A 485,971-nucleotide genomic window follows, 5' to 3' on the forward strand; every position below is an offset into this window, starting at 1 on the left:
GAGCACGGGCATGGACAGAGGTCCATCCACTGCTCAGGACAGCAATTGCTTGAGAGATTCATTCATCCCCCCATGCCTCACAGGATTATACTTTCTTCTTTCTTACCTCTTGATCCCATCTTTGCAAAGTTGTTGTCAAGGGCTGCAGTCACACAGGTATCGATCAAATTGGGTTCCTTAAGTTCATTCCTTGTCTGGTTTTTCCTGGTTAGCAGGATGACAAGAAAATACTCCCTAGCTGTAGCCAGATCAAAATTTCTGTAGAATAATATTTTCTTTACCCTTCCTAAGCCCCACTTCGATAAAGTTTTCCCCTTCTCTGGTTTTAAATCCTTCTCCTTTTTCTTCCTGTCCCTTTCTCAAATTTCCCATAATCTTTCTCTTTGTACCTTAAAAGTCAATTCAATTTGCTACCTCCTTCCCTCAGCTCTGTGACGTCGGAACCACTTTCAACTTACTCCCCCGCCATGGGACTTGCTTTATACGTTTTACCACAACATCTTAATATCCAATTTTCATTTCTGTCTACCCAGGCTTGGTGTGACTAGAACAACGACTGAACACAAAACGTTACTGAGTGTCAGACTGGAGCTAGGAGAAATGCTAATATTGGAAGAGGCAATAAACATCACCTAAAGAAATACCTCTTTATATTTTCTAGCTTGACATGCTACAACTATTTTCTGCTTCACGTAAAGGTTTGCCCAGGGAGAAGGTTTCCACGTCCTGGACAGAGCTGACTGGTATCTCTCCAATTAAATTTGTATTTAATGGGGATGTTTGGATAGGTTGTAACTCTGGTCTCTCCAATCCCAGACAATTACTGATTCTTAGACAATAAATACATACTTCTCTTCAACGTTTACAAATCATTCATTAAGCCATTCTGTAATCATTTGACATTCATTCTTTTCTAATTTTAGTACCTGTGGTGCATTTCACTGGTATGTTCCCTAATCGATCATCTCAGTCTGTAAATGGCTAATTGACACCAGAACCATCACCAGTGAGACCCTGTGGCATCTAAGCATCATTATGTTAGCAAAGTCCCTTCGCTATTTTTGAAACCATGTGATATCGCATGCGTTTAAGCTGATTTTCAAAATTTGTATACTGCATATTCCATGTTCCTCCACTGCTTTGGTCATCATGTAAAAATAAACCAGTCAAATGTGATGAGGTCGTTAGTGACATAAACGAGGGCTATGACTGGAATGGAAATAGCTATATGTAGGCACATGTTCATTGAGAAGAGAAATGAGCTGTAAGAGTCCGGCATCCTGAGAAACATGAATTAAGGGGTAAATGCTCCAAGGCAGATATCTGATCCTGCACATTCCAGGCTATCTGGGACCTTGATCCTCAGATTTCCCCCACCCCCCTCTTGCATCCCTGTAAATAACATTTCTGAATGTGAACCACCCTGCATCTGGCACAGGACTGCTTATGCCAAGCTGACTACACCCTTCCCCTGGGGCGTAAGGTCATGAATCATGATAAACACAGCAGTATAGGAATTTCACACTTTATAAAATGATTGTTTACAAGTAATAGTAGTGATTACTCCAAAAACATTTCAGAAAAAAAAAAGGAGGAAAAGTAAATTAGATACACAGACACAGTAATTAAGCTGTAGCCACTACCAGTTATCTTTTTACCCAGCAGGCTAAGTTTTTCTTTCTTGTTCTTCTGCTCTTTCTCCAAGGAAGCTTAACCCCCTGCAATCCTACCTAGTGGACAAACATCATTTCAATTCTCTGTCCCTGAAGCACAAAACTAATTCAGTTCCCTTGCCTGCTCCCCAGGAAGAAATAAACCAAAAGGGTGTCTTGTGGGGTACATTTATTCTGCTTAGTAGCTTGAGACTAGTCAGACTTGGAGAGTATCCAAACTATTCAGTCTCGTAGTCCTCCCTTATGCAATTGCTCCAAGCCTAATCCCGCTGGGAACAGGCTGTCGGAAGAGATCCAGCACTCATGGGCCTGCATCTCCTTTCGATGTGTGGCATGGATGGCCAGCCACACACCACCACCACGAAACACTGCAGAGAGGTGCAGAGCAGCTTCCCCTGCCTCCACGCTCTACCCAAGTAGAGATCGTACAGCGACTCTCACTGCTGTCTCCCCCCTGTGAAGTCAGCGGGGTAACGTCGGACAGGGTAGATTTCTAAATGCCAAACACAAATCTCTTTCGTTCACTGTCAGTCTTTTGGCAACAAAGATTACTTACGGGCTCAGGCCTTCCACATTTAGAAAGCTCTTTAAAGCTGAAAACTGCACGCCGGGACTTTCCAGACCCTTCAGCACTATTGGTAACAGCAACAGCATGTGTCCTCCTCCACTCTCACCAGTGAGATATTTAGGAGTTCCTCTGGGCTCATCTTAAAAATACCCAGAGCACAAAAATAAAGTCATGCCTGAAGGTCAGTTAAAATGAAATCTTCCAAATGGTGTTGAAAGTGCCCCGATAGACGCAGCTGAGAGGACAGGCTGGGATTTATTTTCCAACACCTTTCATATATCTCAGTACTTATGCTGATGGCAAGGGGGAGCCAAGAAAAATTCCAGGGGGTCAGACATCGCAGATCTCTTCCATTCTGTGTAGGGAATCCATTATAAGGCCATGGAAAACAGTACCTACAACTTTCCTTGCAATTCACAGGAAGAGTCCAGCTGCTGCTGAATTTACAGGTTTTCTGCAAAGAGCGCTGCTATGGCCTGGCTGCCACCCTGGTGCTATCATCTGAGGTTGGATTATAGTGCATGGGGGACTGCAGGCATGCATGAATCTCAAATTTCTATTTCTTCCTACAAATTAAACCCTTTTAAAGTTATGTTTCTCTAAAGATATTCTGAGCATTAATATTTGTTCTGTGCAGCTGTAAGAGAATTCTTCGACCTCATATAGAAGTTACATCTGTTATATTTGCCAGCTGCTATATTCACAGAAAAGTGTAATATATAAAAATAATGTTAGGGTAGAGATAGGAACAGACTAAATGAAAGCAGAAAATTAAAACCCTTGTTCTGGGGCAGAAGTAATTAATTTTAGTGATTGCTGTTCACTAGCAAGTTTGATTATTTTATAGTTCCCAACTCTCTACCCTTTCCTGTTTAATTATTCTCCCTTATCAGTCATTTAGAGTCTAAGGACCTTCAACACTGGCTTAATTCTGTCTTGTCCTCTTTTATGTTTTCTTGTCAAGACAGACGTTATCTACTTGTTCTTCCATCTGTGGCTTATTTGTTCTGCCAAGGCAACAAGTTCCTCTTTGTCAGCTCCCCAAGGTCACACGTGGGACATCTTCCATATGTGTAACTCTATAAAAAAACAGTGAGGCTAAGGCCACCTGCACAGCCCTCTGCTTTTTACCAGGACTTACCTCACATCTCCTGTACCTACTCACAGGAAATCACAGCAACTCCCCTATAAAGCAAACGTGCTAAAAACTGATGTGCTTACTCCTGTGCCTATTTGATAGTCCTTGGGTTTTGGTTTTCCTGGAGCAGGAACTGTATTCTTCAGCTATGTCTAGACTGGTCAAACCAATAGGTAGAGGAAGGATCAGAAGTGTCCGCATTCCCATTTTGCTCCTCAAGCCACGTCAATTACCTTTGCTGACACAAGGTTTAACAGGCAGTAGCCAAGTGCTCCAGAGTTTTCCTCTCCAAATCTTCCCTGTGAACACTGTGATTTCCTAAGGGACCATGCTGGGGCAGTGGGAGCTGGGGGAGCCTGACCCCAGAAAAGTTGTGCCACAGGAGAAAGGAGGGTGCTGGAGAGGTACAGACCTGCTGGAGGGAGGCCTGAGAATGCATGTCGAAGGCAAGGCAGCTGGAAATGAGTTGCAAGAGGGAAAGTTAATAGGTGAGGTTGTGTCTCAAGGCAAAGAAGAGGCAAGAGAACCTGCACTACTCAGAAGGCTTGAGGCCTCCCCATGCTCCCTTCTCAAGGCTCTGGAGGGAGTAGGGTATAAAAGGCCCTCTTGGTGTGGTTACAAGTAAAGCTGTTTTTCTCTCCTTCAGGTCCCCTTTGAGGGAAGAGAAGTATTTGGTGGCAAAATCCCCAAGGGAGAAAGGAACAAATGAAAACAAGAACACCTGTGTGTACCCTCTGCTCAACACACACCTGCAGCCATTTTTGGGCCAAGCATCAGGTGCTGGAAGGGAAAGGAAAAGACTGATGCCTGGTACGGTGATCATTTTGTTCCTTGCACGCCTCTTACATTAGCAGAAGGTGGTTTTGCCACTACTTTGTATTAAGGTCAATAAAAATAAATTGGCATGAAGGAAGTGTGTTTTCCCATCTAGATTTTAAGTGAGGAAAAATCAGAGAAGTAATTCATCTCTCAGTTAACTGGGATTCCTAGTCAAAGCATTGCTGCATCATCCCTTCCTGCTCCTGGCACAGAGCTGAGCTCAGAGATCTTTCAAACAGCCTTTTCTTAAAGCCTCCCATCCTGTGGCTACAGTACAGTAATTATTTAGAAGAGAAGTTTAGAAAACAATATTTCTACTTGTGACCTCATTCTGCCACAATTAAGCACCATTTTCAGTGTTGTGCTGAGATCACTGATGGTATCATGTGCAAACAGGACAGTAAATTATGAAGCCCTATTAGCATCCTTGCCTTTAAAAGGCACAAAATCACAGACATACATGCAATCATACGCATGCAGCTTTGCCAAGCAGTAAAAGGCAAAGTTGTTTTTAAGCTTCTGTCAGATAGATGCATGACTGCTGTGAGGATGTTCATATACTTAAGATGTCTAATATTTCAGTTATCTTCCTCTTAAATCTCTACTTTTTAATTATTTTTCCAAATAAGGTTTGAAATATTCACAAAAAAAATCAACATATTTAATCTTAAGAAAGGCACATTTAAGATCTGATAAAATCATCCTCAGAAAGTTTGAATAGCCACTATTTTTTGAGGGATGCTTCTTTTATTACTATGCTGGGATCCACCCTGATAAATCTACACACACAGAAGTAACTTTCCTCCACTGCATCCAACAAGAATTTGTAAACAAGCCAGGCTCACGTGCAGAACAAGATGTGAGGACTACTGTAGGTGCCTCAGTTTAGGAAGTATTCTTTACATTACCAGACCTGAAAGGCTGTTTCACTGTGTTTCTCAGGGGAAGTTCATAGCCTCTGCGTTTGACAGATCAGAATAACACTGCTGCTCCATTCCTGAACTGCCGATGCAATATTTTCACTGGAACTCCAGCAGAGAAAGTCCAAAGAAAAAAAAAAAACAAAACACAAAACTAAAACAAAACACCAAAACTAGATTAAATTTCAGTGACAATAAATCAAAGCATGAGAGCTTAAAACAAAGAACTCAAATGCAATTGCTTTTCTGCATAGATAGTTACCTAGCCATACTCATAATATAAAGCCCATTTGTTTTCACTGATGCAGAGCCTTGTTGTGGAAATGTCATTAGACAAGGAAGCAGCATCAGGGAGGATATCAAGTTTTCCTTTGGATTTATGTCTGGGCAGTTGGACATTATCTGCAGTGATCCAAAACATACAAGCAGCATGTGACACCACATGCCAGTCGTGTTCATCAGTCGTTGTTACAGCAAGCTACCTTCACTACCTTTCTGAGACTTTCACAATGAATTAGACCCTTAAGAAAAATCATCTGCAATGTGCAAAATAATTTGTCACAAGAATGCTTGAGAAGATGTCACAAAATGGTCTAAGCGCACAAAGGAATTATATGGATATATTTATGATTTTTTGAGAAACTAATTTATCTCCTTCCAAATTTCCTTAGTCCAGCTCCCCAGTCCTCCACACACAACATCAAGCTGACCAGTCACCTAAAGGCACTGTCAGCAAAACAACACGGAGTTCAAGTGCTTGTAGAAAAATAGCAAACCCTGTCTCCTAACCAACCAACCATGGTAAGAGTGGTGTTGACAAAACTGACATCTCTTTCACACCGTTAAACCTTATGGAAATAATAAAATCTTAACCAGAAATTCTGAAATTTTGCCTCAGGCAGAATGCTTGAAAGAAAAGAAATCCAAAGGTCCCATGATGTCCACAAGAGACTTGGTTACAGTCGGTGATGTTATACAGCAGCAGCTCACAGACTGCAACAATGGGTGGGAGCATTCATGTACAGGACGGGTAAAACACTGGGAAACTGAGCCCCAGATGTGTCATTTTGTGCATATTCCTGAGTGGTCTGGTACAGCAGCATGCGTTAGGTGGTTGGTGTCACTCAATCAAAGCACAAAACCTTTGCTATTACCCAAAAGAGTGAGGCACTCGTAAGAGTATAATAGATACAGGAAGCCAAGAGGACAGGACAAGCAAAGGATGAACCTCAGAAGACAGAAGCTTTCTCAAGGAACTTGCAAAAATCCTACTGAGCTCAGTGTCAATCCTCCCAATTAACCAAGAGTTTGCTGTAATTCTGATTAAACATCTCAGAATCACAACTGTACCTGACAAGTGCTTCTGCAGTAAAACAGCACGTGCCAACAGAATCCAATATATTACTCTGTGCCATCTCTGAATGGTCTCACAACACTAAATATTCTCATTATTCTTACTGGTTTCATTTTATGGAGCTCACTTCTTTAATTGTGTCTACAGGCTGGCCTTTTTTTTTTTTTTTTAGTATTTATTTATACAGGACTCAATTTGAAGTGCTGGGTGAAATTGCGTAAGATATTCTGTAACTATCTTTTAAATGTGCTCTGTTCCCCTATCAGCTTTCTTGATTACTACAGCAGTAAAAGCCCTTGTGGAGCACAGACCAAATGCAAAACAAACTTCAGCTACTAAAAAGTCTGCTTAGCATGACAGTAAGCTAGTTTTGCAGTTGCAGACTACAAAAATTATCTGGTTTCAGCAGCTTGTCAAGCTTACAAACTACTTGTCTGTATTTCTCTTACAAATAGAAAACGCAGACTGGCTGAGGCCATGTTCACTGTGCCTGGTTTTAGGACCACGTAGAATTTACGGCCAAATTACAAGCCTCTAAAAACAGGTGACAGAATCAACAACAGCAAAACCTGAGCAGTGCAAGACACTGCTATAAACACAGCAAATCAAAAAATTGTAGGTATGGCTGGAGCACTCCCAAACAGACAGAATCACTCAGACCATATGGGCTGTTAAAAGCCTTACAGCGCACTGGTGTTTGCTTCTTCAGTTTGGTTCTTTTAATTTTGGGCGATTGCCAAGCTATGACTTACCTGCGTTTTCCAGCTGCATCTGCTACTCCTGGTTGGTCTGCTGTCTGTCTGTGGCCATGGAGTAGTTCAGCCTGGTTATTTACTGCTCAATCCTTTGCTCAAGAAAGGACTCGTGCCTTCCTGCCCAATGAGTAGCGCTAATCTTTATCTCCTTGTTTCAGCAGTTCCACGGGGGCCATCACTATCTCTGGGCTGCTCTTCTCCCTCCACAGTCTCAGCTTTCTGTCCAAGGTTTACAGTGCTCTTACACCTGTAAACATAAAGGTACTCACCCTTTGTCTCATCCCCAGGGGTGCTCAGCCAAGGCAGAGGGAAAAACATCCTTTTTCCACTCCACCGAATAGCACCCAGCTCACTACAAATTACATTTTTCATGTTGCTGTTAGCTACCTTCAACACTAATCACAACCTTAAGGGCCTTACTAGCATCGTTTCTACCACAAACTTATAGAAAAGCCTTAAAGAAACTGGGAAGAGAGATGACAGGGATGGGAGGACAGGAAACGGGACAAAATTAAATTGTTGTCGGGAAGAAACACACAAAGAACTGTAAAATTCAAGGGGTGCTTTTCCAGGGAACATGGGTCACAAAACTGGAACACCATTCCAGAGAACAGACAGCCCTGTGGGTCTGCGGAAACTGAAAATTAGGCGGGACGAGGGACTCTGAGGTGGATGGAATGACTGCACTTAAGACAGAAGAAGGATACTGCTCATTTAGGGATGACAGAGGAAAAGAGCTGAACTGTAGGAGTTAACTTTTAAATGTGAGTTGCAAAATTAAGTTGCTTCACTTCAGCAGTGATGTCATTAATAGGCGACCTTGCAGTATTGAAAATTTTCATGCTGTTAATCCCAGTTTTCCATTGCATCGTTCTTGGTTGGTATTTCTTTGCCAGGTTCACTATGCTTATTTTTAGCCAAGTACTATTGTAGTTGACTCACAAGTCACTGGGGTTTAAAATAAATGAATAAACAAAGATGAAGAAGGGATATGTGACATCACTGGTGACTAAAAGGTTCTTGGTGTGTTCTGCAAAAACATTCTGCTCAGAGTACGCTGGAAACAGAAAAAGGCACTTTCATACTTAGGTCAACTTGGAAAATTGTGCTACACAGAAAGCAGAGCTAATTATCACAGGTTTTTGATCACGAACCACCCTGTTCTTGCAGGGACCCAGTTAAGGCTTAGATCAGTGTTAGTGGTTTAAATTTGTAATAGGTCTTTTATTTAGTTCAGTACAGAAGGGCCTTGACTCACTTGTCTTGTCCCTACCCAGACTTCTTGACTTGCTCAGTGAAGCCAGCCTGATCAACAGCTTTACTTTTCTTGCCTTTAACAGTGAAGTTACAAGTGTGAAAGAAGTGTGTGAATGGACAAATGCTATAAAGATAGTAAAAACAAACAAAAGACCATCCAGGACCACTGTTCTTCTATTTTTTTTTTTTTTATGAGATGAAAAAAATTTGCTTAAGGTACAGCAAATATTATAAATTATTCCTGTGAGTAAGGGTGACTCCATTTTCAGCAAGGAATTCCAACTGAACATGCTGCAAGGGTTACCAATTTTCAATTAATTTGCTGAAAACCAAATACTGCCACTAAAAATGATTAGATCTTTGAAGGATGTTAATAGTTAAATAGGATCATAGTTCAAAACAAAACAAAACAAACAACAAAAAAGCCCACAACCTCTGCCAGCCACTACATTCAGCCTATAAAGGAATACTCTTTTATTGGTGTAGCTGAGGGCTTAACAGAAATGTTTGTCTAATGAATACAGCTACTATATTTGAGCACATGCCTGAATAAGCTACTTGTCGATTGAAACCTATCTATTTATAAGTGCTTCTGAATGGTGCAAAACCCATCTGTATAACAACATTGCAACATATTTTGTGTAACAGTGAATATTTTATCACCATTTCCATTGTGATATTTCCCTTGTTTGTCAGTTTTATTTCTGAGTCCTATCATGTAAAATGTGTAAGATGGACTTTCCTACATCTGGCCTGATTTGCTTATGACTTTTAGCTCAAAAGAAAGAAGTGTTATTGGTTTGGCAATAGGGGATAGGCACACCTTCTATATGCACCTGTGTACATAAAACATCTTAAGAAACGTAAATTAAAGCACTTAAAGTAACGGCTATCCACGCCTGTGTTAATTCAAAGTAACCAACATTTTAATGATAAAAATTCATTTTTAATATTCCACTCTGTTCATTCTTGAGCCATAATACAAAGTCAGTTCTGTCATTATTTGCATTTAAAATGTTTCATAGATGGATGAAACCAGTTTTGTAAGTTCAGACATCAATGGAAATCTCTTGCATGAGTACACTAATGGAAACAACATTTTAACATACGTATTTGTTTACATATTTTAAACCTAACCATCACACCAACAGTGAAAAGCTCTATGGAAATCAGAGTTGAAACAAAGATAGCAGCAAATTCAGAAATAAGACAGTGCATAAAAGTATTTAATTAAATTCAGGAAAAAAAATCTTTGCTGCCATAAAAGTGAACATTTACAAATTCTCTATCTCTTGCCTGTTAATAACAAATTTATATGACCCCCATTCAGACTAACACTGAGGTCTATGTTATTCAAATTTGAATAGGAATTTTGAAAATAGAGACTTTGAATGTCTAATGGAGAATATAAAGGCTTCGATTTTCCGAGAGTGTTTAGCACATTCACTTTAAAGGTCAGATGCCTTTAAGAGCTTTTTCAACAATACACCCAAAATAACTAGTCATTTTTGAAAATGAAGACTATCAATGCTGTACTCATCACTTAGATTAGTGGCAATCATACCAGAAAGGAACAGATAAGAGGCTGTGTTCCAGTCTCTATTGCACACTACTTTCATGAGATTTACCTTCCTGTAAAGGCTGATTAATTACTTACATCTCCAGAATCAACAACCCTATTCTATGACACACACACAGAATTATATATGTATCTATTTGTGCTGTATATGTATGCACACATTTATATATGCTTACGTATATATGAAATATAAACAAATCACCAAATTAGTTTTTTGAAAACATTTTTGAAACACAAATCACCTGGCTTGCGCAATCACACTAAAAATAATTCCACAGAGTTGATGGCATATTTTTTTCCTGTTTAGAACAAGATTTTCCTTCAAAGTTCCAGTTTAAGCTCAGAGAACCCAAGTTGTACACTATTAGCTGTTACCTTTTCTCTATTTCATACGCACTTCTGGTATATCTGCATGAATGCCAATGTTAAATACTTGTATATTATTTTCATTTGCATTAGTCTGGAAATAGCTTCTTCTTTGGCGTCCCCTGATCCCCTAAAATACATTATGTCCATCTGTACTGTCATTCATACAGCCACTGATGTTGAGGCAGAAATACTGAACAGAAGAGCTAAGCTAAAATAATTTGAGAAGGACTTTATATTTTCTTGGGCAGTAATGCTCCAAAGATAAAATTAAAACCTTTTTTCCCTGCCTTATTTTGAAAATTAGTTTTAACCAACATACATACATATCCTAAAGCTAACCTTGTAAATGTATCCTCTGTACTTGCACATAAGCCATACATCATTTTTAGATCTGAAAAATTATTCCAAGTTTCATTTCATTCCAAGGCACGTTTGGTAGAGCCCTCTGCACAAATGGGGGGATGAAAGCTGCCTGCCCTACCAGTCGCTGTGGTAGAAGGAACAGCGAGGACAACGTGGAACATGTTATCTACTGACATTTATTCAGGATGACCTGCCTGACTCAGCGGAGTCTTACCAGCTCTACAAACATTCACTTCTGCTCATTACTCATGAGCAGACCCACAAAACCCTTTTAGCACCACACCCAGTTGCATGTGTTTCCTCAGTGCTGACACAGCCCTCCCAGTGAATCAGGAGATCTTCCCTGGCTTCTAACTACCAATAGTTGAAAAAACACTGTAGGTTGAACCATACTAAGTCAAAGCCATAAAACAAACCCTTTTAGGCCATACAAGTAAGGTCTCCTTCATACATTCATATCTTTCAAGCTTTACTGGGTTATTGCTCATCTTTCAAAACCCTGAGAAAGCTGCTTTGCCAGTCTGGGTAGAGAGAAGCTAAAAAATTCTAGATTCATTTATTTTTACCTGTTTCACACCAAACTAGCTCTTTTAGCAGTTAGATGTCAAAATTGATAACCCCTCATGCTTCTACAGAAAAAAAAAATAAAAAAAAAGACTGCAAGTACATGAAGTTCTAGCATGAAGTTTAAGCCACTCCTGTGAGCTACTGCTTAATCTGGTGCATGCTACACAAAGTAATTTTTCTCATATAGGTGTGCACAGAGCACTTGAAAATAACATAGATGGTACAGAGGTGTTTGTACATATGACAACTACATTGGGAAAAGACTGTACAGTTTTGCTAAACCCACAAGGATTCCTTCCTCGGTTGTCATGAGTCTGGTGTGAGTGAAAAAACATTTCCATGTTACAAGACAGATGCTCCCTGTGAGACAGAGAGCTGGAAAGTCCACAGTCTGGGAAATGTTCCTTCCTCTTTCCATACTAGAAAGCTTTTTGACAGCCAGAACTTCTGTAGTAACATAGTCTTCAGGACAATGGTCTCCTAGAGCTATTCTCAACCACACACTCCAGGCATGAGTACAGAAAATGAGTATTGTACAAAACTGAGGTGGCTTTTGTCTCTGTACAACTTTAAAAGGCCTCTGTGATGACTCCTTATCAAAGTAGTCTCACCTTGTATCCAAGAAAGATGAAAATGCCACTAATACAAAGAAATGCGTAGCAAGAACATACCTGGTAAGAGATTTGCATTGGGTGTTCAGTCTCATTGATAAAGTGTCCAAGATGTTCTGGGATGGTGATCTGTTCTGGGATGGTGATCTGTTCTGGGATGGTGATCTGTTCTGAAAAGCCAGTGCCTCCTGAAACAGTGATCCAGCTCCTGCATCTCCATCCTCCACAACATGTGTACTGTCTGCATGCATTTAAATTGTATGTTTTTAAGTTTCTGCAGACATCTCCCCTCTATTACATTAATTATTGCAAGAAAATTGGTGTGCTGCCATAACACTAGCCATTCCACTCCTCAGGAATACACTGTCTGTGAGTAGTAAGCTTTCCCTCTATTAGGCAAAAAAAAGTTGTTTATATTCCACACATCTGCTAAGAGAGGGAGGCTCAAATGAGGGAAAATGTGTGCTGAGAAAGCATGAACTACTGCAGGGGAGAGACACTAGAAGAGCGAATGACTTTTTCATATGACTACTTTGTTGAGAGTTGGATATAATTCTGGTTTAAAATTTACCATAAGATATCAAGATTGGGAGATTCTCCTAATACCAAATCATTCTACACATAAACCCACAAGAAAAATTAAGACTGGGAACAATAATTTTAAAGATTTTCCTTCTCTGTGAATAAGCTAAATTATATAAAAATAGAATTAGAAAACAATTGTAGTGGTGGGAGTCCTACAAAACTGATGCCTTAAAAAAAAAAATCACGGAGGCCCTTTGCTATATATATATACATGAGCAAAATACGATTATCTCCAGCAAAGTCACTCTGCATAAACTTTAACGCTCCTCCCTTTCTGAGCCATTTCAGTGAGGTGTTTTCAAGTCAGCTCTCCTTCACTAGCAGATTTACCATTTGTAAAGATGATCCTTTGTGTGGGAACTGCATGTTAAAATACTGGCAATTTATTCTTCATTCTAAAAAGCTTTACGAGGATACAAAGCTTTACGAAGATGTCAAGATGGTTTCCCCTTCACACACTACAATAACACGCTTTTATTGCAGCTTCATATCCAATTACTTGTTTGGTTTCCCTTTACCTTCGAGCTCTCCTCAGGGACAGGACTCTCACCATTTCATAATGCCACATCTGTAATGACCATACCATAAACTGAGCGTGCTTAGAACACAGACAGCTACATTTTTGGAGACTGTGTCACTCTCAAACGGAATAAAGTTCCCTCACTTATCATGATTTTGGCAATCTCACATAGGCTTCTAAAAAACCCTATTTTAGGAAGAGGTGTAGCAAAGATGCTTAAAAATTGAACAATGATAAATAGTCTAAATTTAAAAAAAAAAAAAGTCAGATGCAAGTATTTTGGATTTTAGTTTTACTGCTACAACACCAGGAAGAAATCCCCATGTCTGTAAAAGGCCCAACTGAAGTGTTTGTCTGTTGCACATGGACACAACCTTTGTATTTTTGAACAAAATACTACTGCTTTACGCAATAACTTTGTAAATCATGCTATTTTGTATAACAAAAAAGACTAAATTCTTCCTCTTGGGACTCCACTCCTACTCCCCTATAAGCAATTAAGACTGAATTACAATCGGAAAGCGCCTGTAGAGCCACCCAAGGGCTCAAGCGCCTCATGCCCCACCGGGTGCCCAGGGATTTCCGCGCCTCACCACCACAGCGTCCCCCCATGGGTGGGCTGAGCCTTGCAGCTCCTCTGATTGGCCAGTAGCAGGGAGGCGCGCCCTCCGATTGGCTGTGCGCCTCGCTGGTGAGGGTGTGACAGGTGGGAGGGGCCTCAGCTCCTGCCTCCGCTCAGTCATCCGCCATCTTCTGCTGCCCCGCCAGCACCGTCGGTGAGGCGCCCCACAGGGGCCTGGCGCCGCCCATGTAATGCACTCAGGCAGAACTAATCCTCAAAAATCGCCCTATAAACACAACCAGCCCCATTTCAGAAACTCTGGGCCTGAGGAAGCAGACACACAACTTTATATGACAGTGAGAGCAGATAATTTTAAAAAGCAGTCTATTATCAGAAGAAAGCTGACCACAAGAACAATGTTGTACAGAAAAATGTTTATTGCGACCGTTGTTGCATTAGAACTGATACCATGTCATCAGCAAGTGCTGTGGCAAAACAAACATGTCATCCTTGTCTTCCAGTCAGAAAATCTGGTCTGCATTTCAGCACTGGTCCCTCAGCTGGTTGCTTAGCTCCTGAAGTTCAGCAATCAAGTTGTCCATAGTTGTCACTTCATCAGCTATCTCGCTGTGAACCTCCTGGCTTGTTACATCTACAAAAAGCTGCTGCAGGACAAATAGAAACATGATTTTAAACTACACTTAGAGTTTCTCTGTTTCAGCAAAGAGATAGGATTCAGGAGCCTCCTAACCACTATCCTGCCTCCTTTATTTTTAGCACCCACAATGGTATCCCTCTCCCTGTAAAGTCCATTTTGTGACAAAACAAGTATGGTATATACATATATACACACACTTATGTAGACCTGCTGCCTGTGCCAGCTACCTGGTATTTTGTCAAATGGGCCGAATCCCCCAGGGGACATTAGGTTTCTGCTCTGACCTGACTACCTATACTGAGTCCTAACTGGGTCAAAAGCCATGGACTTCTGAGTTTTACAATGAAACTCAGATTTGAAGAGTATGTCAGACTACCAACTGCAGTTTACTAACCCACCTGCTTATAAAGTAGTAGCTGTAAATTTTAGTGACTATTTTCTCAGTGTCATACTCTGTTGCAATTTTCTCCAAAACCCCAAATAATGTATGTTTTAACATTTAGTATCAAGACGTGCATGGGCTGAGACATGCATCTGCGCGTAATTAATTCATACAAGAGAAAAAAAAAGCACTAGCAAGTACTAAAAATAGTTTGTTCTTAAAGACCATAAGACATTAACAAAAACACAAAGCAGCTAACTCATGAGCAATCATAAATTTCATTTATTTACAGGGAAACCATGGGGGAAGAATGCTAAATGACTAGTCTTGAGATACACAAGGTCTGACTGGAGCTGGACAGAACATGTTGCTATTGCAAGGCCATGAGCTGTCATTTGACTTACTACAGAGGCTATGTGAGGTACCACTCCACATAAACATGGTGGGGGGACACCCAAACACGTTTCCCCTTTATTATGTAAAGGGAGAGTGATTCATATTTCATCTGATACAACAAAAAACCAATGTTTAGAGACAAAACAAACCCAGAAAACAAAAGTTGTTCTGCAGTACACGTCATCATTGTATCATCAAAATATAATGGGACAACACAGATACGTAAATAAACAAAAATGTACTTAAATGGCCTGAACCAAGGTTTTCAATGTACTTCAGAACAGTCTTGTCACTGAACAAAGAAACATCTTCCAAGAAAATAAGAACATGTTCCTGCTGCAAGTACAGAGGCTCTTCTGACTTTCAGCCCCAAAACCTCACACTGAAGATGTGACAAAAGTTTGGTTCTTTCTGGCTAAGACAGCTCAATAAATCAGGATGATGTCATTATTTATTCATTTTTTTTCCCCCACACAGTTAAAGAGTTCTATTCAACTAGATGCAGCCTGGGGAAGTTTCATGCACCATCGCTCTTTGGGTTTGTGCCTCACGTTTCCCCACGACAGTACCCACATTTCATGCATTTACGATACAGCTCCATGACCTCTCTCCTGTTTGGAGACCCCACCTGTCAGATCTGAATGATGCATGGGGCCAAGGAGCAGAAGGGAGACCACTGTGCTATTTGCTGGAGCATGCGACTGCCCAGAAGACTCTGTACAGAAAGGAGCACATTAACAGCACATTTACCCAGGGCAACTTTTCGCAGAGTCTGGCCACATCATGTGTGGCACAATGCAGAGACTGGATTCTCAGAGATGGAGAACCAAGTAAAGGTGAGAAGTCTGAGAAGCGACATTGTTGCACTTGTACAAGACCTACTGATTTAGTCCAATTGCATGTCCTGACCATGAAATTTTGAACTTTTATCTTTTAAAAGTTATTTTCACTGCTCCTTTATTCATTCTGACACCTTAACTACCAAGTCTGCTCTTAGACACTCCACCCCCTCTTTTTTTTTAAAGTCTTTTTCTGTATTAAAAGAAAAAACACAAAACAATTGCACACTAGTATTTATTCATGAGGAAGCAAGAAGATGCTGCCGTTGAGTTTGGACACAAACAGTATTAAACTGTTTGTGCATAGCATCTTACAGAAGATACTGAGGTTTTTAAACCACAATCAACATACTTTGGACAATCAATTTGACTTCAAATTAAAAATAAGATGGATTCTTGAAAAGTATGTGAAAACAATTAGGTCACACCAACAGCTTTATCTCTACCACGTCAGTTTTCACAGAAATGCCATAAAGCTTAGAGAAACCATCATCTGACAACAGTATAAATATTAATTAAATTAGAACCTTCAGGAATTAAAAATACATTTTACTACACTGAACTATTCTTAATCTTTGAGAGACTGCAAGATCTAGTATAATATAAACCACCTGTACTTCTGTTTATATCATTTATGTCAAGTATTCTTGCTTTCTCTACAGTCTACAGGCTTTTTTTTTAAACCATTTTGTGAATCACAACACAACATACAAATTATGGCCTTTTTTTTCAGTCCACATTCCTAAGACTTAAATATGCTAGTATCTAAAAGCACCGTTAGTTATGGAGCTGGCTTGTGTCTGCTTATACAGGTTTCCAAGACACTTTATCCTTAAAATTATAGGACTTAAGAGAACGAGCCAAGTTTAACACACTGATGATGGATCAACACTTTGTAACACAAGCACATGTTATAAAACTTATGCTCTGTAATTCGCATTTACTAAACCTCACACACAGCCAGGAAGAATACTTCTTTAGGACATTAAGTGCATTTTGAACAAAAATGTAATTGAGAACTGACTGATGTGGAATAAACAATTGTGTCTCAAGCTGTGGCTGTGTCTCACATGAGATAGTGGATAAAATTAGGATAATAATGGTGCAGAAACAGACTTGGCTCTTTGAGTGACTGGCTACAGAGGCAGAAACTGTAACTCCAAAATCCAAACATGATTCAAGTATGATAATCTTTTCCAAATAATTACTATTTGAATTGGTAGAGCATTCATGACAACGTTATTAAATATGCGTTTTGTCTCTAAATATATGTTTCTAAAACACTTTCAAGTGACGTAAACTAGTCCTTACACACTTTTGTCCTTCTAGAGGTTTATATGCACTTTCTTCTCAGACTGCCTCGTGTTCCCCATGACTACACAACATTAAAGAACAGGTCTTGAAATGACTGATTTCTTCCAAACAATTCAGTCTGTTTGCCCAACACTAAGTACAATTCTAACTTAGTCTGAAAGATAACATTGAAATTTTACAGTAGCAGTCAAATCCTAGCAGGAAGAAGGGAAATAGAAGTCTATGTACAACTGGAATTCTTAACAATGTAGAGGTGAACATCTTTTTGATGATACACTGGGACAGAAAGATATTATTTTTATCTACAAATGACTTAAAACAGAAAAATTGGTTCTGGCAACAGAAGAAAGGTATTTTGTTCAAACATTCCTACCTTTGCTTTGGATGACAAGCCACGTAAGTTGAGCCGAGCTGAAGAAAGTATCTGTAAAGCTTCCTGATAATTAGATTTGTGCTTGCTGCATTTTATAGCAACTAGAATCCAAAGAGAAGAGAAGGACCACAAAACAAACAAACAAAAAACATTATGTCTATATCAATTATCTTTAAACAACATTCAATTAAAAATACCTTGATACTTTCCATATATAATGTTTGAATGCAATATCCTAAAAAAGAAACTCAAAGAAAAAGAATGACAGCTAATTTTGAGAAAATCAATCTAGACCCAGTCTATGACTAAAGGAATCCTTCTTAAACATGAATATTACAGCACAGAGTGAATAGTCCTACTGACTTTAACTTCTGTACATCTCCCACCCATAAAGTATACACACAACCATCCTGGAGATGTTGGTATGGCACTGTCAATCAAATGTGACAATTTGAGGACTGAGTGAACTACTGATGAATTTTTCACTTGCACTATGAAATTCTTAGACCATGAAATACATGGGTAAACATGAAATCAATTGTGTTTACCATGCATAATGTTTGTTGACTCCCCTAACACAATCTCTACTTCATTCCAAGTCTAGCATGTTCTATGTTAGAAGACTCCCAAAAGTAGGAATAAATATAATGGATAAGGTATAATTTTATTTATTACTTTGCTTAATAAATATTTGCTACACTCTTCATGTATAATATTAACTCAGGTAGAACATACCATGTGCAATCTCTATGGCTCCTTTCACCACTTCCTTAAAAGAAGAAACATCTTTCTCCCAGTCACTTGATTGAATTTCACATTTATGTGCCTTTGTAAGACACTGCAGTGACTGCAAGGAGAGAAAAAAAAAGAAAAAAGATCACTATGCATGAAAACAAACTAGGACACTAATTTAGTTTTAAGCAGCTCTGAAGTTGATGCTCAGTCCAGAAAACAAATGCATCTTTACTGTGTTTGATTTTCTTTGAGTTGGAGTAGTATCCTTCTCCACAACGGTAAGCACCAGCTGTAACACAGATGTTCTTCACTGATATTGTATCTCAAGTATGACAGGCATATAAAGTAACATGTGTCTAATTTTTATCTTTTAAAAATCTGTCTAGACTGATGGATGTGACCCATGTTTGCCAAGTCATCATAATTAAATGCACATGAAAAAGTGGAAAATACTTGTACTCACACTTGGAATAGCGATTTTGTAACTATTAAATGCCTAACTGAAAACATCAAAGCTTTCTTTCTATATATGTATTTTTGATGAGTATATATTTTACAGACATCTATTACTTGTTATACTGCACTGGTTCTCACTGTGAACAGGAAAAATGAAGAAAATAATTGTAAACAATATGGCAGGAGCAACCCATTAAGAAAACAAGTATAACAAAGAGCATGAAAGACACATGAAAAGTAAAGGAAAGCTTTTGTTTTCCTGTGGTTTAAGGACAAGAAAGAATAAAATCTGCCAACTCATCTCACTATTGTAATTTTTGTTTACAACAAAACTGGACAATGGAAATCCGGTGATGTAGTATGAGAATTAGTACTCCATTAGCCAGAAGAAGAAGTAAACAGTTCATGAGTGAAATTAATTATATTTGTATTTAAGGAGGTCATGAATAGAAGTCAGGACATACCACGGCTCAAAATGATACGCATAATTCATAGAATAATCTAAATTCAAAATTCACAGAATAATCTAAAAATTTATTTCATTAAATCCCTTAGCTCACTTCATAAAAGTTCAGTTGGCTAAATCAAAGCACACAAATCAATAGGAGAAAAAAAACTGAGAAGCAAAAATCAATTTTTGCTTTCTTGTTTTGTTTTCTTCCTATATCATCAGAAATACTAAAGACAAATGCATGTGAAAAGTTGCCTGGCTTGGTTCAATGACAACTCTTCAATCATCTTTTTAAAGAGTTTAAGTATTATATAAAGGAAGAAAAATCTTTCAGTGCAGTGTATGTACAAGAGTACAAGAAAGACTTCTGATTGCAGAACATGGACAGATTAAATATAAGCTTCTAGGCTGATAAACCCCATATCTTTCTCTCGCCTACTGGAGTTCCAACACGGGCAATTGAACCGTTCATGCTGCTGAATGGCTGCAAATGGCAGTAAAGATGTATTAAGTCAAACCAGAGCAAATTAAATTTTTTTTTTCTGCCATAATAGCCTAGGTCACAGTTGGCAGTAGCACTGGGCAATAGAGGCAAGAACTTCCAAGAGAAGGAACAACAGGCTTGTTTACAGCAGCCTGATTTTAATCTGCATGTATCTGAGTCAGAGAAGCAAGTTTTGATGATGGATGTCAGGGAAGGGAAAGAATTCAAAGCCTGATGGGTTGTTTGTTTGCACTTCTGGATCATGGATTTATCCTGGAATCCTGGAAGGAAACAGCAATGAGCTGGGGAGAGTTTAAGGAACAGAAGGTTTTCAGTGACCTGGGTCTGGATCAGCAGGCAACCTGAAGGTTGGAAAGATTGTTTGGTGGGAAAGGGGTGGACTGGGTTCAGCACAGCAAATAATGTAGTGTTCAATGTGGTGGCAAGTCAGATACATAGAAGTTTAAAAAGAAATATGTACTAAGTTAAAGTAAAAAAAGCAATGGTTTTACACTCCTAACTTGTAACCCCCATCTGACTTTGATTCAACTTACAAAGCACTGTGTTGAATTGTAGCTGTAGACCCTAGTGATTCGTGGTGTCAGATGTAACATTAGAACAGAAAGGCAAATAAACAAACAGGAAAAAATAACACCACAAAAACCCCTCTACAATATCCAGACAGACAAGGCCGTTCTGTCAGATGAAGTGTTAAGTACAGCACTGACTAAATATAATTAAATCTGTATTAAATATGGTATTGCATTATGGAACAAAGGTCAAACTCTGCATTTGTAAAGAGGTACACAATACTATGATAGATCTTTTCCATTTCTGTGTCCTGTGATGCCACAAAATAGTAAATAATACCCTTTCAGAATTCACTGTCCTGTTGAACAATAAATGTGGGTTGAAAACTGCAGTAATACACCTGGAATTTTTCTAAAGATAACTATATTCACTTAATATCTGACACAAGATGATACTTGTGCCAAATAAATACTCAGTTTTTCACATTTTTGCTTTTTAATATGATATCAGTGAGATCGGAAAAGCTACCAGTGGCTATCTAGTGTATTGTAAATTAGTTTATGCCGTGGCTGTAGACAGTTTTGCTCTGTGGTACCATCACACTATTATATTTGGACATGTACGTAGGCATACCTTAAGTATTTATAAACATGATCAGAGTTTGCAGGGCAAGCTAGACCACATGTTCCATAACGAGTCTGATTAGGAAACACAGTTAAATTCCTGTCTACTCTACAAATTGAAACCATGTTTTTTAACTGGGTTAGTGAAAAATACTGTGATGTAACCAGATTCTGATATGATTACATTTATAGTATAGACAGGGCCTCTGCTCGTTTGCATGTCTGAGTAAGAATCTGAGGATATATTACAGGATATTGCAGTGTCTGTATTTCTGAATTCTAAATAGGCCAAATCCCTTTTGTCATTCAGCTGTAAAAAAAAAAAAAAAAAAAAAAAAAGGAAGAAAAAAGAGGGAGGAATTGGAAGTATCATGGACACTGACAAGGACTATACAAGACATTTCACAGAGCAGAGCATGAATAAGAAGACACTGAACAAGGCCCAAATAATTACAACTTTAACCCCACAGCATACGATTTGTAGGCCCAGCTATCTGCATAATATACTGGGTATCAAGTGACAAGCAACCCTCTAGACTGACATTTTTGCCCTGGCCGAAGGCATACCCCCATTAGGAAACACATACTGAATGCTGACCTTGTGTATTTTCAGCTTCAGTGAAGATCTGATAACCCATAAGTATTTTTGGAGTGTGCAAGGCTATTTGAATTTTGGAAATTTAACACCAAATGCAAAGCACAGTCTAGCATACAACAAAGTAAACACTTGCAGCACTGCAAAGATGTTATTTTTGGAAAGTGCAATCATCTCAATTACCTAGGAAGTGATAGGAAAAGAGATGGAAGTTATCATAGCTAAAAGAAAGACAGGTAAAGAAGAGCCAACAGCTTAAGAATTACTTAGCGATATTAAGTCCATTTTAAGGTAAGCGAGGACAAAGTACTTTTGCGCTGTGAACTCTGAGTAACAGACCACCTCAACGTGCATTTTTCTTTAGAGGTGTCAAAGAAGAATTTAGATGGCTTATGATGCCACTGAATCATGCCATTATGATCTACCTTTTTTCCCCCAGAAGATACAATATCTTGTCTTCAGAATTGTAGATCCCAATTAAAAATAAAAACATAATATAGCTATTAGATTGCTGCCAAGAAAAGCTTCAGAATATGAATCCAGGACAATGAACATGTATCGAGTTATAATGTTTTAAAATAAAATACTGATAAAAGAGATTGCTTTAAAAAAATTTTAAAAATGGATGTAAAACATCTTGGTCCTGTTAGATAATAAAAATGTGTGGTGTAGAAACACGAGGAACAGAAGATAAGCTTACAGAAACACTAAAGCAAAACATCTGGAACTAGAGCACGTCTTACTATCGTACTTAGTTTGCTAGAGAACAAAGTTTGTACCACAAGCGTGTATCGATAAAAACAAAAATCACAATACATTTACCTTTTCAATATCTTCACTGCTATCACTCTGTCCATTTCCATAAAGTTGGGCATAAAGTCTCCAGATTTCCCCGTCATTTGTCACCCGTGAAGTCACTCGGCCCAGGAGCTCTTGCAATTTCCCCTTCAATCCACTTGCTACCTCTCCAGTGCGATCTGCCATCCCATTCACTACCGCCCTGACCAGAATAGCCAGCACCTTAAAAAAAAGCAGCAGGAAAGTTTTTGTTTCAACTCAAATCAACATCAGTATATATAATGAGCATCTTGGTATCTCTAGCATTTGGTCTCTATTCATGGATCACTAAAAAACAAATGTAACACCATATAGCGAATATAGGATTATATGAATAATCCTACATATATATATATTCTTCAAATATATGAAGAAATAGATTATTAGGGGAATAATTCAACTAATTTAAACTTCATCTACAGAATTCTATGGTTGGAGAAGATATAGAGGTGAAAGAGTTAAGATGGAAATGTTGGGTTATCCTGACAGCCTAGTGTGCAAGAGGATAGCATAGGAAATTGCAGCAGCATCACAAAGATACTTTTATGTTGTAATATGGCTATAAAAAATATTAGTAAACAGGCTGCACCAGAGCATTTAAGGTAATGGAAGACACTGTTGTTTACAAGACCTTTATTTAGTCGCCTGCAGAAATTGAAAGTTATAAACTGGATGAGATGGAAAATTGGAAGTCAACTGAAGGCTACCCTGGGAAATTCTGTGTTTAATGTATTTCTAGTGAATTACTCGTCAGGTCAGTTCAATCAAACTTTTTACAAGTGCTCATTTAATGACATAACTTTCTGAGTCACTGACTAGAGAATGTGGGATCTGACCTGCAGAAATGCTGAGCACTTGCAGCTGCTGATGAACTTGATGGGAGCCAGGCTTTGCATGTATGAAATGCTACATAACACCAACAAAACAAGTAGCCCACAAAACAAACAAACAAAAAAGCATGAGTCTGGGTCTTGAATTGGACACATAGAATTAGAAGACAGTTTCACTGCACCTCAGTTCCTTCTCATGAAAATGGAAGCAACAAACGTAAATCAATGAAGGCACTGGATCAAGTTAGAAGAAAATTAAACCCATGTAAGCTATGGCTTAATGAGAGCTACCTTTCCTGTGTAGTACAGAAGAGAAACCAGCAAAGAAATAATCTTAACAATAAAAATAAATGGAAGTCTCTTAAGCTTTTCATTCAAGATAGGCAGGTGAAGGGTATACAAACACTCATTTGGCAACTTTAACACTTCAACATTTTTGTCCATAAATTCATATTTACCATGAAACTACATTAATAACAATACTAATATCAACCAACTAATATAAATAATTTTCAAAGATGATCAACCACAAACCACAAAAAATATACTTTTACTGTAGCAGAAGTAGGGCGGTGGGGCATCCTCACAAACCAAGATGTAGTTTAGTAGCAGCAAGTAAGACAAAAATTATCACAACATCAAAGGATATTACACTTTAAATAAAAACGTGTGAAGTTTAGAATTTATGATGTCATTCTTCCAAAACTTTTCTTATACAGAATGATTCAAGTAACATACAATCTAAGGAATAATTACTGAGTTTAAACAAATTAAGTCCTTTGCAAAAAAACAATCAAATCAAAATGTCTGATCTTGTTATGAAATGAATATTTAACAGAAAGTGAAAAAAACCTCTCCATCTCCCCAATTTCTTTTCAGATTCAACAGCAGAAATATCTGAACATCAGCTAAATGCACCCTCAACACCAGAACTGTACAAATATATCACATAAAACATAATAGCCTGTTTTTTTTCTATTATAAAGGGCTCAGATTTTGACCTAGGATGATAGAAAATCTGATCAACTATTAATAGTCCAAAAGTTCTGAAATTCATATTGCATTCATGTTTTGGAAACTAAGGGAATAAAACCCAGCATTAAACAAATTGGGTGTTGTATAATTATTTGCTTGAAAAACACAAGCAAGTGCTGGTATTGCCATTAGCTTAGCATTGTCGTGCATAACATAGAAGAGGTGTAAGAAGAAACTTTGTGATCAGTTTTGAAAAAGAACTAAAACTGGTCCTGAGGATTCATATATGTATGACTTGTCAATTCCTCAAGTTTATGGTAACAGAATTGTTCCTCTAAACTCTAAAAGTCCAGATGTGTATCACATATAGTTATAAAAAGTTTTATAGACATATATTTTATTTGCACATGAAAAAAGTTTCCTTGGTCAGTAGGATTTAGCAACTGAAACACAACTCTTATTCCCATAGAGTTCATGCTTTGCTTTCACTTTAATCATAGTAATTTCTCATTTTTCTGTAATTCAGCACGTAAGCATTAGCAGTACAGCAGTTAAAATAAAACCGGTGTGAAAGCCCAGATTAAAAGGTCCATTAAATACTAATGAATGATTAACGCTACTTGGCTGTGCCCAACTGTTCAATAAAGCTATTTAGAATTGCAGGTGAATTGTACTAATGATCAAGAAGTAGTAGTAGGCTAACAGAGCATTCCATTTTAGACCATTGCCTATTTTAATTTATATCTGAGAGAATTAAGCTGCCACATGCACTGAACTGTTCAAGCAATGCTCTGCTGCCCAGGATCCTACACAAGCAGTAGTGTTATTTTTTTTTGGTTTGCCCCTTTTAATGAACTGTGCCCCATATGACCACTGTGCCCACTATTTGTGGTTAGTATGTCACATCATCTGCATTCTTCTTCCTACTTTTCTTTTGAGAATGCGTGTTTAACAAAAACTAAATGAAAGACCACATGGGGACAAAACCTTAGACATACTAACGAACACAGTCATTTTTAAATGCTGTGATCAGTTAGTCTCATTCCACAATTGTTCTCCAAACAGTTCCTTTCATATAAAAATTCACTTCAAACCATTTTTAGAAGCTTAACTAATGCGAATCAAGCTTGACTGCTCAAAAAAAGAACCCTCAGATACCAGATGCAAAATGACAACTCTGCAGTCTAGGATCTCTCCCTATACCCCTCCCAAAAACAATTGAAAGACAATTGTTATTAGTGAACTACTTAAAAGGCAGAGGACTTCAAGAAGTATCATCCCTCTCTCCTCAAAATCCCCTTGGAACATTCCCTTGCAGCCTTTTATTAGAAAAGGGTCTGCCAATATGAACCACTGAAGTGAGAATGGCATTTGATGGGAAGGGTAAGAGAAAATGTGTTAGATTCTCAAGAGCAGAGAAGTTGCAGAGGAACCATATTGTCCATACTTATGAGTTCATATTCTTTGACAGTACAAGATGAAAATTTGGTTTCTGAAAGCATTGCTAAACAGTTTTTCCACCTGCAAAATAATTTTGTTATTTACAGAACTGCAACTTTCCAAGTAAAAAAATATTTCTTGTTTCCACAAGTATGCATGTTGTGCAAAGCAGTGTTATTAGCAGTTGCAGAAATTTCTTGGCTGCATTTACAGCCTCAGACTGATATTTCAGAGGCTAAGAAGAAAGTTACAGCAAGCTCTCTCCTTTCCAATGACTCATCTACTATCTGAAGTTATAGATAATTCAATAAGTAAAAGTTGTCAAGGTATATTTCTCAGTAAGTTCATGAATATAAAAGCAAATATAGAAATTTAAAGAATTTTAAGAACCAGTAAAAGGGAGGTAAGACAGCATGCTTTAAATATTATAAGGGACTACTAGGAAACAGTGAATTTTGATAAGTACCTCCCCTCTTGTAATGTTTTATTGTATTGTTGATCATTTATAAAGACCCCTTCTGTTTCTCCTTATTAAGTTCTGTCTGCAGAATCTGTACATACTTATATTCAGCCTCATGATATCCTAATCTCAGAACCTTTGCCACAAGGATAACATCATTTAATTACTAGAATAACTTAAATGCAAAATTTCTCAAAGCTCCATTTTGAACTCAGAAGTCTGGTGCAGAAAAACAGCAATGACATAACAAATCACAGAGGAAGATATAAATGCCTTACTGTTATTGGAAGAAATCAGTGATTTACAAATATGACTGGATACTATGCAAAAATTAAATATATATCAATGTATCTGTTGTAATTACACAAACCAAGGACATTTCAAATTATAAATATTCAAGCGCACACTCTTATTTGATGCATTCAGTCTCCCAAAAGGAATCCTGCAACACTGATTGGGCTAAAAGTGATTTGTATATGAAGGTCCAATGACTGTTTTCTGTTTTCACAAAGAATTGCAATGAATGAGCACTGGAAGAAACTGGTTGAATTAAGAGTATTTATTCTTTTGCGTCTGTATTTTTTTTCCTCTCTAAATTCTTACCTTCTGTTTTACTATTAATTAGCTTAATAGTGTATCAATTAAAATCTGTGACTCCTACAAATTTTAAATATAACCTGAGAGAAGAGAATATAATATCTGTTCCAGATTATTAAGAGCCATCATTCTGACTATAATGCATTCATCAATTCCTATCTATGAAACATAACTCACTTTCAAAGACTCTTCTGTGGAATTTCCAAACACACTGGAAAAACTCGCCTTTCTTTAAGCTAAATTAATTTATGTTACTTCTGATACAGACATATGCAGGAACAATTTGGAAAGATAGGGTTTTGCACTGCCTTTTATTTAAGAATAGACCTGAAAACTGCCAGGTTCATTTGCCTTTTTACATCGTCTGAAACAATCTGGATGCAAAGGTTTTCCTGTTTGTTCATTTTTGTTTTAGATACTTAAGTCATTACAGTCCAGATATCAAAAATTTAAATGGCTTGCCTACATAACTTCATTGGTACGCGTACTATCATTACTGATAAAATTATCAGCAGTATTCTCTGCCTCACAAGAAAAAACATAGAATGAATTACTATGAAAACTTCCCCACCTGTGTATCCTTGTACTTTTCTCTTAAGTCCATAAGCCGGTGATAAGCTTTAATTGCTTCTGAAAACTCTCCAACATCTGTACTGGTGAGAAGATAGTTCTCCCAAATTTGCCAGTGCTCATAGTTGCACTTGAGTGCTTCCTGGAGGGTTCGAAATGCTTTGATTCTAAATAATAATTAAAAAGAAGAAAAAGAAAGAAGATTCCATATAAATATATGAAAATCAGTTGTCATTCTATCAACTAAAAGGCTGTCTATTTTTATAAATCTGTTTAAAAAACAATGCAATGTAAAAATTGTCATTCACAGTTTATAATACTGATACTTCCTTGTCTTCTCTTGCCAATTACCTTCTATCAGTTCACTCCTCAGTATGCTCTGTTATCTGATCTAGGTTACCTCTGTGTTAGCTCTCAACTACATTTTGGCAAAGTTATGTACGCAGAATGCAGAAATTCACTGTAATTGTGCCATCTATGTTGATATTTTCTTTCTTCAATTTTTAACTGAAACCATGAAAAAATAACCTTACTCACACTACAATTGCAGAACACATTAAAAATAATTTAAAAACCCAACTTTGCAACTTAAAGAATTTATTTTTCCATAACTGAAGTCATGGCAGGTGCAGAATGACACTGATTCTTTTCATCTTAGAACTGTGAAATGATGACAAGATACCAAAGGGATGGGATGTAAATCCTGTTTCTCAAATCATCACTTGCTACACTAAAAGTCCTCTAGGTTCTCAAAATGAATCCCCTACGTAATCATATGATGGAGTATCTTTATCCAGTGCAACATGTGAACCAGTTTATATCCAAACTGGAGCGAGTACACAACACCAGTGCGCTATGCTGCCTTGGAAACCAGGAATCTCTCACCCAAAGGACAGAGGAACAGCCCGTTTGTTTTGAGAAAAATAAGATCTAAATTTCAAAGACCTCCTAGAACTCATAGAAAATAATCAGGTAAACTGAATAGTAGATTCTAGTTTCATCACAATTTTTTTTTCTTAAGGAAATTCAGAATACATAAAGTGTGTGGACTCTTAAAAAACAAACAAATCCAAAACACAACAAAACGCCTTTCATTTGGGTGTCAGCAAGCTGTTTGCATAGTGTCTTCAAAAAACTTACATATTTTCTATTTCTCTGTTGAATTACACTGCTAAGCCTTAACCAAATGAACAACTCTTGGGTGGGACTGATTTAAGAGCCTGGCTGAAGCAAAAGAAAACAATTAGCTTTAATATCTTATTTTTCTTTTCCTTTTTCTCAGTCCTCTCTCCCCCATCCTTTTCTTTTTCTTTTTTCCTTTTTTTTTTTTTTGTGGTTAGTAGGCTTGAAAAATAAGTGAACACTTTCACCACTGCTTTTCTCCCCCAAAATAAATTATACTGAAGCAAGCTACAACAGATACACTGTTTTCAAAGTGAATTAAACAAAATCGTACACAGTCTTTATGTATGAGTGATTAGACAAATAATATATTTCAAGTAGCTATTCCAGAGCAAATAGAGGACACACTCAGCTATTAGCATATAAAACCATCTTATGGTTTCCTCTACACATATTCCTCTCCAACATGATTTACTTGGAAAAAAAGGTCAAAACCTACCCCTCTTTACTGTTTTTGTTGTTACATTTAGCATGTTAAATCACAAGAGCAGATTCACAATCATAATCAAAGTGAAACTGATCATTCAGTAGTGTCTCAGCCTCGTAACTGATGAATGAAAATGATTTTGATTACAGATACTTTTATGAATCAAGCATAAGCAAATACACTGAGCACTTAACATACTCTTGAACTCTATGCAAAAGGAAGAACAATCTATCAGAAGCAGTCTAAGATAAAAAAAACACAGTGAGGAAAGTGATTTTGGTATAAATGTGCAATCACCTTATTTTCAAAAAGGCTACAGAAAAATTAATAGAGGAAGCACTATATGATTTGATAATTAAACTGTGCATTCTTAAGGCACTACTGAAGATGCAAGAAACTAATGAAAAGGTAAAACAAGCTTTTGACTTCTACTATACTTTCTAGCCTTAAGCAGTCAATCAACCTTCACTTTCTCTTCCCTCCTGCTCCCATTAACATATCTAATCATCTCTTCAATTTATTTACAATATTAGTTCCCACATTTCCATCATATGCTTAATGTTCCTTATATGTAAACTTACTATTCTTTTTCTTTCTTGTTTTTCCTCATGACTGCATAACTGTATAAACTGATACCAGATTTTAAGTGTTCTTTGGTTTTTTTTGTTTTTTTTTTTTTTAATCTTATTTTATTATTTCATTCTTTGGGAATGAGCCAATGTGAAAATTCTTCTTAAATATTAAGTTCCTGCAGGTATTGTGTGTCTACAAGTAATTTTTATTACATTGAGTTGAAATACAAAATAAGAAATGTAGTCCATTTAGGTTAAAGCTTCTTGTACTAATACTTAAATTGGAAGGAAAAGAACAAGTGAGCTTTTATGTGTGTAGGCCTCCATCTGCTTTCATAACTTGAAAAATAAATTGCATGTTTTCCCTTAAATCTCCTGAGATAAATGTAGTATGAATTGACATAGGTTTGAATATATGGTTTGTTTGAAATGGACATATCTGTCTAAAATAATCGAATTAGTTTCCAAATTTAGTATGAATGTTTTGCACTGGTTATACTTACTACACCATAAATACATTTAACAAGAAAAAAGTGTAGTCTGAGAAGCTGCTACTTTTATAAAGATTATGAAAACACATTTACGGCAAAATGAAGTTATCAACGATCCAACCCAAGAGAGAGAACTGAAGGGACAGGAATTATGAAAATAGAGTTAAGCACATTATGAAGATAAAAAACAATGTCAAAAAGAAAAGGAAACCCCAATTATTTGTTTTGGAAGCAGTAACATCTAATCCTTTTGAAGTACTTACTTCTGTTTTAATCTGATATATGCAGTTGATAAATTGTTCCAGGCCTCAGCATTCTACAACAAAAGTACCACCAAAAACATTATTTACTTGATAAAAATATGTAAATTAAACTGTGAAACACCGGTTTTGCTAATCATGCATATTATCACACATTAATATATCATGCGTGCTACAACGCAGTCAAAATGCTACATTAAAATGGAAAATATTGCATGAAAATATAAATAAATAGATAATTACTGATTAATAGCAACATTTGGGAATGTGTCTTTAACAGTCTTCTGTTTGGAATACACTGTGTTAGCTCTTGCCTCCCTCCGGTTTAAACCATAAAGAGGCATCCTTCACTTGGATCTAACTGGAATGGATAGAGAGGTCACTGCTGCCAGCAGCTGATCACTTCTCACCACTTGGAAGCTACTTCCCTACACCTCTCTAGTAGGGAAATAAGATCATCTGAATGTCCCTTAATGTATCTCTTGCAAAACTACCAGGATCAGTTCCAACAGTGTTTATCAATGGCTTTAGCTGAAAAGGGTTGCACAGTGCTCAATCATTCTGGTAAAACCAGCAAAGCTCTGCTCTCTGTACAATATTGTATACATGCTTGCCCCATGCATCCTGAAAAACTGACAAAAAAAAGGTCCATCCTTGTGCTCATAAACTATATAGTAACAAATTTACCTGTCATACAACCACTTATTTGACTTTTTTCCCCCACATAAAAGCATTTGATTACTTAGAGGACTAAGTATTTTAATTTAGTGTTTTATCTCTACTTGTGTTCTACTCTTTCCCTTTTCCCTCTGTTTTAGCAATGTATGCAAGCATAAAGGAATTTTCTGGTCAAACATACTTGGACATTCACACACAGCTATTCGGACAAAGTTAAGTTTTGGGCAAGTATTTTTATGATGCCTCATGACAAAAATATATCCTTTATGTAAAAGTTTAATTTATTCAGAGGGCTAAAGTTTAAAGAAGTTTTTCATTATTGCTTTGCTTGTTTATAATGAAAACATCCTTGCTGCTTTTAGATAAGCCATCTGAATTGCTTGTTGAAATGTACATACATCTGGTTCCAATGTCACACAGCGCTGAAATGCTTTGGCAGCACCTTCATAGCCTTCTAAAGCAACGTATGCACAGCCCAAGGAAAACCATACACCTAGCTGGAAAGAAAAATGGATGATTACATATACACGTACATATTTCTACACAAAAATTTTGCCTCAATGCTCAAAAACACATTATTTTTATTCATTATACTTGATTTTCAGCTATAATATGTTGCATCAGAATAAATAATGTGTATGCAGAATATAGGAAATCTTTGAAGTTTTAATAAATATGGATAAACAAGCGTTGACTATAGAGACCACTTAATCATACATGAAGTGCTCTTTAACAGCATGTCTTCATTTAGAGAGTAAAGTGACAACTGTTCATAGGTTTGTACATTTTGCTGTAACTTGTGAAAAATTCATATTCACTTCATATCATTATAATTAGGTCAAATGGCAAATACTAAGAAACTTATTTCAGGGAAGCCACGTTTTACAAGAAACTTTTCTGATGTTTCTGATCAAGCTGTTGGCTCATATGCAGGGAGCTGTTTACCCCTATAGATTAATTGTGAACTCCACAGCAGTTATTTTATGCAGCTCTGTCCAGATCTGTGTCATTACTCTTAGTCTCTCAGCCCCAATTTAGAATCAGTAAGAACATATAATCCAGCTGGATTAATCTGAGTTACCTGCTATACAGATTATAGTTAATCTGCTTCACAACTTTGCTTAAATCCCAGCATGTAAATGCATCACATCCATCACTGTTGGATCTGGCACCCAGGTGGGCGGTCTTCAATATATCAAGAAAAGAACTCAACAAGCTTGGCAATAAAGACCTTTTTTTTGCATTTGGGAGTGTATTTGGGATGACTGATCACATGGATGTATTAACAGGCTAAGGTGGTTCTGCTAATTATACCTGGCCTGTGCAAACATGAAAATCTACTTTTCAGCACTGTCAGCCTGTCACCATTCATGATCCTTAAATTCATCACTCTGAGAAGAAACTGCACATGAACAGAAAACCATTTGTTTCCCAAATCTCAGAGGGGAAAATTTATAGGAAATAAATTTACTCCAGTTTTATTTTTGAGTCACTTTTATCCATCCAGTTTGCAGAAGACCAGCGTTCCCACATGGCAGCCACCTTATTAACTCACCTTTCTCTACTTTCTAGATTGACAACTACCTGGACAAGAAAAGTGAGGTAAGAGACTGGAGGAATCAAATATGAAACTGAAGGCTAGCTACAACAGTATAGCGAAGGATATAGTTAAATTGTGCCTCTGTCAAGAGCGACAAAAATAAGTCATTGCATTTATTCTTCTTCAAACAAATAATTATGCCACAGATTCCCTTCTGGCCTTGTACTTCCAGCATCTGATTGACTAAAACTTCCACCATTTTCATTTCTGAGTCATTTCTGAGGATGATGATGAGCAGCTGCATCTCTCAGCTTAAGCTGAGCATACGGTCTATCAACCCTTAAGCTTGTCAACTCTTTTCTCAAAGAACAGTCACAACATAAGGAGAAAGGAAAATGATTCTTTATCTCTGTGGAGAAAAGCTATATGAGCAGGCACCGAGCAAAAGATTTTTTTTTTTTTGGTAATTTTGGTAATTTGAAACAAGATATTTTGCCTAGCAGTAACTATGCATGAAGGTTTCAATTGAATGGAAAAAAAATATCTGAGAATTGCCCATACTGGGGAAGGCTGGGAAAGGTCTCCAGAAGAGATGCTAAACGAACAGTGAGATGAAAAGTCTCTGGAGTAGGAATTAAGACAAGGAGCTAAGATGCTGTAGTATGGGGGCACAAAATATACAGCAAATGGAATGGGTCATGCAGATAGAAAAATACTGCCATATGTTAAAGAAAGCTTCAGCATCAATCATAAGTAATTAACTGCGTAAATGAACAACAGGACTGGTGCAGATTAAAATTTCAGGCCTTAGTTGGAAAAAAAAAAACAAACAATATAAAGACTGCATCTCCAGATACTTGACTAAAATGGAGAATGTAACATACTGAGGGATATTAGAAGGCTATGAAAGTAGAAAACTCAGAAAATACAGGGAGATTTAAATTACTCCATACAATTCAGTAAATAACAATGAATGCAATTCCAAGGCTAAAATTTTATGAACAAGTTAGTCAGAAGATAATACTTTTCTCGATTCTGACCATTATGAATGATCAGGTTCAAAAGGTTACCATACAAAAGACGCCTGTCACTACCTTGATTCAAGAGTCCTTCAAGAACAAAGGCAGAACATTTAATATAGAAGATGCTAATTTTAAGTGCTGCTTCAAAATAGAGAAGCTATATTAAAAATAAAAGAGGCAGCTAAAAGAGTAAAAGGTCTGCAGAAGACTTGAAAAATTTGAAGACATTTCAAGGCTTGGAGCAACAGCATACTGTCATTCAAAAAAGCATTTAAAAAGACCAGACAATCATAACAGTTAAATGAAAGGAGATTAAGAGGACTCACTTCAATATGATTTGCTAGATCGATCAGAAAGCTAGAAAAGAACTCATTTGACAGATTAAATGAGAATATATGGTAGCTAAGAAAAACATAGGTTCATCAGCTTGATCTACTGTTGCACTGAAATGGTATTTTACTGTTCCTTAGATAGGTGCATCTAAGGGAAAATGTGCATGAATTTCTTCCATGATATAAGGACAGTAACTTTATAATAATATATTTAGGATACAGTTTAAGAATGGATTTATAGCTTTTCTGAGTGGAAAGAATGGTGAGAATTCCCTTTTTATTGGGAAGGGCATGAAATTTGCTGAATCCACTGGCTGATGTAATAACTGCTCTGAGGAAAGTGACTGACTGAAAGGTAGTGCAATGAAAACTTCGTCCACAGTTCAAAGAAAGTTTTGTCAAGACTTGTGGAACTAGGTTAAAGTTCTTTTTTTTTCAAATAAAAAAAATGTGTTGGCTAGAGGTTTAAATCTTGCTACTGATTGGAAAAACACATGAAAGTGAACTGTAACATTTTCTCCTTTTCAAGACAGAAGACAGTGACCAGCAAAGGAAGATAATTTGGGATTAGTCTCTGTTAAAACTTGCCATCAGGAATTTTCAGACAAGTCTTTAATAAGTCTAAATGATCATGAAATTCTTTAAGTAAGTCTAAACAATTCTCTAATATTAGTGTGAATATGGTTCCAAAACAACCAGTTTAAAGTATACCTGAAAAAAAAAAAAAGGCAAGCTAAAAACTCAGATGTATGAAGAAGCTTTCTGTATTTTTTAAACAATTTCTAGTATTCACATATGGCAAATACATGTATATTTTTTTCAAAATCTAGTGAATTCTTTAGCATAATACTCTTAGGAGGAGAATAGTGTTAGTTTAGAAACTATCTTTACCCTGCAGAGCAAAGTTAGTCTTCAGAGTTAGTAATTAAAATGTTAAGAGCTCTGAGTGAAATCCTAAGTACCTTTTTAATTACTCATTTTTGGCATAGTTTATCTGCTTTATAATTGTTTCCTTTGAATGCATCATACTGGCAGAACACATTATAGCTTTAAGAAAGCAGAGACTTGATATCATTTTTTCCAATGAAAGATACTAGCTCAACTCTTGTTTAACTTACTTTTATTATTACAGAAGGGATGAGAAGGAGACTTGTCGAGAATAAGGCTCACTGCAGTGTCCATAGCTTTTAATTTCCGATATAGTTGATAGCAGGCTGATTTCTAAAATGTGACTCTTTTCCCAAATTTGAGAGAGATCACTTGTTTTGCCTGACACCCAGGAATATTAGCCTGAGAAGTTGTGTTTATTAGTTATATGTTACTGTTTATTAACATAAAAGATGATTCTTCCTTTCTTGCAGACTTTGTGAAAAAGAGCATGGACACAAAAAGGGTGCCATGAACACTGTTTCTGGAAAATTCAAACATGAAGTGACTGGGTATAGAGAACCATACATTATTTAGTATGTGAACTAAAAAATCTGTAATTTAACAAGCTGTAAGCTCTGTTTTATATAGACTTTCACAGTCAGAGAACTCACTGCATGGGCTCTTTGATCTCTCCTCCTTTCTCTTTCCACAACCCACTGGAATTGTCTCAGCCTATCCTTGCAAGATGCTCTTAGTGAAAGTGTAAGAGAAGTGCAGCTGTCACCCATTAGGCACACACTGAAACAAGTAATTCTGTGAGCAGTAGTACTAATGAAGATGGGTTTCAGATATATTTCAACTGTGAGATTTTAATTCTTTTGTTCATTCTCCAAAGTCTAGTTACGGTGGTGGTCAGCTCATACTGCAGAGATCTACATCAGAGATTTCCACTAAATTTCACCAATTTGCCAAAGAGTACATAGGCTTAAAGGTGGGTTGACAGAGAATGGTTTTATCCATCAGGTATCTGGAGGATTCATTTGCTGCAGTCTTAAATGCCTTCTTCCAAAAAGGTTTCTCATAACCACTAAAAAGAAAATTTCTTTGTAATAGGGAGTCCTTGTTTACCTTACAAACTATTCCCAATTCTGGAAACAATTAATGAATTTTCCTCATGTTCCCTGTATTAAAGAGAATTCAAGAGAATTTAGAGTCACCTGCCCCTCTGCTCTTTGCGCACAGAACATCCCAGAATAGGAAACAATTCATCTCTCTAGTGACAAAACACAGACAGACTTCAGAAGACAGTGATATGCCAATCCACGCTATCCATTTACTCAATCTATTTGTTTGAAACAATTCATCTGAATCTTAAATAGAGCTTCCCGAGCAACACGAAGAGGAAATGTTCGCTTTCCTATATGGTCTGGACTGTTTTTCTTGGATTGTCTTTCACTTTAAACTTCCTTTGGATAGAACGGAAAATAAAATGGCATCTCAGCAGAATGTTTCTCAGTTTTGAGCCCTGTAGGCCAACTTCTACAACCCTTCATTCTCTGTGAGTCCTCTGGATTTCAATAAGGCTCCTATCTGAGTCACAGTATTTATTTTGTTGGCATTGGCATTTCCTGAGACAATAAGGGAACTGAAGACAAACAAAGCATTTTTGTTCATTTTGATGTCTATTCTAAAGGTGTTTTAAAGTTATCTGGAGTTCATTTGAATCAGAACAAGACAGATTCACTAGAAGAAAACACATCTTGTAAATACTGAACAGATTCAGGATATAAGATCTGAGAAGTTGGAGACCTTTGAGGCTTTTCTAAAGCAGAAGCATACTAGTAGTTATGTGGAATGCAGAACAGCTATTTTGACATTTTTTCATGGAATTACCTTCTAAAAAAGTACAGAATCCTTCAAAACTTAAGACACCAACTAAAACATAGCCGTATTTGTATAATTTCCCAACCTGCATAGGGTTGATCTGCACTGAACGTTCAAAGCACTCCACACATTCCCTGAATTCCCGGTTGCGGAGATGGAGGAGGCCTTTAGAGCGCTGTGCACGGGCACTGCGGTGCTGAGAGAGCTCCCAGGCCTTGTCATAGTACTGGTGGTCTTTAAGAACATCACCAAGCAAACAATATAATCCTGGTGTTTCCTTCTTCTCTAGCTCTCGTCTCAGTATTTCTTCCGCCTGTTAAAGAACAGAGAGAAATCAACTCATTAATTGGGCAATTTATCTTCAGTTAATCACTTATCTGAACAAATACCACTTTAGCACCTTATAATCATCAGTTAAAAACTAAGAAATGGGGATAGATAGGAAACAGTATCTTGATCCAACATGGCAAAGATAAAGTCTAGAGAGAATCTAATTCCAATCTGTTCTAAAAAAGAAAACAACGAAAAAAACACACACACAAAAAACAAAAGCAAAAAACAAACCACAATACTTCACGATCATCGTAATATAGTGGCCTTTGGTTTAATGCACCAAGGGAAACATACCCATCAAAGCAAGAAGGAGCCAGATCCTAATTTTATATTTTATGTGTGTATTCTGTATTAAGAGCAAGTATCAGTCTTGGACATCAAACCCACACCTACCTCATGGCAATGCAATATCAGCATCATTAGCATATGTGCAATCCTGTTGGTGTATCATCTGTGGTTTTTACATATCCTAATAAGTATTTGTGTAATGACTAATTTCTTTTTCTCTAATTCCTGTTTTCTGAAGACAGCAATTTCCATTCTACTATGCCTGAAAACACGTCTATCTTTAAAAATACATCTATATATAAAAATGCATTTATCTTAGTATTTGAGAAAATATATTTAAACTATGTACAGAATTATGGAAAAGACGACACAAGCTTTGTCTCCCGAAATCTGTTATGGGCTGTTACCAACTTTTAAAAGCTCTTTATCTCACGGTTGCTATCGCACTCTAACAAAAAAATTATTGTTTCTCTTTTAAATAAGAGATAAGTCTGCTTTCTGTGGCTTTTTGAAATGATAAATATGCTGGACAGATTATCTGTTGTTCAGACTGAACTCTTACCTCAGTCCCCAGCTGCAAAAATGTTACATACATAATTCAGCTCAGTATAAATTTTCTATCTGAAAATATCTATTTGAACCATGTGAACCAAGAGATCCAACACAGCCTGCCACAGAATTAGAATTTGATATCGTAACACTAGTTTTTCTTCTATCATAGCTAGTTTATCTAAAATGAAAGCTGTGTTCATCTCTGTATTTAAATGACTGCTTTTCTTACTTCTATGAGAACTGTTTTATTTCCCATTCACATGATCTCTCAAGAATCAATGTCTGCTATGCAAGTCTTTTGCTCTTCCTCCTCCAATCAGTAAACACATTGATCCAATTTGAAAATCATCTTCTTGATGAAAAGTGACTTCTTCAAAAGTTTTACTTTGTTTTTGAAAGTTTCAACATATAATAATTTTAACACTTCTCTCTTACTGTAATTTTTGTTAACTACTTTAGTAGGAAAAGTCTGTAAATATTTAAAGTGCACAAATGTGAAGAAGGGAGTATATTGTTTAGATTTGTAAGGGGGAACTTTTGCTAGCAAAAATGGAATCCCATTAAGAAGAAAATTAGGCGATGAAAGATAGGAAAATAACCCCATGACGGGTGTTTTTAAGTGCCTTTGGAACAGCTCTCCAAAGAAGAAGGAACAATTTAGAATTAGCTTACTCGAAGTATTATAAAATATGAAGGCTGTGCTTGTGGACAGTTTGGTCAAAGGACAGTTTGTTTCCTCTTCTCTGCCTCCATTAATTGCCATTACAAGAATCAAGGAACGTGTATTAGCAACAGATGTTTAAGATTTTGTTGTTGTTGTTGTTTTCTAGAGCAGAGAGAACCGAGCACTTTATTACTACAATAATCGTATTAGGCTCCAATAAGTAAGTTTTTGTTCCTTCCTCAAATAAAGAAAAACGGCTGAAATTTTGTATGATGTGAAAAATGGAGTTCATACTGCTGCTTTACCTCTTCCTCAGTAGGGTACTCGCAAGCTTAGATTGCTATTCTGTGGCAGTGCTTAGTACCAATCGTACACTAGACCAGAAAGCCAACCATTCACTAATTGCATTTCACATTTAAGAGCATAAAGATATCATGTTCTGGACTAAGCTTAAAAGAATCCATTGCCAATGTAAATATTTCAGCACACAGATAAAACAAAATTAAATAAGCAGAAGTCTGATGTTTTCTACATCTGATTAACTATCTAATCATCTCTGCCATGTTACAAATCTTTATCATATAAATCTTTTAAGGCTAATACAAAGTATCATAACTACAAAGACTGCATTCTCACAACATTTATCATTTGTCTTCTACAAAACCAGATAATACTTTGAAACAGGATTTCTCATTTTGCTATCAATTTACATAGAAAAATATTCCTTTCTCCTAACCTCATAGTAAACTGTTCTCAAAGAACACACTTTTAATCATCGATGAGAACTCTACTGTTGCAAAGAAAAAATCTTATCCTAACAGTAAAAATATTATCAAGGAACATTTTCCATGCACTTCACACACTGTACATAAAAATATAACCACTACAGATTTATTTTTACTAATTAAATAGCTATTAAATATTAATTCAGATGTTTCATAACTGAAGTTGATATCTAAGCTTTGGTAATAAAAAACAAACCTCTCAATTAAAAATTACCTAAAAATGATTAAAAAAAGAAACTGCATAACTCTTACCAAGTGAAACATTTAATTATGACAACACTGCTTTTCACAGAATTGCCTACACTGAACTGGATAGAAATGCTTTCCCCTTTTCTACTTGCATGTTATTTGCTAGACTACCAAAGCAGTAGCATGAAGAAGCAGAACAGATGAGCATGGAAGAAAGTGGAAAAAAGGACAGCTTTTCAGTTTTAATTTGTTTTCTGTAACTTCATGGATGACCTTGGGTGAGCCATTTACCCATCTTTCTCAGTCTTGCAGCTACATACAGAGAAAGTAGACTTTGAAGACAAGTAAGCAATGATATATAGTGAAAATCAATCAAGTTCTTGAACCATCTTAGGAACTAATCAGTATAACACTACCTGAGTTCACATCTGGGAAGCATTTCCTTCATTAAAAAGTAAACTTCTGGTATCTTACTATAATCGTGTTGCCCCACTCTAATGTTTTAAGCTGTCTTTGTCATGTTGTAACAAGAAAAATAACTCAGTGAAAGATGGATTGCTGGGTAGGTTGGTCTAAGACCAGGCTGTGTGCCATGCTGTGCCATACTCTGAGGAAATAACGGGGACAGTGACAGGGCTGAAAGCTGTGTTGTACAGCAGAATAACAGCTCTCGTGATTTTGTCAAAGGTGAGCAGCTACTGTGCTCTAGAGCTCCTGTGTGAGAGAAAGGCCTCACTTCTATTGGAAGAACTGAAAATCCACATCCGCAGCTCATCCTCTCTTTTCTTTTTCCTTTAGCAGGGAAATAAAGCCATTTTTAGTGCATTATCTATTTCAGGTGAGGTTGAAGAGACCTCACCTAAACCCAAGATAGTTGTCTGATGTAAAAAATACTCTCAAGATCTCTGGGTCCCCCTCACAACTAAAAGAATGAAGAGAGAGACTTTTCAACACCAGTTTTCACTACAATGACGGAGGTTAGCATCTGCTTTTCAGGAAGTCTGTTAAAGGAATACAAGTGAATGACAAGGCTACAGCAACCATCAACATACTGCGTGTTCAGATTTTAATACTTTTTTGTTGATGTTTTTCTGTGCCCTGCTTTGCTCATTGCTTGACACTATGATACGCTTCTGTTGACTCATGTTATGATATCATTATTTACTATTTTTGTTCAGATTATTAAACAAGTCAATATAAAGCCATATCTAATAACAGTAAAGAATCCACAAAAAACGTTTCCTAAATGTGACATATTTCTTTTCAAAATTTGAACTGATATATTGCCCTGTTATAACTGAGTGAACTATGCATTTCCAAGTGTATAATGTGGAGTTGTTTGTACCCGTATCTACATCCTCTGTTTTTTGTCAGCACACGATTTGAAAGTGGAGGAAGGAACATACTTCTTTGATGCCTAAGTATGCAGACCAATTGATGTTGCTGATATTTGGCTGTTTTATTAGTTTTCCCAGTATTTTGATTAGATTTTTCAGTATTTAAAATTAATGTTTCCGATATAAAAGCAGCTGTAAGTGAAAAATATGCACAAATTTATTTAACAGAGTTTGTTCTTTTAGGCACATGTATATTACGTTCTTAAATGACATGAACGTCCACTGAAGAATACCTTGCTGTAGTATTTTCTCATGCATTTCAAAAAGAAAAAGTACGATATTTAAAAAAACATTTTTGATAAATACACACAGTTCATCCACTAAAAACTTTCTGATAAGGAGCACAAAGTTAGTCCCCTTGGTGTACAAATAAATATTTCTAATTTTCCAGCTTTTTTGATCTGAAGCTTTTTTTAAATATCACTACTGTTACTTAGTACTTACATAGGCTTTCTGTTTTCAAAGCACAGCACAAACCCTCATTCTGAAAGCATTTCTAAGCAGTTTCCTGTGTCAGATATCCTGTCCTATTCTCTGAGTGCCATTTTCATAACTCCCTAAGGGCAGCTTGTGAATGTAACTAGGACAGAATGAATTTCCAGGAAATGGAAAATATTGACCTCTACTTCTCCACTGTACTGAAAAATTGTGGTATTAGCATAGTACCCCCAAGGCATGCATAATGTGACACAGAATTGACAGCAAGGCATACTTGATAGTTTATAATGATTGAAACCTAGTCATTGGTGAATGATAACAATAATAAAAAGTAAATATGAGAAATTTTGTGTTTTGTCTATTAAGTTATAGCCCTCTATTCAGTAAGCTTAGATTAGTATAAGCAATGTCTTTATAAAGGCATACATATATTTAGTGTTACCACATACCAAACAGAAGAAAACAGCGAGGAAAACAAAAAAGATATTTTTGTCTGAAATTGAATATTTCTGAAAGTTACCTAAATACTGAAAACAATCCTTGATACCATAAGTTCCTGTTACAGTCCGTCTGTGTGAGGGACTGCACCAGAAAGAGAACACAGCTAAACTGACATACAAATAGGTGTTGCTTCCAGGTATCACTAAAATCCTCCTACCATTGCTCTAACTGTAATAGCAAAACAATCAAGCCACTACAGCCTGCTCACAGCATTTTTAAACAATTCTGTCATCTATACATAGATAGATGATGGTTTTTAAATTGTCTTTGCCTGGAGCTGATCACATGTAGCTGCAGCAGTTTTGAAGAAATGATAGAGAGGCTCAGGAAAATACCAACACAGATTTAACACAAGAAGATAATGCCTTTTAATCTTATGCCATTTCTTGCCTCAAGTGTTTGATTCTGTAATTTTTGTATGTTCACATTAAGTTATTAAATACATCAAGCATTGATGTTGTTCTGTTTAAAGCACTTGTAAAAGCTACAACTAATAGTTGGATATCAAGGGAGAAAGAAAACAGATTCCCTCCTGATAAACCTCCCAAACTCCATCATGAATGACTGCTACAGCCTTCTTTCAATACCCATGTTACACCTCACTGTGCATCTATAGTTGTTAACTTAACTTTCCTTGAGTATTTTCAAGAATCACTATCACCATCTTCTCTCTGAATCTAAACAACAAGCTTTCTTGGGAATTGTTTCAATGTGTTAGATTTAAGTGTCTTCCTGCCTCCTGAGTTATTTATCCACTTCTATTTCATGTAGTCATTATCCCAGATCTTTTGTTTTAGCATTCATAGGTAATAACAGACTCACACGTCATGTGTCCTAAATGGACTTTTCTCACAATAACCCTACATGTCAATTGTAAAGTTATTCACTGAGAGAGTGGTTGGGCACTGGAACAGGCTCCCCAAGGAAGTGGTCAGAGCACCAAGCCTGCCAGAGTCTAAAAAGTGTTTGGACAATGCTCTCAGACACACAGTCTGATTATTGGGTAGTCCTGTGCAAAGCCAGGAGTTGGACTCAGTGATCCTTGTGAGTCCCTTCCAAATCAGGACATTCTACGATTCTGTAAGATTCTGTAAGGTCATCAGTGCATTGATAGCTCAAGTATGACTGCTTCATATTTCTGTTCCCATTGCAAGACTCTCAGTTGTGAAAACCAGTTTTTCTTACCTTCCCATGCTGTCCTGCTCTTTCATAGCAGATTACTGCATCTTCCCACATTTCCAGCTCCTCATATATCTGTAAGGCAGAGTTGGTGCATCCGAGCTCAAAGAGTAAGCCTGCAAGCTGACGCTGGAAAGATAAGAAATTCCACAGAACTGAAAGAAGGTACATAGTCCTCCTTACATTTTTAAAAGATGTTAGAGGCATTTCTGACATCAACAAGAAGCAGACAGAATATGAAATTACTCTCTTGAAACCCCAAGCTGGAGCCTCAAAAATTTATATACCTTACAAAAAAAATCAATAGAAAAATAATTGCTTTGATTTGACTCCAGTTCATGCCAGTAACTCAACTACTTTGAACTAGTTTACAATACAATATAAAAATAGAAACACACATGTGAAGGATGAATTGAGAGGAGAACTTCCATCCCTTAAGTGAGGCACATGGCCCATGCGGCTGGAGAGCAGCTGCAGCAGTATGTTGGGAACACAGAGTGGGAAACAGCCTAAAGGAAGGCAGTAAAGTTTCTTCTAGCAATGCCCGCCATAGCAATCTGTACCTGTGCAAACACAGATGGAGAAAGGCTCTGAAACAATTGTGCTAGGTACACTGTAAGAAATCTGTAAGTGCCCCAAACAGCCACTGCAAAAGTGCGTTAGTTTTCAGTCAAGTCAGTATTGGATTGGGGTTCAGGTTCAACTCGTTAGTTAAGTTCTCCTCACAGATAAACCAGCCTCTTTGTTATTTCAGATCCAGCTATTATTTCAGCGTGCTTAAGAAAATAAGAGTTCTTTCAATTTAAAAACAAACAAGGTATGTTTTTATGACTTTGAAAAGTTGTTTTTGGTCTTTTATTTTTTTTTAAGGGGAGATTAAATTCACATATAGGTTTTCATCTCTGAAGAAAGGTTAACTTATTTACTGTGGGTAAGATATATACAATCTGGTTTGCAAAAACAAATGAGAACAATCTGTATAAGGACACCTAATTATTCTATGAGATCCCACACAGTGAACCTCTTCAGTGGTTTTGGTGATCCTGAATAGATTCTCTTTAGTTCTGTGTAGATGGCATCGACCTCTCTTTATAGGCTTGGCTTCAGTGTCTGTTACAAATTTGAGGAGTCACCATACACTAACAGATTAGCTGTCAAAAAATGAAGTTGGGTACAATTCTTTTAAATAAATGCATAAACTGTGAAAGTCTGTACCAAAGTAATTTGTTCACTTAATATCAATTAATTTGAAAAAAATGACTACATTTTCCAGTGTCTGAAATTAAATAAGATTTATGTTTTATGAAATTTAGAGTCAAATTTGGTAAAATTTATATAAGCAACGCTTCTTCATTACTATAACTAGAAAACTACAGTCATCTACCATTATGAGCCCCTATTTTAGTATTTCTATCTTTGGCTTGGAAAATTGGCTTGGATTGAAAAGTGCCACTCTGACAACTGGAAATGAAAACCACATTTGCTAGTTTTATTGCAAATGCCTGTTGAAAGATTGTGTGGAATAATTTGAAAATGCTTGGAGAAAATATGACTGTTAAAGCAACACGCATCTAGGTTAGAAATCAACGGAATAAAACACCATTAAAAATAAACAATATGCACACCTTTGGAGATAAGTAATGCATATATTTTCTTAAGTTTGTTGTTAAATACAGCATTATCAGATACGACTAGTGTGTACATTTCTTCTCTAGAATGGAATTTATGTTCAAGATAAACATTTTAGTTTTGGAAAAAATCTCCTTTCAAAACTAGCAAAAAAGGGCACATCCAGAAAATAAAAGCTTTGTCAGCTTAAGTGGTTCTTCAATGTACTTTTGTCTCCTATTTGGTTGCTTTGACCATGATCCACTTCCTGAAAACAACTCAAAGTTAATCATCATTACGGGACAAAGAAAGATGCAAATAATTGTGGTATTAATAAAAGTAGCAAATAGTGATACAATGGAAAGATTATTTTTACATGAGATACGTTGGAAGCTTGTAAGTTTGCTTATTTTTTAAGGACAGAAAAGGGAAAATAAAGAAGAACCGCACTACAAGCAATTACTTCCATGCATGACAGAACAAGCCACCTGAAAGTAAAACGTTGTAGAACTTGATTTCTTTCCAGAAAAACCTACTGTGTTACATCTTTTTTTCCACAGTGTTTCAAAGCAAAATCACAGCATACTACCTTGACTTAGAGTCATGCAGTATCCAAATTGATAAGAATTACATATTTTTAAAGAAAGCTTCAAATAAAGTTGATTCATACCTGTATGGCCCAACGTGGAGGCACCTGACAACAGTAGAAAATCTTCATGCGTTCAGATACTGAAGTATTTGCATCCTCAAACTGGTCTGCAAGTGCCTGTAAATGCAAAGCATATTCTGATTTACTATTTACTTAAATTTAATCAACCTAAAAAAAAAGATAAATTCAAAGCTTTAAAAGGATTAAAATTTCTAAGTGCAAGTTAAGAGGAGTAAGAATCAAATTTACAGTCCTAACAGTTGCACAGGAAAATTGAGTCAAATGTTAAAAGTAACCTTGCCTAATGCATTTCAGTTTTATAGCTAGATTTTCACTTCAAAGTAGTATTGGTGTGCTGTAAGCATGAAAATTCTTATTAAAAAAAAAAAGACAGAAAGGAAGACTGAGCCATGCTTTCAGAAACACGCTTCTAATATAGAGTAAGTTATTGTGACTTGGAGTGTAATTCAATTCAGCCTTTTCTGCTTTGGTAGAACTCTCTATTTATGATGAAGAAATATTTTCTTCTGAAATCCTTTGAAAGGGAATAACAATGTTTGCATAGCAAAAATGTAGTTAACGTCAGCATTAACTTTTGTTCTGTAAATTCACTGTGAAGGTAATTAAATCAAAACTCAATAGCAGGAAAAATAAAATGTTAAAGGTAGCTAAAGCCAAAAACTTGGTTAGAAATTTTAAGGTAAGTGCACAACTGTCTTTCAAAAAGCCAGACCTCACTAAAACAGCAAATTTAAGGCCAGATTTACAAAAAAGGGAACATTAAATTACTTGCATTCACATGATTAAACTATGTAAATCCTGCATATAACTTAGACAAAGATTTATTGAAGGATCTAAACTAATCCTCAGAATTTTCTCAACATGGGAAATAAATGCAAAGATTCGCAAACAAAAGGAAAAACGGGATAGGATCTCTCTAAATCTGTTTGCTACCTAACCATATGGAAATGCAAATAATAGTTCTGTAAAATTAAAATAAGCATTTACGTGATTTAAGCTGCAAAGAATTTTGTAACCGCTATTGATGGTAACAACATTTATTAGGCTGCTTCATTCTTTTAGTAAGAGAAATTAGAACAGGCAACAATAATTTAGGCTTTTAAATACATGTTCAAACTCCTAGTTTTGAATACGAATATTTAAAATATTCCATCTTATTCACATTCTGTCTCAGAAAATTATCTCTGGAGACCTGTTCCTAGAGATTACACAGAAACCTACCCCAAGAAAACAGCTGAGGTGTATTTGCAAAGAAAGGGACAGACTTAATAAAATCACATTTCTTTACATAGTTCTGAGCAATCCAAAAGGAGATAGATCCAAGTAAAACCTTTCAAGTAATTATTTAATTACAGAGTTTACTTGACTATGAACAATATTAAAAAACTATTCTGCAGTTTAATTATGCTGAAATGTTCTAATACTATGCACAAGCACGTTTTTCTAAATACTGCCACAACTAAAACTGAGAAATTGTCCAGTTCCTCAGGGCAATCATTTTACAAGGCCAAAGTAGTAAACTACAGTTAGAAATTTCAAAAATAATAATTGCCTAAGGTCTGAACAAAGCCAGAAAATCTCATATGTGTCCAGTAAAATAACTTTTTTGAGGTGAACAAGAGATGGAAGGCAAAGAATCTTTCAAGTCGATCAAATGTTTTGTTCTTGTTTTAGCTTCTCCCTCCTGCCCCCCATTTCAATTGTTCCAGAGAAAAACTGTAATTCAAAGAAAAACTATTTTTCAAAAGCAAACAATTTGGAAAACGTGTAGCCATATCTCCTTTCTATGCTTTCTAAATAGAAAGGTCTAACATAAATGACATGTTGTAGGAGAACATGACTTAACAGGTAGAATTCTCCCCCTTTCCCAAAACACTGTGCTCTGTTCAGAGTTCCAACAAAAACTAAAAATATATGTAGAACATATGAATATTATACAATCCTTAAAAAAAAGAATAAGCACTAATGAACTTAGAAGTTATTAAAATCCCTTTTTATGCACTCACATGTTGAAAAAAAAACTTTGATAGTTCTACCTATTCATGAAGTACAGAAAAGTTGCTCAAAAATTACTGAATTGTATGCTTCTGAAATATGCTTGAAGAAATAAAATTTGAGTTTCACAGCAGCAAGAAAATTAGAACCCTAACCTTATTGCACAGCTGTCTAATCATAAAACTATACATCAAAAAGAACAAAGAAGAACTGCCAAGAGATCTTTCTTTCTCATTAATCATCTGTGTAAACACTGAATCTTTGCACCATAGTCAAAAGCTGTAAGACTTGGTGTCTCAGTTTAACCAAAGTCTCAAATTCCTGCCTTAAAACTTGCTAAACAGAACTAAATCAGAAGCCATCTAGAATTCACAACTCTAAATAATGTATGAGTTCCTTTACATTCACCACCTAATAACATTAAGCTCAACAGATCAACTCCCTCTCCCCGGTTGTCCATGTTACAAACCCTTTTCCCAAGGCTTCAGCTGCCATAGATAAAGAGTTCTTAAGTCAAAAAATGCAGTACAGAAAGATACATTAATCCAGTCTGGAGACAACAAAAACAGATGTTTTTGATGTAATTTTTTATCACTAGCAAAGACTACATTATAGCTGTATGAAAGAAGAAAAAGACCGCTCTAGCAACTAAAATTTGCTCTCCCCATCTTATTCTCAAGTCTTCATTACGAGGTTAAGAAGCCCAATAGATGCCTATGTTTCGGATAATTATATCACATGACTTCAAAATGATCAAATTAGAGCTTTTATCACTTTACTAACCAGTCTCAGTCTAATCAATTTAGTAATCAAACTCATCTGATAATTATCCACAACTTGACTACAGGTAAATGATTTATTTCAGCTTGGATGTCATTTCCTACTACATATTCTTGCTTTGCTTCTATGTTCAACATCAAATGTAACATCACCATGGTACTGAAGGCAAAATACCTGCTTTAATTTTGAGCCTACCTAAATTTCAATCTCTTTGTCCTCTCCACATCTTTTACTTTTGTGGACGATGGAAGTACCGTTTTTATTTCTAAACCAGACCCTATCTCTGTACTTAATCTCCGGAAATACTACTATAACCTTACAGTTCCTGGTTACTAATATGTCCTTTCCTTTGAGGCATAATCCTATTTGATTTCTCAGCTGACCTACAGCACTTCTCTTAAACTTCTTATTTATCCAGCTGGTCTGAAATCCTGCCCTCAAAGTTTTATCCTTTTTGGTAAAATATAATTTTCAGGTAGCTTTTTGCATCTGAGGTAAATAAATGGCAGACCTTCACATCCTTCCTTCTATGCTTAAGCTCTTTAGACCAGATGAGATTGCTTATTCAGTTTCTCGTAAAGTTGTCCCTTTGTATGTAAAACTAACTACATACATTTTTTTTCTTTCATCTCAGCAGAAGAATCTCCTGATCCAAGCTTATTTAAGGTAAAAATCCCAACACAAACAAACAAAAGCCCCAAATCCCTGCCTTTTGAAAATAGTAAGGTACTCGCTACTTATCAAAGACGTCTTGAAAACAGCATAAAACATTTGTTTGTGCAGCAACTATTTATTTCCAACTGGACCTCTTCCCTCAACAACACCAAAGAAGAGTTTGTCCATAACCAAACCTTACACTGCTGGTCCCAGTAAAACATCTCCTTCAAAACAGTCTTGACCGATAGACAACATTTTATCCATGCAATTTTGTCTCATTTCTTCTTGGGTTTTGATATCATTTATACACAACGTGACTGCACCCCTTTTCCATTTACCTATCTCTTCTGACAACCACATTTTCAATTTCAGTGTTCCAGCCACAGTTGTTCCACCTCACTTCTTTCTTGATTTATGCCAAAAGAAATCTGATACTGTCATACGTTTTGCTTTCTCACTATCACCCTGGTCCAGCACGTACTACTCAACTCCTTAACTCCTGGCAAACAGAAGAGAATGAACAGATGAACTTCAGAGAATGAACTTCCAGTCTCTCCTATCATGGAAACACCAGACGTACAACCTCTTAATGGTGCTCTTGGGATTCTCGAGTCCTTTTTCTTTATTTTCTCCTAAATGTGATGACTTCTTAAAATCCCATACACCAGCCTGACCTCTCCATGCTCTGCCTAACTAACCATTTCCATTTTCCTGGTCCTTCTTCTGTTTATGTCCATTAACTCTGTATATGTTTTAAAATAAGCAAATTGACCTCACAGCTCTACTGCTCTTATATTCTAGCTGTTCCCTTCAGTCCATGCTTCTTACAGTAATTCTCCTGCCAGCTGTGTGTTCTATGGGTAGGTTTATTTAGCGTATGTCAACAAATCCTTAGAAAACTATGCAGTCTCCTTAGTGTTTTCCTGCTTTACATCATAAAAACACCATGCTTCAGCATTTGTATTAATAACTGATGGTTACAGTTTGTTCATAAGCTTTGCCAAATGATACTTCATGCAAATTAATTTACTCAAACATGATGGAAATACCACAGCTTCTGTATCCATCTCTGTATTTTCCTCTGCTTTGTCCCACTTCCAGTGCTACTCCCCAGCATCAACATCATCCATCCTTTACAGGGGAAAAAAACGATTAACCCTCCAACAAATTCTCTTCTTTTGCTCAGCTTCCATCCTCTTGCTTAGGGTACTACCAGCCCTTTCTCAGGCTTAGTAGTTAACTATTTAATACCAGATACCATAAACAGGAAGCTTTCCCTTCAGAACTCCACTGCAAGAACTGTACCCAAGAAACACAAATACTACACTTAGAAGTAAGATGCTGTTAACGAGCAAACTGAAAAAAAACCTCTCCATAAAGAACAAAGTCTATACTTTCCTTACTAAATGTCCAGACAAATATGTATCCCATTTTATTACTCTGCTTGCTGAGCTCATGAAAACCATAAACTGCACAGCAGTGAAACCTAAATAATTCTGTTTCCCTAACACCTACCTAGTCCTCCCATTCTGCAAAAGTATACTAGGAGTATGTCAAAAATTAAATACAACCTCAAGGAAGAAAGTAGGTTACAAATGCAAAGAATTAAATATACAGAATAATTAAGGTTTCCCATATTTTTCCTTCCTGTGAATAAAATCAGATATAGTACATAAAAAAAAAAAGGAATAAGTATTTTAGTAGTTTGTGGATATGTAATCTCATTGAGTTACACTCTTTTGGTAAACATACTTTACAAAAGCAACAAATCATGTTTACAATCCAGACAAACTTGTTTCAACAGCTCTCAACCCAAGAGCTTCTGAAAGCAAGACCACTGAGACATAACCAGACTTCTGAAATCCAATGGTCAAAATAACTTCATCATTCAGTGAAGTAATACCAGAAATCATGAAGCAATAAAAACAGATTTCATACAACACAATCAAGTTTTGTGTAATGGGAGAGAATAATTTCTTGTTGATAAATATGAATATAATGTGGAAAAAATGAAAACAGTTGAGATTAGTCTGAACTGTGAGATGGAGATAATGGCCAAATAGTTATTACCTTATGGATCGCCAGTTTTATCACTAGATAAAAAGACAAAAGCCGTACATTTTGGCTTACCGTTGCATACAGACATTATTCAGAACACCGCTTGGACATTTAAGACATGACTTTGTTGCTCACGAACTAAACTGACTTAAAGGAAATCATGAGCTATTCTTTCAAAAAGGTCAGATTTTTAAATGATGCATTTCTGTAAACGATGAAAATCTCCGAATAGTCAAGAACTAAAGCATCCAAACACAAAACAAAAGCTATTAAGCAAGGATATATTTCAACATCAAGAACAAATCCCTCTCTCCCTTTATCTAATTTTCTAAGAGGAATTATGACATTACAAACTTAAGGGAAATGTATTACAGTAGAAACTACTATCAACTGACTTATGATTCATGGAAACTAAAGACTATTTCTTGCATTGTACAGAGATGTCAAGATCTCTGCACAGCACTCCTTACTGGTGATTTTACATTACTCAAATTTGCAGAAGAATGAGTATCTTCTGTGAAAGCTCTGCAGAAGATCAATTCTGAAAAGGGCAACAATCTTACCCTCTTTTTTCCTCCTTCAAGTATCTTGGACTCATTAAAACATGGTAGCCATGAAGACCTCCCTTTTTGACCAGACGACTGTACACCACACTTCTCCCTAGGAAGTGGCTTCCCTCACAGCTGTTTTAAAATTTCTTAAAGCTAACTTCAGAATGTTTTATAGTACTGCCTGCCTACTTTGCAAAGCAACTGAATGGTTACAGGGGGACCTGGAGCTGCAAAGACGATGCTTCACACACTACTGATGCGGCAATGCAATTCTACAACTAGAAAAATAAGCAGCACCTGAAAAAAAATAATCAACAGAAACATTCAAGGAGAATGCTTCTGGCTGCAAGCTTTTAAAGCTGAGTGCATTTGCATTGGAAAGAGTATTTTAACTATTTCACCTAGTGTTATCATAAAAAAAACCCACACTTTTCGATATTCTGCAATCACTACACTGAAAAAAAAATCACGACTTTCAACATTTGAGGTTACTTGTGTGGTTTTGTTCTCTTTTTAAATTACAGTTACAAGAATTTGGCCCTGCTTTCTAGCAGTTTTACACACAAGCAAACAGGCTGATATTCTTTAATTGAAATGAAAACAAGAATGTTCTATGTATATTCTTTCAAATCATTGTCATCCCTTTTCTACACAGTAGATTAATTCCCCAGCTACTTCGATACTTCTTGGTTGCCTTTTTTAAAAAACAAACAAATAACTACAACAAAAAAACACGGATTGGACACACAAGTCCCGTTGATCTGTAAAGAAAAGCTTTCTTGTGCTGGATTCTGCACTATCCTCCCCATAGCTCCTTTCTAGTAGCCTGTTTTGATGGATACTTCAGTTAGGACGCTCCACATCTCAAGAGCATAAATACTCATAGGATTGAGTATGCATGAAATCTATGCTAAAAGCCATTTAATAGTGTTTGTTTCGTGGCTCCTCCTCTGCTATTTCCTTCTCCTCCTATTCAACTGAAGAAACTTGGCATCAGTTATCCCTCAGGAAATACTATATGGCTTCCTCCTTGGGTTGAGAAGGATCCCAATATAGGCTTTTTTTTTTTTGTGACAGTACTTTCTGTGGCATTTGCATACAGGTCTAATTTCATTGTTAGTATCTGACATTAACTTAAAAACAATGCAGTCCTCTCTTTAAGACACATTACACTTAAAACATTTTAGAAAAAAATGTTAAATTTGATGCATTTGAGGCCTTGGCTGTTACTCCCTTTAAAAGCATGAGCAAAAACTTTTTTTTTTTTTTTTTTAAAGAAAGGCTTGTGTCCAATTTTCAGCAAGGAAAAATATTAAGGTACCACTGACCGTTGTGTTGCATCCCCGCCCCTTCATTCAGGCATTAAAATAAAATTGCTATACAGAATAAATTATGTTAAACATTTGTGCTTTATAATGCATCATAGATATATTCTTCAAGAGATGTAGTACTTCCTTAGAAAAGCCACAAACAGAAGGGGACAGTCAAACTAAACTCTTTAGTGTAACTTTTGTATGTAGTATTTCACCGTTAATTTTTGTGTGGTACTCAAAAACATACATGCCTATTCATAAGATATTTAAATCAACTGTATTCCAACTAGAACACCCTGTTCAAGAAGAATAATGTATCGGAAACATCCTGTACTCTTTCTATTGCTGGAATACTTGAGCTTACCTACCATATAACCTATATTTGCATTCTGTTTACAGTAAATTGCACAACAGTATATACATGAGCAATAAAAAAACAAACCACTTTTCTTCTGCTACGTACAAACTAATGCCTCATTCTATCTTTATTATAAAACATATTCTAACACTTCAAAATAAACATTCATGCACAGCACAAAAATTTTAGTTAGAATGAATTGGATGGTTATTTCTCAAGAATTTAAAGCAACAAATATTTAAAAATAAAGCAAAGAAATTTCCCTTTGGAAATCTTAAGAGAATGTTATCAATTGCAAGTGTGTTAACACTTTCAGCTTACTCCTCCTACCTAATGTAGAGATTACATTCTGTTACACAAGTAGAAAATTTAAGGAAAAACAGAAAACTGAAAACAAAATGTATGTCAAACAAATGTATGTCTATATGTAATTTGCTCCATTTTTTTTTACTGGCAATCATACCAAGCAGAATTCTTTAATGGTACTTAGATGTCCTTAGATGCCTGTAAGGAGGACAAAATATTATGTCTTATCTTATCTAGATACCTTCAACTTGAATCCACAGATATTCACCTGCTTAAGCAGTAACAGCTGTTTTTGCAGTAGTAGAAAAGCACAGCTTCCCCCCCCCCCGAGCCAGCAAAGCACTCTTTTGCTGAAATTTTCTTCAACTATTCTCCTTCAGTTGCAAATCTCAAGAATATCTTTGGTGATTTGGTAAGGGGGTCAGGAGTATGAAAAGAAAAGACAGACAATTCGAGCTCTTTTGTCCTGAATTTGATTAGAACATCTCAGGTAACATCTTGGGACACCCACTGTTTTCCAAAAATCTTTTTCCTAAGAATAGCTTCCCTATACAGTGAAACCTTGACTGATACACAGTAGTCTCTGTTGAAAAATTACTTGGCAGGAAACTCACATTCTTCCAGTAGCTGAACCTGACCCAGCAACCATAGAGTATATGATGGTAAGTACATTAGAAATATGACACATGGGTGAAGTGTTTTAACTTTAGCTATCCCAAAGAAAGGCAATCACATATAAAGAAGTCTGTTTTCAATATATGTATTTTCTTGAAAGACATCCAACCCAGTTCTTCACATGTTCCAGGAAAGCTCTCTATACATCAGGGAAAAACAAACAAACCCCCTATCATTCCGTGTTAATGATCGATCTACTCACCAAAGAGAAAAATAAGCAACCTCTGCAACGATTGGCTCGCAATCAGTTCTATTTCAAGCAAAAATGAAAACACTCTGAATGCATTAAATATTCCGTGCCTGATTGTATGACACGTTCAAACAGAAGCACGTTGAGCTCCCCAGAAGACTCAGTTTGTTTGTTTTCAATGAAAAAAGGAGGAATCCACAAAAATACAATTCTTCCCAGAAACATATATATGGACTGTGCATAGCCTATTTGGTATGTAACCAATTAAGAAACCAAACCAGCATTTTCTTTAAGCTTGATGGAGTTTTATGGTCTCTGGTGGTCATTCACACCAAATAGGTTGAGGGACTGAGACTGGACAACAACACACCTGCTGCTGCTGCTTTACAGAACAACAACTAGAACTAAGCGTAATTACTCATGTTTATATGTCTATATATATTCAGTATATGTATATATATTCTGTAAATACATATACTGAGTTTGCAACATTAATCACGACCTTTGTTTGCACACATTTTACCCAGGGAAAAATGGAATAAGGCACAAGATGAAGAGCTCTGTGGTAGAATCATTTACTGTGTGTTTCTATTTCTGGGCAGCTTCAATGTTTGTACAGATCTGCATCTGGAAAAATCAGCAGGTATAGCACAGCAATGTGTGTAATAGCCACAAACAATATTATTTATACCATTTAAAATCTAGTTCAGGCATGGTAGGTCATATCGCTTACAAAAACAGCTCCACATCTGTCAAAATATCCAAATCTTATCACAAAAACAGTGCTATAATTTACAATATTCAGATGGTTACAAAGCAATACTGTGAAGAAACTGGTAACTGCAAAAGCAAATGGAAATAACAAAAAGTGCCAATATCATATCATCATAGAAACCTCCATATACCGATCCAAATAATGATTTGAATCGATAGTCCTTAAATCAGTTTGGAAAGTTCAAAAGCCAAATATAACCCTCAATTCATAACTAACTGGAACAGAAGTAGTACTAAATACATTGAGTTAGGCCAGTGAACAGTTCTTCGCTCAGAAGCTACACTGAGCCCACATTATTGCAAAGATTATCTCCAATACAATTGTTTCCAACCAGCTGATCCTTTACATACCATAACCCAAATTTTCCTACCTCTGAACATGTATATACCACATATAGTTACCATATTCAATTATTTTCTTGAGCCCAACCCTCCCCTTAACATACTACAGAGCTAAGCCCTTGGCATGCTGGAAATTCTCTTTTGGTAGAAATATCCATCAGAAAAAGCAGACACCATTCTCTGCTAGAGCAGCATAGTTACAAACTAATTTCAATGCATGAATATTTTCATTTTTTTGAATTAATTCTCATTTTGTAAATGACATAACCATCTAATAAAAACAGAAAAAGAATATTTTCAGAACAGTCCATTCTTTTTCTATTTTCTTTATTTTCTTCCCCTGTAAGTATTATTTTTCTTCATTATTTCTAAATTTACTTCATGAAGACTTGTCACCAGATCAGTTACCTTTCTTACAAATCCCTTCACCCCACTTAGTGTTGAATCAATACTCCCTCGGTCCATGGTCACAGATCTGAGGCTTACACTGCAGTTTTGTTGCAGAAACTCGTCTACTGAAATCTTACTCTTAACTGGTGTATAAGAACCAAATTGCCTAGAGCATTCTCTGTGATTATCTCTGGTGCTGACCTACATAATGAAAGGAAAATGCTTCCAATATAATGTTCTAACACTCTACCCTGACTTGGCTGTACAACTACTTTCTGACCCCTGCTTTAAAATTGAGAGTAATTCTTTTCAGCTTTTGTCAGATTTCCTACTGAAAATCTCTTTTGACAATAAATGCATTAGTTTCTGTTGAAATCATAACTTGTATGCTGAACTGATAAAGTAATGTACTCTTTTTTTTGCATCAGGACAAAAAAAAGCCTTACTGACTTACTATCATCATCACGGCATTTTATACTTCCTCTGCACATATTTTTATTGTTCTTGAAAACTATTAAAGTTTGAGAATAATGCAAAATTTGTTCTTTTTATCTTTACTTGGATTTTAAAAGACATTTTAACAAGTAAATAGTTTCCATATATTTAATAGACTGCTCTCCTGAGCAACCAAAATATGCATAGATTTGCGTCCTTGATGAACAATATTTGAGCCAGAGAGAACTGACGAAAAATTATGCAATTTAAATGATTACACATCACTGTTATTTCAATCAGCTAAATCATTTTGATTCAAATGAGTTTTTCTTCCTCTTCTGACCTTTATTCTTTTTCTTTAAAAGATGAATTTTCAGTGGTAAGAATCAGACTGCTTTTCAATTATGCATAGCCTTTTTCTATTTTTTTTAAAACTAGGAATTCCAATGTAAACATGTTTTAAACAACTGTGTATTTTAGCATAAAATTCCTGTTGTTTTAAAGTTTAAATGTCAGAGAACAATGAATGGCATTTCTCACTTTCTAAATAAAAAAGTAAACATTGTTTGAAGACTTCTAAATTGCAATGGAAGTGCAATTGACAAATACCACAGTTTTATATTATATCAACTGTATAAAATTGTATGGCTTGCAACCAGAAAGATGATCAAAATGCAGTTTGCATTCACAAGTTGCTCCTTTCTTACACATATCTTAGAAATGTGTGGGTTCTTATTACACTGATACAAGACATTAAAATGTGTAGATCTCAGTGTTTCAACCTAGAGTTACAGACCACACAAAAAAAGCACACTTCTTGTCTTATCAGGTCCCAAGGAATTTCTCAACTTTGAATGAATTAGGTGTTGACCTATAAAAGAAAACAGGCTTTTGCACCTGCATGACAATCTAAAGATGCTGAAGCCTGTTCTACCACTTCTACATACTCTCATTCCAGCTACCTCACCAACAAAGTTCACCAGAACATGCATCCAATTGTCTTTAACCTTCATCATCAAACATGTGCTGCTGGTGTATTAATCTAGATTACTAATTTTAAGTGCATGTTTAATACATTTTGTAATGTTAAAATCAACTGGATTTGCCAATTTATCTCTATCCTACCTTATGACAACTGTGAGATCACTTGAATTTTTACATGTTATTTTACAGGTAAGAGATTGCAACATCAACAGATACTGAATGTATAAAAATACTAACTTTTAGTATCCGGAGTAAAGATACTAACTTTTAGTATCCGGAGCACTGGGACAGGCTGCCCAGGGAGGCTGTGGAGTCTCCTTCTCTGGAGATACTCAAGGCCCGTCTGGACGCCTACCTGGGCAGCCTGCTCTAAGGAACCTTCTTTGGCAGGGGGGGTGGACCCGATGATCTCTCGAGGTCCCTTCCAACCCCTACAATTCTGTGATTCTGTGATTTTAAGAAGTGTTTAGCATTACACAATTCAGCTAAATTAACATTTTAAAATAATTATTCTACACTTTCTACTCAATAAACAATAGATTTATCACTTCTTGTTAACTTTCAGAAAAAACTTTGCGAACTTCTTGTTAACTCGTTACATTTCAGAAAACTAGACTGAGCATGTAGATAAATTCTACCCACCTACCTTTAGCGGGTCTTCTCTGTGATATTTTTCACTCCAATTCTCTGGCCCACCAGTTAAAGCTGTTTCTTGTTTCTGCTTTAAATGGTGGAAAACTGGAAAACTACTGTTTACAGAACACCTCACAGATCTTTCTCTTTGTGATGTTCTGGTGATTCATTCTTCCCCACTCCCTTTACTACCTTGTCCTCATGCAATCAAATTAAAACTTCTCTTTAAACTCATTTCCTAAGTATCTCCTTACATGTTTAAGCAAGATCATCATTCAAAATTTTCCTAGTGACTTCAAATTCCAAAATTATTCAGAAAGAGACTAGCTCTTGAATCCGAGATGCTAGTTTCACCTACAAAAACACTTCAATGGCAGAAAAGCAGAAAGGCCAAAAATTTGTAAGGCACCTATGCAAAAGCAATGGCTAGAAGTAACAGACTACCAATAAGATTTATTTATATATATTTTTTCATAACTTCAGATGACCTTTTAAGTTACAGGAAGATCCTTATAGCTGCAAGGGGCAAAAGTTACTGATTAGGATGCTGGAACTGTGCATGCCTATTTTTTCCTAAGATAACTCATAGTAGATTATTACTATGAATGTTTTTCTTTGTTCTATCAGGCCACAAATTTCTGCAAATGTGTATTCCACTTCGAAAGCATTACCAACCACCTAACAAACAAATATTAACTTAGATTGTCAGCAGTGTTCTGCTAAAAAAAAACACTTCAGTTTCTATATAATAGGGTGGGGAGGAAAAGCAGACAAGAGGAAATGAGTCCAACAATCCCAAATGAAATCTAAAGCATTTAGTTATCAAAATTAGCACAAAAAAGGTCAAGGTCATGAGCAGACGATAACAGGATTCATGAGTGTCTGACGTAGTATTTCCTTTTCATTGGAAACTGAGAGCCAAGCAGTATACTAGGCAATTTAGAGAACCTCTTGTGCAATTGCCATTTGGGATATCTTGCTGTAGTCAAATACTACCACCTAAAGAAGCATGGTAAAATAAATGAGGCATCCAATAGCACAACAGCATCGCCGACTACTGAAATGATGTGCTGACTGTTCTGTACAAATATTAAGGCTTATGTTATTGACAGCCAATGCTTAGGATACATGTTTCCGTGTTAAACTCTGTCAGTGGCTTCAAGCTCAGGTCAAATCCACTTACAGAGGACACAGAAGTGTTAGAGAAGTCCTAAGTATATTTTTATCTTTATAGCATTTACACTTATTTGTGACTTGTATAATTTTACAGTTATCACACTATCCTTATCAGACAATCGCGTCTTCTTGAATGTTGTTTTCAAAGAAAAATGTTTCACACACCAATTATGTTATTCATTCTTATGATGTATCACAAGGTGTAAGCACTTCCCCTAAAATCTCTAGGAGCAGCTAGATTTGTAATCTTATTTGTGAAGAATGGATTTAAAATCAGACCCCTCATTTTATGTTGTAAAACCAAGAATAGTGGTATTATCCATCAATTAGATGAATGTGCTGCATGTAAAATTAGTCCAAATATAGGCTACACCATTTGGCTTTTGGTGAAAGAACATGCCCATTTTCACACATACTTCTTGCCCTTCTTTCATACCACTTGCAGCTTACACATTTACAGTGCAGCATCATAACCTCTCTTCTACTATGCAATCTCAAATGCCGATATACCCAGCTGACCTTAGCTTTCATCTGTGTCTTTATGTGGGATGAGGAACACTACGGGTGGTTATAGTTTGTGCAAAAAAAAACTCCAAAAAAAAACTTCATTCAAATTTCCCATTTTCCTATCAGATGACTTGACATTTACGTCACAGCTCTATATAGCTGCACACATCTACCCTAATATCTTTCACAGTAGGAATGTTTCATACAGCCATGTGGGGGAGGCTCACCCACGAGTGAAAAATTTCAACTTCATCTAGTGTAGAAGCAAGTTCCATAGTTGTAGCTAGTTACCTAGCTTTGATACTGCTGATGGCGAAACAGCAGTTACACTAAACTTAGCACAAGGTGCAAGAACGGCAGAGGAACTGCATACAAATCAAAATAATAAGCCTGCATTAAGTTCCAATCTGTTGTGGTTACACCACTTTTAGTTCCCAAATCAGCTTGCTCTGGGGGAATGCACAATTGCAGTCAATGCTGAAAGACAGATCCAAAGACTTTCTGTTTTTCTCTAAAGAGGGAAGTAAATACAAGGATGGAGAAAGAAAGAAAAAGAAGCTGTAACTTTGAAGTTACAGTTTAATTACAATATAGGGGGAATAGACAATTTCCTTAACAGAAAAGGGAGAGTCTGTTTTGTAGTACCTGGCACATGCATTGCACAAAGCAACTCAAGAAATTCTATCACTACTGAGCTATTTCAGAACATGGTTTGTTAGCTCACCTTGGGATACATACCTGCAGTTTTGCAAGGATGTTTAAGACAACAGCTGTAAACATGCATCTATTCAGTTAGCAATAGGTGGGAATAGTGTGTGCTCCATGCCTTGCGTCTGGTCTAACTACATGTGGAACTTGATTATTTTAACTGTTCAGTTTTGTTGAAACTGAGCTTGTATTGTTTACTTCTTCCAGTGCAAAACTGAGGCAGAAAAATGTGAATGCTGTGTCCCGAAATCTGTCGATATTCGTATTTTTCTTTGCAAGTTGCTGTCATCATTTGGACTTCAAAAAGCATGGTATTACTCATTAATGTAGCTTGAGGATTGTCGTATCTGGCATTATGACTCCTAATACCTCTATTTCAATTTTCAAAACACTGGCTAAAGAGACTGTAAAGAGAGAAAGGTAAACACCTTCCAATCTAAGAATCAGTGGGAAACATTTGAAAAAATGGAAAGCTTAATATTTTTGTCTGTTTTTTGAAAGTCTACGACACTAGGAGTAGAACTGTTCAGGTATTGAACATAATTCTCCAAGAGCAAAAAGGCTTGTACTTTCACAGTGCTAGCTGAGAATATGAAGAAAGTTTAGCACAGAAAGAATGGTTACGTTCTTTTCCCCTCACTAATAGCAGTGATCCAACTTGGCGAATACAACAGTGCAGTAGAAAATTTCTAGCCAGAAATCAGTACCTGGAAAATTATACTATTTAATATTCTCTTTTTTGCCAGTGGTACAAAACCACTTCAGTTATTCCTGAATAACTCTTGGCAGACTGAATCTTTTTTTTTTTTTCCAGCAGAAACCATAATTGCATAGTAGAAGAAAAACAGAGGGAGCCAAGCACTGCTATGCTAATTATTTTGAAGTGTGTTAATGTGCTCGGTGTATCCCCAGAATTGCTTATGTCATGTAACATCTTCAATCTGTCAAACTTGTCATCTGCTTAAGCAAACTGAAATATGTTCTGGGAACGTGTGTCTTGAGACTGAAATCATAACTATCACCAAGAGGTCACTCTCCCTTGCGACTGCTTTCTGAAGTAGTAAGGTTTATTTCTAGGGGTCTGGAGACCTTGTGATCTTGTCTGGACCACATTAAGAAAAGCTTTTCATAAGGCACCTGGCTTTTGTCCTCCTATTAAAATCTTTCTGAAATGTATTCTAGTAATAAATACAATTCATAATAGCTGAGAACTATATGGATATCAGTGTGGGATCTCTACAGGATAAAAGAAAAGGTGTCTCTTCCACTTATTATCTTCCCAAAGAGAGTGAGGTAAATCTCTTGGTTCACCAGCGTATTTCTCAGATTCCAGGAACTTTCTATTAAAAATTTCACGTAAAACAAATTTACTACCTACATTTTTCACATATTCATTTTTCTCCTTTCTTCCCCTCTCCCATTCAATATACAGCTAAAAGCAACTATTAAAATCTCACTTAACAGAGTACAAGAGAGGGGTTAAAGAGGAGGAACTCCCAGTGTAGTCACCTAATAGTTTAGCTGAACACGCAAGTCTTGTCATTCCTTTGGTCATACTTAAAATCTCTCTATACTGCTCCAACCTTGGGTTTGATACCTGATCAGAAATATTTAAGAAGCAGAAAAAGTGGGAAAAATGTGTTAGCCTCAAACCTCTCTAGATCAGTTGTCTAGTGGGAGGAAGGCTGCTCCCTTCTCTTTTTTGAGCTCTTCCCTTAAACGTTGAATTTATCCAATGTCAAAGAACTGCCAAATAAAGCAAAGCATGGGGAGCAAGTTGGCAAGGAGGCAACATTTGAGTTTTGAAAGAAAAAAGGATATTATTTCTATGATAAATGGCACAACTTTCTTGCATAACTATTTAAAGACCATCAACGTGAAAATAATGAAACAATAAAGTTGCATTTGGGCAACTTGTGCCTCGTAGAGCACAAGATGACAGTTCTGTTAGATCTATACTGGCTTTTCTTTCCATAAAGGTATACTCAACTGTTTTCAGATTTGAAGTAACTGCACACCAACTACAGCATGTTTCTGGTGAGAACAATTTAAACCAAAAAAAAAAAAAATCATTATTTCCCATTTAGATACACACAGAAAAACATTTGTTGCTGAGAAAATGACACTCTGAAGTATAATTTAAGTGAAAATTACCGAGCAGTTGACACAGAATTCCCAACCACATACATCTGTGTATGACTAAGGGTATAAAACAAGCTCTCATGTGACCTTTCAATCTTAAGACATAATGATTAGCCTATAATATTGCTAGTCTGCTCCCTGCTCTCCTGAAGTCTTATTAAAAACACCCTTTCAAGACACATTTCTCCCCCACTAACAGGCAAATTCCTTTGCTGCCAAGAAAAGCAAGTGAGAGAACCGTATGAAATATCACCTATACTGTATTGCACCTTCAGAAAAACGAGCGATTGGCTCACAGGCATGTTATCGCCAGGTGCAGCTAGCACTTGAAAATACAATCAGAAAAGAGGCACATAAACTGACAAAAGCTCCAAGCATCAAGGTAGCCAGTGTAACCACACGGATTAAGCTGCAGGAAGCAGCTGTAACAAGTCACTATAGGATACATTACAGTAGGCTACTGGTATACCAGGCACATGGCACCTTCACCTCTCGCTGCCTGAGTAACGATGCTCTCACTTCCACCCCATCACCCTCTGCACACAACTTTTCATTCATTTTGCTTCATTCTTAAAAATATTTTTAAAAAATCATCAACATGGAAGAGCACTTTTATTTCACATATCAAGAAACTACAGTGGGATGCTTTCCTTTATGTGCTCTAAAGTTTTATTTTTTTGAGTCATCTTCCCTCTTTTCTCTTTTTTTTTTTTTTTTGATATCTGCTAGACCACTCAAAACTCCCCTTTTATCTCCCATTCTATTACTTGAGCTCTGGCTGCACTTTTAGCAGTAACTTGTGGTTTAACAGCTTGTTCCAACCCATTTTCCATTATTAATAGTTTCTAAATTACTTTCTTACAATAGAAGGTAGCTGAAGATCCCAAAACTGATGTAGAAATGCCAGGATCCTGCTTATGCTGACAGCAATTTATCAAAACCTACCACTTTTCACTTTTTCCTCCTGTTTTCTCTTCCTACCCCTTTCCTTTCTTTCCATCCTAGCACTTCACCCTCCCTCAAATATATCCATGCGGAAAAAAAAGCCAACCACCACCCAACTTTTTTTTTTTTTTTTTAATTGTGCTGTATCCAGAGACACATTTTGGTTGGCAGTACTTTGATCCAGATGTCAATATATGCCATACTGGTCATGATTAAATATTCTAGCGGAATGTAAAAGAACTGTGGTTTAGCTCTCGAATGCTGCTTCTTTTTCTTAGAAAAATGGTTGAAAAAAGTACTCATTTTAAAAAAACTTCAACCTTATTTTCATGGATCCAAACCTCATTTAGGCAAAAATTGGACAGAGATGGCCAGCAGCATCCAGAAAAATGTTAAGGATAAAATCTCTCCTCCTGACTTCCAGTTAGCTACTAGCTGAAGCACATTCCAGAGTACCCAGAATAATTACTTAAAAATCTATGGTGGTTCCAAAGTCTACGTTATCTGTACTTCACACTTCGAACGTAATCAGAAAGGTTTTGAAAGTAATCATGCCAGTTCCTTTTGAAGACTTCCAATTAGAAAAGGTATTTACATAATCATTTGATAAAAGCTTTTTAACAAAGTAGGAATATATCTAATACTTGGAACATGGCAGCTATATTCAACCCATGTACCCTCCTTTCAAAAATAGCTGCAATTATTTTGAAGTAATTAAGTTAAACAAAGATAGCCAGGTCCACAAAACACATAGCCCTAAAGTGATTTATTTGGCGAACTAACAACTGAAATGATGCATAGTAGCCTGGCTTGCTTTATGGCTGGGAAGCTGCTTATATGTCAGACCAGTTGGTTAGAAGGATTTGGAGGCCCAGAGTAAACCAAACCTAAAGCAGATATATGGCAGTGGAAATGGGGAGGGGAAGAATAATGGTAGGAGAGGCCTAGAGGACAGTCCCAGCACCAGTAAGAGAGTTTTTAATGGTCCACGCACACACTTCGCACAACCCTAAAGCTACTTAAACAATTCTGTTTACCACTTCTTATTCAAGCTGTCTTAAAACAATTCTAATAATTACTTAAAAGGCAAATATTGTGAAGAATGGGGGCAGTCCAACCATATGTATATCCACCTCTTGACAACCTTCCAAGCTTGGCTTAACTTGCCCTTTTCTCTTGCACACAGTTTTCCACATCACATTTTTTTGATAAAAAGAGAAATAACTACTTGCATGAAACCCCTGGGGTTTTAAAATATGTATTCTACTGATAACTATATACAGAACTAGCTAGCTCTTCAGGTAATACTTAGGCATCTTTATGAAGATGATTTATCAAACTTGTATTATGGATGAAAAACAACATTAAACAGTCAGCCTTCATTTTCTGATTCCTTAAAGATTATTAGAACTGATATTGAAAAAAATTTGATCTGATAGAACTCAAGAATGAAAACCTTAAATGGAAAGTTATTCAAGTTATTTGATTAATTTAGCACAGATCAATCCTTACACAACTTCTAACTATTTTTGGAAACTGAGCTTGATACTGTAATCAAATCAACACAAATATGTCATTGTATTAAAACATCTAGAGAACTTAATGAAAGAAAACGTAAACATATAAGGATTCAAGATAGTGTTTAAAATCACATATTATATGTCTGTAGTGAGGTTATGTCCCAGAATGTCACAGGGCATGCTTACCAAATCCTTTGCATTATTGCAGTTGCAACACATGATGAATTCAGATAAACATACTTAGAATGATAAGCCGTTCAGAAGATTTCCATCATGAGAATGTCAAACTGTATGGTGTAATAGCTTCCAGTACTCAGGTTTATCAAGCTAGACAAAAAATGTTGGATATGCTCCAACTGCTTTATAGATTAGGGCATCAAGGATCCTGAGATCACTTCCCAAATGCCACCAGATGTTACATCTTCTCCCAGACTTGGAATCCTGGCTTCCTTGACATCTTCTGCTGAACTTAGGGAAATTCCACTACAGCAACTCTATGCCCTCCTCAGCAGAATAAAAATGCAGCAGCACATCCAAGCTGCACTCCTTCAAAGGTCCATGCATCAATAATGATTTGAAATGAAACATCAGCTTTCCAGGATTTAATTGCACAGCACTATGATGGTTAAATTTGTACATTCCTGGCCACTTTAGTCAGCAGGATTGTTCCCTGACAGACACATATTAATGCCTGCTGTTCATGTGACAACAAGACTAAACAGGATAAAGATGACAGATGGCTAACAAAACTCTGTCACACAAAGAAAAATATCTTCATATAGCCTACAGATTTTTCCTTTGAAAACTTTATTTCTTAAATAAATCCCACTAGCTGATAAATTTCAGATTGATTTTTTATTATTTTTACTTGGAAACTGATGTTATCTATGTTCAGAGCAAGATTATTTAATCACCACCTCAAACTTGAGATGCAAATGCTAATCTAAGTACCACATCCAAACAGTAAATCAAAATTGCAGCTGTAATCACAAATGTATTTTTCTGTTCTCACAACGAGTGACCATTTGCAAGTTTGTTTTTTTCCTACAGATTTACTTCAGTAAGAAATATTTTAAAGTAGCAGTAGGAGCTTTAAATTTATGAACTCTCACATAAAACACTCCTCAGATATCACAGAAATTAGAAAATTGAGGTAAGAAAACAGATTTTAATTTCAATCTTCCGAAACTTTAATGTTTTGGAAAGAAAATGACCACTTATAACCTATAAATATACAAGTTTGTCTGAGGACTGGCAGAAATAAGAGGATTTGTAGTTTATGCATCTAATCTAGAGGCATAATTAGAAATTTTGGCTCACTACTGTTCAGAGAGGAACTGCAGAAGCTCCTGACTCCTGCCTGTCTCCATTCAATACACGAAGAACCTGTATTCCTAACTTAGGCATTCAGGTCAGGATCAAGGCAGCTCAGAAGCCTTACCTGAGTCTGCTTCATTGCCCGTTCCATTCTACGAGAGCTTCCTTTCTCAAGCTTGGTCCGAAGGAGTAAAGCTGAAGTTTGAATGGCCCAGAACTTCGGCTGAGAGAGCAAACACTGCAAAGAAAAACAGCAATTTAAAAGATTCAGTATTTCATTTGAAAAAACGCTGAAAAAAGTTAGGTTTTTAACAGTGTTCTCAAGCATGAATTCTGTTTCCTATTCTGAAAGTCAAATACGTGGTTGCAGTACCGATGAATTCAATGCTGTACAGATTACGTTAATCTATTTTCAATGGAAATGAAAGCCATCAAAACTATTTTCTCCTCAGCTACTGCAGTGCTGTGCATACAAGTACCCATATGGCGCATTCTGAAGAAAGGGGATAGATTAAATTGCATAAATTAAAGTGGCTACTCAAAATGAGAATAATATAAAGAATTTGATACCGAGAAGTCTGGCTCAGCCTTCTCCACACCTAGTTGTTGAATAGTTACCGACAGTGCTGAGACCTCTCCCTTAGACCTCCTCCTCTTAAGGTTGAGCAAAACCCATTCTCTCAGCCTTTCCTCATATATCAGGTACTCCAACACCTGCACTAACAGCACCTCCATACTACATTAGCTGAACTTGCTATGAATCTCACAAACGTTAATAAAGTTAGAATTTGCTGTGTCTTGAGAATAACAGCAAGATTTTTTGATGTGTAGTAAACGTACAGGGAATAGTCTAGGTAAAAAACTTTGCTAAATATATGGCAAGTTCTCTCTTTGAAAGCCCTGCCCTGATGCCAGGAACTTGATGCCGACTCCAACCACTAATTTTTACGAAAGCCCAAGAAGAGTTACGTAGCCAATATAACTTGATATCCCTTAATAATGTACAGATAGCCTGGATTCTTTCCAGAACAGTTTCAGACACTGTATACCAAAACTTCTGTTAGATATTTACTTTGAAAAGGGAGACAGCAGGGAAACTTCCCTGCTAATTTTATTGACATTACAAATGTGATCCAGCTTCACTGAGAAAAGAAATTTGCCTATAGATATTTGTAGGATGGAGAAGGAGCCCCAGTGGTTTTATTCTTTCCTCTCAAAGACCTCCTAATGCATTAAGAAGTATGCTTTGCTGGTTTGTGTGAAATGCCTCATAAATTTCTGTGATAATGTAATGTATCTGTTTTCTTTTCCCCTAGTGTTCTCACAGGAAAGAAAGCTGAAATAAAATAGCTAAAACAAATTCTCTCCAAACAAAATCACACTGGGAAGTAAGAGAGGCAACAGCAAATGAAAGCATAATGAATGCAGTACGAATGCATGTACCACTAGATACCTCAACATCAACTGACCCTTCCTCTTGTGACCAACAATCTCTGCACAAATTCTTCCATAACTTCTAGTCAGCATTACCCAAAGGCTTCCATACCATCCTGCCTGTGCTGAGGGGAATGTAATAACAATGTTCTACACTCCACACACTTTTTCAAGTGCCCTTTTACAAATTGCAATCAGTAAATCTCTTAACTGGTCCAAATCTCTTCTGTCTCATCCTGGGAAGTTCAATCTGCTACCTACTTTGTTTGCTCGCGACAAATCCTCCACTGCAGAAAGCAAGCAGCGCATTCCTAACACAGGACCCTAGTTTCTGAGCTCATTCTTCGGTGGCCCATTCTAGGTGGCCGCTAAAAAAACTTGGTGTTGCTTGGCTAAACACTTCAACAGTGTTTATTTTAGGTTCAAAAAAATGGCTACTTGTGTGAGAATGGTACCACTTTCTCCCATTTTCGCCACTGCTGATATTCTGTCAAATCATTTTGTTTTTTACTTAAATGGATTTTGTTCTCAGCTACATGGTGATAGACCTTGATATTATTTTTCACGTAAACACAACATCTCTCAAAAAAAAGATGAAAACTAAAGTGCTCAATGAATAATGCTCCTGCAGACATTTCTGCTCAGGCCCAAATACATCTCTTCCCCGGCACCAGAGCGCATGTCCCCTCGCTCTGGTTCACTCTCCCAACCAGCACAAGCAGGGCACGGAACAAAGTCTCTGTGTCCATGCCACCCAACGTGGCACAAGGCGAGTGCATCAGGTCAGGAAAGCCTCTCCTCGGCTTCTGTGTGTACCTCTGACACTGGTGTCCAGCCAGTTATTTAGGCCATTGTGCTATAAATGATGTGTGTATAAAAGTCATATGGGGATAGAGGAGAAGGAAAAGAGAAACAAGATGGAAAAGAGGCAGAAGTAGTTACAATTCACTCCTCTGCAGGAGCAATGACACTCTGACCCTGAGTAAGGAACCTGTTTTTTAAAGGTATTCATAAAAATGCAAGGTAAGGCATACCTGCTCTACAGTTATGAAAGAAAGAGAAATTCTCTAACAATGTTATTGATGTAAAGATAAAATAAACAAAAGAAAACCAACACTGCAACAGCCTAGGACAACGAGAAACAGGCCTACTTTTTGGTTAAAAAAACCACTTGTAACGATACTCGTACTGAACTCAGTCTTACGCCAGAACTCAAATACTCAACTTTTCACTGCCTAATCCTAACATTTAAAGCAGCACAGATACAACACAGTAAGGGACACAATATTTACACTTGAGGACTTTAAAGAATTTCAGAATATCAGAATATGTGCGAGTAACAAAGCAAGCTTTAATTTACCACCTGAAGTCTCTATAAATACTAAACAATGTTTTCCTGTCAGTCCCAAAGCTCTGTATTTCCATCTAAATCTAGACTTTATTAGTGAGACTACAATTTAAAATAAAACATCTGGAAGAGAAAAAAACTAAATCAAGATTATGAAAGTTTCGTCAACATATCTGAAAGTTTATTGTTCTGTACCAAAGGCAGATAAAAAAATCATAAAATAGTTTAAGAACAAAAATACACTGCTGAGAATCTTCACAAGTCATCTTTGTTCTTATTTTAGGGAAAGACCAATAAAATAAAGAAACAGAAAAACAGGAAAAATAGATGGGTGAGCAGAAAGAAAAGAATATAAGGTTACGCAACACTTTCTGCACTGAATGTAATGTTTTCAGATGGGAAGAGTCATTACTCCAATTCTTCTCCATATTTTTCCTACAAACAAGAACACTTTTTATCTTCCTCCCCATCATTTCACAGTGTAAAAAGGAGAATACTACCAAAATATTATACAAAACAGAAAATTTCATTCAATATATCATTCTTACATGATATTTGAATGAAAGTGTATACTAACTGCTTTCTTATGAAGACTTGGAAGAGCATACTGTTACTGTGTAATAACCTTTATAATATCCCCAGTATTATGTAAGAACAAAATGGCAAGTAATAACTGAATTGTGAGACAGGAGCATATTTCAAACGACACCAAGACTAAACCCAGTCATAACAGTTCTGCCAAACCCAGGCTAACTCTCAGGTATCATTATTCATCCTCATCAGTATTCAAAATACCGTATGCAGTATATCAGAATTAAACCTAGGCGTGATGCACTCTGATAACTCCCATAGCTTTCTGTTCGCGAAACAGAGAAAGTACTGTTGCATGAATTACAATGCCTATACAAAACTCAGGGCAAGTTCGCAAGAATCTTCAAGGAAACTTGTGCCATTAGTATTTGATATATACATGTACACACAAATGTACACATGTATTATTTGTAAAGGTAAAATATTTGGTTTTAAGGAAACTAAAAATGCAGAAATCAGCCTGAAGCTTAAATCCAAGAATGCAACATTCAAGGTGAAGTAGAGAAGTAAACCAAAGAGCTTTGGGAAAGTGGGCACACACTGGGCAGCATTAGTGCCACCACAATACTGCATAACCTACAGTTGACAAACCAAACAAAAGTAAAGTCTTCTGAAGGGCAGATAAGTAAGTCTGGATTAGTCTGTTGTGACTTACAGGTCTAGGTTGTTCAGAGCAATGCTTCTGCATGACCCCATCTGCTTTTTACAAAAGTAGGATTTGCCGAAGGAATTCTTTCTGACATCCAAGCCAGGAACATGTTACGTGCATTTATTAGAGATGCTAAATGAGAAGCCCAAGATGATCCTTGGTAACCACAGTACTAAACAATTTGAATGATTTCTGATTTTTTCTCATTATTACAAATCTACGCTTCAAATAAGCCCATTCTTCTATTCTTACATCTTATGCACTGATAAAAGTATCAGTAACCTAGCAAACTACTACAATTGCTATGACAGAGTTACCATTTGAGAGCAGACTTTTAACCTCCAAGAACTTTTAATTGCAACCAGTTGTGAAATTTACAAGAATCTGCACATCAGTCCATTGCTAAATCCAAACCATTCTGCTTATTGATCAAATTGCCAAGATGTAGTGAAATGACTTACTTAAAGGCATAGGCATGAGGCACCATAAGGGTTGCTCTCTTCCACTGTCCTCTCATCCCCACCAAAGAAATGGCCTTTAGCTTAGATTCGCTCTGGTATTTGCCAAGATATTTTAAATTATAAAGAAACAGAACACAGAGAAAACACTAAGAGATTTAGAAAAAAAATCCTCCTTAATTTCTTTTAATTACCGGTTTCAGTTAATGTACTTCAGCAGCTTTGTTGTTTGGTTTTCCAAAAAGCCATACATAGTTATGGTTTCCAAATTACTTACATGGATTAATTTTTATAATTAGTTCCTTTTCACATAGCCAAGCATATCATGACATGGTAATTTTCATGAAATCATCCAGATAATTACCACGGAAACCTTAGTTCTTCAATATAAGCAAAGGCAAGGTGATAACTTTGTAACTCATTCTATGATTTTCTGTAAGAAGAGAAAAATATTGTGGCTTCTTTTCAACAACCTATATAATGCACAATAGTCAGGTGAGTACATTAACAAAACTGGTGAGGAGAACATGACTAAGGTGGGAACAAGCTTACTGTTCTTGCTTCTTTCAGTTGCTTTGTAAACATATCTGTTCATCTCTGGTGAAGGACTCTCACTGAAAGCTACCTTGTAAGTGCTTAATTTGTTTTTAAGTATACAGCAGAGGATTCTTTGGCAATTTTTGATATCAGTTCTGTTGAATACAATCCTAAAAATCCAGGGAAGAAAATTACTATGAAAATAAAGAGAATTTGGATTTTGTTTTCCAAGGTATGATCCAAAGAATTTGTCGCTTTAATTTCTAAAGATAAGCTGAACTGAAAAAAAAAGACAACATTGTTGAAGAGTTTCTTTAATCTGAAGTATTTTCAATAACAAATCTATTTCATAAAAGATACTTCTTGCAATTCTGCAAAAAATTATGCACAGGAAACTTTGCCCAGGAAAGTAGTTACATGAACTGTATGAAACTATTTCAAATTGCTAGCATTAGTATGAGACCATGGTTATTTTTCTTACATATAGAAAGATGCTTTTTATAGTAAAATCCAGAGACAAAACTCTTGTTTGTGGATGCATGAAAATTAGAAGAAGTTCAGCTCTACTTACTTTATTGTATTTTATCTGCTTGCTTCATTGTATTTTAAAGAAAAAAAAAAGCAGGATCCTCCCCTGAGGACAGGAATTTGGCAAGCACATTTTCTCTTTTTGTTAAAAGAAACTCCTAGAAATTAAAGTTGTAGTTAAAAGTGGTTTTATGCAACAACACAAACTTCAGATGTTCCCTTATCTCTTCATTACCTTTTGCCCTCTCACTCCTCACATAGCATCTTTCCAACTTAGCTGAGCTGATGAAATCGTTTGCTGGATTCTGGTATACAGACGGATCTCTGATGAAAACAGGTTGCTTTTAACAGTTGATCTACCACAGTGATCAGGTTTGTAACTGTCCTACAGACACCTGCGTGGCTTAGTTCAAGTGACAGAAATCCTTAAGCCAGAGGTGCCTCCAAAGCTCCTGTTCCTTTGAATTTCATCTGATAAACCATGGGTAACAGGCTATAAAAGGATGAGCACATTTGATTAGCTTGGCTAAACAGAATGACTTAACCTGAGGAACTTATAAATGAATTTAATGAGGACGGAAGCCAGCACCTGTCCTCATCCATCTCTATTTTTCTCAGAGACCTGCAGGTTGCTTCTGTATGCTATCAGAAGTTAATTTTGAAAGAGTACAGAAATGACAAGCTACTGAATGTGCCTTTGTATTTTAAATTAGCTGCATATTCTAAAAGATTACGAACTGACAACAGCATTTTGCAAAGTCAATGCATTCTTCGAGGCTCTTGCTCTGTATCACACAATATTTACGGTATCTCTCCTTACAGTACTGAGCTGGTTTAAGAAACTAAGATTAAGGCAAGGCTGGGTTTTGAAAGAAGCAAAAAGAATGCTAGTTTTGAGAAGTGTCCTTAGAGTGACAATTAGTAGATTTTTTTTTTCCAGACTAACCAGTGACTACAATAATGTGGGTTAAGAATTAGTCCTTCAGCATGTAAAGTTGCTAAAGAAAATCACCTTAATTTGTGACAAAAAAAAGTGTGAGACACTAGGACAGTGTCTAATTACATAAGGTAGAAACAAAACGTTTCCCACAACATTCTCCTCAAGAAACTGGCTGCTCATGGCTTGGACCAGCGTACGCTTTGTTGGGTTAAAAACTGGCTGGATGGCCAGGCCCAAAGAGTTGTGGTGAATGGAGCCAAATCCAGTTGGAGGCCGGTCACTAGTGGAGTCCCCCAGGGCTCAGTGCTGGGGCCGGTCCTCTTCAATATCTTTATCGATGACCTGGATGAGGGGATCGAGTGCACCCTCAGTAAGTTTGCAGATGACACCAAGTTAGGTGCGTGTGTCGATCTGCTCGAGGGCAGGAAGGCTCTGCAGGAGGATCTGGATAGGCTGGGCCAATGGGCTGAGGTCAACTGCATGAAGTTCAACAAGGCCAAGTGCCGGGTCCTGCACCTGGGGCGTAACAACCCCAAGCAGAGCTACAGGCTGGGAGAAGAGTGGCTGGAAAGCTAGCTGCCTGGCAGAGAAGGACCTGGGAGTACTCGTTCAGAGTCGGCTGAATATGAGCCAGCAGTGTGCTCAGGTGGCCAAGAAGGCCAACAGCATCCTGGCTTGCATAAGAAGCAGTGTGGCCAGCAGGTCTAGGGAGGTGATTGTCCCCCTATACTCGGCTCTGGTGAGGCCGCACCTCGAGTACTGTGTTCAGTTTTGGGCCCCTCGCTACAAGAAGGACATGGAGGTGCTCGAGAGAGTCCAGAGAAGGGCGACAAAGCTGGTGAGGGGTCTGGAGAACAAGTCTTACGAGGAGCGGCTGAGGGAGCTGGGGTTGTTCAGCCTGGAGAAGAGGAGGCTCAGGGGCGACCTTATCGCTCTCTACAGTTACCTTAAAGGAGGCTGTAGCGAGGTGGGGGTTGGTCTGTTCTCCTACGTGCCTGGTGACAGGACGAGGGGGAATGGGCTAAAGTTGCACCAGGAGAGGTTTAGGTTGGATGTTAGGAAAAACTTCTTTACTGAAAGGGGTGTTAGGCATTGGGATGGACTGCCCAGGGAGGTGGTTGAGTCGCCATCCCTGGAGGTCTTTAAGAGACGTTTAGATGTAGCCCTTAGTGATATGGTTTAGTGTAGGACCTGTTAGTGTTAGGGCTGAGGTTGGACTAGATGATCTTAGAGGTCTCTTCCAACCTAGACGATTCTGTGATTCTGTGAATCCACCAAAAAAATCACAAAAGATCAATCAACAAAATTTCAGAAGTTTTACTGCAATAATCTGTTAGTTAATCTAGATGTATTTTTTTTTAATCATAAGAACACAGAACTACTGCAGCTGCCAAGGGGAAATATTGGTCTTGCTAATCACAAATAAGGAAGAACTTGTTGCAGATGTGAAAGTTGATGTCAGCCTTGCCTGCAAAGACCAGGAGATCAGAGTCTATGACCCTGAGAATAACAGTCAAGATGAAAAGCAACATTACAGGCTTCAGGACAGCAGATCTCACCTTGTTGAGGGATCTGTTTAGTACCACCCCATAGTGAGACTGAAGCATAGCATCCCTGCAGGACAAGAGGGCTGGATGACCTTCAAAGAAGATATAAAAAGTAGGAGGGTCCACTCCAATACACAGAAAGCTGAGCAGGTGTGACAGATGGCCAGAGCAAGTGAACAAGGAACCCCTCACTAAATTTGAATGCAAGTAGAACGTACACAAAAGGTATGAATTTATACTGGCCTCCCTAGTGGGAGTCTTAAGAAAGCAAGGGCTAAGGCAGGAATCAGAGACTGCATTCAACTGCCTAATGCAGAAGTAAAGAGGAGCCATATTCTTCACAGAGGTCACAAATGAAAAAAAAAAAAGAGCAAATGATAAAAGTTGGAACATGGGAAATCTTAATTATGTGAGGAAAACAAATTCACAGTGACAACATCAGAAATGGTTGCTTGTTCTGGAGTTCTGGAGTCTTCGTCCTCAGAGAGATCCACAAGTCAACTGAAATGAGGCACTGAGCAAGGGAAGCTGACGCTGTCTGAGGTGGGAGGTTGGACCAAATGACTTCCAGGGGCCCATTCCAACCTAAACAAGTGTATGATTCTCATTTTCTTCGCTGGCTGGTTAGAAAGCCTTAAAATGCTAAACCTTATACATAGTTTTCAGACACCAGAAGTTAAAGGAACATGCAATTATGCACACAGATAATTTGTCTAAGGTCCCCCACATACACAGAACTATAAGGCCTGCCAGTACAAAGGCACTAAACAACATTTTCTCTTAGCTAAGACAATTCTACTTAAGCAAAGTATCCTGAAAAAGACCAGTGTAGTCTGCAAAATTCAACTGGCCCGCTCAACAGAAATATACTAGCACATTTCTCAAATTTTACAACCTTTTCATCTTCGTGTACCAGGGTGCCAAATCTACACAACCTTTACTCATTTTATTAAACTCAACTCCCTCACAATACTGCTGGTCATTTGTAAAACCCTATACTTGAGGCAGGCACTGTTGAAAATACATACGAACATCTTTGCTTTTATTGTGTGCTCTTAACAGTACAAGGAAAAGATCAGACTCTTTTTGAAGTTCCTATGATTTTATAACCTACTCAGAAATCTGCTGAGCTTCTCCAGGCACTTCACTCATACAGCCACTCCAACAACAGAGTTCAAACGCCAATGATTCCCAGTAGTACAGGCAGCTTCTGGTTGAAATGGGATTTATGATTTTATACTGTAATTCTATTAGAATACTATGAAGTAAAATAAAGTACATTTGTGAGTAGGTGGTTTCCCACACCAGCCTTTTTACGTTGTACTGAAAAGCATAAATATCAAGAGAATAAGAAAAATGCTAATTACAATGAAGTAATAGAACCATGACTTAGCAACAAAACAAACCAGTCAATATAACTTTTTTTTGCTGCTCTGCTTGGTGTATGAACATGTAAAAAATTCTGTTTTGTTGAAACAAACTAAGTAGCTTTTCCATTCAAATCTAGCATACATACCAATTCTGCGTTCACCTCATTCACAAAGATTTAAAAATAAATCAGAATCAAAAGCAGATCTGATTACACATCATCAACAGTGAACACAAATCTCTCTAAACTAAATTTTCACAAACCTTAAACTGCTCGTTGTTTTTATTCTTATCACAACACTGTTTACTAATTGTTTAGTGACCAGAAATTATGAAGAAACAACAACTATGAGCATACACACAACCTTAAAATAAAACTACACAACTGAAATACATTACTGTTTCCTAAATAGACAACAGGTAACTTACATTTTTAATTGGATGTGAAAAAGTATGTGATGTTTAACCTGATTTAAATATATGACAAAAGGATTGTTTTTAAGTGCAGAATGTGTTTTATACCAAATATTTTAATGCAAAAAAAATTGATGCATAGCAAAAACCAGTAAGAACTCATCTCTTTTATTTCATAATTGTCACAGTACACATGCTCTGAATGCTTAGAGATGAAACTGCTAATAAACTTAACAATGCACTTAGAATCACAGAAAGCTGAATAAAGACTCGAATAAACAAGTCTTTGTTTTCCACCTACCATTGTCCTCAGATCAGTGCTACCCCAAGATTTTTCCTCTTTTTATTTCCCATCATATTATACATAAAGATCTCTCTATTGTTGTGTATCATTTGTATTCTTACATATAAATGATATATAATTATCATATGTAATTCTCTTTACATATCATTATACAATTGCCTTAAAATTCAACCCTCAAACTAATTAAAACACTTATCTGTGAATCCTTATTTAATTCATCCCATACAAAAACCAAACATCATTGTTTTGGAGAGGTTGTGGGTTTTGATACTAGCAGGGGAGCTCCTCCAGTTCACAAACCATCAGTTTACTGAGTTTGAATAATCTGAAGTTCAGATAGAAATTCCTCCCAATTTTATACGCTTTTATGTAAAATATATAATAATTTATATTTCTCAGAGTATTGCCTAGATATTGACTTCAGATTCAAAATTCAAACATATTCTTTCAACACAAAAAAATAAAAATTCCTTTTGGATGGTGAGTTAGAAAAGGTAACAGCAAAACATAAACCTGAATTAGGCTTATTAGCCTAGCAACTTCACTCCTTGTACATGAGAGATTATACTAAAAGAACCTACACTAAAATCATTGATCCGTATAAAACATCACGACTACATAACAGAAGAAGAAGAACAGCGGTTAAGTTGGGAACAAACAAATAGGATGATGAAGCAATCATTTCAAATCATCTTCTCACAGCAGCTTCTGTCATCTCTAACTACTAGCACCACAGACAACATTCCCAAATGATGATTTTTGGAATTTATACCGCTGATTAGGGTGGTAATTTAAGTGCCTATAAACTCCACACCTTCACAAGTATTGATAAAGTTTGTTATTTGATTGCATGTATCTAGAACTGTATAAGACCTACTAGTATGACAAAAATGTGGTCATCTGTTCATGACACTAAACCTCCAAAATAAACTATTAATTTCTAAAAACAATAGGATTGTTTTAGGCACAAGAAGTTAGAAGATAAAAGTCCATATACTCTCCAGACATATTTTATTAGTTATGAATACCTTCAGTCTTTCTAAGGCACAACAAGTAAAAACATTACATTACAATCTCACTCCAGATGATGCCTGACAAATTTTAATCCTATTTGGCATAATTATGACCTTAGTGACATGAACAAGGTAAAGGAAACAAACAAGGAAAATAGTATTTTCACACTTACAAAACACAAGGCTTCCATAAACCTTATAACACTGGATATACGTGGTGATTAACAGGTAGAAAGGCAGAGAAGAAAAGATCCAAACCTGTGCTGTATATGCCTTGATGCATTTTTTAATTTCTCACTTTCACTTAACACTGAATGCTATTCTACACTTAAAGACAATCTACAGCTGATTTGGATGAGAGAACCAAAAATATTATCAATTTATCCTACAAATTAAAACTGTATATTCATCAACATGAAAACAACTGTTTTTTAAATTTCTGATTTTTTCCTTACTAAACTGACAGTGATTTTAGGTGGTAGTTGACCACATCTTTGCCCACAATGCTTTGACAAATACCCTACCTTTTTTCCTTTTTTAAAAATTAAATAAATAACAATATGCAAGTCTTTGGAGTTACAGATTCCTAATTCATTAAACAGTCCTCAGGCAAAAATTATCAAGACAAGGACTTTAGATTTTCTTTGAAAACACCACAACTTGTATTACACACTTAAAATGAATTACATTTCAGGCATTATTCCAAGTCCTGCGTTACTGTTTCTCTTTCAGTGTTCAATGGGGAAAATGTGTTATTACTTGGTCAGGTCTTAAATATTTTCTTGCCTAACAGTATCTAATATAAATTCTACATGGCACCTTTACAGTATTGAGCCAGGACCTTTGCACTGTAACAAACACAAAATTATACAGTGCTTGAGTCTATATGACATGTATTAGCAGAAGTTACGCATTTTTCTTTATTAGGTCTTTTATTGATTTTAATGAGTTATGTCAAGATAGCACATTACAAAGACAATCGCATGATCACTTTTCATTTTTTTAATGTCTCTTCAAGTTATCGTTACTTGAATGCTACTTTCTTTTTACATGAATCATATCTGACTGTCAGTTAGGTAAATCATAGAGACAGGCAGAAATCCTAAAAGTATTAAAGTGACAGAGGATAAGATTTACTTTCCTGCACCAGCCAAGACATCAGCATATGCACAGTGCCATTTTCCAGTATTACTTTAATATTCCATATACATTTCTGTTGGTTTAGACCACACATTCAGCATATTTTTTCTGAAGTCTAAAGCTATTCACTCAAGTCAATGACAAGGGTTTATTTCGGTCTATAAAACTAATCTTGGGCCTGTACAACTAAAATAACTTTTCACCGCAACAGGTGTTAGCTGATCGTGAGCAGAGTTGGCCTTTAAGCTCTTAGCCGCAGCCGTTAGAAATACCTCTTGATGTTAAGAAGTCAAGAGCAAGGCCAAAACACCATCAGTGATCCACACCAAGGGACTGGTTTAATTAGAATGGTATTCTTAAAATTTGCTTTGTCTAGTCTTGTCTGGTAGCCTTGGCACTAAAGTTGTAACATTACATCATTGTAAATACTGAGTACCTTTTGTTCGATTTGACCACTAAAATGGGAAGACACTATTTGACTTATTTTACTTTTGGAATTTTATATATTTTATTGTGTTTGAATGGGATTATTTTACATCAGTAGTTTCAGTTTTAGGTACCTGAACATATTTGCAACAAAGAATTAATTCTATACATTTACATAAGATATATGTACACACACACAATGGACAGTGCCCTTCCACACCATCTGCAGCTATGAAGAGTCTTTCCAAGTTCACTTTCCTGTCTCTCCACACTTTATAATGGAAAATGTATGCAAAGACGTTTAAAAAAAAGTCTTGGTTAAACAGTTTAGATTAGACTAGACTCATTTAGAAATGAATGTTATACTCACTACAGCAGTAATTATATTGCACTTATCTAAATTTAATTTTAATTTTTTAAGTATCTCATTAAATCTCAATTTGCAAGTGACTGACTCTCTGAAATTTATCTACCTAGCACTTATTGTATCTGGATGTATACTGAATAAATACATAACAGAAATCACTTAGTAGCTGGCATAATCAACTCAAGCTAAGAGAGACTACAATAGATTTTCTTCTCACAATATTTACAAAATATTCCACTACTCTGTATGAGAAGGATAACAGACTTTCACTAACTGTATGCTCCATGATTTTTTTATTTTATTTTTTTAACTTTACTCAAATGCTATGTTCTGCAGCAAATAGGTAGGCTCCTGATAACATTAACGAAATGAAATCCTTACATTCCATCCCTCCAATCACTCTAAATATATTTCTCCTTCATGGCATTGCTTTTACGCAACAACTCTACTCCTTCTGATATCTATCTTGCAAAGAACAGCTATTCTCCTCCCCCCTCCAACCCTTAACTGATGCAATGTCTGCTCAAAAACTGTGCTGGCTTTTGGGCCATTTCCATAGTATGTATGAAAAATAAAAATCAGGCAGGAAAGCTCAGAAGTTAGCCTCCCTAGGTCTGAGGTGATAGGAAACTTCCTTCAAAAGACCATTTTGAACAAGCATCAATCTTAGGAGCTCCCTAAGACCCTACAGTTGCATTGACTCTACGAATAAGACTAAGTTCCTAGCTAAAGCACCTAGGTTAGATGCCCAGCTGAGGTGCTAACTGCCAACAAATCCCCTACACAAGTCCTCAACAATTTCACTTTCCAGTCTCAAATCTTGTTTGGTTCCCCGAAGCTTGTCATGGGACTGCAGACCCTTCTGGAATGATTGTTTCATCTGGGTAATGGGAAAGAACATGTTCTAAAAACAGACTTTCTTTGGATTTGGGGGGGATGAGGAGGGAGGAAGGGTGTGCGTGTGAAGAAAAAAACACCTCAGATGTATCTCACACTGTGTTATATAATTTTTAACTTAAGGCAAGAATCCAGCTGGGAAACGTGTTTGCAGAAATTTAATCAGTTTCAGTATTATGCTAACTGCTATGCTAGTAATAGATGTAAACGAACATGAATCCCCCTAATTAAGTGACCTGTCTCTTTGGAAAGAGCAGACAACCCTGTGGTATACAACTCTTCTTAATTGCCTCTGAAGACAACTAATCATATTCCTGTAGATGGCACTTTAAAAGCCACACAAAGAAAACCAAGAATAGTTTGTAATAAGAGGACTACACAATGTCTCTTTTCACTGAAGTTACTAGAAAGGGATATTGAAGAGTTGTGTGTGATTTTTTTTCCAAAATAAATGCATCTGCTAACTTGCAACTAACACAGCTGCAAGTAACAGTTGTAACTAACTAACAGTTCAACTCTGCCTAAATACTACAAAAACTATCACTTCTTATCTGCTCAGAATATTTTGTTACTATCCTCATTAGAAATGTCAAGACACTTCAGCACCTTTCTTCACCTATTTCTCCTGCCTACCTTTAAAAGAAAGCACTTCACTGGAAAAACAAAACAGAACCACCACAGCTACTTCCCAGCTATAAACTATGGTTATTCCTTTCCTTCATTCAGTTAATACTCAGACTCCGCATACTCAGCTGGCAATATGACCAGAAGTCATGATGGGAAAAAGAATGATTTCCCCAAAGAAAATATCCTCAGACTTCACAGCTTCTCTTTGTTCATCTTACTTTTTCTGGAAACGGCAACACAGGTAACATTCAGGTAAAATGAGGCTACCTTACCTCTGGTCTTGGTTCTTGCAAGTATCATTAGTTAGCAAAACATCCAACTTCCCTCTCCATGGACGTCTCATTTGGAACCTGAAGTTATCCCTAGGCCAGCTGAATTTTATTTTTGAAGGACAGGGAACAAAAACCAACATACAAAAGGTCTCTGTCTCTCTGTCTTCTGCCTTTACTACCAGATCTAAATGTTGTTCTGTGAAAGGCTGCATCTTTCTTTTTCTCTCCTTCTGATTCCATACACACTTCCTCACACGCATGAAGAATACCAATCAAAATGACTTTCTCTCTCCTCCTCCCCAAGCACACTTTTCAGTAGTGTACAGGGAAACGGTTAAGCACTTGCTATAACCATGCTTACATCCAAAGCTCAGTCCATATCTGTTTCTTCTTCCTGCTATAGTCTTTATGTCTTCTGAATACACATCAAGATTTCCTGAGCTTTCTCGTAAGTTGGATGTTTCTATGGTTTTTCTTGGAAAATCTCCTGTCTCACTTCATAACCCTGCAACTCAGAAACACGCAAACGTTGTTTGGATTGAGAAAATGGAATTAAGGCAGGTCACTTGATGCAGACATAGGTATACCGGAGTCTGATCTCCAATCAGAATTACAACAAACACAAGGATGTGATGACTGCCTTTCCAGCTAGCTGCGAATGTAACTAATAGCAGAACTGATCTGCCATTTGATATGACATCAGGGCAAATGGGGTTGTTCCTACACTTCTGCAGGTAAAACTCAGATGAAGGTCTGGCATATTATACACAAAGAAAAAGTTCAAAGAAAATGAGCATTGTAAAAACATTCTCTTGCAAGTGATGCCTCCTATGTTCCACAGAAAAAGTTACATAAAAGGATTACAAAGATTTACACTTACTGAGGAATTTTCAATGGAAACAATAAAAGACTCCAAGTTTAGGCTGGATGTGAATGCAACAAACGCAAAAAAAGCAAGCTCAGATTAGCTTGTGTGGTGTGGAGCAGAAATAAAACAAAAAGTAGGGAGATGCATGGTGAGCTATAAACATGATTCTTTAATCCTGTATAGCACAGTGCTATTTAACTTGAACACATGCAGGTAGTAACTTTCAGAGAGGCCTATGAAAGGAACATAAATCAAAGTAATCTTAAACATTTGAGAAATCAATGCAAATCAAGTTCTGCTAGGGATGTTTTAATGTTTTTGTTCCCTTAGGAGTTTCTACTTTCTAATAACAGCATAACAGTTTTATCTGAGTTCTACATCCAAACTGCAAGGTCTATCCTGGATGTCCAGGATTATTTTAATTTTCTTCTGCATTAATAGACATTTGTGGGCTGACATTTATAAGGTTTCTAAGAGCTTAACACTCTGCAATGATATCAAGTAGTATACATATTCTATCCTCTTACAAAAATTAAAAAAATATATATTTTTTTTTATTAAAGTTCAGAAGTAAGTTATCCTTGGAAGTTCTCAATCACTTTTCTTTAGGAAAAGGAAGAAACTAGAGAAGAAAAGGAAATGTCGCGAAGAATGAAGATACTGTTTTCTTTAAAGGAATCTGCTTTCAATGACTAGTGAAGGGTAAACCACATAAGATATGGCTTCTATTTTCACTTAGAATAGAGTCCAGCCATATTACTGACACACGCTCTGCTGCGCCAAACGTATCACTTATTCTGTGTTATGCTGAAAATAACTTGAGCCAGATTTGACTGTAGTAGCATTGTCTTCTTCAGGTCTGTGGTTTGGACCTACTCCTGAAACAGCGTAAGTACAGACTCCCACACCACATCACAGTACTGCATTTATTTCCTAAGGCCCAATCTCAACAGCTATAAATCAGGTTTTTGGATTCAAATGGCTAGACTTTAACTCTTCACTACCAGTGATAAGGATTTCCCTGGGTATTAAACAACAGCAAATTTCTCTGAACTACTCAACCCCAGATTTCCCTAGTCTATGCCAAGGTTCTAAACATGTCACGTGCTATTTTGCTAATATCCTAAAAAAAAATAGCATATTAAAAAAAATTGCTCTCTGCAAAGGTGGTAGAAAAGTGAATTTAAGAACAGCTATACATGATCAAGATAGTTTCAGGACTGTATGCAATAGTACATGCAGTCTGATGACTTACAATCTATTTAGCCTCGACAAACAAAGCAAATGACTGAAAAAAAGGAAGGAAGAACAACAATCACTGCCCATGGAGAATACTTTCAAACACGTTCCATTCAAATTGACAGCATGGGAAAGGCAACATGTGATACATATCCCCCGAGCAGGTATTCCCTGGGACACTAGCACAGAAGGCTCTTAATTCCCCTGGCCTACTTGCTCCATCCAAGCCCCATCCTTGCCTCTCCTCTAACAAGGAACTTTTTGGAATAGACAACATCAGAGATTAAATTATCCTCTGCTGACTGAAACCTATTTTTTGGAGAGAGTCAGTTATGAATTTTCATCTTTCCATTTACAGTATTGCTGCCTGCAGCTACAGGCAAGAACCATGATTTGTCAATACTTTCTTTAGGTTGGTCAACTCTTTAAGCCTGTATTTATTTTTTATTTTTTTGAAACACTTTAAAATGATTCTTTGACTGTTTGAGCTTTTGAGGGCAAAACCAATGTTTGCAGCACTCAGGACCACTGTAAAATCCCTTGGGCCTGACAGATCCTTATGCAATTGCCCCCGGATAGTGGGGACTGTCCACTCCCCACCGCCTATTCACATTTATGAGCTCTCCACTCTTTTTTCCATAGTGCTTAAGTGATGCTTCCTGTTTGTTTAGTCTGACCAACAGCCCCTGGAAGAATACTGCTTTGTATGCTGCTGCTATTTAATACGCCATAAATACTCTAACAGAAATTTTACCTTTCCTTTTGCAATGATAAAACTTCAGGACAAATAAACATTTGCTATAATTATCCTTAAAATACGTTAACTGAGCATCTTTTGCATTGGAAGGTAATGTAGAGTAGCAAAAATACTGGTTCTCAGATAAATTTGGAGTCCAACCATAGAAGTTATACAGCACAAAGGAACCTTGAAACCTCCTTTCACATCCCTCAGTAAAAGGCATACATACAATTGTCATCTTGAGAAAGAACAAGTTTAATGTTTCCACAATTTCAAAACTTTCAGATTTGTCAATGTCATAACAAGAATACTTAAACAGTTGCATACAGTTTTTACATTGCAAAAATGCTATTTATAAAACCACTCTATAATGATGTTAACTAGTCAAAATCAGATATTACATTTTTTTCTGTAACTCAGACAGCCAAGACAACTCAGTAAGAATTACATGCCTAAACCAGTGATTTATAGTAAGCCTGACCCTGACTCTACTATTAAGCTATGTCAGAACAATGTATAGAATTTACATACAACATCTTTGCAATCTTCAGTCTGGTAAAAAACAGCTGTATGGAGAAGAATGATGAGGCACAGTACAGGAAAATCCACACAGGGCCAGACAGGATTCTACCGGGAATGTGCCATACCTGGTTTTCCCGTTTTGAATGCCAGCAACCACCACAGGAATTTTGCCTACAACAGTCCCTGTAATTCATGAATCTACATATAGCAATCCTTGGTGTTCACAGATAAATGTCATGTTGAACGCAAGAGGCATGTCTCAATTCCTGTTTGGTGGACTAAGTGGCTAGAGTCAAAGTCTGGAGGTGACAATTTCAGTGGGAGTTCTAGGACAGTCTCAGCAGTTTCCCAGAAAAGAGCATGTTAACAAGTCTTCATGTCCATTAAAAATATTTGGGTTCTGATTCCTTCCAATTCCTGACTTCACCAGTACAAGTGGTCTGTCTCATTAAAGAGCTACTGTTCCCATTACACGCAATAGGATCAAACTGCTGGAAGTCACTAGCAGCCTGGCATTAAACTTTACGTGCCGAAGTTGGGTTTCCAGAAACACAACAAAGCTGCAGCCACCTTCCTTTCAGAGACTGAAGACAGAACGGCCCTGAAAAGACTGACTCCTCAAGCAGCATGCAAAAGTCAGGAAGGAAAGGAGTAAAAATAGGAACATGTGAGGAAAAAAGGAATCAGGAACGATGAGAGTAAAAGTGAAGGTCAGATAAATAGATGGGAGGTGAGAGCTGACAAAGTTGGACCGAGGGGAATATGGCATGATGAAGAAAGAATAACTAAAGCAAGTGGGATGCTGCTATTGGCAAACATGAATAACACTGGAAAAAATGACTGAGACTGCTGGGAAACATGAAAGAAAAACCTATCTTAGTGTGCAGAAGTGAGTAACATTCCTAAATCTGACAAGGTTATGAAGAGAGAAGTTGTACTCTGAATATATTCACCTAGAGACCAAAGCAAAGACAATGTCTGGGCTATGTTTAGACTCAAAAGTAGTTAAAGGCATGAGCTGAAATGGATTGAGACTCCAAGTCTAGTTTTAGTTATATTATGCATATAAACAACAGTAGTTTATTAAAATAGTTGTGAAAAGCAGCCAAAAGAGACATTTTCCTTCAACGTGCAAGAGGCAGCCTTTTTAGTTGTGTACCTCTAAGCTTTGCATTTACACAGTTCTGTTAGAGATTCACCAGACACATAAATAAACATGTCTACTATTAGATAAGAGGAAGATACAGAATACACAGATATATAATTATATACACTACAATTATTAGAGAGTAAGTGGTAGGATGAGGAACAGCCTTATTCCACTCAACTGACTTGCTTTCTGAGTCTTGTTCTGAGCTTCCAACCATGAAAGACGTTAAAAACAATAAAAAATATTTGCTAAACATATTCCTTTCAGTTATTCTAAACTTGAAAGGGCTTCTATTGACATGTATTAAACTAAAAACCAAAAGAAAACATCCAGTTTTAGCCAATGATATATACAAAGCAGGTACAGTACTAATTTGTGGGAATGCAAATGCATGTGCTGTTTTCTGTCCAAGTGCTGTAATTCTAAAATCAAACATCTCATTTTACAACGCTTCCAGCAGCGAGAGAGAGCAGGGAGATCTTTCACAGTCTATTTTTAAATATCTGTAAAAGTTTTCTCTCTCCTCTTTTGTCTAGACTATGATAGCAGTCATTGTAGAATGTGTTGGCCAACATATTCTGACAAATGTACTTAAAAATCTAGCTGACAAGACAGAGTCTCTCAGGAGAAAAAAGGCCAAGCTCCAACTTAACTAATGCAATACATGCTTAAGGATTATATAGGCAGGGCAGCGATGTCTTTCCAAATACATCAAGAATACACTGACTCCTATGTAGCTTCATGATTTTTACTTCAGTTCCAGAAAGGCCTCACATCTCAACTTCACATATAGAAAACAAATAGTTTAAATATTTTAAAAATATCTTTACAAATTGAAACAAATATAACATGATGCTTTTAAACATTTTATTGGCATTTGAATAGTCTTCATAGCTAACAACTCCACTTGCCATGATCAATGCAGCCAATCCAAACATGTCAGAAGTAGTTATGCCATACCACATCATCATATACGCTAACCATATAAATTTTACAGAGCAAAAAAGTCTGAGTTTTCTCACAGTAATGATGATGCTCATTTATGATATACATTGCGATCCTTTCCTATTCTATATTCAGGCAACTGGAAATTACTTCTCATAATGGTCAAAATCACTTCATGCAAATGACCTTCTGAAATTTTCTTGGATATTTGCTATCTCAAGTAATTTTTCTAAATAACACTTAGCTTATCAACATCAGTTACCCTAGTAAAATGCATTTGTGGTTGAAAAAAGAGTGGTGGGGCCTACTGGCAAGAATACTTGCTTTTTTTCTTTCCTTTATTCACAATGTACAGCTTAGTACATGATCAGTACTGAATTGACGTGTTAAATGATTACAAGTAAAATAAATGTACACAACCTACATACAGATGAATTTAAATGTTTTTAAATTAAATTAATTTTAAATTAATTTTAAAATTTTAAATTTAATTTTTAAATTTAATTAATTTAATTTATTAAATTAATTTTTGTGAAGTTTTGTAAATTAAATTAAATTGATTTCTAGTCAACAGCACTTGAAAATTCCATTTTACTATTTAAACTTCCTGCTTTTAATAAAAGATGAGAAAGGAAACACAAAAATACCAAAATCAGAGCTGTTTAACCTTTGTTCTTAAGCAAGACAGACAGTACCATGCTTTTCCACAACATACTGAAGTCAACTGAATACTTCTACAAAGGCAGCACAGTGCAAATACACAAGACTGAGATATGTTTCTTGCTGAACAGAACTCAAATGAGGATACGATAAGCATGCGAATGAATATTTTGCTGAATCCAAGCTGTAAGAATTTGTCCAGGAACATTTTTTAAAAACAGGTAAAAACAGATTTACCCTCCTTACTTCTCCCTCCCCTCAACAGCCCTTGGCTTAGTACACTTAGAACTCGATTAAATATTTTTTCTCACAAAGTTCTTATATTGCCCAATAATAAAACCTTAGAAGAAAATTCCAATTAGAAATCCCTTCCAGTACTTTGGCTACCTAAAATTTCAAGATAAAAAAAACAGGAAAAAACATTAGACATTTTCATAACGAAGCAGGTTCAGATGAACTTAAGACATAAATCTATCTTCTATTTTTCCCAAAGCAGTTAGAATCAAAAAATACTTTGTACCTGGTTTTGTGTTTGTTGGTTGTTTCTTGTTATTTTTTTTCCCCTCTAAGTGGCATTTTAACAATGAGAAATGACTCAAAGACAGTATCAGATTTATATACTTCAGAACTCTTTTGGGGAAAGAAAAAATACATTCTTCATGACTTTAATTAAAGACTATGACATTCTATTTGAAGTAAAAAAATCTGTTACTTTTTCAATACTTCATTTTAATATAGAACAGATGGACTGTTTGGGACACTTATGGAAGCAGTGTTCCACTTCTAGTTCAAACTACACAGATGATAGGAATACAGTAAATTAAACTCATTTGCTTAGAGACAGTAGCAACTGACCAGTGAACAAGAATTCAATTACATTGATTTTTCAGACGCTATGAAACAAGGAAGATTAGAGTCATATTTGAAATGCTTGGTTAGGAACAGAACAAATGAAGAGGCAATGTTAAAACTAGGCAAAGAAGACAAGGGCAAGACATTAGGAGAGCTAAATAAACTTTAAAAATAATTCTTCCTCATATACAGTACAAGAACAAAACCATTTCAAAAAACCAAAGACTTGGATTAGCTCTTGTTTGGTTTATCTCTCCCCTCCTCATCCAAACAGAAAGATCACACAACATCACTTCAAATAGAGAAGTGACTACTAGTAGTGATAATATATGAATTGAACTGATCATCAAAATATTGTCAAAACGCGAACATTAAGCACTGCACTGAGTAGTGAGAAGGTCTCATTCCCGTCAGATGATATATCAAGCAGCCTTTTCTTGAATGAGGGGTTTAATTTCATCATCTTGATGCCATGAACTCCAAAACTTTTTTGTTGAAGTAAATTATAATAGTTATAGCTGGTGAAGGACACGAGAGGGGGAAGGGAAGCCTGCAACATGTCAACCATCTGTCAGAGAGGCTGCTAGAAAAAATAAGTGAGCTGCTGATAGATAAAGATGAAGGAGGAGGGGGAGAAGAAAGGCTGCTGTGGGAAAAAATGTTACTAACTGTCATCAAATTTGCCTGCTTAACTTCGCAAACCCTTAGACAAGAGAATAATCTATTAATATTAAAACGTGATTTGCATGTTCTCTTACCACTGTGGTTTCAGTGAGACCACTAAAATCTATTGAGTAATTCTGTACAGACTATATGAAAGAGCAGACTATTCTAAAAAGGAAGGGCAATCCCAAATTTCTTCGCACTCACAATAAACTGGGAATCATCTCCTGTAAGAGATGATGCAAGCAGAGCTGCGGATTCCATGGACTCAGGGAAGAATGCAGACCACAGAGGAGAACAAAGTTGAAAGAGATGAAAGTGTCAGTTATGTTGAAATCTGATATTTGGTAAAATAAAACAACTTCAAACAGACCGTTACTTAATCCCAGTTTTGGAATGGAATGCAAGCTTCCCCCCTGCCCTGCAACACATGCGCTACAGCATCCAGTTAATGTACCCTAAAACTTCTAAACACACACAACAGAACAGCAGCAAAAATAACTGGTAACACTAGGTTAATTTCGTATTCACGATACGTTGTAAATGTAAGTACCAGACACTTGGTGACTCAGCATCCAATAAATCTAGTTGAGCCTTTGCACATGATGCTTCTGTGGAAAGAGGAACCTTCCCTTTTGCTATGCTCCATCTGATTTTCCAGTAATGCGTGATGGACCAGAAAACATACATGCATTCAATTAGCAGCAGTGTTTGGATGCTGACATTTCTGGAAAAGGATTCAGGCTTTTCAGTAAGAGTGCTTAGGAAAAAAAAAAAAGGAAGAAAGAAAGGATAGAATAGCTTTTAATTCATTAACCTAAAGAAAAATAAGTCTTACTAGTGCTATTAGCAGGGCTTTTCAGAGAGAAAGTCTTTGCAGCATAATAATCTTGTAACCAGCAAAGACTATTCAAAATGGGCAACACTGCTTAGAAAAGAAGTGAAAGAAGCTTTTTATAAAGCCCACAAAAGTTACAGCAGTAGAGACGCATGGTAATCTTAATGAGCTTTTCAATACTCTTGCTGGTTATAAAACAAAGAAAACTGCAGCGATTTTCTCAGCAGAGAAAAATGCACTGCTTTTATTTAAGCTATATTAACAACTGCTCTTTAGAAACCAAATTGGCATGTTAGTTTTACAGAGATTTTAATAGGAAGACTTAACATTACAAATATCATGTGCTGTGATTTGATTGCTCCCTAGTTCCACATTAATATCACAAACGCGATACAAAAGATGACAGAAACAAAGCATTCCCATTTTCACCCTCTCTCTCCTCCGAAAACCCCTTCTTAGTGAAAAGCAGAAGTAATTCATATACATACACACACACACTCAATGAAATGTGCACTATGATTCTTTGCTGTGATTTTCAAATGCACTATACACACCATCAGTTTCTATTACACTCAAATGCCCACCTTGAAAAAAAATCTGTCCAACTGTTCTCAAATTCCTCAGTAAAAAGAAAGTCTCTTATGGAATTAGTAATTCAACACACTGGAAAAACAAAGGAAGTGATCTATTCCTTCCTATCTGCTCCATCTTTGGAATACATAGTATTCCTTGGATTTTGACCGTCTCCTCCACATTCTCTAGGTCATTAATCAGACCTTGGTAATCTTCATGGCATTATCGGAACAACTTTAGAATGATCAAGTATTTTTGTTGAAGGAAGGTGAAATATTTATGTACTGTGAACAGAATAAAAGCTATTATTCTTAAAGAGAAAAAATAGCATCAGAAAGACATCCTCACCTGCAGAAAATGCTGATAGACAGAAGAGCTGTCAGAACTTCCTTTGCCCAGGTTTTCATCACGTAACAAATAAACCAACTGCTCTACTCTCCATAAGAGAATAATAAACCAACACAGCTAAGTTTGCCAAGATACCTTTTCTTTCACTTCTCATCTTGTACAAAGAATAAAAATAAGGGGCTAAGATATGAGAATCACAATGCAAGAGGCTTCTGGTTCCCAGCCTTTCATTGCTTTTCTTCCTCTGTCTCCTACAGTTTAATACTGCTGCTACCACTCAAAGTCATATGATCATAACCCACTAAGAGAAGAAAAACAACACAATTTTCTCCCACACGACGCTAGGTGCACATCACATTTGCCACACATCTCCTCTCCCCCGGATAAAGTGAAGGCCAGGACAGATGGCAGGGGTAATGTTACAGACCAGCTGTAGCTCCTTAATCCTGGATATTCTGTTGGAGGAGTATTGTATCAGATGATGAAACACTAAATTGACTCTCTAGTATGTACACTATAAGCTATGGTATAAGCTTTCTAGAAAGCTGTAAGAACTTGTATTGCAGAGTATAATCTTAAATATTAGGTGTTGTTTTTAAACGCTTTTTTTGCTTTTGTAAGAAGAAAATGCAATGCCATCTAGTAGTTATTCCTTCCCAGAACCTGAGGTTCTGGGAGTAAACTAAGCTACAAAACCTCCATGTGAAAACAATACTGAGTTAGTTCTTGGATTCCTTGCATCAGATACCTCCTATTTCCTATATAGAGTGCTCTGGAGAAAAAGGTTTATTAAGAGAAAAACTCCAGTAATTCTAACAGAGAAGCACTGGGTTTCAATATTGGGTTACTGTCTCTTTTTTCCTCTCCTGAAAACGGCTTTTTAATGCAATATTCAGTAAGCTAAATCAGAAAGTTTGCCAAACATAATATGCATAACTATGCCTCTGAATCAATTTGTGTGTTATCTGATCTCTAAACACAATCTTAGCTTTCTTGGGAGTCCAAGTGCTTTTTCTTAATAGCATACAAACCACTATAACTGTTGCCGTAAATTCTTAGGCATGAGAATAATAATTTCCTCTAAAAACAAACATTTTTGTGTTTATTTTTATGTGTATGAGAGATAAATTTCTTCTGTAAAGATAAATCAACAATTTAACTATAAGCAGAAGAAAATAAAATATTTCTAATTTCAGATACAGGTTAACAGCTTAAAAGCTGAAATATTATGCTGATGACTGGTGAACAGATTTGACTGGAACACCTCAAGTACTGAAGACCAAATTACTTATCTAATAATCTAATAGGAACTATCCCAGCCAATGAGGTTACACATAGAATTAAACAGGATTTTGTGCACCTCCATACCTTGATGCAAAAGTCAACAATTCTAAAAGTAATTCTTAGTTAAAAACATTAGTACTTTCATGACAATGGCAACTATTCCCAAGTTACTTCAGTAAACAAATAGCAGCAATCATCATCCTTTCGTATTTGTCCGCAATATCCAATTTTTAATAGCGCTGTTTTTAAGACTGCATGCTACGTGGTTTAAAATACATATATAGCTTAAGGATCTAGTCATTTTCAACTTGTAGAGATATAAATGGGAGTTCAGAATGCTGGTTTGCCAAACTACACTTAATAAAAGGCAGGACCACATCATTTACTAGGATTCACTTTTATCATCCTTTCTCCCTCGTACTACCTGGACATTAAATCTCTCTGCTAGAAAGAACCTGCAGGTCACATGCATTTGTTTTGCAGTATCCAAAGGAACAGGATCTCTTGATGATCCACTGAACTGTGACAAGTGCCTTAAAATTTCTCAAGAATGCTAGGATATCTTGAAATGCCCTCCTTTCTTCGGGAAAGATAAATTTCAGCAGATATCAGATGAATGCATGACAACCATCTAACCAGCCTGCAGATTTAGGAATCCACATGTAGGCTGAGAAGATGCCTGCTCACACACGCACACACACACATAGTAGTTTAAATGATGCTAAAGAAATTACCATGAGCAGCATTGATATAGGGCTCATTGTCTGTATCACTAGGTTGTACTAAAGCTTAGAAAAATACTTTAAGTACAAGCGATAAATTTTGCAGTGCCACTTCCACATTCAGCTGGCAGACACTGCAAGAACCAAGGTCATGCTAACATTCATATACAACATCCCCACTACCAGGGAGCACAGCAATCTATTTGCTTGCCTCAGTGGCTCAGATGGAACTAAGACACAGAATAGCTCAGAGATTTCACCATGAAATTCTACTGCCCACAATTTCTGGCTGAAGCACAAACACTACAGAAGACACCTTTATTAAAAATAACTTATAGAAGCTCATGTCTGATTTCTGTTTTCAGTTTCAAGGAAACATTTGTCATTGTAATGTTAAAATTCACACTTCTTATTTGTATTTTGGGAGCACAAGTCCAGATCAAAAGTGAAAATAACAGTAAGATTGAATTGTGTCGCTACAGACAGATAATTGGGAAAGTTTAATTAAAGTTTAAAAGAACATTATTCCAATATTGAAATTTATTATTTACTCTATTATTTACTCTAAATGTTAGGTTACCAGCTATATCTTTAAGTCGCTGCTGTACACTAAACTCTACACTATCAGAGAGATCTACATTCCTGTTCATTTATTGCTACAGATCCTTCTGTGTGTTTTTTTTGTTTGGTTGGTTTTTTTTGCCTGATCAGAGCCCAAAGCGATAGGGAAGCCTAAACATATCTCTCAGCTATATATCTCTGGAGGCATAGCCCCCAGCTGCAGGAAGTATTTAAGGAGCAAGTTCATCGGCTCTCGTGATTTTTGAGTAATCAGCCACTAGATGGCAGAAAAATGCAGTTTAATTTTCTTATTATGATGAATTCACCCAACAAATCTCTTACATCTCAGGTATCAGGTAATATGATGCCTCAAGCAATGTAAAATACAAGATCTGAGTAAAGCGGATTACCCTTCTTACCTAGTATATGTGCTACCATGACTTTTCCCCTCTGCTGTAAAACCTGAAGAGTGTTTAAATGTTTGCAAATCCAAGTGTTAAAAACAAGTAAACCTCACTATAAATTTCATTATTCTGGAACGCATAAAATTATGAGAATAGGAGCAGTCTCATTAAAGATGTTCTGTTACCACAATACCACTCCACTTTCTATTAAAAGGATAAAATACGTGGAGAACAAGTTAATTCAAGATTCAGGTATATCAGGACCACTTTTCCATCCAAGAATTAGTGGGTGGACTAATAGGTAGTGGGAAGACTGAAGCAGGGAGTATATAAAAACCCTAGGGAGCTTGACAGGAAATAAAAAGTGAGAAGTAAAATTCTGAGTTTTCACAGATGGCCCTCAATTAAAAACATATTATTTAAACACAAACTGGCCGGGTTTGTTAGAACAAAATTATAATGCACATCTGGAAAATTTATATATCTGCACAACTTTATTTTTGAAAAAAATATACTGTAAGTTTCACAATTTTTTCAAAAATTTGCAATATTAGGTTAACCTGTTTTCTTCATTCCTACTACCTGTTCTACATGGGCTTAATTTTCCTGCTCTCTATTCCAACCTTTCTAAAAAACAAAACAGAACTGTATTGCAAAAAGGACACATTTCAGCAAGTATGAGGATGTAGTCAGAAAGCACTATAGTAATTGCAGAAAAAATAAAGAGACTACACATAACAAACTGTTTCATAGTGATTCACTCAGTTCCCCCCCATTCCTATCTTATGTGTACTGCAGTATCATGGGGTCCTAAACAAGCATGAATTTAAAACCAACCTACTTCACATTCAATTTAATAAAAGAATTAGGATTTTCCAGACAGAACTTCTTTTTTGACCAGAAAAACATTACCATGGTTAACCCTCCTGTCTACAATCCTTTCACATATGTGCAAGTGATACAATTTTATCTAACTTGAAATCTACAAGATTTTTGCTGAGATCTTATTCACAAATTCTAACAAGAACTTACTCTTCCAGATAGTACTGCTATGGAAAATGAGTATAAGGCTGCAAGCTTTGCGTTGGAGAGCAAAGCACCCTATATTGCACTAAAGCTGAAGTCTAACACTGCAAAGCAAGTAAAAATGACAATATAATCACTTTCCTTTTCCTCTTCTTCCCTCAAGTAAACTACTACTGAAAAAAAAAAAAAACACACAAAAAAACAGAAGGCACTGAGGCAGGGGCAAGCTGTATTTTGTCTTGGTTAAAAAAATACTTTGAAGAAATAGGTAAGTTAGAATTTTGAAGGCTTTTTTGGAAGTTACATATTTGTTCTGCAGCAAGAAGACAAATTATCCACTGGGCTGGGAAGAAACATGTCTATGTGGAACACCTGATACTTAAACTGAATAGATCTGATAGAAGAAATTTGCAGTTTCTTTTGAAGTCCCCTTACAAAACACAGTTAAAAGAAGAGCACTTTGAACACCAGTGCCATAAAAGAGCTTGTTGTGAAAACGTATGCTTTAACATTACACTGTCATTCATATAGTTAATAAAAACTAAAACAAGTGAAAAATGTTTAGTATGTGCTTTCAGGTGAGATTAAATTTTTAGACGTCAAGCTTATCCCACATGAGGATGATTCAAAATGGGATAAAACTTCAATTCAGTTTCTTAAAATCAGAAAAAAAATAACGAAACAACTGACCACTAAAACAATTTGTTTTACAGTTTCATGATTAATGTGATGGGTAAATTACTGCTTGGTACTTAACTTAAATATTAAATTAAAATGTTTAGTAAAAAGTCCAGATAAGTTACTTACTGAAGTAAAAGCCAGAAGTTCCTCTTCAGTTAACTTGTGTATTGGATTGTTCTTTTGGAAGTCTATACTGTAAAGAAAAGAAATGTATATAAAATAGTGCTTGTTTAGTTTTCAGTATACAACTATGTAGAATAAATTTCTCAAACTTGCAGAAATCTAAAGGATGTTCTGGAAAAATGCTACAATTACAAATGGTACTGCTTATGTGCAGAAAGTGGCCAAGACCTAGGAGAAGTCACGGAAAAAGAGAACCTTTTCATGGGACAAACATATGTCATAGTGTCTTTCCCATTCTAACCTGAAATGTCTTACTGCATTCATGCTTATGGGGTTAAATTTTATGCATCCTAAACAGTTTTAAATCCATTCCCTGTTTTTACTGAGATCTGTTTTCAGTTAAAATTCTACGACTAATTGAACACAGGTTCTTCAAAGCAAAAACATATTAATGCTGAAAAAGTGCTGGAAGGTAATCTCAAACACCCTCTTTCTAGTCACTCAAGCAATATTAACCACAGGAGTCCATCTCTCAACTAAGTGACGTTACCGCTAACTTGTGTTACACGAAGGGGGAAAGCCGGAAGAACACAGAGATAAGATATAACGTTATTTTGTTTGTAGTTGAACATTACTGTTTAGATGAAAAATAAATTGCGTTTGCAACTCTATATGGGTGGATGGTCTCCTTAGACAACATTCCTCCAACACTTAAAAATGTACTATAAGAGATACCTTATATCTCTTACAGCATACATGGCAGAAACACCAACCAGGTTACAATTCAAGTTCCTTGTGAAAGTAAGAGATATCAAGTGATAATAAATCTTAAATCGTACTACAGAGCATGGATCATCACCAAACATACATAATAGCTACGTATGTATGTATAAAATCAGCACACTGTTCCTTGAACTCTGCAACAGGCTTCATTTCATAAGAAAGAATTGCAAAAAGTTTATTAATTGTGATGATGGGTCATAGAAATTATGTTCCTTTTACGTATTTTACTTTGGAGAAAACATTTTACCTGAGTCTAACTTCATTCTTGCTATAGTGTTAATTTTTATACGTATTATATAGTTACCATTGCTGTCTAATGAGTTTACCAGGTCTTCAAACTTGAGTATACTTAGAAAGACAATACATAAACTGTAAAAAGGCCAGAGTGCCTGATGTGTTTTGTTTTTTCTTCTAAAAAAATTAGGAAGCATTAAGCCATAATAAAATAATTCTAAGAAAAAGAGTGAAGCTCTCAATATAGGAAAATAATTGATGCCATTCAAGCACTCATCTCTTTACCTTTACTTGCCCACAGAAAGAAAAATAATCATTTGTGTAGCACAGAGCCAAGACTGCTTCTTGATGGCATAGGTCTCTTGCACATTCCACCTCCACTAAGTGGAAGACCAAGGAAAATATATAGGAAAAGAGAGTTCCCTCGAGATCGCTGCTTCAGCATTTCTCAAACAGCCATTCTTTAGAAACCACTAATATTCATCTGACTAGAGGAGCCTAGGAATGAGTACAGATGCAACATTCAGGAAATTAAGGGATGTGACTGAAATAAATTCCACTCCGACAAAGTAAATGGCATTTGTTCAAAGGTCTGCAGCCAAATACAGGTATGCTGAGACACAGCAAAAGCATAATTACACTCCCCTCTGAGATTCAATTTCCTATTTCTAACAGGAGATAAAATCCTTGGACCCCTCTTCCTTTGCAGCTTAGGAGATCTATTGTTCAGATGTGCTTTTCTTGATGTTTTCTTACCAAATTTCCTCTACATTTCAACTGGGAGACAAAACAAGGCTACCAAAGTAAACAGAATCGTGCACCCCATTTTCTAATTTTATTTTTTTAAATGAGCTACCACGGACCTAAGTGGCAAATGGGAGCTACTCTACCATTTTATTAAAAAAGTGACATTTGAAATCGTTATGTAAGGTATATAATAGAGAATCTAGAAGGATACCAGGCTTAGAGCTGATAACTGTTCACTGTAACATGAGCCAAAAGAATCGGTTGCTCAAACCTAAACTGAAATTATCTAACTGCAGTCCTTTAAGATTGAAGGCTTTTTTTTTTTTTCCCCTTTCTCTAAGTAATAGCAACAATCCTCTGACCAATCAACTGAACAGTTATCCAGTAGCAACACAGGCACCTAATAAAGCATATTGGGTGGGTTAGGAGGCGAGAGAGAATGGGCATTACTCATGAGAATTTTTTTGAAAAAGATTTGCTCATCTTTCCATCTATAGAGGAGAAAATGACCGGAGTAGTTGAAAAACAACAGTTTATATAGCAGAAGAAAGCCTGAGAGATCTTCCAACTCATCTTCCTGCTCTGCATATCTACGTAACTTCAGACCTCCCACGACGGAGGTTCCACTCCCTCTTCACGTACCTTCTGCTGATGTGTCATAACATCTGGCAGCTTGAGCAAACTGTATGAGTGTGGCCTCACAGAAATTGTGCTTTTGGTAGAATAGCGATGAGAAAGGGCTTAGAATAGCAGACCTTGTCAACTCCCTGTACATTAGCTATTACAGTAACACATTTTTCCCCTTCCTCCTACATAAGATAGATATGTTATTGATTTTAATTTTTATTTTGAATATTTTAGACAACACTGCTAGGGAACAAATCTGTCACATATCATTTTTCCTTTCCTTAAGAATTTTCTTTATGGAAATAGGAAAGTAATACAGAATTGTTCTGCTTTAGTTACTTCTGTCCTTGTATAAACTCAGCTGCTAGCAGAAATAATCAGCTTAAATGAGAACACAACGTAGTCAACTAAAATCACTAAACATTAGTCACTAATATAAACATGACTTCAGGTGAAAATTAGCAGCAAGTTTCCCTCTCAATGGCAAAAAGAAAAAAGAAAAGGTTAAAAAAACAGCTGCAAGAAAACTTCAAATATAACAAGAGCACTGCAGCAGCTAGGCAACCAGAATGTTAAGTGACACGACTGCAGCTTTTGAATCACATGGGTAAACCAAGGTACAGCTACATTTTGACAAAATTGCAACTTCTTTTTCTATGTCCTAAAAAAACACTGATTCAAGCAGAAAGGATTAATCCTCTCCCTCTTCTAGGACAGATTTCAGATTTTTGTCACAGCTTTAAGCATATAGATGCAGATCTTCCAGCTCAAAACCAGTGATAAAATAGGTCTCTAATTTCCATTTCTGCCACATCCATGTACAATGTTTTAAGATACATAAGTACAATACATTGAAAGACAAAGGAGAAAAACTAAATTGTTCTAATGGTTTACCATACCAAATCAAATTTAAAGCTGTATTTTAAATCTGAACTTGTATCTAGAATAGAAATGTAGCTTTAAGCATTTATAACAACTCTGTCAGTTCTTGTCAATGTACTTTTCAAATATTTCACTTCTGTACAACCTGTATTTGTTTTGATTTCAAGGATGGGTTAAGCAGTTCACTCCAGACAACTTCTGGAACTGAAATCAGAGTGGAATTTAGGATCTGCTGGCTGTAGGATATGCGATCACATGCCTCTTCATAAGAATACAAAGAGAAGTCACTAATCACCACAAATGGTCAGCCATACCAATAGATAACATCACCAGTGGAATCTTGCATAAGCTCTGTGCTATCATGCGTGTTATAATATTCATAAATAAACTGGAAAAGGAGAATATATGAGGTGAGAAAACTCACAAATGATATGACATTCTTTGAGGAAGGAAGGATGCGAATAGGCTGTGAGGAGCTGCAAAAAGATCTTACAGGATGGAGCAAAAAGGTAATAAAATAAAAATGCCAAGTGATGCACAATGGGAAAACCAGTCCTAGCATCACATAAACTGGTAGGGTTTGAGAATTTCTGTTCAGCACCTGTTTAGCATTGCAGCTGCATGAAAACATTAGTCCAGTACCGGGCAGCAATCAAAAAGGCAAATAAAAAATGTAAGGAATTAAGAAAGGAATAGAGAATACAGGAGGATATATTTTATGAAGTACATCATCATAACAAACACATATAAAATATGGTGTATAGCCTTTGTACACCCAAGAATAGTATGTTCTATTTTGGAGCTTTCATTTCAAAAGCAGTAATTCAGTATTGGAAAAGGTTCAGAAACAGACATCAAGAACGATCATTATTTTATGACAGTGAATTATGATGTTTTAAGTCTTATAGACAAAAACATAACTTCTGCAAAATGACTGAGTGATTAGGCTAGGATTAACACCAAGGAGGTACATCGCATAGGTTCTCAAAACTGTTAGCAAAACAGAGGGTGGCTAGGGACTGACAGCTCATCATCTCTTCCAGTAAGAGGTAAGTCAGTAAAAGAAGTTATTGAGAAACAAAACTGGAAGGGTTGTTGGGGTTTTTTTTTGAGCAGTTGACATGAAATATGTAGACAGAGGCCTTTGCCAAAGGATGTTTCAGATGTAAGAAATTTTACAGGGACTCAAAGTAAGATTATGAGTATTTAAGAGATCCACTGAGGGCTGCTATATAAACAAGCCAGATTAGGCTCATGAAATCACCATTTAGAGGCAACAACATGTGTGCCCTGTTCTTACTTACCCTTAGGCATCTTCTTAAAGCCATTCTTGAAGACAGTACTGAGTTAGATGGATGGTGACAACTAATGAGTTTTGGCTTGTTTATGTTTCCTGATGCATTACCTCTCTGCAAGTACAGATAATGCAAATCCAAGTTCCTCCAGTATCTACTTAAAACTACAGATAACTAGCATGAGATAAGTGAAGAACAGATAAGTCAGACTTCACAAATCTATTTTTATAAGTATTTGCTATATTTCTATGCAGTTTCACCAGCTGTGTTGGTTTTGTTAATGAAAAAGATCCAAACCCAATGAATTTATCACTTTACAAGCATTTTCAAAGTTTTACAAAGGTTTTTCAATTGACTTTTTGAGTATTCCGAAGAGCAAGACAGGAAGTTCATTTCCCAAGCGGAATCTCTTCACGCAGCTGTGTGCACAGCAATATACTTTGTGGCAATGATTTTAAACAGCCATAAAATAACCATGGTGAGATCATTATACTATCCGGCACCTGTAATAGGTTTATTCAAAAAATAATAAGAATAAAAACTTGCACTTAGATGATACTTCTGTGAAGATGGGTCGGACTGCCAAAACCAATATAACAGAAAAACTTTTGCCACCAATAAAGGCTGTCCAAGATTTTATTTCACATCGTTTACTTTCACAGAACAACATGTGTAAGCCCTGGCCTTCCTCAGTTACTTTTATGTAATCTCTTCTAACTAAACAGCTTGGAAGAGTGAAAGCTCTCTTATCAAAACAGATAAAAGCAGTTGTTTACCTGCTGTTGCCTTGCACTTCTGATACAACCTACAAAGCATGATCTCACTATAAAGTGCAAGGAAGGCTACAATCTGATATATCATGAAGTACATGATCCATCTTACCTAACTTTAGCCATGTAAAATTCAGACCTTTAATCTCTGTTGTCTATGCTTCCTTCAGAGTCACTGCACAAATACAGATAAATGTAGGAATAAATGTATTCTAACATTTCCAGAACATGGCTGGCTATCAAATCTTGACTCTATCTATGACTGAAATAGCTTCAGACATTTAATATTGTCCCACCCACTGAATACCACTCAGTGGCAATTACCATATATATGGAGAAGCAACACAGAAAAAATTTTTTGGCTCTTCTCCTTTCTTAAACAAGCTTCTTTAAACAAGCTTCTTGCTTTGAGTCCTGCCTAATTTACATGCCACTTGGATTAAAACTTACACAACCAGCAGTCAAGATAGTTTCTAGCCACTATTCACAGCATGACAGGGGTGATTACAAAATGACATGCTGTGGTCAAGAAATCTACTGTGCTGCCAGTCAGGGTCAAATTCTACCCTTTGAAAACAATGAGACCAATACAGAATAAGATTTTCATTCTGGACGGTGGAAGGATACTATAGTCTGAATATAAGACAATACTGTGTTAGAAAATGAAGTGCACGTGAAAATGTCTTGCATGAAGTGGAGGACAAGAGACGGGGATCAGACTTAAAGGCTAAAATTGACTGGGATCAAGGATATTTATCATACCACTGTTCACTCCTCTCTTTTGTCCCTGAATTGGATCTAGATGTGGCCTTGAAAAGAAAGCAAGTTCAAGTCTTTGGAAATGAAGAAAATATAGTCATGGTACATACCCTACTTGTGAATTTCTGACTATAGTGGGTAGGCTGAAACCAGAGACATAAAACTTCACATTTAACTTAACTATAACATTTAACTTAAACTATATAGCCAAGCAAGTGTCTGAGCCTTCAAAAAGCTGTAGTCTGAGAAATAGGCATACAAAAGGAAACAATTTTCTCTCTACTAATGACTCACTTCACTTTATGCAAGAAAAAATAAGAGAGGGGAGAAATAGCTTGAAGTATTCCCATTGCAATGAATAGAGGGGAAGAGTTTTCCTTCAAAGACACAGATGATTGTCACAAGAAGCTGACCATTGCAGACTCAAACATATTTTGAAAATTTGCCAAAGTATGATCACAATATGGTAACTAATTGCCACTTGACATTTAAAAGATGATTAAACTGAGACACAAAGATGCTTTCTCAAGGATTAAAAAAAATCATACAGCCATTAATGAAATATCTCTGAAAATCTGTTCTGGACATTAATGTCCACCCTGAGGAAACTGAAAATTTAATTCAAGTATAACGCGATTTGTTTTTTAGCCAGATCACATAAGTAAGGAAAAAAACTCCCGCCAATTACCACTTTCTTATTTCCTCACCGTAAGAATAGTATGAGTTTTGTTTGTTTTTTATGTAATTAAGGAGTAACTTACCAAATTCCAAGGATTACAGCAAGCTCTTCTGCACACAAATCAGGTACCTGGTACTGATCAGCATCTGCTAATTTTATCTCATTAAGCACTGTATCATCATTTAAATCACAGTTCTGTTGGAGGAAAAACATACATTTTCAACTAGAAACAGTTTCAAATAAATTTATGCCTTTACAATGTGAAAAAAATTGTTTGTAAAGGTAAAACAAACATCAGAAAATGATAAAATTACAAGTAATTTTTAATGACCTTAAAACTAATCAAATGCTTTTGGTGGTGGTGCTTTTTTCTTTTTCCCTTTTTTTTTTTTTAAACATACCATTTCATATCAAGAGTCCTTATGTATCACCTCAAGCCTGAGGTTTTCCTTTCACAGGAATAGTCAGTTTAACCAAATGTGCACTTGTGGATCATTTAATGATTCTGAAGAAAGTTGACCTGCGAGCAGAATTTACAAACTCAAATGCAATGCATTTTAGTACAATCTGAGATATTTTATCTGCTCAGCACCAGACAAAAGTAGGAAGCTCTTGGCCAGACATCAACCCAGCTAACAGTCTAATAACTGGTCACATCGCTATAATGGTTTTATTTTTAATGGAATGCAATTACTGACCATTTAATTACAAAATAACTTGTTCAGTCATCTTCCTGAAAAACAACAAGGGAAGAAATTTAGAACTAAGAACTCCATGAATGGAGATGAAAATCAGAAATTATGACCAGCCACAGCTTGGCCTTTACACAAACTCACAGGTTTTGTAAGTCTCTTTAGAAATTTTCCTCTCATCCAGAACAATTGCTATTTTCAGACAGAGTATTTTACTTCATCTGCAAATGGTAGATGTTATATAACAACACTGAAAATGGGAATCAAATTTCCCTATAACTACTTTTCAACAAGATCACAGGCCTTTTAGCTTTCCACATGCATCATCTGCGAAGATTCTCAACAACTCTCAAGACTTAGCTTCCATACAACTTTCATAAGTAGTCTTTTAAAAGTCTACAAGATACATCGAACACCTGGCCTAACTTTGGAGAATCAACGCGGTTGCCAGCAGCTTTTGGCAAATGGAAAATAGCATTAACTCCAGTTTTGCCTAAAAGAACTTCAAGATACATCCAGAGATGACAAATTTGAGACCAGACCTTGCAAAAGAAAAACTAGGATCCATTGTTAAAAAAATTACATGAAGTTGACAAATGACATTAAGAAGTTGTATTTTAATAATTATTTATCAATAAAGACATACTAGAAAATGGAATAAAAAATTGGACTGGGGAGTCTACTTAGCCAAGCCCGGTCTAATATCTGTGACAGAACACCCACACAAGGTTAATAACATGTTTGAATTTGAAATACCTCTGATTTTCCTCAAAGAAGGACATGGTTCTACCAATACTATGTTTTTGAGATTCTGACATATAAAACACACAAATAAAAGGTTTTGATTTTTTTTTTTCCAATAGTAGACCGCGAGAACAGAAAGCCTAACTTCTTAATAGTCTGAGTAACTTATGATGGAGTTGTATAACAGTTACTCAGATACGCATAAAATTCAACTCCCTCCTTGAAGATTACAAGATTAGATTTAGAAACACTAAAATCATTCCTAGTGCCACATTTCTACTTTTCAGAATGAGTAGATATAGTAGATTAGAGTTTGCTAGAGTTTGGAAGCAGAAAGTTATTGTCGATTTCTTTTGCTTAAGATCCCTGCATGACATGGAAGTCTGTTAAGACAAAACCTTTTTATAATGATTCTCTAGCTTAAAGAATAGATCTCGGACCATAACGCCCCAGCTTCTCTCTGATTTCTTCAGAAAGTCCAAATAACTTTAAATCCTGACTAGAACTTCTCTTCGTGAAGGGAAAAACGCCCCCCAAAACAGTTCAGTGGCTGTTGAGCCATTTGTAATTCAAGTCATCACATCCACCCTTAAGACCAGTTAGGCCAAATTGTGTAATTCATACCAGTATAAGCAAGTAGACCAATGCTCCATCTTCACACTGTTCCTACATGTGCCTGTCAGCCCTCAGGCATCTGTGTTTTTCTTTGACGCCTTCCAGGCTATCTTGAAAATCAGTCTCTCACCTGTTTTCCTAACTATTATTCTTATTCACTAGAAATCAATACAAACTCCAGAAAAATATATTTGCAAACACGCTCTTAGTTGCAAAGCCACATCTTTGGATGGAGAAACGTGTCTGGAGACAGCTATATGTGGTTTTACCACATCCTGCACTTTGGACAAACATCTGTCTCATCTCTTCCAAAAACTTTCAGAAATCATAAGTTTCATCTAGGTACCACACACTTGCACACACATGCAAACACCAAAGAAAATCTTAAAAGTATTTTAATTAATTAAAAATCCCAAATAGATTTTAAGAAATTAAAAAACATCTCCGCTCAAATACATACCATTGTTAGGTTTTCTAGAGGAGTAGGTGCTGGACTTAGTTCACTATGAGGAAGGAGGAATTCATCTGTTCTTTGGACATCCACTATAAGCTGTGCTACATATTTTTCCTGAAATCGTGTTCTCTTCCCCAAAGCACCTACAGAAAATTAATACAAGTTTATATTAGTGACCACTAAAAAACCGTAATCCCATCATAGAAAGGGATCCCATCCCATCAAGAAACTTGCTCACAAAAAAAATGCAAAACAAAAAGAGAAACACATTGAGTTAACCTTTAAATCAGTGGTGTTTAACTGATCTGCTTACAATGAACTACGTGTATTCTCACTGCTTACTACAATGTTCAAAGAAAAACATTAAAAATATATAAACGCAACTAGATAGGTCTTGCAAAGCCCATCTTATGTAAGTTTCCTACAACCCACAATATTGCCTCTTGAAAACCCACAACAGCCAAATTTCATCAGTTCCTTACAGCAAAATACAAGCAATACACTGCAAACAATTAGTCAATTTCCCCACTAAAAGGTACTGACAACATGGAAACATTTAGGTAAATAAAAATCTCCTAATGTCTTATAAAGCAACAAAGTTTCCAGATGGAAACAGTTCAGTGTCTGAATGCTTCTGTGGATTGGTAGAACATTTGGGAAAATATGATCACAAGATGGACGGTATTTTTCAAAGCCCATTCACTTTTTTTCCTAGGGCTACATCGTTTTTTTAAGCACATGAGTTAGATGCCCGAACCAAATGTGGGATGATGGAAGAAAAACTGGGAGGAAATACAAATTCTGAATTTTCCTTCAGTTTTGCATCTTTTCCTTTACATTTTATTGCACTAACTAGATAGTTTACAAATAAATTCTTCTCAAGGAAACACCTTTGCTTGCTGTTACTGAAGTTCATATAACTAGTTTTAATGGATATGATTGTTTTTGCAATTGTAGTTTACAGCTACAGTTGTACAGTTTACAGCTACATTTGAAATATTTTAAATATTTAAATATTTGAAATATTTCAAACGCACTACGTGAAAGTCATCTTAACATTTCTTTCTTCAGTTCTTTATGAGACACTCAGACAACTTTTAATAAGTTTTTAGGATAGCAACTGACATTTATACCAAATAGAAAAGAAAAAAAATAGCTGTACTTCCATTAGCAACCTGTTTCCACGCTGCAATCAGGGAAGTCACAAAACAATTTCAGAACAGTAACTTAAAAATAATGAGACCTATCCACTCCCAAAATAGAGCTAAAAACTACAAAATTTGGAGGTTTGCTTGTTTACTATGATACAACGCTCTGGTAACGTGAACTGTGAAATCAAATGTAAGGAAAAGGAGAACTGAATACTGACCCACTGTTCTTTTTTGCAGAGCCAATTGAGATAAAAAGTTTTTAATTTCATTATCGTTTTGAAAATTTGCAGTACATGAGAACTTTGACATAAAGACGATTGACTGCTCGTGTGTTCAGTGGGCAAATGCCAAGGGATGAGGCCACTGTCAGTAAGAATCGTCTGGCACACACGCTGTAATAGCACTCGCTCCTTTTTCTTCCAGGAGGTGGAAGGAGAGCATTAGGGAAATGAGTAATTAAACTGATTACTCCTTTTCTGCCAGTCACCCCTTTTAATGGGAAAGTCCCGTGTTAACAGTTTATGAAGGAAAGTAAATGGTTCTAAAAATAGCACCTTACAATCACATTGGGGCGGTCAGGGTAGGAATAGAGACCAGGCAATGATTCATACTAATTTTACACAGTACCACTCAATTCTCAATTTTAATAATGCTTGTAACCCATTATGCTGTAATTCACTTCCTATTATGCCTTATTGCTTAAACAGATAAAAAAGCACTCACAAAGCTACGTTTGTTACTGATAAATTTTAAATTTTACTCACTACCAAGTAGAAGCTGCAATGCTTTCACACTCTGAGATAGCTCCCCACCTTTCTTTCTTTCTTTTTTTTTAAGCAAAGAATTCCTTAGTATTACAAGGAAAACACACATTTTCCAGATCAAAATGATTATTATGTATTTAAGTTGGGGGAAAATTTTGCTTGCTTTATACCACCAGAAAGAATCACAAAGAAATAGGGAATCTACACATCAGAGATTTTACTTTCTGTCCTATATTAAAAGTGCCCATTACTGGGCATGAAAACAGTAAATGGACAATATGTGGATTTCAGGGTTTAGCATTATTAATCCTTCGTATCTGATCATTTTAAATTTATTTTGGATTACCACCGCTCATTTTAGTAAATTTGTAAGCGAGAAGGACTACAGTCTTTCACTGACAACTGTTTTGTAGTTATTGGTGATTGTGACTTGCTGTGAGGGATATAAGGATGCTCTTCAATAAATGATGAATACGGGACAGACCTGGATTACTGGGACTAAAAAATACACAAGCCAAGAACAACTATGATTTATTCACGCATTTCTAAAATAACTTGCAAAAAATACTGGTTCTAAGTTCTTTATAAAAGCAGCATAAATTCCCATGCCGTAATAAAATCTTTAGTCAGTAAGGATTACAATCCCAGAAGAATGAAAAACTCTCAAAATCTTTTCCTAAAATGGAAATTCCTTCCCAAAGCCATAAAAATATCTTTGATAGAGGCTGAATTTTTACAGCAAAGCAAAGTCATTTTTGATGATGTAACATTCCTTCCATTTACCCAAAATATGCATGTCAAATGAATTTGTCTAGAATGCCAACAATTCCCACATGTTCAGTTCATTTCATCTGGCTTTCAGGTTAGACATCCTTCATAACTATTCTAATATATTTATGGAGATAAGGCACAGAACTTTTAGGAATTTCACAGCAACATTCTTTTAAGACTGTATCATTGTAATCTCTCTCTGGGACTAGCGTAACCTCTTGGTATAGTCATTAAAAATGCAAATAATTCCATAGCTCCCTCTCACCCCCCAACCAGCCACCCACCTCCCCCTCCAAAACCCAGCTTTTCCCTAGGTTAGATTTATGGAGATAATTAGTTTTTAGATGAATAATCTCTTTTAAAGAAAAGAACATACTCCTCAAGCAACTTGAGGAATATCAGCTGCATAGCCATCCGGCACTTCAATTTTACCTATTCTTAGTTTATTGAATTTTTATAGCCTGATCATCATCACAGACACTGATCTTTTAAATAAAAACAATAAAAATTGGGTTAATTTTAAACAAAACCAGCTTATATTATCTATTTTGCAGCAAATGTCACACATACAGTATGTCACATATAGGAATAATTTCCATATTTAAATTAATTATATTTCAATCGATCCCACCTTTTTTCCTATGTTTTAGACAGATATCATCAAATATAATCAATTCAATCATAGTTATGCAAAATATTATGCCACAAGATTTTCTTGACAGATTTTTCAGTTAATCTTTAGAACCTTTGAGTAAATGAGCATGGAGTTCTACAACAATTCCAATTTATTTTTAATTAAATATTAAATTGGTTAAGGACATAAGCAGAAGCAGGTATAGCTCCAATCTAAATATAAAGGAATAGCTAGCTTTTTTACAGTGGTGTAATTGATAAGGGGGCTGCAAGTTTCACTTCCTTGATCCTTTCTACTAACAATTTTATAGAAAAAAATGGATGCACATTTTTTTCCATTTCTTCCCAGACAGAACCTAAAGCTCTCACACAAGAAAATTGTGCATTTTGTGTCATTTTGTTTACTCAGCAGAACCAGACAGGCCAAACCTTTCTACATCTATACATGGAATTTTAAACAAAGTTACAAGTGCAGCAATCTGATCTTTGGGACTCCAGAGAATAGATTCTGAAAGGATAATTTTAAGATCTCTATACTGATTGAATCCTTGATATTTCTGTTTTCTTTTCTACTTATTTTCTGTGGTGACAACAGTTTCAAAAGTGACTTTTAAATGCAACTTACATGGAACAGATCTAGACTAGTGGCATAAAATGACTTCATCATATAAACATGCAGACTTCTTTGTAAGTGTATAGCAACCCCAAATATGTATTCACCACCACAACCACACCAACTAATTTTAGGAGTCCTATAACAGACACAACTAGACCTAGAATTTGATAGACTGATGAAATACAACAAGGAAGGACTGTAATACTACAGCTGCTCGGACACTCATGTTAAGGACGACATTGTAACTGGACGGTATGTTTCTCTTCCTTCTTCCAAGCTATGCTAATTCTTAAGACAAACCTTTAAGAAGTCAAGAATTTTCAAAATACATTTCTTTATTTGGACATGTTAAAAAAAGAAAAAACAAGTTAGTTTGGTCCAACCAATCAACTTTCACAGACTGTACAAGCAAACTTACCTGTCAGATTAATCTGCAGTTTTGTTATGTTTTTGGCTGTATTGAAGCATTGTTTAGCTTTTTTGTACTCATAGTAATACAAAAATGTATAGGCACACTCAAGATTGAACTGAACTGCTAAGTGACAGCCTTCACTGCCTGTGAAGAAAGCTTCTGCTTCTGCCACTGCAAACCAAGAAAAAGAAAAGCTATTAGGATACAGTCCAGGAGAATTTTAAAATTACATGTAAAATACCAGCAGAGGAGGTCTGTTATGCTTAAAGCAAACCTCCACACATTTATAAACACACACTCAAGTGTATAAAAGGTATGTCCATTAAAAAAAAAAAAAGCTTTAAAAAGTCTTTTATCTCAGAACCGCTATTAGAGTAAGAAAAAACAAAAGTTTAATATTCTTTTATACTTTACAGTAAAGCTGAGTTGGAATATTGCTCTTGAAATAAATATCCAACTCAAATCTTGAATCTGCATAGGAAATCAATAGAAAACCTTTGCCTGCAATCACATTCTCATCTTCATCTTACAGTCTCAAGAACAGCATGTGCCACAGAAATCCATGTCAATTTAAGTCAATTCTCGTCCTTCTCCACTCTCTGTAGTTACACGAAAACTCCCATCCCACAAAGATATTTTAAAATTGATGCTGTGGGCAAGCAAAACACATAATTAGAAACATACTTTGTTTTATACACGTCTGGGCAAGAGTAAATAGCTCAGGTGATCTCTCCTCTAACAACTGCTGGTGAATATTCACACATCTTAGAGTCCACCAAGGTAATGTCTGAAAGAAAATAAGGATAGTTCAAGTGAACAACAAATACAGGTTTATTTTTTTTTATGAAAAAGTGGCTTTAAAATATAGACTTACTTATCTACTAGATGGTCATTTCTAGAAAAAAATAAAACCAACTAAAATAGCTGGCTTATGTAAAAAGTGGGCAGTGACCTAGCATAAAGATGAAGATATTCAAGCAGCTCTACAATGCTCTAACAGAGTTTGATGGGCTTTGCTTCTGTTAATTTCTCTACCTGTTCTCTGAACCCAGCAGATCTTTATGACCACAATCTGGCAAGAAACTTTGTGAACAGGAGATAAAAGAAATACCTCTGTGTACTTATTTTGGACCAGCCACTTGCTACTTTGTTTTTCATAACTCCGAATTCTTGTAACAGAAAAAGACAATAAATAAATAAATAAAAAGCTGTTCCCTACTTCTCTTCTTTCATGTCATATTCATGATTTTAATAAACAGCCATGATTTCACTCTTCAGTAATCTTTCCAGTCTGAAGACTCCTAGACTACTTAGTCACTTTTCATGTGGAAGCCATCCAGTACAGTATCTCTGGCCATCCGGTGTTGCCCTTCTATACAACTTTTCCTGTTCAGTCAAATCTTTTCGTATCTCTTTATTTAAGGGTAGGAAGGAGACCGAGAAGTGCTCATGAGAATGCCTTACAATCACAATTAAAATTATTAATGTTTGTATGTGGAATCTGAGAAAGACAAATACTTCAGATCTAAGCAATCATTCTACAGCAGAGCTAGATCACAGCTTAGGAAATAATTCATTTTAGAAAGCTGTATACACAAAACATAAGCTCCCCAGCTTATCTTATCCCGGCCTATCTGCACCAGATGGAAATGCATGGAAAAGCTCATGGATAACAGTCTATTCTCAAAATTATACTTAAGATAATCATCTGTGAACGTAGGGCATACCTCTACATAGGCTCTAATGATTACTAGCTATTCTGTTACTGTTAGCACTCCAATCATTTTTGTCAAAACAGACATAAAAGTGCTGTTCAAAGGCACCTATCTTCTGAACTTTTTATACAAGTATGCTTACATCCATCAGACCTAAAAGCTGAACATAATTCAAGTAAAATCATCTAAACCAATCACATGCAGTTGACTGTAATGTCCCTAGAAAGGAACCATCAAAAAGAATAACAGTATCTATTTCAAAATGCAATGAAAGATGATTTCTGATATCAAGCTGAATAGAATAAAAGCACACAATCAAAAGACTTTGCGAAAAAGGTCAAATCCCAGTATTTCATCACTTACTTAGAAACCTAAAGGCAACTGAAGTAAGTTTCAAATGACTTCAGTTTAAATTTATATAATGAAGTACTTATCTCCCATGCAACTGAGTACTCAGCTCAATGATACAATTTCCTGAGGCCTGATGCCTGCCACTCAAAAATCTTAGAACCACAGAATGCCTTTATAAAGTTTCAGGTAAGCCACCTGAGCTCTGCATAGTATTTAATTAGCAATGTTATTTTTTGGAATCCAAGTTAAGAATACTTTTTGATTACTGTCAAACGCTTAATATGCTATAGACAGTAACATTTTTTAAATATAACGGGCCTAACGGGCCTTTACTAACGCTTTAGATAATAGATTTCAGGGTGTTTTATCCTACTCTAAATTCATTTGCACTAAACCTAAAAAGCAAAGTTATTATGAAACTTTCCTTTGAATTTGGATGAAATGAGAAAGAATGAATTAAGCTTTAATTGTTACATTGACCTGCTGACAAAAGTACTTTTTATCAGTTACTGCCATTAGATTACCACCCAAACTTAATGTAACCACAAGTAATTGAACCTCCACTGGTAGAAAGAGGCCCCCAATTATGTCAGTCTGGGGGGAGGCAGCAAGGGAATTCTCTATACCAGGTACATTTTCTCCCTCCCTGACTGACCCAATTGTTGAAATTCAACAGCATTCATCTGTGAATAACAGGGAAAACGATGGAAGAGCTTGGCTTCCAGAAATGCAGTACAGCCAACATCTCCCACACAGTTTAATTCATCACAAAGACACAGCTGGGAATAGATGTTGTCAGCCAAGCATAAAAAGGGACCATGTGGCATTTTGATCTCCAGCCAAATTCTGTTCAACTGGAATGCAATAGAGAAGATGCTGCTGTTAAAAGTAACCCAGTTCCAAAGAGTCCTGCTACTAAACTACAAAAGAAGTAATGTCAAAAAACCTCTCAAGAAGAGACTCATATCTCCCTGATTATAATGTACTATTATAATTATCTCTGTACAACAGAGAATTAAGGCAATCTCCGCATGGATGCCTGTAGGAGAGGTTGAAGACAATAAAAAAAGCAAAAGAGGACTTTACTGGCATCTAGAATTCATATGGTAGCAGTTAATGATATCCCAAAGCTTGTCAAAAAGGCCACAGTGCATGTATGATGCATTATTTTATAGGGCATTTAAGGTGTCGGTCCTGCCCCCTTCCCTCCTTCAAAAATGCTACAAAGTATGTGCCTTTTTAAAAGTTGCTTTCTATTCAATTTTCTAATTTTTACAGATAATTAAAGGATCTTCTTTTCTGGAGAAGACAGTGAGAAAATAGTTTAAGAAAGTGATACTTGTGTTTAACTGTAATTACTTTGTTTGAATTGTTTCTTAAAAGAAAGAACCTCAGAGCTGCAGAAAAAGAAATGGAAGAAGCTATACTGACTTAATAAGGTATGAAAAAAAGAACAAGAGAACCAATTAATGAGTATCTGGCAGTCATAATGCTTCTTACCTGAAGAGATGCAAGTTTGTGTCTTGAATTCACGAAGATTATCCTAGCTATAAGCAGCAAGATAGGATGAGAAGTCAAGGTATAGACCGATTCAGCATCTAGAACCAGCATCTTCAAAATTGCTGCGTGCAGCATTTTGGGCTGAAAGAACAAGAAAAGTGGGAGTGTTCAGGAAACATGAATAAGTTTATGAACAAAATCATAAAATTAGGAAAAACAGCTACTCACATATCTAAGGTTGAAAAAAGTCTGCTCAAAACAAAGCAAAAAACCCATATCGATATATATCTTTGAATCCCAACTGTTTACCAAGTCATGGTAAATTCTGCCTTGCCTCTCACTGGCCAGATACATCTTATCAATGTGATCGGAAATATTCAGATTTCCTCTCACTTGAAATGCATATGTCCAGTTAATGTTACTGAATACATTCTAGTAATATACTCCCCTTGGTCTAAGGAGAAAAACTTCTGATAAACCAAAGCCATTCCACTTGTCATCACAGAAGTAAATAAATTTATTAAATTAATCCTACAACACTCAAATGTACTAGATATTCCTCCTATGATGTCAAGATGTTTTATCTTCTTTCCCCAGAGATAGCTTCCTTTCGGGGTGGCATCACAATAGCAATATTAGAACCATTTTTCCCTTTGTCCTAATAACAAAGACCTCTCCTTTAGATCTCATTTTAGGTGTTTTCCTGTGATGTTCCCTACAGTAATTCTTTTCTTAATGGGCTTGAGGTAGCTTTCCAGGAAACCTGTCTCTCAGTGATGATGGTCAGGTGACAATCACCTATTCTTCTTTTCCTTTTAATCCACTGAAAGCATTCAAATGGTTTATGTTCAGACTAGAGCAGATGTCAGTTCATCAGTTGACCCCTCATTCTCAAATGGCTTCCTTTGCAAACTGAAAAAATGAATGCTTTTGATTTCAGTTTGTACGAAAGGGGCAAGAAAAGGGAATGGACGGAAACAGAAGATGAGACAGTCAAGTGACAGTTTGCACTGAAGTCACTTGCCTGAGAAAGATTTTTATTCAGTCTATAAAATGACTTCTATCTTGTTTGCAATCACATTACAATGTTTCAAACAAAACCAGTAATGTAATTACTAAGTTCTCTGGAACTCTTTTCAACACCTTTACCAACAGATTACATTAAAAACAAAAGTTATTAAACCACATTATTTCCCTAGTTCACTTTTTAACGATTGCTGCTTCTCTTTATGGCAATTTTCAAGCTTTTTTCCTGATTTCCTTAGGTTTGTTCATTATTTACCATGTATTAACATTGAAAATACTCCTACTTAGTAGGCAATGACTAAGGGCTTTACGTTATTCACCCAAAATGTAATTCTTACCTGACATCACTTCAATTATCAATCCTACCATTGAAAACAAAGTGTATTTCCGAGTGGTTTGTCAGACCATTGTAAAGAAAAAATGGCCATGTAGAAAGACATTAGATCCATCCCACCTCTAATGATCCAGAAAGGAACAGCTTTACCAACATCTCTAACTACTCTGATTTTGAGAAGTTATGACTCCGTGCTTCTGAAGATTCATTTTGAAAACGCACAGGTATAACAGGAGACTTCATATAGTTTTCAGTTTAACTTAAACTTGTTTCCCTATCGTCCTTTTTGAGTTCACTCTTCAAAGTAAGCAACACTGAAATAATCAATGGGAAAGCAAAGAAGTTACGAGCTTTGTTATAGAACCATTTTCTAAAACACATTTGATATGCTATTGTAATCTACCCTCATTTAAGCACTGCAGCAACCAATTAATCTCACATTCTCATTTCAAAGCCTTTCACTGAAGAGCTCAGTCCAGCTAATGTAACATTAATAGGAATATAACGAGGGAGGAAAGAGGGAGAGAGATGTCACAGCCTAGTAAATAAGCCAACAAGTCTCAGAGCGAAAGAATTGATATCTTCTATCTTAACAAATCCATGTTCTTTTCCATAAAGCAAATACCATACAAGGAAGCAAACATTCTCTTTACTAAGAAAGCCTAAATCAACATTCGTTCTTTTAACTTGTGCTTTAAGACTGCATTATCATTGCAGATTTCTATCAACACAATTTACTATCCTAAGCTAGTCTTTAAGGTAGGGAACAGCTACATATGAAAGAGGTAGATGTTCAAGTTTTTACAGTTTCAAGGGCTGAAAAGACTGGACTGAAATTCACAAAAAATCCTTAAAACATTGGCTAAGAGAAAAAAGAAATTTAGAGCTTATCTTCTTGTGTCTAAGCACTTAAATTAGACATTTTCCATATTTATCTCATGTAGCTAAAAAAAATCCCATATCTCAAAATGGACACAACCAAAATTTGCTAACACAATGTTCCAGACCTAATAAACCTGGGTTATATTGTGAGTCTTTCCATTCTTCACCAGACCTCCACTCAAAACCTATGATTATTTTACTCAGAAATGTGTGCATATGTAAGTACAGAAACATATACTGGAGTTTATGAACATATGCTCAGAAATATCTGAGATGATAATCCAGGTTTTTTTGAATCTGCATATGGTTCCATTTGACCACTTCTGGGCTAAACACAGACAAATGTATTTATGCACTCTAAATACATATGCTTCAATTTCTGTCCGAAGTACAGATAATGCATTCAACTTACAAAAAGTAAGTTAACATTTCCCGTTAAGTAACTGCTACTAAAGCCCTACATCAGCTTCAAGCTGGACAGTACTCTTGGCTATTACAGCTTCCACAGTATTTCAAAAGTATTTCCCAGCACAACTGTTACCAGCTGAGTAATGGCAATAGAAAACTACTTATGCCATTCCAGCTCAATGGCTGTGAGAATACAGAGTATAAGAAATTTAGTTTAGGGGCTTCATGCTCTTTTCTTGCTAATGGTAATGATTACAGGCGAAGTGAGCATTTGGTACACTTTTATTTTTGTTTCAGAGACAGCTCACTCTGAACTGGCCCTTCTAATCTTTCTTCATCCCTTTCTCAGTCTTGGGGATGCTTCACCTAAATCTTAAAAAGGTAAGCGTGGACATACACAAAGGTAGAAAAAGACAAAGTAAATGGCATGGGATGGATTAATAAAAAAGGAGGGGAAAAAAAGCAAACAAATTATCAAATAATGAACCTGTACGAAGCTACTAAGTGTAACATACTGGGCTTCTCAGATTTTAAATAGTACGAAGACTCCTGCACAGCTTGGCAACTGGCAAAGCTGAAGTTATATATCTTCCAGAATAACGGAAGATGTACTCAGGTTGCTAGTGGAAGATTTGGTCCTTCAGAACAGAATTCACCCTTTACTCCAGACATCTTTTGGGGAAAATTTGTTTTTGCTAGCAACTGCTTCTCTCCAACTTTCTGCAAAGGAAATAATGAGATTATGGTGCAGGCTGTCTCCAGTTTCATTAACCAAATGAGCAACACGTAAATGATGGATGCAGAGCTGAGCTGCAGACTGAAGATGATAAAGGTAAGCTAGCACAAGTAAGTCTTCCCTGAGTGCACCACACGTAGGAGTACTTAGTTAGGAATGTTCTTGCTTGTATTCCCTGTAAGGTCTGACTTTGCTGAGGCATTAAAGGAGGGATAATTTTCCAATGGCAGCATTAAGAATTATTTCTTTTACATATACACAGCAAGGGAATGTACTGCAAGTTTGTAGGCTACTTCAGCAGACTCCCTCTGCTTACAAGACTCACTCCACGTTTACTTTTTACCATCCCTCCTTATATACCCCACAAGAGGGAGAGGTTTATCAGAATCTCCAGTGTACATTGTGCTGGTCACTGGTATTCAAACGGCACATGAGTTAACCTAAGGTTCAGCTCTCATCTTTATGGCCAGTTCATGCTAATGGAAGCAAAGAATACAGGTCTGGATCACAAAGAACTCCCAACAGTTCCAGTTAATAAAATTTACAAGGATAAGGGATCATACTGGATTTGAGACAGTAGTGCTACACAGCACATCGGTATTTTTCATATGAATTATGAACATGGCTATTGGTATCAACGGAAGCCTGGTGATAGTTCAGTCTTCCAACAAAAGGATCATATCATGCATAAAAGAAGCGCTAATACAAACATAAGGAGAAAGTTACTCAAATGCATTTCAAAACTCATTATTTGGAACCAAGCTGGAAGTTACAAAAAGGCCAGCAGGAGCTGTTGATAAACGTATTTGGAGGACTCCTACCAGTTATTTACAAGTATTATCCATTAGTGTATTGGGATCTCCTTCCAGATGGAGTTTCTAGCTGCTACAAATATATCCTACTTGTGAATATGAAATCAGATGACAAACAATACTCTGTAACTCTGAAACTTAAGGCAGGACAAACACACTGCAACCTAAACAGCTCTGCACCTTTCATTCCCTTACCTGCACAGAGACAGCGACATTACTTCAAGACACAAGGAGCCTATCTCACCTACTGTAAAATCATAAAAATGTTTTAGCCTAATCCCAGAAAGTTTGAAGACAGAACTGATAATCCATTTAATTTAAATACAGGCTTTTTTGTTTGTTTTTAATCTTGCTTTAACAGAAGTCACTTACCATAAAAAAACTCAGCGAGACTATTTAAATGGAATGATAAAGTCCTGAAGGAATTTTAGAAAACTCAGTCACCTAAGAACTAAAACACTAGCTGCTTTTCTGTTTAGAAATTACTGAACTGTTTGTATGCATGGACTCTTAAAACAAAAGCACAAAACAGTTCTTCAGAACATAAAACAGAACCCTAATGGAGTACATGAATTTAACCATAACTTATGAAGAAGTAAGGCTGGAATCAATTTGGGAGATGGGAAATAAAGTACACATACTCATGAATATTTTTCATGGAAGACATCCAAGACGCACCAACTAGCAACTCATCTAAATCAGGCTATTTTATGATTTGCTCTTCACTGAAATTAATTATGTTCTTATGCAGTCTTAACACACTCATAAGAAAGTAAAATTAATGATGCGTTCAGCAGTTATCCTAGGGCAGAAAAGAAACTATGTCACTGACCTGGAGGAGAAACTTTCAAGGGACAGAAGTAGCAGCACTTATATAGCCTGAAACTCATAAAGTTAAGACTAATCCAATAAAATGTTCTTAAAATAAGAATAAGTTTTGCAAATATTCCTGAAATAAATGAGACATTGGAAGGCTGAAAGTTAGTGATATTACTTAGAGCAGGCTAAGAGAAACATGACAACATTATTTATTTATTTTTAACCTTGACATGGGAAAAAGATCATTTTAGTCTGAAAAGTGGAAAGCTTATTAAAAAAGAATTTATACCAGTATTGATGACAGAATATGAAAGATGACATTAGAAATGGAGAAAATGAGAGCCGTATTTTTAACCCACTTTTTTTTTTTTGAGTATCTGCACATGCGAGAAAGAAAAGCTGGATTAAAAGAAGCACAAAAATGTCAGTTTATTGAGATGTTTGTTTTTATGGAGTGTTCATATACTAAGAATCCTTGAAAATAAAAGTATATACATAAAAATATTTTAAAGCATATGAAAGCTTTTGAATTAAGATGTTTAACAAAAGAAAACTGGATATATATTTTAGCACAACTGTTTAGTGCTCTTGGAAAAAACTCTTCAGATGCTATAGATAGCAGTAGTATACATAAAACTAAACTTCTTTTGCCTGAATGCAGAACTAGTTAAACCTTCCAGCTAACGAAGTCTGATGCAGTACTCATTAGAAATTAGCAATGCTCATGTCTGTTTTCCTTTATCATCTCTTGCTGATTTAGATTCTGGAATACCACCTCTGCACATGCAAACAGCTGTCAATGCATTGCATTCACAGCCATAAGACAAACTAACAGGAGACATACATTCCCTTATTCAACAGATAATTAGCATCTCATTCATCCATTAATATAGACAATAAATGGGATGGTTGATAGAAGTTAAGAACATTACGTTTTCTAGGTCTGAACTCCTTATAGTCTGACGGCAATGCTATGACTACCATCTTGGGCTGCAGCCTGCGTGAATACACTAACAGACATTTAAAATTCTTCAGTAAACAGAACTCACAAATAAGCATATTATAATATAATCTAATGTGCTCAATATTATAAACATAAAATTATAATATTAAAGATCATAAACAGATAAGGAGAATGGAAGAAATTCGTTTATATTTCTTTTCAGTTGAAAATTGAACACTTTCTTTTCCTAAGAAATAGTATGCTTTAATATTTCTGCTCATTTCTTACCGGCACAGGTTTAGTATACTTGCTTTCCACTGTTCCTTCTTATTTAGCCATTAGAAGACCAGATTTTAATTTCTGGTCTCAAAAACCAAGCAAAAAAATAAGCCTATAGATATACACACCATGCCATCTCTACAGTATACCACAATTATAACCATCTATGTTAAAAAAAAGGGACAGATACTGTATCTGAACTAAGTAATTCAGAAATGCAACCTTTCAAAGGAAACTATGTCAGGACTTCATGAGTTATGTTATTCCTGCAAAAACATACCACAGTAATGTAACAGACGCAAAGGTTTTATGTGGAGCTTTTTATCTACTTGTCAAACTTCCCCTCATTCCACAATTTACAGCATTTACACTGCTCATGTGACCTACTAATTCCACGATTCACTTGGCATCATCCACGAGCCTAGCAGGATACTAGCATACAAATCTACTGTCCTCTTTATCCATCTTCTACCTTGCTCCAAGGAAAACTTCTAAGCCATTTACAAGTATTTTTCTCTGATCCAACTAAGAATGCATTCCAAAACAAATAACTTATCGACATCAAACGTCCTTCAAGCAGATGCTGCTGCACAATAAATATCTTCCATATCCAAAAACAACATTTCCAGCAAGAAATCTATTAAGTTGAAGTAGACAAACATTAACTACTTTTAGAATAAGAATAGTGCTTTAAAAACTTATACAGTTGATGATGCTTGCAACAGCAGCCTGCATGATCAACACTCAAGGAAATTAATTCTAACCCTGGACCTCACAGATATGTGTTCTCTGGATAAGTGGGTTATTCACGAATAGAAGTGACTGTAAAAGGACAGCTTATTACAGCTCAAGCATACCTCACAGAATTTCTGCAACAATGCAGATGGCAAAAAGTCCTGCAGCTGTAACTGAATGGGAGGCCCAGTCCAATTGCTTTGAACGAAAAGCTGCAAACTGCCCACACCAAGTAGAAACATCAGCCTCTGCCTGCAATATAGATAAGAAAAACAATTAGCAATAGATCATTTTTTTTAATTAGGACTACAAGATCTGATCAATTTTCACACCAGTTCAAAACATTCAGCCTTAAAAATCCCCCCCTCTCAGTAGGAAAACATAATTAATATAGAATTCAAAAATGCTCATGGGAAACTGAATGGTTTGGAAATATGATGGTTGTAACAAATGACAAACATTTTGGAAACAGAGTTAAATCATGTGTTTTAAAATTTAAGGCTGTGCCTATTAGATATGAGTGGGAGATTAGCATAGGATGAAGATTATCGCTGTTTGCCAACCAGACAGTTGTATTTTCTTATATCTAAACTTCAGCATTTTCAAAGAAAAGTTGCTGCATTAGCATACATTCCAAAACAGCATATTTATTGTTGCTTTTACACAGCTGCTTAATTTCACTCCCTGTGAGAACAAAACGATTAAACAAGCGTCATAAAGTTCAGAAGTATCACCTCAGAGCTGGTTCGGATAATTCGGCAGCAAATGCTATCTCATTCAATCATGCTTTTTCATTGCAAACATAGTATTTTATTTAAAGATGGAATTACAAGACTTTGTTGCCTTCCTGGAACTGCGTATAAAATTTTCTTATTTACAAGATTTTACTCATCTAATACCCTTATGATACTATTTCTTTATGTACCTACAGTAATAACCTATGTGGCCTGCAGAAAGCAGGGCAAAATCCCTCAGAATTTAATGGCTGATTTAACAGGTGTAGATTTTTAGGAAACTTACACAACTTTTTGGTTTGTTTTAGGATTCTTTTGGGATTTGTAACCTTACTGGGTTATAATCAGTCATATGCCAACACGGGCCTTGTTACATACCACATATATAACATGCCTCCTACCTACAGTAATGTTCTAACTGTACTAGTCTAATATAAGAACTGGTATTTTAAGGAGCTCAGTGGAAAAAAACTTGTCATCCTTTTGCTGTGAAACATGGACTTAAAGCTGCAAGAGTCCTCCAAATGGAAACAAAGGGATAAAGCATTATACAACTCCAAAAAACAAAGTCAAATAGAAAAAGCCACACAGAAGCAGCTGGTGGGCAAGAATGTGACAGAAGATGTAGAACAATGGTGTGGAGTACATGAATCAAAAAAAAAAAAAAAAGAAATCCCAGAGCCTTCAGGAGTGTTAGCGAGCAAGGACTGGTATAAAGAGTTCTTGTCAAACAATTAGATTTTATAGTTGTCATTATTCCGCTGGTAACTATCTACCGCCAAATAGTATTTGAATGCGTATCTCAGGTTACCGCTAAACTTCCAATCAACTCAAAAACAAAGCAGTGACAATTACTGCACACTAAATTATTAACATTAGGCACAAAACAATCACACATGCACTATTTATTCTGTTATATATTATGCTTCAAAGCTTCTAAAAGGAAAGATAACATACAGAATAATCAATTGCAACATTGCAGTTCAACAGCTCTTCAGTCTTTCAAAGACTCATTTGCATTACTTTATCATTTACTCTATTTTTATTAATCCTACAACCAAAATATGTATTTTTAAGGAACTTTGTTGAAATCTTTCTATGGCAGGCAAAGTTGCTTGATGTCTAGATGCTTTTGTAACCATGCAGAAGGGCTCTGCAAATTATATGCAATTCCATTACTTTGGCTGCGATTCTCTTTCCACTGGCTGATTTGTCATCATCAGTTGTTTTTTCTTGTTGCTGTCTTCATTTTCAGACTAGTGACCAACCTCCAGTCCCCTTAACACTCATTCTGTATCAGAATGCTACTTCTAAGCTCTAATCCCTGCAAATAAGGCTAGCGTCCCTCACCTATCACTTCATTTTTTCCAAGATTTTTTTTTCCATTCCGTCTCTGACTGCCCTTCACACTTAGAATGCAGAACTGCAAGTGCTTACCTCCCAAGTGCTGCCTTAAAACTGCTCTTCTGTGCTGCCTGAAAAGCAGGAGAGGCACTGCTGCCAGTGTTCCACTTATTACAGTGACCTATACAGTTTCATTACTTTCTTCTAATTTCCTTAGATTTAGAGCCATTCATCTCGCTCATACTTTCTCCATGTCTTTTTTAAAACACTTTACACCAACTCAAGTAGGATTGTGATCCATGATGTAAAACCAAATGCTTATATACATTCCACTGTAATATTCATATTGCTTTACTTATATTTTCTCAAACTCAGAAATGATACAGCATTGATATTTGAAAAAAAATAAGGGATTTGCATATAACACTACATTTTTCAAATAAATGAGAAAATACCAATAGCAAGACTATGCTTTACATACAATTAGGTTACAGATTGTGTGTTTGTTTTTTTTTAAATGTGAAGACAAATTACAGAAGAGAAGTCAAAACAAAATTAGAGATGCTTAACAGTTATTTTTTCCTATTTAAATACATGCAAGCAAGTTGCAGAAACAGCAAGAATTTCTTCACTTTTATTTTTTAACATGCATAGCACACTAGTTAACAAACTGTTTAAGTGCCCTGAAGTATCAGAAATACATGTTGGGAAATCAAACCAAGCTTTATTGCAAGGACTTGTTTTGGAAAGTTTGACAGTCATTACTATCTTGAATAAGGTAGTAGCAGTAAATACATGGACAATTAAAACAAGTGTTCATGATCATTTCCTTGTTCCTTTAGGTTTAAGAATCAAACATTATAAGAGACTTTCAAGCTCTTTTGAAACTCTCCTGAACTATTATTTTTGTTGTGTCCTGCACACTATTTCCTCCTGGTCTCTAGAAGGAAACTACCTTGGGAAAAAATACATGTCCTTCAAATAGAAGTCATGACAACACCAAAGAGATGCTTCCCTTCCACTTGGTTAGCATTTATACACTATAACTTCTTCCTCCACAATTCTGCTGACTTAAAATACAAGTACGAAGCTATGTTTCCTGTAGAAGGTAACTGATAGCCTTTGAATTGAGTAGCTGTAACAGGAATAAAAACAAACAAACAAAAAAACACTTCTATTTTGTAGGTTTATTGCAAAATATACTTGGGAGAATTCACTTTTAATCCATGAAGGTTAAAAGCGCCATACCAAAATACATCCGGCAGGGGAAGGACGGAAGCAGTTAAAGTGGCAGAAAAAGTTGCAGCAAGTTCTAAAATCTAAAATACTGTTAAATATTTTCCTTACAGAACCATGGATTTGGAAGTAGAAAAGTTGACATGTCCAAAGAAATTATAATCTAGCTACAAAGTCTGAGCTGTTTTGCCCTCAGGCTGCTCCCTTTTAGCTTCACAAAAAGAACTCCCTAAGAGTTCTTTAAACACTGTTATAAAACCATACTTTGTACTGTGTTTATATTGTGTTAAAAGAATAAGGTTAGCATTATCCAACTTTCTGATCCTGACTGAATTCAACTTGCAGAGTTTTTTTAATTTCTACAATTACAGTTCTCAGTTCAGCAAAAAAGCATATATTTGAAGTAAGACCCCAATAGTAAAAAATCTACTAAAAGTCAAAGGAAAGCCAGTGTCTTACTGATTTTTCTCAGCTAGAACTTAGAAGTGGCTGTACTTCCTTTATAGGGAAAATAGGGATTTTTCCTATATAAAAAAATAAGGAATTTTTTCCCTCAACAGGAAAAAATAAATAAAACAACAACTCACGTATTTTCACCATCGGCATTTAAAAGTCATGTGCACAAGTTGCATTAATTCTTTCCAAAAGAAATTAGGAAAAGTAGTACAGGGCCTGCAGGTTGATAAAATAACTATGTAATGGATTTTACCTTGGATACACTGACACATTTTGAAAAGTACACCTTTTAATTCTGAACAAAAACCCAGCACATAACTTTGGGCAGAAAATTGTCTACTTCTGAAAGGTTAAATATTGTAGTTCTGCCTCCATATCTTTAGGCAAGGGGGCTTCTAACAATGCCTACAGTTGAAGAGCGGAAAGGAAACCTGTAAGACCAAAGTACTGGAACACAAGCACCTGAGGAACAAATTGTTTTGCTGTCTGCAGTAGGAAAGCAACAAATTTCTGCAAATGGAAATACAGGCCAATAAAAACTCACAGGAGGAGAAGGAAAAGAAAATATCACCGTGACAGGATATGTATGTATAAAGTCTTACTGAATGCATGATATAGAATATGATTTTCTTCAAGCAGTCAAACAGTTCATAATGGCTATTTCATTTGTGAACAGGAACAAAATTTCAATCAACAATTAAGATTAGGATTGGGCTAACAGTTTTCAGGATGTTTCAAACCCCAACAGATCTTTCTTTAATTGATGCATAATTCAGAATAAAATATTCTAAGACAGAAGTTAACAATATTGAAAACTTTCTCTAGACTATGTCACCATCTAAACTCCAGGTAGGATGATTTCACAGCAAGCAACAGCACAACAAAGAAAGAAAGAAAGAAAAAAAAAACAGGGAAAAATACCTAGAGACAAAATACACAGAAACAATCTCTACACACTCCAGATCAGAAAACAGGAGCACATGAGATATCACACTATCATATAATCTTTTGACAAGCCACAATCAGTGTTGCTAACAAGTCTCAGTATTTTAGAGGTGCCAACTACTTGTTTCTCTCTGGCATTTTAGCAAAAACTCATTTTCATGCCTCACATTAAAACACACACATTTGTATTCAGCCATGCTTCTTGGCAATACGTTACCTTCCTCTTATTTCCTTTATACCTTTATGTTCTCCTACCTTTTGCTAAAACCTGTTCCTACACTCATCTTTAAGTTATATGTATGTAATTTTCTGCTTCTACTATCCATAATGTGATAGATTCACTCTAACTGTACTGCATATGCTAATTCTTGCTGTTAATGAGTCTGACTTCAGTGTCATATTTTTCCAAATATTTTCCAAATATTTTCCAAAATGAACAGGCTAAAATCCATCTTAGTGAGTCTTATGAAGAAAATAACTAATTCATAAATACCAGCCATAAATAACTTACTCAGTTCATATTAAAACAACCTTACTATGAACCAGACTCAGAAACACGGACATAACTTTTACAGTAACTTTACATGGTACTTCAAGTATTCACATTAATGTAACACAACGTTTCAGAGAAAACTGTTAACAAACTGTTTCAAGATGCATGGCAATGTGAATTTACATTTCTTTGTTTCTTTATACCAGCAGCTTCAGAGGTAGTCACCATAAACAAAGCCAGTGTTTTCAACAACCCTTCATATCAGAACACTATCCAGTGAAAGAAACAATGATAATGAACAGATGCCCCAGGAAAGTGGGAGGAACAACTCAAGAAATCAATTTTCTATTTTTCTCTCAGATCAAGAACTTTAGCAGCTCTATGACACATAATACAAAACAAATAATGCCTTTTGTAAAAATCAAACATTGCCTCTATTAATCTTCCATAAAATAAATAATCATTTCCACCTTTCCACGTTATCAACCTCTGTGGAACAGTCCAGGTATGTCAGGATCTGTTTCTCCAAGTAACTTTCAATGTTCTCCTCTGCCACAGAAGATGCACTGAAAACATTTCGGATAGCTGAATTTGAAAATATTGCCTCATATTTCCCATCAAAAATCAACTGCAACAGTGATCCACTTTCTGGAAATAAAAAAAAAAAAATCAGTGTTAAATTTGAAAGAACTTCATCTTACAAGAGCTATTCCAACCAAAACATATACCTCTCCCCTTTCAAAGTAAGGAATCATCATTTAAGTTGCCAGAAAACGACAGTTGCACTGAAACTGAAGAACAGCAGTAGCGGGGGTCACCTTAATCCAAAATGAATTTTACAGAACTTGTATTAACGTTACAATGAAATACAAACTGCCAGATGAATGTAAAGCATAAAAATTGCACAGGAATTTCAGGGGAAATATAATGGATAGCCTTTCAAATACATACACTGACAATTCTCATAGGAGGGTTTTCTTCCTCCAAAACCTTTCGTATTAGTGTGTGATGGTAAAATCATGTGGGCGAGACAATTTCAAAGGCTTAAGGATTCTTTCACGGAAACTGCAACAAATAACAATGGTTCAATACTTAAAGAGTTCCATGAATACCCATGTATAACCATGAAGTACACAGCCCTTCCTTTAAATGTTTACAATATTCAAAAGAATAGGCAATATGATTTTATCTTCAGAAAAGTACTATCTTCCTGTAAGTTTACTACCTCAATGAGAAGTCTGCACATAGAGTCATTCTTCAAATTAACTACTGAGGTGGATATGAATCCATTAATGTTTCTCTGCTTAATCCTTTCAAGGCAAACAGAATTCACAAAGTGCTATACATTTAATTCCTAAGATGCTTCAAACTCATGAAGTATTCTTGACCCAGGCTTTGTTCGCAGAAGGTATCTTCCCCTCTTTCATCAAGCATGCTACATTGCAACCAATCCAGCAGCTGTCTGCTAGAACAGTTTCATCACGTTAACGCCTTCTATTCTTAGAGAAATTGGTACCTGTCTATGCTGCAGCTCATGTAGACATACTAACTAGTTCTCAACCAGCTAATGCAGATGCTGGTAATGCAGGTGAGGAAATGCAGAGGTCTGCATAGGATACGTGCCATAATATTAACCAGTGATTCCAGCTGTGGACTGCAGCTCCTGAGCACTTAGTGTTACCATAGCTACCCTAATATTAGGGCCTAAACTACCCTATTTAATGCTAGCACAGGCATACATCCACACCAGCTACAGCTGCACACAGAAGCTAACCAAACAACAACCCCCAGCAAAACCAAGTACTCTCAGTCTCGGACACAACTGAAGACTGAGCACAAAAATCAACTTCCATAGCAGCGATGGATGATTTGGTAGGAATGGTGATGGACACACATTCATTCCTAATCTCTACAGACCAGCCTGCTGACCACAATTTACTTTTGTTCTTCGCAACAATGACCAGCCACCTGATATAAGTAATCTTTTTTTTTTTTGGTAAATGATTGAAAAACATTTTAAGCTGTACCTGCAAGGGCATATGCAAAAGATTAGGAATGGTTCTGGGGCCTTGCTGACATCACACCCTCACAGAGAACATAAATAACATGAAACTTTCTCCCATCAGTGCTCTAGGGGAGAATTTCTTTCACAAAGCGACAACTTATTTACATTTTGTTACAGCCGTCCAGACAGGTGGCACTGTATTTTGTAGAATAACCCTTGGCCTTGAGGACACTAATGAAGAATACTAAGGTTTTTCTTTCTAGTAACAGCGCAACATAACTGTAAGCACATAAAATCTGCTCTTGGTTCTCTATTTATTTATTTTCTTATAAGACACCATACAAATTCAAGGTCACAGTCTTTAACTTTTAGTTTCAGGGCCCACTGAAGCGATGATTAAAAATCATCACAACCCCCACCATTTTCTGCCTCTACGGCAAGATAGTTTTCTTCAATACCACTCTCCAAATCTCATCACAGCACACTACTTCAAAAAAAAGTGAAATAAAAACACAAATGTACGCCATTCAGTGAGAAACTATGAAAGACCTGCTAGATGTCAGTGTCACCACCTAACATTCTTAGACAGTACAAGGATTAGGGCTAAATAAGAATTAACGTAAGGAAATAGAACTGAGTAGATCAGCTCTTTTCCAAAATTCAGCATATGCCTGGGGTACAGATAAAGAAGTCTTTATCTCCACATCTTTTTCGCTTTGCTACAGCAGGGAGCTTCTCGCCGCTGCCACACGCGGGCAGGCAGGTGCCTCGCTCGCTCCGGTCGTGAGGAAGCCCGAGACAGCCCCGGGGCGAAGCCTGAGGAGCGGCGGTGCCCCCAGGAGCAGGGTGCCCCCGGGAGCGGCGCTGCCCCCGCAGCCCAGCCCGGTGCCCGCCCGAGGGGACCCCCGGGAGCCGCGTCCAGGACCCCCACAGCAAGGCGGGCACCGCGTGTCCCTCACCTCACCTCCGCTCCGCTCCGCTCCGCTCCCCGCTCACCTGCCGCCGAGGCGTCGCCCTGCTTCCACTCCAAGGACTCGGCGGCGCTGAGGAAGCCCCTCAGCAGGGCGCGCTCGAGGGCCAGCATGGTCCCGCCACCCTCCTCTCAGCCCGAGCCCTCCTCTCAGCCCATGTGCGGGCAGCGGCAGCAGGGAGCCGCCATCACGGCCCCGTCGAGCACGCCGGGAGGAGGCGGTGCGGCGCAGGCGCGGCAGCGGCCCCAGGGCCAGTAGTAGCGGTACTAGCAGTAGCGGCAGTAGCAGCAGCAGCAGCAGTAGTAGTAGTAGTAGTAGTAGCGGTAGCGGGAGGGGTGCAGCCGTGGCCGTTACGGGTGGCGGCCGTTACTGGCGGCTTCGTGCCGCTCGTTGTTAGGGTGAGGGGCTCCTGCCCGAGCTCGGTTCTCATCCTGAGCTCTGTTCCCCCGGGCTGTGTTTGTGTGGGGCTGGGACTTCGGGCGTGTGGGCCCCGGGTTGTTTGTCAGCTGCGAGAAGAACGGGTGTCTCGGGGGTCAGGCAGCTGTGAGAGAGCACTGGACGCAACGCGTGGGCAGGCAGGGGTTGCCCAGGTATACCTGCCTCGAGCGGGCTCGGAGCCTTAAATTTGGGCGGCTGGGAAGGGTGTGCGGTGCTGTATTGCCTCCTGTCCTGCCTGGACCTGTAGTTACTTCACCACCTGTCCAGATCCTGAGGGAGTGTAATTCTGGCCATCACCTCTGAGCTCGCTCCTTGCACACAGAGGAGGGGAGAGGCCGTACCTTCGTGGGCATTCAAAATGGGGTGAAATGATGGAAACGTTCACTCAGAGTTGTTAACAAAACTTGGTGTAAGCGAGTCAGAAAGCTAATACAGCTAGGAGTAAATCCTTGGTGCAGGAAGATGACTTCTGAGGATGTCTTCACTGCAAAGGTTGAAATTCATTTTGCTACTCAGTGCAGCTCATAGTATAATGAAATATAGTACTTGCCGAACTTAATTTGATGTCTTACAAACATCTTTCCATCCTACTTTCATATCTAACTTATTAGTTAAAATTTGAGGAAGACTTACTGCAGCTTTTTTAATTCAAGTGCCTGTGATAGGTTATTGCTTGGTTAGGCTTTAATATACAGTCTTTAATTTCAAATTTAATCAGGCTTGTAAAAGCAAAACACAGTTAAATAAAAATGTGTTGCTTTTCAACTTATTTTCTGACTTGAAACAATCCACTCTATATCATTTTTCACACGAAAAGGTGATATAAATTTATATAGTTAATAGAGACATAGATAGCCATTCACTCGCTGTAAGTTCTAGGGCCATGAACCAAAGATGAATATTTGTCCTGGAAGCAGCAGCTTACAGAACTTCCTAAAGCACAGCAAATAAATTGTTTTCCATATAGTGTGTTCAAGACATTCATGAAGTTCATTTTATGAAATTCACCATTAAAAACTAAAATCTTTGGAAATCAAAATGATGTTACTTGCTTTCTCTCTGTCTATGTAGCAACATAATAATATTCTAAGCACACTGATTTCCATTTGACAGCTGATCTATATATAACACATGAGGTTTTACTGACACAACAGAACCCATTACTCAAAATGAGGTATCGTCATATGTTCAGTTTTCTGTGGTGTGTCATATCACAGCTTTGTTCTAAAATTGACTTAAATGTTTTCAAGGGTAAGTTTAGGAAATAAATTAACTCCTGCTAACCTTGCCGATTTGGTGGGTAGTTTTTTCTGTAAATTTTGTTGTGATCTGTATGAAAAAATTAATAGGAATTAGGCTCTTTGTGTTTAAATGTAACTTGTACTATTACACATTTCTTTCCCTTCCACATAATAGATCTGCGTTAAACATACATAGATTTTACAAAATTGAGTGGATGAATTCTTAAGTGAGGTCTAATTAAAATGTTGAATAGCACTCCTATTCCACGTCTACCCCTTTTTCTGGCAGGGATTTCAGAATGTCTGTCAAAATACAATGAAAAAGATAGTAAACAAGTGAAAAAATACATTTTGCATAGTTTTCAGGGAAAGCTGGTAATTTTTTTTTTCTGGGAATAAATAGTTGATAAATACAATTATTTGATAAAAATGATGTATATCTTGCTGTTTTTCTCATCTCTGCCAGTTCCTGAGATGTGTTTTGTTGTTTGTTTTTCTCCCACACAATTCAGTTTCTGGAGACATCCAGAAATTATAGCAGGTACATAGGCAGGAATACCACCAGCAGGAATTAGTGCACTCCTGACTGACAGTGGATGGATAGTTACCATTCATGTGAAATACACTGTTAATTGTTTAACATTTGCCACAGACTTACTGAAGTATGCTGCTTGACCTTGTTTCCATGAAGGATTTGAAGTATGTATATATATTCTTCTCTCAAAGAATGGTCAACAGTTTTTGTTTGCATTTAAATGTCACTTCCGTCAGTTGGCTCTAAAGGGAGGCAAGCCTTTTGCAATACTGTGAACTGCAGATTCAAGATTTTGGTGTATTGCTGCTTATAATTTCCAAGAAAGAAGTAGATAATCAAACCTTCTGATACAAGTGTTTTCAGAGAACAACTTTTGTCTTTAACTTTTTTCCAAGAGGGTAGGAGAACTGTCTGTATGAAGTGTTGTGCTCTCTGTGGAATCTCAACTAGCATATTTAAAGTCCCCTTGCAAGGTATCTGTGCTGCTGTGTTGATACAGTATTTATCTTCTGTTGCAGGTTTTTTTTTCTCTAAGGCATTTTGAAACAGATGAACTTAACTGTGGACTGCAAAACGCTACATGATCTCTCAACAAGACCACCTGTAAAAAAAAGTTTTGGTAAGTTTAAAATTGTTATTATCAGCACAGACATTTATTATGATATTTTTAAACAAAGAGCTACTGATTATAAAAACTGCTGTTACGTGGATTTTGAATTCATCCTCAATATCATGTGCCAGGTCTCTGGTATTGGTGAAGAAACATGCAATTGTGTTTTATGCCATTTTTGAACAACAGTTGATTTGCTTTTTTGGGGGATGAGGAGGGAGTTGCCATTACCAAGGAGAAAACACACTTGTTGATATAGATGGATGAAAACTTGCAAGATTGTGTAACCAAACTTCTGTGGTTGTTAAGAGAATGTTTGATGTATCTGGTGAGAGAAGAGGATCTGCAAAGCTTGTATTGGGGAATTCCATCAGCTTTTCTTTGGCTCAGTTAGTTCAGTTAAGCTACATCCTAGTAACCAGTTATTCTTTGTGGATCATTATATTTGAGGTTACAGCATCAGAAACACACTTCAGACTTTTGGTAAGCTTAGTGGCCCCCAAAAGACATCAGTTAAATGTTCAAACTGTATTCTTCAGAGTAAATTCCTGAATATTACAGGCAAACTGTTTCCCTGAGGCAGGGAAAGCTGACTGCAAATGTTAGAAGTTGCAAAGAAGGTTTTAGCAAAATAAATTACTATATTGTAGTGGAGGGAAGTGGACAGAGTATTCATAGTTAAAACACCTGTAGGTCTGGCTGGCCTCTAGGAATGTAAAATCTGCACTAAACTGAATTTTCATATTCTCCCCAATTACTTTCTCCCTAAATCTTTGAAATTACCAGCCTCTGTGAAGATTAGTTTGCCCTCTCTCCTGCGGGGAACAAAAACAAGGTATCCATTCCCTTTGAAAATCTGACTCAATGTGACCGTCAATATTTACTATATGTTTATAATGTGACATAGTGAAGGATTGATGTGATCATCAACAGGGAAGTAGGATGACTCATTTCCCTGTCCTTCATGACTGCTTCTGCTAAGCTCTTCTCCTGCCTGCCTGAAGGAGAAATTCTGACAGCTCAGACGTTTTCTGAACAGGCTTCCAAGGAGTTGGAGGAAACTGACCCATTCCTTTACAGTCCCCAACAGTGACCAAAGGATCACAGAATTTTCAAATCTCACAAATTTTCTGTATAGTACCAGCACCTGTGATGCACTCAAGACATTTTTCATTCCTTCTGCACTGTTGTTGATAAATAAGACTTCACAAATATCAGTAAATCTGCTGGTGTCATTCAAAGTCTCCTACTTTTCACAGGTAAAATTCTGCACTGAGCTGTTACCAAAATTCTTGGTATCAATAAGATCAAGATTTGGCTTCAATTGGCATGTATAACTCACATGTAACCTCTCAGATCCTGTAGCAAAGCGAATGGATATCTACTATATTCCAATACCCTTCCAGTTTTCCTGTGACTATTAAGATGAAAATAAGTTCCTGTAGGTTTTCCAACTTTTCTCAGCAAGATTTTGCCTTACCTTTTGTTACTGTGGAAAATTCTTTCTACTGTTGTAGTTAGGGAATGTGCTAGTAGGTTTATGATGAGAGAGTGGGCTAGAAGAGCATGTGATGAGAAATCACTTTTAAAATCTTGGTGCAAACCTGAAATCTGTAGATTTCTTCTACATCCATTCTGTTCAAAGGTTGCTTGTAGCAATTGTTAATAAGAGTAGATTAGGAAATAGAAATGAATTTGTCCATGTCTACATATTAATTTGTACTCTGCCTCAAAATAAAGTACACGTCACTGCGACCATATTATGAACGTGAAAGTAGGGAAAGTAGTCATACTGTCCTTACTGTCTTCAACCTGTTCACTTGAGAGAACAGTTGCTTTAGAATTATGTTGCATTTTGGAGGAAGACAGTCTCTTGTTCAGCTTTTTGACTTTAATCACTTTAATCATTTTTTCATTCATAACAGGGAGTACAGGGGGTGGTTTTTTTCCTTTTTTTTTTTTTTGGTCCTTATCAAGTCTTGCATCTTGGTTTTATGATTTTTGCCAGAATTGCGTGGGGTTTTATCGTTTAAGTAGTACCTCTACCTTTACTAATAAAGAGTGACCTGAAACAAATATGGTCATTTTACTAAGGGTCAAAAGCTGCCTAAATTAGATTTACAGTTGATGTAACAAATTTTTTTGGGGAAAAAAAAAAAAAGCTTATCAGAAAGTCGTTAGAGATGTGGGAGTCTATTAAGAGCTGGGAGAATACTTTTTGCCTTTGCATGGATTCACACAGTGCAAAAATATGTTAGTGGCCTGACATCCCAGAGCGGCTTTGAATTGTCTGAATCACAGAACTGCATCATAATGACTCATTCTCATTGCATATTGACATCCCTGCTGGGAAAGAATTGCTGTCTCTCTCTCCCTGTTAGCAATTTCAGTTTACACATTTTTGTTTTTTCCTCCTACTGAAGTTTTTGTTTTTAGAGATATGTAGCATTGAGATTGCCCTCTTCCATAAGACAAACACTGTTGTTCAGGTGCAGTAGGTCATTTACTTCTGTATTAGAAGCAAGTAATTATTCCCGAAATGGAAAAGGAATATAAAATCCTATGTAGTGTCTCTAGGTGCTTGGATATAACTGAAGTCCCTCCTGTGTCAATGCACGGGAGGACAGCGTGTGCACCAGTTTCAGATTTGCGGTTTGTGTACAACTTTTCTTTACATACATAATGCCTAAACCTTTCAGAATAAAAGCTTTCAGTCTTCTAAAACAAGCAAATGAGCAGCCACTGAAAGAAAAGCATTTCTAAAATAAGATGATGAACAAATGCCATGAATAAAGTCTCTCGTGACAGTTTAACTCATAGTGCAGGATTGTCCCAATTTTCATCTGGTTTCATGCTCTGATACCTTAAATCAATACTAAAGTCTTCTTTGGTAAGAAATGCAGCACAAGATGATTGGACTTCTTAAAAAGTTCTAGTGGATGGGGCTTTGGGCAACCTGGGCTAGTGGGGAGTGTCCGTGCCCATGGCAGGGGCTTGGAATTAGATGATCTATAAGGTCCCTTCCAACCCAACCCATTCTGTGATTCTGTGAATTCTCTATATTCAGTTTCACCCAACTCAAAACTAGCCTGCCTGGGATGAAACAGAACATATCCTGGGCTTCTCCCCCACCATTGATCAGTTCTAGAATGAGTAAACCAGGAATGGCACCCAGAGAGTAAATGCTTCACTAACCACGTGTTGTTCTAGTCTCTCTGGCTGTAGATGAGACATTGTGTTTTCAGGGCAGATTTTCAAATCTATGCTGTTTGTGGAGTGGGAGGTGACAGACCAAAATATTCTTTTTCCAGAAATCGAGATCCATCCCACCCCTCCCATATTATCTTCTATAACTTCAGTGACACAGTAGGTGATCTGTCCTTCCTCTAAATGATTGAAATTGTCACTCATTGCATTTTTCACAAGGACTTTTCAGGTATATTTTAGTATTACCACCAAATTCTGTCAGCACACTCAAGCTAAGAGCACATGACTCTTTTTTCTGGCAAAAGTCCTACAGGATTTGCTTCTAAAATTGAAAAGCCTGCACAAGATTAGAAGAGATGAGGCCAAAGAGGCATAGTTATAGTGCTCTCCTGAATAAAACATCCTTTCTTAGAACTTTCAGGGAATAGCTTTTGGGTCTCTGCTGCTATTTGTGTCCTGATAATAATTTTCAGATCTTCTTGTCCAGATTTCTTTTTTCAACTTTATGAACCCATGCCTTGCCTTTTCTTATCCAGGAAATTGAAGCTCAGGTTATTTGATGCAAGTTTTCCTCTGCAGCTGTCAGTAAGTCTGAGGCTGCGGGCCAATTCATTGTTCCTATGTGTGATGCTCCCATTTCAACCTCTAGTGCAGTTAAACTTTGTAAAACTGTTTAGTTTTTTTTTTCCCTTATTGTCAGATAATCCTTCGTAGAATCCATTTACAAATTCTTTCTTTCAGCAAGAGCTTTTTGTAGGACTGAAAATGCATTTATACATTTGTACTTTACATTTTAATATGTATCATTTAATTACAGAAATCAAGTGTGATTACCTAAAATTTTCTCTATAAAAGTAAATAAACATGGTATCATAGGGTCTCTGTTTGAATGCTCAGAGATAAATTAAGATTTCTTGAGCCTTCAGGACAGGTTGTGGGGTGGGTTTGTTTTTTTTGGTGTTGCTGCTTTGTTTTGTATTCTGACAGTGGCTAAAGAGTTAGGAAACCAGAAAATTTCACTTAAATTTCTTAGCTTTATTTTTTTCCATTAATCAGCAATTCTCTGCTTGTCTCTGGTTTCTTTCTCAATTTTTGCTCTTTTATTTATCTACTAGCTTATGAGAAAAGGTAGTTAGGATGGTATTTAGTCAAAAAAGAGAAGTCTTAGGGGAGCTCTGGTTGTTTTCTCATATATATAAGTTGCTATAGAGGATGTACAGAATGCTCACTACACACATTCAGACTTTTGTTGTCTTCTGAGGGTAGGAACTTGGACTAAGTGTCCTCACCTTCCTGATGAAGCTTTCTCCTTGTAATTTTGTCTCTTCTTGAGTTTTTCCCTGAACCTGGATCACCTTGATGGGTGGTTGATGGTTGCATTCACATTTAGTAGCTATGAAACAAGGTATAAACTTTCATGACTATAGAGCTTTGCTGGTCTACTCCGTTGATGGTGTAGTCAGGAGAATGGAGATAAGATCTCTCCACAGATGGTTGTCATCTGACAATAAGCATGTGTGTTGTCCAAAATTGTCTGTATTACACTTGCAGTTCCGCTCTCTCATACTTTAATACGTTTTATGCAAACTATTTCAGACAAATGATTCAAAACATTTAGTCAAATGCTTCTCAAAAACAAACAAAAAGAAACAACAAACCACCACCGCCAACAAAAAGATAAGCTGTTTTTTTTATCTTCTCCCTTGTCTGTCTCTTCTTTTCACCCATTATCTCATTCTACACTCTGCTTCCAGGCAGAGCCCCAAAATGAATCATAAGTCACACTGTAGGGATGACATTTGAATGACCTTAGAAAGACTAGGTAGAATTACAGCTTTGATTGGAAATTGCTTCTGCTTTTTTATTGGTGTATTTTGAAGTTATGTATCATTCAGTCTTAATTGCATTAGGTGTTTCATCTACTGAAAGATTGCTTTATTACTTTTCTGTAAACTTAGAATGGTTTTTAACAATTGTTTCTTGCTTCCTTCTTTTCTACAGATAAGTTAATTTTATTAATAGCTCAATGTAGATTACAGAGATGACATTGAGACTTAGTGGCACAGAGCCAGATTCTGATAGCATCACAGTGTGCTATAGGTCAAGACTTAATTTAGTCTGGCTTCTAGTGTGAACAGATTCTCCTTTAATGTCACTCTTTGTTCTGGACATAGAATAATAGCAGTTTCTATTTACATCTCATTTTCAAGCCATAAAATTTCAGTATTAATACTGAAAATGGTAGAGAGGTATAGGATAAAGATAGCATCCTTGCTGTAGTTAAATTCCTAATGAGAGAATGGAAGTAGGTGTTGGGGACTTCATTTTCATCTTGTTCTCATAAAAATGAATAAATAAAAGTAAGATAAGGCTTGTGTCTTATATAAGACGCCTACTTAGTGTGGCAATATAGGTTGATTTATAGAAAACTTCACAAGCAGCATGTATTTATGTTTCTCTGCATGGTCTTGGAAACTGATCTGGATGATCTCAAAAGACAAATTTATAAGAATGACTCAACTATTGAAAATTTACTTAGATGAAAATGTACTTACATCAAACTTCCAGTCTTACACAAATTATTGTGCATGAGAAATCAACAATACTGTTTTTCCCCTCCCCAATTGTTTCTAACTTAAGCTGTTACTTACCTGTGAAGACTATAAAATAAACTTTAACTTCTCTTCATCAGAAGAAATGTGTTTTTTTTTTTCCACAGCAGCATGTGTCAATAAAGTCAGATAACCTTCCTTGCTTTCCTAATGTAAGAAAAATGCTTTTTTTTCCCAAGTACCTCTTTAAAGCTACATCCTTCTTCTGATAGTCTCTTCTTTGTACCTTGAAATTGTTGGAACAAATTCTGTGATGTAGTGAATTTTAAAACTTCTTGAGTAAGATGAAATATATCTGGACAAATCTAACTTTGAAGGGATCTGTGAATCATGTGAATGTTGCCTCTTGTTCCTTAGTTATGAACCTCAGAGAAGAATCTGGTTCCATATTTTCATTAACACTTTTTTAGTTATCAGAAGAGACTGCTGTTACTTTGCTTTTGCAGGCTTAACAAGCATAGTGCCCTTAGCCTCTCCTTGTCCAACATGTGCCTTTAACAGCCTTAGTGTTCAGGTGAACTCTCTCCAGTTTGTTGATCTTTCTTTATCTCTTAGCAGGAGGCCCAAAACTGGACAGTGTTCCAGATGCAGCTGTATAATTATATATTTTTATTTATTTTAGTGCTTATACTCTAAAAAAATAAAACGTAAAGAGTACTTTACTAATTTATTTGCATATTTGTGAAGCCCTCCAGTTTCTAACTTTTATGAATCTGCTGTACAGATTTGGTATGCAAAGTCAGAGTTTTGCAGAACCCATAGGTCCTAGTTAAAGAAGTTATACCTAACTTATCATAATAAATAATATTGCCTTGATCTTTTTGTTTTTAAACATCAAATAGAATCATGAACAAATTTTCCCATCTTCTTCTACTTCCTTATCTTGTCTTACAATGATTTTATCCTTCTAGTCCTTCTTGACAAATTCATAAAATGTACACAATTCCCCCCCATCCCCTGGCAGTCAAGTTTCTGGTCTTTCTGGGTTTTCAATCAGTTACTTGGGATCTCTGATGCTGGTTTTGTTTAGCAGTATTTGTATCATCTTCTCCTTACTGCTTATTGGGATTTGAGGTTTATATGCATGGAATGTTTAATCACCATATTTTAGGCATGTTAACATCTTGAATTCATTTAAGCAGATGAAAGAGATCAATAGGTAAGGTCTTAAATATTCTTGATAGCCAGATGCTCCTATATTTTGTATGCAGAAATCTTCCAGCTGCTGTCAGGTTGACAAATGAACTGAGTTTTGAATGTGTCCCCTGTTTGCTTTAATGACTGAGTGTGCAGGCATTCCAACCCCCTTGTTCTGTCTCTGCATTCAAGTGCATAGGCCTAATAGAAGGGAAGCTTCATATTTATTAGTATAGCGTATAGTACATTTCTGTTTTATGGCAGTCAGAAATAGGTAATTTTAAATGTTCATAAGAATGTTCAGACTAAAACTCCAAACAAAGAATCATTTAACTGCTTCAGACTTGCACAGTTGCTCTTGGGGGAAGAGAAAGAGCAGCTAATTTAAACAACTGGCCTTGGAACCATAGAACCAAAACCATAATTCTTTATCGCCTCTGTTACCTAGAAATATTTCTAGAATTTGCTATATAACTGCTATAAATCAAAACTTTAGCCTTTCTTGCCTCAGCTTAGACTCCTCAGCTGGTTTTAGATATTACTGCATTATTCTAACCTTTGCAAACAAGCTTAAAAATATGTAGCAATTACTGTAATCTCTGCTATTACTTATGGTAAGGACTGATACCATAACACACACTGTCGTATTGTAGGAAAGTTCCACACTCAGCATGTAGAGTACCTGTTGTCACAACGTAAAGCCTTGGCTTTGTTGGTAAGTAATGTAGTATGAAGGAGTAAAATTTCAAAGACATTATAAACTGTAGTATCATCAGACTATGAAAATAATTTCTGTAAAATTCAAAGACATTAGGTATCATAAAAATTTTATTGTTGCATAATGACTTAGGAATACAAAAAGAGGGAAACCTCATGGGTTTAAGCACAGCCAAAATCCCTGCCAAGGTGCAATTTGGAAAGATGCCATTTAACCTCCAGGAAAAGATCCTGCCAGAAACTTGGACTAATAACAGAGTGTTCAGACTGACTGCCTAAATAAATAGACCTTACAGTTTATTGGATGATGATATATAAAAGCATATCGACAAATCCCAATAATGGGATAATACCAACATCTTAGTCCTACATATGATTGAAAAGAAACAGACCGCTTAACGTAAAGGAGCAGAAAAAAACTATCCAGCCCCCATAGTACTGCTCTTGCTAGCCTGATTTCCTAGAGAAAATAGATCTATGTAGTCTGGTCTTGCTGACTGTCCCTGTTTGGTATATACAGAACCTACTGGCCACGTTCAGCCAAACTTAAACAGAGGCATAGCTTGTTTCTAAGATCATTTAAGGTTTTTCTAGGTTTCTGAAAACGTGCATAGATGAGGAGAGAAACATGCCACCCACAGTTGCTGTGTCCTGCATGAAAACTTTTGTATTATCATATAACAGAGAACTCAACCTGGGGCAGGGGAGGAAGGGGCAAAGGGCCTGGGGAACCATTAAATACCCTGAGAGCAGGAAAAGCTTCAGTTCAGTTTTGCAGTCAGCTGAGACACAAATCAGTAGGAATCCAGGCCTCACTAACTCTTGTGCTTACCGAACTACTGATTTAGTTTTATCACAAGGATCCTTAAAATTTCCTCTCACAGAACACAAATTTGCAAAGTGTTTACTTTTCCCAGTATATTTTCTTGTCTCTTAATTTCTGTTTGTGTGATGTGGCTTTTTGCACTTAATTTTATTGCTGTTTTTCCAGTGCTATAGCATCCATGTAGTTACTTTTAGGCTAAATTCTGTTATCATTGGCAATGTAAGTCACTGTCAGAGTTTACTTTTGTCTTGTACCGCAATTAGCAGTATAATTATCAATAAAAATGCATAGCTTAAAATCTCCAGATTTCAGTTCTGAGACAGAATTTGTGACTGTAATTCATGCTGATGTCTTCTGGGGAAGGATGAGGAAGATTGGATTGATGTACAGAGACTTGGCTGGCCCTGGGATCATGGAATGAAAAGTTAGGTTGCTGTATATGTTCTTGTTGCTCTGTGCCTAGAATTACTCATTTGAACTCGCTATGAGGTCACCTAAGTCTTTCTACCCGTAATGGAATTTATTGAACAGATGGAACTTTGATTCAGATTTATTTCAGACTATTCAAAGTTTTTCTTGGCAAACAAACTTCTTAGTCTTATATTTCATGTTTACAAAACTTTTTGGAATTTTACATGGTACTACAATCCCCCACTAGCAATTTGCACTAAGCTTTTGTGGTAATTTAATCTATTTCTCTGTTTTATGTATTTACTTATTTGAAACTTGCAATTATTTCTTTCCTGAATCTGAGAATATTCTGCTCTTTCTTTATGTTAAGTGCTTTGGAATTATATGAGTGGATAACCTCACTGCAGAAGGAAGCTGTCGGACTCATTTGACCCTGGTACCTATTGGAGCATTGAACTGTCAGTTGATATCATTATCTTCCGATGCTGATATTTCTGTAGAAACCTTTGCATTTCTCGGTGCATTTCTCTAGTTAGACAGTTCTATCTGTCTTCTGGCAGTGTGTTGAGTAAAAGACTTACTAGGATTTAGCTATGAAGATGTGGAATATGCTCTCAGGAATTCCAAATTTTGGAGGTTACCCCTTAATTGTGTTGTCTTCATCACTGTTGGAACATGTTAGCTCTTGGCTTGCTGCATGTGTGTCATGAATAATGTTTGCCTCAGGTAAATCTGTTCTTGTTCCCTTTAAGGCTGTTTTCTTTGTGAAGTTTTTCTGTGCCTGTCATTGTACTGCTAGCTATTGTCAACATGTTCTGGAGTTTCCAAGATGGAGGATGTATTGCTTTGCTTCGGGTACTAGCACAGTCTTGACAAGAAGTTTCTAAAAAAGTACTTGCTAGAGAGAAAGTGTGAGGGCAAGAGATGAAACTCTTTTTATGTTTTCATTGTTGAGTCAGATCTGCCCAGATCCTTGGATTGCAAAGTTGATGATGATATTGTTTGGATGTTTATTTCTTGTGGATACAATATATAATCTTAATGAAACCTCTTTGTTAGTAGGGCTTAAGAGAGGTTATGAGTAAGATTTGTAGTATCATCGATAGGTGTATAAAGTTGATAATTTAAATGTTAAAAAAAAAGAAATATGAAGAAAAATTGAAATAGTGCCTTTAAAATTCTCTCTCCACACTTAGCATTGTGAAGACCAGCTGAATGTTGCCATTAGATACCATATATTTCAGTGAAATTGAAAGTTGCTGCTGGAGTTGCTGCTGCCACATGACACTTTTCAGGTGGTTCCCAGGTTCAACAGCACTGGCTGCTCCCTTTTCACATTAAAATGCTTTGTCTGGACCCAGGACAACAGTTGTGACTTTCAGGGATTCTTGTTCCTCATTATATAAGAGGTCTCAATTATAAGTTACAATTTAAAAAGTACTGACAAGGGAGGGTAGGACTTCAGTCTGCATGTGAGTGTTTGAGGCCAGGATTTCCTTTTTTGAAGTTATTTTCAAATCACACTTTAACTAAAACTGCTGACCAATAATTTACAGCAGTAGTAATGGATTAAAGCCAATCAGAAATAATCAGTGTTAAGTTTCCTTTGAACATTTATTTACAAAACTTTCAGGCACCAGAGCTGGGCTGATAGATGAAGTCAAATTTAAAACATTGTCTTGTTGCTTTTCTGTAGAAACATAGATAATAGTAAATATAAATAATACTTTATTACTAGTTTATTCATTTGTATGTCTTGAAGGACTCCTAAATCAGCTTGTAGGTGGCTTCACATTTTAACCCAAGAGAAATGTGAAATTCAGCTTTCATGGCAAGAGCGACTGTAGGTGACAGTAAGAACCTCTCTCTTCCAAAGGAGCCCACCAAGGGCTTGAGGCCAGCCAAGCTTTTCTCCTCCTTGTCCTTCATAGTGCAAAAAAGCAGCAGCCACGGCCAAAAGTAGCTGCTGTAAAGGATGTACTGTGGGAATCTCAAAGCTGTTCAGAATTAATAGAAAAATTTTTTGCTGAATATGAATAGAAGATGTTAGCTGTCTTTTAATAAATGAATGAACAAATAAAACCACTATCCCTGTTCCCAAATTTTATCATTCCAATGATGCTTATCTATTCACTGGAACTAGAAGTGAGACCGTGTGTCCCCATGTATGTGTTTCAGTACAATTCAAGATGGAAGAGTAGTCTGAGACACAGGAAAAGGTTAACTTCCTAGAAATAATGATATCCCAGTACTTTTACAGATAGTCTTCATGATTTCCCTAGCTATGAGTCAATTTACAGATTCTATAATGTGTGAAGATGAACACATCTTCATCTTTTTTAAGAAGATAAAGTAAAATATAGAAGAAAGTTTAAGAATGCTAATCGTAAAGCTTACTTCTTTTTGTGCTAATGTAGTAGTAGCCTCTTTTTTTGCACCAAATGCTTCAGTGCTGCTGTAGTTGGGTATCTGCCCTTGTAAAAATCTTCCAGATTTCTCATGTGGAGCACCTATCTTTAAATTTTCTTACAGTTTTTGTGAGTGAACCTCGGACCTATTTTTCAAATGACTAGATGAAAAACGAAGGAGACATCTTGTTGATAAATATTGCTGTATAGTGTGAGGCATTGGTCTTAGGTATAATTTTGGCAGCTGGTACATTTCAAATGTGAGAAACTTGGCAAGTCCAACATAGGATAATATTCAAGCTGTGAGTAAACTACAGCATGAAATCAAAACCAAGAATGACTTCTCTTAAAAGCGATTCATCTGCATTCACTGAATGTGAGAAAACAGCGACAGCTTTTTCTGTGATGTTGACAGTGCGGTTCAGAGCCACTGGCTCAGGCTTTGCTTACAAACAAAGAGTGCTCACATAATAAGAGTGCTTGCAATTTTTCCTATTTGTGGATAGTCTTTTGAATAGGGAACATTTCAATAATGCTTTTCTAGCTCACAAAAGCAGAGGATGAGGCCCTTACTTTCTGAATTTCCAAAGCTGAATTGTTACTTACCCATATTAGGATTAGCCTCTCACACTGACTGGCACAGCAGGGTCTGTACAAACTCAGCATAAGACATTTGCCTATTTACCGAGAACTAATAGTCTAAATTCAGTACTGCAGAGTAACTACTTCACTTACCCATTGCCCAGAAAGCTAGCTCCTTATTTTTAATGAAGTATATTAAAATAGGGCCTAGAAATCTTAATCAGAGGAGAAGCATTGGCTAGAAGTCCTTTCCCCAGGATGGTCAGGACACAGTAAGCACCAGCTGCGACTTATGGCCCGCGAGCTGAGGGGATCCCCCAGGTGGCAGGGTAGAGCAGGGTCCCCAGCAGCCAGGGCCCCGTGCCCGCTGTACCTGAGCAGGCCAGCAAGGCGGAACCATAGTTGGTGGTCAGCTTCACCCAGACCGTCCTGCAAGCTCATGGTGGTGAGGCAGGTCCAACGTCAAGTCAGGCCCGTGGGTTGGGCGAGGCCATGGCTGAGCTGGAGACCAACACTGTGACAAGGGAGGCTGGTGGCTCTGGTCAGGCCATAAATAGAGCATCGGAGCCCAAGGAGAGGTGTGTGTGGAGGCCCCAGTGGATGCTGGTCAGGGCTGTTAAGGCTGTTAAGGCCTATTAGTGCACTACGCGGCCTGACAGAAACTCTTTCAGTGTTTCGGATGGGAATATAGGGTGGTTATAAGACGTACTTGGAGATGCCATGGAGGGCTAATGTAGTAAATGGCAGAGAAAATACTGTTTTCAGAAACCAGCTGTGTGAACAGCTGCGTCTTGTCTGATTTTATCTTTTTTTTAATAAAAAGATCTGGATGCAAAGTAAATAATGGAAATTGCTACAAATCCTCCATCTATATACAATCAGTATGTTGCAGAAGCTGTCATGGTGGATACTGAAAATTGGTGAGAGAGAGTACAGAGAAGTGGCACTGCAGACAAGCCTGGAAGGATTTTCTTTTCTTTTGTCAGTAATGCTCTGTGAAAGGTAGCATGAGTGAGTTTGTGGAGGAAAGGGTAAATAGACAATAGAAATGGATGTTGGTAGTTGTGTGAGGGATCAGGATCTACCAATTTACGTATGTGTATATTAAGAACTCTAGTATCTTCTTCAGGATGTGGTGAATAAGGGGAGCAGGTGAAAATTTAAGAGGTTTGATCCATTATTGTTACTGTCAAGGAAAATAATTATTACATGTACCATTTTATACCATGTAAGTATCCATAAGAACAGCCTGATAAGTTTTGGCAGCATTGCTGGTAGAGGTTAACATCCGGATGAGAGGATCAGTGGCTGACCAAGACAATATACCTGTCTTTCTGTTTTGAAGTCTACTTTGTTTCACTGCAGAGCATAAGAATTTTCCAAGCAAGTGAAGCCTACTCACTCCCCCATACAGCCCCTGTGTACGTCTTTTTCTCCAGAAGACCTCTTTAGTTGCTTTGGAATAAAGACCGTTTTAGCCTGATAGGTCAAGTACATGTACAGGGCAGATGGTGCCCTTGCAAATTTCCAATAAGGTCTCAGTAAGTTGTCACCTGTGACCGGTGAGTGGTTGGAGCAGTTCTGCAGTGCAGTCGCTGAGGCGGTGGAAACAGAGGAAAGAGAAATTTTACTTCAGCAGATGCTGCATACAACAGTTTTGCAAATTGGTTAGTGGTATTCTTTGGCTTGCTGCAGTGCATCTGACAGAAAATGATTAAAGTGAGACACACAGGCACACAAAAGTACTGTGAGTTTAAAAAAGAATGTAACGGGTTTCAGCATGTAGTAAGTTGAGGGAATTAAGGGGAATTTAATATATCCATAGCTGGCAGGTTTAATTTGTCAGCTTTTAGCAATGGCTTTAGATGATAATGAGCCTCAGTATGAATTTTAAAAATATACTGCCTTTATCAACATTGAGGAGTACAAAAGTATGAATGCTTGGTTTTCTTAAACTACAAAAAAAATACAAGGTTGGCAGTTGCGGTCTGTTCTGAAATTGAATGTGATATGGAAAATGTCTGAGTACATTTCCCTTTTCATTTGTGTTACTTTTGTCATTATCACTTAAACATTACATTAACATATTCAGGAGAATCCTTGTTTCTCAATTACTGAATTCCATTTTATATTTTCTTGTTAAGAGGGGCAGAAAGATGAAGAGCTTGAAAAACAATTTCTGTAGAACAGATTTCATGAAAATTGTGAAGTTCTTTTGTTAACCTAGAAAATGCTGTACAAAGTAAGAGAAGTAGGCATTTGAGTATGAGGTAATTACTAAACACTATATAAATAGTCTGAAGTGGGGGCCCTCACATTAACAGTAGAGACCATTTTTTAAAGGAAAAAGTCAAGCTTTGCATGAGCAAAGAGAATATAGAAGGGAAAAAATAATGCAAACATTGGAAAAGTTGATAATATTTTTTGTGGTGAAAGTAAGATAAGTGAATGGAAAAAATCTGTGAATCGATAAAAGGAGTTATACAGGGAAACAGCACTTGAGAGCAGTGAGTTACAGTTTTAAATTTATTAGAGGAATTCATACTTGTTTGAGTCAGTGTTTCTCAGATCTGATGCTGTGTTGTGCCTCTTGAGAGTCAGCAATAAAGACCACGTTTTGGGGAGTTATTCTACCTAGATCCTGACTGAGTTCTCATTTAAGGTGGCATCCTCCAAGATGTCTTTGAACCGATGTGCAGCTACAGATAATCCCAAACACTTGATATTGCGCATTAATATATTTCCTTTCCCTTCTCCCATATCAATATTGACAAATCAATGAAACCTACCAGAGTTCCTCAAAAGGAAAGGCACCACATCGTCTCTATCAGAACAAAGCAGAATTATTGTAGTTGATTTTGCTTTTCTGTCATGATCAGTGCTTACAGCCACATACAAAGAAAGGTATAAATCTCTTCATGAAGGAGAAGTGCAGAAAAGAGGGGAAAAAAAGATTTAAAAGATTCACTTCCTCTGAGGTGGTTTTTATTTTTGACGTGTCCTGTGACAGGCAGAAGGGTTCCTGGACAGAGAGCAGACTTAGGGAAAAAGGCAGGTTTATCTTTGTTTCCTGTGTGTATTCAGGAGAATGCTTTACTGCCGATGGACGTGTTGTTGTTTTTTCCTGTACTATGTACTAAGGTTTTCCTGGTGCGAGGACATCTTACCCAAAATATAAATTTCAGAGCACGTTTAGAGGAATTTAAAATTGGGGAACTAACCAAACTGAATAAAAATGAATAAATATCACTGGTGAAGGGATTAGGTTGAATTCACTGAGAAACTGTCTTGTTACAATGAATCAAAGCTCTTAAAGGATCTATTAAAATTCTCTCTCTCTATATATATATATATGTGTTACGGAGAAGGAAACTGACAGGTACAGAGTGAGTTTAAAAATCAGCAAGGTAGAAGAGCTGATGCTGCACTTGCATGAGCAGCTGAGCTGGCCAAACAGCTCTTGGCCTCTGAAAAGGGCAGGAGGGGAGGGTGGTGAGACCTGCCTTGCTTCCACCTGCACTCCCCTGCCCCTTCCTTGGAGGCTGCTCTGATGCCAAGGAGAGCTTTTCCTTGGCAGGCTCCGGTTCCTGGCAGGTTTCTCTTTGTACAGGCAGCGTCTCGTCAGGCTGGGGATCCCACTGTCAGTGGTGGCATAGGTGAGAAGGGCACCAGAGCTCCTCTGGCAGCTCAGCTGTAGGAGTGCAGCTTGGAAGTGAGGAAGAGTGGGCCATCGCCATTTCCACAGCAGTGATCTGTTAGATCGAGTCATGCCAGCCCTCACTGCTGTGCACTGTGCTTCAGGATGAAATGGACGATTTTGGCATTTGCGTTAAATATCAGTCCTTCCTAACCATTTAACAGAAATAAACAGCCCTGATAAAATTGCTTCTCTTTTGGAGTCAGGTGTTGAAGTATAATTTAAACGTGAAAACAAATAACGAACCAGTGCATGTTTTTAAGTGTTAGCTCACTCTTGCCCAGATCAGGTGTGGTGGAGGATGGTATTTGTTTCTTTGAGGTGTCTGATTTGTAAGAAAAGATGTGAATGTCCTCTGTGCAAAAAGCTGGCCTTAAAGGAGCTGACTGGGAGGCAGATAGAGCTACAGCCCTGCAGCCATGGTGCTCATTAGAGGCGGTGAAACACGTTTTAAGAGCTGGATAAATGCGGAGGGGTTATCCAACTTTCTATTTGTCTGTATATGAAATAGCTGTTTTAAAGGGGATTTGATTCTCTCATTGCAGCCAGTCTGCGTGGGCTGTAGTACACCTCTCATTAGATCGACTGTGTGGAAAGAGAAGAATTGCTGTTCTTTACCCAGCAGGGCTGTGATTATTGAGTATACCCACTGCTGCAGTAAAGAGTGGGGATTAAGGCTACATAAAACAGAGTTTTCCCTCTATTTTCCCCAGTTTGGTTACTCAAGTGAAAAAAAAAAAAAAGAACAAATAGAAAAAAATAGTTTGTATCAAACCAAAATCAGTAATTTCTTCCAAAGCTTGACTCGGAGAGATCTGATACAAAGAAACAGGGAGTAGCAGCTTTGATTTTTAGGTTTTGTGACAGTCCTTCCATCTCCATGAGGCCATACGTATTTGTTCTCCCATGCTACTGTAGGATTTCACTAAATAGTCACAGTTTTGTTAAAGTATAAACTGCAATTCATGCAAGTTTGGTTGTTTTTGTTGTTTGCTGTTGCTGTAGTCTGGGGGGGAATGCTGTTTCTCTCCTGTACCAATACAGGTACAATAGCCAAACTAGATGCAGAACTAATTTTAGTTATAACTAAATAATGTTTAACTAATATATATGTGCACAAATGGTAAACATGAACTGCAGAAATATTGCTCAAAAATAGTCCTTAAGTAGCTGAATGATAGTAAACAATTAAGAGTTAATTTTTATTGCAATTGTTTTTTATAAAAATAATTTTATTCTAGAAAGGTGTTGGGTTCTTACTGCTCCAATATTGTTACATATATATATTTTCCCAGTCTATAACAGTGTTCCTATGTCAATATCATATTTAGGTCCATTTTATGAAAATTAAAATGAAATTTTTCTCACCAACAGCTGACATCAGTCATGTCCCTTGCTTTCTGCCCCTCCCTGCTGTAACCTTTAGTGCTAAACAGTGTTCCAAAAGGAAAATTTATGAGATCACCTATTTAGACTCTCTGACATCATTCTGTCATGGCAATGAAGTGATTTACATGGAAAAATGTATTACCTCTGCTTTTAGACAAAATGAGTTTATTATGATTGATGGTTTTACTGCAACTATGAGAGAAGCTGGAAATGGCTAGCCTTTTTAAAGCGACACATGACCTTTACTCAGTTTTCCTCCCCATTTTCTTCACCTATTGTAAAATGGCTTGGGTTTTGAGTAAGTTAAAATGTTCAAATTCCACCTTGTAACTGAAGTAAGCTATAAATGTGGGGTATCCATAGTAACATCGCTACATAACAGGGATTAGAGACAAAAGGGAGAAAACAATAAGCTTGAAGCAGAGCCTAAATTTTCAGGATTGAGGATTGTAGGGGTATTCGATCACATATGCCGTGAATAGTCATTGAGGGAGCTAGATGCTCAGACTGGGGAAAAGCAGGCAGTCACCTCTGGCCGTCCCTCCTGGTCATCATTTCTGTGATTCTGTGATCCGATTGACTTTGGGCAGAGGACTTGGTATACAGGATGGCCATGTGAATGGCAAAACTGTGTTCTAATGAGAAAGCAAAGAGCAGATCGTCTTTCCTGATATGTGCCTTGAAATGGCACTTGTAATGTTTCTATCATCTTCACACAGAACTCTCTTCTTCCTTAATGTTATATAAATAGCAAGTTAAATACAAAGGCGTAAGCTAGGATGAGAAAATGATGCTGAGTAAAACCTCTGGAAGTATTGTATATTCTGTCAGTTTCTTGGCATTGTGCTGAAAAAGAGCATTTTTAGGTAAGAGAATTGGTTTCTATTTTATCTGTGCAAATAAGCTCCTGGGAGCAGAAAGATTTTTCGTTGGTATGAAGGATTCTAGCCTGAAGATTAAAAGTTCTTAAGGGTTAGTATTTCTTGTTTGCACTAAATCTGGTAGCTGTATGAATGTTCACACAAAAAGAAAAATTACTGCAGTGTGTTTTGTCCTGGTGGAGGACATACTTTGAAACTGCACAGGGAGCTTTCTGTGCTTAATTGCTATGTAGTATTCTTATTCACGTGCTTGAAGAAAATCAGTCTGTTTTAGTAAGCTTTGCAAAGTGATGAGTTTAGCACCTTATCATTGGAGAGCACCTTTGTATATATGGTGACGCAGGAATTGTGTGATTGGCAATTGGTCTTTTGTGCAGGGTTGATTGATTTGAAAGTGATTTTCGGTAGTTCTCCTACTGTAGAAAGAGTAATTTCCACATTGCTAAGTGTGAAAATGAACTATACTAAAGGAAACAAATAGGTAAGCCCAGTTTGCTTAAATGCTTTTGAATATACCCTTAAATACTTGTGTGTTGAAGTGCCAGAGTGTTTGAGAATGGGGGGCTATGGCCTAAAGATTTCTAGAGTTAGAACTTACCATTTTGTCTGGTTTATGGTCAGGTTGAGAAAAAGCCTCTCGTGCTTTTTCAGCCACCAGTCATTTTCTTGATCTTGAATTAAACTATTAAAATAAAGCATTTTCTTTCCATATGCTGACTGAAAACCCAAAGACTTTTAAGGCAAAAGCTTTTTAAGCATGGAAATACTTACACTTAGGAAAAATGTAAATAGTGGTGTTTTCTCCAGAAGGCTTATGGCATGAGTTCTGTCTGATAAAAAGAAAGCAAAGGTTGAGGCAAACACTGCTGGCAGCTCACTCTGCATGGAAACCCTTCATCAGTCACAGGATGTAGCATTTGGGAATGGATGTAGAACAATTTCTGTACAACAGCTCACGCTTTGCTGCGGGACCCCAGATTGTGGCGGGTAGGGCTTACAGTCACGGGCTGCGATGAATGCCAGGGCACCGAGTGCTGTTCTGACGCCTCAGTGGAGCTTTGATGCATAGAAGGTCAGCGTGTTGAAATGTGGAAAATGAACTAGCTGGGGAAAATGAGAACTGGATGAATTTACTGTTATAGTTTGTCCTTTGTGACACTGACTGGGCAACTGTCTTTGAGGGCACGCCTGGCAATGGAAAATCACTTGCTGTTGCATTCTGAAAATTTGCAAGTAAAAGCAAAAGTGTATTTAAAGTAACAAAAACACACACAAGTCAGACTACCATTTTCAGGAGACAGCATTATCAGAAGCTGCATGAAACTACAGGGAAGCGTAGCATCCCTGTTATTCAGATGATTAATCCATGTCTTGAATTAGAACCTTCAGTAATACAGGATGCTGTTGCAGTTCTCTATATCCAGTCTTGGAATTTCAGCACTGCCCTTCATTGATTTCTGCCAGCAGAGTAGACTTCTGAGAGCTCTACAAATAGAACCATCTTTCCTGAATTACATAGCTGTTTGTCAAGAACCATGTACTGTTCTCCTATTCTTTGTTTAAATGGCTTGGGTTCTCCTCTGATTGTGGTTATTGACGTTCAGTTCCCCGCTGTGTGTCATTTGTTCATCTGGCTATTTGTTTTCTAATGTGAATGATTTCCTTAGAGGAATAGCTAGAAAAGAGTGGAAGGAGGTTTAACACATCAGTAGGCAGTGCAGATACAAACAGGTATTTTGTTCTCAAGTACCTTTATTTCAGTCTCCATTTGCTTCATCAACAGCAATTGTTTGTGACCGAGTGTGCATGTGTAGCTTTTATTTATTTATTTATTTTTGTTCATTTGTTTTTTAAGCCAGAGTGAAGTCTGTATTGAGCTAAATCATCACTTGGATCTAATTTTCCCCCCTTGCCTTCCCTGTTCAGCCACGTGAATCAGGTGGTCTCTATTAAACCCATCGTGTTGCTAATGTTTAAAGCCTCCCAGGGAGCCACATGACAGCAGGTGTTTCAGAGTCTGTGCGACCTGGCTGCACACTCTGTTGCCTTCAGTGACCAAGAGGCAGACAGGAGATGTGTTGAATTGAATCCAGAAGAACTTCTTTTTTTCCTGGTCTGAGGTTTCTGCAATGCTCTGGGACTTGCCCAGAAGCCCACATGCTATGGCAAAATTCAGTCAGCCAGATGGTTGTATGATTTCTCTTGTGACTTCTGGTGATCTGAGGACCAGCCCCTGTGAATTTTGTATTTTGCAACAAATTTCACTGAAACTGCCTGGAAACCCAGCAGAGATTTGCAGTGACAACCTGGGAGCAGAGAGCATGGCTCCAGTTGGCAGAGCTACTATTTCCTTTTCAGCAATCCTGCTGTTGGTGTTAGTCTTTGATCTGCAGTGCCACCACTGTCTCCTCTTGAACCATTGCTCAGTACGTTGCCAGCAAACATCTGCGAGGTTTTCAGGACAGCTTGAACTGTAGCTAGGGCCGGGATGTGGGCTGGGACGCGCGGCTTGGAGGATGCTTCCCATTGAGCCTGCCTAGGGCTCTGGCACCCTGGCTTCCATAATGTGAGCAGGCCTAGCCTTGGCTAGGCTGGCTGTGAGTGTGTAACGATGACGGCCTCATTATGTCCTAAACGAACCGTACCGGTACCCCTCATGCCGTTAAAGACATGCCCTCATACTCCAGCCTAAGAGCTGTGCTGTACGGCTGTGAGGTGTCGGGCTCATTGCTACCCTCTCATAACCTGCTTAAAATGGTAACTAGAAACAATTATTATTACCAGTGGTTTCTAACAAAGGAAATTGGACAGACAGAAGGTGTGCTGTCTGGGAAGTTACCATCGGTATGGTTATTGTTAATTTATATTAAGCGCAAAGGTTTTCGGTATCTGAAAACTAGCTTGTAATCTCAAGGTGAGAGAACAGAAGTTCTGGAGACTTCTAAATCATTATCTAGGAGCACGGTGTTAGACATTTTTGTTGTTGGTGTTGTTTTTTTTGTTTTTTTTTTTCCCTGAATGACACACTTGTTTAAACATCTGAAAGAAAATGGAAAAAATGGGGGGAAAAAAAGAAAAAAAAACCACGTTTTTCCCATTTGCTCTGCTAAATGAGAAAATATTTAATGAAGCATCAGAGGCATTCTATAAAGATGGCAAAGGGATTTTTTTTTAATTATGAGATTTTAGTTTTCTTTAATTTTGTCGTTGGGAGGGATACTTTTAATTTTTTTAAAACTGTGTTCCTCTGTTTGCTGTTGGGGATGTGGGATCTGGTTGCTTTTATACCCGTTTGCTTTATGCAAAGAGTTGAAGAACCACAGAAGGCTTGGTGCGTAGCTGCTGAGCTGGGGCAGGAGGAGAGGAAGAGAATGATGACTGGAGGTCCAGGGCAAATAGGAAAAAAATGCAGCAAGTGCTTAAGGTGGCAGTATGGAGCACAACACTGGGAACGTGTTGGAAAGCATGCCCAGGTTTTTATACCGTAACACAGGGAGCTATGGTAGGAGCTTTGAGAACCAGTAAGAAGTGCAAACGGCTTTGAAGTTTTTCAGAATGTCAGTTCTGCCATTCCTGATGAGGTTTAATTCTTTTCCTCATATAAAGGCACATCTGACTCATTGCTCTAGCAACCTCAGTAGATGAACCTACTTGTTTGTTTTTGTAAGCATATATTTGGTATAAGGATAGTTTTGAGCATTGCTGTCAAGATTTAACTTGTGTGCAAGTCTCACCGTGGTTATCTCATTTCTGAATATCTTAGAAGGTGACAAAAACTTGTGTTTTCTTACTCCCCAGAGATTTTTTTTTTCTTAGGGCTCTGTTGCACTGGTTCCTTAGATTAATTCAGTTATCATCAGAAGCAGAAATCTGTCTCTTTCCTTTCCAGATTTTTACCTGGACAACCTTAAATACAAGATTTTGCTGTATGAGTTAGAGAAGTGTTACCAGCTCTAGCATTAATACTCTCTCTAGACATTTGAGGATGAGATCATCAAATGATACAGATCTTATGCATAATTTTAATGTAAAGGAGTAGAATTAATATAGCTAGAGAGGTGAGTAGACCAGGTTAGCACTTCTCAAAGGCCAAAAAGTTGCTTCTGAGGCAAAAAGCATAGAGGATTAGAGGTTATTGCCTGTAAAGATGACAGGTCACAACATGCAGAACCCTCTTAATCGAGATAGAGCATTGTATATTGGAACTTGTTTTCTTTGAACCTTTATTAGAAACAGAGGCAGTGGTGAGATTATTTTGGAGCTCTACTGTAGTAATTCAGTGGGTAGATATTATATTTTCTACACCTGTGTTCCAGAGAATAAAACAGTGGCACGAACAAAATCTACGGAGAATGAAATGTTTTTACCTACGATTTGTTTTAGTAAATATGGAAATTACTTTTACAACATTCAGCTTAATGTACTTTAGAAAGCTCCTGTTTCAATATAAATGCCTGAGCCTTTCTCCTTATGTTAAGAGCATTTATGGGAAAAGAGAGGGAAAATGCTCAGAAAACTGTTTTTCTATCACAAATAACTGCCTAACATAATGTAGGTATAAGTATATACATGCATATATATGTGATAAAAGTAATAAATTGAGTGCATATATCTGAAATGGCATATGTGCCTTATGCTTGTTCCTTAGGTTAAGAAAAATGTAAATCTTAGTCTCCTTTCCATTGAAAAATCCTTCTATCTACAGGGAGATGACAGTCCAGGGAGGTGAGTCCACATGATGGTGACTGGCTTCTGGGGACAGAAGAAAAGAACACTTCTAAAATCCACTAATACACAGGCAGCGTGGAGGAGAAAATGACAGACAAGCCAGAGCAACTCCAGGTAAAAACCTAAGCCTAAATAATTTTTCTTTAGAGGGAATGGCACAACATAGTGTAGTCCTGGCTTAAATGTAGGTCAGCTGGATTTTTGTTCAGATACTTACAGGTAAACAAAGTAAATTAATAATATGGTGGTTCGCCTATCAAGTCATTTGCCTGAGGATGTAAAATAGAACATGGTTTATGTAACAGCAGAAGTGCTGGGGAAGAAAAGCTCCCCTAATAAGCATCCTATGTATAAATTGCACAGTGCAGGGGACAAAATACTGTATTGGAGCCATGTTTTCCGAACATTGTGGTTCCTGCCAGAACCTGAGTGCTATATTTGATATACTACATTATTTATGATGGTTTTAGCCAATTTAACCTCTGCTTGGTATATTTCTTTACTGTATTGTGTGGGAGCTTCCTTATTTTTTCCAAGTAAAGAATTGAAGCTCTACTGCTGTTTAATAGCTCATTATTCAACTACAGTTCTGATTACAGGCCCACATTTAAGCTCTCTACCCGCTATCAGTAGTCCAGTGCCTTACCTGGGCTGGAACAATTTTTACCTCCTGCAACGTCATCTCCTTGACAGGTGCACAATCTCTACCTTGAACTTAAGTGAGAGGCAGAGAGCACAAAAAGCAACAGGAAAACCAACCACCACGCAGGCTGACATAGCCCCAGACAGGTTATATTCATCCATACTTTATTCTCTTAGTACCTAAACAGCTAAAATGTAATTATCGGAGTGAAATGTGAAGTTGTGCACAGCATTCTCATATCTATCTTCTGTTGGGTTTTCTTGGGTGTTGTCTCTGGATTTATTTTTTTTCCTTCTTACACGGGTGTGGTAGAATTACAGAAGAGCATCAATCCACACAGGTAGAGCACACCTTCCATTCAAAGGAAGCACATCTTGCAGAGGTAGCGTTCATGGGTGTATGCAAATTGTACTGTGTCTACAGCTGCAAAATAGAAGTGCTTTATGTCTAGCGATGACTGTACCGACTGGTTTGCTCTCTCAGTGTGCGGGATCTCACTGGTGGCTGTTGCACTGTTCCCTCCTTGGTAGATAGCGGAGATGGAGTCAGTCAGCGAGAAGCTTGGTGTTAGTGCTGGCCTGTGACACTGCAGGAAGGACTATGGGCTGTGACACGGGGTGCGCTTCCTTTGGAAGATGGCTACAGGCGTTCCCATTGCTGGTGACAGTGCATGATAGCACACTGCACAGCACGGGAAGGGGGTCAGTGGTGAATCGGGCCTATGGTAGTACCAAACAAGGGGCAAAATTCCATAAAGCTCCGATTAGCAGTTTGCCTTTTATGCTTTTGAATGTATTTAACTTCTTTTTTTCCAGATTTTCTAGAAGAAAGCATCATAAAAACAAGTCGCAATTTCTAACCATCGCACTGAACTCGACCCATACAGGCTTCTACTGAATTTGATGGTAAATGATTAGGGTAAATGGTTAAAAAATGCTTGCTTTGCTTTTTAAGGATTCCCTGAAGTAACACAGAAGTGCCTGAATTGATGTTTTGAGAGGTATGAGAACTAGCCATGTCTGTTGTCAACATGCCTCAGAATTTAGTAAGATTTTACTGCAAAGTGATGTAGCTACCCTGTGTTATACCTAAAAAAAAATATATATATCTGAAAATACCTATTTGGCATCTGTTGTCAGGATTACAGTTTACTCACATATTTGCAAGTTATTAAGGATTGAATCAGTGAATTAATTTGGTACCATATTGCTCTACAGCACTAAGGCTGGAGCAAAAAAGTTGGTATGTGGATACAAATTAGAGTTTAATTTCCCATGCAGCTGTTTAATTAGGCAGATGTAAACAGCAGTGACTGCACATTAGCATTGCTTTGGTCCCATAAATACAGCCTAGAGAAAATGATACAAGCATGTTATCTGCCCTATTAATGGCTGATCAATGCAAGCTAGGTATTTTTTTTATTCTAGTGGGTTTTTTAATGATTAAAAAACATCTTTAAGTATAAGGGGGAATCTTATACTGGACGTTTCTTTTTGGTACAAGTGCCAGGATTTTATAAAAAGAGTTTAAGTACTAAATGAAGAGCTTTAATGGAATCTACCAACTTAAATATAGTTGCAAGTTAGTGGGTAATTTTGCTTTTGGAGCCTTTACAAGAATATCACAGTCCCTTTGTACAGTAGTAGTAGTAAATAAAAACCAATCTAGAGATCTGCAGCGCTGTTTTAACACTGATAAAGGTCTAACATGTTGACTATGTAGCATAAACTGTTTTATAAACGTATGGCACAGAACTGCTTGTTTTGCTTTCTAAGGAGTCCCTGAAGTAACAAAGAAATGTGTAAGTTGCTGTTTTGAAAGGTATGTGATATCAGGTTAGGCCTTGGAATAACACACTATATGAACAAAACAGAAAAATTGTACTTTGGTCAGAACTATTCACGTCTTTTAACCACCAGCATAAGAACACGACCTCAGTTGGTGCCACTTTTAATGATTAGAAATAATACATTGTAAAACAAAAAGTGAAAAAATTCCAGCGTGATACTTATAAACAAAGAACAAATAGAAAACAAAAAAAGATTTTTTTTGCCTGATTTATAGTATTAATAATACAACAGATCATTAGTCTGAGGTAATACCAGTATGAACTTTTTAGTCCTTCAAGGACTACTTAAAAATTAACAGTGATAGTAATGCATGTTATGTTAAAAGCGAGACTCGATAATTGAATCAACCAAATCCCTCACTCTTTTTAGGTAGGGACCCGTGGCTGCAAGTATAAAATCGGAACTAAGCCTGTACAGTAGGAACTACAGCACGGTAAGATTGCTGCATGGCATGTCATTAGCCCCTGTCAGTACTTAAAGTACAGTCATTATGTAAAAATCAGACATTTCAACAGAAAAGACTTTGTTCCAGAATAGCCCTTAAGAAATTTAGAATACTGTTAGTTTGCATAAATTAGCTAAACAAAAGATGAATTCAGAAGTCCAGATTTTGGCATGAGGTAAAACCATGTGCATTTATTTCGTCTGCATTTTAGAATTAGTAAGCATAAAATTAAATACGTTGACTGTAATGAATTCAGTCATACAAGTGCAAGTTTTCAGCTATAACGTATTTTATGGCAGTTTATTTAAAAAATGTACCAGTAAATCATAAAAGAGGGATCATGTCCATTTAACTTTTATTGAAGTATACAGGAGGTTTTCTTTAGAATCAAATATGAGCATGAATATATGGCCAAACGTAAAATCTATCAAATTCAGTGAAAATTTTCTGACTTTAAATAGTAGCTGTAAGAATGACCAATATATATTCTTTGTTACAACCGCCCTCACTCTACAAGTAAAAAAAAATAATAAACATTCAGTAAACATTCTTTCCTAAGGTAGTTTCCCTTATATATCAGTGATTTATCCATTTCTTGTATACATAACTTTTTAAACATACCAATCAGTGGTTCTCACAATTGAAAAATAAAAGCACAAAAAAGTTTACACTCTTGTACAGGTAAATAAAAGATCATCTTGAATTAAACTGTATATCCTTAAGGGCATAGTATAGTTTCAATTTCATTGCCTATTACATAATTAGCTTCTTACATACAAATATTGACATATTTGGCTTGTGCTTCAAAGCCTTTGTGTCTAGAAAGTCCATGTCAATGCAACTCATAACTTGAAATCAGGGGGGATATCTTTACTGCTGCTGGGTTTAACCTGTTCGTGCAACATCGTCTCCTCTGAACTTGTTGTGGCACTGCATTTTTCTGTGGAGTCATCAGTATCTGGATCCAGTCCTTCAGGACAGGGAAGTTTTAGAAGTTCTTCCCGCAACTGAGCTGTGTGACGCTGAATATACAAAAAAGAAATCAGTGCTGAAGAGCAAAGTTAAAACATTGCTTTTCACAGTGTTAGAGAATAGAAGGCAACAAAAGGAGCAAGTAGAAAGGGTTTCAATGTATTGTTTCACTGCTTGGATAATCTTTTCTCATAGTTCTCTGCCTTTCTGGATTGATACTTTCTTTATACTGCCAGTAGCCAGCAGGTGCTATTGGGGACAAATTCAAGGCAGCAAACAGAACTGTAGCAAATAAGTTTATCAGTATAAATGTTATGCTATTTCACTTGCAGTTGAGTTACATCTATGCTCTGTGATCAGAGTAACTCCAGTAACTCACAGTAACTCCATGTTGAAGACCAGCCATATTCAAAGGACACAAGGTATAGCAATAGCAAAAAGAAATCTTAACAATTTTTCTTATTCCTCAAGGGAAGGAAAAAAAATCAAAATTACAATTTTAATTACATGAAAAGAAGTTTGTATATAGGTCTGTTGTCCACGTGGAAGACACAAAATACACAACTGATAATACTTGGCTAGGAAGGAGGAAAACTTTTAAATAATTACAACTATATTGATAAAACTTTTTAGAACACAGGATAAAACATAAAGGATAATGCATAAAGTAATGGATCATGGTTTAATAACTGTGCTTATCTATCCCAAAAGTTTGTTTTCTGGCCAGGAAGTAAGCTCTACTTGTAGCGAAGGTTACATGTACAACAATTTTATCATAAACAAAAAGCAAGCCAATTCTTAAAAATCAACCCTTTATATCTTACATAAGTATTTACAGGAAAAATAGGTAGGATAGGAACTAAAGAAAAATCTTGTAGAAAAAAATACCAACAAAGGGGCCTGCATATTCACTTTATCTCATGACAGTCATCAAACTTCAGTTTGTTTACACATTTTGAAGTTGTTAGTGTTTTTTGTTGTTGTTTGGTTTTAAATCACTGTTATTATAAAACTCGGCTGCTATGCAGTTTCATCAACAGTTGTGGTCTTGGTTTACAGAACAAAATTCTAAAAGCAAGTCTCACCTTAAGAGCTGCTGCATGATGGGACATGGTCCTGCCTACCCGCTTGTCACTGCTGTACTGCTGTATGTCTGCTATCCACTCCTCACACTGAGCCATGATCTCCACTCTTTTCAAGTAAAAATGTTTGTGAATGACCTGCAAGAAAAGATTCAGGATGAAACAACATAATATTGTTATCTAAGAACCATATACTTCAACAGTACAAAACCTGCAAGACGGATTGTGAACCCAAATTGATGTAAGGAGAAAAACCAAAACACTATGGGGATAATTCAGCATTGAACCAAGAGGTGGAGGTTGGCCTCTATATAGTTTAAAGAGCAAACAAAACACCAACAAACAACAAATCACACAAAGTTGTGAAATTCTTCTTAGTGTTGGCTTTGTCTTAACAGCTTTCTAGAACTCTGCCTGTTGGAAGAAACAATAAAATTAAAGAAATTTTATTGAGCACAGAGGGTTCTTGCCAATATTGCAACATAATTGACAAAATCATCTCTCTCTCTAGAGGTTAGAGAATGTAGCTATTTGTCTAAAGAAAAACTGCATATTGAAAGCACGACAGACTTCAATTCTGGATGCATTCCTTGTATCCTTAATGGAGTTTGGAAGAACTCCCACAGACTGGCACTTCAGATCCCCTGAGCCTACTTGTCATTTAAGACACCAAAGGGAAGACAGCTCAGATTTGTGAAGGCAAAAGGTAGTAAGAGCTGAAGGATGCAAATTCCTTCTGAGACCTAAGCTTCTGGGATGCCTTTGCATTGGTATTACTGAATGATTATCCAATTGGTAAGGTTCCTAGCACAACCCTACAAAAAAACTGGAGATCTTAACAGCAAGCTAGTCTTAGATAAAAATACTCAAGAGTCGTATTTTCATTTGGGTGCAGATTCAGCTACTGCATCAGAAAAAAAAAAAAGTAATGTTTTCCAATGCACAATTTCCCTCCCCCCTTTTTTCAATAAAAATAAATGCCACTTTTCATAATGATAAGGAATACGTATTCACAGAAACATTATTGGAATTTTCATGAGTTGATAAAGCACTAGGTCAGACTCCATGCTTAAGCTAGCACGACTGTGTTTTTTAACACAAAAGCAAGCTATCTTAGCCTTGAACTTTTCCTCATATAAGTTATCTATCATAGCTTCATGTTTCTTCTCGCTATCTTGAGGATTTCATCATACTATCCTAAAGAAATGTGCCTAAAAGCACCTGGAGAAAAAAAATATTTAACTGCTGGTATGCAGGTTAAATGTTTGTTTTCTCATGCCATAAGACACGGTAGTTTAAATGGAAATTTTTTTTTTACATCCCAAAGGATTTTTTTTTTTTTTTAAAATCAACAGCAAGAAAGAGACAGGAGACTGTTTTCTTACTCAGATATCACACTTAGCAGTGTGAATAATCCTGAAATAGTTTTACTTTTTCCATATTTTAGCAGGAAAACAACGGAAAGCACAGGAACCAATGGAAAACACACGAGTTCGACCTCAACTTAGAAATGGCTGTAGTTACAGTAACCTAGAGCAAAATATATTTTTCTCTATTTGTTGGTAGTACCATGAGATGACTCATGTTTGATCACCCAGTTTGCATTAATATTCACACAGATTCTCTTAGTGTAACTTCCACTCTTCTTTCCTTTGCCATGTATGCTGAAATCCTTGTGATCTGTTTGGAGCTGCTCTGAGAAAAGAATTGGACTAGAGACATTGAGAGAGGTCCCTAAATTATTCTACAATACTACGGGTGAGCTGTAGTCTATTTTCAGGCACGTAAACAACTTAGTTTCTTTTAAGTAAGTATTTTTAAGGCAGTGCAAATGGGTGAAGGTTAGTATTGGTTTTATCAAGTTGTTTTCAAAGGAATAGATATCTTTTATGGATCCTTTTATGAATAATGTGAAGGCTGGAAGTCATTTTGAAGTATTTTTCCAATTTGCATTGTTTTGGCATATCCAAAGTGTTTCCTAATACTTGATTCAAATTCACGTTTCTTAGAAAAATACTTCGCTGTTAGCTAAGCTGATTAAGAGACACTGAATGCCCAATTGTAAGGCTGATCCAACAGTTGTCACTGTGATATGAAAGGCACCACCTGGCGTTAAGAGTGAGCCAACCCCTATGAACTTCTTTTTATGAACCTGTGTGCCAGCCCTCCTTACAGGTTTCTGCCTCTAAGTCCCACCAGTTCCTGTGCACTGCCCAGGGATCTGTAAAGTCAGGTAAATCCTTATTCACTTCAGTCTCTATAGTCAGCTGCCTCAGGGATTAAAGAGGATAAAACAGACATCTCGTGCAAGGCATGCTTCCAAGTATCTGCATTACTTTCAACACTCCACTAAACAATGATTCTTTGCTTGTATTAAAAAGCATATGTGAAAAGGAACACACTGCAAGAAAAATGTTTACAAGATCAGTTTCCTTGACTACTCTGATGTAAACAAGATATAGTTTACTTAGCTTCACAAAACCTACCTCCTTAAAACATGGCGATGGATTTCTGATTTGTTCAAGCATTGCCCACTTGACTGTTGCCTGTCGTATGTTTCCGTCATACTCTCTGGAGCTCTGGGTACCACTTGGAGTACCTCTTGAACGTTCGTAACCTGGTTCATTAAAATATGGTTCTGCTACCAGTATTAGGGATTGGACAGACACTAACACCTGTTAGGAGAGAAAAATAAGTATTAAAAACACTATACTCATTTGCTTTTTTTCAAATATGCCTAATTTAGCTTACCTCATATGCAAAAACACTTCTATGACTAAGTAGTGTCATTTGTAATACACACTACTTGCAAGTAGGAAATGTCCATGCTTTCAGACTGAAACCATTGCTACATGGTTAAAACTTAAGTCCTATGTATATTTAGTTCAAACACTGAGAAAATGACAAAACTAAGTTAAAAAAAACAACAAAAATACAAACACAAGCAGAAGAAAACATTGAAAGGGGGAGACTTCTGATTGTATCCTTTTGTGAAAGTGCATTTGTTGAGTTTTCAGTCAACAGTTGTTGATCATTTCTTGTTGTATGTCTAAGAATGGCATTTCCAGCACACAGCATATGTACATGTAAGATATCCATTGCAGTAGATTAAAAAAAAAAAAAAAAGGGCACCTGTTTCTAGAGCTGCTTGCTCTTCCAGCCTAGATATAATTTAAAGCTGGGAGCCATCCCCTGATTTAGGAGTCCAGCTTGTGAATTTGGATATGAATGACAAGAGTCATTCTTTTTCCTGGAACATGAAGAACACGCAGTTTACATCAGATAGACACAGCGTCAGTGACCAAGGCAGTGTCCCAACGACTAGCTAGTTTTGCTCTGTGTTTAACAGCAGCATTCTCTCAGATTTTCTCTTGTAGCAACGCCAGCATAAAAACATTCCAGTTTTCCATCCTCTCTCTGCCGTGTTTATTCACTAGACAGATGCAATGCCAAACAAGTAAGTCATTTTAAAGCAACAGCCAAGAAGCAAGTGAATGACCCAGGTTAATCCCACCATCACCTCACAGAACCACATCCTTATTTCTCTTGGTGCCATGATGCTCTCTGTTTGTAATTGTGTAGTTGATGTGACTTAACTGTAGTACAGAAGGGCCATCTGGCCCTTTACCCTGATGGATAGGGCACATGCTTGTGCAGTGAGAAATGTGAACTCATATCGCCCTTTGAGCTGAGATGGAGAACTACACATTGTCTCCCTTGCCTGCCATATACTGGACTAGCAGCAGCCGTGGCTATTTTGCATTACAGCAAAAAATTAAAGTGCAGAGAAATACAGTCAAATAGAAAAAAATGTTCCTCACAAATCAGGTCCCAGCAAGAAAGAGGTCATTTACGACACTAAAAGGCAGAGGAGTAATGTACACATTCAAAGCCCATGTAGAGTATTTCAGGTCCAAGACTTGAGACACCTGGGGAGTTTGAGCGATCTGTGGCCTTTACATGTGTCTGGAACTAGTTGGGTGTTGCTTTTTTGAATTTTATACTTTAAATATATAATTTTTAAATAGCTGTGGTAGAGAAATTTGACACTATGCAGCATTGTACTTTCTTAGCCTTAATAAGCAGTTGTTACTCTGTATTATAATTGTAATGAATGAGAAACTCTAAACCAATTTTCCAGTTTCATTTGGGTCAGAAAAGTTAATTGCAGGAGCATTTTGGGTGGTCTGACAATAGTTTAATCTTTGAGCCAGAAAAAACATGTAGTACTTGATTCTTTCCAAGCAATTTATTTAGTCCTCCAGCTGTTTTCTATTTAAAAGCTACAAAGTGTTTTTTTCTCCCAGTATGTGGGGGGGACCACTTCCAACAGCTTTCTTACTATTTTCAATCTCAAGCTCTAAAAAATGTTAGCATGTTAAGTTTAAATGCCGTATGAGATTTCTAATAACCAAATCTAGCATACTAATCTAAGAAAAAGTACTTCATTAAAAATGCGGTTTCCTAATACCTTTCTACATCAGTTTTATCATTCCAAACTTCAATTCATCTCTTGATTACAAAGTTGAATCTTGGGAAAGTTACACTATGTAAGGAACTACAGCTTAGATCTCCAAGTCCTATTTGTCCCTTGTAGGGAGAGCAAACATTAAGATCTCCAAGGATGGAAATTCCACAATTTCTCTTGGACACCTCACCTATCCTAGTCTTTGATCACCCTCACAGTGAAAAAGTTTTTCCTAGTACTTAATCAAAATTTCCCATTTCCCACACCTTCTGTGGACTTCCTTTTTGCAGTTGAGCTTAGGCAGGAGTTCCTTATTTACCCATGCTGGCTTTTTACTGCTCTTGCTCAACTTCCACACACTGGAGTAGACCGTTCTTGAACCATTAGGGGTCTGATAACCAGCTCTCTAAAGCTGATTCCTGAACAAGTTGAAATCTCTTCTGCTGAAGTCCAGGTCTGCAGTTGTACTATGCTGAAACAGAAACTGTACAGTCTTCTAGGATGTGGAACAGAATATGTACCTTGTACTATGAAACTATTGCTCCAAGTAATAAATTGAGAAAGTGCCACAGGGACCCTGAAAAAGTCACTGCAAGTTTTTGTTTTGCTTTATATATGTGCTTATTGCTCAACGCATTTCTATGGCATAAAGCTGAAAACATTAAGGGCTGTTTAGTCAATTAGCATAACTTAGTATATCCTGATAAATTCAGGACTAATTTTAACACTGATTGTTACTGAAGACAGAATAGCTACACTTTAAGCCTCTTCAGATTTATTCCTCACGGACTTTGGACAATCAATAGCCACTCTTCAAGACATGACCAACAGGAATACTGTCTGTAAAGAGCATTTTGAAGAACCTGCCTACTGGATTGTGTTTCTTTTCTGGTGTGCCAAGGCTATCTAGAAGTCTTGAAGAAAATGAAATCACCTTTTAGAGCCACAAAAACATCAATCTACAAGACTAAACCTGGCCTGTAACTCACCCTATATGACCTCCAGAATTTATTACTAAGACTCATATATGTAAGCCAAGAACCAAAGTGAGGATTGGTGGCAGACCATAAATGCGGCAGACTGTGTTTCACTAAAGAGTTTTAGCTGTTTCACAGACATAACTGAGTCTGTTATACCTGTGAAAGCTATCTTAATTGGCACTATGCTTTGCACTCATTTCCAAATGCTAATTATATGGCTCTGTGGAAAACTACAGTACCTGGCAAAACAAAAATCAGAGTTCCTGTTCCCTAAATGTTGTTTTTATAGAGAGGTATTACATAAAACATCAAAACTTAAATGTACTTGCAAGGCTTTTTCGTACACTATACTGCTATCTCACAGTGGCCACCAGCCACTGTTCTTTATTAGAGCATGCAGTCAGAGCAGTCTTTCAAAATGTTTTTATAAGGATTGTCTTTATTATACGGAATAATAATGAAAGAGAAATCTAGACCTTTGGACTTATTTTAGTTTTCTCCTAATGTGGCCAGTGGAGTTGTCTTTCAAAAAAAAAAATGGGGTGGTATTTCTATTTTACAAATAGACATAAAACTAGCCAGCTACTTTCAGGCACGTAGCATGCTTTCTGCACACTTGGATCTTTTGCTTGCTATAGTATGATCATAGAATGGCTCGGGTTGGAAGGGACCTCAAAAATCATCTTGTTCCAACCCCCCTGCCATGGGCAGGGATGCCACCCACCAGAGCAACCTCCACTGGCCACCTTAGGAGAAAACTAAGAGAAGTCCAAAGGTCTAGATTTCTCCATGTAGTAAGTGAGATATTGCTTCACATGACAACTCAGTCAATCAAATGACTACGTGCTTTTGAGTTGATAGCTTGCTAGCACACACCTCTATTTTTTGTTGTTACCAGCAACGTATTCCTGCCCAATCACAGCAATAATCAGAATCAAGTACTATATAGCTGTTTTGATGTGTTTTAAGTAATGTGAAGTGGCTTGTCACGCTGTCAAAAACAAGGCGGCAAAGCACCATGCAACCAACTGGATCAGTTTGTACAGTAATTACATGGATCTTGCCAAAATAACCGGCACATAAAACCCTAACATGAACTTAAGAACATTGGTAACAGCTGATCTTATAAAGACTTCTTGGGTCATTCAACTTGGAAGCTTACTGCTCTAGGAACCTCTTCAGCAAAGTCTTGAAGTTCCTCATAAATAGGTTTTTGCAATCAAAAGCCCATCGTTAAAGATCAAATAAGTCAGTACTCCAATTTACCTAGAGGAACTAACTGGTAAAACTTGATGCTAGGGAGCAGTTTGTAACTGAAGAAAGAACAGGTGAAGAAAATGAGTAAAATCTTCTCAGTCACCAATAACAGGTATGATCTACAGGAATACACTGCTGTTTCACCAGCATAGCTTGCAAAGAGCTTAAAAGACAAACTAAGACTTGATGATTTATTATTGTTCTGAGAAGACAGAACTGTAGATTTTTATAGCAGTAAACAAATGATTTCTGGCAAATTTTGATGTTTCAAAGAACTGTTACTGAGAAAATGGCATCCAGTACAACTAAAGCTAAAGAATGGTTGAGTGAAGTCAGACTGCAGTACTTACTACACGTTCCTCAGAGTCATCCGCATGGCAGGCTTTAGAACTGCTAAGTTTCAGGATTGGCTTTACTAAAGTTGTTTACAAAAGCAAGGTCTCAATACAACTGAATAGGGTCTCTGGGTAATGAAGATCATTGCAGATTACATCTCCAACAGAAACTCTGTGGTAAGATAAGCCTACATAAGCTTTTTTTGTCTGTGGTGGTGAATCCCCCGAGTTAAAAATCTGGAAGTGTGTAGCTACTGCCCCGGAATACCAAAATCACCTGCAATGCATGACGGCTGTCTTAAATAGCTACGTATTTTGTTACGTTATCAGTACAAATGTAAAGGGCAATATATGTGCTTATATATTGCTGTGCAACTTGAAAACTACTAATGCAGTATAAACAACACCTAGAAAGAGATTTAAATATCCATCACAAAACTTCTACTTCTCATGTTAAATACAGGGAGGAGGAAGGCAGCTTTTCTCCACCTTGCAGCACCATAATCATTTACAGATAAAAGAAAATGTTTGAACAAGGACACGGCCTGGGAGTTTTGTATGTTATGAATTTTCAGTGTAGGTCCTGACAAATTCATGTTACTGTTTTGTATAGTCCGATTATAGCTCCTAAATGTAACTGCCTGGATGTAAGTAAATAAAGAACCCACCACAGCTGCTGGTACAATGAAAGGATGTTTACATGAGGAAGAAAAAAATCCATCTTAAAGAGGCACGGAGAATGACTCAGTGCTGGACATACCCAACATATTAATTTCATCCTTGTAACAACAGCACATTTAAATGACATCTAACTTTTACGAACTTCCCCACAGTTCCTTCACTGTTCACTGAAGACTAGTGTGTAGATGCATCTACCCTCATTCATGAATCTGATGCAAATTTGTTCTCCCGTGGTCTGGACTCCTTGGAAATCAGGCTGATTTTGGCAGCTTTTAACCTTCTAGATAGCAACTCTTATTAACACAGCTTCTGGATCAGACCTTGCTTGTTGACCTGATACGTAGGTGGACCAAGCTCAAGTCCATTTGAAAAATATGGCCTAGACAATTTCAGATGAAACTGCTGCTACCAGTGACAGAAAAGAGATGTCACAATAGCACATTTTCTGGACTTTTCTTTATGCTTATTTGAGAAAGAAAATTCTGGTTTAAAAGCACGAGAAGAGAAACTCTTAGGATGGACAGATCACTGAAGAGAAAGAAGAAATGCTCACCTGCAAAAAACTTGATGTTTGGGGATTCCATTTCTCTTCTGGCCTTCCATGCCACGTGTTTAGTATGCTTAAACACACCTGAAAAGGTGATATTATTATTGTCTCAGACAAATATAATAAACTTGTTCTGCTTGGGCAGAACAACATGTTTACACTGCATTACGTTGTGGTTTTTTTTTTGTCAAACTTTTGTATATATTTGACTTTTAGAATTAAGTTATTTGCTATGATACTAATTTGAAATGAAAGCACAAAAATAATGTGGATGAGGAGAAACGGCATGCTAATAAATGAACAAAACAAGTTACATTACTTGTCTTCAAGGAAAACTTACAGATTCTAGTGGCTCCAAAAATAAATGAATCATTAATATCTGATTTTCTACATTCCTCTTTCGATACTTTTTTAACACTTGTCATTATTGTTTCTAAAGAAAATCATTCTGCTTAAGCATTTCAAAGATGCTCTCTTTCACACAGACTAACAAGGAACTGAAAACATTCATTAACTCTTATGACCGATATGGATTTTTGCAGTGAAGCCCAGAGAGTTCTTCAACCTTATCACAAAATTGAACAATCGAAGCGAGGGAGTGTAATGAGACAAAACAGAAGAAATTCAGAGGAGAGTATGCACCATGACTCTCCAGTTTGAATTACGTTCTGTGTCTGTGTTAAAAGAAAACCCGTTGTAAAACTCAAAAGGAACATTACAGCTTCTGCAAGGGGAACCCATGAAAGAGTGGAAAATGAGAAAAAACGTTAGTCTATGGATAATTTTTTTGCATTAAAAAAAGCTGAAGGAATGCTACACTGATACAGCCAAAGCTGTTTTGTGGGTCTAGACTTCAGTGCAGACATACAGCTAGCCATTTCTGTAGCTTTGTAGAATTTCCTGTGTGCTTATTTTTTGTATAAATACAAGTTGCATTTCCCTGGTATGTGCTTGACTTTCTGTTAGGTTTTTGGAACCTTCAGAATGAACTGTACCATACCAAGGAGACTGGAGTGCTGGGAGGGACCCCTAATTTTCTTCAGCTTTTAATATTATTTTAGTATTTTTTAAGCAAAACAGTTATTCCATCCTTATTTTAGAGTTACATTTTCTTTTTTAAAAGGATACCGAGATTAAGGAATCTCTTTTTCTTCTTTTAAGAAAAATCACTTCTGCATGGCAAGAGAGACAAGGCACTTGGCAAGTGTATTTGGTTGTGGCTGATTTGAAGCATACTTTGTCCATGGAAAGGATTCTGGTTACCTTAGCTAGCCAAAATAGATTTCTGCCTGGTTAATTTCGCAAGGAGGGTGGAAAAGAACATTTTTCTAGGTCAAAATTACTTGCTTTTTGGTCCAGTCCAGCTGATAAAGGCTTTACAAAATAAATTATCTCTAAAATCATTCAGAAAAGAGGTCATTCCCATTTGAAACTGTTAAATCACTTTTCAATTCAGTTTGAAGACCACTTTTCAATTCAGTTTGAAGACCAGCTTTAACAAAACACCTTTCTCCAGTACATCAGGAGTGGCTGTTCGTTTGACTGTAAAAGGAAAAAAACAAACAAGCACCTCTAAAATCAGAGAGTGCACAATACCTCTCTCAGCCTAATACCCATACCTGTATATTTTAATTAATAGTAATTTAAGAGCCAATTTTCATGAATTTTAACAAAAATGGAAAAGTAGCTACTACAGCAATGTGTAGCAGCAGAACTCACTCCTGTGCAGCACTGTAGATGAAGACACGCAAGGTTTCCAAATGTCACTGGACAAAGTGGCCACTGTTTTCACCAAGGGGCCTATTACACTGATGGAGGCTGGGAACGTGCTGCTCAGCACGTGCCCTTCTCTTAATGCTCTCCCACAGGCAGCCAGTACTGGCTGCAGCTGTAAGATGGCAAGTCCACTCTCCACACTATCACAAAGCATCCAGATGAATGACCTGCATTTGGGGAACACTGCCAGGTTTACCAAACCGAGTACAAAATATGCCTCGCTCTAGAAAAATCACCTTTTTGGTCATGATTTTTTCCTTACAGGTAAAGGCAAGATGCTGGGCTAGGAAGGCCTTTGGTCCCCTGTTCTTAAACTATTTTATCTTGGAAGTTCAGAATTATCATAGTTAGGACACAAAACCACAAAGGAACAAAAACAGACAAGTTTCATCAGTTTCACTTCTTTGTTATGTGTGTGCACAAGAGTGAAGATGACCTACCTTGCCATCGTTGTAGAGGTTTGGATTAAATCTCACACTGTGGCCTCCAGTTGTTTCCAGATTCACGAGTGGAGGGGAGTTAGGATAGTCTTGTGGAAAATACACATCAAATTCAAAGCATCCATTTGCATAAGGGGTGTCTGCGGGACCAGTAATGAGAACCTACCATTGTAAAAAAAGGAGACAGTTTTCAAAAAGAACCCTTACATTTGTCACCCTGTTGAGATTTTTCTAAGTTATATGAAACATTTAATTTCCACATGCTACTTTGCAGAAAACACTGTACGCATCATCATCATATGCAGGCTATCAGTCTGTTCACTTCAATATCCTGGATAAGTGAAGCTCTCAGCTAATGTCCATTTCTTCAGACAGACTACAAATGGAAAGCAAAATGAAAGGAGCTAACTCTACCTCCTATTGCATGTTACTAATTCAATTCTGTCTTCAAACTGCAGGTCCAGAGACAATCAGTGTACTTCTCCATACCTACTGCTTTTAATTGACTTAAACTGTAGTATGCAAAGATAACCTTTGACCACAATCGAGTAGCAAAACAAAACTTCTCACTTCAGAACAGCAGCAGAAGAATGAACCATGTCCTGTTAAGTCTCTTTGGCTAACAAAAGTTAAGTGTCCTTGGTTGGGAGATGGACCCCCCCACTCCCGCCAAGTTACTGCGAAATCAGGATCAGACTAAATGAAATACTTTTGGTTTTTCTTCTACACCCAGCTGAAAGAGGGAAATAAAAATAACTTCACCTTCATAATGTCAAGCCGCTCCTCATCACAACGTACAAAAACACTGGATGAAGATGAGAGAGGCAGTGATGTTGAAAGAGTCACAGCTTCTTGAGCAAGACGTCGGGCTCTGGCAGCACTGTTGGCGTCACTCGCATTTTTTACCTGAGACATGTAGTGGTAATTTACTTTAAAAACCAATTTTCCATCATCGTCTTCAGAAACCATTTCGAATGTGTCTAGAAGAGAAGAAAATTTTATTGCATCAGGAAAACCGTGAAGTTACTAATGGGTCAGCCTTAACATTCTGAGTATTAAAATCTGGAAAGTTTAATTTACATCATGAAAATAGGTATTTTGTGAGTTAACAGTGCTCACAGAAAACAAAGCATTACCAGTGCTGGGTCGAATGAATTCCTGCAGCAAATGTACAAGCATTCATACGCAACTTGTCCAACGTACACCATTTCTGATTTGGAAAGCTACCAATTACTCCAGACCAGGCATACAATGATACTTCTGAATACAAAAAAATGCTAATAAGAGAATCAGCATGAAACAGAGCACCAACAGTATTTAATTGTGTGGTGGTTGCAATGTTATTAAAAGATCATAAAAAGTTATAGCTAATTTTCTTTAGTCACTAACTATGCAAAATCTGCAGCTTGGCTGCCAGGGTGCAAGGCTACCATTACAAACTTTCCTACCTGTGTATTCTTGGCATACAACTCCACAAACATTTGGGAGGAAAATCCCTTACAAATACAACAGCAAAGAAGTGTGATTGCAAATGCTGTCACTGCAGTTCAAAAAAAATATGTATAAAACGTATTTCTGCAATAAATTTATAACTCTATTTAGACGATACACTAGTAGTAGTACTTGAATTTTTTTAAACATGTTCCCTTTATGGCCAAAATGAGAACCAATTCTCATCATGTTTTCCAAATGCAACATAATGAGCTTCATAAAAGGACAGAATGAAGTTTACAAGTTTCATTTTACTTTAAACACACATTTTGATCTGAATTCTATTCCATTTAAAAAAGTTGTACTTTTAACAAACATCTATATAAACTTTTATATGAGTTTAAGAAAACCTTACTAATACTGCAATAGAATTTGAGGACTAAAAAAGTCACAAATCATTACCGAAATGAAAATATGAACACCATCACTGAATTTTGTGACTGGTCCCTTGAATTCATCTAGTGTATTCATAATATATTCCATATTTGTTCAATGAGCGCATTAGTTTGTAACCTGAAAATACAGACTTGTATAATTTTCCATGTGTGAAAAGTATCAGTGGTCATGACATATGCAAAAAGCTAATCACTTTTTAAAAAAATAGGGATTAATTGCAAAAGATTACATATTTTTTTAGGTATCTGCTTTCTAAAATACAAACATTCACACTTCTCAACTTACCAAACTGGAGTTTTTTCATGACAGCCACATACTTTTCTTCAAGAGAGCGTAAAACAGACAGAGGTTTGGGCTTCACAGCCACCTTTTTGGAGTATTCAGCCATCTTCTTTTCTGTTATATGAAATGTGATGATTATTTGTAGTTAATGTAATTTTGAGACAAGTACGCCAACCGTTTGGGGATTATTTAACTCAAAATGACACTTCGTGATGATAGTGTCTGCAGAGAATTCTGAAAACTGGGGATCACTCAGAGCGTACAAATCTGTTTTTCTAACTACTACTTTTCATTACCTGAACAGCTTAAAGTAAATAAAGATTGTTATCTCAGCCCAGAAATAATTAATGACTACTGCTGCTATGAATATTAATTTATTGATTCTTCTAATGATTTTTCATAAGCAAGTCTGACATATACTTGTGTGGATGGACACTCATGCAAGTGTTTTTCATGCACTCTCCAAAATCAGGAGCTGGTTATATACTCCTTGATAATATCGTCTCCTACTAATTAAGCTACTTAATCTTTAGTTTTCTTTACTAGACAACCAGATGGTTGACTGTCTGCAGGTTCAATCCATGATTTATATTTTTGTTGTGCATTTAGTTATACTAATTCAGAAGGTTTGCTTCTCATACCAAAAGCCTTACAACTAAAGGTCACGTACCTCATCTTCTGATGAGAAAAAAGACGTACTACTTAATTGTGCTGAAACTTGTGAGATGTGCTCCAACTTACTTGAATTATTCTATATTCTGATTTAACATTTAAAACTAACACAAGGGTCCAAATGACTACATTTGAAAATGTAGTCGGTGACTGGGGACAGGAGAAAGTCTTTTCTCTTGCTTTTAAACCAATGTTTAAGTTATCTGCTCATGAATGCATTACAAATAATCACAGTATTTCTAAGGGTATTTCTATTTTACCTTGGTTTGCCTGGCGCAAGCTGGTGGTAGCAGCATAAACTATCTCAGCAGTCTTTTGTATGTCTGGTACCAAAAGTGTGAGTCCCTCTGGTTCTTGATCAGAAGCATCTGGTTTTACTCCGGCTTTAGCTTTATCTTTTTTAGACCTGATTTTTTTTTTTTTAATTGGAAAAAAAAAAAAAGGATATAGCATGAGAGGATATTTTTCAACAAATTAGACAGTACTAAGCATGCTTGTCAACACGGAAAATATCAAAGATCAAGATAAAAGCAAATGTTCTGAAATGGAATGTCTCTATGTATCTCTAGGTTAATCAGGTATCCAGGTTAATGCTACTTAATGTAGCAGTCAGCTGTGACAATACTGAACATACAGTCTTGATTTGACAAACAGAAGTACAACTGATACAAAGAGGAAAAATGTGAAGACAAAGCCCGTGATACAACTATACTAGTTTCTTGCTACAACCATTTAGTAATTCTGGTAGTTACACTGCATGCCGACTTTATGTTTGCACACTTTCAAAAAGTGTTAGAGAAGCTTCCAAAATCAATATAACAAAAATCACGTCATGAATGCGCACTTCATCCACCCACACAGATCCCGGTGTAAAGTCAATACTTAAATAGGTAATATGGTATTTTTTCCTATTCCACAATACATGAACAATTCTCTAAGATACACTCACGGTAAAATGCTAGGAGATTGATCTTCTAGTCAAAATTTACAGTATGTCTACGACCTACAAGGTAGGCATTACCAGAATTAAAAATGACGTTTGTCTCTCTCTGCATTTCTCTTCTGGACTATAAAAGATAAGAACTTTTCTTTCATTAAGCAATTTAATGTAGCATAATTCTAAGTCTTACAAATGTAGATGGCTTCTATATTATATATTTATACTTGATGCATTGCAAATTAAAATGTCAATTTAAACACCTTAATTTTTTAGAATTTGAGAACTTAAGAGCTAGCACAAATTTACATTATTATCCTGCAAAACTTAGAGAGATTTTTATGCTAACAAGCCTTTTCCCCCACTTTCTGTAAATATTTTAACAGCACTTGTTCGTTTTAAGATCCAATCAAGATAGACAGCCAAGAAGCACCGGTTTTCTTTCCCATTACCATACCCAGAAGCAAAACAAAGCTAACTATGCAAGAAAAATTAGCAATGCAATGCTTTGATGTTCCAAACATATATTTTAGCCACTGTCAACTACAATATGCTTTCTGTATTTTGATCTAGACCAAAATCATGCATAAATAATGAACTTCTATAGTACTCAATAGCGGTGATTACATTAATAATGGAAGTCTTTGTACCATACCTAATCAAACGAGAACATCCCTAGAGTGCATTAATAACAACCTTCATTACTGCAGCTTGGTCCAGTTTCCCTGTTCCAGATTTAATCCAACCTAATGTCAGCCCATTGCTGACTTCAAGCAATAGTGAACTTTCAAGTATTCCCAGTTAGGAGGAAAGCATCAAAGCCAAACAGTGTAGAGTTTAAGAAACAGCTGAAGAAAAAGAAGCAGTAGCTGCCTCTCCCATTTACACTTTCCCAAATCGTTATCGCTGTCTTTTTCCTTGGGGAAATCAAGGCTAAGATTTTTTAAATAGCCTGTTAAGGTTTGATATGTATATTTAAGCCCACTAAACCTCAGTGATACCTGACACGACAGTCATCAGAGACGTGCTACAGCCATCAGTCCCAAGAAGGGCGTACAGATTTAGCACTGCTTGCTATTGATGTAGAATCCTTAAGCTCTTTGCTACAGAACCCTTGGAGAAATTTTGGTTAAAATGAAATGTCAACTGGCTTATAGAAGAGAAGGGTGCCTGAAAAGCAGTGAAAATGTAATTAGTAGAGATACAGAAAGCAATGTTAATTATTACAAATTTATTTCAAGACAGTTATCTTGAAGGGCTTTCATCTGCCCTGTGGTTTTACAATTTAGACTACCAGCTTTTTCCTCCTTAGTCTCAGAAACAAAACATTAAGGTACTGGTCTCATTAGACAAAATGCTTAACCACATGCATAAGACCTCCTACAGACATACTGACTTACTGACAGCGAACACATGAGCACACAAAGAATATTTTGATTCTACCTCTGATGCTGAAAACAAACTTGGTGTGGAAAATATAAAAGTCAATACAGTTTCCATCCAAAGATGGTTATGAAATGGGTGAGGCAAACATAATCTAAAGCCCCGTGGGCTTCACATACAACTGGTGCACAGAAGAATCTCGGTACATGTAGAGAAAGCCTGTGAAGCCTGCTGGATGGATCCCGAGTAACACGTACATACAACACGGCTCCGTTGGGTCTGGTCTTGGAGGTGAGAAGCAGGACTTTCAGAGCCATGCAAACATTACTCCTGTGACGAATCTGCAGCAACGCCAAAGATGGTATTTTGGTCCCCAAACCTACTTCTTAGCATAATCTGAAACCCATGATATTGTGTGTGCTAAAGAAAAAAAACACTCTGGTGACCATTCTCCCATTTCGTGAGCAGGTGTAACAAGGACAAAACAAATTATTAGCTGAGGAAAATTTGTCCTTCCTTCTTGGTACCATCTCCTCTCCTGCACTGCTGCTGCAATCCCGCCTGGATTCAGAGCCGCAGTGAGCTCTCTCCAAGCTGTGTGCCATACACAAGCACATCAGAAGGCCAAGAAGATTCTAGCTGGAGATAGGGAGCTGCTGGGAATGGTACATGCTCTCCCCAAAAAACTTATTTTGGTATTTCATCTCCTCATTCATAGAAGTGATAAGGGCAGTAGGATCCTTCAAGTCTTCCCCACACTGTAGCAGCCTGCATATAAATTTATGTATGCAGGCAAACTAGCTGCATTATCAAATTCCTGAGCTGCAATTACACATTTTTCAATGGTATTCCGAAGAAACAAAACCAAATAATATCCATAAATAATAAACTAGGGTAGAAAATATAACCATATAACTATTTTGCTGTACATTTTCTCTATTTTTAGAAAATATTTACGTATCTTTGTTACACTGTGTATTCCTTTCCTCCAAGATTTTGCGTGGAGTGAAATGTCTCAGTTATTTGATGCAGGCCAAACCTTTATCTAAACGTTAGAGTGGAGGAGCAGCCAAGTATTTATTTAGGACTTAAAACCTTCCCTTTGCAGCTTTTCAACCACTGAAGAAATGCAGACAAACTCATGTCAGCTCGTGTTTAAAGGGATGACAGTAACTAATATATTTTCTAGAAGAGACAGCAGTGTACATGCTAATAATTTAAGCCATTAATTTAGCTTGTGCTGGAAGATGACAGCCTTCTTTTCACGCTGTGATAAATGAATAATGAACGATACACTCCCAAGGCAACTTTAATTTTTAAAGCCAATACTTGCAGTTACTCACTCATGCCAGGTACTTAGAGGTAAACGTGGTAATATGGAGTGATACATTTATCAAATTATTCACAAAGTAAAGGCAGTGAACCGTTCAGCCCCTCTGTACTGCAGAGATGCTGCTTGTAAGGCAGTTCCACTCAGTTTTATGCTGACGGTCACTCTGTTGGGAAAACGTTTGCAGCCATGGCAGCCTCCCGCACTAATGGCCCCCTGCCTTCCGTGGGCTTCCACATGCACCAAACATGCATGTTCCTTTCAGTAATCCACAGACTCTTAGACCCATCCACTAAAATTAGGCAAAACAAGCAATATGCCTTTGCAAATAAAGCACTGTCAAAAGCAAGCAGTCTCCTCTGAGGTGGCTCCCCACACTCCTTGGGGCTTCCAGCACTGTATTTACAGACACTAAACTGAAGCATTTCAAACCAGTAAAGGCTGCAGCACTGGTCCCTACAACCAACCATTAACTCTGAACATGACCTTGAGAGTGCAGCAAAAAAAAGTGACGGAGGTTTTGTCTTTAAAAAATAATAATAAAAAACACGGATTCTTAGGATCCAATTAGAAAGGAAATTGTTGTTTGCAAAATGCACTGTTACTCAAAGAAGTTCTGCAAGGTAACAGTGAAGACAATGAAAAGACATAGCAAGGAAAATGCCTCATCTACCCTATCTGCCTCATCAAATTTAGGAATGAGCATCTCATTCTGCTCCATTATCCTGAGGTTTCCTGTTTTCCAATAGAGTGTTATGGCATTTGAAAGTAAACGAAACCGAATGCTTAACTGGAATCCAAAACCAAACTGTCCCCCTTGATCGAAGTGGACAGTCTTGTTCCAACATGCAAGTGACATTTGGTAGACAAGCAAGTAGCACTGCTGTTCAGATAAAGGAAAATTTTGTCTTTGAAAGCAGATCCCATAATTATGTTGTTCTTCTGGCGTTTGACCTAAAAAGGGCAGCAGATTGTCCCATTTAAGAAATTCATGCCAACACTTGCTTATGTTGCTGGCAAACCTTCAGCTAGAAGGCTGAGAATTAAAACCTTCCACCCCAGTGATTCCAGGCTGTTCAGGCTGTTGGTGTTTCCCTCCTTGTCTCTACACGGCTTTAGAAACAAACAGTATTATGCTTAAAACACCCAGGGAAAGACAAGATATTATTTTGTGCTGATATATCAAAATAACACAAGAAAGTTATATAGATATGTAACTGAACCAATCATAATTTTAAAATGAAATTCGCAAGTTATTAAAATAATACTGATTGTGCCTGAAGAGCTATTCTTAGTTTTCAGATCCTAAGCTAACACTGAAGAACTAATAATATCATATTTTATTTTGCCGAAATAAAAAGAGCTTACAAGTAGCAACGGTCATGTGCCATTCTGACAAAGAAACTTTTCAGACTTCAGCTTAGGGAAGTGATGTGAGAAGACACAGGTTTCCATGCCCATTAAATCCGAGGCTGTCCAACAGATGACCAGATTAACAACAACAACAACGAAAAAAGTAATCATGGTGGAGAGATTTACACATATATTTATACTGGAAACTGATTACAAGAGGTCAAAACACAGAGGTTTTCTATTTTAAGATTATATATACTGTGATCTACATAGTTTTGCCAGCAAAGCACAAGCTGATGTTTCTTGGATTGGTAACTAATATAAAGAAATATTACTTGTTCTTCCTAATTCCGTTTCTCTTGAATTAAGTCAACAAAGAAATCCCACCATGGGTATTACATGCTTGATATGCAAGACTAGGAATCAAAGTTAAAAAGGACTCCAGAAATTCACAAGTAATTAAGTCCATGGAGTTCAGTTAAGGATGAATATTGTTTCTTTACAAGCCAACTTGATATTGAAAGCAAGTAACCTGTTAACTGCTGGAGACAGAAAATGATCAAAAGAAAAAAATGGAAATCTGAATTGCATCAGAATTTGCTTTTCTAATACCCTCAGTCCAAGCAGAAAAACTTGACTCATCAATTAAAACAAAAACTAACACAAATCCTCAAGTCTGGAACCAGGAGGGTTAGAGACAGTTAGAGATGAAAAGTCAGTTGTGAAATCTGTGCCAACTCCAGCACCTCCCAGAGGCACAAGGAGCTGGAAGGCACACAGGGGCTCCTTGCTTCCGTGAGAGCCGGTCGGTGACTGCTCTGAATTTTCGGTGACTGAACATAGAAAGGGAAAAACAATTTGGGGGTACTGGTTGTTACTGAACAGAACAGGAAAAAGATGGCTCGTCTAGATCTTACTCTTGTCCAAGATCTATGGACCAACAAGCCTGAGACAGATAACAGGTCTAACAAAGCAAAACTGCCTTTTTTATGGACTACACCAAAATCATCAAGGAATAAAAGCAGCTACCAATGAGCCTGAGCTCACACATTCCCTGAAAGAGAATCTTGGCTTATTATTGCCTTCATTTTATAAGAGGAGGTACCTAAAAAGTAGTCGATGGTTCCTGTAAGACACTGTCCTCATGTCTTGTCTGTCTGTCTGGGTTTCCTTGAGAAACAGGCTTGATAAGCCTGCTGAAGTCCAGAGAGCGTGTAGAACAAGCCTGTATAGACGACATTATACTGCATCCCTTATGCAGCTGGATGGCATCACTGCAGAGAAGGGGGATTGAGACACTTCTCCATTTGTTCTCTAATTGCAGTACCAGACTGCGAGAGTGCCTGACAAGAAATGTCAAATGTGAAGTTCCTCAGAAGACAGTGGAAGACCTGAAAAGCCTAACACAGATGGCTCCAAGGCATCTGTTTGTAACATCAAATCATCTTCAAGTGTCCCAGCTCACCTCTGACGCGCGCGTTAACAAATTAACTGTTGCAGAGTCGCCATGTGTACAAACAGGCTTTTCACATTTAGCACCAATCAATATCACCAGTCAAAAATTTTCAACTGTCTCTATGCAGTTAGGTTTCTCACTACAAATAACAACTGAATCTTTTACTTCATGAGAAAATCCAAAAGGCTCCTCTACTAACCAGTCAGCCTCTGATGGAGAATCCATTGAGGAAGCTTTATCGATGGAGAAAGCAGCATAGTAGCATATAAAAGAAGCCTGGTAAAAACTACCATTTGGTTTCACCCTCCCCAGTTCCATTCTTTATAGAATGGGCACGTGTAAGTGCTTCCAAGGAATGCTCCTGCTTTCAGACTGACAGCAGGAAATAGAGTCCTGCTAACAAGAGATATACCTCTTTGAAGAGGGAGAGAAGTTTTAGAAAGATGTGAAGCTCCCAGATTCTTGAGCAGCACTCCTCTTTCCGATCAGCAAAAAATTATTATACTTATGAGTAAGTAGCATAATAAAACAGAAAATATGCATATTAAACACAAATCTAGATCAAGTATACGGTATGTTCTCACTCTGGACTGCAGGACTATATGTATAAAAAATACAGAACTGAATCTTCTTTCACTTCTATATTCTTAACACATTAATTATAAAATACAGCCAAGGGAAGGTTAGGGATGATGAAAATGATTACCTCAATCGGTTGGTATAGGTATCTACACAGGTCTTCATTTTAGCCAACAAGGTCCCAACAGAAGCTTGTGACTCCAGCTGTTCCTCCTCCTCTTCACTGTTTTCTCCAGACAGAGGAAGCAGTAACGGCACCATCGACGTGCAAGACGCAATAGCACGGAGTAATTCTAGCAGTGCGCGGTAGAGGGGCACATGTCGGGCCATATCCAAGACTAAGAGAAAAACAGTTTACATAAATTACTCAAATTGAAGATGGTCCTTCCACTAGATTTTTTTTAAACAGAAAAGCTAGATTTTAATAATTATTAAAATATTATTGACATTTAATTATAAAACATGGTACTTTATAACAACCATTTGAAAATTACGTTTTAATGGACTTGTCCAGAATGAACTGGGTAAGATACCTGGAAAACAAAGGTTAGCAAAAGACACAAAAGGACAAAAGAAGAAGTGCTAACACGGTACACAACATGATTACCACATTCTGTATTCATTTCTAGGAGCTTAATATACAATCCCGGCTCAAGGTGTATGCTGAAATGCCGAACAAACATCTATGGGGGGAAAAATTCTAACCTTTTAATCAAAGACAAAGTGAAAAGCCATATGGCGTAGCAGTGTATCATTTGGTATTCTAATAGCGTAAGCATTAATAAAGACAGACTTAAATATCATCAATTTTATTTATAATTACCTTCTCTCCTTTGGGAAAATTTGTCTGCATTACTGCAGGAATACTTACGGTCATGAAATAAATGAAGTTATCTTCTAAGAGGTCTAGCTTTTCTCCTTTCAATGGAGAAAGTATCTTAAAAACTGTCATGTATTTTCAGAGCGTGCAAAGGTTTTGAAAAACATGCCTATTTTATCTGAGTACATATGAAGCACAAGCCAGTAAAGATGAGTAGGAAGATATATAAGGTAGGCAGAGTTCACTGTCTTGGCGCTGCTCAGCATGAGGTATATGCATCACAGAAGTAACTGGGGGCACAGTACAGATATCACCTCTAGGACAGGCACGCAGAGACACACACGATTCTAACGGATTCTCTACCACCACATTGTTTATTTTTCTTTTCCACTTGCTCGGACAAATATGTAATGGATGTCATTTCAACTGACTTTATATCATTAATAGAAATCCTGAAAAATGTAGCAATACGCAGATACTTTAACACAGCTGCTTCCTCTGTCCCTAGGACACACTATTTTTAACCTAACTGCAGAAAAAAAAGCCATTGCTCTAGTTCAAAGTATTTACAAATGACTGAGTTTGATAAAATACATTTCAGCTTTTTCCAGAAAAAAAAAATAAAAAAAAATAACTGACAACTCACATTAGGACAGAATGAAGCACAGAAGAACTCTTTAATGTTTCATTTAGCACATCTCACCCTCCAAGCTAAAGCATATCACAAACTTTCATGTCCCATTACCAATCCCTTAGCTCTAAATACAGCACGACGGGACAGGGTAAATAGCCAACCGCAATTCAACAAGCAAGTTGATCCAAGTTTTAAGGTTTTCTCTCTCTTCTTTGATCTACAGTTTGCTATTGGTATTTTGAAACTATTAAAACAGCACGAACTCTCAACTGGGGAGATATTTTTTTTGTGTTGAGTACAAAGAAATTTACCAAAACAAAGCATTAATTTATCAGGTCTGGTATCACGGCTCTAAAAATATCCTGTGCTGAAATATGCCATATATTTAAATCAACCTTCATGGAACTTAAACATAGGCATTTAAGAAAATCAGTTTCTTATCTGTCAATTCTTACATTTTATTAGCCGTAAGACATGTATGGCTGCACACACATTCATTCCTTATGCTCAGTGCCTACTCTCTAGTGAACCTCAACTGCCCACAGAAAAATTCCCCACAATGCGTAAAACGTCCATAAAAGAAGCAGCAACAGGCCCGAGGTGAACAGGTTTGAGACGAGCTGGTGCACCTGATGCCTGGAAAGCTTTTCTTTCTTCCTTTAATTTAACCAAGAAGGTTTCATGAGGTCAGAATAGATCATCTCAAATCCGTCAGTGCTTGCCCTCTCCTCCTTTGCTGAAAGGCTAGTTACATTCAAAAGTAGTTGTGAGGGAAACCGAACTGGCGTGACTTTAAAATGGAAATGTTTTCCAGAAAGGCAGGAGAGAATTTACGCTTTTAGCAGATTCAGCTAACACACGTTGCTTTGCAATTGTTCCCTTGTGGAACAAATGAAATGTATCCACTTGGTAGTTGTTCCCCAAAAGCTGAAACCTTTCTCAATTGAAACCTTTTTTTTTTTTCTTAACCTTAATAAATTGTCTTTTTTTTTTTTTTTTTACATACTGCAATTTAGACTCTTCTAACTCAGCTCCTTCATATCATGTCTTGCATTACTTTTTTCCAAGGCTTTTATTGTCCTTATTAAAGATTATGACCCATGAAAGTATGCTTGTCCAAAACAAACAGAAATTCTAGAAATCTTTTCTAGAATTTCCCCTAGCCCCCAGTTTAAAGCCAAAAAGAGGGCAAAAAACATCTCTCTCTTAAGACTGGATATCTGGCTAAGCGTAAAACTCACTGTAGAGAGCTGAAAACTGGCAAACTTCTGTTTACTATCTTTATTTAGCAGTTCATCTACTCCTTGTGCCTACTTTACTTTCAATTGAAAGCGAATGCCAGACTGACTACAGTATATGTTTTCTGCAGATACGTCTCTGTTTTCTGAAATAGAAGACTCAAGCATTTTTTAAAATCTCTACGCTTCCTTGTAATTAGATAATCCAGACTGGGTAGCAATCGGTCTTTAAATCCTTATGCTTAAGCCCCTGGGATTCCGTGCTGCTGCTTTGCCAAGTGTCTGCCTGGCCCAGCGCTGCTGTTCTCTTACACGCTCACCTCCTCCTGCCTTGCCACAGGACAGCACCGGCCCGACGCTGGGGCTCAGCAAGTCCCGCAGCATTCAAACCAAAGTCCTGCAGCACTCAGACTCCAGCATCACCTTTACTGCTTTTAGGGCTTGCAGCAAATTTAGTTAGTTGGGCTTTTATCACACATGTATTCCCTTTAGATAGCATTAGGTATGTATTTGGGGAGTGCATTTCAGAAATATAAAAGATACAGCTTTATAACAAAAGTTATTGAGATCCCGTAATGAAGTCCTTTAAAAGAACCACATTAAAATACTAGTAACATGGAGAAAACTATAAAATGTAAACCTATTTCCATCAAACAGAAGCAACAGAACCTTTAGACTATGATCCTTACATACAGCTATCTCACCAACTGTGACCACAGCCATTTGAATTTTAAGCAAACATAAACATCAAAGAAGAACAAATGCTAAAGGTTAAATGCTAAATGCTAAAAATGCTGTTTTCTTTGAAGAATGCTATACCTCAGGAATATACTCAATTTTTTCTCTGCCTTACTGAATTGGGCAATGCAAGTGGAGGATAACATTTCGTTCATATTAAATAAAGTACCTTCTTGTGTTGGACTTTCATCACTAAATAAAAACAAGTAATTTTCCTTACAGAAATGCTATAATTTGAATAGTATTAGCAACCTTAAATATGTCAGAATTATTTTTATACGGGTACTTAAGTTGTATAAGAAGGTACTAACATCGTTTGATTTATATAGGCATATCCATAAGCAGACCGAACTGCCAATACACAGCATTCCTAAGATAACGGAAACAGGAGATCTGAATTCCTGGCTTTGCAATAAATGACAGATGGATACGTTATCCAGGACTCTGCTATCCCGAAGTCAAAACTGTTACTGAATAATGACAAATACCTGTTCTGAACAGCAGCCTGTACGGCGCCCTCAGCTCCCGCACCGAGTACAGCCAGACCTGCCGGGATGCTGGGCGCACACACACCAAACCGCGCACCCTTTCGCTTCTGCCCACCTCGGAGCTGTCTGTGGTCTCTGGCTCCGCACGGCTGTGAGCTGCTGAGGAACGTGCAAGCCCTAGAACCAAGCCGCATGTTTACACCAAAACAGAGGAAGAGAGATTTCTCTAGAGAGCAGCACTGCAACACCACCACAAGGTGGATCATGAGGTGATGACAGCAGCGCTCTTGGAGGTTGGACTCACGGTGGTGCCACAAATAGCAGATGTAAAGGGAAGTGACAGCAGCATCTTTATTACCGAGGTTGTCCTATTAATTGCAGAAATGACAGACATGTCCAAAAACCAGTGTTTTATTGTCCTTGATAATTAGCAATAAGTTCACTATAGCTTTTCTGGACAATAGGCAGTATGCACCTGAGGAGATTGGAGATCTCCTCCTCAGAGATCTCCTGCACGTGGGAGATCTTCAAAAGCAGCCTGGACATGGTCCTGGGCAGCCTGCTCTGCGTGTCCCTGCTTGAGCAGGGCTTGGACCAGGTGCCTCCAGAGGGCCCTGCCAACCTCAGCTGTTCTATGATGTTGTGATCTATACTCTCAATTCACACCGAAAAAGCATCTCAGGTCTAAACTTGCTTTTGTTTGTCGCGTTTAGGAAAAGCGGAAATCTCAGTCAGGTCAGTGCTACTTACTAAGGCAGGTAGGGATGGCAGATATTTGGAAAGCACCTCATGCTTCAGAGGGACAAGGTCCTTTTGAAAGCTGCAGACTTTCACAAATGCACAAAGGTCATGAGATACTACGGCACCTAGCACATTTTTGAGAGGTTCCACCACAGTCTAGTTGTCCCTGGAGAATAACTGATCCAGGTTCAAACATTAGCTGTGATCTCAGAAAACATTTTGATTGCTTTCCACACATCTATTTATTCATCACCAAAGCAGATCTGTTTCTTAAAAAGCCTATTCATATGCAATTATAGCTTTGGTATATAAAAAAGCACGAGAGCGGGTGGTTTCATAGGATCAAAGTATTGCCTTAAATGGCATAAGTATCTGTAACAAGATAATGCCCCAAGTGAGTCTAATGCATTTGCTTTCTTTTAATATTATACAATATTCAAACAAAGAATAGCCAGGCCTAATGGCCCATTAAATAGATAATACTGAGCAGCAATAAATTTTTCTGCAATTCATTTAACATCCTCAGTACAACTTAACTGGGTATGAATAAGATTATAATACTTATTTCCATTGCAATGGACATTTAAAACATAACACACAGAATAAACATTTATCTTAAAATAAAGGAAACCATTAATATAGCATATCCACTACATCAAAAAATCTTCACACTTTACAGCAGACTGAAGAAACCAATGGAGAAGAATAATTTCTAGGAAAATGATGAAAAGTTCTGCTTTACTTGCCTCTAATGTGAAGGCATTCCTGCTGTGATTCTTACCACGACTCAACTAGGAATTCCTATCCTGAAGTGCTTGCAAACATCACGTTTGCATGAGGCAAAACAAACACTTGAGAAAAACGAGAGCCACTTGAAAAAAAAAAAAACAAAAAACACAACAACCCCAAACCAGTTGTAAATCGCACACTGACAGATAGATATGATCCTGGCTTTTGTACTATGAAGGAATCTGCACATAGCTGTTCTTAATCCATCCTCTGTACTTCATTTCTCATTTACTCGACTTGCTTCATTTCAGGACTTGTCTTGAATTTCAACCAAGACCCACAAAAGTATCACTTTCTCAAACTACTTTTTGTATGTGCAGTTTCTTTTACTTTTGAACAAAGCACACGACTGCCTTTCTGCCTTTGTTGAAGGAAACGAGGGTGTGCTGGTAGCAGCCACAGAAGGCACCCCTGGAAAACTCCTTCCAATTTACAGCCATTTCTTTTGTTTTCTTGAAGAGCTCTGCCAGGCAGACATGAGAGGCATGGTCACGAATGCACATTTAAAAGGAAACCACTGAAAAGAAAAAGGCATTCTATAGAGAACGCACAATCTAGAAACAAGAAATGTAAAGTTAAACTTAAAAATTCCTGCAAATGGTTACAAGTATGGCTTACATTTAATAGATCAGAAGAGGGGAAAAACAGTTTAAAACTTTAACAAATTGATTTCGATAATCCAAGATAAATTTGAATTCTGATTCTGCAATAATGCTCATCTCCCATGCCAAGAGGTTTGCTTCTTGCATGGGGCAGAGTTCCAGTGACCCAAGAAACTCCTCTAAGTTTTATTTCCTGGTTTGGTTTGGTTCTACTTTTCTCCTTTTTCAGTTAGACTTTATATCTTCCTAGAAAGATGAAGTGTTTTTTTTTTTTCCTTCAGTATTTATCAAATCCTGCATCTATTTTAAGTAATGTGAAAGAAAACCACTAACAGTTATGTAGAGCAACTCATCTATTTACATCATACAAAAAGCTGAAAACTTTCTACAGTGTAACTGAACCTCCCCTGCAAAACCAAAAACAAGAAAATACCTTTGTATTCCAAGAATCTTTTATTTTTAAAGTAGTAAAGTTTAAAAGACACTGGTCTCATGAATTTAAAAAGCTAAAAGTAGATAAGACATTCTCATTACCACTCCACTTATTACTAACTCTAAGTCCAATGTTAAGATCATGACTGCAGTACAACACAGACCTGCCACTGATTTTTTTTAACCTCCAAATCATTTACCAACAGCTCTCAAAGTTCTGTCAATTTTATACCATTCCTAAAATATGCTTAGTAATTAGTGAGGATGTATTTTTGATGCTACAGTATGTTATTCAAACCTAAAAACCACAGCTGTGATTAAATGGAAGATTTCGGGATCTCATTCTCCTATTAAAGACTTTCAGTAGCAAAAAACACCACTGCTCAAAAATGCCACACAAAAGAAACACTAATTTTGTATTTTTAATTAAAACCTTCAGACACAGCCTTGTGGCCACAGGTACTGCCAAGCGTACGTGTGAGACACGGTGTTTCCAACAGGGCCCCTCTTCTTCCTCCTCTTTCTAAATATTTTACAAGTGCAGGCGTCCCTCAGCCCCTTTCACCGCATCTTCTCAAACATATGATCTATGAATGCAGTCCATGCTGCAGGCGATAGTGTCAGTTCCAAATGCGTCATGCTCTACTGCCTCTTGATTTTCTGTTTCACAATCAACCCAGGGCAAGCATCTTTTATAATAGGCCTAATTAGCACCCTATGTTCTGCTCCATTTTCATAGAAAAAAAGGATTGCCTATAGAATGCTTCAAAATCAGAGATCTTTAAGAAATCATTAGCCTTAGGGCAAAAATAAAACCGAAGTTTTCTAAATATTGTCATCTTGTAATCATTTAATTAGCCTGACTTTTACTTCACTTTTCATTATGGGAATGACACAAACATTTTCACAGTACCATTTTTGATTATACATATTAAAAAAGGCATCAGAAAAGACTAGTCTTTTTGCAATAGGAGGAGGGGTTAAACCTCATTTTGGAAGCCTGCTCACAGCTACTGAGTTTGAAACCCTGTGCCAGAGCAGAGTAAAACAATGCAAGAAGGGGGTAGGTGGGTGTGTGCCTCCCAGCATGTGCAATGTCAGGCTCCAGGTTGATTATGATTATTATTCTTATTCTGATCCAGCCCTAAGTCCTTGCTCCTATAGTGTCAGCACCAAGCTCATTAGCAGTCCAAAAAAAAAAATAAAATCAAATGTCAGAAAATGGAAAGAGAAATTAGAAATTACTTATTGGGACTGCACTCAATCAATAGTATGACTTCCACAGTGTTTTTTTTCCCTTGTCTCAAAAAGACAGGACAGAACTGGCAAAGGGATGAGAGGTGACTGAACAATCGAGCTTCTGCACTATGTAAAATGAAACAAATGAAGACTTGGCAGCCTCAGTGACTGATGAAGTGTATGATAAAGTTTTTCTAAATTATTAGTAAAAAAAAAAAAAGAACATGAATAGGGCTGATGGGTGCATTAAAAGGACTAGGCATGCCATTAGAAGACTGCAAATTGTGAAAGAGCAGCAGTATGCATTACACAACGCATCGCTGTTGAACTTTGGAAGAGCTTAGCACTAAATGCTGTGGCATCAAATATTGTTACAGGTTCAAAAGTAATTGGGTAAAGTCATGTAAGAACAGGGCACCGAGGACTAAATGAGGTGACACAAGCCCTGGCCACGCAGCAGGAATAGCAGGGCGGCACTGGTATGTTAGCCCCACTCCTGTAATTCTCCCGTAGGCAACTCTCATTGTCCCCTAATGGTGATAAAAATAACAGGCTAACAAACGTGGGCTGTCTTGGCACTGCTGCTCTTGTAAGCTTCTTCTAGGAAATGCGGAAAACCCAACATGTTAACTGCAGCAGAAAAAGGAAACAGTGTATTTCAATTACAGAGGCAAAATGCATTGCTCAAGTCGGTCAGTCATCTCGAGTTAGTGCAGGAACGCTGCTCAAGGGACCAGACCATTGCTCTTAACTATTTCTGTTTCACTTAACTTTTCACCAAAGTCAAATATGCTTTAAATATAAGTATTTTCAGGAAAGTTTTGTTTACTAGTGAAGTTGAATAATGTTACTCACTGAAAAACTTGTCATAAATACATCCATGAACCCAGAAAAAAAAAAAAACAAAAAAAAACACCTTTGCCAGAAGCACGAGCTATTATTTCATGAAGCCAGTGCGTACAGCTGAATAAACAGACAATTTCCTTTGTTTTGAAAGGAGCGGGAAAAAGAAACCCAACTGATATGAAAGATATAAAAGAGAATCTCAGCTTTTAAAGCATAAGCGACTACTAAAACCATGCGTTATCCACAGAATTGCAGATATTACAACTTCCATGCCACACTCAAATCCCAGATAATGGAACCCATTAGAGATACTCCTCTCTGCCATTAATACTTCAAATAGTCTTAAAAAGGCAGTCAGTTAGTGAAGGGATATTTCCTGGAGGCTACAGAGCCATCTAACATGGGTAGTGGGAAACATATTACCAAGTAAGAATAATTAATGAAAACTAAAATTGAAACATTCCACATTCATTTTTGTTTTGGCTTTCATTTGCTGTTTGCTTGCTTTGTTTTTAAATGGTGCAGTAAGCATCAGTGTAGAAGGGATTTAACCAAAGTACTGCAGAGGAAACTCCTCCTGCCACTGGATCCAACACTCTAGCTTCCAAAAATCTCCCCTCCCAAAGATCATTGGATTTACCCAGTATCAGTTCTTTAAAACCAACAAAATACGAAGAAAAGCAAGTACAGGATAAAGCTCTAACCAAATGATGTTTGCATCCAAATCTAGAAAACAAGTATAAGGAAGCATCAACGTAAAGCTGCAGGATAGCTTTAGATTATCCAACAAACATACACAAGGATATATTATCAGTGATGATAAAAGAAAAAGATAGAAGGAAATATATATAAGGGCAATCAGTGAGTGCTTAAGAATGAAGGTTTTTTGCCTGGTAGAGGATGAAAAAAACCTCCATTATTAATACACCTCTTTGCTATGGCATTTAATAAGATAAAAAAGACCAATAATTTATATTTGAAGTAGACATAATGAAATAAATCTAATACTAGAGGTAAGCTAAAAGCATAAAATTAATTTTCTACTTAACCAAGGAGGTAAGAAAAACATTTTTCCTCAGAGAAATTACCTGACTTAAACAAATAGCCTGTGGACTGAAACTTTCTTGACAAATAACTAAGTAAATAAATAAAAATCAATAAAAGTCACCCCATGTTAAGCCTGTTTGAGTTCTGATGCGATCAAATTCTTGCACTTAACACAGTAACTGTATTTGTTGGCCCATTCATTTGCTGCAAGCTCAGATGGCACATTGCAAGTCTGTTACTAGAGCACAAAATACATGCTTCCCCCCTTTTGAATTCCTAAATCACAAACCATTAAGTTAAGCAAGATAACTGAAGTTAATTCTCAAGTGCTGAAGCTAATTCTCAAGTGCAGGCACTCCACAGAGATGAAAGGAAAGGTATTACTGCTTTGACAACATAAAGCATGATTTTTGAGGAAGTTAATCTGGCTTTCATCATCCCTGCACTGGGAGAAGGAATAGTGATTTCACTATTTTTGGCAAGCCGAGTGGGCAAGCAGCCACCTTGAAATGGTCCTCAGTCTGACTGTTACCCCTTCCAGCCCATAAAACAGTCACTAGTATTTTAGGGTAAGATGGGAATTGAAAATTAGATGGAAATCTGCCATTTCATAGCACATGCTGCAGAAATCAACATGGAAATTCAAAATTAGATAGTGAAGGATTACTTTTTTTTTTTCTTTTTTAAAGACATTACTTCAGCAGATGGAAAAAGGCCAAGACTCACGTCTTCTCTTCAAACTACTAGACCATCAGCAGAGGATACCAACATTCCCGTGGGAATGGGGTGAGGTGCAGTTACTGTGCTTCGCGGCAAACTTTCTGTACGATTGGGCATACCCACCAGATCATGCCTTCGGGTGACAGCACGGAGACTGCCTTATTCTGCCTTAAATAGCCAAACAGTTTGCTTGGCCATGATGGCAAGAGCCTTTGTGAATCGTCCCCTAACTCAAAAAAAAACCCAACATATGCTTTTGTTAATAAAGAATACTAGCTTGAGGTTGTCCTCAGTCAGAGAGGACAAGAAGATCTGAGCACTATTAAAAACCCAGAGTGTGTGTGTTGAAGTAAGCTATCATAGATGAACTCGTTTTCTAGACTAGCTGCTTCAACTACAGAGATGTTTCATGTGACCTCCACTCAATACTACAAATACACTCAGATTAAGAAAGGAGGTACTATGACAGTGCCTGCATATGAATATAGGAAATGCCAGATATGCTTATAACATTTTATTTTTAAAAAGAGGAGAGAAAACGAGACTACACACAAAGGACAGATGTGACAGTGAGACTTAATGCCTGGAATAATCAAGACCTATCACTTCACCAAACAAATGAGACTTTCAGCTGCTGAAATGAAAGCCAGCGCCCCGCGTTGCACTATGTTCCTCTTCAAATGCACGCTGAGCCACGTGCCTCTGAACTGTTAAAACTCTGCCCTTTGAGTACAGCGAACTCTTTCTCAGGAAAGATGAAGTAAAATATCTAAAACTAACCATGGCAAGGTGCTCACTACATGAACAGAAAGAAATCTTGTTCAATTATGCTACCTACATGATTGATTAAGCCACTAATATAGAAAAAAGACAAAAAAAACTTTGAAAATGCATTATTTACTGTCCTTTGGGGAGTCTCTTGTGGACACCAATAAGAGACTCATGGCCCAGTAAGCACTTATGGTGCCTTTAGCAATAAGGAGCAGGACAGGAGAATAAAACTGAAGGAAGGAAGTGGCTCCAACATTTCTGCAATATTATATGGCACTACAGGACACCTAGTGTGATGTCGTAGTCCTCTGATGCAATAGTCTCTTTTCAAAAAAGCACTGAGGCTGTAGGTGATGAAAGGCATCTTAATTCTTAATGCCTCCAGTAAAAATCAGTGAATGTGTTGGCAGCACGTGGCAGACAGCAGTGCAATCTATTCCAGACAGCCAGCACTCATACTCCCAGCCACATTTACCAAGTCTAAATGAAACCATTGGAGATGTACAGTCTGACTGAAGTAAAATAAGAAAAAATGGGAGCCCCGATAATAGTTACTATGGAAACCTTGAAAGATGCAATGTGGTACCTCAAATTTTAAATGTCCTGTCAAATGTCTTTACCAATTACAGTGCTGAGGGAAAACATTTAGTAGTTAGAGGCTCCCAGTCTTCTCCTATAGGCAGGGATATACCGACCTCCTATAGAGCAGTTTTGGCTTCCAATTAATGAAGTGAAAAAAGGAACTGCTGGATGAAACACTCATGGGCCTTAGCAGTGAGATAAAATGGACCAGGAAAGCTTAAGGATAGACTCTCTCCACTTTAAACAAGGCAGAAACTCTACTGCCATATCCCTTGAACAGTCTCATCAGTGACCTGTGTCAGTTTTTGTAAATTAAACAGATATCACAAGCTAGTGAAGAGAGAATTTCATGGAACACTTACAGCCAAAACCAAATACTTTTGAACACAACAGCTCCTACCTTTTATTTCTCAAGTGAATAACCCAAAACAAAAGTACAGAAACTAACTTCAGTAATGAAATGAACACCAGCTGCATCACAAGTATGATTTGTTAGCTTCTACACATCTTTCTATCAAGGAAGCTTATTAAAAAAGATAACTCATCTTTGGAAGGCAAACACCACAATTTAGTTTCCTTTTACATAAAACATATTGCACAGCAGAGTGCAAGGCATCAAGGTCTGCCAGAAAAATATACCTCACATTAGTACCAGAAGAGTAATGTTTAAGCAGATCCAAAGGGGATATAAAAAAAAATACAGGTTCTTGGCAGACAGATACAAATCCATAAGTAGTCTGTTGCTCGTGCTTCAAGACAATCATACTATCCTGTAACCACAGAGGTCCAGAACTTCATATTGGTCTCCAGATGAGAGAGCAACCTTGTTTACTAATGCAATCAGGATTGTGCTGTAAAGAACCTTCAGGAACTTAAGTCATTTGGAAAAAACTCTGTGATTTAAGGCACACAAAAACAAACAGACAAAAAAAAAACCAAACCGAAACAAAACAACACTCAATTCCAGAGAACCGTTTTTCTGAAAAATACTCCACAGAAATTAGGCAGCAAATGGATAGGCAAAAAGCAGAAAGAACAAGGTGCGATGTGAGAAGCCCCACTGAAATCCTGCCTTAACCCCTTCTATCTCTCAGCTGTTAAGTTTTCAACCATCTTGCCCACAATACTCCCTTCCTTATGGAAAAATCTAACATGTACTTTAGTTCACTGTGATCTAGTGAGCGGGGCCAGAGGTTGCAAGTTAGTTTGAAGTATGTTCCACATATACAGCTGCAGAAGTCATCAGCAGCTGTGTAAATCAGTGCAGAGCTCTCCAGTTAATGGTCTGATGTTCGAAAGCAATCTACAACAACGTGCAGTACAGGAACAGATAAAGATTGAAGTAAAAGTTACAATCGCTCAGTGAGCTTTGCTAAATAATAATTTCTTGGAAAAAAAACCTCATTAGCTCTTTGGAGCTAGTAAGATATACTCTTTAAACAACTAAGCGCCTTATTTGCCACACAATCCAGTACCCAATTAGAAATGAAAGCCAGGATGCACTATTCCTCATAACAGTTACATCTTTAATTCTCAATACCATGTTTTGATACATACTTCTTAATGACTCCCTATAAATTACAATAACGTTCTGCAACACAGTTGAGTGAGAAGCACAACTTTACAATTGTTTCTTTCATAAATATTGGGTATTATTAAGCATTCAAGTGAATAATAAGTTTTGATATTTTCAAAAATATCTGTTCATGAAGTTCTACTCCAAAAGCACTATCTACTACAAAATAACCTGATACCTTAAGTGCTTTTAAAAGACAGTAAGCATATGTTCATATTCTTTTGCAACAGAAAATAAGAGATTTCATGAGGAGAATATCACGGTCTTGTTCCAAAACCATTTACAAGTAAGGATGAAAAACCAGAGGAAAGAGATGTAGCAAGAGGTGCTGTGATTGGTGGTATCTTCCAGATTTCTTTTTTGTTTGCTTTTTAAAAAGAGCAGTCATCTGGAAACTCATACGGACAAGATTTGTTCTTACTCACCAGGGGAGATGCTTTAATGCCTTTGGAGAAAGAGGTATTTGTTTTGGTACTGTTCTCCAAGAGCTGGACTAGGATCAGTTCTCACTGCTCTCCTGGCTTGCCCATGAGAAGGGCCCAATATTCACTTAACAGATTCCTCTAACACAACAAAATTTATAAACATGACAGCTCAAAAATGTGGTACTTGAAAGCCTTAATTATCCTCCTGAAGCATGCAGCCTACACTCAAACCAATTTGAAGAAACAGTCCCCAGTACTTTTGACAAAAAAACTCTGGAGCTGCAAAGAACAGCACTGAATCATCATTGAAGCATCTTAAAATTAACTAATCACTTTTTAAAGGTACAACCCCATATAAGAGATTCTTTTTGATATAAGCAAAGATAAAAATGAAGATGCCTGACGTCCTATGTGAGATGAGAAACAACAACAAAAAAACTCGTCTTTGCTCCATCATTCCTTTCCACCACATTCAGACCACACCTGGGGCTGAAACCCTCACCTCTACCCCTCAGCAGCATTCATCAGTCACTGACTCCTGAGTTGTTTCCATTCATCAAGAGAGCGATTAAAATAGTTCCCCCCAACCCAATATAGGACGTATCACTCGACACCCTCCAAAAGCAGGCTGGCTGAGCTAGCAAACTTACCACTTGATAAAATACTGGTATGCATTCTGACCATATCCACGGACAGCAAAGCAGCAGTTGATCTTGGCTGCTGCTAAGAGAAGTTGGTGTCAAAAAAGGCTGTGGCAGAAGAACTGGTATTACTCCCAGGGTCGAACTACTTTGGGTGGCATTTATAAAGCTTTAATTGATTTCTTAATATAGAACTATTTTAAAGCAAGTGTGAGAGATTACAACAAGCAAGTTTCAGGTGAGTGAAGACTGATATGTGGGAACAAACTAGAATAATTTATGTAGTTAGCTCTGAGAGAATTCTGTATTTTTCCAAGGATATTCTCAATCAGTAACTAAGTTACAAGCTCAGAAAAGAAAAGTCATTGAAGTTCCTCAGTCAGAAGAAAAATTATTACAAGATGTAGATGCATAGGTGAAGAGTAAACATCATCCAATCAGTGGTAAGAGGAAACACACGAAAGAGCTGTGAATGAGAGCAATAACGAATCTAAAAGCAACGTGCACTGCTACAGACGCAGGATCTGAGTTCTTTTTTTCTCAACAGGGTAAATAAAGACTTGGAAAACCATCTCAAACTAACCGCACCATCCATCACTGCTGACTCAAAGGCATTGCTCGTCACCTACATCATAAAAAAAAAAGCTAGGAACTCCCACAAAATAAATAAAAAAAACACACAACAGTAGCTGTGGGTAGTTCCCATGAGAATTAAAAAAACAAAACCCCAAAAAACCTAAGGAAGGAGGATGAAGTGGCATGGATATCCCCTTCTAGCTCATGTTAGGCTAACCAGTTCATCTTAATTATTGCATCTCCCAACAGACACAGCTTTGCTCTGTTGTTCTGCAATTTAAACCAAAAAAGTGTCAGATCTCATAAGTGCTTATGGAGTTCATGGAGGTCATCACAGAAGAAAACCACAATGCACTACCTACAGGATGCATTTGCTACTGCATTTCAAGCATTTTCCTGCATCTTAGGGAAAACACGGAACAACTACTAAAGAAAACAATCTTCATGGATAAATGATGTATGAATGATCTTTTGGATTTTGTTACAGCTTCCTAACCTGAATAGATTTTTAAGTCTAGACATTTTTTAATTTTTTTTCTTTCCATTTTCTCCTTCCAATTTTTCTTTACGTTCTGCTATAATTAGCAATCTTTTACAGAGCATTTGCTCTCTGTAAGGGCAAGCAATATGTGACACAAAATACGCATTTTTAATGAAGATATAGCATACAGGATTATCTTAGAGTACATGAAAATCAAAATTGTATTAATCCATAAAAATGAGTTAGGAAAAAAAGAAAAATTATACCTTGGTTAAGAGTTCTTGTTTCTTTTGTAAGTGTGATGTTATGGGTGTAACACATTACCCACAGCAGTAGTGTATAGCAGGATAATGATCATCTGAAGTCCAAGACCGTAAATCATTGAATCTATACCACTGAGCCTTTACAAGACGGCCTGGCAACCCCCTCTTGTAGTATGAATATCTTTAGAATATGACATATATTTGTATTGCCTGAGGTCTATTTCCATGCAATACAAATGCTCAAACATCAGCAGTAATGAACAGAATGACCTCCAATCAACAGAATTTGCTCTGCTCTGGGATGCTACATAAATTAGATGCCAAAGTCTTACCAAGTGCTTTAAAGCTTTGCCTAAATGGAAATAACAATTCAATTTAGTATATTTCTGGATACCAAACCCAATTAGTATGTAATTTAATGTTCAGCCCAAAACAGGTGCTTTTATTACTGACTCACATAAGATGTACTGACTCTAATGCTACTTTACGTAAAATATCTCCCCAATCTTCCAGATACAATCAAATACGATGCATAAATCAAGGCCTTTTCAAATCAAGCCTGTATTACTCACTTGAGTCCACGTGAAAAATCCCATGTGAAATTTTCTCTTCCCATTGGAGATGCATTGTAGCTATAAGGAAATTATTTTTAAATACCAGCTTTCACCCCATACAGATGAACTCCTCGAGGTTCCTGTAATTAAGAAACGTTAGCACTGACACTTTTTTCTACTTCTTTTTTCCCCTTGAAACAGCAACTCTTTGACAGCACTGACAACTGAGGCAGCTACTGCCCCATCCCTCTTACTGTGCTGTGCTGTTGAACTATTTTTGGCTGGGTCTGTTCTCAAAACCATGGCATTTCTGCACAGACATGCACCTCAATACAAAGGAAGGACGGACGGGCCATCAAACCAAGGTCCAGGCAAATGCTGGATCTGAATCATTGTGCAGGAGCTGTCACTCCCCCTCAACTGCTTGCAGAGGGAGCCTAGAGAGATTCGTTTCCCTGGGTTTGTGCAGCCCCTGAAGTGTCAGCTGCATCACAACTCTTTAAACGGAAGACTGGTATGAGAGCTCAACCATGGCAAAAAACAGGCCAAGAAATACTTTGTGAGTCTTTTGCTGCTCTCTGCAGATACGTCTTAATTAGCTGGTTATTGGCAGTGCAGCTGCTGAATTTACTTCGTTGTCACCACTTACGCTTGACAATATTGCACAAAATTCTTCTGCTGACCTTGAATCCTTTAAACCAAGTCATATTAAATTGACAAGGTGACAGATTCCTACCCTCCAAGTAGATCATTAATCTTTAAATAAAAGATGCACATTGCACAGTTTCTCTCCTTTCACAATGGGTTTGGTTTTTAACATGTGAGGGTTAATACGATGTAATGGCTTAAATATTAGATTAGTTAGGTGCTTTCAGCAACGTGAATGATCAGAATACACAGGTGAAATTTTCCTCATTTTTCAATCTCTAAATGGATCTAAAAGAATACAGAAATACGTTCAAGATACTTTGACAGGAAACAATTCCAGGAACAGCCGAAGCTGCAGCAGGCTTTCAGAATAAAGCTTAAAAGGAAAGCCGATATATACATACTAGAATATATTTTAAGGAAGCTCTTCTGGAGAGATTGAAACTAATACTTTAAACCTTTCATCTAGAGTCAAACAGTTTCACTGAGGCAATACTAAACTCAGGATAAGGGGCAAATCAAGTACCAGTACCACACCATGCACGGTACTTCAATCACGGTATTTAACATTAAGATAACACACATGTAAAATGTGAACTTTTGCCTAGCACTAAGAAACCAAGAAAACGAGTGTACTTGAACACTTCAGAAAAATGATGAAAATATTTAATATGTGAATAAATTAATTTGAAATTGGAAGCATTTAAAAGCAATGATTTTCCCCTCTTTTGCTTTCTATAAAAGCTCACAAAGATTATTGAAAACTGAATTTCAAACAATGCTTTTTAATTTCTAAAATATGCTGTTCTGGAAAGTGATTGAGGTTTCCAGTTACATTCCTACTGGTTGAATTCAATGTAATTATGATTTTTCATACGCATAAGCTTTTTTGAGCTTTGGAACTTTGAAGTGGTTGATTTTGCAAAGGCTTTTTTGAAGTAGACTTTTCAATATAGTTAAAACGTATTTTCCTTCATATCAAAAAACCATGCACTGTTTCAAGAAAAACACATTGTATTATTAGCCTTCATAGAACAAAGTGACTGAATAAAATCATTCGAAGCACAGCTACCTGCAGAGGTAATTAGAAATGTGGTTTATCCTCTGTAGAGACTGGGAAGAAGAGAGCTTCCCCCTCCCTCTGCAGTGGCACAGGCGAAAAAACCTCTCTGATTTACCTAGGAAGAATCTGAGTTACTGCTTCCTGCGAAATCAGAACAGGAGCATTTGTCTGCAAGTCTGTGCCTTCATTAATTACGCACCAACCTGCATTCTTCGGTGGTGAATACAAAAAGGGAAAGCCTTAGAAGCAGCATTTCCCTTAGAAACAATTGCCTGTCAAACAAAGCATAAAAAGACAAAAGGCAGAAACACTGTTTCAGCTTGAATGCCTTAATGTCACTATTTGTCATGCAGCACTTCATCAGAAAACCCCGAAGTACAGTTAACTCCACTCCTCGTCACGCCGCACACTTTCGCTGCTGTTGCAGGATGAAAATGTGCCCGGCCTGACAATGAACCAGCAGAGCCAGCGCACATTGTTATGCAACTCGCCGTCTGCAAGGGTGCCTCGTAGCTCCTTCTTTATTCAGCGAGTGCCAAGTGCATGTTTAATCAATGTCACAGCTCGCCACAGTGTGCAACTAAAGCCGCTGTCATTCCTCTCTTCAGATTTGTCGGGCTAAGTTATGCAATGCTCCGAAGAATACCTTGGAATTATTTGCAGAGCCTCTGAATGCAGGTGTGTGACAGCGTTTACACGGCCGCCACTGGAACAGGCTCCTTCTTCTCAGCCCTTCTCAGCCTGGACTAAAATGACATAGTGTGACTGCACGTAGCGCGCTGCATTCGGAATTACAGCATGGCAACGTGAGAAGCCTCTTCAGACGGCTGCCACTGAGAGTAAATCAAAGGCTGGTGGGTTTTTTTGAAGTCTTAATAAATAACTAAATACAATTGAATAAAGCAGGAGCTGTTTCTTTTTCTTTTTTTTCTTTTTTTTTTTTTTTAAGGCAAAACCAAACAGGATGCATGTCGTTGCTTTGCATCATCCAGGAAAAAAAAATCCTCATTTTAATGAGAATTAGTCAACAGTGAGGACCATTACCAGAAAGGGTTTTTCTGTTTTTGACTACACTTGGCATTAGTGGATTACTGAGGCAGAAGGCCAGTCATTTGGAAGATTCGGTAACGTTATTATCCTCGCCGTTAAACTTCTTCCTCAAGGAACTGTTCATGCTCCTATCTGGTCTGTCTGAGTGAGGAGAGCAGCCCCTTCATGAAGATAAAAGCCTGGTTTGCCACTGAATCTACGAGTAAGAAGCATGTCTGATGACATTTTATTCCTGATGCAATGTAGGGTAAGAAACATCTTTTTTTTTTTTTATTGTTACCTTTCTAAGTATGAGATATGCTCTGAGCTGGTGGCTTTAATTAGACTCACAGCAGAAATAGGTTTATCATCAATGATTAAAGATGTTTGCCAGGAGAGAAAAACGCTGTAGCACTATAAAATGTGATTGCAAAGCTTCACTAAACGTGAGTTATCTGAACTAGTAGAAAGCCCAATCAAATTTTAGTTTAAGATTAGAATTTTCTAATCATCAGGAAGGCTAAAATAGCAGAGCAAATTATATATAATGTTAACATTTCAGCTGCCAAACAACGTAATTTTACATGGGATATATTTCTAGAGGATATTTGACTGTAAATTAAGAGTACAAGAACAGCTAAGTAATAGAGATGACCTGTCAACCCCACTTTTGCAACAGAAAAGGTAATAAATCATACACGCATCTGTAAATATCTATCTGAAGTCCTTAAACTGCACAGTATTTTGCTACTATGGAAGTACTACCGTCCTTTGGCATACTGCAGTAATAAGCATATATAATAGTAATAACCTTTATATTTGAAAAGACAGACGTTTTCTGTTTAGTGTTTACTGTTGCATGGATGCCCAAAAGCTGATCTATTAAACAAGTAAAAGGGTAAGACCTCACCTGCAATTGCCTGCTTATGGCTCACTGGTCAAAACAGACTGAGATATTGTGTTAGAGGCATATTTTCCGTGTTCGGAAGCAGCAGACATGAATATTTGCAACTGGTTTTGTACTGTGACAGTGAAATATTTAACAGCTGAAAATTCACATCATCTCTCCAGGCATTTCAGAGCATTCGACAATGCCCACATACCTGCTTTCATCTATTTGATGTTTCAGAAAGAAACAAATTAGCTGGCTAAGACAAATTTTAAATTTCTTTTATAATCAAGCATATTAATTAACTTGAAGCATCAAGCTATTTTTCACTTCTACCTGATCTGCATCTACAGAACGATTACTTCTAACACCTACATGTCCATACATAAAGAAAACAAAAGATGAATACAACTCAAACACAGAAATAATAAATATTTTGTAAAGAAGTACAGAATTGCATTTAAAAACATCAAAGCTTGCACGTTCGTCAGACCAGATTTACCATTTGCTTTCTTTCTTCTAGCTAGCTGCCAGAATACTGGTGAAGATATTTGCAGGAAAAATGGGAACCTCTGCCATCACAACACTGGAGGATGTAAAAAGGCGAGAGGAGAAGGAGGAAAAAGAAGAATCTATTCTAGCACTGCTTGGAATTATTGGAACTGTGCTCAATTTATTTGTTATTGTTTTTGTGTACATCTACACTACGCTTTGATGGCATTTGTGAACATCAATTGCATAGCACACAGTGCAAAGACCAGCGACAGTAAGGATGATTTCTAAATTTAAAGCAAAAAAACAAACCAAAACAGTCTGACAATATTATCAATAACATTCCAGAGCAAAGTGCCTGGCTAAGGGCACTGCAACAATGACTGCTAAATGTATCTGTGAGCCCAGCTAGGGTGCTAAATTATGTAAATGAAGACAGACAATATTCAATTTCTCACTGATAACAGATGAAAGCCTAATAGTGGAACCCGAGACAGCACTATTTTATTGCCAACAAACACGCAAGGCACAAGAAATATAAGCAGAAAAACAGTGAGAACAATCAGAACACAGAAAGAGATTAATTAAATATACGAATACATACAAGCAAGCCCCGTGATGCTTTCTGTAGTTTTGTGCAATATGTCTCTTCATAGCTGAGACCCGAAAACAGACAAAAGTGTTTTATTTTTAAATCACTATAATTTAGGCTTAAAATCTACACTGATATGTAATAAGTGTGGAAACAGGAACACTGTTATACCAAAAAACTGTAATACGATAAGTAAAATTTTAACTACTAGCTATATTCTGCAGCATTTTTGTTAGTCTTGTGGAAAGCTGGAAAAGGTTAGAGTTTTCTTGCCTTTATTGAATCTGTATTTGAAATCATGCTATATTGATGATGTGCTTTTCTAATTAAAAATCCTTTAAAGTGGTGTAAAAAAGTAAAGAAGAGTTTTAGTACTTCTTTTAAGAAATATTAAAAATTACAATGATACTGTAATACATATTCTCCAAAGGAAAAAAAAAAGTAAATTACATTTTCCATATCGCTGATTTTAGAATGTGTTTAATGTAAGTCAAATACAACTTCCATGTTTTTATCCTGTTGCTTATTTTCAAGTAAAATAAAACGTATCACAAAGGATTCCTGGTTTTGTATGGAAAACAGCCTAACAGCATTTCCCAGAAGAACACATTCTCTCTGGACCAGGTCCTTTCCTTTTTGTACGGCTAATGGTTTAGGCCCAGAATTGCAACTCTCATGCATACTTCATGGTACATACCATTAGTCTACTGAAATTCATTGAACTATTTCTATGTTTCAAATTAAGGCCAAGTATGGCTTTGAATTAAACCCAAAGCTGCAGACAGTCTGAGATCATAGAAATTTTTGTATACATGAATATATCCCACATATTTCTTCTAATAGAAAAGCTACTTTTGAGAGCTTAGGATTAAAAATACAACAGAGAAAACACACAAACACACACACAAAGGCGGGGGGGGAGGCTAATAACTACTGTTCTTGTATTACATGTGCCACAAGAAGAACAGAGGAGTTGCATTTCTGAAAGTCAGCTCTGCAAAGCTAAATCCATCCCTCCATAAAAATGACAGCAAATAAATACATCTATTGTATGGATAACAGCTTATTACTGTATAGAACCTCATAACTACTTAACCACCTGAGCCTTTGAAAACCATTTCTTAACAAGCAAATGCATAGACTAAGGTCAGGGATCTTTAACAGAAAGAATTTGGCAGTGGTATTTCAGTCAGTTACAAAAACTATACTATAACACACTGATTTATAGACGAATGAGGTGGAAGATGGTATATTCTGGTTTTGCTACTCTGAGTCAATACTGGCTCATCTAGAAGAAATGACAAACAGAGCTAAGGCTGCACTGGAAGGGAACGTGCAGACAAGAAAACTTATTCACTGTCTGTAGTCTACAGAAAATCTCTGGTGTTGTATATTAATTTTCAGTATATGAAGCACCAAAGTATTCTGTAAAACTAAGACGTATTGAAAAGGATCCATGTGGGTTATTCATGTTTATTTAGAACTACAGAATACAGTATTTTTTTAATGTACTGCTTATACAGCATATCTGTGGATAATATCACATTAATCTCATAACACAAGGTTATTTGAGATGGGGTTTAAAATTAGAAGTTAGAAGAACCTGAAAACTCAACAGAAGTTCAGGTAGAAACTACTGTTTATTTTGATCCTGAAGTTATTTAAAACTTTTCAATTCTGTGAAATAAACAAACACTTGCATTTCATGTCATTTCAGTGCATAACACTTCTCCAAATTGTGACTTGATCAGTATATCAACACTGGAGTGAGATACCGCACCTTTTTTTGTAAGCATCTCAACAGCACAACAGATAAAAAGCATTCCCAAAGTTAGAACCACCCATGGCAGAGGTCCAGGATCACTGCTTTACCAATGAATGAGTTCATTAACATTAATGAAAACTAGCAGAGTTTTTAATTTGGGTAATTATATACTGTCTACCTAAACTGTCATTATGCTTCTGATTTTGCATATTATAAAGGCCTTGTCTTTTTGAAGGGAAGTACAGGGTAACGTGATCACAAGGATTGCCCCTGCATATGAGTTATATTTTGTTTCGAAACAGAAGTCTGATATCATCTCTTAAATCTTACATCTCTGTGCTCATGCAGACCTAAATCTAGTTTTACTTCAAGAAGCTCTGATTTACAGATCCAGTGTTTATACCTTTAATGAAATATATGCATAAGAATAAAAAAAAATATTAGCAGCAATACCTCTTATTAGATACTGTCAGGGAAAAGCAGAATTTCATGAAGATTCAATGCTTACACTACAGTAGTACTTTCACACCTTCGTCAGATTGTGAATAAAGATGTAGAGACGTGGTACTCTTAGATGAATGAACTCAATGTACCAACTTCAGAGCCCCATTAGGGAACACAGGCTTCCGAAAGTACTCAGCCTTGTCAGTCCGGCAGAAACAGAGTACTTTGCAAAGAGCAAACCAACACCGCATAATGCCTTGAGGACAAGTATGATTAATACAAAATAAATACTTCAGCAGGAAATCTAGTGCAATTCAACCTCTACGGTGAGGAAGATAGGCATGAAAAGAATAGACAAAGCCTCAAACACTGGATTGTTACAAAGTGGAGCAGGCTGTGCAAAAAATCTTTTTCGTAAAACCTTCCCATAGAAATACATCTCTCCTCAGCAGTCAAACCCACGAAGACTGAGCTGGATCTAACACCACAAGCTATGCTAACCACATCAGGTGGAATCTTTGTCCACTGAAGAAGGAAAGGAGACGAAGAGGTGGGCACGTGAAGAAAGGGCTGCAAGAAAATGCCAGCTAAAACGCACCGCACGACCTGCTTCCTGTAAGCCTGGGAATTCCAGCAAATAATTCAAGCAGAATTCTGTGACTTGCCATGACGTTTGTCTTCCAGGAAAGAGGTGGTAACAAATCGCTCTCCTGGGCTTTAAACAAGGTTAAGTCATCTTGGGGCTTGCTAGATACTGGCTTAGGGACAAACCAGTGTGACTGCATTTCTAAGCAAGAAGAATCTACCTATTACTGTCGTGCTTTACTCTCTCCCTCTTGGTAAATAATAGCTTATATTAACCTTCATAAACCTAGGTCCACCAATCAAGTAACTCACTTTTATCAGCAAAGTCTGGAGCTTCTAGATAACCACGTACTTCAGTTAGAATCTGATGGTCATGTTTGCTGGGAACCTCTTGTAGGGTGCAAATTTTATTGCTGAGCATTGTGTTCAAGGAGAGAAATGTTCACGTTGGAAGTTCTTAAAAGATAATTAGTTCAAATGAAACATCATATATACAAGACAGCAGTGAAAAGGTTTTTGCATGATAGCTTTGGGTGCGAAATGTGCATAAATGCTCAGTAATGAATACATGCTAGATGTTCCGTGACACAGAAGTTCAGAATTACATCAATTTTACAAATGTAAACATGAATTAAGTCTTTAGGAATGCACACAAGTGTAGTAAGAAAAATCTTGCCATGCTACAGTGACAAACTTGTTTTCATTTATGAAATGGAAGATATCAAAGACCCCAATAATGCCATAAGATATGACACAAAGGAAAAAATGTTCAAGAAACAGGGTGAGGATCACAGCAGATATTCTTCCTTGTGACTATTGCTATGATCTGTCTTGTGCAATACGGAAAAGTCCTTCATAGACAGATAAACCTTCCTTCTGGGCAAGAAAAAAAGCAATTATGGAAATTAATGCAAGTGGTCAGTTCACAGTTTTCAAGGACTTCACAATCACCTTACTCTGATGTAGATGAAGCCGCAGAATGTGACAGAGCAATCTGGTTTGCAAAGATCTGCTTCAAGGTGAGGTTTCTAAGTGATTAGATGATACGCAAGCACTCTTCATCTGATTAATATTCCTGTTATCTAGATTGCTCTAGATAAAAATCTAGTCCAATTGTTATCTGTATGTTTTGGACAAATTGAGCAGGGATGGCAAAACATATTTAAAGCAGTAAAAACCCCTAGATAAATTTCTAAGCATATCAAAGGCTAATTTTATATACTACTGATACTGGACCTGTTCAAGAATTTTGCCAAAACAACTTTGCAAGCAGGATGTAGCATACCTGTAGCTAGCTGAACATGTGTGAACACGCTACAAAATTATCATCAATACCAAAATACTTACAATGTTGTATCAGGATGGTGCTATCAGCCTACTGTGCAATAAAGGGACACAGCAAACCCAGACTCTTCATTGCATATATTTCTTTATACAAAAAAGTTCCCCACATAATTTTATGCATATGGAGAGGTATATGTGAAGATCACCGTTATTTCAATGATCTCCAGCAAAACAAAATCTACCAAAAGCATACCTCCAGCATAAGGGTAACCTTTAACTGGTCCCACAAGCATCCATTCAAGTCTCAGAAAGTTACAGAGTTGCTGAAAATTGCTATTTTCTGTCAGCAGTTTCCTCAGCACAGCCTGTTCCTGATGGGGTGCCAGAACCCGGGAACACTCCATTAGCATTCTGCGTGCAGTGTCCTAATTTCTCAGTCCAGCAAGTTACAAGAAAAATACAGTTACCTGCTTTTTCCACATGAAAGTACAGTTGATAGCAGAAGGTACACTGGTCTGAAAACTGGAAGGCCACGTTCATGAGCTTTACTAACACTATTTCCTTTTCTACTCCTACTTGGTAGGCATTCAGCCCTATCTCCATTAGAGAATAGCTAAGAATTCAAGCTGGAGAAGACCTTTTGATTTAATTTCAACCTAACACAAATGACTCAAATCTGTTCTAATACATCACACTAGCCTTCAAGATGTAATTAAAAACAAGTCAAAACTTCCACATTTCCAATGTTTCAGCTATAAATACATTAGTTAAGGTAATTTTTCAGTCTCAGGGACATTGCACCAGAGCTTAACACTGCTCCAGAGCTTCTCAAGTTCCATGTCTCTTGCAACAGCCAGGCTCTCTCTGTCAGCTAAATTTCCCAACACCCTGCTATTGACATCTAGAACCCCAGCATCACCTGCAACTCACACTGAATGTGAGAACTGTCTGCTTTTGAACTAAACAGCAATTACGGCATTGGAATTACGCCTGGCTATCACTGAGACAAACCATTTTCAGGGGCTACTTTCAAACTAAATGCATCTGACTCAAACATTCATGATGAGAAGGCATTCTTTCCAGAAGTCGTACCTACTTCCCCATTTCCCTCTCCTACTGGTATCCTATTATGCTTTCAAAGACAAGCTTGACTGATACAAGCCTGCAAAACTTTTTTTTTTTTTTTTTAAATCTAGAAGAACATTGATAATTATAGTTTTAGGTAGAGAATGTTGATCAAATACAGCAGGAAGCTTTCAAGACTATATTGCTTGGATCAATGCATTAAGATGCAAACCTTGAGATTTTACAGTTCTAAATTCCAATAGAAATAATCTCAGCCTTTGCAAATTTGGAACTATAGTAGGTAATGGCGTTTCTCTAAAGAGAAAGGTTTTGATTTGCTCTAACATTAGCTTAGCTGCCACTTTAAGAGCTACACATCCATTTATGAAAACGCAAGAAGCATCTACGTTGTTCCCTCTGTACTAATTGTTAATTCACAGCCATAACATTGGAATATCCTGACAGCCACCATAGCAGTAGTCCAATAAAAGAAAACATTGAAAACAAACATTTCTCACTGAGCCTGTTCCTTTTCTTTGTGCTTTGGGAAAACAAACTGTCTCTGAAAGCTGAACTAGTCCCAACTTCTCTCTACTAACCACATATCTCATCTCTTCTATCAGTATCTTCCCCAGTTAAAGGTGACTTATACAGACACATTTTTCTATTGAAAACAGCAAAAACCAATTTCAACAGCTGTGATTCATCTACAACTCTGAACCAACGGTTTCATCCTTTAGATAACAGAGTATTTCTGCTAGGTCTTTCTATGACTTTTCATTTCTACCTCAACAACAGACGATTTTACGAATGTCTGTGAAAAAGATTACTTTTCTTTATTGTTTCACTTTATCATTTATTTTACTGTTTTACATTAGATTTTCATTTGCAATAATGAGCCTGGTGTATAAGCTATGTAGTTCATTTTCCTCACTGTAATACGTGCAAAACAGAACCGACAGATTCATCACAAAATCAGGGAGATGTGTCAAACCATGAACTGGCAAGTAAAATATCTTTGTGTTTTTATTTTTACTTTAAGACCCCAGCAGACTTTTTGAACTACTTCTACTCCATCATAACAAGATTATGTAACGCCCTAGTTACCACAGATTAAAAGAGCCACACGCTTGTTTTAGTTCTGTGTAGTTTTGTGGCCACTTAAGACACAGATTTCTCTTTTACCTCTGGAGAGGAAACATACCATGTAATTCACCAAGAACCTATGACATTGTTTCAAGAAATTAATCTCACCACACAATAATCCAAAAGAACTGCAATAATGTGACAATATGTCTGTCAGTTGCTTCAACAACAGGGGAGGCAAAATAAGGTCCAAAACCAAATTATTCAGATTTGGAACAACAGCCTCTACTATTCATGGATTAAATCCATCTTTACACAAAGCATCTGAACAAAAATTCAAATTTCAACAGTTTAAGAATCGAATTTCTAATTTAAAGATACTAAACCAACCAAGTGTAGGCATTTAGAACAAATGAATATTTCTACGAACGATTGTGAACAGTTTTCTTATCTAAGGTTGAAGTGAATGTTCCATTAGTACAGTTCTAAAGTGGCAAACATACTGAAACCAGCCAGAGCTATCTGCTGTTCATATAAACGGCACTGTTTTCTTATCACGCTTATTTGACAGACATAAGATATCTTTGATTTGGAAGGAGAGAATGGCATGTTACCTGAATCGTTGCGGAGGTACGACGACATTGCTGGAATGAGGCAAGACTGACTGAGTAGCTCCAGGAGAACGGACGGGAGAGCGCTGCTGTTCTGTCCTCTACCTTCATGGCTACTTTGGGTCTCTCCATTCGATGTACTCCCTGCAGGATTTATGTAACTGGCAAGAACCTGAAATACAGAAAAGTATTTAATCATAACAGATTCATTTTAGGCAAAAGAACTCTGTCTTTCCTTCCTTCAGAAAAATTCCAGTAATACCTCACAAGCTATTTTGCTAACTCATTACTGGTGTTTATTTCAGTAGTCCCAAAGATGTCTCAGAAGGAATTTTATTTAGTTACTAGATTACGATTACAATTTTGGGGATATGATAAAATTAAATACCTATTTTAATTCTGAATTACTTCAAGAGGATCAACTAACATGAATTTTGAATAAACTGCTAGAGTTACTCGAGTCTGAAGATTACCAGGTCACTACTGAGATATGCAGGTGTTGTCATTACCTCTAGAACAGCCAATAGAATAAAAAATTAAATGTAAATGTTTTAAAAACGATTTATAACTTACTTTTGGACAGGACTTCAGATGAGACAACAGTTTAGAGTGAGCATGACACAGACTCTGAAGAACTGTTTGTGTGCATGCTTGTGCTTCAGTAAACAAGGAGTTGCCCTCCCCTCAGGAAAGGCGGGAAGCCACCTCATGCACCTCCCAGTGGCGGCTCCGGCCGAGTTCACAGGCCCTGACTGTGTGTCACAGCATACACAACCCAACGTACTTCCAACTGTCTGATTTGTGCGGTTGTTCCCTCAAATTAAGTAACTTGACTTGGAATCTCAGGGGCTAAATTCACCATTTTAGTCTTTTCTTTCTTTCCTTCTCCTTTGCTCTAACCCCATTAGCCATCATCTTTTGCTGTACCATCTTATTTTACCAGCACTTCATACAAAATTTTCCTAAAGAATCTTTCCAGAAAAGTGATCAGGGAAAGTCTGCTGTAAAACTGACACACATCTTCAGCAAAATGCTGAAGGGTTTTCTACTTTCTCCTCCAACTGCTGACTGCTCAAAGCGAATGCCTCCTTTCCTCATGACTTTTGACAGTTATAGCTAAACCTCTGCACGGCATAATGCAGAATACTGCCTGGAAGCTTCGTCAAGAGTAATTCAGGTGCTTTCTCCTTTTTTGTGCTTAGGAGAACTGTTTCAGATTTTATTCATTTTGCTTTTGTAAGGGGACATGATGCTTGTGCCTTATGATCTACAGTGACTGAAATAACTGATTAGATCAAAATGATATCTTCATCACTCAGGGCATGGATGTTTTCAGAATTTCATCCCGTTTGTGCACTACCCCAGTGGTGAGGTTAGCTAATGCATTTGAGCTGACAGTTCTGTGAATGAAATTTTTGATGACTAGAAAGAATCTAATTTTCCCTGCACTGACCTAAGGTAACAGATTGGTTACATTTCACAACTGGACTTAAAGGCCTAACTGAACAGGATTTTTTTGTCCTTAATATAATGCATTTGAAAGGCATCAGAGTTTTATTAAGGTCCAGTTGTTCATTGGTGATTTAATATTGCCATTTAAGTGATGTTACCAGGATTTGATAGTATGTCTGAGTGAGATTTTGTCACATTGGCATACAAGACATTCATGAACACTTCAGTAACCGCTTTGGATGCTTTATTAAAACAGAGCAACACTAAGTGAGAAATGAATAGGTAAGATTATTTTGACACACAAAATGTCTATTCCCACATCCTCCTTCCCCAACAGACAGCCTTTACTTTTGACTGAATGCTGCTATGTCTACAGAGATGTATGACACCTCCGGGGAACTACTGGCATGTTTCTTTGTTCATAGTCTATTCAGAACTGTCACCTAGGCTTGCCCACTTGGGTCCTTTTTATGCAGCAGTCTAGTGAAGTTTGAAAACAGCCTCAAGTACAATCCCTATATTTTTTCATTTAGACAGGAAGCAGTAAGCTTTTTTTTTTCCCCAAAAAAATACCATAATTACTGTACTACATGACTGCAAAAAAATACAAGCTCTGTTTTTGTTATCTAGGCCCTAATGTTTCAACTACTTATCATTAAACAACATTTCATTATTACGCACCTGTAGAAGGCAGGTCACATGCTCTTCTTCTAGCCTTTGCTTAGTCAAAGCTTGCTCAACATCCCATCCTGAAGCTGTGGAGCCTGTTCCAAAGCCTGTACCCTTAGCCCAGTACAACTGCTGTTCTTCTGTTGATGCACTGTTGTGTGTACTTGACACCTGTGGCTAAGTTACAGAAAATAAAGTCATAGTAATTTTATATTTTTCATCTTTTCATTCTTTAAAAAGCCTTTGTTCTGCAAAACAACGTAATCCCGATTTATAAACTTAATATAGATATCAGGATTGAGGGGAACTCAAAGCTTTAGCTAGAAACCCCCCTGCCATAAAAACCCAGTACAAGTCAGTGATAAATTGTTCCAAGTAGCTCTTTAATTTGACTACTAGTACAAGCCGATTTTTGTTCTCTTTTAAACTATTGTTACTGTTTAAATGATGAAAGATATCAAAATGCTACTTCATCAATATTATGCTAAACAATACAGCTCTCTAATTATTACTGTTTAACAGCTAGTCAAATTTAATAACATAATTAGGAGGAGGGATGGAAGGAGAAATGTCACTGAAAGTACACAACTGAAACGCTAGGATACTCAAGCATGTGCTGATTTTGAATAAATGTACCAAAATAGAAAGAGGTACAAGTTATTTATTCCAATGGTCTGCGTCACTGCATTTTACTAACATAACTTCAATACTGAATTTCTTAGCTCTTATAAAACTATTGAAGTACTTAATGGTAATTTTGAAAATTTACCAGACCTTTGATGAAAATGATGCATAAAAAACTCCAATGAGCATTTTTTAAACTAGTGCTATCCTAATTATTTAATTAGAACACTGAACAAGTGAATGCATTTTCCAGAGCCATGAGTGTTTGCTACTTTCATTATAGCTACTCAGTGACAATTAGCCCTACTGGAAGCTAGATCATGTGAGTAAGTGCCCAACTTTAATTTGTATTATTTAATTTACAGCTCTGAACAGTTTCAATTTCTGTCCAGATCTTCTTTAGGGATTTTGTTAGAGATTATATTTGAAGGAAAACGTTATCACCTGTGAAGTATCCTACTGATAGTACTCCAGAATCACCATCTAACTTTTGCATTGAGAATATAATGCATCTTGATGATGAAACAGCTGTCTCCTGTAGACATCACCACTCATAAACACCCTGTGCCTTTAACACTTAAGAGGATGTCATGAGCACTGACTTAAAGCACTTAAGGGAAAGCCCTGCTGCAGAGCTAGAAGCTTTGGTGCAGGCCTGACGTATATCTAGTTTCTGATAGCTATGAATTACGTGAAGCAAACATTTTCAGGGGTCATGGTAGTACTGAAGCAGAGACAAGAATTAATGTTTGCCCTTTCCCTCCAAAAGCCCAATTATCTTATGGCATTACTATGCCAGCAGCCTGATACCCAATTAGGACCAGAGTATCTCAGTTCCCCTTCAAAACTGACTAGCCATTGAAGTGAATTATATAGTTTCATCTCTTCTTTGCTCAACTCCTCATCAGTATCAGAAGCTACTAAAATATGGACAATTCTATATTTCGCAGCTGCTTACCAATACATATTTATCCACCAGAACATTTGTGCAAGCCTCTGCCACAAAATTATAAGAGAGGGCAAGTCATTATTGTTTTTCAAACACATTTTGAGACAATCAGTCTGTTGTGCAGAAATGGCAACTCATAATCCTAAAAAAATTGGGGATACATGTTCTGAATAGAGGGTAGTACGAAACAGTAAGTATACTGAAAAAAAAGAATTTGAGATTCACATGGGATCTTGAACACTGGAAAATTTTTGTCTTTAAAAAGGGAATGAAAAAAATCACTGCATTAATTCGTTAATTTTCACAACTCATTTATGTTTGTGAAGCATTTAAGAGGAAATAATTTGCAGTCAGTAGAGTTTAGATGATGAATGCTAAATAAGGTAATGAGGTCATGCTATCTAATGAGAATTTAAAAAAGAAAGAACAACCATCCATTGAGTATTATGCCTCTCATGTACTGAAAAAGAAGATCCTGAGAAAGAAACGGATTACACCTTAATGCCTAGTGACACGTCTTTGTTGCTTAAATTTCATGATTACTATGTTTATCTGCAACACGCAAGAACGATTACTTAATCAAGTACTTACTAATTATTTTTGTTCTTCAGTCAAATGCCAGCTACACAGAAATTAGATTTCAATGAAAGCACTGAGATTATTTTCTTTATTATGGCAAAAACTTTTCCTGCTTCTCAGTGGCAGTTGTTCTGCTATTAAACTTACCTCTGCCTGGTTGGGACTAGCGTTGGGAACTCTTGGGGCATGATGGCTTAGAGCAGAAAGACAAGCAAGGATAAGATGTATAGCCCCAATTTCCAGTGCCATCCGCCTAAGCAGCACTCCATCGTCAGTAGTCAATGGTGTAGTGCTGAACAAACTGCGCAACACATGGAAGGGCAGGGTTGGAAGCACATTTGCTGAAGGAGACTGCAGGATATGACCTAGATTGAAGAAGAAAATAATCAAAATCACATTTTCTTTCAATAGTTCAACATAGTCTTTTAATCTATGGAATGGTTTATGGAATAAAACATGGAAAAATACTAAGGACTTAAGCACTTAGCTATAGTAAGGCTATCTAATATTAGGTTTCTCTTACCAACAGCTTTTCAAGACGAGAAGAGTATAGAAGAAAGAATGTTTATTTCCTTTATGGAATTGATTAAAAACAAGTTACAGAATTTGATTCACCATTTCCAGGGAGAAAAAGAAAACAAAATTTGTTAATAATCACAAGTGTTCTTTTGCATTTAACTACACTGCAGGTTGTATTTCTGAATGAAGAGAATAAAGGTGGCTCAGACTATTTTTTTCTTTTGACTTGCAGCTACAGCAAGCTAAGGAATGCATATGATCAACGAACAGCAGTTCAGCTGACAAGGAGCTGTAGTTTCTCATGATGTGGGAATTTATTTTTTTATATTCATGTAACCAAATTGTGAATGAAACTACTGGCACAATCCAAGTGTGATGTGACTCAAGTCAAACGCATCGTGAAATACTGACATAATTTTAATTAGATGAGATGCATGTTTGGATTTTGTAGTAGAACTATTTAAAAAACATAACCCTTATGTATTATGAGCAAAAATTACTTCTTTTAAAAGCCAAGTTATTGGAGTTACCAAGTTAATGGAGTGACCTACTAATGCAACACACAGACATTTAGGAAGGTGTCTCAGTCTTTTCTGTGTTTAATAATGCACTTCACATTCCCTCTACAGTGTGTATCTAAATGAAGATATCTAAACACTGAAAGTACTTCCAAATAGCCAACTCTGTTCAGAAGTTTGCTTCTTATTTTAAATATACTTAAATACTTAAATATACTTAAAATATATATAAATATTAATATATATATATAAATATATAAAATATATATAAATATACTTATATTATTTTCTCTCTCAGTCTTGACACAACAGTTAATTTGTGTCCATTTGATACTCTTTGTAAAGAAAATAACAAGAAGAAAGCAAGGTGTCTTTTGACTTGGATCTTCATAAATAAAACTGAATAACTCCGGAAAAAACACTGATCTTATAGTGTTCCACAACTGAAGGTGTAGCCAAATGACAAAAAAAAAATCTAAACATCTGCCCAATAATTTACCTTCACAGATGATTGTATCAGTATTTAACCGATAAACCATGAATTTTTAAGTGCAGAATTTGTATTTGTATTAATTTGTATTCTTTGTATTGCATGAGAAAGAAAAGATTCTAGGTGTATGAAAAGATGCATTTCTTACAGAAAAGGAAAACAATAATACTTTATACAAAGAATTAATGTGGACAACTGTTTACAATTTATTCCACATTTGATAAAGAGCTGAATTCACACTTTTGGCTTAGCAAATGGAGAAATTGACTATTTAGTCCAGCAAAAATAAAGCCTAAGAGAGAATACAATTCCTGTCAACAAATGCAAAAAAGGAATAGCTATTCACAACGAAGAACAATGCTGGCATAATGATAACTGGGCACAAATTGCATATGAGTAATTTTAGCCTGAAAATTAAAGACAGGCCACACCAATCACAAAAATGATGTTCTGGAAATGTATTCCAATGGCAACAGTGGATGCACACAAGAAGAAAGAAAAGCAACCTAAAAAGTAAGGGTTTGCGTTAGCCTCTTTGTATGTTTATAAAATACATATAAATATGTTTGTAAAAGCAAATCACTCACGGACATCGTAATCTGAGTGAACGTACACAGTCCGTTAACTAATTACTATTCAAATTAGGTGGGAGTAAGCAACAAGACTGTATGTTTGTTATGCAGTCTACTGTCCTGTACCAAAATACAGGAGAAATAAAAAGATGAATAGAAGGGACAGTAAAAAAGACTCTTGCTGAGTAGAGATTAACTCCAGTTGGTTGCTGTATGGAAAAACAGCATTGTTTTTAAAGTCATAATGAAAGGAGACGTCTGAAAGCACTAAAGCATTTTTTGCAAATGCTTTAGTTTTCCAAAACACTAAGAAATACAAATCTTAGAACTATATGCATTATTCCAGGTTCCAAAGACTGACTATAAAAATAACCTTGTCTCCGCTCATCTGTTCATTCATCCAAGAATACTCCCTTTATCCTTCTGAACTCACACCATTACAGTAAAGCTCCTGCTCAGCTAATAATCTAGATCTTCCTCTCCTTTTCTAAATCAGCTCCAACAGTTTATTTTACATTTGCTGTAGCTATGCTCCGATCCGTGTTACTCTGCATTTGGTTGCAGAAATACACATTCGCTCAATTAATTGAGCATATCCTGCTACTCCAACCGTTCTGTCTGAGTGCACTGGCATCTTGACAGGATCACCTGTAAGTCTGATCAGCAGTTATTTTACAATTACTCTGACATCTAGATGTAAACATATGAATACTGATGATTGCAACAAAACCTCACCAGGAAGAACTTCATATTTAGATAAAAGTGATTATCAAAGATGCTAACAACACAGTTCTTTACAAATTGCACAAACCAATTCTAACTTCCTGCTAAAAGTATTACAATATAAATAATTTTAAGTAAAACAATCTAGCTGTGGTCTACAAAAAAAAACAAAACATAGTAATTGCAGCACATACTTCCTTCACCATCATCTGTAACTCCCAACACCAATCTCAACAGACACTGAGCATGTTTCCGTTCTTTTAGTAGCACCTCAGCATAGCCCGGGAGACGAAGGAATAAACCAAAGGCAGCCAAAGAATGAGCGGGTATGGGAGACATAGTCTGAACTGTTGACTTGATCGGTGGAGGTTCTGCAGCAATTGTTTCTGGTGCTTCATACACCAGTTCCCCTGATTGTTCAATGGTAACCCATTCAAACTGATCACTGTCCTTCTGCTTTTCCTGTGTGGTTGATGTAACTACTGGAGTGCTCACCTTAAAGAACAACAACAAAAAAAAATTGGTAGTCGTTCAGTTAATCACCTATGCAAAAAATTATTAAAATTAGGATCTTGAAATCTTAATAAAGGACACCATTAAAAATCACATTAAATACACTACAGTTTACAGAGAGAGGGACCAGGCTAAATAGTTAATAAGGACATACTTGTTGCATTTTCAAAACAGTTCTACTAAGTCCCATCTACATACACAAGCAACTATATTTTGTCGACCTAAAATCCTCAGTTGAAACATGTTATTTAAAACCTAGATGCACAGGAGACAAACTACACCAAATAATTGATACCGAAGACTATTTTACCTATCAGTCTGTTAAATAAGAAATGGACCATTTATTTTGGACACTTAAAAATGTAAATAAGAAATGGTTAATTTTAATTACATACTCTAAAAGAAGAGCAACTAATCCTAACTGCTTTACCAACTGAGGAGAAATTTGGATATCTTAGCAGCCTTGTAGGAACTCGCATGTTCCTTTCAGGCTTTTGATTGATTTGGTGGGTTTTATTACAATTATGCTCTAATGCACTAGTCTGTAGTTCTGTTTTATGAACTAACACTGCACGGGTGATTAAGCAGCCAGGCATTATGATGGGTATTAGCGTTTACAGGGGATAACATTTATACAGTTCCCCAACAAACAGTCATGCACTCCAGATACCAAAACATTGCCACATAAAACCAATGGATACACTTAGGTCCCTCTCATGAGTAAACATCACAGCAGCTTCAGGCTTTTATGACACTCAGATCAACTGATAGAATCATATTTAAAATGTTGGTATTTATCACCAAAATGATCTAAATCGGAAAAAATTCATCTGAAAAGCCCTTGCAGAATTTATTCAGAATGCTGAATTCCTAATTAGAAGTCAAAATTATGTCTGTCTGTATTGATTCTAATTATCTACACATTAAGAGAACAATTGGGAAAATCTTAGAATATAGCATTTGCAGAATGGCAAGTATCAGTGATTTAAAGATATGATAAAAATTATGGAATAAAGAGTCTGGAGAACTCATTAGTTTTAACCCTGAATCTTCTATTTAGCATTACCATACTTAATTTGTTTTTATAGATCACAGAATTCTTATTCAATATGTGAATCCAAACATTCAAATTATCATCATCATTGTTTTTTTTTTTTTTTTTAAAGAAAATAACTTTCCGGGACAACAGAAAAAGAAGGAAAAAAAAGTGTTCAAATTTCTTATGGTCATAAGCTGATTTTCATCTGTTGCAGAATTCCAGGAATCAGTGTTTTTCAATACAGACTACCTGCTATTTCACTGCATTTCAAAATACAGTAGTTGCTTATGTGAACACATTTCCTCAACTTTTAGGTCTTGCACAGGCTTAATATGTGACCTCTAAAAGATCTGTGGAATAACTGTCCTCTCACATTACATGCCATCAATATTTAGCGTGCTTTTCCTGAATTGCATTGCTATTTACAAAGGATTCATACTCATTATCTGGTCTCATGACAGGGTTCCCATTCCTGTCATAGTTTTGCAGTCAGGGTACCGAATAGCACCCTTCATTCATGATTAACTCCATTTCAAAAGGAATAAATATTCACCATCTTTCTTATTAGGAGTAACAACCAAAAAATTTCAAAAACACAGACAACTAGATTTTGAATAACTTGTGGCTTATTGTTTCCATTTTTCATAACAATTACTTTTGTACCTATGAGAGCAGCCAAAGGAGTCATTCCACACTAATGGCACTGCTGACACTTCTGAAAAGCCTAGCAGCACCTCTACAGAAATTCTGTGTATGATTACAGTCAAATATATAAGTAAATTAGCATATATTTACTATAAAATTTACATACTATTTATTATAATAAAGTTAATTCAGATTGCAAGGTTATTTATGATTATAATACATAAAACTAAAAATTGTATAATCCACACCAAGAACTGCATTTCACTTAACCACAAAAAAAACAGAAAGAGAACATTTACATGAACAATTGAATGATAAGCAAGTATGGCTTTATCAGTAACTCTGTGCTCTACTATCCTCCAAAATATTTTAGGAATTAACAGAAGCAAAGCAAGAAGCAACACTGAATTCCTGCTTTTGTTTCACAGGGACATGGCTACTCAAGCAAACTAACAAGTATAGGGAAGCTGCATGTATAGCTGGACTGCTGTGGAGTCATGCATGTGCCTATTTTAAAGCAGCTTCCCCATATGACTGAGATGTCAAACTGAACCATACAGAAATACGGAGAAAATGTTGTCCTTAAATAAACAAAAAAAGTGTTAGCATGTTTTTCTCTGCTGATTTTTTCACTCACTTGTTGAATTACATCAGGATAAAGCATAGGGAGTCTCTCTGCAATGAGGGCCAATCCACCCATTCCTGCAAAAACTTGCAGCGGAGACTGAATGGGACATGTTTCAAGAAGTGATTCATCTAGCACTGCATCCATACACTCATCCCCAGGACTGATTGCTTCATCTTCAGGGCAAGGTCCCAGTAAATCTGCATGATCTACAAAAAACAAAGGCATAAAAGAAATTAGTACATTGTCATCAACGTGGTACTTGTTTCTTCTTCCTCACTTAAAAGTGTACTTCAAAAGTAGCATTTCCTTTTTCAGCAAAATCTGAGTCAAGAACCTGAAATGAATAAGTACAAGAATATAAAAAAAATAAAAATATGAGTACTTTTTAGCAATAATTGCAAATCCATGCCAGAATTGTGGATCATTTATACAAGTTTAAATGTTAATTATTAGAATTCTACCTATGCCTTTCAAATTTTGTTAACATTAGAAGTATGACAACACTTTTTTTTTTTAATAATGTCTTTCATCTAGGAGATAAGAGTATGTTAATATCTCATAAAGAGTTTATAGCTGAAAAAGACCACCTTACATAAATTGCTCATTTTTTTCCTCCAAAATGCTCATCAATAATTCTTCATCCTATAACTGATATGGTTTCAAACAGATCTTGCATTACTTAATCTGCCCTGGTTATTAGCACAAACAGGTACTAACGATAACTGGCATACACGTCAAGAAATAAAACGCATGGTACCTAACACAATCATATAATCACATCATACACAACAATACAGCAAAGAAAGGAAAGTGAAACCAGAACAACCATACTGGTAAACCTTACGTATTCAGTCTGAAGACAAGAAGTACATCTGCTATTTACCACAAAGTTTAGCACTTGTCTCGTAGTGCTCAGGAACTACATGCAAGAGAATAAAGATAACTCTTGTTCCTTACCAAAACAATTAAATCCATTTTGTTCAAAATAAAAGCATTTTAAAAACAAAGAAACCAAAAAAGTACAACACCAAATGAACAACCAGAATGAAAAAAAACCTCACCTTTTTCTGTGTGAAGACGTTTAAATGAGTCTGTTTTTGATAAGCTTGGATCTGAGATGACTTTGGAACCAAGCTTAACTGTCAAGTCTATTGATCGGTATCCTTGAGGGAGTTTACGGTCATACAGGAGAGTCAGAAGCTGGGCAAGTGTCATTTCAGCTGGTAACGGCTGGCCTAAACAACAATGGCATTGAGTCAGAGCTGAAAATTATGATTGGGTTATTTTAACATACATGTCCAGGTGCTGTTCGTTACGTGTACCACAATGCCAAGGAGAGTAAAAATTATCTGGCTCTAAACCAAGGCCTGACTTTTAATATTTGTCCTCTTGGGAAAAGGGGCCCCATCAGTTTGGAACAGAGAATCAGAGAACTATGCCAACATTACCTTCAGCAGCTCTGTGCTGACAGCCCAACCACTTGGTATATTTAACAAATGGCTAAGGCTGTAATTTGATGTGCATTTTAAACAGGTACTGCCTGCCTCCCACTATTAAATCCCACCCCTTGAATTATGGTGGCATAAAAGTAAGCAACCACAAGGTAAAAAGACTGAAGTGGAAGACAGTGGAAAACAAACAAAACCACAGTTCTTTTTTCAGTCCTATCAGTCCCAAGCCTAAGCTCACTACACTAATCTCAAGACACAATACAAGAGAAAACGAATGGCAGTTCAAGGAATACTTTTTTCAGCAGCCCTGTAGACTTGAAATGCACATGCAACTACAGCCCAAACTGATTACTGAAATGGGGACTTTGGCCACTCTGTTTATGAAGAGTATGTTCTTCATTAAAATTACAAGCTATTCTCAAGTAAGAACAATTTTTTTTTCCTAATAATTAGTAGACTTTATATGTAAAGGGAAATGTTTTAGAATTGGATCAGTTAATACACTTAGCACACTCATTTCATCTTGACTGTACTTGATCAAGCAGCACAAATCCCAGGAAGGCCTTTAGTAGCAATCTGTTTCTTCAGTGGAGGATGGTGCCTTAAGAAATGAAAACTAGAAGTGTTTTTATTCTGCTAATGTTTATATTACTACATCATCTAAGTGAAGTAAGTTTTCTGCCTTTTTCCATCAGTGATTCTGGTGGGTTTTTTTTGGTGACAATTGGCACTTGCACAAGATATATGAACAATGAGACCATACACTAATACAGAATGGTCTACAGCACCATTAGTAGACAGTCAACTTTTACCAGCTAGATATTGAAACGGGCACTGAGGGCAAAACAACTTTGATTAGAGATTTACTAATTCTTAATTCTATTAGCTGCTTCCTTGTTTTTATAGCATAAAGTAGATAAGGATCTCTTCTGCACAATATTCAAGTATTTTATGCATGTTCCTGTCCTTTATCACTGATCTAAGGTTAAGAATTCCAGTCCCCAATCTTTCTCCTATATGCCCTCAAACACATATGTACCACCAGCTTTATCCAGATAGCTGATAAAATGTGATTACATATCTGCTATACATAAAACACGACTGACTACTTAAGACATGCTGTTTTTGAAAATGCAAATGTTATGGAATTCAGAAATATTCCTGAAGGGGCAATTCAGCCCTCTAGAGAGGGATGCCAGTTAGCTGCCCACTCAGAACATTAAATCACAGGGCACAAATGCCAGTTTAACATTGCCCTGCGGGTCAAAGAAAATGCATGTTGGCTTACAAAAAAACTAACCTCCGTACTACTAAGTGAATGTAGAAATGTTTTTAAGATTTTATTTAGGAACTAAATAAAGTTTAGGCACTAAACTTCAAAGAAGAACAGAACAGTGTAACTGTTATACTTTACAGTTATAACTGTTTTATAACTGTTTCAAGCTACATAATGCTCCACATCCTGTTACCAACCCAGAAGTGCTCCACACCACAAGAGACCAAATAAAAAGATAAAAGATGTACATCACCATTATATCTACTTTCTAACGATGTATCAGCCACTGAAAAAGACCATTTTTTGAAGTTGAAAAAGAGTTATTAAAGTCACCTGGTAGAAGTTTATGGTATAGATGGAAAACTGGAACACTAATAGTCTTGCTGGAAGATTCTCCTCCTGAGGAAGAGGTACCCACTTTATCTGCAATCACTCTTCCTCGTCTTGATGGTGGACGTGGAGGGGTGGATGAAACAGCTCTTTTTGACTGAGATTTCAAACCTAGTACAGAGATAAAAAAAAATAAAACTTGAAGTTATTATGGTATTTAATAACTTCAGCTAGCCAGCTGCAATGCACTCAATGCCTTCCATTCCAGCAAAAAAAAAGTTAAATTTTTCAGTACCAACAAATTAAATATCAGAACAGCATTCATATATAAAAAATATTTGGATCTAATCCCAGTATTTTTACAGTTGTAAGGCTGCATGTCCTCCTAAGCTCCAAACATAAACCCAGCTGGAACTGTACTAGATCATATCATCCAAAGAAGAAGGCAACAACTACCCTGATTCTGCTCTTTAACTGAGTTTAAGAAATAATCTATCAATGGGCCCTATGGTAAAACTTTTCTAGGTTGTTTTTCTAACTGAAAGAACCTAAGGCAAAAAAAATCTACATTGACATACATTTCAGCATACAGCCTATAAATAAGAAACATTTGTCTGACCTATGACTTGTCACCTGCGAGGTGACTTCAGCTGTATTACTGGCAGTAACACAAGTGAAGAATGGCATCCTTGAACATGCTTTTAAAGTTGCCTTGGTCAAAACCTTTTTAGTAAGTACCACATGAAAACTAAAAGGCAGAATAGGTCCATGAAAGCTTACTGAGCTTTCAAGACTGCCATATTTTGAGACAGCCAAAGCTGACTCAAGGTACATCAAAAATGGACTCCTATCATGTACCCTTCTAGACAGGCAATAGACCAAGTAAGAAAGTCAACAGATCCAAATACAAAGACACATAAAGTTACTGCATTATAATCTGCTGAGAGCAGCTGGCAAACTAACACCATGACCCGAAATGTTGTAATACGTTCTGGTTTCAGTTGATGAGTAGGAGCAGCTATAATACTCAGTCTCAGTCCACTAAAACAGCTTGTCTCAGGAAGATCAGGCTGCAAATAACATCTCTGCTCTCTAATAATTTTGCTAATAGGAAACAAGTTAAACACTGGCTGTGAGACTTTCTGACGAGACTAATGTACAAAAACAGAAAACATAAGAAGCTATAGACAAAAGAAGAAAAGGTTCCGTGAACAAGCGGTAAAACCAAATGCAAATTAAATAAATTTACATTTAAGCTGTTTTACCTAACCAGAAGAAATACAAGCAAAAAGAAGGAAGAACTGAAGTCTGTTTCTTTCTGAACAGGGAATGGGTTATACCGAGCAGTATGATCAGAGATACAAGTGGGATGAGACAGCTGGTTATGTTATGCCTTATCTTCAATATTGAAATGTTTTTTTTTCTTCCCAGATTCTTTATTCATGTTTTAACCCTTAACTTAAATCTCTTAATGTTTTAGATCTCATCAAAACATGTTTATTATGTTTAAGTGGCACCTACTGTAAAAATCTCTCCAAATAAAGATACTGCAATTAACAAGCAGCTGTATTGTTTTAAATATATACCTAGATCCATGAAACTGCTTCCCTAACTCAACAGTTGAATTTAGAATTATATCTACATCTAAAATCCTGGAAGGAAAAGCTTAAGAAATATTGGTGCCAGAAGTCAAAGGAAATCAGCATCTCTTCTTCATGCTTCACGAAGTGTAAATGAAATTAAGAAAGCTCAACGAGGGCAGAAAGCTGGACAGGAAAAGGGTAGTTTGAAGTTTAATAATCTCCCAAACACACCAAAACTTCAAACTGAAAGACTAATTATCTCTATAGCCATCACCTGAACTGTAATCTTCTTGTACCACTGCGAGATTACTGTGTTCAATCTATAACCTCCATAGCAATTTTGGAGAAGGGTTTATATGAGTGATTTCAGAAGGACCTTCAAGTGATTTTTTACAAGGTGAAAGCTTTGGAAGACGACCCTTTATTTGTGGTTTCCAAGTGGAATAACATGGTTTTGTGTTTATATGACTTAAGCATCTGAGTTTTTCAACACAGTTGTTATGCAAAGTACGTGAATTCTTGTATTTCCAAAACATATTGCGGAAGTAGGTGGTTAAACTCCGATGCACTAAGCACTGCAGAAGGGTTGAGGAATCAATACCCAACCAATATTAATAGTACACAAATATTAATATCTTCCCATATAATCTATACTCCAGGTATGTGTCTACACTAGCCACAGCATCCACAACATACCACAGTCACATTTAGGTACAAATTTGCCCACGTATATAATTCAGTAAAGGCAGCAGTTCTACTGCCAGGAACTCATCTTTGCTGCTTAGCAGCCACTTAGATTAACTGGGCACTATATTTTTTTCTAAGCATCAGTAATTAAATGAATTATTTGGTAGATACGATTTTTCCCTCACTTACAATGTCAGAAAGATTCTTTTTTTTCAGAAGATGGAAGAAAAAAACATACCAGAAGCAACAACAACACTGTAATTGTCCTGGAATCCATTTTCTGCTTTAACTTTTTCTTTTTCTTCATAGTTCTTTTTTTCTTTATCTTCCTTCTGTTCATTAATTAGCTTAGCTGTGATGCTGGGTGTATCTACATGAGAAGAAAAGCAGGAGAGAAAAACATTTCAAGATACCAAGTTGATTTTGTTACCAGTTTCTAGGCTCTTCAGATGACTATTCTCAACTGTTTACACAGCTTAGACTTCTATCTCGGGCAGTAATGTTCTTATAAATATCTAAACATTAAAGTATTGTAATTCTGGCCTCCTCTTGCCAAAAAAAGTCCTCAGTCAATTTAAAACTGTTAAAACTACTACATGACAGGTCAAGTATACGTACATTAAAACACAACTGCAACCAACTAAAATGAGATTAGAAGAACAGTGGTTTATTTTACACCTTGTAAGTTACAACACTGGCATCAAAATTGCCAATCGTTCTCCAATTGCTTTGGAGAAGATAAGAGTGTAAAGCTGTACTACTGAGGACTTAACGTTCACACTAAATTTTCGTCTATTTATGTATACATCTGTGTATATATATATTTGTGGATACATATTTCACACTGGGTATGGACTTTTAAAAAAATAATCATTAGTATTATTTAAACTTCAGAGTAGCTCTAGCTTGGTCCCATGGACTGAATGCCCATTTATTGACAGACGATTTAAAGTTTGTTAATTAAACTACTGAGGATGCTCAAGCAACAGTATTTTTAGTATTCAAGTAATATCCACCGATGTTGTTCAGTCTTCCTGACTTGTCACAACCAGTAAATTAAAACTAAGGTGGATGGAATACAAAACAACTGGTACTTATCCTAAGCATTCCTATCTACCATGACACTGCACATTTTCTTCTTCTGGTGAAGGGATGTGAGCAGCAGATTTAGCAATGATTTTATACTATGCTTTCTTTTTTCTTAAGACAGGGAAAAGAAGTACAAAATGAATGTGCTTATGATTCATATTTGCAGAACATATGAAATGATCAATTTGAGATCTTAATGTAATAGAAAACATTAGTAGCATAGTTAAAGAAAAAAAGAAATTAATCCAAGGGAAAGCTTCCAACACAGGATCTTCATGACTTCCTATTGTTACAGAGGTGGCAGTCTTTTCTTCTTTTCCACCCCAGTCAATCCCTTCTCTCCCTCCATCACCCTAAACACATAGTTTACTCCTTGTATATTCAAAACTCCTTTACTATCCTAACCACGGACTTCATTGAATGACATGTAAGAACCACAAAGCTCTTAATACCATCAGAAAAATCACAACAGATGAGAGAGGAAAACATAAAAGAACCTGAACTTTCCCAGAATTAATTTTTCCAATTTAAAAGGAAACAATTCCGTAGCATAAAGCAGAGTTATGACGTCTTAAGCAGTCAGCATTTGATCGATTTCAATTATGTGCATTTCCGCACGTCACATCATCACATTCCCCTCCCCAGTCCCTGTTAGCACTGGCTATCAAATTGAGCACAATGCACCACCGAGGCAGCTATTCAGTACAGGTTATGTCACTGCTCAACAACTGATCTGTACCTCATGTGCACGACCGTCTCCCCCATTAGAGCAATTCTGACTGTAAATAGCACAAGGAACTAGAGACCTTGGTAACAATCCACACACGATCATGTCTGGATGCTAAGTGAATATAGATTTCTATGTGAAATAGTAAATTATTCCCTGATAAATAAGCTTCAAGCATTTTTTCTAGACTTCACTATTTTTGATCAACATCCCAAAGTAAATGTTGTTTTATCTGGTGTTAGAAATGCCAAATACCATTACAGTACTTCTATCAGCTCATTAGGTAACATTTATTGCCCTAATGCATTTGTTAATTAATTAAATATAAAGATTTTAAGCAGGCATAAAAAGGCCATAGTTGCTCTGAACTCCAGAGATCTGCTTCAGAAATTAAATTTGATCCTACACTGAGCAGTTAAAAAAAACATATACGAACATAACCATGTGTAAGAACATACATACCTAGTCAGACATGTATGCAGCTAAGTGCACACTTCACAGTTGATTATGGAATGCGGAGGCCTGGTCAACAGGGCCCCCTATAGATTCATTGCCCCATGTATATTCAACTAGTGTGACTACTTATTTATTTTTATTCAAATTTCAAATAAATTCATGCCTTGAAATTCTTGATATTCTTTTCAATCTCCATTTAGTAAGTAAACTGAAAATTTTATATAATGTACAAATGTGTATCTACAGAGATTAGATGTATCTTTCATTAATGTCCTTTTCATAGCAACATCATTTCATCTTCATTTTGGGATAATCTTTTAAGTTCCAGGATATTCAAGTGCCATTATTTGGGAATATTTAAGTGACTGGGTGAAAGACAGGGCATTCTAAAGACTAGTATTTGCAGTATCACTTGTATTCTTAAATCTCTCAAGTTATATTTGCAACACCATACATGAATACTTAAAAACAAAACAAAAACAAAAATCCAACCTTCCCCATCAAAATGGTAGCTAAGTTACCAGAATTTGAGTCCTATGGAAGGAAAAGATGGAAGTGGAACATGCAAAGCATTTGCAAAAGCTTACAATTGAGACCTCTGTGTTACATCTGGCAAATACCTAAGACCGTTACAAATACACATGTAAGAAATACTTAGTTTAGGCTTCCTTTTCATTTTTAAACTACTTAAAAAATAAAACAAGAAATATTGCAAACTTGCCTGACACACGATCAAGAACTTCCGCTAGAGTTGTTGAGACAGGCAAATGAAGAGTACGAAATTTGTGTCCAGCTCCATACATTGGATGTTGAATAACATGACTAGTAGCATTAATTCTACCTTTGTACAGCTGAAATAAAAAAAAAAGTCAACTTTTAACATGATTTGAAATTCAGAAGTAAGCTAAAACACTAAATTCTTATAAACTCACCTCAGCAAAATAAAATTAAGTCTTCTGTGAGCTGAAATAGAAACCTTACATATCCTTCAGTGTCACAGGTTTACGGTAAAAATGCATCAAATTTGGATAAACATAATTTCTTAACTCAAAAGAGTTTGCTGAAAGAGCCTGGAATGTTTTTAGCATAAGAAACAATATAGTATATTTATTATCATCATTAAATATTTTAAATAGCTGTATATGAGACAAAATTAAGTGTTAGAGTCTTTCAACAATTTCTGAAATTAAGTTAGGAAAAATCACAATATAATTGTAATAGAGAAAGTTGTTATTTCTCTAGTGCTCTGACAAGCATAAAGTTTATTCTAGATGATATATCTAAGTCATTACTAGTTAAAACATTTCAAATATAGTAATATATTTTAGCCTAAGCTCTGATTGTATTTTTTTATTGTTCTTTTCTTGCAGTAACTGTTTACAGACTTTTCTTTACAAAGAGAGCTATTGTTCCCTTCCCTCATCATCAGGAGAACTATTTGCTAATACTCATATACAGAATCAATTTAGTGTTGTGCAATACTCTTAAATGAATTTAACACTTTATGACAATGAGAATTTGGCTTATAAAATATAGTTTTGGTAGGAACCTCAGAGATAAAAATGAGGATACAATATTTTCAAGGTTATGTTGTTGGACATACTACAAATATGCTTTGCACATTCATATTATTTCTAAGACTTCTCTTTGGATGTTAAAAGAGAAACCTCCTTCTACTCAGTAAGAACAGCCAAATTGTTTCCTGGTATTGTTAACAGAAGAAACTGAACTACCTCAAAACTTTATTTTCAAGAATTTGTTTTTGTTTTTACTTACTAAGAGAGTTACTCAGTAACTCTCTGCAAAAATCTGTTCTATGTAAAATGCCTTATTAGAAAATTGATGCTACCTCCATGTTGCCAAACTCCATACTAACAATTCATCTGAGCCAGGTTAAAACAAAAACATTCAAATGTGTTTGCACAAAAACTGATTTGCTGTCCCTTTTTCATTTTACACTTCCTGATCAAGTTTCCCTGCTGTAGTATTTCATGTAGGACTTTACTTTTGAGATACAGAAAGAACAGCAGAAATCAAAGTAGAAAATATTTTTTTCCTTGTCTGGCAGTATCAGATCTTTTAATACTTCTCGTTTTCCAGAAGGTTTTTTTTATTCACAGGCTTCAGCTGACAGCACAGCAGTTCAGTCATTGATTATAACTCTGTTCTGGTGAAGCATTTAGAAATGTAAAAGCATACATTAGCTTTACAAATCAGTTCAAGTATTTGTCATTCAAAAATGTATCTGTGGTGTTGTGGCTAACGTTAAAGGATCTCTGCCAGTTTTGAAGCTTCAAAACTAATTCCTCAGTGAAACTGATAATAAAAAACTGGTGTATGGACTAGAACTTGTATCAGGATTCGCTGCTAATGATTAAGGATAATATTAAAAGGTTTCAGTTTTCTATTCTTTCTATTCTTTCAGAATCATGACGTTTTCAGTAAGATAGCTCTGACTTAAAGCAGTGCCTTAAACTGTCTTTTGAAAAGCTGAGTTACAATTCACCAAAACATTCCTTTCCAAACGTGTATCGTAGGAAAAGCTGCTGCCTGACCTTTCAAAGTTGAATACACACAGATTTTTTTTTTTAGGCTACATTTGATCCATGGTCACCATACAGATATCAAAAACTCTTACTGGACATGGGGACTGAAGAAACAAAGTCACTTTCTCATCCTCCAGCATCAGTTGCAAAAAAAGCCTCCTAATAAATCCTGAAATATTTCCAGAGGTTGGGAGGTTCCCACGCTGAGGAGAGGACTGGAACAATTCACAGAGAACCTGGGAATGCAAAATGACATCCTATTTAAAATATTTCTATATTTAGGTCTCTAAAATATAGCTCTACACAGCCATAGTAGGCAGTTCCTAAGATCCACCTTCCAGTTATCATTCAAACCAGATTAGAAATAAGGACCACTGAAGAAAGTATCAACAACAGCAGATGTTTTTCTTTTCTCTTTTTTTTTTTTTTAACATTCAAAATATTGACTACAGCATCAAAGTAATTGTAAACATGCAGACTACTCAATAAGAGAGAGTTGAAGATAAAGTATTCAGAAAAATGGCTTTCATATTAGTAAAGCAAACATTTTCTACACCATTAGAGTATTAGTACTGGTCATTCACATGGAAATGTGTTTTTTTTTTTTTCCCCACTCAAGTTATCTGTTCCCAGACATTCTTAATGTTGAAAGAAAAATACTTTTATTCAACTAGGTCTGAAAGGTTAGTAATTGTGAGGAAATTAGATGAATCTCCATTAGAATAGTAGACTGTTCTGTAACAGTCCACATATCCCTGAACACCAATTGCACAGCAGGTACAGTTGTGTAAACAAATTAACCAGAAAATCTCCCTTAACTTTCTAATTTAAAAGATATGTATGGAGCCTCATTTTCAAATTCTACTTCAGAAGAGTTTAATCCTATGTACTTAAATATAGTATTTTGGATTTTGGTCTAAAGTGTCTTATTAAGGCAAGAAATACATCTTTATGCAGCCAAGAGGAATACAAATCCATACACAGCACTAAACGGCCATGCTGAAACATTTTTATACTTTACAAAGTCGGGCCAACAAGCTAACAGTTTTAAGACAAATTTCACTCAGTTGATAACAACTTACAAAAGAAACCAACACCCAAACCAACCAACCAACCACCTTAAAGAAAGCTTAAAAAAACAAGTTTTAAAATTTTGGACTAGGCAAGTTTCATCTGTAGTTATTAGTAAAGAAATGAAAATTTCATTTGTTTTTTCTCTCACCTGTGCCATAAGCCTCTGGTTATTAGGATGGCAAGAAATGCACTGTAAGAAGAAAGCAACTGTTGCATTTTCAATTGCTGTCCGCTGTTGAGTGGTCAACCCTGCTGTTACAGTTGAAGAAAGCAAGCTAGATCTTGCACTGGTCTGTTGTGCAGTCACATTGTGTCCTCCAGAAGTAGCACCAGAATGGCACAACAGAAATAAAAGTGCTGTCCACAATGGATTGACTTCAGAACCACCCAACCAATCCTTCATGATGTGGCTGTTGCCAACTTCTGTCAAAAACCTGAGAACAGGAGCAACTAGGTCTGCCGTGATAGGCATTTTATTAAAGTGCTGTGGAACATGATGCCTCCTGAGCCTATCCTGGGTGATATCCATTGATTGTGCAGTGCAGTCAGAGCTAGAAGTATGGTTAAAGCAGAAACTAGCAAGACTTCTTACAAGCAGTGAAGGCAAACCTGAGTCCAATAATTGCTTGATAGCTTCAGGAGACTGAGATGAGGCAGCAAGAGTAGCCAGGTGGGACTCTGTTAGTGCAAGAGGGGCTTGTGCGTTTTTAGAGTCATCTGTTAAAGATGAACTGAGGTCCTGCTTTTTGCTGTCATCAGTCATGGACAGTCTGTGTTGACACTGCATTGGAGGAGGAGTGATACCCATCCATCCCATGAGTAAGGAAAAATAATTTGGGTGGATGTGGCACATTGAGCAAAGCAAACTGTCAACGGCTTTCTTCAAAACCATGTTGCAGGGAAGAGACATGGACCAGTTAAACAGCGACCTGTAGAAGACAAAAAATCACATCAAGACATAACTTGCCACTCACATTCCCTTTTTCAGTTTATACATTATCTTTCTACATTAACCATTCTAGAAACTATGGCAAAACTCTGAGCTAAGTTTGACAGCCTCTTTTGTGTCACGGTATCAGCAGGACATTTGCTGCCCAGACAGCATTCCTCATCCTTATGTTTGATTTTATTTCATTATACCTTATTTAAAATAGTTAAGAACTGATTCTTCTGGCATGTTGCAAGTGAAAGACAGGATTTCAGACTTCGGATAGTTGTCACATAATTTACATTTACACATTTCTGAGCTAACCATAACCCCCTTTTTGCTTTCAACTCTCCAAGATGCAGCTACTAGAAAAACACGTGCCCATTTTCACAAAGCTCTCTTAATCAATCCTTTGTAAAAAATGAAAATATTTTAATACATATCCTTTTTATTTTTTTTTCTTTTTGTTGGTTGAATGACATCATCCTTGCCCTCCTTAGGACACAAGTTAACAGCAGAATTATTCCTGAGAGATAGTAAAATTCTATCTACCTTTGAACTCACTTCTATTCAAATACTATTAGCTGAAATGTTAATCAAAAGCACATGAGTGCAAAAGCTAATTTTGCTCCTATTATTTAGTTTATACTTTTGAAGTGCTATTTGTGAATCAGTGAAAACATTATTTTTTCATACAAACTTGTTCAGAGTAGGTGAAGTACTTTATAAAAAAAAAAAAAGCATGGGTTTTCTGAACCACGTTTGCATTACCATGGCACTGTAAATAAGTTACATAACCTTAACCTTTACATCCACAGGCGACGCACACCTTATGCCACCTCAATGTTAATTTTTAATAAGTTTGGATCTATCATCACATATCACATTTCCTGTTTGAAGACAAGGACTGTTCTTCCCTCTTCTGGATAGAAGTGTTATTTTATGTTTAGTCAAAGGGACTCGAAGAGTCTAAAAGAGAACATGGGTCTAACAAAAAATAGCTCTATTGCTGGCTGATTAAAAAACACTAAGATAAAACACGAACAAGTCATCTCAGTGACCAAGTGGACCTATGACTTCAGGAAAATTTTCTACATGCCAAGTATTTTTTTTTTTTTTAATAAAGTCCACATGCAATAAAGGCACACTTTAACTCTTCTCCAACTATATATTCACGCAATCCTTCTGCCAAAATTTTCTGGGTAAGTTCATGCTCTGTGAAAAATAAGATTCTTTTCCAACTAGATGAAAAATAACTAAGGAATAATTTAGCATCCATCGTCCAAAACAGAAATATTGAAATGAAAAATGGGGATGATTGGAAAATACATCCAAAAGAGAAATGAAATATGACATGAAGGAGAAATAAAGAGTTATGGCTAGAATCAACAAAAATATTTCAGAAGTTAAAATATCAAAGAGGATGAAGAATACACGGAGGATGTTATTTTTATCAGAAGAATTATTTTACCCATGTCTGACAAAAATCCTTTTGTATTCATTAAAAATATGTAATTTGCTCCATATGCTGGTTGATATGAATTATAGTTTTAGTTGGCAGGAGGTAGAGGAACAGGACTATATTGCAACATGTATACTGAAACTAGGTGCAATAGTTTTATTAGTATTTCTTCATTTCATCCTATGATGAAAACACATTCTCTCTGAAGAATGGAAAGTCAGTTATTAAACCCACTTTCATATTGATGCAAATCCAAAAGGGTTATCCATTTTAGGAAATGTATTTTATTACAGCTCTTCCTTTTCAAATGTTAAAATTGATAAAATGTATTTTCTTATTCCTGAAAGGGCTCATTGACAAGCAATTTAAAATCCTTAAATTGATTCCCAAAATGAACAAGCTCATTTTGAATTAACAATTATTTATAAGACAGTAACACTGATGTACTTCAGGAAAAGGCCTAGTTAGTAGTATACATCTGAAGACCGCTATGCTGCACATATACAAAGCTCCACATGCTTTTACCAATGACCATAACTCGGACATTTCCCAGTATCTGAATGTTTGTACCTAAAGAAGAAAATAAGGTAGAGAAGAAAATATAAAAGGTTCCTACGGGCAACAAAATATTATGTGCTATCAAAGTTCCTTTCAGTAATTGGAATTGCATTCAAAAGGTACAAATGAAAGATGTTTTCTTTACTAGACACAGGACTTCAGCAGCTACATTTTTACAATACATATGAAACAAAGCCATCTTGGCTTCTCTTTCTTGTTTTCTTTACATAGAAGAAATCGGTGAGCAACATAAATTAGGAAACACTGTTATCTCGTATATTTTTCATGCGGACTCAAATACATTGTTGTTAAGGGTGTTTTTTCCTTTAGAATCAAGCAACAAACACCCACAAATTCAAAGTTCAAGTTTCACTTAAGATTTTGTAATTTGTTTCTTTCAAATCAGGCTATGGCAGGCACAAAATTGGTGACTCCAGAAAAACAATCCTTCCCTCTTTGACCTGAGCACTTAGCTATCACTTAAAGATACTGCATGCATGAGTAATAATGCTTATATAACAGGACACCAATGAAGAGCGTGATTTGTAGTTATTCTGAAAATTACTGCAAATGCTCCATTTTAAACAATAACAATCCAGACTTATCCATTTCAAAAAAACAGAAACAAAAACATGTAACAGAATACCTTTCACATGTGTTAGCACATACATAGATTTACTGTTTTGGTGTTAATTTTGTTTTTCAACTCAGTTACGCCTGCAGTATCTGAAGTTTTGTTTTTAGAACTACAAAGCTACCTGTTTAGACATCTTTAAGTATTTACTCTATCAATTAGCATCAGGGATGACAATTTTCACAACGTTTTCCACTTGAAGCTGTATCAATTCAGTGAACAAATAGTTTAGTTACAAAAATACAAGGTACAATACTTTGCTTGCTTTACTTACTCAAAGAGTTCTCTGTCCAGCAACGCTGGTAAATCGTATTCAACAAGCAGTTCATAACTATGCCACAAAATTGCTGCTACGCAATGCAAATGGGAAGGAGATGGCATCAAAAGACCATACTCTCTTGTTGAGCTATTTGGACAAATGTAGCTGACCCGGCCACTTTTTTTCATAGCAGCAACTCTTGCAGAATCACTGACCCATTTCAACAATGCTTGAATTCTGGAAGGCAAGATGATGTAATACATTATAAAGGGTCAAAGACACACTCAAAACCAAATTACTCCAAGACAGCAAGTTAATCTGATTTACATATTTATCGCTTCTTTTGAAGCAGAGTTCAAGAGCGAGCTCAAACTCACTTTTGCAAGCCTTAGATCACTAACAGGGTAAGATTAATTAAAAACACATATCATCTTAGGCAGCTAAATGTAAGCTTGCTTTGTACAGAGAAAGAAAACATAGAAGGTAAATAAGTTCTAAGTATCTGAGAGAAAAGTCAGTTGAACTCTAAGTTTTATAACTTTTGTAAGAGATAAAAAGAGAGGGATGCATTCTGTGCAAAGGACAGAAACAGCTAGGAGGGAAAGCTGAAAGGCATCTTTAGATTTCTGCACTTTCAAGCTATCGTGTAATAATCAAATTTCAAACAGATTACAACAAGTAGATTTTAAATTTTGTGCAGTAACACAAAGCCACTATTTAGCAAATCATTTTTATTTATGCTTCCTTATGACAATCCAAATAACATTACCTATCTTTCGTTCCAGGATCCTGAGTTGTTCCAAGCTGATAAAGAATGTCTATTGTGGAGTCAGAAGAGAGACCATTTAATCTTCCAAACAGTAAAGGGCTATTCAGATCTTGCCGCATTAAAAAAAAAAAAAAAAAAAAAAAAAAAAAAAAAAAAGGAGGGGGGGAAGAGGGGAAAATAATAGAAGTACTTACATATGTATCTTTAAAAAGTACTCATGAAATTGTTATTAAGACTGAATTGAGCTTTGCCATTAACAAACAACTCTTATATGCACCGCTATCACAATATTGCACATTTTATATGTTCAATGCAACAATCAGCCTTACTAACAAAGAAAAAAAAATCAGTGCATGAATCAGATAAGACTTACAGGTTTAACTATCAGGATTTTCTTCAACATATTCCAAAAACACATTAACTAATACAAATAGAGTTGTCAAACCTCACGCTTCACAGAAAAAAACGTTTATCTCAATACGGAAACTTATTTAACTCCATTTTCCATCAACAGGACTAAGGCCCAGGAATTCCTTGGACTGGTTCCTACTCATTTTCTTGCTGTGTTCTTCATCCCCTGCCCTTTAGAAAACTACTCTCCTATCTAACTGCATTCCAATAAAAGACAGTGGGCTACACTGGAACATTAACTCTTGGTGAAGCATGCCATAGAAGTCATTTTGAAAATGTGCTTTCTGCTAGTACCAGAAACTTCAAAGAAGGACAGATAAGAATTCATATTTCTTTCATTTACAAAGCCACAAAACAGCAAAGGAAAGTGAGATAGTCATAAACACATGAAAAACAGTGCATTTCACTGATCAGTTGTTCAAGTTCTCACTTACCACTATTCAGAATTTACTCTGTGCTATAGATTGTTACAGCCCAAATATTGCTGTACTTATTTTCCTTAAAAATACTCCGATATATTCGTTACGTTGAAACATCTATACAAGGCATCTACACATATATACACAGCTGCACTTGCAATATATTGCATGGCCTACTCTTGTAACTTCAAAACATTCCCCTAATTATATGTTTTACACCAATCAAAACAATAGTGGTTGCACTGTTTTACTATTGTAGAGCTACTCATACACTGTGATACTCTGTGATACTCAAAAAATAGCAAGTTACGTGATAGCAAGAAACACAATGGAAAGTTCTGGCAAGCAAAATTCAGACTCAGAAAGTAACACACAAATACACTGTATTTGTACATTTGCACAAGCAGATTTTTCATTAACAACTGAAAAGACAGACATTGCACTCACCTGCAGGATCACTCCCTGATGCCGAGCAGTTTCTTAGAAGAATGTCAATCAATTTGAGGCCTATTCTGGTGGACTGCAGCCCAATTTTTACAAGCACAGCCTCAATGTTTGGAGAATGCATACCACAGTACGGTGACATCAGTAACGCAGCACAGGTCTGCAACAGATTAGCAGTGGGTGCTGCAGCACTAGCCATCATTCCTTCTAAATCACTTATGTGAGTGAGGCAGTGGTGTAATAATCTTAACCATCCAATACTGAAAAGGAAAACAGCAAAATGAGCTAATGTATCATTTTCTCATTATTTTATTTTTCATCTATAACTACCTACATTAGATTCTATGACAAGTACTGCAGAAAACCGCTGTGATGCAATCAGACATCGTATGAGAAAAGTAAATTAAAATAACTGAATCTAAGAGTACAACGTAACGTACCCTAGTATTGCTGTTGTAACTACTGGCTTAAGGTTTTAAGAAAGACAGAGTTTGTGGGTAGAGGTAGTATTTTTATGCATTTATTTTTTAACCTAATATTGTGTAGAGGGATAAAAACAAACTTTTTGGCCACATGCATTCTTTTCTAGTTTTGAAGCATGCCTTACAGCCTGCAATACTTGCACATATAATAGGAAAAGTTAGACAGCCTGCAGGATTTATTACTAAAGCTTCTCAGGATTTCTTGATTTAACTACATATTTCTTCCAACACGGCCAGCCGATTAGTACCTCAGATTTGTGGGGTCTCTGGAGCAGTGGTGTGGGCTTTTCTTGGTTTGCTTTTGCAATTTTTATTTTTTTTTAAACATTAAAAGGAGCTGACCACAATATAAATGTGAAAGCTAAAAAAAGCCAATTGCCTCACTTAGGCACCATTTGATTTATTAATATTCATAAGGTCAAAATCCTGCAGTAGTAGTTGGCATTAGAATTATACATTTGCATAGCTTCCCTAAAAATAGCAGTGTTTAAGAGGATTAGAAGTTTGCAATGGCAAGGCTAGACATGCACCTTTTCAGTCATAAATATCTACAATAAATTACAGTGAACCTTAGTGAGTATGGAGTCCTACCTAATATAAGAAGCACAGAAAAAGTGCAGAAATTCAAAATTTGTTAACCATTGCATTTCCCACTCCCATCTCTCTTATTCTTTAACTGTGCTGTTCAGTATTCCTTTTAATAATAAAACAAATCTACTCTAACTGGATCAATTTAGAAATGTATCGGTTAGAATTTATTTATAAAAAAATACACTACAGTGCTGTTTAAACGAGCATTATGAACAAGACTGCAGTCTAAGTTCCACATGAAACAAATGACACCTTTTCACTAACAAGTTCTAAAATAACAAGTCACCTTATCTTCACAGCAAACTTTATCCACCTTTTTTTTTTTTTTTTTTTTTTTAACTACGGGAAGCTCGTACATGTATCTTAAAGGAAGTTTACACTTTTATTTTAGGAATAATTTATTCCAAAATATTTATCATTTAAGGAATGAGCAAGTGCCGACAATATCTCAAAGAAAATTATATCCAAGTTTATTTAATATATCTATCCTATTACTCACATTAGTTTATTGGGATACTTAAAGTAAGCTGAAAACCACGATAAAAAATTTCAGGACCCTCACAATGTACACTCACTTTTTTAGATACTGCTTATGTTTGTGCAACTCTAAGTTAACTTTTTTGAAGTACAAATATAACAATAGTATAATTGGCTATAATAATTTGTTTCACTGCTATTCAAGATCAAGGATCAGTTTCAGTTATATGGCTTTTATCCAATATACACCAGATAGTGTTCATGGTCTCTGAATTTTCTTACTCTCCCAAAATTTTTCCCAACGGAATAAAATTTTTTAAAAACTTTCCCATGCTCTCTTTTCAAATTTATAAACATTAAAGTTCAAAGGTGATATATTTCAAAGTCATGATTTTTAACAATTTAGTAAGCTAGATTTCAGTGGAACCCAGAAACCTAAAATATTAACCCAAAAATAATTAAATTCAAAGTTGGAAAACTCAAATATTGATTTTGAGGCAGTCTTTAAAAGTTTATTTATTTTAATTTTACAGATAAGTAAGAAATTCAAGATGCCACCTAAACAAGTAAAACCTTTTGAAAAATCTTGCTGATAAGCCAAAATCACAACTTTCAGTTCATATTTCTCAAATGTTTGCAAACAGAAATATTGGATACGAATTGCACAAAACGTTTTACTGCCCTATTTCTATTCCTGCTTCAATACTTACAATATAAGTCTCCTGACTTCAGTAGAGATAGGAAATATGCTGTTAGTTAATTTTTTGAACCAACTGCCTACACATTGAAGAAACAGAACTGAGTGCTTTCCTATCTTTTGTATTCTTTCATCATTACAGGGATGAAACACACCCTTTTACACATGCAGATTAAGCATGCTGCAAAAAAAGAGAGAAGTACTGCTTACTGTAAAACAACAGAATAGAAATCTAAGATATTTATAACAAATTCTTTAAACGTTCGAATCTAAATGTTAAAATACAAAACCAGCTACTCACGAATACAGTTTGCTACTCAGAGCAAAGAACAGCATAAAGATAAACCACAAACTGTTCCTCCAGTCTCAGGCCACTGCTACCAGAGGCTTACCTTGTTTTAGAGACCTGATCCTCAGAGGGAAGGAATGGATTATTGACTGTTGCAGACGAGGTGTTTCCAAAAGCTGTGAGGCCCAACAGTTTGATTTGAGAGAGGCCTAACGTACTAGCATCCCGTGGACGATGGAGACGAAGACAGACAGCTGAGGCAACTTCAGCTTTTACAAGCTGGATTTTTATATACGTGAGACCACTTGTGATAACAGGAGTTGACAAAGGTAACATATTGACACCATCTGCACTTATTTCAACAGATACTGATGAAGGGCAAGCTACAGAGTAAGATAAGAACGTTTAATACTACTCAAAAAATTGGTAGTAGTTTGAATTTTAAACATTAAACATGCATTCCTGTTAAAGATACAGAACAAGATGATGAAAATGATCTTAGGCAAACACCTCTACAGAACTGCAATTAGAGTATTTGTCCTGTGTGATGACATATGGTAAAATGCATAAGCATTTTGATAAATGGTTTATATTAGTTCATTCCGAAGTTTTAACATGAAAACAAGTCCTGTCAGTATAAATACCAAATTTTCCCTGGTTGGGCTATGTCAGTAAGAGCTGAAAAACTGCTTCTCTCATGGTTTATTCCAAATGCCATGCCAAATCAGTTTGCCTGAAGGCTCCTGATCAACATCATGCTCTTCCAGAGTTTTGAGACATTTGACAATTTCCATGGCATATTTAATGTTAATGCCACAAAACTTATCCTAAGCTATAAGAAATCAAGCAGAATTGGAGCTTTTGATTCTCATGAAAGGCAGAACTATCAAGCTTTTTAACTAATTTTATTGTCATTCTTCAAACAATTTATCAGTTTTAGTTTCTCTGATTACATGTTTTCTATAATTTCTAAATTTTACCCTTCAAATGCTCCAACCAGCATCAATGTTAGCAAATCTACTTACTTGCAAGAGAGGCCAGATGAGGCTGGATATGGATCTCTTTGAGCAGCACTGCTGCAGGAAGATGAATTGTAAGATCACACCAAGCTTCCTCAGGTAAAAATATGTATGACCACGCAGCAGACCGAGCTCTTCTATGTGGAGGAGTAGCCTGTAACAGTACTTCAGCAGGTTGGGCAGTGGGGCTGCTTGAGGTGATTGAACCTTCAAAAAAAACAGCAGTATTTACATTATTAATATTTATTAATAAAACCTAGATCAACTTACGGCCTGAATTGTGGAAAACACTTTTTTCTATCTCACCTGTTTTAGTTTATTCATACATTCCAAATACAATAATGAGAACTGCTTAAGTGTTTTACTTTTTGCTATTTGCTACCAAAACCCTAAACTTTCCATCAAGATCTAATTATAAAAACAAACGAAACAAAAAGGTGCAGGTTGACCAGTATGCTTAGAACTTGACCTCTGTTAATTCATAGTTAACATACTTAAAGTTTTAAAGGTTTAAGTATTAGAATGGTAACAAATACCTTTATAACTGAAGTCTGCTAACATTTTTCTGAAAAAGCTCTGTTTAACATGAAAACCTTTTTTCTAAAATAAGGCACCAAAACCGAAAGCCTATGACCACATGAACTATATGTTTTTCAAACCTTAGTAGGATTTAAGAATGAAAGACATAGGCTATGTCTTCCAGCAAGTTGTATGGCACACCAAGACCAGATCTGTGCTGTTCTAATTACACACACTTGGGGTGTTTTACTTTAGAGCAGCTCTAGCCTCGTCCCATGACTGAATTGCTTATTGGAGGTGAATTCCTGGAGTACACATTTTGACAGACTATTATCCCAAATGTATCCAGTTTGTGTCTGAGAACACCACATGATGAGAATCCATGTGTAGAAAGTGAAAAAAATCGTAAGGTACATTTAAAAGAATATTTTACTTTCAGTTGAGAGTATGAAGATAGATACACTCATAGAAGAATACCAATAACTGCAGCATTTTGGAAGTTTAGTGGTGAGGCATACAAGAAACCACTGTGATCTATCTTTAGGACTCTTACTACTTAAAGGAATTAACTACCAACATTTGCAGGTTTATCAGATTTACCTCTTCAAAATTTGTGAATAGCAAAGTAGAAGATTTCTAATGGTCCCATATTCTGCCAAATTATTTTATTTGATTCTTTTAAATTTGCATGAGAGGACTGAAGGGACTTCTCTCTTATCCTACAGTTCTTCCAAAAATTAAAAATAAAATAAAATAAATCTTTCTTCACTCCTGACAGTGAGACATTGGATATTATATATATATAAATTAATATATATGTATACACACATTCATTGGCTACAATAGGTTAGCGGGCAGCAACACGGATCATTAAGACACAAGTAGTGGAATAAAAAGCCTCAGTAAAATATTAGAAGGCATCTACATCTCAAAACACATGCATTTCAAAAAGCAGCAGCCACTGTATTCATACCAAAACAGCACTGCAATTCTAACAAATATTTATGCAAGTACCATCGGTGCAATTAGGTGCAAGCATGAGAGCAGCATCAGCAGAAGTAGTCCAGTGCTCCAGCATCTGCTACTCTGTTTGACCTAACTCAGGCTCATTCTGTATCACCTGTCTTTGCAACACTTCTGTAAAAGCTGGATCAAACCTGATGCCTGTTAAGTGAAGTCAGTGAGTCTTAGTGCGACTACCGCAAAAACTGGGCTGGACCTGGGTATCCAAATAACCCAGGGGAGGAAGGGAGCTACCTTGATGCAGTGGCTACATCACATACAGACCACTCCCTTCTTTCCCCTATCGAGAGGAGGAAGGACTAAGCAAAGAATTTGTTTACTCCCTCAACATCTTCTTGAAACACCAGTACCCCCCCTGTTTAGAAGGTTTAATAGTACTGCAACATTTAACATTATCACAATACTTTCTGTTAAGAACATAATAAAGATTCAGGTGGCCGCTGGATATTAACGCAAGAGAAGGTTGTATCACTTACCCAAAGGTGCAAAATTGTGAATTCCCTCTGCATTATCAGGCTCGGAAGCTAGCACTCTGGCTTTCAAACTGCTGTCTGTTGCTTTGGTGGGACCAGAATCAAGGAATTTCATAATAGTTGAAACCATACTTCTTGCTGTGTTAACAATTGCTCTTGTGCTCGTTACCATGTTGTTACAAATAAGCTGAACACCACCTGTGTATAACACGGGGGGGGGGGGGGGGGGGGGGGGGGGGGGGAACACTGTTCAGAAGCCTGCAATAGATTCTAAGCAAGCAAAAGCAGATTTAGCAAGTTTGCTCCTCCAGATGTACAGCTGTATTCCTTCTTTAAGTGCCATAAAAATCTACAATAAACCTTTCACTTGATGCACCCAAAGAAAAGACATTCTTACCCATATCATGAAACGCCTTCAGTGCCTCACTGGTGTCCAACACTCGTAAAATGAACCAGAGCAGTGGTTCAGACAACTGACACGTGGCAAGAGAACCCTAGAAGTTACGAAATACACAGTTTCATACAGAATTCATATGATATGAAATACACTTGGCTACTCTTAGTCTCCCCTTTTAGTAGGCAAAAATCCCAGAGAAGAAATCCACCACAGATGAACTTTCTACCACAAACTAGCAATATCACACTCCAGAAGGTTCACTCCTGCAAAGGAGAAGTCTTTGTGATATGGAAAAGACTAAACTACCAGGTATGCAGTTAAACGGAAATAAGAATATTGGACATTTAAAATACCCACTAATACGAACACAATAAATGCGTTTCCCACTTAAACACAACGGAACAGTCATCTTCAAAAGCCTTTAGCCAGGAATGTCAAAATGTCCTTAAAGAAACTCTTTCTCTCCCCCTCCACCATGATCGATGGATGAAGCCTTCTTACCTTCTGCATCGCAGTGACATGAGGTTGGAAGAAGCCAAAATTTCTTCTACATAGCAACAGGTAACCTATAATTATCTTAAAGCACTTCAAAATAAGGGAAACCTACCTGTCTTCCCATGTACCCACAAGCCATGTAAGTAAGAATTGGCTGAAGCATCACTTGCACCGTTGTTGCTTTTTTACTAAGTGTTGTCAGGATAGTGAACAACCCATCTCCAACTGATATCGCGTCTAAGCCACCATGAAAGTTTTCATGTTTAGTAAGATGTAAGCCACTCGCACCTTTGTGAAAACAGAAACAGTTCAATGTTTAGAAGCTGAGACCTAAAATACTATTACAGCACAGAGGAGACCTTAAAGGCATTTAAATTTCATTTCAGTTAAATATTCACAGTGATTTTCAAAACAACAAATAGGCTAGTTTTCACGAACATATAAATTACTATTAGCATTCCTAGACCACTTAATATATGTATTTCTATTGGAAATACCTCTCCTTGAACTTTCCTTCTCAATGTTACAGTTCAGGATTTATTCAGCAGTATTGACTACACATTGCTGAAAAGGAGGAAGGAAAGCACTAGAATAGTCCTCCCAAAGAGAGATTACCTCTGTAAATATAACTGTCTCACAAAGCATATGACATCAATCTGGAAGAGCTTTTAAAAGTGGTTTTAGACTGGAGTTGGGGGAATGGATTTCATTTCCCTGCCATTTACAGGAACTGGAATTATACTAACAGATAGTAACACTGAGAATGTGTTTAAGTGATCTTTGCAACGTGCCTTAGAGAAACATTTTGGCAAGAAAATTGACAGCTATAGTACTTTAATCACTTATAAGTTGTCAAGAAAGAAAATACTGGTATGCACTGGAAGCACGGAGACAGAGAGAAAAGCCTGTTAAGACTCAGACTTTGCAGGGTCTAGAGAATTTAAAATAAATGACAGAGCTGAAGCCAACTAAGGTGTTGTGAAGATTTTGAAGCAAGGAGAGGGTAGAATAGGATGGGAATACTGTAACTTGTGTGATTTTCATAGTCTGTCAATGACAAAGCATGAAACCCTAATGAAATGAATAGACAAGTCAGTCACAAAAGGTAAACGAACAGATGTTTTAACTTCATGCAACAAGTGAATTACTCGAGGCTATTGTGGTTCCTGACCAACTGGCTTGCCAGGCACAGTAAATCAACATTATTAGCTGAAATTTTGACACCAGAGGCACCACACATTTGCTGAAGTCTTCCAGTTTATCTTCCCTGGGTAGCTAGCATTCTGCACTAGTCATTACACGTTTAAATAATAAATGCTGATAACTGATTTTTGGATCATCTATAACATTGGCAGCAGACTTGGAAAAATGTTTTGTTCAAAGAAATTGTCTGGAGAGACCTTAACGCAGTTTTTCATGAAGGAACTAAAATCACAAAGAGCTTTGTTATATCTTCCCAAAATGCACACACACACATTAGTTGCAATAACCTGTATCAAAAGACCTTGGGGGAAACAATCCATTGAAGGGATCAGCTGGCCCAGCACCCAGAATTCTGTGAAAAACATATTGAAACAACACTACCTTTCCAAATTTTAAAAGTACAAAACATTTGCTGGACACATATTTAGAAAGTCGTGGTTTAGAAAGACATCAAAGTTGAGGAGAGTATTTGAATTTCCCCCCTGCAAAAACTCATATTCAGAACAACCAACAATTCCCAAAACTACTTTCAGTATTCACAGCATATTTGCGACATGACACCAACTATCCAGCGTGAAGGATAAGATGTTCTGGAATTAATTTCAGGAAGGTTCCAGCAATGCGATTCAGGCTTGTAAAATGCAGCCTGCTGTTTAATTTGACTACTGGAGATTAATACTTTTTTCCTCTGTTTCTCTAATGTCAGATCACTGGTCTGGCATTCACACATTTTCATCCAAAGACTATGTTGCTTTCAGATAACAGCTTTGGTTAAATAGTTTCATACTTGCTTAAAAGAGACCCACTTAGAAAAGACAGAGATACCTTCTTTGAAATAAGAGAAACAATACAGAATACAAAATTTTACAACTATTGTCTCTGAAATGGAGTGCAAGATCTTTGTCTGTCCATCTTCAAAATATTTTTCCGCTTTTGCACATGCAGTATCATTCTTTTGGTATCTTATCTAGTGGTTTGATTTGTGCAAATAAACCCCCCAAAAATTGTTTTGGTTACAAAATACCTACCAATAATCATTGCCATAGCGCTGCTGTTACACTGGCCAAGGGCAGACAAAATCTGGCTCATAATTTGTTGGTTGGCTAACACCAAGTCTGCCACATACGCAGTTGATCCTTGAACATTAGGATTGCTTCCATTGCCATCTTTGCCTCCTGAAACCTTTTCTTCATCAGACACACTGTCTGTAGTACTGCTTGCTACTGGCACACGGGCACTATATTCTCGGTTACTTGTAAGTGGCAGTTGAACTAAAATGTTCACCAGCTTTAACAAATCAAACATAAGTTGGTCCCTCGTCATTTCTCCACAGACTGCTTTGGCATCACCAGGACGGATAATATTGGCAAAAAGTCCTCCAAAACATGCTCGAGCACCCACAGAGCTGTCTGAGCCACTGCGAGACATCACTTTGTCCGAACATGTGATGTAATGATGCACAAGGAACGTTATAGACTCAATTACTGCAGAAATAGTGCTAACTGACACAACTTCAAAGTTCTGTTCCAGGGTAAATTCCAAGAGTTTCACTTGTGCATCCAAGGGCCCCTGGCCTGTCTGGAAAGCACCCCTAAAAGAAAAAAATATAAAGAAATATATTTCATTATTCAACATCAACAAGTTAAACAGTTTTATATTTTTGTTTGCCTAAGTTTTAAGAATCGAAAAGCACACTAGACATTCAACAAACTAAAAATGAAGCCGTTTTCAGAACTGTACTTGAAGCATCAACTGATCTTTCACATAGGTCAAGCATTCTTAACTTTTTTTATATACCAGTCATTACACAGCCTGTGGAACCTCTTCAAGATGTCACTTGCTTGATACCACTAAAGATGAAAGCCTCCTTTGAAAAAGTCTGTGTTTTTTTTTGTTTGTTTTTTTTTTTTTTAATTGACTGGTTAATTGTGCGGGTACAGATTTGCAATACATTCCTATTCAGTTTTTGTGGGTGAAAATGTACTTGTATGGAAACTTCACAGGAAGAAATCATATAATACTAAAACCGTTCAGAATTATTTCCTGTCCTTTTCTTCCCCATAGTAGAGAAAAGAATGGTCGGTTTTTAGTTATCCAAATAGTAACTACAAGTAAAACCGTGAGAAGACACTCCAACTGTCACAGTTAGGTACTTGTAGGTTGATTAATAAAGGGATCTCTTTATTTTCCCAACTGTTTTTAAATATTTACTGGTAGACTGCAAAATAAGTCTTCTGAATCAGTATATTTAAAATAAAGCTGCTAATTCTTTAAATGCAGTTGGGTTACTAACTTCTAAAATACTTCTCTGTATCTTTTGACATTGATCAATCCTACTGTAACTTTTAACATTAAGTACAGAACATTTTCTATAAACTGCCCTGAAGAAAATATTTGCCATTTAATTAGTTCTAACAGTAAAACATATTTTCTTTACGATCAATCTTATACACGGTACATGCAGATATGGTGCAATTCAGTAACTGCCTGAGGTCTTAGAAATAATCATCTAAACCCTTTTTTGGTGCTTTTATTTCATTTTTTGACTTTTGAGTCCCACCTTTGGTTTGCCTCAAAAAGCCCTAACGCATTCCAAAAGCTACTATTTCAGAGGGGTCATCAGCTTATTTCAAGTAGATTATGGTACACAGGCATGCATTTTAAGATTCACTTTGAATTAATTATATTATCGTATTATCGTATTTCTTGTCTAAGTAATAGATCATTAATGTAACCCAGTGAACACCATCCATCCAATTCAAATTACTGCGGTAAAATTTCTTAGAGAAGGCTGAAACAGTTTTCTGTATGATTAAAGGATAGATAACACCAAAGTGCCACCTACTGGGAAGCCAGAAACAGAAGCAGCTCTTCCCTAATTAGATGAAGCTTTTGTCTGGGGACATGCAGAACATCAACAAAATCAATGATAATTCCTAACACGCTTCAGACCACACAATTGCAACATAACCACTGTTTTGTCATATACAAAACTGTCCTGTGCTCATTGACTGAGCTTTGAAGAAGCAGAGCTGTTAAAGACAAGCCAGAAGCTCTTCTCTCCTTCCTGGCCAGCTGCACTGCTCTACACTAGTGGGGAGATGAGACATCAATAGGCTCCAGGAAGAGAGTAGGACAAAGGAGGTTTCCCACTGTGAGGAAGAGGAAATGAGAAAAGAAAGGCAGTGCTAACTTCCCCAGTGTTACGCCATCAACAACCTCATCTGGCATGAAAATGGCCAGCCTAAGGATCTGTTCCTACAGCAATGTCATTGTGCTTAAGAAATATCCCCAAGTAAACACCAAGGTTAAGAGAGAGAGAGAGAGAGAAGTACTTTTACCAGCAATAAGCAGGTCAAAAAAATCTTCCACCTGTGGAAGAAATAAACTGAAACAGAGGAAAGAGGCAAGAGAACTTCAATTCAGAGCCAAAGGTACAAAAGAAGTTCCACTTCCTAAATTCAGAAGCTAGTAAAAGAAAACTAGTGATATGCCCTTAAAAGAAGTCAGAGAGAGATGACTTCCCTAGATGAACACCCTGTGTAAATCCAGCTTCAGGTATTTACAAAATCCACACAGAGGGAGCAGCAAGATACTGGGGTTGTTCTCCATTAGCAGAGATTGAGATAATGTTTGAAATGCTGTAATTGTTTCAAAACTGGTAGGTAAATCCTCTCATGCTGGCTGGAGTTTTGAGCAACCTGGTCTAGTGGAAGGTGTCCCGGCCCATGGCAGGTGGGTTGGAATTAGATGACCTTTAAGGTCCCTTCCAACCTAAACCATTTTATGAACCTATGATTATAAAAGCCGTTCATGTTATTTTCACAATCTGAGAATAATTTGCTTAGCTTTTCATTAATTCAGGCCTCTCAGGATACTTCTTCTTTTTAATGGGTAAGCTCATCAACAGCACTTTTATTCTAGGGATTACTGTAACAGGGAAAAAAGGCCTACATCTTAGCTCTAGCTGTTATAAAACTCCAACCAACTGCTTATTGCTTCCATTCACTGTCCCTCACGTAAGGACCGCTGTGTGTGGATTCCAGGTGAGCTCTTCCACATTCCAGAAACTGCCTAGATGCACCGGTAATGCTGCAAACATCTCCATCCATATATAACTTGCCAGTATGACAAGGGGCAATGTACACATTTCACTTGTGATTCACACACACACAGATTTTAAAGACAAGGAGTGTATAAGAACAAACAAAAAGTTAAGATTTACCTTTCTGTTGAAAGTATATGTATTAATTTCAATAAAAATTCACTGAACATCTGAGGACAAGTTGAAGAAAGGTGCACTTGTAATCGAGTAAGAAATTCTTGCATAGCTTGCGTAGCTGTTGGCCCAACCTAGAGGAAAAAGCATTTTAATAAGTATATATAAAACTGAAAATGTCTTCAAGAACATTTATTCCTAGCAGGAAAAACACTTTCTAAGAACAAAAGAGTATTACGTATTGCTTCATGAAAAATTTTACGGAGTTTTCACAAGAGAACTATTCTGTATCAATTTATACTATGTGGTTTTCTACTATTATCCATGAGTAAAAAGCAAATAATTCAGTTCTTTGCCTAAAACTCGTTAAGCATCTTGAGATTTTATCTTTTCAGCAATGCAAACTATGCTTCAAACAGACTATATCGCTGTGCTAATGTGAATAGATTTTCACAGACTATACATTTACATATATGTGCTTTAAACTGGTAGACCTGCACAATGTTTAAATTCTGGAACAGCCTGGAAAAGACTGCAAATTCTAATTGTTTTCTGTCTCCTAAACTGGTAAACTGGTTTTGGGACTACTGTCAAATATTACATACAAATAAGTTAACTTGGGCTTTTTTTGCCACCATTCACAAATATCCCAAAGACTGAAGAGGAGAAAACCATTAGTTGAAATTAGAGAAGAAACAGTAGAAACCACATTAATTCAGGCAACAGGCATAAAATGGAGGCATGAAAGGGTTTTTTTTTTTTTTTTTTTTTTTTTAAATCTGGAATTTAAACTGGAATTTAAATTCTGGATATTTAAAGTTAACCTTGTTTTCTTCATCCCTATCCAACATGATTTCAGTAAGCTAACTTATTGTTAGCTTATATATAAGCTAACTCTTGTCATTTTTCCACACATACTACTAAAAATCCTAACATGGAACATGTTCACATAGCATTCTCTCCCTGTAGCAAGTGTCCATATAGTTGTAAAAAAGAAAGATTACTAATCATACTGGATTACCGATATGAATTTCCCTACGGTTGTTTGTAAGAACCAACTAAGGCTATAAAAAAAAAAACAAAAGTAAGCCAAGAATAATACATTATGAATAACATATTTATGTCAAGTGTATTCAAAACCTACTATGAAGAGTTATTCTGTTATTTTAATTGGTGATTACCTGTGGACTGTGTTGATTTGTTCCATGAGGATTAGTGCCGGAAAGAAATTTCACTAACACATGAATGAGGTTTGGATCTGACACCAACAGTTGGGCAGTACTTTCCTGAGCTCCAATGGCACTGCTTGGACCAGCTTAAAAATAAAAGCTGGAAAATTAAATCTCTCATCTTAAACATTAGGTATAAATCCAACATTTATACTGTATATCCATTATACTTACTGCATTATGCACAAATATTCACAGTAGAATCAGCTAACAGAAATTGGTTGCTCAGGACTACCATTTTGAGTAAAGAGTTTTTAATTAGAAAAATAAAGTTACCGTTATAACTACCCCCAAAATATTCCATTAGTATCTAAAGTCGCTAAAGCAAAATTCCCCAAAGCAGAGTTTTATTTTGTAGGAAAAATATTTACAGATATTTTGACTTTTTTTTCTTTGCTAGTCTACCACTTTAATAAGGCTTAAGTGCGTTTCTTAGTTTGACAGGCAGAGACCACATGTTCTATTATCCTGTAAACAATCAAGGTATTGTTGTCTGTGGTGCATTCAGAGACTTCTCATCATGGACTAACACTGCAGGGAGCTTAAAGGATAAGGGTTTTGAGAACCAAATGTAGAATTAAAATATACTCTTCAATGAGCAAACAAATAAGCTTTATTAAATGTGCAGCCTTATTCAGTAGTGATACATAAAATCAACTCAAAACACAACTTGAAAAAAGCACAGCTAACTACTGAACAAAAAGACTTGTTCTTATAATGTTATACCTATCTAAACAAAACTCCAGGTTATTACATGCTGAAGATGTGATCTCTGACTATCACCATCCCTGGGGGTGTTGAAAGAAAGGTTGGACCTGATGCTTAGGGACATGGTTTAGTGGGTGACATTGGTAGTAGGGGGATGGTTGGGCCAGATGAGCTTGAAGGTCTCTTCCAACATTAATGATTCAATGACTCTATATGTGAAAGAAAGACAAGAGAAAATGGTGCTCTGATACAGAGTTTGTCTGGTCATTCTGTTTATCAGTCCTCAGTATTCACCGTAACTTCCTTATATTAAACAATAAAATACCAACTAGGAGAGAAACATTTCAGTCAAAATGAGATTTAAACCCTGACTACTTCCATCTCAGCTGAAAAGTTTCCAGAGCAATTAAATAAAAATAGCATTGGAAAGAGACTTGCTATTAGAAGAAATCCCTATGGGAAGATGGAAGAAGTGGAAAACAAAGATAATTCATAGTAAGTTTTCCCCTTATCAAATGCCAATTTATTCTGAAATTGCAGACAAATTTCTTCCTTTAGATGAATGTAGAAAAGTAATGCTGAAAGTATTTCTTGTGCAGCTACACAAATAATTTCTCATTGGATTTATCAGTATTAGTCTTAGAGTAAGTATGTATGGCTCTGACTGATGGAAGGGCAATAGCTGGAATTGAATAAGAGCAATAAAGCACACCAAAGCATTACAGTTCCAGTGTACTGTAGACAGTAAGCCTGCTCTAGTTTACATTAAACAGTGCAAAAAATGGAAAAGCTAGGTCTTGTTTGGGTGAGGGAGAAATGTGCAAATAAATAAATAAATAAAAGCCAAGTGCATAATTTCACTGGTTCCCTAAAAGAAAAACTGAACTTTTCAGAACCACAGAGAAGAATTCCACTGCAGGATGTGCCCTGGAAACACCAGCCTGGGTAAACCGATCAAGTTCATTCTCCCCACCACCTGAAGCTTCACCCCTGAACACTTACTGAAGTAAAATACTCAAAACACTAATTTTCCCCATAAGAAAACTAGGTATGTAGGTTGCCAGTGGGATTTTTTAGTTGGTTGGCTTTTGGGGGCATTTCTGAGTCTGCAATAGTTCACCTTAAAAATGAAAATGCCACTCAGGTCACTAAAGACACTAACTTGCTAAGGCCATACCTCTTACATGTTTGCTTGTTTTCTGTAACTTTTCATTGTTTCAATGTAACTGCACCATTGAAACAGCCTCAAAGATAAGTCTGAAGCAAGATTTCATTTTATTATTTCCAAAACTACCACGTATCCAAATTTATTTTGAGGTAAGTGTGCAAAAACTCCCCAAATGTTTATTTTACTTGAAGAAGTAACATATTTTGTGCTTTACTGCACTGTTCAACGGTACCTTCAGACAATCACCTATAAAGTCCACAACCAGTGCGACAAGCAACACACTTATTCTGTTTTTTTTTTTCCCTGTTTGTTTTTAAATACTAGAACTTCTCCAGAATTGACAGTCCACTTCATATCTTAAATCATTACAGAGCTATAGAGGACACAAGAGAAGTTTTACTCAAAAGAATGCTGACGTCACTTTATTTCATCAGTCTCAGGAACAACATGTCTTTAAACTACTCTCTCTAAATTGTTTGCTTATACTAAAATAAATAAATAAAACAACCCCAAAACCCGTCTCTTCTGGCAAACACATTTTTGAGAATTTTAAGTTGCTGGGAACTCCTGCAAGGCACTGTCTTTAATGGCTTAAGAGACTGATTATTGCTAGGCCCTGTTTTCAGTTAAAGCACATGGAAACCAAAGTCATTGATAGCAGAATGCTCTGATGGATCCCACCCTCTTTTGTCACAAAGTGGACAGAGAGTATTTCTTTGCTTAAATACCATAACTCAGTGCCATCAAGATAGAATATTATTTTGAATTACTAGCTACTGAGGAATCCTGGCACAGAAGTTATCTGATGTGTGCTGAAACTTACCTAGCTTCTAGTTCTATAGGTAAGTACAGGAAAAGGAGGCAGTTGGGGCCCAAATCTTATAAACACCAAAATCCACAACCACATTCACACCTGTGTTCAATCACAGCAGTCGCTTCTTAGCAGCTTTTTATTCAGATCATCTCTTACTGATCTCAGGCAGTTGCCTAAGAAGCTCCCACATATGCGCAGCTGCTTATCTATCAGTGTCAGAACACAGACATTGTCTCATACCACATGGAAGAGGTTCACATACAACCAGTGGTGTACACAGCAAAATTTTTGGAAATTGATAGCTTACAGTTACAATCACGGTGTTGACAATACACATGCATGACAGGCACTGTTATTCTACAAATCAGACCACGTCCTGTTCTCAAATACAAAGACTCTGTGAATATCAACGAAGTCTTTTCCATTAGTCTATCCTCAGCACCACCATTTCACCTAGCAGCAAAAATTTCAGCATATTTTCATGAGACTGATCTCTAAATAACATCACAGAAAAACGACAAAGAGTGAAACTTGTAGAAAAAAAATGCACCCCTAAGACAATGGTTTCAAATGGTGTTTAAGCATTTAAAGCTTTGTGGAGCAAAGCTTTAAAAAGCTTTTAAAAGCATTTTTAAAAAAGCATTTAAAGCTTTGTGAAGCAGCTTTGTGGAAAACTGTTGCAACTAGTTGTGTCACCAGAGAATGGCAAATTGTTTCAGAAAAGTATGATCTTCAGATGACTCTGGGTTTCTTTCTTCTATAATTATTGCCTTTAGGCATATGCTTGGCATGAAAACAGAATGTAAAAGAGCTCTGATTTGGCCTAATATGAAGGTTTTCAGAGATTCCAGTCTCCAAGTTCTTAATTCTTAGTATCTTCTTTAGCCTTGAGGACAAGGCCACAAACACATTCCTCATGACAGCTGTCGTATGATAGTAAGCCATTAAGGAGCTTAAATTCTTCATTCAAAAATAACATCCTTTAATTTCTACCTGACTTGTGGCAATATCTCATCCACAATGGGAGATTATTTCTACTGTGTTATGGAGCAATATGGAGAACGCAAGATAATCTATTGTGCATAGGGAAGTGAAATGAAATAGATGGATTTCTTTCTGAATAGATCTGACTTTTATGGGCTTATCTTCAGGTAGCTTAACATAAGCAGTGACTCGAGTCTGCGTATTTATGAAAAAATTCCTACTGCATCAGAGAAACAAACATTTCTCACACTACCTTAATCCTCACCCTCTGCTACCTCTACCCACAATACAAAGCTACTTCCCAAGGATCTTTAGCTAGGCCTAAAAATGTTTTTTAGAAGACACTGCTAACTTAATTGTAACAGCCTTTTCTTTTACCACTAGGGTTTCATTTTTCATGGTACAAGCAGTCTATGGAGCCAACTTGATAAAACTCTCAATTAACTCTTTGAGGAAGAGACAGACAAAGTACTTCTGTGACAAAGGGAAATTTCTGGTAATCTTTCAGATGGAAATCAACACTCATTTGCACATTGTAAAAACAAATAACAAAAAATCCCACAACTTACCATTAAGCTGCATATTTGTCATGAGAGTTAGGCTATGAAGCACAAGGCACCATGTCCGGAGTAAGGTGTTAGGATACCATGCCAGAACTGACAGGAAGCTAGTTACTGAAGCTGTCAACAAAAACATGTTTTACTAAGTATTAATTTTCAGGGTATTAAAACAAATTTCTCATTTTGACTGCTATATTTTTGTTTGTTTGCTCTATTTACTTTGTTCTGACAACTACTGTTCCAAGCAATTAGGAAAAGAAGTTTACACCAGCACTTCACAGGAACTGGCCCACAGAACTTTCTACAGTGGCAAACCCTGCCATCTCAGAAAAAATTATGTAAAGAAATATTGTATTTCAAAGGTCTTCACAGTACTCAACAGGTACATTATAGTAGGCCTTAATGTTTTAGACCCTCACCACAAGATACCACGGTTGTTTTTTTTTTTAAACTATATAAAGCACTTTATATAAAAAAATAATTAGACGTCTTTTTGACAGGTCAGTAGACTGATGTCAAAAAGTAAAACAGCATCTCCGTGCCTACCCCTAATATCAGATATTAATCTGATAGTAATAATAAACAGTTCGTAGGATGGTGTACCAGGAGAAGAAATTTGTCAGAAAAGTGCACACACGTGCACAGTTCACCTTAGACTAAGCTATGTTTATAAGAGTCTTCTGGAGAGTAACGCTGAATTAACACACACAACTTTTACAATTTAATTTATGAGATTACTCGAATTCAAGGAAGCATCTCTCAGTTGTGTATTAGCTACACATTTTTCCTGTCAAGAAGATAACGAGACCAGGAATTCTTTACTAAGAACACAGAAATCATCCCGTCACTGATCTTGACAAGAATACTAATAGGCAATAATCTCACACCTCCTGAAAATGCATTTCCCCTATTTCATGTATTTTTACCTTGATTCAAGGAAATTACAGGTATTCGATTAGCATTATAAAGGAAAATATCAGCGCCGCTATCTTTACTTCCCGAGGAGCTGGAATTCAGGCTTAATGTGAGCCATAACTGTAAGAGGGATTCAAGCTGCAAAAAGGAAAAAAAAAATCAAACCAAATTCAAGTGTTTTTACAGAACTGCAGAGCAAAAAAAATTTCATTTAAAAAGTCTTATCTACATTTTCAACTGTTCCTGTTCCACTGATAACACAAACACACACTCCATTACTTGATCTAAAGATTCTGATAAATAAAATATTCAAGTAAAAACCATCATAACTAGCAAATTATTTTGCTATGTTTTTGTTATGGACTTTCAAAATACAGTGAAGTTTCTCTTAAAAAAAACAAAGTTGTACACATTGCTCAAAAATCTGTGTATTTTTTATTATCTGGAAAACCTTTCTACTGAAATACTGGTTGCACGTAAGCTTTTGGGATGCCTCAATTTAGGCAAGTGACATTTAAAAGTCAACTGAAATTATTCAAAAAGGTACTCCCAGAAGCCAATTTAACTATTGGGAAATTTTCTTTACTATCAGAGAGACACAAATGCTTACTCTGAGTAACTCCCTTGAGGAAACTAACTACTCGGATATTCTGGGGAAACATCAAGGTCCGTTACCTCACAAACTGCATTTTGGATAGGGTATGTAAAGAACAATTTAGGGATGCAGTCAGCCATCCAATTAAAATATAAACAGGTAGGTAGGTACCTGAGCACTTACATACAATATACTGCATTCCCTTGTATATTATCAAGAACAGCATTAAATCAATGACTTCTCAGAAAGCACACATCTCATTTTAACATTTAGGATCACAGGATGATTCAGATCAGAAGGGACCTCTAGAGGTTATGCAGTACAATATTGTGCTCAGGGAAGGGCCAGCTAAAGACATCAGACTGGTTTGCATGAGGGCTTATCCAGATTTTGAAAACCTCCATAAATGACAACTGCACACTTAGTGACATTCTTCACTAACAATAAGGTAATCGCCGTCCTTTAGTGAACCTACTAACTTGTTTTTAAATATGAAAAATGTACTCCTACTTTTCTACTCTAACAAGGAAGTCCCTAATTGTTAAAAGCTTTCAGCAGCTTATCTATGACATTACTAGTACTGCTGTCCAGGACAACTTCATTAGCAATAAAGTCCATAATCTAGCAGGTTAGTTGCATTCTAAGTAATAAGAAATATAAGAAAACAAGTTTCAAATTCAGAGAGAAATATTATCAAAACATTTAAAAGTTCATACTTCTATACCTGAACATGGTGGACTTGTAGCATGGAAAAGAGTTTGTTGAAGCATGCACTCAGCATGGGTATAGATGACAACTGTACAATCAACTGGGCATTTTGGTTAGCAGTATGCAATCCCCTTAACAATGAATCATCTGTTCCGCTAGGAGACTGGGTTACTAAAACAAGCAAACAAAAACAACACCACCAATAAATAAATAAATAAAACAAAGTACGCACCCGCAATTATTTTGGGCAAGTCAATGAATGAAATTTCATGCTTATTTCCTCATATTTTATACTTAAGGGAAATACACTTATTTTATAATTTACAAGAACATCTTCCACGTGGTGTTCATGTGAGTTGGACTGTTGACTACCCTATCATGAAAGCTATACTTCAATGTCAGACATCATCTTCACAAAAACTGTTTGAAAAGTAAGCCCAAAGAAACATATTTTATCAGTTTTTGCTAAACGCGTGTTTTGTAAGTCTCCTGGTAACACTTAATCAGCATCATGGGTGTTTTGACAACATAAGTTTACTGCATAGTCAAATTCAAAATCCTTGAAAAGTACTGAAAGCATTTTCACTTCCATCTATGAATAGATGAAACAAGAACAAAGCAGCTTACATTTCACAAAGAATAAAGCTTCATAAAAATAGGAAACAATGTTTACTTGCACCTGGCTCAGAAAATGAAAGCAACTTTTCCACTGTACTATTATGCACTGTAAAATGAATCCTGCCTATCTGACCAATTTCAGAAAATATCTTAAGTAATGTATCCACATAATTTAGAAGTTCAAATAAAGAAATATTTCTGAAGCTCAGCCTAAGAAGAAAATTCAAGTGAAATACAATTTTTTCTAAGCTGCTAAGTGACTGCAGAAAATAAAAATAAAAAGTACAAATTTCAAATGGTTATCATATGAAGAGAATTATTTGACAACATATAGTTACATGTAGGAGATGTGTTTGTTAATGCTTGCAGAATGGAATCAGCCTCCAGGGTGGACATCATTTTCAGCATCAACTCAGCCTGCTGTTCAAGTCCAACTTCTAGACGTGCATCTAAAGCTACACAAGGCAATAAACAGAGTAAAACTGAATTATATCAAAGACATGCATAGCTAGTGAGTCTAATATCCTGTGCAAGCAATACAGATGCACAGTCCAGCTAACCTGAAAAAATAATATCTCATTATCACTGATAGGAAGATTCACTTTTACCTATGATGCAAGCAGAACAGAGAAACTTACACTCTGAACTGAATGTAAGATTCTTATGAACATGAAGTATATAATTAATAAAATCATAATTTTCTCATGAAACATGATGTATTTCCTCTCACAGTCATCTTAATATCACACACAACTAAATCTACACGTTTAAGCCTATATTTTTCTGAAAAGAAGTTGTTCTCAAACAAGAACCTAAAAAAAGTGTGGCATGGATTTATTCCATCATGTAGCCAACTATACAAAATATCAGCCAACTAGAAAAGAGCTTCCAAAATTTGTAAGCACCTAGAATAAAAGAATAATTTTCAACTGACCCTAAGGGCATGTTCAAACGTTTTAGAAAATAAGATTCTCTGCTGTATTTTAAATAAAAACCTCACATAATATTTTCTCAGTTATCACAGAAAAACTGTGTCAGATAGGAAATTTAATTCTTTTAGGCTGAAGGGTGGCACGCAGTATAACAGAACAGACACCTCAAATAGTTCATTGCTCACCTTGAGAGACTGATACGCTCACAGTTTGTGATCCATTTTTCTCTGTAGTTACTGGTGGTTTTGCAACTGGAATTCCTACGCCTCCAATGTAAGGATTGTAATTGTAGGTACCATAATCAGCACCCCAGTAATCATACCATGTACTGCTTATAGGCTTAAAAAACAAACAAAACAAGAAAACATCAGCAACTCTTTAGACTGCCCAAGTACAGAAATATTTTTTTAATTAATGCAAACATAGTAGTTACAAAAAAAACCTGAATATTGGATGCAATAACTTTAAAAATTTTTATTTCTTGTTACAGTACAACCTACTGTATCCTTAGTGATTGTAAAAATCCAGCAATTTATTTAGCTGTCTCAAAGATTGAGAAAAACAGTTTGAAAATGTTATCATCAAGATTTACTCACATATTTGTACAATCCTGTGATACTCCACTTCCGAATTCACGCAGATATTTTGAGATGTTATTTATCAAGACAGAATACATTACAAGTATAACAATACTATTAAACTACCTTGAGGCCTCAGTGAGGCTCAGTCATTATTTGCACTGGGTTCTGTAAAATAAAGACTTGAACAATCTCTACTCAAGTGTCATAATTAAAGACACTAAAAAAGCACATGGATCACAAGAAAAAATAGTAAAATAAGAGTGTGTGAAAGCATGTTGTATATGCATCTTTTTAATGTGAAGATCCTGTATCAATTACCAGTTCATAGAAACAACAAAGCAGCGACAGATTTTAAGAAATATTAAGAATGAAGAAGAGTTTTTCTGGCTGTATTCTGAAGAACAATTGGGCAATAAGATCATGAATATACCCATGGATGAAGTGAACTGGGGAATACTGCCAATTCCATTATAGCACAATAAAGGAGGGAGACAAAAAAAAAAAAGGAGTGGGTGGAATAATCTTTAAAGGAAAGAAAATCTTTAAGCGAGCGCTAATGAGTGCTAGAACACAACAGTATATAGAAAAAGTAAGAAAATGTAGTACTGTCTGATCAAGTGGAAAGAAAAACAATTTAGAAAGACCTTCAGCCTCATTTGAATTAAGGTCAATACTGAGGGGGTAGGAAAACCCCAAATGAGAATTTCATCCTATTCAACACAAAGAAAAGGCTCAACATATTATTATGAAATTATGATTAAACTCAAAACATGCTGTTTCTACAGATATCTTCATGGAAAATATTGTGTGGTAAACAGAGATATGAATATATCTGAGATGTAAACACAATCCTTACATTCTTTCCTATCACTCTAATATTAAGCCTTTATAAAAAGGTGAGAACAGGTCTGAGAAGATCAAATATCATAAATGAAGAAGAGAAAGATTTTCTCAAGAGAGAAAGATTTTTACTATTTCACATGTAAGGGCTACCCTGAAAACTCAAGTGCATCATACCTTGAAAACTTTGGCTGCAAGGGGATCTTTTTCCAAATCTATATCCAGAGGATCAATATCGACTTCCATCAGGTCTTGCAGTAATTCAAGGTCAATGTCTTTATCTTTTTCCAAAGATGACAGAGGTGGAGCACCTTTGAATGATTAAAACGGTTTTAATACTACCAAGTACCAATTACGAAACAGGGATATATCATATACTTTATGGGCAATGCTAAGGCTTTTAATACTCCTAGCTCTTAGTGGAAAAATTTAATGCATACATCAAACCTGCCTTTTCTTAAATAACCAGAATAACAACCACTTTTTACTGATCAGAGATATTAGTTGAAGAACTGCTCATATTTTGCCTTAGTTTTCAGAAATTATTTCATCAAAAATTGTTTACTAATATTTTGACAGATAAGTAACAGCAAAGTTTTTTTTTTTAAAACAACAACAACAACAAAAAAAACTTTTCAGTATGCATATATACTTCAAGATTATGGACTAATGTACCTGTGATGTCATGTGTCAAAGGTTCATCTATTGTTTCCACTAACTGAACTGTGGATTGCTGAAGAGAGTCATCAGAATCCCCAGCTGAAGCTCCAGCATCTTCTCCCAAAGCACCTTCTTCCATAGCTTCAGCTGCTATAGGTGCCAACAGCTCTCCTATACATGACATTAACCAGACAACTCGATTTCAAACTCCATTCCCATTACAAATTAACATCGCTGCATATAGGCCAACTATCTGTTTTTCTTCATCTAACTAAATTATCCAAGAGCTAATTCTTGAAAAGTGAGGAGTTCTGGATAATTTTCAAATAATTGGGATGACACACACATACACATATACAATGTATACACGCACACGCTTTACTTTTCAGTGCAGAAGTCATTTATTCAGGATTGAGTGATAATCAAAAGATTTTAAACTCTATTTATTACAATCTCATCTCAATTTGCTTGTGAATCATAATTTTTTTCCTCAGTATCTTAAGAGTCAGCAGATTCTAACAAAATAATAAAAAAAAAATGAAGAAAATCAATTTCCAATGTAAGCTACATAGTGAAGAATATGAACTTAAAACAAACCTGCTAGAATATCCTGCAGCATGCACGTCAGAGAATACTGAGCCCATGCTCCTCCCCAAGAGATGTCTCCCCTGTTAAAGTCAGTTCCAACGAGAAGCAGCAATAATCTTTCCAACTGAGTTTCATTTACAATCTCACATAAATGAATTGTTGGTCTTGTAGCATTTGCAATTCTAGCAAGAACCTATAAAAAATATGAAAATATAATTACATCAATTCTCCTCCATATCCCAAGAACGAAGCAATCAAAATCATGACAAAATTTTCAACTATCCCTACAACTACACTCCAACTGATAAAGCACCAGTCTTCCTGCCAAATGATGAACTCAGGGACCACAAGTCATCCATGAAATTCACCTCTCCACTTTATTACTTGAGATTTTCACTGTCCATCAGTGAAAGTGGCCATCATTTCCGGCTCAGAGTAAAACACTGTAATCCTGATTCTCCCACACTGTGTAACTCAACAACATTTTTTTTTTTTTTTTTTTAAAGAAGTCTGAAAAATTGATCTCAGGACTGTTTCTGTAGCAATGTAAAGCTACAAAAATATCTCTAAATAACCTTAAAAATGCCTTGCTCAACCTTCAAAGATTGAGCAATTTTGGAATGAAAAATGGAATTAGAGTACTACTTCATTGTTCAAGTGCCAAGAGGTGAGTCAAGCATATTTAAAAAGGTTCCATAGTAAGGTCATGGATCATCTATAAATACTCATATCTGCATGAAAACAGTTCTGAAGAGCATACTAAATAGCACAATAAAATCTTCTTTATAAAGGAAAATCCTATACACTGAGCCTTTAAAAAATCCACAATATTAAAAACACAAACAACAACAATAAAACTCAAAATTTCTTGGACATAATACATCCAAAAAAAAAAAAAGTCTGTGCCCAAAGTAAATCAGGCAGTAGCTGCCTTGTCAGGGAGTCCACACTCACAACTAATGTATTAAGTTCAGAGTGCTGTAATAAACCAGGCAAAGTTGCCTGGCAGTCTGAAATAACTACAATTTAAGATCATTTTCACTCTAAAAATAAGCAGTATTTATCTAATTTCAGATACAAGTTCCAAGAATCTTCTTGGTAAAGGTTATGGTCAAAAATATAGTAGTTTATAAGAGTACTGAACAGGGTTATAAGAAATAACTCTCCAAATTGATGACAGAGCTGAGTGGAATTATTAAGTCCTTTCAACGTTGTTCCTTCCTTTGGTGCAACACCTTTGCAGTTGTAGTGCATTTGGACAATTCTGAAGCCTGGCACTTCCAGTACTAAGGAGTAAACACACAGCTCCTAGTATGTTAGGCATAGCTCCTGCTCTGGGAAAAGGGAACCTCCAATCACACTTAAAAAACAAAGTAGTAATTATACTGCTACAGGATTGAACTGGATATAGAATGTGGCATTTAACTGACCTCAACTTTTTCTTACTTATTACAACCTATTTTTTGTTAGGTCATGAATAAATCGGAGTTCGGCCTCAGTAACTGCATGAGGTAAGAAAGAATTATCTGCACAGACCTCCCATTCCACAGCAGGAGGCCAACATGTTCACCAAGACTCTTGTCTATAGGAGGCAATATCTGGGTTTGCTAAAAAGATAAAAAAAGAGTTTTCCATTCCACATTAACAGCTCCTATGGACAAATGGTGGAAAGCAGACTTGATTTTTGGTTATTTGACCAACATCGTCCTCACGTTACATGCAAAAAAGATCAAGAAAAAGTTCATATTTCTTCACCTTGGAATTGTGATCCAAAGTCAGTTGCCTTTTAGCTGTAAGATTCTAGGCAAAGTCCCAGAACCGCCTTTTTTTTTTTTTTGAGGTTTCTTTAGCTTTTTCAGTAGGAAATTTACCCTGTGATAACCAGTCTGTAGGACATTTACCCTGTGATAACCATACTCCCTCTCCTAAAAGATAGCAGGAGCTAAGTTATAGATGTAATTCTTAAAACCAGCCAGGATTTTTTTCTTGAGGCTGAAGAGGATTAAAAAAAAAAAAAAGAAGCAAAAAGCAACCCCCAAAAGTGTATGCAGAAAATGCTCACAATTACAAAATTTTTGCTTTCATTTTCTCTTGAAAAATGTGTTTGCAGTAGTCAAATCACCCTTCTGAATACCAAAATCTGAATAATTGACTCGTGTTAGTGGAAACTTACACAATAGAGAAGATGAGACGGTAGAAAGAGCAATACGAGCAAACACTGCTCAAATTCCCTCTCCAGATGGAAGGAGAATTGAAGGAAACTGGAAGGCTGCATGTTTCAAAAAGCAATGCACAAGAAATCTAGCTCACAGACCATGTTTAATTTCTCTGAATTCGCAAAAAAGAAAGATTTTGCATACTGCTACCTAAAAGCTGAGATCCATAAATAAAGATAGAAAGACCACTGGTCTGGACAGATATTCTGTCATAGTTACTATTGATAATCCAGTAAGAAAGAAAAGATTTTTTTTGCCAAGACCTGACTAATTGCATTTGTTTTTCAGAAGGAAAAAAAAAGAAAGGTGCCATGTAAGCACATCCAACTAGCAAGACGTAATACAAAACTTTTATATACTTATGTCAACCCCAATCTGGGATTATAAAATCCCAGAAAATCGTTGGAAAGCATCAAGAAACAAGCAGGAAACAAACGTAGTACATAAGAAGCTTCACTTAAAGATCCCCACCATTCACAGTACACTTTAAAAAAAACGCTAATTTCCTTAATGGGAGCTACAATAAAGATTTTTAGGCATCCTTCAGAAATTACACATTTCTACAGCTGAAGTCAAAGTTGCAAGCGTGTTCTTACAGACAACTTCATGCAAAATCATTATAAATAAGGAGAAAGAATTGCCCCCAAACTGTATAGAAAAACTCCCACAACTATCAATGAAACAAACAACTGCTATAGAGACTCAGAATCCTGAATTCAGGCTAAAGGAAAATACTTTCAACTGACTAATGGAGTGCTAACAAGATGGTCATGTGCTTGCTGCTTATTCATGTTTAACACCATGAAGATAAGTAATAGTTTTCATTTCCATATTTTTTTTAAACAAATAAATCAGATATTTTTACTAGGTTGAAATGTTAGAACTTTACAAATGTACTTACACGAAAATATTTTTTTTTAAAGTTAAGTCTTTCTAGGCCATTTTGAAGCCATCATTTTGTAAATTACACAAAAAGTGACAGATCAGGAAAAACTACCTCACCACAAATTACTAGAAATTTCACTGCTACAGCTGATTTTTTACCAGCAAGCAAGCAAAAAAGCAGTGACAGAAATGTGGTTTCCACTGCAACTTTAGAATGATATCCCATGTTCTGTTTACCTTACAAACAAACAGAAGTAAATCTGCATGACAAGTAAAATCCATTGACAGGAGAAAGAGTGCCAGCTTCTGCACTACAGAAATACAACGTTCATGTGCCAGTGTAAAGGGAAGTGGTTCAATTTCTGGAGTTTCTTTTGTTGTTGATACTTCAGTATCCAAAGTAGAACGAGGCCATTCTGCAGTCCGACGTAAACGTATTAAATCCTTGAAGTGCTGTAGAAATTAAATTTGAAACAGCAGTTACACATTTTAAGACTAAGCTCTGGATCTTCTCCCAGCAAAAATCTGAGGCAGCAATAACAGTAAAGGAGAGTCTAAGAACATTTGTGAAATGGAATTAAGGTTTTACTGGCAGAAATTTGTTTTGGCAGAATGTTGTCTCAGGTAACAGAGCAATAACCAGGTTATTCAGTTCCACACAAGTACCAATTAAGCCTTTATGTTTGCCATAAAACATATCAAGAACATGTATTTTAGAAATCCCTTTCTTGTTTCCACACCTGCATATAAAACTACTGTTAGCACGAAGTGAACGGCAGACAGAAAATAGTTAATATGGAAATTTATCCCTACAAGAATGCTGACTTTCAGTTCTTCACATTAGATAAATCATTGGCAATTTTTATAATTTTTAATAGTTGCAAGATATAAAGCATCCAACAAACACCACAAATCAAATTAATCCAATACTTGATCAGGGCTTTAAACTACAACCTATGTGACCGAGTGTCTATAAATTCAGTGGAGGAAAGAAGGTGCTTTTATTAATTTTAGCGCCCACCCAGGGCACTCCAGCAGTTCACTGTTACCAGCTACAAAAGCAGCGTAAAATTAGATAATGCAAAGGCCTCTTACAGTCTCACTTAAGTACTAGATACTGAAATAGACCAGAGAAAAAACTATTTACCAAGACAAAGGCTTCAGCTTTCTCCAAAATGCAGTAAATGTTTTAGGTTACTCACACCATGTCATAACTGGAAGTGATTAGTAGGCAAAATAGTAAAAAAATGCATGAAATGCCAACTATCCAGCGTAGAGTAATACCATAACTAGATGTTAAGAAATTTCAAGGGGAAACTCTTTAGTTCAACATGCATTTTTGGATGCAACGAGGTTGCTATAAAGTGAAACTTATATAGCTAGACAGCATATTTCAGCCAGTGAGTCATTAAAAGATGTCTCAAGGGGGCCACTGCTGGAGCAGAGCTGTTGAAATAGCCCCCCCCCGTATAACCTGCTGGAATAAAGCAGAAGATAGAACAGGAAAGAACAGCTCGTGACAAGCAGAGTTGGTGAAAACTTAAGGCTTCATTTTTATACTAGTGCTTAAATTTCTAGGTTGCTTTTTCACAGTTACTGGAAATTTTTGTAAGATTTTTCTTCAGAATGCCTTTAAGGCCCACTATTCCATTATGTCATTCCACAGTCCTACTCTCAGTCATTCAAACAGACATTAGTACTTCTGGAACTACACAGGAAATATTTAAAGAGATACTTAATTTTGGTAGCTAGAAAGATTTGCACTTTTTTGTATTCCTTGATATGTTTGTGCTGCCATCTCCAGAGATCCCTGAATTTCTGCATCTCATCTCATGTTCAAAATAGTTCTTTACTATGATACCCACTCTCAGTAAGTCTGGAGCTTACTGCAATATGCCACAATCTACAAGATAAATACTTTTAGGAAGCTCAGAAAACATTCTCAAAAGTTGTATTTCTTAGTCTGGGGAGTCACTCAGATGGCAGGATTATTTTCTCCTTACTCAACCAGGTCAGCATCTGGAAGAGCACCACGTATAAGGGTTAGCTGTATAAAATATTAATTTACATTTCTCTTGGTATACGTTATCTAAAGTTTAAAGATAAGACTAGCATTCCCAAAGCTGCAGGATTACTGGTCATTTTGGCTATGACCACTTAAAAAAAAAAGAAAAAAACCCTGTTGAAGGGTAAATATTTTTCCCAAGGCAAGAAATTTCCACATGGCTGCTGTATTCAACCTCAGAATATCCTTGATAGCAGCCATGGTGAAACACTTTCTAAAAGTAAGGTCAACATAGGACAAAAATGACTTTGCAGGAACGGATCTTTTCACACATAGGACAGGAAGTCAATTACAGTTTCAGAGCATCATACCTTTGAAGTGGCCTGCTTTAGTTTTGCCTGTTCTACTAAAAGTTTGTATGATGATCCTTTGTTGCTTTGTATTTTCTCTTTTTCCATCTGTTCCACCAAAGCCTTCTGCTTTGCTTTTAATAAGTTAAGTTGCTAAAAGAAAATGTTAATAGGAAAAAATGAAAATTTAAGCAATAAGATGTTAAAAGGATCAGTATTTTCATATGATAGTAATCTTCAGTTCAAACTGTAACTTGAGCCTTTTAAAGATACTTTATACACATCTTTAACTGAGACACCTTTAGGGGCCACTAGCAGACACAGAACAGATGAAGTTTAAGAAAAAAACTAATTTTAAAGGAGCTCAAGACATACATGCCCAGGGTCATAAAACCAGCATGGTTGCATTTAGAAATGAAATCGCTGTCTCTTAAGCATTGCCAGCTGTTAAATCACAGCTTAGGAGCTTGTACTTCGATGTACCCAGACCTACCTAAAAAGTAAATTATATTTATTACCCAATATGGGTCCCAGAACGCAACAGTACATTTCAACATTTGTTCTTTCAGCAGATGCCATGCCCCACAGTTTGAGACAAATATCAAAGAAGATAGGCAGCCTTTAGCTCCAGAATCAGACTATGCAAAAGCAAGGCTGAATGAGTCCCAATGCCAAAGCTGTTCTCTCAGAAAATGAGACAAGCTATACAGAATTTTCTGTGAAAATAGCCACTACCGTGCCAGAAGTCACCTGTTTATGATGCACAAGCTGTTTTCTAATCTTTCGGGAATACAGTCTATCCAGGCTACTGTTGCCTTTAGTAGATCTGCTCAGACTCTGAGTGTGAAGGCTATTATTTATAAAACTCCATTGGTTTCCTAATGGAAAAAAAAAGAAAAAAGATAGTAATCAGTATTGTTAAAACTCATTTAACTCTACAGAAGAACATTTATATGGCAAGGGTTGGCATCTCTATACAATAAATATTAAAGAAACAAGCCAAATAAAATTCTTAGTGAAATGCAACTCTACTTACATATGGTGATATTTCTGCGTAATTTTAAAATGTTTACTTTTGTTATTTTTAAAACATAAGGAGATAAGAAAGACTGTCCTAACTAAAAATGCCTGAACAGCCTTAGTAACACAAAAGCTTTCCAGGTTTGATTCTTAGAAAAGCTGCTCAAATAAAATAATAGCTATCCCACTCAAAAAAATAAAACCACTACTAAAAAAAACTATGCATTTAAAAGGTACATATACCACAACAAACACCAGAACAGGTAATAAAGTCATACTACTGCAATTCCTCACAATACAAATATGGTTTTAACATGGTATACTCTCAACTGCCTGGTACAGGAGTCACAGAACAATATACAGACATTTCACAAAATCAAATGAAATTTGTAATTATCCTTTAAAAAGAGAGAGACATATTTCTAAGGAAAAAAGCAGGTGAAGAAGCAAACAACAGTGAAAATAAAACAATCACAATATTTGCTTTAAAAATCACATTTTTTAAATGAGCTCAAAATATATTTTAAGTATTTGAACAGCTCCAAAACAGTCACAGAAACAAGCTTTGACATTTAATTAAAAATAATATCGCCTACCTGTCAAAAAACGTTCCCTCTCTTTTCCATTCAAAGGTTTCTTGGCTGTGGCTGCTTCATCTTCAACAGTAGCTACATAATCCAGTAGTCTGGACACCAGCATTACAACCCAGCTGATCATGGGAATATCTAACACTCCTTAAAAAGAAATAGATTTGAGTGCCTTAATAAAGTTTGGAAGCCATAAGAACATAAAAAATAAAATAAAAAATCATGACAGGAATTACACAGCACACATTTCACTAGGCCACAAAGATGCCTTTTTTATATCAAGGATAAGACGCTGAGCACTCATAAATATGACAAGAAATCAAACATTTCGTGTAGCGTTGAGGCACAAAAGCAAATATCACAGTTCTTTTAGGCTGATCAAGTCAGAAGTAAAAAGCTTCACCTCTACCGTTACAGGTAGAAATCAAGTGGCATTTAAAAAGAAGACTAAAATTATATGCCTGAATTTCCTAAATATCAAATGCAGAATGACAGCTGCTTGCATAAAAGCACATAAATTAGATGTGACTTAATCCATAGTACGAAATTCCTCCCATCACCCAAGGCTCCAACAAGCCTTGCACTCAAATAGCTTCATTATTACTCCTTTATAGTGTATTTTCATGTAGCCATTCAAACAAATTTCAGGAAAGCCAACATTGAGTTCAGATTAGATAAACCATGCTGGTGGCACTAATAGCTAGTTACTGCCTATTTCAGTCTCACACTTTAAATTCAGTGGTTTTGTACAGGCAGAAGAAAAAAAAAATTATCTTACACATCATGCAAGAAAAATTTGTGTGTGCATGATTAAATCTAAATGAACGGTTCTAAAGTGAACTTATGAGTACTCAATACCAACCAGAAACCTACAATTAATGACCACTGGAACACTGTCATTAAGCAAATTGCATTCTTTCACACAGTATCAATAGAGCAAACTCAACAGTACTAGAGGTTACATACCCATTTTCATATCTGTGCACGGTACTGAGCCATGTTTAGCTACACTATACTTTTCATCCACTGACCTCAAAAAAGCTTTAATCAACTCAAATGATTATTAATTTCAGCTCAAAGAAGAAAACTAAGGCATAAAAACAACTTGTCCAAAATCACACCTAGTTGCTGGCAGCCCAAGCAAGAGGATGTAGGCCCTGACTGTTTACTCCAGTCTCCTATCCATGCTGGCCAAAAACAGCCCACCTCAGGTGGGCAGAGGAACAGTAGGCCTTCCCATAACACGACCTCAACAACAACTGCAGACATTTCCATATCCCACCTCTGTCTCAAGTCTTCTAAATTCTCTCTATTCATAATGCTCACTTCTTGCTCTGATTTTCGTTTTCTGACTTTTTCCCCAGTAAGTTTTCACCCCTTTGCCCTTAGTTATGCGTGGTAGTTCTCAAATAGGATTTTCTTCTGCCATACCTGATGCTTCCATTACACATAATAGTGCCCTAGTACTCACCTGTACTGTCCAGGAGGAAGGAAGCTGGAAGACCAGCAAATAAAGTTCTGAAGTATCAGTTACTTCTGCTTCCTAAAGTCCTCCGTGAGGACAACTAGTAAGGCAAGAGCTATGAAAGGAATTGGCAGCTGTGGGGAGAGTGCAAACAGAGGTAGAGGAGATGTAAGCTTGGATTTGCCTCAGACTCATTAAGAGACTATAGCAGGATATGGCCAAGATTGAGAAAGTACATGGTAGACCAAGGGGAAGCAATAGGACAGCTTCTGACACCAGCTTGAGGCTTGTTCACGTCAGGAGACAAGATAACAAGTAAGGACAGAGTCTCAGCTGGCATTTACCAACTTCGTAATGCTACGAATTTTAAGTAGCGTATCTTCTACAATGTTCTGCTACATGTACAGAACTGATAAAGTAGAATTTGATCAAGCATTTTCTACAAACTTCGAGTGGTTAAGAAAACACTTCAAAAAATCAAGTTTGGAGAATATAATGTCAGGTTCTTTTTTTTTTTTAGTGTTAAGAAAATGTAAATTTCTTGTGGTTACAACAATGACAAAAAAAATGTAGTTTGCAGAAACCATAAGGATGGTTTCAAGTCTGTCTTCATAGCTGCATTTCACTTCAAAAGCTGAAACTTAGAAAAGGTCTTATGAACAAAAACAGACGCTTCTTTCCAAAATACTAAATTCCGAAGTCATTTGCTGGAGTCATTAGAGCTGTCTACACCTTGGACGTTCCTCCCACTTGGCTGAAACTTTAAAGCTTCCTAGCTGAATTGAAAGCAACCAAATAGACTTTGTTCACATTTAAACAAGGGAAAAGAGTATCTCTTAGTACCTACAGAACAAGAAATTTGAGCATATTTTAAAAGACATCTGTGTTTCAAAAATATAATAAACAAAACCAATCTCTTCTTTTAATACACCAAAAACTGTGAGCTAGTCTTCCAGTTTTCTAGCTTATAATGAATATGAAGCTACAGTTTCCCAAATTAGAGGCCTACCTTCAGTTCTTCTGTGCGCAGGTAAATGAGGTTGCAGTGGTGAAAGCAGGTTATCCAGGAGATTAAGTAAACTTTCTAAAACACCACTGTTACTAAGAGATCTTTGGCCAATGCAGGAAAGCAACATGAAGACCCTAAAAATAAAATTTAAATATTTAAGATTTCATTTTCTCTCCAGTTTCAGTAATATTATGAAACACCCCTTCTAGAAGCGTATTCCCCTAGGCTTTCAAGCAGATTGCTACAGAAACCAGCACTGTGGCCCAGCAAGTGGACTAGATTTCAAGATCTATTGTCATAGAGATAGTGCAGTATTTTGTTATATGTTTTCTGTTTTACCCTGAAGAGGTCAGTAGTTACTTGCAGAACATCCCATTCTGTACATCTGAAACAAGAGCTTATCTGTTTTATTTCCTATTACATATGATATGCTGAATAGCAGGAGTAGAGAATTCAATACATGTACTCTCATAACATTGAATTAATCCATTTAGAAGTATGACAATGTAAATGTTACAGTCCAAAGAAGGCAGAAAGCCACAGAACAGCAAATATGTCAGATTAAAATAACAGAGGGATGTTTAGAATATCAAGTATCTCATTCAATAATCTGAAATGATCCACACATCCTAACACCTAGTACTCAGCTCTACGCTTGTTTGCTCATATCTCAGACAACTTCTATATTAGATGCAAGTAGTGTGCTTTTCAGTCTCATTTCTACTTCCAAATGCATTGGAAGAAGGAAGAACAGCTCTGTGGTGAGAGTGTATTCAAGCCTGATAAAGCAGAAGGCAATTTTTGACACTGGAAAGCAATCCTGGTAGGTATGTGAAGAGCACCAGAAGTGTCTTCCAATTCACTTCTAAGTGAGGAAAAGAGCAACTTATTGCGGTGCAAGTACCGAATACATGTAAAATAAATAACTACAAACAGACAACTGTCATTTGCAGTGCTTTTTTGGAACTACTTCTTACATCAGTGGAATAAACAGGTAAGTATTATTTAGCCACATTTTTGCCAATTGAAATGTTAAGTTACGAACCATGGAATTATTTACAAGTGATTCACAGGTGACATATCAATATAAGCTTATACCTTACCTGTCTTGTGGGAATATGAGAAGTTGCTCTGAATTGTATAATTCCTGCAATACGTTCGAGAGAAACTGACCCCACCACCTTTCTCCTCCACAAAGCTGAACAAGTAGAAGGCCAGTATGCAAACGTATTTTGGGGGTTCCACTGATACATAAGTGTTTAAATAATTCTTCACAAGCTTGAGCATGAAAAGTACTTTGTAGAACCACAGGAACAGAGTGTCCTTTTAATAAAAGAGAATAAGCAACCATGTTTAAGGAGAGAGAATGATGCCATTATAACTACTTTGGCTTCAAGACAAGAAGAAAAAGTTTGTAGGAAGTTTTAAAAACTATTATAATTAGACTAATTGACATGGGAAAGCAGGAAGAGAGAGGAACAGATGGGGAGATGGTAATTTGCAGGTAACCCATAAAGATCAGTCCGTTTGGTCAAAACCATATCAATTTCATGTTAGCGCATCAAATATCTCCATGGAATCTATACAAAGCAAAAACCAAACCATCATTACGCTTAAGAACAAACTGGCACAGAAGATTACAAGATAGACACACCTGCCTATTTAGAGAACAATGTTCCGCAAATACTATTTAAAAAAATTTTTTTTTTTTTAGATTCACCACTCCTACTCAGACTTTTCAATTTTGATTCTCCAAGAACACTTTCAATGGCGAGTTTAGGAAATAACAATCCTTACTGGATATCTAGATATTAAAAAATCAACAACTGAGCACAGATATTGATTTTATGATTTTTTTCCAATGAAGTTCTCTCTGCCTCTGTTGCCCACTTTTAACTGCCTCATCTGGTTCCAGGATCTTCCACAAGCTCATTCTATCTACATGAATATTGTGCCTGGGCAGTCTTCAACAAACTGAATCAGCCCACAAGATGGTGTCACTATCAAATGGTATCTGAACAAAGGAAAATGCAGCTAGGACTATGGAAAAGGGAGAAGGAACTTGATACCCTGTCCCATCCTTTTTTGAAGTAGGAAGTGGTTAGTTAGGTCAGCTTGGTGCAATTGGTCAAGCCGTGCACTGCATATTACCAGCTACTAAACTCATAGTAAAACATAACAGAATACAGTTTAAAAGCTTTATAGTGGGAACATACAGATTCAGAAAAAGCAACACTTATAAATTGTTTCCACAAACATGACAAAAGCTTTGAAATCTGAAAAAATACTTACCATTGGAAGAATGAAGCAAACTAAGCAAAGTATCCAGTAAGTATCTAATGATGGTGCGCAACTGTTCCGTAGATGACATCTGAATCAACTCTTTTGGATCAGATTGTTCCTTCAGCGTTTTCCTGCTTGCACCTAAAGCTACTCTGAGCCTCTGAACAGCATGGTGAGCCAAATTGAGTTGAAGCTGTAGCTGAATGCAGTCCTGGTAAGCAGAAAATACTCTGCTATCTTCTTCTACTGCCTTGTCTGGCTTTCGTAAAAAGTACTGGGCATTGTTAGCACTATTGAGTGGTGGCAGGTCAATACTCTGCAGAAGGATTTCTAACCGATGGCAGGCCAAATTGTACCTAAAAGGAAACATTCCAACACAATATAATAGACGTTCGTAAGCAGCAATATACTTGAAAATCACCTTGCCAGAAGATGACTTCTGGTCCATTTTGAACACATTACTGAAACAGATATAAGAAAAAAAAAATACAGAGTAGTCTTTTTTAATAGTATGAAGATGCTCACTATAACAACTCAACAACAGTTTAATTTTAACTGAATAATAACACAGGAAGAAAAAATACTTATGAAAGAAACTTCTGATATTCCAGTGTTTTAAGCTAAAATAACTAGTAAATATGCATTTTTTTTTCTTCCAACCTGCACTGTATGTCTTCTTGCAATGCAACCATCATTGCTAAATGTTGGTCAATTTCTGGCTGATTTGCAGCTTCACCTTCTCCTCTGAGGGGATCATGCATTAGTTTCAGCTCATTTTCAAAGGGCAGGATATAGGTATGGCCATAATAAAATCCCAATGGAATTTTTGCTCTAGCATTTGTGCTACCATATCGACCAATAACAGTGATCTGAAAAAGAATACAGCAGTATTGTTACAAAACAGGCAAAATATACACTAAATCAAGAATTCATGTGTAGGCAGCTAAGTTTGATCTGAAGAGAACTTCAAAGAAAGTTCACAAAGTAACGAAAATCAAGAGTTTAAATAAGACATTGTACAGTCCATCTCCTCTTACCTTCATAAACCTGCAAACTGGCGGGGGCAACAAGTCATGTAAAATAAGTGAGTGTGTGCTAATGTCAGTAGCCACTACCAGCCGCCTTCCATCCACTTCCTCTCCTAAAGTCCAGATGTCAATTGACAAAGAAGCCAAGTCTCCACATGTGGGAATCAATACATCTGTCAGTAATATAGGTCTTCCAAAATCTAAGGTCACAAATCTTCTTGCTCCTAGAGAAAAAGGACAGGATACCAGTGCACTTTAATCAGTGAGAGATATTACTCCTCAAACAACAAAATTTCTGTTTGTATATTGTCAAAAAAGTGTTTATTTGAGGTTTGAAATAGCTGTACAGTTTCAAAATCTCCCAGCACAGCTTGCACCCATTGAAAAGAAAATCTGGGATTCAAATTAATGTACAGTGTTAAGTCTTTTATGCATTACTTCAGAATCTATGCTCTGTCTCGAGTCCCAACATACACTGTCCCTTCTGCACACCTCTCCCTCCTCCCCAAGGATTTTTCAAACTTGGTGAACATTACTGAAGTTGGGGCTTAAACTTCTGGATGTAATGGAAATGCAAACTCAAACATATCTTTTCTTTAGAAAGCCAAGTGAAACTGCAGCTAAGCAACTCACAAAAGACCCTGAAAAATACTTAATAGAAAATGTGTCAAAATTATTATTATTATTATTATTTACCTGAATGCATTCGCTCTATAATAATTGACTGATGAGGTGGAGGTTGAAGAAAATGTGAAGCATGAGATATTGCAAGAGCAAGACCAGATCCAAGTGGATTCTGAGAAGGGGAAAAACAACAGTAAAATTAAGTCATTAAAGGCTACAGATTTATAATAACCTATTCTTTAGAAGAAACTCTAGGAAAACCTCAAGATTTAAAGATGTCCAATTTCTGACAACACCTATACTACATTTATATTTGACCATGCACCATCAAAATACATTAACTACCAGGTTTAGAGTATTTATAGCTCATTATACAGTTGAGCTAGTTCCAGTTTAAAGAAACCATTGGAGTGATAACCTTATCTCACTTTCAGAAAGTCTTTCTTTTCATACTGTCTAAACTCAGTTATGTAGTTTTCACACCTCATCCAAATAAACAGATTTACTAGCACTCGAGTACAAATTAGTTAGATGGCTAATATCACCACATTTCCATAAAAAGCAAATGAAAACAATTACCGTTCTAGTCTTGCTTGTATTTTTGTTATGTGCAGCGAGGTTAACTGTTGGGGGATCAATGACTGAACCAGGGAAAAGCTGAGCAAGCTCTGCACTAATAACAGCAGAAACTGCCTCATTAGGTGGAGTCAAGGGAGGAGTCATGAAAAGAGGAGTTGTTTTCGGTGTTGGCGGAATGACATCTGAAGGATGAATGAAGAACCCTGGGGCTGCTACTGGATTAGAAGGCACAGAGTTGTGAACAGGACCAACTGCTGATGCTGCCGCCGCCGCTGCTGCTGTTGTCTGATGCAGTTTTGCTTCCAGCTTAGCTTTCTGTGGGAAAAATGGAAACAGTGTAGGTAGCAAACAATTCTGTTTGTGAACACAGGAGTAATATTGAAATACGAGTTCAGTTTGCATTGAGCTAGATTTAAGAATTCCACACCTTCAACATCGGCACGCTAGCTGTCTACTACAAGCTGAAAAATAAAACTGTATTCAACTTGACCTCCCTTGCTGAGGAACAGGAGTAATCAAATAATAATAACAATAAAATACAACAACACCAGAAGAGTCACAGTGTCAACACAAACTGCATTATAATAATAGGTTTATCATTTATTTCCCCACATCTGCAACTCTGTCTTTCATTTCAGTGGTCTTTCTCAGTTTCACAGATTGATGCTCTTACGTATTAAGATTTAGTTTTGATAACAAATTCCCCCACCCATCCTCAAAATATACAAAAAACAAGTCTGAAAGACTGAAGCAGCATGGGAGACTCATCATTTTGCTTAACGAGTGTGGATGTTCAGTCCAGAGCTGCTCATTCCTCAAATACACTATGGAAAAAGAGGAAAAAGAAGGAAAAAAAAAAAGAAAAGAAAAAAAGTGACTAGCTCTGCAACTATTTTCCTCAGCTTTTGAAGTTTAGAGACAGCATTAAAAAATAGCCAAGTAGCCTCCAACCTGTTGCTGAAGCTTCAAAAGCTGCTGCTGTTTCTCTTGCAGCACCTGGAGCTGTTGCTCGGCTGAGGCCATTGCATGAGAGAGAGACTGCAAAGCTACCTGGGCTGCCGAACTCAGTGCTGTCGAGGCTTCCCCAACCGTTCCAGATGAGAGACCACCAACTGCTGGGGTAACCCCAAAGGTACTCACTGGCATGAAACAAACAAAAAACAAACAAACAAACATTTATGTAGAACAGAAATGATAAAAACCACCTTTAATTCCTTAATTGTTGAGAGCAATGTAAAAACAAGATAAGTATCATGTCTATCGACTTTTTCCAACAAAGTATTATCATCTTGAATTACAAAGCATATGGTTTATAGATTATACATTCAGTATACATGCAACATTTTCATTATAGAGAGCCACCTAAAGCCCTGGAATATTTTTGCCACATTAGGCTACAAGGTAAACATGCATGTTTGTAGATTACACTCACTCACCGACAGAAACAAATTCATTCCAATTCATAAATCTGAAATCTAGTTTGTTAAACTCTATGAAGAAATTGACATACAAATTATTTTTTAAAATATTTCAATACTTCAGACAAATCCATTTGACAAACAGTGCTCATTATGTCCAATTAAAATTATCACATTGTAGAATTATGCTAAGTAGAAAAAATGAAAAATTGTATATACCAGTAAACGTACTTGCATCGTCCCTTTCTATTCTAGTTCCATCACTTGTTGAAACGCAGGTAAAGTGCAGAGGTTCAACTTCCAGAAGCCCAGTAAGGGAGGTAAAACTACCTTCAGCAGCTGCACAGCTACTTATTTTCCCATTTCCTGAAAGAGAAGTAGGTATCTGCACTATCATCTAATATTTTCTTGGTAACAACATTACAAATCCCAAAGAGCTGAAAGGGACAACTAAATATAATCCATAGATTTTATTACTTCATGTTGTGGAACAAACACCTTAACACTGTCACATCCACAATATAAATGGGAGTATATTTTAAAACGGACAGTGTTGCCAAATCTGAACAGACTGTCTTAAGTCCAATTATCAAATGTGATAGCAAAAGCACAGTGTAAAATGTAACTTTCTTAATGCCAGAAATAAATTATATACTGGCGGTTTATTCTTTCTATGCTAACAGAGAGTTAACTTTGCAAAAATACACTGAAATTACGGGAAAGGAAGAGAGAAAAAGTAACAGACTGACAAGGATCATACACCAAGTTAGTATAAAATCTAGACTATTATTCAATATACTAACAGTGGAGTATCGAGGTGGGAAGAAGGTGGACAAGAAAAGGAAAGGAATTGCTACGATTGATGAAATATGTTTGCTATGAAAAGAATTTCCTAAGAGGTAAAAAGCATCTTACTCTTAGGACATTGCATGGCCTAAAGTTTCACTTATGAACTAACCTGAGAGGACAGATACGAGAATATTTAAGACACTTTAATGCCTCTGAAACAGAAAAACGTCTAATTAAATCTGTAATATTTTAAGTAGAAAGAAGCCACCTGGAAGCTTCCCAAGTTCTGAAAAAATCCATTTATGTTTCTCTGCCAGGGGATGGTTGCAAGTCTAAATGAATAATAATAGATATCTCAGACAAGCTGCTCAATAGAAGTGACAAATGCTTCCCTTGGTGACTCTGACACAGTAAATGATGGCAGCCTTTCTGTTTAATATCTTGCCTTTTCTTAGCGCTTCTACAGGAAAAGAAAAACACCTATTCCAGAAAAAGGCTTTTTTTCTTGTTCTGAGAGCCATAGGAAATAAAAGATTCTCTTGCTTCAAGAGATCTCTTAAGAACTTCATTGTGTACAGCTATAAAACACAGTGGAAGTATAAAAACATATCTTACCTAAAATAATCAGTACAAGAGAGACAGTTACTAATTTTTCCACAGATACGTTACTGTTAAACATATGTACCTGATAGAACATCAGACAAATCAATTTCATCTGACTGTACTCCAATGCTGCTGTTGTATACATTTTTACAAGAAGATCCACTTATTTCCAAATCAAACAGAACTGGATCAAAAGGTGAACTATATAATCCGTATCTGCAAACAGAATAAGACAAACAGCACTATTTAAAGAATAAGAATTTTATATAAAATTATTTACAGAAAAAGGCCAAGTAGTTCACATAGAACTTACTATATTGCAAACCACTCTTTTCATTCAACTGATTTATCTTAATAATTACCATTTACTAATATTTCATTAAAATCACTTATTAGATGACCTTTTCATACAGCTTATGATGCTAAGTAACTCACTGTTACTAACTAGTTTTGGAGATCTAATACTGTCCTGAAAACATGACATATAATCACACACAGACACGAAAACTAGAATTACAAACTTAGTTAGCCACAGCAATATGCATGCCTGCACGTGGTAAATCAGCCATTTATCTGAAGTCAATAAAAATGAAGTTTTCCAGAACCGCAAAACAAATTCCAACGCAGCCTGTTCTTCCAGCTGAAGTTAGAACAAAAGGGGAAATGCTGCTAGTGATATCAATTAACACTTGCCAGTACTTTAAATATCTCAGCAGCAGAAAATCTCATTACTCCTTACTCTGGCAGTACTGTAGGGAAAAAAACAGACAATTGTTCAGGTAACAAGATGGCTGCAAACCAATTAGGCTTTTATATGCCAAGAAAAAAGGAAAATCCAAAGTAGTAACAAAACTGGCATTTTGTTGTTATTATTTTTTTTACCAATACCTACTACAAACAACTGAAAAGAGGAGCAAAAAATGGAAATCAGGACAAATTGTTACGCAGGAGTAGAAAAAAGACCACATCTCTATAGGAACAAAAATGAGAAACACACAAGACTTCGTAATTTGACAACTGGCAATAGCCAGAACAAGTTGGAAATATTTGCATAAACACACCAGCAACGACAACAAGTTTCTCCCTCCCCTGTTCTCCCCCTGCCTCGGAAAAGTTTCTCTTGTATGGCAGGCAAGGAAAGGTAATAGTTGGTAATGCTGAGAAGGCTGCAAAGTTCAAATGTCTTTTTTGATCAAGAAGTCACAGAACAATAATGATTACATGAATACTACCACACCAGCAGGATAGGACAAGTTCTAGACTATGAATGTTAAAATGCTTCCCTGCCGGCTGGGCTCAATGCTAAGATTGTAAATAGTCAGAAAACAAAGTTTTTATTAAAGGGCAATAATTGCTACCGAACTTCAAAAAGAGTGAAAAGAAAATCAAGGAATTACAAATAAGTCTATTTAATATATATTCCCCCAGATATACTACAAGACACCTGACACCTACAAGACAGCAGACTTAAAATGACAAATTTAGCCAAAGAACACCACATTAGATCAATCTAAGTTGCTCTTTGCAAGCATGTATTAAAAACAGCACATAAAACACATCTAGCAAGACTAACATTTTTGCTGTAGCAAGAAAATATGCCAGAGTCAAGTGGTGACATGAAATAAGCAAATGCTCAAAGACAAAATTCAGTAAGGCACCTTCACAGTCTGTTTTACATTTCAGAATTACGAACTCACTACATTAGGTCAGCTTGCCATTAACATTGATTACTTGAACGATTTAAGGAAAGAATTTGATTTATTACATTTGCAGGTGATAAAAACTAAAAAGAGACTACAAGAGCTTTATAGAAAAGGATCAAAATTCAAATGTACTGCACTAAGTTCTGTCAGAGAAGAGCTTGCTGAGTATTCTGTCAAGGCAGAGGTCTCACCTGGAATTATGTTTACAGTTTTGTGTACCACAGTTCACAGAAGACAAGCACCAAAGAAAACAGCTCAAGGAAATGGTATAAGAATGACAACAGTTCTGGAGAAAATGATCAAGATACAAACATCCTCTAAACATCCAAAATTTGTCAAGAAGTAAATAATCTGCTCTTTGCCATCAAGGCAGACAGGACAACCATTAACAGGCTTTAGTTGCAGCAGGAGAGATGACATAGGCAGAGGGAGACAGCTGTGGTAGGGAACATGAGGATCCAAGTATAACACCTAAGAACAAGTCTTAATCAAGTATTTATAGTCTTAAAAAAACAACAACAAACAAACAGAAAAACACAGCCCCTCTCAAGAATTTAGCTTACTACAATTTTAAGCTGATCTGAAGGTTCTGAACTAACATCTACCAGAACTCTTCTACCTTGGATCTTGCTTGACTTGGGGGACAAGTTTTGCCCATAAATCACAATTGAAAAGAGCTGTGTACCAGCAGCATGTTCAGATCATCACAATATGGCTTTGGAAACTGCTGAAAAACTGAACCACCAGAGATCTCCTTTAGATATTGCACATAAATCCAAAGTTAACGTGGCTAATCAGTTCAACATGTAAAAGATGCAACATCATAGCCAGAAATTACATGTCTATATAATTTAGAATAAGAACCTCCATTCCCAGTAAATACCCCAGGTCTTTACACGTAGCAATCTGGCCTTTCGTAGCAATTCTTTAAGTGTATTGTCAGCTTACATATAGTCCACAATTTCATGTAGCACTACACAGAAGGGAAACTATTTAGTGACAGAACGGAAACTATTTAGTGTATTTGATTCCCTCCCATACTCGAAAGATCATACTTTCTTAATCCTTATCTCAAAATAATTAAATACTAACTCAAGGATTGCACAACTTCAAACATTACGTACATTATCCATTGATTCGAAGTGCACTGTAAATTGCAAGATAGCAATTTAATTCATCTTTACCCCTGATCAGTCAAAACTAATATCTAGAGCTATATCAAATCAATACTGGAAAATGTGTTTTCTTTTAAACAGCCAACCCTCTTCAGAAGGCCAGAGTGTGGCATTAGACACTTTGCATGTTTGGCTTCATTAAGCTTACAATAACCACAACCCTTCATACCTTGTTTGAAGTAATGCTTCCATAGGTGTTAGGCGATCCTGCAACTGTCGGGACACAGCAGTTAACAACGACGCGCAAGCTGTACTACACCCTGCCAAATCTTCATCCTTTACATAATTCAGCAACACAAAGTACCAATACACTGATCCTGCATTAAAACAAAAATAAAATTAATTTCAGGTGAAACACGATGTGAATATTTCACTCAAAAAGCATACTATAAAACATAATCAATGGAAGTGACAGATGAAGTATTTTTTGTTTTGTTTGAGAGGGACTTTAATTGCTGTAATCATTAGTTTGTAGAAGTACTCTTTTCATTGGCTGGTTCATAACTGAAGAAGCTAAGATTCCCAAGAGATAATTTTGCATGTATTTCTTCCATTGCTTCTGTCCTCTGCTTTTACTAAACACAACAACCAAAATGCTCTTGACGCTTGAGATGCTAGGCTTTAGGTTCTGATCCCTCCAGAGCCATGCCTCATTCCAGATTCAACTTTTCCCCCTGTTTGTGGCCACTGTATCCTTATTCTGTATTTGTTGCAGGCATTTCTCCTTACAGATAACTCTGGGAGCAGAGTGCACGAGTTCTGCATGAAAACACAAATCTCTGCCTTCTCCTCTCCTTCCTCTGCACACTTCATATCATCAATAGCAGAATGTTAAATGTTTCTACCTTAGTAACACAATAAGTATTTTGGAATGCAAATAATCCTTCTTCAAGACCCCTTAGCGATGCCATGCCAGATGCAATTCAACATCATACTGTGAAAAACACAAAGCAGGCCTCACTACCCCAAAAACAAGTGTTTAAAGTCATCTTCTTATTCTAGCAAGCATTCAAAAGGCTTCAGTAAGGTGCTAACAGTACACTACAATACAGATCAGGAAGTAATTTAATTTAGTCTGTGTCCTTTTGGTGGAGAAATAACAGAAGTGGACTACTCTAGTTGGATGTTACTTGGATAGCCAGACTCCGTGGAATAAATTAGCTACTCTTCCAAAGTAACAGATTCGTGCCATCAGAATTTGTGGCTGCTAAAGACCTTTGAAAATTCTTGCAAAACTAACATGATGTCTCCTAAAAGTTTCAGTGCCTTAGCGCTCCAAGCAAGCTAATTTGCTTAGAATTCTACCATCTACCACCTGACCGCACCACTCCAATAAGCTGTTAGTACTAACTGAACAATTATGTAATTCCTATTTCACAAGGGAGTAAAACAAAACATGCCAAACTACCATACCCTCTATTTGTATGATGACAAACATTGTATACATACCACCTGTTGCAGCAGCAGGCAAAAGAGGCATGTTGTCAAGTAAAGCTTTTAGAAGGACAGATCCAAACCCCTGCTGACTTGGGTCACACCTGCCATTGCTATAAAGAAACACATAGCCAGACACATTAACGTTTAATGAAGTAAGAACAAAATATGGAATCTGCTGAATGAAGATGGAGATCGCCATCTTCACCATTAGATGAAGTTGAAAAATTGATTTCTTTGCAGTCATAATCTAACAAATTTTTCCTCAACAGAAAATCTTGTAGAACTGCTTGTTCATACGTTTAATGTCAAACAGTAACAAAAACATATATGATTCAGACTGCATGCAAAACCCCTAAATACATATTTAGAAAAAACACGTACACCTTAAATGAAATGGCACTCACCTGATGCATAATGCAAGAAACCGTGCACACTTGTGAGCTATGCTCCGTCCAGCTTCAAAGAAACAAACACGTATTATATCAGAGACGCATTTACGTGTTTTAGAAAGCAAACTGTCATTTCCTTCCTTTGAGCTGTAAAAACAAGTTGCATGTATCAGGCAATCATATAAAACTGTTTTTACACACAGCTGATACTGAGAAACAGTTATACTAACTTAAACACAATTTCTCTCTTACCTGCCAGGTCCATTTGAATACACTCCTGCTAGCCAACAAAGTGTATCTAGCACAAGACTCTGAGCATGTTCTGTGGTCAGACCATCATCTGTCTTTTTGCAAAGAGTAGTGAGCAGCTTCTCATGGAATTCTGAGAACTGTAACATGGCACACCGCTGAACTCTGGGGGAGGGATAAAAACAGAATTATCCAACATGGCCATTCTCCCATTAAGGCAGAATACAAAACTTGAAAGACACTTTAAGAACAGCAAAAAACCACCACCACACCAACAACAAAACAAACAAAAAAGATGCCTAGATGAGACTAAAACCAGTATATGCATATATGATACCCTCCCTGCACACATTCCCAATATTCCTATTTTCTGCTCAGAGAGCTTCCTAGGTTACAGTATATATTTAATAACCTTGGTGGATTTTTTCCCCTATTAACTTGTCTAGTAACTTCTAAACCTAAGCAGACTTTCATAGTCTACAACATTCTTTGGCAACTATTCATGCTTATTTACTTCCTGCTGCATTAAAGGACTTCTTGCTACTTCATTCAGGGCCTCCTCTTATTTCATAGCTCTGACAAAATCCATCACCAAAGGCTTTCTGGAAAATCAGAAACCTTTTAGAAATCACCTAGATCGTGTACAGATTTGTAAAACAAGATTTGTCTTTACAGAAGCCATGTTGATTCTTCTTGTATTTTCCAGTTGTCCACTGATTTTGTTCTTCACCACAATTTTGTACTGGAAGATTAGTAATGCCAAGAGGCTTACTCATCTGTGGTTACCTGAACCATTCTGTTACAGTACTCCTGTCCTCATGTTCTAAAGCATTCCACGGCAAGAAATTTCACTATCATTAGAAGTTCAGTTGTTTCATCCTGGAATACTCCTGGAATTCTTTGGTGAACACAAACCGGTCCTAAGCAATACTATTGTTCATCTTGTCAATTTGCTCTTACACAATTCATTAAATTTTAGAGACTTTTCTAAACGACACAGAGTAACTGAAGTTGTACATCATTATTTTTTTTTCCTGCCCTTGCAGCCTCTTTGTTTACATTACATTACAGCCAGTGCCACCATTGTGGCGTGGTAGCTGGTAATATAGATTAAAAGCTACATTATTCATATTTAGGTCTGTAATATCAATTCATGGAGACCTTACGCAGTTTTTGAGTGATAATTTGATAATTGAATTTGATTCCGAACACTTTGACAAATAATATACTATATGCTGAAAGAAATGAGAAAACGTAGAAATAAAAAACAAAGATATTTATTAAAAAAAAGTCTAAGATGGTACTTAAAAACAAGTCTGTCTAAATCATTTATCTAAATTATTAAGAAAATTGGTATTACTTTCATTTGCCTTTCAAGTCAGGCAAATAATCACTCAGTATTAAGAATTAATTATCTCTTTTTCTATCATAACTTGCACCACACAGTGCCCTCAAACTAATGACTTACTGGATTTCTTATATAATCTACATTTCATAAATCACTGTTTCAAGTTGTCATTTGAACTGAGATATTTTGAGAACTGAGTATTTCATGAGGACTGTATCTGAAGCTAATATTCCTTAGAATTAAAAACCACCTACTAACCTTTCCTTTGAAATTGAAGTTTTTTTAAATCTTCGAATTGTTACAGAGACTTCTTGAAGTAAATCACAGCCTCTAAGATTATCTGATTTTCTTGAAGAATTACTGGCTTCAATTTTGCTAGATGGTTTTTCCTGATGTTTGAGGGGAAAAAATATACAGATTTCAGGAACCACACTGTTCTTAGATTGTTGCAACTATGTATCTTGTTCAGAATACAGCACATACAGCTCAGTAAAATCTCTCAGTTTGAGTACTGAAATATTTACTGCTTGTTAGCAACAGCACAGTCATAAAAGCCAAGATTTTTTGAGCTTAAATGTAGTATTGTACATTATTGTACTTAAATGGGCTATTTTTGTTTGTGAACTGTTTTAATACAGAACAGTAAATTGAAAATATTGTTAAATTTGCTATTTTCTAACCATTCTAATCATTTGCACAAGAGGCACATCACATTATCCAATCTTACAACAATCAAGAGTAGAATACACACATACAAATCCTCACAAGAGGAAGAGGTTTATCAGTTACTGAAAACACTCAAGAAAACAGAAGTTTTTTTTTAAAATATGCTCATGATAGGAATGTGGCAGAACAGACCTTTTCAACTGAACTTTTAGAGAAGAAAACTTAAAGATGTTGAACTCTGATTCCTGAAAGCATTAACAGAGTGTAAATTCAAAAAAAAAAAAGAAGATAATTTTCCATGGATCTTAACTCCCCTAACAGCTGTTTTGTTTTCAGATGACATAAGCCATACCAAATCTACAACTTTAACACAGATGTCTTGGCTATTCAGTACCTTGCCTGCTGCAACTTTTGCCAACAAGGAAGCAAGGGAATGGCCCTTGTTAGTCTGAGGTTTTAGGGATGGTATTCTAACAACTGGCCTAATGCCACCGTTGCAGATTTCTTCTGTTCCTCTGTCATTCACTGCTTTAACATGAATTAAAAATGAGCGGTACTTGCCACCAGCCATGCCTGGAAGTGAAAAAAAGAAAAGAGGGATGTAGGGAGGAGAATTTATATAGGTTACTAGGACAAGTTGTAACAGATTTCAATTTCATAGTGTACACAAGCAAAGCTCAACTACATTACTTACAGTATTTTCACACCAGTTTGAAATTGTGACTCATTATTGAATTATCTATTGTGTTATATAGCAAAATTTGTCAATGTGAAGATAAATGCAAACCGAAGTCCAGCTACAGAAGTATGAGATGCACTTCAGTCATGCATACTTCATGTGACTAGCATAATAAACTATTTTACCTTTAACAAGCTTTGGACTTGTTAGTGTCAACATTCCAGCATGTCCTGACAGATCAAGTCCAGTAGCCAACCATACTGGACCACAGAGTATATCTTCTTTATGTTCCTCCAGAAATGGACACAACCTAAGACCTTTAAAAACATGAGTAATACAGACCTGAATTATGAATTCTTAAGTTATAAAATCTCATCCTTTGCATTAAAAATACACAATGTCAAACTGACCACTAAACACACAAACTGTACATTGAAAATCTGACAACTACTTTAGGTTCACTTGAAGTCTTTTCCCAGTGAGATCAGTAAAGGTAACTGACAGTTTTCGAAATGTTTTCAGGTATGTTATATGAATAATATAAATGCATCGAAGGACTTGGACATAAAAGGAAAAAGTGTAATGAAAGACTGCTGAAAGGACCAAGAAAAGGAATCTTATTTCTGGAACTGATTCACTCCTACTATGAATTTTCCTGTTCAGAGTCAGTAGCTCTCCTCAGTCAGATGCAATATGATTACCTTTCAGAGCATCTCTTGCAGATTTTGTGGAAGAACACTCATTAATAAAAATGGTAATAAAAACAGGCAGAGCAGGTCTGATATGACTGAAAGTTAACATGATTGGTTACGAACTCTTTACCATCTGTTTATAATTTTTCTGAGTTTACCGCGGCAATCTCTGTAAAAGCCAGGCAAAGTAAACTTCTGTCATAACTACATAAGAAAACCAAGTAAAATACTGCTGGAATAGGGCATTAGTGTAAGATAGAAAGGTACCGTATCAATCAACTTTATTTCTGAATTCAAATAAATACTAAACTGCTTTGAAGCACCAAAAACCTCCAGAGCAATGATTTTTTTTCTGACTTTGAAGTCATACAGCAAACAGACCAGTGAGAGAGGCAACACTGAGCAGGGCTGAGAAATAAGTATGTTTCAAATGGTTGAGAAACGTTTATGGAGAAATTCCAGTATATAATGAAAAATAATTTTTAAAAAGCTCCTATTTTAAACAAACTATAACAATTTAAGTAAAACTTACACTGTGGTTCCTCTACATCCATATACTGCATTTCTTCATTGAATTCAACTGGTCCTGGCTTTCCATTTCTCTCCGTTTCAATATTATGAGCTGGAGATAAAGGAAATGTGATCTGTCTGTCTACTGCTGCTTCTGAAGAACAAAAACATTAGTAAGATTTGTCAACATTGCTTCAGGTTCACAAAAAAACAGAAGCAGTAGCTTAAATTGCAAATGCATGAGCTTTCTACCCAAAACGCTACTGCTAATGTAAGAACAACAAATACACAAGGGTGTGTTTTTCATATTAAAATTGCAACTGAAGTTGCAGTAAAGAGTTAAAAAACATTTCCTTGAATGACCTGTAAACCACTTGCTTGAACACCAATCAAGTATTTTCTTCTAATAATCAACTGCAGATTACTCAAGTACTTAGATTCCAGTACTGAAATTTTGATAAACTAAACTGAAAATAACTGCATTTTTCACGCTGAACATCAGTATATTATTCTGATAACATCTGAGTACAGTTCTTTTTTCAATTAAATGGTTCTCATGAATCACAGATGAAGCGGACGTGCAAGCAAATAAACAAGAAGAATATACAGTGCATTAAGTGGCAGATCAAAACCATTAGTTCCAATCCAGAAGAATTATGCCTCTGACCTTCTTGTTATTACACATTGCACAGTTAACTGGCTCCAGGGGCCTTGTCATACAAAATATGACTGAATAAATTTTCTCCCCCTACTGATCCTCCTTAGGTCTCACTATCTTAACAATTCAGTTCCTTTCTCTCCTTATGGGGGGAGAGATGGGAGTTAACTGAACTTCAGTCTGAATATTTCATGCATTTTCAGGAGCCTCCAAACAATTCTGAATATTTCTTTTTTGCTGTGATTAGGACATTTTGGTTAATATCCAGCACAGATATAAGTCATCTAGGTTTACTTTTCCTTATACTGAAATCCTGTCTAACACCCTGTTACTTCACTCAACAGGGCACGGAAAAAAGGCAAATGTCATTATGGCCCTTTTCCAAAACACAAGATAGGAAACAACCACAATACAGTATTACTTAGGAGGATGTTGGTTCGCTGGGGCTTCCCAATCAACAAGAAAGAGAGACCTTGCAAAGGCTGCCTGGCAGGCACTCTCACATCTCCCAGCCCTTTCCAGGCTGCGTATGTATACCCTGCCCCCTGTTCCATGCTTTCTCCACCATACCCATTACAGAGAACAGCAAAGGCCATTACATTCCATGTAAGGAAGTGAAATGTTGACTTCTGGAAGAGTTTTTCAAGTCTTAAAGGAAAAAAAAAAAATCACCATTCTTTAGTGTTTTGCATCTGAGTTGAACATTGTCAGACTAATTTCAACACCCAGATCTGCAGACCCAAGACCAAATGGACTGAATACTAAAATTCATGCTGCAAGCAAAGTAGGTTCCATACAGAAAGGCAACATGGTCTGTCTGTCCTAATTTTTGCTTTGATAAAACAAAATGCTGCTGCATATTAAAATGTAGCTATTACTTCAAGCATTAAAGAGAGGAAGAAGCAGCAAGAACATCTGACTGTTGTCCTGTGCTCACAGCTAGCACTGCTTATAAAACTGCTAAACCTTCCTGTACACTGAAAGAATACACTTTCTCCAAGAAAGTCACTATGTTAGAGTATTTTATTCTTGCACAAATACCAGTTCATAGTATTTCTATAAGGAGGCTCTCCAGAACACCTTTTTCTTGTTAGGTACTGGGGGATGCTACAGCGTCAGTAGTTCTAAGAAAGCACGTCAATGATTTTTGGTATGCCCATGTTCCCTTTTAAAATTTAAAGCTCTGTTACCCTTGTTTAACTGGGGTGCTGTTACTTAGCATTACAATTAAAAGGGAAAAAAAGAGCTTGTATTATCATGTTTGCTGTTCTCCCCAACACATTTCATATCAATAATATCTGACAGCAAGAGTGAGTCCTCTGAAATACTGAGTTCCTGGAAGCTTTTCAGAAAGAGGTGGCCAGATAAAGATCACCAATTAATGCCTCACCAAAAGGAATACCTTCTGCCCTGAGGAGACAGAGCAAGAGGACATGCAATGAACACTCTCACCACAGGAAAATCTCAATGAAGGCACAAGCTCTTCCACACCAATGAAGTGACTTTGCACTTTATTCTACCCCCTTACAGGTTCCCTGAGAGCTAGTAAGATGCAGAGTTCAGCTAGGAGTCTTCCCAAGGCAAGAGCATTCATATCTTTGGTCTACCCTGTCAAGGCTGCAAGGAACGTACAACGAAATCATACTGCAGTCTTCACACAGCCTAGTTAATAAGCCAGATGATGAGAGAATTCCCAGGGAAACCAGGTCTTATCTAGTGTAATCAAAAAGAGCCTCGCAATTTTCTCTTACACATCCAAGTGGCACTAGCAAATAATCTCCTTCAGTGAGCCAGAACAATAATCTCCTTTAGCCTTTTTGTTAGGATATATTTAAAAAAGAGCAGCGTTTGTTTCAGCTGTCTATTTTTACAATGCATTACAATTGACAACATATTTATTTTAATAACTGGAGGATTCAAGCAATACAGAAAAACAACTTGTTCAACCTTTTTAAACTATGCACTTTTATATGTATAAAATTCAGTATTTTGGAACTGTTTATCGAGTTTGTTTTCCCGATTTTCCTTTGAACATGTTAAGTGAAAAAAGAACATGATCCTGAGAAATAGAATGAAATAAATAAAAGATGAAAATATTTGCATAATTTCAACCAAATCTTCTAGCATACCTCACAGAGAATAAGGAGATTGAGCAGAAAAAAAAAAAGTTGCTGAAGAGATCTTACGTGCTTTCTTACCATTGACTTTCCCTAAGCCTGGAGCTTTATTTTTCAGTAAAGTCACTTGGATCTGGGGAATGTTTGTGATGTTTGAGTTCAAAACAAACTTGAAGTCCACATGCCCAACCATACAGGCTTTTGGAAGAACCAGTTCAAAGACATGCTCATCCCAGCTGTTGCTGTCAGGAAACAAGAAAACAATGACCCACTGTTAAGACTGAGATCAAGCAGACAGTGTTAACCAGTGCATCCTCCACCTATGCATACATTCTTTAAAAAATGAAAAAAACTATTTTTCATTAGTTAACATACACACCAATTTCTAAAGTAAAAGCCTTTCAAGCTGTGACTGACCGGCTTCACTTCGTAAAGAACACTTTAAAGGTCATTTAATAAAATAAGGGAGGGTGAGTCAAAGATTGGATAAAAGCAGCAGTGAAAAGATTCCCTGTTATCTTCATTACAGTCCTGCTTCCATATTACTAAAAATATCAGTTTCGTTTCTAGAAAAAAAAATAAATGAAAAAAACACAACACTAAAAAACGATCTTCCAGTTGCTGAACGGTATAAAAGCATGAAAGTAACTGCCTTGCAATCTTATAAGTTGGTCTTCTGTATTGGGAAGCGTTAAACATGGTCACTCTTCAGTACTACAACAGCTGCATCTAGGAGGCTCAAAACACTAATTTGGAAAAAAAGTTTATTTTTTAAAAATACATCTGATAATTTATACAGCATGAGAAGTGCTTCTTACCAAGTATAACACACTTATAACAGATTCCAGGTACACATAAAAAGCTTAGTTTTAACTCCTGTTTACAAACAGAGCATTTGCCCATTTCTTCCAATGGATAGAAGTGACTTACAGAACACATCCATTTAAGAAATTGTAAGCTTTATCTTTAAAAATCAAGGTGTAATACTTCTCATATGTTTGCATGTTCCTATTGTCTGCCTACATGCATATACATATATTAATTACTAACACTTTCTAGTATACCACAGGTCACAACCGAGGTTATCATAATTATTTGATCTTATTAAACCATATCTACTTAATTTTATACCACCGAACAAAGAAGAGGAGTTAAAAAGAAGTGTTACAACAAAACAGCAGAGTATATTGCTGAAGTAATTTCTACATGATACAAAGGGACTACAATTTCAATACTTTCATTTCTAGTAATATTAAAATAGGATCATAAAAATGTATTTTTAAAAATAAGTGAAGATATAACAGGTATTTCCTTTCAGATAACAAAAAGCATTCCTAACATGGATCTACACCCTGGTAACCTGCTCTAGTTGGAGGTGTCCCTGCCCATGGCAGGTAGGTTGGAACTAGATGGTCTTCAAGGTCCCTTCCAACGCAAGCTGTTCTATGATTTTATGATCAGAAGAGACTTACAAGGAAACTCTAAGACACTGGATAAGTAATCTTTTTTTTTCTTTCTGCTGAAGTAAACGAGATCAGTCCTTCAAACTCATTTTGCATATTGTGGAAATTTAGAATTAACCACCAAATCTGAGAATGGTTTCATTCTCCCTTCAATGACTTTTTCGGAAGTGAACCATCTGCCTTCTCTAGCATCGTTTCCACCTCAGCAATCCCAGATGCACTGAGACCTCTGACAACGAAGAGAGAATTCAGGGGCTTCATTGCAATGGCAGCAAACAGCAGCCTGTCTCAGAAAAGCAGGGCTGGCAAACTAGTGAGCGGGCAGAATGGCAGTACTGTTCATGCTATGGCAGAAAACTTCTAGGCCAAGAGGAAACTAGAAGCCAAGAAGCGTAAACAGCATTTGCAATTCAGACAAACATGGTACAAACCACACTGTTGTACACCTCTAGTTATTTACCGCTGATCACACAGAAAACCAGTAACAGGATTTCTGAAATTGCATGCCAGCTTTCCAGAAGCAGCAGTATCAGAAATTATTTATTTTGGGGGCTGGTCAAAGATGGACAGAATACAGCTTGTGGCTTTGATTTAAGAAGCAACAGTAGAGCATTTTCAGCTAATGGTACAAACTCAGATTGAAAAATAATGAAAATTCATCCTACAACTCCAGGGAGAAGACTGTTAGCAAGCATTAACACTAAAACCATGTCCAAATCATTCATACCTTTCCTCTGTTCTGTAAGATATTTAGCCCACTACGAAACAGGCAGAAATTTGAAGTTTTTTTTTTTTTTTAAATGTGTTTGGATATTCCTATATGGGTCATGTAAAACATGGAGCGAATGAGACACTCAAAGGAGCATTCAAAAGCCTTCTGAACTACTAAGTAATATTCTGCTCAAACAGTTTAAACCAAACCTCTGGCACAAGTAGAGAAATGAATAAAAATCACGTGGTCTCAGTTGCCTGTTGTACTCAGTGTGTTGGAAGATGCACACTGCCATACCAAATTAGAAGGACAATTTCCTTACTCTAGAAATATTTTTTGAGACAAGTCAGTAGCAGACGCCCTAAAGGAAGTTTTAAGTATCTCTCAAAAAACATATAGGAAATAATGGCCCTCCACGTAGGTCTCACGTTAATCTCCAATAGCAAAGAGATCTTCTCATACCTGTGGCAATGAACAATCTAATGTCATGAATGAAAAAAATCTCCCTTTTAACCAGTTTCTGAATTCCCCATCTCTCTGTTAAGCACATCCTTACAATCGTGCAAATTTTCAAAGACGACAAAAAAATCATTTACTTCCTCGTTATTTTCTCAATATTTCAGTATTTGCACTCCATATGTAACTTTTCTCTGATAGCCTGAGTTACTTTAACAACTTTTCTCACCTTTGGAACCCTTCTAATTTTGTAGTATCTTTTTAAAGAAGAACACATAATCAAGACTATGTTCTAAATGCAAACGTACCATCACTCTTAGAACTACATGTTTTCCAACACCCCTCTTCATACCTTTTCTAAAACATCTCATTAATGTTTGATCTTCCACTACAACTCAGCTTTACGCTGCACATCCATTTCCAGGCAATGAACATTGGAAACCACATGAATAGCTAACTCTTCCTTCTTTCACTTATTTTCAAAGTATGTCTGTGTAAGTTGAATACATAAGACATTTCCCACACTTGAAAAAAATCGAGAAAAAAAAACAACACAGGACACTCAGATGTCACTGTTTTAGCAAAAAAAACACTAGGAATTCATGTACTTTTAAAAAATAATTCACCCAATTTAACATTCAAGTTACATTTCCACTGAATAGGAAACATTGATGTTTAGATGATAATTCGTATGGTAAATCAGATTCTGCTTTTTCACTTTTCTTTGTTATATAGCCTTTTAAAAGTAACAAAGTAGGACTGAAAAAGTGTAACATAATGCCCTTCCCTGAAACACATTTATAGTTTTATTTCCTTCTAGCTATTTGGGAAGCAGAAGAACTACCTTATCAAATTGCATTACTCATCCCTCTAAACCTGTAATCCCACATCTTGATAAGAATCAGCATAAGACACTCAAAGAAAAGATAAAAGAAACCTCATATTAAGTCAACAAACCCCGAAATCAAAAAGTTTCTTCACAGATATCTTTTAATTAAAAACTAACTTTGCTCTCAACCTTAAGAACCTATACTTTATCCTACAAAGGGACTGTAATTTGATCATTTTCTAAACGTGTCATTCAGCAGCTGTTAAAGTTCTCCATTACTAAAACAAAATTTTCAACTTTACCTCTATATATTCCTATTTTACTTTGCAGCAGGAGTAATACTTTTCTTCTAATTCAACAAATATTAGTAAGATTTTTTATTTATTTTATTCATATTTTAATTCACTTTGGTAGATTTTTACTTTTTCAACCGTTGCTGGACACATTGGATAATCAATAGTTGTAACTGGAAGTTATTTTGCATGGAAGGGCCTCCTTTCCACTTGGCACAAACAGAGTATTTCACTCACGCAAAGCAAAATCACAAGATAAAGATGGCTTTCAAAACCTATAACGTACTGCAAGTTTTTAACCATAGTTTATGAATATTTAAGTTAAAGCAAGTTCAGTTTATGTTAGGTGTCAGCCCTGGAATGCCTGCAACCCTTACCTTCCAGACCTGTTTCCCCATCTGAAACGTCTCATTAACACGTGCTAGCTTTCACTTATTTCACATCCTTTTTTTCCCTTCACATATGATCTCTAGCTCCCCTAGTGTCTTTGGGCTTTTTGTTTCCACTCGATGAGCAATTTAGGTTCTGCATTAATATCTAAAACTTATACATCAGTGGGATGGATGTGTAACAGCTTAATCCAAAACACCTTGCAGTACATTATTACACACTTCTCTTCAAAAACACACTACACAACTCATATTTAAACTTTGTTTTTCCAAGTATTTTTCAGAAAAAAAACCACACATACAAAACTACTTTAGCTAGGTTTTAACCAACTCCTCAAGGAGACTGCAATACTGCTGTTCCAGCCTCTAAAACCCCAGAAGAGTTCCAAGTTCACACACATACTGAATCAGCACAATTCATATCAGTGGAAATATTGCCTACATTTTAGCACAGCAAAGGCACTATATTGGCTCAAGTAAACATCTCACATATAAAGAAAATTTTACTTCACAAGAGCAGATGGAAATCCACACTCTATTTTCACATTTTAAGATAAACAACGTGGTTTAGGACAACTATTACATTCATTTTGGCACCCAGAGCTTGCATTTTCTGACTAAAAAATTGCTAAGAATTTGTGTATACATAAGAGTGAATCAGACTTTTTATAGAACAACAAGAATACCTAATTCTGGCAAATATGCTTGTCTAATTATATAAGGAAATACAACTTTGGTGTATAAAAAATACAAATTCAAAATGTGATTTTTCAATTTGTTTCAAGGTCCATTACGACAACTACTGCATGAAGAGCTTCCTTGCAAACTATGAAATAAGGACCGGTATCTTTGAAAGCACACACTCTTAAACCTGCACGCTATTTAAAAGCAATGAAATCACTTGAAATTTGTGATTACACCAACTACACACGCTTGTTAAGCAATACACACAATTCTTTTTTGTACCATTACCCTATTTACCTGTCTGTCTGTAGCTTCCAAGTTCGAGTGTGCTGAGCTGCATCTCCATGGTGCTGCTGGTGCAAATGCTGAGGATGCCGCCTTTGCTGCTGCTCTTGCTGGACTTCTACCCAACAGGGAGGGACAGTGGCTGAAAATCGTGGTGTCAAGGTCTCAAAACGGGTCAGTTCTACCAGGGACGTCAGTGTTTCAAGGGAAAATGGCTGGTCCACCAAAAGATCAACTCCTGAATAATTATAGAACATATATATTTGTTACACAGATGTATTTATTTCCCAGAACATCCTATAAACTGTTTGAAATATAACCAAACTGCTATAAGTGAAATTAACGTCTGTGTGACACAAAGATTAAAAAAAGTGCTAGCACTGAAGCCAGTGTCCTTTGAAGCTAACTAATTTGGAGTAAGTTTTCTAAGTATTGAGATCTCTGAGCATGCTGTCTGAGATTCAGTCAGAAGCATCCCAAGAAGTAATTAGCCAGCTACACTTTGATAATATAAAGCTGATTAAAACATTTTTATACCCTTACGGACTCAGAGAAAAAAAAAAAGTTTTATATTCCATGAAAACAGGCACACGGAATTACTATGTAATCAAAATATTTTTATCACTGTTGTTTAAGACATTGCTTTGGCACCTGCTTATCGATGCAGACGTATTTTATGGTAGATCAGTAGAATGTTTTGGAAGCTCTCAGTTTAGCTTAAAAGAGGAATAAAGGAAAAACAAGCATGCTTTATATAATGCACTTAAAAGACGCCGTTCCTGAACAAGTATCTTGCCTTCATATTCAAGTCTTGCCCTGAGGAAACAGGTTTACAGGATAATAATCTAGAACTCTAAAATATAATTAGGTTTCCTCAAACATAAACATTGAAAATATTAGGGAAAATAAGATATGCGTAATGTCCATTTTCTTAGATTTCGAGCATTTTCCCTTAAAAATGTGTTTCAGAAAAAAACTTCTGGTTGTAAAGGAAAACTTACCACCAAAAGAAATGCCACTCCCTCAGTGCAGAGACTGAACATAGAGACTATCTTGCAAGCAAGCATGAGTGAAATCAGAGTAACAACAAGATCACATCCTCCAGCTTAAGAGGAGGAAACACACACAATTCCTCCAGAAAAGTGAAGAAGCTCAAGATGAGAGACCCAGGGTCAGGCAGAAAATTCACTCATACTGCAGAAGCTGTAACTTCTGCTTTTTAGCCTATGAGGCGCAAAAACGCTGAAAAGATTAAAAATGCCTTAGAAATTTAATAATACAGAAAACACCTTTGATTTTATTTATCTTTTACTGCCAAATATGAACCTTAACTGTGTGACATTGCAACAAGAACTGAGATCATAGCTCAAACTGTGTTTCAATTCAGTATTTCAATAGATTGGATTTTTTTTCTAATTTGCTCTCCTTCCCCCTCCAAAAGAAACAGTTACAGATTCACAACAACCATATAGATCAGGCCCTGAAGCTGAAAAATTAAAGACTTAAGTATGCTTGACAGCACTGGAAAATTATCTTCTTTTGTAAAATTACATGATTTTTATTGTACTGTAATAATGAGTTATAGTAAGTTGAAGTACTAGTAGCAAAATAGAAAAGGGGTTTCAAACTGGTTGCAAGTTGCTTCTAAAAAAAAAAAAAGACATATTTTACATTACATTACCACAAAAACACCCCTTCCCTTTAAAGGAAATTGTAATTTTAACCTAATCAAGATGTATGACCTGGTAGTGTTAACACATTTCCTTCTAAAACAATACCCTTTAAAATGCAGCCAAACTGCAAATGCAAGTGTTCCAGAATGCCTACAGTGGAGAAACAAACATATGAACAAAATACTCAGTATAATACGTACAATATACAGACAAAAGCTTGTGCTTGTCACTGGGGGCTCTATCCTGACCACAGTAGCTATTAGCTACAGTTTCAGAGAACACCAAAGCGATTTCTTAAAAACAGCCTGATGCTATCTGCCACCAACTGTGACGTACGACATAGGTTAAGGCTTTATGCTCGGTCAGATCAGCCTAGGAGTTCAGTTCCCCAGAAGAAAAAATCCTTCTGTTGAGCTATGTCTGTCTGAAAAACATGCAAAGAAATGGACAAAAACATTTCTTCTTGACATACCTGGATTAAAAGAGAAGCAACAATGATGTGATGGATGTTGGGAGCAACGCCTGAGGATGAACCCTATCATTCTGACAGCTTCATTACTTTAGAGAATGTTTGCACAGCCCCAGCAATCACTCACACACACATTAAGACTCCAGTATTATGGGCACGAGTATTCTTAACCCGGGCAGCTCAGATGAAGAGCTCTGCAATCTTTTAGGTTCAACCTCCTGCCTAGCCCCTCATTTGGGGGCTGGCTTCTAATGATTATCCAACTTCTCACAGCTTCTAGGAGCTCAGCCTGAGACCACAGCAGAACAGTACTCAATTTGTCTGACCACTGCTGTTTCCAGCATCTCGTTGGGAACAAGTACAGACCAAGATCAAGCAACACTACACTCCCTGAATTATATTAGTGCTTAAAGGAAGACCTGCAACTTGTGGGCAATTTAAATGTATAACTATTTAGAAGTCCACACATAAGTAAATCTGTTGCACTGGGTCATATTTAAGCACAGTCTATACTGAAGGCTGCATGAAGAAGAGAAGGAGAGTTAAAAAATAAATAAATAAATTTGCCGTCACATTACTGGCAGAATTTAAATGGTAATTATCATCAGTTTGATTCATCAGGTTGGTCAAAGTTGCCCTCTGAGTTGAAGTCACTTAAATCTAATGATAAGCTATTATAGAGGGAATGCATCTAATGAAGCAGATTTATGTCCTGAATATTCACATTCTCTATGAAGATTTTACTGCTGTATTTGCCATTACCAGAAGAAGAAAGGTGCAGAAGAAAGCCACAGCCTTCCTTCCCTCACGTATGTATAGCAGTTTATTACTTAGCAGTTTTCAAACTTCAGGAATGGCTCCTTTGGAGAAAAAGGAGCAGCACAAGAAATCCAGTCTTCTAAGCCATAGTGCAGAGCAGAAGACAGCAACTGCTGTACTGCTGCTTACAGATAATCTTATACTGAAAACCAACTTTTCCGTCCCTCTTTTGATTTCCTTCCCTCTTGCTAAGTAAAATCAGGGACCTTACAAACAGACCACAAAACAACGCATCATAGGGCTGGATGCAAGTAGGATTCTGGGGAGAGAGACAGCAAGTAAGCTGGTGACAGTGAAGATGCCATTCATTATCCAGAACCATCCCTGTATTGCCACTCAGTCCCTCCCAGCTTCTTTGTCCTCTGCACCTGCAGTAGACACTCCACCATCACCCACAAAAACAATAAACATCATTTCTCTGACAGTCATGGCTGCAAGAATAAATTACATTCTACCACTGCTTTGCCTTCATACTTTACAGACTCTTTTTTTTTTTTCCCAGTTTAAGAGTCATCGGTTCCCTGCATAGCCCTACTTTTGTCCCAACAGACATGACCAAAACCTCCAAACCCCAACCCAACTAAAATAATGTGTCTCTATCAACAGCTGCAGGTTAAAACAAAATGAAAAACATAGTAGTTTTACAGTTCTCTCATCAACAATTCCCCCAAACAACCATCACCAGCAACAAAAGAGCTAGACTAAGAAAGATACTTCAAAAACCTCAACATGACTCAAATCTTCCTCAGGCTTAACCAGCAAAATTAGATTTGTTAAGTCTTAGTGCCAAATTATTTACAATGAACTATACTTCATGTGGACTGAGAAAAGATATGAGGGCCCCATAGGAGCTCACATAACCTGCACACACACCATTTTCCCCTACAAGCAGGAGACCCTCCCTTTTTCTACCTTTTTATGTTGACTACTTAAAGGAACATTACCTATCACCAAAACACCTGTTTTACCCAAGTGGGCCAGGATACTACAAAAGGAAGCAGATGGCAGAACTGGTGTACAAGAACTGCAGTAAAGACAAGACCTAAATATCATGTTTAAGCTAAAAATGGAATTTGGACAATTAGAAACAATTGTTTCTTTCAGTCCAAGGACAGACAAACTTCCAGGAAGCAAACTGATATGTAAATGACAGCAGAATTTGAGCAAGGCTCAACCTAAATCAACTACGAGAAACAGAAATCCAAGAGTTAATATCTTAAGTTTATTTCACAACAGCAACTGCACTACTTTAAGTATAGACACCATTAACTTCATTGTGTGCGACAATACTTATCAAATAAACTTTGCACAGTTTTCTTAAGTAGAGCTGTACATCATCTGCATGAAGCTAAGACAACTTTAGATGATGAACATACGATTTTTGTTCCAAATAAGCAGTTCAAGCCTATTTAAATTGTGAGGGAAGTTCAGTGTCTGCACAATTACCTGTTTTTTTTCCTTGTTTGCCCTACTTACGATAACGTGCAGTGATTGGAAAAACAGTTACACAGCAGGTTTTTTTGAGAATCGGGAAGTGCTAAGATGTTACACTTGTACATAAGCAGTGACAAATATACATAAAAATTACAGAACTCAACTGCAGGGCAATAAAAAAAAAGTATAAAACAACATGCTATTAAATAACTCACAATCACTTCACCATGCAACTTCCAAGAATAATAGAAGCATTATAATTAGGTATGTTTAAACATGTACAATTTACCTGTAATGCCCGGACTAGAAGGGTTAGATAAGGGCTTGGCGCCTTCTGAAGACTGTTCTACACTTTTGGAAAGGGATCCATCTACGAGTATATCAGCTTCATCTATGTCATCACAGGTTCCTCCAATCTGAAGGAAATGAAGTTCTCCACCTAAAATCACCACAGACAATGAAAGAAGCAAATTTAGACAGGCATACAGTTAAACCTGATTCGTAAGACAAGCTTCCAGACAAAGTGCTACATAATTATGACTGTAATTATATAGGACCAGGAACTGGCATTATTATACATGAAAACTCATTTTGCTTTATTACTACAACGTTTTTCAGGGTGAACTACCAAAATATTAACTGCAGTTGTGAATGTCATAAAGGAAAAGAAAATATCAGGGAAGAGGGGGATAAAAGGCAATTAACTAAACAAGTCCCAGTAGAAACCTCGATCGTAACGATTGCAATGCTTTCCATAACCCAAATCATAAGTTAAACAGAAAATGTTCCATCACGTCAACTAAGGCCTTCACTACTTTGTTTGTACACATTGCATACATTTCCTTTCCAAGTTCAATATCTGAGAACTGAACAAGTCATTTTCCCACTGAACTCTCCTAACTAAAGGGCTCTTCACATCTTTTGTCAGACTTAGAATCACTGATCAGTACAACAGTCAGAACGGCAATTCCAAAATATTCAGTGGACAAAATGTTTTGGTGGAATCCTGAAATCATTCTATGAAGTTGCCCATTATAAATGACAGAATTCATCTGTGCATATCACTGTTGGTAAACAGAGAAATCACTGAGAAAAAATGCTCAATTGTATGTAACGTCAGGGAAAAATGTTTTTAACAGTTTCAGTAGTCACAAAAATCCTAATTACTGGGATGTATATAGAGAAAAAAAATCCTGGAAGGCCTTCTATGTTTTTTTTTCTGAAAATTGATAGCAGAATGCCCTTCAGCACCTGACTCGTTATGAAAAACCCTGTTAGGCAAACTATCCAGGTAAACTGAAACAAACAAACAAACTTGAGATAACGTAGGTAATAAAAATCCAAAATTAAAGCATAATCAGCAGGTACTTGTTTTTCACTGGGGGAGCAGGAGGAAGTGAAACGCACAGAGATAAAGGCACAGAGAGAGACGGTGCAAGGTTTTACTGGATCTCAGTAAGAAAGGCCCATTAAAAATGCCTTAATAACATTACTGTTTTAACAAGACAGAATAAAAAGAGGACTATTAGAGCTTGAATCACCAAAAAGGAGGAACCTCCCAACAGACAGTGCTACATGCTGTGGGAAAATCCATCTGGGGGTCAGAGTGATACTGCATGAAAAATAGGGTTCCCAGTGTCTGAAGGGACATAAGATTTACTATCCATATTTTTCATTTTTTCTCTTTAAAACAGCTATTTTATTAAGCCACTAAGCCATTTGCTATTGGGCCTTTCTTACAGAGATCCCATAAGAAGCCCACACTGCCTCTTCTGCCCTCCACCCCCCGCCCCGATGCAGAACAGTACATCAGTAGTAGATGCCAAGAGTGGAGAAAAAAAGAATAGTTCTGGTAAATAATGCTTAGAGTGAACTTCCTTAAGATTATATAGCTCACAATTATAGCAATTAAGTTTATATAGCTCACAATTATATAGCAATTTTCTTAAACAATGAGAATTAGGGACATGTTAAGAAACTCAGCTCCACTGGGTGACAAGCCAGTTCTTTTCCATCCTGTTTACTGCTCAAAGATCAATGATCAGAATGATCTCAGTGACCAAAACCTGAGAATCTCCTGTCCTGGAAATAAGCACAGCTGAGTGAAATGCAAGTTCAGACTGACCTGACCATTTGCCAGTTGTATGGCTCAGAGCAGGAGACGGACTGAAGAGCTTAGGGAAGTTGCGGGCTTGTCTAAGGGAATGTTATGCCAAGGTCTCTCTTAATCTGTAGATGGTTGGATTTGTTTTGTTTTAACCAACAATCATTTTGGAATTGATCATGCTGGAATTGATCATTAGCTAATGAACTGCCAATAAATTGCTAATTGCTTATAGTAGCAAGTACTGCTAATTAACAGCAGCAAAAAACTGCCTTATGATTTTATCCGTACTACAAGAGGAAGAGCAAGTCCCTGAATTCCTAAAAGACTCCAGCACTCTTCCAAGAAAAACTCTGTGCTAAACTTGAAATGTCTCACTTATTTGTTGTTTTTAAAAAGCTTCTGTAAAAAAAACTTTATCATGAACATCAGCAATACAGTATTAGCCTATAAATTAATTAGTGCCTGTGCAAGCTTTCCAAAACCCTGCAGGTGGCTTTGTTTCTGTGTCACAAAAGAGGTGGTTGTTCTCACAGAACATCTGAAGATGACCTTCTGATGATGCATGCTTATTTGTTGTAGAGTTACCATAGCTCCTATAGTCAAGTGCCAGGAAAAAAGTCTGTACAGAAGTCAATGCTGATTTGTCATCCTTGCTTTATTTATTTATTTACTTACTTGTTTATTTGAGTTCTTACTGGCTCGTGGTACATACTACCAGACTGAAAAGGACTCGCTCATCTGGTACTTTCTAATTCTAGTAGTAAACATCGTAATTAGTAGTTTACCTGAAGACTTCAATGTTTGTATCACTTTTGGACAGAGATGACAAATGCTTCTGTTGCACTAGCAAGAAGACATTAAAGCTCACACTGACTTTCTCAGTGATCATAAAGGAGAATAATTAGAAAACAGTATCACCATATTTCCTGAAAACAGCAGGTAACACTTTTAAAACATGGGTAGAATCATAGAATATCCCGAGTTGGAAGGGACCCATAAGGATCACAGAATCACAGAATCATCTAGGCTGGAAGAGACCTCCAAGATCATCTAGTCCAACCTCAGCCCTAACACTAACAAGACCTCCACTAAACCATATCACTAAGGGCTACATCTAAACGTCTCTTAAAGACCTCCAGGGATGGTGACTCCACCACCTCCCTGGGCAGCCTCTTCCAATGCCTAACAACCCTTTCAGTAAAGAAGTTCTTCCTAACATCCAACCTAAACCTCCCCTGGCGCAACTTTAGCCCATTCCCCCTCGTCCTGTCACCAGGCACGTGGGAGAACAGACCAACCCCCACCTCGCTACAGCCTCCTTTAAGGTAACTGTAGAGAGCGATGAGGTCACCCCTGAGCCTCCTCTTCTCCAGGCTGAACAAGCCCAGCTCCCTCAGCCGCTCCTCGCAAGACTTGTCCTCCAGACCCCTCACCAGCTTCGTCGCTCTTCTCTGGACTCTCTCGAGCACGTCCATGTCCTTCTTGTAGCGAGGGGCCCAAAACTGAACACAGTACTCGAGGTGCGGCCTCACCAGAGCCGAGTACAGGGGGACAATCACCTCCCTAGACCTGCTGGCCACACTGCTTCTTATACAAGCCAGGATGCTGTTGGCCTTCTTGGCCACCTGAGCACACTGCTGGATCATATTCAGCTGCCTATCAACCAGTACTCCCAGGTCCTTCTCGGCCAGGCAGCTTTCCAGCCACTCATCTCCCAGCCTGTAGCTCTGCTTGGGGTTGTTGTGCCCCAGGTGCAGGACCCGGCACTTGGCCTTGTTGAACTTCATGCAGTTGGCCTCAGCCCATCGGTCCAGCCTATCCAGATCCTCCTGCAGAGCCTTCCTTACCTCGAGCAGATCGACACACGCACCTAACTTGGTGTCATCTGCATCATTGAGTCCAACTCCTGGCACCGCACAGGTCTGCCCAAAAGTTTAGACCGTGTGACTAAGTGCACAGTCCAATCGCTTCTTAAATTCAGACAGGCTTGGTGCAGTGACTGCTTCACTGGGGAGCCTGTTACAGTGTGTAACCACCCTTTCGGTGAAGAACCTCTTCCTGATGTCCAGCCTAAACCTCCCCTGCCTCAGCTTAACACTGTTCCCATGGGTCCTATCACTGGTGATTAAGGAGACTAGGTCGGCGCCTGCCTCTAGTTTAATTCTGAACTGTATTTAAAATCTGTAACTTGCTCAGACTTAAGAACCTGGTGGGTTAGTTACACAAACGGAACGTAAAAATCATAAATCCATCCAAATGAATCCCAAGTTTCCTTCCATCAAACCAGTGATCAGTTCCAGGAATGCAGTGTTGGCACAAGTTAGAAGACATGTCAGAGATGAGGCCACTGCAGCCAAAGCCAATTTGGCGACGTGTTTGATACACTGAAGGTATCCTCCATCCTGGCAGGAACTTGGAACAATGACACAGATGTCGACAGCTATCACAACACAAGCACACAATCAAACAATACCCCAAAGATAAAGGCATTAAGAATGCTAAGCCATACCACAGGCAACTAGCCACTAAACAACTTCAGTCCTTCTTGTCTCACCATCGGGTTGCAGAGGAAGGGTTAGTTCCCACATACTAGTTGGAAACACCTGAAAAATTTCCCCAAGAAAGCTTCCCAGAAGCCTCACTCTAACAGAATTTTCTCTATTGTTGGACATTTCAGCTGTAAAAGTCCATCCTGGGTCATGAAAAAATAGAATGCAATTGAATAGAGACGAGTGAAAGTTACCATGCCGGGCAAGAAATAATTAAATGCATTATTATGGGAAAAAGGAAAATCAGCTAGCCAGCAGTTCTGTAAAAGAGGTTCTTGTGAGTCATAAGATAAACCCAATTCAGTTTCCCGCTCCAAAGTGCAAACATCCTAGTGTGTACATGCACAGACGGTATGTACAGAGCGCAGAGTTATTCAATAGAAAAGAAGAATTCCTTTAAAGACATCTGTAGGATTACTGTGTCTGTTTTTGGGTCAAGAAGCATGTGGACCTGAGAAGATCTTTTGGGAAGGGAGTGATGTTTTTTTTTCTTTCAAAGCCCCTGAGGGAAGTTTAAAACAACTGGAGGTATTGAGCTGATGAAAACAAATGGCTGGAGGTCCCCACTCCCTTTTTTGTAGGGATCTTTGCCATGTCAATTAAGGACGGCACAACTGACTCCAATCAGCACAGATAATACAGACTAGAGACCAGAAAAAAAATATTCATCAAGGACACTGTACATTAGAAGAAATTCTGTGAACAGGCTGTTACCTCTCCAATGTGGAAGAACCTCAAAAACAGGTTGATCTCCTTCTGAAAGGGTAAGTGTAATTGATCCTGACCTTAAGATGATCTCCTTAGGATCATTTCCAACACTAATCCTGGCAAAAAACCTCAGCCCCTCCCATCCTCATTAGATCCAATTGCCTATGAAGGCAGAAAATTGGAAACACTTGACTGATTCCTCAACTTCAGATATGCTAATGTACAAGGCTGACAAAGCCTAGTGACAGAGATAAATAAGACATGAAAACAAAAACAGGAAAAAAAGCTACAGAGAGCGATAAATACACTCCATACAGCTCAAAAGCAAGGAGTTTGTTATAACGGAGTGGCACAAGATTTGGTGGCATTCGTTCTCAAATGTGTGGAAGTGTCATCCAGTTCTGTCAAGCTTGCTACAAGAAATATTAGCGTATACAACTCATTTTTAACAAGACCAAACTTCACTCTGAAAAATCGCTACTTCCTCAACAAAGGGGAGTGACAAAAAATCCTGTTATAACGCAGCACCGCAGGCAAGAACTTGGTAAAATTATAAACACAAAAAGAATGCCCCAAACATGGCAAAACAGACATCTAAAGAAAAAAGAGCTTATAGATGAACGTATAATACAACTGCTAAGGTATTAATGTGCAGGATGAATTACATACAATGTTTGTGGTCTTCTTCTACAGCTTCCAGTTTTTTTTTTTAAGTAATTTGGAAAAAGACAATATCCAGCAGAACTGATCCAATGTGCTCTAGAAAACATGACGTGCAAGACGCTGGTTATGCAACTGCAAGTGGAGCTGGGAAGCAACATAGGTAGAAAAGAGGATTGCTAGAATAAAAAAGCAGTAAAGTTCTTCCTTCTTATGATGAAAACAAGTAGAAACATTACTTTTTTCTTCCCACTGCTTTTCCCCAAACTACTTCAATAATTAAACTGAAAATATAACTAAATTAATTTAGAAAACTACTGAAGAATCATTTTTTAAAACAATCAAATCAACCTTCTGTTGAGACTTTTGCTAGTTGTAATGCGAAACCAAATACTAACATTTTCAAGGGGAATCAATATGGAAATGATTTACTCCAAAACCTTCACTCGCTATGGATGTTTGAAAAGCAGATTTGTGAAAGAATTAGATTGCAAACTTCAGGTGAGCACAATCCAAGAATACTTCACAGACTTGAACATACTCAAGCACTCAAAAGCCACTATACAGATTTTAGCACCTACTTAATCATACAGTCTGGGTGAAAAGTACTTGCTTTATTTATCACAGCAACACCCTGAAAGTTTCTACTTCTGAGAGCATTTGATTTATTTGAAATGCCACCCCACTTCCCTACTTCATAATATTTCTTCAGAAAGATTCAGACCTTGAAGTTCCTAACATCGGTAGCAGTGAAAGACTAAGGAAACAAACCAAAACAACCCAAGAAAAGATAATAGTAGAATGTATGCTGTGGACTGTTTACTTAAGCAATTTTTGGTAGGCCTGTAGTAGTTAAAGGAAAAACGATTAGATGAAAACAGATTTAAAGAGTGCAATGATAACTGTATCCCTTGAAATTTACCCATCCAAAGCGAATTATATCTGGTCCTCTTAAACACCAGATAACAGAGTTCAAGTACCACTAGAAGGCTGTCAGCCTGCTCCATAGTTTAATAATAAAGAATATTTTGGATGCTACCGAATTTAAGCCAAGTTTCATATTAATGACACAATATAAAAGTGTTTAAAAGACCCAAGTGATAACAAAGCATTGCTAAGAGGGATATTAACCATAGTTTACCTTGGCCAAGGGTAAGAGAAGAAAGCAAAACACACAGAGATTAAAGTCTACTCTTTGCTTGACAGAACTGGAACCAAGAATATACTTCAACACCTCACCCCAGAGGTCAACTACAGACACTCCTTCACAGAGAAGCACCTGAGGCTGACACCAAGGTGCAATATTTTTAAGTGGGATAAGAATAATTATTCCCAACCCACAAAGATGGTTGAAGTCAAATGCAAGTTGAAAACATCTTTACATAGAAACACTCTAAGCCTGAGACACCCATTCACACAAATATATTTTTTTCCAGTTATATCTTAAGGGCAGCTACAGAGAAAATTATGATCTACCAAGGATGCTAGCACATCAACAAGCATCTTCTCCTGGAACAGCAGAGAGAGTTGGCTTTTCTACGTCCAGAACTTGGAGATGTTCAAGTACCTTCTCCCACCACCTAAGCAAGTAAATAGTAACGAATATACTGCTCAGCCTATATTCTTGAACACTTTTCCCATGACCTCCAAGCATTTCCAGTGCATGTTTGTTCAAAGGCATTTACTTAACATTTTCACCTGCGTCACTGCACTGCAAGCTACTTGCTAGGATTAACATTCAACACACCGGTGAACGCGGCCCTTCTCCTTTCAACACCGATCTTCCTTACACGGTCTGAGTGCAGACACATCCCCTACATGGCAGTTAAGACAGAAGAGCAAAGACTGCAAAGGGATTTTGGAAGAAGCCTAAGAAAACTGCATTTAAGACAAAATAAAGATAAATCTTTTTGGCCATCTGGCAGATAAGGAAGCAATTTTACTCACTTACAGTAGCAGGATTAAAGGATGGTTATGACTGAACGAAAGTTAAGGGAAATCTATTCCTTATATTGTTTTTCCATTCTAAATCTTGGTGTATATTTGAATAAGTTAAGTAAATAGTTGAGCTTTTTGGTTTGCTCTTTCTTTTAGTATTTCTGAGTTTTATAAAGTACTTTTATTTATACTTAAGATCAGATCATTCTTTAAAAAGCTCCAAATTTCAGCATAAAATACTAGGACTCAAAGGTTTCAGATGTATCTTGTATAAGATCCTGAAATCCAGACTTCTAATGAATATTGGTCCCTAGACATTTGTGATGACTTTGTACTTAATTTCTCAAAAGTGAAAAAACTATACAAGCAGAAGTGACCAAAATGTAAATATATATATATATATATATATATATATAAATTGAAAACTTCTAAAGATATTTAAACAACCAAAATGTTTTTGAAATTCATTTTAAAATGGTTGCAGAACAAAAAAACAAGTTCTAGATAGAGGCGTGGTGGGTGTAAATCAAAGGCAGGAACAATCAATGAATAAAAAATTGAAGAGTTATTAAAGTACTATATTCAAAAGGGGAAATTTGATGGCAGAGGAATGATTGCCTCTGGTTTACACGACCACAGAACAAAAAGAGAATCCCAGTCATCTTAAAGGCAGCAAGAACAAAAGAACTTGCAAAGGTATTTATAAATTACTAAATGGACACTATAGCACTCTCAGAAAAAAATAAAGAGGTTTTTACTGAAAAAGCAGAATGATGTCCTTGTCTATTATGAGGAAGACAAACTATTCTCCAGTCAGTAACAGAAGTGGTGATTATAAAGGCAGAAGAGACAAATACTCCTACACACACAGAATAAATGCTCCCAGATCAACAGACCTGCGTCTTACATTCGAGGTCCCAAAACAGGTTTAGGTAATACCAAACACAACAAGAACATCATTACCATACACGCTAACACTGGATGGGAAAATAGCATGCACAGAAACAGCAAGTCCTTTAACTATTGTCATTAGCCTTAAACACAAGACAGACAGAATAGATTTCATGTGAGAATTAAATGAATAGCAGTACAATCCTGTGGGAAAATGCTTAGCAAGGTTGTTTTTAAATGGGATTTGATGTTTGACCAGTAGAGGTAAAAACATGACATGTATATACATATAAAATAATGATATATAATAAGAAATATCTATATGATACATACAGTTTTCAAAAGCAATTAATCTTTGGGTTAGAGCTCCGTTTTAACTAGGAAAAAATGTGCATTATTAAATAAAGCTCAAACAGTTCAATAGCTGTTTCTACCAAAAGAGGACAATGTAATAAATCCAAATGTTTCCATTGGCAATCTGCAAATATCAATACTAGTTGTTAACACTCAATGTTTTCAATCATATTAAAATAAATTTAAAGTTTCCACCGCCAAAACTCACAGTAGGTATGTGATAAACACAGAGTCCTTAGCAGGCAAAATTTTTACAATAAGCTAGACTATCAGTTAGAAAAAACAAGTAGGCCTGATTTAACAGCCACTCATCTGAAGACTACATAATTAACATGATGCAACTGAGAAAGTGTAAATGTGACAATTGAAATTCTAGAGGAGATAAAGTTCAACATGGAGGGAGTTCCTCTGTGATGTGTGAACCATCCCAGCAGCTTAGCACTTAAAGAGACTAAGCATTTCCACTTTTGCTGCATTGGAGTGCAGGAAAGCTAAATAAGGACACTGGCGCATGGAGGAATTCAGGGTGGTAGGGGCAGGTTCAGCTCTTCTCCTGTGAAGCAGCAGTTGGCTGGACTTCAGTTAGGCTCCTCTCCCACCTGCCCTTTACCCCTCAAAATGTACTGTGTTTCTTAAAAAGGATTTAAAAATCCCGCATACATGGTCCTGGCTCTCAGAGTCAAGACAGAATAATTCCAGTTGCAAAAAGGCCTGAGCAGAACCAGCAGCCCCATCTGAAAGTAGACACAATCTTAATAACTTATCACTGGATTAAGGTACAAAAGCATCACCTTCTCTACTGTCTTGAATATCTCCAGTACGTACAGAAGACATTTTTCTGAAACACCTATCTCCAGAACAGAAATAATTACATTAAAAAAATCCCTTTGTTTTGGATTTAAGCAGATCTGTGACGCTACAACAACAACATTAACCAGTACACTGGACATATCCAAGAGTAATCCCCATTTTAGACATGAAAATCCACATTTAAGAGGAGGAACGGAGCCCATGCTCTCTAGAACAAAAGTAAACTGTAGGTAAATTCAATGGCATTTGCCTATTACTATCTTGAAACTTACAGCCTACCATCTAACGTTCTATAAAACAATCCAAATACGGCAATATAAAGCATGAAAAAAAAATTTTAGAGTCTTACCTTTGGTGCATGCACATAATCTGTCTGTGCCCGAACAGTATATCACAGAGACAAACATATCTGGTTCCTCAGTGCCCTCTTTTTTAGGTGGCTCCACTTTGGCCAGAATTTCGAAGTTTGAAAGATCTAGTATTTTTACATATCCTCCCTGAGTAGTTATTACCAGGTGCCCAAGAGTGGAAATCTCAGATCTTCTCTCTCTCCCACTGCCATTTTTAGAAGTTAATTGCATTTCCTCTACAGGCTCCTCACAGTCATCCTCTCGATTATCCAATATATCTGGTGGGAGCAAAATCATTGAGGTAATTGTGTCTTGGGGGTCTTTGATATGCTGGATTTTTACTGGTTCCTCCTCTAGAGTAACTATTCTAGTGGCATAATTCATTTTATAAAGCACTAGGTATCCACCGCTAACACTTCTCTGTTCAGGCTGAATTATTAAAGGAGTTGTTGGTACATCTGCTGGTGACTCATGTTGGATTACATCGATACTTGTGCCATTCACTACAGCAAGACTTGATTCTATTTCACCCTTCCTTCTATTACATAGTGCCGAGTTTAATTTATTTAAATTATTCAAGGCCTCTACTTGATTTATTGCACTCAGAGATTCGACAGGACAAGTCCGCAGTCCTACTAACAAATGAACTCCATCTGCACAAGGAGTGATTGAATCTACACACAGGTTCTCCTCCTCTGCAAACTTTGGCAGACGCAGGCACTGAACCAAAGTCCCAGGCTTGGGAACCATAGAGCTCCACTTGTCCGAGTCCGGAGAAGTTAGGTTGGCTGCAGCATCTGCAAACTGCTGAATGTAAGTCACAGGGGGATCCTGCAACAGCAACTGTTCCTGGCTGTCCAGCTCCATTTCAATGATCTGTGGAACTGTGAAACCATCATCGTGCATACTTTTACTCATAATATTGTTCATCTGTGAAAAAAGTTTTCCTGCTTTTTCATCAGACTCCTTAATGCTGTATAGCAGCAATACAGGTAAAGTCCTCCTTACCAGAGGGGAATTCAGTTCTGAATTAGTGCAGGATTCATTGTCAGTTGATCCCTGTTCCGAGACACTCTCACCTCGAGTCCTGCTTAAGCCATCCAGTGACCGCTGAGAGTTACTGCTAACAGGAGAGGTAGCGGGTGATTTGTATGTTAAGAGACCTCCAGCTAATAAACAAGGAAAGGGAATGTTGTGTTGTTCCAGATGTTTTTCCTTCATCTTTTCACTCTTACAGTTGGCCAAACAGGGATTTGCACCAAGTTCTTCTAGATCCTTAACCGTATCTTCCAGAACGTTTGCAACAATTTCCCACTGAAGTTTCTCAGGTTGCTGAAGAATGCTGAGAGCTGTTATATCAAGGCTGACTTCCATAGTTTCTTTTTGTGATGTATGCCCTTTAAACAGAAATGATTAATGTAATATATGTTTAAAATAAAAAGGAATTGCATTACATATATTATGGACTTATTCTCATAATTAAGGAAAAGTTTCTGCTCTACAGTTTCAGGATGTTGTGACATTCTGTAAGTTCAAGACTTGTTAGTCATGAAACAAAAGAAAAGGCCTAGAAACATTCTTTCTACATAGACTAATGGTTCTCCTGATTTTATCAATGAGTGAAAGTAAAGAAAACAGGACAATAGCTCTCCTGATAAACAGTAAGATCTTTTCAACAATTATTTTACTCAGGTTAGACCACCATACTAAAACCCAACTAATCCAATTGATTCATTTCATGTTCTACCCTGTACCACCACCCCTCTTCCTAGACAGCTCAGCACCATCTACAATCTGCAACTCAGCAGATTCATTTTCCACTCTCAGCTGTAAAACACTTAATTTTACTCTAAAGCTTGAGTTACCACCACCTAACAGACAATACGAAAAGCTCTCTAAGCTACTATAAAACACAACACTGTAAACAGTTCAGATGGGCCTGATGAAATTAAACAGCACTGCAAGAATAACAGTGAATCGGAAGAGTTCAATTAAGTAATGCAAAAATGTAATTGATTACAAAGGAAAAATCCAGATAAGACAAGACTGAAGCATAAATGATAAAACATCATCTTCATAAATACTTTTGTTGAAAAAAACATCGTCTTTTTTCCCTTGTGTGTATGCACATGCACGTTCTTTACTTCCTTCCCTGCTGCTCTTGATTAAGCTGTGTAAACGAACTATGAAAAGCAAGCATGCAATCCTCCCACCCATCAAAATTTCTGGTTAGACCTCTAAGAAAACAATGCAAACACCATACATAGCATTGTACTGCTTCCATTTGAAAGCTTTGTTCAGGATGAGAAAAAAAAGTAAATTTCTATCAAAGACCATACATACAGAGAAACAATCAAGATACAGGAACTTTCTCTAGCAGTCCTCTGAATTTAAAGGGTTTTGTGCAGCTCTAATTTGTTCCTGTTCTAAGTAAGTTCCTTTAACTTGGTTTGTGTGTTTTATTGACAGCAAGATAAGCAATGCTTGTTGTCAAATAAGACATTTATTAACCAAAGTGATTTTTTTTCTCTCCCCTGTATCTACTCTCTCCCACCACACAAATAATGACTTAACTATCGGCACTGTTTTCCAGGTCATTTTTTTTCTTCATTCCCACCCCCCCCAATACTATGAATACATATCCTTTGCTTACAACAGGGATTTCTTAAGAGCCTGAGAAAAACAATTTTCTTTCTGACCTCTGAACTACTATACAGAGCAAATATAACCCACCTGTCACAGATTCTGATCTGGAATGCTCTTCACTGTCCGAATCCTCCAGTAGGTCATCACTGAAAAAAAAAAGTATGAATGACACCATGTACACTGTTGCTGCATTCCTATTTTTAAATAAATTTAAAAAAAAAGGTAAAAAGAATCAAATGTTGGTTATTATCCTGCGTTTCTTTTAGTCAGCATTGTATATCCATTGCTGAATGTCAGACACTAACATCATGATTTTTTTTCCTCAGTAACTGAGCCAGTAGACTGGCTTTCAATTTGCCTCATTCTACTATTGTATTCCCCGTAATTCAGACATAAATTGAATGAAAATAAAAGCCAGTTCTCAGAAATCTTTCAGACAAACCACAAAAGCAAACAAACATTCAATACTTAGAAAAAACGCCGACACCTTCTTCAAAAGTTGCTCAAAATAGTATCTGAAAGGTGGAGCTGCCAGACTGGTTTCCAATTCTACCAAGCAATTTTGTACCTAGCCCAGAAACTATCATGGTTCAGGGTAGTCCTGTTCCACTCACGTGTACTGACTTTCTCCCACAGCACAGCAGCCACCAACAACCATCCTATGAGCATTCATTCCATGGTTCAAAATACCTGAATAGATTTTGACTTCCTCAGAGCCCCTTCCTTAAAGAAACAGTATACAAAACACCACTTTGCTTTAAAAAAATACTACCAGATGAGTCATGTTTTCATAAAAGCAGTTTCTGGTCAAGATCCCTCTTGAAGAGAAACAGGCCATTCAGTAGTCCTAAGAATATATGAAGCTTTAACCCATCTGGCTTTCCTAATAGAAGAAAATGATTTGCTATTACGAGACCTTTTCATACAATAAGTACAGCAGTGCCTTTGTACCTTCAGGTATAATAATTCTCAGTACCAGTCAGATTGCCACATTTCAACAAACCGGATGCTTTCTCCTCAGGCCCAAGAAAGAGAGTCTTTTTAAATTCAAACCTGATCAACCTTCACTTGAAGACAGCAATGATTCAATACTTCATCATCCAGCTTCCCCTTGGGTGGGAAAGTGATAGTAAACTTCATAAAGATTAAGTAGAGTGGAAGATGCTTAGTCTTGAGTAGCACCATTGTACTATCCATTAACCACCTATTCAAAATGGCTTAATTCTTTAACTCTCCAGGAGTTTACAGCCCTAAAGCTACAGTCAGAGCCTAAATTTCAGCAGCTGTTAGTAATGATTGGCTGCTAGGCCTACAGACAGCATCCTCTAATGCTGCCCACGTTTCTACATATGCTCTTCAAAACAGCAAGCTTCATATTTGCTCTTTAGTACTGTAGGAATCACACCAAACTTAAAAAAAATGTTTACTCCTGTGTGTGCAGCAGCACTGTTACTTTCTGATACTGATTTTTAAGAAGAAACATTCAGAAAAAAGAACCCACAAACACCTTTTGTCCTGAGATTTCCAATAATGATTCACTCTTTTCTTTGAGTTTTATTAATATGAGAAAGGAGTTTCCAGTATCATACTGTAAGAAGCATAAATTAAAGAATATTGCTTATTCTCACATGGAACTAAGTGTCAGCGCATACTCTAGCTTGTTTAAAAGCTTGTGACAGGACTGTCTCATCGTTTAGAGTCTGTATGCATGCGTTAAAAGTACAAATGAAAGCAATTCCTACCACATCCACATAATTTATTTTCAGAATGACATAAGCAGAAATTAAGGAGAAGCAATCAGGAAAAAAACACATTCTAAAAGCCTGCAAGTACCCTTTGCTTTCAAAACCTGAAATACATAATCCAAAATTCAAATGAAAAGCTGTTCCTGAACTTGTATTCCTTGCTCTCTTCTGTCTCTGGAACATCAGCACAGAGCAGCAGTAAGATTTGGTATCTCTATTAGTGGAGATTAAATAACTGAAACAGTGGGACTAAAATGGAACTAGCTTTAAAGATGGATTTTTTTTTTCAAGTTTTGAACTGTGTACAGACATATAAGGATTAAAAAAAAAAAACTCCATAAAAAAAACATACTGATCTTATATTTCACAAAACATGACTTAACTGAACAATATTTACCATTTACAAAGCAGAATTTCTCACTGCTAATTTTTTAGAGTGGCATACCTGTCTCCTTCTAATTTTGGTATATCTGAGCAGCTAGATGAATCTTCTAGCCATGCTAGTGTTGGTCTCCTTGAGTCAACCCCTGAGCTCTGTTCTCCTGATAACATAAGTTGCTGCACAATAGCTGGATCATATGCATTGATCTCAAATTTTAAGTGGACCTGAGAAACAACAACAAAAAGCAGAAGAGATCTTTGATGTGTATCAGGACATGCTTAATCACAAGTAATCAGTTAATAAAAATTAGTTATATTGTATACCTTCATAAGTTTGGAAACATCCCATATGCAGATCTTTCCTCGCTTTGTTGCAGCAGCTAGAAAATGAGGGCAACTTCCAGACCCAAAGCAGGCTATTCTGTCAGTGCCATCTGTGCAGGGAAATTGTGCTGGACTTGTTGCCAGTGTGACTGAAAGAGGTACATTCTGAGTGTGCTCACCCTTGACAAACGGGCAGTTTGGGGAATGTCTCTCATGTTCAGACCTTTTCATATTAAAAACAAAACATATCAAAATTGATTTCTTACTTTGAAAAACATACACGTCATATACAAACTCAGCCCTTGAAGCCCTGTAACTGAACCATTTGAACCGTTTTGTAGTCAAATATATAAGAAATTCACTAAAACATTTTTCCCTGCTATTTCTTAATAGCAAACTGTATCAAAGCCACTGGTCTTTGTGTCTGGGTAGTCACATTCAAATGGAAGAATCTGTCCCATAAAAATCATACATCTGTCCTAAAAATCATACATCAAAAAAAAACTTCTACAGACAGTAGTTCGTCACATTACCATGAATTAAAAAAAAAAAGCATACATTAGAATTCCAATACCATGAGGTATTATTATAAGTAGCCTTAATAAGAAGCTGCAATATCCCATTTTTATTTCTATACCCACACAAAAATTGAAATTGAAAACAGCCCTAAATGACACATTGACCTAGAAGCATAAAGAACACAACAAACTTCTAACCTTGATATATAATGAAGCAGAGACAGGACAAAGAGCAATTACACTACTATAAAATGTCTGGAAATTAACAAGGAAAAGGAGATGGCAACTGTGAAACATCATGTTAATAAGGAAAGTTTCCAACAAGTCAGGAATCTGATGCGCTGAAATAATGATTATAAATTACCAAATAGCCATGACAAAAATTACATTAAGGTCCCTTTTAAATCAATATAAGGTCCTGTATTTCTGTCAATATGCACCATTCTAGCTGATTCAGGAAACTAGTAATGGAGCTTACAACTTTATGTAAAAGGCAAATACGTACTGCATGGTTGCTGCAGTTTAAGAACTTGTGTTCTTTTCACAGTTGTACAGAAGACTGGATTTAGAACCATACAAAGAAACGTTGGCTGCCATCTTTGTCACAAAAAAAATTTAAATGAAATAGCAAACTAGAATTAAGAAATTTAACTGCAATTTCTTGGGTTTTCGTACCATACAGAAGTTTGACGTAGCACAATAAAGTATTTTGTGATTAGTCCCATGAAATCATTCTGGAAATCCATTCACATCAGTGTAACTTCCTAAACTCAGAAATCCTATCAAGATATGCAGACCTTTGTCCTCCAGATTTCTAACATCTTCAACATAAACCTGTCTACTTCAAATATTATTGAACTTACCAAGGTTCATCTGTAGGCTCCCAGCATACCAAACACACACTACAGGTAAAGCACATGGCTCTGTCATCTCCTGATGAAGCAGGCTATAAAAATAAGAAGGAACACTTGAAATTCATACAGCTATATAACACAAAACACTAGCTAGGTAATCAAGTCCACTCCTTCTTCTAGTGGCATAGCAAAGCACAACATCAAATGTATAAAAGGACAAAAATTACATAAAGTGGAAATATTTCACATAAAAAATTTTGATACACAACATTTCTACAGAAGAGATCCAGAAACAACACCTGTCCAAGCCATTGATTAAAAGCCACACAGAAATAGATGAGAACACAAGTGAACAGCTTCACTATTAAGACATTTTTTTCTTTGGAGAAAACTCATAACGTTCAAAAATTCTGCTGAGCTTCAAAATTTTAACTGTACATTTGCATGCTTGTAAAAATACAAGTTGAAAAAACATTTCCTATTATGTCTTCAATCTGCTGAAATATAAAGCATTCGATATCACTCCTCTGCAAAGATGGTTGTTACAAGCTGAAGTGACAGAGGAAAAGAATAGAATTTTCCATTCTCTTAAAACTTAGCATTTTCATGACTACTTTTCAAGTCACTGAGATACACTTGGGAACATGCAGATATAATTCTAACATTTTTTTCCTGTATTTTCCCTCCTGAACATGCTCTTTTCAAAAGCACTTCAGAAAAACATTATCCATTTGCACCTATCAAATGTTGCGGATGACATAATAAGACAGACAATATGGATGTCAAACAACATGCACTACGTAAATCCATACCATACATAAGTATTTAACACATTTTTTATATACGTGAAAATAACCTCAGAAAATGAAAAAAATGAATAGGAAAGAGTAGTGGAGTAAAATGTTGAGGCTGTAGTATTCAGTAAGCTCAGTAATTTAGTAATGTGATCTAGGACTGCTGTTTGTTACAATATAGTTTTCTTTAAGTCCCCCTGGGAAAATGTAGTTAAAAAAATCTCTGACGTCGGGCTTACTGCTTTTTCTGCTTCACTTGTATTGTAAAAAGCAAGAATATTTACTCAACAATCTCATGAGGAGAAAAAGAGATGCTGTGTAACTACCAAGTTCATCTTTATTGTTGTTATTTAACTCAGATTTATCTGATACTTATGAGCTTTTTATATGCTTAAGTTAGAACAACGTTTTCTGTGATCTATACAAGAAAGAAGCAACCTCAAGGCATGAAAATATGGAACAGCACGAAAAAAAGAGCTGAATGACATTTTTTTCATTATGCTTTCTGAATTATTTTGGAAATCCATTAAGGAAAAAAAATAAAGTACTTTTCTCCTCCCCAAATCGTCACTTAGGAGACAAACACTAAGAACAACAAAACCTTTTACCTGGTGATAGAACCCAGCTTGAGCCATAGGATCTGGCTGTGCCCACCTATAACCCACATGAGGCCATGACGTGAAAGTCTCCCTTCTGTTAGCTTCACTATACATCAAAGACCTAGAAAGGCAAAAAAACCCTACATTATCCAAAACTGCCAGTCAGAATAACTAAACAAAAACCAACAAAGTAAACTAATTATGAGACATTTTCAATGCTTTAGCAACTGTTAGAAATAACACAGGTAGGTGCCTGAAGTGCCTCAGCAAAAGACCAAAAGCAGTACACAGCAACCCAGAGGCCTTAAAAGTGGAATAAACAAAATAAGCTCCTGTGTAACTTACTTGGCCTAACTGCCACAAAGCATCAAATATCCAGAGTTTCTCTGCATTTAAGGAAGATTAAGAATCTAGCCTAACAGAACTCCTAGAAAATGTGTTGGTTTTTTTTTCTATTTTTTTCTCATTTTTTAAATGATGACTACTGTAGAAATTTGGGTTTATCAACTGAACAGGTAAGAAAATACATATTTTAAAATACCCCAAAGGGATATTTTAAGCTTGACTGAATACACGCAGTACAAACTTCCCAATGTTTGTCACTCACTGCATATTGTAATATTTGAAAATTACAGACTATTTAATCACAAAATCTGAAATCCTCTGTAAATGCAACACCTACAAGGAAAATAAGCACCATTTTTCCCCACCTTCCCTGTTTAATTTCAGTGCATATCTCTCATCTGAAATAGCACATAAGAAACAGCTATCATCTTTTGGTTTTCCTTGACTGAAGTTCTCCAGTATCAACCCACAATTCACCATCCTGCACAGAAAGGTACATATGGCTGGAAGAACTAACACTGTTCGATGGAAAAGTGCCTCACTTCTTGCTTCTTCCCCTCAGTGCCAAGAGTTTCTTGCTGCCTTGCAAGAGAATGGATATATGAAACATTTCCCACCAAGGAAGTAAAGTACTCTTTTAACACCCATTAAAGGGGTGTCGTAAGTTGACGTTAAACCGTCTTCACAAACTGACCTCAGAGAGCTCTAACCAACAATACAATATGGCAAGGTAAAGGTAGACCTGGAGGTTTGGGGGGGGAGGTAAGAGATGCAATCACACATTTTTTTTCTTAATTATTTGAACTGTAACATATAATGATATACTTGCAAAATAGTATTTACATAGAAACTTTCAAGAAGGCATTCATTTATAGACTTTGAAGATTTATCAGTATTCTAACTAGTCTCAGCTTATGAAGGTTAAAATAGTAGGTTACTCACTTACTTACACAATATCACTTGGATCAGAAAGAGATGAAGCAACAGTCTATGAGGTAAATTTTCTCTGATCCCAAACACATAGCAGGTGACTAGAGAGTTCAGAAGTTGCATTTACACTCAAAGGTAACAAATTCCTAAACTTTATCCTCTAAAACACAAAGCAAGGGCATAACTCCTTCCTGCATGAAGGAAAAGGAATTGATTTCATGATGTAGCATAGTGTGTATGCTCTAACTTTGGTAGACAAATGTGTGCACTCTGTGTTCAAAAGAGGCATACATCAGCTCTTAAAGCCATGCAGTTTCTGAATATCTTAACATTGCAGCCTCCTAAGGTTTATAATACTAGCTTACATACAGCCAGTAACTCCAGTAACTAGTCACGTGCACTATGCTGTCCAGCAACAACCATAACTAAACATTATGAAGAATAAAACATGGATGAACACAACATATTAACATGTTATATATAGTACCACCTGGGGACCTTAACTTCGGGCTGCATATGTCACCTTTCTGAACATGTATTTTGGGATTAAGAACAAAATGAATTCATCTGACGTGCACTCAAGTCAGAATCCAAACATAAGCCTTCTGGTACTCAAAGGTTTCTCTAAGTTTAGTAATAGGTACAGTGCGTTTTGCATTAAACAGTTGATTAGCTGTATGTGTAAGAGCAAGAACATACAGAGCAGGACTAATTCTTCTTTTTTTTTTTTTTTTCCTTTCAGCAAATAAGGTAATTTTGGAGCTTATTCTGATCCAACTAAGGGGTCAAATTCATCATTTATTTTGTCTTAACGTACCTGTCCACAGATCGACCAGGTCCCACACCAAGTTCTGGTCGTGCGCTGGGTAAGAGGTAAGATAACCTATCCATCACAGAGGATGCTACAGGTAAGGCAGCAATATTTTGATTTATCTTCTTGAGTTCATTTACAATGGCACTGGCGACAGACTTCAAAACATGATGAGGAAGGTGGAACGTAACCGTTGCCCACTAAATTAAGGGGAAAAAAAAGTGCCCAGGTAAATATATTTTAAGATTTTAACATCTACACAACAAATAGTTCACAAAGGTGTCAAAAGCAAAAACAAATGCACGTATTGCATTCTTTCATGATTTCAATTGCTTTAAGTAATACAAGAACAGACACACAAAAGCAGCATGGACATAATACAAGGAAATTTAGTGTCTTCAAAATGTTAAGCTTAGTACCCTGTTAGTTTCTTGCTTAATAAGTAAAATTTCACTCAGAAGAACTAAGGAACACATAATACATTTCATCCTCTCCAAAATAAATCCATTGCACTAATTCAAGCACTCTGTATGCTTCGATAATGGTATGCATGCAAATTTGAGTTGGGAATCCATGCTAGACAGTAGGAAAACAAATTCTCACCTTTGCAACTTTATGATTTGCTGCTGTTTCATGTGAGGTATTTTTTAAACCATCCTTCAGTTGTGTGATGAATAAGTCATATCCCTCTGTGCTAGAAACATCTACTTTTTCTATGCAAGCAGATAACAGCTGCTGAGCCTAAAATGCAGATGTGCAAGAGCAGTTAGCACCCACGTTGAATAGCTACAGACGAGAACTACAACTGTTCTGTTATTCTGGGAAATGCACTTTGGCACACCTAGTTTGGTGTATGTTATATCAGCATAATCCCATAGAAGACCCAAAGTTGAGCAAGTAGTTCCAGATTTTAGTTTGTAGCCCAACCAATGGATAAATATCTGCAGTAATTTCAGTAATTATTGCAAGTTCCCTCAGGTACTGTATTACCAAATGTTAAACAAGTCAGTTACATAAACAATTAATACATCACATATGAAAGCCAAGCAAAATAAAATCACGTATTACCCAGGGCTTTTCATTCAGAATGATTCATTCACTTTCAGGGACAAAAAATGAGTCCACAAGTTTTGACATTTTTCTGAGTATCTTTATATATAAAGAAAAGTAACAGATGATACAGAGCAAAACAACACTGTAACAAAATTATCATAAATTACTTACAATGCTAGTATAATAAACTAAGTTGGAAAATGAGCCAGAAAGAAATTGGCTGGTTTTGAAATCTAGAGAACTTTTACAACTCAGAACTAATTGAACTAGAAAAGAACACTGTAAACATCCACTTATACAACTTCTTTTTCTTCCATGTCCCATTTGTTTTTGGTTTGCCCCACCGAGCGTTAGTTTCATGTCCACAGGTAAGATTTAAAGGTACACCTTTTGTGCCAAGCACAGAGCATTCTGTACCCGTTGTTAAGTAGGCTACATCTGAAAAACAGTCAGGAACTGCTCCAAACAGAATGGCCAAATGGCCGCTTGGCTACAAGCTTGTGGAGCTCAGGGGAGAAGAGCAGAATAAGGCCACTCAGCCCCCTTGCTAAGCCTGTGTCCGTTCCTCAGATTTCCATGAAAGTATTATGTACATCTCATACTTCACAAATCTCTCACAGAAGATAGAAGGTCAACAGATGAACTGTAAAAGTTGATAATTTTACAGTGTTCTAGGGAGAAGTAAAAACAGCATAAAGGCAATACCACAACTTGTCAATGTCGCCTATTAGAAATGCACACACAACGCATTGCATCACCAGCAGACCGATCTTAAAGAGCAAAGATTTGCAGAGAAGTTCTAGACTAACAAAAAATAAAGACTCTTGCTTGGATAAAGGTTCTTAACCTTCCTGTGATGAAGGAATTGGACTGATGCATTTGAATGATGTTTAATATCGGCTAAAACTTTCTGAGGTCCACATAACTCCTGTTTACAATTAAAAGTAAGATCTGAAGACTGCTAATAAAATTCCTCCCACCTTACCAATTTGGTCCTCACCTCTCCCAGCCTGTTCCTACCAAACTATAATATTTTCCAATTTCTCTCTACAGCAAGGACCTTTACAGAGAAATGCTACTATCTTAACCCTGAAATAAGGGCCTGCAATTGTTTCTTTAAAAACAAAAGAATCTTTAGCTAAAACTGATACAAACATAGTTGGTATTAAACGGTGAGACTACAAACCAATGACAGCAAAACTTAGAAAGGAAATGCTGACCTGTCAGCCTCTTCCTATTTAGCCACACACACCGAGATTTCGTAGGTAACCACAAAGGGTCTAAAATTGATGCCAGTGGCAGCAAATGTGAGGAACCTGAAAAGGTCTCTGCAGAAACCTCTGTGAAGTAACAGTTTATTGCTATTACTCCTACTAAGCACCTATTATTCAATACTCCAAGAGCACAAAAATGTCTGAAATCATTGCACAGGCTAAGTTTTTGTTGGTAGTGCATCACTCAGTAAAAATTTATCCCGTCCCAAATTGGAAATTGTGCTTTTCACAAAGTGCTTTAAAGATTCAGAATCCGGATCCAGTAGTCCAGGTTTTTTTCTTGGTTTTCTTTTTCTCTTTTTTTTTTTTTTTTTGGACTGTATGTACTAGTCTTAATATTAGCATTGGCAGATGCTCTATGCTCTTCCCAAAGAAAGAATTCGTCTTGCTTATAATTTGAATTGTTGCACAGACCTACATCCCTTCTCTATTACACAGGTGAACGCTACTTTTCTCATCACCAAAGGCCTTATTAGCTATCTTGTATTAGGTAACATAATATTAATGTACATACGACCTCAGCTAATAAACACTTCACTAGCTGAAATTAAACCAAGCAACAAACCTGAGCAATACACCTAAGGGAAAATGTATCACTGTAAGGGAATCAAACGGATACTACATGGTTGGTTATATTGTCTCAAACCAGGTAGAATCACAAAGAATGTTACTACAGCTGTAGGGGTGCAAACATTAAAGGGAAAACCATTTTTCAGGGAAAAAAAGTGTTTTGTTTTTTTCACATCAGGCCAACTGACCTAATTAGAGAAATTAAATTCCAACATTAACTTTTCACATGTACCAACATCATATTAACTGCTCTTTTAATTGACATTTTTTCCCTGAAAGCCTGTATAAAAAACAATCAAAAAAGACCAAGGATGCTAGCAGCCCAGACCAACTTTTAGAAGAGCATATACCATACATAAGCACTGACAATGCTCTGGAAACGAGTCCTTATTTCCAATCACTAAAGTTCCTTTGTTTGAAATAATGTGCTCCTGATGAGGCAAGGCATCATTTGTCTGAGATAGGAATAACCACAAGAAGCTATTGCTCTGTGATGGCCAATAGCTAAAAACCTTAACCATTACACACTGTTACTAGCACACTAGAAACTCAGGGACAAACATATGGTTTCAGTATTTCTGACAGAGTTATTTACATACTTTTTTTTCTCCTGTATCTTACCTCTGTAACTGGCAATTCAAGCTGAACCACGTCATCTTGTTTTGAAACAGGTGTTTGCAGAGCTGTGTCTAACAATAAGATGCCATTGAGATCTTTCCTACATCCTACTGCATAATCGTCCACAAAGATCACTTTATCCACAGCAGAAATATACTGACATTTCACCCGTCCACCTGGTTTAGCTGTAAAGCGAAAGACAAAAAAAAAGGTCTTATTAGAAAACAGCTTTTATAAGAGACCTATAATATCTGTTCTGGAAAGTAATGTAACGCTCAAGCAAAACCTCTGCCTCCCAAGATAATCAAAACTAGCATATTAGCTACTACAACACCTTTCATCAAAGCTTCACCCTGTCTCCACCTGTACATCGTCAGAGACACAAGACAGATGTGTTCTTCAAGACGTTAAGGTAGTTTATTTCTGCTCTGCACTGCACGCACGATGCCAGGGAGAGGTCAGCGATGTCTGCCGGGGGTGGCTGTCAGCAGATGTAAACAGAGGCTGTGGCAATGGGCACAAGCCCAAATGTTTAAACACTCGATGCTATCACATGTCTAAGGCTGGCTGGATTGTAAAACTAAAGCTATGTAATACGCTACCTGTGTAGAAAGCAAAGTGCGTAAATTCATTGAAAATGTAAGCTGCTGCTACATAAGCAGGCTGTAAGCATGTTAAAAGCACAGAGACACACCATGCAAAGGGCAAATCTGAAACCTCTGGATGGGCAACATAAGAGCTCTTCGTGTTGCACAGGAACAGGAGTTTCCTTAAATTTTGCGTTAGGCAAGTCCTGTCCCTGTTCTCTTTCTTCAGGCACTAGATGCTGTTTTTATTACAAATAATGAAAAAAACATAATTTTGGTAGGCAGCATCCAGATAAAGACAACTACAACCCGAAATTCTTTCATCTTCACGCTCTGATACAGATAAACAGAAATTAAACCTTCTCAAATGGAGGAAACATAAATCTGACCACACTGCATTTGTGGCATCCTCTCTCCAAAACAGTGCAAGAATAAATGTCAGCTGCCCCCGTCACCAAATTTTCTGAAACAATGACTCATGCATACTCAAAATATAGGACACAAAATACAGGCCTTTGTCTGCGTGAAGTATACTCAGTTGTAAGCATTGCTATAGAAGTCAGAAACACTTGAAGAGCCACAGAATCACTCGATAGCTGAGAAGCTGTTGGTCCTACCTCACCTTTAAAACAGGGTCCTTTTGGCAATAGGCTGGCATTCCTCGCACAAGAATTTCTACAGACAACAGAGCTGCAGGCAAGGAAGTAAGTCCTTCTACCGAAAAACAATGGTTTCTACAAAAACTCAAATATAAGTTTTAACTTCTTTACAAATACTAGTCTTAACGATGTACTGGGAAGTATTATATAATTAAATGAAAAGTATCTGCCCTAAATGAGAATCCTTTGTAGATTAACACAGAGTTTGCAGTCTGTTCATTGTTATCCACGTGCCACATCATGACAGATCACAACAGGACACTTTCTTTAACCCATCACTTCTCTCCTCTTCTTTTCAGAGAAGATGAGAAAAGCAGCTCACTTTTTCAGGCAGTGCCAACAGCACAACCACTTCTGATTTCCTGTCAACCACAGGGGTATGGTCATGCTCTACGAGCATGAGTTAAGCAGCCTGTAGGAGCCCTGGTCCCATATGGCTTTTAAGGCTAGATTTGTTTTATTCTTAAACCATTTTTGCAGAGAAGATAAAGAAATCTCCTGTCTGAACCACCAACTGGATAACAAATACCTTCTGTGTAAGCAGTCCCAATTTTACAAGACAATGAAGATTACTTATGAGGCAGACAACACACCTAATCAACACACTATTTTTACTGTTATGAAACAAAGCAAAACTTTCTAACTACAGCCCAAGTCCCAACAGCTGTGATTCTCACAGGGCTTCCGAATACTTTGGTTATTTACATGCCAGAAAGACTTTGGCTAAACTATCTCTAGAACGTTATTTACGGTTGGCAGCTGCATTTTATTTGAAGCACGTAAACCCCAAACAAGCTACGTTAATCTAAGCCTAAGAAACTTCAAGGAAACGATGCCATCAGTGTTTAGCATTGTTCCAAAAGTCAGGGAAACACATTCTGCAGTCATCTGGCTTACTACGTGAGTAGCCTCTGAACTGTTGTACAACTCTGCTTTTCAGCCTTAGCACAAGCGGATAGCAGTTCCTCCCAACACCTCTGGCTTAGCTGTCTAGGATTAAAACCACCACAAATCACAAAGAAATTGTTAAGCTTTTTGTCAGTTCCTTTAAGGAAACCTGGCTGCTAGCACACTGGAAGTGAGATCCCAACAGCACATTAAGTTACGGTATGTCACCTACAGCAGCATTAGAGCCAGTGACCTGAAGAGCTGAAACCAAAGCAAACAAACTACAGATTGCAGAAATGAACAATTTGAGAAAGGGAACATTCCCCTCCACCTTCCTTGTGTCACACAGTACAGAACAGAGACCTGCAATTTCCTGAGCTCAAAAATCTGACCTAAGAAAAAAATCTATTAGAGAAAACCAGCTTGTCTGTAGGATACATAAAGATCTAAGCAACTTCTATTGTGCCCCCTTGTCTGCAGGCATTACGATGAACCAAACCAAATTTGGCCTTGCTTTTCAAGGAGTAGAACTAAAAAGCTTCTCTCAATTTCTCTGCTTATAGAGAGTTTTAGCCCCAGCGAGGCTACGGCTCAAAAGAAAGTGGCTGTCACATGAACACACGTGGCCACCAACATGAAGAGATGCAGGTTACTGTTGAAAGTAACACCTTTTGACTTCTCTAATATTGCAAAAAAAAAAAAAAAAGTCAAGCCACCTTTAAGACTGCTAGCCAGGAATTGCACTAAAACATACAACAGTTAGTAATTCTCTTGACAGGACGCTCCCAATGCACAGCACGCAAAAATAAATAAATAAATAAATAAGCAAAACACAAATAATGTGTAAGTTACAGCCAAGTAGGACTTATCTACAGCTATAAAGTGAGAGCATGCATGCATCATAGCACTGATTTCATAATGCCAAGATCCAAGGCCAACCACCTACAGGAACATCCATCACTTCTACCTATGGATGCAGCAAGGCCTTTCGACTGGGAACTCCAAGTAATATTTCTGGAGAAATACAACTCCTGTCAGCTCAGCAAAACACACTTTATGTGCACCGATAACATTTTTCCCACTTCCAATCTAAACTAAAACACCCAAACAAGATCCCAGCACCCCCTTCAAAATACTGCAGTCATGGGAATCAAACACATAAAGGTTCAGAGTTCAAAAGCTTTGCCTGTCCTTTTAACTTTGCATCATTAGATTTGAATATCTCAAGCTATTTAAAGGCAAGAGAATCCAAAAACTCAAGGGAAGAGAATGGTACAACTGCGGAAGTCCTTAAAATTTACTATAAGAATTAAAAACAAAACTTTATTTTCCCCTTTGTATCGTCAAGCGTAGATGTAAAGCTTTAAGTTTAGGAGATATTATCACTCATGGTAATAGGCTGTGTGAAACTCTCCTTCCACAAGCCAGGTTAACGGACAGTAAAACTATGCTGTCCTTTAGAGACAAATACGCTTCTTGCCACAACGCTGCTCAGCTACTTTTCACACATTTATCACACGTACCTAGGATTAAGAAATATATGTGTTATCACTTGTAATGATTTTTTTTTTTACTGGGCAGGTGCCTTTCCTATTGCCTCTGTTTCACATTAAAAAAAAAAAAAAACAAAACAAACAAAAAAAAAAAACAAAAAAAACACCTGAACAATCCAGTTTGGAAGTACAGTATCTCACAGGCTACCTAAGTAACGCAAGTTCGCCAAGGCAAGTGTATCACAACATTTACAGGGTGCAGAAGTTCTACAATACAAATAGTAAACAAGTCTTACTTTTCACAAAAACTTGTTTTATCTGTAGAAAACTCTTTTGAACTAATACTATATAAAATCACAATTATGGATTAGATGCAAAGAGTAACATTTCACACAAAAGAGGACAAAAGACAAACCGCTGAAATCGTCTGGTTTAAAAAAGACAAACAAATTTGTCTCTGAAGTGCTCTACATCAGTGGCTCAGAAGGAAACAAAGACCTAGCACTTATGAACATTTGGGAACTCAGTAACGAGAAGATGGATGTGGCAGGACTAACCAGGCCCTAACTGCTCATCACCACTGAATTTAGCAGCTACAGATGCTCTCTTATTCCTCCTGCACCTTCAGTGCAGGCTTCAGCAGAGCTCCGTACCTTCCAGGTCCAGCACCAGCCCGATTTTCTCCAAATGTCACCTCAGCAAAGCACTCTGCTGCCACCTTGGAGACGCCCCGTGGGCCCCTTCTTTCCCCAAACAAAAACATTCTTAAACCTGGGGAAAGGGTGGAAAGGAATCTACTGGACAGAAACAAGTTGAAGTTACCATTTTAGACGAATGAAGTGGACATGCTTAAACCTCCTTCTTTCCTACATGAGCAACATTTTCACTTTTAAATTCCACCACTTACTTACACCTCTATCTGCCACATCATTGGGAATAGCAGTCCAAAATGAATGAACAAACCAAAAACACATTTAGAGCTGAAACAGGAAAAAAACACTAAAATTGATCTCTAGCAGCAGGAATGCTAAAGGAGGCAGAAACACCCAGCTCAGCATTGCCAAGTGCCTGCACTTTATTTGCAACTCCAGCATTTGCCAAAATTGGATTTTGTTAATCAAGAACAAGACAGACACGTGACTTACAGTTTATCTTTTCCTTTAGCTACAAGTAGGACAGAATTGTTTCAGTATCGGTTTCATTGTATGAGAGCTGGTTTTAATACTTCTTGTTAAAGGGGTGTAGGAAGATGCGTGACCTGGGCCAAAACATGGGAGGCTGTCACAGGAATATTAACTAGAGGTGTCTGATCAAGCAATTCATGACAGAAGTTAACACTTAAAAGCTTCCGGATGACAAACAAAACCCCACTGCGACAAGGCAGTTCACACCTCTCAACCGGTAGGCTTGCAGGCATGGTCCTCTTCTGCTCTGACCGAGTCACTGCTGAGCTCTGTGCCCACGCTCTTCATGTTGTTTCAGACCTCAGTCTAATGCTACTGCTGTCCTATTTACTACACAGAATGCAAGTGCTCACCGAATTTCGTGCCATTATACCTCAGAAATAATTATGAAAGATTTCACGAGGCAGTCTACGATCCTTCCTGCTAACTCAGGTAAGCTGTGAAAAGTTACGTCCCTGCAATTCTCCTGGAAACATGTCACTGGGGACAGCGTCCTTTTCGCAGTTTTTCTCCAAATAAAAACCATGATTTTCAGTAAAGATATATTTGGGAAATTTCAGGCAAGTTACACAGCATCCACATGGACTCAGAGACAGGCAAAGAACGCTTTGCAGTTCAGCACCAGGAAGTCCCCATGCTTCTAGAGCAGTTCCCATCACAGCATTTCATAACAAAACCGTTGCCAGCCGAAATTTTTACCACCAGTTCCTCTTTTTGTCACTAAAATGGCCAGAGGAGCTGAGTTCACCCATTACGTACCCTGCAGTCTCTAACAGGAGAAAACAGCTCCGGTTAAGGCACTTTTAAAGCTCCAGGTCTGTTTGGCAGGAGCAGGTCTAGCTGCTTTTTTCCCCTTTCTTTGTCCAAGTCCCAAAACTGTAAGGAGCTTCCGAAACACCAAGCTGGCGGACTGCTAGGCCTGAAGCTGGGAGTTAATGATTCAACATCAAGCTGGCAGACAGCTACGGGTGGCGTTCAGCAAAGGTTGATAGGGCTTGCTATCTCCATCGGTGACCTGGACGATGGAACAGAAGGCACCTTCAGCTCGACTGTGATGACCCCAAATGGGAGGAGAGAGGGAACCGAGGGCAACTGAGGCATTAGAAGGCAGGGCTGCCATTTAAACAGACCTCAAAGAGCCAAAGAAATGGCTTGACGGCGATCTCATGAACTTCAGCAAGGACAATTCAAGGTCTTACAGGTCTAAACTCGCCACACAAGGGATCACGGGGGCAAACATTAGTAGCTCTGCTCAACAGTTTTGAAAGCACATGCTGAATACCACGTCCAGCTTTGGCCCCCCAGCTGAGACAGCACACCCAAGAGCCCAGTGCAGGGGCTCTTGAAGGCAGCTGGGGAGCTGGAGCACAGCACACGCAAAGGAAGGCTGAGGGAACCGCGCTTGCTTAGCCAGTAGACAAAGAGGTTTAGAGGAAATCTAACAGCAGTCTTCCATTGCTGGAGGAGCAGTTCAACAGTAAGGTTGGAGTACTGAATACCGAATGGAGTAGCTTTCTCTTTATGACACTGCTTTTGTGGAAAGATAACTCTGTACACAGGAGTAACCAAACTGAATCGGAGGAAGGATGCACATTTTATCCAAGACAGTGCTCTAAATGAAATGTTTAGTAAATAATTTAAGAAAAGGTATACATACAACATGTTCTTTGGCCAATACCGCTGTGATTCCACCTAAATACCTAGCATCCACAATCGTCTGTAGCCAAGAGTTGCATGTTGTACTGTTTCTAACGATTGGTTTAAATTGGGCACCTAATCATTTCTTTTGGTGCCCCCCAGATCATACTGGAAGAGACAGTTCAATCCAAACTTACGTTTTCCACAAATCCAGAACTTTGAAAACCTCTCTCACACTCTCACCTTCCCACCTCCAACTCCCATCACCTTTTTTGGGTTGAATATTCACTGTCTTGCATACATAACCCACTGCATGCCTTACAATTGAAGTTCTGTTATACGCCTTTTGAGTGAAAATATCAAAATTGCACATGTGACAGCACTGAAATGCACTTATATTCTCAGACTGGTTTTTGTTGACTTCTCCAGTAATTGCTTATATGATCGCTGCTGAGCATTTAGCTGGCATTTCATATTTCTAGCGCAAGTGCAAGATCTCATTCTGTCATTATGAGTCAGTTCAGAGTCCAGTACACCAGGCTCCAGCTCCACTGAATTCTTATGAGGACTTCAAATTAATTAAATGCATTCTCACAGGAGTTCTTCTCCTGATAACTGCTTCCATATAAGAAAGCTGAAGTAGAACAGGCTAGATCCATTAGCGTTTAAGCTATATTTACAAGTGGAAGTATTCTTTAGGATGAAATTTCAAATGCTACGTAAGAACTGGCAAAAATGAAGGAACTTGTACATTTAAGACAACTATTTGCAGCATAAGGATATTTGAACATGGTGACTAAACAAGTTGAACTTCAGTGTCACTGTAAGGGGGCATTCCCAAAGGTTAACTTAAGCCTTGGAAGACTGGTCTTGCCATGCTCCTTCAATGGGAAGCAAGCTCCTCCAAAAGTTCAGGGTACGGCCTTCTCCTGTGTTATTACCTGGAGAGGAAACCTAGGATTGTTTGTTAATTCTGGCTTACAAAAGCTACAGAAAGCTGAGCAGAAAAAAATCCACTATTAAAAGGAAGCCTATCTAGCAGTATCAGGTGCCATCATTTACAACACAACATGGATCTAGGATTCAGTAGAAGAGAGGTCAATTGAATCTACCACAACATTTCTCCACAACACCCAAAGTTCCTTCTGGCTCTCCAATAAAACCTTCCCTATCTTCCCAGCACTGCTTCCCTGCCATCTGCCCAGCTTCCTAATTCCCTAACCTTTCCCAACTCTTCCCCGCTGTTACCCAGCCACTTCATCGCATTTCTCCGTCCCATCCCACACCCTCCCAGCTTGACCTTTCTTTAAGCAGTTTTTCCTGCCAGTTTCTGTAGCCTGTTGCCCGGTGAACAGTTTATCAAACTCTTCTTCTACAGCTGCCAAATGCTCAGCTGGGACCTTGGTTGCTTCACTCAGGTCAGGGAAGTGCAGCGGACCGAACAGCTCTCCCTCCACCAGCTGCAGAGCAGACCAAAGCACTGCCTGGCCAGCAGCATGCTGTGCAAGCCTTCACTAACCTGCACTGGAGGTGGGATGCACGTTTCCATGAATGATACTAACATTGAAGACTACTTACCTGATAAGCATATTCCCTCCTCCTCCAAGTAACACACAAAAAATATCAGTAAAACACTCACTGAACAGCCTTAGCAGATACCCCAAGACATTTTTAAGCATAATGATCTTTATAATTATGTGACAGGTAAGTTGTTATTTCTGTAATTTTACACTTTTAATCTAGGCAGTAAAACAAAGGCTGGCCTTTTTCCCCCTTCTCGTGCATCATCCTTATCAGCAGAGTGCTCTTTCCCCTAACACACATGCAAATCTTCAAACAATGTTTTGCTTATACCAGACTTCCCGTCTGCTTTTTGACTAGCGGTGTGCACCGGGGCCTTACCAAATCCTGACAGCCTTCCCACGGACAAGGCAGCAAAGGCATCAGGCCAATACCAAACCCAACATTTGACTCCACCGAACCCAAAAGAACCTGCAAGCGTTGGTATCCACAAGCACACCACAAATGGAAGAGCAGAGGGCAACGGCTGCTCTTTCTGCAAGCGTCCACTTGGTGCTAGGCACTCGTCTGGTGACGGCAAGCAGTCGCTGCAATTAAGGGAGCATTAACTATTTAAAGCACAGCTTTCTAACGGCAGAAAGCAATACTGGGGCATCACTTAAGCCCCACCAGGAAAGCGAGCTGATCCACATGTAAATTTTTTATTTAAAACTACAGAACTGGTGAGCAGCTACAGATCCCAGGGGAACAGACGACACGCAACGAGCTATCTCCTAACACGCCCGGGCACAGCATGATACACTCAAAGGTTGTCCCTGAGTCCGCATGGTTGTAAACCTTGTCTCCATTTCCAAGACATCCTAAAGAAGCATTTCTGAAGAACATCATACTGTTCAGAGAGAATTAAAGAATCCCTGTAACAGTGAGGGTAGACAGCTTTGCTTCCTGATTTGAAAGTAACTTGGAAAGAAAACCTGAACTAACAGGTCAACGCCACACACAAAAACCAGACACAATCATTGTTAAAAGATCAGCAGAAACAAAGACTGCATCTACAGTCTAGGACACATTTTTCTTATACTCTGTGTTACAAAATCCTTGATGTTTCGTATCACTACAGTTACAGACACCAATGCAACAGGAACCGTAAAAATATTGTTATAAGCTGTATTAGCAAGGACTCAGAAAGGTGTTCTTCTGAGCCAGTCAGCTGCTAGGCAGGACCAGTTATAGCGCAGGAGAGTCTATCAGATCCAGACCATTGAGTACCCCAGCATTCAAAAGAGCAAAAAGATAGGCTTTCTAAGATGAGCAATCCAAAGCAAAAACCTTCTTCATGCTGCCATTACTTAAGGTCCAACAGAGATTTATCTGCTTGCTTTCATAACGTTCTGGACTTGAACTGATCAGTTCTCTCTGCCAGGACACATTTCTTACAGGTTTCTTCTACGTTTTGCATAATCTGGTGTATGACATGACTGGGAGCTGAGCTGTAGGGTTTGTCACATAAGCATATTAAAAGCTGTCCTGACCAAAGACGGACCACAATCGGTTCTGAGGTTGAAAACCAGCATTTTGCCCGGGACATCTCACATCAATCAGAAATACCTCAACTACCTGAGACGGAACACAGCAGGAAGGCAAAGTTCAAATCCCAGACACAGAGCACAGTCTCTCTCCTTCAGGTCAGCTAGAAGTATTTCAAGACACATCTTCCTGCCTGTAGAAGATCTTTTTCAAATCCATTTGCACAGGTCTAGGAAATTTTTGATTTTCTGACTTTAAAGCATTCTGAAACCTTTACTCATACAGCACTACTGCTGCGATGACAGCCATGAATCCATCAGCCAGAAATGAATAATCTGTCAAGTTTTGCTCTCTTGTCTGGCAACATCGCATACGCCTGCATCACTGTTTGTTGTTACTTCTGGATCCCTGCAATAAACATAGTAATGTAAAAACTCCTTTAAAGACATGCAAAGAGATCTCTATTTTTATTTTATTTTAGCTTCTGCAGAAGACAACCCAGATGTGTTCCCCCAGAGCTGGAAGTACCAGTTGACAGCATCTTGACGGTCTGGCAAGAAGCGTGTCAAGTGTGACGCCCCCTGATTAAGCTAGCAAACAAACGGAGCGCGTGGTGGTCTACAGTCATTACTGGTATTAAACACAACTCAAATCTAACAGTTCTCCTGTTCTGCTTTTTCTAGTGCTTAAGACTCTTCGTGAATAACCTCAGGATCACATACATCAATGGAATGATCTCTCAGAGAAACATTCTTCCCAGATGAGCATTGTCAGCCACGTCCAAGCACACTCAAAAGCAAGGTGGGCCGCAGCAGATCCCTAGGTAAGTTGAGCAGTGGTACTGCGGTGAGCTTGGAACAGCTGAACTGCTGCTGCTGCTGCCTGCAACTCCTTCAAGCCTAGAACGGGACAGCAGAGTATCCCAACAGGTTCTTCCAAGAGATTATACAAAGCGCACACTCCTTCTGTGATTTCCAAGCTGTACTGGGTCTGTACTGCAAAAGAGAATCTTTTCTTCTTGTTCTGCCTCCTGTACCACACGGAAACGAAACAAAAAGAAACAGAACAGGATATTCCCAGAGGGATTTCCAAGGCTCCATATTTCAGAGTAACGCAGCTGAGGACAAGCAGCACTCCCCAGCTTGCTGCCACAGACGACCCTTCTGGGCTGGGATCTATTTCCTTCTCAACTCTTCTGTAGGAGGACCGGTGGCTAAGGGGCTTCTGGTGATACCGCAGCCTCTTCTTCCCCTGCTGGAACTGCTATATATACGCACTGAACAGATTCTGTCCTGTATTAAGCACTTGGATTCAGAAGTCTGTATTTTGATTACTTTGAGGGACTCTGGAATAATTTAGAAGACTTTAGCTATGAAACACTATGCATTTTAGCAAACAAGGTTCTGAAGCCATTACTATGACAAATTCATCCCAAAAAACCTACAGAAACCTTCAAGATGGTGACTGCCCATCAGCCAGTACATTCCAGTTCCTTAATGGGTTCCTGGTCAGGCTTCCCTGGGAATTACAGCACTCTCCCAGTTCAAGCAGTTTTCTTCCTTGATTTGTAAATTTGTAAATAAAAGGATCTGATCCATCAAACATCTCTATGGACACTCCGAGAGTCACCTGAAATGAGTCTGGAAGTTTGCTTTGCTTTTGTTGTTCTTTTTAGCTGTTTTGGTTTGTTCTTTGAGGCAGAGGAGAAGGCTCTTCCTTAGAGCACTGTATCTAGAGACTGACATTTGGACCACTCACGCTCTTCGGGTACCAGTGTTCAACTCGAAACTGGAAGCACACAAATACTTGAAGCCCTAAGAGGGAATAAAGAGCCTGACAGACACGCATGACAGCTTCCTGCTAGTCCTGACTGACCACTGCCAACAAACACACAGAAACACGTAATATCCAGTAATCACAGGAATTGTCCTTGCATTTCCCAGTGGGTCTCTCTGAAGAGCATCGTGTGCCAGCCATCATGTAAGAGCTTTGGCAGAACAGAAAGAACAACCTCACAGCCAGGTAAGACAAAGATTAATGTTACAGGATCACCCGATTTTCCCCTTAGCAGTGGTGCTCTTATTCTCTCTCGTACTCCAAGCTGCTCCAAGCAATGACCTGGTGCTCTTGAATACACCTGCAACATCCACACAGGGAACGGACTGAAACAGCGAAAGATGATCACATGTTCAGTAGGAAGATCTGATGAAGATTCAGAGTCATATCCCACAAAAGTATGGGAGAGGAGCAAAAAGCATGAATATTGCTCACTCTATTCCTACAGCTTGGGCACAGAAGAACAATCTCTGGTTCATCGGATATATCAGACCAATGATGTTAACTCCAGAAACTGACGCACAACGGCCAGAGGCTACAGCTGGATCTTCGGAAGCATGGGGAAGACACGATCTATAACTGAGCTGCCTGCTGGCTCTCAGTCTTTTGCCTTGTTCTTTAACACACCGAAGAGAGCAATCAGCATTTACATCCTAATGAAGGCAGGCTCCGCTGCTCTACCAGACTGAGTACTCCGCAGGTCCAATCTTTTCACTCAGAAGGAGCTCAAAGCTTACTATATTAATATAGGTGCAGTTAACTGCAACTGCAGATGAAAGCAACACCAGGGTTTGGTGGTATTTTATTTTATTTCCTTCTTCCCTTCCCCATAATAGGGGATCCTTTTCCTTCCTCCACTTTCTAGATGGAGAAGCTGCTATGGTTATATTATATATATATATTTTTTTTTTTCTTAGGTAATGAGCAACAGCATTTCTGTCCACCATAAAACTTTTGGCAGGGCGAAAGCCCTGCAGCCCCAGTTACCAAGGAGGGCAGCAGTCTCCCAGGAGCAGTGGCTTTAATTCCTAGGGACTCTATTTTTAGTTGCAGCACCAGAAGTCCCTGTAGCAACAATATCCTTTGACCTGTCATTTATGTCAGTGGAGGGAACGGGGACAGAGCCGGTCTACGGGTCTGAGTGTTCAACTACTGCTACCCTACATTAAAGGAGTTTGTGCTGTACAGAGCACGCAGACATCTGAGAACAGTTGAATTCCTCTTTCATTCTCTTCCCAGAGGAGGGCTGAAGAGGGAGAGAACAGGAACGAACGCAGTCAATAACAGCCTCGGGGACTGACTGCTGAGATGCACCTGACTTCTGACAGTCACGCCGGTCTGAACCTGTAAGGATGTTCGCTTCAAGTTTCTTCAAGCTAAACCAAGGTTATCAATTTTTGCCATTAACATTATCATCAGTCACACTGAAGCAGAAAAAATTGGGGTAGATTGCAAGCAATTCTGTTGTTTGGTGTGAGGAGGAGTAGGATCCTCCTCTTGCAGTCGCTCTGACTGTCACAGGGAAGACTGACAGTAAGGGAGGTATACATGGGGAATGTGCGTAACAGAAGCAGAGCAGGAAGTTATTTTTAAATAGCTACTATTCAGAGAAGAATTACCATTAGCGTTTTGAATACTAAATCAAATCCCTTGCAAGACTTTTATCATAGAAAAATGAAAAAATAAAAGCTCCGACTGATGTAAAGTTCACTCCTTCTTCTGTCCCTGAAAATTAAACACTTCCTACACAGACAACCAATTACAAATTAAGCCCCCGATTTACGCCCTCTTCCTCCAGAGCTCAGAAGCAATTCTCAAATTCTGACAATAGTTTGAAAAAAAAGAAAGAAATTAAGTTATTAATAATAATAAATGCGCTTTAGGAGAGAGCAAGATAGAAAAAAAAAACAAAGAGAATTTTAAAAGCTGAGTGATTTGAATTCCGAAGAAAGCGGGAAACACCACATGAGAGTCTGATTTTCAATACAACCAAGCTACAAAAGCAATTGACAGCTGCTTAATAATTCCACAAAAGTTATTTTTTCTCCAACCTTTTAAAAATACATCTACTCTAAATAGTGAAAAGAAATCACGGATTTTTTGTTCTGTTCTTTTCAGGCTGGCATAATAGTTGCTGGTTCTTAAAGTAAAAGGCCACGCAGTACCTGGACTCTGTCATCCCTGCACCATTCCCGACATTTCTGTGCCACGTGCAGGTGACAACCATCAATCCTTCACTAACATCACTCAGCAAAGCCGGATCCTCTTAGTTACACTCAACTATACAACTCGAAGAAGAAACTAAACGTGTAAACACACAAGCAGTAAGCAGCAAATCTTTCTGTTCCAAGGACTGGTCTCACAACATACTGGAAGAAAAACCCACAATATTTTGACAAATACCACAGCTTAAGAACCATTAATGAACTGGGGGAAAAAAGCTCTGTCAATCACACATGGATCTTTTTCTACGGACCTAGACTGTAAATAGCGTACAAACATCAATGGGCGACCAAGAACACCGCTTCACAGTTACCGAGTTGCTATGATCTAGCCTCCACAGAGCCTGTCCCCAACCCTGCCTGCTTACCGTAACACCCGAGGGAGTACTACTAGCACCACAGACAATCGAGACATGCGGCAGCCTGAGGAGTGACGCAAAGGTAGATTTAAAATGTACGGTCACATCGCTTTTGGATGGATTCTGCTCTTAAAAAAATTCTGTGCCGCGAGAGATCAGGGGATCAGGGATAGGCTGAGAAGGAAGGCACCTCTGGAGCTCATCCGGCCCAGCCCCCTGCCGAGCGGGATCACCTGTAGCACCCTGCACAGGACGACGGCACCGGGCAGGTTGGGAGTACCTCCAGCGGAGACCCCGCAGCTGTGGAAGCTGCGTTCCCGCACCAGCCCCCGGCTGGACAAACAAACCCACGCCCGGCAGCACCGCGGGGCCTTCACGCTGCCGAGGCGGGCACCCGAGGAACGGCCGCGGCGGCGCCCCACGCCTCGCCTCGCCCCGCACACGGCCCGGCCCCCGCGCCCCGCTCACCGTTGAGCGCCGACGCCTGCAGCGTGGCCCCGGAGGTGCCGTCGATGACTTTGATGGCGCCGCGCGCCGTGACGGCCAGGATGGCGTTGAGGGCCGGGTGGTAGCACAGGCTGCGCAGCCCCTCGGCGTCGCAGCGCAGGCAGCCGTCCCGCAGCAGCAGCCACTCGCATGGGCCCGGCCCGGACGACGACGACGACGACGACGCCGGGGCCGGCCCGGAGCCGGAGCCGTGGCCGGGACCGGGGCCGGGCCCGGCGGGGGGAGCCGGTGCCGAGGAGCAGGAGGCCGCCGCCATGCCGCGGGCCGCCGCCGCCGCCGCCGCCCTGAGGAGAGGAGGCCCGGGGGCGCCGCTCGCTGCCAGGCCCGGCCGCCGCCGCCGCCAGTCACCAGCCGGGGCCGGGGAGACGGGGAGAGGGAGAGCGCCAGCGTGCGCGGGAAGTGACGCAACCGCGCCGGATGCGGAACCGACCGCCGGGCTCCGAGCGGGGGAGGGGGGGGAGGAGGGGGAGAGCGGCCGCTAGCTGCGGGGAGGGGGAGGGGAGGGGGGCACGGGGCTGCCGCGCATGCGCAGGGGGAAGGGAAGGGAAGGGAAGGGAAGGGAAGGGAAGGGAAGGGAAGGGAAGGGAAGGGAAGGGAAGGGAAGGGAAGGGAAGGGAAGGGAAGGGAAGGGAAGGGAAGGGAAGGGAAGGGAAGGGAAGGGAAGGGAAGGGAAGGGAAGGGAAGGGAAGGGAAGGGAAGGGAAGGGAAGGGAAGGGAAGGGAAGGGAAGGGAAGGGAAGGGAAGGGAAGGGAAGGGAAGGGAAGGGAAGGGCTCAGCCAGCAAACTGTAATGCTGACCCCAAGCACCACGGAGTTCCAACACTAATGGGGTCCCCTACAAATCGGGGGTTTTATTAGAAGGACCCCAATTAGCAGAGGTTTCAATAGGATGAGAATACATTCAGAAAGTGTCTGTTTATAGAAACGGTAAGAAAACACGACAAAAACACACAGCTGTCTGTGCTGGTTAAGCTACTCGAAAACTGTTCTGAGAGCAAAGTAGCTTTGAAGCTGCCTCACTGCTTCAAGTGAAGCCTTAAAAGACCACTCACACTAAGACAAACTTAAAAGCACACCTCCTCCAGCTGCATGCTGTCTCTAAGCCCAAACAGTTGCTTTCATGTAGGTTCCAGGTAGGTGCAAGTTTTTGGATAATACAAGCTGTGGGATACATAGTAAAGGGAGAAAGGTTTGTGCATTTTTCTTTCTACTATATGCAAAAGCTTGTCCAAAGCTTCTGTGTGTCCAAATCTCTCCTACAGATAGGATTCTCTACCTTGAAACAAGGTGTTCCATCTTGGAAAGGGAATGTTCTGCTAGAGGGACATAAAGTTTCCATGCATAACAAATCATATCTTTATTATCCCAAGAATTTATTTATAGTCCTAAACCTTGAGATCGATGACAAGTATAGGAATAGAGATGTCTTAATTCAGTGAACATACATTCTGTAAACAAGTTGAATTCAACTTTTTTTTTTATAAAAAGCATCTTATATTTACACATACCTTATCTAAAAATAACTTTATTGAATGCAAAGTTAATACAAACTATGAGAACCATTTGAGAGCTGTTTGTACATATTTCTTTGCACAGCGTATGCAAAAGGTGACCCTAGAGATACTGAGATTAAAAGGTGCAAATCTGCAATTGTGTACAAAATATGTACTATGTTAAGTGCATATCGACATTGCATATTACACATGCCACATCTGTCAGAAGGAACAGTTAAGTTGCAGCTATAAATTTCACAGAACATTAGCAAAGAGAAAATGAAAGTATTTCAAGATTAAGTAGAGCATTCTTCCATCCTTTGAATCACTTCAGATGCACACATCCATTATGAACATCACATGAACAACTATGCAAAGAGGAGCTCATCTTAAAGCTTTCTGGCAGCCTAGTAACCCAAACACATCCTTGTCAGTGATGTTAAGCATGAATTGTGTCTGTGTAGCTGGAGTCTTTTAGTTGGATATTCCTGTTAAAAAAAAAGAAAGCATAGCCATGACAGAGATGACCAGATTCCTACACAGGACTCCAAAGTGAATGTGCATTCCCAGGTAAACTTTTTTTTTTTAAAGCGTGATATGAATACCCTCAGAACACTTCTAGACAAGCACCAGGCTGCCAGCTTAGCTTAATTAGTTTAGTATGACTGTATGGCAATTCCACCAAAACTTCCACAGAAGTCAAAAAATCAGGTGAAGAGTTGGTCACTCAACCAGTTTTCTCCGTTAACGTATTATATGCTAGATTGTTATTTTACAGTTTGTGTCCAGGATCAAGTTTAAGTAGTTCTGTTTAAAACCAATGCAAGCGTCAGCCAGGAAAGCAGCTGGGGTAAGGTAAAGGCTTGTGGTAGCGTTGGAATTTCAGTATGCGTTTTGCAATTGGCGAGTGGTAAAAGTTAGCAAAACTTGCCATTGTAGTATCTAAAAAGCTGAGAAACTACAGTTATGATAAGGAAATACATCCATCAGGGATCAAAGACAGCCCTTACTATTACCTTGTCATGGTTGATTTTTATTTCCAGCATTGAGAGGGGAAAAAAGACACAGGGAATGCTTTCCACCTACCCCCGCTCAAGACACAAGATGACAAAAAAAGATACTTATGATCTATTTGGTAATACTAAATACTGAAGATTGCAAATGACTAAGTACCATGCAAAGTGAATTTCAGTGGAGTTTCCTTGCGAAGAAACATTACCATAAGGACCATTACATAAGCAATCAACACAGTACACAGGAAATATTTAACATGTCATCATATTACACAATCCTTGGATAGTCAAAATTAGCAAGACTTATAATTGTTACTGAGGCTGTAGTTCTAACTTACTTATGGGGGAAGAATCTGACCTTACAGCTCTTATTTCTTTTTGCAAGGGGTTAACAGCTGTTGAAAAAAAAAAAAAAAAGGATGCAGGTTATACACCATGCTACCCAAAACAAAATAGAGCAAGATGTTGTAAAACAGTTAGGGAAGCATTCTTTTTATTTTGTCATAAAATAACATTGTTTAGAGGTCAAATGTGAGAGATCGTCTTTTTTTTTTTCTTCCGACATTAAGCCAGCCACAACTGAGAAAGGTGTTCACCTGTCTTTCTGTAAATTTAAACTTAAGTAAATTAAATTCTCTAAATAAGCAATTTAATTACGTCACGCAGTAAATGTCTTGCTCCTTTGGTCAGAGATAGTGAATGAAGACTTCAAATACTTGTAATTTTTAAACTTTAAAAACCCAATATACATCCTTAACCAAGGAGTACTTATGTTACACACAAGCCATAGATACAAAATACACAGTATATACATGTTCTGAAACAAATTGGAATTTATAAAAACTCAACAGCCAAATCAAAGTAATTGAGGCACTAAATTAAAAGTAGTATCTTCATGTCTTGATTATACAGGCTCTTCTGTGAACAAATCAGGACTGTTCCATAAATATATATATTATCTACAGAATTTGCTGTGCCAAAAAAGCCAGCTGTGTTTAAGCTCAAAAGAAAAATTGCACTTGGAGATTGTTACAGTTAACTTCTCTTTCTTCTCCTCAAATATAGTAATCTGGTCCTAGTGCTTTTGGCACAGGTACGGAGTTGTATTTTTGCTACACTTTCTTATAAAACAGAAGATTCTTTTATTTTGTTCATTAAAATCTGAAGAGTCTTAAACAAACCTAGAACTTTAATACAAATCTATATAGCTACAATTACTTCATTAAATAATATACACAAATATGCTCTTCAATCTTAAAACATCTTGACAACTGGATACAAAACAGTCACTTGTATTATCTCCAGCCTCCTTAATCTTACGCATTCAGTCTGCAAGTGACTAAAACATGGGTTTTGGCCACATCTTTCACTAGATCACACCCCAGTGTACAAGGACAGGAAATAAATGTATAATAAAAAGATTGGATAAATTAGAAGGGGTTTCTTGGTCTTGAATTCTTCACCGACTAGTAAGGATGCAGCACTGTATGCAGCCCAGAATACTCCGAACAACTGAAAAAGAAAATGAACAGTCTTAGCTAACACCATGAGAAAATCACTCTAAATACCACGATAAAGAAAAAAAAGCAGGTCTTTTCAATATAATTAGAATGAAACATACAAGTTTAGGTGGGGAAAAAAAAGCTTCACAAAAATCCTTCTGTCCCCACACAGAGGAGAATATACTATGTATATCCATTCAAGTCTAAGGAAGTATTTAAGAGAGGCATGTTATTTTACTTTGACTTCTTTTTTTTAACTGAGGCAAGCAGCTAAGGATCTATGGTAAGCTTTTTGTAATGGAAGATGATACCATAATGCAAGCTGTAAGCTTCTCCAACTCAAAACCCGCTATTTTTATTTTTTTAAGAAAAGAGACAAGCAGTATATTTGACTTTCTCCTGTGATACATACCAGAGGGTTAAATTACCTTTTTTTTTTTTACTTCTGGTTTTACTTTAATTATAGTGCTCCCACCTCAAGGTAACAAACTCACCTTTCCATTCATTTCAGATACAATGAGAAGTCAGATACATTGAGAAGTCTCCCAAAAATATAATCCATAGCAAAAACTTCATTGCTTCTTCAGTTAATAACTAACTAGTTTAAAGGACTAGTAGAAAGTATCATTACATGTAAATACTATGTTACATGAAGTTAGTACACATACTTTTTTAAAAAAAAGTCTTTAGGTCAGTGAACTTGACTCAAGCCTCGAGCTAATGAGGTTACAGCAAAAAGTAATTAGACATCTATTATCCTCAGGCAGCAACTTGAAAATTAATGGAAAAGGAAAAAATACTTAAAACCGAATGAGAACAAAGCCGTGAATCTCCTGCATACAGCAAGACCGAAGTTCTGTTCAGGAGGAGGCAGACAATAGGATCTCAGCAAAAAAAAATTCTTCCATGCTTCTGTCAGAGTAGCTCAAGTTGGTTGAGGGATTATGCGACTGGTTCAACTGTCATTGCTGAAGACAACACAAAACCTGCACACTGCCTAAACTGGGACAGTGGAGATGGATCACGACCAAATTCTCTAAGATACTTTAGGAAAATTGCAGCAATGAAACCAATCAAGGTGCATTACTCAGCTAGTTTACTTTGCTGGCTGCAATTGGAAAAAAAAGTGACTGGAACTGAAATCTCACTTGCAGTTCCCCAACTTTAAGACTGGGGAGTATTTCCCCAAGCACAGAGCTCCTACGCCACAGGAAGCAGTACGTGTCACAGCACAGGCAGTTTTGACTATATGCAGCTTGTCCTGCCTTTTCCCACTAATGATCCAAAGGTAAGAACCTTTCACAGATTTGCCCTGAAGTTAATGTAAGACTGCTAACAGTAATCAGGTAACAGAGGTTTCATGTAACTTAAAAATAAATACAAGTTAATATTAGTTAACTGCCAGGTTAATAATTTGCTTTCTGAATGTATCACTTAATAGTAATTGCAAGTTAACAAATCACAAACACAGCTATTATTCTTGTTTATCATAGAGTTTAGCTGTATTTCAATTATATTGTAAACCAGCAAGCCAACAGGACAGAAATTAATCAAATCAGCATAACAAGAACTCAGAAAGCGTACAGCTTAGCCAGTAAGTGTTCTCAGTCAACCTTCCAGAAGTTTAGCAATAACTTCACAGGCTACCTAGAAGGTTGTATGAAGTGTTCAAGAACATTATGCACTTCCAGGATCTATTGGGGAACACTGCTAGTTTCACTGAAGGTGTCCGACAGCAGGTGGTATCAGGCAACCTACTGCTTTGTGGCCCATGTCCCACATCTGTAGAGTCAGAGGAAATGTTCACCTTCTCTGCAAAGGATATTGAGAGATTTGTACTGCTACCGTTATGGGAAGGCCTCAGAACAATGGCTAACATCATACTCATGCTGCAGTGACTAAAAATAAACCAGATAACGAGGGAAAGGATTGAACAGCTTACTTTCAGATTCTTCATTTTGATGTTTAATTACACATCTGCATCTAAAGCAATAGCCGTAGTTACTTTTTAATGCAACTAATATAACTCAGCAGAATACTTAAATAGAAGCTAACCTGATAACAAGTATTTCTGTATCCCCCTGGGGACTGTATATTCTCCAAGTACTCAAAAGAAACATTGAAAACAGAATTTGCTTAGCAGTCATATCCACTGTGTTAACCAAAAGAATCAGAGTTCAAGTTGTACTTATATTTTGACACGTTGCATTGTCCTGTAGGGATTAATACTTCAAGTGTTAGGAAAGTTACTTAGAGTAACTGTAAACAAATTCTCAATAGATGTTACCAAACTTACTTTTATTAGGGTAGAAACCACTTCAAATGATCCAACCACCAAAAGTACGGGTGCTATGACAATGAGGGGAAGTAGAGAATATCCTATCACACCAAGAACTTGGCCATAAGCAACCTGAAATTTTCAAGCACATAAAAAACAGACTTTGTAGTACAAAATCTTTGTCACCAAGCAATTTCATCATGTTATAAAAGTATGAGTAACTATAATAATGTGTTGTGTATTCATGAAATTTCTGGTAAAGAAAATTTGCTAGCATGAAAATTCTTTTTCTATACTATTCCCTATAATTCTGTAGTTAATCATTCAATTCCTTAGAAAAATGTCTTTATTTAAAAAAAACAAAAATTAATGACATTTTTAACACTTGCATAGGAAACATTTACACAAAAAAACATGAGGGATGGGTAGAGTTACATATTTTCATGTCCCACCTTAAGTGGTTCACAACTGCCACTCCATGGAGTGTGCAAATGAAACCTAGGAGCACAGAACTAGAACAGACCTCTCAGTCATCAATCGTAGACCTGGCTGTCACAGGCAGCAAAGAAATGACCTCCTGCATTAAGATATTAATATATCAATTTCAAAAGTACTTACGTGCTTTCACCATTAGCAGAAGACCTAGAACCCGGTCTCTTTAAGATACAGAAATCTTCTGATTTCCAGCTTAAATGTATCGTGACTGATTATCTTAAACAGACTAGTTCAAAGTACTTCCATAGATGCTTTTAGTTTCGTTATTAAATGGATATTAAAGTGTCTGATTTTCCCCTACTACAGTTGGAAATATCCCTTGGCCCAGCTGGGCTTCTTCAGTTTAACTTTGCTTGAAAGACAGTTACTTGTTTTGCCTATCTCTTGCAACAGCTGATCCTTCACAGTGAACTCTGCAGCTCTGTACTGATCCCTCTCCCCCTTCTCACCGGTTTATACATTCTGATCATTTCACATTTTGAGCCACAAAATGTACTGACTTAAGGGTATCTGAATTATGCTGGCAAAGGTACCTTGCAATCACATTTATAAAAGTACTCCTCTTATAAGAGGATCCAATCAGTTTTAAGCTGCAGAGCCATTTTAAGAAGTTTCTATCCTCCTGACTCTTCCACTGCAGCAGTTTGCGGGCCTAGCCTTAAGTCATTTTCTGTTGTTCACACCTGAATCACTCAGTGACTCAGTTTATAAACACCGCTCACTCACACAGCCATGCCAGCCCTGCTGATGCAAGCGGCTGGAGGCAGGGATGTAGGCCAGAACCTCAATTGGCTTCACAGCTGAAAAACACGCACTGACTTTCATCCTTTAATGGGTCTGAACTGCATAAGGCCGAGGATGAAAACAAACACTGGTGGGTGCTCTGTACAAGGCTGCTATACAACTGCTGTCAGCCCAATTAAAAAAGTGAAATAAAGGGCAATGCGAGGAAGGAGAAAGGGCCCCATTTAGCTCAGCGACCAAAAAATTGAAAGCATTTGTCCTCAAGAGAGGACTTTAGCTCTGGATCACAGGCACCTGTACCAATCTCCAGGATTTGCAGCATGAATTTCTAGATTTTTTACCACATCCAGCATTCCATGCACTGCACAGGAGTAGCTGACCACCTCTGCATTTTAGATTCTACTTCTGGAGGCCAGGAACCTGAAAGGTACACATTAAGGTTCTCAACCGCATCCATTCTTAGCTGGCTACAACGTCCAAAGCCAAGCACCAAGAAAACAAAAAAACTACTGAAAAATGTAGTCAAGAGACTTTAATTACCTCCTTCTACCTCCTTTTCACATACAGGTACTTACCTCTCCTCCAAGAACCCTGGCCAGTAAAAATATTGTCAAGGATCCAAATATCCAAATAGTTATAATCCAAGAAACAACCTTAAAAGAGAAAGAACAATTCATTTCTAATATTTTTCACTGTGAGAAAGGATAACTCATATTAATCATTTTCACTGCGCTCAAGAATTTCATCATACAAAAATGAATTCTGAATTGCAGCAAGAACAGTTTTACTCAGTATTACAGCAAAGCTTGAGAATAAAATTCAGAACTTACATTTACAAAATCACAGTAATGGCAAATTCATGCAAATGGAAAGCTCAAACAGTATTTCCTATGTATTATAATATTGCATCAGAGTAGGAAGAAATTAGTTAAATGTAAAGCTAAGATCACCCTAGATAAACATCTTCACATCCTCATATTCCAAAAAGTTGGCTGTTTTTAAAAGTCATAGCCAACCAATGCAAGGGGTAAGGATTCTCCTTCTTTCATCCACAAAACACAATTTTATTCCTTACTCAATCTGAGAACACTCAGAAGAAATAAGCCTTTAATTCTTGGTAGAACTTTACGATGAGATAGAAGAAGCAGACCCGAAGTCCTGGGAAGGAGTCTGTAATTATTTTTCGTGCTTCTTTCATTGCTCTCTTCTTTAACGGAGTAAGCTGGAGAATGGTTTTAAGATTCTTTAACAGAACCTTCAAAGTAACGTAGCTGTTCTTGCAGGTGAGCTACTAGGAGGATTAGAAGTGAAGCTCTCTCTTTTGAAATACGTTTTTAGAAGGAAACATCAATCTCAGTCCACTCTTTGTATTTCCAACTGTTGCACTTAAAAATAAATTCACCCCCTATTCAATTCTTCTGTCAATCTGGAACTTTTAAATAAGTGGAAAAAATTGAATTGAGTACTAACCTTATTTAGAACAGATAAAAATCATAGCACTTCAAAAAATAGGTAAATAACATTATGCTATTTGTGAAAATAGCACATGGCCTCCTTTTACATCCTGCTTTCCTCCACTGTCTAAAAGAAGAGAACCAGATTAAAGTCTTAGAGCAGGATCACTCATCCCTCCAGCTTACAGGCCACCATTCAGCTCGTCTGGCCTCGCTGCTGTCATTCATCCTGTTGCTAGCTGCCAGCTTTCCCTCCTACCACAAGTACAGCACTCTAACATCCACATGGTAAAAATCACTGTTCCTAACAAACATTAGGCCAATTGTTCACGTACAGAAGATACACAAACTACAGCAGAGAATTGATATGTCACGGGATCGAGGAATGGTCCTTGCTTTGTCTGACAGACAGCTACGTGGCCCACCCAGAAGACCTGAATACTACAGGGTTTAGTCTACTCATTTCACATCTCACAGAAACAAGATACTGACAGCAAACTCTCAGTCAGCATTTGGTACACCAAATGGAAGCCAGAGGCCACAACGGGAATGATTTTGTCTCACCTTTCACAGAAGTCCTAGCATAACCACACACAGTTACTTTACATATATGGCTTACTGCTATTCTACATTCTCTTTAGAACAACTAAGTACACAAATAGTCCAAGATTACCAAAGATGCAATTAACTACTGGAAAAGCCCACCTAGGCTCTCATTCAAATTGAAACTACAAACAATAACACCTCTCTATTTCCAAGTTGAATGTAAAGAAAAAAGTTAACTGTGCCTATGGAAGGCAATTAAATCTGCACAGTGCCTTTGAAAAGCTATTCGCTGTAGAGTTCAAATGGAATTATGGACAAATTCTATTGACCAGGGGAAAGTTACTGTAACTGAGCATGGAGGACAGAAGAGTAATGTGTACTAATGAAGATCAAATATACTAGAGAACAGCTGTAATTAGCACAAGTTAAACAGTTGTAATACAGTACAAGTTAAACAAGTAGCCTTATTTGTCAGGAAGCTAAAATTCATGGCATCCACATGGATGTTCTGGGGTAACATTTCTAGCAATAAAAAGCAAGTTAACAGAAGGTCAGAATTAGAATGGAGATATTCACTAACATGACTATAAACTTACCAGCATCAATCTGTTTCCTCTATAAACCACATCTTTACTTCGTTTTCTTATATAAAAACCTGACATTTTAACCATGATTAACTTATCTGTGGGTTATTTAATACATTTCTTGTTGCTATCTTTTTACATCTTAAGAAACAGTATTTAGAATGCCCCACAGCAGTATGTGAAGAAAACACTTTCTACCTTCTTAAGAATGAGAACTGCCTAGCAATTGTGTCCCCACATTTCATTTCGATTTCTTTTTACACAGGAGGCTTATACCTACCTTAAATTGTCCATATAAGGAAATCATTGAGAAGAAGAGGACAACTGCCAGAGGACCCCAGAAATCTGGATTGTCTCTCACTACCTGCCTATTAAACCCAAGAGATGGCATAGGCATCAACACGCATCGAATTTTGTAGTAAATATCCTTCAGGTCAATGTCAAGTTCCTCCCTGAAATTGGAAAGCAAGGGAGCATTACTATACATCACAGGAATGAATTAGGGCATAAAAAGTAAGGTCAAGGGCAAACAGGTTTGTAAAGCGAACCTGTCACCATAAGGCTTTCTGTAGCTGTGACCAGCAAAGGAACAGTTCATCCAGAATGAAGCAGTGCCCTACCTTCATCACACATTCAATAGCCAGTATGACACAGACATATTTCGTTATACAAAAATCAATTACATGACTGAGAGTTGCAAACATCCACAACACATCTGAGCAGTCCACATTAGGACAGCAGATCTATTTTCTGGCATGCCACACACGTGACATTCATACCATCGTAAACCAAAGTCAAAGACATGCACGCGCAGAAGTGGGACATCTGTGTGCTCCTGTGTTAAACACTTTGCCAGGAGCACACTTATTATGGAAATGTCTTGTTTCCAATTCTACAAGAAATAAAACATTCCCAGTCACCACTCCTAAACCATTCAAAGCACATCAGTTTTTTGTTGTTGTTAAGTGGGATTTCACATGCTTCAGCAACAATAGTTTTCAACAGACCAGTTTACACCAATTGGTTAATCCCTGGCTTGTTTCCAGTACGAGTAAAAATAAATGAAAGCCAATTAAACTAGCAATAAATTCTAGCAAGAGATCTTGTTCCTCTCTAATTGCCTTTTCCAGTCCCTGGCTACAAACCATCTCTAAGCAACTACAGATCAACCAGAAGAGTCTTCTGTAAGGGAGGCTCTTAGCTGGTAAGTTGTCATAATTCTCCTAACTCAAGTGGAAGGAAGCAGACTTCCCAAGCAATGGGCAATTCCTTATCATTGCTTTAGTTTATCTGCGGAACCTTGGGACAGAACTGTACCTTGGTGTTTCCCCTACACGGTTATGAATGAAGCTCTGAAGAGTTGCAAGAGACTTCAGGCAGTTATCTGCTCTACATTTAGTAACAACCCTAAAAGAGTAGGGAAAAATGTATATCATATTCTAAATCTGTTCATGAAAATTTTGTACTGGACTTTAATTTACATCTCTTTCCTTAGAAGAGCTGAAGTGAGAAATAAAAGCAAGAAGACAAGATTCACTGCAATTTCTCTTTCCGAAGTGAAACACTGCTGGTTGATTCTCTCCAGGTAGTTTCAGGATCGCCATTACCAGCCTATGTCAGGGTTGTTGTTACTAACCTGTAACTAAATACTAAAAATTGTTCTTTAGCCCATTCCTTCGATTCAGGGTTGCATTAAAAGCATCTATTTTTCCTGCATTTACCTAAACAGTATATAGTATTTTTATATTCCACTCTGAAGGTTGTGTAACTGAAATACTTTCTTCCTAGAATTAATTTCTTGTCATTGCCTAAGGCTTCTCATAGTTCCTTGTGTAATAAACTGCCTTCCCCCGAAGCTGTCAGTCACCTCACCAAAGATGAGATGGTAGCTGTAACAGGAGACAAGTGCGAAGAGCAAGGCTGCCCAAATAAGAAAGAAAAGCCCTTGCTATTATTGAACAAAATGCTCGTGTGGTACCACCACATCAGCGAACTTGTCTTAGCTGTCTGCTGTTCTTTAAATCCATAAAAGCATTCCGACTAGAAGGCTTCATTACAGCCCGCTTCTAGGAATTATAACAGCATAAAAACTGCTGCATAAATCAGATGAAGGTTCTCTGTTAGCCAGATTATATTCCTTCTGTTTGCTACAAAATTATCAATGCCCTGGTATGTTCTTCTCACTTCCAACAACAGGCAGCTAGAACACCTAGCTGCTTTTGAATCACAAACTTGTTTTTTGTGGTATACAACATGACACAACAGAGAGCATTCACATGTTGTCACCTCAGTACAGCAGTCTATTTCATAATTAAAAGTTACAGGTTTACAGAATAGACTCAGTCACGCAGGTGTTACTCCTGCACATTTTAAGTTCAAGTATTTTAAAAGCAGCAATTTCATTAAGCTCTCCAGGCATCTGTTCTCTCCTAGCACCCTCATTTGAACTCTTCAGAGTACTTTCCTTCCCCTCCGTTTTTAAAAGCATCATTTTCTTTTACACAGGAAAACATTGAGACACCAAGAATGAAACTGCTTAGGTGCAGAACACAGACTAAGAACCAGGCTGCCTGCCTCACAGAGCCATAACCTTAAGATACAAGCTGTCTTCCGACAATCATGTTTCTGTGAACAGAACAAGGGATGTAGACGTATGAAGTTTTAGGGACATTTCTGTCTTTCAACAATAATTCCTTTTAACACAGCTTTATAATATAAGATAGCATGAAAGAATATAAAGTTTATGCTGCTTTACTTCTTGCAGAATAGTCTTTTTTTTTAAACCATGACAAGATCAACAGATAAGAGCACAAAAGCCAAGAAAGTTCTGTACTTACACTGATTAATAAAATTTGGACTTCACTTCTCCCTTCCTCCCCTACAGTCAATAACAAGCCTTTCTTTTACAGTTGAAAAAACACCATAATGAAAAACATTTTTATTCCTGCACTGAAGAGACTCATTGCTGAAGTAATTCGTCAAACGGAATTCCAGAAGGCTGTGGGACTATTTGAGAACCTACGAGCTGTTTCTTTTACCTACACAGCTAAGAACGATAAATATCTAGAAATAATTATTACATACAGAAGCGGCTTGTTATCTTCTGGGTCATCATCTTCCACTTCCAGAAGCCAGCCGTACCCTCTCTGTCTCAGGAATGTAGTTGCAGTAGATTCTTTGATGAATTCTCCTCCAAGATTTAGCTTAACATCTGGAGTTGCTATGGACCCACTAAGATCTTAGAGAAAAAGGGAAAGAAAAGATAAATATCTTTATCTTGCTAAGAATCTGATTTCAAAAGCACTGGAAGATAAACAGATGTACGAAGCTAGATGTGCTGGTCATCACCATGAAATATTTAAAGTTATACATTAACGTAACTTGAAAGGGTACTTCTGGTTTTGTGAGGGGTAACAATGCTGGTTTAGATGACAAAATTCTAGCGTGGAGCACTTGTTTTGGTGACACAGCGTAACGGTATGGCAACACCTTTCAATCTGTGCTTTATCATTAAGCATTTAGAAGCATAAAAAGGAGTTAACTATGAAAGTCTCATCGTGCTGAGAGTTGTGGATTTACCATTTTTTCCTGACCACACTGTCTCAGAGCCCATTCCTGCACACTGGCATTGTTTCACTCAAATTCTCTCCTTACATCCAGCTTCTCACAGAAAGAGAATATTTCCAGGTATTTTGATTTGTTGCCTGCTTTTAGCACAGGTTAAAAAATTGTAGAAAAAAGAATACTATCAGAGATCCCCACGGTCCGTTCAATAAGGAGAGATACAAGAACGCTCTTTAATACGCTATGATCTTGCTCTATCACAGCACTACCCACCCCCCACTCCCCCCAATTTATACATGTTCTGTGTCAAAGTTTTATTTGCATTGTATTTGGTTATCTACAGATGAAGAACACAAAACAGTTAATGAAAACATATACTGAAGAAATATACTACTGAGGAAATAAAATAGGACGGAATGAAAAGAGTTTAAGTATTCCATTAAGAATTCATAACCTTCCTTTTTTTTTGGCTTAAAAACACAACACACAACAAACAAGCAAGCCAATTATTTGTACAAACCTTGTTACAAATAAACTGAGAAGCAAAGACTCCCTTCTCACCCAAAATGTTTTGCCTCACTGAAGAAAATCTTCTTTTGCCTTATCATTGTGTGTTTTTACACACAAACACACAAAATCCTATGTACAAATTTCCCCAAACACCTACCTACAGCAGTTACTTCTGAAATATTCCTGCAACATGCTCAGAGAACTCAGGCTGCATTTGTGGATTATGTTTGAGACATCATCTACCTAAATGCAGCATAACTTTATAAAATCTACATTCTAACAGTGACAGGATGTCCTACAGTGTTGAGCAAGCATGTCTGAAGCGTTTACTCCACACTCAGCACCACAATTAAATTAACAGAACTCTGTCCCAAATCAGCTTGCTAGGCCATGCCAGCTTAAATTTAAGCTTCCCCATTAGTGCTTCTCAGCCATTTCATAATCGTGACAGTTAATGGTCTGTTGCTTTGATTCCAGGAACACCATCTGCACGGGATCCTCATGAAGATCACAGTAATTTAAAGAAGGAATTTCTCTTCACTCCTTACACATCGGCACACACACATTGATCCCACCAGATGCAAACAAAGCCTTCTGCTGTTGCCTGGGAGAAGAAATGTATTCTTAATGCCTGAACGTCGAGGTAGGGAGAGCCTCACAAGTTTTCAATTATCAGTGGGACCCTTCTGTCATTCTAAAAAATACCTGTCTGTGCTACAGGGCAACTCTGCTTCGCAAGGAGGTGTTCTCGTGATTCTTTGTGCGCAGCTGTGGCTGCCAAAACACGCAGCCAGAACAGCCCAGTCAGCCTTCTCTTTCTGTCTTCTCAGTGATGACTGACAACCCATCGCAACACCGGAAAACTTCTACACAAGTCTTCTTTACCAAGGCTCCCATTAGCACTCAGTGATTAGTGAATACCTACAACCACCTTTTACATCGTGAAACCTATTAATGTGATCTTAAGTCTATGTTGCAAGATGACATCTCAGGTGGGACAAAGCAGTGCAAGAGGTTAAAAACAAACAAAAACCAGCCTGTTCTTTAACCCATACATGTCCACTTAATCTCTGCCACTCTTTCCCACAAACAGCTACCTCTTATGGAAATAATACAAAAAAAGTTTCATTCTTTGTATAGGTCAAGACCTGGGAAATAACAAGAAACTAAAATGCAATGTAGGGTATTTTTATTTCGAAATATCAAGCTGTTTAGTTTTCCTTACGTCTGTTCGTTAGGATAGGCCTATGTGGCACTTTCCAGAGAGGACTACACCGAACAGGCATGAGATTACACCTTACTTGTGCTCAAAAAAAGTACAAAGCTGAGTCCAATGCAACACGTCATACTGGGCAGGTGTTTTTAACACACTGGCTCTGACAGACTACTAACATGGGGCTCAGCAAATGCTTCTGGGGGAAAACCAAGGGGTCTCCCAAAATCCAGATCCTGGATCCCTTTTCAGGTCAAGGCAAAAAAGGGAAAAAAAGAAATCAAAGAAAAGCAACGTGGGTTGTACCTACTGATTAGTACACCTTGTCAGAGCAATTGCTAAGTTCACCAAAGCTCAGAGTTCAGCATTCTGTGGTAGTTTTTCTCTTCAATTCTTGTTTTCTAGTATAGGGCACCAGAGCCAGGATTTGCACAACTCCTAACCTCTCCTACAATTGTAACTAAACATACAAAGTCGACAGCTTGTTGTTTAAGCGGCCAGAGCCCAAAGGGTCACCCTCTGCCAAAAGAAGGCGGCACAGCACTGCCTGTTGCGCGTTTGTTTTTGCGGTGCTGAGACAGAAAGTCGCCACGGCATGCCAGCACGGCGCTGCTCGGTGGGAAAGGGCAGGCCGCGGGGCACACTTCACCCCCTGAAATACACACGGGGGAAGGGAAGGGGGAAGGGAAGGGAAGGGAAGGGAAGGGAAGGGAAGGGAAGGGAAGGGAAGGGAAGGGAAGGGAAGGGAAGGGAAGGGAAGGGAAGGGAAGGGAAGGGAAGGGAAGGGAAGGGAAGGGAAGGGAAGGGAAGGGAAGGGAAGGGAAGGGAAGGGAAGGGAAGGGAAGGGAAGGGAAGGGAAGGGAAGGGAAGGGAAGGGAAGGGAAGGGGGAAGGGAAGGGAAGGGAAGGGAAGGGAAGGGAAGGGAAGGGAAGGGAAGGGAAGGGAAGGGGGAAGGGAAGGGAAGGGAAGGGAAGGGAAGGGAAGGGAAGGGAAGGGAAGGGAAGGGAAGGGAAGGGAAGGGAAGGGAAGGGAAGGGAAGGGAAGGGAAGGGAAGGGAAGGGAAGGGAAGGGAAGGGAAGGGAAGGGAAGGGAAGGGAAGGGAAGGGAAGGGAAGGGAAGGGAAGGGAAGGGAAGGGAAGGGAAGGGAAGGGAAGGGAAGGGAAGGGAAGGGAAGGGAAGGGAAGGGAAGGGAAGGGAAGGGAAGGGAAGGGAAGGGCCCCGCGCTCACCTTCGGCATCGGCGGAGGAGACGAACGTGAAGTCCCCGTTGCTGGGCGCGTAGAGCGGCGGCTGTGGCCCCGGGGGCTGCATCTCCCCGCCCTCCGCGGGGGCTGCGGGCCGGTGCGGGCGGCGGGGCCTGGCCTGGGGCCTGCCCGGGGGCTGCCGCGGCGCTGAGCGGCGCCCGACGGCCACGGCGCAGCCGCCTCACGGGCCGACACCCAGCAGCCCCGCGCCGCGATTGGCCGCCAGCGGGCCCCCTCCGCCCGACCCCGCTATAAAGCTTCCGCCGATTGGGCGAGCCGGAGGGCGGGCGGGGCAGGAGGCCCCTCTCACCGCACCGCCCCCCAGGGTTGCGTCAGCAGGCGGCCAGCGGGCAACCGGCGGCGGGCGGGGCCCGGCCTGCAGGGGGCGGTGGGAGCCCTGCGGCCCCTCCGCTACTGAAGTACGGCTTTAGTTGGGAGTTCAAGTGTCGAAAAATGTCCTGGCAAATCATAAACACTTCAAGAGTAACGCTGGAGGTTTCCTCCAGACGTAAATCTGGAGGTTTTTTAACTCTGGATTTTTTTTTTTTTGAAGAAAGCCGTCATCCCGAATGCTTGCTTCCCACCTCCAAGAGCTCCAAGATCATCTGGTCCAACCATCCCCCTACCACAATGTCACCCACTAAACCATGTCCCCAAGCTCCACGTCCAACCTTTCCTTGAACACCCCCAGGGACGGTGACTCCACCACCTCTCTGGGCAACCCGTCCCAATGCCCGACTGCTCTTTCTGAGAAGAAATGTCTCCTCATTTACAACCTGAACCTCCTCTGGCACAACTTGAGGCCACTCCCTCTAGTCCTATCACTAGTTACCTGTGAGAAGACGCCCATTTCTTCAGCTTTGCTCCCTCTCACTATCCACATGCAGCTGCCATGGTGTTCATTTTCCACCATCCCACGCCCGCATGCATCAGTGGTGTCTTTGGACAGCCATCGACCACAACAGGGCTCCCCAGGGGTCCATCAGTCTGATAGTTCCTTTGCCAGGCCTTGTTAGCAGTAGCTGCGATAACTTGCAGAGCATCACCAAATCCTCCATTCATAGTCTGTTTCATGAGAGTGCTGTAATGCACTGTTTTTGAATGTAGTACTAAAGAAGTTTTAAAATAGTTAGATTGAGATGCTGTTGCTAGTCCCTGTTATAATAAGGGAACAGGCATGATGGCTCTCTATGTGGTCTATACTTTGAAGAATCAGGAACAAAGATCTCACTTTTTAAGGCTTAAGATTTTACAGGAACTGTTCAGCTGGAAGGGACCTACAGAGATCATCTAGTCCAACTGCCTGACCACTTCAGGGCTAGCCAAAAGTTTAACTATGTCATTGAGGGCATTGTCCAAATGCCTCTTAAATACTGATAGGCATGGGGCATCAACCACCTTGCTAGGAAGCCTGTTCCAGTGTTTGACCACCCTCATTGTAAAGAAATTTTGTAAATATTGATATATTTGGAACCGAAAAAGTTAAAAGAAGATAACTGCTCTAGAGAAGTGGTTTGATTTGCAAAAGGAACATACTTTCCCATACATATCCCATTACAGAAAATCACTGTGAGTTCCATCTCAAGTAATTTTGAACAAGTAAAAGCTTATCTGGTTTTTACAGAAAGAGCATGACCGGAAACTTCTTTTTTTTTTCCCATATCCAAAGATAATTGAAGTTTGGGTTTATATGAAATATAATTTGTGTTCGGGTTCTCTTTGGACATATTACAATGATTATCAGTTTCCTTGCAGCAATAGGAAAAAAAAAAATCACATATAAAATGTATGGAACCTATTTTTAATTGAAAACCTTTAACTGAAACCTTAATAATACAAAATGGCCCTACAGCTTTTTGTGCATTTTGATTCCCCTTTTAAATAGTTGAGCGATCAAGACATCTGGCAAGAGTAACTCATTGTCTTGATTATGTGGAACTTGTTTGTTACAAGACCTTTGTAATAGGCTTCCTTTCAATTTCTGATGTGTCTCCCTCTTTATAGCTACACTTATATTTACCTACACAATTGTGCTTGTGCTGTTCCCTGCTGTTGCTGGGATATCTCTGATGCTTCTGGAAACTGTGCCCTTCACAGCATGCCAGACACATCTGTCAGTGGACAAATTTAGGCTCCTTTGTTTTTATGTTATCGACTAACATAAAGCCACGACAACAAAGAGTACCATGTCAAAGAGGGGTTTGTGCTTAAGGCAAAACTTTAATTTGCTTCATTGTAACTCTTACTTGTTGTTGATGTGTCTCAAAACCTTTAAGGGGTTTTGTACCTGTCTCCTAATAAGAGCAGTAATGTTGCACTACTAGAACAAGACTTAAGGGGTGTGTGGGACAAAAGTAACGTACCTCTTGCTAAACATAAGGAGTAGCTATCAGGGCACTGCAAGGGATGGCAGAGGGGGAGAAAAAGATGAAGTCTCAAACTAGATCAGTGTTGAAGACACTTGGAACAATGATAATTAATGACAGAATATTGCGTGACGAGATGAGTCACACCACAATCTCACATTTTATTAGAAGATACACCAAATAGGAGTGACAAATCAGACTGCATAAGTGACTACTTCTTTCTCTCCTATTTTCACCGTGTCACGCAGCAGGCTCAATGCTGTGCGTGTGCTGTATGATTTTCTGTGCACAACTGAAATATGTGCGGGCTGGTGTGATGTAGAAGACAATTTTGTAACCTCGCTCAGGATGCCTGATGAAGAAGAGATCTTGTCTGATATTTGGAAATACTTTCCATATTTTCTCATTGTCTGTGAGCCTGGCTATGATCTCTCTCTATATTAACTAGGGCACATAAGTAGTTCTATTTAGCTGGTTTTGATAGTCTATTTATAAAGACATTTGCTGTCATTTACTATCTTCGTTTCAGACATGGCATTGATAATACAAGAAGAATTCTTTTTTTTCCCAGGACCTTTTTAGCCAGCTAAGATCCAGCCGCAGTTCCACACAGAGGACACACTAGCGGAGGCAGCGGTAAGCCGTTCTGCCCCTGCTTAACAAAAGTCAGGACCGCGGGCAGGTTTTCGAGCCACACAGTACTCCTCCCTCCTGGTATGTAAGGGAGAAGACAGAGAAACCCCCTCGATCCGAGCTGCTTTTACTCAGCGTTTGCCCAAACGCGCAGCTTTCGGCCTCCCCCGGCCCGGCGGCCAGCGGGGGGCGCGCCCGTCCCGCTTTTGTCAGGGAGACCCGGCCCGAGCGTTGAGGAAAAAAAAAAAAAACAGAAATCAGGATTTTTAGGTACGTGGCTGCGCCCGGATGCTGCGGCTAGGTTTCGGACCTTTTCAGGCCTTTTCCCGTACCATGAGGGCCCAGACTGCGTGGAAAAACTCGGAGCCATCTCAAATGGCTGCCACTTGCCCGCTGCACTGCTTGGGCTGTTGGAGCTCCTCACATGTAACGGCTGCTCCCCAGACACTGTCTGTCCACTCAGGGTTGTTTTAGGAAGGGCTCCTGTTTAATTTTAGTTTTAGAAGTATGGTATCGAGTGGGGTGCGAATTTACTAGAACATTTTGTAATATTTAATGTGTGACGAAGCCAGGCACGGGTGTTGCTCTGATTTCTGGGGGAAGCCTGGAGCCGGCTGCTGTGGCAGCGGGAGCAGGCCGAGCTGCCAGGCAGCTCTTGCTCATAACATCTTCGAGCAGTACCAGTTTAGGCCAATCTTTATGCTAATAGCACAAATCAATCACTTTGAAATGGCTTTTGTGTGTGCATCCAGGGCTGCAGGCCTCTGCCTGGGCCTGCCTGGCTGTGCAGTGAGCATGGGCCGCAGCACACCCTGCCCTGCTCGATTACAGTCATCGTCCCTCCGGGAGCCTTTACAGAGGGAAGGATGTAAGTGCCTCTTACATGCACTCGTTTCTACGGGTAGTGGAAAGATTTACTAACTTGACTGTTAATCCGGGCTTTTGAGAACTGTTGTAACCTAAAATTTCAACTAGTTATGTGTTGGAACTTGCTTTAGGTCACAGAACACTGTTTTATGTCCACGTATTTCTGGCAACAGAAAGGTATTGTACAACATACTCTTTAAGCAAACAGGATATTAAGTAATTGGAAACTTGCAAAGAAACCTGCAGATAATACGGAGTCAGTTTTTGATGAGCATAAGGACAATTTGCTGCTCACTGAAAGTCTTTTTAATTTAACAGCAAGCCAGTGTGGATAAATGATCTTGCTGTGGATACTACACCTCTTACTGTGGAAGATGAGCAACAGATCACAACGACAAAGCTGACAACTATACATATAAGCTAGCTAAATTTTATAAGTGCAATGGAATACAGAATAGCATCTCTTCAACTTAGTTTTCACAACAGACGTATTTATTTTTGGCAACAAGCCAGAGAGTGTTGTGCTAACATAGCCTAATCTAGACCTGTAACACTGGATGGGAATTTGCCCTCATTGCTTCCTATATCCCAGTCATAATTTCTGGGTAAGCATCTTTTTGAAAGATGTTTAGAGTTCATGCTAACACTTTATAAGACAGAAAATCTGCTGTATCTTTGGATAAGTCATTCCAATAACTAATTAAATGCTTCTAGCCTGAATCTTTGTTTCATATTAAAATTACAATAAAGAGGAATGTAGTAACTACAGTATAGTAAGCTCCAGACATACCAGAAGTGAAGGATTCTGCAATAAGAACAAGGGACATGCATTTTCTTATGCTGTGAATCCCACAAACTAGTATTCTTCAGCACTACTGTTAGAGCAAGGCATTAATGGAGGATTGGGTCATCTGCTGCTGCATTGTGCTCTGAGCTTTTCAACATTCAAGTTCTTTGTGAATGTGTCTTCTCTTGAGAAACAGAATTACTGATGATATCAAATTTCACAGACAGGTGATCGCGAGTCAGCAAAGCACTCCTGCAGTGGGAAAGACTAAGCCAACAGTAGGCTGCGTTAGCAATAACGTATTGTGGGAACTGGTTATTCCCTTCTATTCTGCACTTATTGGGCCACAGCTGGAGTGTTATGCGTGGTTTCAGGCTGCCCCATATAAAAGGGATACTCACAATCTGGTTAAAGTCCAATGAAGGGCCATTACGATGGTCAGGGAGCTGGAACACCTAATATACAAGGAAAGGCTAGAAGTACTGGGCGTGGTTAGCTTGCAGAAGAGAAGGCTAACAGGGAAACTAACTGCAGTCTTCCATTACCTTATGGTTGTTACAGAAAACATGGATTTTCTCAGAAATGCACAACTAAAGGAAAAGAGTCAACAACTGCAAGAACAAGGGAAGTTCCAGTTGGACATTTATTTATTTATTTATTTATTGTACCGGGAGGGTGGTCAAACTTTAGAAGAGGGTCTGGAGAGGTCATTTCATCACTGTCTTTAGAGATTTTCAAAATCCAGCCAGGCTCTGAGCAACCTCATCTAACTTCAAAATCTGCCCTGCTTTGAGCAGGAAATTGAACTAGATGACCTCAGAAGTCCTAACCTGATTTTTTCTGGCATTATATGACAGAATTGAATGATAGAATAGAAACTATCTCAGGAATATCTCAGAATAGAATCTATCTCAAGATTATTTTGGAACTCCATTAAATTATAATTCTCTTTCCTGCATACACACCCATATGCCAAGACTGTTAGGGAGAACAGTTTAAGAATATAACAACAGCCATACTTATTCAGATGAATGGTCCATTTACCTTGGCTGGTTGGTTGGTTGTCTCCAACAGTCATATTTTCATGCAAAACTGTTATTTACTTTTCACAACAATCTAAGGTTGCTGAAGTGTATCTCATTCTACAAATGATTTTTTAATGTGTTAAATTAACATGCTGTATAAATCTATGCTTTTTTGGCAAGTGAACTTATCGATGGAATAAAGAACCTTGTTTATGCTGAAGGACTTGTACTTGACAACATAAGTATGGATGAGGGTGATGAAAAAAAATCAGGTAATTTCCTTTCTGCTATTTCACAGCATAATCAAGCATATAATGCTGAGAATCTGAATGTTTTAACAAGTTGGTCTGAAGTTTGTACACTACTAAGACTTAGAAATCCTATCATACAGTTTAGAGAAGTCATTTCTTACACATTTGCATTGAGGTTTTGATATCTTCTGTATGCTGGTTTCCATGATGTATTGGAGTGCTCCTTTCAAGTTAGTAATGCACACTGTAGTCGGAGATCTGACACACCAATCCCCGGACTGGCTAATCTGCATGAAGCACAAGTCAGGAGCTTGCAAAGGTGATACCGCTCATTTCCCTGACCTACTGTTAACTTTCTGCACACGCAGTCACTGGATACCAAGGCTGAAAAGTTTGAATAATACTTGCCAGGGCCACACAGCCCAGCAACTGAAATGGAGATGGCAATTCATATGTCTACCAGTGCTCTCTTTGATGTAACAGAATGCTTCTTGATATATGCTTCTTGGTAACAGAATGCTTCTTCTTGATTTGTTCCACAGGAAGATCATGTTTGATCTTCTATGACTCACCTTCTCTGGGCTAAGGTGTAGTTTATATTAATTACATGATCCAGTAGCTGAGCAAGAGACAGCTTTTATCATTTTCTGCAGAAGAAATCCACTGTATATTTGATGGCACTAAAATGTAAATAGATGCACCGGAATAGGCAGTAAACGTCTAATCTTGTCTATCCATTTGCTGTGATCAAAACATTATAAACATATCAGAATAGTTCACCTAGCAATATGACCTTTTTTATTTTTATTTTTTAATTTTTTTTGGTCTTTCATAGCTGAAGGTATCAGAAATTTGAGAAAGCTATGTTTATTGTACATGTGTCATTTGACAGCTGTAGGGGATGGAATAACCTACGTGTAAGATCAGTCTCTGATGAACTAAGTGAACTTGAAGAAATCCAACTAGCCAGTTACTGTATCTCAAGAGATGCTGTGGAAATTCTAAGGAAGAATATTAATAGTAACTTTAAAACTGAATATGTGCATTTTGAAAATCAAAACATATTTGTGTAAGAGAAGACAGAAGTGACAACTGAGCACAAGCATACAAGGATAAAACTGGAAACACTGGTTCACAAGGAGTTTCAGTTAGCAGGAATAAAATGCAGCAAGGAAAGTTTGTATAAAACTTTTACATAAATTCTAATTGTAAAGGTTATAGAAAAGAGGAAGATTAATGCATGGTTCTGTAAACAAACAAAATAGGAAAGCAAATAATTGGTGGAAAAAAATCAGTCCTGAAGCTTGAACGAAGGATTGCTGTGATCTTTTTTTGAGGATGATTACAATTAAGAGACCTTAAGGAGAAGCTCAGAGCAAACCAGGACAAGATGCTGAGAAATGGGAATGACAATATTTACTTTATACTCCAAGAGCTTGTGGCATTTTATTGGCAGTTGGCATCTTGAAATAAGAGGACCAAGCTAGAAACCTGAGCCACAGAGGAGGCAGATTCGGTTAAGGCCTAGAGAGAGCCAGATAAGGGCTCATGTCTGATGCTATGCTGAAAACCAAAGAGCTGTGCTCAGCACTGAGGCAGTCACGTTCCTAGAGCTATAACTGGGATATGTAGAGTTTTTCAGTGGAGAAAAGGAAAGGAGAAGAGAAGGAAAAAACAAGTCCATGAAGTCACAAAAATGAGCAAGTGATATTGCTCATAGTGTTCAGGACAAATCTGTACAAGTCTGATTTGACAGTGCTATGTAATTGAACTGCTGTCTTCACTGACTTGTTTTAGACCCTCATGCTATTCAGCTTTATTCTTGCAGTCTAAAGACTCTTTTGTTTTCTATGAAACAAGCAAACAAAAATATGCATAATTTAATTATTGTAATTAAAGGACTACTCCTCTTCTCCCCAGTGTGTTGTTTAGTCTTTTATCCCGGAGTGCCAAAGAGAGAGCACTTTGCAATGGCAGCCTTTTGCCCTCACTATATGTTGATGTAAATAAATACATAAATAATAAATAAAATAAATAAATACATACATACATACAGTGTAGAGCAATGGAAAATCAGGCACTAGAAACATGGAAGATTATGTTGTACAGAGAACTGGAACTTGTTTCATGTCTTGAGATCAGGAATAAGTGTCATTAACTGTAGTCCCTGGAAGAATCCTTTACTTTTGGTATGTAGCAGACAAGTTTATTTTAGTTACAGGGGACAAAAAGCAAGCAGCCAAAGAGGAAAGTTTTAACCACTTTCAAAAATGGGTAACCGAACCTTTGGAAGAGGAATCAAAAGTAATCAGAGCCTGTGGATAGTCTCAATCCTACTAGAAGAAAGGTAAAGAAAGATAAAATTCCAGTTATGCCAAACAAAGTGGAGTCAGTGGATAAGCCTTCATATTATTGTGCTGATTTCCTTACTAAAACAGCACATTTAGTACTTCCACACAACATTTTAAAAGCAAAAATTAACCAGCAGTGCCCTCCCCACTTTGCTATAAAGCAAAGGAGCCTAAGGTATATATAAAGCTGATTTTTCACAGTCCCTCAATTGCTCTCCCCAGTTTTTGTCCACAATATCTTGGATCATATTCCATTTTGTACGTGCTTGTATTAAGCACAGTAGCAGTGGCTGTAAACATGACCAATTTTAGGTTTGTTTTTACAGTCTATCCCTTTCCTTCCTAAAGGTCTGATGATTAACAAGCTGAGCTATAATGCTATTGCTACACATTCACAACTTAGGGATAAAACGATGCTGATGAGATACTTAAAATGTCAAAACATAGATATATAGAAAGCAGGAAACTGCACCCTACAGAAGATCATTGTTTGTTGTTACAATACCGTATAGTGTATGCTTTCAATGATTTACGAACGATCATTTAATCTGCCTTCCCAGCCCTCTGGACCTGAATTAGTCCCTTGATAGTTCTGATTAACTTGGCCCCCTTCACTCATATAATGCTGTTTTTGCTTGTAGATAAGCAGCTTTTGGTTCGTTGTATTTGGACGGTTTCCCACAAGTGGTATAAATGTGTCCTTAATGCTTCTTACAAGTTTTTTAATAAGATTAGAAGGATGATTGTAATATTTGTAGATTACTATCCAGTATACTGCTAATCCGTTATGGTGGTGAGGAAAGGGAAGTCCACGGCATGGATTTGAGCATAAATCTCAAACAGTAGCACTTGTTAACTTTCAGCAGCTTATGTATTTTATTGTGCTCATTGCTAATTAAAATTCTTACACAGAAAGCTTGCTTCACCCGAGGCTTGACCTGCCTCATATGATGCACTGAGGTGGCAGTTTCCTTGAATTACGGTAGTTTGGGCATGTGACAAGTATTCTCTGATCACCTTCCTTACTATGAGTCTCTAATAACTAGCTAGCACGCAAGAAGAGCATTAACTTCCTTATCGTGTTACTTTTGTTGTATGCAAACGTGCTGGGCTCCAGTGGAAGCAAAACAAGATTGGGCCTATTTCTAACGGTAGAGATTCCTCCACATACAGGAAGCAAGCCTTTAACTTTACTCCTCTGTATTTGCTTTCCTTTTTTCCTTTAACTTTACTCCTTTCTATTCCTTTTCCTTTCTTCCTCTGTGACTCTTCCTTATGGAACTGGGAAATAAGAATCAAGTTATTTTGTGGGACCTGCATCCACTCAAATTCTTTCAACATTGGGACCTCACAAAGTAGCTTGAGATTTGGATCAAGTTGTGCCACCTGCGTAAAGGAAGCAAATAACAAGACTGGGTTTGTCACTGTAAAACCTCAGAAGAAGTTCTCCAAAGTACAAAAATATAACAGAGAAAACAGGAAAAGGTTATTTGTTTTCAAGCCCATGAATATCCCAGTGTCCAGAGGGCAATCTCGTAGATCTGGAGATGCTTGCAGAAACCTAGTTACTTCTAGGCCTATCGCTGCTTCATAGCATATCAATGTCTCAGGAGCTCTACTCACCATCCCTTAGGTTCTCTACTCAAAATTACCCCCAAACACTTTCAACAGAAGGTTTGAACGCAGGAATGTGGAGCGCATCTAGCTTAGCACTGCTAGTAGCATTAGGCTCTTAGGGAAAACTCCAGTAGAAGCTCATGCATTGAGGGCAAGAGGGCAAGGCAGGTGCCCTGGATGCAGGGAGATTTTGTTCTGTACTTAAACCATGCCTAACGGCATATGGTCCTGCTACATGAAACACATTCCTAAGCTTAACTTCTATGAAGGTGATAATCACATCACCAACATCTCTCTCTTCTCTTTTACAAGAATAGGCTCTGTTTTCTTTTCATTTGTGAGAAAAGAGAGAGAAACCCTTCAGTCAGGTACTTGAATACTTGAATGTAAGACTCCAGCTTTTGGCCCTGCAAGTCCTCCCAGCCTTGGTTACTCAGTATGGCAAAATGAGAAATGAGAGTGGCACCTTAATTTCCACTAAAAGACACAGTCTGCAGTACCTCCTGTTTTCCTCTCTGCCAAAATCACTGTGAGAAAGGAAAAGAAACTTTAGTGCTAACATGAGTAAGTCGTTACCTTCTATTTGTTCCATAGGTGACTTAGCTGAAGTTAAAGATTTCCCTAAATCCCATATGCTGTAGTTTTGTAAGTAAAATTATGATACTTTGCAGAGTCATCTTTCTAGCTGTCCCCAGCATCTTTAGCTCAGCCCTGTCCACAGCTACAGCTGAAGATTTAAAAGGGAATCTACAAATTTATTTCACGGATAAGCCTAGAAAAGGCCTAACCAACCTCTGTTCTGAACATCACATTAGCAGATGAGAGTGAACATGCGTGACTGTTAGGAAGCAAATCTTTTCCAGCACTACATGGAAGGAAGTAAGGATGACTAGGAGGCTTTAGGACAAAGCCGAGTATTTCATTAAAGCCATGGCTTGGAAAGAGAGTCCATCTGTAACCTTGACTACTGTAGTATATTTGAAGACTCATAGGCACGCATATTCCCCAGCCTTGAGGGATTTTTCACTGGCAGATTTGCAAAAATATGACTCAACTGGACCAATGCTTATAAGCATTTACCTACAGTTAAGCTCCACTGATGTCACCACGAATTTTTCTTGGATCTTCAGTAGAGCCTGGGCTTCAGCGCTTCTTCGCTTCCTCTGGCTCTTGGATATGCACTGTCTCATCTTCTGCAGTGTACCAGATATAGTCTGTGCCTGGCACGGAACCACCCTTAAACTATTGTACCCATTCTGCTGAGCTGAAGAATAACCACTGCAAATTTTCAATAAAGATTAAGGAAAAATTTCGCCTTGAAAAGAATTGAATTACTGAGCTGCTTCTCTACAGAAATGATCAATGATTCTACTATTGCTAGATTAGGAAACACTCCTCAACATTAATCTCATTTCAAGTAGCAAACTTTTCATTTATGTTAAAATGAAGAAGTAGCAATTTGTTTTTAATTAAACCTGGCACTGAGTTTCCATTTGGAAGCCTGATCTGGCTCCTGAAAAAAAAAAATCACAATAGAATTTCGATCTGCACTTTAAAGGTAGAGCAAAGACAGCTTTGCACTTGAAAATATGAAGTGATGTTCACACATTCTCAACTGTAAGAGCAGATTCAATAGCCAGAAAGCTAGAATAAAGATGGAAGAAGAAAATGATTTTAAAACATCTCATCTCCTGCCCTAAATATAAAATAGTTTTCCCAACAGACTTTAGCAAAAGTGTTATGACAAAATAGTGAATTATTTGAATTGTACTCAAGCCAATAGCATTTTATTTAGCGAGGGTGCTGAGAAAACTACATTAACTTCAGGGTAGTGTGGGAAGCTGGAAAAATCAAGAGGTGTAGGGTTTTACTTTCTTAAAGGAATTTTCCAGAAGAAAGTACAAAATGTAAGCGAAGAAGATGGAGACTTGTGGCATTTTTTACTGTTCTTTGCTTAGCATGACTGGTGCTGTATATTTCTGTTTTATTTTGGTTTAGGAGCTCCAATGAAATGTATAAAATAGAGATGGACACAGACTCACATTTCCATCAGTGCACAACATGCGTGGGAATTTTGTTGATCCTGGTGTGAATATGAGCCAGTTAACAGTCATCTGATCCTGTACGCCAAATAAATTATGCGTCAGCCTGTTATATTTCTTAAGTACCACTGGGAGGCACTGTCTCTCTACAAATGCAGCTAGATTGGGGTTGCTTTATTAAGGAAACAAATGCATCTCAATTTCTTATAATGCATGTAATTATTGTCTTTTAATGGAACTGTCAGGTTGCTTATTCTCCCGTGTATATGAAACTATTAAAGTAAGAAGTCTTGTATTCTGAAAAGCCAATAATCAAAAAAACAGACAGCCAACTAGGTTGCCCTAGGACGAAGAGATACGTCTTAATTTGCTTTGTATGCAATTTTTCTTGTGATTGCTGGAACCAGCAAGGGTGCAGGTTGTTTTATATTTCTTTGTTTGCAATGTGTTGGCTACAAAAAGAAAAGGAAAAAAAGAAGGAAGAAAAAAGGCTACCATACATCTTACCTTTTATCCAACCTCTGTAAGTATTATATTGTTAAAACCTCATACCTTGTGGCAATTAGAGGCCCTTCTCCTTTAAAAGATTCATAATAGCTATAAATATCAACTGCAGGATGGAATTCAGCCTGTAAACAATGTGTGCTCCAGAAGGCAGATCTTTCCTGAGTGAACAGTTTTGAAAGATTGCTTGTTGCCCACAACAGCTCAAAACTGTGGTTTCCAACCCTCTCTTTCACCAACAGCTTTCAATCTGACTGAAGCAGCAAAGGCCAGGAAAACTTACAGGCTTTAGAGACCACTCTACATATTATGACCCTCTGAATACTTCACAAACTCTTCAGCTTTCACAACACAAATTGTAGTTGTCACCATGCCCTGCAAAGCTAACTTCTGGTCCCTTGGGACAGCACCGGCCCAGTGAGGAGTGGAATGGTGCAGAGCCAAGGCTGAGGAGCTGTTGTGGGACCGACAGTGGGTAAAGTGGAGGCAGAAAGAAGCGCAGCCATCACAGGAAGCAGGAACCTACGTGCCGGCATCCTCCGAAGTCCTCACAGGAAGGTCCAAGCATGTGGGTGGCCTCTCACAGTCTTTCTCAAGTGATTCTGCCATATATGCAGCATGCAAGGCTCAAATGAAAATAATGCTGACAAGCTCCTAGCATCTATGGACATAACACCAGCATAAGCAGGAAGTGTGAAGACTGGCAGATTCTACTGAAGGTATGAGGTATCTTTTGTCCTGCTTCTGTGGTTGCTACAGAGCAAGAAAAGTGCTGGTGGAGTGCTGTTTTTTTTAGGATGTGCAATACATCTAGTTATCTGAAGCATTAATAATAGTTACAGGCAGCTACGGGTATCAGCTACAATATTCTGATTGATCAGTCACAGCAAGGGAGGCAGGAAGGTCAGTATCCTGAAGGAGTAAGTGACTGGCTTACTGTGAGCTATACACGCTTTGCCTTCTGAAGACTGAACATGTGTTAGAAACATTCCCTGGTGAAGGGACAGAACGAGTATCTGGTTAGCTCTGCTTCAGTGAGTCTGTAGATGCCTCAGTAGTTGCACAGAGTGAGGCCTTGAGACTGTGGCTAGACTTGCCCAAAACTTAGCTTTTTACACTCTGAAACATGAAAGATCTCCCCCTGATTTGGAATGGCAACTTCAGCTAGTGTCACCCCCCTGGATTTCTCTGGTTGTCTTGCTTTGTTATTATTTTCTCCAGAAGCATAACGAAGCTGACTTGCCTCTTGAGGACTCCCCAGCATGGCCGTGGCCCTGAGGGCTGGCATTGCGCGCAGCGTCCTGGCAGTGGCCCAGAGCACTCAGACACCCCTGGCTCCTGACCCCAGAGCTGGCAGCCGAAAAACTCAGTGTCTACTTTTGGCACCCAGTCCTGCCGCGGGGAGACTGGAAGTCTTGAGAGCCCCTGCTTGAACACGAGAGCCTGAAGCTGTCCGTGCTGCCACACGCTGTGTTACAGGCCGGGGGTTACGGAGAAGGACACCTCAAGTCCTGGGGACCGCCCGAACAGCAGGCATTGGTGCTCTGCGTGTTCTGTAAACATGGGGCGAACATGCGTGGGGCCGCCACCAACCTGCCAATAGTCATCCCCTGTCCACAGACTAATTTGATCTCTCAAGCCCTGAATCAGGTCTATACAAGTGGGAGCAAGATTTATGAAGAGCTGCTCTCTGAGGTGCTGCGTCTCTCCTCCCACAGCTTCCATAGCAGCACCCTCACCCTCCATCCTGACACTGGGCAGAGCCAGGTGCCGTTTGCTCCTTCCCCTTTCCCAGCAGGGATGGGAATGAGAGAAGCAATGCCCTATTGCTGCCAGGATGGAGCCTGAGGTGCTGAGTTGCCACTGCTCTGGTCTAGCTCCTGTCAGGAGGGCCGAGCAATGGACCTTCCTCGCTCTCTGCAGAAGCTCTCGTCAGCTGCTGTAGCCCAGAAGTGGGGCTGGGAAGCAAACAACAACCAACTAGAGGGATTTCCTCTGACTATTTTCTTAAGTGTCCTCTTCTGCAAACCACCTTTCTGTTCAGAAACTGTAAACTTTGGGGCTTCAGCTCCCTCCAGCCCAACTTATCTTAACCTTTGCCAGAGCTGGCCAGAGCTTTAGACCTTAGAAACACAAACTCCTGAGCAGATCTCTACATGAATCATCAGAAAAACAGGCAAGTTTTTAAAGGTAATATGACTGTGATTTGAGAAAAGTTAGCTGGAACCAAACTATTTCCAAAGAATATGTTGTCTTTGACAGGTCAGCATTTTCCAGTGACATTACATTTTGTCCTAAAATTCCTGAACAGCTCCAGTCAGGTCTTTGCTTTGGTTCAGTGACAGGAATTAGATCATCATCTACTCCTGCCAGACAGCACATACGGTTTTGTAAAAGGACCTTTCTCAAGCTGTGAGAAGGTTTTGCAAAGGGTCTTGCCACTACTTAAAATTGCCGTTTGCATTTCAAATTTCCCTTTCTTGAAGGGAAAATCACAGGATGCTGAGGAAGAGGAACACCAAAGGCATACAGTTATAGTGAGATCATTTGTTCAAATGCAACAAACTGCAAGTGTCAATGACATTTTTGGACAGGAAGTTAGGATGATTATCTTGAGCCAAATATCAAGAAATCAAGGTGTTTACACACTTACAACCCTATTCTGCAAATGTAAAAGCAACATCTCTGGATGTGTGTCTTGGAGGTCTCTTCCAACCCAGATGATTCTGTGTGTCTTGGTTGAAGGCAAATAGGTGCAGTAAGGTAGGAATAGAAAGACTTAGTAGGCATTTACTGAAGCTCACCTCCCATTCTGTGATTAAGCTGACATGTCCCCAAATATTAAGCAAACACCTGCAATACTGCTAAGCGGGATCTTCAGCAGGAACATCTCTCTTTGAATATTTAGAATCTGTGTGCAGTATTACCTGTTTGACTTACCACACTACATGTCCTGTTCTCGGCTACATTTATTTCTATTCCACTACTGCAACTCTTAATCATATGGTACAGACTACATCCAGTTTCCTAACCCTAAGTCCTTTGTTTCGAAGGCTAAGGATTTTGATGATAGAGCAAGGGAGTGCCTTAGGATTTTATTTTATTTTTTCTGTATTTAATTTTTTAACCATTTTAAACTGTGGTACAATGCACATTATTTTAATGCTGCAGTCCTTAGTAGTGAGATTACCACCAAGACCATGCACATGGAAGTTCTCAGGTTTTGTGGGTTTGCACCGAGTAGAGTCTCAGAGTGATGCAAAATAGCCTGTGTGCAATACTGCTGAATCATCCTCAATAATTTTCTTGCCTGCAAAAAGACTGGTATACTAAAATTTTAAGATTTGAATCCTTCGAATTTCAGATGATTGGTAAATTCAGATTCAAATTTCACGATCCAAATAGGTCTCAGTAATGCTTGGTTCAAGACAAATCAAAACTTAATGGGACTTGCTTTTCAAGGCTACTCCTGATTTTCTTCCTTGCTGAAGAAATAAGAAGTACATGAGACTGGGAGAGGCAAAACGTTCTGGTAATATCAAACAAGCGTTTGCTACCATCAAACTTCACCTGTTAACCAACTAAATTTGTCTTCAAAGCGAGACTCAGTGCATACTTAGCCAAAATACAGGCTCAGCCCAAAAACTTTTCAGTTCACTCTTCATCAACACTAAACACAGTGACAGCTGCAGAAGTCCACTGTACGCTAAGGAAGCTTGTTAAAATAAGCATACTTTGCGTTTCTTGAGACAATAAACAAACAGAATAGCAATCGCTCCTAGACTGGTTTAGTGACACTGAGGACTCTAGGCAAGTTGAGCTGAAAATACATTTACTGACCTTAAAGTGGGCTTCCCTGAAGAGTGGGTAAATGGGATTACTTTTCCTTGCCTGTAAGGTCCTGGGCAGTGGCACAACTCCTATTGGATTTGGCATTTCCAGGCCCACCTCTTAATGATAACTAAAGGAAGCAACTGAGAATGAGGATTTTCTTTCTCTGGCCTTTTGTACAGAGATGCATGATTTGTTCTGAGCTTTACAGTTATACTTGGGCCTCTCTGCCCAGCTCTGAGATACGGGATTTGCCACAGACTCCTTTACGGGTCACTTAGGAGCTTCTAGAGTACATAGCATGTGAAGAGCTTATTGCTTAAGTTTTGTGGGACTAATGCAAATAAAACTGTTTGAATAATAACCTTATCTCTTGAACTCAATAAACCCAGAGGACTTTTAGACCAGTTATAATGGTGCACAAGCCAGAAGTATTATTAAAACTGATTCATCTCAGGGCCGTTTTAGCCTGAAAAACTCGCAGCTGGTTTATGTCAAAGTTACTGTGGCTGCAACATCCTGATGAAACCAATTTAAACCTCCTTTATTAATTTTTCTACTGTGTTGTAGCTGTCATCAGTGTACGGACCCAGTGCTAACCTCAAGGATATCTTCAAAAACTAAAAGTAAGCTCAAGCTCGTAGATTTGGTTAAAGAGTCAAAAAAAAAAAAACAAAAAAAAAAACCTGTGAAACATCAGGGGCTTTCTAGAACATCTCAATGTAAAATCTGAGGATTGCCATAGAAACAAGTGCATTTTTTTAATAATTGAAAAAGAAACTTATGAATTAAAGCAGTGAGTTAAATAATTCAGAAGATGAGTATGGATGACTGCTTTACTCTGAAGCAGCAAGCTTATTCTATTTATAGCATAGTTTCCATTTTTTCTCCTTCTTTCTCCGTGTGTTTTAATAATTTACATATTCATTAATAAACTATTAAGTGAGGTCAGTAAGCCCACTGCCCTGCTCTATGCCATCATGTGAAAAAATTGAGTTTAAGAGACTTGCGTCTGAGATAGATGAAGAGGGCATACAGAAAAGATGATCACTTCGAGGGCAGAGGTAATGATGCTGACATGTCAGTCCCGTGACTGATTTATCAAGTGCAGTGAGAAGACACGATTGCATGACTGACAGGTTCATTTGAGAGTCTGGGATGACGCTACATAATTATCCTTCTGTCCAGAAATACACGGGCAAGTTGCATGTTGATGCAATTAAACAGATTGAAGAAGGGAGTATTTCACTGGAAGAAAGTGCAGTGGCAGTGCAGAGAATCCCATCTGCATTAGGCAATGCATCGCTGGGTGCATGACCTCAGCTGAAAGTAGGGCATGGACAGAATCTCTCTTCACGTTTGAAAGGAGCACATAAAGACAAACAGTTATGGCCAGGTATTCAGACAAGCGAGAAGGCAGTAGCACAGTCCCAAAGGCAATGGCAAGGGCTCTGGAATAGAAAATAAAGAGATACGTGTTTTGGAGGCAAAATATCATTATAATGTATGTTCCCTTGATACCATTGAATGTCATATCGGTGCTGGTGAAATCACTGATAGGTATCCATGAGCAATTTGGTCTCCACAGCCATTTTAAGCTTTTCACTGCTAGTCATTCAAACTCCCTTCAGCAACAGTTTTAGCTCTCATCAGCCAAAATGTGGAAAAAGCAAATGCTACTTAGTGAAAAAACCAAGGAGCTCCAAACTCTAACATATGCAGCACGTGCCACCAGATGAGATATAGAGAGGTGAGCAGGCAAGACAGTATATGGCATAGTGTTAGGAAAAAAACTGTCTAAGAGGAGTCTCTTTGTGGACAAAAATGAACCACTGACTGTAATGTATATAATCTAAGGAAGCAAAATTTTGGGGAGCAGCAAGTGTTCAGTAGCTGTTGATTAAATATATATATATATATGTATGTATAAATAAGACATCTTAATGAAAAAATGTCTAAACGGGGCAACTATAAGAATAAGTGTTTGCAGTTAACATGAATACTACTTATAGGCCAGAAATCAAAGGCTCAGAATGTATAGAATTTGAAAACAACAACATACTCCATCCTAAGTCCAGATTAGTCAGTTGACATGATTTAATATCAGATGAATGGAAGATATTTGAATTAAGAAGACAGTTTTCAAATATCTGAGGCTGCACTGAAAGGAGGAAAACGGAAAATAATAAAAAATCTGGCAGGTTAAATGTAAATGCATGGGAAGGCAGGTTGGAAAAGAATTTGAGGAATAGCTTGAAAAAGACATAAAATGTCATCATAAATTCTTTTTCAAACAGATGAGGAATGAAAAGTCAGCCAAAAAGTTTGCAGGGCAATAGATGGCCAAGCATAAAAGGGAGTACTCAGAGAACATAAGGTCATAACAGAAAGGGTAAACATTTTTTTTTTCTTTTTTTTTTTTTCTGTAGCTGCGCTCTCTTTGGAGACTTTAGGAATATTTCTCCATCAGACTCCTTTTTCGCAGTGGCTGTATCTGAGGATGCGTCACTGACTGAATTGTCAGTGCAAGTGGAACCATCACCAAAGTGAATAGGAACAAATCACTATACCCAGATGTTGTTCAGAGCAGAACTGTAAAGGAACACAAGTCTGAAATAACTGAACTATTAACTGCTGAGTATAACTTCTTGTTTAAGACCACCTCGACACCAAGCGAATGGAATTTGATATGTTTGTCAGAAATAAGAAATCAAAACCATTGAAAACGCGAGGTAAACCAGTAAAAAGAGGGACAGAAAATATAATCAGTGAGATGGAAAAGGGGTTAAAAAGTGAAGTGGCAAAATTTGCTGATGGTACTATATTGTTCAGGGTAATCAAAATGAAAGTTGACTCTGAAGATTTGCAGATCCTTATGCTAAGGGAATAATAAAGCAACAAATGAAACTGAATGCATAAATGTAAAGTAATGCCTGTGGGAGAAACGATCCTATATACATGTTAGACTTGGAAATGGTTTCTATCACTCAGGAGAGAGATTTTGAAAGGTCACTCTTTAATAATGATCAATTAAGCTGCTAAAATGCTGAGGATTTTTTGGAAAAGGGCATTGTATGAATCCATAGTGGACCCAAAACGTGAATACTGAGCACTTCCAGTACCCTCATCTCAAAATGTTTATTGTAAAAACAGAAAGATAAAGAGAAGGTCAACAAGGATTGTCGAAATTAAAAGCTAACTTCCCTGAGGAGAAAGGCACACAGCCCACAAAAACCAAACAATGGAGGGATTCTGTGACAGACTTCAGTTAACCAACGAGTAGTAACGGAAAGGTAAGAGGCAATTGTCCATGGTGTTTTTTAATATAAGACCTATGGATATCAAATAGACCTAGCAGGGTACACATTCAAAAGAAATAGCAAAGAGATACTACACATAATGCACCACCACAAGTTCTTAAATCCTTGAGCTGAGTATGTACCAGGGAAGCATTGCTAGATGCTTGCCCTGTTCTTCGACTGGTTCTGCTCCTGGTCACTGCCAGGAAAGCATTCCCATCCTGAGCGTGACTGGGGCTCCTGCTCTGGCTGTGGTGAAAGAAAGCAAAATGGTCACGTCAGGTGAAACAGCACCGTCTTGAATGGCACGCTGCTCCAGGTAGTGAGATGAATAGGGAGAGACGAAGGTCTTGGCAAATGGGAAAAGGACAAAATATTGTATTGGTTGACTGCGTGGGTACCTCCCTACCTCCATTTGACTTCGTCAGGTAAAGCAGAGTAAGATCGCTGGCTGGGTACTGAGCCATTATCTACCATTGGCTGAAAATAGCATTTCTCTCTTTCTGTCCATTGGTTCTCCAGCTGTTTTTTCAACTATTACTTCTGTTGAAGGAGACCTGCTCCTTGAGTGAATGATGAGTTCACGGAGCAGAATGAAGAACATCTGAAATGATACATCATGGAATTGATATATTCTCAGCTTTACCCTGAAGCCTTAGGAGAAAGATGTTATTCTCACACCATAAGAAAAATTAATTTCAGTCCTCTTCTTTCCATGTTTTGAGTTTATTTGTTAAAGGCTCTTATCATGTCAGCAAAATATACAAAGACCTGGAATTGAACCACTGTAGCAACAGCTTCCCAAGAAAGCTGGGGATAAACAGATAAGTTTAGTTTCTGTTGAACTTCAAGCAGAAGTCACTCTGGTTAAACACATATCTCCATAGAGAAAACATCCCTTTTAAGGCAGAACCATATTAGATTACAGGGTATGTGACACCATTTTTCCACATTCCAGTTTTACATTCACACAAGCTCTTCCTTACAGATGTGACATTTTGCCTGACACTTACTGCATGTCATGCACTGGCCTGAAGGCAGTAGGTGAAAGTGACATGGCATTTAACTAAAATGTTCCCAACAGCATCGTCATGATCCACAATCACACGAAAATCTCTACCGTTTATTTGTAGTGGCTTGCTTAAAGATCTGTACCCAGCCCAAGGGCATAAAGCAGTGACCTAAAGTCTTAAATAGCATTCCACTTGAAATAAAATAAAACAAAGGAAATATGCCACAGTAATAATATTTGAAAGATCTGCTGAATGGTAAAATAAACACTGCCTCTATTTATCTGGCTATCAATCCATGGAGAACACTAAGTAATTTGTAATGCTGGAATGGGGAGGCTCGTGAGCATCTTTGGGATCACTTAGCTCTCATACATGAAAACATAGTGGGAAGACGCAAGATCAAAAGCGTGTCTTTTTTAAGTTGGCGTTACAGCCAACACTGAGTAAATAATAATTTCCCTTTCCTTTTCCCAGCGGTCATCAATCTTATTTACCTCAGGAATCCCAGCTATGCTTGATTTTAATTTAATATCCGAAACAATCCTGTAATGTGCACTAAGAAAGCATTTTTGTATATTTGCATATTTAAAAAAGGAATTTACAAATAAAGCTGGACTGGTTTAAACAACTGCATTTTGAAGTGGGCATGATGCCGCGTAAGTGGCAGTGGGAGGCCGGGTGTGGATTAGAGCAGACGTGATGGATGGGCTCGGGAACCAGGCACAGAAGTCCCCTTGCTTTGTGCCATGCCAAGGAGCACCAGGCAGTGGGTGGAGAGGTGCGCTTCACCTGGTGCTTGGGTGCAGGATACGGCCCGCTGTTCTCCCAGAGTATGCGCCTGATCCCACCACCAAGTCAGGCCTAGCATTTGGTCAAGTCTGGGCTCAAACACGGTCCTATGGAGGACACAGACACAGACATGATTTGGGGGGATTTTCTGCCTAACCTCCTTCCATTCTCAGCACTGGGCCATATTTGTAGCTGCCCAGTAATCAGGCATCGAGGCGCTGGTTCTTTTGCACAAGAAGAATGGAAGAAGAGGCCACTGCTGTTCATAACAACTACCTGTGCAGGAGCACAAATTCGGATCAGAATTATACAGCTGTCCTTTCATTTTATGTGCCCTTATGCTGCATTAACCACACGCTCCCACATTTCCAGCAAATAAGGCAGGAGTGCTCCAGGCACTCTCCATCATGATAAGCCTGCCTCACTTGCCACACTGAACATTGAACAGAAAAGCTGCTGGGCAAGGCAATAGGTAAAACTCTCAAAGATTCAGTGCAGCGCTTAGCAGCAATGAAAATATAAATCCACGATATATAAATAGAAACACTGCCTATAATCTGGCAGAAAGAATGTTAGAATGATCTCAAGTTGACAGCAGTATGCAAACATGAAAAATATGCACAAGGATTAATATTAATGGACTAGCATGAGGGGAAAAAGCGCCTAGTGCCTGAGCACACGCATTCTGGGGTTACAGAAAGGCTAACCGTGCAAATGGCCCAGTTCTCAGAGGGAAGCTGCATGAGGATCTCCAAACGTTTCCCTCTCCCCATTTTTTCTCCATGAGCAAAAGATAGAAGATGACCCAGAAACAAAGGATAATGTACTTAGCATGGAAATCCTAACGCAATCAACGCTTTCTGTAAATTCAGTGGGCTTGTGATGAAGTCTTTATATATCCAGAGTGGGGAAAAGACACAGGAATGACTGGGAGAAATGTTTGGAAAGGTGGCTTAGTTATCTGTTTGGGGGAGTTAAAGCAATGGTAAGAAAGTTGTTACGAGCTGGGGGCAACGGCACTGCTCAGCATCTTGACTTCTTTACATTTCGCGTCTCCTCAGGCTTCTCATTAGAACCGTATCATTGGTCTGAAACAGTAGGAGTCAGCAGGATAAATGTACTGTAAGAAACACATTTTCATCCAACAGTTCAAAAGCCTCAGTAAAAATGGCAAAGCTTAATCTGTCCGCTGTGGGCTGTAGCAGCAGACAGCATGGGTGGGGCCTCACTGCAAGTCTTGGCTGTGTGTTTTTTTTAGGGAGCTTGAATAAAGATATTTATTCTTGGAAGAAAATAGGTCAATTATTTTCTATGGCAACTGGAAAATAAACACACAAACTGGCAGCAAAACATCCATCCCCTGTTTAAAAAAAAAAAAAAAAAAAAGACCAACTAAAAGGTTACTTTGTAATATTCATTGCTAAACTATTTATTCAGTTAAATTCCGTGTTGGCTTTCTCCAGCCATACCGAGCCGAGTCTGCAGCACTGGGAGCTGATGGGATGAAGCTGAAGCCAAGCCTCAGCCCGACCCAGACCACCGCTGTCAGCAAGGGGGAGGAATTTCACCTGGACGCTCACGCAGACTGGGAACGTGAATCCAGGGCACTGCCTCACTTCTAGCAGGACATGTGGGTGCATCATTTGTGTATACATTAACCTTATAGCCAAGATGACAAAACTTACAAATTGGGCATCTTAAAAGACATCAGTACTACCGGGTTGCTGGGCTCAGAGGGAAGGTACCTATTTGCTTTCTTCCCTCGTCTCTGCAGAAGCCAGCACTACTTTCAGCAGGGCAGCCAGCCTGCAGTTCACTCACTTCTCTTAAGCTTTCTGCAGATCGGTTCCTTCTTCCAAAAGTCAGAGGGCTGCCTCAGAGGGAGGACCAGAGAAACACAAAAGGGCTTCCTGGCTCCTTGCAGAAGAAATCTGACTGCCTTCCCCACCATCCTTCCTCCCTTGAACAAGAGGCAGCCTTAGCCTCTTCCAGCCTATTTAGGACTCCCAGTTGTACATCTCCCTGTCTGCCTCTCTCGCTCTTCATTGGCAGTGGGTGATCTGCCAAGCAATTAACATTTAGAAACGGCAGGTAACATATACCATTATGATCTATACTTGTCAACCGAGGCTCTTATTTCTGGTATAAATTTGGAGTAGCTCAATGGATCTGAGTTGCAGGATTCACTTCAAACTTAGAGCCAATTGATGTCAGTTGGTAGCCAATTGATTAAACTTTACAGCAGCACAGCCAACGTGGGAAGGCAGCCTACGTTCTTCCTGGGAGAGAGGGAGTGCTCAAGAGTTATCAGACTTACTTCAAAATGATGGGATCAAAATGGAAAACTATAAACTGGTTTTATAAAGTAACAGCATCTTTGAATACCATGAAATAGGGAAAGGAGTAATAAGGTAAGGAGTAAGTAGTAAGCACAGCACTTAAAGGTGAAAATATAAAAAGTCTTTAAAATATCTGCACATTCCCTACGAGTGGGCAGGAAAACAAGCTACTGCTGTTAGCAACATGCTTTGATCTAAGCAGCTGTTCAGAAGTCCTGAACCTAGACCTCCTAGGACTGCCAATTGGGAAGAAAACAGCAATGGATTCAATCACAGATCTTTTACGCAACTTGACTTACAGGAATGTACAAATCCTGCTTCTTTGACTACAGAAAATAATCAAACAACCTGACAGCTTCTTCACTTACCCCTTCAAGACTTTCTGCCAGAACCTTAGTCCAAGAGCCACCCCTCCAGCTTCCCACAAGCCTACAGAGCAGAGCTGCTCAGGCTGCCGAAGCTGCTTTTTCTCTCTCTTTCAGTGTGGTCTCACTCCTCCTCTCCCTGAGCCATATCTCACATGTGCACACACACATGTGCACACACACACAAGTGCACACACACAGAGGAACATGTGTGCGCACACGCAGACACACACTTTTTCAGGAGCCTCATGCAGCCAAAGTATCTCTGCTCAGAGCATTCAAATTCCTGAGCAGCTATGTCTCGCTTTCATTTTGTGCTGAGTATCTAAGAATTTAAGAGTCATGGGGCCAGAAAGAAAGCAAAAAATACAACCTTGATCCAGAGGCTGTAGTGTTAGGGGTCCTCAGCCCTGAAAGTGGGCACATATGGGCTCTAGTTCCGGCTTCCTCAAACAATTTTTCTTTCATCCAATAACCGTGAACTGCGAACTGCATCCTTTCCTGGAAATGGATTCCTCTCTTTCTCATCCGAGTGCTGTAAGGAGGGGGGCAACCCCCTTGCTTGCTCTAAGTGAAGGGGCACGATTCCTCCTCGGGTTCCTGGCGGGGCCTGGCATCTCTGCCCTCTCCGAAGATGTGGTGCACCAGGCCTCCTTTGGGCACACTTTTCAGATAAGGCCTATGAAGGACCACAGGTGAAGAGGCATGAAGAGCTAGATAACAACAGAGCTGAATTCCCAGATTAGGTTGCTTCCGAATATGTATGGTATCTACGTTTAGGTGTCTAAATTCAGATCTCTAAGTACTTTTAAGATTAAATACTTTGGGGCAGCAGGCTTTCTGGAGCTCCTCCTTAAAATTCCTGTCTATATGCAGCACAGCTAAAGTTTAGCCAGTTTGCATCATGCCTTTGGTTCTGATATTCTTTTTCTGTCAAACTCAAGCTGTTTACCTCAGAGATATTATTCTTCATTTTTCTATTGTAAATGAATCTGCATTGGACCCAGAAGCTGTGAGCCACCGGAGCATAAGTCCAGTAGGCTCTTAATGCTTGGATAATTTTAGTAAGTAGAGATGCCAAAGGGTACTTGGGTTTGGAGTGAAAGACTGCTTACATCCGCAGTAAATACCGCATGAACTTTTACTGGTACAAAACACCTCTGTTAAAAGAGACCAGGCACAAAACATTTTTCTTCAAACATCTCCGTCTTTACTGGAAAAAAGAATCTTGTTAATAACACGAGTTTCACTCTTCTCCTTTCTCTTTTTTACCGTCAAAGCTTCCGTATACCCTGTTTCTTAGTTTCCACTTACGGAACTCAGCAGAACTGTTGCTGTTCCCGGAGACAATGCTACATACAGACTTGTTTAAATTAGAGCTAAGTGGGGAGAGAGACAGAAAAGACAGCCTAACTATTGCAGTTTCTAATGGCCAGTCCTCCCAGTCTTCCCAAGATGCTGTTTTAAAGGTATAAAACGGCCTTCAAGTAGGGATAAATTATGCTTGAGAGAGAATATTTCATATCAACTACCTATTGATTTGGGGTTTTGCATGTGAAATGTGGATTTTAATGTGGCAAAGCATCCTGCAACTTCCTGGAGATCCTTAATGTTGGAGAGCTAGTTACTCATTGTGACTGAAATTCTCCTTGCTGGCTGGTATGAAAAGTTTTAGGCATCTATACACCTTGCCTTATAACATACACATTTTTATTCCAAAATACCAAAGAAAGCAATGAACATGGCTCTTTACTCACTCTAGTAACTACCATGCAGTGGTAATGAAAGGCATTTGGGCATGACAATGTGTGTGACCACTAGACCTATTTTTGTCAGTATATCCATGTTATTGAATAATTGACTTCCCTCATTTGCTTTGTGTCCTGATTTTCTGGCCTTCCACACTGCTAAATGTTAGTTTGTTCCCAGCAGCTCCTTAATTCCTTCCAAAAAAAAAAAACGGGGATGTGAGACTGGGCATCGTGGTGCCAAGTGACAACCTAGGGACAAATGCTACACACCGTGTGTGCCATCAGTCTACTTAGGAATGTGTCCGCTCTCATTTCCCTGAAAAATGATGAAAAGAGGTGCTGACACTGATGTCAGGTATGAGCAAGACTCTAACTGTTATTTGGAAATGGAGACAGAGGAAAGAGGGGCAACACAGGGTGGACACTTTGGTGATGTCCAGTGGTCTGTCATCCATCAGAAAAGAGCTCCTGAGAAGAGGTCTTTATAACGGTGTTGCTTTCATTGGCTGAACTGGGCACTGAGATCGCTATTTATTTGGATACCCTGGTACTTTGATGGGATGCTAGATGCCTCAGGAAATTAAAATGAGTAATACTTTTAGAGCAATCAGCATCTTTTTGTAAGTCCTTCTACCAGTTTCTCTGCAAGCTCCTGAGAGAAGAGCCTGTACAGGTGGCCGAGAGGGCAGTGAGGTTTGGCTGCATGCTGCACATGAGGACCTGTCTTAGAGAAAGCAAAGACACCAGAGCCCATCATTTAAAGGGAACAAGACGAAGCTCAAAGGTCTCATTAAATTCCAGTCCTAAAAATACAGAGGGGAGAAGGACATTTTGCAGGTAAATGGCTTCACATTTTTGTTTTGCAGACTCATAGCTGAAATCAAAAATCCCAAACTTTGGAAACTTTTCGCCACCCAGTGCAGACAGGGTGTATTGACACACAAGCAAGGAACTCCACGTACAGGAGGAAATGAAATAGTAAGAGATAAAACTGGAATATTTGAGAAAACAGTAATTTTAGATAAAAGAAAACCACTTAAGGGGACTGAACAGTTAACCCATTTACAGACTATGTGACATTTTCCAAAATAAATTCTCCCACACATGAGAGCATTGAGCTGGGGAGAAGATTAATCTCTTATCAATGCCTTATTTATTTTAAAAAATTAGGGCTTTATGAGACTAACAGAATGATTTCCCAGTGGCTCTGAAATACTGTAAACATGTTATCTGGAGTTTCTATGTGCACTTTTTCTTTGGGATCTCTAGGATAAATTCTACGGCTGAATTGACATTCACATTTGCTAGGATAGAAGACACTGATATGACTCACATTTTTAGGATCGTTACCAGATGCAGCAAGAAAAGAAGAGGGGAAATATTAAAGGAAGAATCAACCTTAATTACTGCTCACAGCAACTTATTATGAGGTCACATTATCAGCCACATGGAAAAAATGTTCTCCTTCTTAATGCTATTGATTCCACATCCATAAAGAAAACCATAAAGCAGCCACAATTTTTGTCGTTATTTAAGATGGCATCCAAGAATGCTCTAATTAGCAGCTGGAGACTGAAACCATGCAAAAAAAATAGCTAAAGCATAAGCATTTTGGAAAAAGAAGAAAACATTTCCCAATGTGTTTCCAAAGTCCTTTAAACTTTCTTAAGACTGAAAATGGAATAGCTAATTTCTGCTGTAAATTTTGCTGTTTGTGGCAAAGGTTTGTGCAGTTCCTTCCTGCAAAATGGTGGAAAACCGAAGTATTTAAAAAGAGAAGATATAAGCTCAACATGCTTTCAAGAGAACTGAATTTCCATACAGCATATACCATAACTGCATTTTAAAACTTTTGGCTGAAATATCTCTTACTCAGTTGAGTGCAGGGGACCAGGAGAATAATGGGCAAGACTCAATAGCCTCAAAGGACGTGTATTATCAAGTTCTAACTTGATAGAGGAGTAGGAGACCCTCCTCTGTTCTCCTGTTGTAACAGAGAGCTGCAAACCTTTCATACCTAGAATGACTGTACACTTTAGCGTGCTTAGTGGTATAAAGCATGTCCTCAGGTGTTTCATTTGCTAAACTGCCAATGCATTTCTCACTGTCCACTTCTTTGGTAGGAAAAAAATGAAGTATATATGTGGGCAGGAAAAGCAACAGACCTCATACAGCTAAATTCAAACTTGCATCCCTAGAAATGACAACAGTAAGTAAGTTCATATGTATTCACGGTACTTTCTTGTCTTAATCACAGCCATCAGGGCCATAATTCACGATGAAAAGGCATTCTTTAAAAATTAAAACCACAAAACATTTGAGACCCAGAAGGCCTTAAAGGAACCTAAGTGGTCTACTTACCTCTCCTGCACATTCTCTACTTGTTTATTCATAATGCTGGAGGATGTTTCTGGATTCTAGGGATGTGACTGAGCAAACACATAGCTAGCTCTTACATAGGGTTAACAGGGCTACAAGAACCCAGAAAGAATATCTTGGGAAGAAGGCAGTAAATTGTCCGTGAGACATGGACCAACAAAGTAGCTGAATGGCACCCATCAGCTGAGTCTGTTCTTTTTCACTGTGACTACTGACAAATTTAAGTGGTCTGTATACACACAGTCCCTGTGAATTTCTGCAAGACTACCTATAAAGAGAAAATGTTAGCTCTAATGAGCTTCAAACTTCACTCCAGTGTTAGGATGTTTAAATAGCCATTAAGATTTATTCAAACAACATATATGAGTTTGTTTTGATATTTCTGTCAGTATTGTAACCATTCCTACAGTTTTATTCTGATTATACGCATATAACCTTGAAAAGGGAATAATTTAACAATCATTATGAGCATATGTAATCTTATGATGAAAGATGGACAAATCTGCTCTTGTATAATTTCTAATTTTATTTCCACACCGGTAGAACAGCTGTTAGATGGATGATACTTTACAGCACAGTATTATAAGAAGTATATGAAAATTATATAAAAGAACACTGAAGTTTCATTTTGATGAAACTATGCCTCAGACACAGGGAATAACAACATTGTCCACAAATCCTTAATCCCACCCCTTCATACACTTGCAGTACCAATAATTAGCAGATCATATATGACTTTTTTTCCTGCAGGACTGCTATTTCATCCAGCATGGTGTATCATTAGATTTGTCAGTGACTTCTCTAAAAATCTCATTAGATCCTTGCTGACCTTGCAAGACCCAGACCTATTGAAAAGAAGCTCATTTTTCCTGATTTTTCACAGCAGCAGCCTGCAAAACCTTTAGTGAGCTGGGCTTCTGAAGCCTGGGATGGGGTCAAAATCTTTGTTGGGAGTCTTCAATTTACATCTAATTAAGTCTATGAATAAGTAAACCTTGCGTCTTGCCTGCTGTAAATTCCACACTCTCTGAGACTTTCAATTGTCACAAATTGTTGAAACCACTGCTGAGCTATATCATCTTCAATAAACTACACCTCCTAAAATCTATCGGGAGAATGCAAATAACAGTTTTCAGCATTGATTATAGCTGGTACACTATAACACATTGTCAGCACTAACCTTTTGCCATCACTGGGGCCTCTTTCCTGCTGCTTCTTAGCTGCTTTGATTATATAGCAGCAGTGCTAGAATTATTTATGTTAGGATTTTATTCTAATATGCATCACCATACTGTGAATGTGCCACTCATTTACATACAAATTCACACCAATTTAGAGACAAAGTCCATATTATACCTCTTCTTTTCTTGCCTCTGTTTGGTAATCTAATTGTAAGGATTCAGCCCTAATAAAATTAGTATAATTACCGATGCTCCCAATTCTTAATAGTTTTAACAGTCCTGCAATTGCTGTTGTTCCCTCTAGCTTCTCAACTGCTACAGTAAGCATACTTAAAGACTGCAGATTTTCTTATTAGAGAAAAAAGTAAAAACAAAAGGAAGGAAAATTTTTAGCATTCTGGAAACTTTAAATGCTGACAGCAAGAAACAATTAAAGAGAACCAGAATACTATTAATATTTTTGTACTTAAAATTTTATTTCAAAGCCAGTCTAAAGTTTGGGGAATATTTTATGGGAATGTTTGATACATGCCTTTTTATTATGAAACATAAAGCACTGTGTGGCAGAAAGTTAGTCTAAAAGCAGAAGAGAAAACTGAGCTGAATGACAGTGGCAAGAAGAACTTGAAAATGTTACTGCAAGTTAGGAAAATAATTCATCCTAGAAGAGCCGGGGGAAAAACACCTTTCATTGCATTACTTAGGAAGCAGGATCAGGATAACTGCAACATCTGGTGTGGACTCACAGTGGTTTCAATCCCAAACAAACTCTTCTGTGCAGTTATATGGGAAAAAGGCTACAGTGTGGTAAGCAGCTGATTTTGAAAATGTCAGGAAGATTTTGCTCACTGGTCTTGCATTTATTGTATTTTCTTTCTATGCAACATCACTGAACAAAATGATGAATGGTAGCTACTTACATCCCACATTTAACTCTCTTTCATAAGCTGTTGACAGTGTAAGTAGAGTCTCCTCAGCAGATACTACAGACCCACAGATTCCTTACTAAATTATCTGATTTTTTCATGCTCCTAAATTTGTCACTGCAGCCAAGAACTAATTTCGCAGCTTAGTGCTGTCAGACAAGAGCATGCCTCTGACCTCATGTTCCTTAATCTTGTCACTGACTTTTCTATGTCACACCCAAATCCTGTGGCTACCTAATATGTCCAGAAAGTTCAAATTTTCTTAAGATATCTGCTTCCTGACTCTGTCAGAAAATGAATTACAATGAAAGATAGAGTAGAAATATCCAGTTTGTACAGTCATCTATCCCAAACTAGACTTATAATGCTGGACAGTCCTATTTTTCTGAAAGAAAAAAAAAACAAGTGACTTAGCAAGTGAAGGGGTTAAGCCCAGGGCTTCTTTCCAGAAGCTCCCAGGGCTTCAGTAGCAAGATGCTCCATAAATCAACCTTTTTTGACAACCCAAAGTCCAAAGAAAAATAGGTGATCTGGAAGGATCTACTGTCTCTCAATCATGACAGAAAACAACTTTAGAGACACTGGCCAAGGCTAAGGTTAATTGGTGGAACTCTCTGGTCTTACCCAGAGAGCAAATCAATTAGATTGGATTGACATACTGCAACATAGAAGTATAATTATAATCTCGCCTAAAAAAAAAAAAAAAAAAAAAAGAAATTGGCAAGAAATATCACCTTTTCTGACAGTAAAAATGATAAACAATAAACATGCCTGGAATTACCTCTTCAAAATATTATCTTGACAGTCTGTGTGCTCTCAGCTCCGATGGTGTTTGTACATGGTGGGCCTCTCTACCAGCTCTATTACCACCATTTTAAAGTGAAATTTGCAGGCAAGAGGATGCATAATAGCATAGTTTTGTTTCTTTAGGTATCGTGTATGGCAGAATTAGAACCATTTAATTCTTAACTAGAGTAGTCATTTCACAAATTCCTTTCCCTGTAACACCCTCCGACAGTCAGGGAGTGTACTCTTTCATACCTACTTACTAGCAGCTCTCAGAAACACGGTGCCATTTGTACCAAAGGCAGAACATCAGTGAGAAGGGCATGGACCTCTCCTCTGAGCAATTTCTCTTCTCTGCAGTCTCACAGATAGAACTTGTCAAAGGCTGTTGCCAGAGCAACAGAAACCTCTCACAAAATATCATTTCTGATGTGAGACAGCTGCACCCCAGGGAAATACAAAGGCAACTATTTTTAAATGGCTAGCGTTGAAGCCACTTGTTATGAAAATGCAACCAGCCGTCTTAAGAAATTAGTTTAATGGTTGATGAGATCATCTTTTGTAATGCTGATAAATAGAAAAATAATCTACAAAATAATGTTTATGAGGAGGCCTTTAGGATAAATTCAGCCCTCTTCTTCACAGATGAAAAAAAGCTCTTGAGATTAGAAGCCTAATGACTCAGCTCCAGGATGAGTGCAAAGGACTGGCTGAAAAGGGTCACGTCATAGTTATCGGTCTCTGTGCGTCTGCCCAGGGAGCAAGAAGAGGCAAGAAACCAGAGCCAGAACAGCAGGAGAGCAGGGGCTTTCGGATCTCAAGTTTGAAGACTATGACTATGCTTTACTGTTTTATTGTAGGTGCTGAAAATAATGCATCCGTGCAGGTTTCTTTTACCATTTGACTTAGCATGCAGAGCAGATCTTCAGTGAGGAAGTAATTCCCTTTCAGTTTCTTGAGCTACTAAAGAAATATTCAACCTTAGCAATTTAAAAACAACAACAACAACAAAAAAGTGAATGAGGGCTGTCTGAAAATACAGTCTCCCATTCAGAAAAAAAATCTTTCTCTGAGTCATCTATTTATTTATTCTTATATATTTTATTTGGGCTCAACTTCAAGTTGCGAGTCATCAAGAAAATGTTCATTCAGAGAAAATAAGAGGCAAGGAACATATGTAAGCTGGATTATAGCACAAACATGCAAAAAGTTGTGTCAAGCAAATGTAATTTCTCTCAGTTTTCTCAACGACGGAAAAAGTGATAAAGAAAAGATGTGTTGCTTAGGCATGTCACTCATACCTACATCTTTGTCTCAGATACAAAGCAAATGAAGGAAAGGGTGATGGGATTAAAAAGTGAATGCTGAGTTCTGCATTTTTATTTCTCACTGGGGATGTCAAAGTACAAGGTGTTGAACCCTCTCTGTCCCTTATTAGACTAGCCTTAGCCCTGTTGATTTTGGTGACCCTAGTCATTATATTTATATAGGGTGCAAGCCTCTTGAAAACGATGTTGGTAAGAGTTTCTGGGGACTTTCTTCTTTATTGGATTAGTCCATCTAACCTACATTATATGCTCTCCACTTTAAGCTATGGTTTCCCATTTTCTTTCCTTCTAAGTGGATTTTTTTTTTCTTTAAAATGCCACCAATGGGGATCTTTCCAAGTTTGTTGACATTTGCGTTGTGTAAGGGGTACATTTTCTGATATGCTACTTATCTTCTTCAGGAATTAGGGAAAGAAATGTGCACTTTTGCATAAAATGTAGTTCAGTGTAAGCTATTGAAAGAGAGCCCTCTAACATGATAATTTCATTATGGGACTGTAAGCCATTTCCATGGGAATCAACTTAATGTTACACAGTTTATACATCTTTTAAATATCACTGTAGCAATGTTTGGACACAACTATAACTACAGAACAGATTGTATTTCAAAATGTCAGGAATCTAGCTACGAATATTTTTCTAAATGATGTTTCAGCTGTCTAGCTTCCAAGTGCTCCAACACTGGAGCGCTTCAATTAGAACATTTGTATTTACTAAACTGATCATTTCTAGAAATCTATTTGAGGAATCCGTGTCATTAATGTTGCTCCTATACTGATGACTTTTGAGATCAGAATTTTGATCACTTCTGTGCATGTTTATAGGATGCTATTAAAAATCAAATGCCCATTACATACATGCTCAGTAAAGAAGACACAGTGTCTATATTCATCTTCTCACTTTCCTCCGTTTCTAACAAATGAAGATCTATCCACTGGTAATCAGCTTGCATAGGTTGAAAACTTCATTTAATTTCTGAAGTAACTCCACTTATCCACAGGTGTTTATTTTGCTTTTGTCTTCACAACTGTCTCAGCTAAAAAAAATGGGGTAATGATGTGGAAGCACCTTCTAAATAACAAAAAAGTATGTCTGCCCTTTGATCTTATCCTTTCTGTGGATTCAGTGCAGCTATTTACTCACATAATATCTCCTTACCTCAGACAGGAAGATTGTCCTTTGGCGGATTCAGACTGCCACATACACAAAGACCAGAAATGAGAATACCAGCAGTAGGTACGTGGAGCTGCAGTAGCATTTCATAAATCTTCATTATACAAGGGGAGATACTCCCATCTTTTAAGCCAGTTCTGAGAACAACTGCTGAGACAAGAAGCAAGAATTTCCACAGTCTGAATGGAAACCTTGTGCATCTACCAAGTATCTTGAGATAAACTCCTGAAGTACCTTTAATAATGTCAGGGAATTAAATGGTAATTTGACTATTGACTTCAGCGGAGACATGGTTTTGCTCCTGTGTTAATAAGCTGAGCCAGTGTGCACTCTGAGAGATGTCAGGGAGATCAAGGTCCTCCACAAAAGGACCCTTGAACAATTTCTTCAAGAGCTCCTTCAGACAATCTGACTGGGTGAAGAGGGGATAAAATGCAGACTTGCATGATTTCCCACATTTTTCTCCCAGTGGAGATGAAATAAAGAATCTTCATCTGGGGACTTTAATTATTAAATCTCGTGGTACCCTTCCCCCTGTTCTCTCATGACTCTCCTACCTTTATCCCAATTATTTTTTTCCACTTAAAAATGACTTTGACTATTGGGTTCTGAGCATGGCCCAAAGTTGTTTCTTTCCCAGCAGGTCGTGAAGTCCTGTTTGCTGTTATTGGTTATTACTTTCTGGATGCTCTTTTACTTTGAACAGTACATAAGCAAGCACTGTAATATCTTCTGCCTTTGAAACAGAAGAGAAGAAATTTTTTTTTTTTGAGATCTTAATCATAAATAGGTTTCTTGGACAGAAATATTCTCTTGGCATTAAGCAGCAGTAAAGGTCTTTGCTTTCACTTCAGGCTGCTTTAGAACATTTCAAAGGCTACAGGAAATATTCCTTCTATGATTTATGTTCTATCTTAATTGTGCTGCAGTATTTCCAAAACAATATTGAAGGATGTTCTTTCATGGGTAGCTAGGAACAAAAATATCTTGTTTAACTTTTGAGCTATGTAGATTTTCTTGGCAGAGAATAATTTGGGAGATGAATAAAAGATAGCTTTTTTGCTCCAAGGAAAGGCTTTACCCCAGCAGACTGAATTCTGTTACCAGTGCAAACCTATTACAGATTAGGTTCAATTATAAGGAATAAAGCTAGGAGAAATGATATTTCCTTGGCTATTTCCCAGAGTTTGTTGGTTTCACAGTTTTTGTTTTTTTAATAAGTCTTTGTCATGCAAGGCATCTGAATGCTTGTCCTCTATTTCTCATTTTTGGAAAGGAAATCAGTCTCAGGGTCTAATACAGCTCAGCATGGAAAACAAGAAGTGAAAAAGAAAGATTCTGTTGACCCTGTCTTCTCCTGACTTGTATGCATTTCTGTTTTTCTTCTCTCTTCTTCTACTACTGCAACCCTGGGTATGGGAATAGAAACATTTTGCCTGTCAAAAAGATACAGATCATCTAAAACACCCCCTCCATCAGGCCCAATGTCAAATTGTGTTTAGAAGCCTGTCAAGAATGGCAGGGAGGTGCGCTGGCCTGCATGGGGAAGGGAGATTTCTATATGATGTTGTGCTGGAAGAGTCAGGGGTATCTGGAATTAACTGGCATGTGTATGCTTCAAGAGGCTGGGAATTCTTCAATGATTTGGAGTGCTTTGGGACAATTAATTCTGATTTTGTTGTAGTTTTCAAAATGCAGGGGTTTTCTTTTATGCAAGACTGTGGCAACTGTAGGATTTGTTGCTTTTTTCTTTCTTTTTTCTTTCTCTTTTTAAGAATGCAGTGGTGTCTAGATTTATCCAAACAGATATTTTCTCTTTATTGCAGACACTGAATGTGGCTTGTTATTTAACTGATGGTAGAATTCATATATGAGTCATACAGTACTTCCAGTATGCTTATGTTTTGTTTAACTTTCTTACTGTCACTTAAAATATCAGCATTATTATTGATTCCCAAGATATTCTGGAGAGATTATATGTTGAGCTGAAGTGCAAGTTGGCTTAAAAATAAAGACAACAAATGAAATACTGTAAACGTTCAAAAGTTTATACTGCAAAGCCCATTCAACTTTTAATGGGTAATTCTTGCATTAATATTCTACCACTTCCTAATATTCACCCATCAGTTATGCTCAGCAAATCAGACTGAGGTGGAGTTCCTTCTGTAATGACCTCTCTGGTCCCTGATGGTGATCAGTGCCTCCTGTCCAGACGGGTGCAGCTAACTTCCACTCACCGACAGTGACACTTGTCGGTAGACTCTACATATATACAAACACATCCTGTTGGCATCAGGACGGCATTCATTCCAAAATAAGTTGCTTCCTTTGCCACAGCTATGCTCCCCCCTTCCCAAAATGTGCAAAATGCTACATTTGTCTTGACACTTTTGTGTTAGCAACAGACCCTCACTCCCCCCTCTGTGTGGCATGTGACAGGATATTCCTGTAGATCTGTGGACCTTCTATACGCCCCATGTGAGGTACGGTTGGTTCACCTCTGTATTTGCAAAGCACCTTCCACAGAAGTGGGTACTGACCTACACAGGAATGTAGCTGGGACAGTGGCAAACAGTACTTACTTTCACTTGTCACGCATTGTATGTCTTCTGTACACTTCTGGCAGCCTCTCAATCTCTAATGGTGGCAGGCTGCAGCCATCACTTGCGTGCAGTCAGAATACAAGGGGACATGGAATATGATAAAAGAATACATATTTCTAAACCTACTGACCATGCAACATGCTATAGTTCCATCTGAAAATGAATCTTACAAAGCAAAGCTGGTGTTTTGTTTGTGTGCCTGTGAAATGTGTGCTTGTGGAATACTCCTTTTCCTTCCTCCTGTCTCTCTGTGGCTCTGATAAGAAAAATAGGTCATATTTAAAACCAAGTGTGAGTTACAACTAAAATGTGGGCTTGTGATAATAAACACACTTTAAAAGGTGTGAAACTGTGTTTACACTTACGTAACTTCAAATTTCTGTCTAAAGAAGAATTTAAATGTTTTCAGTTAAGGTCTTTTTTTTTTTTTTTTTTTTTTTAAGCCTAGACAAGTTGGAAATATTGTCCTCTCCAAAACAAACTTATTTTTTCTAAATTTGACCTACCTTTAAGAATTTCCAAATAAGCAGCTATTTGTCCTGTTTCTGGTTTCAATCAAAACCAAAATAAACACATCTATATTTCATAATGCTCTAGCTGAAGTTACTAAATTTTCTCTGTCTGTATTAAGTTGAAGCAGGGATGCAAATCAGAACCTGAAGCAGCCAGAATTTTTGGTGCTCATGTAAATCAAAATTGGCAAGGTCTGCAGAATTCTAGCTTTTGGTTTGCTCCAGATTTTTTAATATTGCAAAACAGACTTCTTAGCTAGGAATCCTAAAGATGCTCAGAAAATTAAACATTTAGAGAAAGGAAAGGCTGTACAAATATTTACTTATGATATTACTGTGGTACTTTCAGATCCAGGCCTCCAAACACTTAATAGATGTACTTAACTTTAGTGGGAATACTTCCACTGAATTCTGTAGAAAAACTCATTGGCTTAAAGCTAGACACAGATGTGTTTGCGGGACTGGAACTTTATATCTTATATGACTGGTATTAAATTCACCTTCCAACCATAGCTTTAAAGTTCATTTAATAATGGGACTCCTGGGGAAACAAGCTTAGAAATAATGTATGGTCCTGGAAAAATATTTTGAGTTCATAAATAATATGACAGAGGATATTTTCAAACTTTGGAATAACTTTTGCATTGAGACAAATGTAAAGACTATTTAAAAGAAACATGAAGCTTGATTTAAACATTGGAATATATTGCAGGAGGGAAGAGAGTATGCATTTTCAATGTAATGAATCAGGTTTTGCTGAATTATCTCATTTACTGCCATCCTATTTGCATTTGCAAGGGGCTTATTTTACAAAACACAAGGGCAGAAAGGACATTTCATGCCTGAGGTGGGTTCTAATATTCTGTGAAAATGTATCCCATATATGTCTTGTATCTGACATTTAGGTGTGATCACATGCCATGTAAGTGAGAGAACTCGGTACAATAGGCCCAACTTATCTTTGCTTTTTGCCCTTTGCAATGTTAGTAACTGTGATCCAAAGTGAAAACACACTGTCTGTAAAACTCCACCAGGTCACACTGCTGCTTGCACCAGTAGAAATGACTGAATGTGGTGCAGGGTAATAGTGCATAGGACCCAGCATGTTTCTGCACTGAAACACAAAGTTGTGAATAGAAAAGGGTGAGAAGGCCATAATCCTATCTCTGTGGTATAACTGAAAGCAGGATCTGATCTGGAGCTTTCCATACTGTGCTGAAAGCTGGAGGAGGTGCTTGAGAAAGAGAGAAAAACCACAGAAAAATGACAGAAAAGCCTTTATATATATATATATATATAACAGAGAATTATAGGCCAGTCGAGAGGGAGAGCAAGGCACTGGAACTGTTGGGCAGTAGAAGCATTCAGGAAGACAGGATGCGGTACTAACAGTAAGTCATCTTTTAGTATTTTTTTTTTCAGATGATTTCTAATTTTAGGTAACAATTAAATTTAAACTTTTATGAGTTTTCTATGAGGTCAAGTGGAATATCCTTGTGTAGTTCTACACAGTTCTAAAGAACCTAAAAACCAAAACCCAGGAATTATTTTTTCCTCATTTGATGAAGTACTTGTGGAAAAGTCATAAAATGTAAGAAGACAGAGAACTGACAGGATTTTCTAAAGACTATTACAGAAACGAAGGAAAATAAATACATAAATAAATAAAAATCTAAGACCAAAAACCTTCCCCATAGGCTTCATTAAACAATGCTGGAAAGATTGCATAGAAAGATGATCATTCTCTATCACATCCTCTAATGCTGCTCCATAAGGGCATAAGCAATCTAGTCAAAATACTAGAGGTCTTTTAATATGGTCAAAGCTTTATGTTTAGGAGCTAAGGTTTTCTAATGGAAGGTTCAGGACAAACAAAAGTGCCAGATGGTATAAACAGACTAAAATTTCTGAGTTTGCCTCAGTGAGGACTGCCTGAGCAATATAGAAAGGAGGCCATAAAACTTTCACTCTAGGACCCCTTTTCAAGCTCAAGAAGCACTCTGAAGTCAGAAGGAATACATTTAAAGGCAATGAAACCCCATGCAGTGCTTAGGAAATTACAGACAACGCTGTCTAAATTAAACCAAACACTTCTCCAGCCTCTGGGGTGTCACTGGAAGGTGTGAAGCTTGTTTAAAGCTACCTTCCTTGCTAAGATGCCAAATGCTGTACAGCAAGTTTCCTATGCCATATTTCTTGACCACGTATCTGAGAGACAAAGGAACTGGACCCTGAACTGACCTAGATCTACTGGACATACTCTTACCGTCCTCCATGCCACTTCACTGTAAGGCTGAAAACTTCCTTGTAAATCCGCTCCTAATCCAGTCGTCACTTGTTTGATCAAACCTCGGTACACTGCATTCAGGACCTTTCTTCCTAGGGAAGAATGAATAATGTCATGACCGGGATTTATAAAACTGAAGTCTAAACAGTTTCTTCTTCAGTAAACATGTTCATTTACCAGTGATTTTGTGACTCCCACAATAGAATTTGTAAGATTTATATGCTTTCTATCTAATACAAATTTCTACATAACTGAATTTACAAATACTAGTTAATAAATGACTGGAAGATACTTATTTCACCTTCTTGACATGATATGCAATTTAAGAGCTGTCATTTTTGATCAGCTTTGCCTGCATTAATGATTTGATCCAAATTCACACATTTTGTGATGCCATTAGTTAATTATCATTCCAGGCATAATGCCAGTGAAATCTGTAGTTCCATCATTGATAAAGTCATCCCTATACTATTTTCTTTTAATGCATTAGCAGTCGCAAAACCCTCTCAATTACGGAGCAAGTGTATTATTGCCTGTGTCTTAATTAGCAAGCAGTGCAATCGGATCGGAGTGAATCTGCAAAATGAAACATTACAGAGGACCCCACTTCCATATTGTGGGTTTTAGGACATTTACTTTAGACTAGCACTAGTCTGATCCCATGGACTGAAAGTTTTTTAGCAGTTAGAATGCATTAAGTGTGCTTTTGGAGAATCTCCCTGCTATGTTTCATCTTTAAGGAAGGATGCTGTTTTGAATACTCCAGACCTTCTGCATGACGCAAGCCAAAGTGCACAAGTTTAGACTGTCAGGATATCCATTTCAGAAGTGTATTCCTGCTTTACACTAAAATGCCAAAATAGATGAACCTTAATGTTCAGAGATGTGGAAGACCACGTTTGACCACTAGCATCTTTTTCTGCTGCATTGTGTATGAGGTCCAAGACAGATCTGTGTGAACTAATTCAACCTGAAAGCACACTTTGCTTCAACAACACAAATGTGTCCCATAGCACAAAATTCCATCTTCTCTTTAGTGCTTATTCTTAACTAGTTTCTTCGGTCTTATCTAAAGAATCTTTGTGCTGCCAGACAACCCATGTTAACAAGCCCTTAAGCAGCCTCTAACAGAGCTACCACCACTGCCAGAATAACAGTGCTATTTAATGTGTAGGTGGCAGAATCAGGTTCTGAGGGAGATGTCACTGAGCTTTAAAGGAGTGCATGATTGAGTCATCAGTCAATCCCAGATTGTCTGACTTCAACTCTTACCTTTAAATACAAAACCATCTTTCTCTTTAGTACAAGTACTGTGAATTGGGACTTGTCACAGTAACAGCAAATACACTTATTACGATCTTGTAATTCAACTTTCTACTTTCCAGTTGCCACAGGATTCACAAGAGATAAAGTTATGGGCAACAAATACCAAATAAATGAGTAGCGGTTTAACAAACGATTATTGTCTCACTAAAGAAGAATTTTTCCTTTCCATAGCACTGTAAAAGCTTTACAGAAGCTCCTTCAGATTTTATGGGTGAAACTCTGAGTAGTGGGTACTTAATGTAAGTCACCCTACACAGTGTTTAAGTGGCTGTATTTCAAAGGAAGACAAATATTGATGATTCTGCTGAGGATTTCATGAACTATGTATGAATCTGTGCAGAGCACAGGTTTAGGTGCTCAATTCCATCAGAGAACTCAGAAACAAAGTGATTCTTTCAGGGCTGCAAGAATATAAAGGGTTCATGCACAACTTGTGACTGACAAGCCAATACGTGAATTAAAATAAATGGAGATACAGTAAACCTTGGTGGAACAGATTAGTGTCAGGTAATCTTACTTTAAAACGCCATGACTAGTATCAGTACACTGTTTGGATTAAGACATGATTTTTTTTAATATGCAGAGTGATGTCTGTATGTTTGTGGCTTTTTGAAGAAGATGAATAACAAGAAGAAAAGAGAGAAGAGAGAGGAAGAGGAAGGCAAAGTTGAAGTGCAATTGCATTGTGACCAGATATCTAAACTATAATGTTTCCTGCTTAAGGATTAAAAAATCCCCACTGTAGACTGTGGTGAAAGGCTACTATATGATTCTGATTTGGTAGGAGATACAAATAACAGTGTAGACAAATCTACACTGGATAGTATCACAACTAGTATCACAACTAAATGAGTGGAAATCAACTGGAAAGCAAACATATCTTACAAACAAATACATTTGGGGAAACATAATCTGAAACACATTGAATTCAACAGGAATGAATCACACTGAAAATGGAAAAGGACTATTTGCAGGGAAACAGCAATACCGAAAGGACTTCTGTAAGAAAGGAGAGATATATTCTTTGTGTCAGCAAAGGCTTGATATGCGTACTTATACAAGATAGGCACTGTAAAGGGAGAACACAGCAAGATGGAAGTGGGGAGAGTCTCATGAAGGCTTACTACATTCATGAGATATCTTTATGGGGGACATCTGCTCATCTGTCTACTGAATAAAGAAAGGATATCAACAGTCTGAAAAAATGAAAGACTAGAAAATCTAAAATTTTCTAAAATTTCTAAAATTTCTAAAATCTAAATTGTCTTCATCCCATTAATATCAGTAGTCTTCTGAAATCAATAACACAAATATCATGAGCAAGCCAGGCACAGTTAGACCTGTAAGGAGTATTTGTAAGTTAAACTTAGATTTTTTAGGTAATATGCTTTACTGAGTCACTGGACTGGGACTCAGAAATACTACTGATAATATTTCCAACTTCCTGCCTACAGAATCTTGAACATGCTCATTTCTCTGTGCACTTCCATCCCTTTTCTTTCTTATATGTTTAATTTGGAAACCCTTTGAGACAGAAACTTATTCTGGCTGTGCAAACACGCATAGGCAAGGATAAAGGGACGTGGTTTTAAATGGAATTTTCTAGGTACAGTTAGTGCACATCAATAAATCTTGAATATAAGCTTTTAAATATTAATTTGCAATATAGGTTACTTACCTACCATCAGTCAGGTCTAAACTCCATTCCTGTTAATTTGGGTCTTTTGGTTTTAGTCACAGAAATACAGTTTGAGAATCATGATGTTCATCCAAGAGGGATATTTTGTGATTGCCTGGGTTTGAGTAAAACACTGTAACTGTTCCACTTAGCCATAGCTGTAACTTTCCACTATAATTTTGTCTAATATTCTATTATCAGTTTGCTTATATAAATGAAATAGTATGCTAGTAGTAATGCCCTATCAATAATTACACAGAAACCAAACTTTCCCAGGAAGTTTATGAAGTGTAAGATTCTGTTAGGAATGTCCCTAAAATATTCCACTAATGCAATTCAAGTAAAACTTTTAAACCAGAATTACCACGTGGCATTGGACAGCTGTGGTTAGCACAATGCGGCACAAAATACTGAATCCTGAAGGAGAAGATTGCTTTGTCAGCCAACTGTAGAAAGCATGAATTTCCACAGAGGCCCAACAATATACTGGATAATGGAAGATTAATCTTTCAGAACTGCAAGCCAACATATGCAGTCAGCATGCAGACTAGCATATATGTTGTAAGCACTGCAAAAGGAAAGAATTTTCAAAAAGCCTGTCCTTGGTTCTTTAAACACCATTTTTTGGGTAAAATCTTTTTGCAGCTTTTCTATCAAACAAGTTCGAGAAACATGTTGCAATTGGCATTTACAATGTCACTCACCATTGACAGCCACCTGATCAAATGGTGGATATTTGAAGATGCTTTTACTAAATGTCTCATGACACATTGAAATTGCATTGTTTGGGTGATGACAACTTTAGAAAAGTCAAGTTATCTTTTTAGTTATATTTGCAGTTTCAGTGAGTTTCTCTGGTAGTTGCTTAATTACCAAACAAAGTGGGCCATCTACTCCTTACTTGGAGTTATGCTGGGGCTCACACCCCACCAAAACCTCATTTAGGTCTGTTTTCTTCTCCTCTACCCCTAAATGACCCCATTAGTTCACAGAGCCTTACCCTTTCTGCACTAACTTTTCATCTGACCCAACTCCATCTAATCCAAGTTATGAGCTTGTCTCCACACCTCGCCTTCTAGCATTTCTCATTTCCACTTAAACAAAACATTTCCTAAACTGAACTGCTGGGGAGGGATTCTTTGTGCCATGCAAGAAGGCTGGAAGAGCATCAAAGGGCCCCAAACTATTGTATCTGATGAGCGATCTATTCCAGTGTTTAATCATCTTGAAGTTGGGAAGTCTTTCCTCATGTTTGAACTGAATTTCCCCTGCTGCAGTTTAAGCACATTATATTTTTTCTTGATCACCAATAAACATGAAGAGCAATTCCTTTCTACGCTTTTCACAGCAGTCTGAAGGTACTTAAAGGCTGCTCTTGTGTCTACCCTCAGATCCCTTTTCCCTAGACTAAACAATCCTCATCCTTTCAGTCTCAGGTCAGATTCTCTAGACTTCTCATCATCTTTGCTGCTTTGCTCTGGTTCATAGCTTTCTTAAAATGGGCAGCCCGACCTGAGCATGATGTTCCAGATGAGGTTTTGCCAGAGCTAGCTGGGAGAATTACGATGCACAATTCAAAGGTATGTCTTGAACACGTTATCGCATCCTTCATTATGATCTAAATCTCCTTGCCCTTTCGCTCACAAACGCCATCTAGCTGTTTGTTCTCCATCTTTCAAACCTGCAAGTAATTATTTTAAAGTGTACTACTTTGTGTTTGTCTTTACTGAAACAGAAGTTATTTATTTAGTATTTTATTATTAAAATATTTTTTTAGTCATCCAAGGCACTAGTAAAAACCACATAAATGCTGATTCACAAAAAGTTGTTTCTAAAGATGTATTTGTTATAATCATGTATTTTGACAGACAGGCATTAATAACTATCTTTTGAGTACAATTTTCTGACCAGTTTTCCATTCACCATGTATTAGATTTGCTTTACCATACATCCCCATGTGGCTTACCGTTTACTATTTCTCCAGTATCCACAAGGCCAATAGCCGATTTACAGAAGGAAGTTAGATTAGCGTGATGTAACTTGTTCTAGAATCACTGAATCATCTAGGTTGGAACAGATCTTCAGGATCATCAAGTCCAACCATCCACCTGACCTACTGAGTCCCATCACCAAACCATGTCCCTTAGTTCTATGTCCATGTGTCTCTTAAATACCCCCAGGGATGTTCAGTCTAAATTTGTTCTGGTATTCACTTATCATCCTGCAGAGTTCTAGTATTTACAAAGACATTTTTAAAACCTGTTTTGATATTCTTCCAAGACACGAAGTTCAGCCAACCTATCTCTTTTTCAAAGAGCAACATCATGGTCTTTTTCTGTCAGACCGTGGAGCACAACCCAAGGCCCCCTTTGAGGACTTTTCTCGGCTTCCCTTGTTATAAGTCTTGGCAGCACCAGTACCACAGGTGGTGGCACAGGGGCACACTGCTACATGTTTTATGCAGACAGAAAACACATCACAGAAAATACACTTCATATTCCTGAGTTGCCCAGCTACGACTGAGCATACCTGAGAAGGCTGGACTACCCTGTCACTTGTATTCATAACCTAAGGGTCCTTCAAAGTTCCTCCACAGGTGCAGTGATCCTAACGAGAAGACCACTGCACATCGAGTTGCTGGTGAGCAGGCTCAGATGCTGCACGTGCCCCTTGCATGCAGAATAGATGCGGCTGGCTACTTTTAGAAGAGAGGCCGGCAGGCAGCTCCTGCTTGGAGCTGGTGATGATGCCACCTGCGTGGCCTTGCCTATATCTAAAACTGCAGTAACAAGTTCTCATGTGAACATCCTTTTATTTGACAGTAGAAATGATGAATAGAACTTTTTTTCTTTTATGAAATACAAGTAAGAGCTTGAATGACCTAAATGGGGACACCTTTCTATGACTAGGATCTATGCAGTGTGCTGTGCCCTGACTGGAGGCCTGGTCAATACTGCACAGCTAATGTTCCCAGCATGTGAATTGAGATAATATTACTTACACTATCCTCCTCTTTATAGCATTAGCTCTGATAAATGGCATTTTAAGCAATAATTTATAGAGTCGGATTGTCTTTCCCAAGGGGATCCTAACAAACCAGCATCTCCCGGTGCAAAATACCATGTACCAAGACAACATCCAAGTGCAAGTCATTTGTCCCTGTGCAGATGCTTAATGTCTCTTGTCTTACCCAGTTTTCTAACTCCCCATCATGTCAGAATACATCTTTTACTGTGGTTTTGAGGCTACAGAGTAGCCTAGCTTAGTTTAAGGATAACCCCAATAGTGGAGCAGACTAAGGCATTTATTTACCCCTTCACATTTCAAGGCCAGGCTGGATGCGGCTCTGGGCAGCCTGCTCTAGACGTTGGCAACCCTGCCCAGAGCAGGGGGGTTGAAACTAGATGATCTTTAAGGTCCTTTTCAACCCAGGCCATTCTATGATTCCATGATTGATTCTATGATTTATTCATTTGCCCTTCTTCACAAATCCTCAGAGAGAGCAGAATGTTCTCTGTCTTAAGTTATAATTTATCCTCTTCAGTTTTGCATCCTTTCATAGGGGATTTCCCAGTTCTTCTTGTGTTTTTTGGTGGGGTTTGGTTCCAGGCTTTCCTAATCAAAGACTACTGAATTATCTAGTAAGGGGTATAAAATTTCAAATGTATGAGAAATATATTAATTAGTGTGCTACGTTCTTTGCTACAACTATGTGCATGTGTAATGTGTTCCCATTGGCCTTGTTCTGTCATTTTTGTGTTGACAGAAAAAGGAAATTGAGCAACTGCACCTCTTCATTTGCAATCATTAAACTGCTCAGCTTTATGTCTGTATTGACACTGAGTGTCTAAAAATGCAGACAAGGATTTGACGGATTGCTTGCAAAGGCAAGGCAACCTTTTCCAGTGTCCAGTACTGCAGGTTAGAAAATATACTCACCTGCATAAGGACTGCATGACCAGAATTATTGTATACCTGACTTAGCCTGTTGCCAAAATAACTCATCCTGCCTTACCATAAGCTGCATTAGGAAATCCTTAGAATGTTTAAAAAAAATTAAAACTGATACGAATCTGGTTTATAGACCTATCTAACACAAGCCACCAAATAGGAAGGACAGACATACATAACCCTATCTCTGTCGTTCACATCAGCAGAAAATTGCACGCACAAGTAGAGTCTGTGAATGAGCAAGGTTCCTTCAGCCACTCCTCTTCTCATGGGTTTGGGAAACTGCAGGATTGTTTGTTTCCAGAAATCTCTAACAACATCTGCTTTATAAAATTTTTTTTTTTTTTTTTCTTATTTTAATCACTTTCATTGCTTCTGTGAGTACTAGCAACCCAAACAACTAGCTGATTGAGCTTCCAAAGCTAAAACATATGAGTGAAAGGATCCTTCAGTGGCTTGTTGAAATTTGTTTTAAATATGTTGCAGAATGGCTCTTGAACCTTGCCTTCCTTGCCAGGCTTCTCGGAAGACTTCCTTGGGAGCATCTACCAGATTCTGGGAAGAGTGGTAATACCAATGGCAAAGGAGAGACTAAACATGAGAGGCAAGAGAAAAAAGGGCAATGAAATGAGATCCAGGAGAGACAGGGAAGGCAATGACTATATCTAGACAGAGTTTCCTTTAAGCAACTGAACTCATGTTTTGGGATTAAGTACTAAAAAGCATGCTCATATCTTTTATCTTCTCACTAATCCATCAAGATAGCAACTGGCAGAGCTAAAAGTCCACTTCCCTAGCCTTTTGTGTCTTTTTTGTAATTGTTGACCTGTCTTTCTAATGGTCCTTTAAAAAGGTAAGGTGTAATTTCCAGAGAGATATACACAACATACTTCAAGTAATCCCCTCTTGCCCCCCCCCCAAAAAAAAAAAGTTAAAAAATACAGAGACCACAGCACTGCTGCAGAACATGAATTGATATGAGAATAGACTACTTGGAAGCACATTTGCTCATGATTCTTGCTGATCTCAGGTTCGAGGACAAGGTGACGGGATGAGGGAAGCTCCAAGCTTTCCAAGCTGTTAATTTATTGTCTGTGAGCAATGCCAACAACTACGTGCCTGTGAGACTTCCACATGAATAAAGCATGATCGAGAGACACTCCCGATTCTCTCATTTTTTTCTCTGTGTAAGTATGAGAGTCCTGTTCTTGAGTGCTAATACAGTTTTTCCAGAGAGTCAGTGCACAAGCAGGGGCTCAAGAGCTAGAATAGACATTATAGGGGGTGCAGAACGATTTAAGACTTAGAGGCTGAGCCATCAACAACAACAAGCCAAGCTGGACAAAGAAAAAACGATGTTGCGGAAAGAAAGACAGAAAGACACAAAAAGAGAAGAAGGTGATGAGAGAGGAGCACTGAAGAAAATGCAAGTCATGAATATTCATGTGACTAAAGCAAATGCCTGGTGGTTCACGCTTATGGGATCTATTGAAAGAAAGCTCTCCTAATGACCAACCTATCCTCTCCCCCCTTGTATCTGTGCAGATTCCCAGTGCTTTAATTCCCATTATACCACTTACCTGTATTACAGGCACGCCAAAGGGCTTTGAACAGTTGCAAGGAAAGTATCTGATGTGTGCCAAATATTATCATTATTAGAGGAGACTAAATGTCAAAGAGAATAGTCATCCTTTTCCATTAGACAGTGTCCCTGCAAGTGCTCTGTGATCACGTCAGACTCACAAAAGACTCGCCCCACGGCCCGTCATTTCAACTGGCCTACAGCAGCTTTGTGGTTAAGGCACTCCAGCTCATCTCTGTCGCTGACTTCTCACAAAGCACAAATTTCTCAGTGCCTTAACTCCTCATTTGTAGAAAAGGAATGTTCTGAACAGGCACATCAGAAAGACCAGCCCATTTGTGATGTGCTCACACAGTCCATGTAGTGTTGTACTTAGGGGGGAAAAATTCTGACCCTAAGCAACATCTCTGTGAGGCAGGCAAAACAGATTCTCAACCCTCTACTCCTGTCAAGTGCCTACATTCCCCATTACCAGCACAGATGATATCTGTATCTAAAATTTCATGGAAGTGCATTAGAAAAAACGTGGACGTGGACAAGATTAACAAATACCACAGGCTGAAGTAATACACACAATTATCTTGTTGGAAAAGAAAAAATAAACACAATTATCTGAATAAAACCAGAACTTGCAATACTGAGATAGGAGGCATACCAATTTTGATTTGAACGAGTTACCAATTCAGCGCTCGTATATCTACTTAAGCTGTCATAACATTACATGCTGTGGAATATATTATATATATTAGATGGGTCAGATTTAGGCCACTTCCTTCCCACATACAAAATAGGAGGTGGTTAAGTAGTGCACAGATTTTAAGCTTGTTCATGGCCTCCCGTAATCCTACTCTCAGCAAGTCCTGTAGTAGGAGCCAAAAGAGGAACAGAAGGAATCAGAAGGAATAATTTACATTTTTCGTTATTACTGTCTATCATCCTGATGTTCTCAATGCTTTCCTCTGACAGAAGTCCTTAAACAGCCAGGAGTGCTGTGGAGCAGATGACTTAATCATTCGACCACGTGTCACGCTCTCCAGATGTTGCCTGAGATTCTCATGGACTTACTACACGCTGTTGCAGTCTTTCTGCCACTCTGTGACCCCGCACGCCAGAAGTATTAGGATCTGATCTACTGATCTGTAATCTGCAGACCAGCCGGCTCCTGTACGCGATGCTGGGAAGCAAATGCGAATTACATCTCAGCAGAGCTCAGTATTGAAAATAAGAATATAAGATATACCCTACTGTGCTGGACCAGTATTCTGCCCCCACCAGCGGCCGCAGGAAATGATAACTGGGAGAGCTTGCACTGTTGGCCACGATCCCCCTACTACTGCTCCTGTGTCCGCAGTCACCGGTTAAGCAATTCCTGCCTGGTTTTCCAGGCACTTCCAATTCCTTTTAGCATCTGCTGTCTGCCTCCAAAATTTGTGGCAACAAATGTCAGAACTTGACTGCCTGCTGTGTGAAAAAACATATACCTCCACCTGTTTTAAACCCATTTCCTACTAGTTTTAATGGGTGACACCTAGTTTTATACTGAGGGATTTGGTGAGTTAACAGCTCCACATCCACCTAATTGAATGCCTTCACATTTCTAACTGATCATTCCCCACTCAAAATCAAAGACTTAGACCTTTAAGTCTCTCCTTGCAATGCAGCTGCTTGAGAATCTCCATAATTTCTCATCTTTTTCTGCACCTTTTCAAATGTTACTCTGACTTTTGCAATGTGAGATCAAACTGCACACAGTACCCAAGACGTGAGTACAAGATTTTGTACTGCAGCAAAATGGTGCTTTCTGTTACGTTCTCAATGCCCTTTCTGATGATACTTGACTTGTTTGTGTGTGTGTGTGTGTGCATACTCTGGGACTGATATTGTATCTTAAAGTGATGATTTCAGAGTATTGCCAGTGATGTCTGCAAGATCTCTTCCCTGAGCTGTACCTGCCAATTTCAAGCTCAGCATCCTACAAGCACACTTTAGACTATTTTTCTAAGATGAATTACTTCACTTTTTTTAATTATTATTATTTTTTTAATGCTGAAGCTAATTAGACCTTTTTTTTGTCCACTCAGCTTTGTGAGGTCTTTCTAGGAACAGGCCCATCAAAAGGCACATTCCTCAACTGGAACATGCAACTGCAACTGCATGAGATCCCTCTTGTCACTGGGCCACTTCCAGCCCACAAAGCACTTTGCAAACACATCGCTGCTACCTGAACAGTGGCTCTGAGGTGCTGGGAGAGCAGAAAGTTGAAAACTGCATGCCTAGGAGGGATTGCTTATTTGCATGATGGTAAAACTGGTCTTCAGCCATTGCTGGAATGACTAAAACATAAAATGCTTGCATTTGCATCTAAGTAGTTATGAATTCATCTTTAGGATCAGAAAAGGAAAGAGTTTGCTTATCTGAACAGCTATGAGAACTCTGCAGCCTAGTGAGGAGTTCACATCCCTTCTCCTTCACTGGCTTCTATGCATTGACAGCTGGTCTGTCAGCTCCTTTGACCATCTGGTTTGTTTATTCAGTCCTTTGGGATGTATCTTTCATGTCAGGCTATTCCTGCCTCAGGGGCATCAGAAACACCAATCCCCCTGCTATGTCCAAGAGGAGTGAGAACACAGAAAGCTAAAGGAAGCATCCTGGTTTTTGTAGTGTAGTACCAGGCAGGCAAATTAATTTAATGTCTAATGACAAAGCCAGACTGCCTCCCTGTTTTCAAAATTTCCCCAATATAAAATGGATTAAGCAATGACAAGTAGCAAATAAAGATCTGCCATGGGCCAGGGAAGACCTAAAGTCTGAATGTAGAGGGAATGTCTTGTGTTGTCTGTAAGCCTCCATCGAAGGGCTGTCATGAGCCAGAGAAGTGGACACCTTCAAATCTAAGAGCTAAAACTGTAGTATACAAACCAGTTCTTCTGATGGGCTGTGCTTTGTGTGCTGCACAAAACTTGCTTCCATTTATCTGTGCTTTGTTTCCAAAGCTTTTACTGAAACGATATGCTTCAGAATAATAATTCAGACAGACATACTTTGCAAACTATCTTTCAGTATTCAGTTCTGTACCTGAAAGACAGTTCAATCTTCTAGTGCTCTCCTACAATGTGAAAATTATTGGCTCATCATCTTCTTGGTGTTTGTCTTTAATTAAAAAAAAAGAAAACCACCACTATCACCACCACTACCACCATGACTGAAACACACAGACAAAAACCCCTACGAGAAAAATTCACCATAAAAGACAGATCATAAGTTCTGCCTCAGGTGGCCACTCCTAGAATGCCTCTTGTAGGATGACGTAGTCCATATCCTAAATTAGCTTTCCTTGGAAAAAAGGAGCTGCTTCCCCCGAGAGCCTGCCTCCACACGCCAGGAGCTTTCACTGAAACCTTTCTCAGCAGGACTGCCACCTGCTTCCAGGGCAGGCCCCTCAGGCAAACATCCGTCCTCCTAGAGGACAGCGGGAACCTAATCACAATTCCTGCAGCAACGAACGGGGAGAGGCTGACGGCTGGGCTGTTCAGCCTGGAGAAGGGAAGGCTCAGGGGGGGTCTTCTCAGTGTGAGTAACCCTATGATGGTGGGGAGGAAAGAAAACAGAGCCAGACTTCTCAGTGGTGCCCCATGGAAGGAAAAAACACAATGGGCACGTGTTGAAATACAGGAAATTCCATTTAAACATTAGAAAAAGTTGTTTTTTTTTTTTTTTTTTTTTAATTGTAAGTGTGAAACACAGGAGCAGGTTGCTGATGCAGGCTGTGGAGTCTCTCTGCCCTTGGAGATAATTCAAAACCCAACTGGACACGAGCCTGAGCAACCTGCTTCAGCTCTAGCTGGTAGGGCTGGAACTAGACAGGCAGTTCCTTCCAATCTCAGCCCTTCTGTGTGCTTTCTGTGAACATCCACAGGTTTGAAAATGCTAACCTCACCGTTCTGCTTTCTTGCAGATTTGCCACAGGATACAAGGGTTTGAATGCAACTCTCGAGCGGGCATGTTTGGGATAGGATGGGTTTACACTGAGACAAGTCAGGAGAAGAAGAGTAATAAACTTGAAAGACACAATTATAATTTATGTTTGGACATCTGGCTCTGTCACGTGCTGTAGGGCTGACTCTCCATCAGGAAGTGAAAGGCAAAATCCACCTGAACCAGAACAATTAAAGAACATGACTCAGAAAAGAACTGGCGTCTGTATGTGCATATGGATTTTGGTGGAACTTGCTTAAGAACTTTGCTGAATCAGGACTGAAATCCAGTGATACTAACAGGGACTTCACCTTTGTAGGGTGACCTACTTAATTACACTAATACCTTGTAAGAGATTTATTCCTCTCCTGAGGTATGCATTTTTTCTCTGGTGTTTTAGGAAAGCCTATGACAGCCACTATGATGTGTTAAGTGAACTGCTAAAGATTCAAAATAGTTCCAGACAACAAAGAACGCTTTTTCTTTAATGTGCTTTAGAGGAGTAAAGTAAATATATCTGGAAATTTAAGAGCACCAGCTGAAGTGTTTATGAAGTTGTACATGAGCTATTTGGTTGTAACAGCATTTAATTGTAATTCAGTGATCTTATTCACAACCTTTTTGTCTTTTTTATGACTTGTTTCTTATGGAACTAAGCAATTTACAGCACTGTGCCACTATAGGTTAGAGTGTCATGCTACAAAACAAGATCTAACTTTTGCTATTTCATATGAAGGACCGTTTTCTCAGATAGTTTTAGGAATTGTTTTCCACGAGTACTGACAAATATCAGCCTCATTTACCCATCTTGAAGGAACATAAAGATTTTAGGCTGAGGAAAGTTCCTCTGAAGAGACTGCAATTGCAAACTATAGCTGTCAGCTACTCACTTCCAGAAGAATGAGGAGATGTAACCACGGTACAACTACTGCTAATAAACATGCCAGAGCTTCCTCCTCCCATCAGATAGCGTTGAAAACAGCTGCCCTTCTAGCATGCCCAAGGTTAGATGTGTTCAGCACCTGTTGCAGCAAAATGTGGTAACTGTTGAGCGTGTTTTTCTAAAGCAGGTGTTGAACAACCCTGACCCTATTCGCATGAGCTGGACAAATGGACAATTGTTTTTCCTCAACAGAGAGTGCTTGTGTGATCATGACATACAGTCATCTCTGTGATTTTAAGAAAGCCTAAGAGCAATATCTGTTGTTTGCAGCTTAAAGTTTGAGAGCCATTTCAATAAATTGGGAACCAGCCCTGAACTGAACACCTTCTCCAACTTAAACTTGAACTTTAACAGGGTTGTGATTGATTAATTTAGATGATGTCTCCTGCTAGCTCTTATGCTCTCTACTGCAGCTCGTTTTTTCAGCCATCTGGAAACCTGTAGCTGACCTCTCCCTTAAACATCTCCAGATGCACTTGTTTTCAACCTCAGCTACTTCTGAAATCTTTGGCACCCTAACCCCTGTAACACCATTCAGCACAGAGACATTGCTTTCTGTAAGCTCTTTCCTGGACATTTATATTGGACAGGCTTTCCTTACTTCATACCAGGTCCATCAGGAAGTGCAAGTGAATTTGTCCCATTTTATAATGTGTTGGTAGTGTGATAGATAAAAACATACTGAGTAAGAAGATGTATCAGGGTAGATGTTTTTCTTCTGATTTAGGCCTTCGTTCCTCCCAAATTTTAATCATATTACCCTTTTCCACAGGGAAAATATACCATTCTATATAAAGTCTTTCAACTGAAGTTAATAACAGTGTTGTTCACAAGGCTTGGCCCTTTTATTTTTATTTTTGTGATTTTCAGCTGCTTGGCTTCAATGGACCGAACAATTTCAACTTGCATTTACAGAGAATCAAATTGTACTAGGAGAAAAAACAACAACAACAACAACAAAAAAAAAAACACCTTTCAAAGCCCACAGTTGTATGTAATCATGGAATATTAATACTGTAACACATTTTCAAATCATTAAAAGACATTAGAATTTATATGCAAGTATGAAATTAGAAGAGCTGCAAAGTGTACAGCAGTGTATAGTAACGTTCATGTACAGATGTAATAAAAATACAGCTAAAGAGAAATGATTCTAAGATATTAAAAGAATAGAAACTCTGTTGCCAAAGCAAATAGTATTTTATGGAGTAAAACTAATTAATGCTCTCTTATTCTTATTCTTGTGTTCTCCATGCCCATAAGTAGCCACTTGAGATACACAAAGTAATTTTAATTTCTTTTATTAATTTCATGTATGTCCTCTGTGAGCCATATCTAAAAATCAGTTCCTTCAGAAAATTGGTTATCATGAGAAGGAAATTGCTGTTGTATTTTTCAGTAAGATGGGGTTTGAAGCTCGTTCAATATATGGGTTCTCTGTTCCTAGGATTTATCAAGCTGTATATCACATGAAAAACTGAAATTATTTCCTACTTTCCTTCTGTTCAGAAGCAAAGGGAGGAAAACAGCCTCATGCTTTGTATACTAACTTGGAATTAGGAATATCTATTTTCAGTTCCAAGTTTTGGGACTGGAAGACTCTTTTCTGCCACTGACTGATTTCATTCTAGTGTCTCAGTTCTTTGTTTCTAAATAGTAAATATACATAGATCAGGAAAATAAATAAATACAAGCCTGCATTGACTGTAATATGTTGACCACAGTCTTTGCAGGCAGTTTCTTAAGTGCTGACTCTAACACTTGTACATCCAATGCTGAATGTCTGCACACTGATATGTTGTCTGACTTTATCTCAGTATTAAGCAGCAGAGGTAAAACAAACCAACATTTTCATATTCTTAGCTCTATGAACATAATAAAATATTTTAACCTTGTTTTTCTCTTATTGAGCTTTTTTTCAGTATTGCTACACTGTTATAACAACCCAATGTGCTACGATTGGGTTAACATCGCTGATAGCTGATTGCATGTTGTGGTAAGAAAAAGATGAAAACGAAAACTTCTCAAGCAGCCTGCTCTGCTGGGCTGCTCCCACAAAGTGGTGGCTGCTGATTACATTCACAGCAATGCAGCCCCTGAATGGAGGTTTTTCTTTACCAGGCAATCCCCCGTGCTCTCTCCCTTTGCACCAGCTGGCGCACACAACTGGCAGACACAGCAACTTCTCTGCCCCAGCCAGTGCTCCCACTTCTGCAAGGGGTGAATTCAATATAGCATGTGCAAAATAAATACCTGCTTGATTTCACTCTTAACACTTGTGGACTGGAAAATATTACTATGCTGCCCCAAGAAAAACATATGCATTAGTCCTCCTTTTGCCCATTTTTTTTTGATTTTTTATTTTTGGCATCAAAACTGACTGTTTTGGAAGGCGGCTCATTTCTCTTTCATGATGTAGAACTAATTAAGAGGAACAACATTTCAAGTAGACTTGAAGTAGCCTACAAAAGGAAAGCACTGTATCTGTTAGTGTGGTGGATGCTGCTAATTTGTCATACAAGTTAGCTTGTTTCTTTCCTGGGAAAGTACCCTCTTTTTCCAGTACGTGGTTTTTACACACACATTGTGGTTCACAGACGCATCGTGGTCTTCTTCCAGACAATAGGAGCCAGGCTGCCGCACAGGCAGTCAGTCCACTCACCCTCCTCGTCCTCTCCTACCACATGGGCAGCGTGCCCTGGGCCTGGCCTTGCCACCAGACCTCCTCCGTTCAGGTCCAAGACCTGCACTCTCAGGGAGCAGCACCTCATACGTGGTGGCACTGAGGTCAGCCAGTTCTCATCTGTGGACCACACGAGCACCTCACATGGAAAATGTTTTAGTTGGTGGTAGAAAGGATAATACTTACGTATCCTTACAAAGCTAACTTGACCTCATGTGCTGCTGGGTGCATTTTTACTGTGAAACCACCTAACGTGTGGTCAGGTGGGGCTGAAGAGCAGTGCCATCAGTTCAGGACATAAGTCAGTGGATCTTTTTACTAAGAAAAGAGGTTCTCAGAGCAAGAGGCTGTTCTGACCTTTCTTGCTCCACTACCGGACAATTCACAGACGTGTTAGTGAGGGTCTCTACCAGATATCAGTCCTAGCCCTTCAAGGAAATGAACCTGTTCCTAACTCCCCAATAGGTCAGCGCTGAGCTCCCTCCTTCATCGCAGTGAAAATAGCCTTTTTTTTTCCCTGACTAAGGCATGCTTAGGACTCCTCCTGGGCATCTCTCTGAGAGGAAGTCCAGCTTCCATCCTAGCTGAAAAATTAGTCTTGGAAAAAAAAAATCTTGACAGGATGAAATATGCAGATTTTTTTCCCATCTTTTGAAATTTGTGGCTGAAGGCTCATAAAGGGTCAGTCACCTCCACACAGATGGTCTCAGTGGTCACAGATGATGTTAAAACCTGTTAAGCCCCTGTAAGGCAGAGCAGCACAGTATGATCTGAACCTCCATCACAGCTCAGATGGTACTAGTGACCTCCCCTGTAGGAGGTTTTCATCTCTGCAATTGCAGAGCTGCCATCTGGACTTCATTCACCCTTTTTAATTGCACTACGCAAATATGGATACTTTCAGGCATGAGACTGCTCTGTCCTGAGAAAAAGAGTCCTTCGGTCTTGATCGATTTAAGGGACACCAAGGCACTTCTCCAGTTGTGCCGTGGTATGTTGGCGGTACTGCATGCAGTCACATACTTTGTAAACATGTGCTCAGATTAGCACTCAAAGAAAAAAAAAGACATTACTGGTAACTGGAATTTTTTCAAGCTCTGTTATCTGTGGGTGTACTTGCAACTTTCTCCTCAACATCTCTCTCCTGGGTCCCTGAAAATGTGCAGGATTTATGAAGGCAGGAGAGGCTTGGGGCCATAGCACTGCTAACAAGCATAGCCTTGCTTCTCGGGAGGGCAGGTGAGGGGGTGGAGGCACTGAACGCTGCTGCAGGTGCTGTTAGAGCAGAAAAATACACATGGCTGTGCCAAGCTGCAGGTACACAGGGTATCCTGATGCAGTGCAGCTACTGGTGAGCAGCTCCCCTGTTCTGGAAAAAGAGTCCAGCGCCACAAAGGTGATGTTGTGGACACCCCAGAAGTGCTCCTCGGGGTGCTGAGCTGCTGCCAGAAGCGCTCCTGGAGTGACTGCAAGCTGTGATGGGGCTCTCTCCAACAGGAGCATTCACTCCACTGTTTGCCAGCCTCTTTACAGCTCTGTGGTCTGAAATTACTCCAGTGTAGGTGAAGCTTTGCGTAACCTTCATTTTGCAATATAACATTTTGTTCCATTACAGCTTTATTATCAAGCCACAGGTTTTGTGTTTAGCTTGCATGAAGAATTTTGTACAGCAGTATGCTTAATGAATGTCAGCTACCTTTGAACTAAAGATTTATGTAAATAGCAGGCATAAGAGCTGCTTTGAAAATACAAGAAAAATAATTACCTAGAGGGGGACACGTAGAATTCTGCTCAAAAACAAAATAACCAAGAAATTAAAGTGCTGAAACTAAGGTCTCTCACAAGCATACAGCATCAAGTATTTGCTTTATTATTACTACATAAAGGACTTATAAAGGAAGCCTCAGTCAGAGCCTCAGCCAGTCCAAACTGGACCAGAAGCACGAGTTTAGGGAAGGCAGAAAGCATTTTCCATCTACTAACCTACACAACTCCTGCTACCCTAACAATTTAAACTAATAGAGCACCTGGTCCCTTCTGAGTCTCCATCTTATTAGAAACACATTGACTCTGATGGCTGCCTGGGAAGCCAAAAACCACATTCATCACTGGGGTATCTCATCTGACATCAGTGAGATCAGACTTTGGCTTTTATCCTCCAAACAGTGCACAATTTTTACACAGGAACTGTATGAAAATTAACCTTCAGTGCTGCACTAATACTGTAGTATTTGGAGAAAGGCACAGAACGTCGCTCTTTGTTCAATACTTCTCTTAAAAGCATCCTTCATAGCATCAGCTATCTTCATGTGAAAAGCTTTCTGTCCACTGGTACAGAAGAAGGGAAAGTAGAGTTGCTGCTGCTTCAGCCTTGCTGCTTCAGCCTTGGGATGAAGGCAGTGCTCGTGGCACTGAGAGCCCGCAACAGGCACAGAATCACCAGACCAGGCAGGCAGCAAGCTAGTTAAGAACAAAGACGCAGGAGACATGCGTAAGCCCCTCTTCCCAAAAAATACCTGTGCAGAGGTATGGAAACAGCCAGTATTCCTTAGCGGCGGCTGAGCTGTTAGTTTGCAGCAGCTGATAGGGCCAGGCCGTGCCGCCACGTGCTGTCAGGAACGCCGTGGCCTGGAGAACAGAAGAATGGAAACTCACTATATATTATTCGTTTTGTATGCTCTGATTTTGTTTTGGTTTCAGCTGCTGAATAGAAATAAGAAGACGGGAAGAAGTTCTGTTTAATGGACAGAAAGTGCATGAATCAAGAGGAGACGATGGAAAAAATAGTTGTATAGGTACTGATTGGGTAAAACTACTCTCTCCTCTTTCTTTTTTTTTTTTTTAATCTAAAGATCTTTCAGAGAACCTTAATTATTAAGAGCCACTTTAAAATGAGGCAAAGGATTACTTTAGTAGGCTTTTTACAGCTACATTTTCATTTTAGCTGGATTTCAGATGACAAATTATTTTTGTATTTGTAATATTTTAATGGTATTTTGCTAATTCTCTGTGGTATCAAAGTGCCTATAGTGCATTATTTGTCTCCTATGCTATGCTAAAATTCCGGTCTGTATGCATCAGAGATTTCAGTCACAGACTGTATTTTTAATACCCGATGCAGATGGCTTTTAGGTGTTTGCACTTTGAAAAGGTGGCTCTGATGAAGAAAGAGCTTAATTTTCAAAATGAACTTCCCTCTAAAAATCTTAAGTGCCTTGAATCAGGCTAATCAGCCTCTTTCAAAAATTTAGGCTAGTACTGCCAATAAATTAAATCAGAGATTTCTATCTCAAACACAGGATAAAACCACAAATGCTGGACATCCCTCTCCTTGTGCTTGAGTTTGTGCATGTGTGTGCATGCGTATATATATTGCTTAGACCAAAGTTACTGAGTTTTTCACAGCAAAGTCTCTTTAGCCACTTAATCATTTCTGTTGTTCCACAGACTGGGGGAGATATTTGCAGGGAGCTCTGCGCAAGTTGACTTTTACATAATTATCAAAAATCAGTTTTCTGGAATTTTTCTTGTGCGATAAGCATTGTTTAGAAAGTAGTTTTATGTCTATAAATAATTGGCTTTTATTTAACCTTCCTTTTCAATGGCATTTTTTTAAAAAGAAAAAACAAAGAAAACAAGGACACACTGGTAGAATTGATGGTATTTATGACAGATCTTTAAAAAATATTTTCATAAATGATTGACTAATGATACAAAGATTTAGATCCTGCACTCTAATTTGAGCTTACTGTAACGATCTTATCTATAAATGATTAGCAGGTTTATGGGATAGGAAAAAAAATGGATTTTGGGGGGGTTTCAGTACGAATCATGCCCAGAACATGTTCTTTGGCATCCTGAAAACCAAAATAGAACAGGAATGTGTTTCTTAATATGAAATATTAATCTAAATTGGAGCATGTTCACCCTCTGGGGGTTCTATTCTGATTTTTAGTGATTGCCAAGTATCTTTATAGATGACTGATTTGGTGAGTCCTCTACCCAGCATTCAGCAGTGTAAGCACTAGAAATATGTAGTTGCGTAACATCACAGAGATGGGCTTTTGCCAATAAGACATGAGCACAAATTGCAAATAAGAAAAAAAAGATTTTTTTGCCTTGTTCTATGAAGAATGTAACTTATCACAAACCTTTTCTCCCACCACCATGTGCCATCCTAAACACAGGTAAACAGCCTAAAATAAAACAAGAAGCTGTCTTATCTTGTCTAAACGGTGTAAATTTGGAGCAACAGCCATTGTTGCCTTCTCTTCTTTCTTTATGATTTTGGAAATGGAAAACTGAGAGACTTGCATAGTTGAACAACTGCCTACAAAGCCTGAGGCACACAGCTCATTACCGCACTAATACTCTGGCCACTTCTCACAAGGCAGTCACTTGAGAAAGCCATCCATAGGTATGGAGCCAGATTGGTTTTTAAAGGAAGCAGAACCAAAGTTTCTGTTTGGCTTAAAAAAATCGGTACTGTTAAAGAAAAAAGTGCTACTTTATACTCAGATACTAGGAGCTTGACTGCTAGTAATATCAACAGTCTTAGATCACAGCCAAAAAGCAATAATTAAAATTTATGTTAACCTTATAGGTCTACTTTGTAGAGTAGGTACAACATATGTTAGCTCCTTATTCATGGATTTGGGATCATGCTCCTCCTATCCCTTTTTTTTCAGGAAGCTATTAGCAGAAGTCCCTCTTAGGACTTTTAAAGCAATGAGGAGAGGTTCTGTGTTATGGCGGAGAGAAAGGAGCAGTTTACATGCCTGTGTTCAAATACTATGACAAAACATTGCTTTGCATATTACTATATTTTAAAAACAGAGCCTGTTTCTTACGTGAGACAAGGTACACGATATCTGACACAAATGTATATAACAATTACTGCAACTATACATGGAGCATAAGGAATTGCTCTGAGTGAAATCACTGACAGAAGCCTTAGTAGGTGCTAAGCCTTTTAGGCTTAGTGAAATTATAAGATATATAAAGGTTAAGAAGCTAATGTAAAACAAAAAATAGCATTTCGTTATGCTTTAATTTGGAAAAACATGTTGGTTTCTGTCAGTTTATATCTACAATTTTAGTTGCCTTAAGGTCTGAAAGAAGACTTTTTGAAAGCTAGTCCAAAAAAATAGGATTCCTTGTTAGAAATAATGAAAAATTCTGTATGTATATATGCAGACGAGAACACAGATGCCTTTATCTTTCCTAAATTGAGTGAAGGAAAGCTCAAATGGTGAATGAAGTAATTTTGGCAATTCCATGAAAGCTTGCAGTACACAGGCAGATCTGTCAGAGGCAGCGCCCTCAGCAACAATACTGGAGGGATAATTGGTAAGTGGTTATCCAAGAAACACTGGAAAAGACCACCAAGGCAAAAAAAATTGAAATCCTGCCATCACTCTATCACTTGCTCATATATGGATTGAACCCATTTAACACCAAAGTAGTTGGGCCTACAAGCTGCAGAGGAGCAGCGACTGCTTTATTTGCATGTGATCCGTAAAATCCCGTTTTAATTTACTAAGAATACACATCAGGATAGCACTTCAACATGCACAAAATAAGGTATTAACTGCAGGACTTTATGGTTGGGAGTCCTGTGGTTTATGGGCTCCATTAATTTCTTTGTGGTTTGACAAATGACTGTGGTGTGGAGCAACTTCTAATACCTCAGAACCTCCTCAGACTCCATTCGTTCTGTCCCTCTCTTACCAGCTCTTCGGTGTCTTTTAATCCTGTTACCAATTTAAAGCCAGCTACGATGCTGATGTTAAACAAAGCACAAATTACTTTACAGAGCCAGTTCTTGTTGACGCAGAAGGAACATTTCTCTGTTTCTGCTGGCAAGACCTGCAATGGCATTTCGCGGTTTTGGCGTGTTTCTCATCGGTAAAGGAAAGTTGCTTTACTTTGAAGCCATATATAGTACTGGTGGTACGTGATGACACTTGCTTGTAAATAGCCACGCGAAAAGCAGACAAAAGTTAAGCTGCACCGACAGCTGTAAAATTCTCCTTCTCGCTTCAGGGCATGATAATTCTGAGTTCCTTAGGGAAAGGTCATCCTGTTGGCATGCCTTCTTAGGACACTTACACGCCATTCCTAAAAGGTTTCGGTTGCACAAGGCACAAACCAGGCTCTCTGCAGTGACAGATACCTCTGGGAGGTCTATCAGATACCTCCACAAGAGTGCAGCCCTGCTCACTGGGCACTAACCTTACAGAAACTTATATTGATCGGGCAGTAGAACGATCAGGCTGTCACCACTCACAGCTCCGTCAATAATGATGTGACTCTTTCTGGACCAAGGCTTTTCAATGCATTTTCCTGTAGTTGCTGCATATAAAATGCTGGGAATAGGATTTTCTGACCAGGGGAAAAAGTCTGTCTGAACTAAAAAAATGCTGGAAAGGAATTTGCTCCAACTTTCTCCCCTCCTAGTATATATACAGAGTATTAATCTTCAGACAGGCAGAGGATGATAACTGGTGTGAGCAGGCATGCACTACAATCAACAATGATATAATTTCATTCCAGTTCTAACATTTAAAAACATTATCCCTTCCAAGTATCATCAATCAAGCCCTTGCTTAGGAAATACCAAATTAGTTGCTGTTGCTAAAAGGCCATCGATAGATTTTTATATTTAGGGGAACTATTCCACTATCCTTTTTTGCTCAGACTTGATTTCTGGCTATTATCTTTTCAACAGGAATGTTACAAAGGGCTTGCTCAGCACATCTCTATCTTCAGACTCGAGAGGGAAGGGAACCATCTGCAGAGCGTAAAGTATCCTTGGCACGACCGCGATCCTACAGGCAGCTGCTCTCCCGGCCGTGAGAGGGGGAGCTGGTTTCAGTGCCTCTGATTTCCCCGTGAATTATGTGAAGTTCATGTGGTTCAAACCAGTGACTGGGGTATTTTTGCATGTAAATAATCTCATTAAGTTTTGATCAGTAACTCGATAACTTTGTGGTTTTCTAAATGGTCCAGTGGGGAAAAAATAAATGGCTTTCATACCAAGAATGAATGAATAACAATAGGAGATGATTCTTCAGTTAGGAACTGAATTATTTAAATTTACCTTGCTGAGTTACTTCACTGGGCTCAGTGTAGCCTAGCAAGGAGAGGAGAAGAAAGGGAGGATTTGAGCCCATTTTCCCTCAGACCCGATCTACAGTTTATATACTTACACAGCCTACAGTCATTCTCTTTCACTTGTCATTTTACAGTTTACTTTTTTGTATAGATAACATTACTGTGTTTGCACAGATTGGGTTTCAGGCAGTTTCACTGCACATTCTGTGGCCTCCTACACTGTAGCATCCTGCAGTAAGCACCACGTGTCTGCACATCAGAGGAAAGAATCAATTAAATACAGACAAGGCATCACCATTTCAAAGTGTGGTCCTGTGCATAAGTAGCAGAAAACTCAATGAATATTTGAACAATTTTGTAAGATGAGTGCAATAGGCATGCGTGAGCAGCTGGTTAACCACTTCATGAAACGGCTGCTCCACTAAACTGATCTGAAATCACCACAATTTTCTCCAAAAACGTCCAATACCTGTTGCAAGCTACCTTTTTTGTGGCCTTATCGAAATGTTGAGAATCCAGTGGGCCACAGATTGCATCATATTTTTCTACATTAATGCTTCAGTCTGGTTTTATACTTACAGTCTAGTTTTATACTTACAGTCTAATTCAACACCTGTTTTCAAAGGAGAGAGCTTGAGGGACCCGAATAGGCAGTGAATATACAGAAACCCTAGAAAGTTCTTTACAGCAGCACTCACGTTAATCATACTCTTATTTCATTTAAGCATTGCAGTTTATTATCGTGTTGTGGGATAAAGCTACTAGTTAAGAAAGATTTGCAACATTCTTAGGAAATATATAGAAACTAAAAAATATCCACTAAACTCAAATGCAAATTAATTTTCCTGGGGCAATGAATCCAATTGATAGCAAAATCATAATCAGAAGCAGTACAGACACCTGCCTAAATCTCAAGGCTATAATAAAACTCTTTTGTCCCCAAATGCCTTTCTAAGTCAGTTTGTTCATCTATAACACTGAGGATTACTTTACAAAGCAAGGATTATATTGTGCCTTGTGTCTCTCTTCCTGTAACTGTGCCACTTAATACTGGTGTGTGCTCACATGCGTTTGGTGAGTGCTTTCCTGAAGGAGTGGTTTAGTGTGAATAGGTCCACACAGAAAGTAAGTGTCGGTCACTGCAATCCAAGGTATAACCTAACTAGATTAGGAAGATAAATGGAAAACTTCTAATACATTTGGATGCATTTATATTGAAACTTCAGTGTATTTGTGCACAACAGGGTCATCTTTGGAGGAACTAACATGGGCATCCAGAAGTGGATTAGCTTTGCAGCAGCAGGTACCAGGGTAAAAAAAAAAAAAAAAGTTGCTTTTGCTATTTCTATAATATGCAAGTTGCTATTTCTGTAATATGCAAGTTGCTTTGCTATTTCTGTAATATGCAAAGAGTCTACAGTCCTGTAGGACTGTGATAGGATATGGATCACCTCATCCCTTTCTCCCCGCTTGACAGCTTAAGACAAGATGGGATTTCATTTTTTGGTTTATTTTGGGTTTGGAATTTAAAAAAATGTTCATCTACGCTTCTCTTCTGCATAGATAACACTTTTTGTCTACTCTTCTCCCCTTTGTCCCAATGTCTTCACATCCCTCCTTTCCCTTAGCATTCCCAAAATGTTTTTTTCATTCTCTGTTCCTATTTCTTTCTGCTTTCATCAACAGTTAATTCAAGTCTCAAGTCAACTCTTCCTTCTTTCCCTGTTCCTCATATTTATGGACATTTGCTCAATCTCTAACCTCCCATACCTGTCCCTACTTTTTCCTGTTTTCTATTATACCAATTTTAACCTCACCTTCATAGCCCTCCCCCTTTCCTACACTTTTTCTTCCTGGTTCTACTGTCTTTGAAATCTCCCTTCCTCCTCTGAAATAGTGAATGGTTTCTGTTTCTTGTTTTCAGTTTCCTTTTCCTTATCTGACATTGTTTCCCTGGTTCTCCCTTCTTTTAAGCTGTCTTTAGGCTGTCACGTCTATTCTGCCCCGCTCTTCCTTGCTCTCACTTCTGGTTCTCCCTTCCATCCTTCCAAAAAGCTGCTCATCTCACACTCTTTCTGTGTGGCTGTCGTCTCCTGTCAGTTCTGGTACGCATTGTGTGCTCTCACAACTGGCACATGTGGAAACTCAAGACATTCTGTTGAGATTGCTGTGACTTGTTGCAGAGAACAGGCACAGGAAAGAGAGTGCAGCTTGTCCAGTGGATGAAAGACCTGGGCTGGATGTGACAGCTTGATTTAGTAACTGAGAAGAACAGGAACACATCCCATGAACGCACTGGTATGTTAGTGCTTTATTTCCCTGTCCTGAACAGTTTTGTCAACGTGTCAGTATTAAAGAATTTCCTAAGCCACCATCCTTACTCCAATCCTGCAAAATTTCAGAACAGAATCTAAGCCAGGTGCACACTGAAACAGTGCAGTAGGTGTCCTCACGCTTCCTATCCATGAATTATGCTTCTGAATGACTGCTTGTTTGTGTAGAGCGATAGGTTTCCGAACCTTAAGTTGACAGATTTCTCTAGTGAGACCAACTATTACACTCATTGTTTTGACAAGCAATTCTTTTCAAACTTTCTGGCAGTCCTTAACTAAAGCGATTCAAGAAATATTGACCTCTTGGCGAGGCATCTAAGGTACATCCTTAAAAACAAAGACAATCTGAAGGCAGGGTATCTTTGCCTTTTGTTTTAAGGACTACATTGTACCAACTCGTACATCAGACTCTGCACATTGACAAGCCAGCCTTAGCCTGCGCAGTTTCCTTCTTTTGGCAGGAGCTTTTGCCTGCAGAAGACTTACTTAAATACAAAATACCTGATTTTGAATTACCGTATTTAAAGAATAATTCTGTTTCTCTTCTTTGATGAATGTATTTCCCTGGCGACAGGTCTGTGAGCATTCTATAAAAAGAAACGCAAAAGTGTGCATAGTCTCACCTAGTGATGTCCTTTCGTTAGTTAATACGGACAACGTATTCTGCCCATCTTTAACACATCTAGCAGAAAGCTGGAATTGCCACACAATGGCTTGGAAACACTGATATTAGTGGGTACAATTGTCCATGTTCTGCAGTAGGTGAAACTATTGCTTGTTTTTTTTGTGTCCTCAAAATATATTTAACACCACCTGCCAATTTTAAAAGTGGATTCCAGTTGTCCTAGCAAGGGAGACTTTTCTCAGCTGCTGGGACCTTCAAAAGTGAAGCACTTCCCTGCTGTACAGGACTGCCAGAACTGTTCTTCCCTGAAGCTGCTTCCTGGCTGAAGTTCTCATTCTAACAGATCTGTGGAGCATATTATGAGAAGAAAGGTCAGATAAGCACTGATACATTTTTCTAGTGTGCTTGAATGTACCACTAATAACTATGAGATTGTAACCTGGTGAGCCAGACTTTGTGTAGCTGCCAGATACCGGGAAGTTTGTCCTGTTCAACTTTTGTTTCATCTAATTCTTCTCTCTAGTTTTTAATGTAATCAACGTTGCTTTCTTTAACATAATCTTGTTCCACGTATTGTTAGTGAAGCTGGCTGCTCCAAAGAGATGTAAACGAACTTCTGACCTCTGGAGGTGAAAGAGGAAGGTGAAAGAAGGGAGTAAAAGGTACGTGGCCTGTAGCACTCAGCAGAAGATCAGAAACCAGAATGTTGCCAAGATGCTGGCTAGTTGCTACATAAAACAAGTCAAAAAAGTAGGGGACATGTCAGCCACAGGACCGGATACTGGCAGGTGTCAAGAGGAATTCTCTTTTACAGTGTCAACAGTTTTGTTTTACTTTGTAAAACTTTTTTACTTTTTTACTTTCCCTGCTGTACTGCAAGCAGCATTCTTAAAAACACATTTCCAAATGATATAAAGACTCACAGCTGGAGGTGGTTATTTCAATAAAATGTATTTCACTTAATTTGGACACACAGTTGGGACAGAAGCTTTATTGAAAAAGCTTTTAGAGAATTAATTCACGATAGTACATAGAAATGTCTGGGACTTAATTAGGACAGTAGTCACAAGTTTTCCTTAATGAGGTGTATTTGGCCACTGCCATGGACTCACATGGTGTTTAACCAGGTGTTAAATATATGTGAAACACTAAACTTCAATCTTTTCATAGAAACCTTGCCAAACGAAGATTTAAAAAAGACCAATAAATGAAATACAAGATTATTATTCTTATTTCCTTTAGCACTTCACTTCATTCTGAGCCTGATGCTCCTTTTTGTGTGGGTTTTAGTGCCAGGGCCAGGAAACAGAACAGATTTCCATTCGTGTATGTGAATGTCAACACTATAAAAATGATAATTTCCTGAATAAGCAAGGAACCTGGAGGACAGCAGGCTTCCAGATCCTGAAAGGTCATGTGTACCATTTCGTTTATGTTTTTCTAACTGCAATGTCCCTTCAAAATGCTCTGGAGCCCAGGTACAGGGACTGAATTATTCAAAATTACTGAAACAGCATTGAAATAGCTTTTTTCTAGCAGTAGATGTCTTGGAGAGAGGGCAGCTTTGTATGAAGTAAAGTCAGCCCATAATTTCTTCCCCTGGTACCCAAAGGACAGGGACACTTTTGTTTGAGAGAGCTAGAAATAATCTTTTAAAACACAAAGTAGTACCGAAGAATGTGAGAAATGGGGCTTTTCCCTTCTTACTTATTTTGAGGAAGACACAAAACTTCAAAGGTCAACTTATTTTTTGCTCCTCACCTTGATACTCTCAGCTCCACAGAAACTTGCTCTACTGATTTAGAAGAGCGTTGGAATGAGGAGCTCCAGTTCTTTGCAGAGCAACGACCCTGAGAACAAATGTTTTCCTAATTCAGCTGCGACCAGAACTCAGGTAACTGGAGGAGAGAGCCATCAGTCACAGGATGCTTTGATATTTATCCTGCTTTGAAGTCTGGAAAATCTTCTTCTTGCAATAGGGGAAGAGAGAAAAAGGGAGCAAGCTTGTATGCGCTGTCTTCGCATGCACTCAGCTTTTCCAGGGACTGGAGAAAACAGCAAGCATTATTCTGGCCTGCTCTGTCGCCACATGAAGCTGAACTGTGTTTCTTGGGGGGTATAACTTGGGCAATTCCCTGGGGCATTGGGCTATAAACAGAGGAAAAGCAGGAAGCAGCTAGAGACACCAGCAGAGGACAGAGACCTGATCTCTACCCCTCTTCCAGGTGAAGCCAACTCTCTCCCCATAGCCATCATGGTATATCCATAGAAGAGCTTTCCATACACATGACTAGGGGCCAGACTCAGCCATCTTTTTTTATTTTTCTAAGTTAGATCTGCAGCCTTCATCTCAGTTCATGTATAGAAAACATGACCCTTATAATGCCTTTCAAGCCAATACACAAAGCAGTTATATTTGGACAGCAGCATAACTGGAGAAATGTCCAACAAAGCATGTCAATAGAAGAACTCTAGCATATTTCCTATTTTAACAGTATGTAATTTGAGTGTTTGTTCTCTCGAGTGCCTTCAAATTATGCCAATTTCTGGAGATTAGAGTCTAGGCTAAGCACTCTCCATGAACAGATATACAGTGGATCTCTGTTTTAGTTGGAATAGCGTTTATATATGAACTGATTGCTTATTGCCTGAAAGAGCTATTCAGCTGGCTATAAAAATTGTGGTTTTGACATGGGAATGTTCTTGTGGCATTGTTTTACATAGCAGTGGTTGTATCTGAAACTTTAGATTCTCTTTGGACGCTTCAGCTGTGATGTGGTTTGAACTGGAGTACCCAAGACTTCTTTGATTCCCTACCAAGGGAAAAGTGAAACACTATTGCATGTTTTTGATGTCCAGAGACGTCTATGTTACTTTCTCTGCAGGATCGTCTTGTTACGTTGCAGGTATATTACCTTCCTGACAAGTAACACAGATTAATGCATTTTCTGGTGCGGGAAACCTAATTAAAAGAGTCGAATTTACAAACTTGGACTCAGTCTAAATCACTCACTGGAAAACATTTCTCTTTTCAGACAGAGCGGTGACTAAAGCTTAGTAAAAAAGTCTTTCATTAATCCCGTTTCATATACTGACTCAAAATGTAATCATGGGCATATCCCAAGACCTCATCTGCTTCAGGCAATCCGGCTAGAAATTAGGTTAAAAAATGAAGCATTGTGGAGTGCTGTGTACCATATCCAGCCTGAGCGTTCTTTGAACAACAACTTCAAAATTCTTCAAACCTGTAGATAAAATGAGGATGTATAACTAAAAAAATGTTGATGTGAACGGGTGGATTACCGCACTCCTTACAAAGCAAAGCTGTCTCCTGAGAGAAGAAAGGCAGCCCCTCATTTACATGAGCATCTACAACTGCAAAAAGACTAATGAAATAGATGTAACAAAAGACTCTGCATTTTATAGCCTGGAACAGATGGACAAATCATAAAAACCAATTCATGATTTAATTCTTCTGACAAATAGACGGGTTGCTGATTCAGGGAGACCAATGGGGTGCAACTGCTGCTGCAGATTATGTTCAAAGGCAGCGAGCATTTCTCAGACTTACTCACCGTTCCTTGCTGACAGAAATTAGCTTGATTTCAGCTAATTGGGAATTTTCTATTTATAAGGGTTCACCTCACATCTAATTAGAACTTTGTATGGAAGGAAATTTTGGTGTCTATTTTTAGCTGAGTTTTTACATTTGCATTACATTTTAATTAGACATTTTTGAGCTGTGCATGAGCAGCAGTTGCAAAAAAAGGATGATCTGGATTTTTAAAGTACAGTGTGAAAAACATGGAGCTGCTAAACTCCATTTCTGACTGTTCTTACATGTACTTTGGGAAAGTTTCTTTTGGAGTTTTGTGCAAATTCTACAGAATTTGGCCTAGTAATGTCTGTCTTCAGTAAGAACAACAACGTAACCACGGTCTGGTCCTAGCCTGTCACAGCACAACCCACCTCTACAAACAAAGACCTACAATGTCAACTCCTGTACCCCGTATGAGTATTGACTTTAACTTTGCTTAGTCAAGAACATTATAAAAACAAAACTGAAAAAAAATGCAGAGACATTAGAATGAAAAGGCTCAGTTGTTTAAAAATGACTTGGGTCCTATGTGACCATTTAAAAAAAGCTCTTACAGTCATATTTTTAAAAATAAAATAGCTCTACTGTGCAACTTTTGCTTTCTTCCAACAGAATCGTGTTGTGTTGAATTTCAAGGCTGACCCTGGAAAGCATCTTAGGTGGCAAAGCAAAGATCAAGGCCAATGTCAAATTTTTCTAATTTATATTTCTCCAATGCTTTCAGAGTCTGGAGGCACGACAAAGTCTCACTGGATTGTGGGTATTATATTCCCACATATGTCTCACGAAGAAATTTCTTGGGACCAAGAAAATCACAGAAGGAAAAATCCCTTATTCTTTTTGGCTTAGTGTAAGATATGCATATGTGAAGTGTAACTCAGGCAAGGCTTTTCAACATCTCTTGTTTCAGACTGCTATTTGTGACTGTGGCAGGTATCCCCGAATAATGAAATTGCTATCAGCAAATGGCCCTCTTCTCCAGGATCACATGAATGTCACTATACAGTGCTGAAAGAAGAAAATCAGGTCGTATTTCACATAAAGAGAGAATGAAAGCTGGAAATGGTTTTGTATTTTTTCCCCCTATTTTCTTTTCCACTCCCAGTCATATCTGCATGGCTGATGGTTAACAGGGTGCTTTGCTTCTATGTGTGGAAGCATTTGTTATTGCTTGCTCACCGCTTTCCATAGCAACACAATGTCTCTGTTTAAGATCCAGTGGAGATGAGCAAACAGAAGAGCCTTTAAGAAGCAGTTTGTGAAAGAAGATAAATTAAACTTAACTCTTTAACAGTGCAGTCAGTATTTATTATGGTATTGTGAAATGTCTTGCTGAGGCCAGAATGCCCTCCATCTTTAAGCACAAGAATGGCCATATTGGGCCAGATCCACTGTCCCCTTAGCACAGAAAGCTGTCTCTGCCAGGACTGGGTAGTGGATTCCTACAGAAGACCACAAAAGCAGGACAGGAATGACATGAGAAATCCTCTGCTATACTATACTCTTTCTGCCCTCCCACAGTTCCTTCAAGCTGCAGCTGAGGAACTTCCTTGACTAAAGGAGATGTCTATGCTTTTTTTTTTTAGATGCGGGTATGTATGAAGCGGTTAGACTGCAAAGAATTCGATCCTTTATTCTCTTCACTAACAGCAAGAAACAAATCGTAGGCTCTCTGGTTGCACACTGCACTCAAGGGATATGTTAAGAACAAAAATGCACAAATCAGAGACTACTTGAAAGGTCCAAATAATTTACTGAACTTTTTAAAACCACAGAGTCAATAAAAAGGTATATAGCTTTAAAATATCTACCCCGAAGACCACATTTTGTTTCAAAAGAATTAGAAGAGCAAGTGAATAGTAAATTAAGACTCAAGTCAGGTTGTGAAAGATGAATATACTAGAAACACACTCAGCACATGGAAAAGGCTAAAAAACCTTGGTGAGAGCAAACACAACAAAGGATTTGTGCCCCAGCCTGGAAACTGAAATATGTCCACGACAACATGCATATGTATTGCTCCTATAGTAGTATTTGTAGAAGCAGCAGCCATTTACAAGCAGAAATTCCTTAGAATCCTTTTCTCTACCACATACTACATTACCCACCTGGTGACAGCAATCATAGCTATGAACAACAGATAGGTAAAAAGTGTTAACTGGGCACACTTTCCTGTCACTGCAGCAGATTTTTAATTACCAGACTGTTCACTAGCACTGCCAACTCTCGTAATTGTAACTGTAAGCCCTTCTGTATATGAGGGGTGCTTTAAGCCCCTTAAGTCCTGGAGTCATTTGATACATCATAATGTCACTTTTACCTCCCTTTCCCTTATGTTTATATCCCCAGGATTACCCAGAAAACCTTGGTGACAGATACTCTGAAGCTTAAGAACATAACTGAACAAATAAAAAGAACCACCAATTTTCAACTCCCATGATTACCAAGTCAATTCTAGTTGACATGAATCTTGGTCAGGGGGACCTGACAGCATCTGCCAGAGCTGTTTGCTGCAACAGCCCCAGCTCAGCATCAACCTGGTCTTTCTTTTCCATATCTGTCCAGCCAAGGATGCTGTCATTACTTATACAATAGAAAACATCCTCAAGTTATCATTTAAGTTATCACTTACTCTTCAATTCAGTCAAAAAAAATAGCCAATACTTTGAAAATGACATTTATAATAAATGTTAGTAAATCCCTGACTGCTCACCAGTAGCTCTTGGGTTTATAATGTTCATTTTCTATTCAATAGAGATAAATTTGGATTTAAAGCAACATGCTCCAGTATTTCTATTTTTAAAAATTGTTAGAAACCATATGGAGCTGGTTTGCAAATACTACTGAAACACGCACTGTGAGAGCAGCAGCAGTCTGGTGAAAAGGCCACTAAGGAAGGAAATAAGGAAGGGTAAAGACTGAATTTTACAAGCAAAAGCATATCTTTTTGTCAACCTTATCTGAATTGGCACAAGAATACCATTTTCTCTCTTTTCTGGTTTTAGTCAACATTACTTTCATGTTTTATTTCATCACCAGACACTCACAACAGAGTAGCAGCCATTTTACACATGACTTAGCGCTACTGTACTGTATCAAAGTATTTACGAAATATATTATAATTAGGATTTTTCCTCTGCTACAGCAAAATCGTGGTTATGGACACTTTTAAATGTGATTATTCAATATGCCTAATGACAGAATTACATATATATATATAAAGTAACTCTGATTTTTTATTATTTTTTTTTTACCTCAAAAACATTAAGTGAATGGTAGCAACAGACTGATACAGAATAAGTCACAGCACCAAATAGAGCATGGAGAAAATAAAAATGCCTGGGAATGCAGCTCTTCAATTAAACACACCACAGCAGCAGAACAAAATCAATAGACACACTGACAAAGCACACTAAAATTTGTGTAAATAATTTCTGGTTTTCTCAATCTAATTTGATGGTTCAGCATATACACGGCTATTACAGACAGTTATTATGCCCAAGGGGTGCCTGTGCTGTGCAGGGCCACGCAGGCCAGTCCGCCACTGTCCCTCACTGCCCCCATAGCTAGTGAATAGTCACAGCATTTAAAAGGAGGTGAAGGAAAGGGGAATGTAGCGTGAATTCAAAACAGATTAAAAATAAAAAATCTTAAAGCTCTCACCAAAAGGATATCCCTGCATGGGCTCCTGCTTCTCCTTCTGAGGTTGCCAGGGCCTCCAGCTTCTTTCTTCTCCCTCAGCCAGGGGCTTGCTGCAGGCAGCGGGCAACCCCTAGGTCCAGGCAGGCCCAGCCCAAACCTTCCAGAGCCTCGGTGGCACCACCCTGCCATCCCCTCAGCTGCCTCTCTTAGCCAGACTGCTTCACAGCTGTCCCTGCTTGGCCTCAGTATTTAGGACGGGGCAAGTGATAAATACAGGCCCTCACTGAAACACAACCACAAAAGCAGGAGCTCTGAGAGGAAGTCCTCTGCTTGCCGTATCTCCTAGCTGCGGGCAGGCCTCCAGCAGCCTGAGCTCCTGCCACCATGCTGCCTCCTGGATCCCTGACAGACTTTTGTCCCTTTGTCTAAAGGTATTGCAAATATTTATGACCCTCTGGTTAGAACTGAAGTGTATGGTTTCAAAACGCTCGGTAGGCTGATCTAAAGCTTCTTGCTGCCAAATGGAGTGTGTGCATCCACCTGCCTCGGCTTCTCTCCTTACCCTCAGGATGGTGCTGGCCCTGCCAGAGCCCTTCCTATGTGCCAATTCTGTTAGCAAAAAACAGGGGAAAAAAAAAAAAAAACACCAAACCCTGCAATGAAAAATTTGAATATCTCATTGCCATATTAATGAGTGAAATTAGATCACAGGAGGGTCCAAAATGTGCCAGAGCTCGTGTGAGAAAGGAGGTCAGCAGGTGAGAGCAGGAGGGATGGTTTGAGGAAGGAGGGGAGATTGAGTCTTTTTTGTCCACGTTTAATTTATTGAATTTCAATCTTTGTTTTATTTTAACTCTAAAACCCAAGTGTATGAGAAAGGAGGAAGCAGTCTGGCATTGTCAGCCCTTTCCCCTCAGTTACTGGTAGCTGCCAGTGGAGTGCTGCCACCATTTTGTGGCCTGCTCACACTGACACGTCCAAGCAGCCAGCACTGTGATCCTCACTGCTCACACGAGCTATCAGCAACGAGTTTCCTTCTTTCTATGACAAAAAAAAAATTCCTCTGTGCAAGCCAATGTGCTTATACAAATGCCTGCAGCTTTTCTGAAGTGGAATGTGAATATTTTTCCTGAAAATCACGCAAACGTGAGTAAAAGGCTGTGCAAAATAAAGCATTATAATTTGCATGTGGATTGATCTGATAACATGTTTCTATTGGCATAATCTTGGCAAGTTCTCTTGGGTGTGATTAAAATTTAGAAAGTAATGAAACATACCTTTTTATTCTTCTCTCGGAAAACCAGAGAGCCAATCTATTGCTTTCTGGCCTGAATTCTATCCCTCTTCTAATCCCCTAGACAGAATAGTTTTTGTCAATGCTGAAGGTAGATTGAGCAGTTTCTACTATCAAGATACAGGTATAACAAAATGCAGTGGTTGAAGTTTAAGTCAGCAAATTTTAAACAGGAAAAATAAAACATTTTTAACACTGATAGAAATAACTACAGGAGCAGTTTACTACAGGAGCAGTTTACCACAGGTGTGGAAAACTCAGCATATTTTGCACTCCCTAAATTTGAATTAGCTCTCTTTATAAAAAGATGTTTTCTAATGAAGTTTTTGGGGTAACCATGGAAATTGCTGGATAGCATAGGCACTAGGTTAGGTTCAGCCAGGCCATTGTGATCGTTCCTGTTTTACTACAAAGCATGATTATCATCCTCAGATTCTGTCAGACCATAGGCTGATAGCCTTCCAGACAAGCAGTACATTTTCTAACAAAGCTGACTTGAAAGCTGAGTCAAGAGTGTTCCTTCCCTCATTACACTGAGGATCAGATGCCCCAAGAGCCTGCAGAGAGCTGCGAGTTTGAAGGATACTCTACAATTTACTTAGTGGCAAATACAGCTAACTCACCTTACATGACTACTAATTTTAGAGAAAATAAAGAACACAGGGTAAGGCAAGTGGTGTACAGTCATGCATCTTTGCTTTCCTGTTTTATTTAGAGTCAGTCACAAAGGGTATTCGGAATATCTATTTTTTTGCCAATATTGGCAATTTCCCCAATGTACAATGAAACAGATGTCATTGATTTTAATTTCACTAAGCACGTTCACTATAATCATCCACTAGCAGAGTCTATATTGAAAAAAAAAGAAACATAACTTCAAAATAACCGGACAAGTGTCTAATCCTATTAACACTTGACTTGAATAGTTGCATTTGGTATGGGATATTTCTTTTGTTTAATGTCCAGCTAATAATAAATGTTGAGGAGGATAATTTGATACCAAAAAAACAGGAAAAAATAATTAGCTACAAATGCCAATACATAATATGAAACTATATAAGATTGCTTAGCAACAGTAATGCAGTTAAATCAATACTCTGGTATCAGTGCTATGCATTTTGAGATGACAAGCTTTGCTATTTTCCAGACCCTTCCACCTTATAGCTGCTCATTAATTACCTTCATTTGTCAGCTGGCAGTACAAACAGGGTACAAATGTTTAGTCTGCTGCTTGTGTTAATATCTACGAGTTGCAGTAGACAGAAGTTTTCCAGAACTCTGCCATATAACCACCCTATGAAATTTCTTAGCTCTGATGTTTGCTAGCACTACTAGCTTGTTTTCTTTTTCTTACAAATGAAATCACAGAAGAAAATGTCTGAAGCTAACACTATTTTGTTTGTATTCTTAACAATATCATTTCATAGCAAAGCAGAAATTTCACTTCAACATCAGTTTTAGATGTGCTTGCTTACAAGTTACATTTAAGTGTTCAGTTTTAGGGCTAGACTGATTTACACAGCAGCATATTTGCATAAGCCACCTTGTATTCCCACCTCATGAATAATAGTGTAGGAAGAAGTGGAGGTAAAATCGTGTCCACAAAGCTTGCATGTCCTGTAGTCTTCCCAGGCAGAGAAGCAACAGAAGAATGAGGCAAAGAAGCATGCTGAGTGTTACTGCTGTGCTCCCACCAAGTGAAACAAACTCGATCCTAGGCATTGGCTCACTCAGTCACTTGTTGGGGCAGAAAGGGAGCCAGAGTATAAACATATATATGTAGAAGAGTTTTGCATTAAGCCTGGCATTGGACCAGGCTTCCTCACTGCTATGTAAGCCAGCCATGCATCATCAACACTTTGTCTAGAGATAGCATATCATTCCTTTTCTGAAGTACCACATTGAGGGAAATAGCAGCTCAAGGCAACAGGTAGGAGGACCCTGTGTCTAAACTTCTACCACTGCTTCATTAGGAGGTACCCGAAGCCAGTTTGTTGACCTGGCCAGGACTATAATCTTATCCATACTCCTCAGACTGGAGCTGTTCTATGAGCAGTGGCATCACCTGCTCTTAATGCTGCTTTGTGTGGAGCTTTTGTTTTTTTAAGCAGCTAGGAAGTTACTGAATAGATACAGGTGGGATTCAGCCCTGCTCCTTAAGAGGTTTTCCCAGAGCATGACAGCATGAATTTTTTGATTTACACTTGCTTTCTCAAGCTGTTTTTGCACTGCAGCTGCACAAAAGCTGTAATTCAATGACCTACTAACATTTTCCACATAAAAAGCCAGCAACATGTTAGCGTAGTTCCTTGTATTGCAGTAGGCTGACATGGATGTAACAGACAGATCTCAGATAACCTGGGCTTACAATGTTTTATGAATGTGTTTATTTTTACCTAGCATCAATAGAGTTCTCGCACAGTTGAAATGAAACACAAGTTAATATTTTCAGGACTGTTGTTGAAGCCAGGTCCTATAAAGCTATATGGTCTGCAGGGAAGAGGGAATGTAAGCAGCTTCTGCTATCTATCCATGTGGAAAAACCTACTTCACTTTGTTTGTGAGAACTGCTGAAGACGGTAATAATGCCAGGTTACTTGCCTCTGTATGTTAATGGAATATACTGAAGATCTCTATCTTCAGTGTTGTTGCTTCCAGTTCTTGCTGAGGCAGCCTGCAGGTTTATACAGCTGATCTTTCCTCTTTTATTTTATACGGATTCTTTTTGTCAATATAAACACAGATCAAAGCTAAAATGTTTTAAAAATGAAGCTAGAGACAAAAGACAGCAGCTGGTCCCCAGAGGGAGGGCTCCAGGTCGGAGAGACTGGGGAATTTCCTCCTTGTCTTTCAAAGGCTGTTGCTAAGGAGACCACTTTTGCCTCAGGAAGCCTGTGGGATGGTCCAGTTGACATATATGCAACACTTCTGCTCCTAAGGCAAAAGAGAAGAACAAGCTGTGGAGTCTTTTGTCAGGACAGAGCACAGAACTCCATTTGCAATGCCGTTTTCAACTACTATACTTGCTATTAAGAAGAGGCAGCAACCTCACACCATTTTTTTTCCCTTTCCTTCACAGTCATCTTCACTGCAGATGAGAAGAAAATGGCAAAGAAGATGAATCCTTCCTAGCAGCAGAAATCCAAGTAGAGCACAAGCTTTTCATCAGAATGGCTCTCCAGCTAGGCATAACCCTACCATTGCTATTTCAGCAGATAATCATTCTAAAATTGACACCATCTGTATATTCTCTAACAGTATTCTCCACCACTAACAGTAGGTAGTACAGATGAACCTGAGCTGGCTTTACTCCAGATAGTGCTACTGCATTAGTAAATAGTTTCGGTGGTGATTTTAAGTAACACAAATAACTGACTTACTTAAGAACTTAAAATTACTATTTTTACATTTAACCTTCCAGCATTCCCAGCTTTGATAATTTTGGTTTTTTTTTCACATTGACTTTTGTACCAACAAATTTGACATTCACATCAGTTGCGCAACATCAGCAGGAAAACTGAGGTCAGAAGACCTCAATTGTCCCATCTATTGTTTCCCTGTGACGATCTTTCTGCCAGATAAATTAATCTTGAAGGACATTTCCTAAAATGGAAGAAAAAGAAGTTTCCACTGGATTATTAAGAATTAAAAGGTCATTCAAATCTGATATATATACTTTAAACAGTTTTACTGTTACTACTGTTTTGATTAGAAGTTTTACCAAAATAGTTGTATACAGGAAAGGCTGTTGGGTGGACACCCATATGTAAATGCATTACACTGAAATAGCTATTGCAGCTTCTAGAACAAGCTGTTTTTGGATAAGCATGTTCATCTGCAGTAAGGAACTTCTGTAAAACTGCGTAGCAGTAAAACTGATGTGGGTAGACCCCTCTAGCGATCTGTGGCTCATCTAGTAATTCCCTTTCCCTGTTCCCTGAACCTAACTTTATAAAACTGTTGTACAATACAGAGGGTAGCCATGCAATTTTCATCAATGATCTTCACTGTCTTACAAGGTAGAGTCAAAGTTATATTTTTCACTTGGCACCTGCTGCTTTAAATCAAAGATATAAAGTGGCTTGCAATAGGTATTTGAATGTCACAGATCTTTGACATTTAAGGAAAGTTTAAGCTTTTTAAGTAGGTGAATGGTAAAAGAGGATCCAGGAAGTCTTATTTCTTTTCAGTTAATTTAAGCTCTTTTATTTCAGTATAATAGACACATCGATACTCAAATATTCTTTAACACTTGATCTACAGAGAAGTAAAAGTAAGAATGGAGTATGGCAAGATAATGTAGAACCAACATGCTTTATTTCAATCATCCATTTATAATTCTTTGAAGAGAGATGAAAATAACTTATCTAAATAACCATTTTCATAAAACAAATACATGTATTGGTTTTATTTATATTTACATTTTACATGAAGTTACATCTGTTTACTAGTTCTATTAGTGCAGTGTAGGCATTATTAATCTTGGTCTAAAAAGGAGGCGTAAACTATTTTATACCTTGATTCCTTTATGGTCTTTTGCGTTGCACTATTGTACTTTGAGAGAAGAAAACCAAAATATTGGAGGTGTAATAAGAAGGGTGTCAAACTGTGAAAAATGTGCCACCTCCTTACCAGCTACTATGCCTACCTCTGAGAAGGAGCAGCTTCCAGAGCTGGCAGGTGAGTGAGAGCTGGTGGCAGCTGGAGAAAAAAGTAAGGCATCTTCTCTGTGGGGGTGGCTAGTTTCCCAAGCTCCAAAACTGTAGCAAGAAAACCAGGAAAAACTCTTCAAATGACTTAATGTAACAACATTTGCATGTCTTTTGTCTCTTGTAAAGTAAGAGGTAATTTTCCTCTTTATTTTCTGTTGTTACTTTTTATTCTGGGGGGAGGTATAATCATGTTCTGCAATACATTGTATTTTTATGGAGCATTGTTTCATAAAATCATCACCTCCTCAATGCTAAGCTAGGAGGAAAGAATGAAATTTCATTGTCATGTCACTTAGATCTATCACCAATCAACTCTGGTTTCTTCTCAGTTAATTACTCATCTCATCCTAAACTATTTATATCTTAGAAATACTTGCTTTATGTTTCACACTCAGAAGAAATGCAACCATAACAAATTGAAAACAAAAGGAAAAGCCCAAAGTTGCTTCAAAATGACTGAACATGAAGTTATTCTTCTGAAAACCCTTGAGTTTTCTGATAAATTATGAACACTTAGCAAAGGAAAAAGCCTAAATCATCAGAGATTTAACTGCAGGCTTTCTGTGCTGAAACTTTTTCCTTTTTAAAGGTTTATAGTGAAAGCACTGTTTTGTTCACGATGCATTAGTTCTTACAACTTGTAGAAATGATTTTGGAAGGTAACATATTTTAAATAAGAGTTTCCAGTCATTTTTCCACATTATTTCTGCGCTTGTGGGTCTGTGCTTGCAGCCAGTAATATACAACAATGGCTTCATTTCTTTCAAAGGTGGTATGTTTTACATTCTGAGTATGTTACTCAGTTTCTTTAGTGTAGTCTGGAGAACTTCTGCAATACATGAAGCTAGGGGCTTCCCACCACTAAATCAAATTGACTCATTAAGTTGTTTCCCGCACGTTTAAAGTTCCTAACACCTTAGCTGTTCCTGTGTTTTAAATGTGTGGGGAACTTTCTTTGCTAACATAATGTAATTTCAGCTGAGCTGTGACAATTTTCAGCAGCTGAGGACCTCTTACTCAGTTGTCACATATTGCTATAATTCACATTCTCTGCAATAATATTTGCATTACAACTATTAAAATCTGTTAGAAAATAAACCTTGTGCAGATTTTTTGGCTTTGCCAAAAAGAATAACAAATAGAAGCAGTGATACTATACCTTATGGTTAACATCCAGGCTATCTGGGCCCCAGGAAAGCCGATGAGGGTTTTGCCATTACTTTAAATGACACAAGCATTTCACCTGATTTTGAAACTAGATCTGTCTAAATACACTCAAGATTTTTTTTTTCCTCTTCACAAAGGCATGAAAAAATAAGATGAATTTTCTCAGAAAATGAGAATCAGCATGAAAGAACATATCCACACTACACATTCATAGTCACTGTTTCTAGGAGGGATGAATGAGGGCCACCTCTGTGGTATGCTTCCATTTCTCCCAGTCCTGAAGAAGACCCTCAGTGGTGGTTCAGCTCTGTCAGATTCCAGACTTCCAGACATCACAGAACTGGGAGACCCTGCAGCATCTTATCAATAAAGGGTGAGATGCATGAAAAACCTTGGAGATTTCATGCCACCATTCATGCCATAGTTCAGTTCCATCTTCTTACATGAGGATTTACTGGTGGCAGCAGCTTTGTGCTCCGTAACAGACCAGCAGAGAACCAACTGTGGCTGCAGGAGGGTAGGCAGCAAGGCAGCATGCAGTGCTAATAGTGGGTGGGTAGGATCCGCGTCTATGGGGTTTTCCTTTCAAATGCACACAGCATGACCCTCTAGCTTTCTACCAAAGCCAAATCAGTTGCTGGATTGAGAACAGCCAGCTGGAAGTGATGGGGACACAAAGTTGGCCTTGTAGCTAGAGGAAGGTATTGTGGAAAAAACATCTAATTCACACAAGTGCTTAATAACTCTTAGGTTCTTTCAAGAATTTCAGTGCTATTAGGTATCCATATAATGTCTGCTTGTGCCTAAGACTGAACTTCCCAGTCAGAAGCAGGCCTGACCACAGTGATCTGCAAGTTCAGGAATACAGGACTATGTTACTGTAACACTTAGCTAGGAATAAGAACAGGTAGGGTAATGTAGCCCCTAACAGGTTCACTGCGTGGCAGGCTTTCTGCTTAGCAACAAAAGTCAGCACTGGCATCTTGCTTCACTGCTTTGCTGTCAGAGCAGCTTCCCATCCTGTGCAGGATGTGGGGAATTGGTAATGCTGATCCAGACCCCAGACTCTACCAGAGTCTTCCAGTACAGACTGGAAAGTCCGGGTTCTGGAGGAATCACTTTTCAGAAACTGCATGATCATCCACGTACAGGGAGGATGAACTTAAACTGGAATGTTTGCAGAAAGGAGCTGAGAGGGTCATTAGGGAATGAAAGGCCTTTTAAGAGATTTAAGTAGAGCAGCTTGTTTAGTCTAGCAAAATGAAGATCGAGGGAGAAAATGAATGCTGTCGACAAATATACTGCTGAAGAGGGGTAAACACTAGGAGGAAAAGCTATTTAGGGTGAAAGACAGCACTGGCACAAGGGTACAAACTGACCCGTAATGATTTTTGTCTGGAAAAACAAGGAAAAGATTGCTCTAAGAGTGAAATGCTGGAGTTATGACAGCAGCAGTGGAAACAAAGAGTTTAAGATGGAGCTTGACATATCTGTAAAAGGGACTATATAACGTGACTAGCTGTGATGTGGGAGATTGGTCTTGATAACTGTGATACTTTAATGCAGTTTTATCTTTTTAAGACCTAGTCTCCAAACAAACATGTACTGAAATAACTCCATCCATTGCCTCTCCAGCTGCGAGCAGGACCTTCGCACAGCAGCTGCATTCCACAAGAACAATGAAACGAGTCCAGGCTCCCTCACGAGCAAGAGAGACAGGGACTTGGCTTTACTACAGTGGGAATGTCTTACTTGTAGAACTAGGGATAATCTTCAGAACTCACTGCATTCGTGACTAAATATAAAAATAATTTGCTTGATTTCCTACAGTAAGCTTTATAGGCACATAGTCACATTCAGACTTTATTGGCTTTTTACTTATTGCTACTGATATATACAATATATATACAGTTACATATATATTGGGGAAAGAGAGCAAGTGGGGAAAAGGTGTGGTCATGATTGTCGTTACTGCTATAAAATGATTGTGTTTTAAACTATTTTTGAGAAGCATGGGCACGTGTCTTAACTTTAATGAAGGATTCTTCACCATTTCCTTTGAGCAGCTTCTTCTAGGATATATGCTCTTAGACATCTTAGGAACTTAGAAAAATAATTTCAGAGCTATTTGAGATTTGCTGTGCTGTATTAATAAATAACTTGGTAAAAAGAGACTTTGCCTTTACATATGAGCAAGCTTATGACTGTTCCTAGAATTTGGTGTTGTACAACACCCAGAGACTGTACATAACTGCCCAGACTCTCTTCATGGCCTTGAGTTCTCATGCTATTGATGCCATTTCTTCTAAAAATCTATTCAGAATAGATCAAAAAAGTGTCTAAAGACAGTCTGCCTTTTTTCTGCCCTATTACTGAAGAGAGACCCCGAGTTCCCCACAGGGCTGCTGCATTTCCATGCACAGCAGAGAGGCCTTCCTTGGATGGCCTTGGTCTGTCTTAAAATGACTGACTCCTCTTCACAGTTCTTAACCAGAGAGTTAGAAGTAAAGCATTCGAGCCAAGTCTCTTTACAATCAGGTTTAGATTTGCTTTTTTAAAATTCCTCACTGCATTTTGTCTGATGAGAAGAAACTGTTCATCTAGTACAGTAAGTGCTTGCAGGCGGCCTATAAAAGTATCAGTTATTCTCTCTTTCAGCATATTCAGCTAGTGGGTAATCTTACCCAAAGATCTGAACTATTTATTTATAAAACGCAATAAAAAATGATCTCTGGTGTAAAGCAGTTACTGTAGGGAGGATTTGGGCCAGTTGGATCTAGCACTGCAAATAAGAGAAGGGGAAAACAATCCTATAAATGGATGAGATTGAAAAGATTTATGAGATCATCTTGAAATTCCCCCAAGATAAATATCAGGAATAAGTTACCATAGAAAACAAGTGGTGACTATCCACAATTTCAAGAGATACCTGCTTGTTTCTGAGGAATATTGAATTATATTATTCCAGAGTAGGATCCTGTCATGGTTATTTTTCAGATCCATGGTCTAAACTAGGCTGATTGGGAAGCTTCCAAGGCCACCTTCGTATTACTGGAAATGGAATTGGTGATTCTGTGGAGGATTTCCCAACTTAGTATTAATTTCTGCATACATCTGTTAGTCTCTACAGTGGCCAAGGGTTGATGGCCAGAAGAAGGTCTCTCAATACTTTGTTGTGGCCTTGTTGCCTGGGACTGGGAGGAGGAGGAAGGGGCCAAACCCAGAACCACTGGAGTAATATAAACTCATATAGCTTCCTGCAGAGAGCTCTATTTTCTGTTTATTTTCTGACAAGCACTCAGACCTATGAGGCAATTTTAAAGTGAAAATTCTTCATTTATTCCACAGGAACTAAGCCCTGCTTCACTATAAAAATGATTCAAAGAATATTCAACAAGAAAACTTCATGGAATACCATGGACTTCACTTTTCCTCAGGTCAGATCTACAGCTTTCAGTTTCTTAAGCAATTTTACAGTAAAGAAATCCTAAATTTATCAAGATTAATTGGTACTCTCCAAATCCCTAACATACATGTAAATGGTTACAGCTTTATGGTTGGATTTGAGATCTCTTTGTTTCTTTTCTTCTTTAACTAGCCCAGACATTACTGAGTAATGAACATACATGAAATCCTATTTAAACCAACATCTTACTTTGTGGAAAGAAGGAAATCCACAAAACTGTGCCATTTTTTTTCAAGATATTCTTTTGCAGTTGGAGTGATGAACACTTGGTTTATTCAAATCGAGTATCTAAGCAGATTTCCCAGTGACACAGTTTTCTAACTAACTGAGAAAAAACTTTTTAAATTCTTGAACTCTCCTACATCATATGCACATTTGTAACTAGAAAACCACTTTAACTGGACAGGAAAATAAGTACAAAAGAAAGGCAGATTAAATCAAGAAATGCGTCTGAATGGAATATTCGATGAGTTTTTGAAAGAAAATGTTGGAGTTCAATATTTCAGGTTAATGCATGTCCTTCCTACTCTGACTCCATCCTGTGCAGACTTTTTGCATACACAAATGAAAAGATTTGGTTGATCTGAAAAGGTGGCATGTATCAGGTAATGATTTTAATATAAATTACTGTTGGTAGGAAATACAATGCATATGAACAAGCAGGTATAGAATGCAAACAATAGTATATATCTGCCTCCCTTGAATGAAGACTAATGGAAGTTTGTCTCATCAATAGATTTTGCCCTAAAAGGAAACAGTTTACAGAACCCAAAAAATAGCCATGCACAAGCCCAATTGTACATATCTCTGCCTGACAATGATCAAGTTTTTATGAGATAGTTGAAGTGATATCTTTTAGACATTTCCTAAAAAGGAAGAGATAGAATTGTCCACAGAAGATTAAAAGATGCGTTAAGAAATAACGAACAAACAGTCCAAAATTGGACTGCATAGTATTTAAATTTATTTGAACTTAGCACACATCTGAATCTCAGAACACTACATTGAATTCAGCATCAATTTACACTTCACCTGACTTCATAGACTGCAGTGTGGAATACAACATAGTACACTATTAGCTTGTCTTTTTGCCACAAACACAAGTTTGTTTGCCACAAACTTGATGAAAATAAGACGCTAGGGAGCAGAGAAAGACCCTTGTGTAGTACGCCTGTATGCATCAAATGCAAAAAAGGCTGTATCAAGAAAGGAGCCTTCTGAGGCTAAGACCTGAGGGAATCCACACAACAGGATTTCCCCCTTGTCCCAAAGACATAGAAGTTCTTAGAAACAATGATGCATTAGCAGTTCTGTTTTATTTCTATAATTGTGCATACTTATATCTTACTATTCCCATAAAGTTATAGATTGAGTTTTATCCTATATCGGAAAAAGATGCATTACCCAGTGGGTCAGCCACTAATTTCTTCTTTTCTCAGATTTACCCCGTCATGATACATCTTCTAGCATGCCAAGGGCTAAACAGTTATGATTTAATGTAGTAAGGAAGCTTTCAGATTGCAGCTTGCAAATCCAAGTTAACAGGGGAGAGAGCGAGTAATTAGGGTTTTTTAATCCAAATTCAGTTTTCATAACTGCAGGAGGAGAACTACAAATGGAAAAGCGTGTAATTTATATTTTGCTTCCTGTCACGTTGTACAATACACAGAAAGCAAGGCACAGTGGAAACACTCATTTGAGTGACAACTTGCAAGGTGCATGGTCCAGCACACATCCATTTTCCATTGTTATGTTCAGTTTTCAGGAGAAGGAACTGAACATATGGCCTTGAGTTGTGCCAGGGAAGGTTTAGATTGGATACCAGAAAGAGTTTCTTCATGGGGAGGGTGGACAAACTTTGGGAACGGGCTGCCCAGGCAAGTGGTGGAGTCATCGTCCCTGGAGGTATTTAAGAGATGCGTAAACGTGGCACTAAGGGACATGGTTTGGTGATAGGACTTGGTAGGTCTGGCTCATGGTTGAACTTGATGATCTGGGAGGTCGATTCCAACCTAGGTGGTTCTGTGATCGTATGATACAAGCTAGGCATGCCCTAGCTAGGTCTTCGTGTTGTTCCACTGAAGGAGCTTAGCCTCAGCGTGCGCCTCCATAAGCTCAGTGCCAACACGGTCTGAACGAATGAATTGCTGAGGTAAGCGGAAAAGCCTACGGGGGTCTAAGCTGACATGAAGGCACGGAGACTTAGTAAGCAGCAGCACTTAGTAATCCTGCAGACAGAGGCACAGCCACACATTGGGCTTCAGCCATTACTTGTCACATGAGGTGCAAAGTGCAAGTGCACTTGCTATGACTCCTCCACTCTGGTAAAATGATCTGGTAAAAGAATGCTACCCCCTATGCAGACTACTTATAGTTTTCCTCCTTTAAATCAATAACAGGAGGGAAGGAAAATATCCTTTGATTACTGCCACATCAGGGAGCAATCCACAATATTGACAGCATAAAATATTTTTCATGATGCGGCAAAGATTAAAGAAAGGTGTCTGTTTCTCTTGCTTGCTTGCTCTAGGAATAGTGTCAGATACTCTGTGGCTACAGGGTGGTTTAAGGTTACAAATATCTCTGGGGTTGAGTGTCTCATGCTACATTTAGGACTTAACCAGGTAGGTGTTTCATGGTGGTCTGGTCACACCTGTTCACACTTAACTGGATCTGCACAGATTTGACCTCTCTGCTGACATGTCATGGCACAGTGAATCTCTGTCTGTTGCTGGCCATGTGTTACATTATTTCTTGAACTGTGGTGACAGCCAGGTTGTACTAAGTGCTTTGCAGACATAGGAAAAGACAGTCCTTGCTCCCCAGCAGATAATAAGGAAACAAATAAATTAGAAGCCTTGCTGACAATCCCTGAATATTAGATTTCCTGAAGTCATCACTTGCTCTCTTTTCCAAGTCATGTAATCATATTGCCTTATGACTGATTGTATTTCAAGCTGAGAGTAAAGCCTAGATTTTTTTCTTCAAATGCTGTTTGGGAGCATTTTTTACATGGAATTTTACATGGGTGTTTAAAGCAAAGGTGATTTTGAGGCATCTATCACTAAAAAAATATAAAATTTATTGAACATACATATTTACAATACCATGTTGTATATAGTGTAGTAAAGCATCCTTATTTTCATATAACAGTATTTAGATAAACCACCTCATGCCTTGTAGGCTAAGCGCTGTCCTCGGAACAATTTACCTACATTTTCTTTCATCTGAGTAGACAGAACAGACAAAAGTTGATAGAAGTACAGTGTTATCTTTCTTATTCTAGAGATGGAAGACTCAGCACTATGGAGAGATTAAATGATTTGCCAAAGTTCAGGCCCACAGCTGAAGTCTCTGCTGGAGCCAAGAGAGCCTAGAAGTTCATGTTAGTGCTGTAGTCACAAAGGAACCTTTCCCTTTCCGTTTTTTTTCCTTCCTATTAGGTAGATTTTCTGCCCTGGAAATGCTAGGGAAAACTCCCTTCACTGCACCAGTGCAAACGTGGCTATCAGTGTTGGAAAGCACGTCGCTTCCAGCAGGAGAAGTGGCATTCCTCAGCGTGCACGTCCTCAGTGCAGTTAGGATTTCCCCAGCGCTATCACAAGGATGTAGGGCTCACTATAGAATCCTGTTTAACATAATTGTGGCTTACATTCAAAACTCATTTCACGAGCCAAACACAGTGAAAGCTGTTGCAATCATGTGGATGTAGAAGGTCACCATTTACAGTCAGTTTGTTAAGTTGCTGTCTCCATCTGCATTTTTCTAGTGCGAGCTAGAGTTTGGATAAAACAACAAGTGACGTGAAGCTCTTCTGAATTTAGAAAATGCTTGATAATTAAACATAAATACGTAAACCATGAATGGCAGATATGTGTAAGTTATCTGCCAGGAGAGGAAATAGAAATATCATGAGTAAGTCCATTCTCACAATTTTTCCAACCCACCAGATATGGTTTGCTACAAATTAAGGTGGAGAAGGAGAATCTGTCCTCAGAAATTATTCTATCCAGATGTTCCTGTAGCAGACTGCTTTGTCAAAAAAGGAATAGGTAGAAGCCCTGGGAGAGACAGCTGACATCCTACAGTGTCATTCAGAAACAGAAAGTAATGGCTGGAATTCTGTTTCATATAAAGAAAATAAATATTAGAAAACAAACACCAGTTATAGCAGTGTAAAATAGATGGCAATGATAGCTGTTTGGGACTCCAAGTGTTTAAAATTCTATCTTCTGACTCTGATATTGCCACTAGACATGTGCCTAAAGAGCCAGGAGAAAACATTTTCAGTTAATGTGTGTTTTTTCCTCCCAGTTGCGTAAACATACAGAAGTTAGCATGGGTTTCTTGTATGATTGGTGCAAATTTTAGGTATTCACCGTATCTGTAGGCAGCTAATGAGTAACCTAGAGCTCATCCTATATATATAAAATTCAGGTAGATTATTTTGCAGTATTCCTGGCCACTGTTTACTAGGCTGACATATCTTATTGTTTTGAAGGAAGAAAAAAAAATAAAAATTGTTGTCTGCCTCTCCTGACTGCTTTTCATTGCTTGCCCAAGGTTGTCTTCTGCCCTAGCAACCCAGCCCCTTATTTCCACAGAAATGCAAGCAATGGTTGTCCGAAGAATGAAAAAAAAAAAAAGGGTGGAAAAAAAAAAGGCAAGAGAGTATTTTTTTACTCATCGAGTTTTCTGGAAGTATCTGAGGGTACTGAAGGCACGTATAGATAGTGAACTGTAGAAGTGGGCAGGAGGCAGTTGCAGAGGCTGCTGAGTGAGTTGCACCTTACTTCTCATCACCTGCCTAGGCTCAGTCTTCCCTCTTTGACACTTCTGTGCCTTGATCTTCTCAGTGTTCCGTGATGCCTGAGAGCCCTCCAAGCTCAGCTCTGCATGCGGGACTCACGTGGGACTTCACATGGGACCTTGTGGGATCCGCACCCCTGTCCATGGGTTCGGGAGCCCCCCTTCCAGCTCAGCCCAGCACCTTCAGTCCCTGCCCCAGCGATGCTGTGGGAGCGCTGGCCTCCACCTCTGCCACAGCTACTGTGGCATCCTGACAGGATGTTCTCGTAGAAGATTCCTCAATATATAAATTTCTTAAGAAAAAAAGAAAATATAGCACAGGCTAAACGTTGCCCATCCACAAAGCTGAAGTACTCATTTCATTGTGCACAAGTTAAAAAAAAGAATGGCCTTAGACAATGATGAAAAGAAATGGCCTGAAGGATGTATAGGGTCATAATGGAATATTATTGTGAAAAAGAATATCTCTCGTGTAAATATTCTGGGAAATTTATTTCTCTCTGGTGGAAATCTGAATTCATGACTTTATTGGAGTGATGTTAATTTATACCAGAAGAAAATCAGTCCTTTTATAATCATTATAGGGAACATAATAGCTAACAATATTAAAAAGTAAACAAAGTATTAGGTGCTTTGTTGATTTCCTAGCACTTGTAAAATGCTAACTAGAGAGAAGCAGTTAGTGATGGATCCAGCCCTACATTTGGACTCAGGAACCGCCTTCAAAACACACAAAATGAAAGCATTTGTAGAAAACAGATGTACTTCATGCTCCTAGGAAAAGCCAATGAATGCAAGCAGAACAGAATTAGGTCGCTGCTAATTTAATTAATTCGCCTATAACAACTGTTAATTTCTTTCCTTAGAATAAAGTCTAGTGTGTATCTTTCTTAGCTTCCCCTTGCATCATCTGAACTTTATTTGGCCTCATTTTGCAGGGTCCAACAGCTTTCCTGCTAGGCTTGCATCTGGGTTATTTATATGTCACATATCAAAACAGCTGCTGCCGATTCTGGTCACGACTGACATTCTCGCAGAGGCAGCCATCTGAAGCGTCCCTTCTCTCACTAATTCTAGCAGGAATGAAAAAATGTTGAGCTGATATGCCTTCTATGAGTTAAGTCCTCCTGCGTTTTCCTGAAACTTGGCCTCAAACTATTCTTGTTGAGAATTTCCTGCACAAATCAGAGAATGTCCTTTCAGCCCTAACCCTGATAGCTAGCTTCCTTGTTAACAGCAAGAAATGCAAAAAGGAAAAAGGACTATGAAGGAAGGAAGTGATTCTTAAACGATGTATTTTGTCACTCTTGAGACTTTTCTTTATATTTTCTTCCCTTTTCTGTCCTGTTCACATACTGTGCAGTTATTTATACCCCTTTCCCAGCAAATCCAGATGGCTCTGTTGCGTATATGCTTTGTAGTGGTATGGGGAAACAGGTGAAGCAAAGTGGAGACCTTCTGTATATGTAAGTTTGAGGAGCATGAATGCAAGCAAATGTCAATGACTGGCAAATTTTCCTAATGTATAGCTTGTCAACGTGGGGAAGAAAGTAAGATTGTTGTGGAAGTCAGTAGTTTCTTGTACCTATACAACGGACTTAAAAAAAAACAAAACTAAAAAACTAAAAAACTGTTTGGACTGCATCAAACCCCTGTCTTGAGGTTTCTGGCACCCTCATCAGGCTGTTTTCCACCCTTTGATTTGTGATTTGGCTTGGAGATTTATTTTGCTTTTCAGTTTCCTCTAAAGCTTTGGATTTGGTTCTCATTAGGAAAAAAAAAAGGGGGGGGGGGGAGAAAAAAAGAGATCAATGTGGTCCCAGCATTTGGCTTGTTACCTCCCACTGACATTCTCAACACAATACTGATCATCCCAGTTAGGTTGGCAGGGGAACTGTGACATGGGTGGTTGATTTAGACGATATTGGACTTGCTGGTATGTTTGTGTATGGCATGGTGCATAGTCCAGTTTGTAGAATTGTACAAATGTGGAACTCAGCTAACACTGATGCAGGAACCAACCATATCTGGGTGGCTTGCTTTCTTCCTCGGGCACATTTAGATTACATCTTTAGGACTTCACTGGACTTTTTAGGGTAGTGCTCACAAAAAATTGATGTGATATCCAAGGCAACTCCTGCCAGTCGCTTGTTCCAAGGCCAATTTGCAGCAGTATCTCAGTTTTGAGGAAACCAGAGTAACGCTCCCTTGGAAAGTCAGCTTTCCATTTACAATTTTATCAAGGCTTCAGGAAGGCAGAACTTCTCACAAACCACAAATCCAAGGCTTTGATCTGGCATCTGGCAACCTGTATTGACAAGGGAGATGCCGGATCAGATTACACAGAGTACTGTTTTACAGAAGACCATGTCAAGACAGAAGCTGGGCACATTTTGACTCTGTCTCTCCTAAAGCTTTATGTGGAAGACTGATCAGATGCGAAAAATTCAGGGTTTCAGCTTCTAAAGGCAGTGACAAAAATGCTTTAAGAAAGATGAAGTTTATGTTGCCAGGGTAAAAATCCTGTTCTTACTTGAGCAAAGGCTCCTCCACAACACAGTGGTTCTTTCTGCCTGGAGTGATGATAATTTAACTCAGACCACCCACCATCATAGTAAGAGCTAAGGATTTACAAATTTAGAAGAGGAATCACATAGAAAGGATGATACAAACTGAAAACTCCTGAAGTGGCAAGACATTTTTCAGGAGCCAGGAAATCGAGTACAAAAAAATGACAAAGCAAAAATAACACAACTGCAATAGCAGCTGTAAGAATCTGTTTCTGCTTTCCAGAAAATACTTGGAGGAGTTCTGCAAGATACTGACTTTAATTAAACAAATACTTTGTTCTGTTCATGATAGCGAAGCTAGTCTACATAGAAAATGCCTAATTACTTATTTCCAAATTACCTATTACCCAAATTTCCCCTATGCTAATGACTGACAGGTTTTTCCAATGAAAGTTTTGGCCTAAATTCTCATTAGGTCCTAAACCCCAGATCCTATTAGAAACAAGTGGCCAAGCAGATCCTTGAACCTGCTTTCTAAAACACAAAACCCACTATAGTCACAGAAGTACCTTTCTTGTACCATGAATGCACTGGAAAATTAATGCAGGCTTATACACAGAGAATATGATGTCAAAAATTAAAAATTATCTTAAAAATAAGCACAGCTCTTAGGCATTGTACATCTCAGTTCCTCGTTTAAATGCAGAACATGGAAGACAGATGTCTCGTCAATACACACTAATACAATTGCTTGACCAGAAGCAGGAATAGTTACTGTCATGGGCAAAATTATTCCTAAAACACATGGAAGTAATGGAATTAGTTGACCTTGACTCCCTAGAAATTTTGATGAAGAAGATAATATATACTAAATCTTCCATGACTTATGTGCTCTGATCGGAAGATAGAGATGTAATGTGGTTTTTGACCCAAGACTGCTTTACAAACTGCATCAGGATTTTTACCTAAAGGCTTTACTGAAAGCTGCAGGAACTATGCCATTAACTTCACTGTGCCAAAGTATTGCTCTTTGCTTTCCTGTTACTTAACAAAAAAATCAACGTATATCCCTGAAGGTCCTACCTGCATGGAGTTTGCCCTTACGACCCCAGGAAGTATACTGGATTGCAGACGTCAAATTAATCGAGATAGTATCTCAATCTGATCTGCCCCCTGATCCCATATTTTTGCAACTCTACTGCAGTCTGTTTGTTGTAGCAGAAAACAAAACTTTGTATTTTGGTGAGGCTATGTACTGAATCACAAAGACATAGCGATTTAATTTTTTTATTGTATTGCACAAGATATCTATGCAATCCATGTACTGTATTAAAGGATCCACATTTCCCAAAACATCGGCTGTTGCAGCACACATCACAAGCGTTGTGAATAACCAGTGCCTTCTTGAAAAGTTAAAATAATCGGTTGCAAGTTTAAGCATGTGTGGCAATAAATGAAGAAAAAAAGCAAGGAATATCAATACATATTTCTTTTCAAACACACAAATATACAATTTTCAGAAGAGCACCAATAATGTCAAGCAACTATTTTGATGAGATACTGTATGTGTAGGCTCTGCAGTAAAAAGCCAAGATACACACAAAAAATATATTTCAACTTTTAAAATAATTTAACCATAATATCTTGCATGTGTCACCTGTTTACAACATATCATTTCATATACAATATCAGGCCCAAAGCCTCAACTTGTGTAAATTTGTGCATACTCATTTAAAACAGCCAAGACTCTGGACCAGGTGTTCAAGCTGAAAAAAGCCTTCAAATTGTTCACATCTGAATATAGAGCGGTAGTATAAGACTGCAGAAATAGTTACTGTGAAGGTATAACAGAAATGGTACTAGGGAAAAAAAAACCACAACAATCAAGACCTCCCCGCACAAGGTTCTAGAAAGAGGCCTACATGTAACATGGTGTTGTAATAGTCTGTAACAGTGAATAATACCAATCTCCTTTCTGACACTTACAGAGTCTCATATATTCAGAAGCCTGTAGAAGTGAACTAACCAAATGTCACAATCAGTATCATCCTCAAACTCTGTTTCTTAAGTTTCTGATCATTATACTGGTACTTAAAAACATTTTATGTTTGCTGAAAATTGTTATTAAAATTTACCTTCCTGATATGAGAATTTAGTGTAATAAAAATCATGAAAAACAATAGGTAAAAAAATAGTACTTTATGAATATTTTTAGAAAACCCGTCAAACAACTGCAAATACAGCTGATTTTTAAGTGTCTCTACTCTTGAATGGTGTTTGTTTTTGTTGTTGGTTTTGTTTAAGTGAATCACTTACAAGAAAGCAAGGAGTACCAGTTCTAAGATTTATTCTTGTCCATTACATTGAGGACCTCATCCAAAAGTGAAGGTCCCAAGTCAAGCTGTAATGAGAGAAGAGAGCCTGCAAGATCTGAAAGGGATTCTTCTGACTTTGTCTTGGTTAGTTCACACGAAAGTTGACTGTCATCAAATAAATCAACTGTTTGCCAATCAGTGCATCGTTCAGAAAAGCTGGATGAGTGACTGTCTCTACCATTAGAAAAATGTGATGAAGAACCATTTTGCTCCCATAAGTCATCTTTGTATGATTCTCCATCTTCCATCTGTTTACTTTTCTCCTGCAACTTTTCTTCAATTACTGGCTCACAGCTAAGCCTAGGATTTCTTGATGACTTGATGGATTCTTGTTTTGAATTAAATGTCACTGGTGACAGTAAGGGCAACGTAAGAGCTTGAGAACCCCCAATGGCAGGAAGGGAAATAGCATTTTTGAGCACTGGTGATGGAGTTTCTGTAAACATGGATTCAGAAGTGCTGTTTGCCCTTAAGAATTCACTGTGGCCATCAGATTGGCTAGCTCTAGTTTCTCCTTCATTTCCAGGCAATAGCTCATAGTTGCCCTGCAAAAAGGAGATGTCTCCAAAAACATCATGTTGTCCCTCTTTTCCAATGTGTATGGTGTGACGAAAATCTCCAAGTGGCGGACTGATCATATCTGGAGACAAGATATCCCTTAGTTTGAATTTCTTCCCTTTCTTGTTGTTAGCGGCTTTCAAGTAGATGGGTGTCTTGGCTGGCATCTTGCTTGTAGATACTGAAAGGGGGAGTTATCAAAAAAAAAAAAAGGCGGGGGAGAGGAGGATGAAGGAGAAGCCTCTTACAGAGTCAGTTCTTCTCAGGAGGCCCTCAGTGTCACTTATGTTACATTGTCACCTTGTACCACTCTCACACATCAAGTCCTTTTCTTCTGAGGCAGAAAACTACAGGGTATGTGAAGGTGAATGGCTCCCACTGCAGATCTTTCCAAGGTGGAGCATAAGTTCCAGGTCAGTTAGCAACCAAACATCCTGCTACTTCCAGAACTTGAGAAAACCTGCATGGGATACAAAATCAGGTTATTAATTTTTTATGGTTCATTCAGCCCTGTTTTTACAAAAAAAATAATAAAATTAGTAATGGTACTGACAGTTCCAGCCTGCAGATTAGCTTTATGATGTTGCTTCCCTTCATTAAGCAGGATAAAAGGGCTTAGATTAACAAAGGCTAGCTAACCTTTCTCTGACTTCATGGCTTGTTTTGAAGTCAGAGTTTCTTAGACACGGTTGCTGAGCACAGTTCATTTGATAAACATCACTATCTGAATCTTTCTCCTTATTCTGGCATCAGAATGTTTTTCTTCAAGAGCATATGCAGAAATAAAACTATACCATTCAACAACATTAAGATTTTGGTAGACCCAGGAAGACCGACTAAATCATTCAGGCAATCTTTTTTGAAATGGAGAAGACCATCTTGGATTTGAGAACTTCATGTATTCTCATTTAGTGCTGGAACACACTGTCAAAAATAACATTTCTGATCAATGCGCCCACTTAAAAGGACAATTTTAGGCATCTGAAGAAAGTATTGGGCCAGGTCTCTACTTCGAAACACCCAAATGTAGGTGTTTTGGAAGAGACTAGCTCTTGTGACTACAGTGTTTGAACTACAGGAATTCTTCATAGCAATTAGTAGCTCATGAACTATGTAAGCCATGAGGCCATGGTGACTTGGAGTTGCTCTGTGCACCCAAATGAAACAACATTTTAAAACTAAGTCTCTCTCGTAGAATGTGGTCTCTGAAAAGTTTGATAAGCAGCCCACAAAGGCTAACAGGCTAGTGAGTCAACAAGTTATGGAAAAATACTCTCTATTAATGCCTTAATGATGTGTTTCATTCTTAATGTACCAGTTCCTGTTTCCTGAGCAATCTCAGAATAAAAGCATTTTTATCCTGGCCATCTTTGTAACTTCCCCTATTCAGTCCATGGAGCAGAGCATCACAGGTCGTTTCTGAATTATTTATACCAGAATACTCAGTCCCAAATCCCTCACATTGTCCTTTTCCATGCTCCCCCTGTAACTGAGCTGGCGGTTTTTTCACAGAAAAATGGCTGTGTGCAATACACCAAGGAAAGCTGTCTGTACTTTGGCTTCCTTTTATGCATGTCCCTGTAGAGGTATTCCTTGATCAAATTAAGCTCAGCAAGAATCATCAGTTGTAAAGCTTTGTACTGGCTATACAGCCAGATTGCCAAGAAGTATTCAAGCGTTTTCACAAATCCTTTAACCTGAATAATTAGTTTCTTCAGTGGGGTATTTAACTGTGTGTCACAAGGGGAGCTGGGAATCTAGCCAGGTTAGCATTTTGTTTTTTGATTCCCACAAGATACCTACTGCACTTCAGATATTGCTGAAAGTCACTCGCCACAAAAGTACAACTGTCACACAAAATAAGCTCAATGTTCTATAAATTAAGAAGGCATTATGTACTTTTAAGCTCAATTTTGAAACTACAGTTGCTTGCATTTCTATGCAGCTTCCTTCTACACAGCAAAATGGTAACTCATTAGGATCTACAGAATGCTAGGAGATTCCCATTACGTATCAAAAGTTCATTGACGTAACTCCCTTTTGTATCTTACAATACTACAACGAAGATCTCTGCTTGCGCCACACATTGTGGGAATAGAACTGATTAGACAACTCTGTTACCTTTCAGATTAAAACTACTACTAATAATATCACTGCATTGTTTTGTGCCTCCCCCCACCCCAATCATCATTCTAAACTTGTTACCCATTTAGCTAAACACAACATCCTCAACTCGACAACTGTATTCTTGGCAAACAAAACCGAATGGTGAGGTTGCTTTATGTTTAGCCAGAGAACTCAGCTGTCTCACTCCCCAGGAATAACAGAGAATTGCCTCTATTCCTAATCCCCCATTCTTTCAGATTTTTTTTAATCCGTGGAATGTAGTTTTAATACATGGAACGTAGTGCTCCTGTGGTCGAAAATCAAGCCTAATGGTCCCTAGTTTAAAAATGAAAGACCAATTCCTAGGTCATTCCAAGCTTCCACCAGTTTGGATCTGTATCAAAGACCATTATCACCGAACTCCACAAGGAGTTTTCAAACAAACCCTAAGAACACAATGAAACATCAAGAAATATTAAAATTAACTGTAAAACAACTATTATAAATTATGCATTTTGATACACAGAAGAGTACTATATGTTACTTAACTCATACCTTGGGGAAAAAATGCAACAGAACCCCAAAACAAAACAAATAAACCCCACAACCCAAACCCCTGAAATAGAGCAAACTCTTGGGCATCCAGTAGCTTTTAGTTCTTGCACTATGAGAGAATCCCAGTAAGGGGCAGTGTAAAACCACACTGCTTCAGAGGATGCTGCAAGAGACTCCTGTGCCAGGAATTATAATTATAATCCCTCTCTATACTGCAGCCCCTGCACTTGTTTGGGCAGTGCCCAAAAGGTTTTGCATATGAAGAGGAGAACATTCAAAATCTTACGCTTACTGCAAGCATCATTTGGTCTGCTAAAAGCAAAGGCTACCCTTGCTGCAAATTTCACTAGCCACCCTACTGAAAAACCCCAAGATTACAATTGGTAAATAGAAGGTAAGGGCTCCCTTCTCAACAGAGGGTCTTTCACCATACAGCATAATGCAGGCTTCAGAGCAACTGTACTTCTTTTCTGCATACCTATCCTCTTTGTCAGCTACTGCCCAAAGTGGTACAGATTTTAAGCCTCTCTGAACAGCTGAAATACATCGTCAATTTGGAAACACTCAGCTTAAAATACTGTTGTCACTCATATTTCCTTTATAGTTAAATAAGGAAGAACCTATATCAGTATTTAACATGTGTTTTTAAAAAAAGTAGTCTTTGGTTAAAAAAAAAAGTTTAAAATTAGACTTTGGCAAACGAAGAAAGGCTTAAAAAGACCAAGCTTCCAACCCAACTCCTGAAAAACTAAAAAAAAAAAAAATCAGTCCACAAATTTTCACAAGAACCTCACACACTCCCTGCATTCAACAAGGTTTAATGAAATCACCTGTACACGCTGGTTCGGAGAAAGGCCAGAACATGCTCCAATCTTGATATCAGGCTACACAGTAAAGTTGCACCTTCTTCTGATCTAGCTGTTTTAGAAGAGCCTATTTTTGACTAAATTAATTTCAGAAACTAAATGATGGTTAGCCAAACTTAAAAGCTGAACGAGAAGTTACCAGAAAACCAGATGAATAATCAAAAAGCTACAGTCCCTGACTGACAGCCTACAGCAGAAGACCTTCACTTAAGAGAATAATGTGAGAGGATTTTTCTTCCAGTTTAGGGAAGAAAACAAGGTCTGAGCATGAGCTAAGACAGAAACTCCAGCCCAGTGAAAATTAGTTTTAGTCTGGCTGCAGCTCACGCTATTCTTCATTCCTATCGCTTCACACTCTCATATAAGTGTTTTGCTTGGTAACAAAGGCTGATGTTTTCAGGGGCACTTCTCAGTCTGCCTCATGAACCTTCTGTCCACTCTGCAATCATCACCTTCCACACAGCTCAAAGTTTTCAATGGATGCCTCAGTTTATTCCACAGACTATCAGCAAGTATCTCAACAGCTAAGCGTACAAAGCCAGAGACAAATAAAGGTCAAGGAACAAAATTTTACTTGTGCACAGATCCCAAGATCCTTAAGCAGTGTCCCAGGCAAAGAATTGATAGATAAAAAATCCCGTTTCCACAGAGCAAGACCAGAAGCAAGTGTGTGCTCTTGGAAGACTACAGGCTTTCTACAGGACAATCCTTTGCAAGTATTCTGCCTTATACATCACTGGTTAAAAACATTCAAACTTTACAGGAAACCATTTCCAGCTTATCATGCAAAAGCAGCAAATTATCTTGTAGAGCAAGTCACTATGAGAAAAGACGATCTGTTTATTATTTACATATCCAAATAAGAAGACAGTAACACAGCAAAACACAGAGAGACACTATGCAATAAACTGGTGAAACTTTTCTACCCAACACAATATCTGCAAGCATAAGCCAATCAGGCTTTAGGGGTTCATTTTCGATTTTAGCTATCAGTAGCCATCGCCAGTACAAACTGTTGAGAACCTCCTGGCAATGCTGATACTTCCAATACACCTGAAATGACATCAGTGCAAACCACATTTGTTTAAACAGAGGCTTGTCCTCATGCAGTCACAATTCCTGAATGTGAGTAAAACCAACTCCCAGTATAACTAAGTCTTCAGATACAAGAAAAGCAACAGATGGTGCACAAGGGAACCTTACCTCTCACGTTCCTACAGACTTGGGCGTCTGTGCCAACTGGCAGCCTCTCCAGGTGAGGCCACAAGTCCATCTACTTCCAGACCAGGCCACCACCGAGCCTCTGCTTATACAGCCACCACTTTCTGAGTAGCTTTAACCAAATCAGGTGGTGGTAACACTTCCCCTACAGATTGTTCATCTAAGTCTACCTTGTTTATTAGAGGCCCAGCCTTTGAATTCATCTGTATTAAAGCCATCCTCCCTGATTGGATTAAAAGTCATCACCCCTTTGTTTCTCCCTCCTTCAAAGAATTTGCGCCTTTCTGATTAAAGCTACAGATTTAATTACTCTATAAAAACAATGAGGCTAATCACCCTTCAGTACAACTAATCTTCTCAAACTGTACTCACCCTAGTTTCCAAGATCAAATCTAACCTATTTTATCTCATCTGCACATACACTTTTTAGAAACCGAAGGGAAAAGCACAACAACAGTTCTGCCCAGACCTGTAGATACACAGGTCAAGAGGGGATCCCCCTGTGCAGTTCATTCATTTCTCCATCCTCCTGCAAAGGCCGAGATGGCCTTCTGCTAGTCCCAGAAGATGTTTGTCCACCATCCTCTTAAAAATCCCTACAAGTGCAGACTGCCCACATTAATTTACTCTACACAGGCAAGTCCTCAGGGAAAACGCACCTACAGTCTTCCCTGCTCTAATTTGTGCCCTAAATACAGTTCATTCTTTTATGCTCTGCAACTCCTTTCAGCCTTGTTTTCTACAGGCTAAACACCACAAATATTTCAATGTTCCAACACGGGTCATGTTTTCTGCAGCTCAAATAGCTTTCCCTCAACCTCCTTTTAATGCTCTTCTTCCCTTGGAAGGGCAGCACTTTCAGTGTGCCCAAAAGTAGATACAATATTCAAGCTGCAATTTCAATTTCTCTCTTAACAGAGTGGCTGCATTTTTCTTTCAGCATCACAGCGCTGTTGGCTTATGTTTAGTTTGTGGTCCACTAAAGACCTAGCTCCTTTAGTGAAGAGCTGTTGCCTAGCCAGTTATTCTACATCTCATTCATGACTACTGCCACTGCAGCAAAGCCTTCGTACTCACTGCACTGCATTTTATTAATTGCAAACACTTTAAACCGTCAGGATCACTTTGAATTTTAATCTTGGCCTCTTCAGCATGTGGGTTTAGCATCACCTACAGATATAATAAGCATATATTCAAATCATTCATGAAAACACTGTGTTGCAACATCGATGGAAGATAGTCAAAGATAGACCTAGAGTTCCACCTGGTATGTCTTTGCAGATTAGTAGTGGTTCAATAATCCAAATTACTACTACTTGAAGTAGTTTGAATTTTTGAAACAAATGTCTCCTCAGGGGTAAGTGAAGAGGGCGGGGTGGGTGAGGAAATAGGAGTATGTTCCATAATACAGATCTACTAATGAATGACAAGGAAGGCTTGGAAAACTTCAGCTGTAAAAATAAATATAAAAAAGCAGTGGAATTTATTATCAGCCGTAGTTCCCTCTTACTTCCCCTTTCAAAGGGAAGAAAATCATATGAGTACACATTTTCATCTCCCTTTCTATAAACACTTTTCCCCATGTAAATTGTAAGAATAAGTAACACACTCGCAATGAGCAGCCCTCCTGAAGAGGTATGGATTGTCATGTAATGTAAACACCGATGGGGCAGACTGAATACAATGTCTTTTCCTCCAGGTATCTTCCTTTTCTCCAGTGTCGTCCCCCCCACTGCCCATCTTTATGAATGAAAAGAACCCATTATTTTCAGTTGTTGACTGCCTTAAATCTTGCAACTATTCCCTGTATAATATCCTTTCAAATGGATCAAGCCAGAGTAAATCATATTAAGCAGGAAGCACCTTTAAACTTTAAACCATTCTACCGAAATGAGTGAGGTATTTCACGTTTAAGAGTTTTTATTTCATCTTGTAAAAAAAAGAAGTAAACAAAGCCAACCTGGCTTGAAATAACCGAAGCGTACACTGAAGTGCGAAAACAAACAGCTGTACCAGCACAGCTAGAAGGGGCTGCTGAAGTCACCTAGTTTGGGGCTGTTCTCTAATTTAAGCAACTGGCCCCAGTCTCCAGTTAATATTTTGTTGTGTATCAGTCTGAGATTACAAAGGCCCTTTATCAACCAGTAACCTTCATCCCTGTTAAGGTACTTGAATATTAACCAAGTCATTTCTCAGTAGTTTTTTTTGATCGAAGTGAGCAGGGGGAATTCCTCATGTGGTGATGGTGGGGGAGTAATTTTAAGCCTTGAAGTATTGCACTCGATCTCCTTTGAACCCTCTCCAATCTTCCAACATCCTTTTCAGATCAGATCAGAATTAGTGACAACATTCTGATATCGCTCTCCCTAACAGCATACACTAAGATAAAAATCACTTCTTCCTTCCCATCATTGCTCCTTGTTTATAAACAAGATCGTATTTCTGCTTTTATCCTCACCATCTTACGACAGTTTTTTCTGTATTTACAGGCTGTTTGATGTAGCGTTTTATCACCAACCCTTTAAGAGCTCATGTTAGTATAACAAAAACCAGTTCTCCAAGCAGAATAATCTATATTAGCAGAACTAGCAATTTGTTATGCATATACTTATCTAATCAACAAATTCTACAGCACAGCCAATGGCAATGCTCATATTACATGATTTGTCCAGCATGGCTCTACTCTTTAGAAAAAAAAAACTATGACTTTCCAAGCTATTGTTCTCCAGCAAATAAGCTGGATTTATGTGCTTTAGGATAAAATGCAAGGCCATGCTTCAGAAAGAGAAAACATTTTATTTGAGTGTGCTCGAGCATCTTGCTCATCACTATACTTCCTCCACCTCCATCACCTGCAAATTTGTACCACAACAATTTTACACTTATTTGCAGGCTGCTCATGGAAACACTATAAAGCCCAGCGCTGTATAAAAAGATCTTTGCATAATTTCAATAGAAATACATTCCTCTTTGATGCCAACGTCCTTCTGACATTTACTCTGAGATTCTCAATGCGTTTAATGCGTGTTTTGTTGACACTACAGAGGAGTAATGTTTTAAAAATTTGGCTGTGAGGCAATATGAAATCAAATACCTTACACAGTCTGTTTTTGCAGTTGTGCTTTTGACCACTCATTTGAATGTTTTAAATAATACCCAGTTTTTTTTCACTAAGCAATTGTTTTTTTACCTTTCAACAAACTTTAGCCACAGCCTTCTTTTAACTTGGAAACATTTGCATCTTTTCTAGAACAATAAAAGCCTTTTGTGTTTTCTTCACCAGAGACAGGCTTTTAATGAGCTCACTGTATTCTGTTCTTCAGCTCCATGGACTGAAACAGGTCTCTCTCTATTGTCTCCTTGGCTTTGCTGGTTGGTACAATCATATACACAGATTTAATACCATATAGTTTGGTTTCATCATTAGCTTTCAAAAACTGGGCAAGTGCAAGACCACGCAGGTTTAGACACAGGTACGTATCAGTACAAAGTCTAGCACCTTAACTCGCACAGCCTGTGAAGGTGAGGTTGTGCTAAATCAGCCAGATTGTGCACTGAAGCACTGGCTCATTTCCTCCTACCACTAGATGAGCAAACAGCTGGGAATGACCAACTCATACACCACAAGATGAAGAAGCTTAAGAACTTGTCCATCAGTTCTCTTAGAACTACAAAACCCCATGGTGAAATGGGATAAAAAACAAACAAATAAAAAACACAGATAAAAAAGCAAAAAAGCAACCCACTCCTACAACCCAGTTGAGATGCTGCTTATAAAGATTGGGTAACTGCTCTAGCTAAAACCTCACCTGCAAAGGGAGAAGGAAGGGTTAGTCTTGAGCCAGATCAGCGCCCTGATGCAGCTTGAGACATGCTCAGGTAAGTGCTGGCATTGCCACGCAGGAGAATTATTAGGGAAGGTGGACTGAGGCCGGCAGGACTGCCCCTTCTGATGTCAGCCAGCGTCAGTATCAGTTTAAGGATTATGAATCCACACCCTTTCTAATTTTAAGCAGGTTACACGGATAGCTTTCTCTTTTAACACACAGGGTGTAGTTCCCCAGCCAAGCTCTGCTCTCAGAGCTGGTTTAATAAGTTCCCCCTCGATTCCCCAACTCCTCGCTGTTGTTCCCAGTTCTGCGCTGTGGTTCCTCGTACTCTCAGCAGCAGGCAGACCTGCAAGCCACACTGCGAACTGGTCATGGCAGCAGTCCTCCCTGCTGACTCAGTTTACAGCAAGGGCTTACAAACAGCTGCAGCGTGACCGCTGGTAACGCTTCCAGAGAGAGTTCAAGCCCAATATAACTGTTGCTGTCAGAAAGGCATTCTCCCCTTCCCCCTCTTCTGTGCGCACTCACTTGACCCCCTCCTAAGCCAGTTCAGCACACTGAACTGGGTGAAAACTAACTAGGAAAAGGGTTTAAGGTCACATGGCTAGGAGTGGGACTGCTACTTTCAGCTGCAGCAAGTTATTTGAGCAGCTCAGAGTTCTGGCAGAAGGGATCGGCAATTCTTAACTCTTCTGCAAGATAAAATTTCCACAGAATTGCATACAGACTTTATTCACTTCTGATGCAAAAATGGCTTGCTAGCTTCACTAGCTTCTGGCTTAGGGTTCCCAAGGTTGGTATCATCTCAAAATGATTTTTTTTTCCAGCGATAATCAAGAGTTTATTATCACTTTTTAAAAAAGTCCCTATTTTACTATTTCCTTAACTAGCAGCTCCTGACAAAAAACAACCTAAAATAAAAGCATCTTGCAAGATCCCACTCAAACTCCAACCCTTAACCCACCCCTCCTCCAATTCTCAAATACCCTTCATCTCCAAGACAAATATTCTTTATCATCTCCTTGAAACACGTAAGTGACGTAGGCATATCATAATCACCAGTTCTGCTATTATTCAATTCTCAAAGTGTTTCTCGTGAAATAAGTATTTACCATCTTGAAATGGCTGATAAACTAGTTTCAACTCAACCTGAAGGCCAGAGAACCCTCTATATGCAAAGGCTAATGATGAGGTAGAGGTACAGAGCTACAGAAAAATATAAATTTCACAGGCCTTGTTTGTTTTATCGCCTAGAGAAGGATGAATCCTCTGCTCTGCTGCCCTTCTTAGGCCTCCTCCAGAGAGCTGCATGGTCATCAAGATGAGATCAAAGAGCTTGGGGCTGGAGTAGATGGAAGGAAGGAAATTTGTCAGTGAATTAATTACAAAAATCTTTTGTGATCTTTAATCACCGAATTTCTTTTTTTTGGTCCACCTCATGCCCTCTCTAAGGACTGGGGGAGAAATCATGGAGTAAATAGGACTTTTAAAAATTGATTATCCACATGCGATTTGAAGTAGATTGTTAACACAACTGAAGTAAGTGTTTTTGTTTTACCATTCTTATATGAAACAAAAGGAAAAACGTGAAAAATTACATCTTCACTATGAGTTTAAGCTACGCTCCTAACAATACAGCTCCTCTACTTGAAGGTACCATTTCAGCAGAGGTAGGAGTCTGGCAGAGTAAGTTACAGCTGAAAGACGTGTAATATTCCAGCTCTGCTCTGCAGCTTGTCAGTGACACCTGCGGCTTGCCCCGGCTGACAGGGCTGCATCACGCTGCACGGCAGTTCGGTGCTCCCCACTTCCTCCTGCCATCTCTTTTTGACAGGCTCTCTGTTCTGTCAACTCGGGTTGCTTATACTGTATCGATTAGGCTTTTTTTCTCCTGGAATGTACCAAATACTATTGGAGTGCATTCGCTCTCTGTGCCAACAGCCGCACTTCACATACTCCTCTTAAAACCTGGCAGAGCTGAACAGTCTGATTTGAGAGAAACAAATATACTCAGCACTTGCTTTTTTCATGTTTGGAAGCACTACAGAGGTATACTGACACAATATTCAGAGTGACACAGTGGCAGTTCAGTACTAAAACTAGTTTACTGATTAACAGCTGATATTTCTTTCAATCACTAAACCCCGGGCATTTAATTTAAGCTAAAATACTTCAGTCTCAGGTCCCAGTAAAGCTACCTTCTCGACACTCAGGGTTTTACTTCAGCCACTACTCGACACCTATCTTCCCATTACTGCAGCCATATTTCAAAAGATAAGTACAGATGTACGGCACAGCTTAAGCCAAATGGTGTATGGGATGACAGCATCTGTATAGAGAGAAGCCTGGACCTCAAGCTTGCATGTGCAGGCAGCATGACAGAATAATTAAACGGCTCAGGGAAAGATGCTGTATCCACTGAACCCGAGCAGACCTAATGTACTGCAAGTCAAGTCCTGTCCTTTGCAGCTTTCTGGAAAAGCATTTTGAACACGTTCTTGTTCTCTCTGCACTCTGCAGGGGCTCCTGCTCAGAGTTTTGCCTTGAGACTGTACGAGAACATAAATCTTCGTGTTTAGAGGTCAATATTTCAAAGTGCTCCAAAACGCACATGTTGTTTTTAGAAGTAACGTCAAGGGAAAGAGTATTGGCGGCAAAAAGCAAACTTCTAGTAGGCAGTCGCATTAGGGTAATGTAATCATGACTCATGCTCCTCACCCATTTCCTGACTAGGGTTGTGCATGATCAAAAGAAAGCCAGCCACAGCAATGCAGCCTCTCGTTAATGTTAGCTAGCCTGAAAGGATTACAGACTACCAGCAAACAAACTCGTTGCAGAGTATCCTATTTAAAGCCTGGCGTAAATTGACACTGACAAATGCAGTGGCGTAATACCATGCTCAACCAAAACAACAACTTGCCTTTGTTGCGAGAAACAAGTTACAACTTTTTATGATGAGCTTTATCTATACCAAGCTTCTCACACACCTTAAAAGACTGTAAATCCTTTGGGTGCACAGGGAGAGGGAGGGGAACACCCAGTTGTTTGTTAGCCTGCAAGGAAATACACGATGCGCAGCCCTTTTGAAGAGGATCACAACAAACTCAAGACTGCTATAAAACAGCTACCACCTCCCCAGAAAGACTGTACGCAAACACACACATGAAGCCAAAGCACAAGCTGGGCACGAGCAGCTCTCACCTTTTAAGAGAGGTCCTGCAAGAAGCAATCCCTGTCTCAAGGCCCAATCCTGCTGAGCAGCATGAATGAAGCGTGCCCTTAATTATGTAAATTGGCCTTCATTTATATAAAGAGCTCTTCAGTTGAAAACAAATTTCAGATCCTCGTTGGGACCTTGGTCACGTTTAATTTGTTCAAAACCCACATGAATGAAAAACCCCAAATTAATCATCTATTTCCATAGAAACGAGGCTAGACTTCAGGTAGCACCGATGACACCACCCCGCTGCACCCCTCTGCAGTCCTCCTAGGCCCAGCGGGGCCGAGTTCCCTCTTCTCCCTCCCTCCCACCTCAGAGGCAGCACCCTGCATTTGCAGGTCCCTCTCGCTCCCCTTTACAAATGCCAGCTAAGTGCTAAATACGCTCCTCGGCACCAGCCCCCATGTTCCTTACGCAGCTTCAGGCAAAGGTTATCAAGGGGGACAGAGTCTAAAGCTGACTGTTAATTGAATTATCCACTGCCAAAACCACTGTCCATAGAATTAAGCCTGAGCAGCAGGGGCATCCCACTTCCAGCATATTGAGAAGGCTTGTACCAGGTTTCTGACAGCCAAATTCCACCTGAATTAAACAGCACCCAGGCTTTTCTTAATGCCTTGGCTTGACTCTCACAAGTATCCGACAGTTTGCTCCTCACAGGATGCAGAGTACTGTGCTGACAGGTCGGAGAAAATCGGTCAGTTGCTCAAGGCAGAAGTTACATTTAGGTCTGGCGAAGCAGACACCAGCTATATATACTAAGCCTATGCTTTATCTAGGTTGCAGTAATTAGTTCGGAGTTGAGAGAAGCTCATTCTGAAGCAGAGCACACATACACCAAGGCCTTACATGGCATTGCGACACTTGCTGGGAGACTGTTATAACTCTGCTTGGTCATCAGGTGTCTCGTTTAGACAACTGTAACAGCACCCAAATGAGGAGCAGCGATCCCTGTGGGCATGGATGCACCTCTCTCTTGAACCAAGCCTGAGACATTACCACATGCTGCAAGTAGTCCATGTACCAATTCACATGCCTGGCATGGAAGGCAGTGGGGTGTAGACAAACAAATAAAAGAATATTATTCCGAGACCTACTTTACCATGTAAAGGGCACTTTTATTTGCTTAATCCTTTAATAAGTAGGTAAGATGAACTTCTGCTTTTACTGACGGCTATTTAAAAGAAATTTCTAATGGCTCTTGCAAGCTCCAGGGAGTCAGAAGTCAAGTCGTGGGGGGAGGAATGATACGTTGCTTAGTTGCATGGTTCACCATTCATCTGAAGAAAACGTGACATGCTCTAGAGCCTAGGACAGACACCCAGACAAAAACCGCTGCTCAAACACTGGAGGAAAAAAAAACAAACCTCAGAAAATAAAAGCAATGTAAAGATGGTGACAATCCAAGCCATAGAAGTAAATGCTCAGGTATTCCCGATCTCCTTAGTGTTGGCAAGCAGAGCAGAAATTGAGGTTAATTTCTTTGCCCTGAGAGCAAGCAGAAGCCATATCCAGGCAAGATATCCTCCACTGAATATTGCAGTAATGCAACAGGATTGTCTTAATTTAAGGCACAGCGTGCCTTTCTTCTCTTGTAAAAGTCCATACTGCTTCTTTTAACAGATAGAGCCTCCGTAGAAACACAGGGAACTTACACAGTTCAGCTCCCTGAATTACAAAAGAGCGCACAGCCAACAGAGACAGCATGCTGAAAAAATATCAAGAGAAAACTTCCATCTGAGGATGGCATCAACATCTCAGTGTTGCTGCTTCAGTACTGGATGGGAAGAAATCCACGGATAACGTAGAGACTGGTCCGCAGAGTCATTGGATATAGCTCATGTGGGAAGGAACAGAAATACCATAACCAAAATTCTGTGAAACACATTGCCAGTAAAAGACACATATAGTAACTTCAAGAAGAAAGTTGTTATAACAAAGCTGTCATCCCTTCTTTTCAGCTTTGTATGGTACTGCCCGGATTTACTAGGCTCTGATTTATACTGGAGGAAATCATTAAATTGTTCACCAACAGCTACAAAGATCCATGTTAGATGTTAGGGATATTCATCATGTTAGGAATGTTCATCAACATCCCTATGCTGTAGTCCTACGCTTCTTAAATTAAACTACATCCATAACCATTACTGCTTTATTGGTCTAACAAACAGCATTCCCCTAAAATAAGAAAGAAAACATACATACCTATCTGCTCATCCTCCAACATAAAATTTAATGTAAGGGATGTTTTGAACCCAAAAGTAAGAGGAAGACAGCAGATCACTAAGTTCTCTTTACTATTGATGTTCTGTATGTCTGTTTCCTAATGCCTCCTTTACCATCAGCGTATTTTCTACTCTACACAGGAAAATGAGATTTTCTTTCAGTTTTTGAATTCTCCCAGAACACAAAACACTCTAAATACAGGTTATCCTGTAGTAACTCAAATTAAACATAGCTATTTCTTTATGAGATTTCCTGCCACAGGCGTCGCTGTAAAACTTCTGCCATTCCTGAAAAGACCATAAGCCATTCACATTAGAGAAGGAAAACAGGAAGGCGGAGACAATTTAGGATGGGAAGAGAAGAAAGACCCAAATAACAGTGGGAAAAAATATTTGCACCTAACTGGTAAACCAAACCTCCAAATTCAACTCATCAGCAGTTTGCTGTAAAGCAGCTAATTTTGAGCAGTCGCCAGGCTCCAAGGTTGGCCTCTGCTGCCGTAATTATGAAAGCTCACACCTCCCGGGGTGCTTCAAACTGCCTGCACAGGGCAGGCAATGTCACCCAGTCCGCCAACACAGGTTGAAAGAGCATTACTTGGTAAAATGAAATCTCAATTTTAACAGCCTGTATCCAGACAGACTTTTAATCTACCTTGAATTTTGGCTGTTGTGCTCTACTGACTTATTATGCAACAATATGAACTAAAAGTGCTGTTTTAGAACTTGACTAAGCCTAATAAATCATGAAACTCCCTTTACACCTCTTGCTATTTACCTTTCTTGTTTAGAAGATACAGAAAGTTTTCCTGTGTGTTTTTCCAGACACCAAAATACTCTTCTTGGACTTTCCATCAAAAGGCTGTCATTTATGGTCATTTGGAAACAGCCATGTGCTCCTTGTCCGGAGCGGACCTAGCATTCATATCCTCAGCAGAGTGCAGGGAAGAGTTTACCAACACAAGAAACATCTTAGTTCACACGCTGCATTTGGAAAGCAACAACTCCCCACCCCATGAATGACAATGAGCTCCTATTTCTGTTCTTTTTGCAAATGCAAGAAGCAACAAGGAAACCAAATTAGCATTTTGAAACACTGTACCAGATGGCAGCTACTGATGACACTTTTCAGATAGCTTGAAAGACAACCAGATTGACTTTTTGAGCCACTTAGTCCACATCTTCTCTCTGTTAGCAGTAATTAAATGCATGTAATCGTTGGAGGCTATAACCACTGTAAATCACATCAGAATTGGGATTCTTGTTTCACTAAATAGATGACAAGATAACAAAACCAATACAATTGCAATGGGAAAAGGATAGGTCTGAATAACATACAACATACACAGCTCCTCTTCTGTCCAGTGCACCTACTCAAAGTACAAAATATTTTTTTTCCCCCATCATGGTATCTCAGAGCAGACCAATTACAACTTCTTATACACCAGCTTAATATGCTGGATTTCATAGGAATTTCTACCCATCTGTACACAGTAAAAGGTAATGTCACTGGCAGTCAGACTGACTAAAGATGTTACAAATCGGAGTTGGGGCATTTCCTTCCACTATGGATGTCTTGACTTGCGTGGGCATTCTGCTCAGCAGAACTTTCAACCTGCCTTACCAGTGGCTGCTCTTTAACTCTTTTCCCTTTCATTTATCCATTTCACTTGGGGAGTTACTCGAAAATGACCTGTACTGGGGGATGGGAGAGCAGGGAAAGGTGAGGAAAATCAACTGGTAGATAATGAGAGAAAGAGGGATCTTGATTCTCTGATACATGAACATCAGCAAGATGCTCGGATTTTAACAGTAGCCAAAGTCACAAATTCAAGACTAAAATTTAAGACCAAATCACACAGGCCACACTTTCAGGATAGAAGATTGTGCTCAGAAATGGTAATAAGAGTTCTGCAGGTCAAAAGAGATAAGCAGCTCAACCAGATCTTCTTGTGCTGAGGTCAGAAGGGGCTACTGCAATGCCCTGCTGCATAAGAGCACAGACGAGGGACAGGAAAGTTCCCCTAATTCTGCATTTGGCCATCATCCGGCCTGCTCCGGTAGCCACAATTCCAGGAGGATGTCACTAAACAAAGGAGGGGTTTCAGAAGGGCCATGAGACTGATTAATGGACTAGGTAATTTACAGAAACAGACACATGGAGAATTGAATCTGTTTAGCTACTTAGAGAATGAAGCAATGAGTTGATCATGGGCTGTAATTAATGCATATGGAAAAAAATATAATCATAGAGGGCATCCTGCTCCCAGCCACTGAATCATGATTTTTTTTTTCATGTTATTCCTTATATTTGCTAGCATAAAGCTAGAGAAAGCAAGGGAAGGAAAATATATCTTCTCTGAACAGTAAGGAAAATCAAAGGCTTGTGGTGGATTCTCTGTTAATTTGGACTTTAACATTTTTTTTTCCCCAAAAAACTGTCCACGGTCTAATTCAAACAATTCAGGCAGATCCAGGAACCATACTGAACCAGAACTGGGTAACAATTCAAGAAAGGCCTAAAACCTGTGATAGACAGGCTCCTGATTGGTCTGGCTTTTATCATTCAGGTTATGAACAGTATTTTCCCTTGACTGAACACATTAACTTTCTCTTAAGAATTAAATATTTTGGAAAGAATTTTCATCTAGGGAAAGCCACACTAAATTTTTAGAGCCCTTTTGTCCACAAATTATGTTTTCTTGGCCATAAAGATAATTATGAAGACTGAAAGGGTGAATTTCCTGAAAGTTATCAAAACAGAGTTCTCATTCAAACTGTTGTGCTTGGAAAGTTTTAGTCTTTCAGCACAAAGTAGAAAAGAAAAATAGCTATCTACATTTGACACTACTTCAAATCCTGCACAGAAAATTAAATAAATTCTTTGCTGTCAAATTGTCATGAACAGTTTGAGATCTGCAGCCTTTAAAAGCTGTTTCTCCTCTGATGCTGTACAAGCAGAAGGGCGCACATTTCACAACAGCTTAGCCCATTCAAAGTGAACAAGGGAAATTAAACATCTTGAAGTACAACTTCCAAAAAAGAGATCTCTCAAATCCGTGACCAAATAGAATTCAACATCCAACTTTAGATACTCAGTTCTGGAGAAAATAACAATGAAAAATGAGCTGTGACTTGAATTTTGACAACACACCAGAAATGCCATTTATTTTCATGCCACATCCCCTATATATAGTTACTGCTGTAAAATTTGACTTCAGGAGCACATTTATCCTTTAAGGATATTAAGCCGAGAACTACAAACTTGGAAATTCTGACAGCTCAGTTACTACTGACGACTCCCTCATCAGACGGACTGAAAGAACACATTGAACTGAAGGATCAGAAAAATCACCTGGTACCACTTCAGACAAGAAACCTTGCTGTATACCCTGCCTATACAAGCTGTCCTTGCTTCAGCAGATAACAGTTTCATTACTCAGAACATGCACCCCATTTCTCAGATAACTACTTTTTAACATGTCTGCCTTCAGATGTATTAGGAACTTCCATCTTAAGGCTCATTTCTGAGTTGTTGATGAATATCAGACTTTGCCATTCAAGGCAACGTTTTCTCTCCTTTGTCTGCAGTAATCTGTATGTGTTTATTTATTGGGAGGATTAGAAAGAGGTAAGAGAATTTTAACATAAATTGTTACTCTGCTTTTCTGATGAGACAAAACCAAAATGAGATATTTCCCCTCCACTGCTCCAACCTAATGCCCCTTGTTCTCATCCATACACCTCCCATCACAATCCACAGCCTTGCTAAAATGTTCTGGCACATCTTTTAAAGCTAGTCCTGACATTCAAAATTGTGTCTTTTCCTGTCTCTGTGAATTTTCAGGACAGTCAATTTTAAGGTGGTTAAAAAGCATAATTTCTGCATGATTCAGTAGCCTGGTGTTTGCCAGCAATAGGGTTCTGAGATTACCTCTTTATGAAAAATACCACCCTACACTTTACCTTGCTGTGCTCCATCCCCACAAACAACTCAAAAGAAGAGCCATCAGTCCAGCCTCAGGAAGGACAGAACCTGTGCAGAAGAACTAAGGAAGTGGAACCAAGAGACAGAGGACAGTAGAAGTGGGGAAGGGATCAACCCTTATGCGCAGATACAAAGGAGAAAGACCTGCAAGCAGGCTTGATACAGGAGAATCAGCTAGAACTTAGCAATAGGAGTTACTTCCATGTTTAGATTGCTCATTTGGGCATTGAAACATGTTTCTTACGTTACAACTCTTCAGTTTTATGCAGATTCTGTCTTTTCATTTTCAGAGATTACTTGAATACACTTAAAGATTTACATTTCAGTGGATATACTTCTTACCAACGGCAGTGTCAAAAAACTCCCAAATTCTCTGCTGTTGCTTCATTAGATGCCACTCCTGTTTCTTCCCTCTATAAGGTCATCATAGCATATCCCAACAATCCAGCTGCTATACCGTAACACAAACAACTTAGATATGATGCATATTCTTTTGGCAAAATAGAGGCACTTTTGTAGTGTGAAGGTAAAATAACTACTTAAACTAAAACTGAAGTTAATTCTCAGGCAAACTATGGAAGCTGTCTGCAGTATAAGCTACTTGATTATCACTTTCATTTGGGGAGGTATGGTTTCTTTTTGTCCTTCTCAACAATTCCTTTAGGAACTCCTACAGATTCCTAACCTACTTGGGTTCTTGCTATTGTAATATTTCTTGTTTGGGACCAGAATTTTCTATTTTTAAGAGAACTGTAGAGCCCTCTGCTATAAAACAGATGCCTTTGTTGTCTTTGCTATTGACCTTACTGGATCTTATCTAACAGATTCTGGAGACTGAGATGGGTATTCATCATGCCTGAGGGGACATGTAGACAAAACCAGCTGCAGAGAAAAACAAAAGGAAACGCAGCCTCCCTCCCCAGCTAAAGTCATATTGTGCAAGTGAGAAGGGACATACAGAAAGAGAGTAACTGCCATACAGATTACTGGTCTGCTTTGTCAGCTATCTTGTTCCTAACAATATATTGTCTGTACCGCTAATTATTCTGCATATCATTAAGAAGAAACAAGGAAGAGCAGATCTGGTAACATTAACAATCCAACTTGTTCAATTAAGGCTTTTTTTTCAAGCTGACTAGACGTCTGAACCCTCTTTCTTTCAACATTTTACTTCTATGCAAGACGACCAATCCATATTATTGTAGCATCAGGAGCCCTAATTACAAGCCAGGTATCTACCGCATTAAGAACTAATATCTAGCACATTAAGAACCGTGCAGATGTAAAACAACAACATCACCATCTCACAAAAGACAGTTCTTCAGTTGTGGCATCTTTTGGGGCAGGGAATACTGTTAGCTTCAAACTGTTGTGAGCATCATCTTCCCCTCCCCTTTCCATCTTTCTACTCCAAGCGTTTGCACTGAAGTAAAATACAATTCCATATGTCTACACAGCCTGTGTGGACACACTGCACCGTTCTGTACCTCCACATTCCCATCTGGTTTCTAAATATCCAAGCAGAAAAATGTTGCCCACAGAATATGCACGCACCACCCTCAGACATGCTGCCTCTTACCCTCTTATGAACTGTGGTTATTCTTCCGAGGTCATCATACTACAGAGAAATAAGCAGGCAAAAGACCAGCTTACACTTGATGAAGAGCAATAATCTCTTGCATCTGAGGCAGGAACATGTGAGCTGCATCTGACATGCAGGACAATCAATAGCACTATTCTTCCTTTTCCCTGTTTCACTCTCCTACTGTTTATGTCTCCCTGAGTTGAGCCAACCCCTAACGTTCTTCTTAGGAACCACACATCCTCAAAACAAGGGAGACAACAAAATCTACGCAGCCCCATACCATCCTCCAAATGAATACAGACAAGTCACGCAAATCCTGAAGAGAAGTCCCTTTGCAAGGACCGCAGCACTGGGGAGAAATTGTCTGGCTGGCCTTTGCAGCAAACTACAAAACAGAACCCACATTTTCTTTTTTCTTCACTCTGTGATGCATTCTGCTTTGGTGTCAGAGAAGCTTGTGGTTTTATTGGTTATGATTGCAAAAACAGGTACTCTCAAAGAACCAATGAGTCCTATCAATGCTTTAAATGTCACAGAGGTTGTAAAATCAAAATCGATTAAGCTACAATTTAAAACTTAAACTTCGAGATTTTAAAGATTGACCTAACCACTGTCTGGGGACACATTTTAAACTGAATCTATGCTTTAGCTCCCAAAATGCAATTTAACCAAATAATCCAAAGATAAAGACCAAAAGGTAATACACATGGCTGTTCCCCAACAGAATTCATCATGAAAAACAGTGGCAATAATGTCTGAACAAGGTGCTTCCTTAGTGGTGGTCTGCCACACTGAAGACAGGGTATTTACAGTGTACATCTCAAGCACAGGAAACGGAAGAAAAAGCAAAACAGGACATTCACCTCAAGCCTCACCACATCTTGGATTAATCCTGGCCTGAGTTTCAGAGCTAAATTACTGATGTCGTGAATAAACAGAAGTAAAGTTAAACCAAATCAAAGTATAAAACAAATCATATTAAATGAGACAAAAAGAAAAAGTTTGATTTTTCTTCATTAAGATCTTAAGCATTTTCTAAAAGGTATAGATGCATCTATACACACACAATTTAGGCTTTACATAACTAGAGCTGGAGACATGCATACAAGGAAGAAAATGGAAGCAGTTTCTGATCACAATGAATTCATGAATACAATTTAAAAGGTTAGATTTAGTAAGCACTAGAATTAAGAGGAACATTAAAAAAAAAGTTCTAGTTTCACAAGGATTTTTTTAAGGTCCTAAATTACTTTACATATTGATTTTTGTAAAATTTAAAAGCTTTCCTAATGAGAAGCATCCATTAGTGCTGTCATATGCTTCATGAAAATAAATGAAAAGGGAAAAAAGATGGACAAAAGGGCAAGAATGTAAAGGTGTGTGTGTGAAAAATAGCAACACTGGCATTATGTTCTTGTACATCACTTGGTATTAGAGCACTACTCAAGGACGAAAAGAACACAATTAAAAAACAAAAACAAAACAACAACAAAAAACACAACAAAACCCAAGAAAATGTCTACTAATAGGAGCCAACACAACCATTCTACTTGAAAGAACCGTGCTCTTAAAACTCTGAGATGCTCTACTAGAACCAGATGAAGCGTTTGTCAAAGCAACAAGATTCATCAGCCACTGTTTCACTAAAAAGCTTAAGCCTCCAGTTTTGTCTGCCATCTCCTTCCTGCCATTCCTTTCCCCCAGATCTGCTTCCTACTGAAGATCTGCATCAAGATTACTCATATCCTCACAGGTGTCAGAGTTTGTTCTCCTCCAGTTCATGACAGAGATCTCTGCTGGCTAGGAAGCTAGTTTCACAACTTCTTTGGAGGAATACTTCATAGATGCTGACTGTGGTGGCACAAAGCACCTTTGATCTTCCTTGCAGAGTATCACTGAGAATTCTGAACCCCATAATTAGAAATATCCTATGTGGGACACTAAGCTTGCAAAGTCAAAGAATGCAAAGTTAGGAAATCCCAAGATTATATTATTGTGCAACTATTATTTGGTTCCTTCACCATCTGCATTAAAACGTTGCCCAGCGCTACCCAAAAGTGCTATGACAGAGCACGACCTTCAGCCTCAGCCCAGCATTTCAGACAGATCCTTTCTTTTGTCACTTCTCCCCCCATTTGTTTCACATATTGTCTGAGGCAAGAGGGCTACCAGAAGTAACATGGTAGGATAATGCCCTTATATACATTATTGCCACTTTCCACAAGCATTTTCCAACTTCTGGATACATGCTTTTACCATCACTGACAGACTTTTCACATACGTTTTGGGGTTTGCTTAACTTCACTGTTATACCATAAAGACTTTTCAAAAAGTTAACTGAAAAAAAATTAATCAGACTAACAGTTTGCTTTTATTTACTATTTTTATGGTAGCATCTAATATTTTAAGCAAGAAAGAAAACAACATTCAGAATAAAGACTTTAAACCTGTTTCCTTTGTTTAAGGCACAGTACAAATATCCAGATACACAAAAACATCTACAACAGAACAGTAAGAAACAGACTCAAAACATCTGGTATTTCAAAGGGACGGAATAAATAGTAATAACAGTAGTAATCAAAATATATCAAGCCCTAAATTTTAGACCTTCCTGGTAAAGATATAAAGAAGTATTTATTTTTAGAAAGTTCTCTACACATTGCTTAAAAATAAATAAATAAAAATTGCTATTTAAATACATCTAGACAGCTTTGCGGAGACCGGACTAAGCAAGTCATCCCTAGTTTCACTGACCACAGCCTGTCATCAGCACTTGTATCTCTTCGGAAGGTCAGCTGCTGTTTGCACATAACCTCAGAAAAGTTCACTTGGATCATTCAGAATGAGCCCCAGCACAATACCTCACTACATCATCCCATTTAATTTCTTATCTAACTCGTTCCGTGTTGACCTTTATGATAGAAATCAAAGCAGTGTACCAAACTTTCTTCTACTATTCAGTGCAAGTACACAACATTAACATAGCATTTACATAGTTGAGTTATATGTTGCTGAACCACACATGGTGAAGTTGAAACCCTTAATGTGGCTCCTTGGCATTTATCAGATACTAGTCATCGTGTTTTAAAAGTATTGTGCAACTTGCATAATTTCAAAGATAAGTATAACAATATTTCAAATTACTTTTGCTAAACACATCTTCATGATCAGAGTAGCTTTTAATGTGAGGCCAATTTTTTTTTTGAAAGTATGATTTAGTCTGAGTATTCAACTATCATTTTCACATTTTCAGAGCTTTAGGTATTAAAATGTGCTACTCTAATGTAGGCTTAGCCTGTAAAAGGCTTATCTCCCCGCTTTAAACCACACACACACACAAAAAGAATAAAACGCACTCAACAGTTCACTACCCTCTCAGAAGAAAAATCTCACATTGTCTTACAAAAATTATTAACTATGCTTCTGTGGACTTAACTAGTGGCTGAATCATACGACAAACATTTCTTCTTACACCTGACTATTCCATAAATGTCAATGAAACCCAAGTGAGGGTGTAAATATACCGTGTCACTCTGGCCAGCTCAGTCTGCTTGTAATCATCTCGCTTCATCTTGGCAGAGCGATTTCTGCAGCTTTTCTGTGTCTTGATTTAACCCTTAAACTATGGAGAAGCTCGTTCCAGCCACTCCTATTACATTCTTTTCCCCTTCAGTCACCATGCTGGATCAATATCTTTGTTCAAAAAACACAGAATACTGTAAAATACTCTGTAAGTAATGATTATCCTCATGAGTGTCATCCAGAAGTCTCTCTTATTTAGTACAGCACTAGAAACAGATCTCTTCTGCATGAACATCACCTAACTTGTACTCAGCAGCTGCACCTAGTTCTGCCCTCCTGTTTCACGGGAAAATCTCCCCTGTGCAGGTGGTGCTTTGCATCCACTCCTGCTGCCCTGCCCAGCGTTATCCACCAGCACCAGCCAGGTGCTTTCACTGGCCAGTAACTGGCCTGCTTTGCAGCAAGAAGAAATCATTTAGAAACCGTCCCCATCCAACACCCACATACGATTCTCCCCACATCTGCATTGAAATTCAGACCCGCGTTTATCTGAGAAAGGCACCTTTCCATCACACACACCTCCCAGAGAAACCAACAGAGGATACACCTTCAGCCAAGTGCTACCCTTGCAAGAGCTGCAGCGATGGGGATGCAGCACCACGCCTTAGGCACAGACCACCCAGTCAGTCCACCTGTACCACTGGGGAGGGAGAGCCAGCCAGTTCCTCCTGAGATGGTTTGAATCTTGAAGAAAGATATTTATTCTGTCTCGATCACGATAAGAATGAAGTAGAGAACTGATGCTTTTTCTTTGTTTTTTCCCTTTTTTCTTTTATCCCCCCCCCCCCCCCAAACTGTGTTTGTATGCAGTAAGGTGAAAGCCTGTGGGTTTTTATATAACTACGAAAAGCCAAAACGGGCACTGTGTGACTTACATCTACCGCAATTCTGTCACTGAGGGTGAGGAACAGGAAGACCTGGCCAGAGAGTACCAGTGAGCCCCCTGGACACAGCGTCAATGAAGCAAAAGAGAGCTTGAAGGCAAGAAGGACGCGTGGTAGAAGGAAATTTGTTTTAAAATGCCAGTACAGTTCCCTCCCCTACCCCAAACTATTTCTCAAGACTTGGGCAGAGGATCAGAATTTCTTCTGTAAGGAGTCACCTAGCTTAGAAGATTATAAACCAAAGCAGCATATGTAATTATGAAAAGCTGAGAACAAAACATGCTCTGCCACGAAACGTGGCTTTCTTTGCTTATGGCGTAGCTGATATCGGTGGTTTGGAGCAGTTTTAAACGCCACTTTGAAGTTGGCGTGATGTTTAGCCCCAGCAGTCCAACAGCGAGGTGCAGAGCCACGCCGCCCCAGGGAACGCGAGGCTCCGGGCTGCCTGGCGGGCAATAGCCATCGCCTTCCCTTCCAAAAGGCACCCAGGCCACCTCCTGGTGATCCTGGCCGGCTTTGAGGGCCGCTGAAGAAGGCAGAACCACGGAGGCAGCTTCTGCAGCCTGATACTCACTTCTGTGAGTGAAGCAAGGTGCTCTGAGAGGCCAGTACTTGTGATTACGGTTAATCTAGGCAGGAGATAGGCCCCATTGTTCCTTCCCTCTGCAGATACCGTTGGCAAATGCTGAGGCCAGGAAAAATCACTCCTCTCCGTGCTACTCTACCGGCTGAGGAACCTGCTCGGTTCCTCTCCTCTGCGCGCCGTAATAAAAAACAAATGTGCAAAGCGAGGAATGTCTCCAACATAGGAATTTTCTGTTACTTTTCTGAACACTTCTGCTGAAAAACTGTTCTTAACATGCCGCAGAGCTAAGTAAATCTTACCGCTAACACTAACCCAGGCTGGACCCTTTCGGCACAAACCTCTGTAAAAATAAATCGCGGCAATAGCAAACACCTGCTGATGCACGCGGTTACGTTTAGCCAGCTGCTAAGATGCCACATCTGTCACTGCTCCTTCCCGGCCCTGAGCTTGCCTTTTCTGTAGGGAAGGAGAAAAATCCGTCCCCGGGATGGCGCCGAGCATCCCGCTGCCTTTTTTGGTAGCCCTGCGAGCATCCCGGCCGCAGCTCGGGGACTGCGGGGCCGCTGGGACCGTGCCCCCCGAGGACCGCCCGCTCTGGGCTTTTCGGACCTCAAAGCATCTGATTTCTTCCCCGCAGCTCGCCGAGCGATGTCCCGTTTTTGTGAGCGGACAACAATGGTGGGCACACACACACACACACACACACACACACACACAGAGGCAGCTGCACCGCCGGGCGCGCTCCTTGCCCGCACGGCCCCCCCAGGCGCTTTGCGGAGGACAACAAAGGATCGGGGCCCCGTTCCTTCGTACCGAGCCCCCCTGCCCTCTTTGGGGCACAGCAGCCCCCGGCGCAAGCCCTTAATCAGTTGCTCCCTCCGGTCCCGTCCCCTTTTACCTTTCAAGCGAAAACGCCGCGGGTCCCCCCGCCGCCGGCCCATCGCTCTCCGGCAGCACCCGAGCGCTACTTCGCGCCCCCGGCCCCGCCGCCTTCCTCCTCCTCCTCCTCCTCCTCCTCCCGCCTTCCCCTCCCCGACCCCCGGCCGCCGAGCCCGGCTCCGGCTGCCCCCCGCGGCCCCGCTCCCCGACTCACGGCCGCTGCCCGGCTCCTTCCTCTCTCTCTCCGTCCCTGCGGCCGCCCCTCCGCCCCCGGCGGCACCTGCGAGCGAGCGGCCGGCGGCCGGGCGGGGCGGCGGCGGAGCGCCGAGTGCCGGGGGCGCGGCGCGGGGCCGCGGGCGGCGAGCGGCGGCCGCGGGGAGGCGGCGCTGCCGGCGGGCTGCAGGGAAATCCCGGCGCCGCGGAGCCGCCCGGAGGAAGGGGAGCGGCGCGGGGCGGGCTCGGGCACGCCGCTGCCGGGGCACGGCGGAGAGCGGCACGCGGGGGCAGGCGGCCTGCGGCGTGCGAGCGCGGGGCTGAATAGCATAGCTAAAAGTACAGGATCATAGGATCGGTAAGGGTGGAAAAGGGCTCCGAGGTCAGCTGGTCCGACCATCCCCCTACCACCAATGTCTCCCACTAAACCATGTCCCCAAGCACCACATCCAGCCTTTCCTTGAACACCCCCAGGGACGGTGACTCCACCACCTCCCTGGGCAACCCGTCCCAATGCCTGACTGCTCTTTCTGAGAAGAAATGTCTCCTCATTTCCAACCTGAACCTCCCCTGGCACAACTTGAGGCCATTCTCTCTAGTCCTATCACTGGTTATCTGCAAGAGGCTCCCCCAGCTCCCCACGCCTTCCTTTCAGGTAGCTGTAGAGAGCAATAAGGTCTCCCCTGAGCCTTCTTTTCTCCAGACTAAACAACCCCAGTTCCCTCAGCCGCTCCTCACAGGACTTGTGTCCCAGGCCCTTCACCAGCTTCGTAGCCCTTCTCTGGACACATTCACATCTACACGCACACACGTGGGAGAGAGGATATTTCCCTTTGCTCTCTTTGTGTTCTTGGTGTGGGAGCGTTTCAATGCGGAAGCACCTTGCCGCCGGAGAGCCATGTTCCCTCTGACACGAATTCAGTGCCAGAGCACAGCGGACATCTGAGTGGGCCACGTGCCTGCAGACTGCCGTGCCCTGGCACGTGGAGGGGGCGTCTCCAATCCCAATACCCGAAATAAAGCCTCTGCAGAAAGTACTGCCCCTTCAGATGAAATGCCTCCCTGTGGCACTATCTCAAATTCTGCCAAAATCCTTTTGGCCACCTGATTCGTGTAACGCGATTTATATTGTGTAACAACAGCCCCAACCCTCCCCAGGCCGGTTCGATGTCTGAGGGGGAGGCGCTGGCCCAGCCGGTGCAAGGCCTCAGTGCAGGCCCCGGCCGGGGTCGGGCACCCAGCGAGCGGGTGGCCGGAGGCAGCGGGAGCCGACGGGGTTGAGGGCTCGGCCGGAGAGCGCGCGCTTCCAGTAACTCTCAGTCCCTGCTGCAAAAGCCAAAGTAAATCTGAGAGCGGCCCAGAGGCTGCTCCCGCTTTCTGCGGGACACTCAGAGAAAACAGCTATTATAAAGTTTGTGTAAGCAAAAGAAAAAAAGAATTATGTAATAAATGCTGGCTTCTTTGGATACACGTCCAGCTTAGCAATTATTCAATTATTTATTCTGCGCCGATGCACTCCACGCTACCTTTAATCTACCGACGCTATTCTTGAGACTACTTTTTCATTTCGGAGCCTAATTTAAGTGGTTTAGAACGTTTGAAAGGGGACACTTGAGGGATGACATCGCTCACGCTTCTTTTTAGTTCAGAAAGGAAATGTGTGTGGGCATGCATGTGCGTGGCTTCATGTGCTGAAGCTGACGAAAATCCACACAACCGTTTCTGAGGACAAAGCAGGCAGGCGCACGGGTTTGTCTGCTGTAATGCCAGGCTGCCGGTGCTGTGCAGCGGCACGCTCAAAAGCTTGTCCCAGTCGTGTCGCACATCCCTGCCTCTTCCCCATCCTTTCCTTGGTTCTTCTTTTTCAGAGCTAGGTTCCACGCCTCTGTAAATCACTTAACCATGCCACAGTTGGTTTAACTCATGTTTCTCTCTCGTGCTCTTTCATGTAGCGACCTTCTGTGCCTCTGACCTACAGCACCTGGTCCAGCTTTTCCCTCCTCATTTTACTGTTGTCTTTCCCATTCTGAGATTCATGCTTGTGCTTCGTGTTGCTGTGGTGAGAAGACAAGCAGCTTCTCTTTGGTCCTAAAAGCCCATTCTGCCAGAAGCTGCAGCAATGCCACTTCAGTTGTATTTGTGTCGCTGGTCTAATTTTTTGTTTCCTGCATTAGTCACTGTAGGATTACAGAAAGCAGGCTGTGCCACACCAGTACAGGGAATGTCTTCTTTATCCTTCACTGTGCCCAGGTGTACCACCATGGGTCACAATGGTAACATTTCATAGAGTAACCCAAGCTGCAAGGGACCCACAAGGATCATAGAACCACAGAACCATTGAATATCCTGAGTTGGAAGGGACCCACAAGGATCACCGAGTCCAACTCCTGGCTCCACACAGGACCACCCAAAAATCAGACCGTGTGTCTGAGAGAGTTGTCCAAATGCTTCTTGGACTCCAGCACGCTTGGTGCTGTGATCACACCCTGGGGAGCCTGTTCCAGTGCCCGACCACCCTCTCAGTGAAGAACCTTTTCCTCAAATCCAATCTGAATTTCATTTTATCGTGAAGAACCAAAGGACATATTAAATGGAAAGTGTTCTAACACAAGTAAATGCAGTCATTGTTTTGAGGCACTAACATTTCAGAGAAAAGTTTCAGTTTCTCTGCAGAAAAATTACCAATCTGTTTCCCAGCTTTGTGTGCTACAGGAAACCCTGGAGGACAGAACTGTATTTGCCAGAGGGGGAACGATGGTTCCTACAAGATCCCGAATTCCTCCAAATTCTTAGCAGTTAAAGTATCAGCATTGTTAATAACATGCAGATTTTGAACTGATTGCAAGGAATGATGGAATCTTCCACTGCTTGGTCCCTTTCCACCACAGATTAATGCTGTCTCTCCTGTCGTTTCAAACCTCTGACATTAGGAACTAAAACTGGAGTTTAAAGCACAGTCTTAAGATTCCTAAATGACAGGCATGCTTGAATACTTGAATACTTAAGTCCCCATGATATCTAGAGAATGTAAGTATTAAAGTATCTGTTTAAGTGCCTTGCTGAATCAGGATGACTTCTACTTGTCATAGTATTGGTTTTATTTATGTGTGCCCAACTCAAGTCCGTGGCATGTTTGCACTTCTTTCAGCTGGAGCTAGATTATGAATTTAGTGAGGATCATTAAGCAGAGAGTCTTATGCTTTGAAATTGACTGCTCAAAAGCTGTACTTTGAGAAAGGTTTTATGATCCTTAAAACACACGCTGTTAACATAAGCTCTGGAAGCTAGGAAGTTAAACTATTTAACATAACCATGCTTCATTCTACAATGACAAACAAGAAAATATTACTAAAACCTTTTTCAAAATCTGTCTAATGCTATTTTCCAGTGTTCCTTAAGGTTGCATTCTGAAATGCCATTCCTAAAGAGTGTTTAAAAATCATATATAGGAATAGTCTGAATTTTTGTCTCTTTTTTAATAATCTGTGTGGAGTGCCAATTTTATCTTGGAGAACCAAAGGACATATCCAAACACACATCATTTCTGATAACTTGATTTATAGAGCTATAGAACTGTAGGGTCTGAAGGGACTTCAGGGTCATCCCCTCCACGTTGTGCCCTGATGCAGGATCAACCATGCTTTCCTTTTGAAACCTTTCAGAAACCTCTGGACCTCTCCATTCTCTTTTCCAGGGGAGATGCAGCCCCTTTACAGTTACCTGACACAGGCTGCTTCATCGTGGGCACAAACCCACCTCCTTCGCCACCTTTCACAGTGCCCCACAGATCCCCACGGCACTGTGGATGGGTTGGGAAACCACAGACGGGGACAGGCTATTCTCACACATGTCCATTTATCCTCTCTTGCTAAAATCATCTGCTGATGGAAACCCCACAGCCCCCTGCAGTAGCTCTACGGATTCATCCCTTCACTACCATTATTTTTTCTGTTTTTCTGGCAGATAAACAACGTACATCTCTCTTTGCTGCAAAGTAGCACACTTTCTTCTCTCCCTGAGCCCAAAGAACACAGAAACCATCTTCTTTATAACAATCCTATTTGGAAGCTGCTCTGTTCCCCAGCCTTATAGCTTTTCCTCGCTGATTGCTCTTACCAAGTCAAAACAATGATCAGGGCTACACAGTACAGCTTCTTTTCATGGAAATTATTATGCAGCGTTGGAAAGAAATAATGTGATCTGACTGAGGGAAAAATCTTCTGCAACTTGTTTGCCACGGATTATTTCTGTAACTGTCACTTTGGGAATTTCTATAAATACAATCACTATCACTCTTCTGTGAAATGTGCATTTTCTACCATTTTTTAAACAATGAAAAAATACAGATCTGTTTTTCATCTAAATTCTTTATATATTTGAAATCACTCAGAGAAGAAAGTCCAAAGAAATGTGGTTAGCTTTGACGAAAAGAAGCCTCCCGGTGGGATATTTAACAGAATACCTAGAAAACAGTGTTGAAAGACTTATAATATTTGGATCCCATTTTTTAGCCTCTCGTTCTGTGACCTCTGATCTCCAGAGGACCTTACTTAGCTTTAACTCATTATCCTCTGCGGTGATAACACTTTGGACACAGGGGAGAAAGAAGGGCTAATTGACCCCCCGTTCGAGCAAGGCTTTCACGTGACCTTTTACGTAGTAGTGATGGATGTCTGACATGCAACTTTTTTTGGTATTCCAACACTGCACACAATTTGGCTTCCCTAGCCTGCCTTTTCCTCCTGCATTATGAAACCCCACGTGCAAGCACGTGTGCGTGCAGGCACCAACCTTCCCCCAGGTGTTCCCAGGCTGCCCAGTTCTGCCTGGGGGCAGCGCATGGGGTGAGGCAGCGATTCAGCTGGCAAAAGAAGAAGGTGGTAGTTCATTGAGTGCCCCAAACAGCTTTTCTTTCTTTCATCCTCTGCTCTCTCTGGGTCCCCTGAGTTCAGACCACTTTTCTCTGCAGAGCTCCCCAGGGAGGACACAAGCCCCCCAGTAGTTGGAGGGAGGGGATGCAAAGAAGTCTCTAGTGCCAGATGGATGCCACTGTCCGTAATCACCAGCAGCTTCAAATAGGTAATTAGCTAATTTTTAATAAAAGGAAGTCAATGGCTGTTTCAAGCTTAGGAGGAGAAAAGTAATAGGGGAAAAAAAACAACTTGAAAGGTTATTGTAATTGTTCATTGTAAATTGTTCATTGTATTGTAAATGTAATAAATGGATGAAGTATAGAATAAATATTCATTTTAATAATAATTGCTCCCTTCACAAACAAAGAGTAAAAGAACAATGACAACTCTGCAAAATGTTGTCTTGCTTAATATAAAAATTAGCACATTGCTATCAGCATTTAGGGACTGCTTCTGAAACTGCTGAGTCCTCTTGCCTTCCCTTAACTGCTGTGGGAGCTGAGAGCACCTGGCATCCTGAGGAATCAGGCTCTTCAGCGGTTTTAATTTAGTCTGACAATAAGGCTGAATAAAAATATTCTTGGGGATAGCCCGCAATTATATAGCATGAGCTCATTTCTTCATTATAAAATGTGAGCTGAAACCATTCATAACTGCCAGCCAATATTACAACAGGCAATTCCAGTTTTTCATTGCATGGGAAAAGCACTAGCAAGCTTTAATGAGTTTCAAAAATAGCTGCCACATCAGAAAAGTGTAATTGTGCTTGTTTTTCAATGTGAATACCTGTTCAGCAGACATCGCTTGAATAATGGAATCCAAATAGACCAGGGCATGTAAAATAGCTACTTTTATTTGTCAGCTGCACACCCATTGTTTGCAGTCAGAGGCTGCAGAGCAGCTTCAGCTGTACATTCCTGGGAAGTGAATAATATCAGTTGAGATTATGCCGCATCTATTACAAGCACATTATAAAGATTGAATATAACCTAATTAGGAAATGCTGGTCTGCTGGGTGTGGATGTGGGCTGGTAAAGAGCCATTTTACATGACCTTCACTTACTGAAAATGAGAGTTCACAGAGGATAAAACAAAAGGTAACAATGCAGATTTCAGCCCCTGAGCCCAGATATCACATACGCATCTCACATTCCTCATTACCGTTGCCACTAAGCTAAACAATTGCTCCCCAAGTTTCATTTCCATGCAGCTCTTTCGTAAACACTTTGCGAATCCAGCAGGACAAGCCAAATTTGGTCACAGTCTTATTTTTAATCCTGATGAGGATTAGAGCTATCTCCTGGCTTTTCGTGCTGGAAGGAAGAGGTTGCAGAGGGAGTCAGCCAGAGTCTCTCCCAGGAAGAGGTTGCTCTGCGTGCCCTGGCAGAAGGCTGTGCTTCCCCAGCACTGCCTATGGACGAGCCCCTGGTCCCATCGCACAAACCCCGCTGGCTCATACAAGAAAATGATCTTGGCGGGCCAGCTCTCTCCTTTGGGTCCTCGCACACTCTCCCAGGTGTTGCTACAGCAGCAAAAGACTGCAAGTACCTGCAGGCCACAGTGTCCTACCTAGATGACGGGACAATTCCAGCTGTAATGTAGCTTCAGTTTGTCTTAGTTTTGGGGCTTGGATGGGAGGTACTTAAGAGGACCGGAAGATCTTCTTGCCTTACAGATTCCTTATGGGCTCATCTTTACTGGACAAGTGAAGGGGCAAGCTCTTCCAACAGCTTCACAGGCCTGCCTCTTCCTGTAGGTCTGGCCCTTCTGACATCCCTTCTGGTGTGCAGGACAGGGATGCTTCACTGCTCTCTGCTTGCAGCCTTACCACAGCATCACTCATCAGCATTATGGGATTTCACAGCTATAAAAATCTCTATCAGCTGCCGCTGTGTCTGCACGTTGCTGTTAGTCTGGCGTGCTGCTGGCTAACAAGAAGTCACTGACAAAATGCCTTCAAATACATCTCATGTCTTGCATTTGCCTCCTGGTTCCAAACTGAAAGTTGCATTAATGCCAACAGCTGGAACAGATCAGTGCTCCAAGCTGGATTCATGCCTTACCACTGAATGGAACAGAGGTTGCAGAGAGAAAACTTCAGCATGCCAACTGAAAGCAGTTTACTATGTTTATAGGACAAAGTCACATCTGTACAGGTACTCACAAAGGACAGACCAGTTTTCCCACAGCATACCACAGAATGGTGCAACTGAGTCTGCAGTCAACACCAGTAAATATAACCTCAGACATCACGGTTTGCCACCTAACTGAACACAGTACCAGGATAGATACACTTGAGAATAGCCCTGCCACTCACGTGCTTAGATCTGATCTAAAAATCTACAATTACCTGCTTTCTTTGCCGTGAGGACCTTTCTCAGATCCTATTTCTCCTGGAAACAAAGGACTGATTCATCTCGTTCTGTGTGGGCCTTCACACATTGTTTAAGCACTATGGAACCGATTCTTCGCTGATCTTACTGTAGGTTAGGAATAGCTATGAAGATCAATGGCAAGATGCTGGTGTGAAATCACCATCAGGTGTCACTTAAAGATGACACTTCATGGAGGTGTATGTTCACTATGTATTTACCTTGTGCTCTTCTGTGTCTCCTGATGTTACCACAGCTCTGCAGCTTCCATCCTGTGCCGTGTAGATCAGGACCATGTCTGCCTCTGCTACAGATTCCTCAAACACTGGAGTTGCTTCTTCTTACAGATGAAATTAGCTATGTCCTCTTCATCAATGTCAACAAAAGCTGCATTTAAAGTGCAGAATTTATAAAATTACCTATGCCTTGATCCCACAAATATTCTCTAGTTCACAGCTTACATGTCACCAACCAAGACTGAAACCACCAACCCCCAAAAAACTTTAAAGGTCTCTTTTTTTTTTCTTGTTGGAAACTTTCCCCAGATCAGTTAAGAGAAGCTAGTTGCTACCGTATTTTTAAGCCATGAGTTCGGACCTGCGATCCGTGGGACGCCAGGTGCCCACTTTTAAGGGGCTTATGAAAGATAAGAAAAGCATGCTTCTTGTTAGGAGGTTTTTGGTTGCACAGGAAAATTTTTAGGAGCCTGCAAAATGAGAAATACTGAAACAAATAATCCGGGGAATGCAAGTTTACACCTTTTTTGCTACACATGGAAAAGATTTAGCCATTTATTTTAGATTGGACAGTATTAGTGGGAACAAAATATAGGGAAAGCTTAAAAATTGATAGACTGATAAGATCTGAAATAAATTTTTTCAAGATACCTCCATTCTGTAAGATACTTAGTGCACTTGCAGAAAATGTCTGAAAACCTAATAATAAACATTACTGTTATATATGTTTTAATTTTCCTAATACTCGCATCAATTACGGTAATGTTTTTACCAGTACTCCTGTGGCATAATTAGATGACCTGACATCTGGCTGAACAACCAACATGCTGTATGTGATTAAAACACTGATCAAATTGCACAGGATCGTAATTTGACAGTGGTGGAAAAATTCATTTGCTTGTGATATATAGTTTTATTTTTCCCCAGACAAAAATACTTTCATCAGAAAAATATCAGCCTCATTAACTCCTCCCCTTCCCTCCTCACCTTCCCACACATATATAAATATGTTGTCATCCTAGAAGATAATTAGGGAAACAACTGGACTGATCTTTTTAAATGTGGCAACAGCCTACGACTGGACAATTAATTACAGGCAAGAAAAGCCCTACTAAAGTAAATAAATCCTAGAATAAGAAAACTCCTACTGAAGTCTGTAGGAATTTTTCCTGCAGTAGCTTAGTCCAGAATCAAGTCCTCACTACCTGTGTGGTTTTTGACACTAAATGATTATTTTAAATCCCATCCTGTTTTAGCTATATTATGTTTTTGAGTAAACTTTAAGCAAACTGGTATGACTGGAATATATATTTTAGAGAAGGAAGATGTCTACCAAACCTTTGTCATCAGTCATCAGCCTTTCTGCTAAATGACATAATCTGTATTTCTTAAGTAACCACAATATATTTTTTTTGAGTCTGTTAGGTTTGAGGTTGGCTCTCTTGTATTTATTTTTAGTGTAGTTTACTGTAGGTATATTACACTAATGCTGATGTCTGCAAAGGCTGCTGGAGTGGAACAAATACAGCCAGTTAGTAACATCTGCCAGTTTATTAGAAACTCACAAAGTGTTTTTGTTACAAGATTTCCACTACTTTCAGTAGCCAGTGCTCAGGAACCTTCAAGAACGCCTCCTTCTTTTTGGCCTAAGCTTTCAGGCTGCTATGCAGAAGTATGTGTTAACCAAAACCAGGTTATACATTTCAGTTAATACCATTGGATGATGAAATTAAAAACAAAAACCAACCAACCAACCAAGAAACAACAACAACAACAACGTTTGTCCCAAGCCCTGCTGCAAATGCAGATAATATGGAATCTAATAAAACTTGTTGGGTCTGAGCTAGCACCTTACAAGGAACAGAAAAGTACAACACTTTCCAATCATTTGCTTATTCAGCCTGTCTGAATACTTGAAAAATCCATTACATGTTACTTTATGTTTGGCTTAGAATCCCAGAATCACAGAATGGGATTTGTTGGAATGGACCTTAAAGACCACCTGTTTCCAACCCACCTGCCACGGGCAGGGACACCTCCCACCAGACCAGCCTGGCCTTGAACACCTCCAGGGATGGGGCATCCACAGCTTCTCTGGACAACCTGTGCCAGTGCCTCACTACCCTCTGAGTAAAGATTTCTTCCTAACATCTAATCTAAACCTACCCTCTATTAGTTTAAAGCCATCTGCTCTTGTCCTGTCACTACATGCCCTGACAAAGAGTCCCTCCCCAGCTTTCCTGGAGACCCCCTTTAGGTACTGGAAAGCCTCTGTAAGGTCTCCTTGGAGCCTTCTCTTCTCCAGGCTGAACAACCCCAACTTCCTCAGCCTGTCCTCGCAGGAGAGGTGCTCCAGCCCTCTGATCATCCTCGTGGCCTTCCTAAGGACTTGCACTAATACTTCTGTGTCCTTCATGTGCTGGGGGCCCCAAAGCTGAACGCAGTGCTCCAGGTGAGCACTGGTGAGTACTCAGGAGAGCAGAGCAGAGGGGGAGGGGGGCAGAATCACCTCTCTCACCCTTCTGGCCATGCTCCTTTTGATGCAGCCCAGGATACGGTTGACACTTGACTTCTGTTTTTCTGTTCAAGAACGTTAAAAGTAAACCTGAAAGAAATACAAAAATGTGAACTTGCTTTCATGTATCTACTTTTCCTCCATTTTGAACTAATTTGGAAGAAGTAGGAGTGTCTTTCTTCCATCACCTTTGAGTTGCTTTTACTAATATTTCAGGTAAATTCATCAATTTAATATTGTGAAGCTAATGGCACCATAGGAACCCAAACAGCTTAAAGCTAGAGTATTAGTGCTCAGCTTTAGATGCCCAGCCCCATGGGCTATCTTGCCTTTTTGTACATGAAGAGATGGCTTTTCTACTAGGTCTTTTCCATTTTTAACTGGGCTCCTAGTTGGTGTGCATGTTTCATACAATACAGGCACATCATTTTTTTTCCAAAAAAAAAAAGAGAAAAACAACAAACAAATAAACAAAACCAACAAACCACTCTTGGTGTCATGGAATGATATTGTGATCATTCTCTCATGATGTGTCCAACTATCAAAAGCGAATTAAAAAATGCATTGTCAAAAAAAAATGCCAGAGGAGATTGCATTAAATTCTCCAGTGGATTCCGTCAAAATAGGAAAGAGCCTTACTCAGAGTTTGCTCGCAATTGACCAACTCCTGAAGTCATGAACAAAGACTTTCTCGGGCTTTGGTTAGGTAGGATGCACAGGGAGAGATGCAGAAGCAACCCTTCCTGAAGGGACTCCGTCATTTGGAAAGTGTCCAGTGGTTTGCATAAGGGAGGAAGGTATCAGCTGGGAGGAGACAGCGGAAGGAATCTGATTTCTGCATGTCAGTGTTTTCATATTTACATCAGTTTGGCCTTGCTTGCCATTGTGTAGTGTTTGTTTAAAAAGTGACTCAGAATTTATGGAGTCTTTCAGGAGGATGTCCAGTAACCTGTGATTCATGACATCCTGCAGAAATTGCACACTGGTTAATAATACCCTCTCTGTTTGAAACTGCATTTCTGAGCTGTGAAACATCACAAGTGCTGACAAATCATTCTAACTTAATTCTGTTGAAAAGCTCTTTTGCGATGTACAACCGTTTGGAGTACAGGCCGACCCCACGACAGCTTGCAGAGCGTTTGGTGGCAGGCGGGCAGGCCCCACAGAGCCCATTGCTGCACACACACCAGCCTCCGCAAGAAATAAGATGATGATACTGAAGAGCTGACACACACAGGTGCTACATTATCTAAAAAAAATGTTGGATTTTTAAAAATACAGGCTTCCAAATTACAGGTTTAGCCTGCAAACCCAGTCGCCATGGCCAGCAGTCCTTGCTGTGGAGCACCCCAGGGGCTTGGCCTGGGACAGGTTATCTCATGTTGGTAGGCCTCAGGCCACGCTGCCTGGCTGCGCGCCTAATGAGGTTTACAAGTTGGGAGCTTTGACTAGCACGTTATTTATAGCTAATTTTAAATTACACTGTGATTTAGAATAAACGCAAATATGTATTTTATTAACAATAGTAAGAAATTAACATTATTAACACCCAAGGAAATTCATATTGAAATACGCAGTCTCAAAGTGAAATGCAAATAAAAATGTGGGAAGGAAGGTGCCATTGAAAGCAGGCTACACTAATACTGCGGCACACAGAGGTAGGCTTTAGGGTTCATTTTTAGTTCCCAAAGAACTGAGATTTGGCAAAGTGTGCCCTTAACAGAAAATCCTGCCTGGACTTCAAACTGGCTTACAAGATCATAGTGACAATGACATTATTACGCTTGCCCTACAGTTTGGGGGATTTCCCTACTACCAGGTAAGAAAGTAGCCATGTTATTGCCCTCAGCAGGAATTACCTGAAAGGCAAATATTGACCTGAGAGATAAATACCAATCTGAGCTGAATTACCTCATGGCTAAATAATTGTTTCCGGGGGTGGGGATGCAACAGTTGAGACTAGCACAGGATCAAGAAACGCTGAACTTCCACATTCCAGCGTTTGTCCTTTTGGAGTAATATTGGCAATTTCTGTAAATAGCTGTGGCTTCAGCTGAGCAGCACAGGATATTGTAAACTGAAACACTTCCTAAAAAACACAATGTCCGCACAGGTGCAGTGAGCTAGCAGGATGATATAAAGAGTTACTCGGTGACGCTCATCCTCACAAATATATGTGCCTCTTGATCCCTGTGGCTGTAAGAAACCTTTTTAGGCACCTTTTCTCTTATCATTGAGAACTCTGACATGCACAGAGTGTTTTCAAACAGGATGACAAGGCTACATCCTGCGTGGATTTGAAAGGAATTGATTGCACGGAGCAGGCAATAGCCCATAATATCCTTCCTACTCAGTTGGCCCTCCTATCACTGCTGATCTCAGTATGGGGAAGTCCCAAATAAATAGGAGCTTTCAGCTTCCCCACTTGTGCCACATTCCTCTTTGGCATCTAAACCCCTATTATTTGCTGTCCAATGGGAGACAAATGGGTCATCGATTAGCTCACGGTAGGTTTGAATCAAGGAATGCGAGTACGTGAAATTGCAGCACAATTAGATCACCGTGGGCAGATGGCTGTTACGAACCAACCTTGCCCTGTTGTTTTTCAAGGATCTGACTGCTTTCCTGGTGCAGTGGGTAGGCTCTGGCTACCCGCTGAGGCTGAGGAGACGTGTGCATGCCACGAGGAGCTTGGCCGCCTCCTGCCCCCACCAGGACCTTGCTCTCAGCGTGGGGCAGCTCTCCGCTGGATTCCCCTGTGGCCGCCTGCAGAAGCTCAGGCAAGGAGCAGGCAGTGTGGGTCCAACTTTCCGTCCAAAGCTGGGAAGTGGCTGGGCTGCCCTCACCCAGGAGACCCGAAGTGTTTCTGGATCCGCCAGCTTAGACAGGCCTAATTAGGCTAGTTCTACAGCCACATGGTGGCATTTGTGGTCTGACCGTGACAGTCACCCCTCTCTAGGTTCAAACCGTGGGAGCCACACCTCAGCCTTCTTTGCATCACAGCTAGGAGCTCTTTCCATAGCATCCACCTGGTGCTTCTTGACCTTCCGTCAGGAATGACCCCCACGACTCATCCCGTCTCTTCCTCCCATGGCATTACCCATCATTGGGGCAGGTCGGCAAGGAAAGACAGCTGGGAGGAAGGAATGGGGCACTGCCTGATGGCCCTGGAGGCTCCTCGCAATTCTGAGGGTGGTTTCAAGAAAGACAGGGCCACCTTCAGGTGCCAGCATCCTTCTGGCCACGGGGAGAGCCCCACCAGGGATGTGCTGAATAGAGGGGGTGGCGAGAAGGCACAATGCCCTCAGCTGCCGTGAGGCTCCCTGCGGGCACCCCGAGGGGAAGGCAGGGGCCAGATTAAATCTGTGGCTAATTGCACAGATTTATGTCCCTTCTCTTAACTGTCTCTACCATTGCACAATAATTGTGCAACTCTTATCGGGGCTCTTTGTTGCTCCTTACAGTTCATCCATATCTTATGTTTTCACTGTGTTTGCTTTCCCAAGTTTCCAAGAGTGAAAAGAGGATTTCACATGATTTCCTGGGACAGGAGACTCCAGCAGGAACTGTGTCTTTTGCTAATGTGTTTTTCGCCAGTAACCGAACAGTGACTATTAGCATTCATTTCCATAACATAGGTCTCATAACGAAAATAGCATAATCAAATAATACTGCATTTTGTATTGCTTAATTGATGGAAGGGGAGGGCTGAGATAATTTACCACTTCATCATCCTCCAAATTAAAAGCCTGATGCTTGAGGCCTCTACCCAGAACTCGCATTTGTTACTATTAGGGTGGTACACTGCCAGGCCAAATTCTGATAAAATGCCGATCTTTTAATGGGCTGATTCTGCTGTCATTAGGAATAGCGCAGATCAGAAGAAAACTCCACAGATATCAAGGGAGCTGTAATGCTAAAATGTCAGTGAAACAGGATCTTAGATATTTATAAAATGTAGTGTTAATGTCTGCCCTATGTTTGCTGGTAGTCCAGTTTGAAGGAGGTGCAAACCAAAAGCTTAGCCTGACAGTGATTAGTTATTTCCTATTTTCTTTTCCAAAGCATATGTATGATATATAGCATATAGCATATATATTGGATAATTTCATAAATTCATGGATAAAGAGAAAATGAAAGAATCTGCGCTAAATTGAAAATATTCTACTTTTTATTTAAAAACATTGCTTTAATATAACAAAGTCAATGCACTGACATGAAAATCAACTTCTAAGTGAAGACGAATGTATTTTTATTGTATTCTTTGTAAAATGTCCTGGATCTCCATGTATATCATAGGAAGCAATTCATTATTTTTAGCAATGGTCAAGTGGTTCGAGATAAAAGGCTTAAGGCTGGACTTTGAAGGTGCTGTTGTTTTCATTAATTGACGAGATGAGCTGGATCAGACCCAATGAGTCACCGCATGAGCGCGCGGGAATGTTGATCCAGCTGCGTATCAGGATTCTCAGGTGCACATTTCTCGCTCAGAATTAATAGGGAGGCATTACACATTCAGCAAATTCTTACTAGATGGAGAATGTTTTCTCCTAAGAAGCACAAGGTAGCCAAACTCCCCATGGCAGCATACAGTACATAGTATTGATGAAAACTGAGTGATTTCTGGTCTGCTTCGACCTTCTGTCTTGGTTCTTTTTTTTTTTTTTTTTTTTTTTGGCAGTCCAAACGCAATAATGCAGTAGTGAGTAGGACACAGTCATAAAGAGCTGTCATGAATATTTTCCTATGTTTTGTGCCGTTTTTGCTTCTATCCTACACTGAAAGAGGAAGTTAACGTCTTGGGACTGGCAGCCAGCCAAAGCTTAGACACTTCTCACCTACAGAGGTTTGTGGAGGGCTGTGGAGAGCATATGCAAGAGATACGAGCTATCGTTACTAGCTTTTTGATCTGGAAAAGCTTAGGATCGGATCTGCTGTGCTCTGCAAAGGTCTCTGACTACAAAACCCAGAAACACATTACTCTATTGGAAACACATTACACTTCTGGTCAAAATTATTGAAAAATTGTTTCCTTTTAAAGGCTGTGCATTTCTTAAATGTTTCATATTTTTATCAAGTATCTTGTAAGGTGTTTGGTTTTCATTCTGAGCAATTACTAGGAGAATTTCTCAGCATGTCTTATCCTGTTGCTCCTAAGGTTTTCTGTAATACTGAGAGAAATTATTGTTGTATGTCGTTAGTAAGATTTTTTTGGCCCAGGCAAGAGAAAAAGGTGAACTGTAATCATGGAAAACTATGCAAGAACCTGAATTGTGTTTGATCCAGTTCTAGTCATTAATATATGACATAATACAGACTTTTGATTTCATGATTTAACTAGCTGGTAGGAAGACATGCTTCTGCAGAAGAACTTTTAGTATTTATATTGACATACTTTCCAACAGCAACAGCATACATTAACAGCTGTGGATGATACAGCAGAATTGCCATTCCTGGCACGTCCTCTGGCTTCTTGCTTGCTGTTTCCCAGCATGTGCCCTTTTCTTGCCTGGAAATCTTGCCTGGGCAAATTTTGATCACTTTCTATATTTGTCAGGTATTTTCAGCCTTCTTAGAGACTAGTTCTTGGCAAAAGGTCAGGCGCTGTTTTGCATGTGCTGTGTACCGACATGGGCGCTGGCAGTTTTGGACCTGTTGCATACAGAAATATTCTAGACAACTGGAGAGTGGGCACACAGTGTGGATGTATACCTCACTCATATGATGCCTGGTGCTACAGGAAGCATAGGATATGCTCCACATGCTCTATGCAGCCACCTCGGACCTGTGAGATCACCTTGACATATATAGGAAGAATCAGGTTTAACCTGTGGGCTGGTTACTGAGCACAATTACTCTGTGGATGGGTGGTATGTCTAGAAAATCCTGGAGGTATGTCTGGTGGTGCCACACAGAGATAGAGCATCATTGGCAGAGTTCAGCTGATTCTGTATTCATGGCATGAGAATAGCTATTTAATCAACTCTAATTCTGTATTTTCAGTTAATTAGCCTTGGCTTTCTCATGTGCTTTCTCAAAGATAAGCTCTCAGAGGAGATAGATGGTCTCATTTCTCACTTGGCCCAACTCTAGTTTTTTTTGCAGGACTACTAGAGATTTTGAACACTGCTGCCTTTTGTGGATTAATATATTTGTGAATACACATTAGACATTTTAATTATATTTGGGGTTTCACAGAAATCCTGACAGTCTCCTGTGACAAGATCATTCATTCTGCACCCCTCTAAGCACATGAATACATGATCCTCTGAAGCGTAGCTGAAATGTTGAGGTATAGTTCCTTTTTCAATTGACTCATTTTAACTGGAATTTAGCATAATCAGACACTATATTTTTTTTAGATTTATGTAATTATATAAGCACCACTAAGACTACAAATAAAGCCTTAGATCATTGTGAAACAGTAATAACAGTCCAAGAAAAACTCTAAGTTACCAGAAGAATGTTCACTTATGGAAGGAAAGATAAATATTTCTAAGACTCACATCATAATTTTAGCCATATCTGAAAGAATATTTTTTTTTCCAGTTTATCTTTTACCTTCGGTAATTAGAAGTTATGGTTCTTGCCCTGAGGAACTCCAGTTTCCATTTAGCTGTAATTTCAATGCATGCATGGAATGCAGCCCTCTGTGCAGAATGAACATGCAGCCCCGTGGCTTTCTCGTGGCTGAAAATGTGCTTGTCTGGTACTCAGTGAGCTACAGGTAACAAAAACCACCATGTCCTTTGCTTATGGATGGATGGGACAGATTTGAACAGAGATAGGGCTGCTGGTATCATTTCCATATATGTGAGCTTGTCAAATGCATGCTTCCCTTTCAATGGTGATGGTGTTGGGACTCTTAGAACGTTTTTTTTTTCATTAACTCTTTCATTTGGATTTTTTTCAGTCAAGAAGGGGTTCCCTATCCATGCTTTTCCTGAAAAGATAAAATATAGGAATGATTAACAGTATAAGAAGAATCATCTTTTGCCAAGATTATAAATTCTAAGGAATTCAGCTTGTTTGACTAGATTTTATTTATATATTTTTTAAATAATAACTGGATTTATAAAGCCTCCAGTTCCCTCCCCAGCTAAGCTGCTCTGGGATCTGTAAAAGCAGTCAGAACAGTAGATAGATCATACCAATTTAAATTTTATCAGGAGCTGTTTTACCATGCAGTTGATTTCATGCAATTGCAAAACTTAGGCATCCAAAAGTAATAAGATAGTTTCCCCCCAGATCATAAGATTTTAAGTAATAAAAGTGTTGATGCTGTTTTTATTCCTTGATGTAAGATACACTTTGTGTGACCTTCTAAATAGTCTGTGTCATATCCTGCTCTAAAAAAAGCCTATGATATTGGGTTTCATTCTCCTGAAAAACCCGCTACGTCCCAGGAAACTCAGCAG

General features: G+C 38.2%; 4 protein-coding genes and 3 long non-coding RNA genes across 21 annotated transcripts; 2 read left to right on the plus strand and 5 right to left on the minus strand.

The window, feature by feature from the left end:
* Window positions 1–14,055: 14,055 nt before the first annotated feature.
* Window positions 14,056–127,463, minus strand: TTC27 (tetratricopeptide repeat domain 27). 2 transcript variants are annotated; one of them, XM_066993896.1, is made up of 20 exons: window positions 127,240–127,463; window positions 124,709–124,886; window positions 119,153–119,282; window positions 112,057–112,197; window positions 109,175–109,277; window positions 108,497–108,661; window positions 104,150–104,286; window positions 101,721–101,833; window positions 94,866–94,932; window positions 65,929–66,042; window positions 45,049–45,144; window positions 42,777–42,899; window positions 36,530–36,757; window positions 31,195–31,293; window positions 30,122–30,174; window positions 27,188–27,353; window positions 22,300–22,497; window positions 18,338–18,449; window positions 17,603–17,703; window positions 14,056–14,302 (listed from the first exon to the last, which is right to left on the minus strand). In XM_066993896.1, the coding sequence occupies exons 1-20, from the start codon at window positions 127,325–127,327 to the stop codon at window positions 14,183–14,185; spliced, it is 2,532 nt and encodes an 843-aa protein (XP_066849997.1). In that variant the 5' UTR covers window positions 127,328–127,463; the 3' UTR covers window positions 14,056–14,182. The 2 variants fall into 2 exon arrangements, with proteins under 2 accessions (XP_066849997.1, XP_047903703.1); XM_048047746.2 differs by having other exon boundaries at window positions 14,056–14,305.
* An 82-nt stretch (window positions 127,464–127,545) lies between these two features.
* On the plus strand, window positions 127,546–158,078 carry LOC106029560 (uncharacterized). 2 transcript variants are annotated; one of them, XR_007158188.2, is made up of 6 exons: window positions 127,546–127,804; window positions 129,947–130,047; window positions 152,611–152,747; window positions 154,092–154,181; window positions 155,496–155,559; window positions 157,603–158,078. It is a non-coding gene; the product is annotated as an uncharacterized lncRNA (long non-coding RNA). The 2 variants fall into 2 exon arrangements; XR_001203272.3 differs by lacking the exons at window positions 127,546–127,804; window positions 129,947–130,047 and adding an exon at window positions 150,568–150,662.
* On the minus strand, window positions 155,910–333,172 carry BIRC6 (baculoviral IAP repeat containing 6). Of its 8 annotated transcripts, none has more exons than XM_066993893.1 (74): window positions 332,753–333,172; window positions 318,374–318,555; window positions 315,459–315,596; window positions 314,862–315,055; window positions 312,779–312,890; window positions 311,386–311,468; window positions 310,005–310,227; window positions 309,745–309,905; window positions 307,642–307,700; window positions 304,908–306,305; window positions 294,831–294,980; window positions 290,159–290,384; window positions 285,117–285,277; window positions 282,283–282,414; window positions 281,244–281,375; window positions 280,774–280,952; window positions 279,972–280,102; window positions 278,369–278,530; window positions 278,132–278,263; window positions 277,740–277,837; window positions 276,460–276,607; window positions 273,495–273,628; window positions 272,240–272,386; window positions 271,554–271,741; window positions 270,603–270,917; window positions 270,096–270,195; window positions 269,409–269,623; window positions 269,032–269,240; window positions 268,381–268,727; window positions 267,192–267,411; window positions 266,089–266,222; window positions 263,624–263,761; window positions 262,743–262,885; window positions 262,029–262,160; window positions 259,890–260,105; window positions 256,561–256,744; window positions 255,979–256,134; window positions 255,481–255,614; window positions 254,068–254,221; window positions 253,289–253,405; window positions 252,349–252,503; window positions 251,041–251,167; window positions 250,124–250,234; window positions 245,833–245,966; window positions 244,658–244,785; window positions 241,461–242,023; window positions 239,342–239,517; window positions 238,735–238,831; window positions 238,341–238,535; window positions 236,329–236,529; window positions 235,407–235,686; window positions 232,771–233,027; window positions 231,494–231,542; window positions 230,740–230,961; window positions 227,032–227,812; window positions 225,902–226,045; window positions 223,985–224,114; window positions 221,230–221,361; window positions 218,725–218,892; window positions 216,726–216,899; window positions 215,674–215,870; window positions 213,034–213,334; window positions 210,165–210,382; window positions 207,878–208,042; window positions 205,748–205,916; window positions 178,116–178,326; window positions 171,211–171,356; window positions 170,282–170,392; window positions 168,872–169,089; window positions 168,110–168,271; window positions 165,900–165,977; window positions 160,112–160,300; window positions 157,629–157,763; window positions 155,910–156,593 (listed from the first exon to the last, which is right to left on the minus strand). In XM_066993893.1, the coding sequence occupies exons 1-74, from the start codon at window positions 333,045–333,047 to the stop codon at window positions 156,414–156,416; spliced, it is 14,583 nt and encodes a 4,860-aa protein (XP_066849994.1). In that variant the 5' UTR covers window positions 333,048–333,172; the 3' UTR covers window positions 155,910–156,413. The 8 variants fall into 8 exon arrangements, with proteins under 8 accessions (XP_066849994.1, XP_066849996.1, XP_047903696.2 ...); XM_066993895.1 differs by having other exon boundaries at window positions 231,494–231,602; window positions 271,653–271,741; window positions 272,252–272,386; window positions 332,753–333,171; XM_048047739.2 differs by having other exon boundaries at window positions 231,494–231,602; window positions 262,758–262,885; window positions 272,252–272,386; window positions 332,753–333,171.
* A 1,127-nt stretch (window positions 333,173–334,299) lies between these two features.
* On the minus strand, window positions 334,300–349,624 carry YIPF4 (Yip1 domain family member 4). The gene is made up of 6 exons (XM_048047728.2): window positions 349,415–349,624; window positions 345,984–346,137; window positions 343,180–343,351; window positions 340,891–340,968; window positions 339,095–339,208; window positions 334,300–336,808 (listed from the first exon to the last, which is right to left on the minus strand). The coding sequence occupies exons 1-6, from the start codon at window positions 349,494–349,496 to the stop codon at window positions 336,671–336,673; spliced, it is 738 nt and encodes a 245-aa protein (XP_047903685.1). The 5' UTR covers window positions 349,497–349,624; the 3' UTR covers window positions 334,300–336,670.
* A 45-nt stretch (window positions 349,625–349,669) lies between these two features.
* Window positions 349,670–354,154, plus strand: LOC106029540 (uncharacterized). Of its 2 annotated transcripts, XR_001203267.3 has the most exons (3): window positions 349,670–349,848; window positions 352,367–352,509; window positions 353,614–354,154. It is a non-coding gene; the product is annotated as an uncharacterized lncRNA (long non-coding RNA). The 2 variants fall into 2 exon arrangements; XR_010830228.1 differs by lacking the exon at window positions 353,614–354,154 and having other exon boundaries at window positions 352,367–352,698.
* Window positions 354,155–387,536: 33,382 nt separating this feature from the next.
* On the minus strand, window positions 387,537–422,536 carry LOC136790378 (uncharacterized). The gene is made up of 3 exons (XR_010830229.1): window positions 421,908–422,536; window positions 407,089–407,200; window positions 387,537–388,526 (listed from the first exon to the last, which is right to left on the minus strand). It is a non-coding gene; the product is annotated as an uncharacterized lncRNA (long non-coding RNA).
* An 18,581-nt stretch (window positions 422,537–441,117) lies between these two features.
* On the minus strand, window positions 441,118–468,692 carry CDC42EP3 (CDC42 effector protein 3). 5 transcript variants are annotated; one of them, XM_066993898.1, is made up of 3 exons: window positions 468,519–468,692; window positions 452,589–452,697; window positions 441,118–443,237 (listed from the first exon to the last, which is right to left on the minus strand). In XM_066993898.1, exon 3 carries the CDS (start codon window positions 442,942–442,944, stop codon window positions 442,183–442,185), a length of 762 nt encoding a protein of 253 aa, XP_066849999.1. In that variant the 5' UTR covers window positions 442,945–443,237; window positions 452,589–452,697; window positions 468,519–468,692; the 3' UTR covers window positions 441,118–442,182. The 5 variants fall into 5 exon arrangements, with proteins under 5 accessions (XP_066849999.1, XP_047903682.2, XP_013026260.2 ...); XM_048047725.2 differs by lacking the exon at window positions 452,589–452,697; XM_013170806.3 differs by lacking the exons at window positions 452,589–452,697; window positions 468,519–468,692 and adding an exon at window positions 468,324–468,438.
* Between the last annotated feature and the right edge of the window lie 17,279 nt (window positions 468,693–485,971).

The sequence above is a fragment of the Anser cygnoides genome, chromosome 3, assembly GCF_040182565.1.
Source record: "Anser cygnoides isolate HZ-2024a breed goose chromosome 3, Taihu_goose_T2T_genome, whole genome shotgun sequence".
Taxonomy (NCBI): domain Eukaryota; kingdom Metazoa; phylum Chordata; class Aves; order Anseriformes; family Anatidae; genus Anser; species Anser cygnoides.

Bases quoted from the DNA above. Each gene is read 5' to 3' on its own strand.
- BIRC6 (XM_066993891.1), bottom strand. From the start codon at position 333,047: ATGGCGGCGGCCTCCTGCTCCTCGGCACCGGCTCCCCCCGCCGGGCCC. The intron at 268,728-269,031 runs GTTGGAAGAAAA...GTTTCCTTTTAG, and splicing joins CAAGAAGACATACAGTGCAG to GTACAATTTGGCCTGCCATC. The intron at 156,594-157,628 runs GTGAGACTTGCT...TTGTATATTCAG, and splicing joins ATCATGCAGCAGCTCTTAAG to CGTCACACAGCTCAGTTGCG.
- YIPF4 (XM_048047728.2), bottom strand. From the start codon at position 349,496: ATGCAGCCCCCGGGGCCACAGCCGCCGCTCTACGCGCCCAGCAACGGG. The intron at 340,969-343,179 runs GTAGGTATAAGC...TTCTCTTTTAAG, and splicing joins CCTTATATGGACAATTTAAG to GTTGTTTCTTGGATTATAAC. The intron at 336,809-339,094 runs GTAAGTTTGGTA...TTTCTTTTTCAG, and splicing joins TGGTTTCTACCCTAATAAAA to TTGTTCGGAGTATTCTGGGC.
- TTC27 (XM_048047746.2), bottom strand. From the start codon at position 127,327: ATGCTGGCCCTCGAGCGCGCCCTGCTGAGGGGCTTCCTCAGCGCCGCC. The intron at 112,198-119,152 runs GTATGCTTGAGC...TTGTTCTTTCAG, and splicing joins TGTTGCAGAAATTCTGTGAG to CCCAAAATGCTGCACGCAGC. The intron at 104,287-108,496 runs GTAAGTTTGCTT...AATTTTCTGTAG, and splicing joins ACTGCAGATTAATCTGACAG to GTGCTTTGGGGAAGAGAACA.
- CDC42EP3 (XM_048047725.2), bottom strand. From the start codon at position 442,944: ATGCCAGCCAAGACACCCATCTACTTGAAAGCCGCTAACAACAAGAAA.